Source organism: Ambystoma mexicanum, chromosome 2p (genome assembly GCF_040938575.1).
Source record: "Ambystoma mexicanum isolate Mex_15411 chromosome 2p, UKY_AmexF1_1, whole genome shotgun sequence".
Classification (NCBI taxonomy): domain Eukaryota; kingdom Metazoa; phylum Chordata; class Amphibia; order Caudata; family Ambystomatidae; genus Ambystoma; species Ambystoma mexicanum.
Window position 1 is genome coordinate 199,634,436 of NC_090923.1, and position 576,716 is coordinate 200,211,151.

General features: G+C 44.5%; 1 protein-coding gene across 1 annotated transcript; it reads right to left on the reverse strand.

Moving 5' to 3' along the window:
- Positions 1 to 36,948: 36,948 nt before the first annotated feature.
- LMCD1 (LIM and cysteine rich domains 1) lies at positions 36,949 to 416,494 on the reverse strand. The gene is made up of 6 exons (XM_069643488.1): positions 416,322 to 416,494; positions 274,048 to 274,136; positions 226,302 to 226,557; positions 91,364 to 91,696; positions 62,645 to 62,860; positions 36,949 to 37,299 (listed from the first exon to the last, which is right to left on the reverse strand). The coding sequence occupies exons 1-6, from the start codon at positions 416,346 to 416,348 to the stop codon at positions 37,141 to 37,143; spliced, it is 1,080 nt and encodes a 359-aa protein (XP_069499589.1). The 5' UTR covers positions 416,349 to 416,494; the 3' UTR covers positions 36,949 to 37,140.
- Between the last annotated feature and the right edge of the window lie 160,222 nt (positions 416,495 to 576,716).

A 576,716-nucleotide genomic window follows, 5' to 3' on the forward strand; every position in this document is an offset into this window, starting at 1 on the left:
AGACAAGCTGGACCCCTGAAGGTTTACCCTTACATCTGGGATCTCCTTTCACGTGGTCAGTCGAGGCACAAACAAAGCATTTACCGAATGCTTTCTGGAATGGTGGCTTGTTCTGACCTCCTTCCGGTTTGGCACCAGAAGACACACTATTCTGCTGTGGTTTTCCCAGTGGCTTACCCTTCTGGTTTTGTTTGGGGCCCTCTTTGGAATTTGAGTTATTAGAATTCTCTTTTGAGTCTTTTTTAGGCTGTTTTCCCTCATCCTTTTTCTGAGTTGCCCCAGAATCCTTATGAGTAGCCCGGTTGGCAACCCATAAGTCAGCAGCCTTAGCTAGCTTCCGGGAATCCAATTCCTACGAATCAGCCAAGTGCTGTCTGAGCTCAGGAGAACAGGCATCATAAATAGACTCCAACATAAAAAGATTCCTCATACCCTCATAAGTGTTCACTTTGTAACCCTTAATCCATCCCTCTAAGTTTTTCAACCCTTCACTCAGCCATGGTAGCCCAAGGGGTACCATCATGCTTTTTGAGGGTTCTAAACCTCTTAAGATACTGGGAAGGGGTCTTCCCGAATCTAGCTATCAAAGCTAGTTTCACAGTTTCGTAATCCGTATATCCGCCTCCCCCAACTCCATTACCACATCCGTCGCAACAGGAGGGAGCCTAGAGAACAACCAGTGAAGTAAATCATTCCCGGTGATGGCCTGGAGCCCATGATTGTACTCAAACAGTTTTAACCAATCCAACACATCCAATCTCGGTTCATACATACCCACTAATTCCTTCCGCATCCGGGGTCTTTTGGGACTGGAGCTCCTAGAGGAACCAGAGGAGAGAGAAGCATTTTCGATAGACAACTTTTTCATCTCTAACTCGTCATTAAGTTCTATTTCCCTGAGTCTTAACTCAGCTTGCGTCTGCTCAGCCTGGGCATTCATCCGTCTAAACTCGAGCTCTTGGTTTCGTTCAGATTGAGCCAAGAACCGTTTGTATTCTAATTCGAGCTTCATTTTTTCAAGTTCAAAATAAGCAGGGTTACTTGTGGGACCTGGTATGGGCCCCGTAGGTACAGCTGGTAAGGCAGGTAGAGGAGCAGGGGAGACAGTTTCGTTAGCCTCTCCTTCCTCTTCAGCCTCTTCATCACTATCATCAGAATTATGATTTAGATCAACACCAATACTGTTATCTACTGTTGCTGGAGAACTTGGTTCCTCTGAACCAGTACCCAGACTTTGGTTCATCAGCAATCTCTCTATTAGTTCTAACTTCTTGCCTCTTACAGGAAGATTCTCTTGCCTACAGAGAGCTCGCAAACTCTCAGTATTTTCACCTGACAAGGATTCTTGACTGTAAGTTTCCATCGTAGACATGTTTTTGAAAGTTGCTTTTTAGTGCTAAGTTTTGTGGTTAGTTATCCTAAAGTGTCGAAAAGCACTATAAACTGTATACTCGATACAAATCCCACCGCTGTACACCAGTGTTAGGCGGAAACGTGTGCAGTTCCCTCTGGGACCACTGCAAAAGATTTAGGACCACAGGTGTTTGGCAGTAAACCCACTTGGTAGCAGTCTGTACCACACATATTCACTGTTGGTATCTGTGGCTGAGCAGTCAGACTTCTCTCAAGAAGAGTTAAGCAGTATGTGGAGTATACAAGATAGGGCAATTCTTCACAGTAAGACAAGCAAACACGCAACGAGGCTCAGTGTAAAGATATTAAGGTATTTATTTATAACGAAACATCTATCAAAAACACTATGGCTCTATCACGGCAAACAAATCAAATACAATTACTCTATGAAGAAGAAACGATCAATCCCCCTAGCAATATTTCGACAAGTCTAGGTTCTACCGGCACCACTTATTTAAACACAGAGGTGTATGCCTCAACCTAGATGGCACTCTAATATTAGTTAGGACGGGGGAGAAAAATAAGCAGGTTATGAATGCACACAGTTCAATACTTCACGGGAAAAATGCAAGGCAAGAAGGCAAGGACCACAACAGATCATAAAGTTCAGAGGCCAGGCCCACTCGGAGAGAGGCAAGGCGATTTGTCCCAAAAAGTCTCTAGTGGAGATGCGTTCGAGTCTTTGTAGCAAATTGTTATCGGCAGATTGAACCAGTTCAGAACAATACGTGAGAAAGCTTGGAGGCGACCCAACGGAAAGGAGAGGATTAAGACACCTCACTCAAACAGATCGAAAGGGAAGCCAGGCGGACACGGTACCTTGTTTGTGGAGAGGCAGCTCCGGCGGGGGCAGTTGTTCCTGATGGTGGATGCACGTCGGGTCTTTGCCAAGAGTAGAGATGATCTCGTCGTCGAAGAAAAGTGAAGTCCGGTGCACCACCAGGGAAGAGACCAGCCGCGGAGTGCTCCGTCACAAGGCACCACCTTTTGGTCGCGGTACAGGGGTAGTGGCTATCCGGTTGCCGAGGTGCTCTGCATGGGCAATTCGACCACTGCATCCTGAGGCGAATAAAAAGCAAAGGGGACTGCTTGTTCCCACCAGTCAGGGGAAGAGACTCTCTGGCAGGGAGATCTCCTCTGTCGTCGGGAAGTGGTGAGTCGGTTCCGCAGGGCTCCACCGGAGGTGTCGTCGTGCAGGTCGGCTCAGCGTTACCCTCTTCGGATTCTTAGGTCCTGTGGCGACTTCTGAAGATCCAGTGCCAAAAGCCCTGCTTTTATGCAGAAAACCCCCATTGATTCAGCCTAGCTGTCAATCAACACATGTTAAGTGGTGAGCGGGGAGGCTCACCACTTGGGCCAATCACTCCAGAGTGCGACCGGAGTTGGCAAGGCAACTCAGTCCAGGGTGCCTAAACCCCCTCCCACACCCCTGTGGTAACCGAGACAGAATGGCACCACTTTGGAGGGTCTCTGCACAGAGCCCGCCAAAAGTGGAACAAAGGGCTCAACCTTTGGTTTAGGAGTCACAGAGACGAACACAGACGCCATTTTACAAACCGAGTTCTGGCAGAAAATACCATCCGATAAACTTATTTAAGATAAGTAGACCGGTGGTACGTTAGAGATTAACGAGAAAAAGTATCAATCTCCAACAATGGGACGAATCCCATAGGGTTATGTTCGGGGTCGAACATAACAAGTAGTTTCCACTGCCACCAGCCAAAACTCGACGAGTGGGGACGGGACAGTGCCCCCTCGAATAACAGATCCAGGAGTAATCAAATTACCCCTACTACTATGTCCACAATAAGATGGTTTGTACTAGTTCTGTTTGTAATTTTAGGTCTAGTAAAGCCAATGGTAACTTTACATGCCCGGGGAGACAGTAGTCAGTCCCCGGGTATGGAGTCTATGGTGGGGGTCCGCAAGGACGCCCCAGTGCTACGGCACGTAGGGTGCGGTGTAACACACATAGAAAAACATATGAGACCCTATGGAGTAAAAGACCCATAGAACACATTGACATTCAAAGGAATTACACACATACATGTCCAAGAGTGGGAGAAAAAGAGTCTCACTCTTGGCAGGATGGAAAAAAACAAACTCCAGAAATCCAGCAAAGCTGCTGGGGGACTCACTAGGTGAGGAAATTCAGCCTAAACAGAGAATTCTCCCTAACAGTGCGTGCTTCCCGGGGGGAGCACGCATGTCATCACGAAGAGCACCGTGCCAACGTGACCCAGTTGGGAGCGGCCATGGTTGGGGGTTTCATACATGTGTCGGGCACTCTGGCGACCCTCTCCTCCTCTGTGGAGGCTATGCGCCAGTCGTTCTCCATGCCGTCTTCAGGCCCAGATGCCACCAGGGCCCCCTGTGGACCTGCCCCGACCAACGCAGCCAACTCGGTGGGGATCCCATCCCTGCCACAGTCGGGAGTCGGAGGTCCAGCAGGGGTGGGCACACCAGCAACTGGACCCCAGCAGATGGAGGATGTGACGGCATCATCGGGCAGGGCAGGGCACGTGCACAACGGCGTCGGTGGATTCCGTCAGCCTGGATGCCGTTGTGCTGGCTCAGGCAGTTGCGTCGGAGGCAGCGGCAGGCTCGACGTGGGAGGCATCATGGCTCGGGGCCATCAACATCAGGGGTGCAGGCATCGGCCGGAGGGCAGGAGAACCCTGGAATGGGAGTGTCTTCCGTGTGGGAGCGGTTGGGCCAGCAGATAGGTGCGGAGCGGCAGCGGGCATAGGAGGAATGGCTCACAATGGTCAGGGCGGAGAACTTCATGCGGAGGGCGCTGAGGCGGGCTGAGTGCCTCGAGGGTATTCGCAGGGAGTTTGAGCTGGACACTGCATTATCCCTGCGAGACCTAGGGGCCAGGGAAGATGCCCGCCTCCAAGCCATTGAACAGGAGTTCGATGATGCCCTGGCCCATGACAACAACCAGTGAGTCGTCGGACTAGCCCGCTGCCCTTGTAAATAGTTATGTAGTTGCTGTTAGGTTTCCTTTGCTTTTTATTTTTTTTTGGACCTTTTGGACAATGGACCGCATTTTTGTATATAGTTTTTTTATGAGGTAGTATTATTAGGTAGTTTTCATTTCTTCTGTTGGGATCATGGACCCTGGATTGTTTATCTGTATATAGTTGAGTGTGGAATTTTCTTTTTTTATTTGGAATGTACACATGGAGCAATGGTTTTCGGTGTGGATTTTACATTGGATTTACTTTTTTGAACTGTGACTTTGGACACCTTTCATTTTGGATTATGATTTGTGGTTTTAATTTATTTTACAGACATGCTGCTTTTGGTTTTTAATTCCCATTGTCGTTTGTTTATTTTTTATTCCATTTATGTTGCTTTTAATACATTTTCTTCATCAAACTTCAATGTGTAGTATCATCTCATTGGTTTCATGCATATCATGATATGTGTTTTGACAGTCACTGACACCCATTGTGTGTATGTGAGAGACATGTGTTCATTTACATACTTGCCATTGGGGTTGTATCATGTAATTGCCATTTCTAAGTGGGTAGATGCAATACTTGGGTGGGTGTTTGGCATGTGGAGGCAGCCCATAAGGGCCAGGGATCTAGATTGTGATGACGTGTTGGCTGGGGCACATGAGTTGGGCTTGGTGGAGGGTGCCCCTGGATGCTGGGGGTTGGGGGTGCAGGGGGACATGAGTTGGACATGAGTTGGGGCCTGGTGGAGGGTGCCCCTGGATGCTGGGGGGTGGGGTTGCTGGGGGACATGTGTGGGGGCATGCTGGAGGGTGCCCTGCACTGCGGGGGGGTGGGAGACATGAGTGGGGGCCTGGTGGGGGGTGCCCCTGGATGCTGGGGGTGGGGGTGCTGGGAGACATGTGTGGGGGCATGGTGGAGGGTGCCCTGCACTGCTGGGGGGTGGGAGACATGAGTGGGGGCCTGGTGGGGGTGCCCCTGGATGCTGGGGGGTGGGGGTGCAGGGGACATGAGTTGGACATGAGTGGGGTCTGGTGGATGGTGCCCCTGACTGCTGGGGGGTGGGGGTGCAGTGGGACATGAGTTGGACATGAGTGGGGGCCTGCTGGCAGGTGCCCCACAGTGATGGGGGGTGGGGGTGCTGGGAGACATGTGTGGGGGCATGGTGGAGGGTGCCCTGCACTGCTGGGGGGTGGGGGTGCTGGGAGACATGAGTTGGACATGAGTGGGGGCCTGGTAGAGGGTGCCCCTGGATGCTGGGGGGTGGGGGTGCTGGGAGACATGTGTGGAGGCATGGTAGAGGGTGCCCTGCACTGCTGGGGGGTGGGAGACATGAGTGGTGGCCTGGTGGGGGGTGCCCCTGGATGCTGGGGGGTGGGGGTGCTGGTAGACATGTGTGGGGGCATGGTGGAGGATGCCCTGCACTGCTGGGGGGTGGGGGTGCTGGGAGACATGAGTGGGGGCCTGGTGGAGGGTGCCCCTGGATGCTGGGGGGTGGGGGTGCTGGAGACATGAGTGGAGGCCTGGTGGAGGGTGCCCCTGGATGCTGGGAGGTGGGGGTGCAGGGGGACATGAGTTGGACATGAGTGGGGCCTGGTGGATGGTGCCCCAGACTGCTGGGGGGTGGGGGTGCAGGGGGACATGAGTTGGACATTAGTGGGGGCCTGGTGGAGGGTGCCCCTGTATGCTGGGGGGTGGGGGTGCTTGTAGACATGTGTGGGGGCATGGTGGAGGATGCCCTGCACTGCTGGGGGGTGGGGTGCTGGGAGACATGAGTGGGGGCCTGGTGGAGGGTGCCCCTGGATGCTGGGGGGTGGGGGTGCTGGAGACATGAGTGGAGGCCTGGTGGAGGGTGCCCCAGACTGCTGGGGGGTGGGGGTGCAGGGGGACATGAGTTGGACATTAGTGGGGGCCTGCTGGCAGGTGGCCCACAGTACTGGGGGGTGGGGGTGCTGGGAGACATGCGTTGTTGATCAGTAGTGCAAGGTTACATGTGGCTTGGCTCGGGGGCATGCCCATGGTGGATGGGCTGCCTGCGGGACATGAGCAGGGGTGCAGGATAGTCCCCTGTGGTGTGGGCTGTCTGCAGGGGCCATGGAGGGTATAGAGGGAACACCTGGTAGGACCCACACGGCCAAATCACGTATAGTACTCCTCGTGCACCCCTGAAATACACATAGCCTACTGAATTTGCGTGTGAGACTTCCCGCGCACCCCTGGAACACACGTACCCAGGACAATCGCGTGTGGAACTTCCCGCGCACCCCTGAAAGACACGTACCCTGCTGGATTTGCGTGTGAAACTTCCCGTGCACCCTAGTAATACACGTACCCCGCTCGCACAGGGCCAATCGCGTGTAAGACTTCCTGCGCACCCCAGTAATACACGTGCCCCGCTCGCACAGGGACAATCGCGTGTGAAACTTCCCGCGCACCCCAGTAATACACGTACTCTGCTCGCACAAGGGTCAATCGCGTGTGAAACTTCCCGAGCACCCCAGTAATACACATACCCCGCTCGCTCAGGGCCAATCGCGTGTAAAACTTCCCGCGCACCACAGTAATACACGCACCCTGCTGGAATCACGTGTGAAACTTCCCGCGCACCCCAGTAATACACGTACCCTGCTGAAGTCACGTGTGAAACTTCCCGCGCTCCCCAGTTATACACGTACCCCGCTCGCACAGGGCCAATCGCGTGTAAGACTTCCTGCGCACCCCAGTAATACACGTGCCCCGCTCGCACAGGGACAATCGCGTGTGAAACTTCCCGCGCACCCCAGTAATACACGTAACCCGCTCGCACAAGGGCCAAACGCGTGTGAAACTTCCCCCGCACCCCAGTAATACACGTACCCCGCTCACACAGGGCCAATCGCGTGTGAAACTTCCCGCGCACCCCAGTAATACACGTACCCCGCTCGCACAAGGGCCAATCGCGTGTGAAACTTCCCGCGCACCCCAGTAATACACGTACCCCGCTCGCACAGGGCCAATCACGTGTAAAACTTCCCGCGCACCACAGTAATACACGCACCCTGCTGGAATCACGTGTGAAACTTCCCGCGCACCCCAGTAATACACGTACCCTGCTGAAGTCACGTGTGAAACTTCCCGCGCTCCCCAGTTATACACGTACCCCGCTCGCACAGGGCCATTCGCGTGTGAAACTTCCCGCGCAGCATAGTGATACACGGTGTTAGGGAGAATTCTCTGTTTAGGCTGAATTTCCTAACCTAGTGAGTCCCCCAGCAGCTTTGCTGGATTTCTGGAGTTTGTTTTTTCCATCCTGTCAAGAGTGAGACTCTTTTTCTCCCACTCTTGGACATGCATGTGTGTAATTCCTTTGATTGTCAATGTGTTCTATGGGCTATGGGGTCTTTTACTCCCTAGGGTCTCATATGTTTTTCTATGTGTGTTACACCGCACCCTACGTGCCGTAGCACTGGGGCATCCTAGCGGACCCCCACCATAGACTCCATACCCGGCGACTGACTACCGTCTCCCCGGGCATGTAAAGTCACCATTGGCTTTACTAGACCTAAATTTACTAACAGAACTAGTACAAACCATCTTATTGTGGACGTACTAGTAGGGGTAATTCGATTACTCCTGGATCTGTTATTCGAGGGGGCACTGTCCCGTCCCCCCTCGTCGAGTTTTGGCTGGTGGCAGTGGAAACTACTTGTTATGTTCATCCCCGAACATAACCCTATGGGATTCGTCCTATTGTTGGAGATTTATACTTTTTCTCGTTAATCTCTGACGTACCACCGGTCTACTTATCTTAAATAAGTTTTTCGGATGGTATTTTCTGCCGGAACTCGGTTTGTAAAATGGTGTTTGTGTTCGTCTCTGTGACTCCTAAACCAAAGGTTGAGCCTTTTGTTCCACTTTTGGCGGGCCTCTGGACAGAGACCCTCCAAAGTGGTGCCATTCTGTCTGGGTTACCACAGGGGTGTGGGAGGGGGTCGCACTCTGGAGTGATTGGCCCAAGTGGTGAGCCTCCCCGCTCACCACTTAGCATGTGTTGATTGACAGTTAGGCTGAATGAATGGGGGTTTTCTGCATAAAAGCAGGTCTTTTGGGACTGGGTCTTCAGAAGTCGCCACAGGTCCTAAGAATCCGACGAGGGTAACGCTGAGCGGACCTGCACGATGACACCTCCGGTGGAGCCCTGCAGAACCGACTCACCACTTCCCGACGACAGAGGAGATCTCCCTGCCGGAGAGTCTCTTCCCCTGACTGGTGGGAACAACCAGTCCCCTTTGCTTTTTATTCGCCTCAGTACGCAGTGGTCGAATTGCCCGTGCAGAGCACCTCGGCAACCGGATAGCCACTACCCCTGTACCGTGACCAAAAGGTGGTGCCTTGTGACGGAGCACTCCGAGGCTGGTCTCTTCCCTGGTGGTGCACCGGACTTCACTTTTCTTCGACGACGAGATCATCTCTACTCTTGGCAAAGACCCGACGTGCATCCACCACCAGGAACAACTGGCCCCGCCGGAGCTGCCTCTCCACAAACAAGGTACCGTGTCCGCCTGGCTTCCCTTTTGATCGGTTTGAGTGAGGTGTCTTAATCCTCTCCTTTCCGTTGGGTTGCCTCCAAGCTTTCTCACGTATTGTTCTGAACTGGTTCAATCTGCCAATAACAATTTGCTACAAAGACTCAAACGCATCTTCACTAGAGATTTTTTGGGACAAATCGCCTTGCCTCTCTCCGAGTGGGCCTGGCCTCTGAACTTTATGATCTGTTGTGGTCCTTGCCTTCTTGCCTTGCATTTTTCCTGTGAAGTATTGAACTGTGTTGAATTCATAACCTGCTTATTTTTCTCTCCCGTCCTAACTAATATTAGAGTGCCATCTAGGTTGAGGCATACACCTCTGTGTTTAAATAAGTGGTGCCGGTAGAACCTAGACTTGTCGAAATATTGCTAGGGGGATTGATCGTTTCTTCTTCATAGAGTAATTGTATTTGATTTGTTTGCCATGATAGTGCCATAGTGTTTTTGATAGGTGTTTCGTTATAAATAAATACCTTAATATCTTTACACTGAGCCTTGTTGCGTGTTTGCTTGACTTACTGTGAAGAATTGCCCTATCTTGTATACTCCACATACTGCTTAAATCTTCTTGAGGGAAGTCTGACTGCTCAGCCACAGCTACCAAGTGAATCTGTGTGGTACAGACTGCTACCAAGTGGGTTTACTGCCAAACACCTGTAGTCCTAAATCTTTTGCAGTGGTCCCAGAGGGAACTTCACAGGTTTCCGCCTAACATCTAGCACATAAGAAAATACAACATTGCACCTATCTCATACTCCCCCACCCTCCCCAAACACTCTTACACACCAACACACTCCACTAAATACAATTTTTAAATCAAGTTTCACCTCGCTGTCCGCGGTCGTCCGCGAATGCAAGATGTCGGGCGCCACCAAAAATCTGACGCGCTCCACGCCCCACGCCATCCAATCAGCGAACACGTTGGATATCCGCGGACATCGCGCAAGCTGCTCGGCCAATCAGGGCACTGTCCGCCGAGCGAACCGGGAAGTCCGTCCGCGAAGCGAACAGAGATATAACTAATTTTTTTGCCGTACATTTTGGTTATTTTAAAAAAAACTACTCGATGGATTTACACCAAATTTGCAAAAGCATGCTTTCGGGACCAAGCCCCCGCTCCTGCCCCAAATTTGGTGTAAATCCGTCCAGCGGTTTGGGCTGTATCGCGTGCAAAGTTTTTTCCCATTATGTCTATGGGAAAAAACAAAAGTTTTGGGACCCCCCCTATAACTTTGCCCCCCCTGGACCAAACCTCTCCAAACTTTGCAAAAGAATTCAGAGTGGGCCATATACTTTTTTTGCAAAGTTTGGTGAGGATTCGTCCAGAGGGAGCGAAGATATAAGCCACCCAAAAAATGCTCTTCCTATGGAAACACCAACTTAACCATAACTCCATGGACGCTACCGCTTCCATGTAATTCAACATACCACAACACAATCCCTCCCCCTTTATTTTTTAAGATATTCAATGACTCACATCCGCTATTGAGATTGAGTCCCTCGGCATCTACTCTTCCACAACCTCGCAGCTAGATTAGCAACTGGCTCTCCCTATGGTGCCCACATTCGCCAGTGCTTTGCCAACTTCACTGGCTTCCGGTGGCTCAGCGAATTCACTTTAAGTCATTGTGTATCGTCCATCGGGCAATCCATGGCCAAGGAGCTGAATTTTTACAGTCTAAGTTTTCCCAATACACGCCGGTTCGGGATCTCCGATCTGCCACCACCAATCTACTCATCGTTCCAAGATTCAACCGGGAAAGGGTTGGTGGCAGAGCCTTCTCCATTGCTACGGCCCAACTTTGGAATAATCGCCCTCTACCACTTAAAGCCACTTCTAACCATTTGAGCTTTAGAAGAGCTTTGAAAACTAATCTATTCTAGTCCCTGGTTCCTTCACTAGCTTCTCCTCTACCTAGCAGTCTTCCTCTCCAGCGCCATGATGCCTTTGGGCGACTGTGCGCTTTATAAGTTGAAATAACATAACATAACACAATCGAACAGTTCATCTTCAGTCCACAGGGTGCCTGCGGTTACTGCACAGGAATGTCATCAAAGGGGAATCTGCAAAACCGGATCTTGATCACGTGATTGTTTATGATCCGTTCTATGCAGGAAACTCTGTGATCGTCTAGCTAATGGTAGGAGCCGACGATTGTCTTGGGTCTGAATCTGGGCCTAGATCTAGGTCGTTAGACCCGAACCATCCGCACCACTACCAAATGTGCTCTAGCACCTTGAAGCCTCTACATTGTGTCAGATGGAATTACCAGTAATTAACACAGACCAAATAATCAGACAGACCAAAGGAAAGTGGTAAAATACTGCTTTAATGTCAATGAATAAAATCATGGTGATTTGACATGTATGAAAGTGCATGGCAGGCCTTTGAATTGGTGGCAATCCTATCCGACATTGGACTTCTGGCTTTTTTTAGCAGCACGTGGACAGAAAGAAACTTAGGTGTTCAAGCTTCGTCAACTTATTCTCTGTTTTCCCAATGAGTCCATCATATGTCATCGACCTGATCCTTAACCAAAGTCTATCATTTGTAGTTGACTTTGTAGTCTGCTCACTCGTCTGGAACATTGAAAGGAGTGTGAGTATACCCGTATCTTACTTGATGATCTAATGAATAGACTTTGTTTTCAACTTTTGAGTCACAAGTTAGGCCACGATTTTGTCCATTTCAACCTCTGCTATTTGATTTTATTAAACAGAGTTCCATTGCTCTCTCTGGCCTTTAGAGACTTACTCACTCTGCCTCACATAGGCTTTTGCCTTTGCAGTTGTTCAATACTTCATCAGCAAATACAGTACAATACATCAGCAAATGTCCTTGTCCTCCTAATCGTAACAGAAATATGGCTTATGTACATGGTCTGTTCATTCAACTCCCTGTGTGCCTTGTATCCAACTCTTAAAATAGCTTCTTTGACTTCAGGCCAAAATACTACCTTTGTCTGCACATGAAATCAGCTTCTTCATTAATTCTTCAATTTGCAATCCTAGGTTCGTATTCTGAGGCACCTAGGATGATTCTTTAACATGGGCTATCGTCAATTTTCTTCCAGTTGTTTTCCTAAATGTTATACATATACCTCTTTTTAGCAAGCTTATATATGCTGTTTCTACCGTGTGTTACAGCGTATTTACAGTTATTGGTCAGCATGTTACGTCATCTACTGATTTGCAGAGTTATTTCATTTTTAGGTACATTTCTCTTCATGCTTCAGTTACATTATCAATCTTAAGTATATTCATAGTTTTTCAACATAGGTTTATATGTCTTCTTCATGACATCATTCTGTTGTTGTCAGACTTTTACTCAGCGTTTGTCCATGATTCCCATAACGGCATGCTGGCATTTGGCAATGGACATCCTTCTTAGTAACTCCCTTCCATTGCCTCAACGTGAAAGTGTCTTCTGAATGGGTGTCTGAGTGCATATTGTCTTTCATACAATCTACACGGTATGGACATGTCGCATAAACTCATACATACATTCCCAACTGTAGCTCTTCGTCTGCTACTCCAATATGATGGTTGTGAGTTGGTGGGGACTAGAGAATAGGCATCCACCTGCTCCTATTCAAAGAGGTAAATATTCAAAAGGTAAAAGACTACCACTGAACACTTTCTCGTGGTAGGCTGGGAAGATGATACTTTGCAGTCAAGACCCAAGGAGTATGTAGTATATCGCTCTCAGCTGCAGATATGCCATATGCAGAACTCCTTCAGTTCTGTGTTCTTAGAAGTCATGCTATCTTTCAATATAATCAGTTTGTTGCTCAATAAAATAAATGGCAGTATGTTCTCTCGGCTCCCTATCTCACTAAATCTAACCAGCTAATCGCTTCATTCTACAGTTCCATTTTCTTAGTCCAGTAAATGGGATGATGTCACTCAAGGCATCCCAGATGGCTTGTAAATGAGTCACTGAGTAGAGTCAAAACCTAGCGTGCTCTGATCATATGAGTTGTTTGTCTGAGAATGTTGTCACAAGTTTTAGTTTGTCCTGTAGGTGTCTGGTTGATTAGACATTTTCAGCAATCAAAGACACTTTGATAACAGAGCAATGAGGATTTCTCTCTTCCGAAAGATTTGCATCTCGATTCTGTTAAAAACAACTAACTCTCAGCCTCTTAAAACAAATGACACCCACACAATTCCAGACAAACATCACATAAATCAAACATTTACTATACACCCCCACGTCTACCGATTGTCCTTGCCAAATTACGAAACCCGAGACTAAACTGCACACAGGCAATATGCTTCAGCTTGCTGAATACCAACATCCAGCAAAGACCTAACTCATACTGCACACAAAACACGCATACATACACACACACACACACACACACACAAACACACAACACACATACACCACATATATACCAGGATAGATGATTTAATAAACAATTCTGTCCTGCTCCATCTGTTCTCATTAGATCATCAACACATCCAAATCACAACCGTTTTGCTTGCACGATCTGAAGTTCCAAGAAGCCATGGAAGTGGCAAAAGCTGCCCTAATGCAAGGCCCAGTAACACAGCATAAGTAAAGCCATCATCTTTTTCACATTTGTTTTCAGTGGTAGGTTGGCCAGTGCCCACTTAAATACTCATATAGTCATCAGCAGTACAGACATATGCCTAACTGCTGAACACCTGAACACCTTTCGTTATCCAAGTTACCATTTATCCCTAGAAGCCCTCCTGACAAGTCTGTGGAACGAGGTGGTGGTTATCAGCCCAGATTCCTCTGACTTGCTATGCTCATGATTGGTTCCCTGGGCACCATCGTGTTTGAAAGGTCGGCAGAAGAGATGATTTTTGAGGAGCACAGGAGATTACGTCATCTCAGGTAGTGCTTCTGGGGGGCATTTGTGCGACATTGTGGTGTCGCATGGAACGAATGATTTATGACAGTCAGGTTATCCAGGTCCAATGTTGTCAGGCAAACCTCTATTTGAGGCAGCATTTTACCTCCATGTTCTTGTCACGGGAGTCAAGGACAATGCTGCGAAGCATGAACTCCATTGTTATGATTTCCACATGTGCAGCTGCTACTGCTTTTAACCAGTCTTCTATCACTGGACGCATATTAAAAGCAAGGCACATCCTCTGGACATGTGGAGAGCATGAACTCATAATTACTTGCACCCCAGTGCTTTTAAATGGGCACGATAATGATGTGTTATTTATATAGCGCCTTTATCCAAAGCGCTTTACAGAGCACATATTTGCATACAATATCACCCAACCGAAATTGGTACTCATTTATCAACCTCGGAAGGATGAAAGTCTGAGTTGGCCTTACCAGGATTCGAACCTGCGACCTGCAGATCACTCTCAGATCGCAGCAGTGAGCGCTCAACTCACTGAACTATCTTACCATCTTGTTTACCAAATGTGCATTCAGCTTCTTGGAATGTGCTTGCCAGAAAATGTGGGAAAGCATAAACTCCCATTTGCTTACCTCCAGTGAGCAAAATGCAGTACTTACAATTGCAATCTTATTAAGGTCAGTCCATGGACACCGGGGTCTTGGTGAGCATTTGCCAGACTGTGGCAAAGCATGATCGCATATTTGTTTAACCATAGATGGGTCATTTTAGAATGGACTGTAATGCAAAATGAAAGCTGAAAAGCAAGGCATAGTCGTTCATGGCTTCATTTTAAGGTCGAGTCCATTTGCATGTTGATAGCAAAGTTAACTTGACCATACTTTACAACTCTGCCTTGTGTCAGTGCTTAATTTGACGAATTCATGAGATTTTCATGCAGGTGTAAAACATATGGAATCTGCATTGCATTAACACCTGCTAATGTGCAGACAAATGCCACCTGCAAAACATGTTTTGTAGGCAGTGTTTACTTTTTTGCAAAGTGGAGAGTAAAATGAAAGTGTAATGTTACTTTTTATGTTTGTACTGCATTGTGTGCTTTGATATTTTATTTGTAGGGACGTTGTATTCATAAGAAAAAGATGCAGAGAAAGGCATCATTTTACAAACAATGCATAATCTATAGCCTGTGCAGAGCAGTTGGAAAACACACAACAATAAAACTGTAAGTGGCATGAGATGAACTTTTTAAGTACCGAAAACAACCTGCAACTTTTGTTCAAATGTGGGCACTGTTTTAACTGAGGAAAATTAGAACACCAGTTTCAAGAAAGAAAAATTAATTAGCATTTTTTTCTGCTGTATTTTTGGGCAAAATGTCAAATCAAGGGGAACAGGAACATGTACATTTTAAAAGCTGAAAGTGTGAATGGGACAAAATTAAAGGAAGCAAGAACTAAACTCTGACACCTGTGTTCTGTCCATGCCACCTCCACCAAATGAGATGTGAAAACAGATACCATGCTTTCTCACAGAGATGAACTGGTGGAGGATTGGGGCATAAAGATAGCAACTCTACCTGAATGTAAATCCGAAGCCGGCATTTATTGGTTGCATCTGTTTACAGTGAGCTTCATATAAGGGACAATTAATGGGGGCTCAGCACATCTGTGGTGCCTAATCTGATCTTCCAATTCCCAGGATCTCATGAAGGCAGAAAATAAATACCTGGAAAAACAAAAGTTAACCTGACAATCTACAGACCCAGAACTGTCAAGGGGGGCAGCGGCAATAGTTATAAAGCACTGAAGAGCCAAACGTCAAAGGTCTTATCACCGCTACGCTTTCGGGTCATAAAGATTGGCCCTGAACGAACAGCAAAAGAACTGAAGACTCCAAATGCTCTATTGGTGACAGACCCAACTCCATATGCTATTTAATATTTTGTATTGGGAAAATTCATTTTTTTACAGTAGGATTCACCATTTCGACCATAACTTGAACAGAAACTCATAGAAAGTTTTTTTTGTTTGGCAATGTTGAGAAGGATATGCTCCATTAGGTGGTAGCAATAAAAAACGTGTCTGAAGTCATTTCCAGTATGCACATTAGGTAAATTTGAAAAAATAGTGCATTGTTTGCTTTATTTAGCACTTTGAGTGTGTTGTGCTCTCTTCCCTCACCCCTTGCAGCCACTTCCTCGCTCCCACTCCCTCCCACCATCCAGCCCAATCACCCACCCCCCTTGATTGGTGGAAGAGCCTAGTCCTCCAGAACTATCGGCCTGCTGCACTCCCCGCTTGCTTCTTGTTGGCGAAGCGGATGAGAGAGCAGCTTTGTCCTCGGGGCCTCCAATATTTTTGAATCCTTACAGGTGACAGCAGCCTGCTTTTCGGGGCCTCCAAATTGTACTTGTTTGCTTTATTTATCGCTGTGAGTGCGCTGTGCTCCTTCCCCACCACCTCCTGCAGCCACTTCCTCATTCCCACTTCCTCCCGCATCCCAGCCTGCCCACACCCCCTTGATTGGGCATCTGCCTGGTCATAGTGGACTATCCCAGGGCAGCCCTCTGCCCGGCAGCCCCTGTGGCTAAGGTCTCCAAGGCAAAGGGCGACTCCTTCAGAGGCGGCTCCAGCTTGTGTCTACAGATGTCAGCAGGGGAAGCCAGATGCAAGCCATCAACCAGCAGCGACTTGGTAAGTTAGGAGTGGTCCGGGTTAGGCATAGAGTGGGTCCATAAACCCTGCCACATTGCTGCTTCACAGACCTAGGTGTGTTCTTCTTAATATTCTCTGGTATTTAAAAGCCCTTTCCCACACTTTCAGGACTCTCAAACTTATGCGTGGTGTCTCCTGTTTTTAAAATTGCATTGTGAAAGTATTTAAAATTGCATTGTGAAAGTATTTAAAATTGCATTGTGAAACCTAGGCCTTTTCCCCCACTTTTGGGACTCTCAAAGCTAGGTGTGTTTTCTCCTATTTTAAAAATTGCATTGTAAAAGTATTTAAAATTGCATTGTGATACCTCTGCCCTTTCCCCCCACTTTCAGGACTCTCCAACGTAGGAGTATTTTCTCCTGTTCTTAAAATTGCATTGCAAAAGTAGTGCCGTTCTGTGGCTTATCCACTAGCTAAGCACTCATCTAGTGAACCTTTCTACCACTATCTAAGCGCCTGTTGTCTTGTCCAGTCTTGTCCAGTTGTCAACTTGTCTCATCTCTCTCTGCCTCACATGCTTGCTCCCTGCCCTGTTTCCTTCCCTAGTGTTCTCCCCACCCTCTTCCTCTTCTCTCCCTACCTACTCTATGGTGCTCTCTGTCTCCCCTATCTTTTCTAAATGCTTCTCTATTGACTATCCTGCTCTCCTCTGCAACCCAGGCCTCCCTATCGCTGACACCTATACCAGAGCCTCCTCTAGAAAAGCTTTCACCGACATACGCTTTGTCGTTCCCTCGCCAGACATATGGACTATACATATGGTCTCTGTGCTCTCTCCCTTCTCTTCCTCTCCCATTAATGGTGGCACCCGCTGGGAGGCCCGCTTGGCCTCCTTCCACTCCTATAAGGTCATCATTAATGTTTACTTGAATGGTACCGTCTTGGTCCAAGGCCCTCAAGCCAACCTTCTCCTCTTTGATAGACGCTTCTCGCGCCTCATCAATTTCCTCTCCTGCTGTGCTCTCTCTTCCCTCCATGGCTTCCTCACCTACCTCCTTGGCTACCTTGCACTCTTCTGCCCCCCTCAGGCTGCTTCTACACCTCTGCAGGGCATACATCTGATTAGCACCCCTCCCCAGAAGTCTTTCAAGGACGGCACCCTTCTCCATATTGCCACTCTAAACTCTTGCTCAGCTGTCAAACACTCCTCTGACATCTGCCGCCTCCTGGAGGAACGTGACCTCGATGTCCTCGGTCTCACGAGACATGGTTCACGGCCAGCTCTGTCACAAGCTTTGACACTCTCCTCCGTGATGGCTACACGATCCTCTCTGTGCCCAGATCCAACCGGTCCAGAGGGGGTATAGCCCTGATCTTCCCAGGGTGTATTCCTGCCTCTGTCATTGCTATGCAGGCCTACTCCTTTTTCAAATGCCTCATTTGCAGGCTCTCTCTCTATCCTGGCCATTCCCTTACTGTGGCTACTATCTATCGGCGTCCTTGTCAGATCCCCTCCTTCCTCTCTGAGTGGGCGGACCTCTTCTTTTCCCTCCTGGTCTCAATCACTCAACTCCTCCTTCTTGGAGACTTCAATATCCACCTGGATGCTTCCTTTCCTTCCACTGGACTCTTTCTTGACCTCTGCGACTCTCTCTCACTCTCTGTTCTCCGCTATGGCCTGACTCACTCTGCAGGGTGCACTCTGGATGTTCTGATCTCTTCAGACCTTCCCCTTTCGATCTCTCTCACCACTCCTCGCTAATGGAGTGCTCACACTCTCCTTTCCTCCCATCTCACCCTCTCTACCCCCTCAGGCGAAGCCAACTCCAGCACTGGCACCTACCTTCTCTGTTATCCGACCCATGAAGCGTGTGTCAGTTGAGGAATTTTCTCACCGCACATCCCCCCTTGGCTGACTCACACCATGGCACAGCCCTTTCCATGCTTCACTCTGCTATATACGATACTCTCAATGTTCATGTTCCTGTCATGAGGATCCGCTTGAAGCCCAAAGCCAAGTGCATCTCTTGGTATGGCTCATTCCTCATCACCATTAAACGCAAGTGCAGGGTGACTGAAAGGGAAATGGTGTGCTTCCGGTACATCCTCTGACAAACAGTCCTGCCACCTGCTCCAAAGGCAATACCGGCTCTCGGTCCACACCAACAAGAGAGCACACATCCAAGCCCACATGTCCGCATCATCTAACAACTCAGCTGAACACTTTAAAATCTCAAGGAGCTGGCCAACCTTGCTGCAGTCTCTACCTCTCCTGTCCCCTCCCAGGCCCTCTTCATGACCCTGACTTCTCACTTCATCTCTAAAACTCAGGACATCCTGTCCTCTCTCTCTTCTTCTCCCCCTTCTCCCTCAGCTCCCTGCTCTTCCTTTGGCCCTTCTGCAGCCACCTCTCCTCCCTCCTTCTTTGCCTGTCACCTAGTCTCCTCAGACAAGGCTTTGAGACAATTCCAATCTATGAAAGTCTCATCAAAACAGGGTCATCCCTGTTCCTCCAAAACCATCAAGGACCACATTGACACGCTGGTTCCTGCTCTGGCTGATTTCTGCAACCACTCCTTCGCCAATGGAGTCTTCCCCTTCCCCCTGAAGCATTCCCTTGTGCACCCTCTTCTTAAGAAACCCTCTGCCGACCCTTCCTGCCTGGCTAACTATCTTCTAATCTCCATCAGCCTTTCTTAGGAAAACTCCTGGAAAAGCTGGGCATCTCCCAGCTTAAACTTCTCTCTGAATCTGTTGGTTGTCTCCATGACCATCAGTCTTGCTTCAGAGCTGCCAGAAGCACGGAAACTGCTCTCCTGAACATCAGTGAACACCTGCTCTCCAGCCTTGAATCCAAAACCCCCTGTGTCCTCATCTTACTCGATCTCTCTTCTGCCTTTGACACAGTCAACCATGCCATCCTGCTCAACCGTCTCCGTGATAACCTGGGTCTCAACAATCAGGCACTGGCTCCGCTGACCTCCTTCCTCTCCGATCAACCCTCCCAGGTCCAACTTGGGTCCTTCCTCTCCTCTATCTCTATCTCTATGTGTGGTGTTCCCAGGGGTCTTACCTCTCTCCCTTGCTGTTCAACAATACCTGAAACTTCTTGCAAACCACATTGAGCCTGTCTGCCCCAACTTTCAGTGCTATGCGGATGATACTCAACTCATTTTCAGGCTCCCTTCTGCCACCTCTTCTCCATCTCTCATCTCTGACTGTCTGTCCGCCATCCAGGAGTGGTGTGCCGCCAATGATCTCCAGCCTCAATACTTTCAACTGTCTTCTCCTAAATATCTTCCTTGTCAAGCTCTTTGCTCATCCTCCTCCAACTCCCTGAGGGTTAGTCGCTTATCCAAGCAATGAGTTGTTGGTAGATCTCTTTCTACTGCTGTAACCTCCCTCTGGATCTTGAAGAGAACCATCTCTGGTTCCGGAAGCACCTCAAGACCTTCCTCTGTGCTTCTGCTTTCTCTCCTCCTCTCCCCTGCTGGTCTCCTGGCTGAATTTGAAACTGCACTGGATATCTGGCTACCCTCTGTTCTCGGGCCTAGGTCCCCTCCCCACCAGTTGCACACCTGTACTGCTCCCCTGGCAACGCTTGCACTCGGGGGCTGTTTCTGTATCCCTACAGCCCCTACTAGCACTTGACACCAGACGACTGCATTTACCCTTGCACTTGCCACCAGCTGGCCGCACTTTTATATATTATTTATTGCCTTTATTTATTTTACAGTTATCCTGTGTACTGAATTGCCTCCCCCATCTCCCTCACACTTTTCCCCTTCCCCCTCCCCTGCACTTGCATGATCTCAATGTCACCTGGCATAGTAGGATCGCTGTCTCTGTCTTCCCTCTGTTTCCCCTCCCTTTCCTCATCGTGCCTTGAAACACTTGTGTATAGGCACGTTATAAAAGCCATATCTTATCATATCATGCTAGTTTATCAGATGTCATAGCATCAGCAGAGATGAGCCTGTCACTTTCAGATAGAAAAATAAGTTTTATAGAAAAGTATCAATGCATTATAAGCCACAATCTGTAAGTAATTAATCATTGACCATATCATGATGAACATTGTATCAATTGATTTATTGATTTGTGCCAGACGGAGGAATCTGGTGAGAAAGTTAGTAAAGTCGTCATATGTGTTGAAATTGCAAATTTAGGATGTGGCAATATTTAATGCAAGAAATCCCAGAGATGACTTCCCATTGAATGGGAGGTAAACTGGGTGTATAATTACTGTCATCAGAATGCCTCCTTCATTAATATGCCTGATGACTGTCAAAGGGTATGTCGAATGTGATGTCACTTATGGGACATTGTTCAATTACCTACATTGACCAATTGTATGGGGGAAAGTATACATACCTCAAACAGGTGGGGTTACTGTTCTATATAGGATTTAACACACACCTTAGGACAGACACTAGCAGGCTCACTCACTCACTCACTCACTGACTAATGGAGAGAAAGAAGAATTGATAACAACAGGAAGGAGAAGAAATGTATCTCTCTTATTTTGGACCCCTTTTGGATTATTACCAGCACCTTCAAAGTGAGTCCTGGCAGGAGTTAAAGCTCCAGGCCTTTTTCAAAGGAAGAAATAAGAGAGGCTGTGGAGGAAGGCTGGCCCCATCTCGCTGACCGATGCCCACCTGTTAGTAGAGGGGAAAACTTGAAGCAATAATTAAGAGGGTGCTCACATGTCTGTGATCCAACCGAAAAGAAAATCATATGTGTGATCTAAAGGGGAAACCATTCAGAGGGGAGCGATACTATAAAGGGAATTAGTACCCGGCGAGAGTCAAGCAGAATGCAACACGCATTCTGATTGGCTCTCGCCGGGTACTTACACGGCCGAGAATCCTTCGATTCTCGGCCGGGATTCCAGCCGCCTTGTCCTCGGCGGGGGGCGTGGCAACCCCTCGGCCAATGAGGAGGCTCGAAGCAGGGCCATCCCCGCTCTGAGCCTCCCCGCGGCTGAGAGGCTGCCTTCGCCCCCCGCCGGGGACTCGGGTAAGGCTTTTTTTTTTAAAAACTCCCTTTCCTCCCTCCTCCCCCCTACTCCCACTTACCTGCCTGTTCCTGCTCCCCTGGCGAGGGACTAGGGGAGACTCCAGCGGTGTGGAGACTCGGAGCGGGCCGTTTTTTTTTTCCTTCCGTCCCAACCCCACTTACCTTCCGCTTCTTTTTTTTCTTTCGGGAGCGGACGCGCTGGGAACACTTGTTCCCAGCGCGTCCGCTCACGATGGCCGCCATGGAAAGGGAAGACGGACTCCGTTTTCCCTTTCCATGGCAGCCATTTTCTTGGTCGTTTCTTTTTTTTTTTTTTTTTTTGTCCCGAAACGCTGGAGCGTTTCGGGACAGAAAAAAAAAGTTTTTAGTGCCCCGGTCACGCACATAATGCAGGCCGGGGTACTAATAGCAATATAACCCTCGTTGCGGGGGCATTACCGACTCGCTCGGGCCTATAACTATGGGCCCCGGGGCATTACCTGAGTCGGTAATGCCCCCGCTGCTTGTGTTATATTACTTAATTAGATTAAATCCTGGACCTTTTATTTGTAAGTACTGAGGGGTGGGGTTATAGAAACTGATTGTACTCCTGAGAAATAATATTTCATGGTGTATGTGCTTCTAAAATTATAGATCAATTAAATAGTACCTATGGTCTGTATATAGTGAGATCCCCAGACTTTTTCTCTGTGCATTGAACAAGCTCAAAACAGCAAAGGACATCTCATGGTGTGCATACCTAGAAAAATAAAATTGAAGTCACCTCCTGCATACACCATCGAGTAGAATACTGTTGTTAAAACTAAGTTTTCCAGACAAAGGAAGGGGTGATTATTTGATACCCATTCTCGCGTTGTTTAAAGTTTCCAATTGAAAGTGAGAAAGGTATGCTTTTACCCAGTATTTAAATAGAAACAGCACAAAGGGGACTTAGCCTCCATACATGGTGAACATACATTATTTGAACTTGCCATTTACATATCTGAAGGTTCAGTAGTTTGTTGCTATTGAGTTAAAATTCTGTTGAAATCTTGAGCTGTCTATTGAGTTACGTGGGTGGTATCTATTTTGAATAAAGGGGAAGAAGCGAGAATTTGATAGGCAGGGGTATTTTGAGCCAATGAGCTTTTTAACAAATGAAAGATTTATCTTGAACTCTTGTGCATTCTTGCCATGGTGACTGCATGCGCAGGGTGAATGAAATGCATAGATACCAATGGCGAAGTATGTGTTACTAAAGTCTCTATTTCTATAACTGTATCACCAGCAGCAAATTTACATTAGGACGTTGATGTACATTCTCTGGGCAGTTTGAAAAAGCATAAACCTATAGGTGTGCAGCTACCAGTACTTTGTACTGGTTTCCAAACACAGATAGCACTTTGTTCACTCTGTCTAGGAGGACTTTCATAGAAAAAGGTGAGCTGGCAAAAACTCTGAATTATGAATTATTGACATGAAGGGGTGCAGCTTCTGGTGCTCTCAACCATGCTCTTATCAGTACATTGATAACAGAAACGTGGGGAACCTTCAATAAACAGTGTGGGGAAACATGAACTCATGATATGTTTTTTCGGCATCCACATTGAAAAGGAAGCATTTTCAAAATTGCTCCTATTCTAGAGCACAGAATATTCACATGAATCATTGTGTAGATTTCTAGGACAGTGAGGAGAAGTAGGAACACTCCATGGGCTCTGCATTGAGGGCATGCAACCAGACTCCTATCTCAGACAACAAGCTGGCACATGTTGTTGTAAAGCGACTGAGAAGTATGACGAAAGCATTAGCTCATGAGAAATATGGTCAAAATACCGCCTGGGTCTCGTTTGCCGTGCTCAGAACCTGACTACTACCACAGCCATCATGTTGACACATGTCTTCATGTAGGTTCACTGGCCACTGTGAGGAAAGCATTAGCTCATGATGAAATTCATTCTGGGACCTGCTGCAAGTGCTCACAGTCTTACTCTTACCACATGCAACCGTGTGTGAAGCTGGTCAGATAGTACAGTGAGTATAACGTTCCCTGTACAGAGCCTGCCAGCAGAGGTTCGAATCTCAGCAGGGCCAAACTCAGCCATTCATCCTTCTGGGGTTGGAAAATGAATAATAAGCAGTGCTCAGATGCCTGAGGGTTTGTACCTCTATATTGTTGGGTTCCTTTCAGGGTGTGAAAATATGAGATTCTGTTGGGTAACCTTTTAAAGGGCTAGGAATCACCTTCAGTGTGTGGAAGTGCAAGATCCTGATGGGGTCATTTTAGTGTGTGGAAGTAGGAGAACCTAATAGGTTACCTCAGTAGTGCCACTTGCAATGATTTCATTCTTGCTTCTAGCATAGGCTTGGCATTGACACAATGGTATTGGTAACATTTAAAAGACACTATTGACTCTAGATGCATTATATCAGTGGGATTCCATTTGCATCCAATAGCCTCTCTGATGCAATGCCTTCATACACAATATTATACATATCGGTAGAAATCAGTAGAATTCATTTTAAAAGGGCTACAATCAGAGTTATTTTACACTGGAAATCTATTTCAGCTTATCCATTTGTCCCCGATAGTCACATCCCAGAATTCTTGTCTTCATCCGTATTACCTCCCTCATCATTGCATAATATATATTCACCAACACGCCTTGGGATTATTTCTTAGAATACTCTTTAACCAACTCCCCAATCCTTATGTTAGTCCATGCAACCGTAGCCATACACCACTTATCAGCCCCAACCCTTGGTCCCGTCCACACCAACCCACCTCGATTTCAACAGGAATTGTCACTTATAACACACCACTACTCTCCCCTATTCCTCCTCACCACCCTTCAACGGACCTGGACAGTTGTTTCCTCCATAGGGCCATCCTTAGTTCCCAGTCCAATTTCTCTTCCTCTCCCTTAAAATCCTCCCTGGGGAGAGTCATTGCCCCCCCCTCAGGAGTAACCTCCAAAGCAGTAGGTATCCTGACATATGTAATTCACCCCCTGTTTCAAAAGCCTCACTCTTCCACACATGAATACAATTACATCACTGTCCTACGCTCAGTACTTTAATCTTACTTATTCTTCCCTTCAACTACTTGCAGTCAAAAAGAAGTTCTCTTTACCTCTCCCCCTCTCAACAACCTGGCCTTGTGCCCTTTTCCCTTCTCCATCTCTCTGAAAAGAAAAAAAAACATTCTCCTTCTGCTCAGGAGGCTGGACCCTTGATTTACACTCCATTACTGATAAGGACATTCCTTTCCCTCATTATCGTTCTTTACCTAAAAATGTAGGTTCCCAAACCACAACATTTCCCCAAAGAGTTTACCTGAACTGCAACCACAGTACACCCACACACAACCCTCCATCTCACTCCTCTTCATCCACTCCACATCAATACCCTAACCACCAACAAACCCATTGGCTTCCTTAGACACATCATGAAACACATGGTTTAACTTTCTCCAACAGAAGCACTTGTACTGGAATGTCTTGTATAAGCATTTTTCACTCAGCCACATATTCTCACACTTTGGGTGGTCTCCAAGCAGATTTAATCATGGGCCTGAACAAACAAACCACATGCTGGTCAATCCACAAGATTTATATATCTCTGCGGAGTTGGCTGCTGAGTTGCAGTCTGTGGCAGTCTACTCTACAGTTTGCAGTCTTTCTACAGTTTTTTTTGCTCTGCTTGAGGGTTGGACTTAAAAACCCCACCAAACCGCGGAGTTGGCTGCTGAGTTGCAGTCTGTGGCAGTCCGTGTGCAGGAGGTGGCAGGAGCCCCTCAACCCAACATGGAAGTAAGGCGAACGGAAAATCAAATTTTGCCATCATCATCAGGAGGAGACGACGAGGAGGCGCGGTGGATGAGAAGTTCAAGCCAGAGCATAAGTCAGAGCTCAAGGCTAGCTCCTCTTCGCTTGGATCCTCGATGTCCATCGGTGGGGCGCCCCCCATCAAGAACAAAGAACCCACAAAAACCGAGACTTCTAAGTGACATTTCCTCAAAACCTCTAGATCTTGCCGCTCCTCCAAAACGCGCAAACTCTGCGTTGGGCAAGGAGGACCCACACAGTGCATCTATATCTCTTGCTTCAACCCAGGGTCAAAGACCAAATGCCTTGCCCCAAGACGATGCCTGCGGTAAAGAAGCAAGCCAGTTTGAAGCTGTGACAGCAAAAACAACAAAAACAGGCACATTAATAACGGAGGAGGGGAAACCGCACGTGTTTACGTTCCCAGTACTGCTGACCGAAAGGTGGGCAGCGAGGGAACTTCCTGCGGCCCCCCTCTCCAACTGCCGAATACAGCCCAGGAGGGCTTACTCCAAATCGCCCCATACACAGGCCCCGAACTTGCCTCGAGGTCGAGCTCTCTGGTGGCTGGGCAGGCGCCGGGAGGTGCGCCACGCACCGTTGAAAGCTTCTCCGGCAGCAGTCCGGACGCGCCGCAGATGCCAGGGAAGGCTTCGCGTGTCCCGTGAACGAGGGAGTACGAGGCGTCATCCGAACAGACAGAGGCTCCCACGGAGATAGCCCTGGACGAGAATGAGGCTCCACTTCCTCAAGGGGGAGGAGCCAACGACAAATCACAAGCAACGGAGGAAAATAACAGTGAACCAAACAGCGATCTATGGAATCCACACCCACAAGACTCTATTCAAATCTCGCCCGCAGATCAGCGGTTATTATTCAATTTTCCCCAAAAAAACAGTAAAAAATACTTATTCTGCAAAGCAAAAGCAAAAAAATCAGAATAAAAAGAAAAAACCATCTGGCAATATTCCGCAGCAAAAAAATAAAACTAATAAAAAAAAATCATCAGAAAAGATGCTGACCAACGCTGCAATATGCAATTCGCTAAAAGCGTATTTTGCCAGCCAAGCCAAACGAAAATACAATGTTCTGCTCGAACTGACAGATGCAGAAATGTTGGATGCAACACTAGACGTGACTGGAGGACCAAAAGCATCCAAGTTTCCCTACACACCAAAAGAGAGCACAACAGATTTGGATGACAAAGAATGTAACCAGAGGGATTTTCCGTTGACTGGAAGAGAAGGAGGAGCCCAAACTGGATCATCGGAAAGCTGCTGACCTATATCAGCTAACCGGTCTCCAGCGAACCTGTCTTCCCCTCTTCCAGAGAACCTAGGGACACGTAGCGCAAAGGAGTCCCAGTGCCTTCTATCCATTCTCCAAACCAAAGAAATACAGCCATTGGGAGAGGCTACAAAAGAGGTTGGGAAGAGGTCACTCACTGAGAACCAACCATCACTTTATTCTCCGTCACCGGTTAAAACAAATTGCCAGCAGCCTCTTCCAACTGTTTCATTGGAACCAAAGTCCCCGGAACCCTCATCTCAAACATCACCCTCTGTTCAACATGGTCGTGCTCATACTCCATCCCGAAGGAAGAGCACAGGGCCTGGTTTAACAGAGGAAGGGCCAAAGGAGACTTCACCAAGAAAGCGAGACTTGACAACATTGATGTCAGCATTGACTATCGCGCTCGCCCCATTTGGAAAGTTATACGAAGCAATAAATGACACATTAAAAGATCAGACTACATTGATTGCCATGACTCACACTAAAATGACCTTTCTCGAAGGCTATATCACTGCAAAAGAAAAAGCCAACAGCGTAATACACGACAAAATCATAAATTGCCTCAAGCGTCCCAATTCAATAATCTCAACTTCCCCATCACTGCCTATTGTCATAAAAGACTGTAGAGACAGTGAATCGCAAACTGACCAAAGTGCTAAAAAAGTAAAAGAAGCGTGCACGCAGACTCAGTTAACCGACAAACAACTTGTAAACAAAATCAGTTTCAATTTTGGGAAAAAGTCTCTGAGCAACCAAAAACCAAAAGAAAAAACGGAACCATCGAGACTTTTCCTATTTGAAGGCGTGACAAAGAAAACGGCTAAACCTTGTCTGAGAGAAACGGCCTTGAAGCCACCACAATTGTCATCCCAAAATTGTTCATCAAAATCGTCGATAAAAGCCACATCCTCTGACTCTGTCAACTTAAAGAAAATAAGCAAAACATCTAACATTGAACCTACGACAGCAGGTCCCACATCCCGACCTTCAGTTGTTCCGTCACGTAGACTTAACCACTTATCTCAAGAGGGATGCAGAGAGTTGGCGCCAAAGTCAAGTACAGCTACAAGCTCCTCAAAATCCCCAATCCAGATTTGCCATTTTGTCAGGAGCCCACCAGAACCCTCACAGACCCATTCTCCTGTTACAGTCGTCGACTTCTTAAGAGACGAAACGATGATGAACATTTCCACTTATTCGTCTCCTGTAAGTGAAATTTCATTTTATACTGAAAAGCAAGCAGGAACAAGCTCTCCTATAAACCACAAGTATGCAACCTCTCCAACGTCCAAAAAACGAAGGACGTTCAGTGATCAAACAAAGGAGGAGCTTAGTCTAAATCAAAGATATCCTAGAGGACCGGACTACATACGAAAAAAATCGGTGGCAATTAAAAGAAACTATGCAGATCTAAACTTACCAAAAGAAAATGATAATAATCGAAAGGAATGTCTCATCCAGCTAAATAAATCAAGTTCACCCACCGAGTTGAAAGGAGACCACCAGCCAAAACCCAGCAATCGAAACCAAAAAACGGTAAAACAACAAAGACTGACTCTTGCGACCGTTCTCAAATTTGAACAGATTCCGGCAAACTTCGAAAAGATTACCCTAAATAGGGGTACAGTTTTGAAAATTTTGAAACATTTCAAAAATTTCGAAAACCTTAAGTCAAACGATTTGCGACTGGTAGAATCCTACCACAAAGACAAAAAAGCAAAGACATTTCTACACGTAAGTGCAGAAGCAAAAGGCAGACTATCTAAAGAAGGCAAGGAAGATCTCCAGAGAAAGGGGTACTTGATTTCAGAGATAAAAAGAGGGCAATCCGGCATGAATGCAGAGGCTAACAATCCCTTGCAACAACATGAAAACAATCATTAAAGGTCTAAAAATGAGCTTAATGACCGAAATTGGCTACCAACCCAAAGAAAAATCTCTCCTCATCGATTGGTCAACAGAGAAAGGACAAAAAATCGACCCTCAACTACTAGGAAATCCGTAGAAAGAGCCTCATACAGAACCAGAGATAGAGAAGAAGACAGAGTGTACACAAAGAATAGAACTTTGTCGACCTCGGAAAAAATATCGGAACAAAAATTGTCTGACAGAAGTCAGAAACTCTCAGGAGTGACGAAACCATCAGCACCTAAAACCAATCTATCAACTTTTGCACCGATCAAACACCTACTGGCATGGCTACCGAAAACGTCCTCTAGCCAAATAAAGAAATAGCAACAAACTCCGTCTAGCATCAAGGCGGACTTCAACAACGTAGATGCGAAAGAACAAAGACCGTCACATGACAGCCAGCCACGAACACTCAAAATGATGTCCTGGAATACAAGGGGTTTCAACCATCTGACTAAACCTGGAGCAACAAACCTCAGAGATTTTGACATTATCACCCTTCAAGAGACATGGCTTGTGACCCCCCCGACCATAGATGGCTTCACAGTCGTCATCTCCCTGGCCAAGAAAGGTCGTTTGGCCCGTCCGTCTTCTGGGCTTGTCGTGGCAGTCAGATCTGGCTCAGGCCTCTCAATTCAAAAGAAGTTGGCGGCAACCCAATCCTATTTAGTAGTCTCAATAAAATGGGATCAACTAGACAGGAAGAGTTAAACCTCAACCTCCTTGGTAATAACTGTTATTACAGTCTACTGGAACCCGCAAACCATCTCAGACAGGCTCTTCATTGAATCAATTGAAAGTGAGATAGACAACATAATAACAACCCAAAATAGCCCACTAATAATCCTAAGTGGAGACTTAAATGCAAAATGCCCGATTGACCACTCAAGAGGCACTTCATTGCGCCCGTTAAGCCAGGTGGAATCTCGTGTACAGAAATGGGAATCACTTATGGCTTCAAGAAATCTTCGCAACATTGATCATTCACTCCCGCAGAAGGTCTATGTCCCAACGTGGGAAAGGGGAGCCCAGGAAGGGACGATAGACTATATATACATCTCAGAGGCGATGCTCCGTCAAATCACATCCTTTGAGGTCCTAAGGGCGGAGGAGAGTGATCATAAAATTCTGCAAATTGCATGGCCAACGGAAGGCGAGGACAAAATGACAATGTCAGAAAAAACGGAACCAAATAACAAAGGAAATCGCCTAAGGCTTACTGCCGACCGAATAAAGGAATTGTCCAGAAACTATAAAAGCCACTGCAAACCGGGCAACAATGAGTCATTAAAATCTACTGACTATCAGCCCCTACTGATCCCCTTCATGATCCCCAGGAGGCTAACCCAAAAGTCTACTCAACAACCGCTTCATACCTATGACGAGGATTTGGTAGCAAAAGTTCCACCCTGAGGAAGCTAAAGAAACTGGCTACCTCAGAAGAACCCAGAAACCTCTATCTGAAGGATCAAAAAAAGTATAAATCTTGGCTATGCTTCCGCAGAATTTTTCTTTACCAACAAGATTCTGAAGACATGCTCAGAAAATTGGCCAATAAAAATTCAGGAGCCTTCTGGCAAGTAATAAGAAGCCTCGAAGAAGGAGCAATCGCAAAAGGTCTAAACAATGTCCCAGAAAAAGAATGGAAAACACATTTCGCCAAAACCTTTCAAATTCCGAGCCAAACGAGAGAAGAACCAAAGACGGAGGCTAGACAAACTGCCTGGGAAGACTTTTCGGATGTAGACAACATCATATTGGCCATTAAGCGTCTGAAATCGTCCAGAGCTCCAGGGCCAGACGGAATAACCAATATCGATCTGAAAAACTATCCAGAGGAGTGGGCAAACTTCATAGGGCAGGTATTTAAAAACTGCAGCACCACAAGATCGATTCCTAACTCCTGGCACACCGCAGTGATTGCCCCAATTTATAAAAAAGGAGACAGAACTGACCCGAGAAATTATCGTCCAATAGCACTCCTGGACACAATCGGGAAACTTTACGGATCATTTATTTTAAAGAGCTTCGAAACATGGACAAAAACAGCCCCATGCAGAGACCCATTTCAAACAGGGTTTATGAAAAACTCGGGGACCACAGCGAACATCATGGCGTTGAGCACAATAAAAGCTAGACTCATGCAAAAACCGGGAAAGGTATACGTGGCCTTTATAGATCTAAGCCAAGCCTTTGATCAAATAGATAGAAATCTACTCTGGTCAAACTTAGAAAAATGGAAGTGTCCATCCAACATTCTTGACCCAATAAAGGCGTTCCACGACAAGACAGCGATTAGGGTCAAGCTGGACCAAGCAGGAAAGCTTTCCGAAGAAATTCCGACCCTTAGAGGGGTGAAACAGGGCTGTCCATTGGCCCCGGCCTTATTCATTTCCTTTTTGGGCGACCTTAAAGAAAATTCGGAAGAGATAAGATCCTTCCCTCCGAAAATTGGAATCACACCTGTGACGCGGCTATTATACGCCGACGACATCATCCTCTTGGATCAAACTGAAATTGGTCTCCAAAGGCAACTTGACAACCTGGTTAACTACATATCGAACAACAACTTAGAAATTAACAAAGAGAAAACAAAAATCTTAATACTGGGCCAGCCATCTAAGTCGAATTTAAAATCTTTCAAACTCAAGAAAGCAAGAAACCCAACTTGCTTTTGTTTTACTGTGCAAATTTTGATTGCTTTATTTTGTAATCAATGATGTTCAGCACTACACCTAAACCACAAAGAAAGTAAATGCTAAAAAACGATAAAAATAAGTTTTTTTGAAATTTAGGTTTGGCATTTGCATTCCTGTGTGCATTTTAAATGAACAGTAAGGGATCATGTTTTCCACTTTGACCTATTCACTTGTATCTAATAATTGTTGATCCCTCCTGGGCAGAATGGGGTTGATCCTCCAGAAGCACCTTTTTCAGATCACACCGTATGAAAGACACAGCATAACTAGGGGTGTACCGAACTTCAGCTTCGAGTAAGTATACGGCTGAATTCTGGCTGAAAAAAAGCTATTCGGGTTCGGCCGAATAGTTTCTTGCTATTTGGCTGTTGCAGAATACTTTGTCATTCTCACTTGAATACAAGGCAACAAGAACTCAGAAGGGCAAATACAGACTTCAGTATGCCAAACTGAATACAATTATGCCAGACACTTGGCCACAAGACAAGGCTCATTGCTATCACACAGCTGTAAAATATCTTGATTGTAATCTGCTCTTTAGGGCATGTTTTCTTACAGATTCTTAGACATTAAAGGTGCTCACCTTTTATACTTAGCCAGCAACAATACAGAACAATCTTTTCTTTTGGCGAAGGTTTATATGCAATGTGCACTTTCTTGAGTTGGAGAAGACAATGCGCATATTTCACTTTAGGATACATTCATTCCTGTCATGTCACTTCCCATTGCCCGCGTCATAGTCCCCCCTTTTCTTTTTTTAAGGACTTGAGTCCAGAGTTTAACATTATCTGATATTTTATCAGGAATGATAAGGTGCATATGTTTGTGTATTGGCAAGAAGGCGTGGCGAGGATAAGTGAAATGTGAGCAGCATTTATTCCTATGGGCCATGCCCATGTAGAAACATTAAGAATTCACAATAGGTAGTGGAGACTAGCAAGGCTTGGTTATGTCAGGCAGAGTAATATGTCCCCACCTAACATGCCACTCAGAGGAATTTATGTTGGGTAATCAAAGTGGGCCAGTGTGTGACAGCGGGTTGGAAATACCCCACTTTTTAAGGTGACAATCTTTCTCCCAATTCAATAGGAGCAGGCACCACGCTACCAATCGAGGGATGTGCCGACAGTGCAGTAGCAGCACCTGCAGCATGCCAAAAACGAGTCCACTGCCTCACATACATACATACATTTTTAGCTCTGACAGAAAACAGCGCGTTTTTATTTTACTCTCCTGATCACTATTTGTTTTATGGAGTCAGACCGCCTATAAACCTTATCAGAATACCCGTGTCATTATGCATACATCAAGAAAGGCCGCAGCATAGTCAAAGCAAGGATTACCAATTCCAAGCAACTGAAAAACATTCTGTCCAGATTGCTATCAAGACAGTCTTGCTGAATAGCTGATCTACCTTAAAACATTGTTTTGAGATCCAAGAAATGATTGTCACCACACCCTACATGATATTTCGTTTATAACACAATCCTGGTCAAACGATCTCACTACCATATTTTAACATGCAACAGAGTGGTCAACCAAGGAGCTGTTCTGGCACTCGTTATCAAAAGTCCTATACAAACTTCTCCTATTACTTTCCCAGCTATGCTCCTCCATGAACTGAAGCTGATACAATGCATGATCGAGCTGTGCAACACATTGTATTGTGTAATTATATGTTACCCCCGTGGATTGTCCACAACATTTGTAGATTCCCTTACTGACATGCCTGCAGACCTCTTGACATGTTACCTTAACCAATTTGTCCTCCGATGTTTTAATATCTAGGCTGAAGATTTTGGTACTGCCAGGACGAACAGCCTGATGAGTAACTTGACTCACTACATTTGAGACAACGGGCCAAAGGACCCAAGACCCCAAGACCCTACATTACTCCCCTCCTCAACTACTGCTATCCCAACGAAACCACCTAGGCCGGTGCTCTCTTCTGAACATGATGGCATGTCTTTTCACTAGTGTTTATTTGCTACATTCAGGAAATGCCAAACAATTGCCCAGGCAAACAGTAGAATCGAAATCTGCACTCACCTGATAGCAAGACTCTTGCTTACATGACTCATCTTTGGTAAGCATAAAGTAGTGTAATACCACTAGTCCATGCAAAGAAATGCTGGACCTATGAGTCAGATCTCTAAATGGAGACCTTGATGTTTCTCATCCCATTATAGAAGAAATAATTATTAACCTTGCAAATCGTCTGGTTCACAACAACACTAGCACATGCTAAGGCAGGGAAAAAAAAAAACTTTGCATCAGAAATGGCAAACACATTATCCGGTTGGCCATAAAGTGGCTATTGGAAAAGATATTACTCTATTGCTCTGTATCTCAACATCATACTTATGGAAAAACAGCTTTCTGCTCCGCTATAATGGATCAAACAGAGTATATTGTTTTACTCTGTTTCTGTTCGTAAGGAACCTGCACATGTTATGTTGTATCCTGTCACTGCTTGCAATGATTGGTACCACATGCACCTGCTATGTCGACTCTCCCCCTCCCCTTGCATCCTTACTTTGAGTCTATGGGGTCGAGGTGGTGCTGTTGGTTTTAAAGCTGGGGATTCAAGGCGCTCCGGACAGATGATCCTGCAAAACACCTAACAAATCCTTTAACCACTATCAGTTCTCAGTGATTGTCATTACTAGAGATTAGAGATAAGCAAACACTCTCTTTAAATTGATTCTCGATTTCAAAAACACAGCAAAAAGGACAAAGGGACAGCAAATTGATCCAGCACAGCACTGTCAACCGAATAGGCTTCCTTTTTCTACAATAAACAAGGAGGTACACAGGGGATAGGTTCAAAAGATGAATCAATTTCGCAACTCTCATTTCTCAATAGTCCCCACGAAATGGGAGATGTTAATTAATTATTTATTCTAAGTTAACATATGTCTGTAAGGTAGCCTTGAGGAACAGTTAATGTCTGTATATTTCTTATATTCGGAAACACTGGATTAATCCAATTGGATGAAAGAGATTGATTGGAGTGTCTTAAAACGTTCATCATCCACAAGTAGATGTGGAGACTTTCCCAGTTTTCCCTCTATCTGTATATTCTCCCGAGTTTGTAGGGTCCAGCTACAATAGGTCCTCCTGCCCACAGAGTTATTATGGACATGCAGACAGGCCACAGAGGTAACCACAGGCCACAGATACCATGTGATTCTGCTGTCAGCCAAATCACCTGCTACCCACAGTATGGCTGAGCCTTCTCTGTGAAACTAGTTTCTTGGTGTGAGGAATTTGACCATCCGCACGACGGGTGTGCACTCATCGGGGCTGTGGAACTCTTTACAGCTGCAGCTTAGGACCATGAGTTCTCTCCTGCAATTTCGTCCAGCACTTTCTCTTCAGGTAGATGGCCCCCTTTTTTTGGGGACTATTTATATTTAGCTACATCATCTACCTTTGCTGATACCATCTGCGCCAATATACAATTTAGTTCATTATGTGCGCTCTATAAATGCAAAAAAATCAAAAATCAAAAAAATCAAATCCAAAAGGCAATACAATAAAAAGTGAATGCAGAAGCCCCTGTTTACTCAATTTTTCCAGGTTAAGTACCCATATATTATTTTACATCTAGTTCCACTCTAATTGTTAAATACACTACCTTTCAATTGCTCCCCTGTGTTCCCACCATTTCCCTCCGTAGCCTTTGAAAATGGCCAATTGTTTAGAAGTGGTCTTTGACATGTTGTAATAGTAATGGCTCTTTGTTGCATTAGGCTCTGCCTGTATCTCCAACAATGTTTGTGGTTGGTTTCCCATTTTAGTTACTTATGTCCATGAACACATTCCAAAACCTGCCACGTTGTTGCATCCAGCAAACCCCATCTCTTTTAAGCAAGTTCATCATTTCTGTGTACTGCAATTGATATGCAATGAAATACTGGCTGCCTACCTTATTCTTAATACCTTTGATGGGCAGGCATAACAAAGAAACACTTACCAGCTCAAACGTAAACTTTATTAAAACGTTATTAACAATTACAGGAAATCATATCATTAGCCATCACTTCAAGGTCCATCATTATTTACATTGATTTTCATATTGAGTGGGCATGTGTTGTCTAACCCCATGCATATCCGTCCTATGTCATGCCCGCTAATGTACTCCGCCCTCTATTAAAGGACGTGTGTTGAATGTATTGTTGTCACACTGTTACTGTCCTGATTCCATGATCTCATGCCTTAGCATCCCTTTCTTAAAAGCTGCTTGGCCGATCGAAATAACAGGCCAACCTCTCCGAGGATGGCACAACAGTGCTACAGAGTGAATAGGGTCATCAATGAATATATTTGTGTCCTACCAAGTAGCCACATATTGCCACTTTGATGGGCAGAAGCACCGGTTTGCGGTTCTGCTTGGTTTAGACAAGTATTTTTGTTTTTACAATTATCTTTACGACAGTAAATGGCCATACTAAAGCGTAACTGCTCAAGTATGGGTATTCGATTCCCATATTAATTATCTTACGCCGTTTTACAGCCAGTTGGAATGCTCTCTGTGGAGGAGTTCCTGCTATAGACACCTGCATTTCACAGGTTTGAAGGTCGGGATGGCAGACCACACCTTTCATCCTTTGAATAGTGATAAAATAAGTACCGATAACAGGGTTATCATTTTTTATTCATTGTAGGCCTTTTGCGCTGTGTTCTATATCAGAGGTCAATATTTACAATTATTATGATTGCTATTAATATTTACATTGGATGCTGTAAAGCTGTTCCTCCTGACATGCGTCTGTTTTCCAGTTCAACATGATAAATGCATATACAGGCTATTCCTGGCCAGACTGACATAGAAAGATCACAGATGATACTGCAAAGATGTTGTTACTTAGGAGTCCTGACCGGGACAACCTAATGTTTTCATAAACTTATGCACAGGAAATGTACGGAAGTGACGGCATAGCAGCAAATGCCATACGTCCTGGTATGAGGTTATTGTATTTCATGTGTTGTCTTTGCAGTTAATTTAAGGAATTAATGGATGTGGTTGAGTTAAGGGTAATGGACAAAAGTAGAACGCCACACAATACCAATGTCCTCTTCTGTCGTCTCCCTGAAATTCTCCAGGTCGTTTGAGGTCAGCCACTCTCTCACTGGGGCTAGAGGTGGTTCTTATCATAATGAACAGTGCATCGGGAATGTGGGAAAATTCATCTGTGCCTGAACTGATCAGCAGCCCTGCATTTCCAGGAAGACACCCCAAAATATTATTCAAAAGAGTCAGCCCCGCCCATTTCAAGTCTGCACCGTCCATTCAACTTCTTTGAAGACATCACACATTAAAAAAAATAACAAAGTGACCTTTAATGTTGGTCAAACGTTTCACTAGCAGGAGCAATTCAGTAAGACACTTGCAATTTGAAACATATTTAAAGATCAGTTATTAGGTAACTCAAAACAGTAGGTCCTTGTGGGTGACAGCATTAGGCAACTATTTTTAATTAATTGACAGCTTAGTTATCAGAGCTAAAGAGACGACGAAACAAGGGATATCACATGTCATTTGGGCTCTAAATCGGACACCCATTACTATGAATAGTTGACAACATCGGAAATGAATAATCCTTATTTGAAAAGGTAGCATGAGAGATTTACTTGTTGATATGCTTACTAAATGTATTCCATCCAGCGCATGCAGACGTCTGACGCCTTGCCTAGGCGCTGAGCTGAAAGTAATAGGTTCTTTGGGTTGAGACTAGCTATTACAATGAGACACTAGGAAATCCCAAATGTGCCTTTTTTATTTTCAATGATTCGGTTTGAAGAACTGTGTTAGATTTGAGCACAGAACTAGCCACTGCTAGTACACCATCGAGTAAACAACATTTCAAAGAATTCTCAATTTCTGAAACATATGAAAAAGTGGGAGAGATGCACTGAGATGTGTGCCAATTCTCCAATATGTTTCACCATCTAAGACTGTCTTTCTTGACTGCAGGCTCCACACCGCAGGATAGTCTTGTCCAGAACATAGGGTCGGCCGATCAGCAGCTCCTCACAGTCCAGGCAGGAAAAGTGTTTCTTGTGCCAGGACAGCCCTTCTGCCTGCTCATAATCTTCAGAGAAAATGATCTGTGGAACAGAGAATTGACAGATTAGATACATAGTGATCCTTCACTGGCAAAGAAGAAGGCACTGTGGCTTGTGAGAGGCTCCCCTGGTCCTATGACTATACATTGCATCGCTCACGGAAGACCTTACCCCTCAACTGCTTTGCATCGAGTCACCCCGGAAACTGTGATTGCTGCATGTGTGCTAACCTTCATATATAGGTTCCAATTTGAAGTCTAATTTCTTTTGGACTCATTCTGATTCTCAGAGAATAATACATTGCAGAAGCTGTATCCCTAAATATAATCTACAGGGTCACCCTGTTGTATATATATATATATATATATTAATGTAGTGCCTGTAATCCCTCACTCTATTATGCAATAGTTTCAATGCTAGTTTCCGTATTTTATTCGTTGTTTGAGAAATACATGGAGAAGCCAAAAGCAAAACATTCAGTTAATACATTCCTCTATTCATTCACTAGGTCTATACTTCGCTTGCAGAGAGGTAGCCACTAATTTCCTAAAATGGCTCAACCACCGCCTAGAGTACACACCTCTCATGTTAACCCCTGAGAGCAGATGATTTGTCCAATTTGGGCAATCTGGATCTACCACCCCCCTTCCCACCCTGCCTACGCCTTGGTTCCCAAATGATTCCCTCAATTCCTCAATATGGGCTTATACTGAAGAAATAGACAGAGTTATACTGTTTGATAGGCTGGGTTCCTGTGGCATATTTGGAGTTCCTTGATCTGACCTATCATGTATTAGATATTTGGGGCTTAATTCATGGAACGTTTAGCACAGTGCAAATTGACTTTGCTCTGCCAACAAGAACGTTGAACCTATCCTAATTCACAGAGCGGTGCAAGGTGTATTCTTGCAGAGAAAAGTCACTCTGCACTGCTAAAGTACTCTTTGCACTTTTCTAAATGGGCCTACATATAAAAAAGCAATGTGAATTCGGCCTATGTAGCACAGTGCAAAGAGTACTTTTGTAGTGCAAAGTGACTTTGCTCAGCAAAAAGACACTTTGCCCTGTTCAACGTGTTCGAAAGTCATAGGATTCTAGTTGGATTGTAGTGTTTGGATTGTAGGGAAAGTTACTCAAGTCTCTTTTTCCAGAAACCTTTATGGGTTGTATATAGCGTTGCAAAATAGATTAGTTTCTCAATAGGTAAGAATTTAAAGGATTTTATATGTGGTGAGATATGGTCGAGTCTGTTGAGGATGTACATCTGTGAGATGTATTGACCCACTCCGCTATGCTATGCGGCATTACTCTGATAGTATGGTGCAAGGAACTGCAACAACGGTGGCAAAACTCTTGTGCGTGCCTAAAACCTACAAAAACCTACACAAAATGCATTCTCAAACACACAAAAAGATGGATGCATAACCGGACACCCATGGTGCATGGGTGGTGGAATAAAGCACACACTGAAGAGAATGTGCCAGTGGGCTCCATGAACAGCAAACAGAGTGCAAAAAGAGAAGCAGCGCTTTGAAAATGAAATTCCAAAATGTGCCTATAAATGACATTTGCTTTGTTGCTAAAAACTCTAAAATGCCTATAACACAACACTTTTCAACATTCAAAATCTTGCTTGGCGCTAAAATGCATGTAATCTAAGGGAGCCCTGCGAACATACAAAGTCCTAATGTGAAGAGCTAATCATTCATTAGACAAACTGGATTGTCTGCAAACTGACTGCCCCTGTCAGAATCTGGGTGCAGGACCCTGGGCTACCTGAATGACAGCTGTCCGATGAGTTACTGAGGAAATGTTAAAGTGATCTAAACTAAAAAGTCTGCTGGATCAGCAAACATAAAAAGGATTGTGGCTAAAAAGAATACAGATCTCAGTTGCTTTTTATCCCACAGAGTTAAAGCTAAGAAAAAATGTATTTATGTTTGATGCAACAAGTTTGGTTTTTCCTGGATTTTAATTAAGAATACATTAGCTTTGCTGAGTTGCAACCCTTTGGAAGTGGACAAACAGGTTTCTCCCAGGGTGAGGGATTTCCTCTTAGCAGAAACTCACTGGGAGTTTCTAATTGCAGGTTAGCCCAGACTCTTGTCTACAGAAAGATAATGAACAATAGCAGGCCCTTCAGCCTAGGAAACAGAGGTGTGAGAGGGTTGTAAATGGCTCCTGGAAGGGGGATGCTCCTGGACTCCAGGGAGAGAAAAAGAGGCGTACCATTTGCTGTTAAGCATGAACAAAGAACAATTTTTAAAGACTCATAACTTGTGATTCAAAATGGTGAAAAATATACCAAGGACATATCTGTTAGTCTAATTTTTGGCTGCATGTTTTAAGAGGCGGCAGAACCATGTAACATGTCCTGGACAGGAATGGCAATATATGTGGTTTTATGTGAAATGTATTAATCCTAGAATTGTGAAAATTTACACACACATTCATATGTTAAACATACACATTTGGGGACATTTGCATAAAGTTTGGAAATTGGGTTCATAGCAAAAAGGACAAAATTCTGTAGAAAGTTGAAACAAGACCCCATAGCCGCGAGGTTTTGATGAACAGATGCTGCATAAAATATGGCATCTTTGTGTGTGATTTGTGTAAAAGTAATGTAGAAATGTGTATTTAGTATAAAATCTGATTTTGAGACCACTAGCTAAAGGGAGGTCTCTGAGGATTATAAAGCAAACCATAAAATGTGACATCACCCAGCCTTGATCGATTCACTCAAATGCAAGGTGGAGATGACGTTTTGACCCAATCCCAGCTCACAGGAGCAAGCTTAGTTAAGCCGGCCCATACACCCATTTTGTGATATCATTTGAAAGGATAAATAGGGTCAGCTGACAACACATAGGGACTCACTGATTCACCCCCTTTTTTTATTCCGGCGAAGCACTCTGATACAGCATTCTACATCCAGCTTTAACATCTTCCCAGATCCAGATGCCAAGACTCTTGCCAGCAGTAGAGAACTATTGACCTTCTGCAAGGCCTAAATCTTCAAACTTATTCTTGCAACCCAGTGAAGTGCTGTGGTGTGAGAAGGCCTTTTGAATTAAGATCCTGAAATTTTCTGGCTTGCTACCACTAGGCTTGCCTTAGGAACCTGCTATCCAGCTGATTGAAATACCCACAGACTAGGAGGGCTGATCCTGTGCAAATCCGGTGACCGGCCTAGATGACCCGATCCCGTGCCTGATGTGCTGTTCTTCCTAGACCAGATCCAATCCATGACCAGAACTGACGGTCCAATTTAATAACTTATCATGTGAGTATTAATAGGAAGAAGTGTGACCCATAGTATATTTGCAGTGTCTTATCCCAAGCTCAAACCCATCCTATCTTTCATTCAGAACCATAGTGTTGCTAGAACTACCTTTGAGCTGACTCTTTTCTCATCTGAAGAAGTAGACTATCCACAACAGGCGGGTTACACTGATCACGTGACTGTAAGATGCATCTGTGGCATTCGCTTTTTCATAGTCATAATCTATTGTAACCAACCCATCTGTCATTTAAAAAGTGCATTTCTGTTTTCCATTCTCGTACCTATTTTACAAAAACAACCTTTACTAAAACGATTATAACTCCCACAGTTTGTATGATAGAAACGAAATTTCAACTCCAACTTGTACCTAACATCCTTAGCTAAAACAGTGCGACTCTCCTGTTACAGTGAATATCGCATAAGGAAAAGTTTGCCGCAATTTTACATTCTGGAACATTTTACATGTGTGAAATTGCTTTAAATTGTTTCCGACTTGGACTTTGAGATTTCCATTGTTTTCCTTTGACTAGACCATTGCTTGTGATTGTGTGCAACTGTTCAAAGCGGCTCCCATAGGAATTTATAACAATTTAAGTATTTTTGACCACATTTGGTGTTTTTGCTCAGTCAATTCCAAAGACAATTTCAAAGCCATTTTGACAGCTGAAAATTCAATTCCGTTTTTCTCTTGTGTTTGCAAGGGGAAGGTGGGACTGATATTCTGTTTGATTTGTGCTATTCCTGAATACCTGCTCTTTCCTCCCATATCTTAACATTGTCTATTGGTGGGCTGAGAGGTATTGCAGGTGGAACTCCTAACCATAGTGCCATCTGTTCTACACCAATTCAAAAGTATTCTTTTCTGTGCTGCATGTGTTTTTGTGCTTATTCCTTGATTCCTAGTGTATTAAAGATACTTCATTTTTTGTCACCCCATTGGTGATTGTTGTTTACCTATCAAAATGCATTGTGATTACATTTTAAATACATAAATAAATATTTAACTTTGCAAGCTAGCCTGATTCCTGGTTAATTGTGACCGGGGAGGAGGTTCCAGGAGAAGGGTGTGATACGAGTGGTATATCGTTCAGAATATTGAACTTATAGATACAAATAAATGAGGGTTTCAATTGCGCACTTCATGCTGGGCTTGAATTGGGTGTGTGCCGGATTGAAATCACTTACACATCAGTCTCACCACTTTATTTTGTACCAACTTAATTTAGTATGGGAAGACGCAGGTAAGGGAAGTTGCAGTAACTCAACTTACCCAAACCAACGCTTCTACTAGTTCAGATTTTTGGATCTTGGCTAGGCTGAATTTAATTGTAGAGCTGATGGTGATTTGTTTTTTGGTGACCAGAGATCTTTCTAGTTAAAGGTGAGGTTCAAGTTGATGATGATTCCCACATGTTTTGCCATACCCGATAGGGTGCTTGTGTTTGCCCATTTAAATGGGTTTGTGTGCGTTCCAATTTCAAAATGACGGGTTTTCTTTCTGCATTGAAGCACATCTTATTGGATACCATCCTACTTTGGAACTACAAGAGAATCAGAGATATTGGGATTTTCGGATGTATTGGGAATGGAATTGAACACCAGTTGGGTGTCGTCTGCATAGAGCTGAAATGAATCAGTGACACTATTGATTATCTCTGGAAACAGGCTAATATAGGCACTGAAAAGAAAGGGGAACAGACAGGAGCCTTAGGGGACTTCACCTTTCAGGAGTATTATGTTACCGGCCAATTGCTAAGGAAGATTATATCAGTTGTATTATGTTGCCTCCAATGCTCTGTTTGGTTCTAATCCTATCAAGACTGAGATGGCGTCCTTTCACTCTTCCCTTTTATGGGATGGTGAAATAGAGAGACATGTGAGAGATAAACAGATACTTGGGAGTGGTAATAAAAGGGCCAACCTTCAGAAAACTACATATGTTTGGGTGACCAGTGTGACACCTAGACAAGGCTTTCGGGGGTTGTAGAGCTCTCTATCCAACATCTGAATGTCGCACCCTGAACAGTTTCCTACTTGATCAATAACTGACGCCAGCCTATTAGCGAACATTCTCAACAATAATGGATATATTCGGACACAATTACTTTCAGTAAAGAGGAGATGCAATACCTAGATGGCTTGGCGCTCAACAGTTCCTTTTTAAGTTTGTCAAGAACAAGATTTGCTTGTTTGTTGTCATCCAATTGAAGATACGTAACGAGAGAGACTCAGGTTTCAGCGGGCTGCTTGATGCTGCTTGACCAGTGCATTCTGCACCTGAAGCTCTGTTACGGAAGTGGCCATTTTGTAAGATCGAGTGGAACTCTTTAAGTTGGAGTATGTGTGTGGGGGATCGTTGGAAGAAGGTTCCATTAGATGGCTTGTTTTTCCTCTTATGGTTTATACAATGATGTGTTTTCCTATTTTGACTTGTATTGTACATGTGTTCCTATTATCACTGTCACTTCCATCAATTTCTGCTCATGTGTTCAAACTAAATAGAAATGAAACTCACAATCCATAATGGATACCATTGGCAGAGCCATTTCTGCAGTTCTTTCTTTGTTTCTATACCGTGAACATGCTGGGAGCCTACTGAGAGCGCCACCGCCCGCCCACCAGAAATGGGGGCCAATGTTTCTGTAGTGCCGGATAAGAGAGCTGTTATGCTGCATCTATAAAGGATGTGCTATGTAGAGATCAAAGATACATTAAATTCAAGGGTTGGCGTGGTTTGAGCCGGGCACGATACTGACAACAATGAAAGGCCCATGATGAAGGCCTGGACTTTCACCAATCAATCTGCAAATGTTGTATTAGTTTGAAATAATTAGGGCAAATTGTGCATTTGAAATTAGATTTTAAAAGGCATTCAAAGACAGCAGTAGAGCGAATGGTTCAGTTTAGTATGCCATGGATATGAGCATATTGACAGTGTCCGTCCAGATCCAGGTCCTTGTAAATGGTAGATCGCAAGCAGCTGTTAGCTTGTCTGACTGCTTCCCACAACTGACATGTCCCAGAGACCAGTCTCTTTGTAATACAGAGAAAATACGTGATCTGACCAATCACAGCATGGCCCTAGTCTATGGAAGACATACCGTAAAATATCATTCATGGTGTGAATATGTTAGGACATCCAATGGAATCATATAGTTGATGATGTTTAAGTAAAAGAACCCAAGTTAGAAGTACTATGGGATGATAACTTTAGTTAAATCATTTTTCGGCGAGGAACCCACTAAATATAAAACATGACGCTTTAAATGTATTGATGAGAAGAGGAATTGTATGTGATGTGAAATTATAGGAATTGAATCCGAAGGTAATATTCAGGGTAATTTGAGGATTTAACTAACAGTAATGTGCAGCTGTGACTAGTTAGCATGTATTGAATGTATATTTATATCTATAAAATATACATAAATAGTGTTGATCAGAACAGTAGTAGTATTAGATAGCCATCATTAAACATTTGAACATGTGACTTATATATAGAAATAGCCACATCATAATATGACCAACTTTGACGATACACCCCGATGGTGCCAGAATTATAATACAATTTAATAGAATTCTTAAGATGCATCCGAGTGTAGACATTTTTAGTTTTGGTTATTAGGTTATTAGGTGGCACTAAAGTACTACAAAAACTATTGCACTAGAGAAGAGCTGGGGAGAAATGGCATATGAGGAGGGTTACACAGTTTGTATGTGTTGTTGGGTTATCTATTCACACCCATGGCCATGCTAATCCATATGGCCATCCCCACCCGCTTCCTGCCCCCCTTCCTAAAACACATCCTCCTGGGATCTCTTTGTGCTAGATATTTCAGGCCTTGCCATCAAACCTTGCGTACAAAGTGCCTGCCAGTGTTTATTCAAGGCAGTGTTCATGACTTAATTGGAACTGTAAATTCATTACTCGCATAATAAAAATGTCTAAGCCATGTCTGTCTTCAGCCAATCGATTCATAAGCACTATGCATGATCTTCACGGAAGTCTTGTTTAAAAGAAGCATTGGCAAAGCAAACAGTTGGTTTGTGTATACGTATTAGACCTTTGGCAGGCACTCTTATTATACGCCCAATTACACTGACCATTTTGCAGCTGCTACCATTGATGGCCATTTAATACGGCTTTGGCAGTGTCTGGCAACTGTCTTTCCCATGCCAACACAAACGCCAAAACTGTTGGCTTTGCCAATGCTTCTTTGCTTTGCCCTTTTACATATTGTATTTGTCTCATGTATTTTCCTCTTGGCTTGAGCAGGTGAGTGTGACGTGCTGCTGTCCCCCCCAGGGCTTTATTTGCGTTTTGTGCGGCCTTCTGGTGCCCCCAGGCACTAGCGTGTCCTCGGTGTCCCCAGTGCTCCTCCCAACTCCTCCTTCCTCCCTCCTCCCGCTTCCCAGCCTGCCCCTGAGCCTGATTGGTCCACCCTTAGACTTCACAGACCCTCCCAGGGCAGCCCTCTGCCCTGCAGCCCCTAGGCAAAGGGCGGCTCCCTCTGAGTCAGCTCCTGATCGTGTTGGCATGTGTCACGCAGGGCAAGCCAGTGGGCAACCAGCAGCTACCAAGAAAGGTAGGAGTGTGAGCCTTCACTCTACCCCTGATACCGTGCCACTTAGCAAACTCTCAAACTTGTGTTTTTTTCCTGTTTTAAAATTGCATTGGTCAATTGCATTATGAAACATTTTTAAAAAAAGCATTCTGACAGTATTTAAAGTTGTCTTTGTTTCAGCGGAGCGGGTGAGAGCAGCCGCCGGTGACTGCAGGCCAGCCAAGCCCTTCCAGGCCCTCCGGGCCCCATGTGAGTGATTGTAGGCATTTTAACAATATCTGTTGACCGCGCTCCGAGCGCGTTGTTGTGCCCGCTCCCCCCTCCCCCTTCAGCCACGTCCTGGTCCTCGTCCCCCTGCCCGCCCACACCCCTCCTCCCCTTCCTCTCCTCCTTCTCCTTCTGCCTTATGACTGTTCCCCCTGGGCAGCACCCCTGCCCGGCAGCCCCCTCGGCTAAGGGCCCCTTAGGCAAAGGGCGGCTCCTATGGGTGCGGCTCCCATTGTGTCTGCAGGTGCCCGCAGGAGACGCCAGGTGCCATTCCGCCGCTCCTTCTTGTGAGCTCCACCTGCTCCCCTGGCCCACCCCACCCGTATCTGTTCACTTCTTCGCCGGGTGTCTACACCTCATTGTGTCAGCTATTCATTGTAAACTAGGGTTTTTTCTCCCCTCGCAGGATTTTAAAACTTAGGTGGCCTCTCCACTGGGTACCTGATACGCATTACTGTGTTCTCTGTGTTCTGAAATTGTGGTAAACTAGGGTTTTTCTCCCCTCGCAGGATTTTCAATCTTAGGTGGCCTCTCCACTGGGTACCTGATACGCATTACTGTGTTCACTGTGTTCTGAAATTGTGGTAAACTAGGGTTTTTCTCCCCTCGCAGGATTTTCAAACTTAGGTGGCCTCTCCACTGGGTACCTGATATGCATTACTGTGTTCACTGTGTTCTGAAATTGTGGTAAACTAGGGTTTTTCTACCCTCGCAGAATTTTCAAACTTAGGTGGCCTCTCCACTGGGTACCTGATACGCATTACTGTGTTCACTGTGTTCTGAAATTGTGGTAAACTAGGTTTTTCTCCCCTCGCAGGATTTTCAAACTTAGGTGGCCTCTCCACTGGGTACCTGATACGCATTACTGTGTTCACTGTGTTCTCAAATTGTGGTAAACTAGGTTTTTTCTCACCTCACAGGATTTTCAAACTTAGGTGGACTCTCCACTGGGTACCTGACATGCATTACTGTGTTCACTGTGTTCTGAAATTGTGGTAAACTAGGGATTTTCTCCCCTCGCAGGATTTTCAAACTTAGGTGGCCTCTCCACTGGGTAACTGATATGCATTACTGTGTTCACTGTTTCTGAATTGTGGTTAACTAGGGCTTGCCGCTCTCTTCCTGTCCGCTTGCGCTCGTCTTGCCCCCACCACTACCTCCTATTCCATGGTGCTCTCTATCTCACCTATCTTTTCTAACTGCTTCTCCATTGACTATCCTGCTCTTCTCACTAAAACTGGTTGGAAAAAGTTTAAAAAGGACAACCTGATCTCCAACCCAGGCTTCCCTATCGCTGACACCTACACTAGTGCCTTCTCCAAGGAAACTCTCACTGATATCCTCTTGTTCGTGCCTTCACCTGACCTAAGGACCCTTCATATGGTCTCTGTGGTCTCTCCTTTCCCCTCTTCTCCCATTAATGGTGGCACCCTTTGGGATGTCCTCTTGGCCTCCTTCCACACCTCTCAGGCCATCATTAATGTCTACACTAATGGGACCATCTTGGTCCAAGGCCCTCAGGCCAACCTTCACCTCATCAACTTCCTTTCCTCTCCTGCTGTCCCCCCTCCTCTGTCCTCGGCTACCTTGCCTCCACCCTCCCCCCCTGCCCCCTCTCGCTCTCCTTCTTCACCTCCGCAGGGCGTACCTCTGATCTGTACCCCTCCCCGGGAGTCCGTCAAAGATGGCAACCTTCTCCACATTGGAAATGGCGTGCTTCATGTTCATCCTCTGACAAACTGGCCTGTCGTTCCAAAGGCAATACCGGCTCTCCGTTCTCACCAATAAGAGAGCCCTCATCCAAGCCCACATCTCTGCGGCATCTAACAATTCGGCCAAACTCTTTAAAATCTGCAAGGAGCTGGCCAACCCTGCTGCAATCTCTACCTCTCCTGTCCCCTCCCAGGCCCTCTGCACAGCACTGGCCTCTCACTTTATTTCAAAAACTCAGGACATCCTGTCCTCACTCGCCTCCAATCACCTCCCCCCTCTATTCCCTGCTCTTCCTCTGGCCCTTCTGCAGCCACCCCTCCTCTCCCCTTCTCTGCCTTTCCCCTTTTTTCTGCTGGCGAGGTTTCGGGACAAGTCCGATCTATGAAAGTCTCATCAAAACAGGTCCACCCCTGTTTCCCTAAAACTATCAAGGACCACATCGACTCCTTAGCTCCTGCCCTTGCTGACTTCTGCAATCACTCCTTCGCCTCTGGAGTCTTCCCATCCCCTCTCAAGCACTCCCTTGTGCACCCCCTTCTTAAGAAACCCTCTTCCGACCACTCCTGCCCAGCTAACTATTCCTGGGCAAGCTTCTGGAGAAACTGGCCATCTCCAAGCTTCATCTCCATGCTGAAGTTGTTGGTAGTCTTCATGACCATCAGTCTGGCTTCAGAGCTGCCAGAAGCACGGAAACTGCTATCCTGAACATCCGTGAGGACCTGCTCTCGAACCTTGACTCTAACATTCCATGTGTTCTCAGTTTGCTTGATCTCTTTTCTGCCTTTGACACTGTCAACCATAACATCCTGCTCAACCGTCTCCATGATAACCTGGGTATCACTGGTCAGGCTCTGACGTGGCTGACCTCTTTCCCCTCCAACTGACCGACCCAGGTCCAACTGGGATCTTTCCTCTCTGACATCTTTTTCTCTACCTGTGGTGTCCCCCAGGGATATAACCTCTCTCCCTGGCTTTTCAACCAGTATCTGGCACTTCTCGCCCACTGCATCGCCACTCTCTGCTCCAACTTTCAGTGCTATGCAGACGATACCCTGCTCATTTTCAGGCTACCCTCGGCCTCCTCGTCTCCTTCCCTCATCTCTGACTGTCTTTCTGCTATCCAGGAATGGTGTGCCACCAACGACCTCTGCCTTAATGCCAGTAAGACTGAGATCCTGCTCATTGCCACACCCACTCCCTCCTTCCCTGCAGCTCTCTGGCTGGCCTCTCTTGTCCCTCTTCCTGCGCCTACCTGCAAGGCAAAAAACCTCGGGGTCATCTTCGACTCCACACTCTCCTTCTCTCCTCACATATCCGACGTCTCTAAGAAGTCACACTACCAGCTACACATCCTCAGAGGTATCCTTCCTTTCCTCTCCTTCCCCCAGAAGCTCACTGTCTCTAGAGCCCTGGTTTTATCGAAGCTCGACTACTGTAACAGCCTCTATCTAAATCTGCCTGCCTCTACTCTCTGTCCTTTGCAACTCATCCAGAACAGGACTGCGAGACTTGTCCTTGGCCTCAAGCACAGGGACAGTATCTCTCCAGAACTGAAATCACTACACTGGCTCCCAGTGACTGCGAGGATCAAGTTCAAAACCCTCTGCAATGTCCACAAGGCCTTCTGGGGCCTTGGGCCAAAATACCTTCAACTCTCTCTTCCTAAATATCTTCCTTCTCGAGCTCTTCACTCATCCGCTGCCAACTCCCTCAGGGTTAGTTGCTTCTCCAAGCAGCGAGTTTGTGGTAGATCTCGCTCATCTGCTGGTGCCTCCCTCTGGAACAGCCTCCCTGCCTCTCTGAAACTTGAGAAGAACCATCTTCGATCCGGATGCACCTTGAGACCTTCCTCTTTGCTTCTGCTTTCTCTCCTCCTCTCCCTTGCTGATCTCCTGGCTGAATCTATAACTGTACTGGTTACCTGGTTACCCTCTGATCTCGGGCCCAGGTCCCCCCCCAGCCAGTCAAACACCTGCACTGCCCCCCCAGCAACCGTTGCATTTTGGAGCTGTTTCTGTATCTCTACAGCCCCCACTAGCACTTGACACTTGATGTCTGCACTTACCACCAGCTGGCTGCACTCTTATTTATTCTCCTTTTTTATTCAACTGTTATCCTATGTACTGCACTGCACCCTCCCCTTTCCCCCTTGCACTTTTCCCCTCCAAACCCTCCCCTGCACTTGCAAGATCTCAATGTAACCTGGCCTAGTAGGATCGTTTCTCTGTCTTCCCTCTGTTTCCCCTCCCTTTGCTTATTCGTGCATTGAAACACTTGTGTATGGGTACGTTATAAATGCCATATCATATCATGAGGTGAAATGGTGTTCAGCTCAATTATTTGACTGTCACTCTCATTTTTTAATCTGAAACGTGATAGAGAAACGGTTTAATGCTTCATGCTCATAATCTTTGGATACTGCTTTCAGCTGCCACGTGGTGGATACAGTAAGAGTCATGCGAGACATGTGGGCACTGTACGTGGTTCTATAAGAATGCAGACACTTTGGGCCCGATTCATGACATTTTTTGCACGGTTCAAAGTGACTTTGCACTGCTGAAAAGTGATTTTGCACTGCCGACACAAACCCTGATTCATGGAACTGTGCAAAGTGTATTTCTGCAGTGCAAAGTCAGTTCAAAGTGATTTTTGCATCACAAAATTAACTTTGCACTGACTTTGCTTTGCAAAAATACACTTTGCACCGTTCCATGAATCCGGGTTTGTGCCGGCAGTGCAAATTCACTTTTCAGCTGTGCAAAGTCCCTTTGAACCATGCAAAAAATGCCATGAACCATGCATTGTGTAAAGGACAGCCGACGTACTACGATATGAGGGAATTGATGTAACTGGTAAGATAATAGAAGATGGATATCAGCATGAGTATTGATACAGTGTGAGGTCATAGCAAAAGGTTGGTTTTTGATATGTCTCTGTAATGGCATTTGCATAATATCCAGACAATCAGTATCAGAGGAGTGGAGCAGAAGGGTGAATTAAAGACAGCATCAAGTCTGGGTGCATGTCTGCGGGTGAGTATGTATGCACATCTATAAACTTGTGAGCAACCCCATGTGACATCCATGTGACATTCTTTATCATAGGTTTGATCTCCAGGTGGATCTCCGTGATTTTGTTTCATACCGTAATGATTTTCTATGTAATTCATTCCAAGTCTCAAATGTAGTTGCAGGCCAGGTTCCTAGGAGGACAGGGTCTTGGTGCTAACAAGGCCTGTTTGGTTTTGCTACAGTATTTTAATTCTATAATGGCAGAATAGTCCATTCTGTCCTTTTGCCAAACAGAAAACTTCCCCTGGCTTCTTGCCATTCAACCAACACTAAAGGAAGCTAAAGGTGCAAGGAGTAACTTATTTAAATAGTCTATGCTGCAGAACACAAAGGTCATGATATGGTATTGTTCTCAATGCTTGTTACAATAATGATTCTTAACTTGATTAAAAACAAAATATCTTCATTTATAACAGCATTTTGTCACTTGAGTTGCCAAAAGTTGGTTTTACGAGTGATAAAACGTTATCTTTTCTTCATCTACCAACATTAGCATAGTAATGCAAGAACATAACTGTTGCTCAATGATGAATGATATTGGGAGGCTGCAGCTGCCTTCCTGAGAGAAAGTTGTAAATGCAATTCAACTCTGCTGCGGAAAGTGGTGTGGATTCTGGTCAGGTGTGCATAGACTGCCACAGGAGCCTGGGGGGCCTGTTCTTCGAATGTCTTTCTGAGGACAGGTAACACCCTCCGCCAGAGACAGCCACACAACAGGCAGCAGTCCTGGGCCCCAGCATCCAAGAAGCACACCATTCAGAAGGAGGAGCCTCGCACCAGGGTTCTGAATCTCAAAGGGCCATTGTTCTTAGTGAGAAGGGAAGGGGAGAGAGTAGAATAGGCATGAGTGCTCTGGCAGTGAAAGGAGACTTCCACCATTTTGTTTCTCTCTCCCTCTTTCCTGTCCCTCCAACTTCCACTGCAGCAAAGCACTTTGGGTGTAACATCAGATGGGCAAAGATCACTCTTTTCAAGAGCAGGGGTTGGACCACTAAGGCAGGCTAGCTTTAGACCAATCACCTGGGGATGTTTGCCTTTAAAAGAAGGGGTCTCTTAACCCTTCTTCAGATCTTCATAAAACACAAAGTTGCGCTCACTCTGGAACACCTGAGGAGGACACACTGGACTTCCTTTGGGTAAGTTGCACTTTGCAAAGCCCTAAGACTGAGATGAGGAAGGAGATGTCAAATGCAGAAGAGAGCTCTGCCCCCTGCCCACTCCCATGGCACATTGGGCGTGACATGTTGCTGTAGGTCATGACCTACCATGCTGCACTAGAATCTCCTAAAGCTGGGAGAGTAGACCCTGAACAGAACCATCCTGTCCTCGTGTCCCTCTGAGTTGGCCTCCCAGAATCCAGAAGACCAGCCCAGCTGAAGCTCCGCATTCTACTGCACCAATCTGGTTGTAACAGGGTGATAACACCTTGAACGAGAGGGAAGACACTGGCACTGGCTTTTGCCTCCTCCACCAAACTGAACTATTGCTTGCACTTTGAACCAACTTGATGCTGCATCATGCCCTAGCTGAGCCCCTCAGATACTAGGCCGAATCCACTTCTCGGTCCCGGGACCCGATCCTAACCGCTGGAGAGTCACATTCTGACTCTGGCCATGGGTTACCACCATGGCCTTATCCGGCTAGCCTTCGACATGGACGTCCACAAAATAACCATTTTGAGGACTGTCAGTCATCGACTCGAACAGCTGGAGCCTCATGCACCAACCCCTACTAGTGGCTAAAGCACAAATTGGCCTGTTCCAACTGCGAAGAGATCCTTGGACCACCTCGACTAGCATCACTGAGTGCCCCCCTTCCACTGCACAGTGCAACAGCATTTGCGCCTGCACGATGCCCGCTTGCTGCATGAGCCCACACAATTACATGTGCCCTACCTGAATTTGATCCACTTGCATCAATGGTCGATATTGGGGTTGACACATACAACCCACCAAACAACTGGAACAAGGTACTGTTGACCACTAACTGCCACCTTGGTCCACTTGGAACCTTGAGACTGGTTAAGTCACTACTGCACCTTCTTTTTTCCAAAGACATTAACTTGTTTTTGGTTGGTAATTTGCCTATCAACCAGGGTGGGCTTTGTACAGTGTTTACTATTTAGTTATCTTGCAGATTATGTGTTTTTATTAAAGTATATCTATTTGAATAGGACCACATTCCCTTTATTTTGGAGTGTTATGCGACATTCACGCATAGTCTTCCCTCGGCCCATGTTATCAAAGAAGGCAAACGTGCTATATCTCTCAACTCTGCCTGTTTTACCTTTATGATTACATTGGCTCTTGGTTTGTAGAAGTGTGAGGGCTGAGTGGGCATTTTTACCCCTGCTCATCTTTGTACTGCTGCAGAGCAGAATCCAATTAGTTACAGGGAGAGCCTACCCTTCCCATTAGTTGTACATCAGGGGCCAGATTATAGAAACTTTGCACGGGTACAAGTGCAAGTTTACCTAGTGTTAGCAATACTGATGGGACATAATATAAAACCTTTGCACCATGGCAAGTGCAGTTGGGCATTTTATAAGCACCAGGGCAATTATTGCCTTTGCACAAAAAACTAACATTTTCAATGCATTTTTACTCCAGGGCAAACTTTGCCCTAGTGCTAATACTAATCCGTATTAGCACTCTGGCAAACTTTGCCCTGGTGCAAAAAGGTGTTCAAACTGTAACTTTTTCGTACAAGGGCCATTGTTGTCCTGGTGCTTATAACATGCCAAACTGCACTTATCACTTTGAAAAGGTTATCTAATGTATTGCAGTGTTTTAAAAATACGGCAAACTTTCCCCTTGTCATACAGTGCAAATGTGCACTTGCACTGGTGCAGAATTTGGGTAATCTGGCCCCAGATTGGACACATCTCTCCTGCCATTCAGTAACTGCACACTTACACTTCAGAGAATACCTTAACTGTGTTGACCTCTGATAGCACATTCCCATCTTCTTCTATCCTACGTCAGCTCTCCCTGCCCTTCTCTGTTTATTTTCAACATTTTCTCTACAATGCTCCATTGCTCTCTAGCTAGAAAAGCAGCATAAAAATCCCACACATACATGCAGCCATTACTGCCTTCATTCCCCCAAGCAAGAAGCTTTGAATGCATTTATGGATGAAAAGAACACAAATATAAATGAGTGGCACCCAGAAAAGACAGCTTCTACCTGTGCTTGATGGTACATACTGTATTGTGTCAGTGTGCAAACAAAAACAAACATGTCCATGCACAAAACACACCCTAACATTGCTTTTTGAACAAGCATTTCGCTCTCGCCGGCATGTTACGGAAAAAACATGAAGGCAGCCAACATTAATATTTCTAGAAGCTCGGATTGAATTCACTGCAGACTTTGTTTACAGGCTCTAAAATAGGGCCCTGCTTGTAAAGTTTCCGCATGTCTGAGTGCTCAACCGCGAGCAATAATGAAGATACACAGATGGAAAGTAATTCGAAGCGCGTGGAACTGCAACAACAAGCCCGCCAATTCAGTCCAATCATTTTTATTTCTGTTCTTATTTTATTTCATGACAGCATTAATAATACAGCATATGCCGCAAGGCACGCATCACAGCATGACGCGTAAGACACACAGCACATCTGCTGCAATGAACACATATTCGAAGAGTGGTGTGGTGTGGATCACTGCCAGGTCAATCTTCATGTCCAGTGCTATTATAGAGGGGGCACAGAAACTCCTTATATGGACATTTGTGGTGATTCCATGTGGTGGCAATTATTGAAGCAATAAGCCCCGAGCTGGGGGCATTACCGCTTTATACCCTATAGTTACATGCCTTATTGAAGCAAGGCCTTTAACACCCTAGGGCATTATCTGAAGCAGTAATGCCCCCCCAACCCCCTCAGCGAGGGGCTTATTGCTATTAGTACCCTGGCCCAACAAGAGTTTTTTAAAAAAGTTTCACAACTTTAAAAAAATAAAAAGATGGCTACCATGGATTGGGTGAGAAGGGACTAAGTAGTCTCTTCTCACTTTCCATGGTGGCGAATTGTGCAGTGGGGCGCGCCGGACCCAGTAGTGTTCCAGACCCAGGAGAAGGAAAAAGAAGGTAAGTGGGATGGGGTGGAAAGGTGTTCATTCTGTGAAAAAGAGGGGGGGCATCAGCGAAGGGAAGCACTAACCTTGTAAGAAGATGGCAGCCTCAGGGAAGATGGCAGCCTCCCACACTGAGGAGGCTCAGAGTGGAATGATTACTGTATGGTTATGCGCCCGCTCTAAGCCTCCTCATTGGCTAGGAGGCCCAACCCACACCCTGCGTGGTTACTAATGAGATTTATGTCTTGGATGGTTGTACTCAAACCTAGGTAGGACTTGGACTTTCCAGAAGGTTTACAATACGTTGCCACCACCATTTAGACTAAACGTGTTAAACATGAGGCAGACTTGTATTCTGTGGACAAACTGTGGCAAATTGGATTCTGCTCTGAAGGAGTACAAGGATGAGTAGGGATGAAAATGCCCACTCAGCCCTCATACTTCTACATACCAAGAGCCAACTTAATATCAAGGTAAAACAGACACAGTTAAGAGACATGGCTCCTTTGTATTTTTTGGTAACGTGGGCCGAGGGAAGGCTATGCTTTTAAGAAGAGTGTGAATGTGATCCAGTAGTGACCCAAACAACACAGTAATACAGTCCCACATAAAGGGAATTTCCAATCAAGGTTCTCCCCAGACAATGTTTCTAGACAAGTCCGATCTATGAAAGTCTCGTCAAAACAGGTTCTCGCCTGTTCCTCCAAAACCATCAAGGATCACATTGGCACCCTGCCTCCTGCTCTGGCAGACTTCTGCAACCAATCCTTCGCCACTGGAGTCTTCACTCCACCCTGAAGCACTCCCTTGTGCACCCTCTTCCTAAGAAGCCCTCTGCCGACCTGTCCTGAACGGCTATCACCCAATCTGCATCACTCCTTTTCTGGGCAAACTCCTGGAAAAGCTAGCCATCTCCCAGCTCAATCTTCACACTGAATCTGTTGGTATTTTCCATGACCATCACTCTGGCTTCGGAGCCGCCGGAAGCACGGAAACTGCTCTCCTGAACATCTCTGAAGACCTGCTCTCTAACCTTGATTCCAACACCCCCTGTGTCCTCATCTTACTTGATTTCTCTTCTGCCTTTGACACGGTCAACCATGCTATCCTGCTCAACTATCTCTGTGATAACCTGGGTATCAGCGATCAGGCCCAGGCTTGGCTGACTTCTTTCCTCTCCGATAGACCCTCCCAGGTACAACTTGGTTCCTTCCTTTCCCCTATCTCTATCCATACCTGTGGTGTTCTCCAGGGGTCTAACCTCTCTCCCTGGCTGTTCAACCAATACCTGGCACTTCTTGCCCACCGCATTGCCACTCTCTGCCCCAACTTTCAGTGCTATGCGGATGACACTCAGCTCATTTTCAGGCTACCTTCAGCCACTTCTTCTCCTTATCTAATTTCTGTCTGTCTGCTATCCAGGTGTGGTGTGCCGCCAACGAACTCTGCCTTAATGCCAGTAAGACTGAAATTCTCCTCATCAGCATACCCGCTCCCTCCTTTCCTGTCGCTCTCTGGCCAGCATCTCTTGGCTCTCTTCATGCTCTCACCTGTGAGGCAAAGAACCTAGGTGTCATCTTTGAATCCACCCTCTCCTTCTCTCCTCACATCTCTGACATCTCCAAGAAGTCACACTATCAATTGCACCTCCTCAGAGGTACTCTTCCTTTTCTCACTTTCCCCTAGAAGCTCACTGTCTCCAGGGCTCTGGTTCTCTCTAGGCTGGACTACTGCAACGGACTCCTTCTAAATCTCCCTTGCCCTACTCTTTACCCTCTTCAACTAATCGAGAACAAGATTGCAAGACTTGTCCTCGGCCTCAAGCCCAGGGATCGTATCTCTCCAGCCTTGAAATCTCTCCACTGGCTCCCTGTGGCTGCAAGGAAAAAGTTCAAGACCCTCTGCATCGTCCACAAGGCTTTCTGGAGCCCGGGACAACACTACATTCAACTCTCTCTTCCTAAGCATCTTCCTTCTCGAGCTCTCTGCTCATCCACCTCCAACTCTCTGAGGGTCAAACGCTTCTCCAGGCAGAGAATGTGGGGTAGATATTGGGCCTCGGCTGGGGTCTCCCTCTGGAACTTGAGCAGGACCACCTAAGGTTCCCGGAAGAAACTCAAGACCTTCCTTTTCACTTATGCTTTCTCTCTCTCTCACCCTTGCAAATGCTCCACTCTGCTGCATTAACTTGTTACCTGGTAACCCACTGAACCTACAGGACGAGGCCCTGGCATGACCAGCCTCCCCTTACATTGCCTCTGGGCTTCCCAACCACATAGGAACTATATCTGCAATTCTACAGTCCCCTGACTACCTGCACTTATTGAACCACCTAACTGGCAGCACTTATTGTGTTACCACCGCACTACCCACTCCATCCCCTGGCCCTTCTCCTCCTCCCTCCCTCTAACACTTGTGCAATCTGTATGACACAGGGCCTAGTAAGATCGTTTCTGTTGTCCTTCTTCTGTCTTCCCTTCCTTATCTTGTCGTGCCTTGAAACATGTGTGTACAGGTGCATTATAAATTGAATCATATCATATCTATTGCAACTACAACTTTGATCAGGCAGTCCATATGATTGGTTTAATTTTCAATACCTCAACCACAAAGCTCCTCTTTGTTCGGTTCTTTGTTTGTTTTGTTTGTTTAAGTTGGTGTGTCATAAGCAGTATGTGTCAGCTGCAAACATTATCCATGCCTTATGCATGAGTAAATGTACTGAGCTGTAATATTCATGTTTGATATAATTCTTTAAATGAATGTGTGATAAAAATGAACATTACATATTCAGATGTGTAAGAATATTCTGAATTCAATGCTATAACATGCTTTACTGTCACTCTGTCCATAATGGTAGCAACAATACATATACAATATTCGCAAAGTATGTATTTAATATATAGCTTTGTATATATGTAATGCGCCTGATGATGCTGAATTCATATCTGTATATGGCCTTTCAGTAGGACAAATGGTAGACATGTACTTTGGTACAGACCAGAAATCTACTTCCAATGATCAGACGTTCTGTGTATATTTTAAATAAGCGTATGCTGTACATGTGTTCTTATTAAATCTAGATCACTAAGTTTCAGGTAGGGTGGGGTTTGCACAGTGTGTGGACCTAGGGATTAGGGAGGTGCCATTCCTTAATGAATAAGTACTTGAGCTGTTTCCTGAACTTTAAAAGCAATGGGTTAAGTGTTATTTTGATGGGGGTGAGATTCCAGAGTCTTGGAGCATAGACAGAGAAGGCTGGTCTTCTGGATCTTTACTTCCTGTACCACCAGAGTTCAAGTCCACACATTTCCTTACTTCCGGTGGAACACATACCTCTGGAGATGCTGAGTTTCCCAGTAAAGTAGCTTTGGGACTTCAGGATGACAGCCTTGTAGATGATGCAACAGAATTTGATTTGAAGAAGATGATACTGGGTTGCAGAGGAAGCCAGGGCAGTCTGTGATGAGCATCAGACTGATTTTGTTGAATTTACGGAATGAGTCTTGCTGCAGCATACAGGGCACATCTCAGGGCAGCCATGGTAGTTGCTGGAAGGCTTTCCAAAAGGGCATTGCCACCATTCAAGTGGGAGAGGACCACGGCTTGGACCACAGATCTTGTTGTTTTCTGGGATGAAAGGCTTGATTTTCCGTAGGAGAGAAAGTTGGTACCAAGGCATTTGTATCTTCCTTGCTATGTGCTGTTTGAACGTGAGGTGTCTCTCAATGTTGGATCCAAAGGACTTGCCATAGTTGGCCAGCTGGGCTGTGAAGGCCTTGAGGTTCATAGAAGAGAGCCATGACTGGATGTCAGGGTGTTCAGTGCTGTTGGTCAGCAGTTGGAGTTCAGTCTTGGAGGGGTTGAGCTTCTGAGAAGCACTGGACATCTAGGACTAGATCAATGTGAGGCAGGCCTTCAGCCTGTGGATGTTTACAATGGAGGATATCTTGAGGTAGATCTTTGTGTTATCTAGATGTGGATATTGTGTGGTGCGAAGAGCATTCTGAGTGGTTCCATGTAAAGATCGAAGCTCGCAGGGAACTGTATGGATCCTTGTGAGTCTCCAAAGGTGATGGGCAGAGTTGATGATCTGAAAGAATCCATTTGTATGAAGTGTTGGCAATTAGCAAGGCAGGATTGAACCAGCTGGGGCCAATCTCACTGATCCACATGCAGCAATGCAGAATGTTAGTGAGTGTCTGGTGGTCTACTGTGTCAAAGGCTGCTGAGAGGTCAAGGAAAACTAGGAGGCAAGAATTGCCATCATCAAGGATTTTAAGGGCATCATTGATCTCCTTTATGGCAGCTGTTGCTGTGTTGCAACTGGGTCTGAAGCCATATTGGTAGGACTGAAGCAGGTTGTTGGCTTTGATGTGTTGGAGGAGTTGCATGATTACTTTATTCTCAATGATCTTACCTAAGAAGGGCGAAGGGCAGATGGGTGATTGGGCAGGAGTTGCTGAGATCATCAGGGTCCAGTGTTAGTTTCTTAGTAGGAGGCAGGATGTGTCCTGTCTTGAGTGTCAAGGGGAAGGTGCCTTGTGTTAGGGAGCTGATGATGATTGCCAGGTAAGGAAGGAGTGTCTCAGTCGGAAGGCTCTTCGGTAAGGAAGCAGAAGAATGTTGTCCACATATATGGTGCCCCTGAGGAATGCTAAAGTGGCAGTGAGGTCTTCCATCATTAGTCTCTTCAAAGTTGTCCAGGTAGTTGTGGTATTGCAAGATTGGATGTGTAGTGTGCTGTTAGTAGTGGCATTGGTGTCTATGTAATGGCAGATTATGCTGATCTTGTTCACGATGAAAGAGGTGATGGCAGTTGATTTCTTGATGGGGTGCTGTGGGTGGGTCAGGCAGTGCTGACTTTGAAGATGTCTCGGATTTCCTTGTTGGCCTTGGATATGATATCTTGGTAGTAGCTGGCCTTGGCTGTGTTGATAACGCTTCTGCATACAGCACAGAATTCCTTGAGCAGGGTTCTTGCCAATTGCGTTCTTGTTTTCTGATTGTTAGCTTGTTAAGGTGGAGTTCTTCAGTGTTCCAGGGTGTGGCGGGTTGCACCATTTCACTAGGGCATGGTGGCTGATGTTGTTTGTAAGGGTGGTGTTGAGTTCTTGGAGAAGCAAGTTGCAGCCCTGGTTCATCAGATGTAGATCAGCACATGTGAGGTGGAGTTTGGGGAGTTTTTCTGTGAGAAGCTCCAATGGGAAGTTCTTGAAGCATCTTGTTTACTTGGTTTCCAATGGGTTTGAGGTTAATCTCACAAAGGGGATTGACAGATGCCCCCCCCCATCCTATTATCACTGGCAAATACAAACCAAAGGAGCATGTTACTAAAAGGGAGTAATCTACTGTCTTCATACTTAACGATAAAGAAAGATATTTACTACCTCCATAACTTATTAATTCTCTAATATATATATATCTGCTTGTATTAGTCAAATTCCTAATAATGATCCAAAGCCATGAAACATAACGTTTGTTTCTCTCATATTTGATGAGTTCCTCTATATCTGTCTAGGAATTGCAACACTCCTAAAAGACTGTCAAAATTCCAACACGCTGCAACCTCTTCTTTTGTTTTTGAGCCCCATTCGACTTAATGACCAGGCCACTCGGGGCCATAGGCCTGGGCAGTTTTACTGGGATTGCCATTCCAGATCTGACTAACATTTGTAATGGCCATAGCTCTACCAGTCTTGCAAGGTTCTTTCATCAATTTGTGAGCCAATTACACACCCAGACAGTGCAGATCCAGAAATAATCTCTCGAAACTGTTTAACACAAATAAAATAGTTTCAAATGAAACCTACATGTATACACTATCTCGTCTTCATGCTTAACATATGTTCTTCCCATATGATCCACTTACCGCCATTCAAATGCAATGTCACTCTTCTCCTCACTGCATCCCCTCCTCAATCCTTCTTCACTTACTTTACTATCCTCTTATCTATCTCAGGCACCCGCTGTAGACTACGTTCTGCGTTCCCCGGGTGAGGTCATGTACATCGCTTTCTTCTGGATAAGCCAGGCACACTCAAGACTGCTACGGTAGTGATTTTGTACAGTATGAAAGCTCATTAAGATGCATGGGTGCTTTCATTGAATGCAAGTACAGCCTCAAATTTCCCATCATTGTCATCAAATACCAGTAAGTAATTCGCATCACAAATATCCTCTCCATATGCAAGGTACATACTTTGTTGTAAAGATGCTGCAGCCACACGCCACACACAGTAACATGCTTAAGAAATTAAATCATATGTGATTTAATGTTTGGTAAAGTCATCCTATGAAAGGCAGAGCGTCCCATGTTAAGTCTTTCCGTTCATATGCCAAGTGCATACTCAATAGCCAAACTAATGCCATTCAATGCCTTATAATACTATTTTGATGTTATGTTCTCCCTGCTACTAAGCACTGTGATAATATATGTTATTATTAGTCAGTACTGAATCTATCAATTTCAGAAGGGGGACCCCGAAGTTGGCCCAGCTGAGTTTTGAACTTGAAAGTACAAGCCAGACACATGTCAGAGGCTTGTCCTTACCTCGTTGAGCTCTCCAACTTGACAATACACATTGCGCAGTCAATGGAAGTAAGGTGCAGCCTCGCATATCCAGTTTCTACCATCATACTCCAAGGCCGCCTCACGTGCCCTGCACTAATATTGCAGATCATGATTACATCCAGTGTATTACTCGGCACATAAATGAATACGGGATGGAAAGCTGAGGGAAACTGCTGGGCCGTGCACCTGTCACCATGACATCAACGCAGACAGCGAACGCAGACAGCGGTAGTGGATACATCAGTCCACTGAGCCACACACCCAGCTTAGTTTGCCAGACAATACATAATCCAGTTTACAGTTCATCCCATGCATAATGTTGCATGCAGACTATTGTGAAATGTTAACATTACAAGAACATATTCTCTGCCACAATGATAAGAAAAAACACGACTTCTAAACGTTCCTCATATGTATAAAAGCAGCAGCAGTGAGACAAAAATGGGTTAGCAAGAACCTCGGTCAGATGTGATAGCGAGGAAGTCTGGCCAACAAGAAGAGAACATCTGGTGGAGGAAACCAGCATAAAGTGTCTGATACATTACTTTAGCAATATTAACTGGATCCCCAGGCTGCCAGGCTGTACCAGTAGGTGACTGCCTGGGGCTTGGGTTAGTAGGCACAGCTGTGGCAAGGGTCTTTGACAAGTTTCCCTAGGACCTTACCATCTGGCACTGCACAGGGTGTCAGATAGCAGTGCAAAAATAAATGTATTTGTTTCAAGCAACTAGAGCACACAACTGTTGTTTGAGACAGATACTCAACCAACATGGCTGCCATTAAATGAAAGTGGACCCACTCTTCTATTTCCATGGCAGCCTGGAGTTGTGATAGAAGTGGTGGGTGGCACCACAAGGCTTAGAGGTACGTGGGAAGGTGGGTGTGGGTGGGCAGAAGGAGTAGAAATGCCGGGGAAAGGGTATGCTAGAGAGAGGGAGATAATGCAGTGATAAAATGGCGGGTGGGCATGAGCCTTCCGTGCACTGCCTGGGCGCTAACTACACTTCATAAATATGCATTCCCTACAGTGGTGTTTTTCCTCTCTTTACACAGTCTCTTGTTTCTCCAGCAATTCACGCAATACCTGAGATTCTCACCTGCGTCCTGTGCCTTGTATACTCAGGGGCCATAAGAGCAATGCTAATGGCACCATAATGAGAAGGCAGGGGTAGCAGTTGTCACCTCTGGCTTCCACTAAATTACATCCCTGCTCCATGTCCCCAACGCAGAAAATGCTTAGTTATGGGCTCCCACATTAGCGCTGCCAAGGCCAATCTCACCGCCATTTTGTTTTCTGAAAGTAGTGGTGCCAACCTTGTCACAAATCAGCTGCTCGCGTCTTCTCTTGCCACACTCCATTCTTCCCACTAACCATGATAGTAAAGTTAAATACAAACTGAAAAATACACATAAAACAACAATTACAAAAACTAAGGGAGAAAAAAAAAGGGTAAAGGAAAACCTAAGGGTAAGGAACAGATACCAATAAAAACATCCCTACAAAAGAAACACGTTTTATAAAGAAATAAATGAATACAGGGTAACACAGTGTCCTTATCCTTGCACCCTGACTCTCTCCCTGTGTTTCCTCTGGATTAATCTTGAACCTCTCTTCAGCAGCGTTCCACGTCTTCTTTTGGTGACAGTGTCATATGTATGCATTTTTTAATAGAGCCTTGTAGGACTTTCGTGATAGCATTAGGGTTAAGGAGTTAAGATTTCTTACAATATATAAAGGTTTGTGAAGCACCTGGCTTCTTGGAGTGCTGTCCTATCTGCATGACCTCCCATTTTTGCTTAACCTACTTCATGAGTGGGTCCATTCCAAGTGTCTTACCTCATCACAGGCAGCACAGCGAGGCCTCAAACTCTCTAAATAATGCCGCCCACACCAGACAGTGCTGTTTTTCCAGAAGTAGATGAGGTCCACCAGAGGCTCACTGCACTTGCAGCATGTGAAGCAGGCAGGATGCCACTGGCGATCATAACTTGCTCGGTGAGCATAAACTGCCAGGCCATCAATAGGCACGGCCAGCTTGCAGATCTCGCAGGACTGCAACAATAAGGAACATTGGAGTTAGAAGGGACAACAAGTAGACACAAACAACAATACATGCGTGTACTCATAAAGGCTCAGCTACCAATCAGCATAACATGTTCAGTGTGTCCAATATCAAAACACGGGCTTCATGTGATTGTCAAAGTCTAAAACCCATCAAAAAGTGTCTTAAATCACATATATGAAGCCTTTCTGGATGAGACTGCGTTTTCAACGTTCAGATCAAAGGGGACCCAGTACTCAGAACCTAACTCTCCTGCCAATCCCAACAAAGATGAGTAGAACGGCAATGTGTGCTGTTAGCACCCTAGAAATGTGGCAGAGCCAATCAGGTGACTTGAGATGCAGATGTTATCTGCTGGGGAAGTGTTGCTTGTTCTCTAACCTGTGTTACACCTCGTTCACCTCGTTCATAATTGACTTCCATGTTAGCCTGCCTGCTAGCTTTGTTCTCCTAGTCCTTTCCTGCAGTCCTTTGGCCTAACCTTAGTGCCCTTCCGGACGGCCATCCATTTAGTTGGGCAAAGTAAACAGGCAGAGTTGGTTCCCACACTCCTTTCCCACTAGCTCAACTCTGCGTTCACTTCCCTTGATTGTACACATCCAAGCTATCATACCCCCTATAAAGAACTATCTCTACTTTTCTTGCCAACAATCACAGTTTTTTTACCTGCATTGTGTACTAATGAAAATAATGTCCACCTCCTGCCGTTACCTCAGGCAACATGTTATTACCACTGCCACTCTGTCCTTCAAATGTTGTTCAATGTTCCTGTGTATTGGTGCTGGCCTAGTTTCATCGATTGTAGTTTTTTTATTCTCCCTCGTGTTGGTATGTATTTCTTATTCCTTCCCCCACAGTGCCCCCACTCTGCCCTTCATTAACTCCCATGCTGCCACATCTTCTTCCCTGTGCTGTCATTCCTCATTTCTTCCCTCCATGCTAAATGTAAAATGTAATGAATAACTACAAATGACAAAACTATTGGCATGGCCAATGCTTGTTCTCCTGGCTACTGTTTCCCTCCCTGATGCATTTTGTGGCCACCTGCAGTGTAACTTCTGTTATAACAAGTGAGGCTATTGGTCAGGCAAACAATGAGTTCACAAATGTCAGTGCTCCATCACCGTGTTCTTTAAGCATTGCATGACTATTAATATTTGATTATCCCCATTGCAAGAGCATCACACCCAGAAATAAATGCATGTCAGCTTTGGGTTCTTTAAAATATGCAGGGCGGTGTAGACCATGTTTAATTTTTATTGCATCAAATGCCTGAAAATATGATGATTCCCAATGGTGAGAATCATGGGAGTGGCATGGGGAGGTTATTTTGGCAAGAGTTTTTCTTTTTTCAACGTATTTTGATTTGCGAAACATGGATTGATTTATTTTGCCACACACTCATTCAATTCTCAGAAATGTCTTCATCAATGATATTTTGACACATTGTGGGGGTTTGAGGTATTAGACAAAAGTGAAATCTAACAATATAATAAAAGACCAGATGTATGTTTGTCCCTGTATGTTTGTCCGATGCAGTTGGTTCGCCTGTTGTCACCACTAGAGGGAGCTGTTGCATTAGGATACATAGAGACTATGCTAATTTGCATAGCTTCACCTGCTACAGTGGTCCAATTCGCATTACTTTGCCTGCTGTTGCCATTAGAGGGGGCTGTATGCTTAGGATTGGCAGTGGCCCTATTGTGTCAATGAAAACCTGCACTTTTACACTGGCCTGTACACTAGTTTGTCCATAATTCGCTTGCAATGAATCTGGGTGGGGAAAATTACAATACACCCAGCCAAATAGGTAGGATGTAAACATCACTGTGTGTGAGGGTTAAACAAGTTGAACTGCCTTTAGTGGAATACGGCAAGCCCAAGCCAAGTACTCATTCTTACACCTATACTTGTGCTTGAGTAGCTGACTCAGGTCACCAGGACAGAGCTAAATTTGCCTCAGCATAGCTCCTGGTTGCAATTTACAGAATGCTCATGTCCATCAGACACATTCTGACCACCCCTCCCATTTTCTTGACAAGATTCGTGCTGCACCAGACAACTCCGGAAAAGCTACGCCAGTCATGTGACCAAGCACCTAAAACAGGACAACCCCAGGGCAGACTATCTCGACTGTGGCTGAAGTAAAAAAGATGTTGTTCCCTGTTGCCTGGTGAAGATATAGAGCTAAGACATACATGGGCATACATTTAGGGGGAGGCAAGGGTGTTTGTCCCCCACAACCTTTGTGGCACACCATTTTGTCCCAGTCACTTGGCAGGGGCCCCTTTCATTTAGATGTCATATCCCCTCCTACATTTTCAGCAAAGTTACTGCACGGAACACATAGCAAGCACATTGTGACTTATGTTGCAGTGGAGGTGAGAGTTGCAAATAACTCATTTTCTTATGCCACTCAATTACAATATTGTAAATATTTGTATTGCATCAAAGCCCGCAAGCATCCAGGTGCAGACCATACGCACAAAGGACAACTTGAACCTGATCTCTATCTTAGTCTTCCCCTTCCCTCTTACCCTCCCAGCCTGCCCATACATGACCACAACTGTTTATGTATGACTTTACTTGACTGTACTTATGCTTGCCTCGTAAAATATCTCCTAAGAATTTGCCTGTATGATCTATACTAAGTGACTTCGGTAATCTTAACTGATTGTCACATACATGTGTGACCTATGTACCTATCAAAGTTCTGTAACCTGTAACCAATTCTCTCTCATTTACTAGCGCCCAGATACCCACCGGACAGGCCCGCTGTATAAATAAATTAAACAAGCAAACAACACATAAAGTACAGGACAACCAGAAGAAAAAGCAGTGGGGCCCATGCCAGGAGAAAGCAGGATGTATTCAAATAGCCAAGTTTTCCATTGTTTCTTGAGCACTGAAAGCCGTGACGCAAACGATGATTCAGGGGAAGTGCATTCCATGCTAGGGTGGTCCGTGCATTCCATGCTAGGGTGGTCCGTGCATTCCATGCTAGGGTGGTCCATGCATTCCATGCTAGGGAGGTCTGGACCGCAAAAGAGCGACCAAGTCCTTTAGACTTCTTTGTTCTTGGAACAGTCATCTGTCCTTGAGTGCTGGTGCATACATGTCTAGATGGAATGCAGGGAATTCGGCATTTCTTAAGGTAGATAGGGGCATTCTCGAAAATACATCTATGAGCTATAAGGAGGGCCTTGAATCTTAATCTGGCAGATACATGCAGCCAAAGAAGCCTGTCATGTATGATCTCTTTTCAGAATGTCATGAATAATTCAAAGCGCCTCATTTTGAAGAATCTGGAGTCTAGTTATGCATCGATTGTTAGCTCCTAAAAGAAGAGTGTTACAATAGTCCAGCCGAGGTGCAATTATGGCGAAGAACGATGGTCTGGAGGGTTGCCCCGAGCAATGCCAGTGCTTAAGATTCAGTCTAAACCTTCCAGCCATCATCTCTTTGTTTTTGCTTTGTCACCCCGAGTGGGACGGGTATGCCCAGTGTGGGTCCCATGCCTGCTGGGCCTAGAGACCCAAGCTACTCCTCACTGATGAGCCCCAACAAGGGCAAAACATGTTTGGGGATGCTTGTGGTCTCGTGCAGAAGGGATGTGACCTAGCAGTTCGGCCTGGACTGCCCCTTTTGGGGTGGGGCCAAGCCTGATTTGCATATGGCCTTTCCCCTTCTGTAATGGCTTGGCAGGCGAAGAACGATGGTCTGGGGGGTTGCCCCGAGCAATGCCAGCGGTTATGATTCAGTCTAAACCTTCCAGCCATCATCTCTTTGTTTTTGCAATTATGGCGTGGACCAGAGTTATCCACACATAGTACAATAGGCATTACTATATGTAGAAATACCTCATTTCTCAACCACTGTAATGCACATTCGTTCAAGACAATCAGCATAACATGTAAGCATACCGACCAATCGGGGGCAACAGCAAAGCCTCTATAGTTTATAGGGCTAATGTACGGAACGCGGGTGCGCAGTGCTTGACCCAGGACAACACTCTCTCTACTTGGCTTGTGTTTGAGGGTGACAGACCAGTCCCGCCACGCTCCCACCTTTTTCCCAGCCCTTTCTGCCCTCAAATGTCCTGCAACCCTACCATCGCATCTCATCCTTTGCCTGCCCTTAAATTTATGATGCCAAATGGAAGCCAAGAAAGAAAAGGAAACGATATGTCATGCTTTGCAAATGTGTTTATTTCCTCGGCTCTGCAGGACTTCTTAAAACAGATTTATGCTCTCCGAAATGCCAATGCTATGAAACATTGGCAAACACTCTGACGTATCTGCTGTTTACCCAACAGAAGCTCTGCCGTTCCTTTCTTCAGCAGCACAACACTCGGTCATCCTCTACCCTATGATCTCGGGAAAGAGGGCGGGTGGGTTAATGTATACTATCACCTGGTCCAATAGACATGCTTTAACCTACGGCCTCACAGACACTATTTAGTCAGTTTTTCTGTTGAGCTTCATTAGTATGCAGTATTCGAAAGAGAGACACTTCAGCTATTTCCTATCCCAAAATCCTTCTCCATGCTTAAGCATTCAGTCATCCAGACCTTCCAGAATTGCAGAATCCAGAATGCAGCCACGCTCCGCCATACATGTCAGATAATTATAAGAAGGATGACAACCATGAGGACACAATAACTTGCTTTAACGCTACTAAAAATAAACGTGTGCCAAATTGCAGGTAGGTATCGTGCTGACCCCATAGCAGAACTCTTCTTCCAGGTGATATGGCCTCCCTGCCCCGCTAAGACATGAGCCGGACCACCTGATGTTCTGGAAACAGCACAAGACCCTCCTCTTCTCCCCTGCCTTCTCTCTCACTCCCTTGCTACCTTACCATCTGCTGCAGTGACTGTGGGCTTGGTTCCCTCAGAGTCTCACTGGGTACCAGGCTCCTCCACGACCAGTCTACCAGCCTACCGCACACTAGGGTCTGTAACTGTAACTCCTGCAGCCCCCATGCCTGCGGCACCTGCCTAGAGCCGGGCTGCCCTGACTGCACTTACTCAGAGCCATGCTGCCCTGACCACAATCCCCCGTTTCCTCTCCCTTGTATTTCCCCCTCTCCTTCCCCTTGCACTTCTATTGTCACACTTGCATGTTTCGAATGACACATGGCCTTGTAGGATCGTTTGTCTTGTCCTCCCTATGTCTTCCCTCCCTTGCCTTGTTGCGCCTAGAAACACTTGTGTACAGGTAAGTTATAAATGCCACATCACATCCTATCATATCATATCATCATATGTGTCTACTTTGTGAACTTTCACCTGGGAAAATAACAGAACCTACCACACACCTGTCACAAAGAGGCCTGAGTCTTATTGGCGCCTGTGGGTCTCTGCCATTCACACAGTAAAAAACAAGATGAGTGCCTTCCCCATATTTATAGTCCGTTGTTAATACTGCCAAACCCGGATTAATGGGTATTGCTAATGCGGGCACTGCTATTAACACAAAATATGTCGATGGCTAGCACCATGGGGAAATCTGCCAAATAATGAGTGGTGGTTAATGCTCATGCTGAAGTCCTGTAGGTCTGCATTGTGAATTGGTGGGTGTATTGCTTGTGATAATTCCACCAGTGATAATTCTCCTATGGGTGGGAATAATTCCAATCCCCCTATTGTGTTCCAAATTCGTAATTGGTGGTAACATTGTGTAACATTGTGAACAGATGATGGCACAGGGGCAACGCGCTGGTTTTGAAAGCAAGACCATGCAGAGCAACACAGGTTTAAATCCTGTATCCGCGCTTGGAAACAGAACTCAGGTATGGTATTAGGTGCGTTATAAAAAAACAACTAAATAAAATAACGAAATTGTCACTTTCTTTTTTTTTCACTTAGCGCCAAACTCTGAATGAGGGACATGTTTCACTGCATTTGTGCCCCATGGCAACGTTTACTCTAGTGCTCATATGGAATGGTATTACCACTAGGGAAAACTTTGGCCTGGTGCAAAACTGCTTCAGAAATGTATCTTTTTTGCACTAGGGCAATTGTTGCCCTGGTGCTTAGAGCCATGGCAAACTGCACTTGTCATGGGTCAATGGTTTTCTAATATGTCCCAGTGATTATGGAAATAGGGCAGACCTTTCCCTAGTGCTATTACCATGCAACGTTGCACTTGCACTGGTGCAATATTTCTGTTATCTGGATCCAGATATAATTTTCACCATTGGGGCATTGAACTTGACATAAATAGACTGAGCTGCAAAGATTTGCACAGGAGCAAATGAGGAGATGGCGGGCAGCTTCTCAGATCTGCATCTAGTATCTATTACCTAATTTATATAACTGGAGCAAATATTGAGATGCTTGGAGCTGAAATGCTGACATGCAAATGTGATTGACAAAGATAGGCTCCAATGCTCAAGAGTTCTCCACATTATTGTTCATCTTTTTTGCTTTGGGAATCAAGTATTGCTTAGCACGTGCAAATCGGAGATTCCCACTTCCATTTCAAGATTAGCTCCAATGAATACGTTTGTGAATTGGCCGTTAAATGTCTTCTTCTTGAATTTACAGTTTATTAATAATGTTTTTGTACATAGCCCTCAGATATTTTTGTAGATGTTGTTGACACATTCCTATTCTGGCCAGCAGAAGTACAAGGGGAAAATGGCTTTTAGGTGCAATACCCAAACTTTTACCGTGACTTCACTCGTGGGTGATTAAGTCGCATTGGTTGAACAGACCAACGTAGAGGGAGTACGTCTTCCGCTTAGGTTTGACAATGGAGGCCGTGGGAAAGCTTTGCTCTGCAGAGAAGTGTAACCGCAGTGGAAACATCCATAAAATCCAGCACGCTAACTAACACAATGAAAGCAATGTCTGAGCAAGATTCTATGAACAATACAGTCTTTTGTAAAGACACATCGATCAAAAACATTAAAACCCCACCCCTGCAAGAGAAAACAGACATGAAATACAGCTGGTTCAATATATACGGATATGAAGGTCAATAGTTTTGTAGGAATGTTGCTGTACGAATGGAAACATAGAGAGAATAATTCAAAATAGGAACAAATGAAAATACATCTGAAATGAACCAAAAGTAAGACCAACAGGTCAGAATGCTAGGGGCGGATAGGAATGACTCAATGACTCTATCTAAGTTCTTTCATGAAGGCCTGAAACCATCTAGCATGACTTTTAGGGCTTCCTGTGGGTTCTGGCTGCAGTTCAAAGGTCCCGGCCTTTGAAATGCATCTAGCAGGATGGTTGGCTAAGGATGTTGTGAAATTAGTCAAGTGGATTGAACAATCCTGATTAAAGCATGACCACCTTGCACGAAGGTAATCAGATTGGCTTTTTCAGGGCATCCCGACAGACATAGAAGTGGCATGATGCTCAGAAGGCAGTCACATGCATGAAGAAATCTTGCAGCTCAATCACAATTTGATGTGACTCGATGGCTTGAAGCAAGCTCAAAGTACATTTCTTGGCTTGCTGGGATACAGCAAGTGTCAGGGGAAATGCCATTAGACTTTTGGGTTTTTGGGTTCTCACCCAGAGACAAGCACAGAACTGGATCTCTCTTCTGCAACTTTGCCCTCAGGCTTAAGTGAACCTCTGCACCTCCAGGCATATTATCTCACTATGGTCCAGTAATCTCAACAAACTTGAGCAGCCATGTTACAGGCTTATTCGCTTTGGAGGCTCTAGTTTTGACTTTGTTGCTCCACGCCTCTGGTACTCTCTCCCACTCTCTCTTTACCTTTGCTCAGAGTTTCTTCCTTTTAAGAAATCTCTCAAAACATTTCCTTTGAACTATGATGATTAAACCTTCTTAGTAATTCTGGCGTCCTCTCCTGGCTTCTATGTGGCTCCTCTTCCCTTTTCTTTCTTCTTACTTGCTGTAGACTGAGGCCTTTGGGTGAGTTATGTTTATAAGAGTTGTTTAACATTAACATTAACATGGCTACATAAGTGTCCTGGTGTCAGGATGTCTTATAAGCTATAGGACCATTTATAGGAGGGTCTCACTCGCTCCCCTTATCAAGCGTTCTTCACAGCTATGGAAGTAGACTTTGAGCTGTCACCATCACTAAGAAATAAATAATAGATTGGGTTGCACCAAATCAATTTATTGCTGTATCTTGTGGGGCAGATTAGTTTCCAAGCCTCTGCTTATATCCAATGGGTTCCTTTTTCTAGAGGCATTTCTGCACCATTTTTGCAGGGATTGAGAATACATCTTGAGTGTTCAAAACTGCTCGCAGTATAGCCATTGCCGGTGAAAGGCTAGGCATGTCGGGAGAATCCTAAATGGTGGGAAGGAGTTTTCCTGTGCCAGAGCTTCCATGCTATCTGACCTCTACCCATGTCCTGCTTTCCTGAAACTCCCTGCGCAATAGACTTGCATAGTTTCCTGTGCGTTGCAACCAATAGTTCAAAGCCTTACCCCTCACACGTCAGTGAGGTGTGCCACTGTCACTTGTGGATCACAAATAACGTCATGTGATGGGCTGTGGCCATCTGCTATCCGCTCGGAAGATGGAGTACGTTTGAGGCAAGATCAGTAACTGTATTTCTGTGAAAAGGTTTGTGCTGTAACGTTTTCCTATATAATAACGTAACATTCTCTTTGGCTGACTATTGCCTCATATTTAGTTGTACCTAGCTTCATATTTGTAGAGTGGTGGGACACTGCCTCCAAGTATGACTTGATACTGTAAAGATTCATACATTTTAACCTCAGGCCTTATGAACTAAAAGAAAGACACATGCCTGCAGGATGGTTTTGGATCCCAGCAGCCTTTCCTGTTTAAATGAAATGTTCCCTGGATCCAGACATGATAGTTTCAATGATGTTAAAAGGCTGTATGCTATTAGTGAATCTTCCTACTGCCAAACGGTCTGTTGAAGGGAAAAAGGCATACAAAAAGGCTACACATTTGATTATGTGGCCATTTGAAGGGGCAGGTACTTGAAGTTGTTGGAGTGGCTTTGGACTATGTGTACCAGATGTAGACATGCATTGAATTACGTGTGTTGTGTTATTCTCATAGCCAACGATCAGCACATGTACCACCAGTGAATTCACTTTTTCACCACGTAGCAAATGTATTCATATTCCTGTTAAGCAGAGCACACTGTCTTGCAAAGGGCAACTTTCACTTCGTGGTACAAAAGCAATCACGAGAGTGCACATTTGAAGATACCATCTATCATAACTCCAAATTGTATATATTTGGATAAAAGGGCTGGCTGAGTTCATTAGGTCACACCCATTTTCAAGGCTCATTTGCTGTTCTTCAATGAGATCCAGAACATAATGAGTTGAGCACTACTCTTCAATGTGGAACTCTGTGGGTGAAATGTCACTCTTTCTTATTACACTCTTCCTTTGAGCTAAATCAAAGCTCATGGCATGGAGGATCCACAGTATTAAGCAAGAGGTCGCTAAAGAGCTGTGACCTTGCAGATTGATACTTAATTCCACATGAGCAGTTTTTCTCGCCAATCATCCCACAAGGGGTGGTGGGGCAAGTGTGGTTTCTGAACACTCGAGAGTGTCAGTATGGCATACCGCAGGTGCCAGGCCTTAGCACAGTCTCTAAGTGGCCCAGTTAATGTTCTAACTGTTACTGAGATAACGGCTGGAAAGCTCCTGCTTGAGGAGAGAAGACTAGTGCTAGAGGAACAGAAACAGCGGGATAAGGTCACCATAGAGCAGGACATGACCACTATAGAGCTGCACAAGCTGGCACTTGTGAAGAGGAAGGAGGCCAACAGATACGCCACTAACGAAAGCAGAAGTAGTTGCCAAAACAGAGTGCCTGGGATAAGCCCCTATGGCACATCCCAAAGACTTAGTGCAGGCATATGAAATGAGGAAGGATATTTTTGACTGGTTTGAAGCACTTGAGTTGGCTTTACAGCTTCAGGAGGTGGATGAGGTACTGTGGGGTGCAGCCCCGATGAGACGCATACGACACTAGGGACTGATGTAATTTTTCAGTTAACTCCTGAAGAAAGATCCCTTTATGAGCGCATGAAGGCAGCCCTCCTCAGGAAGTTCTGTAAAACCACAGAACAGTGTCTCAAGAGCTTTGAGAGCTCAGAAAGAAAAGACATTTGAAGCGTTCACACAATTGTCTTTGAAATATCTGAGCCGGTGAGTGGCTGGTAACAAAGTTGACACATTTAAAGGGATTTAAATATTGATTGCGTGTGAGCATTTATTGAAAAATTATGAGGTTGACCTACACCAGAATCTTGTGGCCAAGACTATCCCAGACCCTAGGGAGCTTGCAAAGGCTGCCAAACAGGTTTGAGAGTACTTGAGTCCACTCAACCCACAAGAGAAATTGGTGGACAAAAAAGTAAACAAGGATGGGAAGGACAAAGGTCCAACCCAATCCTATTCCAAGTCATGTCCCTAAAAGAACAAAAGCAAATCCCAAAACTCTTGTTCAGCCGTTCACACCGAAAAGAAGAGAGCAGGCACCCCTAACACTGGGAAACATGTGTTCTCACCACCCAAAGATTGTTTTGTGTGTAAGGAGCTGGGCCATAGTAAAGGTGATCATGCTTGCTAGCGCTTACCCAATAACCCATAGTGAATGTTGGACTCATGGAAGAGGCCATCATTAGTGTGGGCCTCTTAGAGGAAGACTGCCCACTAGGCCAGGGAGTGGCCGAATGTGGATTGGTTACATAGAGTGGGAACAGTACCGGGTCTCCTAAAGAGAACCCAGTTCCCAATAATACTCAACTCAAACATGTGTATATCAATTGACACAAAACTCCTGCAGTCCGAGACACAGCGGCTAGGGTCACTCCTGTTGGCCCGCAGTGGGTACAACCAGGCTAGTATATTGATGGGCCTGATTGTAGCATAAGTGGGTTTGATGGAAAGAGTAAGTGTCCCTTGGCGATAGTAGAGTTCCGCTGGTGAGGTGAAATGACCCAGTGCTGTGTAGCAGTGAAAGACTACTTCCATGTGCCATGTTTATTGGGTAAAGATCTTCCTTATCTGGAAAAAGTCACAGCGGCTACCCAATCGAGGGCCAAAGAGATCACCAGATTGAACACTCTCAGAGCCTTAGGGCCTGGAGTGCTTCCAGAGGGCTTTTTGGAAGGACCGGCATGGCCGGTAGCCACTAGTCCAGTTCCACAGACTACTGAGTCGCCTACTCCTGTGGTACACGGGCAAGTAGCCACTGAGGACCCTACTTTAGTAGCAGGGGACTAAGTGAGTTCAGAGTTGCCTGGCGCAGTGCAGGAACCTGAGGTGGAGGACCGGGTGGGCGCAATTCTGAAGGGTATGCCTAATCTGGATGAATTTGCATCAGCTGGGGGCCCAGGTCAGACTGACTCCTTCACAGCCCAGAATGAGTGTTCCGCTCAGGCTAAGGGTGAGGCCCCGGACTGTTCAAAGTGTACTGGGAGGATGGACTCCTGTTCAGTGAGCCAGAAGACTCTGCACATCGGCCACCACGGAAGCACAGGTCTACACACAGAGACCAGGATTAAGGTAATCAGGCATCACTAGCCCGATACTCCAAATTCACTACCCTTATCTAAACTAGGTTTCTGATAAGAGTTGACCCCCTTCTCCTTTCTCTACTTTTTGTCCCCTTCTTTCACATCGTATCTCCAGAGGTACTGAGGACTATACCAAAAAGCTCTATACAGTCTGCACCAGCAGTCGTCTGCCACGGGTCCTTTGCAAGTGCCCCACCCTCCCCGGATTTCCCAGGAGATTTGCGATCTTGATACCGACGACACCACAAGCACAGCCGGTACCTAGAGCTTTTAAATCACTAAATACAAGCTGCACTATCAGCTCTATAAACCTGAGGTAATCCCACACTTTTCTCCCCCCCCCTTTGTTTTTCTGATCTTGACACAGGGTCTACCAATTGGACGCCCTGAAGAAGGTGCCCTGTACTTTGCAAGTACTTTAAAGCACCGAAACGTGCACACACTAATCAGCGCATAGATGAAGACTATGGACAGAATATTTACCTTTTCTTCACCCATTAGTGTGTTAAACACATGTTTTTTGAACACGTTGGCTAAATCTAGAGATAGCCCTAAAGTCCAAATACCTAGACTTTAAAACGTCAACCTTGAGCACTGTACTTGAGAGAACTGTTAATAATACTCTGCTCAAATAACCAACCCTCGAGGAAACCGCGCCTCAGAACTCATGTGACACTCCATACATGTTCTTCAATTATTCTGTTTGATTGCATGTCACGAAAAATATGTTGTAGGAAATATTTAGGCTGAATTTATGCTTATTCCTTCTTTGCACATTGATTGTTTGGCACTAAGAATTTAAAGTACAACACGGTTATATTTTGTTTTGTTTTGGTGACACACTGTATATATGTGTCACTGTAAATTGGTCGCTACACACTTGTACCATATAAATTGTTCTTTTACTATATAAATTGTTTTCTCAATACACTTGGTTGCATACGGTCATTCTCCTTTAGTTTGGCAGCCACAGGGCCCGAATTAATAGAGGCATTTGTACAAACTACAGAAACAGACATAGACCGCGACCAATGCAGAGAAATGTGAAGAGCTCCTCAGTAGTCCCCTTGTCTAACATTCAGTGACGATTCAGACAAAGACAAGGCAGGAACAAGTCTATGTCCCCATCAATCTAAGGAGGGCCACATGGAATTTGTAAAATGGGAAAGGAGACAACTTTTCCTTGTTGGCAGACTCTGAGGGTGAGGGCATCAGGAGCTTGGTGATTCCCCAATACCACAGAAAGTTCATTTTGGATTTGGCTCACCAAATTCCTTTAGCAGGTCACTTAGGAGTGACTAAGACATCCAACTGGTTGTCTGCACAGTTTTATTTGGCGCAGTACAGCATAATAGTTAAGGAATTTTTCTGTTCCTGCCCGACTTGTCAAGCTTCTGGAAAGTTAGGTGGTGCCACAAAGGCCCCCTAAATTCCACTACCAAGCCTTTTGACAGAATAGACACAGATATTGTGGGTCCTTTGAATCCTCAAACCAGCTCAAGCAACAGATAAATCTTGGTGGTGGTAGACCACGCCACAAGATACCCTAGGGCTGTCCCTCTGAGGAGAATCAAAGTCCCTGTGTTTGCAAAGCCTCTGATTGGGATATTCTCCCGTGTTGGATTCCCCAAGGAAGTCATTTCCGACAGGGGATCAAACTTCATATCTGTGTGTATGAAGGCTATGTGGGAAGAGTGTGGAGTCACCTGCCGGTTCTCTACATCCTTCCATTCACAAACCAATGGGCTTGTTGAGCGGCTGAACAAGACAATGAAAGGCATGATAGGTGGCTAGGAAAAGCACCTGAGGAGAAACCATGCCCTCGGTTCACCAGCGAGGTGCCACAGAATGGAGTAGGGTTTAGCTCCTTTGAGCTTCTGATTGGACACCCTGTATGAGGTCCCCTCAGTCTAGTGAAAGAGGGATGGGAAAGCAAAACCTCATCCCCTATACAAGATATAGTGGACTATGTGCTCGGCCTTCGGTCTAGAATGGAAAAGTACATGGAATAGTCAACAAATAACTTAAAGGCCAGTCAGGAGCTGATGAAGCACTGCCACGACCAAAAGGCCACAGTGCCAGTCTATTCTCCAGGCAGATGGTTGTGGATTATGGAGCCTGTCAAACCCAGTGCCCATCAGGACATGTGGACTGGGCCTTATTGTGTGCTGGAAAAGGTCACTGAGGTGAATTGTCTCATTGACTTGGAAGGACCTAAACAGATGTGCAGGGTCTTTCATGTCAACCGGCTAAAACCCCATTAAAGCCGGGATGACTTGCGCATGGCAATAGTGACAGACGGAGAGTCTGAGGAGGAGACCAATCCACTCCCAGACCTCTTGCACACTGAACCCAAAGATGGATAATTTCAAGGTGTCAACCTTGCAACAGACCTGACAGAACAGCAACTAACAGACTCTCGCTGTTCATTGGGACCGTTTGATGGTCTTTTTTCCATGACTACAGGTCGGTCAGACTGGTGCACCAATGATGTGGGCACTGGAGACAGTAAGTCGGTGAAGAGTATGATTCTCTGGATGCCCGATAAAGTCAGGACCACCATCAAGGAGGACATTTCCAAGATGCTGTCCCTTGGAGGTATAGAGCCATCCCACAGCCCCTGGGCTAGCCCAGTTGTACTGGTCCCTAAAAAGACCAGTGGTGGGAAGACTGAAGTTCACTTTTGTGTGGTCTATAGAGTTACAGAGTGCTCAATTATGTCACGAAGACAGATGCACACCCCATTCCTTGGGCAGATGAGCTCATTCACAAGCTTGGCTCTGCCAAGTGGATGAGTACCTTTAACCTCATGGTAGGTTATTGGCATGTCGGCTTGACAGATGGAGCATGAGAGAGGTCAGGATTCTCAACCCTGGAAGGACATTATCAGTTCACTGTGATGCCCTTCGGATTGAAGAATGCCCCTTCCACTTTTCAGCAAATGGTTAACCAGGCTTTGTATGGTCTGGAAAACGTCAGTGTCACCTATTTAGCCAACATCGCTGTCTTCAGCCACACCTGGGAGGATCACTTATCCCACCTGACACAAGTGTTTCAGGTGCAGCAGAATTCAGGTTTGACTATCAAAGCCACAAAGTGCCAGATGGTGCAGAGTACTGTCACTTGCCTAGGCCACCTGGTTGGTAGAGGTAAGAAACAACCTCTCAAAGTGAAGGTACAGGCTGTGAAGGATTGGGATATCCCCACCACAGAGACGCAAGTGAGAGCCTTCCTAGGTCTCACTGGGTACTACTGTTCATTCATCACAGGGTATGGGACCATTGCCATGCCCCTGAATGATGTAACTTCCAACAAGATGCGGAAGAAGGTAACTTGGACCCTTGCCTGTCAAACCTCCTTTCATGATTTAAAGGATGGATTGTGCAAGTCCCCAGTTCTGAAAGTGCCAGACTATGGTCATGAATACATTATCCAGACAGACGCCTGTGATTTTGGGATTGGAGCACTGTTGGCTCAGCTGAACTTTGAAGGGTAGAGCAACCTGTTTCCTACATTAGCAGGTGGTTGTCAAAAAGGGAAAGGAACTGAGCTGTCATAGAAAAAGAGGCATATGCGGTCATGTGGGCCGTAAAGAAGCTGAAACCCTACATCTTTCGGTCTCACTTTATGATTCAATTGGACCACAGGCTTCTGCGATGGCTAATGGCCATGCCAGGGGAGAACCCTGTGCTTTTGTGTTGGGCCATATCCCTACAGGGATTAGATATGGACATCCAGCACAAGCCAGGCTCCCAGCATGGAAATGCAGATGGCCTCAGCCAGTATGTTCACCTTGAAGATGAACCAGACCCTCAGCAGGGTGGTGGTTCACATGTTGAGGCTGGGAGGCGTGCGAGGAAGTCAACCATTCGCACGGGGAGTATGCACTTGCCAGGGCTTTATGATTTAAAAATAAAATGAAAATGACTGATGGGAGATCAAGATCTGAAAATGTATGAGGCGATTCTGCACACCTTTTTCCTGCTTAGCACATGAAACACATAGTGATGTGTACTCCGGGAGGGCACAGGCCTACTGGCGCCGTCCTCCCCTGTCAAGTTCAGCTGGAATGTGACAGCCATACGTACATCAAAGCACCTCAAGAAGGGGGAAGGCCACCCCTTCCTCCATCCAAGAACAGCCTAATTAAAATACCAAAGGCTCCATGGATCTGCCCTACTGCTATCTCAACTGCTAGTTGCAGCGCATACTGACGAGAGTTAATTGAGGCAAGCCTGAAAAGGTGCTTGGTCGCAGGACAGTCAACAGGAAGGTAGGTCTAACACCTCTTTGATATGCAGTGTGTCAATTTGAAGCTAGTTCCCACTTCTCTGTATGAAGGACAGTGAATGGCATGTGTGGGTCCACTAGTACCGTAGACAACCCCTGCAGAGCGGACCCCTTTCAGAGGTAGAAGTATGTGATTTAAGGGAGACAGGAAGTCTGCTCTCATCACAAACCTCAAGAGAGACCTGAGATTTGATCAAGAACATTGGAGCGCTCAGTTAACCAGAGAGACACTTTCATCTGCTACAGACAGGAAGATAAGTGGGACTTCAGAGTACATAGTGTCACCACCTACCTTTCATGTTGCAAAGCACTCTGGTCCTGACCTCACACATAACAGAAGATTGTTGGTGGGGGCCATGGATTGGTTCCTTAAGGTAGGCTTAGCTTGAACCAATCACTGGGGCCCATTTGGCTTTAAAAGAGGCCTGAGCCCCTCATTTACCAGATGATCTGACGACTTTGAAAGGTGTAAGAAGAACGACTCATGTGGACCTCGGCAGATAATCCAGTCCGCTTTACATCTTCCGCCACTGAAGGAAGGCCAGGATTTCCCAAAAGGAAGCAAGATCCCTCCCCTAAACATCTCCCAGGGAACAGAGGGGGATACTGGACTTAGAAGACCCATCCAGCAGCTCCAGAACTGGTACCCAGCCAGCACACAGTGTGCCCTGCTATGTTCTGCCAAAAAAACATCTTAGGTGGGAAGTGCCAGTGAGTCTCTGAACAAAGGACATGGCCTTTACATGTAAGCACTCTCTTCAGCTTTGGGCTGTCCACCATGAAAGGATGCCACAAGCCCTGCTAGGAAGCTAGGAGGAGTGCCACACAGCCATCAACCAGTGTGCATCTTTTAAGGACATTTTCGGGGCAGTTGAGCCCTCAAACCGCAACTGGCTGCACCACTGACTGTTGTCACCTTGCAGTCACTAAAGCTGTCTGAGATGCCTCAATCAGCATTCCAGATCTGCCAACCAGCAAAGAGACAGCGATTCTTGAGCCTGAGCCGCCGTGTAAGCCAGTCTGTAGCCATCTATCCAGCCTTGCTTGCCAAACTGCCTGCTGCCTGATACCCGCAGCTGTTTCCCATCTTGAACTCTGTCGCAGGAGCTGCAAAGCACCCTGGTACCGACTCGACATTGTTGAGCATCAAGAACATCTCAAGCACCAGATACATTGTGGTTCTGTTGCCCTGGTCCTTCTCCGAAGGTCCCCCGTTCTCCCTTGGTACTGTAACCAAATAACCTTGATCAGTTAAGACTGATTGCTTTACTGACTACCTTCCTGTCAGTATCCACAGTGCATCCCTTTCCTTTGTGAACTGTTTGTTTTCTGTGTTCCTTAACAGGGTGGGTTGCATTTTGTTGTTTGCTAGAGCTGTCTGTTGTAATAATAATAAAGTAGATATGTTTTACAACCTTGACTGGACAGTCCCTTTTATTATTGGGTAATAATTGGATTTTTGCTGTGTTGCAACTAACCCACGATACACGACCTAGCTGAGATAAGACTGCCATTCCGTCACCAAAATTGGACAAGGAGGTTTATAATTTTCTTGTGTTCCAATCTGTTCTGATCCCTTCTGGTGTACTAGAAGTGTGGGGCTGATTTATGGTTTAGAAACGGATATTAATCCCTGGACCACTGGTGTCCCAGAAGTTGAGTCATCACAATGTGATCTTCAACAGCATCACCAGATACTTAGCGGTTAACAGGCTCCTGGAGATCCTTCAGTTTGCAATCCCTATCCATCACTCCATTGAAACAGCATTGAACTAATGGTACAAATGCTCACTACTAACCACCACTAAATGCTCTTACTCCTCCATGTCCTTCTTGACATTTCTGCTGTTTTTAATACTGTCAACCTCGCCTAGGTACTTTATACCCACTCCAAAATTGAATCTATGCAACTACAATTACACTTACAGTACGCTTACCTAGATGTCCTAGATGTCTTCCTACTTCTCTGATCTATCATTCTATCATTTTGCCTGCCTTGGAACTTGGATACATCAACTTCCAACCTCTCACCATACAAGTACCCAAATCTGTGTCCTTTTCCACCTACTCTTTACCATCCGCACCTCATCTCTTGGCATGCTGATCTTTTCCAGATTTTTGTACTCAATTTCCAGAAGACACACAGATTTTCATCTCTTTTCCCTCCTTCACGACAGATCTTTTTCAAAGTTCTCCATCTGTGTATCAATTTGTTGTCACTGGGCGGCACTCATTCTTAACTCTCTGAAGACAGAAGTGTTTTACTGCCATGCCTGGATTAACCGTTCCCTTTTCTTTCAACTATATCTCCTTCACCCACTCCCAAATCTGAACACTGGGTGGTCCAATTTGACATTTACTTTCAACTGTATCAGTTTCTGTTGCTACTTCCTCCAGGCTCACTTGTCACCTGTCACGCCACAAAACATTTTCGGAACCAACCATTCTCTTGTTTCCTGTGTTCTTAAATGCTGCATTTTGATGCTGTGTGGTACGTTACTCTTTTCCTATATTCTGGGTATTCAAAGAAGCAGCAGCAACACCCTAGTTCTTGATAAAGGTTTGAGGTTACCCCTCACTCCCCCACCCTGACTGTGGCCTGTTTGGTTTAGGGTTGCCCTCACACCCCCAACTGACGGCAAGCCATTTGCCCCATGGGTTAAGCAAGCTGGGGATTTTCTGCTCCAGGAAAAGAAGGGGCAGAGATGCCCTTCCAACACACCGCTGGTGCTATGATTTATGGGGTAGGAAATGTGACACACTTAGATGGAATTGTCGGGTAAGGAATGTCTTGCACTTTGATGGATTTAATGGTAGGAAATGTGTTGTAGACTGTTAATTGCACAAATACGATGTATTAGGATTGCCCCTTCTATGCTTAAACAGCTTGCCACTGTTCCGAGGCCTTGGTACTGAACCTGACAGTTTCTTAGCTTGCTTATATGTTTACAATACTTGTAATGACAGCCATGGGTTTGAGCCTAGATATTCAGGTTTCTTGGCATTGCAACTAGAAGAAAGCACATGCAGGTTAACACATCTGTTACACTTAGAGCATTTACACCTTATAATGGTTAGCCTGCCCATGATGCTCAAATATATCGGTTGGTAACCCTCCACTGCACTTATAACCTCTTAGGTTAGCCATTGTAACACACAGTGGTTATATGCAGGTATCCTTGATGTTGTACTTAGTAGACTCCTTTGGTTAGCATTTGTATAACTTGGAAGACATGCAGTAAGACTATCAAAGTAACCTGTCTATTGTGCTTTATCGAATCCCATTATCCTAGTTTCTATGGTAGCCAGTCTGTCCCACTTAGAAAATGTTCTAGGACAGCCAGTGCAGACCTAGCTTCGAGAAGCAATGAAGTGCTTTACAGAAGTATACAACAACAGCTCCATAACTTAGTGCTTTACAGAGGTATACAACAGAACAGATATACAGTGGGGGTGGGATACAGAGCGGCACAGAGGAGGGGTACAGCTGTACCGGGTGGCAGGGATGAGATGGACGGGTGGCAGAGAGGAGAGGGAAATGTGGCGTCTACCAAGTCAGGTGGCACGAGGGGTGATGTGATGGGATAGGTGTTAAGGTGGAGAGATTCCTTAAAGAGGTGGGTCTTGAGTTGTTTTCTGAATTGTTGAAGGGTGGGGCTAAGTCTGATGCTGATGCGGAAGAGGTTCCATAGTCTTGGGGCGTAGGCAGAGAAGGCTTGTTTTCTGGTTCTTTCATTTTTGCAGTGGTGCATTTCAAGTCTGCACGTGTCCTGGCTTTTGGTGGTGCACAGTCTGACGGAGATGCTGAGTTTCTCTGCAAGGTCACTAGGTGACCTGAGGGTGACTGCCCTATAGGTGATGCAGCAAGACTTGACAGTGATTTGTGCATGCAGTGGGAGCCAGTGAAGGTCAATGAGGACTGGGGTGATGTACTCCTATCTGCGAAGACTCTTAATGAGGCATGCAGCCGTGTTTAGGACACTTCTCAGGGGTACAAGGGAGGACGAAGGGAGGCCTTCGAGGAGTGCATTGCTCCCACCAGGACCAGTGCTTCAACAGTGGATCTATTGCTGTCTGAGTGAGACAGGGCTTGACCTTCCACAGGAGGGAGAGCTGATACCAAGCTGTCTCAGTTTTCATAGCTAGATATGTTTTCAAGGTGAGGTGTTTGTTGATGTGGAACCCAAGGGACCTGGTGCAGGAGGTGAGCTCAGGTGTGAAGCCCTCAGAGTTCATGGTTGATAGCTAGGTCTGTATGTCTGGGTGTTTGGTTTTGTTAGTGAGGAGTAGGAATTCAGTCTTGGAGGGTTTGAGATTAAAGTATTCACTGGACATTGAAGACTGGATCAGCGAGAGGCAAGTTTTGAGCCTATGGATGTCCTTGATGGAGTCGATCTTGAGGTGTAGCTGTGTTATATTGGTGTTTTGGTGGATGTTGTGCGTGGCTAGGAGGGCTCACAATGGCTCCATGTATAGATTGAAGATCACCAGGGAGAGGATGGAACCCTGCAGGACTCCACCAGTGACAGATAGCATTGGTGATCTAGAGGAGTCCATCGGAACAAACTGCTGACAGTCAGCGAGGCGGGACTTGAACCAACCTTTGACAAGGTTTCTGATCCCCAGACGCCAATTTAGGGTATCTGTAAGTGCCTGGTGGTCTACTGTGTCAAAAGTGGCTGAGAGGTTGAGTAGAACCAGGAGGCAGAAGTGGCCATCATCAAGGATGTTGAGGGTGTCATCAACCACCTGTATGGTTGCTCTCTCTGTGCTGCATCTGGGTTTGAACCCGTATTGGTAGGTTTGGAGGAGATTCTTGGTGTCAATGTGTTGCTGCAGTTGTGCAGCTATTGCTTCCTCATTGATCTTACCAAGGAAGGGAAATTGGGTGATGGGGTGATAGTTACCTAGATTGTCAGGATCCAGAGTTGGTTTCTTTAGCAGAAGGAGGATTTGTCCTGTTTTCCGGGTTGATGGGAAGTTGCCTTGCGTCTGGAATCTGCTGATGATCTCCATGTAGGATAGGAGAACTTCTGTGGGGGTGTCTTGAGGATGGATGCTGGGAGGATGTTGTCTGTATATGATGTGGCTTTGAGGGCGCCAAGGTTTCTACCAGGTACTCTGTCAAGAGTGTCTTGAATGTTGTCCAGGGTGTAGAGATATCACGAAGAGGAACATGAGGTGGGTCTGTGGATGCAGAGCTGGTGTCTATGTGCTGGTGTATCTTGCTGATTTTGCTGATGAAGAAGATGTTGTTAGCAATGAAATTCTTGATGGAGTATGGTATGACATGGGCAGGAAGCAGGTTGACGCAGTGCTTGACTGCTTTGAAGAGGGCTCTGCTTTTGTTGCCAGCTTCTACTATGGTGTTCTGATTGTAGAAGGCCTTGGCTGTGTTGATGAGTTGATGACAGGTTGCTCAGAGTACCTTGAGCAGCGCCAGGTCAGATGCGGTCCTGCAGCAGCGGCAGGTTTTCTCTTGTTTCCTGATTACTCTTTTGCTCAGGTTGACTTCTTGTGTGTACCAGGGTGCTGATGATTTCAGTTTTTAGGAAAATTGTTTCAGAGTTGTGTGTCATTTGATGGAGGCTGAAAAGGCGGTATTGAGTGCTTCCATTAGATAGTCGCAGTTCGGTTGGGGTGTTTTGTCCATTTAAGGCAGAGGTTGGCAAGATCATCTGTGAGGGCTTCCACTGGGAAGTTCCTGAAGGACCTGGAGGTTTGTTTGATGGGTTTCTGGTGGGAGTGCTTCACTGGTGTGGTGTGCAGGATGTTAAAAGGCACGGCTCTGTGATCAGACCAGTCAAGCTGGACAAGAGAGCTGTAGTGGAGGGAAGATGCGTTGATGATTAGGTCGTGAATGTTACCTTTCTCGTGTGTTGGGTCTTTCTTGTGCTGTGTGCGGCTGAAGATGTCATGTAGACTGAGGCGATCTTCTTTCATCAGTTTGGTAGCCTTGTTGCCTGGATGTTAAAGTCACCTAGGAAGATGTTGTTGGCGTGCGTGCAGGACATACTGGTGACCAGGCCGGTGAAGTCTCTGATCAAGGCAGTGTTGGGTTTTGGTGGTCAGTAAATGAAATGGAAGGTGACTGTGTCTATCGGGCAGAGCAGGAAGTGGCAGGAGACAACTTCTAAGGAGCCATTGTTGTCAGCGTCAAGTTTGGTGCAGGGCTACTAGGTCTTGTGGAAGGCCTGCAAGGCATCCAAACTGCCTTGACGGACGGTCTCTGTGTTCGATGCTGTAGCCGATGGGGACAAGGACGTCAAGGATGTTGGCGGAGGTGGGTGTCAGCCAGGACAGAGTAATGAAGATGGCGTCAAGGTCATGTGTGGTGATGTGGTTGGTGATATCTGTCTGTTACATGGGTGATAGCTGAGTTGACGTTGGCGAGGATCAATTTCTGTGTTGTGTATGGTGAGGGGGTGATGATGGTCTTGGAGCTGATGTGGGTGAGTTTGATGCATTGTGGAGTCAATGCCTTGTAGGAGGGGTGATGTTGTTGACATTGCTTGATGATGGTGGGGATAGCTTGTGGGGACAGAGGGAGAAAACACATGCTGCGTGTGCTTATTTGTTGTCTGTGCATGGGTTCAGTCCCTGGGTCCTCACCTTCTGAACAGGTCCAAACTGGAATTGCCCATTTCTTTGTCTGCCCTTCTCTTCAGACACCCTTGATCTAAGAGTTGAGAGCAGAAAGGAATAGGCAGGACTAATAAGGTGGTGGGTATTTTGCCAGGTGACCTATATCCACTTGCATCTGCTTACCAACTGCAAGGAAAAGAGGCTGAAGCACTGCTAAAGTAGGGAAAAAGACTGGCAACCTTGAAGGCCATACTGCCTAGAATAGTCTCAGAAAGTAGCTGACTTTTCTACCCCACAAAAGATCGGATAAGAGAGTGAAATCAAAGATAAGCTCCACCTGAGCTTATGTTGTGCATAAATGCACCACTTTCATGGACATCTGCTACAGGCATGGCTATCCATCCATGCACTTTATAATGCAGCTACGACTGAAATTCTTTCTAGCTGGTCACATAACCACTTGGCACTGAAACTTCAGGCTTCAACACCTCTGTCAATCAGAATATGGTGGCAACCTATGACAAGTTTTGGTATAGCTAGGTACATATCATGTGTCCTGCATTAGCCCTCTGTTGTGCTCTGCCTCAATTCCCGTCCACATGCCTGACCTCTTGGGTTGCTTACTGGAGTCTAGCCAGCCATCCCAAGTCCTGATCTAGGCCAAATGCACACACACACATTTAATGCATCCTCCTAAAATGTTCCCATACCTGGACATCGGTCCCCGAGGGAGTTCCTACCACAACGCACTTTGAGGCCATATAAATGGGAAAATGTACTACATAAATGACTACTACAACACAATACAATACAATAAATGCAAAAATAAATAAATACATACCTGGGAACATTCACAGCATCCACCAATGAAGATCATTTATGTATAACCCACTTACATATGTGAGGAATTACCATCTGGAAAATGTACAAATTCCTAACCTTTTTTCATTTTTATTGAATAATAAAATGATGCGGCTAGTTTCATCTCAGATAGGGTAATCTGCTCTTCAGAGTCCCCTTTCCCCACCTCCACGATAATAGTATGTATCTGTGGCTTGCTGCATCAGTATCCTGAGTCGCAGTACTGTATCCAAATGACGATCATCTGTAGCCCATAATGTTGGCAGGATGATCTCTAAAATAAAGCTATGCCTGAGTTTCAGCAAGCACGGTGCATGGTACTAATTATGATCACGGCCGCCACATCCAACTGATATCACACATGTGTCAGCTCCTGTGAGTCAGAGCTGCTGTGCAAGGTGATGTGAATTCTGGTCAGCAGCGTGTAGCCGGCCAAAATGGTAGGACAGGGACCTGGAGGGCCTGACCTTCTCTTTGATCTCTTTGTGAGGGGAGATAACACCCTCTGTCTAAGACAGCCACACAACAGGCAGCTTGCCTGGGCTGGGGTATCAAAGGATAACACCCATTCAAAAGGAGTAGCCTCACACCAGGGTGCTGCATATCTAAAGGCCTTTGTTCTCAGTGGGAATGGAAGGGGTTGAAATTAGGATAGGCAATAGGGCTCTCTCTTTCCTGTCCCCTCCACTTCATCTGGAGCAAAGCACTTTGGGGGTGACATCAGACGGGCAAAATCCACACCTTTCAACAGCATGGATTGGACCACTAAAAGAGATTAACTGTTCGCCAATCACCTGGGGACTTTTGCTTTAAAAGAAGGGATACCCCATCCCTTATGCAGATTTGCTCAGTTCCCTCAGATCTTTTAAGGCCACAGATGTGTGTTCAAGATCTCACTGGACTTCCTTTGGGAAAGTTGAACTTTTCAAAGCTCTCAGCTTAAGGTGAAGAAGGAATCATCCAAGAAAGGAGGAAGATATGTTCCCTTCCCACTGCTGTGGATCAAGACCTACCACTCTGCACTGGAATCTTCTGAGCTGTGACAGCATACCCTGAACGGAACCATCCTATCCTCGAGTCCCCCTGAGTGGGGTTAGATGCTGCCAATTCATGAGCACCTTTGACCTCATGGCAGGGTACTGGCAGGCTGGTCTGACTGATCACGCACAAGAGAAGTCCCCATTCACCACCCCAGGTCAGCATTATCAGTTTACAGTTATGCCCTTCAGATTAAAGAAGGCCTGTGCCCCCTTCCAGAGGATGATAAACCAGGTCCTAAGGGAGCTGGACGACTTTAGCATCACCTAATTAGAAGATGTGGCGGCATTCAGAAACACCTGGGAAGACCGTCTATCCTATCTGGTAAAGTTGCTTCAAGCCATGCGAAGGTTGGCTTGACTATCAAGGCATCCAATGCCAGATAGAGCAGGTTACTGTGATTCACTTAGGTCACCAAGTAGGTGGCGGTAAGAAGCAGCCTCTCCAAGCCAAAGTCCTCCCGGTGAAGAATTGGAATGTCCCCACCACCCAGACACAAATGAGGGCCATCCTACGCCTCACAGGTTATTACCAACCTTTTATTACAGGTGTTGTGACCCTTGCAAGTCCCTTAAACAATGTCATGTCAAAGATACTGCCAAAGAAGGTTACTTGGACCCCTGCGTGTCAGTCATCATTCCATAAGTTGAAGGATGGCCTGTGCCAGGCCCCCATTCTGAATATCCTGGAGTTTGGCAAAGTTTATCATCCAAACAGACGCTTGTGAATTTGGCAACAGTGCGGTATTAGCACAACTGACTGAGGCAGTAGAACAACCTTGTGCGTACCTGAGTAGGCGCTTGACCAAGCGAGTGCGCAACTGGCCACCATCGAGAAGGAGGCATTTGTGGTAGTTTGAGTGGTACACAGCTGAAACCCTTCATTCTTGGGTCTCACTTCACTGTCAAAACAGACCACATATCTCTAAGGTGGCTTATGGCCATGTAGAGATAACCCCAAGTTACTGCATTGGGCTACATGCCTATAGGCACAGACACAAAGTAGGGGTGCAGCACTCAAAGACAGATGGCCTCAGTCTGTACTTTCACCCGGATGATGTACCAGACCCTTAGAAAGGTGAGTCTCAAGCTTTTTTGCATGGGAGGCATGTGAGTAACACCATATGGCAAGGGTGCTAAGCCCTGGCTTTTTTGATTGTTATTAAATAATAATATGATGCTGGTAGTTCCATCTCAGAAAGGGTAATCTACAGATCAGATTGCCCTTTTAACAGCTCCATGTCAATAGCATAGTATGTATCAGTGGCCTGCTGCATCATTATCTTGTGTTGCAGCACCTACTCTACCCATTGCATCAAGTAGGTCCAGATGTTCCAGATGCCCATGTAACAATGAACTTGACAGAAAAGTCTCTGCCGCACAGGGACGGAATATAAAATATTCACCCCTGTACCACAATGACGTTGATCATACACAGTCCATGATGGTGCTGGATAATCTCTTAAATAAAGCTATGCTTGATAATACTTATGATAACGGCTGCTGCATTCCATTGGATATTGTGCATGTGTCAGCCCCTGCGAGTCAGCGTCACTGTGGAAGGTTATGTGTATTCTGGTCAGCAGGGTGTAGCCTACCAAATGGCAGAACAGGATGTCTTTGTGAGGGCAGGTAATGCCCTTGGCCTGATAAAGCCAGAGGAGGCATATCACACCCATTTAAAAGGAGTAGTCTAACACCAGGATGCTGCATCTCTAAGGGCCTTCATTCTCAGTGAGAAGGGAGAGATAGTGATAGGAAGGAGGGCTCTTGTCAATGGATGTAGACTTCCACCATCTTGCTTCCCACTATCCCACTCTCTGTTTCCTGTGCCCTCCACTTCCTCTTCGGTGTGACATTGGAAGGGTAAAGTCCACGCCTTTCAAGAGCAGGGATTTGACCACTAAAGCAGGCTAGCTTTAGGCCAATCACTTGAGGACTTTCACATTTAAAAGAGGGGGTCTCCCAACCCGAATGCAGATTTGCTCAGTTTGTGTCAGATCCTTTATGGCCGCAGATACGTTCTGAATATCTCACTGGACCTTTTGAAAGTCCTCAGCCTGAGGTGAAGAAGGAATCATCCAAGACAGAAGAAAGATCTGTTCCCTACCTACTCCCGGGGCATATCGGAAGTGGCCTCTGCTGTGGACCAGGACCTACCACTCTGCACCTTAATCTCCTGAGCTGGGAGAGCAGACCCTGAACAGAATCATTCCTCAAGTCCTCTTGTGTGGGCCTCACAGCAACTGCAGGGCCAGACCAGCCGAAACGCCCTGTTCTGCTGCATCATTGATCGCACATCGATGCACCGAAGATCACCACTTCCATGACCATTGCCTACCGACTTGAACCGCTGGAGCAAACCTGTTAAGGTATGAAAAATATAATGTGCAATTATGTCTAATGAATAGAGAAGGTACTGTGACATTGTAGGGTGCTGATATTTCCTACCCAAGCCTTGTAACCACTTCATTGGACATTATCAGGTAGCATTTTCAATGCATCATCATACTGAGAAATATATTTGTACTTTGATTGGCAGGAATTAACCAATATTGTTGAATTTATTGGAGGATCTCCACAACTGTAGTAATCTAGAACGTGTCAACACAAATCTTTATTTTAGTGTTTCATTGTTTCTGATGTCACACACTTACTAGCCATGTTTCATTTGTGTTGTACAAAATATAATTATCCATCCTAAATAGAGGGGAACATCTACTTTTTATTTTATGAACTGCTGTTGTATAATGGCCTACATATAGCTGTTTGAATGCAATGTGCACCACTGTTTACACAGGTAAAAACAAATATTACAAATAACTTGCCATCTGGATTTCTGCACTTTTACCCACAGAAGGATTGAGCCCCAACAAAATGGAGAGTCTTCTTGTGTCACAAAACCTCTAAATTGCCAAATCTATTCTCATGAAGTGATTGGATAATCTGACAGGTTTGCATACCTATAACCTTGCAGACCGTCAGTTATGTTTAAATGTAGTGTTGGCACTGGTTAAGAGAGTTGAGACATTCACTTTCTTCAGGGTTTAGTGACATTGGTGATTTTGATGGTGAAAACGAGTAAAATGTGTTGTATGCTTCTCGGGGAGACAACGGGTCCTGTGGTGTGGCACATGGGGCATCAGGTGTTGCCAAATATTACAAATGTCAATGACAAGCAATGTAATGAAACATATAATTAGATTAAAGGGAGGTACTTCAGGGGTGCACGTTAAATTAATCCTTCTTTAATATGAATGCACAAACCAACAATTCCGAATGTGCACACCAAGTGTAAGACATATCAGATATCCAGTTTTACAGAACACCAAAAAGTCATTATGGATGTAGGGAGGTTAGCAGAGCCCAAGGTCATGGCACTAAACTGAGGTTTTGGTCCTTTCAAAGACAGGCCCTTCATAAGGATCAGGGAACTAACTTGAAGACGGTTGTCAATATTTTATGACCACAAGGGTATACCATGCCTTCGCCCTTCTCCTACTATGAGGAACTACTTGAGGTTCATCATGGTGCAGAACAAGTATTAGCCTATGCATTATTCTCTTGCTTGACTTGCTTCATCGAGGTACGGCCATGAATGTCTTTGTCCACTCGCCAGAGCTTTGGGAACAGCTTGTGTCATTGGTGCTCCGCTAAACTGATGACGCATCTGCAGTGAGCATAGCAGGTGGCTGTCCGGCTCCTAATGAACATCCAAAACCTTGAGAACACCTAGCCTGGGCTGGCCTTGTTGCACCAGCTTCTGATTAAAAATAGAGTGATGTTCAAATCTATGTGCTTGTTTTGCAAACTATTGTTGGCTCAAGTCCAACTCTTCTAACCCTCAGGTTTCATAATGACCCACCAGGCCATCGTCAGCTTCAACCAGACACACTCTGATTGATGTTGGCTTCCAGAAAATTAAACAAGGGAGGGAAATGATGTTCTTCTGTGGCCTCAATGAACTATTTGTTCAATTACAAAATGAGAGCAGTCACGTGTTCAACAGGAGGCAGATTGAGCTCTTGCTCCTTAGGACAACGAGACTCACCTGTGTTCAAATCAGCCGCACATTATACTTAACTCCACCAGCACCAAGCTGCCCCATGGCATACATTTGAGGTTTATTACCCCTCCATTCACCCCACCAGAATACCATTATAGATACGACCACCAGACAGTAATCCCTGTTTAATGCTTACATAATCAGTCTTCTGCTGTGCGTCAGTGCCATTGGTGGAGGCTGTTGTTTTTTCGCTGGTGGTGGGGTCGTTCACCTGCTCCTGTCCTTCTTCCTTGGGTTCACTGGCCTGACCAGGAAGGGCGACTTCTCCGACCCCCAGGGCATCACTTTTATATGCTTTGACAAACTCTTCCATGCACTTGACTTCACTCTCTGACAGACTGTGGCAGTAGGCCGGGTCCTGATCATAAATGGGGAGCTGTCTTGCAAGTTGCCTGCGGCGGTAGTAGGCCCCTTTTGTGCCAGCAACTGGCTGCATGTCTTGGGGTAAAAGTTCCATGTAACGGGTTGCCTGAAAGTAGGGGTAAAAAGACACAGAGATCAATGTATTTGCCATATGAGACAGTAACTGTTTGTCCCTGTTCATGTGCTTCCTCAGGGATTGTGTATATTAACACTCGCATTATCTTTTAACATTACAGTAATTCTTTTTAATCTCCAAAACATTGGCATCCTACAATTCAATCAGATTCCCACATATGATACAGCACTGGCTCAACACAATGGAGAGTTCTCCATAATTTGTTCTTAATCCTCATATCACATTACGCTGTATTTTAACAAATTCCCACAAAGAAGACATCATATGCTTAATGTTGTGTGATTTATTAAAGTACAATTCCAAAACAAGAAGCTCCACATGGATTTTAACAGTGCTGTTGGTAATGCTTGCATATTTTGTTGTTCAGGTTAATGACGTAGTGTGATTTTATATTTTATATTTGCAAGTATTCAGTTGTCCCACAACCTCAGGTAACCCTCATTCAAACAATCCCCCTTTAACTGGAGGTACTTCTTCCATTTCCTTCTTAGAGGCCCACCAGAAACATGAGATCAGCCACAGCTCTCCTCCTTGTCATCCCAATCTCTAAATCGACCACAATAAGGGTATCTTCTTTCTCCATCCAAGCTCCCACCATCTAGAACTTGATTCCATTTAGCATCTGATTCATAGATGACCACCTAGCTTTCCAGAAGGCACACAAGACGTGGCTCTTCCCTTCTGCAGCTTAACTAACCTAGTCCATCTCCTGGGTGAAATATCACCCCCTGATAGATAGGTGGGGGGCACCGATGAGTCTCTTGAGGAGACAAGACAGCACCTAGTGCGCACAGAAAGGATCACAGTAAATCCGTATGATATGATCGGCATACCCTCATCAGAACTAGATATCAGCCTTGACTCTCTGGTACGTATAGCACTCCATTGCAAAGAAACATAACCGTATCCCCCCAGGGTGTGGCCACCCACCCGCATACATTTGCAACAATTCACTACTCAATCTCATAACACACATCCCCTCTGCCATTAGAATGCAGCTGAGTCCCACAAAACATGTTTTGTCCAGTTGGGAAATGAATCAGTCTCTTTGAGTCACTGTGTCTCCTAACAGCCTATCACAGCACCCATCCACTAGCCAGATCTCCATGGGTCACTAGCAGGGATTTGGCACCCCCTACCTACCTTCGTGCAAGGCTAAAATCCACATACACACATTCGAAAATCCGCCTTTCATTTCTCATACCTTGGACTTCGGTCCTCCAAGGGTGGTCACCCACAGCACTTTGAGGCCATATCAATGGCATTAGATGCTATACATATTCCATATAATATAACATAACATATACTTTTTATCCTTTACCTTTCATTTAGTTTGATCAATTATGATGCAAGGTTTTATTGCACTTTCTAGTGTTAGTTATGGTGTGTCGGTGCTGGATAAATTTGCCAAACACTCTTGTTGCTAATTTTAGCCTTTTCTACTGGGGCCATACGCTTAATCCCAGCAGGTGGAGGGGTCTGACTGATGTTCAGAGTGACTACAATCTCTGTTATCCTAATGAGTCTGCATATGAAGACAAATAATAACATGAATTATGATTTATATTCAACCCCCCCGGGGCCGGTGCAAGGAATTTTGCCACCCTAGGCAAACTGTCAGATTGCCGCCCCCACTCCAGATTCTAACCGTTCTCAATCAACCGTCCTCCCACCAACCCCCACCCCCCCCACAGCCTTGTGTTCACGAGATGTGTATTGCCCTGCAGGAGGGGGTGACTTCTAGGCCAGCATGCATAAAAAGAAATCAACAAACGAATGTGGGGCAGCTCAAAACAGCAGCTCCAGGTGCCCTACAGATTTGGCACCAGACCACGAAAACAAAAGAAACAAGCATTGGCAATGCCAATTGTTTGGGCCTTTTTGTAGACATGGGAAAGGCATTTGCCAGGCACTGCTGTAGTGGTATAAACTGCCCATTGATGGTAGCAGGTGCAAATGGTGCGGCTACCTGGGCATATAACTGCAGTGCCTAGCAAATGCCTAGTACCTATATACAAGTCAAAACTGTTGGCTTTGCCAAGGCTTGTTTTAACAGGACTTCAGTGAAGGACACCATAGTGCTTATAAATTGAGTGGCTGTGGGCAGGCCAGGTAAGACATTCTTATTATATTAGTAGCACGTACAGCTCAAATTAAGTGAATAACTCTCAGAAGACTGCTTTGAAAAAACATTTGCAGCCACTACAAGTACAAAGTTGTATGGTAAGGCTTGACTAAAGCACGCTCAAAGTCATGGTATGGTATGGAAATGTTTATTTATAAAGCGCCTATACACAAGGCAAGTGCTTCAAAGCGCTCAAGGAGGGTGGGGACATGGGGACAAAGCAACAGTCGTGCAGAGCCCTTGAAATTCTGAGACGATAATAGTCTTCCCAGACAGAGTAAGTGCAAATAACACAATTAACAGTTGAGACACAGCAAATAGGCCTGCCGACGATTCTGCAGTTTTACCAAGTGTAATTAAGGGGGGTAGACAGGGGAGAACAGACAGACAATCTTCAAACACGGTGCATTTGGATCGTGAAAGTGCACAGACAGTTCCAGAGGGTCGGGTGCCAGGGACCTGTGAGACTTTAAGGTACACCAGGCGGCCAGTCAGTAAGCTGTAGAGAAAAGGAGGGAGAGAGGGAGAGAGAAGGAAGAGGAGAAAAGGAAGGTCTTAAGGAGTTTCCGGAACTTAAGGAGATCAGGCTCAAGACGGAGGGTGGCAGGGGGGTTATTCCAGAGGGAGGCCCCTGCTGAGGATAAATATCTCCATCCAAATCTCTGCTTGGAGAACCGGCTCATTCGCAGAAGGTTGGAGGTAGATGAGTGGAGGACTCGGGAGGGACAGTATTTAGGTAGGCAACGTTGCAGATAGGTAGGTTCAAGGCTCCAAAAAGCCTTGTGGACAATGCAGAGGGTCTTCAACTTGATCCTTGCAGCCACAGGGAGCCAGTGAAGGGATTTCAGTGCCAGAGAGATGCAGTTGCTGGCGGCGGCGCTGCTCGTCACCGACACACTGCCATCTTCAGCAACCACACCCCAGTCCCCCACACCCAATCTTGCTGAGATATCTCGCAGGCACTGACTCTGGCTTTGTTGATTTGAATGGTCTGCTTGGGGCTTGATGCGGAACCCATTCTTGAGCCGCCACATATCCCTTCAATGCAGTGTGTTCTGCAAGTAAGTAAGCACGTTTAACGTGGGTTTGCGCACTGGTACATCTACTTACTTGGTTGGCAGTGTAGTCGGCACAGCACCTCGGTCCAGGGGTCCTCCTCACCTGCTCGTCATACAGCACTGCAGCATTCATACCATTGAGTTGACGATCGGATCAGTCAAGGGGGCACTTGTGGTGCTTGGTGGCATGCTAATGCACATTGCACAGGTGCCAGCGCTGCCACCACGCCCATTCACCCATCGTGACCCTGACCTGGCCCCAGGTCCCAACCTTCACTGCGCCACCTTGTCTGCTGCTGCAGCCAGCCTTACTGCCAGGGGTGTTGCTAGGTCTGGAAAAGACCCGGGGCTACGATCATGTCGGAACTGTCAGGACTGGGGGCTAGCTAGCCTTTTGGTTGTAGCTCCTGAGATTCTATCAGGGACTACAACCAAAAGACCAGGGGCTATAGCCCCCTTAGCCACCCCTTAGCAACCCCTCTGCTTACTGCAGACAGTGGGCCTCATTACACGGATGGCGGTAAGGATTTACCGGTACCGGTAAAATACTGGTACCGGTAAATCCTTACCGCCTTACTACGAGGTCCCTTTGTGGGTTGGGGGATTTAACGCCTGCTTTTTGCAGGCATTAAAAACCAACCCGCAAAGGGACCCAGGGAGCTAATTACGGTACCGCAATTTGCGGTACCGTAATTAGCGCCTTCCCCATTCCCATTATGCCCTATGGGGCAAAAATGGGAATGGGGAAGGGCAATGGTGGAAGGGGGAATTACCGCCCCGCCAACCTTGGAATGGGGCGGTAATTCCCCTTTCCTCCAAGGCGGTGCTGGTATTTTACCGGCATGAACCATGGCGCTAATAGCGCCATGGTTCTCCGCAATCCGTGTAATGAGGCCCAGTAACTAAAAACAGGACCGGTGCTATCACCAGGCAAGGCAGTAGTGTGGGGGTGTTAAAAAAGCATTTTGCAGCTCTAACATTTCCAACATATAGGCAAGCGCCCAACCTTGCCTAGTGATAGCACCGGCACTGAACCCCCCCCACTGCAAATATCTTGCATACATGTATAACAATTAAGGATAAAGCCATCGAACAGAGGACTTCCGGAAGATTTCTGGGGGGTTTTCTTGTTATACATGTCAATAAAAACAAGAGATCAGTAATTATGACATTTTATTACAAGCCATTGAGAGATTTCCCAAACTAAAATAAATTATTGGGGCTCATGTGTCTTTCATACTGAGGTCTATAAAAAAGGACACCCAGTATCATTAACAAAGGACCTCATCTAGAGGGTGGTAGAATTAAAATCTACTGTGTTTCCACTGACCATATATGAAGTTTGGTACATCTTGCTTTCCACCGGGTACGCATTGTCAGATTATTTTATTTATTTGTAGTTTTTATAAAGCACTACTCGCCCATAAGACTCAAAGCGCACAAAAGACAAAACATAACATGCATAACAGACTGCAGTGATAAGGAAGCAGGGGAAACTGGCCTGATCTGATCAGACCTTTGAAGAGTTAGCTGAATGACCGCTTGGGGACCTTTCACCAATAGCCAAATCACTTGGACAATTGTCCACCTGTGAATCGCCCACCACTGAACTTCTTGCCAACCGCCATGAATTTCCAGTGGAAAGCCAGAAATCCCAAACGTTCATTCAAACAGTGGAAGCTTGGCTGATTTTAATTCCCAAGCACTCTAAATAAGGAACTTTTGGTTTGCCATCTAGCGCTCAATGGAGAGTAGTGCAATGATCTTTTCATCCAGTTAGATGCATGCAAGATGTAGCCGATGTTGTATATGGGCTGAAGTCCTTACTTAACAAGGTAAATAGTTCAAGCGCAACATCCCCTCATCGAAATTGAGACAATGTCATGTGCCATCATGGATATATAGGTCCTGTCTGTTTACATATTACATATTGCATATAAGCATTAAAGCTGAGTGAACTCCTCAAAAGTAAAGAGTGAATAAGCTTTCATCCAGTGAGATCCAAGCAAGTTACAGCTAATGGCAGCACTGGGCAGAGGTTCTTTCTTAGCCCGGAATATAGCTCAACCATACTACTCTGATATTGGAAATAAGACAATTGGCCTCATTACGACTTTGGCTGTAAAACCGCATGGCTACTGCCAGAGATTTTTTTTTTACTGGGAATGTGCAATTACCGGGTCATTACGGCCCTGTCAGACACTGTAATTTCCCATTCCCGGGTGCCGGCAAATAAAGGCTCCCCATTCCCCAATTAGAATGGTGCCGGTGCATCGGGCATGGTCTGCTCGCGGGTTCCTTTCCGCCCGCCAGGTTTGACCGGGTGGGCGAAAAGGCACCCGCGAGGAGACCTCGTAGTTTGCCGGTACGGTAACAACAGTACCGGCAATCTTACAGTACCATTGTTATTGTATCGGAAAACTTGTAATGAGGGCCAATGGCCTACACCATGGTGCGTAGGTCAGAGCTATCCTACTACCTGAGACATATGAGCATTAAGCCCGAGTTGACTCCATAAGGGTGATCAGTGAATATTCACAGGTTCATGGGTCTCATCTGAGGGTACCCCACGCCACTCCAGAATCGCACAAGCGGTTTAGATGTGTTTCTTATTCGTAGCTGGAAATAGGTACATGTTAGCATGCTACAGAGCTCTCAGGGGACCTGCCCATCACAGCATAGGTGGCAACGTTGAAAAGCTCTCCCAGACAAATAGAAGGAGCATGAAAAGGTGGGCAGAATTGGTCACTGTCAAGGCCCATCCCCCCTCCATGTTTAATACTCGCCATCATTAGGAAGCGGAGCATAACATGCTTGTAATTCTGGGCCTGCCAGCGATTAGATGGGTCCGGATTTGTGCTGCCAACAGTGGCTGCCAACCACTTCCTTTTTATAATATCCATGACATTGCTTATCAAAATCCTGACTTGGATCCAGGAAATTGCTGAACAGCTGGGAAATGTCCGTCTATGCAGACACAATTACAACCAGAAAAAAGCTTCTCTTAATAAAAGTGTGCCGTGTGAGTGGTGTGCTATTTGAGGCGGCATTATCTTAGAAGTCATGTTGACCCTGCAGGCAATGGCGGTGCTGTTACTGCCCACGTCAACCACCTTCTAGTTTATTATTTCTATTAGGACTCGTAGTTGAAATGCAGGGGAGCTGTTTACAGAACATGGGAGCTAATTAATTTTTCTTAAAAATATTTTCTTTGAGGCGATGCTGTGCACAGTGTATGACTACGCAACAGAGAAAATCTTTTCCCGCACAAACATGGCCACCAAGTGTCATGTGAAAGGGAGCTCTAGACCCTTTTCACTGTGCATTGCAGCAGAGACCACGAGAGCAGATGACAGACAACAGGCAGTGGAAATGAGGGCTAAGTAACAGCGTTCTGTTCAGGCTGGTGTGTGGAAACAGGGTGTGAACCTGAGAATCTGACCGTGTCATGCTAAACTCTGTGCAAGAAAGCACAGGTTTATAATTGAAAATTGGTTATTTATACCGAACCTTATACCCAGAGGGTTCTTAGTGCTGACCAGGCAGAGGTTTTATAAGCACAGACCCTGGGATCGAACCTGTGTTATTCTGCATTGTATTGCTTCCAAGGAGAACGCGTTGCCCTTGAGCTAGCCTCCCAAGACAAACGTTTACCACTGAGCACATGTCCTCACACATTTGATAGGTTGGCACTCCATTCAGGTTGCTTATCATGCATTTCTTGTATTTAATAATCAAGCGATGCATTACCGACCAAAGTAATGTGAGGGCACTTAAATCGGGTGCTATCACAATTAGCTCTTTCCTTTGCTTTGGACGGGTGCTAATAGGGCCTTTTCAAAATATTGAGCCTTATTCTGATATTGGTGGTAGTCATGGCGCTATTGGTCAATGGGGACTTACCGGTCCATTCCGACCTTGGAGGGACCGGTAAGTCCCCATTGACCAAATCATTCCCCATAGGGCTCAATGGGAATGGGGAGGGCGCAAATAACAGGCTTGTGAATGGCAAGCCCGTTATTTGCGCCCTGGTCCCCTGATGGGACCCGTAAGGTACGTTTGGTCCGACCAAACGTACCTTACGGATCCCGTTAGGGGACTTCGGAATCTGGCGGAAGGGGAATACTTTCCCCGCACAAACATACCGGTGCCCGGTATCCCCTACCGCCCGACTCGGAATGAGGCCCATTGTCTTTAATGAGCAACTACATGGTCAATGGCCTTGCATCATACAAAATCATTCACTGGGAACATGACCACTGAGGTGAATGTGAAAGAGGCCTCTGTACGAAACCCCTTGTCACTTTCCATGGTGACGAAGGACTTGGGGGCAGAATAGGGGCCAGTGATGGTGGATCTGTTTGGGCTGCCGGGCGGAAGCGGGCAAGGGAATGAGGTCTTATTTATACCAGTGAATACAACACATGTTCATCCACACCTGAATGGCTGAGGACTCCATTTTGGGTGCTAAATATGGAACATTTGCATTTATTAATCAGGCAGTGCATACATTCCATGATGAAATTAATCTGCAGGCAGGGACCCTACATGTCGGGATACTGAATCCAAACGACAATTAAGGCATAATTGATCATTGATAAACCTCATTCTCATTTGTCCTTCCCATTGACTCAAGCGTAATGAATAGAAGAGCAGAGTTATGCATTTATTTGCCCGAACACTAACTTAAGAATTTGTGGGAAATGGAAGATGCCACAGCTGTTGTGGAGCAAATGGTTGTAGAGCCTCCTTGCTTCCTACCTGCTTCAGGAAATATTATTGATACCAGCTCAAGAGTGACAGAGGACTTGCCCATGACTTATTTTATTTTATTTTGCCCTTGGGTTATACCCCACTAGGACAATGGAAGGAGTTTCTGAGGATTGTGGTGCTTCCCACTGTATAGGCAGGCAGTGCACAGGTAAGACATGTCTTTTGGCTTGCCTGAGTTAAGCCACAGAAGGCAGCATACGTACCCTAAGCATTAAGGCTGCTGGTCTGAACCTGTGAAGTGGTGCTGCAAATAGTGAACAAACAGCACACGCTGGAACGTGCTACAGGGCACAGTGCGCCATACAATTGAGCAGAACTACAACTTCACCCCTGGCCTCCACTCCCCACTGCCATTAATCATTTTGCAAAGATGTCCTGCCTGGGACCCGGTGGAAGGGGTATTCTGATATTTCTGTGAAACAGCCATAATGGATAAGGGTAGTTGCATTTTAATTGCGGAAAGTAAGAAGGTAGGTAGCGAGAGTTACATATATTTATTTTTATTGTATTATTGGTCAACATGATTTCAAACAACTTACAAAAACAAGAACACATTTATAACAGATCCTAAAGTAGTGTAGTGTCATTAGTTGATGTCATTATTCTACTATCAACTGATAATCAGCGTGTTCAACACGATCTACTGACGCTGCCTATGTGTATCCAGTCATTGCATCGAATACAAAGCATTTAATGCCAAAAGCATGAAAAATGCATCGAAATAAAAGCATCGAATGCATTTTTTTCAAAGGTAACGTTTTTTTTTTAGGTATAATGTGTTTTAAGGGGTAAAAAAACAGGGGTTTGGGGGACCCCCCATTTTTTCTTTTTTTAAATGCTTTTGACCTTTTTTTGTTGCTCTTTTTTAGATGCTAAGGCATTCAATGCTTTGGCATTCAATGCAATCACTAGACACCGCTGCTATGTTTTAAGAATGTATTCACCCAAGTAACATTTCCTCTCAGCTTCGGATGACTTGCAATATAGCAGGTTGTGTGGCTCAGTGGACTAATGCACCACCAGCACGGGCCTGTGTTTGACCACAAGATCACAGGTTTTTAATTCTGACAGAACCACTCATCCCTTCATCCTAGAAAGGTCGATAAAATGAGTACCATTAAGTTGACTCAAAATAAACATCGCTTATCTGCCAAGAGGTGCTCCTGGGGTTCAACGAGTGATTTACAAATACCCTGTTATGGTTGGCTGCCCCCGGTCCTCTAAAAATACATTAATTTATGTTTTAAGGGCATTTGCACACAGCCAGCAAGTACACTCTCAGGGATAGTGCTATTCATGCACCACCTTTTTTCCATGGTCGGTAGTAAGTACAAATTCATTAGTTAATAGGATTTTCTACTGGATTTGATTTAATTTGTGTTGATTTATTTGTAAGCGCGCACCTGACAGAATTAATCGTGTCTGAGTGCAGATGTATCACATGGTGATAATCAACCGTATTTGAAAATGCTATTAATTCAAAAATTTCGCAGGCAAGTGACTAAATATCAGTGCTATCATTTCAAAATAAGATAAGTCTTCAGAGCCTTTAAGGAAAGTAATGAGAGTTTTGTGTTCTCTAATGACTCTCAGGAGGCTGTTCCAAAGTTTTGGACCATAAACTCCAAACCTTCGATCCCCTTTATTCAGATATATTGACCGTGGCACTTGCAACATCTTGTTGCAAAAGGGTAGTTGACAGCCTGGTATATATGTCTTGGTTTTATCCAACAGATAGCTTGGTGCTAACTGATTCACGCATTTAAAGATAACGCAAAGAATTTTAACCAATGTAATGACCGCCTTAGATTAGAGATAGTGGATGATTTTGCCACCCTGAACACCAATCTAACTGCTGCATTTTGGCCTACTTGTAGTCTCTGTAGTTGGGTTGTCAGGATTACAGTCAGCAGAACGTTACCATAATCCAGTCGTGAGTTGATGAGAGTTCCCGCGACTGTCGCTCGATCCATGTCTGCAATAAACGGTAGGATCTGTCTTAACATCCGTAGGGTGTAGAACGCAGATTGTACTTTCACACTAACCTGTGCCCCACTCCCCATGTTGTCTTCCCAGATACAGCCCAGATTTTTTATTTTGGGAGATAATTCATTTGTGTATTTTGGTAGCTCAGTTGCGGTGCGCATATACTTTCAATACCAGTGCGCATAATTTATTGTGCACATATCAACCCAATTTCGTTCTTGATTGATTGCTGTTAGCTAGGAAGTGGCGGTTGTATCACATTCTTGACATTGTAGACAGCATGCTGTCACGAATTCACAAATACCTATGTCTTGTTTCAATTCAATTTAAGCCAATTTCTGGTCATTCAACAACCCTTCCCTCTTGCACTTTTCCCCTTCCCCCCCCTCCCCTGCACGTGCGCAATCTCATTGTCACCTGGCCTAGTAAGATCGTTGTCTCTGTCTTCCCTCGGTGCCCCTTCCTTGCCTCATCGCCCATTGAAACACTGTGGATAGGCGCGTTAGAAATGCCATATCATATCATATCATATCTGTGCGGCTTCGGTCTGCATTAAAAATAGCACGACTAAATGATCAGACCAAGAAATTTGAAAAAGCTGGAGAAACAGAAATAAGTGAATCTACAGAGAAAATAAGATCCAAGATATTGCTAAGACGATGAGTGGGCTCCACAACATGTTGTTAGAGACCAAGATCAACCATAGCATCAAATAAAGTAGTAGTAGCAGAAGAAATAGGCACATAAATCTTAAAATTAAAATCTCTCACAATTAGCAGGTCTGAAAATGTAATTGACAAGAGTCCCTGCATGCTCTAAAAAATCCCACAGAAGCGAGAGTCCAAGCCAGAGGGTGATAAACAATTAATATGTAAATAGAAAAAGACACTGACATAGATAAAAAGAACCAACAGAGTCTCCATTTTAATTTCATGAGGTAATGGTATCAACAACACTGATAAATGTGGTTTGTATATTACCGTGAACCCACCAGGATGGGTTGAAATATGATCCAAATGAATAATGTTGTACTTATCCCGAAGGCCCTACACCCTCACCGGACCAGAAGAGTCCCTAAACCAAGTTTCAGTCACACAAACAACATCATGATTATGCTAAAAAAAATAAGTCATGGCAAAATGCTGAATGCGTGAACCGGACTGTGCATTTACCAGAAGGCATTCGTAGAACCCATCAACATTTGAATCTACAATAGCCCCTCCCAAGGGGCGATGTATAAAAGCAGCGGGCAGCACTGTGCCTGATGGCGCCAGGCTCACGGGAATGTAACAGGCTAGTTTGAAAACACTAGAATAGGTTAGGGGAGGACTGTGTGGCCACGTCCATGACCCGTTCTATGCACGGACAATCACAGATGGGCTTAACTTTGGTGCAACTTCAGTGTGAATAAAAATGAAATCGGAAAAAAGAGCAGATTAAAAAAACTGAAATGTGTCTGCAATTAACAGGCTTCGGGTCACCCACCTGACTTAAGGACCCAGTCTTAAAGGAAATAGGTAATATATAATGAGGAATTAAACAAATAATCAGCTTAAATAAAGCCAAATTAACAAACTGGTCAGCCAGAGCAGCTGGACCTCAGTGCATCAAGGGAAAGGCAGCTCTGTCTCCTAAGAGTGCCTTACCCCTCCCACTGCCAAGAGAACAGAGAAGAAAGACTGCACAGGGTGTTTGAGTGTAGAAAGAAAGAAACATTTGCTCATCACCTGACAGGAAACCCTGGGACAGGAAAACAGGGACTTTCCGGCCAAGCCACTCGGCTTGGAAGGAACTCAAATAAATAAAAATGAATTTGAAAAGAAGAGAACATTAAATTAACTGAAATGCGTAGGCAAATAAACACAGAACAGATGTCCAGTCACCCGCCTGACTCGAGGAGCAAGTCAAAAGGAAATTAGTCAAATATAACGAGGCAATGAAAGAAATAACTAACTTAGACAATGCCAAATTAACAAACCCGGCAGCCTGAGCAGGCTCAGCAGGTCAGGTGTCATAAAGGTTCTTACACATGTGTATCTGCTGCTACTTACTATTCTTTGTTGGGTGTCATGGCTTGATTTTAGGAATTAAAAGATACAATTATGGCATATATATGAAGTACTGATTACCATTGTAAAAAGTTAATAGCCACTGAAGACATTTTTTTTTGTGTCGCAGGATGAAGGGACATTCTGCTCCCCAGGGCTAATTTACTTCATGACTGTACAACTATGAAGTTAAGTTTATGAGAGAGCAGGCATTCATATATTAACCACTGACATCTCATCGTGTGTGAACTTCAAAGAGGGAAGCTGTAAATTCGTGTTATTGACTAGAGAATAAAAATATACATGGCCCGATTTGTGGAAAGTGAGCCAAGATCCTGCAACGTTCACAAGGTGATATAGACTTTGCGAGTCTCTGCGCGCAGAGGTTTTTGAGCCCACTCTGCGTATTCATGGAATGTTTCCCACAAAGTTACCCCATGCACAAGTCGCATCTGGTACGCCACTATCACGCCCCTGAGCAAAGCTGAAATAGCCACTAATAGCTACCTGTGCACGCTCCTCGGCCCGAAACTCATGCACTCGGTACTCCAGCATGGGGTCCCCTGAAACCATGCCAGCACCCCAGTGACATTGCGTGGGGTCCCGTGTAACTGTAAACAGCACCCTGACAATATGTGTACCATTTCCCATAACTGAAGTAATGACCTGGTCAATCTGTGTGCAAACCCCTGTAAACTGCGTCTGCACCCTGCTACTTTGCATACACGCACCCCTTCCTGTGATCAGCCCCCCAACTGCGTGTATGCACCCCTAGACCTTAGCTTTGCGTGGAGATTCCTATGCGATTTGGGCCTTACGCCTGCTTTCACAAGGCAGTGTGATCCAGGGCATTGCATGCTAATACCGGCAACATAATGTTGCGTGGTCTGTTTCAGGAATACACTTGGTTGAGCGCAGTTGGGGCAAGCAATCTCCTTGCACGGGTCATCCCTCGATACGCCCACATTTTCCTTTATTCTTCCTCATTCTGCATGTTCAGCACCCTATTTTGGTCTCTGTGCCGGCCCAACCCACATTCTGCGAGGGGTCTCGCGCAAGCTGCTCGACCACTCGCATAGACATGCAGGGCCTGTGTGAAGTCCACGCAGAGACCGGAAAAGTCACGCAAAGTTGATTCTATGAATCGACAAAGGGAGTTTTGCACGCAGAATGTCCCAATTTTCCCTGCAAATAGTTCCACGAATCGAGCCCATAATATCCACAAGAGGAGGTGCTGCTGATGCCACAGTGGTTTGCCACTAATACTCAAGGAAATGTTTTCTTGCAGGTCTAAAAATGTACGTTTAGGTGCTAGGTATAATCATTGGTTTCCTTGATGGACCATGGCACACAACTGGCGACCGGGCCACAAGATGATGTATTCATTTTCACTATATGGCAGTAAAACATTTAATGAACCTGAATTGATTGTATATTTTTATTTCTGAGTTCACATTTTTATGGATGTTTTCTTCATCTAAAATATACTGAATTGATGATGATGATGAAGTGGAACAGCCCAAATAAATGGTCAAACTTGCCTAATTTAGAGCATTCAAAAGACAGAGAGGGCATGCAGGCGATCACAGAGACATCTGCCTTAAGCATTTGCACAGTAAAGGATCTGAATATTAATAATATTAACCTGAAAATATTAAATTACAAATGACTGAAAGTTGTGAATCAACAAGTACACCTTATCAGAGGGATGTGTGGGTTGAAGGTTGAGACCAAAGTGGAAAGCACCAATCTTAACGTCAAAGATCAAAGATCTAAGCATACCAGACAGAACATTCTAGTATTTCTAGTATTCTTATCGTAGGGGACTATAGAAATATGAAGTTTAGGGGATGTTAGGATTTACTTGAGGGAGCTAGATGTAAGGTGGGAGGAAAATGTCAGAGAGGGTTTTCACATTGAGTGGTTGTGTGTATACGTGAAACAATGACACAATTTGAAATTGATAACTTTATGGTTTTAACTGGTTGGCCTGCATTTGAGAATTAAAATAAGAGAAAAACCGAAAAAGCCACTCAACAGCCCACCCAACAATTACTTTACAATGAACAATTAGGAGGGGTGGACTAAGATTAACTTTAACATGGGTCTACCAGGTGAAATGTGAGCTGATACCATGATACACAAAAGGTCTGGGAGCCACTCTACTCAGAACACACATGGCCAAATAATGTATTCTATGGGTAGGTGCCCATTCAGGAGGCTCTACAACTACCATTCAGCTCACTGTACTTTTCTCAGAAGAGAAATATTCATTTGCTTATCAGTCTGGTCCCGCCCACTTGTACAGTCTAGCACCAACATTTAAGGCAATTCTCCTTCTGAACAAGAGCACCAACAGCAAACCCAGACATGTGTTTCGGCCTAGTCGGGTCTCTTCATTGAGGTGAAGTTGTGCCTCTCTAAGGCTCAGTGAGCAAGGGGTCAACATCTGGATTACCCATGGTAATTTATGGTGAAATGCTAAGTTCCTAAAAATACACAAACGGTCTGAGAGCCCAGGGTAATCCAGACGTGGACTATTTGCTCACTGAACCTTAGAGAGGCATGGCTTCACCTCTTGCGGAGCCTCAAGAAGGCTGAAACTCATGTCTGGGGTTGCTGATTGTACACATGTTCAGAGAAGAATTGCTGAACATGTTGGTGCTGGAGTACCTTTGTGGGTGGGACCAGATTGATATGCAATTCATTATTTTTCCTCTGAGAAGGGTGCAATGAGCTAAAACTGGTTCTAGACCCTCCTGAGTGGAAGAAATGCCATGTTCGTTTTCAGTACAGGGGGTCCCACACTCTTGTCTAATCTGATATCATAATAGGCTGACATATAACAGGTCCTCATTCGTTTTTGATCCTTGAGGTGATATAGGAGTTTGGTGGTCTCCTAATGTAGGATTTTCTCAACATAATCAACGCGGCTGAGATAGACAAATGAAGGAATCTGAATTGAAACACCCCTTCAGATAGTGGTGGCAAAACACGGTTTTACAGCTTAAATCTGTGATTAACTAAAGGTAATTGATTTCAGATGAAGTCTTGAAAGGTAACTCATGACATAGTACAATCCCTATTGCCTAACTCATAACGAAAGACAGCTATTCTGCTGGGATGAAAATTGGTCTGGAGTTTACACCAATGTCTCTTGCGTAGTACTGAATGCACTGGCTATCCCAGTGGGATCAAAGCGTTGTATTTCACTAGATGTTTCAAGCAGATGTTCAGTCTATTGAGCTAGTGTGGATGAATACACTTTTCAGAATATGCCAGGCTTGCAACAGCCTTATGTTTTCATGGTAGAGGTAAACATGCCTCAGTGGCATGAATAAAGGTTGTGTGCGGAGTGGAGGAGGGGTCGAGGCAAGACACATCTGATCAGCAGGATCCCGAATCCTTCAATTAGTCACTATTTTTTTTTTATTATCACTTGTTTTAATTGTAATACCATTTTTACAAGAATACACTTTCAATGGATTTATCCATGTCCTTTGCCAAGTTAATATACACAAAATGAAAGAGTAAAGCTCCATCAACGAGCAAGCCACAAAAACTAAGATGAAGAAGCCATGGTACCCATTGAGGTGGACTGGACGGATGAAAAGCTTGTGTGGCTTCGCAAATGCCCCGTATCTGTAGGAGGGTCCGCTGTTTCCCCTACATTCTCAGAAAGCTGATTGAGACTAATGTTATGAAAAAAAACATGATACAGCGATCCCCCAAGAAGTCTTGTCACCACTCATTAAGCAGGCCCACCAATCCTCCTCTTCATAAGTATGTGAATCGGCAAAAATATGACCAAGGTGGGTGGCTCATTTGTCTTGCGTCCCTTGACACGATAAAAGCAGGTTTCTCGTTGTTTCAACTTGGTCAGACTGTTTAAAAAAACCGACATTTATTGGAGTTTGATTTGCCTTTTATTGCAAGAATTTCATTTGTTTTTAACAGGTTTAAGCATTTTCGCAAGAAGCCATGTCGAACCCCTTTGTCGGGAAATGTTTCCAAGCAGGTCATTAATTGATTTACTTTCTTGTTTTTGGTCGACAGGCATCTGGTTAACTTGTTTTTTGATGCTATTTCCAATGTTTTTATCCAGTGAAATTCTAGCAGTCTCTTTTTGATTTTGGTAGGATTGTTAATCAGTTCATCTTCTGAACTTCCTACCTGGTCCAAAAGAAGATTTTTCTCTGCAGACCAGTTTGTAAGCATTTTGATTTTTTCTCCGTCTATTTCTCTTCTGGTGATTTCAAAGATCATTGGGCGTGAGGAGAGGATAACTTTCCTATATAGCATTAAGGCATTGCGTGCAACCATCGCACTTAGTGACATTAAGCTCAGGAACCGGCGAATTGATGCACAGGCGTCGACTGTGGTAAGACCAAGACCTTAAGCCAAAAGAGGCCCTTCGATTTTTGCCAAATTTTCGCTGGAATAGAGGGCATAGCTTCCACTACATAAATTAGCCTTGGAACAGCTTTGGCCTTATAAAAGTCCAGGACTGGAATGAGTTCGAAGCGGCCATATTGCCTGTCCACAGCTTTGGTCTGGGATATCAGTGATTTGATCTTTTTGTACAGTTATCTGCATTGGGATTTCAAGGAACTATTGTTCAACGTTATTCCCACATATTTAAAGATCTTGACCTTTTCCAGATGGACTCCATCTATGTACCATTTCAGTTATTCCATCTTCTTTGAAATCACTATACATTTCTTTTTTCCACAATGATCCTAGGACTCGTTATCAGACAGCAGTCACGGTCGGACAGGGGCGTAACATTTTCTTGGGCACCAATGAAAAAGTTGCCCACTATTGCAAAAGGCAATTCATTACTTTTGTAACAGTCTATTTGAACAATACCAAGAGGGGTGTTTTGATCAAATGTAATGCAAATTGTGCAATTTAAAGAATATTTATTAAACAATAATGGTCAAAACTACGAGCCGCATCGTGATGTAAATCATCAAACTGGCCCATATTGGCCAAAAATATGGCCCACTTTTACCAAAAAAACTGGCCCTCACTAGCATTTTGCATTTTTGGTTTGGCATTGCTCTATTGCCATGAAGGTCAGTCGGAGCCTGACGGCATGACACTCATCTTGCAAAACTATAGAGGGAGAAATTACACTTCCTGTGTCAGCACCATTGACAGGTAGGAGGGCCAATCTAAGGGCGAGTGTGCTTTCTTGGAAGGTGGTAAAGAACAGCGGTTTGTTGGTAACACCCACTCAGACCCACCTGTGTTAGAAGACAGGGCAGGGTGGCTAAAAGGTAATGGAAGCAGAATTCCGACTGGCTTAATGACCCTGGCATAAAGGAGGGGCAACGTTGCTTTGCGCTGATGAACCACACAGATTGAAGGTATTCTAGTAGGATTAGAACCTAATGCCTGCAGCAAACACAGATTCAGCCTTTTGAGATTCTTAGGATAATGCTTTGGACAGCAATTGACATGAATGATTAGACAGAGTGACAGCAGCCGCCAAACTTCAACGTCAATTCAACGCTTGTGTCAAAGCTCTAGATTCAGTTTTCCAGTCAATCAACTCTTATGCTGTAGAAAAAAGAAGGAAAAAAAACATAGAGAGAGTAACACATTGCGAGTCATTCACAGGACATGTTTCAATAACCAGATGCTGCTGCCAGCATTCCATTCTACGGCAGTATGGTCCCACTCGCTCCTCGTTCCCTCTGATGGTGGAAGTTTAGTGCCTGCCAGCCGCCTTCTATGTGCTAATTGCTTCTAAATTCCTTCTCGTTAACCAGCTTCTCACTGGCAACAGACATTCTCGCTGGCTGCATGCCTGGTACAAGAGGGAACTGCGCGAAATTGCCTATTCAAACAACAAACATGTTGTGCGCCACCGCCGAGTAGATTTGCATAACAGTTTGCATAAGACATTGTACAGAATTCAGTGGGTTAGTTATTTTTGTCTTTTGTTAACAACTTTATCAGGAATGTATTATCTAGCTGAAAACACTACTACTGATTTTCTGCAAAAAAGGTCGTTTTTAGATCAGGTAACCATTTCTTGTTATTTGAAATAGTCATCAAAGGAGAATAACTTTGGAGTCTTTACCACTCTTAATGACCCCTTGGCCAGCTGCAGATGACGTGCCTTTTGTATTAAAAAATTAAAGGCCATGATTCTGATTTTCATGAAAAATAAAAAATAAAGTGTCATTTCGAGATCGAAAACCACTTTTCTTATTTGCTCATTATACAGTATAACACACTAGCAGAGTGATGTCAGGTTTAAAAAGGCTTGAAACAAAAAAATTCACCTGTAAGAAAATTACAATTTCCTGGAGCAAAAGGCGCAAGCATTTGCATTTGGGCACATTTGCATACCCACAATTATTTGCTGATGTGGCTCTAAACTGGAGGTGAACTTCCAAGTATGTATGGCTACTAGGAGGTGTTGTGACTTGTGTGGCTTGGCTCAAATGGATGATTCTAATATACAGCAACTTAACCATAGGAAGAACACTTTTTGGGCGGCTTATAACTTCGCTCCCCCTGGATGAATCCTCACCAAACTTTGCAAAAAAAGTATATGTCCCACTCTGAATTTTGCAAAGTTTGGTGAGGTTTGGTCCAGGGGGGGGCAAAGTTATAGGGGGGGGCCCAAAACTTATTTTTTTCCCATAGACATAATCGGAAAAAAACTTTGCTCACGCCTACAGCCCAAACCGCTGGATGGATTTACACCAAATTTGTGGCGGGAGTGGCAGCTTGGTCCCGAAAGCGTGCTTTTTTTTATTTGGTATAAATCCGTCCAGTAGTTTATTAAAAAATTTCAAAAATGTAAGTGCAAAAAATTAGTGATATCTGTGTCTGCTTCGCGGACACACTTCCCTGTTCGTTACGTGGACAACACGGGGATTGGGCAAGCACTTGAGTGATGTCCACGGACATCTGACGTGCGCTCTGATTGGCTGCCGTGAAGCATGCAGTGCGTCTATTGTGAGAGACACCCGCCATCTTTGTTCATCGGTTCATGGAGCGTTTCACAGTAAGCTCTGTGTGTTCCTCCCGTTCCCCCCACCCCCGCTCATGGCCGTGTCTCTCTCCCGTTTCCCCCACTCCCACTCATGCCTCGTGTCTCCCTATCGTTCCCTCCCACCCCCGCTCATGCCCCGTGTCTTCCCTGTTCCCCACCCCCTGCTCATGCCCTGTGTCTCCCCTGTTCCCCCCACCCCCGCTCATGCCTTGTGTCTCTCTCCCATTCCCCCCACCCCCCGTTCATGGCCCGTGTCTCTCTCCCATTCCCCCCCACCTGCCGCGCATGCCTTGTGTCTCCCCTGTTCCCCCCACCCCCCGCTCATGCCTCGTGTCTCCCTCCCGTTACCCCACTCCCCCGCTCATGCCTCGTGTCTCCCCTGTTCCCCCCACCCCCCGCTCATGCCCCGTGTCTCCCGCGTGTTTCCCCCCACCCCCCCGCTCATGCCCCGTGTCTCCCCTGTTCCTCCCCACTCCCCGCTCATGCCCCGTGTCTCCCTCCCATTCCCCCCTCATGCCCCCCACCCCACACTCATGCCCCCCAACCCCCACTCATGCCCTGTGTTTTCTCTGTGTCCACCCACCCCCCGCTCATGCCTTGTGTCTCTCTCCCGTTCCCCCACCCCCCGCTCATGGCCCGTGTCTCTCTCCCGTTCCCCCCACCCCCCGCTCATGGCCCGTGTCTCTCTCCCATTCCCCCCCACCCGCCGCGCATGCCCCGTGGCTCCCCTGTTCCCCCCCACCCCCCGCTCATGCCCCGTGTCTCCCCTGTTCCTCCCCACTCCCCCCTCATGCCCCCCACCCCCCACTCATGCCCTGTGTTTCCTCTGTGTCCCCCTACCCCCACTCATGCTCCGTGTCTCCCTCGTGTTTCCCCTCACCCCCGGTCATGCCCTGTGTTTCCCTTGTGTTACCCCCACCACCCGCTCATGTCCCGTGTCTCCCTCCTGTTCCCCCCACCCCCCGCTCATGCCCCGTGTCTCTTTCTTGTTCCCCCCACCCCCCGCTCATGCCCCGTGTCTCCCTCCTGTACCCCCCACCCCCGCCCATGCCCCGTATCTCCCTCCTGTACCCCCCACTCCCCGCTCATGCCCAGTATCTGCCCTGTTCCTCCCACCCCCCGCTCATGCCCCGTGTGTCTCCTGTTGCCCCCCACCCCCCGCTCATGCCCCGTGTTTCCCTTGTGTTACCCCCCACCCCCCGCTCATGCCCCGTGTCTCCCTCCTGTACCCCAGCCCCCGCTCATGTCCAGTATCTGCCCTGTTACCCCCACCCCCGCTCATGCCCCCTATCTCCCTTGTGTTTCCCCCACCCCCGCTCATGCCCCGTGTCTCCCTCGTGTTACCCCCCACCCCCCACTCATGCCCCGTGTCTCCCTCGTGTTCCCCCACCCCCTGCTCATGCCCCGTGTCTCCCTCGTGTTCCCCCCACCCCCCTCTCATGCCCCGTGTCTCCCTCCTGTACCCCCCCACCCACGCTCATGCCCCGTGTCTCCCCTGTTCCACCCCACCCCCCGCTCATCCCCCGTGTTTCCCTCGTGTTACCCCCCCACACCACGCTCATGCTCCGTGTCTCCCTTGTGTTACCCCCGAGCCCCCGCTCATGCCCCGTGTCTCCCTCGTGTTCCTCACACCCCCTGCTCATGCCCCGTGTCTCCCTCGTGTTGCCTCCACCCCCAGCTCATGCCCCGTGTCTCCCTCCTGTACCCCCCACCCCCCGCACATGCCCTGTGTCTCCCTCCTGTACCCCCACCCCCCGCTCATGTCCTGTGTCTCCCTCGTGTTCCCCCCACCCCCGCTCATGCCCCGTGTCTCCTTCGTGTTACCCCCCACCCCCGCTCATGCCCCATGTGTCTCCTGTTGCCCCCACCCCCCGCTCATGCCCCGTGTGTCCCTCGTGTTCCCCCAACCCCCGCTCATGCCCCGTGTTTCCCTCGTGTTACCTCCCACCCCCTGCTCATGCCCCGTGTTTACCTTGTGTTACCCCCCACCCCCCCGCTCATGCCCCGTGTGTCTCCTGTTGCCCCCCGCTCATACCTGTGTTTCCCTCGTGTTACCCCCACCCTCCTGCTCATGCCCCGTGTCGCCCTCGTGTTCCCCCCACCCCCCCCGCTCATGCCCCATGTCTTCCTTGTGTACCCCCCACCCCCCGCTCATGCCCCGTCTGTCTCCTGTTGCCCCCACCCCCCACTCATGCCCCATGTGTCTCCTGTTTCCCCCATCCCCCGCTCATGCCCCGTGTCTTCCTCGTGTACCCCCCACCCCCGCTCATGCCCCGTGTGTGCTCTGTTCCTCCCACCCCCCGCTCATGCCCCGTGTCTCCCTCCTGTACCCCCCACCCCCCGCTCATGCCCTGTGTCTCCCTCCTGTACCCCACAACCCCGCTCATGCCCAGTATCTGCCCTGTCCCCCTCACCCCCTGCTCTGCCCCGTGTCTCCTGTTGCCCCCCACCCCCAGCTCATGCCCTGTGTCTCCCTCGTGTTTCCCCCACGCCCGCGTTTACCTCGTGTTACCCCCCACCCCCCGCTCATGCCTCGTGTCTCCCTCCTGTTCCCCCCACCCCCAGCTCATGCCCCTTGTCTCCCTCCTGTACCTCCCACCCCTCGCTCATGCCCCGTGTCTCCCTCCTGTACCCCCAACCCCCGGCTCATGCCCAGTATCTGCCCTGTTCCCCCCACCCCCGGCTCATGCCCCATGTCTGCCTTGTGTTCCTCCCATCCCCCGCTCATGCCCTGTGTCTCCCCTTTCCCCCCTACCCCCGCTCATGCCCATGTGTTCCCCCCACCCTCCGCTCATGCCCACATGTCTCCCCTGTTGCCCCCCACCCCCGCTCATGCCCCGTGTCTCTCTTGTTCCTCCCACCCCCTGCTCATAACCCTTGTCTCCCCTGTTCCCACCCACCCCCGCTCATGCCCTGTGTCTCCCTACTGTTCCCCCCACCCCCCGCTCATGCCCCGTGTCTCCATCCTTTTCCCCCCCGCCCCACGCTGATCCCTGTTGTGTTCTCTTTATACACCCCACCATCTCTTTCCATGGTGGCCATCTTGGTAAAAGATTTTCCTTCCTACACCGGGACGAAAAATATTTTTTTACCACCCGGAGTTCCCACTTTGAGGACCTAAGGTGCTAGTGGTCTTCATCTATTGAAAAGGATGTTATGGTGACGTTGCACTAATAAAAATCTATAAAATTCAGTAAAAGAAATGTGTTACAGGGACGTTATGGTTAAGTTGCACTAATAAAAACCTATGAAATTCAGTGAAAAAACTTTGTTAAAGGGACGTTATGGTTCCAAGTAAAACCGAAAAACCCTTGAAATTTGCCAGTTATAGTAAGCGAAGCAACCATAACTCGCGCCACCACCGTGCACTGCTAAGACTAACACCCACGACATCAAAGATGACATCACAAATGTCATTGATGATGTCACTGATGACATCACATGTCTGGCTCACTCTTTCTTCTTTTGCTGACATATCTAGGCCACATGGTTTTCTTCAGTAACAGTCAGAAATTAAACATTTAATTTTATTTGTAGACGTATCCTTCAAGTAGGTTCTTACAATAATTCCCTTAGAGTCCAGTCACATCATATGAAACATATAGATAGGGGAAGACACAAGCTTGAAAGACAGCAATCCTTTTTGTGCATAAAGATAATCAATAGACTTATCAGCACTTTCTGATAGTTCTGTTGTTTTTTTTATGGCTGTACTTTCCCTGTATATGGTCATATTTGTATACATTGTACTCACACTACTTTCCTTAGGGTCCAATAACATCAAGTGATACAGATACATAGGGTAAATAGCAGCTTTGAAACAGATCCATCATTTATTTGCATAAAAATAATCAGTTAGGTTATGAATTGTTTCTGCTACTACTTGTGCTTTTTTGCTAACTTCACTTTCCCTGTGTATACCCATATTGGTATGTGCTCTTGTCTCTTTGTGTTTTGTCTATAGTAATGCAATTATGTAATACATGGGTTTTATTAGCTACTTATTACATATTTCGCTATTTCGCAGTACACACAAATCTATTAAGAAAACAATTATCATTTCATTATTCAACATATTAACATTACGAATATTATACCTTCATCTTGTACGCTGCACACAATGCTATGTTTCTGCATGAGTAGCTTAGTATACTAGAAAGAACCCCATAACAGAATGCTATTTATATCAATGCATCGTTCAATGCACTAATTAGGGTATGATATTTATTGCAATGACCCTTGACACTTTTTTCGCAAAATTATAATAAGAATCACTTGTACACATATTTCATGAAAAGTAAATACACATGTGATGTCATCAGTGATGTCATCAATGACATTTGTGATGTCATCTTTGATGTCGTGGGTGTTAGTCTTAGTAGTGCACGGTGGTGGCGCAAGTTATGGTTCCTTCGATTACCATAACTGGCGAATTTCAAGGGTTTTTCGGTTTTACTTGGAACCATAACGTCCCTTTAATAAAGATTTTTCACTGAATATATATATATATTGGCCATGTAGTTATGGTTAAGTTGGTGTTTCCATAGGAAGAGCACTTTTTGGGCGGCTTATAACTTCGCTCTCCCTGGATGGATCCTCACCAAACTTTGCAAAAAAAGTATTTGGGTCACTCTGATTTTTTTTGCAGTTTGGTGAAGATTCGTCCAGGGGGGACAAAGTTATAGGGGGGGTCCCAAAACTTTTTTTTTCCCATAGACTGAATGGGAAACAAAATGTTGCTCGCATCTACAGCCCAAACCGCTGGACGGATTTTCACCAAATTTGGACCAGGAGCAGCGGCTTGGTCCTGAAAGCGTGCTTTTGCAAATTTGGTGAAAATCCGTCCAGTTGTTTTTTTTTTTTAAATGACCAAAAAGTAGGTAAAAAAAAATTAGTGATATCTGTGTACGGTCCGCGGACGGACTTCCCTGTTCGCTCCGCGGACAGTGTCCTGATTGGCCAATAGGCTTGCGTGATGTTCGCAGACATGCAACGTGTTCGCTGATTGGATGGCGTGGAGCGTGAAGCGTGTCAGATTTTCGGTAGCGCCTGCCATCTTGGATTCGCGGTCGTCCGCGGACAGCGCGGTGAAACTTTGTTCAAAATTTGTATTTAGTAGAGTGTGTTGGTGTGTAGGAGTGTTTGGGGAGGGTGGGAGTGTATGAGATAGGATGAAAGTTGTGTTTTTTATGTGTTAGACGTTCTTTTTGTGTTCGATTTGTCTGCGGACATCACGGGTGTTCTGAAATGTTCTAAATAAGCTGAATGGGGGGGTGTTCTGAGGACTCAATATGTGTCCGTTTTGTTAGCAAGCAAACTGAAACTGTTCTAAGAACACTCTCAGTGTCCTGAAATGTTCGCAAATAAACAAAATGGGGGTGTCCTGAGGACGCTGTCCGTATTGTCGATTGTCAAGTTGAATATGTTCTAAGAACACTCGCGGTGTCCTGAATTGTTCGCAAATACACAAAATGGGGGTGTTCTGAAGACGTTGTCGAACACTCGCTGTGTCCTGAAATGTTCGCAAATATGAATGGGGTTGTGGCTGACAAGTTGAATGTGTTCTAAGAACACTCGCGGTGTCCTGAAATGTTCGCAAATAAACAAAACGGGGGTGTCCTGAGGACGCTGTCCGTATTGTTCTCTGTCAAGTTGAATGTGTTCTAAGAACACTCGCGGTGTCCTGAAATGTTCGCAAATAAACAAAACGGGGTGTCCTGAGGACACTGTCCGTATTGTTCTCTGTCAAGTTGAATGTGTTCTTAGAACACTCATGGTGTCCTGAAATGTTCGCAAATAAACGAAATGGGGGTGTTCTGAGGACACTGTCCGTATTGTTCGTTGTCAAGTTGAATGTGTTTTAAGAACACTCGCGGTGTCCTGAAATGTTTGCAAATAAATAAGATGGTGGTGTTCTGAAGACGCTTCTAAGAACAGTCGCGGTGTCCGGGGAATGTTCGTAGGGGGTGTCCTGAGGACGCTGTCCGTATTGTTCTCTGTCAAGTTGAATGTGTTCTAAGAACACTCGCGGTGTCCTGAAATGTTCGCAAATAAACAAAATGGAGGTGTTCTGAAGACATTTCTAAGAACACTCCCGGTGTCCTGGAATGTTCGTAGGGGGTGTCCTGAAGGCAAAGTCTGTATTCTTCGCTGGCAAGGTGAATGTGTTCTAAGAACACTCGCAGGGTCCTGAAATGTTCGCAAATAAACAAAATGGGGGTGTCCTGAGGAAGCTGTCCATATTGTTCTCTGTCAAGACGAATGTGTTCTTAGAACACTCATGGTGTCCTGAAATGTTCGCAAATAAACGAAATGGGGGTGTTCTGAGAACACTGTCCGTATTGTTCGTTGTCAAGTTGAATGTGTTCTAAGAACACTCGCGGTGTCCTGAAATGTTTGCAAATAAACAAAATGGGGGTGTTCTGAAGACGTTTCTAAGAACACTCGCGTAGTCCGTATTTTTCTCTGGCAAGTTGAATGTGTTCTAAGAACACTCGCAGTGTCCTGAAATGTTCGCAAATAAACAAAATGGGGGTGTCCTGAGGACACTGTCCGTATTGTTCGTTGTCAAGTTGAAAGTTTTCTAAGAACTATCGCATTGTTCTGAAATGTTCGTAGGGGGTGTCCTGAAAACGCTGTCCGTATTGTTCGCTGGCAAGTTGAAAGTGTTCTAAGAATACTCATAATGTCCGCGGACATTAAAAGTTTCCATAGACCATAGTTGAAATGTTTGACTCTATGGATGTGATATGCTGCGATGGTTGTTGCCAGGGCATAGAGTCTTGAGTGCATGGCCATTTGGCCATGCACCCAAGACTGTATGCCCTGGCAACAACCACTGCAGCATATCACATTCATATTTGCTTATAACTTTGGGTGAAACACATATTTAGTAGATTACAAATCAGAGTACTGTGCAATTTGCTCAGTTTCTGTATTTGTTGCTAAAATCATTGGGTCTGTGGGAGAAAAGAAAATCCATGTTGGATTAAAAAAAACCCTTTTTCTGTTATGCTACAGTTTATTTGTTTGTTTGTTTTCAGTGTTCACTTGTTGTTTCTGGCTAATGCTTAATACTTTGGCTTGTTGTATTTTTTTGGAGCAGTAACATATTATTTATTTGTTTTGATATTACAAAATTTTGGAGCAGTTAGATACCAATTGGCGTATTATAACTGTCTATTTTTTTATATATTTTAGTGGTATTGATTTATCTATTTGGATATTGTTAAATTTTGGGACAGTTAGATACCAATTGGCGTATTCTAACTGTATATTTTTTGGTCTAATTTAGTGGTATTCATTTATTTGATTAGTTGTTGTAGAATCTTTGAGCAGTTAGATAGCTTTTGGAGTGTTCTAACAGTTTATATTTGTTTAACACAAGTTTACTTCGGGTTTAAATACAGTTTAGGTATCAAATTTTGGTTTTAAGAACATCAAATAAGCGTTTGTAAGATTTCCTGGTAATCTCTGCTTTAGAGTATGGTACTATCATAACATTCAAACCATCCCCATTTTTTTTTATATATGCAGTGTAGTGCCCTGAATTGGTTGTGGCTCCTGCGTGGTAGATTATACCTATTGTTGTGAAGGTTTTCCTACCAAGTGATATTTAACCATGTGTGAATCCAGTCAGCTTGCAGTTGTTTTTGGTACCATCTGCATTGTAATGTAGAAGCATTAGTATTACGTATTTACTATGTGTTTGTATTACTAACGTGGAGCGATTATCTGAATTGCAGGTAGAACATAATCTACCATGGTTTGCATTTTGTACAAGTTGCTGAAATGGAATGGTTTCACAATTAGGTATTGATATATATACGAAGCGTTCATTGGGGATTTGTTCTTGTGTCACATTGTTGCAGAGAGTGCATGTATGTTTCCACATGTATGAAATCTGGAAGATTTCATTTATAGGTATGTTTTTGTTTTCCAGTACTTGTAGTAAGTACATTAGAAATTCTTGTGGATCTTCCTGTGAATTTATAGTGAATTTCACCATTCCAGCACAGTAGTCCAATTGTTGTCTTATTCCTAAAACACTATACGTGTTGTCAGGATTGTTTGATGCATTTCTGTGAAGTACTAACATTTGCAAACACAATGGGTCTGTACTGTGTAAGTAAATGTTGTCAACAATTGGTGGTAATTGAAATAGAATATTCATTGCTACATTTGCGTAGCAACTTACATCAACTATATTTGAGAATTTAAATGGTCCAGGTAGTTCTGTATCTAACTGCTTTTTTTGGAGTTTGTCTTCCTTCTTTAAAGAAGTACTTGGTTTACTTTCCCTAATTGATTCTTTTTTGCTTGTGGTACTTGATGAAGTATTATTTTCTTTTACTCTCTTTGGAGGATTTGCAGTGACATCCTGTTGCATTTCTGTTTGATTTATTTTTCTTTTATAATTATAACGTTTTACTTTTTGTGGAACAGAATATGTGTTTAGGTGGGGGGTGTATAGTGAGCGAAGTCTAGTGTATTCTAAAATGCAAGGAATATCAGCGTTTATTTTACTTGCATCAAAGTTGATTAGAAATAGACCGTCAAGTGTACGTAAGCGTGGTAGTGCTACATAGCTCATGCCTTCTTTAAAGACTGTGTTACCAACATCTATCATTGCTTTGTCTAGGGTAAGACCTTGTGATTTATGAATCGTGACTGTGTATGCAAGAGTTAGAGAAAATGGTTCTCTGCGTACATACATATCTTTGAAGAGAAGGAATCTAGCTGTTGAGCGTCCTATCCTTTTCACTTCTGAAAGTTTGTCAAAGAGTATATTGACAAACTGAATTTTGTTGTTGCATGGGTATGTTTGAAAGCCAACAACTGTACCCTGTGCTCCATTAACTAGTCCTTGGTCCACGTCAATGTTACGTTTAAGCATTACTCTGCAATTTATGGATAATTTTAATATCTTTTCTAAGCCTGCTGTGTTTGAGATTGATTTTTCTAAACTATTTAGTCTTGTTGTGGCTTGGTCACACATGGGTAGTGTCATACCATGTACATCTATTTTGTCTGTGGCGCTAATTTCCATGATTGGTTGCATTTCTTTACTTAGCATGATTTCATTGAATTTGAAACAGCTTGCAAGAGTTGGCATTAAGGCCATACAATTGACATTTTTGTGGGCTAATTGTTCCATAACATCTGTAGCACATGCATTATCACCATAAAGTGCATTAATGTGCCGGGTTTTCAATATTCCTTCTGCTTCTTTAGAAAGTATACCAACTCTGATACTTTTTAAAATGTTGGCATAAGTGAGATCTGCAGATTGCTGCATGTTTTCTGTTAATTCTCTGTATTGGAAATGTTGCCAAAGGTTGATATTTCCAATGCTGCCAACAGTTTTACGGCAGAGTTTGTGTCCTAATGTTTTAAAAATAGGCTCACCTTTTACTGGTGTTAATTGAAGCAGATCTCCAAAAACAATAATGTGTTTTCCTGCAAAGAGCTCTTCATAGTCTGTTTTGAGTACTTCTTGTAATCTGAGGTAAATCAAAGCTAACATCAGGTTGGAGACCATGCTCACTTCATCTATTAGTAGCATTTTCATTTGTTTCAATACTCTACGTAATTCCATTGCAGCTTCTGCAGAAAGTTTGTAATAATCTAATTTGTTCTGGTGGTCTACTGTTAATAGTAGTAATCCGTGCAATGTAACACCACCTATGTTGTAGGCAGCTAAACCTGTGGGGGCAGTGACAACAGCTGACAGTTTGTTGTTTGTCAATTGTTGAAGGAACTTACTAATGATTTTGATTAGGAATGTTTTGCCAGAACCAGCTTCTCCACTGACGTACAGTAGTATAGGTTTATAATTATGGCAGGAGCATTCTTTATTTTCATGTTTTACACCATGTGCAATTTGTTTTGTTACTTCTTGAAAAATGCTACTTTGCTCATTGTTTAGTTTTGATTGTAGTATAGTTAAGTCTTCCTTATCTTCATACTGACACATGGTGTTTTCTACTTCTATCATAGCTAATTCTGCCTCATTTATTATTAGTGGTTCTCCCAGTGGTTCTTGGCTTCCTATTACAGAAGTTTGACTACTGTCAGGAGTGTCCTTATCTAGTTGGGCTTGGAGTTCTTCTTCGTGTTGCTGTTCATTGTGCAACATTGTTTTGTACTGTGTAAAGTTTACATCAGTTATAGTGCTTTCATTTGCTTTGAAAGCATCCTCATATGAGTCATAGTTATCTAGTTATTGTTCCTCTTTACTCCATGGTGTGAAGAGTTGTAGCAGGGACATGTAATATACTTCTTTATGTTGAGGAGCCTTTAATGACAATTTGATATGATTAATTAAATGTGGTTTAGTGAGTTTAACTAAGCTGCCTTCACAGTTTGTTACTCTATAATTACCTTTTTTTTCATCAGGTTTCATATTAATTGTGTATGTGTAGTTTTGGGCTATGTGGTATAGACACATGTTTTCCTAAGTATTACTTCTGTTTGGGTAGTATGTGTCCAATAAATTGTTTTTTAAAATGTCTTGGCTGTTGGGATAATGTTTGGCTATTGTTTCTATATCTTCATATGATTTTAGAACTCTTTTTCTAGATTTAGCTGGACCAAGACTTAGCCATACAATATTTTCAGATTTACCATACAATGCAGTACCAGCTGCTTCATATGATCCACATTCTCTATGGGTGAGCATTTTAATGCCCAAGCTGTATAATTTCTGAGATACTGTTTTATCTGATGACAGGTCATTCCAGAGGTCTTGGAGCTCTGTCTTTTCTGCTTTAGTTAAGTATGCTGTGACATATCGTGCAACTGCAGTAGAATTGTCTGCAATGTACTGCACATCTATGTTTGCATTCTATAAGTGGGCAATGATTGCATTATAATCATTGATATATCTTTCTTCTTCTTTTCTTTTTATGTAATATATATTTTTAGGTGACTTACCTTTAACACTATGTCTAACTGAAGACATGAGGTTGTTCACTTGACCTGCATTTGTAACTGGTCTAGGGAAACCAAATCGGCATTTGGTGTAGTATTTCCCTTTGTTTTTGTATTTGCGACGACAATATTTTCCACATTTGTGTCTTTGAAATTGTAAAATTTGTGGATGAAGATCACTATTTGTGGCTTCTGATGGAATTTCACAAGTGACATATTTTTCAATACTCTGTAAAACAGTGGCATCACTGTCTTGACCAAATTTAGGAGCATCTTTAATCCATAAAAGCATGTGGATATATGGTGCTCCTCTGGCTTGGTATTCTTTTCTCCAGAAGAAGTGTTGCACTTCTCCAAGGGGAGGAACAGTTTTATTACAAATAAAATGTAGCATAGCAATGAAGCGATGGTGAAAATATCTTGAAACATTAACAGGATCCAAAGAATAAAGTTCTCCAGGTGTTAGTATATCTATGTTTGTTTTGTTTTTATTTGATATGCGTAGGAAATCATGCAAATCTTCCCATGCATATTCTGCACAACTTAATGTAACAAACCAAGTGGGTGGGCCAAGGTTTCTGATCATACAACGTACATCTCCATGACGTCGAAACCAGTACTCTTTAGTACCACGCATATTTGCTAATAGATTTATAATATTTGATTGTAAAACCTCATCCTTTTGTTGCACTTTTTCTAACAATTGTGTAGCTGTCATATTTTGAAAGTGTGATCCTGATTTTAATATGTGTGCAACTCCGTAACATAAAGTTGCTAGTTCACTTTCAAAGAGTAGGTGGAATATGTATTCCACATTTTGTCTAAATCTGGGATCTTCAAAATACATCCGTAATGAGAGATATTCTGAATCTGATATTTGAATAGGTCTATCATCATACCTTCCTCCTTTGCCAGTAGGAAAGAGTAGAGGAAAAGCACGTGCTTCTATACTTTTTTCCCATATGCTGATTGGCGATCCTTTTGTTTGACGCATTTGGTAAGTTTCCCGTGCATCTTCTACGGTGTCATTACAGTGCAAAGGATGAATTGTATAATGGTCTAAAGTATTTGATATTGTAACAGGATCTAGTAGCTCAAATTGACCAGCTTCTTGTGTTTCTTGAATTATTTCAGTTGTATCTTTCAAGTTTTCTTCAATATTAATTTCTTTGTAATATGCATTATTCTCTTTAAGATATTGGAAGGCTTGTCTAACTTTATATAACTCTACCAGCTGTTGCCATATTTTTTTGTCTTTTGTAGGTACTCCATTTACTAAGATAATTAAAGATTGCTGCATTGGATGTTGCACTGCTAGAGTATGCACATTTTCTTTTAGATCAATGGTAAATAAACTACTTTTCCACAAATGCCTTTTACCAATTCAGAAGGAGGTAATTTTGCTGTTTTTGGTTATAGGCGTATTATTGCTTGAAATGGGTGTACTGTTTGAATTATGATGCTCTCATATAAATTAAGTTGTTGTAGGGGTTTTGGTACTGGGTATAATTCCAAATTATTTGTGATAGCACGTGAAGGAGTTTGGTTGTTGTCACGTTTTGTAGTGCAGTAACTGCAAAGAATTAAGGGCTCAGTTATTTCGTATTTGTTTTCTGCTACAAGGTAGAGAGCTAATTCAAACCATTTAGAATCTTCATTGTCTTCTATTTTGTATGATAGGTCTACAGTTTTTGTGTTACTTTTATAAAAAGTTCTACGGCAACATACACATACATGGTTTGGTACTTCAGCTGATGTACTTTTAAATGTTAGTATTTCTTTTTTGTATGTGTTTAGCAAAAAGTTGCCATGTGTAGAATTGTTGCTTAATTGGTTTAAAGCTATTTCTTTCTGTAAATGGCTTTCACTTCCAAAATATTTTTTCTGGATATAGTGAATTTCTTCAAGTAGGTCTTTTGCTGTACCATGTAGAAGGATGTTATTTAACTTTGCTAGTGCTAAAGCAGGACTTTTGGCATAGTACAGTTTATAGACTAGATTTCCTATAGTTGAATGATGTGTTGATATCCTTTTGATATCATGGAACGTGGTTTTACAAGTAGGTCCTGTAATGCAGGCCAATGAATGTCCTTGCAGTCCTGTGTACTTGCGCACTGGACAGGTATCCAAATTTTGCAGTAATTTAATGTTGATTTTGTCTTTGCTTTTTACATATTTATTGAGGAATTGGCGTAAAGATTTGAAACATTGTTTGGGAATGTTACACATTGACGTGCATGGCCATTTGTACACTAGACGTTCTGATTCAGTTGAATGGAGGGGTAACTAAGTTTTCAGGGCATATTTTTGTAAGGAGTACTTCTTGTTCCATTATGGTATTATTCACTTTTTCATAACCTCGACCACTGCTATATATGGCAATTGTATTTGTTTGCTTTTGTTTGTACGCTTCTTCATTAAAATATGGTTCTGTGCTCGTAGTGTGATTCTATTCACCTCTGCAGATACTTAAGAAGTTCTTTCTGTTGACATTTTGCTTATTGAGAAGTCTTTTTTGTAATTTAGTTATTAGTTTTGTTAGTGGTTTCATTTTGTTTAACAGTAAAATAAATAACTTTCTTTTCAGAAGAATTGCACTGTCCATCAATGCTTCTAAGATTAATATCCTTTGATAGGTTTTAAGCATTGAACCTGATTTCTCTCCTGTTTTTATAAGATTTTGAAGGACTTCGTGACGGTACATTTTGGCTAAAATACTTTTCTTGGTATGCTTACTTTGCACTATATTAAAATTTGAAGAAGTAGTTTTATCTGTAGTGATAGCTGATTTTCTGTTAATTGTTTTTTGGTTTGTTTTACATTTTGATAGAGGAGGCAACGTTTTTGTACTTGAAACTTCTTGTGTTTCACTAAATGACTGTATTAGCTGTTTTGTTTCAACTTTTTTTACAAATTCTGCTAGAGATGGATGCTTATGTTGGACACTTTTATTTTCATTTGCTCTACTTTTGCGTTGCTTTCTACGGACTTGACTTTTGGTAGGCATTCTTTAGGGTCTGTTGAAAAAAATAAAGAAGATATGGGGTGGGGTGTTCTGGAATGTATGTGTGCTGTGTACATGAGTGTTTGAGTAAAATGATAAAGATGTATGTAATGGTGTGTGATTGTGCATTGGGAACTACAACTAGTAGGGATAGGTATTCTTGAATTTATGTGTTACTAAAATGGTTCGGGTTCAGATGACAAAAAGAAAGTAAGCTAGTGGTGTGGAAAAGTCATCTTTGATGTCCTGGGTGTTAGTCTTAGCAGTGCACGGTGGTGGCGTGAGTTATGGTTGCTTAGCTTACCACAACTGGCGAATTTCAAGAGTTTTTCGGTTTTACTTGGAACCATAACGTCCCTTTGACAAAGTTTTTTCACTGAATTTCATAGATTTTTAGTAGCGCAACTTAACCATAACGTCCCTTTAACAAAGTTTTTTCACTGAATATATATATATATATATATATATATATATATATATATATATATATATATATATATATATATATATATATATGTACAATGAATATGGATTAAATTATAAAAGTGTCAATTCATCAATGAATGACACTTGCCTTATTTTACATGGAGCTCAGTAACAGGCCCTTAGTCACAAATCCACTTGTTGCTGATTTCCTCAATTGTATTGTTGAACTTGGCACCCAGGGCATAGAACACCCTACACCCTCACATACGCTCTCCACCCTCCATCACACAGAGGCTCAAACACACCTGTTTCCCCACACATAACCCTACCCTCCTCCATTGCTATCACATGTATATCCGAATCTTCCTGTCCTTTTCTGAAAACATTTTGTAACTTCCTTTTTCAACTCCCTCCATTTCAAACTTTGAACCATGTAAGGCACTTCCAGATCCTCTGGGTAGGGTCAGCGCTAAACACAAACTCAAATAAAATAAAATAAAATAATGTTTGTACCTTTACATCATCACCTCAATGAAGAAGTCTTGAGAAGAAATCCCTTCCTAAAGGAGACATGATCCTATCCTGCTATGATAATTTGGGACACACCGGAAGAGGGATTAAGAAGAGCATTGGGTAACACATAGGGCCACACTAACAAATCCTTCCCTCATGCAGGGATTGCATTTAACCCAGACACAATTTATTTCCCGCATTAGATTTGGATACATTTCAGAATGGAACTCTTCTATACTTAGAACGTGTGAACAACACAAGAGAGATAGATGTTTTTGTACATGGAACCATAAATAGGTCAATTCTACTCATGGGATCTGGGAGACCAGAGAGTGCTTCAAGTCGTATTCAACCAGCATATCAAATCCACTCTATCAGTAAACAATGGTTGGGCTACAAAGGAGGTCCCTTGCTAAAGTGAAAAACTAAATAGATCTTGCTCACCAGTCAAATTTGTTAAAACCAAGAATAAGACATAAAACAGATTTCTTCTTTAAACAGAGATCAACTATAAATGATATCCATTCTTCACCAAGATGATTGGATGGATTGCAAATAAGGCCAGAAGTGACTCTGTAGTTGAATATTATGTATAATGCACACCACAATTGCATCCCAAATGTTAAAGTGGAGTAGATATTTTTGTCATACAGTGTGAAGGGGAATATTTTTTAACAAATTCTTTCAAAATGTTCTTCGTGATTTAAAAGGTATCCGTTCCTGCAATGAGGATTGGAAGGGACCCCTTCTTTCTATTGAGCGGAGCACAGAATAAATCCTTCTCACACTTTGATGGGGTGGGCACAAAAGTTTCTGGTGCAATACAGAAGAAAGACCATTATGATAGGGGGATGGGTGGTGGGCGTAATTTCTTGTCAGAGACTGGATGTAGCACAGAAGAGATCTTTATGCCATGCAGGGATTCATTGGAACAGAGAAAAAATCATCCTATCTTCACAGTGAGGGATTGAGGAATACATGATAGTCCCTTCCTAATCATGGCTTGTGTTTATTGAAGATAATCATTTTTGTACAGTGCCGGTAATATCCCTGCTTCATGCGGACATAGAAGAGAGCACAGTAACAATCCCTTCTTTTGAGTAGGATGGGATGGAAACAGAATACATCTATCACTGTGGGATGTGTTAGAAAAGAGAAGAAATGTCTTCTTCACCCCCTGATTGGGTGAAAAATCCTCTTTGTGCACAGAATTGGTAGAGATCTGAAAAGTTTCATTCTTCACAGAGTGACTGGTTATAACAAAAAGTTATACAGCTATTAAATGAACACATAAGATATTTATTATGCAGAGCAGAGTCTATTTGGAACGAAATACTGTGATTGGATGGATCTCATCATGCACAAACTGTCCCCCATTAGTGTCACACTGAGACATTACAGCTCCCATGTTTACGTAATTAACGTGATATACATATATCCTTTGCACAAACCTAATGCTTCATGACACATTATTTTAGGAGGCTTGGCAATGGCCTACAGAAGTAACTGTTTGAGTACTAATGCCTCCTTCAAATTAACCTGTGAAAAAGGATTCACGTTCATAATATTTCTATCCATCTTTCCCTGAATCTCCTTCTTAGGATTCCAAATAGGTACCTGCACTCGTCTGTGTGAGTTTATTTCTGATAACATGCATGCTAGCATTGTGGCGTGGCCATAGTCAGTCAATGGATAAATTATTCATACAGTCAGCAGCACACACCATCTGCACCCTCTGTGTTTGAGGTTCAAGACTATAAAATCTCTCAACATAACACACAAAAACATTTCAGTAAAGGGTACCATCGTGGAAATACTAACATGATATCAAACAACAATAAATAGGGTGTGGAAACTGCACGTGGTGTGTAATGGGGCAGATGAATATGCAGGTATCACCCACTACTCCTACTCAGACAAATATGCAGGCATCAACTCCTACCCGACCCTTCACCAGTACCGTACAGTTGAACAATGATACCAGCTGATGCAGTCTTACTGCCCTATGAATCTAGGGGTGTGAGAGGAGACAAACTAAGTCACGCCTTAAGAACCACTACTTTAAATAGCCAATTTAAATGCCTCTGCCATTGACAATTGGTTAGGCTGTGCAACACTATAAGGGATTACAGCTAAAAAGTAGAAATCACAAGTAACACGCTCTATTTACCATGAAAGGGGGGAGGATTCCAGGATACCAAGAAAGGGACTGTTTACACTGATAGGACAGATGGAATCATAGGCAGATTAGATTCAGAATACACAGGCAGGGAAACCAATGATTGGCAGATGCACAGAGTGAATGTACCATGAGTAAACATGAACATAGGTCACCAAATGGAAGTGAAAAGCAGCGAAGTACAGCCATTTTCCTAGCAGTCATAAAAGTTAGTAAGGCGTCAGACAAGATGCCAAATTCATTTAAAAAAACACATTTATTTTAGAAGCTTTGAAACTGCCCAGAAAGTTGTTCGTATCAAGCGCCAAAGTCAGATGTCCAAGAGGGAATAATGGAGATGCAGAACGCAGAGACAAGATAACCATTCCCATGACGAGAAGCAGTATGGTTAATTAAATTATGAAAAGAGCACAAGCATCCATTTATGTCCAGGTGCATGAGATCAGTATGCCAAAGGATTTTGTTGAAGTTAGATGAAGCATGTCGCCGGTGGCCGCTACAAGTACAACATGTATGTTAGCATTAGCTTAAATCTCAGTAAATAGGACACAATTAATTTTGCAACACAGGCCCCTAAAACCTGATCAAGGCATAAAGAACACTAGCTATTCTTTAAAAGCCAAGTACAGGTAAGACACCTGCTGAAATTCCTAGCATGCACACAGACATGAGATGATACACAAAGCCAACTACAAAGAAATAGATAGGCTGCATGTCTTGGGAATGAGGAGTACTTTTAATTGGAAATAGTGCAGACCATGGACTTCTGTCTATGTGCCTCTCAAATCTTGACATCCCGTCAAAGTGTCCAAGTTTGGTAAGTAACATGACAACCAATGGGAATCCTTCTCACCACACCATCTATGATGAATCACGGCAACCAACTAGTGCCCACTATAGAGATGTAGAGAAACTGTTTTTGATGTTGGGAAGGGCCCAGGAGGAGCCATCAGCTAGTCATTGGCCAATGAAGAAATGAAAATGTATGTAATCTATATGTATTTAAAGATGTTAACCAATCCTGACCCCTCATACGTTTTGTAGCTGATAATGTATTGTAATGTCACTGCTGACGTATTTTGAGGACACAACACATTCACACGCTTTATAATTTAGAGAGCTGTTTGAATGCTTTCTGGCCGTTATTCTGTGTTTTTAATAAAGCTGGGTTTTGCTGTCCACTGTGAGTACTCCATTATCGAGTATTGCTTTTTTATGCTAGTGTGGCAATGTGGGACAATCTCTACGGGTGCAAGTTGCTGTGCAGTATGCAGTGTGTGACTAAGCAAGATATTCCATGGCAGGGAATCAGGAAACCACATATTTGGTCTCATTGAGTGGGGAGAAGTTTTGAAATGACACCAGTTCTACAAGTTTACATAGTTAGAGAGAAGACAAAACTAAGTACAGCCTATTGTGTTACAACAGGCAAGTAAAGGAAGAGTTTAGATGGACATGGCCCATGCTTGCCATCAATATCTACTGAGCAAAAACAAGGTGTTACCATTTATCATTTCAATGGCACTTCTTTGTTGACTTTGGATGGATACGAGGCTCACTTGACTCATTAGGATTTCATACCACCCAGTTACACACAGATCTCTGCAGTGAATGCTCGAATCTACTGAGTTCTCTTACTAGCATATGATATGTCATGTTTTTGGAAATGTCTGGTATGCATTAAGCAGTGAATAAAGAATCCACTGAAGACTTCTTAGCATGTATGGTGTAACCTCAGTTGTGCACATAGGAAGATGAGATGGGTCAGTGCATTTATTCTTCATATATAATATATGTAGTTACAGCTAGTTATGAATACATCATAATATGTAAGTTAAAACAGAGCCACAGGGTAAATAGAGAGGCTGGTGCAGACATTCAGTGAGTCCTTTCAGGATGTTGTAATGTTCAGAAGGTGAAAAACTTCTTTTAACTGCGGCTTCCAGTTCTGGAACCAAACGCATGATTGTTTCTCCAAGAGATCCCCTCTTACCTCACTGTGACCATTTGGGATTTTTACTTTTCGCATTATTACTTTGTCTCTGTTTTGTTCTTGAAAATTATTAGGAAGAATTCCACTTGTCTTTTTAGTTTAGGCAATTAGGTGTCAGTTGTGAGACCTATAAAGTCCAAACTATTGCATTTGAGTACTGATTCAAGTACAGATAGGGAGGAATGGCATAGGACGAGGAATGACATTTGAGGTGGGACAAACACTGTATAGGAATTGTTTGGATATGAGCCGACCCATTGTCTGCCCATAGCCATGCTAATCTCTATGGCCATTGCCTCCCATTCCAACCTCTCTCTTCCCAAACTCCTTCTCAAGGGAAATCTTTGAGCTTGCAAGCTCACTTTAATGAAGGCTTTCAGGTTGGGATGTTTTTTTTTTGTTCGCGTTTGGGGGAGGAAGGAGGCGCGTCGTGGGTTGAAGGAGTCAGGCCTTATGGAAGAGTGCAGCTGCAGCGTTAGGTTGCTTGATCAGCTCGAGTTAAACTTTCTGAGATATTCAGAGTGTTTCTGTTTTATTTTTTTCATGATTAGCATAAAATATTACACGTGGGGAAGCGGCCTTGCAAGGCAAGAGAAGTTGGGCTGTAAAATGAATCATCTTTTGAAGATGCCGCCTCCGATGAGGATGAGTTCTTCAATTTGTTCCAGTACTGGAATCTTAATGTAATAAATTGGCACAGGATCCTCGTGTCTTATCCGTTGACACACTGATAATTGTTTTTTCATTCTTCTTCGATTTATAAGCACTCTGTGTGTCCTTCACTGAAGTCCTGTTGAAAACAAGCATTGGCAAAGCCAAGAGTTTTGGCTTGTGGACACGTATTAGGAATTTGCCAGGGACTGCTATGAGATGCCCAGGTATTCACAGCATCTTGCGCCTGCTACCATCAATTGGCAGTTAATAATGCACCGGCTCTACCTGACAAGTGTCTTTGCCATCCCCACACAAACTCCCAAACTGTTGACATTGCCAAAGCTTGCTTTTGTAGTGATTGGGCCTCATTACGCGGTAGGTGGTAAGGGATTGCCGGTAATCCCTTACCACCCTATTCCGAGGTCCCTTAACGGGTCCTTCCTTAACGCCTGGTTTTACCAGGTGTTAAGGACGGGAGCCGTTAAGGGACTTCACAGCTAATAACGGTACCGCAAATTGCAGTACCGTTATTAGCTCCATCCCCATTCCCTTTGAGCCCTATGGGGGCTCGAATGGGAATGGGGAATGGTTCCTGGAATGGGGACTTACCGGGACCTCCAAGGTTGGAATGACCCAGTAAGTCCCTATTTCGGGAACCCGGACCCGGCATGCGGTAAGGGGGTAGCCATGGTGCTAGTAGCACCATGGCTACCTCCTACCGTGTAATGAGGCCCATTGTCTTCAGTTTATTTCCATGGAAGCTTTTACACTCTACACTTTAACCATGGAACTATTTTGCCTTCCAGAAACATAGAATCACTGGATGTTGGTGAAATAGATAAGGAATTATACAGATTGTAAGCATAGCTATTAGGTTAATTAGAATTATTAAATTAGGGTTTGTGGATATAATGTCAAGCAAAGTGGCCACAAGCTGATGAGCCTGACGACAACTGTGAACATTTTTATTTTGTTTCGCAACCCTAACAGGCGTAGGTTTGCTCTTCTTTGTACCTAGACATGTATTAGGCAAATCATGTTCGGGGTGCTGAAGAGTGACATATATGGAGAAGCCACTAGTTTGTCACCAATCATGGAATACTGCCATTTTATGACTGGGTTACATACAAGCAGAGGAAGCAAGATAATAAGACTGCGTGGATACTTGTAGTACATTCCCCTTCCGGAAAGCTTGATGACCATTTCCTTTTCTGTCATACATGTATTGAATCACACAGCCTATAAGAGCTAAGCATGCAAGTACAGGGGTGGCCTTTGTCAGGGCCAGGTGCAGGTCAGATGTTCAAATGTGGTACTCATGTCTCTGGTGAGATAGCCAGGGTTCGCATGGCAGATTATCACAAGAGTCCCAGTGCAAACGAGTGGAGTGCGGACATAGAGTGCCTGGGTCAGCAGCTGGCTGCTTCCTTCTTAGGTCAAGCATGGTGACATAGAAAAACAACACATTGAAGGACATTGCAATCTCAATGAACACCACACTGAAGAGCCAAGAGTGATTTCCAAACTCCCAAAAAAGAACATAATGGAGAACATTTTGAAGGTGGTCAAAGAACCAAAAACCCTTCATGGGTGCAACCTAGAACAATCTGCATCAAGTGGATGATGTGTGTGTCTGTGTGTGTGTGTGGGGGTGGGGGCGATTTGACTCTGCCCATGCTCTAAATCTTTAGTAAACCTGCATCCTTGCAGTGACACTGTCCCAGCTATACCCACTCTGCGGAAGTAAGGGGAATTTGCAGTGTGGACCATGCTTCATCTGTTCTCTGCATTTGAAGAGCATTTGCAATGCAGCTGCCTCTTCTTCCTCTTGTGTTCCTGCACTGCAACTCTACATTTGTGTGCTACACCATGGCATTGCTTAATTTAGAATAGTAAATGCTGCCTCTTTGCAAAGAATCTAAAACACTACTCTATACAAACGGGTCTCTTTGGAAGACATTCCAGAAAGTTTCAAAGAACATAATGTGACACATTTTGTATTACTATACACACTTTATTCATGTCTACGTAAAGTAGGCAATGCAAAACCTGCATGAAATGTAGCCGTACGTTTTCTATGATTTGTGATTGATTTTAGTGTGTTTGACTTTCTATGGTTTCTTTTGTAATGTTACACTCCCTGGACATTCATCTCTGTGGCTTGGCACATATTGTAAGCCATATTTCTTTTCACTTCATTATCAAATCCAGACACAATATATCAACAGTCCTTCTTTTGTCGTAGGTATTAGATGCAATCTCTTTGTGCTCATTAATTTGCAATGGATCTAGTAATTTTACACACTGGGTAGGTTAGAGTTCACTGAGGGTTGCTGCAACGGTTGTGGATATTTAAATGCTGGTAGCAATCATTTGTACTGGCATGGCAGTGGTGTTTTAAAAGTTTTGAGCAATTGTGGTTTCTGGAATGGTGATGATTCTTCTGGGCGATCTTGTTTTATGGATTGCCTTTACTGATTTACAGGCTAGGATCAATTGCGGAATTTTAGTTTCTAGAATGGCTATAATGCTCTACATACTTGGAGGTAATAGTGAATGACGGGAGGACTAATGTGATGCTTTACATTCTGGGAGAAACAGTGGTTATTGAGAAGGGTGTGGTGTTTTATACTCTTGGGTGGTTACTGAGACGTGTGTGGTGTTTTATACTCTTGGGTGGTTACTGAGCAGGGTGTGGTGTTTTATACTCTTGGGTGGTTACTGAGAAGGGTGTGGTGTTTTATACTCTTGGGTGGTTACTGAGAAGGGTGTGGTGTTTTATACTCTTGGAGCAATTGCCAATGATGAATGGATCAAGAATGATTGTGAATAAGGGGCTATAGAGGGTGGCAGCTTGTGGTAACTAGGATGCATATGGTTTGTTTGTTTGTTTGCTTATTCATTTGTATTGTGCGCCAGACCTGAGGGTATTAGGGCGCAGGAGAATCAAGGTTATTCTCGGCTTGGTTACAGTGCTGTACAGTAGTTTACAGGTATATAAATTGGTCAGTACAGGTACAGATACAGGCATAGTCATTCAACAATAATTTAAAAAATGTACATAGGAGGGCTAGCATGGTGAGGTTATCTGTCGTTTTCCTTTATCCATTGGATGTAGTTGCGTCTAAAGAGGGGGTATGTTTGTGGTGTCCTTAAGGTAGGTGGAAGGGAGCATATCGTGCTTTACAAATTGGGAGGGAATATGGTTAATCGACTGTATATAATGCTTCTCATGGGTATGACACTTGTACTCATATTTAGAACCAAATGTTTCATGGGAAGATGCTGACAACGGTATGTCCGAAACTATGAAACACTATCCTATAAAAAATAGACCTTAGGTAGACCGCCTTGTTTTCTCTCAAGGTAAAATACCTTGCACGTGGCATTTCCAACCCAAAACATTTGAAATAAGAGACTGATCATGAATCCTCACTTACGTTGACTCAAATAGTCTGTAATGTGATTTCATGCTTAACTGTGAATGTTAGTTTCTCTTGCCCTCCCCGCCCCCATTTACTCCACCATGTTAAGCTCAATGATATATGTAACAACATTTTACTTGATTAAAAACTTGCAAAACCCCACTAAATAAATCAAAGCTTTGGGAAGCTGGGGATGGTCAGATGATTATGGTATTTTGCATGCTGGAACCAGCAGTAGTTTGTGTGTCTGTAGCTGTATATGTAGGGAGAAATCTTGGTTGATGCAATGGCTATGGTGTTTTACATGCTCAGAAGCAATCTGGTCCTTGGCATCATGGCAGTGTTATGATAAACGTAGCATGACTCTACCGTCTAAATCATGAGCCAGTAAATTTAGTTTCCTGATCATAATAAGCAGCCTCAAGCTGGCCTGCCACCGCGAGTAGCCTCAGCCCACACAAAGCAGCACTCACCATCTTTGAGCATTAGTGATAACTTTTGACAGGCTGTCATATTGAGCTCAACCCGTTCGCACTGGAGAAGCTCAACTGTCTGGTCAGCAGGTTTTTCATGATAGTAATAGTAGTTGTCTGGATTTTCAAGCAGCATTTAGGCTTTTTATAACCTTAATTTGGATGCTATTTATTTTTTTGTGTAGAATCTTAACTGACACGCGGTCAGAATGTACATGTCCTGTCACAACGTGATTAGTATTATTTCTTTTGAAATCCTGTAAGACATTCAATGGACTTTGTTTCCATTGGGGCACACACTATGAAATAGGCACACGTGCTGTCCCCAGAACAACCAGTATACTGTATTGGGGACATCATTTTCTTATGGCTTAACATTTGCTGCAACACAAATATCGGGTTGTTACATTTGTGGGATATATTTACCCACTCAGCAGTACTTCCCCACATCACCAAGCTGCACTTCACCAGAACCAGCGAAAGGGCTGAGCTGGCTCCTGTGAGCACCATTGCGTAACACCAAAACTGCATTTTGCAGTGACAAAAGGAGGGCTGCACTGTTTTGCCAAGCGACATTGGGCGAAGATGGAACAGGAAGCACCCTGACAAAGGCTACTAGGGTGTGTTCTTGTTTGTCCTAAAGAATATTAATAAAGAAAGAACACTTTTCAAAATGGCCACAGCAGAGATCAACATAGCTAGGGAGCACCTTCTGAACAAACTATTTGTCAGGGGGAATGACCAGAACAAGATGAAAAAGTCTGGCTAGAAGAAATAATGAAACAGGTCACCACCATAGACATAGATACATGGCAGGATGGTGGCCTATTACACCAAGCTTTGAGCGAGTTATACATGTCTCTGAAAATTAAAGAGGGGCAGATTAAAATTGTTAGGATTGCAGCCTATATGTATCTGCATATGGGAGTAATGCGGGAAAAGCATGAGGAAAATACAATTCTGGCACAAAATCAATCCCAGCTTTTAGCTCAAATACAGACTGAACTGAAATTAGTGGAACAAAAATTGCACAAGAGACAAGATTCTGAGGCAGAATCTGGAGATTATATTAAAAAATTAAAAGAGGACTTGGTTGTCCAACAGCAAAATAATGTAGACCCAGAGGTCTAATGAAATGCCTTAAGAATGGAGTGTCAAGAAAAGGTTGACTCTTTGGAAGAGAGTCAACAGAAATTAAATCAACAACTAAAATATAATAAAATTTGCTCAGAACAAATAACCGTGTTACAAAAGCAGATTGAGTAAGTAGAAGAGGAAAATAATTAATTAATTATGAGAGACCTCCACTCTCAATCAGCATTTGATGAAGAGCGCCAAAAACTAAATGCCATCAAACAACAAAGAGATGACCTCGCTGAACAAAGGGGCGCCCTGTATCAGAAGGAAGAGGTCCTATGCCAGGAAATGTGCAGTTTAATAATCAATCTGGAGAGAAGGGAATCATACCTTCAAGGACTGACTGTTATGAAAGAAGAATGTGATAAAATAATGGGACATAGGAGAGAAATGGAACTCGAGGTAGAGCAAGCCTTAGAGGCTCTAAAGGTGCAGAAAAAGGAGGTTCACCTCCTACAACAGAAATTGTCTCATTGTTCCCAAACCATATAGGAAGCGCAGAGAGACAATGAGGTCCTCTGTGAGGAGAATGATGGACTCCACAAACAAGTGGCAGCTCAAGAGCAGGTCATAGAGGCCAGTAAAACCCAAATAGCCGAGCAAAAGGCTCAGAACTTTGCCTAATATCAAGAGAAAGGGGCGGAGAAGGAAAAAATAGACAGGTTGGAGAAAGAGTGTTCTAGACCTAATATCAACTGGAGGGACCCCGAACAGGTACAGGTAGAGAGGGACAGAGCAACCCCTGATCATAGTATGATGACCTCTGTACTAAGGGACTCAAACCCATTTAGCAATTTGTGCACTGCTGACTTCATTGCTACCGATTTACATGAGCCGGAAAACATGAGGCAATCAGAATTAAATAGGCTTAGCATGATGGAGCTGACAGGTCAGTGTCCCCCAGAAATTGATAGAAGGGTGGGTGTCCCTGTACAGGTTCAAAAATATAAAGGCTGATGCCTCTGATAGGAAACCTCCTGTGAGCAGAAGGTCAGGGAATCAGATCTGAAGAATCACTCCAAAGGGACCAGTTGGTTCAATTTGCACAGGAACAACAGGTAAAGTGGCCTCAAAAGAGCATCCTGAAGACCACCAACCAATTAGGGAAGTGGAGGGATCCTCCGCCAACCCTAGAAGCAGGGAGGAGTCAGAAGACTACGCAGAGTGGAAACTAGGCCCCACCATTCTGCTAACCTCTCCCAAGCTCAAAGAATCCGTGAGTGCCTAGATGATCATGAGTGGACTTCAAATAGCAGCGCCTATGAATCTGAGGGCAAATGGACTTGCATGACAAAGCCAAAGAAGGCAAATAAATTAAAGTGGGTTATGGCAAAAGACACCATTAGGCAGAATAAGGCCATTAGGCGTTTCATAACCCTATACCACAAAAACACAAAATATTCGCTCTGGGAACATTTAGAACTCTATGAGCAGATGATGGACACTTTCCACCTTAAAGACAACCAGAACTGCATAGAGTATGCTAAGTGGACGTTCTCTCTAGAGTACTCTAGCTTCTTTGCTGGACTGGAGGACCAAAAATTATTCAAGATGGTCCACCTACAGGGCAGCCATCTTGAAACACTTTTCTGCCCACAGAAACCCCAAAGAGGCTTGCAAAGCAGCCTATAATTTGCAGTGGGGGTAAGATCAGGCCCCACGAGAATTTGTGCAGGAGCTAAAACTAGGAGGGTGCGCACGGATAGCAGGGAGTTCATAACTACCTTCTTTCATGCGCTCCCAAAGTATATTATGACCTAGCTGGTGATGGATTTCCACAATAAAAGATCTCTGGACTGGGTCATAGAGCAGGCGACACGCATTAATGAAGTCCAATAACCTGCAGAAAACAAAAATCAGACCAAAAACTACAAGCCATCCAACATCCCTGCTGCTGCTAAGGTAGCGGAGGTGAAGGTTGCCCCCATTTTAGACCTAGAGATGGGGGAACCTAAAAATATACCTACAAAAAATCAGCAAAATCGGAGATCTAGAAGGCCTCCAGGCCAATCACAAACAGGTGGCAGTCTGGTAAGCAATCCCACCAATGGAACCCCTAACTCCCCTGATTATATAAATCCCAGATACAAGGGAAACCAACCAATCTTGGGTTATGTATAGACTCCCCCAGCCCAAGGGGGGGATCCAATCAGGTGAGTACTGCCCTGGGAAACTTCCCTCCTAACCTCCCACAGGAGGGCAGTAATCCCCCAAATGCTGGGTTAAGTTTCTTTCCCCAGTACCCACAAATCCCCAACCTGCAGGACAACCCTCCTTTCATTCCCCACTTTCAATAAACTAGACAACTCATTCCAGGAAAGGGGAGGCCAAGGGTGGAGGGTTACCAAAATTCACAATATCCACAGTACTACGGGAGAAGGGATAGTTACCCTTCCCGTGATCCACCTAGATTTGAACAGAGACCCCTGTGCCATCCGGAACGGGTGTCCCAACTGGAGCGCCAGGTCCAGAACTTTACCCAGGAACTGGGTCGCATGTTGAGGGCTCAACAGAACCCTCAGATGAACATGGTGGCTCAGAACCCCACAAACCAAGGGTCTGGCACCCCAGAACAATGATGGGTCGAGAACCCTGACAAATGAATGGTTCCAGAGGAGGAGGCACAGGGGAAGGGGGGTGTAAAACCCTGGTGGAAGCTTCCTTCCTCCTTTGTGAAAAGCCCCTGGACACCCAGGAACCGGAACAAAAATCTCCTGCCCCTGAAAATCTACAACCTAGAGAACAGAGGGTGTGTAGGAGAAATAAAGACAGCAAAAAGGCCTATTTTGTGGAGGAAGTTAGTGTCCTCAAGTTTGAAGGGGAAGAATCCTCAGAGGATTCTGGGAAAAACATCTTCTCCTTCAGGTACAGGGAACTCCTCCCAAAGAAAAATGGGTCCCAAGTGATCTTAATTAAGACTGAGTGGATGTGGGGACTGATTCAGATCGCCCGTCCTTGAACCCCAGAATGAGCATGCAGGGAATAAGGTATTAAAAGAGGATTCCCAAACTTCCCAAATCAATTCTGGTGACTGTCTCAAAAAAGGGGGGGGGGGGCAGAATCAGAAAAGAAGGAGCCCGAAACTCCCTAAATAGCAGAATGTCAAATTTTGCTTTCAGATTCCCAAACTCCAACACAGAATTATTGCCAAACTACCCCTGTGTTTGAGTCCAAAATAAAGAAATTGATCACCCAGCTTGCCCAAAATGCACATTACTTTTGCCCACTTGAGGAGAAGGAGGGTAGATGTTATGCCCCGGTCCAAGTGCAAGGGCAATATACATTTTCGGTGCTGGTGGACACTGGATCCCAAGCCACTCTTCTGTCAAAAAGGGCCTTTAAGCAGCTGAATTCAGGAAGGGGCGAGAGATACCAGATCCCTCTACCCCTCTTCCTGGACAACTCCAGAACTTCAAAGGGAATGAAATTCATGTCGAGGGTAGAGCGTATTTGGAAATAAAGATTGCGCGACACAAAGTGAAACACCCGGTCATAGTCGTGACTCCAGAGGGCACACCCTGTCTACTAGGGAATGACATACTGCGCAGGTTGTCCCCCATAGACTGTGTGAACAAGGTCCTCTGGACCCAGACACATAATTGAACAAAAACCTGATCATATTGAGTTTCATTTCCAGAACAATCAAATACCTGACGTGAAAGTAATTGCTGAAGGACAACAAACTGGTGAAGGTAACTCCTCTCCATTCCTGAAAATCAACCTTCCTTCCAGTTTTAAGTGGCATTCCATACTGGAAGGAAATACTCTGAAATTGTATACTGATTCACAATCTGAAAACCCCAATCCTATACTCCAAAGTGATGAGAAACCAGCTCAAAGTTTAGATGATATTCAGAAAATTAGAGAACAGTTGTTCATCCCTATTCAGTTAAATGAGGGGAAGGAGTCTGTTCTCGTCCAAGTGTGCGTGAACAACGGTAAGAGCTTCAGCCACGTTCAGGCAGCTCCCAAAAGATCCATCCATTAACACATTTAAATTGATCGGTAAGTGGGAAATGGGCTTGGAAACTCCCAATTCCAACCATCTCCTGCCTAGCAGGTGTATGCTAAAAATGTCTATAGGTAACAAAAGCATAGAACATAATTGTTGAGTTTTGCGAGATGTCCCTGCTGCATTCTATTTAGGCAGTGACATTCTCAATCCGTTTGCCATTAATTTGGACCTGATCAATTATAAAGCCTATTCCCGACTAGAGGGAAATACCATGGACTTTGATGATTCAGAAAAAGCATTTCGGTCAGCCCAATTGCTGTTGTATGCAGTTGAAGTTCAAATTGGAGAGGAGATCACCATCCCATGATGGACACCACTATTCACACTTGAATAAAAAATTCAAAGAGGACAGAAACTGCAAAATTCTGACGCATATGTACACCTCAATGCCCATCTCCAATAGCAGGGGTTGGGGTTAAACCCAACAACATCAGTCAATACAGAACATAACACCATTCCAATATTGGTGTATAACAGGGACCTCAGGAGTATCACTCTGGATGCAGGCACCATTATTGTAATGGCGGTTGATGACCAACATTTTTCCATGGATCTAGGAAATTAACTGGTTGGACCAATCCCTAATGACTGTTTTGAAAATGACAGTGACAATGCCTTACCACCAGACAGGATCTTCATCCGGCAAGGGGGGAATTTCCTGGTGTACTCTTCCTGCCCTTACGGTGAGGAAGAGGTGACCTGTGACATCAGGCAGGATGAGCTTATATTCCAGGTCCACAATGCCTGCCTCTCCTACATGAAACCCGCTGTCCAGGTCAATTCTCTAATCAGAGACCTCTCCAACCCGCTGGAGGAGGCCGCTGAGATAGCAAAACCGGAAGTCTTTCCAGGCTTCAGGCAAATGGTTGGAGAGCGAGTCAATCGAGCTGATGCCTGTGAGACTCCGGAGCAAAAGCAAAAGTTGAAACAGGTGTTCTTAGATTTTCAGGATCTCTTTGCGGTGGACTCATATGACTGTGGTCGCACCGAAATCTACACTACAACAATTCCCACGGACCCTGGAATGACTCCAGTGTTTGTGAAGCAATATCGCTTGACTCTCATTTCCATGAAGTCCCCGACGGAAATGATCAAAAACCTTGATTCCCATGGGATTATTCGTCCAGTCCACAGCACCTTTAACAATTTGTTGTTGGGGATTTTATAGCCAAACGGCCAGTGGAGATTCTGTGCTGGCTTTAGGGTGCTAAATAAATGGGTCCACATGTCCTGATGGCCTCTCCCATACATTGACCAAGGACTGGCACAGATACAGAGGTCAAAGCTATACACTGCCATTACCCTGACCAATGGGTACTGGACCGGTCCTGTCAGTAGGGAGGACCAAAACAAGCTGTTCTTTACCTTTGGGGGCAGAAGTACACGTGGACTCAGACTCCCTCCGGATACATCAACTCTGGCAACAAAGTCAACATCTTTCTACATAAGGCCATTCCCGACTTGGGTGAAAGGGGTAACCTGGCCTATGTGGATGATGTCCTGATAAAAAGCTCAACTGTGGAGGAACATATAGCAGAGATCTGTTATGTTCTCACCCAGTGGAGGGTTGCTGGAGAAAAACTGTCATTTCAAAAGGCGCAGCAGTGCAGAACCTGTGTCAACTTCTTAGGGCATGAAATAACGCCTGAGTGTCTCTGTCCCCAGGAGAAGAAAGTGTAAGCACTCCTAAAACTAAAAGACCCCACAACTCTGCGTGAGCTAAGATGCCTCCTTAGACTGACTAATTACAGTAAGAAGTTCACTGAGGATTGTGCAAAGATCACAAGACCTGTGATCCATCTGTTGAACGGGGGGGTCAATCGGGAGTGGGGTCCAGAACAAGCCGAGGCAGTAAAGCAACTCAAAAAAGAAGCCTCTCCCAAGTGCCTTGTCTAGCTTACCCTGTCAAAAACAAGGAGTTCTTCTTGGAGACAGGGTTAAAAAATACATGCTTGACTGCAGTATTATATCAAAAGTATGACAAGGTCAATAAAGTAATCTCCTACGCAAGCAAGACTTTATCCTCTATGGAGGAGAAATTCAACGATTGTGAGAAGGCACTAGTGGCAACAGTGTGGGCATTGAAAAATTACCACCCGTTCATCCAGGGGGAACACATCATAGTGGAGACTCCACATAAGCCTTTGCAATACATCCAAAATGAAAGAATTTGGGCCGGAAATGTGAGCAATTCCAGAATTACTTCCTGGATTCTGTCAATGCAAGGTTTTCCTGTGGAGGTCAGGTATGGCCAAAACAATAAGAGTCCCCTCGCACAAGGTCTGGCTGACTTGCATGATTGTGCCAGAGAAAACTGTCTCGAGGTCGAAAGTCTTAAAATCCAGGACAACATTGAGGCGTACCTGAATTCCCCACACAAAGTCCATGAAGAAGACAAGTGCGAGGGAATGCCCACAGTTTATGTGGATGGGTGCTTCTACCATGTTGACAACAACGGGGAAAAGGAACTGGTGGCCGGCGTTCGGAATGCTTGGGTGAATGATGCTCGCAACCCTCCGCTGGGCGCAAAATCAGTCCCCGCAGTAGTCAGGTGGCAGAGTTGATGGCAGTTCATCAGGCCATCCTCACTGCCACCAAACACCAACTCCCCAAACTGGTCATAATCACTGACTCAGATTATCTCCCGAACGGGTTCGTGGAGCACCTGGTTAATTGGAAAACAAGAGGCATGCTATGCGCTAATAATAAACCGCTGAAACATGGCAATCTAATCCAAAATATTGATGACCTGGTCACCTCTACTCGGGTGACCATCTATTGGAAGAAGATTAAGGGCCATTCAAGAAGAGAGGGGCCAGACAAAACTGGACATGACCTAGCTGATCAGCTGGCCAAAACCGGAGCCATCCAGGGGGATCTCCTTGAGATCGAGTCCCTGTTGGGTGAAATCCAGGTCACTGCTATCACTAGGTCCCAGACAAATGCTCACAAAGACCTCTCAACTGCCCAGTGGAGTAAGGAGACCCCAGATGATGATTTAATCACAGCACAAAAAGGGGATCTGATTATTGGTAAATTTTATCAACACATTGAGGACCCTGATAACTTTCCCCTGAAGGATACTGATTACATTGGGAAAGAGGACCTCAGAGTGTTGATGAAGTGTCAAAGAATGTTCCGAATCCAAGACGGTTTGTTGGTAAGGAGATCCATATCTGGCTGTGATCAGTGGGTGGTCCCTACCTCATTCCGAAGCCTGATGCTAAGTCATGGCCATGATGTGACCACAGCCGGACATCATGGGTTTCACCCGACTTTAGAAATCTTGCTGGAGGTTGCATACTGGCCACACATGGGGCAGGACCTCAACCAATATTTGAAGGGGTGTCTTGTGTGTGCACAATTTCAGCCAACTTCATTCACCCAACGAGCTCCCCTCCAGAAGAGGGGAATGACATGGCCTTGGTCAAATTAACAAGTAGATTTCATCGGGCCCGTGATTCGCTCATCTAGAGGAAACAAATACATGTTAACAGTAACATGCTTGGTTACTAACTAGGTGGAATGTCTCCTGACCCCAAATTACAAGGCAGAAACAGCAGCTGCCCAGGTGATCAACCACATCATCTCGCGTTTTGGCCTACCCCAATGGATTAAGTCAGACCGAGGTAGTCACTACACCAGTAAAGTGATGACAAAGATGTGGGAGATACTTGGGGTAAAAAGGAAACTTCACATTGCATACCACAGTCCTCTTTTGGGTGAGTTGAGAGGTACAATAAAACCATTGTGAGCATTCTAAAAAAGTTTGTGGCAGATTCTGGGCCGATTTGGGACATCCTATTACCGCTTGTCCTGATGGCCATCAATTTACACCTTCTTCTGTGACCAAGATGTCTCCATTTGAGCTGATGACTGGAATGGTGCTACCTCAACATCTGCTCTATAGAATACATGAGCAGACACTGATAAATGCCTCCACAACTCATGAGTATGTTGATAATCTAAGAAAACACCTTCAACATGCTTTTGTGTATGCTCAGCGGAATATGGAAAAACCTGCAGAGGGTAGGAAGACTCACTATGATTTAAAAACAACCAAACCGGAATACCAAGTAGGAGACAGGGTCTACTTGTACAATTTCCAAAGAAACCAGACCAAAGAGTGTACATATTTACCAAGCTGGTGGGGTCCTTTTGAAATTGTAGATAACATTTAACCTGTCACCTACAGAATCCGCGTCCCCAAAGGAGAACTGACTGAAGCGAAATGGGTCCATATTAATCAGTTAAAAAGTTGTCAACCCAGGTACACTTTGCAACTTATTGAGGAGCCAAGAGAAAATCAAATAGAGGAGACATCTAACAAATAAGAATAAGAAAAAGAAGAACCAGAAGGGGTCAGATAGGTTTATAAGAATCATTATTTAACAGGGATTACTGTTCATCACTTGTCTTTATTGTATAAAATACTGTCATTATTGAATGCATGTGTGTCCCACTGCTGTCAACCTCCGTGGAGGGCAGTTAGTGGGAAAATGTAGTAACCGGTTTGTGTTTATTTCATAGACTCGTACTGGTTCTGCCCATTCATCAACAAGGAGGACCGGGAAAGGAACCCCACTTTGCCCCATTGATGAATCCCACTTTCCCCTACTCTCCCTCGACAAGGAATCTCAGAAGAGTCGAGGGAGGGGGATTTGTGGGATATATTTACTCACTCAGCAGTATATCCCCACATCACCAAGCTGCACTTCAGCAGAACCAGCAAAATGGCTGCACTGGCTCCTGAGAGCACCATTGCCTCACACCCAAACTGCATTTTGCAGCGACAAAAGGAGGTCTGCACTGTTTTGCCAAGTATCATTGAGCAAGATAGAACAGGAAGCACCCATAGAAACGCTACTAGGGTGTGTTCTTGTTTGTCCTAGAGAAATGGTGTGAAAAAGCAGCGCTGCTTTGCTGCAAGCCCGTAGTTCCTATTGAAAAAGGGAATATTTCACCTTTAAAATGATGCCGCTCTGATGCTATTTTCCTCTGTTCTTCATCACACTACCTTTATCAAAAAGACCCTGTCATGCCCAGCCATATTCACATTGTGCTCCATCAGAAAAGAGCCTTGTTCCTGAATGGCAGGCTGTGCCAGCCAAATCTGAGAAAATCAACAAAATCTGCACTTCAGCTGCATGGAATAACGCTTAAACATTTGCTGCAAAATGTCAAAAATCACTGCTTGAAAAGGAATTCTAGCTTTCTGCGCACATGTCAATTTCAGGAGACCTTTGCCTTGTACAGACTGTTGTGTAAAAAAGCTGGCTACAGCTACAGAATAATATTGGGTAGTATATGGAAGAGAAATCCCTGCAACATTTACCATGGGTCAAAGGGGCTTGTGCAAACCAGAAAAAAAATGCATGTGTTGAAACGTACCATGTTGAACAAAAACTAGCAATGTAAAGGTATTTGTTGCTGTGGAATATATAGGGGATGTTTAATCAAACAGGTTTGTTCTGATCCAGGACAAAAGAAAAGAAAAATAAAACTGTTAAACTGCATGGGCTGGATTTTGCAAGCTCTCAAAACAGGTTCTTCCTGTTGGCAGAGCTAAGGCTTCCCCCAAAAGGGAACCACCATAAACCTCCAGGACAAGAAAGTGATAATTGCTAGGTTGGAAAACTTTGACTGACCAAGACAAAGAAACTTCATATACTAATCAGACTTGGGTCTGGGCTGAGCCATTTTATGATGGAACTTCCAGAACATGGATGTGCGAAGTGAAAAATTACACCTACTTGTGACTTCTACAGGAAGCTTCAAAGGAAATCGCTGTGACAACCCTGGATTGAGGGGGTAACTTGGAAGCTATACGCATATATGCGAAACAATACTGAACATTTGTTTTCAAAGACTATTTTATAAGTAAAACTTCTAAGACTTTTGTCTTTGCAACAGGACTTTGAAAAAATGTGAAAAGTTGACAGTTTAAATGTGATTTTATAGGCTTTCATTTAAGACGTCAGACTTCACTGACACATGGGGAATAGATATGGCAGAGAATTGGGTATTATAAGGAAAGTATCCATGATGCCATTGCGAATTTTAATACTTACATGCCTAATGATAATCCACACTCATGTATAAAGTTATAGAATTTTAAGTAATATAATTCTCACTGAAAAGTGTGAAAAACTGGTAGAAGGGTGAAACAAGGTCCCACAACCGTGAGGATTGGTTAAAGTGCCACAAATGTATAAATGTGTAAATTAGGTTATGACTGATTTTTGTCAAAAAAGGACTGTGGGATGGCTTTTTACCTCATTAAATGCAACCTCATAAAGTGGGACTCCTCCTCGAGGAGGTAACCAACATTGATTGTCCTATCTGCTTCTTGGAGGTAGGCTTAGCTCAGTTCTGCCCACCAATAATACTGTGATGTCACCATGCTCTATAGATAAGAGTGGTTGACAGAAGCTCCACACAGACACTCTCCTGAAGATCAGCGCCTGCGTTCCTGATCTTCCACATTCATCCTGCCATACTCCAGATTCCACTACAAGGCCCAAGCACAGCTGACTAGATTTCACTGCCAGACCAAAGCATAGCTGACTGTACTGCAGCAAAGGCCTAAATTAGGAAAATCCCACTAAATCCCATTAAAAAGGGTAAAGGCTGTGGTACCTCAGCATCCTGAGACCAGACCGGCTTGTCAACTACCTGTGCCATCCAGTGACCCGAAATGCCCAGCTGCACTTGCCATCCAGTGGCCAGACTTTTGCCCAGCTGTCTTTTGCCAGGAGAGTCCGCTACCTGGTGATCCGAGCAGTGCAGTGACCAGAAACCCATTGACTGTTCCAAATTCTCAAACCCAAGAGTGGACTGTGAGTATCCCACATCCCATAACACATAGTCGACCCCATCTTGACCCTTTGTCTTTGTTTCACTCTTTAAGCAACCCTATCCATATCCTGATAACTTGTCCAACTATCAGAATTCTCTGTGCCTCTTCCCCTTGATCTCCAAGCATTAGCGTCACTTTTCTCTTCATTTTTGTCTTGCATAGATCATAAGTCATTAGTGATATTTTGTTTAAATTAATTAATTTTCCCTAAACAAAAGGGGTACACTGAGGGAAGGGTTACAATGGCAGCGTAACTTTGATATTCACGGGTGGCGTTCCTCTTTTATTAGCCATTAAATTTAGTTTAAGTAAAATTTGTCTTTCACTTTAAAACCGATTTTCTCTTTTTCACTGCTATAGTTTCCTAAAAACGATCCTTACTCTACCTTCCGAATCTCTCTCAATTCACCAGCTAGAGGACTATTTTCACCTCTATATTGTCTCTGTGATATGTATCTATCCCCCAGCCCATAAACCGCATTGAGAATTCAAGTATTCCACCTTTTTTTCCTCAAATTTGTTTGTGTCATTTTAAACAGGAATTGAGAAAATTACAACTTTCCAACCTGTCATTCGGCTGCAGCTGGTTCTAATTTTCCACTTGTTTTTTAATTGGATGCTTCTTGTTGATCCCTTGCCTTGTGATTGCTGGGGTTTATGCATTACTGTTGTCATGAGAAGTCATATTTGTCTCCAAGATTTAACCGCACATTCATTATGTATTTGTCAGTTTCCAAGTGTCATTTCATGCTATTACAATGGGCCTCATTACGACCCTGGCGGAAATCGAAAAACGATGGCGGAAATGCAATACCGCCATCGAATAGCGCTCGGTGCGATCATGACCCGTCACCGCAAAGTACGATGCCATTAGCGACACCGTAGTGAACGCCAACGCTAACTGCACCAAGTACGCGCGCGCGCGCCATGCCAAACCGTAATTACCACCATGGCGCAACGGTACGCGAATTCCGACCCTAGCGGACATGCACCTAACGCCATCAAGCACGGCGGAAAGTACCATTCCGCCATGGTGATAAGTACGGCATCGCGAACCAACCGTAAACGGCCCTACTGAGTGCTTGTACACCGCTCCCTGGCCACATTGTACAACCCCCCGTAGGTGCAATGAAGTCACACAATGCAACCAGTGAAATGTACTAGTCATCCATGCCTGCCAACGAACAAATGAATCTCAAGAGGGCCAAATGGGAGCTGCAGGGCACAGATGGCACGAATACAGAAGCTATACAAATGGACATGACCTCAGTCTCCCACCAAGAAACGCACGCAAACACAGGCACCTGTGACCAGCAATATTCCGATAATCACATCATTCCACCAATCCAACTGGCTGACCGGCATCTGTTACACAAAAGCTAATCCCCCGCCCCTGAGCATGACATCATCAAAACAGTCATAATGGCAGCCCTTATCCCTGACCTCACTGGGCTCCGTAGGCAAACGCGCCCAGCACAGTACCACGCAACTATACTCCGAAGCTGGAACCCAATGCAGATCTCCTCACAATACATCGCTCCCCAAATAGGAATATGCCACATCACTCGCAAAGAAGAACGCTACACGGTTCATATCAGAATAGAAATTTAATGCACAACAAATTCACCAAGCCCATACAGCCATTAGGCCATGAACTCCAAAATATATTTCATTATTGTGGGCTGCATCCGCAATAAATGACCAGCTACTTCTTGTGTGACGCCCTGTTCCTTCATGGTACACAGGGGCTACATTCCCGTACGAAAAGGCAACATGGAAGCGCCTAGAACCGCAGGGCCGTCCCAATAGGGAGGCACTAGTCCAGCTGAAAGGCCAAAATGTTGCTCCTAGCCACTAGTACTGCGTAAGGGCATGTGGCCCATTGGCGAGCGTCCCATAAGATCGTAATGCTGCTCCACTGATTAACACGAAGCAGCAGGTGTCGGGAGTAAAATCCATCTGCAGGAGTGGCATACAGATGGCAGTGGCAAAAGGGGAGGAGATACCTGTCAACCAAATGAAATGAAAAAGAATAGTATGGCCATCAGAACTACATTTGAATTACTCACTTCAATGATCACACCAAATCCACAGCCATATGCATGCTAGCCCACTCCAAAGGATCATCACCACCCAAAAACCACTTGCGAATCATAACTATCTATATCGAGGTGAAAACACTATCACAAACGAGTGTACCTGTGCATGCGTCTGTTAAAACAGAATCCATCAGATGGGATTGGTAACGTGCATAGACACAAGTGTCTGAAGGCGCGTCGAGACAGGGAGGGCTCAACAAGGCCAGATAGACGATGGTCCCACTATGGCAGCCCTGCATCACATAGCGCAGGGGAGGCGGATAGATTCCAAGAAGCCCTGTACATGGCAAACTCTGTATCAAATCATCTGTCCATGCATCCATACATCATTCCCTCATCCCGTAATGAAAACGCCTGTTTCCATACTCACATAACATGTGAAATTTCCATTGAGTCTGTGCGTTATGCAGCCTGCAAAATCCACTGTGCCCCAGCCCGTAATTCCAGTGTTGTGAAGTAACATGTATTTGGGAACGTCCGGCCTCATCGCCCACGTCGCTATTGCGCATCCCATACTATTCATATCAATCATTGCATCCTCGCCATGGCCCCTGTCCCAAGGACATTGAACAATAGAACGTTATATTTGCAGTCAGACCTGTGGGCATCTCCTCGCCGCTAGCTGAAAACCGAAAGCGCCGCCCTTCGAATTCCTCATTTGCAACATCACGTCGAAAAGGCATCTGTGGCCGCTTGAAACCACAAATTAATCCATCTAGTGCGGCTGTGTGTGAAAATGGCAACTGCCTTCACTCACAAATGGAACGCCCCGCCCGTCGGTGAAGCTCGGTACAGTGTTGCATGAGGGTCCACCGTTACTCGAGTACTACGTTCCACTGACCCTTCACAAGTCTGTTCGCGACTGCAAAGATTGTATGTGAAACAATGGGACCATAGCCGAATGAACATATCAACCAATGTTACACTGCCATCGGGTACAAATACATGATTGCAATAGCAAGATGCCATTCGTCGAATTGCAGCGTTGTGTGCGGGACGTGCTCGCCCAAAGGGGAGTGCAGCTTGCACAGGTGGAATGAATCACCACAGGTGGAGGCCATACAGCCTGAAAACACATAAATTGCACACCCAATCTCCTCCCACAACCACACCCACTCCGAAATGCTACCGGCAGGACTAGCCATGTTGGCCCTGGGGGACCTGATAGCACTGCAAGTACTCCAACTTCAAGAAGAAGACGAACACCAACTACAACCGGCCGCACGGCGGAGACGCAGGAGGAGGAGGAGGCCAAGGCAGGGCCAGCAAGGGCCGCCAGCACAGCCACTACCACCACGCAGGCAGCCCGCAATCCCACGCCTCCGAGCACATCCGTTCAACCTCACTGATGAGCAGATCCAAACCCTCTACCGTTTGGACCGGGACACCATAACCGCCATTGTGGACATGACACAGGCTGACCTTGTCAGCATGATAGATAGCCCAACCGCCATCCCACCCCTACTGAAGGTGGTGTCTGTACTACACTTCCTGGCCACAGGCACCTACCAGCACACAGTCGGACAGTTGCATGGCATATCACAGCCACTGTTCTCACGGACACTATTGCAAGTGCTCGATGCCCTCCTGAAGCACGCAGACGACTACATCTCTCTACCACGCTCGGAGCAGGAAATTACCAACACAAAAGTGGGATTCCATGCACTTGCCGGCATACCGGGTTGCATTGGTGCCATCGACTGCACCCATGTGGAATTGGTCGTCCCACATGCCATGGAGGCCCAGTACCGCAACCGAAAACAATTTCATTCCCTGAATGTACAAATGGTGTGTGACTCCAACAGGATCATTACACATTGGTGTGCCAGATTCCCTGGATCAACCCATGATTCTATGGTCTTGAGGAACTCTACTATACCACGCTACATGGAGCGACACTCAGGGAACAGATCCTGGCTACTCGGTGAGTCTCATTTCATGCATGATGATGTGGGGTATGTGATGCGGCAATGACCTGGCAGGAAGGAGGGGGGGTGCGTACGTAGCAATGGCATTCCTCAATATTCCTTTCTTGTCCACATACAGGTGATGCCGGGTATCCACTGAAGAGATGGCTCCTCACACCAGTCCGGAACCCACGGGACCAGCATGAGGAGGACTACAACCATGCCCACTCACGTACCCGTGTAGTCATAGAACAGGCATTCGGCCTACTGAAGACTCGTTTCCGCTGCCTCAGCAGGTCTGGCGGGGCACTCCTGTACCGCCATGTGAAGGTTGCAAAGATGGTCATGGCATGTGTCATGCTACACAACATGTGCGTACGTAGAAATGTGCCCATGCCCCCTGACGCAGAACTGCAAGCACCTGATGATGGTCATGATGAGGGTGGGGATGTGGCAGCACCTCAAGGAGTCTGCGAGGCACAGGAGGGCCGTGACATTCGTCAGCATCTCATAGATGCATGCTTCTAGCACTCACGCCTGGTGGCTGATACATGGACACGGGACTCGTGGCACTGTGTGTTTCTGGAACATGCACAATATGGACTGTACGCCTATAATGGCCTCGTACACAAAGATCAATGTCCACACATCTCATTGCATGATCGTGCATTGTTTATGGCATATGTGATATCATGTTAAACACCCTATCGACCCGCCACCCAAGTGAGCCCAACACACCCCCTCCACCCTCCTACCTCCCCCCCGAACACCAGTGTCCAAAGATGCTCATTGTCAGTGGGCTGTCGCTATTGCAAGCCCCCTCTGCGGGTATCAGGGGCACCCCTGCCTGTGGAGCGCAGGTTCCTCCCAGATCTACGTTGGGGGCTGCCCTGGACGGAACTTGCAACGGATGATGTCTCTGCCTGCTCACGTCCATGCATGTCCCTAAGGGTTTGTGAGAGCTCAGTGAGCACACGGCGCACTGCGGCAAGTTCGGCACATACGTCTTTGGATGTCGCATGCAGTTCCCCCCTCAGGCTCTCGGTGCTTCTCTCCATTTGTACTCTCAGGCTCTCGGTGCTACTCTCCATTTGTACTCTCAGGCTCTCGGTGCTACTCTCCATTTGTGCCCTTAGTGTCTCTGTACTTCTCTCCATTTCTGCCCTAAGTGTCTCAGTTGATGTTTCTATGTCTGCCTTAGTGCCCCCACATTCATCGGCATGGTCCTTGAGGAGCGTGGCCAGTTGCTGCTGTTGCACGATTAACTGGTCGAGGGACTGTTGCTTCTGCTGGGCCATGGCCATTTGCGGTGGTGTCACAGAGGGGCTGATCACCTCATGTTGCCTTGCCACAGGGCTTGTGGGGGATGGCCAGTCGTCGTCTTGTGGGTGCCCCTGCGTGGTATCCTCATGGTGTACGGGATGGAACAGACAGGGGGATTGTGACAGGTCATGGATGGATCTAACTTCGACATCCCCGTTTTCTGTGTCGGAGCATGCTGCCATTAATGCAGTATCACCTATGGTGCTGCTGCCACCAGAAGCAGTGCCTACTGTGGCATCCATTGGGGGGACCTGTGGTGGTGGTGTTGTGGGCATGCTGGCTGCTGGGGTGCCTGTTGGAGTTCCCTCCTGTGTGCTGTCACTTGATTTGTGCTGCTGCCGTGTCTTGATGCGTGCAGCTGAGGTGGAGGGTCTTTGGCCGTTGGTCTTGGCCCTCTTTGCAGGTGTGCTGGTAGGGGTGTCCTTGAGCTCGTCGTTTGGATCGGACCCTGTGGTGGAGTAAAGGACGGCGAGCGTTATTAATGGGTCTGTGGGAATTGGAATGGCAATGTATCACATGCATTGGGGTGGTACCTGAGGGTGATTTGGGTCGGGGCCTTGGAGGTGGTTTCATTTGTGTGTGGAGTGAGGGTGCAGTTGTTTGGCAGCCTGCAGTTAGGGTGTGCCTGCTGCACGTGTAGAGGGTGTTTTTAGGATTTTTAATTATTTATGTATTTGATGTGAGTTTTAAAGTGTGCTATCAGGCCTATGTATGTGGACGTTCTCCTGGACATGTGTTCCTGTTGCACTATGTGGGCACGTGGTACTTCACATGATTGGACATTGTGGTTTTGGCATTGTTTTATTTGGGACACCTACCTGATTCTTCGGATGTCTGCACTCCTTTCTCCATCCCTCCGACTCCCTCTATGCTCTCCATTCCAATGGTGGAGGCACAGATTTCTTCCCAGGGGGTCAACTTGATGGGTGATTCCGATCCTCCCCCGGTAGCTGTGGCAATGTTGCGGTTGGCAGAAAGTATGCTACGGACGCGTATCCGCAGGTCGTCCCATCGCTTTCTGCATTGCTGTGGGTTGCGGGGTGCGGTCCCCACCGCACTTACACGCTGTGCCACCAGGGCCCATATGGCCTTCTTGTTCGCAAGTGCCGTCCTGGTCATTTGCGTGGAGAAGACGACGGCAGCATTCTCCTGGAGGGTCTCCGTGAGCACCGTGAGTTCCTCACGGGAGAAGTGGACCTGCCGCTTGCGGTCGCACGCTTTCTTCGCTACTTTTCCCATTTTTCTTGGTTTCACTAGGGTGGATGACGGGTTGGTATGTGTCTCAGAGTAGTATTTTTTATGGTTGTGTGGATTTTGTGGTTTTATAGGTGTACGGCGTGATGTTTCCCGTTCCGGGACCATGCTTTTACTTCCGTTTCCGTATATTTACGGTCACCGTACTTTCCGGTTGGCGCTCACTGCGGTGTCCGCTGAGATGGGTGGCGGTATTGCACCTAGGGCGCTGTACGGCGGCGGTGTGGGCCGTTTTGGGGTCATTTCCGCCATCGCGGACTTTGCACTTCCGCCATGGCGTGGTGCTCGTGCCCGATGGGTCGGAATGAGCCGCACTTTGCTCCATCGTGCAATGGCGGAAACGCTATTTACGCTATGGCGGTCCGGTCGGTTGATTTCCGCAAGGGTCGTAATGAGGGCCAATGGGTTTAAAATCCCTCTTATTTTGTGAGGGAAGGTCAGAATTTGATTCTGTTCACTGCCTCTTATCCATGACTACCTGCTGCTTCTTTCTATCCACTCAGAATTTGATTATTTGTTGGTTGAGGGAACATTGCAGTTGGAAACCTTAACTTGGGTGCTATCTATCCGAATTCAAAAAGTACTCCTATTAAATGGTGCTTTGGGTATGTTTTACTAGAAGGTTAACCAAGTGTATTGCTTCCATTGCCTTTGTAATTATCACCCCAATGGTGATTGCTGCCCAATATTAAAATGTGTGTGATTTTTGTGAATTCTAAGAATAAATAAATATTGTATTTCACCAACCGGCCTGGTTCATGGTCCATTGTGACCCGGGATATTTGTAAAATGGTGTGTGAGACGGGTCAGGTATCGGCTCAATTTTAATTAATTGAAATGAAAGAGAAAACATTCCTATTGAGCACCACATCCCAGGCCAAAACCAAGTGTCCTGGTCCAGTGTGTAACGCCGATTGGCATCCTTAACAAATGCACTGTTTGACCCCATTTTCACAACACATTTCTTGAATGGAGATCCTATCAAACCCACCTGCGGATGAATGGACTCAATATGCACTCTTGCTGATTCGGTGCAATGATGGCTGGGTATAACACTTTTGTCAAGGACTGTTTATGATTCACAGCCCAGCCCTGATTGTTCAGAGGTGATGGATGATGTGAACATATTCCCACAAACTCAGCAGTATGTAGGCACCATAGAGGCAGCCACTGCTTCCAGGAGGAAGTCCTGTGATCTCCTTTCCAAGTTAATCAGTTCAGGATCGGTTTTTACATCTTACGCATTCTGTTTGGGAAAATCAACTCCCTCTTGGTTTGACATCAGGCATCCTTCATGAAAGGTGCATAGTTTGTATAAGGAAGGAGACACCAGCAGGCTGCCATGATTATATGTGTCCTGTGTCTATGAACAAAAAATGTGACGTTTTTGGATATTTTTGAATATTCAGAATGTGGTACCCTCTTGGACAATAGCAGCCACCAAAATTTTTGATCAAATCTTTTCATACACAGATTCGCAGTCTGGGCAGAGCGGACCCACTTAAGCACAAGCACAGGGGGTGAAATGTGAGGTTGGGCGTTGGATGGACCACTCACCAGGAGGGCTGGGTGTGTCTTTGAACTTGCTTTGAACTTGCTCATGCTTCCCTTAGCTACAGCTTCTCTTGACTTTGGATCTCTTCTCTTCTTCAAACATTCTGTAATGACTTTTTAGAAATTGTAAATTGAAGTTTTTCTTCATCCTCTTGTAAAAATCACTTCGGTGATTATATACTCGTGATAAAAAAAATTTAAAAAAAGAATGTGCTATTTCAAAAATGTGACTCCAAGTTTTCCGTTGCTGATTGTGAACATGTTTTCTCTTATGAGAAGCCCTATGAACAACAGATTTTTTTCTGAAATCTATTTTGCTATAGTTGTCAGCAGTGTTTAATTTCGAAGGAAATAAGTGACAGTGCCCAAATACTTTCTAGCACGCTTGTGAAACTGCGGGCGAGCTGTTCCCCGCCATTGCTGCCACCACCCACAGCTGCTCCCCTCAGTGTCGACACATTTCGGTTAAACTACTGCACATACCTGCTCGTTGGGGTTGATCGATGCTCTGGTTATCATTACTTCATAATCAATCTCAGTTTAAGACATTAAGTGCCGGGCTCAGAAATAAGTGCCAGGGCCGAGCCCTGGAAAACACTCCCACAAATTAAGCATTAGTTGCCCTCTGAGACTGGCTTTAAAATTGAACCATTGTGCTCCTATTTTTAAACAAGTCTTTAAAGATTCCTTATAAATGAAGCAAGTACTGTCCACAGAACGCGTTATGGCTAGAAATGATTGGGTCGAGCCACCCAATCATACATCTTTAGCTCTGTCACCTGGCATTCATGGATAGCGAGATCACTGGGGTATCCTCTATATTTTAAGGAGTTATATACTGTTGAAAATCCTTGTTGACAGTGATGGGTAGGGCCTTCCTTGACAAGCTTAAATACCTGCAAAAAAGAGCATTTACGTCTCCAGGTGGGTGCCGCCATCAGCCTGTAGGGGCAATCATCTTCATGAAGAAAGGAAAAGTTCAAGGTCGAGATGGCTAAAATAGCAACTTTTTTCATAACACCCTAGTTTGATGCCAATATGAGTGTTTTGTGATGTCTGATTGTGAAGGGACCTACAACTTGCAAGAAAACTACCACCTGATATGCCCATAAATCCAGACTGTAAAATGAACTCAATTGCTTTAGGTGCTCTGCTGGATGCTTTTGGCTCTGTTCTAGTGGGAGAACAGGTGGTATTTGGCAGGTAAGTGGCATTGAGCATGAAACTGGAGTCTGTTGTCCTGTCAGTGGCAGTTTTCTCATTAAAGAATTCCTCGTTCTTAATGCCAGAAGGTGGGTGGTAGGGTGGAGAAAAGAAGGTTTCTGGAGGAACAGAGAGGAGATCCACAAGAATAATACGAATTTTAGTGATTTTAGAGGAAATGTAATGAGCAAAGTCATTAGCAGATAAGGAGGCAGGAATGGATGTTGGCTTGGGAGATGTGAGCAATGCTTGGAGGGTAGATGAAAGATTGTGGGGACCATTGCAAAGGTAGATTAGGTTTGTGAAGTAGGATGATTTGGCTGGAGACAGGAAGGGCATTTTTGCAAGCTAGGAGTAGGGTAGTGGGCCATGATGTGTGCCAGTGTGATAGGTCACAGTGCTTGTTTGCTTTGAGGGACTGAATCTCATAGGTAATCCAGGACTGAGGATGGGAATAGGAAGGTGGGAATGTATTGGGAATGTGCCAGAAGTATAGTGTTGGTCAAAGGAATCATAGGTGCATAGTAAAAGTTAGACACAAATCATAGTGGATGGAAGAGGCCTGAATAAGGTAGAGAGACAGTGTAGAAGTCTGCACATCATGTAAGGATAAAGAGATCCCTGCCCGGATTTCTACTTAGTCAACAAAGTAGGGACAACCTTTCTGAGTTTTTTTGGTGAGAAGATAGAAAGCGTGGAACCTAGATTTGTAGGGTGGTGTGCCCAGCCAGGTATCTAGGAAAACATCACTGACTCCCCTCTATGAAGTCATGCCATTCCTAATCTAACAATTCCCTTCCAAGGCCACAGATATTGCAAGATATAGCTGACAGTAGTAGCTTCTGGCTAGTTCCCCCCCAGATCTACCTCAAATGATACAATAGATTCTAATGGGGGGGGGTTCAATATCTCAAATAGGCCTTGTATATGGTAAAGCATCAGTTTTAACAGATTGGGATTGCAATGTGTGTTCTGTCACTAAGATCATTGCATTGTTTGACGGATCTGAGAATCACATTTCCAAGGAGTCTGTTGGAGGGAATTGTCATAATTGGATAAGGCATCCTACTGGAGGAAAAGTGTGGACTTCAATAGTAAGCAAACCATCACCAGTGATTCAAGAATAAAAGTGAATTCATTTGTATTGATTGTTGTAAGGGTCAGGATGGTGTATGCCTCCTACTATCTCCAATTGAATTATAGCCACTCTCTTCCTTTGGCATAGGTAGTGTATACATTTGTTTTGAACCGTTAGGTAATTGTGACACTCCTGTCATATAAACAGAGCACTTTGTTAGATGTTTGAGAGATTAAGAGGACTTCAAGGGGGAGAATCAGTTTGTAGATTGCTTTGAAGAGAGTATGGTCACTTGTCTTTATTCAATCTAGAGAGATTGTCTAAAGGTGCATCTTTATGCTGGATGACAGTAATGTTCATGGACCGTTGTACAGGCTGGAGTGGTTTCAAGTGAGCTGATTTATGGCCATCAGTCAGGTGTTTAGGTTCAGCATCCTTTAGCTGTTTTACTAAGGTGGAATGTGTCTCTTTGCTGAAGGGAGGTTTCCTAGGAGCAGTACAGAGTGAATACACAGAGACATTGTGGTTAAGTTGGATCACTGAGAGTCCTTGGCAGTATCACATTTGATGAGTTTCTCAGTGATATTAATGAGCTGGTTCTTTTATAGGTTCACCATGGGCTTTAAGACTGAGCATATACTGTCAACACATACAACATCAGTTTAAAGTGCTTGAGTTGTGGGCTGAAATGATAGATTTCCTGGCTAGCTCATTGGAGCTCATACCTGTGGGAGCCACAGGCGTGACTAAGATGGGGCTTTGGTTAACTCCCTGGTCCTCATCCCTTTTCTCAAGTGTGCGGATGGATCATGGGGATTGAAACTCATGGAGGTCCTATGCAGAGGTCCATTGTTTAAAGTACTTGATTTTCCTGGATCAATCATTAATAGCTTTGGGATGGTTACTTAATTTTTACGACCCTCCTGCTACATGGCCAAGCGCTGCTCCAGCGGCGTTGCAGGTAGATGGTTGTCTGGCCTCCCAAACCCAAAACCCTGTGAGCCCTTGTCAGTGCGTGTTTCACTGGCATTTAGTTCCCAAGGAGGCCTGGCTGAGTGTTGATCCAGCAACGTTACTGGTAGATGGCTGGAGGGTCTCCCATTAACCAAACCTCTGTGCTCCGTTGTCAGTGAGAGCTTCTCTAATATCAATGGGTGTGTTATTTATCTTCCACTGCCCCAGGCATTTTCGTGAATTGTCATCCCTGCTCTTGTGGTTATAGATTAGGGATTTAATCATTCATGGAAAGGTGTGATTAGATGGTGAGTTCATTGTGATAGATCGCAATATTAAGACCTGCCAATAGCCGGGTTCTTATGGTTGCATGATGCTTATTCAGCAAGAAATAGATTTGACCAAGAGGTCCACGCTCTGCCTACTTTCCATGTATCCACTTCTGGCTAATGAATTGGTTAATTAAATGATCGATGAGTAAGATTGATGAGTGATCTATAGGTATGACCGTTCATTAAAACAACATTTATAACATTGTATGATGAATGTATGTCATTTCGCTTCCAATGTTATGAACTACGTTTCTCCTATCGAAGTATTATTGAAAGGTAAACTCTTGTAAAATGTTAAGACACTTTTGTAACTGATATAAGGATGTGGAATGGCAAGGGCACTTTCAACAGTTCCCTCCACTGCTCTGATTGAGGGAAGGACAGGAGAAAGAGACCCTAGGGAAGCCGGAGGAGGGGAAAGTGTGTACGACCATTTTCTTTGGAGAGTCAACTGTTATAACCACCAGTACTAAATAAGTCAAAGTAATGAATAGCCATATGGCTTTGCATCACGGTTTGTGAGTGAATTCTGCTAAATGTATGCCTTAGATTATATGTTGAAAATTAAATATTCAATGGGGGACCATGACGACCCAGGCGTTAACCACGGCGCTATTATCGCTGCATTGTTTGAAGCCGGAATCCGCCATAGTGAATGGCGGAATTACCGCCCCCATTCCAAGGTTGGCGGGGCGGTAATTCCCCATTCACCATTGGCCCTTCCCCATTCCCACTTTTGCCCCATAGGGCTCAATGGGAATGGGGAAAGCGGTAATTACGGTACCGCAAATTGTGGCACCGTAATTACCTCCAAGGTCCCTTTGCGGGTCTGGTAGGGACACGCAAAGGGACCTCATAATTTGGCGGTAAGGGATTACTGGTACCGGTACCCTTACCGGTGCCAGTAATCCCTTACCGCCTGGGTCGTAATGACCCCCAATATCTTTAAACGAAAAAACATTCATTTTACTACGGTCTTACAAAAAATCAAAAGTTGAGTTGAGAAATCATGAATCTAGTAACTTAGTAGGTTCTATGTGAAAATGTCCCCAGGGAAATGCAGTCATGTGATCATGTAGCTAGCAAAAAGTGCTTTTAAGAAATGTAGTCATTCAATACAATTAATGCAAAGTGTGAAAATATTTCCAGTAAAACTTCACCAAAATAGTAATTATTAAATACATAAAAGTACAAGGCTAAGGACTCTATCAACGACCCAAATTTTTAAACAAACCTTCACACTCATCCTAACTCAGTTCTTAAACCTTCTGCTGGTTCTAATTACAATAACCCTTCAGCGCAGTTTAGCATTTTATTTGCATTTTATGTGCATGTTATTCAGTACAAAATCAATGGAAAATGAACTTTGAACCTAACCCCATCACCAGTTTGTCACAAAAGGCATAACCCTTGCCCTAACGCAAACCCTTGCTGTAATCCTAACCTTAGCCTTACCCTAACTGCAAATCTACCACTTACACTAATGCATACTTTGCTCTAACCACTACATTTCTCCTAACCTCTATCCTATGCCAACATCACCAGCCCTTCCCAACTTCCTATCCCTTTCTTTAAAACTCGCGCACACCATTACGCTATCATCCCAAGCCTTGGCATAACCCTAACACTTACCCTGTCACTTAATATAGGTAAGGGTAGTGGGTAAAGGGGTTAAAATGGGTTGGGATGGGGTTGGGGTGGCGTTATAAGTGTAAAAAAGGGGGTTGGGGGCATTTTGTCCGCAATTAAATTTACCACTCTGTAATTGTGGTCAGTAAAATCACTTAAAATCCTTAATATACTTTAACGACTGACCAAACCCCAACATCACCTGCCCTGGTGCATCTACCCTGTCCCTAACTCTTACCCTAATTCCAACCAAAATATTTACTCTAACCCTAACCCCTAACCCACCCCTAAACCATGCAATCACAAGCTCACAAAACCCTCCTAAACCATAACAATTACTCTAGCGGCACAGCATTTTTGATTACTTTCAGCTGCACTTCTTGACTACTTTTTGCTTGGCTACTTTTTCACTGCATAGGTATTTTCAACATGACTTTTTGACTGACTAGATTTTTGCTAGCAATTTTTTCACTGGATACCCTTTTGTAACTCACATCGCCTATGGGTCTAGTGACCGATCATTATGTCCTGAATATGTTTATTTGTTTCCCTTCCCAAAGACATAATTTGTGAGTTTATTTTTTTTTTATTGAAGCTCCTGGGCTGTGGCCAGTGCCATGTGGATTTTTGTTTCTGCAGTGGTGGGATTTCTCGTTCAGTCATCTTAAAAAACAGGGGGTTCCAAAAGTGTACAACTTTGAGCTGTTTCCCTAATTAAGAAGGAATCGGAATAACACATAATTTATCTTTCGGAATTCTATACAATAATTTGTAGACTCATTAAAGGTTTATTTCAGAATTAGCATACATTTTAAGAGTTTGGAGATAGCCAAAGTGCTATTAGCTCCATGGCCATGGCTGCCCCCAAACTCAGGTCTAGGTTCCTTGAATAAGGAATTACCGGGTCATTGCAACCTTGGAGGACCCATTAATTCCTCATTCAAAAAACCCATGCCCATAGGGCTCAATGGGAATGGGGAGGGAGCTAATAAGACCGAGACTGAGTCAAAGGTTTTCTGTATATCCAGTGCTGCACCTACTGCTTGGCCCTCTGGATTCATCTGTGCTATCATGTTGAAGAATCAGTGCAGGTTCAGTGAAGTAGATCAGCAGGGGATAAAGCCCGACTGATATGGGTGTACTATGTGAGCCATGTATGGTGACAATAGAGTGGCCAGAATTTTTCCAAATATTTTAACATCTGTATTTATTAATGACAGAGGTCTATAGGAGCCACAATCCTCTGCAGGTTAAATAGGATTCAGCAAAACCAAGATAACTGCTTATCTCATAGTGCCTGAAAGTATCTGTAACTCAAGGGCTTCAGCCACACTGTGTGCAAATAGGGTGTCAGGGATAACTCTTAGTGCTTATATAATTCGTCCATGAGACAATCCGAGCCAGGGGCTTTCCCTGCCGGGAGATCATTAATTGCCCGCAGGGAGAACCCTCCAACAAGCATGTTATCCTAATCAAGGCCAAGTGTATTTTAACCGGCAACAGACCCCCTCCACCCTCGACCTTCATATCCCTCATAACTGTGGAGATGGATCCCTTTAAACACCCTATGCAAAAAACATTGTATTATTGCATGGGGTGGCTGATGCATGGGAGTAGAATTGGGCTGTACAATGGCACGTTGGTGCATGGAAGGTCGAATGTTCACTTAAGTCTTACATCTAGTTAGATCTTCAGGATAATAATGCATATCCGAAGGTGCAATATCTTTGGATTTTTGATTTTAATAGCCAGGCAGCCATCCTAAATGCCTCAGTCATACGTCATCGCTTGCGTACGAGGGCGCCTTGTCTATCTGCCACCGGCAATGAGCCAGCATGTATTTTCGTCAATTAATGTCATTGCTTCTTCTGGGAGTGTGAAAAGTATACATTACCATTATTTTCAATTTGCAGTTTGGCGGGGTATAAGATGGCATACTTTAAACCTTTGTCGCCCAACCTCCTCTTTACTGCCAAGAACGACTTCCCTGCCGTTACAACCACAATAAAGAAATCAGGATAATTGTGCATCTTATTGGATCCCATCATAAGGTCTCCTTTCTCTCGTGCAGCACACAGGTTGGCGTCTCTGTCATGATGGTTAAGTATTTGGTCTTAATTATCGGGTGCGGTGGAACTTCTGGATTGGGTTTGAGCACCAGAGATCTATGAGAACGCTCCACCGCAAATTGTGGAGAGAGTCTAGGATTGCACAATAATGAAAGGAGAGTTCCTTCCATAAATTATTCTAGAGAGTTCTCTCTAGCATTCTCAGACACCCCGATGACTCGAATATTATTATGACGTGATCGAGATTGAAGCTCATAATTTTTCTTGGTGAGCGTCTGTACTTGTTTCGACAGTGATGCGACCTGGTTTTCCAATTGGAGACGTCGTCTTCTGCCGTGCCCACTCTAGTTTCAGCCTCAGTCAGTCTCTGATCAATTTTGTCTTATCGCAACTTGATGGATCCAATAGTTCCTGTGATGTCATCCAGTTCATTATTTATAGCAGAAAAGCACACCTGCATGCAGGCCATCAGCGAGCTCATTCAAGTCTGCATTAATGTCCATGTTTGCAGTGACGCAAGCTATGGTAGGTAGCATTGAGGGGGTCTTAGTGTACATGTTTATGGAGTTCTGCTTCGTCCTATGGTCATTTGTCATGCTGACATTAGATATACAATGGGCCTCATTACAAGCTTGCTGGTCCGGATACAACGGTACCGGTAAACTTACCGGTACCGTTGTATCCGGACTGGCAAACTCTGAGTTGTGCTCGCGGGTGCCTTTCATTCCACCAGGTCTAACCTGCCGCAAATTAAAGGCACCCGCAAGCACAGCTTGCCTGTAGCACAGGCAGTGTTATGAACAGTGCCAGTGCTACAGGCATCCCCATTCCCATTGAGCCCTATGGGGTTCAAATGGGAATGGTGATCACCCGATTCCGGCACCTTCGAAAGGGCAATTACTGGGTTTGGCGGGGCCGGAAATCCCCTGGTAATTGCCCATTCGCGGTTGACAGATTTTCTTGTAAGTTTTGAGGTAGCCTTGCCGGTTTTGCCACCAAGGCAAACCTCCAACCGTGTAATGAGGCCCAATGTCTTTTATTGACAGGTGATCTAGCATATTAACATCCATTTTGTGCCAAGGAGGACCAAATAAAGCAAGCCACTGTGCCTCAGAGGCCTATAAACGCTTTCTGGATGGCAATGGCAAATCCCGTACACTGTGCAGATGAGATATCAACTGTAATGGTCAATTTGCGTGCTTGTGACTGAAATGCATGAAATTCTCTGAGCCAAATCAAAAAGTCACATGTGCCAGGCAGGTGACATTTACGGTGAAGTAGCATCGGCAGTCTGTTTCTCACTATCCCGCCAGAGGGCGTACTGACCGTACGGAATAGGTTCAAGATCTCTGGAAGGATCACTGCGTGGAGGCGCAGAGCCCTCCAGTATCAATTAGCATGTAGAGTCAGGCAAGTTCGACGTGTGCTCCCTCTGCTGAACTGAGAACAATCACTCCAGTTCACACTGGCCTGGAATCACCATTTGCTGCCAGATCACCTCCCTGCAGCCACATAAATGTGCCAGATTATGCAATGCACATCGCCCGCAAACCATTACGATGCAGCCATATAAACCAGCACCCCCCCCAGTGCAGCCCCTCTGCAATCCTCTTCCGGGCGTATTCACCTACAGTGTATCTCAGTCTCATGTGTAATGATACTGGATTCCGTTGCAAGAAAGATGCTGCAGCGATCGCTCCAGCTTAGGACCTATTCATTCTAAGTGGACACCAAACACATTTGAACATAACCTTTCTATTTTCTCTACATCCAAGCCTTGGCAGCATTGGCATCGCTGTGTTTGGCCGCATCATATCGTACCCATGTATTTCCTCCATTCTCTGGCGGGGCCAAACTCAGCCTTTCATCCTTCTGAGGTCGATAAATGAGCACCACACACTGTGGATAATAAGCAGCGCTCAGATACCTCAGGGTTCGTGGCGCTATTTAAATGCAAAAAAATAAAAAAATAAATAAAGTTGCACTTGACAAAGAACAGTTGTACCATCATGGCTTTGCAAATGTGTTTGTGTTATACGTGTTCTGTCATCCTCTTTATCTCATATCTGGCATGTCTTCAGTCTTTCTCCCTCTCGTTCCATAACCCTTTCCCTTTACTCTTTCTGTCCTTGTGTTCTTCCTCACAGTCACTTCTCTCATGCATCTTACCCTTGGTCATGCACGTTTCCCGTCCCGCATTCTTTGTTCTCCCACACTTTGGTATTTCTCAGAAACACTGCTGTGTAGTGATCGTCCATCACGGTGGTAATTGGGCCTTCTGGTGCATGTAAGCTCTAACAGCCAATATATTGTTGAGGTTTGGAGAGCAGCCAGTATTGTTCATTAAATAACTCAGATGTTCTCCATTCTTCCCCACGGCCCTGGGGAGATAGTATTTGCTTAAACGAAACCACCAGCTGTTTTAGCAGAATGAAAATGGCAGTATCCTCTCGCACGAGCAGTGAACGGCTAAAGATATCCAACCATTGTGTAATATGCTGCCCTATAAACGAAATGATAAGTCTGGCAGATAAGGCCAGAAGTACAGTATTATACTTTTCTTTGTTCTAAGGTCAGCGCTATACCCAGTGGTATATCTGCCCCTTGCTCTCTGCTATTGAGAATTTTAACAGCGATACTAGTGGTCATATGGACCATAGAGCACCATTCTCCCATTGCTGAGGGATTATTGTCTAGCGGTCTATGGCTGGAACAGGTGGTATCAGCATATGTACTTGAGCCGAAGTCGAGTGTGCAAAATGTGAGAAATTGGTTGATAAAATCAATTAGCATCCCAAAAGAGGGCGTTGGCCAATCATGATGCCCGGAACGCGGCCTATATTATAAGGTAAAAGCTGGCGTTCCATGCAGCCTGGTTGCTGCTAGCAAGTGCCCCTTTTTCTTACCCTCTTCAACACTGAAAACGGACTTGTGGGAACAACTGAACGGGTGTTTCTTTTTTTAATGTATAAATTAAACCATTAGCACCCTAGCACCCATGTAGAAAACTGCATGGGTGCTAAAGGCAATATGCCCTGAGGCGGCCCCATAGCTTGGGTGGTAGGCCGTTACAACTTCGGGGCATATGTGTTTTAGGAGCCTCGCTCCTTTGGCCCAAATGTGTCAATTTTGTCTTGAATAAAGAGCCCCCCCCAGGCTCTCTAGAATCCCCCTTGCCTTCTTTCCCCAGCCCGCACCCTCTTCCTGCTTTCCCGAACTCTCTCGCCTCACGACCCACCCCCTGCTCTGATTGGAGCAGAGGCCCATGTTGCCTGGGTCTACCAACCCGTGGTAGCGTCCGCTCCCTTCTTTTACAACTTGGGACTTGGGGGAACAACTGAACGGGTGTTTCTTTTTTTAATGTATAAATTAAACCATTAGCACCCCAGGACCCATGTAGAAAACTACATGGGTGCTAAAGGCAATATGCCCTGAGGCGGTCCCTTAGCTTGGGTGGTAGGCCGTTACAACTTCGGGGCATATGTGTTTTAGGAAAAACTGTATGGGTGCTAAAGGCAATATTCCCTGAGGTGGCCCTTTAGCTTGGGTGGTAGGCCGTTACAACTTCGGGGCATATGTGTTTTAGGAGCCTCGTTCCTTTGGCCCAAATATGTCCATTTTGTCTTGAATAACGAGCCCCCCCAGGCTCTCTAGGTTCCCCATTGCCTTCTTTCCCAAGCCCGCCCCCTCTTCCTGCTTTCCCGAACTCTCTCGCCTCACGACCCACACCCTGCTCTGCTTGGAGCAGAGGCCCGTGTTGCCTGGGTCTACTGACCCGTAGTAGCGTCCGCTCCCTTCTTTTACAACTTGGCAGACTTGGGGGAACAACTGAACGGGTATTTCTTTTTTTAATGTATAACTTAAACCATTAGCACCCTAGCACCCATGTAGAAAACTGCATGGGTGCTAAAGGCATCCTCTGCCTGCTTTCCCAAACTCTCTCGCCTCACGACCCACCCCCTGCTCTGATTGGAGCAGAGGCCCGTGTTGCCTGGGTCTACCGACCGTGGTAGGGTCCGCTCCCTTCTTTTACAACAAAGAAGTTAGGGGAGCGTGTTGCAGGATTCTCGCTCCTTTGGCCCAAATTTGTCCTTTTTGTTTTGAAAAAAGAGCCCCCCAAGCCCTCTAGGCTCCCCCTTGCCTTCTTTCCCCAGCCCGCACCCTCTTCCTGCTTTCCCGAACCCTCCCGCCTCTCGACCCACCCCCCTGCTCTAATTGGAGCAGCGGCCTGTGTTGCCCAAGCCATGCCTGTCCTTCCCAGGGCAGCCCTCTGTCCGTGCAGACCCTGCAGCTAAGGGCCCCAGGCAAAGGGCGGCTCCAAACAGATGCAGCTCCATATCGTGTCTGCCGGTGTCCACACAGGAAGCCAGCTGTCGACCGCAGCAACTAGCACGGTAGGTCCAGCCTACAGTGGGAATTGTACATAATTTGCATTGTAGGGTCGCTGTGTTTAGTCCTGTACTCAATTTGCATTGTTAGGTGTAGGTCTCTCTCCCACTATGCAGGACACTCAAATCTAGCAGTGTTTAGTCTTGTACACAAACTGCATTTTTAGGCTGCTTGTTCAGTATTGTACTCAATTTGCATTGTTAGGTGTAGGCCTCTCTCCCACTACACAATACCCTCAAATCTAGCAGTGTTTAGTCTTGTACACAAACTGCATTTTTAGACTGCGTGTTCAGTATTGTACTCAATTTGCATTGTTAGGTGTAGGCATCTCTCCCACTATACAGGACTCTCAAATCTAGCTGTATTTAGCCTTGTACATAAACTGCATTTTAGGTTGGTGTGTTCAGCCTTGTACTCAATTTGCATTGTTAAGTGTAGGCCTCTCTCCCACTACACAGGACCCTCAAATCCAGCGGTAACTAGTCTTGGACACAATCTGCATTTTTAGGCCGCTTGTTCAGTATTGTACTCAATTTGCAATGTTAGGTGTAGGTCTCTCTCCCACTACACAGGACCCTCAAATCTAGCAGTGTTTAGTCTTGTACACAAACTGCATTTTTAGGCTGCTTGTTCAGAATTGTACTCAATTTGCATTGTTAAGTGTAGGCCTCTCTCCCACTACACAGGACCCTCAAATCCAGCAGTGATTAGTCTTGTACACAATCTGCATTTTTAGGCTGCTTGTACAGTATTGTACTCAATTTGCATTGTTAGGTGTAGGTCTCTCTCCCACTATACAGGACCCTCAAATCTAGCTGTGTTTAGTCTTGTACACAAACTGCATTTTTAGGCCGCTTGTTCAGTATTGTAGTCAATTTGCATTGTTAGGTGTAGGCCTCTCTCCCACTATACATGACTCTCAAATCTAGCTGTATTTAGGCTTATACACAAACTGCATTTTAGGATTCTGTGTTTAGCCTTGTACTCAATTTGCATTGTTAAGTGTAGGCCTCTCTCCTACTACACAGGACCCTCAAATATAGCAGTGGTTAGTCTTGTACACAAACTGCATTTTTAGGCCACTTGTTCAGTACTGTACTCAATTTGCCACTCTCCCACTATACAGGACTCTCAAATCTAGCTGTATTTAGGCTTATACACAAACTGCATTTTAAGGTTGCTGTTTCAGCCTTGTACTCAATTTGCATTGTTAGGTGAATATAGGACTCTCAATTCTAGCTGTGTTTAGCCTTGTACACAAAATGCATTTTAGGTTGCTGTGTTCAGCCTTGTACTCAATTTGGATTGTTAGGTGTAGGCCTCTCTCCCACTATACAGGACTCTCTAATCTAGCTGTGTTTAGCCTTGTACACAAACTGCATTTTAGGTTGCTGTGTTTAGTCTTGTAATCAATTTGCATTGTTAGGTGTAGGCCCTCTCTCCCACAAACCTAGTCCTCAATCCGTAATATAGTAATCGAGGCGCCAAGTCACTCACTGGCCACAACCGTGCAGCTCCCCGGAGCACCACTAGCCTCACTGACACCCACCGCAGTCACTCTCTACCCCATCTACCACACAGAACATCCCCCTTCCACAGCACACATCCAACTGCCATCCTTCAGCCCCCCTCTTTCACTCGACCCAACCGTACTCCCCCACCACAAACTGCCACTCTCTCCCCTACCCGTAGATCCCGCTCTGCGCAATTAAGAGCAGCAAGATGGAGAGACTGGTCTGATAGCTCCCACCCAAGGAACACACATCCCCTGACACAGCCCATTTACATTCCCCCTAACTGACTACAGACCACTCCCTTCTCCCACTTCCCCTCACTTAGCGCAGCAAGAGAAGCTCTAGCCAACACTCCACTCACCAGAGAACCACCTACGCTCTCCCACACCCCCATGACTGCACATAATGTAAGGAATGGGTGAGACCACAGTCACCTAATTCCCCTTAGCGTCCTCCGTTCTACACCACACTTCGCAACCACTGCCACCCCAATATAGGAGTGAAAACTCACTGCCCGCACCCAACCCAGTCGTATCTCCCTTCTCCTCCTCACCCACTCCAACCTCTCCCTCATCCCCACACTCCACCTCACCCTCCCCACCCCCCCTCACTGCCTTTCTCCACAGCAGACTCTGCTCTCCCCCTAAGCACCACCCACCATCCACCCACAAAGCTGTCCCATCAAATATCTTGCAGCCTCATCAATGCCAGGTCTGTTTTCAAAAACAAACTCCACATCTACGACCTGATCACAGAAGAAAACCCAGACATCCTCTTCATTACTGAGACCTGGTTCTCAGATGACTACGAACCTCTCGCACCAAACACTTTCCACCTGGTTACACTCTCACCGTCCGTAAAAGATCTCATAGGGAAGGCAGACTTGCAATATTACACAACGACCAATTCAATCTATTAACCAAGGACACCTCCACCTGCATCACCGACTATGAATCCCTCCTGGTAAAACTCCAACTAGATCCATCAACTTCACACAGCTTCCTGCTTGTCTATAGACCCCCTGGCTATAACAAAAACCTTTCAGACACACTTGGTGAAGCTCTGACTGCCTACCTCATCCAACAACCTACTGTGACCATCCTAGGAGATTTCAACACATGGTTTGTGGGATGTTCTGACCCAGTAGTCCTGCAACATCACTGTGCGCTGCTTTCATCAATAACAACAGAATGGCCGCTGGAAAGATAAACATCTGTGAGAAGTGCACAGGAAAACCTGAAAAATAGGCTGCCGATCCATTTTGCCTATGTCAGTGGTAAAACAGGAGACCACACTGCCAAAACCTGGCATGGGGCTGCCCACAGAGTGAAATAGAACTGCTTGAAAAGGCAGTGCTACATCCCAAGTAAAACCCAGAAGTGCCTAAAATCCGTTTTCCTTGGCTGTTAAATGTGCAAAATAATAATTCTCAAACAGCAGAGAAGATCCAACATCCTTGTGGGGTGTTCACCATCACCTTATTTAAGGAACCCCCATAAGCACAATGTCAGGAGAAACACCTTTCATCATAAAAAAATCCACATTCAAAAGGTGCTTGCATGGGAAAAATATGTCAGAAATGGGCGCAGTACCGCTGCTCGCCTTTGTCAGAAACTCCCATTACTTATACTGTCAGTTTAAAACTTGTCTCTTAAATCAAATTGTAGAAAAGAAGAGACCTGCCATCAAAAGCAATATGGGTTGATACAATTCAATTTCTATGTTTTAAAAAGACTGGAATGAAGAGATTTGTGTGGATATTTGTAGAAAATGTAAATTGTATTTTAGAAAAGTCCATTTTTAAACAGTGTTTTAAAGTGAACTAATGGCAGCTGCACTGGACTTCAAAGACATTCCACAGCTTCTCCCCAAACAAAGGAATTTTCCTCCTACTCTCTGTTCAGGAACTGGCATTGAGTTGTTAAGGGGAGTGGGAGGGGATTTTGGTCTGTTGCTCTGAGTAGGGACAGAAGGCTCCCTTGATTGAAAGGAAATGCAAATTCGGGCATCAATAGAAACCAACTGCTAAGGAAGAAAGGCTCAGGTTGCTCTGGCCCAGCCAAACCTTTGAGGCGGAGCTAGACTGACATGTGTATCTGAAACGTCAAGGAAAAATGTTTTTGAAAAAAGACTCATAGAAGACTATGTAAAACTTGGAAAAATCTGTGTTTTATAGGTTGTTAATGTAAAAATGCTGCTCACAATTTGAAACTAATCTGAACCCTGTGCGATATTCAGAGACCGGAATACGAAAATGTTGATATTGTAGCAATTGTGATCATGCTAGGAATATGAAAGTTTACAGGATTATGCCCAGATGTCTTGCTCATGTATGTGGAAAAATGGGTACAGATCTGACACTGGGTAACCAAAAAAAAGCACAAAAAGCTGTCAGTTTTGAACCGAAATTCTCAAGAAGATGGGACTCGGACGGAGACTTGCTTTATTAAATATGTGATTTGGATATGTATTATTAGCAAGTTGGTGATATTGTAAATATACTTTATGTGAAAAATAGGTTTTCTGTGTAGAAACAAAGGGGAGTTGTTTCGCTGGATTGTAAATTGCAGCATCACTATGACACTTGATTTCTTTCTCAAATCTGGAGAGAGGGAATACTTTGACCAATCGGATCCCTAGAGGGTGGGTTTGGTATAATCAGCCTACCCACCCCTTTGGAAAATATATAAATAGGGACTGTTGAGGACCTAGAGACACACACACATTCACCCATCTGATTTACTGGTGAAGCGCCCTGCAGGAGAACCCTGATCCAAGACTCCAGAACCCTGAAAGCAGAAGGCCTAATTCTAAAGCTGAACCTTTCTCAGCTTGGCGTTTAAAATCTTGCAACCTGATTTTAACCCCAGACTTCCAAGGGGCACATCTATCATATCCAGAACTGCAGTGTAGAATCTCTTTTGTCTTTTCTGAATCTTTCCCTTATCCATATAGTACTTTGATAATTGTAGTGATAATATCATCTTTGCGCTAATATATTGCTGAAGAAAAACAAGTGTCTTGGCGGGAAAAAGTCAGAGCGGAGGCGCTGCTGTTCTGGTGGCTGTCCATTGGGTATCTTCCATCTTCATAGTCTCCCTTAGTGTAAAGAAAATTCTTGTTTGTTATTCAAAAGCGCATCTTTCATTTGAAAATCTTGACTCTTTTTGAGAAAAATTAACCCTTTCTAAAACCTCTGTAACTTTTGAACCGTACATGCTAGAAACAGAATTTAAATGTCAGATTGAAGCTAACATCCCCAGCTTTCACGCAGACCACATTCCTACTCCTTATAGTTTTTCTTTAATTGTGTTTCTCACGCGCTGAAAAGTTTGCCACGATTCTGCATTTGGCTCAATTTCATCAAACGTAAAATAGCTATTTCTTGCATTCAACCTCTAAATTCAGTTTCCAACCCGCTAGTCATTCAATCATCATTGCTAGTGTGTACCCGAAGCTACCCAAAGCACCTCCCACTAGTTTAGAATCCAATTTAGAGAATTAAATCCATTTTCAGTGTTTTTCCCATTCATTCCAAACCACATTCAAAAGCATTTGACCTGTTTGAAATCATTCCTGTTTCTGCTTGCTGGGGGAATTGGGATTGAACTTGCATTTGTTGAGTGTGTATATTCCTGAAACCTGTTTTCTCTCCTCCCATCTCTATATTGCATATTAGGGGGGATTGAGTAGTATCAGGGGGAAAGAGTGATTACATTGCATTTGATTGAACAGACAAAAGTATTATTTCTGTGCTGCATTAATTTCCTATCATTGCATTTCATTGAACCCACACAAAGTTATTCTATGCTACATTATTGTTCTCATCCATACTCCTACTAATTAAAGAGATTGTTGATTGTAATATCACCCAACGCTGATCATTGTATAAATATTAATAGCGTGGAATCTAGATATTGTTCAAATTCATAAAAGTGTGATATATATCTTTTTCAAATCCATCAAATACACCTTTTAACTTTGCAAAACAACCTACATCTTAGTTCAGTGAGACCGGGGGGATTCAAAGAGAGGGGCCTGATATAAGGGAGCATCATTCAGAAATAAAAGTACTGTAGACATAAAAATATATAATTAATGGTTCCAGCTGGGCGTCTCACGCTAGGCATTGACTTAGGTGGAGTGCTGGGTTGAAACCAATTACAAGTTCGATTCACCATCAAACCCCATGACCAGGTCACTCACAGGCAGTCTTGTTCCACTCAATCTGAAATTACACACATCCACCCCCACTCACACGAGAGGCCACACCCTTGATGCAATATTCAGCACCACAATCATATCCACCCAACCCATGCGCCCACTGTCATGGTCTGATCACTCAGCACTCAGTTTCACTATGCCACTCAACACTTTGGTCAGTGGCCAACACCCATCACGTCCTTCACAAACCTTCCCCTCCACTATCCCATTATGGAACAAAGTGGTCATCACCCCAGATCTTGAACTCTCACTCCGCAACTCCCTCAACTCACTCTTCCTAGCGGATGGGTCTGGCTAACCAATGCCCTCAAACCCCTGACCCCGTCAAAACATCCTCAAAGAGATGTGAAGCATCGCTGAGGTGGTTCTTCCCCAATCTCAAACTCCTCAAAACTCTCAAGCACTGTCTGGAACTGACCGGGAGAGCCGACCCTTCAGCCCATAACAAAACTGCGCTAGCAAGGACAACCAGAACCTACAGATCGGAAATCAGAAAAAGCAATAAATCATTCTTTGAGAACCGAATCCAAAATGCCTGCAAACCAAGCAAGGAACTATAAAATCATAGCAGAATGTCACGACCCCCATCCAGAAGACCCCCTGGCAAGCCCATGGGCTAGGAAGGGTCTCCACTAAAACCAGGCATCCTTGGCCTAGGCCTTCTTGGGGCCAGTCCTGGCACCTTTGGCGCTAGGCTCATACTTGATAAAGGATTTGTATTGGGAACTATTTTATTTCAGTGTCAATCAACATGGAGGCATCCACACAGCTTGGCTCCTTGGAACCAAGCTATGCGGTATAGTATTTTTGGGTGTGGTACCATAGGAACTATTTTAACTGGACTACTTTCTTGAAGCTATTTAAACCACACCCGACTGGGATAACACGCTTCGTGTTACTTTGCAATTCTGCAACGTGACGCTCACTGTGGTCAGCTGCACCCGCGAACCTCAGAAGAACAGCATCTGTAAAGGAGAAAAAGGACATCGTTAGCAGCAGCAGCTTACCTGTAATTTCATCGTTAGCTGTCCACGGCTCTTGAGATCAGCATCCTGGAACCAGCGCTCCTCCCGAACCGACGGATCTGCAAAAAAGGAAGAAACAAGGCATTAGACATTTTCACAGTTTAATGAACGGTGCCGAAAGCTTACCTCGCAAGTCGCTCCTTGACCAGCATCGCCTCAGGAATTCCATGCACACTGTGATCACCGCGAACTGTGGGAAGACAAGACAACAGGTTAGCATGAGGCAAGGCATCATAGCGCTGCGCCTAGCGCCTACTCACTGCATCAAGGCGCTCTAAAAACGCCATTATTTACCGGCGAGACCCGATTCAGTCTATGCCACATATTGGACTTCCGCACACCTAAGGAAGAGAAAAAGACATTAGTTAAACCGAAAAGGCATGCAAGGACAATAATATAGCACAGCAATAAGACCTACCTGAAAGACTCAAAGCGGGCCGGCATCAGTGAAGTAACTCAATCGCAAACGCCCACCAAGCACAACGCACCCCTGCCAAGAAGGCAGGACGGAGAACACACCTGCACTATAAACAAGGTGAGGAGAGCTCCAGTGGGGCCGTGGGTATACGGGGTGGTGGGGGACTGTTTACCCCAGTTGCCCAGTCTTGAACATTGCCCACCTATATTCCAGGCAGAACCCTCCCACTGGTCACACCTGGGAGCCGCAGAGAAGGATACCTGAGTCCCAACTGCTGGGTGGCGTCCCCGTGGAACCAGTTGAGCGTAACAGGAATTCAAATCACCCTCATTTTCTCGCCTGACCATCCCAAGCTCCCAAGCCCTATGTCACATCCCTTTTGCTCAACTTCTACAACACAGCCAACGAAAGACACAACGCCATCATCGCCAAATTAAAAATCCTACCACCACCACCCATAGCACCCCACACAACCCCCACTCCACCCACAATCTTCCTTTGACTCTTTCTCTCCCGTCACACACCAAAAATTCCTGTCGCTGGTAGCAGTCAGCCACCCTTCAGGCTCTCCGGAAGACCTCTGCCCACCCACATTGCTCAAGAAAAAACGTACTGCCACCTGTGCAGGTAACGTCGCTCCCACAATCCTTAACCCCTCACTCACCTCAGGATCTTTCCATAAAGCCCTAAAAACATCCAACACCAACCCCATTCTCCAAAAAATGATGCTTCCCCAAAACTACAGTCCTATCTCCAATACGCGCTTCATTGCCAAACTGATCGACCGCGTGGCTGACAAACAGCTTGGCCAATTTGCTGAATCCAATAACCTCCTAGACCCAGCACAATCAGGTTTCAGACCACTAAGGGGAAAAGAAGCTTCCCTAGTATCCATCTGGGATGACCTAAAAAGAACAGCCGACGCAGACTGCGCGGTTCTCATCCTTCTAGACCTTTCCGCAGCTTTCAATACCATCGAAGACATGATTTTATTAGACAGACTACAAACATTAGGAATCAAAAGCACAGCCCTCTCTTGGATCTCTTCCTTCATCTCCAACTTCCTTTGTCTCGGGAGGATAGCTCTGCGGCAACGTGCGCGCCTTGGAAGAAAGACGACACGGAGCAACACAGGTTTGATCCCCGGGTCCACACTTAGAAACCTCTGGCTATTAAGCACATTATAAATAACCTATCAATCAATCAATCAATCAATCAATCAACCGATCACAAAACATGCACCTCGACCAATTCACATCCATATCACGTCCAGTTTGCAAAGGTGTTCCCCAAGGAGCATCCAAGTCACTGCTAATCTTCAACTTCTACATACTACCCATTCCTACAATCATCAGTTCATAAAACCTTACCTGCTACAACTACGCAGACGATACGCAGATTATCCTCAAAATCCCAAATTCCAAAGGATCCGGCAGCCAGGACCTGTTTTTATGCCTCTCTGATATTGATCACTGGATGACGACCAACCACTTCATCCTTGACCCTGGGAAAACCGAAATCCTACTCTGCGGGAAAACATCTCTCATCCCCCCAACCAATCCCTTGGCCCGAATCACTAGGACAATCACCGGCTCCTTCAAACGTGGTTAAAAACCTTGGATGCAAATTCGACTCAGATCTATCCCTCTCCCTACACACCACCAGCATATCCAAAACCTGTTTCTTTCAGTTAGACATCCTCAGCGGATCTTCCCCTACATCACCTTCTCCCACCATTTCTCAGCTAGCAAGTCCATCATCCGCTCCCGCAGTGTCGACGCAAACAGCCTCTATCTAGTAGCACCTGCATCCCAACTACGGAAACTCCAAAGAATCCAAAACACGGCAGCTCGCCTGCTCATTAACCATCCTGCCAGAGAACACATCAGCCCTACCCTGAGAGTCCTCCACTGGCTCCCCATTGCTCGACGCACCACCTTCAAAGCCATGTGCATCACCACTGCACCCCGTGAATAAACCACTAACAAACTCCACCGCTTTTGTTCACAACTCAAGGGCCGGCAGCTCTCGCAGCGGTTTCACCTGACACCACCACATATCGCATAACAACACTTCCCGCCGACTAGATCTCCAGGTAAGCCAGCAGCTTTCGTTGTGGCATTCCTGATCCACCAACAACCCACCCACAACAACATTCCAACCCAACAAGCACCTGAGGTAAGTCAGCAGCATTCGCTGTGGCTATACTCACACCACACTCACCACGACCCTGCCCACCAGACCACATGAGAGACATCTAACAATGAGATAAGTGGCCCTGGTTAGCACACGCAGGTCATTAACTATTGACTGCCACGGTTAATCGGCCTCGCCCATGTGCCTCTACCCTATACATAATCCTCAATTGTAGGTGTAGCCTCGATCTAGGCTTGCCACATGCTTAAACCTTTGGCACTGTGGAAATAGGCCTTTCTCTCACTGTACAGGATCCCCTCATCTTGGCTCCGACGCTGTCTCTGCTTATAATGCGCTGATACCAGCTACAGTAGCAAGCCTAGGACCATTGCGACAGGACTCTCTATTCTAGACCCAGATAAATAAGCAATATCGCAGCCTATGGTACGTATTGCTCACACCACTAGTGCGGACACAGACCGCAGGCACGGCCAAACATTCATGCACGATAGAACACAACTACGGCTAAGCACATCCGGCCTAGTTTCACACATAGCCGTTCCGACTGAAACACCTGACGCACCACAACACCTCTGCCACTAGCATACAGTGACCACCACCCCGAAAGAACCCGGTATAGCTTGCCTTACATAGACTCTCTCAAGATCAGCAATCTATCTCTAACCTCAAGAGCACCCACCCATGTGTCTGATCTCTACTGGGCTGCTTAGTCGAGCCTTGCCAGCCACCCAAGTCTTCGAATGGCAAACATGCACAGACGCACCTAAGGTAATCCCCTAGAATAACTAACCACTTCGACTACGGTCACCAAGGACGTTCAACCAAGGAAAAAGCGCAATGAGGCCAAACAAGTGGGGAAAGAGCGCTATATAAATAACAAAATACAATACAATATAGCCTTATTATAGCCCTCCCCTCGCCAATTAATGTCCTAATATGGCAAACTCCCCAAAACAGAAAAAAAGAAAGAAAACTGCCGAAGAAGGAGCTTGAACCTTGTATTGAACTTTGCCAAGGTGTAAATACGCATTAATGCTGCATTCTGAGAGCCATTACAGGTATAGAGGAGAGGCAGGGGCAGGAGCTGGGAAGTGGCGCTGGCATCCGAGTGCCAGGTTGAACAGTGCATCCTGGGAAAGACAGCAGCCAGCAGCCTGGAACTCAGACCTAGAAAAACAGGTAACACCCATGTTCATGAGTAGCTAATTGGATGACACACATTCCCTGCAGACCGACCCTGGCAAACTGAGCCTCTGAGCATGTATGTAGAATTTTGGGAAAGAAACAACAGGCCTTGAGTTGCAGTTATGGAAAATACCCCCTGTTAAACTATTCTTCACAAATGTGAATGCTTCTGTGCACTCATGCTTGTATCTGGAACCGATATATTCTGTCTCTGCCAGAGCAATGTAGCTTTCTCATTTAGAGAGTTGAGGAAATGCACTGAACGTTAGTTCTCAGTAACCTCCAGAGATGTATGTGTTGTCAAAATAAGGTACTAAGATGCTCGTATTTAATTTGAAGGCTTAAAACAGTGCTTGGGGCTGGCATGGCTCTAGTGCTCTACTTTCAACAATTACCATTCGCTTGTGTAGTGTGGTGGATTAGTTACCTGGACTGATGCTTCTCAGTGCTAAAACTGTTGCAGATCTTGGAAGTCTAGAAAGGTAATACAATTCCTTGGAAAATTTAGCCATTCCTATACTGTTCCTATGCCAATTGACACACACAATCACAGAATCTCTATCAGTTCAACATAAGTGATATATACTAAGCAGAAGACAAAGTCAAAGCACAGTTCATGTATACAAACCGTAATGGTCAGATAATACCTCTAACAATAAAACTGTAAGTGCACTATTTGGTGACAGACACCATGCAGACATACACAAAGGGGGTTGAAGTAAAAGGGGATTTTAGACAGCAAAATACATTAATGTAAGCATTCTCAGTAGCATACATGAAAGTAACAATTTTCAGAACATCATGTGTCAACACCAAAACACAGTTACAGTTATCCCAAACCTCTAGGACACAGTATTATAAATAATATAAATTTGCACCATACAGTTAATGTAGATCCTAGAGGGGGGAAGACAAGAATACTTGAGAAAACCAAACCAGAGGCAAAGAAACTTCAGAATGCTTTTAGGCTCATAGCACCAAGCCATTACCTTTCTAGGGAAAATAGATACAATAATACTTTGCAATTATATATTGCACAGGTCAGCTAAAATTCCAGTCTTTGGCCTAGAATTTCTGGAACACAAGGTGGAACAAGCAAAAAAAAATCAAGCGCCAGGTCAGTATCTCTACAGTCACTTTGGGAGAGTATCAGGTGAATTCAAAGGTTCCCAAATGATTACATAGGACAAACTCAATCGACACAGAATTGGTTTGTTATGAGGGAAAGAGAAAGTTGTATCAGTTCTACCTCACAGGTGCAACAAAAACAAAAACTCACCCCATGGGACACCAGAGGTGTCCCTCCTGAAGTGTTTCAGTGCCCAGTTCGAGGCGTAGCAGACGCAGAAAGAGGTGCAGTCAAATAGGAGACGGGGTATTAGAAGTCTAGCAGAAAGATGCTGCATGTGACTTGCAAAGACCTTCGACTCTAGAGCATAGAGATCCCAGGAGGTTTTGCAAATATTCTATCATCCCAAGGCCTAGGTGCTCCCAGGACTGGATCCCCAAAAGTCTGTCCTGGAGAGGTGAAAAAAACAAACGGGTGAGTATTTCTCTTATTTTCCAGATGAGGTTTACAGGATCCAGTCACACAGGGCTTTGAACGCCTGAATCAACAATGACACAGAGGGCCAAAAAGAATAATAATCAGACTTCCCAGGAATTTGACTCATAGACGACTAGGAGAAGACAGAGTAACGTGGCCAAGAAAATGGCGACAGTTTGGAAGAGGAAGAAGGGCAGCCAGCTAGCACCACACTGTCCCATGAAAACAATGGTCAGGGTGACCCAGGACAGCCCAAACAAAAAGGACATGTGGGGTATTGGGTCCCATTACCTTTTGGGTGATAGCAGCTTTGTACACTATGGCGACAACCAAGGCAGTAAAACAAGGATAAAGTGACAAATAAAATCCTTAGACAGATTTGCCCAGCGCACGAGGAGAACCAGAGGGAGAAAAAAGCAGCTGAGAAAATTTACATCCAGAAGCCGAAAATCAAAATGGAGCTAAAGTACAGAGAAATACTGGCAGTAGCTTTTCGGTGCACACATATTCCAGCAGGTAAGTTAACCTGCAGCCTTCCAAGGAAAATCCAGCAGAACTGAGGTAAAGACAAGTGTCTCTCCCAGATAAACATACACAATCATGAGCTGGGCTCAACCAGCCCTCCAATCACACATCAGGACACCTGACAAAGATTTTGGCAGATATCCAATCAGGGTGGCTGTAAATAACCACCAAGCTTTCAAGTGCAGCTCCACTGAATGTGTAATTGCTGTTTTGTTTCCTAGGACTAGTGTAAACCAGTCCATACCAAAATTAAGGGTGCAGGACTTGCCTTAGAGTGGCCTACTTTCTGTACAACAGCCATTTTAGGCCTGTCTAATGGTTTCCTAAAACAAAGGAAGTCCCCAAAAACAAAATGGCTGAAGGCAAAAGTTAATACATATATGTGTACTCCAGTGGCTACTAAAACGTTTCATTGGGATATTTATTGGGAGCTTTCTTGTTTTGGTGATACCAGGCTACTCCATACAATAAATGCAAGATGATATAATCACTACCGGGACAACATAGGTGGGAGCTTAAACATCACCCCTGGCCTGGGAGTCAAATGGGCTATCAATGCACAATATACTTAAAAGGGTCACTGAGAGCCACATCAGATAGGACATGAAAGCTCAGAACGTGGCATGTAGGCAAGTCCTGAGCATTTACAGCAAAACTAGAGCAGAACTGTTGTCTAATGGTTACATTGGAGCATACCTTTAGCAGTGAGAGTCAGATGGGAAGGTGAGTGGCAGCAAAAGCCACATGGAACAGGACTGAGGCAATCAGAGTCATTTGTGGCAGAGCTGTGCCAGGGAGACCGAAATGAAGCAGAACTTGGACAACTAGCAGGATGTCAATGTGTTTAGCAATGCCCACATACACTGTTGAGACATGCCTTATGAATATTATTTGGGCACAAGCCGCATGGAATGTGTTTTGCAGTGCCATTGCTTTTATATTTTATGAAGCAGGCCGGATGAAATAGAACGAAATTGTGTTTTACAGTTGCATTGTTGGCATACATTTTTGAGACAGACTCATGATTTCTGTAGGCACAGTAAAAAGGAAAATGTGCTGAGATGTGTTCCTGCATACTGTGGATGACTAGGATTATATTAGATCATTTAATGTGTTCCTTTATTTAATTATTTGTAAATGCTATGTCTGTTTCACTAATTCATCTGAAAATTGTGCTGTGAAATGTACCATTTATACCCATCCTTATAAATATTTAACAACTACATCCGTTGGCTCTGCTACCCTGGCATTTTTGCTAGGGTTGAAACGTGTGGGAATGTGAAGCATGCCAGGTCTTTAAGCACACCTCCTGGTGAAGACACCGTACATCACTCATTTTCCACTTCACATGTGGATTCTTAGGGTCCACCATGCACGTGCCCAACCTGTTCGGTGGGACACACAGATGCATGAATAGATTGCCTGATTGCAAGGGGCCTGGTTTGTTATTGCAAACCTGTGCACAGGCATTCAGATTGCACCATTAGTGATCACCCATGAGTGAGCACTAGCAAAATAACGAGAGGACATTCCATATTATGGAGGGGGACACAGTTCACTCCCTGCACTGCACAATGTACAAGTGCGTGTTTGCGTTTTTGCCTTTTGTCAGTTATGCACCTGGGTAGTTAGAACAACGGGGCCCGATTGATGGGATTTTTTGCACAGTTAAAGTGACTTTGCACTGCCGAAACAAACCCTGATTCATGGAACTGTGCAAACTGTATTTTTGCAGGGCACAGTCAGTGCAAAGTCACTTTGAACCGTACAAAAATTCCATGAATTGGGCCCAGGGCCATCTTAAGCAATGTTGGGGCCCGGGGCATGGACACCCTTGGGGCATGGACACAGTTGGGGCCCCCTCCACCGAACCAAAGGGATTGAGAGATCTGAATATCTGGTTGCACGCCCCTCTTGTTGTGATCACCACCCATATATATGATATGATATGATATGATAGGTTATTTATAACACGCTTAATACCCAAAGGTTTCTAAGCGCGGACCCAGGGATACTAACTGATGTGATCTTAAACGATTGTATCTGGTATTCTCTTTTGTATTTTAAAGCTCTTTAAATATGCCCAAAGCAAAGGCTTGTTACATTGTTATTTATAAACGTGCAGATAAACCTTTGAATTGTGTAAAAAAGCAAACTGTTTTGTGTCAAATGAGCAGACCTTAAAATATGTTTGCCAGGGGGCTGCTATATCTGGTCCACTTCCTTCTGTCTAGAAACCCTTCCAAATAAAAGGTCAATATAAAAAATATATAAAAAGAAAGATCAGGTAATGGGTTGAGCAATGCCGCCAGCATGTGAGAATGTAAACCTTTTTACAGAACACAGAGCAATATGGTCAGTGAAATAATATGATTTGTCAATGGATCACTATAGTCTGCTGGCAAAGCTAGAATACGAGAAGGAACGCTTTGGTTGCACCGTCCAGAATTTGATTAGCTAAACGCATCACCAGACTTACACTTTATGCTCGTCATTAGGGGTGGCTGCCTTGCTTTTACAACCACCCATCTGAATAAACCAATTTCTAGACCTTCACCTTACTGATGCTACGTTTGTTTTCATAGCGGCTGCTATCTGGGTGCAGGTGCATTGCTGATAATAGCACTTGATGTGCTTACAAAGCAAAGTACATATTGATGCAGGTTATCAACCTCAGGGATAGGAATCTCTAAATTTGTCTTGCTGCAACTTGGTTTTGCAATCTTGCATATGAACACAGATCTCTGCAATGAGTGCTTAACACACTGAGCTATAATCTGAACCATCCCAGCAATCGGATGTATCAATGTGCATTTCAACTTTGGCTATTGCACATGATCACTATGATCCTCACAGAAAGGTCAGAATGCTACAGGAGTTGTGCCATAGTGAATGCACAAACTATGTATACCACAGTGAACACAGAAAGCATTCGAGAATAAATTAATCATAGCAGAATGTTACTGTCAACAACAAACAGGCAATAGGTTTGGCCTCAGCAGCATGCCATTAAATATCATGATGTGTGCCATTTATGTTTGGTGAACAATGAAAACTGACGACTTTAGAACAGGCAGCCTTGAGGGCCCCCCCTCCAAGGTGGGGCCCCGGGCAAGCGCCCCTTTTGCCCTCCCATAAAGACGTCACTGATCTGGCCCTGAGCCTTGGACAAAGACTGCAAATACCAACATTGGCTCATAATCAGCCTTCCTATTAACATTACACGCGTAATAAACAGCATTAATGTCGTTCGCTGCAGGCTAGCTGACAGCCTGTGTACACTGTGTGCAGGAGGCTTGATTTAATTCTCGGTAGATGTTTGCGCTCTTTACAGAAAAGGTGACATTGTGCAGAATCAGTTTATCAAAACCAGATGTCAGCATCTGGGCTAGCCAGTCAATCAGGAAGTATCCGTTCTCGGTTGCCGAGTATAGGAACAGTGCCAAATCTCTGTGGAGCACATGGACGCTGCCAAATCAGATTTGATGTATTCAGTGTAACTTATCATTAGCGCACAAGGGGTCTCCAAGGGCCCAGTAAACACGTTTGCCCAAGGAGGAAAGCTACCTCATTCACGCCTAACTGTGGCCTGCGAGCGTCTGATGACAAGTACTGTGCTGCTTCAGCTTCCTAACAACACACTTTGGGGTCCCTGTGGCATTCCTTTCGAAATTCTGCAGCTGTTACTTTTGTTTTATTCACCATCTTTTTCATTTTCTCATCTAGCTACGTTGTCGACTTTGCTATTAGTGTTGCTGTTCCATAATTGCATTACAGATTGAAAGTGCCCCACTCTGAAACACTCTAGATGAAGACAAACCTCCTCAAAATGTGTCCCAGGAATGTTACTTGTCAATGAGCCAAAGGTTTGGTGACTTTTGAATATTCTTGGATCACGTTTAGGGTTGTGACCAGTCCCCTCAACCACATTATCTCCCAAACCATGTCCTCATATGCCCAATGAATTCCATAAGTTCCAGCCACCTCCCAGAAAAGTGTACCGTGTGGTTCTATTTTCAGTATATATGAGGGGAAATAGAAATAAAAAACGTTTTACCATTCTCCATAGCCCAGTCAGGAAGTATGTAATATTATAGGTTCCTTCTGTGCCTCAAACTTTTTCTGAACAAAAATACCCACATAAAAGTGTGAAACGTTTGCAGGTAGTTCAGTTAATCCACAAACTAGTTCTCCCTGCACTTATAATGGGTTATTAGGAGCTGAGCCTCTTTACAAGTTTGGCGTTGTGGGAAAAAGTGGCAGTAATTCCGTTAGCCACACGTTTCCCATACTACCAAACTACAATTTTGCCGCTGTGATTACCTGATTTTCCTCCAGCCAAGAGCTATAGATAACTCTGGCCCTCACTGGCACTGGTATCACCTGTGCCGGTAATACGAGAAATCCCCCTATGGAGTCCTATAAACTCCATGGAATGGGGATTTACCTATCATTGCCATCACATGCCGGTAATTCCAGCATGTCAGGTGCCAATAACGGTAGGTCCGTTTGCCAGTATCCCACCGCAATCGGCGGCAATGCTGTAATGAGGGTTTTGATCAGGCATTCATAAATTTATGTATACATGACTGGCGATCTCTTAGCTCTAGGATAACACTACAAGTACAAAAAAACACCTATAAGAGAAGAAGGACATTTGAAGACGGAAACTTTCAGATATGAAGGCTGTAAGTAAGTCAAATTGGCAAAAGTCAGTGTCAATTTATTCAAAGTTTATAAACAAATGCATAATTGTACACATACAGGTAAAAAGATGAACACAACATAATTGTCTATATAATACATTGGGACTCATTACGAGTTTGGAGGTAGCCATGCCATTTTCTAGCGGTATGGCTACCCCTAAACCTGGGTCGGGGTATCGCAAAATGGGATTTACCAGGCCATTCTGACATTTGTGGGACCCGGTACGTCCCCATTCCAATTTGAGGCCCCATAAGGCTCACTGGGAATGGGGAGGATGCTAACAACGGACCCGTTAATGACGGGTCTGTTGTTAGCATCCTGTTCTGCTAGCGGGTGCTGCTCTGCACGTCTGGTCTAGCCAGGCGTACAGAGCGGGACCTGCTGCAGAACTTGTAATGTGGCGGCCCGGTATGAATGGTGCCGGTCCTTTACTGGCACGTTCATACCATAGCCGCCACAGTTGTAATAAGGCCCATTGACTTTGTAAGTATTTGTAGTCCATTCTACAGATGTACAGACTAAAACCTACAATCTTGTTTTCACCATTAAAATGAGCATAAAAAATGTTTCAGTTTTGAAAAAGCCTTCACTTTGGGTTCTGTCATCAGAGAGAAATTTGAAACTAAGTGAGTTGTATGGTGCTGATGAGAAGCTGGAAAGATTTTGAAGGTGATTGTGTGGCCTCTAGCTGTCATCAATTGGTGACATGGGACTAGTACCAGAGAAGAGCAAACGTGTACCAGTATTGAGTGGGTATACCTTTAGCGTGTAGAGTGGTTTCATCAAAATAAATTACTATGTAGTCATTCACTATGTGCTAGTGTACTTCACTAGAGTAACATTGCTGGATGTAGTGAAAGAGGGAGTAGGAAATGGTGGGAACAGTGGTGGGGCGGACAGGGGCCTTGGAGGGATGGAGGAAAATTAAAAGGAAAAGGACGTAAATCACTGTTATATTTTAAAAGAGTTTCTGACACTGTATATATGTGAATACAGATGTATGTTTATATTGTATGTAATCAGCTTAAGGTCCCCGGTGGATCCAACCTCTCTCCATCCTTTCTCTCATCATACAATTCTGGAATCCTCAGATTCCAGAATCATATTATTTCCTGAGCATTCCACCTAACAATAGAATGTACATATATAACATCTCCCCTCCACAATTTAATAAAGAAAAAAAACTAATGAAAACAACATATGATATAAAGAAAACAAATATGAAGAAACATTTTGCAAAGGATATGTGCAGATGTTGTCCACTTCTTGTAACTCATATAAATCATAGAACTCTGTGTATATTAATAATATACAAACTCTTTTTAAAAGTTTTGTTTAATCCTTCTATTTTCTGACGACATATTGCTCCTCCCATCGTTGTCCTTAAACTCTTCTGTCAAATGCTCTCCTGCTGAAGAAGTGTTCTCTCTTGACGATACTATGTCATCACAGGACCACTTCTTACCATCATCAAGAATGACAGATTTACTCGAACAACTCTCCACTCTTTGTGGAACCCTATATTTCGATTCTCCTTTCAATATTGTCCTTGGTTCCTTTACGCAAACCCAATCTCCTTCTCTAATGATGCTCCCCTTCACATGCTTATTGTCATCGTAATATCTCTTGTACACAGCCTGTCTTTTCTTCACTTTCCTTATTATTTTTTCCATGTTGTTTTCTTTCTTTTTTTTATGCAAGCCAGACAGGTCTAAATCTGTTTGAAGCTGTTCTGCCTCTCATTAGCGTAAACGGCTCTTCTCCTGTTACTGAGTGTGGTGTGACTCTATAGGTATTCAATGCTTCCTTTAAGGTTTCTCTCCAAGACAAACTCTTGGAAACTGCTAATTGGATTATACTATTTATAAAACCATTCATTCTTTCGACTCGCTCATTCGCCATTGGGTGATATAGAGCAGTTGTTTTATGTTCAATGACCCTATCTTTCATGAATTTCTGTACTTCTAAATACATGAATTGGGTTCATTATCCAATATTATTTCTTGAGGATCACCTTCTCTGTTGAGTATTTCTTCTAAGAATTTTACTATGTTAATAGCAGTGACAGTTTCTTCAGCTATACCCCACTCTACCCATTTAGATATATAGTCCATCAAAACTATGATATACACTTTTCGTGGCTCCTATGTCTCAAATGGCCCTGTTATATCAATAGCCAATTTAGTCCATATAGTTTTGGGAACTTCAACAGTTTGCAATGGTGTGAGTTGTGTTTTTTTTCCTTTATCACTGATTGCACATGCTGTGCAATCTTTCACAAGTTGTTCCATTTGATTCCACATATCCGGCCACCAATATACTTCTCTTACTCTCCTCTTTGTAAGACTCCTTCCCACATGTCCTTCATGAGCAATGGCCATTATTTTCTCTCTCATTGAATTCAGCGGAATAATGCGATCACCCCTGTATATGAACGTATTATCACAAGAGATTTCATTCTTTATTTTATCCCACATCTTAATGTTCTGGTCAACATCTTTCCAATTGCTTCTGATTGCTCTTTTCAAATATTCTTGTTCAATGTCTTCATTTGTTGCCTTAGCCCACTCATCTTTTGAAAATCCAGGGTTTATTTGCGCTATCACACAATCTGTGGTTTGTTCCTCCATGGATTCACCATTTTGCGCTTGGTCCCCATCACAATTCCAAGGTAACCTCGATAGACAATCTGCCACAGCATTGTATCCCCCCAGTGTGTACTTTACTGTAACATTATATTGCATAATGTCTAATTAATGCGTGGCAATGTTAATTGTGTGCTCTTAGAATTTAACACATGAATAAGTGGCTTATGATCAGTTCTCAGTTCAATTGGTGAACCCCAGATTAAGCACTTAAAATGTTCCAAAATCCATCTCATTCCCAACGCCTCTCTCTCGATGGTGGAATAATTCTTTTCTGCACTTCTGAGCATTCTGGAAGAAAAAGCGATGGGTACAACATTTCCTCCTTGTATTTGCTCCAGGACACCACCTAACCCTATGCCACTGGCATATACTGAGATAACACTCTTGGCACCTTATACACATTCATGAGAATCCTGAATGCACCTCACTTTCCCACTCTTTGTCTTATCTTGCATTTCCCTCATGCATTTATCACTTATTTCCATTAATCTGGCTATTTCCATAGCTTGTTCCAATGTTGGGTCTTTTGCTTGCCATAGGCGTTGCTGTATTCGGGGATCTGTAACCTGTAATACCAATTAATCTCTAAGATATTCCTGTGCCACTCCTGTAAATCTGCATGTCAATATCAGACCCCTCAATACTGCCATATACGAGCCAACAGATTCTCCTTTGTTCTGTCATCTTGAGAAAAAATTGTATCTCTCCAGTGCTATGTTTGTTTTATTTCCAAAGTGTTTGGTCAATTTTATTACAGTCAATTCATATTTTCTGTTGTTCCCAAAGCCAGAAGCTACATCCTCTGAGCCCTCTTCAGCATTTGCGTGATCCGGTAAAGTTCTGAATATTCTTAGAGCTTCAGAACATATACAATTCAGTAGTGTGGCTTCCTTCAAGTCATCACTGAACTTGGCTCCACCTATGGCTCTCGGGTATACTTGAAAACTGTCTAACCACTGCTCCCACATGGACACTGGATTTCCCGGTTGTGCAAGAAACTGCACTGGCGCAGCAATGTTCTGCATAACTGCTTTGTTTTTTTGTTTTTTTTGTTTGGTTGCTGTCTGCCACTAAAGACACACTCATGTCTCCTTATTTTTAAATATCCTCCTTATGGCTTATTCCATTTAATTTCATATGTAGCTACTTCCCTATACTCCTTATGTGTTCCGTTTGTAGTTTTATCCTTGCATTCATATTATATGTTTCATTAATTAAATTGATTAAGGCATCATGTTTACTTTATAGTGTTACGTCTATATTCTGCCAAGTATCTGAAATCCAAGTGTTGCCGTGGTAACCCTGTGTTTCCAAAATGGCCATGGTACGTTTTTCACGTTATTTAAGGTCCTTTTCTTTAATGCATTTCACATCCACGCTCGCGCACTGCTTAAAAGATGCAGCTCCATGTAATGGCAACTGTGAGTGATTTCCGAATAATATTTCTGCCTCAAGACTCACTGTTTATTCTTTTCTTCGACCACTCTTAACTGTAATGGGTCTGGAATCTATTCAATCACGTGGCATCATTCACCTCTGTCGATCATCGTATTGGAAATGCCCGACTTCACTTTCCTTCCGCTGAGGACCTCCGTTCTGCAGTTCGCATAGCCTCGTCTCCAATTGTTATATTTTAAAAGAGTTTCTGACACTGTATATATGTGAATACATAAGTATGTTTATTTTGTATGTAATCAGCTTAAGTGGATGCGACCTCTCTCCATCCTTTGTCTCATCATAAAATTCTTCAATCCTCAGATTCCAGAATCGTATTATGTCATGAGCATTCCACCTAACAATAGAATGTACATATATAACAATCACTACAAAGCAAATTACCACACAAATATTTATTTTGATAAAACCCTGTGCAACCATCTTTCATAACTAGTGAATGAGGAGGATAAGTGGGGGAAATTAAAGGCTGTTGGAAAATGTAAGCACATTATATATATTTACTGAGTGTCAAGTTGGTGCTGAGGGAGAATATGGCCACAAAAATGGACTCTTGTGACGTCATGATGCGGGAGGCTGCTGCCATTCTGTACCCATTGCCCTTCAGAAATCGAGGGATGGAAAATGCAATTGTAGGCATTGAATATGAAGACCATGGACAGTGAAGCCAGCTGAGCCTTTCTGACCCCCTGAACAGTCTAAAATCTGATTCCTCTATTTTACATTTTTCAAAGATACTGGTGCTTCTTGTGAGTCGTCCTCTCATGGTTCCTATTTCCTGCACCATAGGGTCGTTGATGCCCCAGTTGGGTTGAAGGTTTGAGTGCCTTCTATTTGGAGATGCCAAGTAACTCTAGTGTAAGCTAAATTTGGAACCATAGCTCATCATTCTGCCTGCTTCCTGAACCAAGCGTCCACGTCCAGTGCTGTGAGCACATGCTTCTGCGTCCTGAGGTCCTAATATATATCTTGGATTTTTCATCAGTGGTCCATGGGACCAAAATAGTGGGGTGTGATGGTGCCTGTCACCATTATTTGCTTTTACTGGAGTCAGCTTGAGTTCCATCTGCAACAGATCTTCCTAGCCTGCTGCTCCTCGAACCCTACGCTGGAATTCCTTTTGGGGATCCTCTGATGTCTCTTGTGATGGTTGCCTCTTCTACTAAACCTTTGTTTTCTCCATAACCACACATGTATTTGGATTGGCCCATTGCTCTCTAAGGAAACACTTTTAGAAACTCTGGAAAGACATGTAAAGTGACTCTGACAGGCACTTAGTTGGCAGTAACATTTTTGCTGCCTGTACATTGCATGATGTTTGTAACGCACTCAGGCCGAGCGTGTTGCACTTTATAAAAAATAATGAATAATGAGGAATAAAAAACTATAATAATAATATTAATATTAATAATAATAATTTGGTGCCTTGATAAGTGCTGAGGGACTGACCTGAGAGTCGTGTTAGACACACAACCCTGCACCATGTTTGATTTAGCGAGTTGAGTCGCCATCACATGCTGAACAAGTCTCACCCGCACCTAGAAATTGGCAAAGGGCAATTCCAGTTTCTTTCTGTTCACTTCTAAAAATAACCATACAAAATCCTCCATTGCAATAGGTAGGGTGTAAACAATGTGACAACCCCATGCATTAACACAAGAAAAGAGTTATACCAGAAAGTTTGCTACAGCTTGTTTTTGTTTTTTGTTTTTCTTCAGCCTTTCTTAAAGGGCCACAGACATATGAACTGTGGCAGGTAAAGGTATTTTCGGAGTATCACACTAATTGGCACAGTGGGGACTCTGTGATATGAAAGCAGGACTATAGGTTGCCCAATAGTTCATTCTGTTGGTGATATGTCTGCCTAAAGTCCCCATGGAGTCCTATGAACTCCAAAAATGGGTAATTACCAGCACATGAAATCCTGTGGTAACTGCACAGGACCAAGTGGCTGAAGACCACACTCGAAGCATGCTTTTTGCACTGACTGCTTCCATGGACATTAGGCAAATTGTGCTCTCCCGCACTAGCAACAAAGGCAACACTCTAGACATTGGCTTCACATCATCCTGCTGCATCACCTGTGCAGACCCTATCCACTTGACTGGTCTGACCACACAGCCATCCCATAAACAGTCACCCACTCGACTACGGCTCTCAAAGATCAGAGTGAATGCCCCCTCACTCAACGCTGCTCATTCAAAACCTTCCCAGTCAATGAGCTAGAGGAATGTTTTGCAGACTTTCCCACCACAGGGAATGCCCCGGGCCTCCTGGAATTATTTAGCAACACTGCTATGAAATTGGTGGACGCTCATGCCCCCCTAAAATCCAGCAAGGCTATGACCAAACCATCCGCCCCTTTGGTACACCCGCGAGCTAGCCTACAACAAATGCTCAATCAGAGCCCTAAAAAAACAAATGGCACAAAGACCATAACTTGGGAGACTTCACCATCCTCAAATCTCTGCATGCAGGGATTCTGATTACCAAGGCCAAAGTTGCTTATTACTCCACCACCATTGCAGCAGCCTCTAACAGGAGCAAAGCCCACTTTGAAGTAGTAAAACATTGTACCAAACCTTCAACTGATCCTGAGGTACCACCAACTCAAGAAAAATGCCACAGGCTCAACATTTGGCATTGAATAAACAGACAAAATCTGAGAGACCATCAACTCAACCTCTCACAGCATTAGCATCTGCAGCATCCTGGCATGCATACAGCCCCTCTGGAATGAATTCTCTCCTCTCTTTCCCCTGGATCTCCTAAGAGTGATTACCTCCCTCAAACCTACTTCTTATATATATTTCCGGCCTCCATCATTACACAATTGATGGGCCCAACGCTCAATGCACTCCTCAGTATCATCAATGCCGTCTTTGCAGAAGGATCACTCCCGGACACCCTCAAGACTGGTCTCATATGTCCTCTTTTGAAAAAGAATAACTTAGCTCCAGACGACCTGGCCAACTACTGGCCCAATCCGAACCTCCCGTTTATTGGCAAAATCTTGGAAGAAGTCGTTGCTACACATCTACTCGCCAGAATGGACCAACTCCACCTCCTAAATGAATATCAGTCAGGGTTCCACCCAATGTGTAGCATCAAGACAGCCACAATCCAGGTGGTTGATGCTTTCCAAATCATGGATAAGGTTGACTCATGCCTCCTCGTCCTCCTTGACCTCTCGGCTGCATTCAACATTATCAACCCCCGCATCCTTCTCTATCTCCTTGCTGACAGGATGGGATTCCATTGGCACCGTCCTGAATTGGTTTATCTCCTACCTCTCAGGCAGACACTATGATGTTCAGGTGAACTTATTGTTCTCTAACTGACTCCAGGTCTCCTGCAGAGTCCCCCAAGACTACATCTTCTCATCAATCCCTTTTAACCTTTACATGGAGTCTCTGGGCACTCTCCTCAAAAAGGTCCCAATATAGCCATCTACCAATATACAGACGATACCCAATTGTACATGCAAGTAAATAGTAGGCAGGACATCATTCAGCTCTGTGATTACCTAGCCATGATCCAGTCCTGGATGTCAAATGCCTACCTTAAACTAAACCCATCCGAGACTGAATTCAACCTCATCAGTCCACCCGCTAAAAACTATTTGTCCAACAATGGATCAATGATACGCGCCCAGAAGGATTTGATCCACAACTCTCAGATTCAGCAAAATCCTTAGGCTTCACCATTGACAGCAATCTGTCCTTCCAGAAACAATATGCCTCATTACGAGTTTGGAGGTAGCCATGGTGCTATTAGCGCCATGGCTGCCTCCAAAATCGTGTCCGGGTCCAGGTTCTGTGAAAGCGGAATTACCGGGTCATTCCAACCTTGGAGGTCCCAGTAATTCCTCATTAACAAAACCAATCCCCATTCCCATTTGAGCCCCCATAGGGCTCAATGGGAATGAGGATGGAGTTAATAATGGGCCCGTTAAAAGCGGGCCCGTTATTATCCCTTTGTCCCCTTGCGGGAGCCGCAAAGGACGTCTGATCTGACCAGACGTTCTGTGAGGGTCCCGCAAGGGAACCTCATAATCGGGCAGAATGGGTTTACAGGCACCGGCACCATTACTAGTGCCGGTAAACCCATTCCGCCAACCTCGTAATGATGCCCAATGTCTGGATCAGAACCTCTACCCTACAAAAAGTCAAACCCTTCATACTGCCACAGGACATTCGGACCATAGCGCAGGCCCTTGTGGTCTCGCACATCGATGCAGGGAATGGTCTCTTGACAGAGCTCCAGCCTGCTCACTTGGCTCCTTCAAAAGCATTACACCATGCTGCATCACGTCTTATTACAGGGACATGGAAATTTTATCGTACTACACCCATCCTACGCAAACTACATTGGCTTCCATTCCAAGCCAGGATAATGTTCAAGACTGCATTTATCATCTTCAAAGCAGTCCCGAGTCGCACACCAGCATACCTGGTGGCTAAGCCCCACATCTCTGGTGGCACACGCTCCTCACACAGTAAATTGACCAACCGGCTTGAATCATAACTCGTCCGCAAAGAGAGGACCCACAAACAATCCTTCTCTTGTCATGCACCCACCCTTTGGAAGTCGATCTCGGTGTCGGCTCGGAATGCCCCCACAGTTCTCCAATTTCACAAATCTCTCAAAACATGGCTCAACAACACCTGGACAAGGACTAATTCCAATGGATGCACACACCGATGCACAGACCTCATAGGACTATGACACTGTTGAAAAGATGGATGCCCAAATGCAAGCTACCCACACTCTGTACAGCGCTCAGCTGCTCTCGAGCTAGGTCCGCACTTTAAATAATAAAATACAAATACATACAATTAAAAAATAAGTGTTGGTAAAGGTAATTGATTTTTGTGGCAGATTTACTGCGGAATTACCATCAAATTCATAATGAGGCACAATGTCTTCACCTGCAGAAAGGCTGGGAGTATAATTTACAGTTCACTTCTCCACTTCCCCAAAACTAACAAACTACAACTAATCACTCAATGCATAAAGTTCATTGTTACTATCTACTAGTTCCATGTTCACTAAATTAACACTACAAGTTACTTGTGGGTGCTCATATTCTCCAAACAAAATGTGCATTCCGTATTAATTGCTGAACTCCATGGGCTAATATCCTCATCAACCTTGAGAGTGGTCATGACTGCTTAAGATAACAATCTGTCCTAAATGTATGGCCCTCAGCTTCACGTCAGGCACTAACTTGGGGGCTGGTCATTATCCCACTATAACCATTACCTTGGTGTATTATAGTTAATTATTTTCTCAGATTTTATAGCTTAACTTATATTGGGCCTCATTCCGAGTACAGCGATAACCAATGGCGCTATTAACGCCTTGGTTGACGCCGTACCCGGACCGGCAGCGCCTTAGTGGATGGCGGAATTACCGCCCCATTCCAAGGTTGGCGGGGCGGTAATTCCCCATTCACCAAGGCTCTTCCCCATTCCCAAATGAGCCCCCATAGGGCTCAATGGGAATGGGGAAGATGCAAATAACGGTGACCGTTCATTACGGTCACCGTTATTGGCTTGGAGGCCCCTTTGCGCCCTTGACTTTAACACCTGCTCAAAGCAGGCGTTAAGGGCGAGGGCGCAAAGGGAACTCGGAGTATGGCGGTAAGGGATCACCGCCACCGGTCTCGTTACCGGTGGCCGCTATCCCTTACCGCCATACTCGGAATGAGGCCCATTGTCTTTGTTATCCCTTACTGTTCAATGATCCCACCTATGTTTTCTTATCTATACACTATTTCAGTTAAGTAATTCAATATACACTTTATCTCAGTTAAGTTTTAATTACTCCTCAATAGGCATGATTACTCCATGCTTATAGCTCTTAAATATAATCTGTACGAACACGTTAAAACAAATGTTAATGTAACTTTATCAGTGCCCTGATGATGCATTATTATGTTATAAGTAATGGTGTCTAAAGCTCCACAACAGCATAGCATTATGATATGAATACCAATGTTTGCATGTAAGCGTACTGTGAGATAAACATATAATTACATGTGTGGAGCAAATAATGCCAACATCCACCCACTGCCACCAGATTGCCATTATGCCCCCATCTCAACATTTTGTTTTAGCTAGGTATGTGCATGTTTTATGTTTTGTTATCTATTTGTAAAGTGCCAAAGCCCTCAGGCATCAGGAATCTACATAAACACATAGACGAATCATATCAACGGGACAACACGAAGAGGGATGCATTCTACCTGCTTTATTCAAAGGGGAGAGTTTTTAGCTGTCTCCTGAAAGTCAGATATCTTTCCTCTGAGCGCAGATCTAAAGGAAGGTCATTCCAGGCTTCAGCCATCAGCACCGGAAACGATCTTCCATTCCCTCTCGTTCGTTTAACCCGAGGGATTGTAAGCTGTTGGTCAGTACTGGGTAGCAACGATATTTGTGGTTTATATTTAGAAACCTTTTCTTTAAGATAACTTGGAGCTTCTCCAAAAACACATTTATGAGCCAAGGTAAGGATCTTAAAGCGGTGTAATGTGTAGGCTGGTGATTGCAGTGCCAGGAAAGCTTGTAGCCATCACCCTTTTTGATCGTGAAGTAACAGGTTGGGGAGAAAATATTTAAGCAAAATAGTGTTTTGTATGAATAATATTCTACACCCGTTTTCTGGCCACAATGACTATACGTTAGCAACATTTGATTTTCAGAAAGGGCCATTAGCGGCGGTAAAAAAGGCATAATGTATCACACCACTAATCACATCTGCAAACAGAAAGGTCCAGAAAATCCTGATTGCAGACATTTCATCAATTCACCACTACGTGAAGTTTGCTAAGTTTTGTTGTAAACTTTCTAAGGTTTACCTATCACAACGGGCTAGCTACAGCTCCCTATGGTGACAGTCTTACCTGGAAAGCAGATCTCAAGGGTGATGTTAAGATTGCAGTTGAAAAAGGCTGTCATGTAAATAGCTAAGGTTCAAACAGTGCAAAATCCTAGAAATATAGGTTCCAATTTAACAACATGTCACAAAGCATAGCAGATGCTCATTTTAAGAAATTTCCAGAACATCAGAACCCACATATTGTGACCACTGCTTTCTAGTTCATATGTTACCCTCAGTGATATGTACTGCATTACTTTCCTTCCTAGCTTGGTTCACAATAGTTCAAACCCAAAAACAACTATTCTTAGAAATAAAGATGGAAGGAACATAGGCAAAGTGAATCTCCTGAGATATGAATACAAGTCAGAGTATGTGGCGGCTCAATGGGCAGCTTTGCTTTCTGCAATACAGGCACTGAACAGTAACGATTGTTGCCACCTAGTGAGAAATAGACCAATCTTTGCTGAGAGGCCAAGCTCAGGTGACATTACCCCTGATGCATGGGTCGGTCATTTTAAAAACACAGTCAAGTGGAACCTCTTACTCTTTGCAGATGATGCAGTGCTGTTGTCAAAACGTCAACCTATGCCCTTTGAAACATTATGTGTGGCTAAAAGCCTGACTATAAACACATCTAAAACAAAAGTCATGATGTGTCATACTACAGGCTGCCCTTAGCATGCCCAGCCTACATTTTATTTGAACACTCTCCTGCTGACGTTGTTGGATGACTTTGCACACCTGGAAATAATGTTTGCCAATAACTTGAAATGGGCAGGTTGGAAAGAGACACCTAACAGCCACTAGACAAGGTGGTGCAGTAGTTGGCTTTTCAGCACATTTTGGATGAAGGATATAAGACCCATAGATTATGGTGCAGAATTGTTGCGTCATGTGTCATGGGTTCCTCTTCAGACGACTAAAAACAAATTCTTGAAGAATCTTCTGTGTCTTCCCTGGAGTGCCCCCTCTGCACTAGTAGCCCTGGAACTGGGGAGAATTAAAATTAAATCTGAGGTTAAGATTAAACCCTTGCTATACTGGCTTATGATCTGGACCTGGACCTTGGACGAACTTGCCCCCTGGTCTCGTTGATATCTTATCTCTGGATACTGCAAAATATTTACTGTGGCTGAAAATTTGTCAAGCAATAGCTTATGGCTTGAGTCTTTGTGGTCTGATCCATCTAGTATTAGCTCACAGTCCAAAACAGCTCTTAAGGGGATATTTTATGATTGGGCTTTAGGAGGTAGATAAAACATCTGTTACATGGGTCGACTGTCAGCAAGTTATTTAACGATTAAATCTAACTTGGCTATGGAGCCCTATTTAGACTACCCTGCAGGAATGAAGAAGTAATCTGTTTCCTAAATTCCGACTGGGCATTCTTCCCCTTGCTAAATATACCAAACACTGAGGGACAGGAAAGTTTTGTTTTTTGTCCAGCATGTCTGAAATTAGTGGAAGATGACCTGCATTTTATGTTGTGTGTCCCTTCTTTGAAGTTTTGAGACGCAAGTGGCTTAAACAATTCCTCAGCCTTTATGCAGTTCAAACTAGGAGCGAGGGTCTTATAATAATGACATTATGCTCCTAATCCAGGTTATTTGATGTGGTCTCAGTGTTTTTGTTGACTGCTTTCAGAAAGAATGAACATTTCCTTAAACAGTGCTAGACAACAGATGTCTCATCTGAGAAGGATGTGGCATTCATTGATGCTTGTTTACAGACCCCTCCATTGAATGTACCTATAACTTGGTCAGAATTCCATGCATTGTGATAGGTGTCCAGTCATTTGGTCGACTGAAAACTGGTCGAATGACATTTGGTCGACGCAATTTGGTCGAAAACCAAATGGTCAATTTTTTTTTTTATTTATATATTTATTTTTCGGGTTTTCGTTTTTTAAAAAAAGGGGTTTTTAGAGAAAAAAAGGGGGTTGGGGGGGACCCCCCCAAAAAAATAAAAAAAGGGGTGAAAATAAAAAAAAAAAAAAAATTCTGGTCGACCAATTTTTTTCGACCAAATGTCTGGTAACCATTGTGATATAATGCTGTTGAAACAGAGTAAACTGTTTATGTGATTTTATTGATACTCTTTTGTATTGATGTGTTTTGCTTTTATGGTGTACAGCCGAAATAAAGTTGATCTTGAAATACAAATATAAATATGAGCTCCAAATACAAAACTCAATGTGACCTTTGTATATTTAGTGGACAAATGATCCCCTGGCCGGTCTCCTTAAGAACACTAGTGTTGAGCACAAAAGCAATACTCATGAACCATAATCCTCCCTGCCCATTAGAATTCTGGGAGTGAAGTTTTGTATGATGGCCTGTTAGGCAGAATCATATGCAGTACCCTTTGGGAACACCACACACCATTACGACTACAAGTGTAAATACAATTTCACCTTTGGTACAAGCCTTTACTACACAGTAAAGTGGTAGCTATGGCTGAGCATCCAGACTTATCTCAAGAGTAAAGTGAGCAGTATCAATAGTTACACAAAGGACAGCAATTACTATGGTTCAAACAAACCCTGGCTCAAGGTTTCTGAGTAAAAGAATATTTATGTATTTACACCATCAGTAAAACAGTTCACTAATATAAAGCAGCAGAAAATCACAATCTTAATACACTACAATAACCCCCAATCAATTCTGGACAAGTTAAGCTCAAAATGAAGTGTGTTAAATCCAGAATGGCTAACTTGTAATGAGGTCCACTGTGTAGGTAAACCATGGTGATAAACCAATGTGTAAAGCATTTTAGGTCTTGCTTGGCCACTCCATTATATATTCTTCAATTTGAAGTTAGAGCAGGGGCACAATGGAGAACAAAAAGGGCTCCAACCACAGATATAGTTGATGACACTGCCCTAATGTTGGGGTGTCTGAATGGTTCAGTTCTGATTATTTCAAAATTGTGCTTCAACTAGCAAGCCAAGTATCCTCTAAATACACAATTAGGTCACCAATTGTGGCAAAATAAGGCTCACATTCCTCATTCTTAGTAATTATTTACTTAAATGTATTAATAGTTTGTGTTTTTCTTTTTTGACCAAAAAATCATAAAGCAGTAAATGACTTGTTTTTTTAAAAAAGAAAAAAGGAAAAAAGAAAAAAAGGAAAAAAAGAAGAAAATATGACATAAATCCAGTACGGAAACAGAATTATTTCGCAATGAATACTCTTGTTGTTCAATGTTACAAAATTTGTGAGTTAGTACAATTTTAGTGAGCACGAGATATTTGTGCAAAAAAGTAAGGGAAAGAAACAATAAAAAATATAATTTCATTTATACAAAAAAACTGTTCAACAATTTTACAGTAGAGATAGAAAAAATGTAATGGCCAATGCTTTGGTCCCCAAATTTAAGCAAAGGCTGGTTACTGGCCCTGCTTTACTTTGAATGCTTACGAATTTGAATTCAGCGGGTTGATTTAGTCAGGTAAGACCAAATTGGTTACTCCATGAAAAAAAGAGAGGGGGTGATTGGCATATTGCCAATATATAATCACCAAGGGAAATTAATGATGTGGGAAAACCTGATTTAGCGTAGACCGATGGTTTTGGTCCTCTGTTTGTGAAATTTAATTTACATCTTGGTTTAATCTTCCCGGCCCTTGAAGTACAGCTGGGCGATTGGTACACCTTGCTTTACTTGTGGACCACTAAATCTAGTTTTCATTTTTTTTGTATAAATGAAAATACATTTTTTATTGTTTCTTTCCCTTACTTTTTTGCACAAATATCTCAATTGTACTAACTCACACATTTTGTTACCATTGAACAACAGGAGTATTCATTGTGAAATAATTCTTTTTCCGTACTGGATTTATGTCATACTTTCTTCTTTTTTTCCTTTTTTTCTTTTTTACTTTTTTTTTTTTCAAAAAAACAAGTCATTTACTGTTTTATAATTTTTTGGTCAAAAAAGAAAAACACAAACTATTAATACATTTAAGTAAATAATTACTACGAATGAGGAATTTGAGCCTTATTTTGCCACAATCGGTGACCCAATTGTGTATTTAGAGAATACTTGGCTTACTAGTTGAAAAGCAATTTTGAATAATCAGAACTGAACCATTCAGACACCCCAACATTAGGGCAGTGTCATAAACTATATCTGTGGTTGGAGCCCTTTTTGTTCTCCATTGTAATACAGCCCTTTTTCCTTCCACAGTAGGGGCTATCCCTTTCGTTATAAAAGAGCAATGGCACAAAGCAGCCTTTTAGTTTCCTTCCTGCTTTCCACTTCTGTCTGGAAAAGTGCACTTTCACATTTACATGCTGGTGTAAAACAAATGTTTTGCTTTGGAATCTGCCCTCACATGTCGTTGACTCCCTAGGAAATCATTGCAAATGATGCCTGCTCAATGAAATGTAAATGCGAATAAAAGGGCGATTTCACCTGTTTAGAAGCTTTGCCTCTTCAATTCGCTTTGCTAATGTACAAACGTACCTGCAGGCACACAACAGCATGCACATTTTTACATTGGTGGTTCCTCGGATGCAATAACCACTTTTTGCAAAACGAGGCAGATAGGGTAATCCTGAGTCCATAAAGGCACTCTTGGCTTGAGTTTAAATTGGTGTAGGGTGGGTTAAATCTACTTAGTCTTGTCAATCAACATCCCGTCTGTGATTGGTGGTTTTCAAGACCAGTGATCAATATGAATCTCTCAGACCCGCAAAAACATTTTGACGAACCAAGGAAGCCAGTAAAACATTTTGAAGACATTAGGGAGCCAGGCTCTCCAAAATGAAGTTGTAACAAGGAGTGGTTGTCATGCCCACCAGTTGGTAGAAATTAAATAAAAAACAATTGAGAATCTGCTAGGAAAACGAACGATATTGTGCTGTGTCCTTTGGATGCATTCAAGGCTCCAAACTATTCGGGGGCACATTGAGAGAAATGTGTTCAACTGTGCTGAGCTGTTTGTGGGCATCCTTTTGTTGTGTTAATTTCACCAGTCTTTCCAGTTGCTAAATATTACAGATCTCTCTCATTGGTCCTCTTTATCCTTAGTGGTTTACGGCCGCAAAGGCATATGTGAAGCATAGTTGGAGATATGCCAGGTCTTTGGTCACAAACATCCATTCTGAATCCAGAAGGTCATACTTAAGATTCAGTTTTGGAGGTCCCTTCGCATTGCTAAAAAGTTATATTATTTGTCAATTTCTTGTTGCTCTCATGTGTGTCTATATAGGAGATTTTATCACTGTCATCTTGGCAAGGATAATTCCTTTTTTGGAGCTCTGCAGGATTATTCAAGCATTCTGCTGTCCAAAGCAAATGATGACTGTCCTGATAGCATCCTTCTTGGCAGGGGGGATTGTCATGTTCTTCTGAACGCCCAGGTAGAGCATAAAGGTTGTCACTGAGTAGTTTCACCAGCCATGTTATCTGTTACCACTCATTTCATAATTTGAGATCTTCTCATAAACTTTTGAGTTCCTTGCTTGTCTAAATGTCCTGGTGCTAACGGTTTCTACCACGGAGCAGAGAGCCACTATCTGTGAGTACCATGGGGTGTGGGGAGGTGATGGGTATACATCATCAGCTGCTTTGAGCGGGCAAATAGGTACAGCTCCCAGCAGAGGTAGGATCCCCTTGGAATATGGCCTTCTTTGTGCCCTGGTGAAGAGCAGTTATTATGGTCAAAGATTAGGTCAAGGCACTTTCAGTATGGAATGAGGATCACCAGCACAGTCAGGGAAGAATCTGTTATGGCGCCTAGTTACTGTCTGCAGCCATTGTTTGGTCTTAAATTTAGGAGTGTGTTGATAATGGGACATAGATATTGACATTGTTGAGCCAGAAACTCTAATTGTGATAGGTCTCGTGGGAGACTGAAAACATTGCCCATTGTCTCATGTTTCACAACCATTAAGAAACATATCAATGTTTTAAACTGTTAAACGAAATGAGTTGACAGAAACTGAATGATGGAGTAAGAAGGCCACTAAGCAATACTGAGCAACTCTCTTTCTAAGGCCATCAATCGTCCTTTCTAAGCGCATAGAGTTGTGGGCCACCCGCGGAACTATCACTGCATTCCTGGGCTCGCATCAGGCACCCTTCGCTGCTGGGAGTTTTAGCAGGGGTTGGATTTGCTGGTCCCACTGCTTGGATGCTTCAGAGCAACCAAAAACTGTTCACTGGCACATTTAATACGTGTTTATATTTATACAAAAGAAAATGACATTCAATGTGTAATAAAGGATGATTATCACTGATGGACACTTAAAGATTAAAAGAGGTAAGTTGCTTAGTATGATGTGTTTTCATCATGTGTCACTTCTTGTAAATAGAACTAAATGAAGATTATGCAGATTTTACGTTGATTGTATGAATTATTCACATGTAACATATACTGTGTAGTTTAATAATAATGTTTTTTAATGAAATATTTGAATATTTAAAATTTTGAGTTGAATGAATTAGTTGAAGGGTATCTCACTTTGTCATTTAACAATAATGTCTTTTTATGAAATAGCTTACTATTTTAAACTTTGTTAAAATCATATTGTAAAGTTGATGAAATTCAGCTAAAACATTTTTTTTAAAAGAATGTGAATTTTTATAAATATTAAAAAACACATGTTCATAAGTTTTGAAAACAAAAACTATGAACACCATACTGGACTACTTCTTTATTAATAGAACGGCCAGCCCTACATTTGCCAACCTTGCAAGAACTGAAATCCCTTCATGCAAAGCCAGTTTGTCGCACTTAGTTTTCTATTCTCTGCTGCTCAGTATAAATGCACTATAGGTCGTATGTAATGTGATTATTTAAATGCCCTGTTCACTGTCTGGTTCTTTGTTCCATTCTTCCATTGCTATGCCCCCTGTGTGTTTGAAATATGTGTTGTAATTTGGAACATTATGAAACATCAATTGATGGGGGGTGTTAGGCAAAATTATATGCAGTACCCTTTGGAAACACCACACACAATTAGGACTACAAGTGACAGTACAAATTCACCTTTGGTACAAGCCTGTACCACACAATGAAGTGGTAGCGATGGCTGAGCAGCCAGACCTATCTCAAGAGTAAAGTGAGAAGTATCAATAGTTACACAAAGGACAGCAATTACTATGATTCAAACAAACACTGACTCACGGTTTCTGAGTAAAAGAATATACATGTATTTACACATCAGTTATTAAACATTGCACTATTATCAAGCAGTTGAGAAATCATGTTTCTAATACACTACACCGCCCCAATAGATTCTGGACAAGTTAGGCTCAAAATGAAGTGTGAGCAACATGGCAGCACCAACAAGTAAGTAAGCAGGGCAATCTAGAAAAAGGAACTACAGTGAGGAAAGCAAAAGGGGCCTGGCCCAAAGTCAATGGACCAAAGGCTTTGCAGAGTATCACACAGTTCAGGGTAGTTTGCGGTTAAGTGCAGGTGTGCACAGTACCTTTAGAGCAGAAGAATGCACTATCTGAGGCAGACGTTCCTGGCAGGTCCTGCAGGCTCACGATTCCTGAAGCGACTGTCGTACTGAAAAGAAGGAGGAAGACTAGAGGGTCCTGAACTGCCCAGGGAAGAAACCAGCAGCAGAGCAAAGCGACAAATAAAACAGGGTCTATTCCTCCTGGCTATCCAGTTCACTGTAGCTCTGTACAGCAAATTAGATCAGAGAAGGGAGGCCTGGCGAGCAGTTTGGCGAACTAGTTGTTCCCACCAGCTCAAGGGGAGAAGATTCCTTGCAGATCTTCCCTGTCATCAAAGTTTGAAGATTCGGACCCGCAGCAGGTCTTCACGGGGAGGTTCAGTCATGGTAGAGGTCCTCTTCTGTCAGCTTCTCGTCGGCTCTCTCGATCCAGTGGTGACTCTGCCTTTTCAGCCCCAGAGACCTGCTTTTTATGCAGTTTTCCCCCATTCACACAGCCTGGCTGTAAATCACACAGTAGAGTGGCTGTACCGCTGGGACAGTCACCACAGCCAATCATATCAGAGTGCAACATGGGTCTCTAAGGAGACTCTGTGCAGGGAGTCATAAACCCCTCCTTCACATCCTGTCCCCCTCAGACATACAGGCACCTAAGTAGGGCTTCTGTGCAGAAGCCCACGAAAAGACAGCGAACAAAGGAACCAAAACTGGTTTGGCACGCAGAGGAAAACACGAGAAAGACTTTACAAAAAGAAATGGTGAATAAACCCAGCCGGAACCGTATAAAAATGGATATGGTCCAGCAGGTTTAAGTTCTAGGCTACCAAGGTAGCCTAAAACAATACCAAGGCTATTTAAAATAACCGCGGTAGGAAAAATAGAGTAGTTACCACTGCCACCAGCCAAGTCTTAATGAAAAGGGAATGAACCAATGTTCCAAGAGAAACAGACAAAAAGTATTAACCCTTTCCAGAAGTCTCTGTAAGATAGTTTGTACTGGGTCTGTGAGTTTTTAAAAGAGACTAATAAAGGCAATGGCAACTTTACATGTTCTGGGAGACAGTAGTCAGTCCCAGAAAATTGAGTCTTCATTGGGAAGTCTAAAAGACAACCTTGTGTCACTGCACAGTAAAAAGATGATGCCTATGGAGTAGGTGAGGCTCCACAGATTAAGAACACAAAAAATGTTAAACACACACAGGAAAACACATGTAAGAGTGGGAAAAAAAGGCTCACACTCTTACGAGGCAAAAAATAAATCCTAGAAATCCAGCAACGCTGCTGAGGGACTCAATAGGTAAGGGAAATTAGCCATTCTGGAGACTTCTCGCTAACAGGGGGCAGTGCATGAACCTAGGCCCTGCTTCATCGAATTATTTGCGTGTAAAACAGGAATTTGCATGCCATTTCACCCGCAAATCCTCATTCGTCAACATGGATTTGCGGGCAGAATGGCATGGAAATCCCCATTGTACATGCAAATAATTCCATGAATCAGGACCTTAATAGTGAAAACAAACCCAGACTTGATAGCATGGAGCGGCACAACCTTGAAAATGAGATGCAGCACAACTTTGATATCGGGATAACGCACAAAATGTGGATTTGGGTTTAAAAGGGGGGCTAGTGTCTTCGGCTCTATCACGAGTTGGCCAGTATCCAGGCTCTAATTGCACCTGGGTACCTCCCAATGTTAATAGCATTACCGCAGCTCGGTCCGGTGCTATTAGTGTCGTATCACAAGTTGCAGGGGCGGGGCAGTAAGTCCCAATTCCCATTGGGTCCAGCAGTAACAGCACCGAAAAAGGCTTTCAAGCCAGCTCATTCACCTCAGAGCTGAACAGAATGTCCCGGAACATGGGATTGGGTGGAGCGGTAAATGCGGCAGTAATAGCGTTACCTCTGCATTTTACTGCTCCGTCCAACTTGTGATGACCCGAGGCCTAAAATATAGGCCCTTGAAAAAGGGTGCAGGGGTTAGACATAACAGTCAATCGGGAACCCGGGTCAAGGCCACACCCAAATTGAATGAGGCCACCTGTGACATTATGCAAGCCACCCTCCATTTTGAGTTTGTAAAAAGTTATGTGTATATGATACTTACAGTGCTTAGAAGAGCAATTTTACTTTTTAGGTTTTTACTCAATGATGGGGCCCCCTTCTCTTTAAAAAAAACATGGGGATCTAACACAGTTGTAGGAGGAGCAGAAAACGACAATATTTTATAGTGTAGCCCTTTTGTTTGCATTTGTTGGTATTCAGTTAATTTTATTTGGCTCATATGTCATGTATTCTAAGTCATGTTCTTTACAAACAGATGTAAAGTAGTTGCTTGTTATTGAGGACATCATTTTACATTCACGGCAAATGATTTGATTACACCCAAAAAGATTTCCTGGGTAAATGTATCATTAATCAAAACACTTGGCACCCTTAAACTAGCAACAGGTCCAAACTCTGTATCAATATTCAGGCTTATTTTCTCGGTCCTTAGTGTAATGTCATCCTCATTCTGGTGGGGATTGTAAGAGTTGCATGGTCTGGTCAACCTGATGGCATTCTGCAGATTAATTCTCGAAGGCTGTCTTCCCTGAAGGCAGTGCCGGATTATCCATTAAGTAGGAATTGGCCTATGGCTCCCACTCGTTTTAGGGGCATTGCGACAATCGATCAAAATAAAGCAGTGCAGAAAATTAAAAACATATTCGGAGATAATTTGCGTGCGGGGCCTGACATTTCCACTGCCTAGGGGCCTCCACAGGGTTTAATTGGGCAATGCCTTATGGTATGGCTTACCCTTACACTGCTTGGAGTGGAGCATTACCTCTCCTGAGCTCTGCAGTAGCTTCCTAAAGGTGATCACTAGTGTGGTTGTCAAGCAGCACTGCTTACTACCTTCAAGCATTAGTAATATACCAATGATATGATATGATATGGCATTTATAACACGCCTATGCACAAGTGTTTCAAGGTGCGACGAGGCAAGGGAGGGGAACAAAGGGAGGACAGACAACGATCCTACTAGGACAGGTGTCATTCAGATTGCGCAGTGCGTGGGACAGGGGCAGGGACAGTGCAGTACATGGGAATAGATAATACAAACCCGCTGCTGACGTTGCTTGTGTGTTGCATTCCCGGCCACAGGGTTCTGGAGACTGGGATATAGCTTCTTTGACTGCAGCCGGGAAACCCTGCCACCAAGCCATCATGCCAACCCACAGAAGCAGAAAATATACAGCTGAGGTTTGTCCTCAAACAGGCTATTGTCCACAGGCGCATAGCAGAACACTGTTTGTGCAGCATTAACTAAATGTTAACGTGAGAATGTAACCCCGGCTCAGGGGGTGAGTGTGGGCTCTTCTCTATTCTCTGTTTGCGTCTGTACAGATTTCTGTCTACATATCTGTGGCTTTCTGTAATGGTAGAACAGCTCAGATTACATTGTTCATTCATGAGGCAGGCCATGTGTTTTAAATCAATGTGGTTTACTTACTTTTTCAACAGTGAGTGAATTTGGAGAATTTGACATGTAAGTAAAGGACGATAGGCAACACAAGAGGGTAGTACCTGACTCTAGAACAGTTCATATGTTAGGGAAAAAGGATTTGATCACCGTTATACAGTTATTCACAAGAGCAAAAACCAATCATATCATTTACAATTAAATATGACCATTTTCACCAAACTTTCAAACATTTACCGTCGTGTACTGCCTCCCTTGATCCTAGCTGAACCGGCGAGAGAACTCCGCTACTCACAACCCAATCTTTCAGTCGAGCCAAAATGGCATGACCTAATATTTTAAACAGAGAGTCCAAGATAGATATAGGTCTGTACGAAGCCGGGAAAGCCAGGGAGCCCTTGTATATTTGCTGAATAACCCCCATGAACCATGAGGGATGGCCCCGCCTTCAGATATTGCATTGAACCCTTGTGTTAGTACGGGTGCCCACAGATCCGGAGCCATGACAAATAAATCAGCATGGACATTGTCCGTGCCCAGGGCTCGGTTACAACGGTGTCGGCCAATAGCTTTCTTAATTTCGTACAATGAACAGACAATGCGTGTCTCAGTGCCCATCCCATCAAGACAACCCGGACTGTCTGTAGATGCTAATTCTTCCTCATCACTCATGCTTCCTGCACTGTATAGGATTGAAAAGTGGTCCACCCAGGACCTATATGAAACATTATTAATTGGGGTGTCCATGATGAATTTGTAATATGGGTCCTTCTGGGCAATCTCCCAAAATAATGTGTAATCATTATTCCTTGCAGGTACCACCCAGGCTTCCCATGCATCTTCCTCGATTGCCTGTTTTCTATTTAATAAAAGTTTTCTTATAGTGGAATCTAGCACCTAGAGTGGCAGTTTTGGAAGTTGCAATACTGCACAATGTAAGTACAAGTTTTTTTCTGGCTATCGTTCAATCAGAATTAAACCACCCCCCAGTTTTCTTTCCTCCTCGTTTGGCTGGTTCATGGGAGAACACCTGTGAGAGCAGTCAGCATGCTTCCAAATTCCTCCAGTATATCTACACTCTCCAGGATCCCCGACAGCAGATTCTCAGGTTCATGTGAGCTTGATATTTTGCCTTTCTCAGTAATTCATCCTTCTTGTCCTCCTTCCATTTAAGCCTGCGCCACAAAGTATCTAGAGATACCTCCAGGGAATATGCTTGTCTCAGCCTGTCCACGCGTGGAATTGAATTAATCTCAAGTTTTATGGGGAAGAGTTCATTACAAATATTATCCAACACTCCAAACCCTTTTATAAGACCCCAGTGCTCCACTGGTACATGTTAAGATGGATTTCTGAACTCTGTCCTGGAGGGGCAGAGGTTCAGAAGGCCAGCCTAGTTTCTTATAACAGGGTAACCTCTGGACAAGCCAGACCAATCAGGGTAGCGATGGCAGCGGTCAAGACTAGGTCTCAAGAGGGGTGAGGGTGACTGAAAGCCCGCAATGAGCACACAAAGCAAGGACACTTACAAATTACTCCAAGCAGGTGTTATATTAAAAATATAGATACATTTATTACAAGGCCTTTGTAACATTGACCATAGTAAAGAATCACAGTAAAACTCAAGTAAACCAACACATCACAATCAAATACAATATATATACAATTACCGAAGGGTCTAAAGAGTTCGAAGCACGAAATATGCAGACCACCTAGATGGGGAGGAAAACAGGCAGTGCAAGTAATCGTTTGACCCAGTTCACCTTCAAAGGACACCTAACTAGAAGGAAGTCCGAGCCCTACGAAGAGTGGAGCCTTGTGCTCAAAAGTACCTGCACACGCTGATGCCAACGGGCCAAGGAGTGTCTCTTCGGGGAAATCAGGCAGTTCAGAGACGTGAACAAATGATGGCGAACAGACCTCTGCTACTCAAGCGCAGCCTCCACTTGTGGGCAGAAGCAGGGCACGAGTACAGAGAAAGGGGTGCTGCGTTTCAACCGCGGGGGAAAGCCACAGGCTTCTGCAGGAGGGAGACCGGTTCAGGGTATTGACTACTCACCGGTCCCCGATGCAGGCAGACCCAGGCTTCTCCGAGTTAGTTTCTTCGCTGGCAGGTTCAGATGCGATCAGAGGGTCGTCTCGGCGCTGTGTAGATTCTGCGGCAGCAGAAGCGAGGGTCGAGGGTGTCCCAAACGCAGCGAACACGCACAGATGCTTACCTCAACAGGGCAACTCGGCAGACGCTTGTATTCCAGGCCCAATGTACACTTCTCACTTTAGACCTGGGAACGCCAAGTGTACGAATCGTGTGAGAGTGTCGAGGGCTCGGATTTCAGCAGCAGCCAGACGGCGGTAACAGAGCAAGGTTCCTGGGTAGGCTGGTCAGTCCGCTGGATGGCGCAGGGACGCTTCCGAAGGCTTACGTACAGGAGTTGGTGAAGATGCCGAGAATAGTTGTTCCCACTATTCTAAAGGGTGGAAGCGCCAGTACAGGCCTTCTTGTTCGATCAGAGGCAGAGGGGTCTCACAGGACGACAGCAGTGCAGGGTGCTAAACCTTCAGCGAGTCACCAGCGATTCCTTTACCCAGCTTCTGAGTTGCAGGATACTTGGCTCCTTTATCCTTTGTTTGTGAGAACTCCGGAGATCGACATGGTAGTGGTGTTTCCAGCCTCCTCTTATCCAGAGTTCCCTTCGTGCCAAAATGGAGAGGACCCAATGGGAGATCTGCTCACAAAACACTCACACCATACGTGGACCTATCACGGACCACGGTGGTCCCAGGTATTCAAGACACACTAGATTCTATGGCACCCAGGATGTGTATTGGGACCAGACATCCCAGCCCACATCCTGGAGGCACACACGAGGCATGCAGAAGCCTGCGAAAGCATCTGTGTTTCACAGGAAAGTACATGCCCAAATAAGGATGGCCTCGGGTCGGCTTGACCTGGGGAAGGTGAAGGGGCAAGCCGGTCAACGGACAGGACAAAGAACCTCGTGGCATGGCCATTTTGGAAGCCAGGCCACCCATTTTGGCCAAACGCGAGAAGCGCGGTTAACAGGGCAAAAGGGAGTTCAAAATACAAAGAAACGATCGCTGCCACCAGTCCCGTCCATGACATACTTGCACAGTTCGTTATGAATCCATCAAGAGTTTCTAGGGCCTGTAGAATGACTAGAGACCCAAGAGCGCGGTAATGTAAGTTACCGTGCACTCTTGTGCCATGTTGCGCGAAAGCTGCAACATGAGAAAAGAACTACGGAAAACAACGCTTCCCGGAACTGACTGTCTTAAGGGCATGTCAGTTTCCCCGTAAGAATGGAGCGAAAACCCAGAGGACTGCGGCGGAAGGCTGCGCTTCTCTGGCAAAGTCTAGATCAGGGTGGAAAACAACAGCAAAAAGTTTGGGGGTTGCCACATGAAAGGAAAAATTACCTACAATATGAAATCTTTCCTAACAGTACACAGAAATAATCAATCGTTGAGCTACCCATTGCAGCAGAGAAAGAAATTCTGCTGGGAATGTCCCCACACAGCTGCCCATTTGTTGACCATAGTCCCCAGTCGTGAAGATAGTGCCAGAGGCGCAGCCCTTCCGCACAGAACCTAGTGTCCATCATAACAGGGGGATATCTCTGCCACAGCATCTTCTGTGCCGTCATATAAGTTGTCTTGCGGACCAGTCCGCAATTTCGGAATAAAGTCACCTTCCAATACCAAACACACATTAACCATGTGAAGCCTGGCAGAAAGCTCCCCTAGGGCCCGAGCCACCTCACCCAGACAATTTTTCCCATACTGTTAATGGGGACTATTGTAGAAATGTACTACTAAAAGGTCCGCCTGGCCCCGTCTGATCATTTTGATCATCAATATGTATGGCACCTGAGTTTAGACCAGAATACCTAGCCCAACATAGCTTCTCCCTTGCTTATTTCTTTCTGCCATCCATTGATATGAGACAAAGCCATCAAAATTGATCTCATCCTGGGACCACATTTCTTGAAGCAGTACAACATCTACTTCAATCAATGTGGTCTGTGTCTCTGAGTGGACCAGCCTTGTTCTTATTCGGGCCACATTCCATGACAATAACGAAAGATTATCTTCACCAGCCATAGTCCCCACTTCGGGAGGGCCCATTGCAGCACCCAGTGCTACTTTCTGCTACTGTCCATGGGACACACCAGGTGGTTTGCATAATTCAATATCATCTATGACATAGGCAAGCAAATTGGTTCTGGGCCAGCACCGACAAAGATAAACTGCCATCTAGTGCAGACACCCCCTACTGCTCCTACCATGTGGATGCTGAATCACTTGTTAGAGGGTCCGGCATGGACCCAATGGCATTTTTGGATGAACACGACCCAAGTCCCTAACGGCTGCCCCTCCTTTCACCCAATCCTGGGGGTAGAAAAAATGTAGCAGGACCAACTAGGCATTACGATTATGACTTGGCGTAACCAGGTTAGAATCTACGAAACACTTGGTTATTTGTGTATTTTTGAAAGTTACCACCACACAATCCCCAGCTATCGATTTTACCATGGAGCCTAACCACGGTACTCTACGGGCCATTAGAATCAAACGGTGAGCTATAAGGCTCCACTCAATATGTGAATTGAACCATTGAGCTGATTTGTGAATCAGAGACCCGCAAACCTCAGTGCATCCAGATCCCAGGGTTGGTACATTTAGTATTACACCCACCAGTGGTAGAGCTTCTGAGGGCAACTGAAGGAGGAAATGTCTTAAATCTGCCTTCTCTTATACTGGCAGTTGTTCCACACCCTGGGTACATGTAGGTTTCAAACGGTGGGATAACGGCTGCAGTCGTTCTAACATCAAGAGGAGCATATGCACACTTGGAGTATGGTTGGAGGCAGCATGTATTTCCACAGGGACCAACAGTTCTTGACTCATAACATTCTCCCCACTCAACCCTGAGCCTCTTCCCAGAAATGTGGCCTGCCCTGTGGGAGAATTTAGAGCCCCCTGATTGGACCCCTTCCCTGGAGGGTCACAAGTCAGGCAATGCCTAATCTGGGTGCTTAGTAGCTCGACCTCTTTTGTTAGGGACCTCACCGGGTCATCTAAGATCGACAAGGTGTTCATGATAACTGTTTTGAAACTCGTCAAGAAGTTCATCAGGGATAACATGAATTCCTTGTTTAGTCCCTCAACACACCCTCCTCTTGGCATGCTCTGTGGTTCACTTATCAAGGAGGGAGGAACACTATTGCCCTCGTGGGAAATATTATGCAGATCAGCCTGGTCATGAACACAGGAGATAGGGAGGGGACTGCTGATACAGCATCCAGGCCAGACATCGGGCGGAGGACAGCCACAGCACATAGGCCATCCCTCACCCTCAGTGCTGGTCTGGTTGTCTCTTGGGAGATTGCTCGAACAGTTTGCTGCAGGGTGGCCGGCCTCCCTGTGTAGGTAATCGGCCATTTTGCCACCCTAATCTGCTCATCTTGTCGTATGACATTTTGTAGGTAAGAGTCCAGAGCCCCACCCCTATAGGATCCTGGGACACCCCAGGTTCCCTCTTTGCAAATGCCACCATATATTCCAGCAGAAGTTTTGTTTTCCTTATGCTTTACTTTTCGGACTTTCTTAGGAGCCTGGGTAGTAGGCTTGTGGTCGCTTTACGTTTTAACATTATTAGCACCTCACTGGACCACAATTATTTAATTATAATTATAATTGGTTATTTATAATGTACTTGAAACCCAGAGGTTTCTAAGCGCAGACCCAGGGTTCAAACCTGTGTTGCTCTGCATCATCTTGCTTCCAAGGCGAGCGCATTGCCCCTGAGCTATCCTCCCAAGACACGCAGTGATTCTCCTTTGCTCCTTTATCACTCCTGGGGTGGCCTTAATTTATTTTAAGGTAAGGCGTGAGAATAAAGCTAATGACCAATTCAAATATGATTAGAAAGCCTAATTCATGCACATTAATGTGTTAAAAATGAATTAAAGTAGATGATGATTAAAAAGATTATGTTAGGATAAGATCAATAAAAGAGAGTTAAACAAATTAAAACATTAAAACAAGGGAGCATCATCCAATTAGCTCAGAGAACAATCCTATCCGGTTGCGACCCTGTGTTGACAAAAGCTGGTCAGGCTCTTCATTGTGACAATGTTAAGTTTCTCAATGTAAGTACAGGCATCAGAGCCCCAGGAAGCCCAATCACAGGTCCACAGAGATTTGCCCCAGTCCAGCAGGGCACAATGCCCGTTTAGGCACTATCCCACCACACTGCGGGAGAGCACGCTGACAGCCCTCACAAGCCCCAGTGGGAAAATAATCAAAATGCTAGTTTGACAATTGGGGCAAGCCAACGGGACAGGAGGGGAGAAATACTCCACCTCTTAGCTTCCCTTTCTCTGTTACTTGGCTAAGCTTTAACTCAGGACATGGGACAAATTAAAGAAAGAGTGGCAATACGGGAGGAAGGGAACGCCCAACAGCTTGAGGAGCTGCCATAGTCCGTCTCTACCCCCAGCCCAGAAGTGAGGTAGATAGCTGTTAATCCAGATGTACCATCCTAGGTCAATCCTAGGTCAACAACACATTTCCACAGCTCAGGGGCTCAACAAGTCATAATTCAGAGTTCAAAAGTCAGTAATGGGCAGACCAGAAATCTGTGTCTCTTTCAATGCGACAGCGTTTTGAGAATGCACATGATGTAATGCACTTATGCTTTCAATATCGTTATGGACGTTACACTCACATTTTGGTCCCTTATCTTCGCAGCTACACACCAACAGGTTCAGCACAGACAGCAGAGTCAGTGTCGCCCTCAACACCAGCGGATTTATGCTGCAAGGGTCCACTGGAGGTGGTTTTAACCCCTCCTCTTCCTCACTCGTTGTTTGAGGGCAGGTCCTGCTTCATGGGAACACCAGCAGTGGGGCTAGCAACAGGACGGTACAGCAGAGACATCGTCGCCCTCAACACCGGTAGCCTCACGCAGCAAGGGTCCCCTGGAGGTGGTTTTAACCCCTCCTCTTCCTCACTTGTTGTTTGGGGGCGGGTCCTGGGAACACCGGCAGCGGGGCTAGCAACACGACAGGACAGCAGAGACAGAATCACCGTCAATGCCGGGGTCTCATGCTGCAACCGTCCAATGGAGGTGGTTTTAATCCCTCCTCTTCCTCACTCGTTGTTTGAGGGCAGGTCCTACTTCATGGGAACACTGGCAGTAGGGCTAGCAACAGGACAGTACAGCAGGGACAGCGTCGCACACAACGGCGGTAGCCTCACTCAGCAAGAGTCCACTGGAGGTGGTTTTAAACCTTCCTCTTCCTCACTCATTGTTCATGGGGTAGGTCTTGGATCCTGGGAACACCGGAAGCGGGGCTAGCAACAGGAGAGGACAGCAGAGTCTGCGTTGCCCTCAACGCTAGCAGGCTCACGCAGAAAGGGTGCACTGGAGGTGGTTTTAACCCCTCCTCTTCCTCACTCATTGTTCGGGGGCTTATCCTGGGTCCTGGAAACACGGGCAGTGGGGCTAGCAACAGGACGGGACAGCGTCGCCCACAACGCCGGCTCATCACTGTGGCCATTTCACAGCATTTTTCTGAAATGTGTTATGGAGGAACGCCCACCATACCCACATCCCACGACCCTCTCACTCCTTCCTCACCCTCCGACTACCCTAAAAATCACCAAAATATTCTGCAAAGAACTCTGAGAAGCAGCCGTTCCTCAAATTGGGTATAATAGCTGTGACGAGGTGGCTGGTTTTGAAAAAACTGGGTTCGAGAAAACTGAGATTGCAAAAGTGAATAAAATAAAAAAAGAGGCCACTATGGTATTAACCATTATGAAACCAAATAAAAGATGGAGCTAGACACAATTTCCCCAACTAGCTGAATACACACTAGCTCTATTCATTTAGGAAACCTTAAGACGGTGGCCATGGTTTCTCATCTTGAGACTAGTGCACACTACCCAGAGTCACATAATAATAACTTATTTATATGGCGCTTTAATAAAGAGCGCTTTAAATAGAACATGGATGAAACAATGAGTCGACCTTGCCGGGATTTGAACCTGCAACCAGCGCTCAACTCGCTGAGCTATCTTACCAGTGGATCGGAGTACGATATGTTTAATTTGGCGTTCGATAGCCATGACTTGGTAGTACAAGATTAAGTCACTTAAATTGCCGGCTGCATGTTATCAAACCAGGTTAGTGAGTTAATCCCAAATATACATTTCTAGTTTTTGATTGCAAGAGTAGTTGGAGAGTGAGTCTGTACCTATTGAATCTGACAGATAATATTCTCATAGGATGTCTGTGCATATGGAATGCATCATGTGTACGGCCATCTTTTACCCTTAGCCTCAACCAAAAAGCTACAATTCTGCACAGGAAAGTAAACAATTATCTTCCAATGGCCTTTAGACCTCAATGGTGACTGAAATAGCAAATATGTTACCCTCACATAAAAGGACTGAGGCTGTCCAAACAGGTATGATTTACAAACTCTTTAATGACAGGTTGAGAGTGGTGTCAAATTAAATGAGCATCAAGCAGCCCACAGACATATAAGTACAATATCACGGGCACACCTTCTCGGGAGGATAGCTCAGGGGCAACGTGCTTGCCTCGGAAGCAAGACAACATGGAGCAACACAGGTTCGATCCCCAGGTCCGCACTTAGAAACCTTTGGGTATTAAGCGTGTTATAAATAACCTTTCATATCATATCATATCACATATGTTAAAAATAAAGATCTGTGGCATTCGTACCTTCCCGAAACGCTCTTTAATGTTATGCGAAGCAGTCTGGACCCTTCCCTGGTATTATTTGTGCCTTTCCACATGAAGTGCAAGTATGGCATGATAAAAATAGTATGTGTATTTTTATAGCCAAGGAACAGAGTTGCCTCAGAAATCAAAGAACTTGGTCCCCAGCTAAAAAGCAGAGTCGACGGCAATCTGGAACTGATGTCACTAAACTTGGCCCAAGAACAAGCACGTGGAAATCCACATCAAGGAAGACCTGTTCACCTCAATTTCTGAAATAACTCCCAGAAGACATGGAACTGTCCCTTACTCTGATGTCTTAAGTGCCATCTGTTTTAACAATACAACAGGTTGAAACGACCTCTGGAATCTGCCAAAACCACCAAGAAGCAATGAAGATAAGCAGTGAGTATTCTACAAACAAACAACATAAAAATGGAATTATCTCCCAACTCCGATAACAGCTCGTGGTCCAGGATGGTGCTCCCCCTCCTCCTCGGCAACATATGTGAGGAACCTCCAATGGAATGTGCAAGTGCCGAATGGTATTACCACAATTAATGATTTCAGGCCCACAGACTTAAAGAATATGGCAAAATACTAGACTATTATTGGTTCAATAAAGTTGGGAAACCTGGTGAACAGATTGTAGCTCACACACTCTCAATGACTTTTGGTTACACAAAAGGTGTTTATCACGACAAGCATCAGCTATGACATTTTCCTGCGTGGCTAACAATAAAAACCTACTGGGTGGAGGGATTGTAAAGGGAAACATATACATATGGTTTGAATAAGTGTTAGCATCATCATTGGATGGCTTTTACCTAGTAGGCAGGCCTTGAACCACCTCTAAATACCTAAAATACAGATACAGATAACATAATACCAGCAGCCGATAGGCCTGTGCAACGATGTGTGGTTCACCAATACATAGGCCCTCATGATTGTTTAGCACTCTCTTACCAACCTTTTATATTGAGCTCATTAGCAGCACATAAGCAACGACACCCAGGTGCAAGGGAACAATATCAGACAACACAGCCTTTCCTAGCTAAATAGCCTACCACCTCTCATCAGTTAGGCCCTGAGCCAAGGCTTCTTCTTTGTAGTTGGCCTTGCTGACTGTTCTCCTCCTCAGAAATTTAATGTGAGTGAAGGGACATTGCTATCTTCATCTGGAGTCTAATGAATAGGCCTTCTTTTCTGGTCCTAAATCAGGTGTGCGGAGACCATGATTTTGTCTATTTTGCTCTTCTATTTATTATTATTTGAGTCAATCGTATTGGGTGCTATTACTCTCCTTGTCCTCTGGAGACTTGGTTGCTCCATTCTGCATGTGCTTTCTGCATCTTTAATTGAACAATATTTGGCGCTCGCAATTGTTCACTTTTTTACTTAATCTAAGAGAAATATGTCCTGCGTACATAGCTTATCCGCTTTGACTCCTTTCGAGCCATGTAGATGCTCTCGCTGCGGCATCCTTGACTCTGAGCCAAGCAAATACCCTTTGTTCTTGCACAAATTTGTATTCCAGTGTTTGTCAGACTTACAGCCTTGGTTACCCTTCTCAAGCCTTCTTGCTTACTATTATACGATGCTGACGTCCATTTTCTTAGCATGGCTGCTGCGCTCACGTTCTATTTCCTACTTTAGCAAGCTTCTATGTATCTCCTCTACCTTGCATTTCTGCATATATATGTATTACATCTCTTGTCACCTATCCACTTAGTGTATATGGTTTTTCTTCAAATTCACACTAATGTTTCTTTCATTCTTCATTCTTTAGATATTCATACTTCGAGTTCAGTGCATCAACGTATCTTCTCTCTTTAATTACATCACTTTTCATCTGCCAGACTTCACTTATAATTCTTCTATGTCCAGTGTGGCTGCAGGCTCATGTCTACTGCATCCGTTTGAGTGTACAATCGATACGGTTGTCTGAGCGCATAATGTCACTCATACCTTCGATGTGGTTTTGGGATGATACCACGTGTCAAGCATAGTGCTTTCCTATTGTTCTTGCAGTATGACGGAGGTGAGGGGGTGAGCTCTATAAATGACGTGTGCATCTGCCTCTCTTCAGGTATTCACACTGTGGTGGGTGGAGGGAAGCATGATTGTCCCTCCACTGGTCAAAAAAACCTACAGAGCCATTGGTATGACAGGGGCTGCACTCAGGGAAGCCAGGACAGGGATTCATTGTTAGAAGGAGGATATGTACACCTTGCACTCTGTTGGCGAAGCAGGCTGCTTATTTCGTCCTGTGTTTTTGAATTATATTTAAAAAAGAAAAAATCACTCTATTTTTCTTGCTTATAACCTCTCAGTTACAAGGTAAAAAGTATGTACACAAACTGAAAGACATCAGTTTGTGTCTTTACTTTGTTTGGAAATGGGAATTGTATGGGCATATGCCTCACTGTATCAAAGAAGTAACAACAGACATCAGTTACACAGATTCCTGTTATTCTCAGCCTGTCCTGGCGTTTAGGCTCCCATTACATTGCATTCTTCTATTGCTATGTTTATAGTGCAAATACTGCACAAGAATACGGAAGGATGTGAGATAACAAAGCACGCCGAAATACCACATCTGTTATGCAGGACATCGTCATAGATTTGTTTCTGAATATTTTTGATAATATTTGTTTAAATACGCACATTTTCCATGGTTTAATCGTTAAATTCTATTCCTACAGATTTTTGGAATAGTTGGGAAAAACAGAATGGAGGATCATTTTCTTCTCAAGCCCAAAAAACCCCAAAAAAAGGAATTAATTTGAAATGCAGGCTCCGCTCATGCCTATCCTTCCTATGACGTCTCCCTGTCTCTTTAAAATGTTGTACTTTAGGATTGTTCCCCCTTCACCTAGCGTAGAAAATATAGAACTTGTGCAGGACACTAGTAAAGCTCTTGTCAGACTAATTTACAGACATCATTCTAATGATGCAAAGGTAAAATGTCTATATTCAGACGTCTAAAAAATTGAAAACTCAGGAACAAACAAAAAAACATGGACTCACAGGCAGGTATTCACCGTTGAGCAAATTACCTGATCCTGGGTGTTGAGGGACAGATGAGTATGTCATCCAGAACTATGGCCACTCCCCGGTGTACTGTCAAAAAAGTGAGAAATGTTACTCCTAAAGGCAATCCTACCGCCCCTATCCCAGGCAGGTACAAGAAGGGATGAAGACGATGTAAGGTGAAGATGACGAGAACAACTAACACTGATAATAGAACCATACATGCATCCACTAGGCATGAAGCAGGCATGCACTCAAAAGGATGAGAACACACTAGGTCAAATATGCATTTATACTAGAAGACTCTTAAAATTGCAACCGTAAAGACATTAAGAATATTAACATAAGCGCTATATAAGCTGAATGTAACACGAACAACATGCAAGTATAGCTCACTAACAATAGAAACACAGCAGTAATGGCCAGTCATATTTTCTAAAATGGAAGCAGTATTACGCTTCTAAGTAAATGAAAGGTCTCAAGGTTTTACAAGAAATCTATCAAGATCCTCCAGAGCTCAGAAAGTAGCTTGTAGCTTGAGTTAAGGTTACTAAGAAATTAGGGAGGGGCAAGCACCACAGAGAAGGCATGAGATAAGTATTCCCAGGATGCTAATGGTATACTCCCAAATTAATTAAAGTCTGGAAAATTACAACTGACTATTGTGAGCGAGGGGCAAGATAATTACAAGTCAGAAGATCCAACAAAAAATAAGCTCAAGAGAGATTCCAGAGGTAGAGGAGGCCAGAACATATGTATTAATATCGGCTAAAATACTCATAAATGTTGGGAGAATTATTTTGAAATGCAGTCCTCTTACACCTGAGCCATAATTGAAGAACTCTGTCTATTCATTAACAAAGAACACAGTTAGAACACCTGCCTCACTCGGGATGGTATTTTCTTGAAGTCATGCAGTCTGTGGACCTATTTCCCCCTACTCCCATTTGGCTAATGTAGTGATGCCTGTCAGTTGCCCCAGGTTGGTCAGTAGAATGCCAACCAATGAAAAACCTAATGCTAGGCTGCTCTTTACATAGTGCACCAACCAATAGTCAATTGTATGAGTGATGTAAATGTGTTTTCAAATTACAGGTGGGCTTAGGGGGAGCCATCGGTTAAGCATTACCTAATTAAATGTTTAAACCATATAGAAAATGTATATAGTCAATTCCATTAACCATTCCCCTCATCCCATATGTATAACAAGTAGTGATTTGTATGAGACGACTCAGAGCTGATGCCCTTTTGCTGGTATCCTGTTGCTGCTTTACTTTGCATGTTAATAAATCTGGGTGTTTGCCTTTCACTTTAACTCTTTCTGTTATTGAATCTATGTTTTTTGGCTCCTCATGCTCTGAGTAATATTAAGGTTTCCTATGCCATCTTATCATGGGTAAATCAATTGACCTATTTTGGACTTATTTTCTCAGGCAGGCAAACATGAGATCAGCAATAAGTTATCCACGTAGGACTGCACTGTACAACAAATATCACTCAGACACGATGTAATAGACTACGGTGCTGGCTCTATGTATCGTAATATTACTATTGATCATTTACATAGTAACCACCACAGGCTGTATTTCTCCTTAGCTTGCTCATTGTACATGGCACTGTCATTTCGGAGTCATGGTTCTCCCCTAGTAGGGAAATTAAATAAAGGATGTACTTATGTTGTTATGAAACTGAAAAAGTAGGTTGTTGTGTTTAAGAGTAGGGACAGAGGAGAAATGCAAGGTTGCAATGATGTTGCATCTGTGAGTCCAGGTCAGAAGAACCTGGGTTCTGCATGCATGTTAATTTCTATGTGGTTTGTGACAAAAGCACTCACAGTATTTATACCCACAGAGGAGCCGCCTGTGGCCACACTGCAAGGGTTTGATCATACAAATTGTGCAATACAAGTTGGTGGGAGAAGTTTGTATAGTGTGTTGGGAAGAGTGATTATTGATGCCAGGCCTATTCAATAGGTTTATTAAGAGGTGGAAAGTAGAATTTGAGCATGTGAATGAGGGGAGCAGGCATTTGAGGCACTGATGTGCTTGAAGTATGCTATCTGTGTAGCCATGCACACCTCCTATAAGTGGCAATCATCATAACAAAGACAATGTGAAGAGAGCTATAGAGCTCCCTGCAGTGAGTGTGCAGACCACTGGTAATCAACTGCTGAAGAGCTTCAGGGTCAAGCAACAGTGGTCACTTCAGGAGCAAATGACAGTCGAGCGAAGTAGCACTGGGGTTGTACCTCTTTGAGGGAGCTTTCCTGGGGCAATAGTCTTAACTGTGCAGGTAGTTTGCCACCATGGTTACCACTATGCACCTCTTATATTGCTCCGGTCTGTGTCAGTGGGGTCTCCACCTGCTACGCAGCTTCTGAGCAGTTTGGTGGGGCATGAGGGGCATACTTATCTTGTTTATAGGGGATGCGTAGCACTTGCCACACATGTGTCTTCCCTCCCTTCCACCATCCGGGGCATGTGGGTGCACCCTGTTGCTCCTACCTTTGTCCGCTGCAGACTGAGAAAAGTTCCCCAATGGATATAACCAAGTAGCAGCATTGTGTGCTGCCCCCTGTGAACGTGTATCATTTTAACAGCCTCTGAAGGATGCAATTCTATTCCTGCCCATTCAAGATACAAAATAGTGAATAACAGTGTTCACATGTTAGCCTCAACTAAATAAGAAACCTTACACAATTAAATTTAAAGTATATATTTTGTAGGTTCTCCTACTGGTGTTTAAGTGAACAAATAAGGCTGATGCAGTAAAAATGTAATTCAGGGGAGCAGTGTGGACTAACCTAAAAACTGATGGACGTAAGGTGTTGAATTGATCATTTTCGCCATAGTTGCTGTGGTTAACTCTCATGCAATCATCTTTTAGCACATCTGTGTCATTGCAGAAGGGTGCGGGCCATGGGCAAATGAGTCGTGCTCCTGCCACGACAAGGAGCAGCTTAGTCTAAAATTCTTGACCACCTCCCCTCTGCTCTCGAAGACAAGGCGTTGTGATCTGGTAGTTCAGGTAGGACTACTCAAATTGCTGGCAGGAGCAAGAATAGTGTGCATCCAATGCTATGAAAGGTTGTCCAGAGGTTTCAGCAGTTACGACTGATTCACACCCTCACATCCATCACTTGAGTTTGTTCTTTTGTCTTCCTAAGTGTCAGTTTATATACTCAACTATGGATGTCTACCTTGCTACACCTAGAGAAAAGCGCTCTGCTTGAACGTATGACGGTCGTGAGTAGCGCCCACATTCAGCTCTTCATCTCATGCGCAAGTCTCTGAGAGATTCCATGTGGAAGGTGGAATAGGGTCTCCACCTGCTACCCAACTTCTCAGAAGCATGGTGGGGCATGAGGGTCATATTTGGCTTGGTTAGAGAGGATATGATATTATATGATTTGGCATTTATAACGTGCCTATGCACAAGTGCTTCAAGGTGTGATGAGTCAAGGGAGGGGAACAGAGGGAGGACAGACATTGATCCTACTAGGCCAGGTGACATTCAGATTGTGCACGTGCGTGGGAAGGGACAGTGCAGTACAAGATGATAACAATAATTAAGTAACGGCCAGCATGTGGCAAGTTCAGTACAAGATGATAACAATAATTAAGTAACGGCCAGCATGTGGCAAGTTCAGTACAAGATGATAACAATAATTAAGTAACGGCCAGCATGACCGCTGCAGACTGAGAAAAGTTCCCCAATGGATATAACCAAGTAGCAGCATTGTGTGCTGCCCCCTGTGAACGTGTATCATTTTAACAGCCTCTGAAGGATGCAATTCTATTCCTGCCCATTCAAGATACAAAATAGTGAATAACAGTGTTCACATGTTAGCCTCAACTAAATAAGAAACCTTACACAATTAAATTTAAAGTATATATTTTGTAGGTTCTCCTACTGGTGTTTAAGTGAACAAATAAGGCTGATGCAGTAAAAATGTAATTCAGGGGAGCAGTGTGGACTAACCTAAAAACTGATGGACGTAAGGTGTTGAATTGATCATTTTCGCCATAGTTGCTGTGGTTAACTCTCATGCAATCATCTTTTAGCACATCTGTGTCATTGCAGAAGGGTGCGGGCCATGGGCAAATGAGTCGTGCTCCTGCCACGACAAGGAGCAGCTTAGTCTAAAATTCTTGACCACCTCCCCTCTGCTCTCGAAGACAAGGCGTTGTGATCTGGTAGTTCAGGTAGGACTACTCAAATTGCTGGCAGGAGCAAGAATAGTGTGCATCCAATGCTATGAAAGGTTGTCCAGAGGTTTCAGCAGTTACGACTGATTCACACCCTCACATCCATCACTTGAGTTTGTTCTTTTGTCTTCCTAAGTGTCAGTTTATATACTCAACTATGGATGTCTACCTTGCTACACCTAGAGAAAAGCGCTCTGCTTGAACGTATGACGGTCGTGAGTAGCGCCCACATTCAGCTCTTCATCTCATGCGCAAGTCTCTGAGAGATTCCATGTGGAAGGTGGAATAGGGTCTCCACCTGCTACCCAACTTCTCAGAAGCATGGTGGGGCATGAGGGTCATATTTGGCTTGGTTAGAGAGGATATGATATTATATGATTTGGCATTTATAACGTGCCTATGCACAAGTGCTTCAAGGTGCGATGAGGCAAGGGAGGGGAACAGAGGGAGGACAGACATTGATCCTACTAGGCCAGGTGACATTCAGATTGTGCACGTGCATGGGAAGGGACAGTGCAGTACAAGATGATAACAATAATTAAGTAACGGCCAGTATGTGGCAAGTTCAGTACAAGATGATAACAATAATTAAGTAACGGCCAGCATGTGGCAAGTTCAGTACAAGATGATAACAATAATTAAGTAACGGCCAGCATGTGGTAAGTTCAGTACAAGATGATAAGAATAATTAAGTAACGGCCAGCATGTGGCAAGTTCAGTACAAGATGATAACAATAATTAAGTAACGGCCAGCATGTGGCAAGTTCAGTACAAGATGATAACAATAATTAAGTAACGGCCAGCATGTGGCAAGTTCAGTACAAGATGATAACAATACTTAAGTAACGGCCAGCATGTGGCAAGTTCAGTACAAGATGATAACAATAAGTGAGTAGCAGCAAGCACATGGCAAATGCATGGGTAAGTGCGGACAACAAGTGTCAGGGGCTGGTAGGGGGACTGTAGGGATACAGAAACAGTCCCTGAGTGCAGGGTTTGCCAGGTGGGCAGTGCGGTTGTGAGACAATGACAGGGGAGGGACCTGGGCCCGAGATCAGAGGGTGTCCAGGTAGCCAGTATGGTTCAGGTTTCAGCCAAGAGGTCAGCAGAGGTGAGGAGGAGAGAAAGTGGAAGCATAGAGAAGGGATGCGTACCACTTGCCAAACATTTGTCTCACCTCCCTTTCACCACCCTGGGCATGTGGATGCACCTATGTGATGGATATAAGATGTTGAATTAATCATGTCCACTATCATTGCTGCGGTGTAACTTTCATACCATAATTTTCTAGCACCTCTGTGCCATTACAGAAGGGGGCGAGCCATAGGCAAATGATTCTCAGTAGAATGTGTCTTCTCTGTGTGGGGACCTGTCCTGTGAGTAATTATTATGGGTGGGTCGGCTTCATAAACATATCCTGTTTGTGTGACTGTCAACCGAGTCTGCAAGGAATCCATCCTGTGTGGTGTGAGAGGTTTGGAAGCCTGTGTGATGCAACGCCTGAGGGTTTAGGCGATTCCCTTACCCAATGGGAAACTGCGCCTTCATAATTGCAATCATGGCCGATCCAGATATAACACCCTGGAGGTCTGCCTGTTGCCGTCGAAACAAAGGACACAGTAATCAGGGCAGTTGTTGACTCAAGCCCAGTAAGGTCCTAAACCACCTGCAGCCAGAGGGATAACCATGAGGCGTCAGACAACGGCCACCTGGCGGCAACCACTGCTGTCAGCGTGACTTCTTGAATCATTGACCTGTACAGAACATACACTAGAACCCGTAAAACCAAATTCCAAGACATTCGTTAAAGACTTGAACATGTTCCGCGGGTCACCATGGGAAGAGCCCTGCACCTAAAAGCCCCTTACCACTTACGCAGTTGTTATTCATTGCATGCTCCAGCCCCTTTGGCCTCACGTCAGTTTGGCTACACGTTTCCAGGGAGTCAACACAAATGCAACAGAATACGATCTACTGGGTGGGGGGTACATGGTGGCAGCTTACGTACCCCTACATAGGGGCTCCAATAGTGTCTCTGGAGTCAGGGGTAAGTGTGAATGGGTGCCTCAGCTGCAATTTAGGCAATGATACCTCATTACTGTGCGGGAGTATTTTTTTTTTCTTCTGCTGAACAGATAAACATGAACACCGTCACATGTCTGCACGTGCCCTCCGATTGCCGCTGATATACCCTCTTTATGACAACTACCACTCATGCTAGCTGGCCAATTACAGCACAGACTAGACTGAATAAGCGGCCGACCGGACCTTGTCCCACCTGCTGCAGAACTCTATATTGTGCTCTTATTGGCCGATGGGATGGTTTTCCTGTGTAGTGTGCACCAGAGGATCCTGCCGATTCACCTTTTCATCTGGAGTCTCTGACTTTTCTGTGGCCAAATCAGAAGAAAATATAATATTCAAACTGCATTTGCCACGTTTATAAGTCCAAACATACAGGCATTTTACGCTGTATGCAGAAAAGCCTTTTACTATGTCGAGCATGCAATCTTGTGTGTTTGAAAGGCACAGGGAGGGAGTGATCGCATCATAGGGCGTACCCCTAATTTACTTTTTTTCTGACGCTCTTCTGCCTCTTGTCACAAATCAGGTACAGAAAAAAAAGCTCAGTGCAGTAAGGGTGCTAGTTAAATCCTTGCTTCCATCGCAGTGGTCACAAGGGGAAAATTAATGCATGGGATGAGCGTTTCTATTTATATCCTATGTGCACTTCACCACTGAAATAGGTGAAACAACGTAATCTGCATCACAAAGGGGGTCAGTGGTAATGGTGAGTGGCAAAGTAAACATGATTTCAACAGTTGTGGAGGACACAACATGAAGGTGAACAGAAGGTTTGCCTACCTTTTGACCCTAATGACCAAACTCCTCAGGCTGCCTTCCTCAATCCTTGATCCCTCTCCTTGCCAGTAATGCAGTTCCAGTCACATTATTTTACTCAGAATGCACCTGTGGAGTAGCAATTTTACTCCACGAACCTCAACTCCCATCTTTGAAGTTAGCCTGACTCTTGCTACACATTGTCACACAGTACTGCCTGGACATCCTATTTTGAATTTAGACCAATGACTCTCCAGATGTCATATCAATGGATGGTTTCTGATTCCAGCTGGCCGGTTGTTGTCCTCCTAAAAACGGGGGTGCAGCTTGGATTGGCAAATGCGCCTTATCAACCAAAGCATCCTAGGTGCTTTGTACCCCAACTGCAAAGGTGGATTTTCAGGTTTCACAATGACATGGGTCTATCTGCTTATTTTTGTTCCTGTCTTCTCATGCTATTTTTGAGGAGCTAGATTCTGGATTATAAACGTGGCTAGGAGTTCCTTGATCGAAGAAGGTGGAACAGGAGCACTGACTGGCGGGTGTTTTTATGACAGGCTCTCTCAAGATTCAGGGTACACATTGTACAGCATGTGTTATGTTCGGAAACATAAGGGACCCTTAGTGATGTAATGCAATTTAGAGTTTCGGATTGTCTTTTGAAGGCTAATAAAGTATGTTTAGTTTTGACAATGAGGTGGAACGTTATCATCACATATAAATCAGAACTACTGCATTGGAGCACATCTAGGTTGCGGATGTGATGTGAGGAGGGACACACAGCTTGTGGGTGTTGTTTGGTGTTTTTCTCATCTACGGACCACTCATAGCAATGCTAATCCATGTGGCTATTCCATCCTCTGCCTCCCACTACTTGCCCATTACCACCCAAACACATGCTCCTGGACTGTCTCTGGGCTACTTCCACGTAGTAACATCAAACTGTGCTCTTTGAAGTGCCTGCCAGTGTTATTTCTGCTCAGTCTTCTGGGATACGTGACTTGTCTGTAGCTGTATGTGAGCTCCTGCTGAAATGTGAATGTCTTAACTAAGTGTGCCTTTAGTCTCTTGATTAAAAAGCAATATGTTTTCCCTCGCATGTGTTCCTTGCATTGAAACGCTACTTTAAATAAACATTGGCTAAGCAAACAATGCCAGAATTTGCCATGAACAGCTTTAACAATAATTCAATCATTCATGGAAACAAACAGTGTGGTGTCCAAGATACAATCAGTACAGCACTGCTGTGCAAATATGGTGTGAAATAGGGAAATGGGGATGTACAGGGTGAGATATCATCTGGTAGATCAGGAAACTTAGAGAGGTACACCATGGGACTTTAGCCTCACTCTATTTCAAGACTAGCATAGTTTCTATACCGACCTCTAGGTGGCAGTGTTCTTATGTTTTGGACTGCAGCAGGTGAAATGTCAGTATACTTGCAAGATGGATTCCAAAAAGGATACATTTTCAGAGTGTGAATTATATTGACTAGTGGCCATTTACAATGCATACGTTACTAGCTTGATGCTTTGGTACATTGGATAGGGGCACTGTACTGCTATTACATATGTTGATTTTTTAAAGGGATTGACGTGTATTCCCAACTCGACACATTGGCCCTCATTATAATGTTGGTGGATACGGCATGAACGGGGCCACTAAGGCACCGGCACCATTCATACCGTACCACCGAATTACGAGTTCTGCTTGCGGGTGCCTGACAGCCCGCCGGTGCAACCATGCACCCAACCCCCATTCTGCCATATTAGGCAGAATGGGGATCGGGAGCGCAGCAATACCGGCACCCGCGAATGGCAATTACCAGCCCATTCAACTCGTAATGGGCCGGTTATTGCCCAATTGCGGGTGGTGCCGGTAGCGAGTTTGGTGGTAGCCGTGCCTGTAAAACAGGCACGGCTCCCGCCTAACTCGTAAAGAGGCTCATTCTCTATTAAAGAACCTATGGAGGGGCCTAAAATGTGACACACTTTAATGTATTTTATGCCAATAGCTGACCAATGGAAGGTTGATGCCCCTACAGGGCCACCACCAACATGTCAACCCACCCTTCACCTACTTCTGAAAACACATTGCACTTGTTGGAAAGTGCCCAGAGGCCGCATTTACTCTCTTACCAGCTTCTGGGTCAGTCCCGGTGGAGCCCACTCATAGGTGATGGTATTGAATGTTGGGTCTTTCCTTGAGACGATAGGATTGGTGATGATCATGCGGTTCCTCTTGTAGATGCGCCCCCCATCGCCCCCTTTCAGTCGGGCGGTCAGGTGTGAGTACGCGGAGTCGGACAGCAGGCGTCCAATCTTCCGGTCGTCTTCGGCATCGGAGCTTAGGCCATGTTCCTCCGGGATGCACTTGCACGATCGGCATATTTTCCTGTGGGTGACACAAGTGAGATCATCCCCTTTGATATGCATTCATCCAGAGCCCGGGCATGCAGGCCTGCAAAGCCCCAGTGTTTAACTATAGCCCCTGTAAAGGTCAACTGCAGAACAGGCACCAGCGTCAGACAATAGGACTCTGGGAGGTCAACCATATTTGGGAAAGGACCCTGGAGGGATGTGTGATAAACTGAAATGCAACACTAAGAAATCCTGGCTCTCCTGTTCCCAGTGATGTTATTGGGCTGCTCTGGCCACCTGTTGCAATTCACTGGCAGTCGCTAAGAGACCCCTCTGGTTAATTAACCTTTCCAGGATAGCGAGATTGCAGACGAGGGACAGTGTGTATCGTTAAAGAAATGGAACACCTGCTTAAACAGCTGCACAGTCTGAAGTTACTCACCTCCTGACTCATGTGAATTAAGAGACAATGAACTGAGACACCACTTTAGCAAATCAGGGATAAATACTGCGAGATCAGCCATTCTGATCAGCCATTCTGATCAGAACTTCAATAAAGATAAATAGTAATAAGAGGGAGAAAGGAACCGAGGAGTAAAAGAAAATAGCAGGGAGACAACCAAACGGAAAATAACAATTTATAAACAGCAAGCATACAAAATCCAGTATGGGTGATATTGCAATAATCACCGCTATGTGGGGTAAAAAGGGCTGGTAACTGCCTCTGAGCGTGAACCAGGTAGGCCCAAGTGCAGGAAGGGTGTTCAGAGAGGTTACCAGCCTTGTGTGCCCCCATTAGAGTAGATCATCGTTGTTAGCACTCAGGGCTCCCTCCAGAGTGCTGAACAGTCAAAAGGAACGTTTCAGCCACGACCTTCGCGCATACACATTTTCCCTTAAGAAACAACTGCAAACCGCGGGTGCTGCCACAAGAACATTCAAGGAAGTAAGTCCCTTAACTATTTCCATGGTGGTCATGAAAAAGGAATTCATGCTGGAAACAGAGGAGACACGCACTGGCAAAGCCAATAGTGTGGACTTTTTTGTGTGAATGGAATATATATTTTCTAAGCACTGCCATAATGTTACTTCCCGCCAGAAGGTGGAAACAGCTGGACAATGGCGTGAGTACCTGAACAAATGATGTCAGTGCCCGCCAAATAACTCAGCATACTCACCCCATTTTCCAGATGTCTCCACCTTATGGTGGGAAGTACCATTATGGCAGTGCTTAGAAAATATATATTCAATTTGCATGCAAAAAGATAAGCTGTTGAGAGTGGAAGCCAGGCACTGTGGCTAGGTTTTGGTCAGCAAATTAACATATTCTAAGGCTGGACAACACCTGCTCATGTTGCAACTTTAGATTTTCAGCAACAAAAAATGTTGTACATACTTACTTGCAAAAACATGAGGGGTTCTGGGAGTTTCTCTACTACCAACCTATATCCCGGGTTTGAGTCTCAACCAGAGTCTGTAGCTCACCATCGTTTCTCAGAAGAGAAATTTCCGCTACATATCGTCTTTGCCTTGCCCACGTGCAGCCCAGCATCGAAATTTCAGGCAATTCTCTTCTGAACAAGAGTACCAACAGCAACCCCAGACACGTGTTTCGGCCTGGTTGGGCCTCATCAGTGAGGTGGAGCTGCACCTCTCTAAGAACAGTGAGCAATGGTTCCAAGTCTGGATTTCCCTAGTAACTTAGGGTTGTGGGATGTTTTACCCATGCATCCAAGCCCTCCAATAAAACTGTGCAGTACTGGCATGGAAAAAATCATGATGGCCAGAACTCCCCAGAGAGTGCACAGGGAACACATGAAGAATAGGCTGCCACCCATTTTTTGCCTATGTTGTGAGCACAGGAGGGCACTGCCTAAAACCACCATTGGGCTACACACACAGTAGCCTGAAACCATTGGGAATGGCAATGCTGATTGCCAAAAAGCAACTCAGAACTGTGGAGAATTCATTTTCTTAATCCCAAAAATGTTTGCATTACCAGTACTCACCACTATCAGAACCACCAGACTTTTGTGTAAAACTGAACAAATGAAACAAAACCAGACTAAGGAAAGACTTGCTAAGAGGTGGACACAATGTAAGACTATCTTCTGAAATGACTTGAAGGAAGTAATTATTTAATGTATGGGTAAAAATTGTCAGTTTGATTCGAATGTAGAAAACTGGGAACAAAAAGTGACATTTAGCTGAAACCTGGCTTACTGAAACTGAATTCTGCCTGACAACTATCCCCGACAGGAGAAACCTGTTCAGCCACACTTCCCAGGCCTAGCTGCATCCTGCTGCCCCTTGCCAAAAGGAGTTGTCACCTCTCTGATTAGATTAGGGGTGGAGCACCTGGGAACTGAAAGGAACAGAACAATGCAACTCCCTTGACTCAGGCAAATGTTATATTGGGGGCGTCGTAAAATAGCTTCCTCTTGGGAGAAACTGGGGGGCAGCTGTGCCTCTGTGAACAAGCTGGCTTGGGGGAACTGGATAAACCAGTTATTCCACCATGTGATGTGGGAAGCCACACCCCTTTTTAACCAGAGCATAATTTTAAAAAGATAGATAACTCATAGTGCGGACTTGTCCGAATTATATAAGTAATATCATTATTTTTGTGATTTTTCTGTGAACATTTTGAGAGGCGTTAGGACCCTGTGGTGTATTCTGGGGGGTTGCTAGCGGAAAATAGGGTCTCACTCCAAATGTCTGCATGTTAAAAACCTGACACTTCATCAATTAATGTCCATACTCCTTGCGCACATGTGTGTAATTTTGGGTAAATGTCCGATATTGCAAAACCAGTTAAAAAGCGCAAAATGTTGTCATTTTTTAATGCAAGGCCCCAGGAAGATCAGAGGTGGACAAGCATGGACCATAAGGAATATATAATGTGCACATGTAATTTCAACAAATTGTATATCTGGGAAAGATGTATTTGAATCAAATATAGATTTGTGGGCAAACTGACCAGGGGAGGATCCTCTGACCCATAAACAGACCTCATAATAATGACAATCCATTTCCTTACCCCAATCATGGGAGAGGGGAGAATTGGGTCAATGACAAGTAGAGAGGGGCAGGCTTAGCTAGGCACACACCCATTTTGAAAACACATAAAAAGAGACTGCTGGAAAAGGTAGGGAGATTCAATTCCATTTGCTGCGGAGCATGCTGACCGACGACTTCACATCCAGAGATCCAGACTTCAAATCCATCAATCTCCAGAATCCAGAGAGGCTAGACCAGCAGAGTAGAGCTGACCCAGATCACTGTGAGCAGAACCGGTGCCTGATTGACCCGCCGACCAGACAGAACCGCAGCCGGACATGTTGACCAGATCCGTAACGAGGCCTAGTTCAAATTTATATTGTGAGTACCTAGCAGAACTGTGCAGAACCAATCTCTTAGTTAAAATAATCTAATCCAAACTATTTTAACCTAAGTAGAACTGCCTCCTAGAAATCGTGTCATCTGTCATTTGTAAAGCTGCACAACTGTCACCTGTCAATTCTGAAGCTGCACAACTGTCACCTGTCAATTCTGCAGCTGCAAGCTGTCACCTGTCATTTTGAGTTTACTTTAAATCCGAAAAACTACCTTTATTAAATCGACCATATCTCTCGAACCGTTTGGTCTAGGAACGAAATGTAATCTGAAAGTTTAGAACCAACTTCCTACTCCTTATACTTTTCCCGCAATCACGATTTACTCACTCGCAAAATTTACCGCGATTTGCGATTTTGGCTCAATTTCTCCACTTGTCAAAATAGCAGCTCCATTCTTCCTTTTGTTAAAATCCGTTGCAACTTGGTAATATCTCATAGAGCATTGCTAAAGTGAGCCTGAACTAATACCAACACGCATCTCCCACTCACCCTGAATCTCTAGAGGGAATTAAAATCAGTTGGCACATTTTCCCATCCATTGCCATCACATTTAAAAAGCATTTTTGGCCTGTGTTTCAAACTCCTACCTGTTTCCTCTAAGCTTGCTGGGGGGAACTGAATTTCGTATTGTATTTGATTGCATTCCTGAGAACTGTGTGCTCCTCTTTCCATCTCCTTCCATTTCTTACATTGCATAAGGGAGGGGGGTGAATTGCCAGAGAAAAAGTGATTATCTTATCTTTTGCTAAAATCATATCAAGTATTTCTGTACCGCATTTTATTCCTCATTGCTTTTCCCTTGAAATCATAAAAGTATTTTTGCTACTTTATCCATCCTATACTAACTCCTCATTGATTGTAAAGAAGTGTGCTAGTGCCAGATTACCCATTGTTGATCAACATCATATGTCTAAGTGTACTATCAGATATTAATTTATTATAAAGTGTGATATATATATATATTTTTTAAATTCTCAAATAAACCTTTTAATTTGCAAAACAAACCTACTTCTTGGCTCAGTGGGGTCAGGAGGATTCTAAGAGGGGGTGTTATACAAGGGTGGTCATCCAGAGTACTGAACTAGACATAAAAATACATTAATAAGGGTTTTCTCAGCATCGCAGACTAGGCATTGACTTGGCTGTAGTGTTGATTGAATATTGCTTACAATAGTGAGGGCTCGGAGCCGGGATATTCTGGGTTAGATTTACCACTTGTGCAGATTAATAAGTGTTCCAACTGACCAGATACACATATCCGGTTAGATCACCACGCTGTTTTACACTGTGAAAGCATCCCTCAAAGGAACGCTCTAAGGAAACGGTCTGTTTTGCAAAATGAAATACAAACTTCTGTAAGTCAGGAAGGAACTCAAATTCCAGAATGACGACCTTGGTAGATATGAAAATAGCCAGAGAGCACTTCTTACATAAGCTATTTGTGAGAGGTGAGTGGACTCATCAGGACCAAACCGTCTGGTTGCAGGCAATCGCGTAACAGATCACTGAAACAGGGTCAGATATATGGGGAGATCAGGGTCCCCTACATGTGGCCCAGAGTGAACTATATATGGCCCCTAAAGCCAAAGATGAACATAATAAGATTGCCAGGATAGCGGCATATTTGTATCTATATACGGGAGCCATGCAGGACAAATGTGCTGAAGGCCAAGATCTGGCAAATAGGCAACAGATGGCATTAGAGAAGGCCCAATCTGATCTGGATCTTCTGAGCAGAGGCTGCTCAGGAGCCAGGAGTCAAAAAATGATAGCAGACAGTACATCACTAAAATAAAGGAGGATATGATGTGCTGCAACAGGAAAAGGATGACCAGGATACCAGATTTCTGGCCTTGCAGAAGGAGTACAAAGAAGGTTTGGACTCCCTACTGCAGAGCCAGAAAAAGCTGGAGCAACAATTAGATTTCAATAAGGCATGTGCTGAGCAGGTAGTCACCCTGCAAAGCCACCTAGATAGGGAAACAGAGGAAAGCAATACATTGATTCTGAAGGACCTGGATACCCAGGCAGAGTTTGATCAGGAGCGCCAGAAAGCTGGTGCCTTCCAAAGGCAAAGGGAGGACTTGGCGGCACAGGTGCAGGCTCTTAGTCAGGAAAGGGATACCTTAGGCCAGGAAGTCTGCCACTTAAAAAGGAAAATGGAAGAAAATCACCTGGCCCTCCAGGGACTGGGTGACCTCCAAAAAGAACACCAGAACTTGTTAGAGCACACCAGGAAGGTGGAGGAGGCTCTGGCAAGAAAGGAGCAGGCCAGTAGGGATGGGACTCAGGAGGTAAACCTCCTGCAGCAGAGACTGGCCCAGTACTCCAGGACCAATCAGGAGGCACAGAGAGAAAATGAGGCTCTCTGTCAGCACAATGATAGGCTCCAGTAACAGGTAGCCATGCAGGAGAGACTGATAGAGTCTAGTAAGGCCTTAACTGAGGAACTGAAAGCGCAGGCTCTTGCATTGCAACAGGAAGCAGGGGCAGATAGAGATGAGGTTCACTGGGAAAGAGAAACTCCTGAGCATAACCTCAGGAGCCCTAGTACCAGAGGCCCTCATCTCTCCCAGTCCCTGGACTCTGCCACCCCCATGTCCCATCGCGCACATGAGCCCAGGGCCACGGGGATGGCAGATTACTATCCAGCTAGAAGTATGGGGCTCATAGGCCAGTACCTCCCAGGAATGGATGGGCGGGCATCCAGGTATGGGCACCTAAGCACAGTGCAATTTAGTGGGGAACCCCAGGAGAGTAGGCCCGTTAAGGGCATCCTGAAAACCTCTGCCCAGTTAGGTCAGTGGGGGGGATACCCAGCAAATCCTGGTAGCAAGGAGGGATCTGAAGACTCCTCTGAGCGTCACAGGACACAGGAGACCAGGTCCCCATATTCTGCCAGCCATCCCCAGGCTCGCAGAATCTGGGAAAACCTGGAAGATCAGACGGGCACCTCTGGGAGCAGCGCTTCTGAGTCGGAGGATGAATGGACCAGGGTTACCCGAACCAAAAATGCCAATAAGGCAAACAGGGCCTTGCTTAAGGACCCATTGAAAGAAATAAAGGCAATAAGGAGTGTTATCACGCCTTATCATAAGAACGCCAAGAATTCTGTTTGGGAACACTTGGAGCTCTATGAGCAAATGATGGAGACTTTAAATTTGAAGGACAGCCAAAGCTGTATTCAATATGTAAAGTGGACCTTCTCACCAGTATACTCCAGTTTCTTTGCCGGGCTGGAGGATCAAAACCATTCAAGGTGGTCCACATACAGGGCGGCCATCTTGAAACATTTTTCTGTGCACAGAAATCCTCAAGAGGCTCGCAAGGCAGCCTACAATTTGCAATGTGGGGAGGATCAGGCCCCACAAGAGTTTGTGCAAGAATTAAAGCGTGCTTTTGCGCAGACCACCAGAAGGGTGCGCACGGATAGCAGAGAATTTATCAATACGTTTTTCCATGCCTTACCCAAATACATAATGACCCAGCTCGTGAGAGATTTTCATGAGAAAAGATCTTTAGACTGGGTCATTGAACAGGCTACCCAGATCTATGAGGTGCAGAAGCCTATCGAAAATAAAAATAACGCGCCGAAAAACCCCAAAACCAACAGCACCCCTGCTGCTGCTAAGGTGGCAGAGGTAAAGGTTGCCCCCGTTTTAGATTTGGAGATGGGGGGGCCTAAAAACCTTCCTGCACCAAATAATTCACAGCCCAGAAGGCCCTCGGGCCAGTCACAGACAGGGAGTCGAGGAGGTAGTCCCACAAATGGGGTCCCCCGCTCCCCTGACTATGTAAGTCCCCGCTACAAGGGAAACCGACCAATCCTGGGTTATGTGTGGACTCCTCCAGCCAAAGGGGGGGGATCCAGCCAAGCACCTAACCCAGGGAACTTCCCTCCCAACTTCCCACAGGAGGGCAGAAATTCTCCAAATCCTGGGCAGAACTTTTTCCCCAGGTATCCACCCAATTTCCAGCCCCAAAATCATCCATCCTTCTTTCCCCAATTCCCTGAGCCCAGACAACCTAATCCGGGAGAGGGTAGGCCAAGGGTGGAGGGGTACCAAAATCTTCCCAACCAGGAGTACTACCAGAGAAGGGATAGCTACCCTTCCCGGGATCAGCCCAGGGGAGAAAATAGAACCCCGTATCAGCCTGAGCGGGTTTCACAACTTGAGCGCCAGGTCCAAAATATGGCACGAGATCTGGGTCACATACTGAGGGCTCAACAGAACCCTCAGATGAGCATGCGACCACAGAATGCCCCAAACTCTGGACCTGGTGCTCTAGAACAATGACGGGGGCAGCACCCCGATAACCCACCGGTTCCCAGGGAGGAGGCACAAGGGGAAGGGGTGTGTAAAGCCTTGGAGGAAGCTTCCTTCCCAACTTGTAAACAGCCCCTGGAAAACCAGGAACCGGAAACAAAATCTCCTACCCCTGAAAGTCTGCCACCCAAGGAGCAGAGAGGAGGTAGGATAAACAAAGTACCCAAAAAGGCCCAGTTTGTGGAGGAGGTACAGATCTTCCAATTTGAGGGAGAGGGAGCCTCAGAGGATCCTGGGGAAAGTATCTTCTCCTTTAGAGACGGGGGAACTCCTCCCAAGGAAAAATGGGCCCCAAGGGACGGCAATTCAGACTGGGGAGATGTGGAGACTGAGCTACCGCCGCCCATCATCTCATCCCAGAACCCACAATACCGAAATCCCCTGGTTCAAACCCATCCTGGTGACTGCCTCCAAAAAGGGGGAGTGGCCCAGAACCGGAACCAGGGGAACCCACAATGGCTCTGATCTCCAGTTGCCAACATGTTCTTTCAGATTCCCAAGGCTCTCCACAGAATTCTGCCCAAATCTCTTCGCTAGCAATGTCCAAAACCAGAAAGTTAGCCCACCAGTTGTCAAAAAATGTGCCCCCTTGAGGAGAAGGAGGGAAGATACTATGCCCCGGTACAAGTACAGGGGCAGGGTACAATTTTGGCACTGGTGGACACTGGATCCCAAGCTACCCTTCTGTCCAAAAGGGCCTTTGAGGAACTAAATGCAGGAAGGGGGGAGAATTACCGAATTCCTCTCACTTCTCTTCCTGGACAACTGCAGAACTTTGACGGGAAGGAAATTCCCGCTAAGGGGACTGCAGACTTGTGTGAACAACGGTAAGAGCTTCATCAGCGAAGCCATGTTCCGCCAACTCCCAAAAGATCCAGCCATTCCCACATTCAAACTGATAGACGAATGGGAAATGGACCTGGAAGCACCTAATTCCAAACATCTCCTGCCAAGCAGGTGTATGCTCAAAATCTCCATTGGTCACAAGAGCATAGTCCATAATTGTTGGGCGGTGTGAGACGTCACAGCCGCCTTTTACTTAGGCAGTGACATTCTCAATCGCTTAGCCATTAGTTTGGACCTAATAAACTTCAAAGCCTGGTCCCGATTAGCGGATAATCCCGTGGGCTTTGATGATCCAGAACAAGCATTTAGGTCAGCTCAATTGCTACCTTATGCAGTTGAAATTCAGATCAAAGAGGAAGTCATCATCCCAGAAAGGACCCGACAATTCTCCATGGAAGTGAAAGTTAAAAGAGGACAAAAATTGAAAAACCCTGATGCTTATATCCATCTAAATGCTTCTCTCCAACAGCAAGGGGTAGGGGTAAACCCAACACCATTAGTCAACATAGAACATGACACCATTCCAATAGAGGTGGATAACAGCGACTTAAAGAGTATTACTCTAGCCGCAGGCACCATTATTGGAATGGCGATTGATGACCGACATTTCTCCATTGATTTAGGAAATGAACTGTGAGGACCAATCCCCAAGGACTGTTTTGACAGTGACAGTGAGGACAATACAACACCAGACAGGATTTTCACCCGGCATGGGGGGAATTTCCCGGTGTACACTTCTTGCCCTTATGGTAAGGAAGATGTGACTTGTGACTTCAGGAGGGATGAGGTGATTTTCCAGGTCCATGAGGGCTGCCTTTCCCACCTGAAGCCTCCAGTCCAAATCAACACTCTGACCAGGGACTTCTCCACCCAGCTGGAGGAGGCCGCTGAGATAGCCAAACCAGAAGTCTTTCCAGTCTTCAGGCAGATGGTGGAAGAGAGTCAACCTAGCTGATGCCTGTGTGACTCTGGAACACTAGCAAAAGTTGAAAAAGTTTTCCTGGATTTCCAAGATCTCTTTGCGGTAGACTCATATGACTGTGGTTGCACCGACATCCACACAACAACAATTCCCACGTACCCTGGAATGACTCCAGTGTTTGTGAAGCAATATCGCTTGCCTCTCGCATCCATGGAGTTCCTTACTGAAATAATTAAGAACCTTGAGTCCCGGGGAATAATCTGTCCAGTACACAGCACCTTCAATAATCCGGTGCTGGGAATATTGAAGCCAAACGGCCAGTGGAGACTCTGCGCCGACCTTAGGGAGCTCAACAGACAGGTCCATACTTCCCGATGGCATCTGCCCTACATTGACCAAGGGCTGGCCCAGATTCAAGGGTCACAAGTATTCACTGCAATAGACCTGACCAATGGATACTGGACTGTGCCTGTCAGTAGGGAGGACCAATACAAACTGGCTTTTACCTTTGGGGGCCAGCAATACACATGGACCCGGACTCCCTTTGGATACCTCAACTCCGGCAATGAATTCAACATTTTCCTACATAAGGCCATGCCCGACCTGGGTGTGTGGGGTAACCTGGCTTATGTAGATGATGTCCTCATCAAAAGTTCATCTGTGGAGTAACACATAGCGGAGATCCGTTATGTTCTGACACAGTTGAGGGCCGCCAGAGCAAAACTTTCCTTTCAGAAAGCACAGTAGTGTAGAACCCGGGTTAATTTCTTGGGGCATGAGATTACTCCTCAGGGTCTCTGTCCCCAAGAAAAGAAAGTGGAAGCATTCCAGAAACTGAAAGACCCCACAACTCTGCGGGAACTAAGAAGCCTCCTTGGACTGACTAATTGCAGCAGAAAGTTCATTGAAGGCTACGCAGAGATCACTAGATCCCTGATTCATCTCTTGAAGGGGGGGTCTAGTGGGAATGGGGTCCAGAACAATCCGAGGCAGTAAGACAACTCAAAAGAAGCCTCTCACAAGCGCCGTGCCTAGCTTACCCTGTCAGAAACAAGGAGTTCTTCCTGGAGACGGGGTTCTCTAATACGTGCTTGACGGCAGTATTATACCAAAAGCATGACAAGGTCAATAAAGTAATCTCCTATGCGAGCAAAACTTTATCCTCTGTGGAGGAAAAATTCAACGATTGTGAGAAGGCACTCCTGGCAACGGTGTGGGCATTGAAGAATTACCGCCCGTTTATCCAGGGGGAACACATCATAGTGGAGACTCCACACCAGCCTCTGCAATATCTCCAAAGTGACAGAATCCGGGCCGGAAATGTGAGTAATTCCCGAATTACTTCCTGGATTCTGTCAATGCAAGGCTTTCCTGTGGAGGTCAGATATGGCCAAAACAAGAAGAGTCCCCTCGCGCAAGGTCTGGCTGACTTGCATGATTGTGCCAGAGAAAACTGTCTCGAGGACGAAAGTCTAAAAATCAAGGACAACATGGAGGCATACCTTAATTCCCCACACAAAGGGCCTCATTATGACTCAGGCGGTAAGGGGTTAACGGCAGCGTAAACAGCGCCGACCCTTACCGCCTGAGTACGAGGTCCCTTAGCGCCATGGAGGTTTTAACACCTGCTTTTAGCAGGTGTTAAAATCCATGGCGCTAAGGGACTATGGAGTTAATTACGCCACCATAATTTACGGTGGCATAATTAACGCCTTCCCCACTCCCATTATGCCCTATGGGGCAAAAATGGGAATGGGGAAGGGTAAATGGGGATTGGGAACTTACCGCCCCCGCCAACCTCGGAATGGGGCGGTAAGTCCGCCAACCACCATGGCGTAAACGTAAATGGTGTTAAAGTCATGGCCCAGGCGGTAACTTACCGCCTGGGTCGTAATGAGGCCCAAAGTCTTTGAAGAAGACAAGTGTGAGGGAATGCCCACTGTCTATGTGGTGGATGCTCTTACCATGTTGACAACAACGGGGATAAAGAACTGGTTGCCGGCCTAGGAAATGCATGGGTGAAGGAGTTTCCAGAACCCTCCGCTGGATAAAAAATTGGTCCCCGAAGTAGTCAGGTGGCAGAATTGATGGCTGTGCATCAGGCCATCCTCACAGATTCGGATTATGTACGGAACGGGTTCGTGGAGCATCTGGTCAACTGGAAAACCAGAGGCATGTTATGCGCTAATAACAAACCCCTGAAACATGGGAAGTTAATCCAAGATATTGATGATCTGGTCACATCGAATGGGATGACCATCTACTGGAAAAAGATCAAGGGTCATTCCAAAGTAGAGGGACCAGACAAAACTGGAAATGATTTAGCTGATCAGCTGGCCAAAACCGGGGCCATCCAAGGGGATCTAATCGAAATAGAGTCCCTGTTGGGGGAAATCCAGGTCACTGCTATCACTAGGTCCCAGACAAATGCTCACAATGATCTTTCAACTGCCCAATGGAGTAAGGAGACCCCTGATGCGGATTTAATTACAGCTCAGAAGGGGGATCCAACTATTGGTAAGTTTTACCAACACCTTGAGGACCCTGAGAACTTTCCCCTGACGGATACTGATTACATTGGGAAAGAGGACCTAAGAGTGTTGATGAAATGTCCATAAATGTTCCAAATCCAAGACGGTTTGTTCGTAAGGAAATCCCAAGCTGGCCATGATCAGTGGGTGGTTCCTACCTCATTCCGAAGCCTGATGTTAAGTCACGTCCATGATGCGGCCACCGCCGGTCATAGGGGGTTTCACACAACACTGGAAATCTTAAGAGAGGTTGCATACTGGCCACACATGGGTCAGGACCTCGACCAATACTTGAAGGGGTGTCTTGTGTGTGCATAATTTAAGCCATCATCCCTCACACACCGTGCGCCTCTCCAAAAGAGAGGGATGACACTGCCATGGTCAGATTTGCAAATTGACTTTGTAGGCCCTGTAATCCGCTCCTCTAGAGGAAACAAGTACATGTTGACCGTTACATGCTTGTTTACCAAGTGGGTGGAATGTCTCCCAGCCCCAAACTGCAAGGCAGAAACAGCAGCTGCCCTGATGATTAACCACATCTTTTCCCGTTTTGGTCTACCTCAAAGGATTGAGTCAGACAGAGGTAGCCACTTCACCAGTGAAGTAATGACAAAGATGTGGGAGATACTGGGGCTTAAAAGGAAGCTACACATTGGTTACAGGCCAGCTTCTTCTGGAGCAGTGGAGAGATATAACCAAACCATTGTGAGCATCTTAAAAAAGTTTGTGGCAGATTCTGGGCCAAGTTGGGATATCCGATTACCTCTGGTCCTAATGGCCATCAGATCTACCCCTTCATCTGCAACCAAAATGTCACCATTTGAGTTGATGTCTGGACGCAAGATGGTGCTTCCCCAGCATTTGCTCTACCGAACCCAAGAGCAAACGTTGATAAATGCCTCCACAACTCCTGAGTATGTGGAGAATTTAAGGAAACACCTTCAGCATGCTTTTACCTATGCTCAGCGGAATCTAGAAAGATCAGCCGAGAGCATGAAGACCCACTATGATTTAAAAACTACCCGAAAGGAATATAAGGTGGGTGATCGGGTCTATCTATACAATTTCCAAAGGAACCAGGCAAAACAGCGAAAATTCTTGCCTACATGGAAGGGACCGTTTGAAATTATAGACAAAATCTCCCCTGTTGCCTATAAGATCTGCATCCCCAAAGGCAATCTGGCGGAAGGGGAAGACAAGTGGGTCCATATTAACCAGCTAAAGTGTTGCCATCCCAGGCACACTTTGCAGCAACTGGAGGAGTCCTCTGCAATACCAGAGGGGACCGCTCTAGATTAATTCAGTTCCAACCCTAAAATATCCCACTTATAGTCTCAAAAATATTATACCCTTGTAAGCCACTGTCTTTGATTGATAACTTGTATCTCAAAAGTAAAATGTTAGGTATGTTAAAGTATAAAATGTATATGTCTGCCACACCATTAGTAGTGATGGAAAAATGTCTACAAATAGGTATTGCCGCTTTGCTTTATCATCCTAGGAGAGATGAAACCATGGAGACTGACCAAGGAGGACGACCGGGGACCGGGACCAGAGACCCGAGGTGCCCAGGGTACTGCCCAATCCTCCCATCAGGACCAGCAAGGAGAACTGATTGATCAACTGGAGGGAGGAAAAGATGCTGAACTGTGCCATCCATGGAATTGAAAGAAGAGGAGGCGAACATCCCAGATCTTGCGAGTTCCATCAGCGAAAGGACAGAATGGCCATCGCAAGAGGGGGGCTTGTGGGATGTTTTTACCCATGCATCCAAGCCCTACAATAAAACTGTGCAGTACTGGCATGGAAAACATCATGATGGCCAGAACTCCCCAGAGAGTGCACAGGGAAAACATGAAGAATAGGCTGCCACCCATTGTTTGCCTATGTTGTGAGCACAGGAGGGCACTGCCTAAAACCACCATTGTGCTACACACACAGTAGCCTGAAACCATTCGGAATGGCAATGCTGATTGCCAAAAAGCAACTCAACTCTGTGGGGAATTCATTTTCTTTATCCCAAAAATGGTTGCATTACCAGTACTCACCACTATCAGAAAGCCGGTGTTTTATAACCACCAGACTTTTGTGTAAAACTGAACAAATGAAACAAAACCAGACCAAGGAAAGACTTGCTAAGAGGTGGATACAATGTAAGACTACCTTCTGAAATGACTTGAAGGAAGTAATTATTTAATGTATAGGTAAAAATTGTCAGTTTGATTTGAATGTAGAAAACTTGGAACAAAAAGTGACATTTAGCTGAAACCTGGCTTAATGAAACTGAATTCTGCCTGACAACTATCCCCGACAGGAGAAACCTGTTCAGCCACTCTTCCCAGGCCTAGCTGCATCCTGCTGCCCCTTGCCAAAAGGAGTTGTCACCTCTTTGATTAAATTAGGGGTGGAGCACCTGGGAACTGGAAGGAACAGAACAATGCAACTCCCTTGACTCAGGCAAATGTTATATTCGGGGCGTCGTAAAATAGGTTCCTCTTGGGAGAAACTGGGGGGCAGCTGTGCCTCTGTGAACAAGCTGGCTTGGGGGAAGTGGATAAACCAGTTATTCCACCATGTGATGTGGGAAGCCACACCCCTTTTTGACCAGAGCATAATTTTAAAAAGATAGATAACTCATAGTGCGGACTTGTCAGAATTATATAAGTAATATCATTATTTTTGTGATTTTTCTGTGAATATTTTGAGAGGCGTTAGGACCCTGTGGTGTATTCTGGGGGGTTGCTAGCGGAAAATAGGGTCTCACTACAAATGTCTGCATGTTAAAAATCTGACACTTCATCAATTAATGTCCATACTCCTTGCGCACATGTGTGTAACTTTGGGTAAATGTCCGATATTGCAAAACCAGTTAAAAAGCGCAAAGTGTTCTCATTTTTGAATGCAAGCCCCCAGGAAGATCAGAGGCGGACAAGCATGGACCATAAGGAATATATAATGTGCACATGTAATTTCAACAAATTGTATATCTGGGAAAGATGTATTTGAATCAAATATAGATTTGTGGGCAAACTGACCAGGGGAGGATCCTCTGACCCATAAACAGACCTCATCATGATGACAATCCATTTCCTTCCCCCAATCATGGGAGAGGGGAGAATTGGGCCAATGACAAGTAGAGAGGGGCAGGCTTAGCTAGGCCCAGCCACACACCCATTTTGAAAACACATAAAAAGAGACTGCTGGAACAGGTAGGGAGATTCAATTCCATTTGCTGCGGAGCATGCTGACCGACAACTTCACATCCAGAGATCCAGACTTCAAATCCATCAATCTCCAGAATCCAGAGAGGCTAGACCAGCAAAGCAGAGCTGACCCAGATCGCTGTGAGCAGAACCGGTGCCTGATTGACCCGCCGAGCAGACAGAACCGCAGCCGGACGTGTTGACCAGATCCGTGACGAGGCCTAGTTCAAATTTATATTGTGAGTACCTAGCAGAACTGTGCAGAACCAATCTCTTAGTTAAAATAATCTAATCCAAACTATTTTAACCTAAGTAGAACTGCCTCCTAGAAATCATGTCATCTGTCATTTTTAAAGCTGCACAACTGTCACCAGTCAATTCTGAAGCTGCACAACTGTCACCTGTCAATTCTGCAGCTGCAAGCTGTCACCTGTCATTTTGAGTTTACTTTAAATCCGAAAAACTACCTTTATTAAATCAACCGTATCTCTGGAACCGTTTGGGCTAGGAACGAAATTTCCAACAAGCCTAGAATCGACTTCCTACTCCTTATACCTTTCCCGCAATCACGATTTACGCACTTGCGAAATTTACCGCGATTTGCGATTTTGGCTCTGTTTCTCCACTTGTCAAAATAGCAGCTCCATTCTTCCTTTTGTTAAAATCCGTTGCAACTTGGTAATAACTCATAGAGCATTGCTAAAGTGAGCCTGAACTAATACCAACACGCATCTCCCACTCACCCTGAATCTCTAGAGGGAATTAAAATCAGTTGGCACATTTTCCCATCCATTGCCATCACATTTAAAAAAGCATTTTGGGCCTGTGTTTCAAACTCCTACCTGTTTCCTCTAAGCTTGCTGGGGGGAACTGAATTTCGTATTGTATTTGATTGCATTCCTGAGAACTGTGTGCTCCTCTTTCCATCTCCTTCCATTTCTTACATTGCATAAGGAAGGGGGGTGAATTGCCAGAGAAAAAGTGATTATCTTATCTTTTGCTAAAATCATATCAAGTATTTCTGTACCGCATTTTATTCCTCATTGCTTTTCCCTTGAAACCATAAAAGTATTTTTGCTACTTTAACCATCCGATACTAACTCCTCATTGACTGTAAAGAAGTGTGCTAGTGCCAGATTACCCATTGTTGAAAGTGTGATATATATATATTGTTTAAATTCTCAAATAAACCTTTTAATTTGCAAAACAAACCTACTTCTTGGCTCAGTAGGTTCAGGGGGATTCTAAGAGGGGGTGTTATACAGGGGTGGTCATCCAGAGTACTGAACTAGACACAAAAATACATTAATAAGGGTTTTCGCAGCATCCCAGACTAGGCATTGACTTGGCTGTAGTGTTGATTGAATATTGCTTACAGGGTGAAAACCCAAAGCTACTTAAAATGCAAAAACAAGGGGCGGTTCTGGGAGTTTCTCTACATAATTACTTGGCAGACTTAAAAATTGTAGTTTGGTCAAAGGTGCCAACATCTTGATTTTCTCTATTTGGGAAGACAGGTAAGAGCAGTTTTAAGGTGCAACCGTTGATCGATCCAGAAGAGCATGTAAATCATACATGCCAACGTGTCTCATGTCATTCAGAAGCTACTCATCCTGTTCCAATTTTTATCTTTGCGCTGTGGCCGCATAGTTTTTTCTATTCTTATTATAAAACCAAAATGGCAAGATATATGATGAAAAATAAATAAATACATAAATACATAATTCAGACTGGGTGATCATCTCGCGGATGACACTGGGTATGCCGGCTTGTAGGGCAAAGGAAAGGAGGAGCAGCGCAATACAATGAAAGGTGGGGTGCATTGAGCCTAGGTTTCAAACCTGTTCTTTTTTAACAAACAAAAAAAAACTCTCTAATCTTTCATCCTGTCAGCACAAATGACGCAGTAGTCTACAGAAAGCAGAACTGTCCCACTGAAAGTAATGAAAGTGTTAACACTAATTTTCAAAGATATACAAAAAGAAAGCTTGCATTTTCTCATATGTAAAGTTAAGTGTAGGCATAGTTTTTGAAATCATTCTCTTTCATTGTACACTAGTTGCAATTTCATTTTCCCAGTACAAAAGCGGAACTACAAGCACCAGAATGCAAAGAGATGTGGCCTTGAAAGAATTGCTTTAGATGGGCTGGCTTTAACCGGCCCTCATTATCTGCATTTCTTATTTTTGGTCAGAATGAGGGACTTCTTCTAGCTTAGAGCTAAGAAACAACAATGTTACCGAAAGGTCTGGAAATGCACCATGAAAAATCATCTGTGCAAAAGATCTGAATCACTGGAAGTACTCAGGAAAGTAGTTTAAAAAAATAACGCGACATCATACACCTACACCCGAGGTGGTGGCAAACGCCTCAGTTGTACATCATTTCTAAGAGAGGCATTCAGTATTGTTTCCCTTACGCTATTCTGCAAAACACACCAAAGAAACAACTACCACCCTAGATAAACAGGACAGAGGTGCACATATGTGATTAGTGCAAACAATACTAAGACGTGCTATAAGAAATAAGAAGCGGCGCACAGGGAGGCAGAAGCAAGATCACGTAAGGCTGAAACTGCCAAACTTGGTGACATCAGGCTGGTCAGGGAACAACTAAGCAACAAAACAATACAACTTAAACCCGTTCAAAACCATGTAAGCACCAGTTGATAATAATGGCACACTGACCGAATGCTTCTTACTGACTGACCAGGTCCCATCACACTTCTGTCACAAGCAAATGACCCCCTATATACTACTGGCGCTGTCATTAATTCTACTAAATGGGCTACGTAAACAAATGCTGCTTGCATCAGTAGCCAATGAAACAAGCTAGGGAGTGCCACGTCTACCGTACTGATTCAAGCATTAGAGGAAATGACATATGAATGTCTAAACAATGTGTAGAAATCCCATAGTTAAAATTGAAAGTGCCGCTTCAACACTAACTAACTTGAAGTTGCCGATTTGCAAAGCATGTAGCGCTAAGATAAAAGACACATGGATATTTACTAATCCATAATAGTAATGGTGCATAAGTGGAGTTATGCATAATAACAGGAGGGGACAACACAAGAACATGCAGAAAAGATGCTACACGTAAAGCGGAACACGCTCAAGAGTGTAGCGTTGCCCCGTAAGGGCTGCGCACGCGGCGGCGTGACGTTGCACGTCGCCGCGTGCGGCTTAAATAAACGGGGCATTCCCGGAAGCATTAGAGCGACCGGGGAGCCCGAACCTGACGGACGTGTGCGTGTGAGCTCTGTTGGGTTGGGGGCTCACGGGCACGCCTGGGGGCAAAGGACAGACCCCCAACAGTGGCGACGAGTGATGTCGGATGCCCGGGCCCGGCGGTGAAAGGCGTCCGGAATTTTTTCAAACGAACGGAACGTTCACGGACGTTTCGTTTCATGCCGTGGCTGCGGAACGCACACGCGGCTGTCGGCCATTTTGCATACGAGGCCGCAGAACTTCTCGGAGCTCCGGTTCGGACCGAGAAGGTGATCCGGGTCTAATTTTTGGATTTTGTGGTTGCTGAGTGCATGACCTGCACGCCCATACCCAATTTGTGTGTTTTCATCAGGTTTTGGGACTGTTACGTCGAGTGTAAGCCAGGATAAGGACTAATATGGTAGGGCCTGCTTAGTCCAGTCCATACACGTGGCTCAATTTTTGGGACTTCTATACGGCAGTGCTTTGCTGCAAGGTGGCAACAAGGCACTTCCTCGCCCCCTTCATCATCAGGACACTCTTTTTGATCCTCTTCATCATCACGAGGTGGTGGCCTTTCTGGGAAGTTCTTTGTGTGTCTGCACCAGGCTGTGTGTGGCAGAGGGGTGCATCCTTCCGCATGGTGATGGTGGGAATCTGAGTTGCGGCCCCAGGTCTGGTAGTGGGGTGCCTGTGCGCTCAGTCCCATGTCCGACAGCGACCAGGACGGTGACACCGTGGATCCTGGGGAAGAATCTCAGGACGAAGGTCAGGCGGCCGAGCCTGCAGCTCTGCAACCGCTGCCACCGGGGAATCAGGGGCCTGCACCACAGGCACCACTAGGGGCACAGCCTGTTGCTCCACAGGGGCCCCCCATTATGGCTCAAGCTAGAGCCCAGGCGGCCCTGCAACCGATACCAGAATTCGATCCTACGGGCCCCCCGTCCAGTCTGGGGCCCCGATGGAAGAGGTGGGTGGCCCGCCTGGACATGTACTTCAGGGCTGCTCGAGTGGATGACGATGACAGCATGGTAGCCACCATGCTGTACTCGGCGGGAGCCGCGGTTCAGGAGATCTTCGAGTCGCTGACTCCGGTGGACCAGACCTATGGTGAGGCGAAAGCGGCTCTCCTCGCACACTTCCTTCCACTTGCCAACGTGGACTTTGAGAGATTCGTGATGCTGTCGGCCAAGCAGAAGGATGATGAGACCCTGGACACGTTTTACGGCCGCCTGCGCCGCCTTTCCCAAGGGTGCGCGTGGGGGGACGCGGAGGACATGATACGGACAATGCTGATCCAAGCATGCTCCTCCGGCAAACTGAGGAGACAGGTCCTCAGAGAGCCGGGAATCACTCTGTCCCGTATACTAGAACTGGGTCGATGTCACGAAGTGGCTGAGGCACGGGCAAACAAGATGGAAGCGGGTTCACGCTCGATCAAGGCCGAAGAGGTGTGCGCTGTGTGGCGGGGAGGCAGAGGAACAAGAAGGCCTGGTGGAGCCCCCCGAGACAGGGCAGGAAGATCGGGGGAGTCATGTCAGAAATGTGGCTATGTCCTCCCCCACCCCACAGAGTGCCCAGCCGCAGGAAGAACATGTGGCCGATGTGGGCTGCCGGATCACTTCTCGAGAGTGTGTAAGTCGGCTCTACCTGTCATGGTACCCAGAGGTCCTGCCCGAATCTGGACTCCGCGCCAAACCCGGCCATCCAACGTGGCCCATGTGGATCAAGCGGAAGAGGAGGCTCAGGCAGAGGAGGCTGAAGTAGAGGAAGAGGAAAACATCTTCTTCGTCTCAAGCATGGGGATCCTGAAAAGCAAAAGCAGGAGACAGCCAAGGTGCGTGGTGGAGGTGAACCGCTCGCCTGTTCCCGTGCTGGTGGACACCGGGGCATCGGTCAATGTTAGGGCGAGGGGACATTATGACGCTCTTGACCCATTACCGAACCTGGCTGTGCCAAGAGCTCGCATCTTCGCCTTCGGTGGACTCGAGCCCATACCGCTGGATGGAGCGTTCGTGGCGAAGGTGAGCATGAAGGCTCGAAGATCAGAGCCCGATTCTATGTGACCCCCATAAGCAACAACACCCTGCTGAGCTGTGCGGCTGCGGAAGCACTCGGGATAGTGAGTTTTCCGTACTCAGTATACCTGGAAGATATCAACGATCTGCTGGACAAGTACGCATCCCTGTTCAACGGCATTGGGAGAATGACCAGTGATCCAGTCCGGCTACACATTGACGACTCAGTACAACCAATTGCCCTGAAACACCAGAGAGTTCCTTTTCATCTGAGGGAGCAAGTCGACAAAGAACTGGACAACCTGGTGGCCTTGGACATCATCGAGAAAGTGGAAGGCCCAACACCATGGGTGTCCCCCATTGTCGTGGCCAGGAAACCAAAGCAGCCGGACTCCGTTCGCATCTGTGTGGATATGAGGCTACCCAACAAGGCCATAAAAAGGGAGCGACACCTGACCCCGACCATCGATGACATAATTGCTGAGGTACAGGGGGCCAGATTCTTCTCCAAACTCGACCTCAGAGCAGGGTACCATCAAGTTGTCCTCCATCCGGAGTCCCGGTACATTACTACATTCACCACCCACCGGGGACTCAACAGGTACAAGAGGTTGAGCTTTGGGGTATCGTCGGCTGCTGAAGTGTTTCAGAACATTATCCGGGGTGCACTTGCTGATCTTGAAGGGGTACTCAACATCAGTGATGACATTTTGGTGTTTGCCAACACGGAGGTGATCCACCTGAAGCGCCTGGCCAAGACCTTCGAGAGACTACAGTCATTGGGCCTCACCCTCCATAGGGACAAGTGCGAATTCTTGCGCCCATCAATAGAATTCTTTGGGTTCGTGTTCAAGGAGGGAGGGGTGTCACCCGAGCCGCGGAAGGTTCAGGACATAAAGAGTGCACAGCCCCCGGAATCTGTGTCGGAAGTGAGAAGTTTTCTGGGCATGGTGACCTACTGTGGTCGGTTCATCCAAAACCTGGCCTCGAGGTCTGAGCCGCTCAGAGCTCTTACCAAGAAAGAGACCGCCTGGCACTGGGGTCCACTGGAACAGTCGGCGTTCAAGGACATCAAGAGCGCCCTAACAATGGAAGACACCATGGCGTTTTTCGACCCGGCGCTACCCTCGGAGATTGTGGTCGACGCCAGTCCGTTCGGCCTGGGGGTGGTCCTGACCCAGGTGGACCGGGATGGAAACCTCCGGCCCGTAGCATACTCCAGCAAGGCGCTCTCGGAAACAGAGCAGCGGTACTCCCAGATCGAGAGGGAGGCCTTGGCGGTCTTGTGGGGATGCCGACATTTTCGCCTCTATGTGCTGGGGCGCCCGGTGACTGTGGTGACTGATCATAAACCCCTGCTCCCGATTCTGGCAGGCTCGTCATCTAAGCCCCCGGCCAGAATTGAGAGATGGATGCTCGCATTGCTTGAGTACGGGGTCACGCTGGAATACCGGCCAGGTGCCAACAATGCAGCGGACTTCCTTTCCCGTCATCCCGGAGTGCGTGGAGGAGTGGCGGGAGACACCTGCGCAGAAGAAGCGGACGACCATGTCCGGATGGTGGTGGAGGGAGCAACACCAAATGCACTGCCCCTGTCGGAGCTGGAGGCTGCGGCGGCCGAGGATGGGTGCTTCCAGATACTGAAGCAGTCGATGCAGAGCGGTTCCTGGAAGCGTGTCTTGGAAGCTCTCGCAGGGCGGACCCATGAGGCGAAGACCGCCCTTGAACAACTGTGGAAGGTGAAAGATGAGCTGTCCTTCTCGGAGTCGGGGCTCCTGCTCCGGGGGATCGCATAGTGGTCCCCCACTCCAAAGTGTGTGAGGTGATCGCTTTGGCCCATCACGGACATCAGGGTGCTGCCAAGACGAAGGCAAGGCTGCGGATGAAGGTCTGGTTCCCGGAGCTGGAGAAAAGGGTCGATGACTTTGTGGCAGCCTGTGTATGGTGCCAGGCAGCCTCCCCGGTGCAGAGGGAACCGGCTATCGAAGCAATGCCTCGAGGGACCAGGCCCTGGGAGGTCATGCATGAGGACTTTGGGTCCACGTCCGTGGGCACCCATTTTCTGGCCATAGTCGATGAGTACTCCCGGTACCCCGAAGTGGAGTTTGTGGAATCGGTGGCATTCGAACATGTGGTAGTCGGCGTGGAAAGATCTTTGCAACCCACGGATTTCCCCTGACGCTGTGCTCGGACAATGGGTTGCCATTTCAAAGCGAACGTTTCTCAGTTCCTGGCCAGCTGTGGAGTTCAACATCGAAAGATATCCCCTCTGTGGCCTCGGGCCAACGGCGATGCGGAAAGACTGATGCGAACACTAAACAAGACATTTCGGATTGCGCAAGGACAAGGCCAACCCCTCCAACGGGCATTGTATCAATTCCTGAGAGTGTATCGCACCACCCCACATGCCTCCACTGGTGTCGCCCCGGCAGAAGTGCTGTTCCGGCGATGCCCCCGGGGTCTACTGCCAGAGGTTCAGGAGAGAGAACCCGGGATTATCAACGACCAGCAGGTTGAGGCCGACCGACTGGCCAGGATCAGCCAAGAGAACGTGCGCCGGGGCCTGCGGCCCCAGCGGCTGGAACCCGGGGATGAGGTGCTCATCCGGAACCGCCATCCTCACGGGAAGCTGTCCCTACCTTATGAACCAGCGCCTCTGGATGTGGTCGCCGTGAAGGGGTCAATGGTGATGGCCTCCGATGGGCGAGCGGCTGTCACCCGTAACGTCAGCTTCTTCAAGAAGCTGGGGGACTCGAGAACTGTACCCCCTCTGGATCCTGGTGTCGCCGAGATCCCTGAGGAAGATGGGCCCCCTCTCGGTGTCCCGGCCTCTCCGTGTCGGGAGGCTACTGGTGATGGACTGCCGGTACCGGAGGTGAGCGGGAGGTACCCCCAGAGGACTGGGCGAGGGAAACCCGCTTACCTCAGTGAATATGTGTTGGGACAGTTGGAGAGTCGTCCGGGGTGAGGGTGGCTGACATTAAAGGGGCCTGGGTCCAGTTTGGGCAAGTTGTTTGTTGTGTGATATGTTGTGTTTAACTAATAATGTAACTGTGTGTCCTCCTGAAAAAGGAGGAGTGTGGCGTTGCCCCGTAAAGGCTGCGCACGCGGCGGCGGGCCATTGCACGTCGCCGCGTGCGGCTTAAATAAACGGGGCGTTCCCGGAAGCATTAGAGCGACCGGGGAGCCCGAACCTGACGGACGTGTGCGTGTGAGCTCTGTTGGGTTGGGGGCTCACGGGCACGCCTGGGGGCAAAGGACAGACCCCCAACAAAGAGCATGCATGGAGAAAACACGCACAAAAACACCAGCTGAATAATAATTCGACAAATAATATATATAAAGTTTCTTATATATCTATAAAGTTCAGATACAATTTCTGTGGAGTGAGTAAAGTCGGAGGAAAAAAGAGCGAAAATCAAGAGAAAAAGTGCATAGATGAAGTAGACTTGTGTGGCTAAAGCAGATAACTCATAGAAACAAGATGGCTGCCTCCATGGAAGAGCTCTGAGCTCAAAGAGTTCAGAGATGGGCAGGAATGAGTGGGGTTAGCCTTAGGGATTATCCTGGCTAGGGGCAGGGAATAGGAGGGGATCCATAACCAAACAACACCAAATACACTGTGTATCCCTCCACAAATGTCATCTCCATGTAAACGCATTACAGAGCCCCATGAAGCTGTTATGTTAAAGCTCTTATTTTAATGACACTAGTTTTTGCTTAAAGGTAGCGCTCTCAGTGCCACCTAATAGCACAAACTAAAAATGTAGCTGAGATAGGGGGCTTTAGAGAGGCGGTTTGCAAACTCTAATGGCAGGTTGGGGGAAAGTGTTGCAAAACATAGGTGGTTTTAGGGAACTAGTCAAAGCACAGTACAAATTGCAGAAACATATGGACCTGCACAAGTGCGTTCTCAGACAATTATTGGTCAGACAATCATCCGAGCTGCTAACAAATTATACAATGTCTTCCTTCTTTTTGCCATAGAATGACATAGTGTATAAAGAAATAAGTAATTGCAGATATGACAGTCAACACAATTCCTCTTAATGGTCTCCATCATATCCCTTGCTTGCAAAGTTTGTTTTTCCATGAGTGACAGCCTGGCATATTTCTTATGAACAATTTTCGATTGGCAATATCTACTTTGAAGGCATAACAGGCATTACTTGAAAACTCAATGAAAAAGGATGTCCTGGGTAGTGGGCATATTGGGTTTTGACATTTACTGAATATCTACGGAGAACACCTAACTCTAGTTGCATGTTGGTGTCTCATGAGCCTCTACTGGTTTGAATTTGTGCAATTAATTCACCATATTTGTGGTTTCTGCACTTCACATACATTGTCCCGTTACCCATCAATCATTGTCACATCTATATCTAGTAGAATGCATTGTAACTGGTCAAATTGGTATCCCAAGAACTGTGCTTGCAAAGGAGGCGATTATGATATTTCTTTTTCTTAAATTCTTATTCTGCTTTTACAGTAACACATCTTATCACTCCAATCATGTCAATGCTCAACATCACAACTTTGCAAATAATTTATTTAATTCAAACCTCTGTCCCACACACCCTCCCTTTCCACCCCCTCCGCCCTGCATTCCCATCTGTGGCAACAGGCAGCGAGACATTAACATCCCAAATGTATTATTTCAATGGTGTTCATCAGGGTGATACATCACAGTTCCAGCAATATTCTCTTTTTTTTTTATTTCAGGAGTCATCTCTTCAGTAGGACCTTTACCCTTGATATGTCTCTTAGGACTGTTACAATCAATTACATATTGCTGAGATGGACTACAAGCCATATTTATTTTAGAAAGGACATACAATCCATTTCACTTGATCCTGAAGGCACTCCATTTCATGCATTTCTCTTGCATGTAATGCCCATATTCATTCACTTGGGAAGGTGGGTCACTTCTAGCCTATTACAATATATGCCCTTGTCTCAAGGAGTGATAAATGGATCATATGCGGTAGGCGTTAGGCATTTACATTCGTTCTCCACCACCTCTACCCAAAATAAAAACGCAATGGATCTAGACTCGTTCTATCCCTTCTAAATATTTGATCCAGCCCATTACTTCTTTCCAGAAGCTGTGTACCCCTGGGAATATCCAACACATGTGCCAATAAGTGTCCCTTTCTCTGGATCCATGCCAACAAGAGGACAAACATTTTGTAGAGGTGGACTGGGTCGTACTACCATCTGTATACAAGTTTTAGACCATGAAATTTATATTGGCAAGCTATTGATGTTTTGTGGGCATTTAAGCATGAATTCCTCCACTGGCAATAATCCAATTCCCTTAACAAATCCCCTTTCCACTTCGTATAGGCATCATCTCCACCCCCTTTGCCAACAGCAATGTCTTTCATATACCTGAGATTAGCCCCTTTGTTGTTGTGGCATTACCTGAAATGGTTTTTGTGTCCATCAACTCGCTTTGTAGATACCCCTTCATTTTCTCTGACATCAGAGTTTTCCCAGGTGCATTTGTGGAGTAGCAGATGTATACATCTACAGGAGATCCTGCCCCCCTATCTCCTTTGTATTGGAGACACGAGACTGTACCTTGCCTGACACAAATCGTAACAATACCGCAGCAAGTATTTGGAAGGAGATACCCATTGAGACAAACCTATCGAATGAACCCTTGAAGTGATGACAACCTGCAGGAGGAACTCCCTGAAGTAATATGAAAAAGAGCGGAGAAAATTAACTGATGATGTCTTTAGAAATTGTGCATGACTTCCCAGGATACTGAATGAAGATGATGTATGGATCCGAGAGGAGACATGGCGAAGTAAAGAATTCAGTGGACTATTAAAGTGGAAAAGACGAAGATTACATGTTATCAAAGTATTGCAAAAAACAAAAGTTCAATGAATGTACAGACACTGAAACGCAAGGTAGACCAAGTCATCATATAACCTAGCTATGAGTAGTGAATAGAATGCAGGCAAATTCGCTATTGTATAGAAACTGGACATTGGTATGATGACATAGTAAGCCAAAAACCATGAAATGGGAATGAAAAGCTGTGTCGCAGTGGAGTAACAGGCTGGTGAAGTTGCATGGCGAGGCTGTCTGGCCTGAAGTCAAGATCCTAGAAATCGAGGTCAGCTATCTCCTCTGAAGAGAACAAGTGTGCAGAGGATGAATCCTCTCACGTTAAGGTGCAAGAATGAACACAAAGGATTCCAAGTTTTAATTCATTTAAAGTATTTAAAAGCTGCAGAATGGACCAAATCGTGGTCACTTGTCACGTGAGTCAAGGATGGAAACAGAGTTTGAAATTGGAGGTCCAGACATGATAGCGAGAGCCCTCACTCCTGTGCATTCTCGAGATGAGAATATTCTGCAAGTATAAAGACAATTTCTTGGCAGAAGGCATGGGGGATGAGAGATGTTGGGCTAATTGGGTGGTTAGGTAGCTTGATGTCCTATCTCCCTGCACCTGGGTCTTGGCTTACATGCTGCTAAATGAACTGAATGTTCCAGACATGGCACAAGGGCGCCAACCAATTGTATTAGTCCATATAACGAAGGACCTTATAGTTTAGAAGACCAATAAAACACATTGTAACTAGTGTTTCAGAAATTACATGTTTGAAGAGGTAGGCATAAGTCATCCACCTGATAAAGGACAGCCAATAACAATCCTAGATCCTATATGATCGTTTATCTAGAGTTTTCCCTTAACCAATCCGGACCTTGACAGGTTTTTTCACTATTGCCACGTAATATGACGTCACGCTGACGCATAATGAGTATATAATTATATTTTTGGTGAAAATCACTGAGGGACTGAGCGTACATCCATTGTTGTTCTTTGTAACCTCCCTTTTTTAGATAATTGTTAATGTAACTTAAACTGTGACTTTCCATCTTCTTGAGTTTGTCCGGTTATTTGGACAAGTATTCTAGTGTAATCCCTACCATTACCATATACACATTCCAAGGGCCATAAACTCACAGTACTTCTTCAAGCACCTCTAAAAGGACAAATGTGGTACCCTTCACCACCTGCCCTACCCTCTCCAGCCCCGCTTCAAACCATGACTGGAAGCAAAGGGACTCCCGAATCGCATCCTGTATCATGGGGCCCATATATGACTTCAATGGGATGGCCACTTTGTGACACTCACATCTCACTCTTTTTCCTCAAAAATTTCAAAAGGAGGCCAATTATCTTGTGCTTCTGACCTTCAGGGCCACATCTTTTGACGATGCCCATAATCATTCTCCTACATTGAGAGGGCACAGAAGATGATTTTCCATTGACACCCTTTGCTTATCCATGTCTACTCGGGTGCAGAGCTAATGCCCTATACTGTGTGTCTCTGTAGTAACAGTGACATATGAAATGCATAATTCTGCGCTTTAGCTCATAAAAATATTCCACCGGTATCTCTATGGGAAGAATTTCATACAAATATGAAATCTTTGGATTTAGTGTAATTGTTACTGTGTTCAGCTAACTCAGCGAAGATAGCGTTAACTGGAACCATACTTATATGTCAAAAAATATGTTATTCAACAGGGGAGGTTGTTCAGCCACATAGAGGTCGTGCATGTCTCTCATATCACCACCCTCAGGTACTTCATCGCCTCCCTCTCTATAAGGATCTCAAACCTTTGCAGGTCTTCAACTGACTGCTCACGATCTCGAAAGTAAGGGAATAAGACTGATTTGTTCATGTTCACCTTAAACCTGACATTATTCCATATTCTCTTAACACATGGAGGACACGAGGAAGCAAGATTCTTGGGTTTCCCAGGTGGAGAAGTAGGTCATCCGCATACATCCCGAGTTTATATCCCACCTCACCAATTCTAACTCCCTCCACTTCCTCATCTTGCCTGCTCTTTATCCCCAGTGGCTCAATCGAGAGGGCAAACAGTAGAGGCGAAAGTCGGCAGCCCTGTCTGGTTCCTCTCCCAAGGCGAATGGAACACAATCTCTTCACGTTTGTCAGAACTTGTGTTGCTGGATTTTCACATATGCCCCATATTCCGCTCATAATCTTGTTTCCAAAGCCCAACATCAAGGATGAGCAGCACATGGTCTCCCCCACTTTTGCGAGTGCATTCCATGAGGTATACTGTTTTGCACAGCATATCTGATCCCTGTCTCCTCTGTATAAAACCCACTTGATCGGGGTGCACAAGATGGGGCATCATCCCTTCCAATTGTGAGGCCGGTGTCTTCGCATAAATTTGGTCATCAAGATTCAATTAGGAGATTGGGGAATAAGACTGACCATACTAAGGATCCCTTTCCTCATTTGGTATAATGTAGATCATGACTTTGCTCAACAAAACTGGAACAATCCCTGTTACGAGGATGTTATGAAATATCTTATATCTTAAGAAGAAATGGAAGGAGAACCACTGAAAATGTGTTATAAAATTCAATTGTGTACTTGTCCTCTCCTGGCACCCTCCAATTAGGTAACCTATAAATGGCACACTGAATTTCTTCAGCTGTGATCAGGCTATCCAGAAACACTGATTCATCCCTAGTTAGCTTTTGCATCTTTGTACCCCTCAGGTACGCCTCTAATTTCCCCTCTCTGTTACGGTCCTCGCTCTTGAACAGTCCCTCGTAAAACTGTGCAAAACATTTCTCCACCTCCTTGGATATGGTATCCATCTGGCCTGTTCTGTAATGTACCACTGCTACCGATCCTTTGACTCTTTTGGACTCATCACGAGTTGGGTAATATCCCGTTGGTATTACTGGTGGGATACTGCCCAACATTAATTGCATTATCACCGCCCTGTTCGACGCTATTAACGCCGGATCACGGTTCGGCGTTAACAGTAAATCCAAATTCCCAATTGGGTCCATTGGACCCAATGGGGCTTGGGTGCTATTACCTCTGGCGGTAATAGTGCCAGCAGTAATAATGCCTAAAATGGGGTGCTAAATGGGATATTCACCTCCAGTAAAAAGCTAGAGGTAACATAGCCAATTTAGAGCCCAGCTCATGATCAGGCCAGCCATTAAATGCGGCGGTCCCAGCGTTACCGCTGCATTTAACGGCTACCGCCCAACTCGTGATGAGGCCCAATGTGCCCTAAGTCTCGTGGCCAGCAAGGTGTATACATTGTCTCACCTTTCTTGTAGTATTTCTTCTTGAGAAATCTAAGCTTCCTAGCTGTGTCACACAACCCCAATGTCTCAAATTCCAATCACTTCTGTTGCAAGGTCAGGAGATCACCTTCTCCAAAGCTGCCTACTGCGTGCATCCTTTCTTCTAACTTAAACATGTCTCTAGGGGGAGCTTCCTCTACCAGCCTGTGTTCATGTGCCCTTTCCGGCTTCCCATACCATATCTATGTCATTAAGCTCAAAGTATTGTTGTATCTCCTGTCCTACTTGTGTCGCATACAGCGGATCCCGGTGATATCTGCTACCATGCAGGCCATAACATGGTCTGACCACCCCACCGGGCAGATCTTACGGTGGCATATTTTGCTACTCTGTTCCCTGTTTAATACGAGGTAGTCTACCTTTGTGTATGTCTCCTGGGGTATGGAGTATAATATGTGTCCATTCTGAAACGAGTGCTTAGACCTCCATACATCAAATAAACCTCTTTGGTCTGTTGCACTCTGGTAGCCTCTCCCTTGGTATCTCATCTCTAACAGTTGTATTTCTCTCATTGAAGCTCTGTCTAATTTCACATCCACTCAGGTCTTGATGTCCTCCCCTATAATGACCAGTTCAGTGTGTAGGGCCAGCACCTCATCAAGTGCTTGGGCACTGAATGCAGCTTGACCTTGGTTAGGGGTATACACTGATGCAATCACTATTTAAACCCCTTCAAGTATACCCTGTACCGCTATGAGTCAACCTTCTATCAATTTGAACACTTTTGCAAGCGGAAGCCACAGACATTTGTGGAGAAGTTTACCAACACCCCTCTTCTTAACACCACTGGACACCCAAAACACTTAATTTTTGCCTCCCCTTTCAGGGGGCGTTCGTCTCCTTTTCTTTGCTCGTCTCCTGCACAAAAATTATATCTAGAGCTGTGTTACAAAATTCACGAACAACCATAGATCTTTTCATTGGTGGATTAAGACCTTTAACATTAAGGTATTCCACCACCAGTTGGTGCTCCCCCTGGTGAACCACATTCACATTGCTCATCTTATCAAAGCATGATTCTTCTGTCTCTTCCTTGCCAACTGCCCATGACCTTCCTGCTGAACATTCCTTTCAACAATTCTGACATATGCCCTCTTGCTGCTAGTTGCCCTTATAAAACCCACCATTTTACAAAAACCCACAACATTATGTCAAACAAACCAATTGGGATCAAGTCTCCTGATATGCCCTCTTTCCTTCAGAGGGCCACCAGAGACCTGCTTTGGCTCACAGAATCCCTTCATTATACCACTGTGCCCTTCAGGGCTAACAAGATTGTCAACTTCAGATTATATCATACTTGCTGGCCGGGCCTGCACTAAGGCTGTTTCACTGGGGTGGGTCCACTCAACTTCATGAATTTCCAACCTTTCATTCCTCTCTTTTGCTGAGGAAGATCACTCTGGGTGCGTGCCATCCTGTTGAGTGAGGCCTTGCTCCTTCACTGTCTCAGCCGTTAGATGACACAGGGTCTGTTCCGCCTCCACCACCATGATTTCTCTGAACTCTTCATGCCCAGCTTCAAACACCAGCGCAAATGGATAGGCCCATCTGTACGTTAGCCCCTGTGTGAGCGGATGGAAATCCCACCCCCTTGACAGTGTCAGACCTGACAGATTTTGGAACATATTGACCCTCAAGGTATTGAACTCCATATCCTGCATTTGCCTAGCTTAAGCAAGTACCTCCATCATTTCCCTGTGTCAGTGGTATTTTGCTGAAATGGACCTAGGGCCATCTCAATAAGCTCTGTATCCTTTATGCAGCCTCTCAAATTTAATTTTCTTCACTTCTTCTGTTTAGAACTGGAGTTCAATGATATCTTTCACCTTTGCTCAACCTGGGAGGTTGTCTCTCCATCCTCTTTTTTCAGACCAATAATCCGTATTTTGTTTCCTCATTCTCAATTTTCACTATCATCAATCTTCAGGAGCCTCTTTTCCTCCCTTAGTTCGAGGTCCATCATTTGGGCGCCTAGATGCATCTCAACCATGTACGCATTTAGCTAATTGATATTGAGGCCTTCTATTTTACCTTCCATTATCTCTACCTTACCACCCAAGTCCAATATCGATGACTGCATGTCACTGCAGAGAGATTTGATCTTCAGAAGTATACCCCTATTGTCCTCTTTAGTAGCCACAACCGCCATACTTGTCATGGCTGGTAATGGCACTATCCCTTTCATGATTGCCTCCCTTCTGTATTATTGGAGGGCTGCAATCACCACCTCTTGCACCTGAGATTGCACCTGTGTCGGTGCTTCACATCCCCTTCCTGCACATGTGTGACCCTGTCCGTCATTGATTTGAGCTCCACTCTGCAGTATCTCAGCAAATATGATTTTGATTCAGTCCCTTGTTCTGTCCTCCAACAGGGTGTCTGGCAGTTGAGCATGTTTCTATCACATAACACTGTAGTGTCCCCCTGTTGATTCTTGTCCATAGGCTATTGTCATTGCGACGTTCCTCCCCTGACCTCTTCAATCTATTGCCTTATCTTCAAATAAGAGGTCCAGAGCCTCCACGGGCTCACTGTTTCTACTTCACTCTGGTAATATGTCTCTAAACCCCTGCACCAGGGTCTCTCTATGGCATAGTATCCAAAAATATGTTCTGCAGAGTGCCTCTCCCCTCACATCTCCTGGTGGAAGTCTGCTGATATTACCATCTACACAGGCAGGCCCAGGCTAAGCATGCCCTGAGTATTGCCTGTGAGGAACTGACTGATTCCAGTGTGGAAAGAGGGCTGGGAGTCAAACTCAACTGCCATGTTCCAGTCCCATGCGGTGCACCCTCCCAGGTGTCTGCTCACCTCGGATAAGCTGTGCGTCACTTCGGAGCCCCTTCAGAGATCCGTTACTATCCTTTGGGCTATGGCCTGTGTGCTCCTGGAACCCCAAAACATGCTATTCCATGGGACAGATGGGGCTGCTTTCATGCCTCTGGAGCTTTTTGCCTCTGTTCGCAAGGCTGATTCCTGCTTCTTCTGTTTCACAAGACGCACGGCGTGCGCTGCCGCGTTACCACCGCACACCCTCCTCTGGCTTCCAGCTCATTCCTCGGTTGGCCGCAGTTACTCCAGCTGAAATTTCAGGACCAGGATGTCCTTGCTCACCCTTACCTCTGGGGTTACCTGCCCTCTGTTATTTCCCCCATGAGTGCCGTTCAGGATTACTGTAACCGCAGCATGGTTTTGCATAATAGCCTCTCTTTTTATAGTGGGCTCTGGAGCTAAGATCTAAGCGGCCATTGCTGTCCACACCCCCTGGTGGTTTCCTGGTTATTTCTATCTATATCATTGGGAACACATTGCTTTCTTAGTGTCCCATTTTGGGGTAACAGCCCAGCCACAGAAGAGCACGGAAGAAGTGTATCTGTCAGTCAGGCTGTTTATGCTCCAATTTGATATTTCTCTCCTTTCAGCACTAGTCTGTGTTTAACCACATGGATAGAGGAACTACCAACTCCTTCACAGCATGATGCAATGAATCCGGGCAGACTGGCAATGGTGGTGCCATTGTTGTTAGGGCAATTCCATTACAAAATCCATCTGGCACACAGAACCTCAACCCAATCACTGAAAATGTAAAGAACCCATGGAATAAATACACTGTTGTCTCACTATATATGCCCTACCAAAAGGGTTTGACAGCCATCAATGCTCTGAGGCATAGGAAATGTGATCAGATAAAACCTCCAGGTTCAGACTGAAAGTAGAAATCAAACTGGAAGAGAGGAGGGAGGAAATGCATAAAGGATAGAGAGCAATGCAACCTTATTTCCACACTGGTGCTGTTTGTTGCTTCAAGTCTTGTGTTTTAAGATGCTCTACTTGGATGTTGAGTGATACCGATGGATGTGGACCATGAAATAGTTAGAGAAAAGCTTCACAGGCTTAGGTCGTAAGGCACCCACACCTTTCCTCTTTTAGGGTGTATTCCTGCAGAGACATTGACCTCTAAGGATCCTCACAACAGCCTGTGAAGTGGGAGAATGGGAGAACAAGCTCCCCCCCAATTTCATCACAACCATGGCCTAGAGGATCGCGGCCCAGGCACCCTCCACGGGACGAGTTCATCTATCTACCAGATGACAAAATACCCTGGTTCAGGAAAATAAGGATATGCCCACCAGCCTGCCCGACTCAAGCCGACACCTGCAGCATGGATGAACTCGACTAAGACAACAGCCACAAGCACCCACCTCGTTAGAGATGCCACAACGACCTAGCCAACTGCCAAGAACACACGTGCCACCATGCACACTGGTCACTCACGCACCAGCCTACACGAAGAACATATTCAGTGCTATGACGTAGGTGACGGACACACCCACTGACGTGCATCGTTGTTATTTTTCACATAGGCCCTTTTATAGTAATGCAGAAACGCAAGACGCTTGAAGAACTTGCGTATATGCTTGCTGCTACTTCTTCCACCTCTCACTATGTGATGAGACCATCATGTAGACCTAACATTGCTTATGACGCCATGTCAAACCGCGACCTCCGTACCATGGATTATGCATCATCACCCATGAACTAGGCCCGAGTAGGCCGCAAGCAAGAGCCTCATCATGAAAACTGTATGAGCAAGAATACAAGTGCTGATCACGCAGAACGAGCCCCAGCGAGAACTCATAGCCAAGGGCACAATGTTGCAACTTGTATGCTACCAGCCGGCGCCAAGGTCACACCTGTAAGAAAAGCCAAGCACACAGAAACGAAATACAACTCTAAATGTGCAGAATTCCGCTCCAGCTACGGTCTCTCCACACGTGACCAAGCCGATCTGACAAGGTGCCAGATCCACGAGACAGAAGTCACCTGGGTCCCACATCTGGGACACAGGTTGCAACAGCGAAGTGGCAAGATGGACACCTACGGCGATGGGAATGTCCAGCTCACAAGCCTATGAGCAGACCTGTACATTGTCTGCACAAACACATAGTTACACATTGTTGCTAGTGACAGGTACACTGTGAGCTGGGAACGACGATGGTCCCAGGCTTGGGGGCTCGCGAGAGGACCAATCAGAACACGGGGGGACTCATCACTGATGCCAATAAAATTAGACAATCATCAGGGGTCTTCTTGTAACGATTTTCAAGTATCTAATAGTAGGGACAGCCCAAGTATACCACCTGACTCATCCTTAACCACTAATATTCTTCTCTATATGTATCCTATACTAACCCTACCACTCGGGGAACCAATCCGAAGAGGCAATAGGTTTTTTGCTAACTTTCCCAGGTGACGCAAGTAGCGCGTCATACAGCTGTAAAAAGTGCCTGCGAGCCCCACTAAGTTTGAGAGTCTGGACGGACGCGTACGATCCAAGACCCATCCCTGCCGTTGTTATAATAAACAGCAGAACCACCTTGCTCCTTGTGTGTGTCTCATACTCAATCACAGAAGCACGGGAGGAGTTGGGGCCTCCCAGCCCGGTGGTCCGCGGACGGCTCAGCCGACCCCGGGATAATCACCCCGACAAGTTGGAGGCACTGCTGAGATCTCTTTAAGGTCTACCTTTTCAGTTTTATTTTTCCAAGGCCTCTCGTTGCGAGGAGGCCCGGCGGCGCGGCCCCCTCTGCCGCTGCCCCCTTTTGAGGACTACAGGACCATCGCGGAACTGCGAGAAGACCGGAGAGCACAATCCGGATATTGGCCCTCAGGAGCCGGTTGAGAAGTATCTCACCCGCGGTTGGCAAGTGTCCAGACGTGGTCCACACGAGGGGAGGTGGCGAGCCGCTTGGAGGGGTGCACGCAGTCGAGCAGCCCCGCATCAAGGGAACTTGGTGAGTATGACACACCCAAAAAGCAATGCCAGATTGTGAGGGAGGGGGGAGGAGTTGTAATAAGGGCGGCGGGAGGTGTTATTAAAGTGTGTGGCGAAGATTTGATCAATTAGTGTTGATAGACAAGTGAGTGGTAACGGGACAGGCATGAGGGCCGTCCCCTACCACGTCACGGAAGAAGGGTGGGTGGAGCCAGAAGGCACCACGTGCGGTTGCTTGTAGACACTGATTGGTCTAGATCGTGGCCACCTGTAGAGGGGGTGTGTGTGGCTTTCCTACGAATTGGCGTTTTCGATCAATGAGTAGATGAGGATCCCTATTGATCGAGCAGTGAAACTCGATAGATAGATGACGTTTTCCTGTAGGAGGTAGCTAGATTGTTGCCAAGTACGGAAGATAATTGGCTGGTTAAGCCCTCCCGGCGAGGGGCATGTCACACGCGAGGCGACGCAGCGTGCGCAGTCCGATTATAAGAGTGTATTGTTGGTTACCTTGTACCGGGCGTAACAAGAGGACAGCTGTGGGGTTAACGGGGACAAGCAGTTAAAACTTATTGTGCGCTCTCTTGAAGTGTAAAGATCTTACCGGTAGTAGTTGAAAGATGTTGGTGACGTCACCCGTAGGGCCTTAATAGGACCCCTTGACCACATTGCGTTGTTGAAGGGTGGTGGGGGAGTAAACTGAGGACAAGGGCAGTAAAACGGAGGTGGGGGAAGGGGGTGCGCACAGAGACCGCCGGCCACCCCAAATACGGGTCAGGTGGAGAGGGGGAAGTGACCACGCACAGAGAACGCCGGCCACGCTGAGTGAGGTGGAAGAAGGAGGGGAGGGGAAAAAGTGGGGTGGCTGTACAAGCACGTCACACAGGGCACGCAGCCACAGGGGGCTTTGTGCGCCGTGGCCGAAGGGGGCCGTACCAACGGTATCAAGGAAGAAAAAAAACAGATGAAAAGGACTGTATATTTGTAATTGTTATATTTGGTCGTTTTACTTTTATCGGACGGTCGAAAGTCCCCAATCTACGGGGCCAGATAACAACGGCTGTACTGAGGGGAGCTAAAACACAGTGTAACCATGTCATATGGGTTGGGATCGGCAGGGTGGGGGAACACCCTGACTACCCCCCTCCAGCATATTTGTAAAACACTGTCACCCCATAGGGAGAAACTCATCAAATATAGCATAGAATGGACAAAAGGAACAGACAACAAAATGACAACACCATGGCCGCCTAACGGCAGTTTTGACCCGTACGTCCAACACTCACTACTGACACACATACACAACACGAACAAAGGGAAGAAGTTGGCACATCACGTGGAGGTGTTTAATTTGTGGAGGATGTTCCAGGGATCCCGACCAGGGCCAACCGGAATGTTCACCGTGGAAGGGACGACAGAAGGGAAGTGGAGCGAGGAAACAAAGGAGGGGAAGGAGATTAAGGAGGAAGAAGGAAACGGGGAAAAGGTGACCGGTAGTGCACAGTGCACGGGAAGAGAAAGGAAGGGGGATGAAAGGCCTGGCACTGTACATGAAGTAGAAGTAAAGAAGGAAGGGACAGACGACATGCCCCTAGCGAAGGTAGTGAAGAAGGAGGAAGGTGGGTTATATCCTGTGACGGAGCTACGAGAAGCAGCAAGGCAACAACTGACGGCAGCTGAGGGGTACTCGAACCCCACGTACAGCCCTCCACCATATACAGCTTCAGGTAGCTACCAGAGGGGGGGGGAGGTGACAAGCACAGTAGGTCTGACTTGCACGCAGGTGCGCACAAAGGGAGGGAAGAACAGCGAAGAGCCCATTTCAAACATAGAACAAGACGAGTGGGTAGCAGCGCAGGTGCTCTTAAAGCTGCGGGGGACATTAACAGGAGAAGAAAAAGAGGTGGTGAGGAGAATGAATAAGGACGACGCGGGTAGCACTGGAATAAGAGGCGAGGAGAACAACACGAGAGACGGAGGGCTGTCACAAGAAGAGGAGGAGATGTTGGAGGAACGATTGGCTGAATTAAGCAATGAGCAGAGTGCACTGATTAAGCAGCTCGAGAAACAGGCACGAGGAAGAAGGAGGGAAAGGAAGGAAAGTAGGGATGAATTAGAGAGAATGAAGGAGCGAACTGAAGAAGGGAAGAGGGAAGTGGAGAGGATAAAGGGTATAGCAGAAAGGTTATCCCGAGCAGCACAGCATGACAGGAAAAGAGATGACGAAGAGAAAGAAAAGGAAATGGAGCTATGGAAGAAGAAAATACTCTCTGAGAGCACCAGGAAATACGAAGAAGGTAAAGTAATAGAAAGCATATTAGAAAGGGATAGAGAGAAATGGGAAAGGATGAGAGAGGAAGAAAGGATATTAGAGAAGGAAAATTGAAAAAGAAAAGAAATAGGTGGTGAATTAGTAGAAAAGAAGGAAGAGGAAAGAAGAGAGAGGGTAAGGGGGGTGGGATAAGAACATATTTGCGTCGGGATGCAGAAGTAGCTTCAACATCAGCGCAAAGAGGAGTAACTGGTAAAGGAGAACAGGAAGGAACGGATTTAATAAACTTAAAAACGGTGACAATCAGGGGGAAAAGGACAGATTGGGGGTTGTCGCTCCTGGATGAATTTTGCACCGAAGAAGAAGAAGGAGCGGGGGGGGGGAAGAAGCGGTGGTAGGGAGAGCTTAGACAAATTGTACATCACACGCACAAACAGGGAATCACCATGTGCATGTAAAAAGAAGTGAAGGAAAGTGAGGAGCAGGGAAGAGAAGTGGCAGGAGGACAAACACGTGCAGTTACACCCACATCATAACGCCCAACACGCACACACACACCCGCTCCTGAACACACCCCATACGCCGGCAGGCTCAGAGACCACCCAGGACGCAGGCAGGAAGAACGGACACACACACCTGCAGTAAAGAAAGAGAGCAATAGGAGAAGGGGGAGAAATGAAGAAGAAGATACGACAAGCAGCGGTAATATGGATATGGCAGAAGATTTAGTTGACACAGAGGAAGAGGAGTAGTACACAGATTCCACCCCACAACAACTAGGGGGACAGATGGGGTACAATTTAATGCCACTATTGGAGAGGGGAGGGATTAGACCACAATATGTCCCTTGGAAGCATGCTGATAAGGAGAATATAAAGTGCAGGCTCCCATCACTAAGCAGAGGAGCGGGGAAATGGATATAAGAGATGGAAAAACACACCGCAGGACAGAAACTAGCAGTGGGAGACGTGAAGGGTCTATTAATATCGATATTGGGGGACGCGGCAGACGACATTTGGAAGAGGGCAGGATTCCCCGGAGTTACAATAACAAACACATTACATGACGGGGCGCCATTTGCGAACTGCAGGCATGCATTATGGCAAGCCCTGAGGGTGAAGTATCCAGACACATCAGATATAGGAGTAATTACGTCACGCAAGATGCGTGAGAATGAAGATACTGTTGATTATATCCAGGAGATTCAGGAGAAGTGGTGCATGGAAACTAGAGAGCAATGGGACAAGACACCGGCAATTTTTTACCACATACTAGTACAAGGGAGGCAGTACAAAGACAACTGAAGAAGATAGTGAGAATGGAAGCTAAGGCCTGGCCGGAAATACAACTAACAATAGTACACCATTGTAGGAGGTGGCAGGAAAAGATGAAACAAAAGGAAGAAGATAGGAAAGCAGAGGAGGCAAAATTAGTGCAGAAAAAACTAACTAAGTACACAATGGAAGGAGCACTAATAACTACACCGACAACAATGACACCAAACACCACGCAAGTAGTGGCTGCACAAGATCCCACACAGCTACAAATAGCACCACTACCACAACTACCACAACCACCACAACTTATAACACATCAGATGCCACCACCCCCACCATACACGGCTCCCACAGGAGGAGGGTACATGCTACCGGGAAATGGATATCATAACAACACCAGGGGACGTAGCGGAATGATGAGAGGGAGGGGATATGGCCAACCTACACAAAAGCAAGGGGGAGGATTTCGGAGTTACTACCCCAAGGGGCAACAAGGGTACCAAGACAATGCGGGGAGTTTCCCATGGCAGGCCAGGGAACCACCTGTATGTTGGGTTTGTGGAATGTTAGGACACATGTCACGCACGTGTAGAATGAGACCCACCCTACCAGCCTGGGGGGAACAGGGACCCCACGGGCCTATAAGGGAGCAGCAAGGTTACCAGCAACTACAGGGAACACAAGAGAGCAACATGCAGCAGCAAGTATCACCACAACAACAGTTGCAGACATACGCACCACCGCAGCAGCAGGTGGCAATAACACAACAACACCAAGTACAATCAGTACAACAGCTCACTCAAATACAGGACCATAAATTGACCCCCATCGATACACCGCTGCAACAAACACAGTTAGGGAGGGTGACTATCCTGGGACACAACATTACACAGGAAGCAGTCAGTCACTGTATCCACAATAGGACAGCCCACAGACATCCCTGGTGTGTCCCATCCTGTCGATAACACCTAATAGTGCAGAGGAACCACGCATTGAGGTAGCGATAGGTGACAAAAAATTCTCCTTCCTTGTTGACACTGGGGCAACCAGGTCTTGCATAAGGGAGGGTAGATTTAAAATGTCAGGTGAGGCCATGCACACCCAAGGATTTTCTGGGGCTAGAGGGTTGTTTCCCTTTACTGATAACATCTCCTTATCTATAGGAGATTATGACATGTCTGTCCCACTCCTGTTTTCAAGGGAGTCGCCAGTCAACATACTTGGAAGGGACATCATGAGCAGGTAAATATGACAATCTCCTTCACGGAGAATGGCATAATTTGCTCCACACCAGGAATAAACATGCTTACTGAACGACAAATACTGCAAGCGTACTGTGGCCAGACAGTAGCTCGAGCTGAGCCTGTGGATGGAGAGCTGTTCCAATATGGAACAGACATGGCATTTGCATGAATGCCAGGAATAGAAGGAAAGATTTGGAGAAGGCCAGCAGCATATTTGTTCAGACCTGAGACACCAGCTAGTGAACCAGAGGGGAAGGTGATTTCGGTGAGCATCGAGAGCATATAGCAACTGCAGATTACATCGCAGTACATGCCCAAGATAGTGAAGGGAGAGCATGGAGAGCAGTGATAACCCTGGCTGAGGGATGCAGGCTCACCCAGGTGTCTGATGAAGAGCTCTTTTCAGAAAACAGGGGAGAAGGAGAGATGGTATTTATGATGAGTGTCGATATCTGGTTAATAGTAACATACAAGCAAGTAGCACTGAAAATGGCTATGGCACTCAAAGCACCTGCATCTACCCCAGTACCATTTTACGAGGAAGATTTGGCTAAGGTTCCAGCATCACTGTGGACCACCAGTCCCTATGACGTGGGCTGCATAAAGAGTATTGGAGGAGTAAAAATAAAGCTGAAAAAGGGCACAATACTACCTAGAGTGAAGCAATACCCACTATCAAAAGAGACATATGAGGGCATATATGAAACAATAAAGGCCCTGATAAATAATGGCAAATTGGTACCATCAGAGTCAGCATGTAACACGGCTGTGTACCCAGTGCGCAAGGCTAAAGGAGGGTCTTGGCGTTTTATCCAGGACCTTAGGCCCTTGAATTACATTGTAGAGGCAGAATACCCCATAGCAGCAAACCCAGCCACGATACTATGTGGAATACCAGCAGAAGCATCACGGTTCACTGTGATTGACCTCAAAAATGCCTTTTTCTCAATACCTCTGCCCCCAGATTCACAAGATTTGACAAGCTTCACATACAGGAACACAAAATGGATTCACACAAGGTCACCACAAGGGTATAGCGAGTCACCCTCAATTTTCAACAGAGTAATACAGATGGATTTGTGAAAAATTGAATTGGAAAGTACAGTGCTGCAATATGTGGATGATATAATAACTTGCAGCACAACTGAGAAGAGGTGCAGGGAAGACTCAGTGAAAATGCTGGCAGTGTTGGCTGAAAAGGAGTACAAGGTAGACAGGGAAAAGTTACAGTACTGTCAGGAACAGGTACTATACATTGGTCAACTAATATCCCAGCACGGAAGAAAGATTGCACCACAAAGAACACAAGCCATATCCAACAGGCCACAACCACAAACTGTGAGGGAACTGCAGCAGTTCCTGGGCTTATGCAACTACTGTAGAGCATGGGTTTATGACTATAGCTCATACATAGGACCCCTGCTCGAGGCATTGAGAGAAGCACAAAAAGGGGACAAGACTTTGGGGTGGACAAGATAAATGAAAGAGGCGTTTGATGAGTTGAAACACGCCATATCCACAGCTCCCGTTCTAGCCACCTCAAATTACAAACATCAATTTTTCATCTTTTCCCATTGCGCCTCAGCAGTAATGAAAGCAGTATTGACTCAGAAAACTAGCATGGGACACAAGCCAATAGCATTCTACAGCGGTCACTTGGACCCTGTTATGCTAGGACATTTCCCTTGCGAACAGGGTCTCGCCGCAGCTGCATTTGCGGTGGAGAAATAATCATCGATAACAATGGAGTGCCCCACCACATTATTTGTGGAGCATGCGCTGTTTGAAATTTTGAACAAGCCTAAGTCCACACTGACCACCCAGAGGGCGTCAGGTTATGAGATCATTTTATCTAGACCCAAATTGTCAATTGTCAAATGCAGTACCGTAAACCCAGCCAGATTCATAGCGGAAGTTGTTGAGGAAGGTGATTATGCTCACGATTGCACACAGACTATTGAAATGTACTCCAGCACAAGGAAAGTGGAGGAGGATACACTTAAAGGGGTCGGATTTTGTATATTGATGGTTCGTCAACAAGTGACCAAAGCAATGGGATAAGGAGAACTGGGGCAGCAGTAGTGAAAATGATAGAAGATTTTATGTATGTCCTGGTAAAATGCGTGCATTTACCGCAGCATTATTGGGCTCAGGCAGCGGAATTGATTGCGCTGATTTTGGCACTAAAGGAGAGGGACTAACACACCCACTGACATGCATCGTTGTTATTTTTCACATAGGCCCTTTTATAGTAAAGCAGAAATGCAAGATGCTTGATGAACTCACGTATAAGCTTGCTGACGCTTCTCCCACCTCTCGCCATGAGATGAGACCATCATGTAGACATAACATTGCTTATGACACCATGTCAAACCGCGACCTCCGTACCATGGATTATGCATCACCACCCATGAACTAGGACCGAGTAGGCCGCAAGCAAGAGCATCATCATGAAACTGTATGAGCAAGAATACAAGTGCTGATCACGCAGAACGAGCCCCAGCGAGAACTTATAGCCAAGGGCACGATGTTGCAACTCGTATGCTACCACCCGGCGCCAAGGTCACACCTGTAAGAAAAGCCAAGCACACAAAAACCAAATACAACTCTAAATGTGCAGAATTCCGCTCCAGCTACGGTCTCTCCACACGTGACCAAGCCGATCTGACAAGGTGCCAGACACACGAGACAGAAGACGTCTGGGACACAGGTTGCAACAGCGAAGTGGCAAGATGGACTCCTACGGTGATGGGAATGACCTGTTCACAAGCCTATGAGCAGACCCGTACATTGTCTGCACAAACACATAGTTACACATTGTTGCTAGTGACAGGTACACCGCAAGCTGGGAACGACGATGGTCTCAGGCTTGGGGGCTCGCGAGAGGACCAATCAGAACACGGGGGGACACATCACTGACGCCAATAAAATTAGCCAATCATCAGGGGTCTTCTTGTAACGATTTTCAAGTATCTAATAGTACGGACAGCCCAAGTGTACCACCTGACTCATCCTTAATAGCTAATATTCTTCTCTATATGTATCCTTAGGCCCTTGAATTACATTGTAGAGGCAGAATACCCCATAGCAGCAAACCATACCACTCGGGGAACCAATCCAAAGGGGCAATAGGTTTTTTGCTAACTTTCCCAGGTGACGCAAGTAGCGCGTCATAAAGCTGTAAAAAAGGCCTGCGAACCCCACTAAGTTTGAGAGCCTGGACGGACGCGTACGATCCAAAACCCATCCCTGCCGTTGTTATAATAAACAGCAGAACCACCTTGCTCCTTGTGTGTGTATCATACTCATTCACAGAAGCACGGGAGGAGTTGGGGCCTCCCAGCCCGGTGGTCCGCGGACGGCTCAGCCGACCCCGTGATAAACACCCCGACACCTTCCTGGGAAGGCACTTGTCCTCTTTATGGAGCAGTCAGCTGACTTGAAAAGGGTAAGGACCCCTGCTAGCAATGGAGCTGGAAAGAAGACAATGTGAACCTCTGTGAGCATAATTCTCCTTTTCGTGGATGATTAATTCAGCTGTATGCTATGGATTTGAAACCCAAGTTTTCTGATCAAGGGTTGAAGAAACCCTTGAGAAGGACACACCCATGGTTTATTCTGGAGGGTTTCTGCAGTGCATGGACAATTTCTGTGTTATGTCATGTCTGAAGCCACAAGCTTCATCCACAGTAGATAGCATCATTGGCATATCTCGTTGCACTCATGTCAGATATTGTGTGCTCCATCACACAGCTCATTTGACTACAACGCCTAGATGAGATGTTCAAAATGATTTCCCATAGGTCCATTAGAGTGGAAACGCTCTAAATAATTCGAAAGATGCTTGGAAGATTAAATGCTGGCAACAGCTGGAAGAGGCAGCTAAAAAATCAAATCAAATATATTTTTGGAAAATAGTTTCATCTGGTACTTGTCCTCCCAAAAACAAATCGTGAAGTTCCCTAAACCTTTAGGATGGACCGCCCTCTTCTCAATACTTTTCGGCCACAGGGGAGAAACAACTGTTGCTGAAATAGATAGCTGTCCCCATCCAGTTTATGTTACAATCAATCTTCGTTCGTTCATTCCTTCATTGAGTTCCAGATTGATGAAAAAAAGGCAGCCTTGTTATCTATCCCTCTTGGAAAGGCTCCCTGTCCCGACCAGGTGGTGACAGATACATTCAGGAAGGAACATCAAATATGGGTTGTTGTATTTACTAAAATCTTTAACGCTTTGTCTAGAAGTGTTTTTTCCCAGATAGCTGGAAGGAATCTATAATAATTTGGATTTTTTTAAAACGGAGCTAAAATATATTTAAGCTGTTACGGCCAATATCCCTGATCAATGCCACTGAAAAATGGCTAGGCAGGGCGAGTTACATCTCCATAGGAAACTGTGAAAAAGACAATTGTATACTATCTGAGGAGCAATATGGCTTCAGGGCAGGGATTGGCACTGTGGAGCAAGTCCTGAACTTTAGGTTGATACTAGACAGGTATAGTAAACGTTCTGTCTTTCCAGTTTATCTGGGGTTTATGGACCTTAGTCAAGCATTTGACAAGGTAAATCGTGAAAAGCTGTGGAACCTATTACAATCCATGATCTTGCCAGCACCTATTCTGAAAACATTGATTTCACTACTTAGCTGCCTAAAAGCAGCGGTGAGGTTGGACAATGAAGGGAAATTAACTCCATCATTTGACATTTTATGCAGCATCAGGCAATCGTGCGTCCTGGCCCCTTTATTGTTCAACCGCTGTATGTAATTTGGTCAAAGAACTAAATAAAGATACACAGGATCCACCTAGTGTCAGGGGGAGAAAAATTGCCATTCTGTTTTATGCCCACGATGCAGTTTTGCTGGCATGTGCTTACTAGCACTACAAAAGCTTGTTCATGCCTACTTCAACTGCATGGACAGCAGAGATTTGTCAGTAAATACAAAGAAATCTCAAGTTATGGGCGCCGGCAGGCAAACTAAAAATCAACCCCCTATTTTTGCATTTTGACACAAACTTTGCTGGGTGGAAAAATTTACTTCTCTAAGGGTGATCTTTAATAGTAGGGGAACTTGGACAGACCATATCGTTGAAGCAACGCAAAAATGAAGCCAGGCTTGTTGTGCACTATACGGATTTGGTGTGGAGAGGATAGGGCTAGCCACTAAGCCAACACTTGAAATGTATCGGGCCAAGTCCTTTACGTCATGTATTTACAGCGCTGAAGTAGGGGCCTGTGCTCTATTCAATCGATTCAGGTTAAAGAAAATAGCTTTTTGCAGAGTATTTTTGGGGCTGTAAAGTGCACCTCAATTTATTTGCTCCAGCAAGGATTAAGCTTGGATTACATAGTTGATTTTATACATTTAAAACCCCTGTTGTTCTGGTTGAGAATATGGTCTCAAACTGAGACCCACTTACCACATGAGATGCGACAAGAACTGATATCTTCAGACATCTGTAGGAATATTAATTGTTTAAATTAACTGGGAAAAATATTTGGCGGTCTTGATTTGCTGGGTCTTTCTGCTGCCCCGGCAAGCATCTCTAGAGCCAATACTACACTGATGCAGAAAGAATATATGGAGAACTGAAGGGATCTGCATAGCCGCATTGAGATAGAGAATCGGTCAGTCGCCAGGTGCTATGATTACGGTTGCAGTGGGCTAAATGCTGATTCTATGCATTGGTTCCACCACAAGCGAATAAGGAGGATATTGCCCCACCTGAGGACTCGCGCTTTTCTGTCATTGATTAAGGCTCACGGTAAAACATGTACGAACCTGCTGTCAACTATTTGCTGCCACTGCAATGTGATTTTATCTCATCAGATGGTCAATTTTTTGTTTTTCAGTTCACTTTTTTATTAATCTAGGCTAACATTGATAATACCAAATTGCAGGTCTACTAAAGATGCAATGCGATTTATACTCTCTCTTCCATCTAGTGAAGTAGCAGTGGCCGTGTATATGTTTCTAGAAGCTACAATATACCTGCTGGCGGGCAATTTGTTAAAATGACGGTACGTAATGATGTACATTTTATGTTTTTTTATTGTACTGTGCTTTTTATAATTCAATGCATTTTCAATTGTTATATCTGTATAGTTTTTTGTATGTTGTCTTCCATGGAACTTTCCATTTGGAAATGAAGATGAATTAATTAATTCATTAGAGTGATCTGCAACTAGTCTTGGGTGCCGCACAAAATGACTATCCAAACTGCGGATGGCAGACAATTCCACTAAACGCATCAGAATCGCCAACTTTCTGCAGGCAAGCAATCCGTACATGGCGTGTCATCATGCTCGCGGGATCTATGATGCCATGCCGACTCACTCCAGCCTGGCACGATGCTCTTAGTTTTCATTAGTGATCATAGTAGGCTTTCTCCACGTTGTCCATCAACAAGGTGAACATTGAAGGTGCATCATGATCTTAAATCTTGAAAATATGGACTGGGTTGAACCTGCAGTGATTTCCTTAGGGTGATAGAGGTCCGTAATAGGGTGAGTGTAGAGTTTACAGGGAGTGGGAATTCCTAAACAAATGTAGGACTGTACAAAATGATGGAGTAAACAATACTATTCCCCACTTTGAATTTCCTGGATGGAGGTATTTCTTCTCTAGTACCCTCTGAATTTCACTCTATTACTGCGTAGGGTAGCTGAGAAGTACAGCATGCCAATAGTAACAATAATAATTCCTGAAGGGCAAACGGGTAGCAACAAATGTTTTTTTTTTTTTTTTAACGGATTAATGGAATAAAAACATTTTTAAGTGAGAAGACATTTGGACTGTGACGTTCGTGTCACAACTCTCTACTGTCGGAATTAATGGATTTGAAAAGCTGTGAGTGGGATTTTACAACACCAACATAAGGTCTGGTGATTTAATGAACCCTTCTGTTTACTCCAAAATAATATAGACTATATGCACAGTGCCTGTATGAAATTTAACATCATGCGTTTTAGTTTTCAGACATTAGGTAAATGATAAATTAATATCATCATATTTGTAAATCAATATACAAATCTGTCTTTGGAACACCATTTTTTATAGCAAAATTGCATTGTGCACAATCTGGTAACAAATCCAACTGAAATGGTAATGTTCACTAGGAACTCGTCTATTTCCATAACACACAGAATATAAATAACATGCACCTGACGAAAATATTAAAGGGATTATTAATACAAGAAACATGTGGTAAGACACAAGGTACATACTGATGCATAAAGTCATGAACACAACATCAACCCACTGGTCCGCCTAGCGCTGATCTTGCAAAGGTTGACCTGTTTCAGCAGAGGAAATGGCTTACCGCCAAGGATGTGGCTCATAGCCGGTACAGATCCCCCGGCACCTCAGGCATGGCACTCCTTTTCCTGTAGGGATTGGGCCCAGGGACATCTGCAAGAAGAGAAGAGAAATACTTAGACTAATTCCAAACCCTTGCTCAGAATTTCCCTTTCACAGGAATCTTGGCATCGATTTGTGTGCTTGACACAGCTGTGCCTCGACACCGTCGCCGCACCCTGCGCGGCACAACAGCAGGGAGCGGCCATGGGATGGGCTGATACACATGGGGTCTTGTAAGGGTGTTTCTAAGGGTGTAGTAGTGACAGCACCAGAGATGTTGACACGGAATGGGAGTGACTTCTGGCTAACCCCATACTCTCGTGGACAAAACTTTAGATTCAGAAAACATAATAGCACTATTAATTAAAGATTCTGGGAATTTAACCTATTACAGAGGACAGAAATGTGGCAAAGCAAAATTGTTCACTTTATTATGTATTAGTGTTCTCCATAAACCGCAATATACCTGGGGCCTGATTCACAGAGCGTTTTGCTATGGGATTAGCACCATTATAAAACACTTTGGTGAATCAGGCCCTTAGAGTTCCTTGAAAATGTCATGCTGAGCCCTACAGAAGTAAAAACACATTGTTCTCACAGTTCCTTCCTCCAAAATCAATTGTCTCATTTTCTCAAAATCAACATGTAAACATTGGACATGTTTTCAGCAGGTGTAAGGAGCAAACTCATCGTTCTAGGGGGACTTAGAAGGAAAGATACTGTACACACATATGCATGAAACGGATTCTCATTGTGCTTTTGCTTTATAATGTCTCCTAGGGAAAGCACTGCGCCCCAGCCATGTGCTGCTATCCTCCACGAATGGTTTGATCTAAAATTGATGTTCAGAGTCTTCAGCATTTTCACACACCACTTATGGGAAATGTAACATGTTTTGAAATAAAGTAAAGAAAACAAGCTGAGGCCCTCATTCCGAGATAGGAGGTAAGTACCGGTATTTTCCGGCATGGCGTAAAGTACAACACCGTCCTGGCGTCAGACCGCTAATTGCGGGCCATACCGACCTCGCGGACACGCGCTTTTTGCCATGCCAGAAAAGTACCGAGCGGCATGCCGCTAAATGACCCGCAAACCCCCTACCGGCATGCTGCGACACGTAAATAACAACACCGCCTTGGAAGCAGTAGCGTCTGTACATAACAGTGACCGTAAATTACGGATACCATAAATTACGGTCACCGAAAAAAAAGGAACCGGAAATTACATCATCGCACAGGAACGGGAAGGAGGGCGTCGGCCATCTTTAAAAACACAATCCATTGCCATACTCATCAGCCAGCACCCTTGGGAGCAAACTGAAGTTGGGAAAAGGGCCAGATGACTACGAACATGCCGAAAGCTCCAACGAAGGCTGCGGACCGCCTCCGCAAGAAGAAATTCAGCCCTTAGGAACTCCAGGCCATGGTGGACTACCTGGCTGAGCATGCAGATGTTGTTTTCAGCCCGGACATGCAGAGGGAGTCCATCATCCGCAAAAAGAACATCTGGGCTCACCCCCCGCACCCCCAGGGACTGCCGCAAGCGGTGGGATGACCTGCGGGTGCGGGGCCTCCTCTCCAGCAACCGGAGTCAGGCCATGCAGACGGGAGGTGATCCAAGTACCCCTGTGCAACTAGAGCCGTGGGAGGAGACATGTGCGGCTATGACTGGCACAGAATCGATAGAGGGCGTGTCCGACATGGAGTGCAGGGCAACGTCGCCTGCCGGAGGAGGTGAGTGTCCACAGTGTACACTGCCAATGTCCATTGCATGACTAAAACTGCCCCAAGGGCCTTCTCATGTTGCCCTCCCCCATCCAACTCTTCCCCCATCCAACTAATGCAGAGGCAAGTGCCACGCAATCAAGGGCCAAGTGCGAGTACATAACGCACATCAACCATAGTGCATTAACTTGCACATCCCATCATGCACACTGTGCAGCCGGCTCGGCATTGTGCCAGCCAAACTGCACATAACCAGGCCACGATGAGTCACTCCCAAACATGCGTACATGGCATACTCATGCACATGTACCACTGCCGTTGCTACACCCAAAAGGCCACAAACCACAATTGACTGAAATGTGAATGCAGCCATGTATGCAAATAGGACATCATACAATCAGTCATGTTGTCAATGGCATAATGAACTAAGGGAAATGCGGCAGACACTCACCAACAGCACCAACCGGTTGTGTGAGACTGTCACTGACAGCACAACCCATCTGTGTCACATCCTTGGCCGCATAGCCAATGCCCTTGAGGCAGCCCAATCTAATCCCCAGCCACAGCAGGCGGACACGCCCGCATCCAGTGAGGCCACACCAGCCAGCCCAGCAAGACGCACTCTGCGTTCCATGCGGCGCAGGGACATGCCTCCCCCGGGCCAGGGGAGCAAGAAACAATAGTCATTGCTGCCACATGTGGCCTTTACGTCCTACATGGGACCACTGCTGTGGAGTTGGGGGGAGGGGGTGAGGGTTTGTTGTGGAGTTGGGGGGGAGGGGGCTGATGGTTTGTTGTGGAGTTGGGGGGAAAGGGGATGGCTGCAGATAATGTTCACGCTTATTCCTTTTTCACAATACACTATTGGTGTTGCAAAGTTTAATCGTTGTGGACATTCATCATTGAGCATGTGTATAATGACATCTGACAGTGCATGGTGTACAAGTATACACACATCCAGTGCCCTGTGTGCCCATGTAATGCCACCCTCTGCTGACTTGTGTTCTGGTCATCCTGTCCACTCTTTGTTTGACGCATGACATGTCCCTCAAGTGCATTGCCTCCATGATGCTTTCTTGCCACTTCCTCCTCCACCTTCACCACATCGTCATGTGGTAGTAGCAGTCCCATGTCAGGGGACAGAGACGCAATTCTAGGGATGCACATTTTGTTCAGCTACACATATGACATGGGGATTTTGGACACCAGATAGCAGTAGCTGGGTCCCCCACCAGTCCTGCTTCGCCAACTCATATGTGCCTTACGCAAGCCAGGTGACTGCTTCATCTACACGCATGCACGGGTATGGCCAGTGTTTTAGTGCTCCCTGGGCCTGTTCTGTGGGTTACTGACAGGGGTCATGTACCATGGTGTCAAGGTACAGCCACCAACAGCTGCATGTCTAGCCAAATAAGGTGAGTGTTTGAACTGTCATGGTGGAGAACTGAACTTGGTTGACATGGCAGGGTTTCACTGATGGCCATATACACATGCCCATGGATGCATTTCGCCCATTCATGGCCACAATATGTGTCCAATTCAATGGAATGCTGTGGGGGGTGCGTCTACAAGATGTTCCGTGAACGATGGCATGGACATCTCGTGGTACATGCTTCGTTGATGCATGCAGCTGTCTTGATGTTAGATCCATGTGGTGCTCTGTACTGTGTAGATTCGTATTTGGGTGTGATGGATGTAGTCAGTGGCTCATGGTCATCATCCTGCTCTGATACATACTATGGTGAATTCCAACACTCCTATGGGTGTGCCATGCCGGTGACGTGGTGTGGTATCCCTGCTGCCCTCAGTTCAATCCACTCCCAGGGTTGGGTCACCGATGTGGTGCCATGCTGGGGGCAGCCACATTGTGCATATGCAGTGTGTCTTCCTATATGCGCTTACGGTTGTGGTGGCTGCCAATGAGTGGTGCAAGTGTAGTGGGATTTGCCCTTGTCAGATTGTGGACATGTAGTGTATTGTGAGTGCCTTATTCCATCGATGCGGGAATCTGTTCTCACTTGGCATGCCTCCATATGCAGGGTTTTCCTTGAGTGGCCGGACATGCTGCGTGTGCATGGGGGCTGCTGGGGTGGTGACTAAGGCTGCACTGGTGCTGCATGCAGGGCCTGTCGCCCCCTCCTTCTCCCCCTGTGTCTTCTCAAAGGGGGGGCCTGGTGTTGTTGCTGAAGTTTTTGTGGTCGTGCCCTTGCTGGTTCTATTGGTCTCATCGTGGTGTGGGAGGGGGTGTGGTGTGTGGGTGAGTTCCTTTTCTGCTGTGGCAGACTCCATTGCCTCCACCTGTGCTGATTGTGTGCACCTGTGGCGCTGGGAACCACTGCTCAGGGTTCTTTACTCCTTCTCTGAGATGCCTGTATGTACTCCATGCCGGTAGGGTACTTTACGGGCTTAAGGAGGCCATTATTTACATGTGCTCCTTACTTGTGATCAGCTCCGACTTACGCCATGTCCCTAATTTCGGCATGGTGGGGCGTGCGCAAGACCCAAGACCGATAATTACGGCATTGTAGTTTACGGTGCCGTAATTAGCGGTCTGAGGGGTTGAATAGCATGTAGCGGTAAACGATGCCTGTAAATCATTACCGGCATGGTTTTTACCTTACCTCCAAGCTCGGAATGACCCCCAATGTCCATGGGACCCTGTGGTTGTCCCTAAGTTAGTTGTCTTTGTTCATTCTTACTTTCTCAGCATCAACTCTATACATTTCAAACATTGTGAAGATGTTCGGATGTTCCTTTCTTTAGAATATGCTTTGCCATCTAGACAGGCAGACCACTGTTATTTTCAGGGAGTCATCAGACCCCCCTAGACATCCATACCAACTCAAGGAACTGCAAGGAGGGCCAGTCCCACTCTGAGGACCTCTAATACAGCGTGTCTCAGTGCTGCAAACGGCCAGAGATCTACAGGCACCCTCATACATATATACACATCTCAATGTGATGGGTGGAAGGTGTGACACCATTCATAATCACTGGCTTTGTTCTGGGACCAAGTTCGATTCTCTTATGGTTTTACCTCTTCTGTGATGACATAGCAGGATGGAAATCAATGGTATGGACATTTGCAGAGAGAAGTGCCAGTGAATATGATCTGCCACACTTCATCTTATGAATATTTCATCCTGAAGATGTGGGTCCTGAGCTTGGTGTACATAGAGTCCTAAGCTACACCTCACTGATAACGGCCAATGAGGGTTGTGGTCACATACAGAAGGGATGTAGCTTAGCAATTTAACCTGGTTGAAGCTCTTGGGGTGGGACTAAATCTGTTTTGTGTATGGGACACCAGGTTGAAAAACAATGGTTATGAGGATTGCTCTCTCTGAGCGATATCAGTCACTATGATTCATGTAAACCTTCCATCCTTCAGTTTGCTGTGTTGTCTATGGATAGGTGACGTGGCAGGCAGATGTATATGTATAAATTCTTTGTAGAGTTCAAGTGCTGTTGTGTAGTTGCGTAGTCATAGGCAAAAAGACAGTCTGCAAATCTTTGAAGAAGAGAATTGTACCAATTGAGCTATCCACCACTTTGCTTAATAATGCCATGTTTTATATAGCACGACATGGAAAATGCAACTAGTCCACAAGGTACTGCAATAACTTAGGTTAGTGTGTGCTCTGTAACACATGATCAGGATTTACGTTGCTGAGAGATCAAGACTATTTAATTTGCTATCAATTTTTTACCTATTTCAAACAGTGTAGTACTCGCCCCAAGGAACATCGTGCAGTAATCGTTTACAGGGAACGTGTATTGCCGAAGCAGCATCTTAAACTGTGTAGTTCTTGCAGTCTGAAGAAGTACAGGTTGCAAAAACATTGATGTGTTTAGTACGTGAGCATGCAACTCTCTTGGTCGAGTGTCAAAGAGCTCACACATCCAGGTTTAAGAGGTCAGCAACTCAGCACCCAGGGTATGGACATTCTCTTGTGATGACTTTGAGTCTATAACACATTGTTAAGTCTACAGCTAAGCAGTCCTATATGTAACCCTGGCCAAAACCTTTCAACAATCTGCTTAACTGGAGGTAGATGTTTCCTTTACGTGTGTGTGCTGGTGTATGGAAGGGTATTTACACCTTGGTCTGCTTCTCCCTCCACCGAATAACACGAGTCACAGTTCTCCACCTTATTCTCACTGGAAACCGCTCAGTGTGAAAGCTGTGGCTCCACCTTCAGTGCTCGTGATATTGGACTCAGCTTTGTAGGGCACTTTGAGGAATCTGCACTCCACATTTTAATTTACCTGCTAATCATCTCATTCAAATTACTCTGAAGGTCCTTCTGCAGACCTACAACATTATTCTGAAATCAAAGGGAATCTTCATCCCCTGATGGATGCCTAACCAATGGGAGCTGTACCTGAGCAAGTTAGAGAGTGGTTTCGGTGGTTCTCCTACACATTCTAAGGGTGTTGAAAGGAGTGCCAGGGGTTCTTATATCTTAGGCAGTCGGGTCTCTAAACCAAAGCGTCCTGCTTCCCCGTAACTCTTAGCACTTTGCGTATTGTAGTGTGTGGGGGCTACAGACGACCCCCTCCACTGAACTGCACATTTCCAGATTCTTGTTGCACAAGGTGTACAATGTATTGGTCTGAGAGAAAGGGGGAGAGAAAGAGATCTGAGTGAGACAGAGAGAGAGAGAAAGAGACAGAGAAGAGAGAGGAAGAAAGAGAGAGATTGAAAGAGCGAAATATTCTTATGACTGGTATAGCATTCATAAGTAAGACAAAAACACGGGATTAATATGCGCCTCATAAATGGTGATAATATAACATAGCACCACATAAACAGTGCATAAGTCACTGTAAAATGACATTTTACAGTTTCAAAAAGTAGCCCCTCACTATCATTCAAGTCTACAGTCGGTGAATGACACATTGAAAACGTGATTTAGAGAGTTCGAAATGTGCATTTAAAGCTGCGTTATGTAGCATAAACTAACATACATGACACGTAATCCTCTGGTATGACTCCCTCGTTACACATCATGTCAAGATATGAAAAATAACTAAACGTGTACACAGATAAAACATCTGCTGCAAAGTGATATTAAAACAATGTATGTTTCTATATGTCACTTCAGGACATATTTCCCCCACTTCAAAGTACTGCAATAACAGGTGTTGGTATTACTCAGCGTAATGCTACTCAGTTCTCTTGGTTGCTTGAGGAGCTGGTTGGGACCTTCCATGTGATTTCAATTTAAAATCCACCGCAGGCTGACAGTGAGGGGCACTTAACATGTGAGCAATTCACCAGGATCAGATACATGACATGATGTGTGCCTCATTATTTATTCTCATGTATTCTCATTGTGAAGGACTAATGTTGCATGCAGTATTTGGTTTGTGATCTCCCATGCATTCTAAGAACATAGTTTGATCCCACATCAACTTTATACAGAATGTCACAAGAAAACTGGACCCAAAAGTGAAGAGCTGCCTTGTCTGGTTGTGTGTTAGCTCACCTTGGGGCTGGAGGGTTAAGGCCCTGTTTAGAAGACCTCCTGGACTGCATGCACATGCCCGGGGGCCTGGGTGGTGAAGAGCCGGAAGCCGGTAGAAGTCCTGGTCTGCCTGATCGTGGCAGCCCCGGTGAAAAAAAGCCCAAGGCTGCTGCAGTGAATTACTCCAGTACAAGGGAAGCGGCACACCCCAGGGTCCCTCTGGCACACTGTTGAAGGGGCAGGGCGGCAAAGTCTGTGATAGCGACGGGGGTAAAGTGGTGAACATGGTGGCATCCCCTTGACGGCTCTGGGATTAAAGATGGCACTGTGGGGTGCACCGTGACATAATTTCCCCGTCAGGGAATGGGGCCATTCAGAAGAGGAAGAATTGGGCACGGATTGTGGCTTTGAGTGCGGGTGGCACCACCAGCCTATGGGTGCCACACAGAGGTTATAGAAGGCAGTAGGTTGGGCAGCTACCCAGGCCACAGGGGCTGCTGAGAAGAACCAGTGTGCCACAGGGTCATGGGCCACGCATGGTGACCTTGGGTGGCTCCATGTAGTGGACGAAAACACCCAGAAGAAAGAAGCTGTGGGGGCCAGGCCCAAATTACATCGTGGACAGCCCCTTACCACAGCCTCCAGCATCTCCTCTACATAGACAGACAATGAAAGTTCTATGAACTGGGTGGCAGACTGCAGCTGTCCCCCCTGTGTACAAAGACATGTTTTATATATGTTGTGTGTCATTGTTTGTGTACATTTATGTATGAATATATTTAAGGGTGCAAAATATTGTTAAGTGGGATACATGGTATGCAGGGAGGAGGGGCTTTATGGGAAATGTAAAGTAGGTAAAATGTTAAGTAGAGTACATGTTTAGTAAGGGGAAACGACAGTGCTGAACATTTGTTGTCTGTTATTTTGCTATGTTTGAATTCTGAACCTCCATAGTGCTATCAGACACTGACAGTCAACAAATAAATGTCAATAGTCAGAGCACGGCATTTAGCAACTGTTGCCTAGAGAGGCACGCAATCGATGCTTGGTACAAGACCTTTTATTGGTTTAGGGGCATGGATAATCGCTGTTTCATTGTGACAATATTGATGTTTTGCGTAAGTTCCAATTATTCTATGTGTTCACATCACCCACTGATAACGGATGGAAAAGCAAATGTTCCTGTGCTTGGATAGAGAACTGCCTTGGATTATTAATCATGGAGATGTTGGCAAGATAACAATACAGCATAGACCACAGACATATGTATTATGTTTTCTCTGGTTATTGGACAGGAAATTAACATTTTGCAATTGACTGGACTTTAGAGAGGCAGAGCTACTTTGAGGTCCCAGTTTAGCATCATATTGACTGTTTGGATTGGTTTACTCACATTTAATGCATCCTATTTCTTTATTGTGCTTTAAAGTTTAAATACCAACCATAAATATTACACACACATATATATATATATATATATATATATATATATATATATATATATATATATATATATATATATATATATATATATTACACAGCCACAGTAGTGGCTGTGTAGTTATGGTTAAGTTGCTGTTTCCATAGGAAGAGCACTTTTTGGGCGGCTTATAACTTCGCTCCCCCTGGACGGATCCTCACCAAACTTATAAGTATATGGCCCACTCTGAATTTCTTTGAAAAGTTTGGTGAGGATTCGTCCAGGGGGGGAAAAGTTATAGGGGGGTCCCAAAACTTTTTTTTTCCCATAGACTGAATGGGAAAAAACTGCGCACGGCTACAGCCCGAGCCGCTGGACGGATTTACACCAAGTTTGCGGCAGGAGCGGCGGCCTGGTCCCGAAAGCGCGCTTTTGCAAATTTGGTGTAAATCCGTCCAGTAGTTTTTAAAAAAATGACCAAAGTGTAAGGCAAAAAAATTAGTGATATCTGTGTTCGCTTCGCGGACGGACTTCCCTGTTCGCTCCGCGTACAGCACCCCGATTGGCCCATGGCCTTGCGTCATGTCCGCAGACATGCGACATGTTCGCTGATTGGACAGCGAGGGGTGTGGAGCGCCTCAGATATTCTGTGGCGACCGCCATCTTGTATTCGCCGTCGACCGCGTACAGCGCGGTGAAACGTGAATACAAAATTGTATTTAGTGCCGTGTGTTGGTGTGTAAGAGTGTTTGGGGAGGGTGGGGGAGTATGAGATAGGTTCAATGTTTTGTTTTTTTATGTGCTAGACGTTTTTGTTGCGTTCAATTTGTCCGCAGAGAACACGGCTGTTCTGACATTTTGTAAATAAACTAAATGGTGGGCTGTATAGAGGACGGAGTATGTGTCATTTTTGTTCGCAAGGAAGATAAAAATGAGCTATGAACACTCGCAGTGTACTTAATTGTTCGTAAATACAAAAACTGGGGGTGTCCTCAGGACGCTGTCTGTATTGTAATCTGTGTAGTTGAATGTGTTCTAAGAACACTCGCGGTGTCCCGAAATGGTTGCAATTATACAAAATGGGGGTGTTCTGAGAACGTTGGTTGTATTGTTCGTTGTCAGGGTGAAAGTGTTTTAAGACCACTCTTTTTGTACGCTAATAGTACAATTTCCTATGGGCGTCAACCGACTTTTTGTCCACTAAAGAAACGATAAATCCGGCTGGTGTGCGCCGACATTATGTGATAATCCTATGACTGGTGCTATTGACCTGGCTGACTTGCTTTTGTGACACTAAATCATATCTCCCGCCCCTAAGCCTGATATTATCAAAGGATTCATATTCCCCGCCTCTCTCTGTGCCGTTACAGGGTGCGTCATCAAACGTGCCCAGTTCTCTGCAGTCCTAAGTGACTTTACACAGAACCCGGAAGACAACACATATTATGTCACAACACAGCGCGCCACAATTCGGAAATATGAAACAGTGAATTAAAAGCAAACAGCAAGATTGTAAATTTTGTAAAGTACATTTATTTAACATCAAATGTTTAGAGAATATTCAGCAATTTGCATTTGTCTTTGTTGTCGATCCGCAAAAGTTCATTTTGAGGCACGCGATGTTCCTTTGCGGTACAGAGGGTGTTAGATCAGCTTACAACTCAGTGCGCCACAATTCGGAATATTAAACTGTGGTTTAAAAGTAAACAGCAGGATTGTACATTTGGTAAAGAACATTTATTTCACATGAAATGTTTAGTGAATATTCAGCGATTTGCTATTGTCTCTGCTGTCGATCAGAAAAAGTTTATTTGGAGCCACGCGTTGTTCCTTTGCGGTAGATAGGCTGTTGGTTTATGATAAAAGCAGTAAATGGTCGCTCTGATAATCAGAAGATTGCTCCAACAACGAGCCATTAGACCACCCTATTGGTTGGTATGTTGTTTGTAGCCGCTAGTACTGCGTAAGGGCATATTGGTCCTTGCCGATTGTCCCATAAAATGGTGAGGGTCATGAAGTTACATATTTGGACCTGCACCTGGCAGTTGAAGACCCCATCCGCTGGAGTCTGTAAATCATGACATAGGCAAAATGGGGCCACATACCTGTTTTAAAAAACATAAATTAGTCTCACCAGCCGATCTTCATTAAAAATCATCATTTTATTTATTAGGGCGTGAAACTATTTGGTATCGAAGATAGTGCAACGGAGTATTTTAATAATAAAATAATAATATTTTCCCATTCATATAGCGCTAAGAACCATGAGGTATCTAAGTGGTGCTCATTATTAACCATGGTGTGTGGTGCTCATTTATCGAACAACGGAAGGATGAAAGGCTGAGTTTGGCCTTGCCGGGATTCGAACTTGCATTAGCAAGCTGTGCACGGATGTCAAAGTGAGCGTTGTACTCACTGTGCCACTTGACAGGCTACAGTGAAGTGGCACAGCGAGTAGAGCGCTTGACCGCCTATAGACCGGTTCAATTATTTCTATTAACCCACCCTGTGTCGTCTGCCTTTTTCAGAGCCCTCTAAACGACAGGGGATCAATTCGGCGGTGATAGTGCGCGGTAGAAAACATTATGCCACTTTCAACGAACAAGTTCAACTTGAGCGGTCTTTAATGCCACGCTATTGTAATTATATTTGGTATAAAATAATCTAAAGGGTTACTTACAGTACAATTTCAATTTCCATTGTCTACGAGTGGTGCAGTCCCAAAATACGACTCTGCGTGTGCGAACGATCTTTCACATAGTGATATAATATATAAAAGTGGTTTTGTTTCAGAAATTTCATCTTTATCTTCTCTTACGTTTTAGCAACACTCCTTCAAGAGAAGTATTTCATCACAATCTCTGTCTGTCAAGGTCAAAACACAATACAACCTTATAGTCTGTTTCGTGAGCCTCTCCGGGGCCCGAGAAAAAAATGGAAGCAGCTGACCTTCACTGTGAACGAGCATAAATTCTTACTTTGCAACATTCTGTGTAAAGCCATCTGTGAGAAGTTGGTTTTTGCACGCCATGTTTGTATATTGTTTGCGTGATATTAAAAAAAGTTTGTTTAAGGGACGTTATGGTTCTAAGAACAGCCGAAAGACCCCTGAAAATCGCAAGTTACGGTAAGCTTTGAAAAATAACTCGCGCCACCACCGTACACTGCTAAGACTAACACCCAGGACGTCAAAGATGACATCGCAAATGTCATTGATGAAATCACTGATGACATCACATGTGTATGTACTTTTCATGGAATTTGTGTACTAGGGATTTTTATTATAATGTTGCTAAAAAAGTGTCAAGGATATTGCAATAAATATCATACCGTTATTAGTGCTTTGAACAATGCATTGATATAAATAGCATTGTATTATGGGATTCTATCTAGTATACTGAGCTACTAATGGAGAAACATAGCATTGTGTGCAGAGTACAAGATGAAAGTATAATATTTGTAATGTTAATATGTTAAATAATGAAATGATAATTGTCCTGAAATGTTTAAAAATTCACAAAATGGGGGTGTTCTGAGGACGTTATTCGTATTGTGTGATTGCTTAGCTGTATGCAATGAGGGAATGGCACAGAGAGTAAAGTAGACGCCGTCCACGGACACCGCGGCTGTTCGTGGACAGGCCATGCTACATCCGGGTTTTTCCAGGAAATCCAACATGGAAAGAAGACTGTACGGATCCGCCAATCAGATGTCGAGGTTGTGGATTTGTGTTGAAAGAGACTGTGTGTAGTGAAGATGGCAGAAGTGGAGAAAGTCAGGGTGTTGGTGCTCGGAGATATGTTTTTACATGGTTTACAACAGTACGCTGAATGCAGGCATGTTGCAAAGAACTTTGATGTGAAAAGAGTGGAGGTGGTGTGGAGCACTGTGCCTGATTGCAATGTACAGGGAATTGTACAAGTTTGTGAGGATATGGCCACGATGAACAGTCCGCATGTGGTAGTTTTACACTATGGTGCTTTCCATTTGGGCAACGTCAGTGCCCCTACTTTGTTGGCTGATTTGGAACGCTTAGTTCAAGCCGTAATGAAGATCCTTCCAAATGCGAAAGTCATTTTTTCTGGATTACTACCTAGGGCAATATGCGACAATAGTTCAGTTTTTTGTCCTCAGCAAAACATTGCTAGGTGTGTCATCAACCGAGGCATGTGTGCCTTCATGCTTAGAGCTGGTATGTTCTTCTGTAACAATGAGAATATTGATGCCAGTAATGCTGTTAATTTTAAAGAAGATGGCATTTCTTTATCTTTTACGGGAAATGCCTTTCTATTTTGGAATGTGAGGGTTGCTTTGAAGAAGATTATGTGAAGATTTTAGGAGTAAAGTAAGAAAAACAAACAAGAAAAAAAATACAAAATAACAGGTGTCTGTCAAGCATCTGCAAAAAAAAAAAATGGCTCTTTTCAGAGCCAACTTCAAGGGGGAAATGGGGCACACTTTTTAAATTTACATTCACCACGCTCAGATTTTCGATATGTCCGCAGACCTGGCGGTAGTCCGCGGACATGAAAATCACTACGAGGGGATTAGTATGTTCTATGTTACATGTATATGAAGTCAGGGATATTATGGTTAAGTTGTGCTACTAAAAACCTATGAAATTCAGTGAAAAAACTTTGTTAAAGGGACGTTATGGTTAAGTTGCGCTACTAAAAACCTATTAAATTCAGTAAAAAAACTTTGTTAAAGGGACGTTATGGTTAAGTTGCGCTACTAAAAACCTATGAAATTCAGTGAAAAAACTTTGTTAAAGGGACGTTATGGTTCAAAGTAAAACCGAAAAACCCCTGAAATTCGGCAGTTATGGTAACATAAGCAACCATAACTCGCGCTACTGTGCACTGCTAACACTAACACCCAGGACATCAAAGATGACATCACAAATGTCATTGTAAAACAGGGTCGCATCAGAATCACCATACTCCATTTCGAATCGTGTCCGCTAATCATGTAACTAGGCACATGTGGAACATAATAACACGATTTAGAGACCTCTCAAAACTGCTAGGCCACTATTTGGTATACCTCCTACCTACAATACCACAACATATCTCCCAATCTAAAGTGAATATTTTGGGCGTTGATTTGTTTTAAACATTTGAAAAGTTGAAGGGCTGGGGTCTACTCTTCTGTTGGATTTAATAGAAATGGCCAATTTAAAGTCTTTGGATCTATTTGCGTATATGTCTTGCTTGAACAGTATGAAATGATGTCGAAAAGTGATTAGAATTATGCAAACTAACATTTGGGAACAGCTTTGGAACTTTGACTGACTGTAATTCTTCAATTGAACACAGACTTGTTATGCCTGTATATTGAATACACCTACATGGAATTAACTGCTTAAGAGTCACTCGGATAGATACCCCCTGTTAATCTATAACTTTTTGTTCTCTTGTTCTTTTCCTTTCTCATTGTTACCTACTATCAACTACCAACCATTCAATATAGGCAAATAACAAGGGGGGGGGGGTCCTGGAAGACTCTCTGCCAGACATGAGTCCTGGTTACAAGAGCCTTACCCAGAGTCTTTAGCTCACTATCTTTCACAGAGGAGAAATATCCTAAACATATCAGTCTTTGTCCTGCCATGGGGCAGTCCAGCACCGAAATGCTAGGCAATTCTCCTCTGAACAAGAGTACCAACAGCAAACCCAGGCACATGTTTCGGTCTGGTTGAACCTCATCAGTAGGGTGTAGCTGTGCCTCTCTAAGAATTCAATATAGGCTTCTAATGAAGAGGAACTTTCCTTGAAACGTGTAATGCCACAAAGTATTGAACTTGTGAAATGTGTTTTTGCTCGCTATCACATTTTGCTTTATATGTGATTAAAATACTTGTTGCTTTTACACAATCTGTGTTTCTAGAATATCTTTTTCAATGTATATTCTTGTAATAGTTGTCAGTGAATTCAGATATACATCTTTATGAATCAACATTTATGACTAATTACCACCTGTTAGGTGGATTATAGACAGTGTGCAAGGGACGGGGGTTCCTACTTTGGATCCTCTTCTTCCTTTCATGTGTATAGTAGGACCTTGTGCCAAGGCCCTTTTTTTCCTACCTTGTACCAAATTTGAAGCCAGCCAGCCTGGACTTATTTACTAATTTGAAGATTGTACTACATATATGGTGTGCAAAGACTACCTTATCTTCTTTGTGCATCTTTTAGGGGCCTCCTGGGGTCACAGTTCTCCCTTGCTACCCCTGTGGTCTCCCTTGCTACCCCTAAACAAAGTTTATTTTTAAATAAATATGTCTTTAAAAAAAAAGAAAATTAAATGCAAGCTCCTGGGCTGTGGCCAGCGCCATGTGGCTCTTTGCTTCTGGAGCAGCTGGCTTTCTTGTTCAGGCCTCTTAAAATAAAATAGAAAGGGGTTCCATAAGTCTGTCACTTTCAGCAGTGACCCTAAATAAGAAAGAATAGGAATATCATATAATTTGTCTTTCCGGAATTCTATTCAATATTTGCTAGACTCATTAAAGGTTTATTTCAGGCACACTTCCGGGGGTGAGTGACTGAATTAGTCTGTTCTTAAACACCTCAACTCAGCCTTGCATCCTTCTGAGGTTGATAGCAACACAGGTTGGGTGATAGTGTATTTATATTTGTTCTATATAAAGGGCTTAATCGTAATTGCTATATAATAACACATCATTATCATTTCGCCATGGATGTATGCTTGCATTCACAGTAATTTGGTAAAATGGCCTATACACACTGATCTTAATGATACATATGGCGAACCATTCTTGTATGAAATGCATATCACATTATAGTGAAATCGTAACCATATTTTCCAAAGTGTACTTAGGAACAATGCTATGTGATGCCACTTACTGTTCTGTTAAGGGGTGAAAGGTTGTGTTCCATCGCTTCTCGGGATATCACTTCAGGGTGGGGACAAATGACATCACTTCCGGTGGTGTTATCAGAGGTCAAGGGACGGTGATGTTACTTCCGATACCCATGGCATTTTGGTAAAATGACGTCCCTGCCCCTCACCTCCACAGAGATGGTTTGATAAGTTTGACAAGTGCAATGTTGTGTTTTTTAACATGCTTTTACCGCAATGTAAACATTGCGGGTGTTTCCAAAAACCGAACGCACTTCATGCTTTTTACCATCCAATCAATGGGTGCATCCGATGTCCGCAGACACCACGTCGCCCTTTAGGCCAATTGGATGCCTGTCCGCAGTCCGAACAGGGAAGTGGGTCTGCGGATCAATCCCAAATATTACTATTTCTTTTTTACTTACATTTGGGCCATTTAAAAAAAAAAAAAAACTACTGGACGGATTTACACCAAATTTACAAAAGCACACTTTCGGGACTAAGCCACCATGCCTGCTGTAAATTTGGTAAAAATCCATCCAGCGGTTTGGGCTGTAGCCTTGAGCAATTTATTTTCCATTGCGTCTGTGGAAAAAAAAGGGCCCCTGTGAAATTGTCACTTTTAAATCATGAATGAAACTCAGAGCCACTACGTAGGTTGTTTGGGTTACAACGAGAACCCAATTCTTTTATTAAAGTAATAAATGTTTTCTTTTCTTTTAAATAATGAAAGGATACGGTTTTCCCTTGAGGTCTCCGAACTCCAGGCTGATGGCGTTTGGACAAAGTTCAGGTAAGAGATTACAGGTTTATTTCCAGACTTTCGTCTTTCTTGTTGCTTTTTGATTTTCTCTATAGTCTCTTTTCTCTATTTACTTCTTTCTTCTGACCTTTCCTTTGAAATATTCTTCTCTCTCTTGGTGGTCTTATTGTCCAACTCCCTACCTTAAGTCTCTTATTCTGAATAGATCAGGCTGATAGGAGCTGACGTACTCTTCAGGTTATGCTTTTCTGTAGCTTCTGAAATGCTTAACGGATTCTCTTTTACAGAACAAAAAAAATAATAAATAAAAAAAAAGTAGTGATGCTGATGTTTCTTTCTCTTTATTTTCTCCCCTCAGTTGAGTACGATTTTCCTCTTACTCATTTCACTGGTAATCTCCTCTCTGACACAGTCGGGACTTCTCCCTTTAGCGTTCACACCCCTCAATTTGAATTATTCACCATCACATTGAAGACTGAAGGGTTTGTGGGATTTATGCCACACTCTGACCAGCATAACGTTATTTCAGTACAGTCTCTGTGTAACGGTGGCGCAACGGCGCTTACTCTATAACGTTTAGCAAACAAACTTAACCACTGTCCCTCGTCGAGCTCCCAACAAAAGCGCAACGGCGCTGACTTCGTTAGACTTTACAACTGGGCTCAATACGGTTGAACTTCCTTTCTCTCCCTCTCTCTCTCTCATTTCACTCACCTCCGCCCTTGTAGTTCCTGTCGGGTTTTGGCAAAGTCAATTACAGGTAACGAAGTCAATTACAATCAACCTTGTAGCGATTCGCCGGCAACGAACGCCTCGTCCCTTTCACTCATTCCCTTGTGTTCACGGTGAAGGCAGTCAGGGAACAGCGCGCCTGAGCGGATCATCAACGCTTCATTTTCGGAAGCCTCTCATTCGACTGGGAGTAATATTTCTATAATTTACAGTTAGCGTTTCACTCCGCTGGTTTTTTTTCTCTCTTCTCCCTCAGTAAGCCCAGGACAAACCGTCGATCTCTTTCTCCTCCTCTCGCGGGGCGATCTCTTAGGTAACCAACAAGAACATTACAGGCATTAGAGGAAAGTCCCTACAGTAAAGACTTCCTGGTTCTCCCCGTCTTAAACACGGCCTGGATGGGCTTCTGTGAGAAGCTTCAGAACGTCACAGCCCCCTATAACTTTGAACCCATTGATGAAACCTCACCACACATTCCATAAGAATTGAGACAGGGCCATATACTATTTTTGTGCAAAGTTTGGTAAGGATTCGTCCAGGGGAGGCAAAGTTATAAGCCGCTGTCAGAGTTTCTAAATGGGAATAAAGGCAATCACTCTGTATAAGATGTAGAATTGAACACGTTTTATTCAAACAGAACACAAACTTTTAACTGGAACAAGGGCACTCTGTAATCTTGTAGATGTCTGGCTTCTCTTCTTTGCCAAAATTATATTTCTTTTGTTTCTTTCACAAGCTGGACCAGAGTCAGTCTTTCATCCTGCCACTTTATTCAAGTCTCTTAGGCCACCTCCAGTAATTTCTTATAAGTCATTTCTTTTTCTATTTTCTCCTCTTTCCACTTAAACTCCAGTTCTTGTTTGTAAAGTCTAGTTGAGGCTCTGTATCCACTCACTCAGCTCCCTTCCTACGAATATATATGCCAGTTTCATTTCATCCTTTATTTTCTTCTTTAACAGCGTAATATCAATCTTGGTACCTTCTTTACCAATGGCCGCTGGAGTTCCTCGCGGCTGTTCTGCTGAGCTCTGCTTCACCGCAGAGGTCATCACTTCAATGGACTCTGCTGTCACGGATAAAGACCTGCTGATTCGGGCACAGCTGATACCTCTGCTTGGATCTGCCCCCTGTAGCCTCTCCGCTTTCACCTCGCTCGTATTTCCTGGTTGTCGCGGCAATCAGCTGTTGTCAGACTGCTCTTCTACTGCGGGCCACCAACATAAGCATGTTAATACGTTTAGCAACGTATTAACGCGGAATAGCCTTATGAGTCCCTTTCAGCGCCGCTCACCTTATGCTCAACATTTCTTTCTCTAAACTGCAGCGACATCCATTTTTCAACACGTTTCTTCTTTTAATTAACTTATAACCTTTTCTATTGAACTCGTAGTTTCTTCAAGGACCACCTCTTAATATGCCCACGCATTACTGTTCTGTCCCTCTTCTTCCTCCTTAACCTTGCATCCACAACACAGAAAAAAACAGCTTAGATAAAAGCACCTACAGAGGGAAACTCTTCTCCCAATTGCCAGGTGAAGTGTCCTACATCATGTTTCTGATCCACCCTCATTCTCTCATCCCTTTATATTCTGATAATGCTGTGACACCTGATGTTATCAGATAACGTCCCCTGGCTTTAAAACATGGCATTAACGTTTCATGTGATTAACCCTTTCACAGCCGGCCAAAATGTACTCCTCCTATGAGTTGAGCAACTTAACCATAACTACAGGGCCGCTAAAGCAGGCCCTGTAATGTATATTATATATACCATAGGCCTCAGAGTCAACAATTTACAAACATACGAAAAACATGACAAAGCAAGCAACATAATCAACAAGTACAGTAAGACCTGACAATCATCATAATAAGGATCATTCTAAGCAAAATTGATTAAAAAGGTCTTATTCAACTATAAGATTTAGATTCAAGGTCCCTTTGTGCACGTAATGACAAAAACAAAGGACATATGGCAGATTACTGAACACACATCCTACCACCACACAATCCCTATTAACACCCAAGCGGGGGAAGCCAGCCAATCAAGTGGCTATGATCCGGGCTTGAACCACTAATACAAGCCCATGTTCCAGCCACCCTGATGGCCGGCTCCCCAAATGCTATCTTCGCTGCACCCTTCTCCCTTTTTTCTTAAACCTTTCCCAACTCACACTCACCTTATTTTGGCTGCTGTGGCACTCGCCACCACAGTGGCTCATTCTTCCTGGCACCAGCTGGCCACCATGGAAAGGGAAGAGGGGCTCTGTACGGAGCCCCTCTTCCCTTTTCCATGGCGGCCATCTTTGTAAAGGATTTTCCTTCATTCAACAGGGCGCGCATGGCGTCTCATTGAATGATGGAAAATCATTTTTTTCTTTTTTTGCACCCCTACCGCTTTGGCACCAGGGGTGCTAAAAACATAAAGCCCCCGTACCAAGGACTGGAACTGGGGTTAACGGGCCGGAGCCTTCGTTATCTGCCCTAGCTTCACACAGCCAATTACTTGAGCTGGCGGGCACGTGAACCCCTGTTCCAGTCCTTGGTCCTTGGAACAGGGGATTAAAGCCATGTTCTCTTGGGCACACCAGTCATCAATCTCAAGCCTATGTAAAATCTTCAGATCAGAATGTCTAACCACACATGGCCCTTTCCTTTGGCGCAGTCAAGCTAATACTTTATTTTGTAAAGCCTCTCTCGACTCTTTCCCATTCTTTCTCAATGTTAGTAATAATAAAGTTCCTGCAATCCATGACAAGGTCTCTTATGGACTTCTCCACAAGCGCTGGCATTGATGATTTTCTTATTCGCAGACTTCCGGACATGGTTGGAAGTTTTCGAGCTTTCACAGATTTATGTTGGCCTACGGGGCCAGATTTGGCAATAGTTACGGCAACAGGAGGTAAATCCAGCAATCGCTAGCTTAGTTCTAATGATGGAGGGGGCATAACCCTAGTATGAGAAGAAGCTTCAAGGTTCAGAGCTTTGGACGTTTTCTGTATAGTTCGTAGCAACTGGTCAGATTTTCCAAATTGCCAGTATGTCTGAGAATAGCTATCCGCTTTACGTGTAAAAAATCCCCCAAAGAAGTTGGAGGCTCTGTTTTGCAATATTTCTCCATATTAACCGGACAATGTTTCTCCACATGTTTGTCCAATGAGCCCACCCATAAACAAAAATCAGAAAAGTTGTTTTTTAACTCCTTAGAGATGTTAGCTTTTACTAGTGACCATTGTTCAGGTGAAAAATAAGATTGAAAACGATCATAAAGATTGGGCAAAACCTGTACTGTAACGGGTACTTGTGGCTCAGAATCAGACTTGATCCACACGACCCCAGAAGGGAGAAGTACGGTAGGGGAGAAAGGAATAACATCCTTTTTTATTTAATGCAACATTTTCAGAGTTGGCAACTCTTTGCTCACATTATGTGTGGCTTCAAAAATAGCATTATGTGGGACATCAACGGGAGCGTGCCAAGTTAAGCAGATCATGACTTCCCACATCCCCTGGATTTCAAGATTGTTTTCATTAAATCTATGCAATTTAACTGCATCTTAACTAAGATTTTTTTCAGTTAATTTTTAATGCCAGATTTCCCAGGCTACGAACAACTACACTAATGTGTATTAGTCTTCTTCGTCTTTCTTTTCCTTCTGCTTTTTTAAAAATATGTAAAGGTAATTAAATTATTAAAGGGTTGAGTCAGCCTTGTCATTATTCAAACTTGTGACTGGAGACTGCATACAGATGTCAGAGGTGAGCACTTAACTCACTGGATTATGTTATGTGCTACCTGAAACACAATACACTTATTTCACACATTTCAAAACCTGCATGATTCCCTATCCCTGCCACTCCATTTCCCCTGAAGAAGAAGACATATTTAGTTTTGGCTGTAAGGTAATGCTGTTAGCACTGTTTCTAAGCCAAAGATATTGGCATGGGAAGTGAAGATAGGCAAGGGATGGGATGTAAGGAGGGTACACAACCTTTGGTGCTGTTTCCTATCATTGATTGTCCATGGCCACTAGCTGCCTCTCGCCACCCAAAACACTCAGTGGCATCAAGTTGAGCAATGTCGGTGCTTTAAATGGAATGCCAAATGTTATTTCTTATCAGTCTTCTGAAAGATAATGGCTTAGTTGCAAATGTAACCCACTCCTGTTCTACTAAAACAGATTTAAAACAAGAATGTTTCAGATCTCTTGTTTTATAGCAACATGGGTGTCCTTTTGTCTGTCCTTTGCACTGACTTTCTGTCAAATGCATACATTAGAAAAGCCAACCGTGTCTGCTCCTGTTAAAGAATTAAATAGACGTTATACATACACTACCATAGTATGCCTTTGTACTCACACCATGCCCCAGTTGTAATCTTATGCCCAGGTGGTCCCATTATGGCAGTGCATGGGAAATGGCCATCCCATGAATACAAACATCTCAAAACTTTTGACGTTGCTAATGCTTGTTTATGTTGTTCTGAAAACTCATACAATGAATCAAATGCAATTAGTTGATGAACATGTTGCATGACGTGGAGTGGGAACAAAAAACAATTTAATTCAAGTACTTTACTGTGTTGTCACAATAACACCCGTATTTGCACCATGACTGAAATTTCCATTTTGGACTTATTACACTTCCATGATATGCATAATTGTTTTTAGGTTTTATTAGTGACGGAAACTTAAAATCGTAGTTTTTCGGAAATTCAATAGCTACCATTACCTTTAAGGGAAACAGTTGAAGTCACTGGAAATATGGCCGCCAACCATTTATTTATGAGGATTATAATAAGAAAACACGATGTGAGTAAATTATTGCCTACAGAATGTTGATGATAAATACAATTCATAGTGAAAGTGAATGAAATTGAGAAAGATATGTTGAGCTATTCAGCTCCCAGGCCTGGTGTAGTTTAGAGAAACTCTGTTTATAATTATATGCTTGCAGTCAGACTGGAAAAAGGGAACTTGGCACACTAACGCAGTATTCATCTGCACACTTTTTTTCTTAGCGCGTTTATTCATAGCCCTGCTTATGTGTATTCATATATTGCCAACCGAATCACCTTCAAACACATTATGCTATGAATTTGTGAGTCTTAATTGAATTATGAATACACAACAGTGTTGGTATCTCTTAAAGATGGTAGGAGGGGCCTTGGGAGGCAATGCTTGCTTTTCTCCTCGTAGAAGACCATTATGCTAATAGAAAGGATTAACATCCTCCCTAGTGAAGCCATAGAATCTTCCAGTTGTTGCATTGAATTTGGAAACCTATAAAGGTTGTAGATAAATGGGTGGGATAACTCAGTCTTAGATTACCTGGGGGTGGAGTGTTGTATGTTTCTGTGTTCACTCTACAGTTTCTCTATTAATGGATAACCAAACTAACCTTACCCATGATTCAAGTCCTGCATCTGATATTCACAATATGATGGATACTCTGAAACACAGATCTGGCAGCTAAGAACACTGCTATTGTTCACAGATGTAAACACGTATCCTTATTTACTGGGTAGTGTGTGGTAGGGGGGGATTAGGAAGGGTCACGCTCTGCTGCTTGTTAGTGAAATATTTGTACAAGGACAACGTGTTCACTTTAATTAGAGTGCCTGGTTGATAACTTCCAATTGTACACCTCTGAGCTCGGGCTAACCCACAGGTCCCATGTTTGAATCACAGTGGGACAATCTGTGCCTTTCTTCCTTCGGAGATTTATAAATCAAGTAGCCTTAAATTGGTATTAATAACACCTATTATTTACAGTGCTTAGAAGCGAGAGAAATTATGCATTAAGCACTATATGAAAAAACTGTTTTATCATTAATCCAAAAGGATTGTATGTAATAGTTTCGGGGAGAAATTTTGAAAGTCACTTGAAATATGGTCCTTATTGTTTTCAATGCCTAGCACTAAAGTAAGTAGGTTTAATGGCAGTCTGAAAGTGGTGCACGTTTAAAAATGCTTCCAAAGGTGGCTTTTTACCTCTTTTCAAATGTATACTCTGTTTTGGTTGCACCGAAAAAGCCTCTAAAGGCAGGATTTTGCTGACATCAGGGGGTTTGTCAGTTCAAGCATGTAGAAGCAGTGCAGCATAGCATTTGCTCTGTCTCTGCTCTGTGGGACAAAGCATGTTAGTGTGACCGAAATGCATTTCTTTACTGGGGACTGTCATGTAGCTGCTGACAGAGCTAGGACCACACTCTAGGAGACTATGGACCTCATTACGAGTCCGGCGGTAACTGAGGCGATAAAACTGCCTTGTTACCGCCGGACTCGTATTACCATTCCGCCTCCGTGATTCCTGGAATTACCGGGGCATTACAACCCCGGTGACCCGGGAAATCCGGAGGCAGAATGGTGTAATCCCCATTCCCATTGAGTCCCATAGGACTCAATGGGAATGGGGATCATGGAAACACTGGTACCATCTCGTGATGGTGCCGGTGTTTCCTCGTCCGCCTGCAGGCGGGCGGTGTTAAACCCACCAGGCCAGACCTGGCGGGATTGATGCCTCCGCCTGCAGGAGTCATGATCACCCGGTATGGAAACAACATTGGCGGCGGGTTTACCGCCACCGTTGTTTCCATACCGGGTGAGTTGTAATGAGGCCCTATGTGTGGCAGTAGCAGAGGAACATGTAAATAAACGTACAATGCTACTGCAAAGAACAATGAGATTTGTCCAGGCCATTCGCTTAGTTACAGAGAAAATAAACAGCATTCATGTTTGATTAGTATAAAAGATATGTATGCAACTGCATGGTGCTGACGACCTCCCGGTTGTGACATATATTTCTGGATTTCTTGGTGTTGGGTGTAATGGGCAGAAGGGTACTTTCTTCTGGATTTAACCTACTAAAACACAAGACTTGGTGTAAAGTAGCAGTCCCCTGGTTGCGGGTACAAATAAACCTACTAAGACACCATACCTTGGAAACCCCTGGATACTGGGAGAATCTTTTTACTTGCCCTAAAAGGTGACCATGAAGGCGGGACCAAATTGCCAGTCGGCATTTATGGGGTAAGCACCCGTGAGACATGAAGACACAAATGGGGGTCCCTACTTAGCCTTCTAATAGATTAGGTCCCAGGAACATGCCCTTCATATCATCTCATATTGATATGATATGCTCTGATATAAGTCATTCACAACGCGCCTGCACACAAGAGGGAGGACAAAACAACAATGGTACTAGGCCTTGTGTCATTCAGATTGCACAAGTGTGGGGGTGTGGTAGGGGGAGAAGTGCCAGGGACATGGAGGAGGGGGGAGCGGAGAGTACAATGCAACGCATAAGTGCTGCAAAGTGGCTCATACGTGTAGGGAATTAGGGGACTTTAGGGTTACAGATAGAGTCCCTAAGTGATTGGGAGGCCTGGAGGCAGTGCAAGGACAACTGGTCATGTGGGAACCTGGTCCTGTAAATTCAGTGGGTGGCAAGGTAACCAGTTTGTGCAGCAGACAGGTGCATCAGCAGGGGAGAGGGAGAGAGAAAGCGGAATCGAAAAGGAGGCATCTTGAGTTGCTTCTGGAACCTTAGGTGGTCCTGCTCAAGTTTGAGAGCGGCAGGGAGGCTTTTCCAGAGGGAGAAAAAGATCTACCACCCACTTTCTGCTTGGAGAAATGTCTGACCCTTAGAGAGTAGAAGGTGGATGAGTGGAGGGCTCTAGCAGGAAGATGCTTAGGAAGAGAAAGTTACATGTAGTGTTGTCCCCGGTCTCAGAAAGACTTGTGGACAACGCAGAAGGTCTTGATCTTGAACCTGCACGGAGCCAGTGGAGAGTTTTCAGGGCTTGAGATATATGATCCCTGGGCTTGAGGCCAAGGACAAATCTCACAGTCCTGTTCTGGAATTGTTGTAAAAGACGTAGAGCAGAGGCAGGCAGATTTAGAATAAGACTGTTACAGTAGTCAAGCATAGAGAGAACCAGGGCTCTGGAGACAGTGAGCTTCTGGGGGAAAGTGAGACAATGAAGAATACCTCTGAGGAGGTGCAGCTGATCGCGTGACTTCTTAGAGATGTCAGAGATGTGAGGAGAGAAGGAGAGGGTGGAGTGAAGATGACACCAAGGTTCTTAGCCTCACAGGAAGGTACAGGTAGAGAACCCAGGGTGGGCAGCCAGAGTGAGAGAGGAAAGATGTGAGCAGGTGTTCCAGTGAGGAGGATCTCAGTCTTACTGGCATTAAGACAGAGATTGTTGGAGGCACACCATTCCTGAATTGATATGATATGATATGATATGATATGGCATTTGTAACGCGCCTATACACAAGTGTTTCAAGGCGCGATGAGGCAGGGAGGGGGGAAACAAGGGGAGGACAGACAACGATCCTACTAGGCCAGGTGTCATTCAGATCGTGCAAGTGCAGGGGTAGGGGGAAGGGAGAAGTGCAAGGGGAAGGGGAGGGGGGAAGTGCAGTACAAGAAAAGGGCCAGCTGGTGGCAAGTGCAGGGTAAGTGCAGACAAGTGCTGGGAAGGGGGGGCTGTAGGGATACAGAGACAGTCCCGAAGTGCAGGGGTTGCCAGGGAGGCAGTGCAAGTGGAGAGTGGCTGGGCCCAGGACCGAGGTCGGTGAGAGTGGCCCAGTTGCAGATTCAGTGCAGTTTCAGTGAAGAATTAGCAGGGGAGAGGGAGAGAGAAAGCAGAAGCAAAGAGGAAGGTTTTGAGGTGCTTCCGGAACCGGAGATGGTTCTCCTCAAATTTCAGGGAGGCAGGAAGGCTGTTCCAGAGAGAGGCCCCTGCCGCGGAGAGAGATCTACCACCAGCCCGTTGCTTCGAGAAGCGGCTGACCCTGAGGGAATTGGAGACGGATGAGCGAAGGGCTCGGGAAGAAAGATATTTAGGAAGAGCGAGTTGAAGGTATTTAGGCCCCAGGCCCCAGAAGGCCTTGTGGACAATGCAGAGGGTTTTGAACTTAATCCTCGCAGCCACTGGGAGCCAGTGTAGAGATTTCAGTCCTGGAGAGATACGGTCCCTGGGCTTGAGGCCAAGGACAAGTCTTGCAGTTCTGTTCTGGATGAGTTGCAGAGGGCGGAGAGTGGAGGCAGGCAGATTAAGATAGAGGCTGTTACAGTAGTCCAGCTTTGAAAGAACCAGGGCTCGGGAGACAGTGAGCTTCTGGGGAAGGAGAGGAAGGGAAGAATACCTCTGAGGAGGTGCAGCTGGTAGTGTGACTTCTTAGAGACGTCAGATATATGAGGAGAGAAGGAGAGTGTGGAGTCGAAGAGGCCCCCGAGGATTTTTGCCTTGCAGGTAGGAGCAGGAAGAATGCCAAGAGAGGCCGGCCAGAGAGCTGCAGGGAAGGAGGGAGTGGGTGTGCTGATGAGTAGAATCTCAGTCTTACTGGCATTAAGGCAGAGGTCATTGGCGGCATACCATTCCTGGATAGCAGACAGACAGTCAGAGATGAGGGAAGGAGAGGAGGAGGAGGCCAAGGGTAGCCTGAAAATGAGCTGGGTATCGTCCGCATAGCACTGAAAGTTGGGGCAGAGAGCGGCGATGCGGTGGGCAAGGAGTGCCAGATACTGGTTGAACAGCCTGGGAGAGAGCTTGGATCCCTGGGGGACACCACAGGTGGAGAAAAAGATGTCAGAGAGGAAGGACACCAGTTGGACCTGGGAGGGACGATTGGAGAGGAAAGATGTCAGCCACGCCAGAGCCTGACCAGTGATACCCAGGTTATCACGGAGACGGTTGAGCAGGATGGCATGGTTGACAGTGTCAAAGGCAGAAGAGAGATCGAGCAGAATGAGAACACATGGAGTGTTGGAGTCGAGGTTCAAGAGCAAGTCCTCACGGATGTTTAGGAGATAAGTTTCCGTGCTTCTGGCAGCTCTGAAGCCAGATTGATGGTCATGAAGACTACCAACAGATTCAGCATGGAGATTAAGCTGGGAGATGGCCAGTTTCTCCAGGAGCTTGTCCAGGAAGGGAGTGATGGAGATTGGGCGATAGTTAGCCGGGCAGGAGGGGTCAGAAGAGGGTTTCTTAAGAAGAGGGTGCACAAGGGAGTGCTTAAGGGGGGATGGGAAGACTCCAGAGGCGAAGGAGTGGTTGCAAAAGTCAGCCATGGCAGGAGCCGGGGAGTCGATGTGGTCCTTGATAGTTTTGGAAGAACAGGGGTGAACCTGTTTAGACGAGACTTTCATAGATCGGACTTGTCTGGAAACCTCGTCAGCAGAAAAAAGGGGAAAGGCAGAGAAGGAGGGAGGAGGGGTGGCTGCAGAAGGGCAAGAGGAAGAGCCGGGAAGAGAGGGAGGGAGGTGATAAGAGGAGAGTGAGGACAGGATGTCCTGAGTTTTAGAGATGAAGTGAGAGGCCAGTGCAGTGCAGAGGGCCTGGGAGGGGACAGGAGAGGTAGATTTTAAAGAGTTCAGCCGAGTTGTTAGATGCCGCAGAGATGCGGGCTTGGATAAGGGCTCTCTTCTTGGTGAGAACGGAGAGACGGTATTGCCTTTGGAGCAGGCGGCAGGCCAGTTTGTCAGAGGATGAACATGAAGCACGCCATTTCCTCTCTGCCACCCTGCACTTGCGTTTTAGGGTGACGAGATCCGAGTCATACCAGGAGTTACATTTGGCTTTGGGCTTCAGGCGGATTCTCATGACGGGGGCAAGGATATCAAGAGTATCAGATATAGCAGAGTGGAGCATGGAGAGGGCTGTGTCAGGGTGGGAGTCAGCCGAAGGGGGAGGGAGGGCGAGAAGGTGTCAGTGAAAGCCTCAACTGACACGCGCTTCATGGGTCGGATGACCGAGAAGGTGGGTGGCAGTGATGAGGGTGGCTTTGCCTGTGGGGTAGGGAGGGTGAGGTGGGAGGATAGGAGAAAGTGATCACTCCAGGAGAGAGGAGTGGAGAGAGGGACGGAGAGGGGACGGTCAGAAGAGATCAGAGCATCAAGAGTGTGCCCTGCAGAATGGGTAGGCCCAGACGGGAGAATAGAGAGTGAGAGAGAGTCGCAGAGGTCACGAAAGAGTCCCGTGGGGGGACAGGAGGCATCCAAGTGGATGTTGAAGTCACCAAGAATGAGGAGTTGAGTGGTTGAGGACAGGAGTGAGGAGGAGAGGTCAGCCCACTCAGAGAGGAAGGAGGTGATTTGACCAGGTGGCCGATAGATAGTAGCCATGGTAAGGGAATGGCTAGGAGAGAGAGAGAGTCAGCAGACAAGACACTCAAAAGAGGAGTAGGTCTGCGTAGGAGTGACAGTGGCAGGAATCCACTCAGGGAAGATAAGGGCCACACCCGCCCCTGCACGGTTGGGCCTGGGCACGGAGAGGATCTTGTAACCGTCAGGTAGGAGTGTGTCAGAGCTGGTGACAGAGCTGGCCCTGAACCATGTCTTAGTGAGACTGAGGACGTCAAGGTCCAGTTCCTCAAGAAGGTGACAGATATCAGAGGAATGCTTGATTGCAGAGCGAGAGTTAAGAGTGGCAATGTGGAGAAGGTTGCCATCCTTGAAGGACTTCCGGGGAGGGGTACAGATCAGAGGTACGCCCTGCAGAGGTGTAGAAGCAGGAGGTGAAGAAGGAGCACGAGAGGGGGCAGGGAGGGAGGGTAGAGGCAAGGTAGCCGAGGAAAGAGGAGGAGGGACAGCAGGAGAGGAAAGGAAGTTGATGAGGCATGGGAAGCGTCTATCAAAGAGGTGAAGGTTGGTCTGAGGGCCTTGGACCAAGACGGTCCCATTAGCCTAGACATTAATGATGGCCTTGGAGGAGTGGAAGGAGGCCAAGAGGACATCCCAACGGGTGCCGCCATTAATGGGAGAAGAGGAGAAAGGAGAGAGCACAGAGACCATATGAAGGGTCCATAGGTCAGGCGAAGGCACGAAAAAGAGGATGTCAGTGAGAGTTTCCTTCGAGCAGGCACTAGTGTAGGTGTCAGCGATAGGGAGGCCTGGGTTGGAGACCAGGATGTCCTTTTTAAACTTTTTCCTACCAGATTTAGTGAGGAGAGCAGGATAGTCAATAGAGAAACAGTTAGAGAAGATAGGCGAGATAGAGAGCACCATGGAGTAGGAGGGAGTGGGGGGGTGGGAGACAGACGATACGACAGCACGCAGGCAGGAAGTGAGCGGCAAGCCCAAGTTTACCACATGTCAGAACAGAAAAAAGCATGTTAGGTACAGAGGCCACCTAAGTTTGAGAGTCCTGCGAGGGGAGAAAAACCCTATTTTACCACATTTCAGAACAGTAAAAAGCGTATTATGTACAGAGGCCACCTAAGTTTGAGAATCCTGCGAGGGGAGAAAAACCCTATTTTACCACATTTCAGAACAGTAAAAAGCGTATTAGGTACAGAGGCCACCTAAGTTTGAGAATCCTGCGAGGGGAGAAAAACCCTATTTTACCACAACTGTGGAACACAGTGGGGTGAAGACACCAAGCGAATGAAGTGACCAGGTGTAGGTAGGGTGGGCCGGGAGAGGTGGAGAAGCCAAGTACTGGCGCCTGGCGTCCCCTGCGGACACCTGCAGACACACAGAATTGCAGAGAGACAGTCAAGTATGAGAGAAGGAGCAGAAGAGGCAGAGGGGAAACAGAAGGAGAGCTAAGTGTCATCCTCATAGCACTGAAAGTTAGAAAAGAAGGTACAGATGAGGTGGGTCAGAGGTGCCAGGTAGTGGTTAAAGAGCCAGAAAGAGAGGTTAGAGCATTGGGGTACACCACAAGTAGAGCGAGAGATAAAAAAGAGGAAGGACCTAGGTTGAACCTGGGAGGGTCAATCAGAGAGAAAGGAGCTCAAGCAGGCTAGGGCATGATCAGTAATACACAGGTTGTCACAGAGACGATTGAGCAGGATGGTGTGGTTGACCATTGCTAAGGCAGCGGATAGATCAAGGAGAATGAGGACAGAAGGAAGGTTAGAGTCAAGATTAGAGAGCAAGTCTTCACATGTTTACAGGATTGCCATTTCCATGCTTCTGGCTGCTCCAATGCCAGACTGGTGGTCATGTAGACAACCAACAGATTCAGTATGTAGATTAAGCTGCGAGACAGGCAGGTTTTCCTGGAGTTTTCAAATAAAAAGAGTGTTGGAGATTGGGCAGTAGTTTTCCCAAGAAGAGAGGTCGGCAAAGGGCTTCTTAAGGAGGGGGTGCACAATGGAGTGCTTAAGGGGAAAGGGGAAGGTTCCAGTGGCAAAAGAGCAATTGCAGAAATCAGCCAAGGCTGGAGCAAGGCTGTCGATTTGGTCCTTAATGGTTCTGGAGAAGCAGGGGAGCACCTGCTTTGACAAGACTTTCATAGATCCGACTTGTCTAGAAACATCGTTGGGAGTGTAGGAGGGAGCATGGAGTGGTAGAGGAAGAGGAAGAGGAGGTAGAGGAGAGAGTGTACAGGATGTCCAAAGTTTTAGTGGTGAAATTAGATGTCAGAGCCATCCAAATGGCCTCGGAGGCAACAGGAGATTTGGAGACTGCAGCAGATTTTGAAAAGTTCGGTAAGTTGTTCGAGGCCACAGAGATGCAGGCTTTGATGTCGGTTCTCTTCTTAGCAAGGACAGCAAGTCTGTATTGCCTTTGCAGCAGGCGCGAGGCCAGTTTGTCATAGTATGAGCCCGATGCCCTCCACTTCCTCTCAGCCACCCTACACTTGCGCTTAAGTGAGGCGAGGTCGAACTCATACCAAGAGTTGCACTTGGACGCAGGCTTCAAACAGATCCTCTTGATAGGGGCAAGGACATCCAGAGTATTACAGATTGAGAGATGAAGGTTGGAAAGAGCTGTGTCAGAGTGTGAGTCAGCGCAGGTGTAGGAGGAGGAAAGTAGCGTTGAAAGCCACCATTGTCACATGCTTCATGGGCTGGCTGACCAGAAGGTGGGTGGCAGTGCTGGGGTTGGCTTAACCTGAGGGGCAGAGAGTGACAGGTGAGAGGAGAGAAGAAAGTGGTCAGTCCAAGATAGGGGAGAGGTGAGAGGGATGGAGAGGGGGAAGTCTGGCGAGATCAGAACATCCAGGGAGTGCCCTGCAGAGTGATTCGGGTCAGAGGGAAGAATAGAGAGAGAGAGAGAGAGAGAGAGAGAGAGAGAGAGAGAGAGAGAGAGAGAAAGAGAGAGAGAGAGAGAGACAGAGAGTTGCAGAGTTTGCGAAAGAGCACAGAGGAGGGTCTCAAAGCATCCAAGTGGATGTTGAGGTCTCTGAGGAGGAGTAGTTGAGAGGTAGAGGTAAAGGAGCGAGGGAGGTGGAGAGGTCAGCCCAGTGGGAGAACAAATGGACGACCTGGTGGCCTGTAGATGGTGGCCGCAGTGAGAGATAGGCCAGGATAGATAGAGAGCCTGCAGACTAGGCATTCAAAGGAGGAGTATGTCTGCGTAGGAATGACAGAAGCAGGGATCCACTTCAGGAAGGTCAGGGCCACTCCACCTCCATGACTGTTGTATCAGAGTTCAGAGCGGATCTTGTAGCCATCACAAGATCCTCTCTGATCTTGTAACCATATTCACAAATCTAGCAAACATCGACAGATACTGCTTGTCCTGAAACAGATATATGACACCCAGAACATATTTCGATCACTGCATAGGCGAAAAGTGAAGAGCTGTCCCAGACATTTCATAAAGAGACGATCCTTTAACGTTTGCTTTATCACTGCCTAAAGAGCCAATCTTGTTGAAGTTTCAATTTTGGATTTGCCCTCTTTCTACTTTTTCCTTAGAGACTGTTGAATGTCTGTATATATGCTCGAATTGTAAATGTACTTGTTTGTACGTGATCCAGCAGCAAGGAAGCTGCGAAACATTTTTTTAACTGTTGGCTGATACCTAAATAAACTGGACACTTTAAGGATTCCATGATACATTTGCTTTTGGTATTAATAGTGGAAGAAGTATTTTGCTGGCGTTCTCACTGTTCTTGGAGAGAAGAAATCTTTCCCTTTTTCCAAATATATATATATATATGTATATATATATATATATATGTTTTTTTTTTTTTATTCTTACACCCATAGTTTCATTTTAAATATTAACAACATTGAAACATACTATGTCAACAATCCACAAAGAAGAAACAGGGCTCAACATTTGACACTGTAGCTATGGCAAATTATTCAGATGTAGTGGTGAGTTCAGGCAGAACCCCCTCCTGCGGCCTCCTCTCCCATCATCAATTACCACACTTAGACACTTCGCAAACACCAAACTCTGGACCCTCAATGTCAAGCAATGTTCAGAGAAAGCTGGTAAGCTAATTATAAACAGATTCGGAGCAAAGAGCAATACCAGGTGTATCAAACTAGGATTGAATCCTCTCTCTCTCTCTCTTTTTCGCTCTCTCTCTCTCCCTCTCTTGTACCCTCTCTCTCTTTACCTCTCTGTGCTCTCATTCTCTCTCACTGTCTTTGCTTCTGTCTCTTATTTTCTCTCTCTCTCTCTATCTCTCTCTCTCTCTCTCTCTCTCTCTCTCTCTCTCTCTCTCTCTCTGTTGTCGAAACTCACATCGGCATGTATGGGTTTGATAGAGACGGTATGACGTTCATCCATCCCCTGTTTTTCTGTTTTTTTCGTGGCACTACTTGTTGAAAATGTGTTGCAGAAAAGATATCATGGAAAAAATATGGAGGGGGGCCTATAAGGGGTAGGGTTGGGAGGGGTGTAGGGAAGAAATGGTAGGGGAGGAGGTTTTTGGGGGACCCAACCCAAATAAAAAAATAAACAAAATTACATGAACTCTTTTGGCCACAGATTTGCGGCAAAAAAAGCAGCAAGAAAAATACTGGAGATCAAAAAAATACTGGGGATGAATGAACATAGAACCGCTAGAGACACCCCACCCATTAATGACAGCATCATGACAAGAGCGAAAAACACAGATATTTTATAAGAAGGGGAAGGGAGGTTTGAGTTTTTCACGGTTAAAATTAAAATGAGAGCAGTTGCAACAGTGGCATCCCTCAAGGCAGCGACAGGCCTGATGGGTGGAGACTTGCATTGTCTTCACGTGCATTCTGCAGGAATGTCTAGATCACACCAAGGATCAGGCTGCATTTTCAACAGCTGATTGTTTTTGTTTGTGATTGTTTCTATGTGTTTGTTAATTATTAGTGTTTGTGCAGACTTTAACAAATGCACAGTTTCAGATGTCTGTCAACCAATCATTATTAGTGTCGTGCATACTGTAATAAATGCACAGGTTCTGTCAAACAAACAGTGAATAGAAAGAAAAATTAAACACGTCCCTTGCATTCACAGAAGAAACAGGAACATTATTTAAAGTTCAAGAATTTCCAGACATAATCCTCACGGGTTCTCACCTTCCTGCGGACTACTCTCCTATCTTCAACCACCACCCTTCAAAACTTACCAACCCCCACAATGTGGGCCCTTAATGCCTTCAAAGTTCAGGGAATGCTGGTATACTGAATTTGAACAAATATGGAACTTTACCATGTGTTTCAAGGGTACAAAGTCATTTCATCGGCATGCTATTTCGTGGGTTTTTTTACCGCAGATTTTTTAAGGAAAAAAAAAAACGAATTTTTTCGCGGTTTCGAAACATATATATATATGGGATGTGGGTGCTTGGGAATAGATAAAAATGAAAGGGAATGGGTGGTTTGAGGCTGATCCCCCCAAAAAAATAACAAAAAAAATTTGATGGGTTTTTTCGTTCAAAAATGTGTGGTAAAAAAACAGCGAAAAAACATCCCGCAATGAAATGACATGGAACCGTTTCAAACAGGCATTTAGATCTCGTTCTCTCTCTCTCTCTCTCTCTCTCTCTCTCTCTCTCTCTCTCTCTCTCTCTCTCTCTCTTCTCTCTCTCTCGCTCTCTTTTCCTCTATCTTCCTCAATGTCTCTCCCTCTCTTTTTTGGCAAGATTTGCAATGTCATGTAAGGGTTTGCTAGACCCACCCAGTTCTTGCTGACATCTGTATAACAAGGGGGAAACTGAGTGTTTTTCATGGTTAAAAGTAAAATGAGAGTAGTTGCAACAGGCGGCATCCCCCAAGGTGTGGAACAGAATGGTATATTCAGAGTTACATTGTCTTCATGTGTGTCCTGCAGGAATCACAAGAGAGTTTTGTCCATACAGGGGGAGTTGAGAGTGACATGGAAATGGGAGGTGTTTGTGTTATGACAGACATTTTAAAACAACAGAGGATCAGCCCCAGGGTCTAGATCTGTGTTTGTTATTTTCTATTTGTGTTAATTATTAGTGTTTGTGCATGCTGTCACACATGCATTGGTTCAGCACTGCCATGCATCAGTGGACAGCACGCAAAATGAAACAATGCCTTTGTGCTCACTGAATAAAAAATAATTAACTTTTACCTGAACATACACCTTTGCAGAAATATAATACATGTTTGGAAACAAAGGCCCTCATTAGGAGTTTGCTGTTAACCCTCTGGTGCTACTGGCAGTTGACCGGCAAACTCCTCTTACCGTTACCGGTGCCCAATATCTCAGTGTTACCGGGATGTTACTGGCATCGTCAGCGGCCATAAGTTCCCATTCCATGGAGTTCCATAGGACTCCATGGAATGGGAACCACTGAAGCACCGGCACCATTGTTAACAGTGACCTGTCCTGCCTGTAGGAACCTGAACTTCTGGCAAGTCGGGCCTGCCAGTAGTTCAGTACCCCTACTGGCAGATTTGGAGTAATCCGGTCTGGAAGAAATGCAGGAGCCGGCAGTACCGGCCATTTTACCAGCATTGTTTCTGGACCGGATCACTCATAATGACCCCCAAAATGTTTTGTATTTTCAGCGAAAGAAGATACCTAAAATTATATTATTTAATGTACTAATAGTGTGTATTATCACTTTTAAAATTGTACAAAATTCATTTCTAAAGATAACCTCAGCATCTACTGTAGTAATAATATAAATGCTTCACTTCCCTTACTGAATAAAGCACAATATTAAAGCCTAGAATAAACATTTCAATAAGGATATATGTGACTGCTTTGCCATGTTTACTTTTCAGCTCATGTATATGTAGTGGGAGACCTCCCCTTCATCCATTATATACTATACCCATCCCCCACATATATGTGGGGTGAAAGGTGGGTTGAACTAAAAAAGAATCAACATTTTCGGGGGTCGCAGTGAACGTGGCGCGTTAATTGCATAATCTCTATTAATAACTTAATAATAGAAGGTGATAACTCAAAGATGGGCAATCTGTTATACTCCTTACGTACTCTTTTGAAATACTACTATGAGAAAGGAGTAGGAGGCAGGTAACACCAGTGAGGCTTCCTGGCTGCTTTTGAAGAGAGTTTTTGGAGGTTCTATGTTACAATGTCCTGAGGAAAATGTAGGCATGTGAAAATGTAGTCAGCAAAAAGTTGTTTTAAAAAATGTAGTCATTCAATACAAGCAATGCAAAGTTTGAACAGGCTGCCAGTGATAAAGTTGACAAAACATGATTTTTAAATGCACAAAAGTACAGGGCTTTTGCCCTAAATGTGACACAAGCCTCTTACGAAACCACTACATACCCCCTAACTCCATTCCTAAACCTTCCCCTATAGCTTATTGCAACCCTTATCTACTCTGAACTCTCAACCTTTAGCATGCTAAATCATTTTATTTGCATATTACGGAATGCAAAATGAATAAAAAAGGAAAAGTGAACCTATCTAAAACCCCATCACCAGCTCTCCAAAAATTACAAGCCCATGCCCTGGCTGAAACCCTTGCTCTAGCACTAACCTTACCCTAACTGCATCTGCTTAACCTAATGCTTACTTCATCGTAACTACTTGGTTTATCCTAACCAGTATCCTACACCAACATCACCTGCCCTTGTCAACCTCTGTATCCCTTTCCTTAACACTTATCAAAACCCATATCCTAACACTTACATGAACACTTACTCTACCCTAACTACTAACCAAACCCCAATATATTTACTCTCACCCTAACCCCTATCCTAACCCTAAACCAGGCAATCACAAGCCCAGTACACTCTCATTAACCCTCACAATTACATTAGCAGCACTAAATATCTGGTTACATGTCACCGCCATTGTTGACTACTTTTGCTTGGCAACTATTTTACTGCAGAGGTTTTTGTACCACGACTTGTTCATGGACTACATTTTTGTTGGCTACATTTTTACTGGACACCATTTTGAAAACATAAAATTGACCACAAACATTTACCTTTGACAACTATATCTGTGAAAAAAAGGGTTGTGTGCTTGATCACTAATGTACATTGGGCTTGGGGCCATCTCATTTTTCACAAGACTCAACATTAAAGTGAATGTATTCATGAACGATTTATACGCATGTGAACAGTTTCACAATTAGGCTGTGAGGATAAAATGCCTGAAACATATGGCACTCCTTTGGGGTCTGGCAAGGTCCTCACCAGCCTTTTAGAAGAAGAGGGGTACCTTTGGATGCATGTGTTCTCATGACAATAGAGAAACGCCATGGAAACAGCACAGTTTAAAACAACATGAGAAAAGACTAAACAGTGAATAACACAGACACAGTGGACTAGTGATTGCCTGCTCCTGGGAGCGATAGAGTCGATTGGAACTCACAGCTCCTTGGTTCCTGGGACACTCCCATTGTGTGCCTTCCCAAAGGCCAGGGCGGAGCGCATTCCAGAACCAAGGCTTCCCCGATGCCTGGCATGTGCAGTTGGCAGGCGGTTGAAAGAACTTCTATTTTGCTGGGAGATCAAGAGATGTAAACAGAAGCTTCTGGTTTATTTTAGGAAGGAACACAAGATGGCGAGATTCCCTTGGTGGACGGCTGCGGGAACCACAGAGGCCTGTCTTTCTCTACATGTCTACACATGGCTCAATTCTTAGCGCCCGGTTATTAAAGGGGCATCCTTTGCAAATCTCTGGATCCAGGGATCTACAACTCTGTATCTTGCATCAGTGTCTGCCTGTGCTATTACAATATCAGGCCAGATGCTGATTGGCCGAGCCCCAGCAAGGCCACAGCCCTCGTGTCAGGATGGATGGCTACAATGGCCCCCTTTCATATCTTTGTAGACTGTATCTAGACTGTATACTCTATAGACGCTAGATCTATACCTGTATGGGCTTTTCTGTAGGGACACGTCCCATCTAATACCTAAAAAAAAACGTTGGGTCTGATTCATGGAATTTTTTGCATGGTGTAAAGCAGTGCCGGCCTTAGTGACAGCAGCGCCCTGGGCATAAAAAGAACAATTTGTCGCACCTCCTTCCCACCGTGCCCCTGCGCAATTGCGGGAGGGTCTGGGAGGTGGATGATTTCAAATGTTTCTTTTTTTGGTGGGAGAAGAGTCATTTTAACATTAAATGCGCTGGCGGGAGCCTGCGCATTTAACAACAATAGGGTGCTGCAGCACCCTATTAAGATGATTATCGCCCCACTCACGCACCTGAGCAGGGTGGTCATTGACTCAATAGGGTGCCAGCACCTTATTGTTGTTAAATGCGCCCGCTCCTGCGAGCGCATTTAATTTCAAAATGACACTTCTCCCACCAAAAAAAAGAAACATTTGGAATCCTCCACCCCCCACCTCCCCCAATTGGCCAGGGGCGTGGTGGGAAGGGGGTGCAACAAATTGTTCTTTATATGCCCAGGGCAGTGCTGCCACTAAGGCCGGCACTGCTTTACACCATGCAAAAAATTCCATGAATCAGGCCCAAATTTTGAAAGGCTCCCCTGAGCTGGCGCTCTGGGGCACTACGGCACCCCAGGCGGTCGCCCGGCCCACCTTGCCCTAAGGCCGGCTCTGGTGTAAGTGACTTTTCACTGGTGCAAAGTGTCTTGAATCAGGCCCATTGTCTCTGGCCCCATGTGCAAGCCTCTGATCAGGGGCGATCTACCCAGTTCCAGGTGTTAACGTGAGTGTGGCATTTATGTAGCATGGCCGTAGCTAGAAAGCAACAAAGTGCTGTAAAATGGAGTACAATGTACTGGGAGAGAACTGTACCAAAAAGAGTGTGGAACAGGCAGAGCGGGGTGGGTGAGGGGCGGAAAAAATAGTTTAGTGCTATCCATGCCATGACCCGCTGCCATGGATGGGACGGAGGGCACGGCAACACCCTAAGCACGTCTGCAGCCTGTAAATGCAGGGAACACTCGCACTGTTTCATGCCTGCACTCGGCACCTTGTTTGCCGAGCTAAGAGTGGCTTACAAACGTTGCAAGTCGAGAAAAACATGCGACCCAAACGTCCATGACAGCTTTACAATGTGATTTTCAAACAGAGTTCTCAAGCAACAGGTGTGAGCAGCTCATTGGGTGATGTGTTTCAAGACTTAAGGAGGTGGTGGTAGAGAAACTGAATGGGCAGTGTGGAGGGACTAGGAATGTGGCGTCCATTGGCAGCCAGCCCGCATGCGCCTGTGGGAACACCGTGGCGGTGTTAGAAGAAGCCTGCACTCTTTTTGTGTACTGTACGTGGAATTCGTATTAGAGTGTAAAAGTAACACGTGTTATTTTAAGCAAACGCTTCAGATCTCTCTGAGGGAAGTTCACGACTGAAAGCAATATTCTCCAGACAATGATTATTTATTTTATTTATTAGCATTTTTAAAGCGTGCAGCAGTCCTTAGGCATTGTGGCGCTGTTACAGAAAAGAAACAGCGCCTGCTTAGATTCTCGGAGCAACTTCGAGAGTCACAAAGATTATCAACACAATAACCTTACCAAAAATAAGAGTATTTAGTTAGTATTAATTGTTTTAAAAATGTTGTCTGGGCTCCAATAAAAAACAAGTATTGGCAATGCCAATAGATTTGGCGTTTACTGTGGTCATTTGCATTTGATATGATATGATATGGCATTTATAACGCGCCTATACACAAGTGTTTCAAGGTGCAACGAGGCAAGGGAGGGGAACAAAAGGGAGGACGGACAACAAACCTACTAGGCCAGGTGTCATTGCAATCCCGCAAGTGCATGGGAAGGGGGCAGGGACAGTGCAGTACATGAGAAAATATGATAACAATAATAAGTAACGGCCAACAAGTGGCAAGTGCAATGGTAAGTACATACATCAGGTGTCAAGCGCTGGTAGGGGGACTGTAGGGATACAGAAACAGTGCCCAAGTGCGGGGGTTGGCAGGTGGGCAGTGCAGGTGTGTGACACTGGTGGGGGGAGGAACCTCTGCCAGAGATCAGCGGGTGTCCAGGTAGCCAGTGCAGTTCTGGTAACAGCCAGGAGGTCAGCAGAGCAGAGGAGGAGAAAAGGCAGAAGCGAAGAGAAAGGTTCTGAGGTGCTTCCGGAACCAGAAATGGTTCTCCTCAAGTTTAAGGGAGGCAGGGAGGCTGTTCCAGAGGGAGGCCCCAGCCGAAGAAAGAGATCTACCACCAACTCGTTTCTTGGAGAAGCGATTGACCCTGAGGGAGTTGGAGGTGGATGAGCAAAGAGCCAGAGAAGGAAGATATTTAGGAAGAGAGAGTTGAAGGTAGTGAGGCCCCAGGCCCCAGAAGGCCTTGTGGACGATTTAATTGGATTTATAGGTACCATGGTGCAAGGAGGAGGGTGCCATTTTTTAAAGGAGTATGTGATAAGGGGTGCGGGTATGCAAGAGAATGAGAAGGACGGAGAATATGATCCCAGATAGTTGTCCTTCATTTAATGATAACTTCAAACATGTGCTGTGTCCTCCAATTCTTACTTTTATTCTTGCATTCTGTGACCTGTAGTCCTGTTGTACTGCAACAAGAGACAGCCCACCATGCAGAGAGGACATGGGGTGTTGGTCTCAATCAATTCCAGTGGCCGTTGACAACCCCAAGGCCATGCTCAATTGCCTGACCCCCTTGTATACTCCACAGTCCATGAAGGCACTGGAGGCACCCCTGGCCATCACCGGGTTGGTGTTGAGGTCTGAAAGCGGAGTTCAGGCAGGGACATAAGCAAATAATGAGGGCCTGCAGACAGGCACTGAAGCTCGCAGACACTGATCCACAAGTGCAAGCCGGGCGGGCATCCCACACTGCAAACCTTTACACCTCCAGCACCCAACCTGCCACGCACACGACCCTCACAAAATGTGGAACTCACAAACACAAGCCATCCTGACTGCCACAAACCCACCCAAAGGCACACAATGCCCGCACACCATGGTGATATCCACTGCTGAATCCTACCTAAAGCCTGTTCACCCCCAAACACAAACTCAACACCCCAATATCTGCGTCCGACCTCCACCTCAAAAAAAATCTGACTCAAGCCCCCAACCTCACACAAAACTCTCCACCAGCAGGGGGAGTCAGTCTGCACTTTCTCCCCTGGGAGGATTATGCTGGGACCAAGCGAAGTCGCGAGCTCATACATAGTTTGGTTATAGAGAAATACAACTGTGCATACTTTCAAACTCTTGAAAATCAAGAAAGAACATACACAAATCGCATAACGGCGCTTGTGGCTTCTGATACTTAAATCCCCTGAGGCAAATGGCTGCAACATTGCAGGAATGCAGGTGTTATTTCATTGGGATCTACTACGGCGGGTCCCATGGAAATCCAACACTGGTGAACCGCTCACAGGTCTTTGTGGCATAATAGTGGGTCTGTTACAGTGTTTTGGTCAGAGCGGTTACTTTTGGGGAACACGACTCTGCTAGAATTTGGAAATTATGAAAAACCTACTATCTCAATTATCAATAAATACTGTGCGGGACACTTTGCTCTATGTTACAGATGTAGCGCCTAGGTGCCTCTTAAGAGGCCTACGTGGGCTCTATAAATGGTAACACCCCTAAAGGCTGTGCATCAGGGGTCCAACTGTACTCAGTCCCATTAACATATATGGTGCACTGCACCCCAACCATTACCCCAACATCATTGTATAGTGGGAGTCTTCAATGCCCTGGGGGAAAGGGGTAGAGAGACAGGTGCCTACTATGGTAGGGAGAAGAAGCAGGTGTTTTCTAGCATAAGCAGATGTTAAACAGCCTTACTTCCATTTAAGCACTTAATGCTGCGATCTACGTGTTGGGACATGCATTGCAATCGTCGCAAAGTGTTAATGTTTCATTTGCTTTTGGTACATTTCACAGATCTAGCCTATCAGCGGGAAGCCTCCACAAAAGCACTCAGCAATCATTGAGATAATTTCTCACAACCTCCAGTAATGTCCCTGTCACTCTGAGAAGTATTGGACCAGTTGTGAGTCTGAGGAATTCGGCCATCCACACGGTGGGTGTGCGCTCACCTGGGTTTTGAACATTTTTTAGAATAATGATATGATGGTGTTTGAAACTCTGTAAAATGTGTGGGCTAATCAGCACACATTCTACTACGCTCACTCACATTCTACTATACACACAGAACTGTGTACTCTGGGTGGACAAAGCCTACATGTACTAATCACCCTGTCACATTTAGTTCATATATGACATCCAAGAGTACACCATGTCATCTTAGAAGGGGAAGGGCAAAACCTTCCTCCTGCCATGGTCAGACTAATCAACCATCAAAGGCTTCATGGATCCTCCATGTCCTGTTGTGTAAGCACTGAAGATGGTGGCAGCAAAATAGCATAATAAACATATTAATAGAGTATACTTCAAACAGGCCCACATGATGCCCAGCTGCAAAGGTTAAACAAAGGATACAGGAAACCCCAATATCTCTTTCATATGCACTTTGTCAACTTGAAGCTAAATCCCGCCTTAAAGTATCAATGACAGTGAGTTGTCATGTCTTGGACTATGGGCCTCATTACAACCTTGGTGCTAAGTGCACCAACTTTACCACCATGGTGTAAACTCTGTTTACACCATGGTGGATGGCGGATTTACCGCCCCATTCCAAGGTGAGTGGGGCGGTAAATCCCCATTTCCCATTTTCCCTTCCCCATTCCCATTTTTGCCCCATAGGGCATAATGGGAGTGGGGAAGGCGCTTATTACGCCGCCGTAAATTACGGCGGCGTAATTAGCACCATGGCAGGTTAGCGCCATGGATTTTAACGCCTGCTAAAAGCAGGCGTTAAAATCAGAATCAGGCGTTAAGGGTTAACGGTGGCGTTAACCCTTAACGCCTGAGTAGTAATGAGGCCCTATGTGTTTACAGTAGGCAACCCCCACTGGGGGATATCATTCAGAAGGTACGAGGATGTGGTTTGCAGGAAACAGAAAGTTTGTTCTCAATGCAGCTTCAAGGGAGACCTGCCGCTTTATTCAGGAACCACAGAGAGCTTAATTAACTAGAGAGACCTTTTGATCCACAACAGACAGGAAGATGATGGGACTTTGTATTACATGTTTTCACCCCTTTACCTTTTCTGTTGCTAAGCACTCTAGTTATGACCTCATGCATACAGGAGATTTTTGGTGTGGACCCAGGAGTGGTGCATAAAGGTAGGCTTAGCCTACACCAATCGTTATGGCCAATTCGGCTTTAAAAGAGGGCTGAAGACTTGCAAGGAGTAACAAGAAGAACTAATTTGGACCCTGGCTGATCTGCCTTACAGCATCCGCCAGTGAAGGAAGGCCAGGATTTCCAAAGTGGGAAGCAAGATCCCTCTCCTAAACATCTCCCAGGGAATAGAGGGAGATACTGAATCCAGAGGACCCTTCAGCAGCTCCAGAACCATTACCCAACCAGCACACAGCGTGCTCTGCTAGGCTCTGCAAGCAAGACTCCTAGGTGGGAAGTGCCAGAGAGTCACTGAACATAACCAAGGACAAGACAGTTTCCTGAAACACACTCCTCAGTGTTGTGCCATCTGCTTTAAAGGATGACACGAGCCCAGTGAAGAAGCTAGAAGGAGTGCATCGACAAGCATCAACCTGTGTCTGCCTTAAAGGATATTTTCGAGCCAGTTGAGCCCGCCGAGCAGCAACCAACTGCAACCCTGACTGTTGTCACGTTGCAGTCACTAACGTCGTCTGAGACACCTCAACCAATGCTTCTGACCCACCAATTAGCACTGAGACAACGATTCCAGACCACAAGCCACCGTGTAGGCCAGCCTGCAGCCATCCGTCCAGCCTCGCTCACCGAACTGCCTGCCACTTGATACCCGCAGCTGTCTCCCATATTGAACTCTGTGGTAGGAGTCGCAAAGCGCCCTGAAACTGACTCAACCCTGTCGAGCACCAAGAACTTCTATAAGCACAAGGTACTTTGTGGTTCTGTCCCCCTGGTCCTTTTCTAAAGGCCCCTAGTGACATTTTATGAACCATTGATCCCTTTGTGCTGAAACCAAGCATCATTGAACTATTGCGATTAATTACTTCTCAGACTACCATCCTGTCAGTATCCAAAGTGCATCAATTTTCCTTCTTGAAAGTGTGCTAGAACTGTCTGTTGTGATAATAATTAAGTAGATATGTGTATACAACCTTAACTGGGCGGCCGCTTTTATCATTGGGTAATAATTGTATTTTTACTGTGTTGCAACTAAACAACGATCCACAACCAAAATTTGACAAGGAGGTTTATAATTTGCTTGTGTTTCCAATCTGTTCGGATTCGTTCTGGTGTACTAGAGGTGAGGGGCTGATTGATGGTTTAGAAACCGATATTCATCCCTGGACCACTGGCCCACCAGAAGTTGTTTCAACACAGTGAGCCTTTGCATGCATCCCTTTTGTTCCACAGCCCAAACTAGCACTCTAAAATCGAAGAGTCCCTGGTGATGGTAACCAAGCGTGTGAGGAAGAGGTGTCCTGTGCACAAAACTACTCTTCACGCAGGTGAACCCAATGCAGGTGTATTTGTAAAAGGTGCTTCAGGTGTCACCAGATTGAGAGGCACATGGCACAACTTATGCACCAGGCACTGCACGGCATGCAATCCATGATGAAAGTGCGACCGGATACAGACGGATCAAGTGTTCTCTAGATAAGGGTACTTCGAATGCATTTGCATGATCTGAATGACACAAGGCCTAGTAAGATTGTTGCTTTGTCCTCCTTCTGTTTTCCCCTCCTTGTCTTGATGCACCTAGAAACACTTGTGTACAGGCTTGTTATAAATGACTTATCATATCATATCACTTTCTGCAGCTCTGGATGCCTCAGGAATACAGCGAGCTGCAAGGGCAGAAGCTGCAAGTTGCCCCCTTTGAAGCTGGTGCATTATACACACGGTGCATGCACAATCCTGGATACATTGGAGTGCAGATTGATGCGAGAACTGAGATACTTGTGCATGCATTTTGGGTGCAAAAACCAACAAGTTGATACAAGAACTGGGGGGTGCAGGTTGTGTTGAGTGCTCCAAATATAATATGTGTAATGGGGTGTAAGAACAGTGCTACTGTAAGTGTGCATACGTTACTCACTGTATCAGAGCGTGGTTTGTCCTTCATCACTGTAAGTGCTCTGAGGTGAAGGGTTGCAGGTTGCTGCGCTGTTTGAAGTCCCCTTTACTGTGAGTGCAGCAGGGACATCCCCTGCGATTTTCCTATGCTGATGCATGGGATAGTATGCATCAGCCTACCCAACATGCATATTGAAGCATGCATATACATAAACAGGCAGACACACATTTTTCCTAGCCACCCACGGCTATGGAGACATGCACGAGGACACAGTTCACTTTTAATCCTGAGAATAGCACGTGCCTATCACATTATGAGCCAAATTTTGGGTCCCTTCCACCGGTACCTCATTGCTCCCCAGCCTCCAATCAAACAGCCAGGTGGGTCCATGCGTTATTCTCGCTAACTACATGCACAGTGCCACAAACAGCATTATACAGGACCCCGAGTGGAAGACCCCAGGGAGAAAAGGGTGCTTCACAGTCATTTCAGCAGGCAGGTTTATTGACCATGAGTGCCTAACCCGCCCTTGTCTAATCCCTGCTATCCCACTTGGACAACACAGCTGTGATCCTGGGTATGTTAGATTATCTTCCTTTTGCCTCAATTCCACGACCTCCTAAACTAGAAACAAGATGGTTTACTTGTAGAAGCAAACACAGACTGAAGAACCAATTGCATTAGCCTGACATCACTAACTAGACATCCAATCAGGTCGTGTTTGCATCGCAAGACACTTGAACATCACCCACAAAACAGCACATGGACAATTTGAAAGCCATTTTACAAAACGCATATCTTTAACAGTAACTTCTCTATTTCAAAAACCAAATACATTCAAATATGTAACATACCTTAAAAGCCGCAGTAAATATGTTTAAAAGCATCAATCAAGTCAAATACATTTTTAATAAAATTCACACATGACGGCCCCCATTTTGGAAGTAAAAATGGTTGACAAATTCAGCACATAATACAAATGCAGTTAAAGAGTGCAAAAATGGGCTGCAGTTTGAGGGAAGATGGGTTGAAATTAGAGGAAAATCATATAGATTTGACTTACAGATGGATGTAAAATGGGTGGGACACATTGAAGTGGGAGAATGGAAGACCAGGCTCCCGTCCTTCACCTCTCGCGCTTGGCCTAGAGGGTCACGACCCAGACACCCGCCGCGAGAAGAGTTTGTCCATTTACCAGACGACCAGGTACCCTGGTACAGGAACATACGGATGTGTCCATCTGCCTGCCCAGCAGCCCGCACTGGCCATGCCGACACCTGCGGCACGGATCAGCTAGACTAAAATCTACACATCATTAGAGATGCCATGACGACCTAGACAACGGGAAGCACATCTGTACAAATATACACACTGAACATTCCCACACCAATCTACACGAAGAATATACTCAGTGCTATGACGTAGACGACAGGCATATTCACGGACGTGCATCTTTATTATTTTTACATAGGCTTTCAGAATGCAGAAACGCAAGACGCGTCATGAACTCATCTATAACGCTTGCTCACGCTTCTCTTGAAACCCGTTACCACCATGAGAGGTATAATGGAGACACGATACTGGTCATGGAACTATATGCTACTATAACCTAAAGCACCTATGCACCAAACGGACTACTTATGCACCAGGCCGAGTAGGCCTCAAACAAGAGCTCCCGTGGACATTAACAAAGCAAGAGTCAGGTTGCTGATCCTGCAGAAGGAGCCCGGTGGAGCAACCAGCCAAGGTCGCAATGTTGCAAACCCACATTCCAAGAACAAATCATCAAAGGCACGATGTTGCAACCTCGTACTCCGCGCACCAACGTTAAAGTCACACCGGCAAATTAAACCAGACGCGCAGTGGAAAAACAATATTAATTGTGCAGAATTCTGCCTCTTTCACGGTCCCTCCCCATGTGACCAAGCCGAACCTGACGAGATGCCAAACCCAGGAGAGTAGAGACGTCTGGATCTATCGCTACGGGACACAGGCAGATACACATGAAAGGCTCAATGGACATCTGCGACAGTGGGAGCGGTCAGCCTTCCAGCTATGAATAAGTCCTCACATTGTCTGCACGTACCCATAGTGAAATATTGTTGCAACTTGCAGGTACACCGAGAGCTGGGAACAGCGGTGGTCCCAGGCTGGGAAGCTCACGGGCGCACCAATCAGAACATGGGGCTCCTATCACTGACGTCAGTAATGTTAACCAATCCCCAGGAGTCATCATGTAACAATTCTCATGTATCTAATTGTAGGGACAACCCAGATATACCACCTGACTACCCTTTGTCCACTAACATCGTTCTCTATATGTGTGCTATACTAACCCTACCACTCGAGCAACCAATTAAGAGTGGCGATAGGTTTTTTGTTAACTTTCTGAAGTGACGCAAGTAGCGCGTCATAATACAGTAAAAGGGCCTGCGAGCCCCACGATTGTGTGTGTGTCAGGACGAACGCGTACGCTCCTTCACCCATCCCTGCCGTTTTGTCTAATAAACAGCAGAGTCACCTTGCTCCTTGTGTGTGTCTCATACTCTATCTCATCTGGGATATACGGGAGGAGTTGGGGCTTCCCTGCCCGGAGGTCTGCGGACGGCCCGGCCGACCCCGGCAGAATTTGCCCCCGGAGCCAGTAGATGGCGAGCTATTCCAGTATGGCACAGACATGGCATTTGCATGGATGCCAGGGATAGAAGGGAAAATATGGAGGAGGCCAGCAGCCTATCTGTTCCGACCAGAAACACCAGTTAATGAACCAGAAGGAAAGGTGTTTGTAATGGACATCGAGAGCATTATTGCAACAGCTGATTATGTTGCTGTGCACGCCCAAGATAAAGAAGGGAGAGCATGGAGGGCAGTGATAGCACTAGCAGAAGGATGTAGGCTGACCCAGGTGTCAGATGAAGAGCTGTTCTCAGAAGAAAAGGAGGAAGGTGAAATGGTGTTCATGATGAGTGTAGAAATATGGCTAAGAGTGGCTCACAAACAAGTAGCACAGAAAATTGCAATGGCACTTGAGGCACCCGCAGGCACCCCAGTCCCATTCTTTAAGGAGGATATGTCAAAGGTGCCCAAATCATTATGGACTATTAGCCCTTATGACGTGGGATGCATAAAAAGCATAGGGGGTGTAAGGATAAAATTGAAAAAAGGTGCCATACTACCAAGAGTGAAACAGTACCCATTGTCAAAAGAGGCAGATGAGGGCATATATGAAACCATAACGGCCCTTATAAACAATGGCATATTGGTCCCCTCAGAATCACCATGTAACACAGCTGTGTACCCGGTGCGCAAGGCTAAAGGGGGGTCTTGGCGCTTCATACAGGACCTCAGGCCCTTGAACAACATAGTAGAAGCAGAGTATCCAGTAACAGCAAACCCGGCCACAATATTGTGTGGCATTCCAGCAGAAGCATCACGATTTACAGTGATTGACCTTAAAAATGCTTTTTTCTCAATACCATTACACCCAGACTCACAAGATTTGACAAGCTTCACTTACCGAAATACAAAGTGGAAACATACCAGATTACCACAGGGGTATTGTGAATCACCCTCAATTTTCAATAGAGTAATACAGATGGATTTGGGTAACGTTGAGGTGGAAAGCACAGTGTTACAGTATGTGGATGACATAATAATTTGCAGTACAAACGAAAGTAAATGTAGAGAGGACTCCTTAAAAATGTTGACAATATTGGCTGAAAAGGGGTACAAGGTAGACATGGAAAAGATACAATACTGTCAGGAACAGGTACTTTACATTGGCCAACTGATATCGCAACATGGAAGAAAGATTGCACCACAAAGAGCACAGGCCATTTCAAGTACTCCCGTGCCACAGACTGTGAGAGAACTGCAGCAGTTTCTGGGGCTGTGCAACTACTGTAGAGCATGGGTATTTGATTACAGTTCATACATAGGACCCCTGCTTGAGGGTTTGAGGGATGCCAATAAAGGGGAGAAAAAGTTGGGGTGGACTATGGAAATGAGGGAGGCCTTTGACGAATTGAAAGACGCGATATCAACTGCTCCAGTACTGGCATCCCCAGACTATGAGCGACGCTTTTTTATATTTTCACATTGCGACTCAGCAGTGATGAAAGCAGTATTGGCCCAAAAAACGAGCATGGGCTATAAACCAGTAGCATTTTACAGCGGTCACTTAGACCCTGTGATGTTAGGCCACTTCCCTTGCGAACAAGGTCTCGCTGCAGCTGCTTTTGCAGTGGAAAAAGCATCAGCAATAACCATGGGGTGTCCAACTACACTGTTTGTGGAACATGCACTATTTGCAATATTGAATAAACCCAAGTCCACACTAACGACACAGAGGGCATCAGGTTATGAGATCATTTTGTCTAGAGCTGAACTAGCAATTGTTAGATGTAGCACGGTTAACCCTGCAAGGTTCCTAGCAGAAGTAATTGAGGAGGGATATTACGCCCACGACTGCACCCAAACAACTGAAATGTACTCATGTACTAGAAAAGTTGAAGAAAACGCACTAGAGGGAGGAGAGCTTTTGTTTATTGATGGGTCATCAACTATTGATCAAGGAGATGGGATACGAAGGACTGGGGCAGCAGTAGTAAAAATGATGGAGGCGCCAGTGTGTGTGGCTATGAAGTGTGTACAATTACCACAGCATTACTCTGCTCAAGCCGCGGAACTGGTTGCACTAATATTGGCATTAAAGGAAAGTTTTAACAAACGAGTAACCATATATTCCGACAGTGCATATGTTACATCCACTTTCCACACAGGGTTATCAAAATGGAGAAGAAGAGGGTTTAGGAGAGCTGATGGCACTCCAGTGCAACATGCCCTCTTGTTGGCTGAACTAATTGAAGTAATAAACGACCCCCAAGAACTAGCCCTAGTCAAATGCACCGCACACACCAATGGTGAAGACCACGTCTCAAAAGGGAATGCAGCAGCAGACGCACATGCGAAATATGCTGCATACTTTGGTGAGATATGGAACCCCACAGACTCACAGAGAGGGAGATGGAGGGGAATGGCTAGGGAGATGTTAATAAGAGAAGGGTACACCCATCTCCCAGCCACACAGATTATGGAGCTACAAGCGGCTGCACCAATGGCCGAAAAAGAAATATGGGTAAAAAGAGGATGTACAATGTCACCAACCGACGCACTATGGCGCCAGGGTGGCACTGGGAAAGTTGTAATACCGTTGGCACTCTTAAATACCGCCCTGAGCCAATTACATCACCCAGCCCATACAGGCAAGGAAATAATTGCAGCACGAATTAGAGAAGATTGGTTTTGTCCTGAGTTAAATTCTCATGTGTCAAATTTTATCAGCAATTGTCTCACATGTCAACAGTTTACGGCCGGTCATACTCTAAAAGTGATAAGAGGTACCATACCCCGGCCAGAAGGACCTTTTCGGCACCTTCACATTGACTATGTTGATATGATCAACATATGTCAAGGTAATAGGTATATGATTGTAGTACTATGCCCATTTTCTAGGTGGATTGAAGCAGGGCCCTGTTCACACCCAGATGCATTTAGAGCAGCCAAATTCCTAGTAAGGGAGGTCTTCCCCAGGTGGGGAGTGTGCGAGGTGTTAAGATCAGACAATGGCCTGCATTTCGCAAACGAAATGTTCCAGCATATCACATCCCTGCTGAGCATAAAACACAAATTTGCATGTGCATACCACCCACAGGCTAATGGTGTATGTGAACGCCTGAATGGCTTATTGAAGGAGGCAATTGCAAAAATACAACAAACAACAAAGAAAAGTTGGTTGTATTGCCTTCCGTTAGCCCTATTCGAATTAAGGAATAGGCCAGGGTCCGACCACCACCTCACCCCTCACGAGGTGGTTACTGGACGTCAAATGCGCCTTCCCCTAACCCCAACGTCAAGGGCATTCACTGACCACGAAAGTTCAGCGAGTGTGTTAGGTGATGAAATGTATCAATATGTGTCTTCTTTGATTACTAGTGTCGTGTTTGTGTCTCAACAGCTCGAGCGCACACGGGGCGGGTCTACCAGCAATCAAGAAGAAGGCGCAAGTACAGAATTGGAAAAGGAGAACTTGTGCAAACTTGCCAAAGGTGACCACGTGCTACTTCGCAATTTCAATAGAAAATGGAACGATAAGAGGTTCACCGGCCCCCATCTGGTAGAGGACGTATCAACAAGAGCAGTAAAACTAAAGGACAAGCGTGCCTGGAACCACCTACATGATGTAAAGATCTACAAACTGCAGACCCGCCCCAGCGCCAACGACAGGTCCATTGGAAGAACAGCAACAACATCCCCGACAGCGGAAGGAAGTTCCACCACAGACAACGACCCAATTGTTCCCTTACCGTGCCACTACCCAGCTACCCCGGAGACAATAACTGACGAAGAAAGGGGTGATCCCCATACTGCCCACCCCATGGTCACACGTTCAAAGAGTAAAAATACTTCCGACATCTGAGCCCAAACCCTCCGCCCATTGACTCCCAAGTACAATTTTAACTTAAACTGAAAGACATTGCCTGCACAAATACACGTGAATGTTCTCTTGTTTCTCTCGCACATACAGGAACTGCGTAATATTGTATTGTCAAGAAAAAGCTAACTAACAAGTTCACTGTCCAGGCGTAGATGGTACTCCCAGACGATAACTACCCAGAAGAATTGTCACACCAATTTGTATACGAAATAAAAAGGCCAACATACCTAAAAAGGAGAAGGGTACGTGTCTACTACACAGCCTTCCTCCTGGCCATAGAATATTCCATGCCCCACCTCCGCCCATACTTGCCGGTCCTAAGAGACCGATCACTTAGAGTAGCGTGGGAGCAGCTCTTCGTCTGGGCACTGAATGACTATTTGATAGGGAGAGCTTAAAGGAAACAAAACTAACATTTAATAACGAGCATTTTTGAGAATTTTTAGGCGGGCAACTTTAACGTCGCAAGAATACGCTGCCAGGACTGCAGCAAGGTAAGAGCAAAATGCCGGTGAGATTAGCATATGTAATAAAAATAATAGGGATTTTTATGATCACCGGGTTCTTGGCTGCCTCTGTCTGGCAGTACAGCTATGCTATCAATTTTATTGCTGCACCCAAACCTAATATACCCCCGTTCCCTGCTGCAACAGGTGTTACGTCAGGTGGTAATAGTAACATTGCACCCAAGCAAAATAGAGTTAAACGCAGCACATACTCAGACAATAAAGGTATTGATAATTATATACAAGATTCAGCACACGTCACAAACAACATATGGTACCAACACATGACCCGCATTGGTAAGCAGACAACTGAGGATAGCTGCTACGTTTGCTCATTAATACCATACGCCATGAGCGCTTCACGAACATTTGTTGCCACAGAAATAGATGAAAAGACAGCACAGTGCATAATATACTTGGCACTGTTCCAAACGAAAGGAAGATTTCAAGGAACAGTAGTGCACATGACATGGAAAACACGAGACTCATACCCATATGAAAACAACTTCCTCAAGACCTATTTGAGTTATCACAAGACCAGTTTACATGCTGAAGCATTCAAATACATAACAAGTGGCCCTGCAAAAGGAGAAACAAAGAAAGTAACACTTCAGTATCTACCATGTGATTGGTACGCCACTGAAGTTCCGGGTAAACAAGGATGCTGGGAGAGGCCGCTGGTGACGATAACAGGAAAGGTGTATCTGGACAACAGCTGGGAGATAGGAGTGATTGGCAGCAACATGGTAACAAAAGAAACTATCTCAACCATCGAGACACACAATCACCGATGTTGGACGACGTGGATCAAGTATGTACCAATGCTCACGTGGGTAGAAGAAGATGAAGACCCAATAACAATACTACCATTGACTGCGCCCAAGGTATGCTACCAGCATAAAGGAGAGGTGGACGTAGGATATAACACCAATTGTGCAAGCGTGATGGAGTTACCTGAGGGGGGAGCGGGAACAGCAGTAATAATGGACCATTATTGGGCCTGTGGAGAAAAGGCATACCATACACTGCCTCCCCTGTGTAATGGTGTGTGCACAATGGTACACGTCAATGTACCATCACTAGTGGTACCTAAGAAGCATGTCAATGTGGCGAAATTTCCTAAAATGGATGAAGGGGATAAGAGAAGAAAGAGATCTGCACCACTTCAGGAGGAGCAAGGGAACAGGACCAACAGCAATGATACTGTCCTAAATAGGAGAAAAAGACAAGGAGAGCCACTGACAGGAAATTACCTGTGGGGAAGGTCGGAAACGGCACTAACATCAATACCGCCAGAACACAGACTATTCAGCAGAGCAGCAATGTTCTTCTCCTCAATAATACATCCGGGACTGCAGGCTTACGCAAACGCAAAATGGCTCCAAATAACTAGATGGAAACTAATGATGACCATCAATTCCACAGTAAATGGGTTTAACGCAATTAAAGAGGAGCTGCGAGCTGTAAGGATGGTAGCACTCCAGAACAGATATGTATTGGACCTTCTCACAGCAATGGAAGGAGGAGTTTGTGCAAAGATAGGACAATCTTGCTGCACGTTCATACCTGCCAACGATGCTGACAATGGTACACTGACAGAAGCAGTTTCACAATTGGCCCAGATGCACTCCAAAATGATGGATGAAAGTAACGGTGTAAACAAGGATAAGAGCTGGTTTTCACTATTATGGTCATGGATGCCATCCTGGCTGTCAGATGGACTGAAAATAATAGTGGGTTGTACTATTTTGGCTGGAGCTACTCTGATCATAATTAGATTTTGGAAGGCCCGGAAGGCACGCACGACTGACGAGTTGCTGGAAGTGGTGGGAATGCACCCCTTAATGCCAGCAGATGACGGCCAGCATACAGGTGTGATAATACAGGAGAGGGAGAAGTTGCGCACCCAAATCATCACCAACCATCTAGACCCACCATCAGTGAAGATCGAGAACCCGAGGAACCCCAGGAGCTACATAGGAAGATGGGTATACTGTACTCCTGGAGGAACCTGTGAATATATGTATTGGTCATTTGAAGATCATGTAAACCATTATGGACATCTCGGAGGAATAACTAAGATATGGAGAGTAAGAGGAGATAACGAGAAGGATATGTTTGTGGTCGACAAGTCGACCAGAGGGGGGACTGAAGTGGGAGAATGGAAGACCAGGCTCCCGTCCTTCACCTCTCGCGCTTGGCCTAGAGGGTCACGACCCAGACACCCACCGCGAGAAGAGTTTGTCCATTTACCAGACGACCAGGTACCCTGGTACAGGAACATACGGATGTGTCCATCTGCCTGCCCAGCAGCCCGCACTGGCCATGCCGACACCTGCGGCACGGATCAGCTAGACTAAAATCTACACGTCATTAGAGATGCCATGGCGACCTAGACAACGGGAAGCACATCTGTACAAATATACACACTGAACATTCCCACACCAATCTACACGAAGAATATACTCGGTGCTATGACGTAGACGACAGGCATATTCACGGACGTGCATCTTTATTATTTTTACATAGGCTTTCAGAATGCAGAAACGCAAGACGCGTCATGAACTCATCTATAACGCTTGCTCACGCTTCTCTTGAAACCCGTTACCACCATGAGAGGTATAATGGAGACACGATACTGGTCATGGAATTATATGCTACTATAACCTAAAGCACCTATGCACCAAACGGACTACTTATGCACCAGGCCGAGTAGGCCTCAAACAAGAGCTCCCGTGGACATTAACATAGCAAGAGTCAGGTTGCTGATCCTGCAGAAGGAGCCCGGTGGAGCAACCAGCCAAGGTCGCAATGTTGCAAACCCACATTCCAAGAACAAATCATCAAAGGCACGATGTTGCAACCTCGTACTCCGCGCACCAACGTTAAAGTCACACCGGCAAATTAAACCAGACGCGCAGTGGAAAAACAATATTAATTGTGCAGAATTCTGCCTCTTTCACGGTCCCTCCCCACGTGACCAAGCCGAACCTGACGAGATGCCAAACCCAGGAGAGTAGAGACGTCTGGATCTATCGCTACGGGACACAGGCAGATACACATGAAAGGCTCAATGGACATCTGCGACAGTGGGAGCGGTCAGCCTTCCAGCTATGAATAAGTCCTCACATTGTCTGCACGTACCCATAGTGAAACATTGTTGCAACTTGCAGGTACACCGAGAGCTGGGAACAGCGGTGGTCCCAGGCTGGGAAGCTCACGGGCGCACCAATCAGAACATGGGGCTCCTATCACTGACGTCAGTAATGTTAACCAATCCCCAGGAGTCATCATGTAACAATTCTCATGTATCTAATTGTAGGGACAACCCAGATATACCACCTGACTACCCTTTGTCCACTAACATCGTTCTCTATATGTGTGCTATACTAACCCTACCACTCGAGCAACCAATTAAGAGTGGCGATAGGTTTTTTGTTAACTTTCTGAAGTGACGCAAGTAGCGCGTCATAATACAGTAAAAGGGCCTGCGAGCCCCACGATTGTGTGTGTGTCAGGACGAACGCGTACGCTCCTTGACCCATCCCTGCCGTTTTGTCTAATAAACAGCAGAGTCACCTTGCTCCTTGTGTGTGTCTCATACTCTATCTCATCTGGGATATACGGGAGGAGTTGGGGCCTCCCTGCCCGGAGGTCTGCGGACGGCCCGGCCGACCCCGGCAGAATTTCCCCCCGACAACATATTCAAACAACACAATTCCATCCTTGTATGTCACATGGCATTGAAAAGCATTTGAGACGCTCATTCAAAGCCCCTATTTCAAGCTCCTTTGTTAAAGATCTTATTTTATTGACAATAGTTTGGCTTAAAGGTAGCGCTTTCAGTGCCACCTAATAGCCAAAACTAAAGAGATCCATAATTGAAAATCAGTTTTCATCATTCTTTGTCATAACCTATTGAAGTATTGACTTTACAGGTATTTGCAGTACAATGTATACCGAAAAGTGCTGTTACTGCATACTGTGTCAATAACATTGGTCAATAGTTCAAGCTGCAAAGGGCATTAACTGAATGAATAGCCCCATATTGTCCGAGGAATGTGGCACACATTTACCAGATGAGCCGGCACTTCGGGCAGTTCCCTATAGGTGAAGCAGAGCCTTTTTGGTGTGTTTAATACATGAATTCCTCATTCCGTATTGAATTATCAACAGAATCGACATAGGGGGTCATTACAAGTTAGGAGGTATCCATGCCACTATTACTGGGTACCGGGTCCGGGTTCCTTGAATGAGGAATTACCGGGCCATTCTGACCTTGGAGGGCCCGGTAATTCCTCATTCAAGGAACCCATTCCCATTCTCAATTGATCCTCCATAGAGGTTGTTAGCACCCTGGTGTGCTCGCGGGACCCGCTAAGGATGCCTGGTAAAATCAGTGTTTGTAGCTTGTTCCGGAGACAGTGTGTGAAGCAGTAAAAGGTCTGCTCGACAGTTCTTCCAGCTGGTAGTTGTTTGCTTCCATTCTTGCAATAGCATGACTTTTGCTGGTCTATTGACACCTGGCAATGGTGAGTTTTCTCATCCCCATAGCATGTTGTATAGGCTGTGAGTGCTTACTGGGTGATGCAAGTTATCTTGAACAGGATACATGCTTTCATATGGGGTGTGGCATACTGGAAATTGATCAGACATATGATGTAGTTTTTTGTAGTGTGCAGAATGACTTTGAGAGAGACCAAGATCTCACTTGTGACACCTGCAATTAGAGCATTGCCAACACCCATGCAGAAGATTAATAGGTTTATGCAACAGTTTCGACATTTGGGGTGGCCATGAAAGATTTGACAGATAAGTGTGAGTAGGTATCATACTGTTTGGAACTTCTTGTCAGCCTATATTTTGAGGAGAAGATCAGAGTCAATGCTAAAATCTAGACATTTTGCAATGGGCATGCTGAGGCGTGAATTTGTTGAGCTTCCATTTAGTTATGCATTTCTGGACTTGGACATGATTGGCAGGGTTTTATGCGAGAGTGAATTTGGTTTTTGTCAGGTTGAGCTTCAAGGAGGCACTTGACATCCAGGATTGGAGGGGAGAAAGGCACTGCTTAATTTGATGCATTGCATTGGTGCAATTGAGATTTAGGTTTGCTGCTTTACATTTTCGTATTAGTGTTTCTTGATGTCCATATTAGTGAGGAGATCATGGAGGCATTGCATGTAAATATTGAAGATGACTTGAGAGATGATAATGAAAGATCAAAAGAAAAATGTTGGCTTAATACCACCAAAAATAAAATGCACCAGTCACAAGTTCAAAAGTACATGTACAGTTTATTGGTCAGATAGCTATCTGGATCTCAATGCCTTGCAGTGCGTACCAGCAGACACTGTAAGGGGGGAGAGTGCTGGACATTACAAAGACACAGGTTTATATATATTTTCCACAGTCCCGTTTACATCGTCCAGCCCATCTTCGATTTGCATATTAATTAAGGGTTCGTAGCCAGTTCACATAACTATTGCAGGTTTAAACAACTATACATTGTTCAATGTTTTCCTCAAACACTATTCATGTTTTTCTGCACCTATGATACAATGGCAACATTTGTTTTCAAGCTTAAATTTAATCCAGTTTCAAGGAACGTACAAACAGATTTCTGCAAAGGCACACGGTTTCAGCAATTCAACATTCTGTTCCAGTGTTGCACGGGGATGATGCTATTGATACAGACAATATCAAAATTACTGTTCAGTTCAACTCTAGTTTAGCTCCAAGGTTTCTTAGTGAAGGACAAACAATGCACTTTCAGCAGCCACAACATGTTTATGTATGTTGACACAGTATAAAGTTATTTTTTTTCTGCTAGAGCCAAAAAGACAAAGTTTAACATGAGGCAGAAACAGGAGTTAATCAAAATGGAGGATGATTTTAAAATGGCGGCGTAGTCAGCCTTATTCAGGTTAATTCAAATGTGATTTTCAGTGCGATGCGAATGCGCTTTGGCCAATGTTCGTTATTAGGCGGTATTATGTGAAATATACTTTAGCAATAAAGCTTTGTGTACCTTCAGATGTCACTGGGTCACAATGGGGTCTGTTAGGGCCCATCTGGATCAGTGTGTTATTGGTGGGGTGGTAGGGGGAGAAACACTGCAGCATTGTTCCATTGAAACCCATACAGATGCCACGGATATTGAGGGAGAGCTTCATAATCAACAGTATTAAAGTAGCAGATAACTGAAGGTGATCGAGTACACAGAGTCCCCTTTTGTCCAGGATGGTGGAGGGGGGGGTGCTGTCATCAATAACATGGATTCTGGCATTCACTGGCATTCACTGTGATGAACGCTGCTCTGCACACTGGTTTTCGTTCCTGTAGAAGAATGAGGAGCATGATCAGTGTGTGGAACTGGGTGAAGACTTTCTTCTCTATCACCTTGCCAAGGAAGGCAGGAGCCTGATGGGTCATAGTTGGCCAGTTATTTCTGAGTCAAGTGCTGGTTTCTTCAGTCGGGGCAGTCTGTCCTGTTTTCAGTGCAACTGGTGAGAGGCTTGATCGAGGGGTACTTAAACGTATTTCAGGTGTGTTCTGAATTTTTTTTTTAGACATTCCCAGAGCCCCAACAAGGTCAGAATAGTGTAAACTGGCAGAACCAATTGAGCTGCAAGTAAAACTAAATGAGGATCAAAATAAGGGAAGCCTGTACTGAAGAAGAACTGAAGAATAATCTGACCAGGATAAAAACAGAACTGGAATTTTGGGACTGGATTACTATTATTGAAAAAAGAAACATCTAACAAACTATTACTCCACCTTCCTACGAACATTAACAAGCTGAAAGAACCAATGGTATACTGTAAAAGATACCCCAGTAAATCACTGATGTGAACTTTTTTGAAAGCCCGTCTAAACGTCCTACTGCCGCAAGAAGTTTTTGCGATCAGAGCCGGTTCAAAGGAAAAAACTTGCAGACTCTGTCAGAATCCGGAAGAGATTGAATCTGTAAAACACCTGCTGATGCACTGCCCTGCTCTGCATCAAGCCAGGACTGCCTATTTCAGTTCTCTGACGGTTACCTTATTCGCTGGCAATGAAGCTATCTGGTGGAATCGCCTTATTACAGGCTAAAAGACTCGATGGCACACAGCAGCTGCAAAACGTCTGAACCTGGCAATGGAAAAGACAAAATCGAGCACGGACGTCGGGTTCTCGCCTACTTAACACCTAAGACTGTGGGCCATACTACAAACTACAAACTGTCGTCCCCTTTGTGATGTCATCGCAAATAGTTCTGAGTGGAAATCGCTCTTGTAAAAATCTGTTTTTGATTATATACAAGTAAATCAAAAAATAAAAAATAAAATAAGGGAAGCTTGAATTAAGAGTGAGTGACATCAGCCTTTTTACACTACTCTTAAAGTTAATTTTGTTGAGGCATGGAGTGATTGCTTTCCTCACAGTTCTCTAGCTCTATTTGCATCATCGACACTAAGGGATTCCAACAAATTGCTGTTTGATTGTCAGCCAGGAGAATTCTGGTTGGGGCCCTGAATCAGATCTCGGATTAAACAGATATCTAGCGTAATCAGTGATGCAATCACAGATAGATGCATTGTGCAAGTTAAAGATATTCGATTGTCTCCCAAACACCCAAATACAAATACAGGTGGCCTTGGCGCAAACTTCCATCAGGGCCGATCATCAATTCCCCCCGTTTTTTGGAATTATTGTAGACATAAAAGATACTACATCTAACACAATTGTAGCCCGCAGCGCATCTCCTCACAGTAAATGCAGTATTTTATCATATAATGCTGTACTGGGATGGAGAAGAGGCAGAGCACACCTGACAACAAGCTGTGCACAAAGAATAGCAAGAGAAATACAGGGCGAAGAGGGGAATGGAAAGGAGGAGGTGAAAAGGAGGAGAGACAGAGATGGCATGGGGAAGAACAGGGTGGGAGTGGCAGCATTTAGTGCAGGGCACATAAAGGAGACTGAGGAGCAATGGGAGAAACCATGAATGGTGCAAGGAATAAGGCAGTTGGAAGGAAAGGAGGGGAGGATGGCAGCACACAGCACAGGGCATGGAGAGGAGTAGGAGACACGCAGGGCACGGAGTGAATGTTGAGAGAAGTAGGAAACCAAGAATGGGGACTTGAGAAAGCCAGGTGGAACGGTGAGGCGAAGGATGTCACCCCTGCACATACCTGCCACAGCACGTCTGCTGGAATCCACTCCCTACCAAGCACCCACTGTGCATAGCACCATCTGCACACCCCCAGCAGGGCAGTAGCCAAATTGGAAGACTTAACCCAGCCAGGCCTCGTCCTGCTAAATTGGTATATTTGATACCACTGATAGCTAGTACATTTCATACTGGCATTATATACTTTGCTATTTTCGCCATAGCTTATAAAGCATTATGGCAGGTGCAGCAAGGTTACTCGGAATATTAAGTGGTTGCCTCAGAAATGTGTGTGTGGCCTGCAGCTGCAGGAATGAATGGCAGCGGGCATACCTAACCCTGCATTCTTCCAAGTTTCCTATATGTGGTACCAGTACATTTGGTAATAATTACACTTATAATCACATGACATGGAAACAATAGCAATGCAGCACTACATAAAAACATTGGGATGGTCTGTTATTTTATGTAATAGGCATAGTCAACACCGTGCTAAACACTGTGCTAAACCTCAGTTTAAAGATGGTATTCATCGTAAAGTGCTTAGATTAAATGCTAACAACGCATGTCCTCCCAGAAATATGGGAACCAAATAATTGACAGAATTACTAACGGGATGGATGAAATTCTGTCAATTTACTGTGCATCTTTCTTGTTGGAAGATACGCGAAGCTTTATCCTGCTACTCTAATGATAACAACACATCTTTGAAATTGCAACATGATTGGGGAGGCAGCTCGCAATGCCATTCGGGAGAGCAGAGCCCTGCTCTCGCCTCTAGCTCCAAAAGACATTTCCCAACATGTACGCCAGTCACATGATGCAAGGACTAATGCTTCTTTCCTTTTCTTAAATTAAGTTTAATTACTGGAAAGGACCTTTATGACGCCCACGGCAGGTGTGTGCACGCGGCGCAGAGCAGAGCAACGTGCTTCATTTGGTTTCGATGGGGAGCAGCCAAGTTAATCCACATTTCTGTTGCATTGTACAGCATTGCTGCTCTCCTCTCTGGCATTGTGAGGGGGATTAATCCTTGATCACGTGCCGTTACTTAGGCCCCTTCACTAATTCATTTTAATTCGAGGGAAGGCTCCAGGTGACCAGCCGATGGCTTGAGTGTGGTGATGGGGAAAAGCATTCATCTACCAAGGATTCCTTTCATTCTGCACTCCAAAGCTTACATTTCTCTCACAGAATGTGGGACTAAAGTACCACCTAACAGCTCAAATTAAGACTGAAACATGGCCAACGCATAAACAAAAAGATAAATAAGTTAATGTACTGAATTGCCAAATTGTTGAATTTGCATTAATGGGAAAGGATATGTTACAGGGAATGTAACTGCACCCTTAAGAGGCAGCCTGTTAGAGGAAGAAGAGGAGGAGCCTCAGGGTGGAAGAGGCAGTTCGAAATAAAGTAGAAATTTAAGCTATATAGGGCCTCATTACACGGTAGGCGGTAGGGGTTTACTGGTACCGGTAATGGTACCCTGGTTTTACCAGCTGTTAAGTAGAGTGCCGCAAAGGGACCTCGGAGCTAGCACCTTCCCCATTCCCATTATGCCCTATGGGGCAAAAATGGGAATGGGGAAGAGCCTTGGTGAATGGGGAATTACCGCCCCCGCTCACCTTGGAGTAGGGCGGTAATTCCGCCATCCACCAAGGCGGACACGGTAAAATACCGGCGGCAAGAAGCGCTAATAGCGCCATGGTTACCGCCTACCGTGTAATGAGGCCCATAGTCTCGTGTGTCCGCCTTACAGTATGTGCGTGTAATAGGAGTCAACAGGACATCATTAATTTTACGATGAAAAAACATTGATACATTTTATGATGCAAATCAATACAATTACACATAGGGGACGTTTTCATATTTTTTTTGTAACACTGATGTATTCATGAGGTTTTGTTTAGTAACTTTTATTTGCATCCGGGGAAAGGTGCTCAGCCAATCAGGTGGCTGGAAACAAGGGGGAGAACACACAGTATACTACACACATTTTCCCAGCCACCCGAGGCCCATCTACAGGTGTCGCTACTCCCTGGGGGCCCACATCCACTGCTGATACCCTCCATTCTCCCAGGACACCCCACATTCTCAGCATGTCATCCCCCATTTGCCCCCTCCCAAAGTACCTGCTGGGGCTCCCAGCTCCAGATCTTCCTTCGCAATTTGTGGTTACCATGGAAACAGGACAGAGACTTGATCCCGTTTCTATTTTCTATGGTGGTGGCCATCTTGTTATTTGTTTTAATTTTTACGGCAGAGTGGCTACACACAATACGCACAGAGCCCATTTAACATTAAAAATGTATATATTTGCCCCCTGGACAAAGCCCTGAAGTGTGAATAGCAGCCAGCCCCTTGTCCTTGTCATATAAGGCCGGTAACGTCCCTGAGCCATCGCCATGGCCCTGGCACCATTGCTGGCCTGGTATGCCGGTGATGCAGGGGTGATAATCATAGATTTATAGCAAACATCTTTAAAAATGCAGACTAAAATACATGTTCACGAGGTGAGGCATACACAAATGTAAAAACACTGGATCGTGACACACATTAAACTAAAAAGAAAAAACAAACTGTTAAGCGTGTATACTTCTTACTAACGTGATTCTCTTTTTGCAAAAAAGGCATGGGTTCTGGATAATCTATCATGAGAGGAAACAGTGTGCAGAAATGAAGATTGCATTTCAGCCTGGAAATATCACAGCCTTTTCAAAGAATCCACAGCTTGAGTAGAGCAGGGATCAGCGGCACCTGCTGTGGTTGCTGATATTGCATTCCAGCCTGTCAGTGCCCACTACGTGTTGGGAGATAGAGAATGGAGAGATTTCAGGAGAAGTCGCAGGCTCCGGATGCTTCCTCGCATGTCAAACGAGGACCAGGGCAGGGGACAGCCTGCATGACAGCATGCTTGGCACGAGGTAAAAATAGACGTGTTTCTAGCTCCAAGCTGCCATTGCCAAAGTGAAGTAGGACAACTCAATACAATTCTTTTTTATCCCCACTTCAATGAAATTTCCTAAGGGCACACAGCTATTGTGGTCGGTGAATGTGAATTAGTACACCTCGGCAAATGGAACTTTTTAGTGTAAGACATGTTTCCCAAGCAGCCGAGATATTGACTGATTTACTCATGGAGAACCTCTCTCTTCCCCAGGGTGTGGAAACATCTTTGTTAGGGAGAATTCTCTTATAAGGCTAATTTCCCAAACCTAGTGAGTCCCCCAGCAGCTTTGCTGGATTTTGGGGTTTGTTTTTTTTTCTCCTGCTAAGAGTGAGACTCTTTTCCTCCCACTCCTAGGCATGATTTAAAGTATTTCTTTGACTTTTTGTGTGCTTATGGGCTATAGGGTCTTTTACTCCATAGGATATGATCTGTTTTTGTGTATGTGTTACACAGCACCCTCAGTGCAGTAACACAGAGGTGTATAGTGACTCCCAAACATAGACTCCATACCCTGGGACTGACTACTGTCTCCCAGGGCATGTAAAGTCTCCATTGTCTTTACTAGTCCAAAATTGTGAACAGAACCAGTACAAACCATCATATTGTGGAAGTACTGGAAGGGGTTAATTCGATTGCCCCCGGGTCTGTTTTCAAGGGGGCACTGTCCAGTCCCCCCTTGTTGAGTTTCTGGCTGGTCGCAGTGGTTACCACGCAAAATATTCCAACAGAATATTTCCTATGGGATTTTCCCATTGATTTTAAACGCACCACTTTTTGGTGCAATGTTAAAGATACCACTGGTTCATTTATTTAATATTAATTCAACGGTTGGGTCTTTTTGCCAGAACTCTTTTCTAAAATGGCGTTCATGTCCGTCTCTGTAACTCCAACCAAGGTCGGGCCCTTTGTTCCACTTTATGGCGGGCTTCTCTACAGAAGCCCTCCAACTGGTGCCACTCTGTCTTGGTTCCACAGGATGTGTGGGTGGGGGAATTGGCATCCTGGACTGCGTTGCCTTAGCAACTCAAGTCACACTCTGTTCTAATTGGGCCAGTGGTGAGCCGCCCGGCTCACCACTTAGCATGTTTGAGTGACAGCTAGGCTGTTGAATGGGGTTTTTTCTACATAAAAGAAGGGCTTTTGGGACTGGAAGTTTGGGATTCAGAAGTCGCCACAGGACCTAAGAAATCCAAAGAGGGAAGAAGCTGAGCCATCTTCAACGACGACACCACCGGTGGAGCCCTGCTGCAACGACCTCACCACTTTCCCGACGACAAGAGGAGATCTTCTGCTGGACGAGTCTTCTCCCTCTGAGCTGATGGGATCAACCAGTTCGCCATTTCACCTTCCAGGACGTCTCTTGGTCGAATCGCCCGTGCCAAGCACCCCGGCGTCCTGATAGCCAAGCTGCATCACTGTGACCGCGAATACTAGGAACACACCTTTTCACCGATGAACTCCGTGGCTGGTTTCTTCCCTGGGCAGTGCATCGACTCCAAATTTCCTCCTCAACGAGATCCTCTCTTCCCCGGGTCGACACCATGAATTGCACCTTCTGCTAGGAACAACTGCCACTGCTGGAGCCTCCTCACTCTTTAAGATACTGTGTTCTACCTGGCCTCCGTTTCTTCGGTTTGCCCAAGGTGACGCTTAAATCCTTGGCTTTCCAACTGGGTTGGCCCCCAGACCTTTTAACTTTGTCTTTTGAACCACCCCAACCTCTTTTGAACATTTCTACAAAGACTTGAATGCATTGCTAAACCGTGTGATCTTGGGCACATTTTGCCTTGCTCCATTCAAAGTGGGCCTGGCCTATGAACTTTGGCTCTACAGTATACCCTGCCTTCAGTAACTTGATTTTGTCTCTTAAAAGTGTTGGGATCTGCTTTATTTTTTATGACCTGCCTTTTTCTCTCCCTTTAACCTAATTATTGGAGTGCCATCTAAGTTACGCGCTCACCTCTGTTTTGACAAAAAGTAGTGTCTTAACTTAGACTTGTCTAGTAATTGCTAAGGGAGGTGTAAATACTTTTCTGATTGTGTTGGAACTTGCTTTTGATTAATAGTGCTAGTGTATTTTCTAAAGTGTGTTAAATAAATAATTATATAATTTTGATACAAAGCTCTTGTCAGCGTTTGTGGGTGCTACTGTGTTTTTGGCCCTATTGTGTATCCTCTGTATACTGCCTAACTCTTCTTGAGAGAAGTCTGACTGCTCAGCCACAGCTACCAGGTAAATCTGGGTGGTACGGACTGCTACCAATTGGGTTTACTGCTTACTCCTGTAGTCTTAATCTTCTTGCAGTGGACCCCAAGGGAACTGCACAGGATTCTGCCTAACAATCTTACCATCTAAAATGTTCCCAAGCCTCTCCTGTGAAACAGAAACCAGTACACTGAACACTTTAAGACAAAAAAAACAAAAAACTCTACAGGTGATGTTGCTTTTGGAAATGGGATAGGGGTATAGTACTGGCCATACTGCCCAAACATTTACAGGAAACCCATCGAGTGTTGTGCTGTGATTATCAAACACATTTCAATTGCGTGGATAATTACACTAGAAGCTGTGATAGTCACATCTGAAGTCAGCGGGGAAGCCTCACAATTCTAATTGTGTGGCAGACCTTTCTGTGATCCTCTTTTTTCAACTGTTTGATGTTATGAAACAACATGTGTTCCTCCAATGAAAGTGAAATATTGTAATTAATACATTGCATGTTTGATTTTAAAATGAGAAGTTTTGTTTTCATGTGGCATCTGCAAGAGAAGAATGCCAAACACATTACTATTTATCATTTATTTATTGTGTTATGGTTTCGAAATTAAAACCTTTCACAAAGAAGAAAAAACAATGGTCCTCAATCTAAGTCTGTTGGGACCCTGGCGGATCCGGCTGACTGATTTACTGTTACAGCCACTTGGTCCTGCAGAATACGGGCGGATCTGCCACTATTACCGTCCGTGCAGATTTACCTCCAGGTTTTAGCTTGAGGTAAATCTTTAACCCCTACTGGCAAAGTTGTCTCTGCCCAGTCTGGTAGAAGTGCCGGTAAACTTTATTACCAGCACTTTTACTGAGTACCGACCAACCTCTAATGAGGCCCAATATTCAGACAACTCAAATACAGAAGCATGCAATAAACTACAATAAAATACAAACTTTAAAATTACAGTAGCAGCATAATCGGTTAAGCACGGTATGATACTATACATTGATCTGTGCATGATGGAGCTCATTAGTACAGGACCTTTGACAGATCTCTGGGCAGGGTGTTATCCGCATCCAGGTTCTAGGAATTCAATAACCTTGTTGTACAACTGTTTCCTTTATTGCTACGACGTTGTCCTGTTCTTCCACCTCCTGTGCAAAGCAAACCATTCCTTCTCCGCTTCTCTAGCCTATGCTTTTCTCCCGTCATTGCCCCCACTTCTGCTTCTCTGCCAGCCTGGTCTCTTGCCCTTTGTCCTATCTCTGCTACTGCTTCTGATTACGGTCCAGTCTCCATCCTGTTCTGCGACCTCCTTCCAGGTGGGGCCTTTCTGTGTCCTACGCTTCTCCATGCACATTGAGAGGGCTGTTTCTACCCCTAGGGAATCTATGGAGGCTTTGTGGGACTGTGGAGGTTCGTCATAACTACCCCTAGAAGAGCCGCCTGCTGTCCTTGCACATTCCTCTCTGCACCAGAGCAGGAGTGACCAGGTGAACTCAGATTCAGACCTGGCTCCTGGATTCCAACAATCAGTACCACAAAAAAGCATCCTTTACTGCTGGTAAGACAGCTTAGTGGGTTGGGCACTTGTTGCTAAATCTTAGGTCGCAAGTTCGAATCCTAGAAAGGCCAACACAGCCTTCCATCCTTTTGAGGTTGATAAATGAGTACCAACTTCGGTTTTATAATAACTGTATGTGCACATGTTTTATGTCCAGGTCTTTGCTGAAAGAGCTGTACAAATAAACACTTATCATAAAGGGAAAACCTCAATAAGTGGTAGATAATAATTTCACAGATATTTCCCAATAAAAGAATTTGCAACTAGACTCCTCAGGAGTAGAACTCTTTTCCCTGTCCAGCTGAAACGATAACCAATCGCATGAGCTGTCATGGGAAATTGAGATTTTGCATATGTATACAGGTGTGAGAGATGCTACTTGTTCTACTTTGATTAGCTGCTGTAGATAATGGGAGGTTTTGACGTGCTGGGTCTAACTACACTACATTTGGTCCACCGGCCCTATCCAAAATCAACTTCCCTTTACTACAAAGAAGCCTGTGGACCTCCTGTACATTCCATGCACCATAGCCTCTCCAACATGCTGGCATTGGTCTAGTGCTAGTCTGCATAACATATGATCTTAACTCGTTATCAATTCTGTTCAGAAGTATGGGAGTTTATAAAACAATTGGGCCCATCACAGATAATATTTCCTTGCAAATGATGATTTTCAAATCCTGCATTAGTGGAACAGAGGCAGCCGAAAATAGGAGCATTTCTCCATCTTCTTTTGTCTGCAGGCCCAACGTCCATAACAACCGTTTGGAAATCAGCCAACCTTCGTTCTAGCCCACATGGCTTGGGTTTCCCTGGATATAGTTCACCAGAAGGGACTTGCCTTATGCATTGGCAGCAATGAAACAATGCCAACAGAATGACTTATAATGGTATCTATTAGATTCTTACTATGTCCAATATAAATATCTGAACTGTCCTTTCTATGCTCTGCATATTCACTCTACTGTATAGCTCGCCACCCACCAGGTCAATAATATGCCTATTCTTGCTTCCTCGATCTGTCTGAAACCAGACACTAACTTCTACACTCCAATGCAATATTGTTATTCTCTTATCTTGTTTTTGTTCATGATCACCTTTTTTGTCATGTGTACCCATGTATGTTGACAAGTTTCCATGCAACTTGAATGCAATGTTTTACTATTAGCATGCACCAATGCAACAATAACATTGATCTTGTTCTACCATAACAAGTCGCAGTTGAGAATGTATTAATTACTCCATGCTGTTCGTGTTCCCTTCTTTTTTCAGTGTGCAGGTGATATTGTGTTATCTGTTTTATGTTAAGCTCAGTGTGCTCCTTCATGGTCTCTTGCAATATATACAATGTCCCCATAGCCACCTCTCTTTCTGCCATTCTGTGTAGCTTCCCATGACGGTTTCTGTATTCATATCATTCTTAATTTAAAAAAATTAAAAAAATCTTTAGCTCAACAATAGACACTATGAGCCCGATTCATGGAATGTTTTGTGACTTTGCACTGCCGACACAAACCCTGATTTATGGAACTATGCAAAGTTTATTTTTGCAGCGCAAAGTTCGTGCAAAGTCATTTTGTTCTGCAAAAATGTTTCACTGCAAAAATACACTTTGGGAAAACAACATAGTCTCGAGGTACTCATGCAGCACCTTTTGATTATTATTTTGTGCCAGGGGGCGTAACCGAATGGTTCAACAACCTGGAAATTCCCTGCACCCAGAAAGCGACAGTCACCTGTTGCTTCTGATCCTAGGGGGATGGAACATCTCAGGCCCACATTTAATGACAGATGCACTGAATGTGAATCAGAGCAGGACCCGTCTCAGAATAAAGTCAAGGGATATTAAAAAAATTAATAGCTAAATATCAAAAGAGCCTGGGGGAAATTGATGGGGGGAGAAGATTACTCTGGATTGTTAATGCATTTCAGGGTTAAACCCCAGATTGGAGCAACACCTGAGTTCAAGAGACTGCACTATCCGAGACAAGAAGAAAATGTTGAGAGCGGACCTATAGGCCAATATCCCTGCTTGAAACTCTGGGAAAGATTTTGTCTCCTTACTTCTAAAACATCTGAATAAATGGGTACGAGACTCAGGACACCTTGATGCCAGGCAAGCAGGTTTTGTCTCTTGGGTGGGGACAAGCCTGAATCTATTCTTATTAAACATACTAAGATGAGAGAAATTGAGACCAAGCAGAAGGTGTATTTGGCGTTCATTGATCTGGAGTAGGTCTTCAATAGTTCTAGTATAACTAAACGCTGGCAGAAATTGTCGGATTGGGCTTGTCCTGCGGATATGTTGGAGACAATAAGGGCACTCTACTCTAGCACCTCAATACAAATAAAAATGTCAATCAGGGGTTTGCTAACTAGTCCAATCCTCACCCACAGAGGATTGAAACAAGGATTCCCGTTAGCACCAGCAATTTTCAATCTATAGTTATCAGACATGGCGCTTTGCCAAGAAGGGATAAGAGCTTTTCCACCGAAGTATTATGATCATCCAATCCCATGGATGATGTACACAGATGAGTTGGTGGTCATCGACCTCACCACCATCGACTTGCAAAGGAGATTGACCCAGCTTCAAGGCTATTTCCAGTCCAACAAACTTAGAATTAATGTAAAGAAAACAAACATTCTGGTTCTCTCCAATGCCTGTGGGAAGAGAAACCCCACATTTAACTGGGTAATTGGTGCTGATAAGATAGATATTGTAGACTCAATAACATACTTTGAGTCTCAATACATTGCAATATGAAGGAGAAGTTGTGGATGAATAGGCTGAGATTAAAGTGCGGAAGACTTGTGGCGCAGACCATGCTTCTACAGAGTAAATTTGGTACATTTACGTTGGTCCCAATAATTACACTTTATAAACTAATGGTCACCCTAATTCTGTTATATGGTGCGGGAATGGCCATGACAAGGCAGCTGGAATTTGGGAATTACTGGAGGGCCTTTTCTGGAGGTGGTCTTTGGGCCTTCCAAGATCACTTCCGATTGCACTGCTCAGGTATGAACAGGGCTTGCAGTCCTTAGGATCAATGGTAAAATGGAAATCCCTAAGTTTATGTAGGAAATGTATTGAGGATCGTAATCCTCTTCCATTTGATATACTTAAAAGAAAGAATAGAAGCAATGACGTGCAAGGTGATGGCATGGTGGATGCATGGAAATTGAGATGCAGTGAATGGTTGGCTTCAACTGATTTAACGAAGGAAGTGTTTCTAACCAACACGGGTAAGGTTAAAATCCAGATCCGGCATATGGATTGGATTAATACCATTAAAAAAATAAGTACTTATAAACTCAGGCTTGCCCTACGCCTTGAGCAAAGGTCGATAAATCAGGTCCCTAGATATCTAGTGAAATCCTCCAGCTACAAATATAGGACTATTTTCATGAGAATGCGTCTAAATATACCACCAACTAAGAGAGATCCAAGCTGCGAGGAAACAAATTGAGGATGCTAATCCGACCTGTAGATTCTGTGAAAGAGGTGATAGGGTGGAGTCAACGAAGCATCTTCTAACAAAATGTGAGGAATTGATGGGCATAGGAACACAATATTTTAGGGAGGCAATTTCAAGATACAAGACGCTAACTACTGATGAGTGGTGGGAAATGTTCACAATTGGTGAAAACAATGCAATGATTTTAGCAGCAATGACATTTTTGGAGGAGATATTAGATCTATAATGTAAAAGATGATATTATTTCGAATTAGATTTTAAGGGAATTGGGGAGAGAATCATGAGATGATTTGAGAATTAGTATGCGGTTTGTGGAGGATTAGATTTTATGAAATGTGATTGAGAAAGGTTTGTAATAAAATAAACATTAAATAATTCCATATATCCGGCCCACAGTGTCATGCTGGCATGCTAATGTCTTTTATAGGGAAAAACTGCCATTGCTTTCTCATCATCATGTCCTTTGTGAAAATGGATTTTACTGTGGCAACAGCGGCACACATGAGGTTAATGAAACTGGCATGACATTGATCGTTTATGAATAACTGAGAAGTCTGAACTGAATTGATGCTTGGAAATGTCATGGCCATGATCAAACTGACAAGACTGCTACATTTAGCTGAACCTTGTCATATCTGTAAACTAGCAAGTGGTGGCAGTCATTAATCTCACCAATACAATGATATCAAATATAATCTTACCCGTAATTTCAGACAATTTTCCATCCTCCAGTATGCTGGACTAGATGGTAGCTGCCTTGTCCTGAGGTTTGCCCAGTTCCTGTGGTAAAAGGGTTCACTCTCCCTAACAGAGATAGTGTTGCATGGCTACAGGCATTGATCGTTGAGTCGTGATGCTTAGGCTCCTGCAAATATATTTTGTATGAATTACGACAATCCTCAATGCCACCTAGGTGGAAAGAAAGCATGGTTGCCAAAAGCATGAAAAGTGGTCCACAGTTCGCCATGTGCAGCTAAGGAGATAGGATAGGATAGCAGGTGCCATTGCAGCTTACTCGAGAACAGTAATCCTTTCCATCAGGTAGGGGAGGATACGATCTGAGCAGCAAGCTTGCCTGCAAATTACGTATGCACAACAATGTCTATCCGAAAAACATCACTACTCTCTATAGCGCTGTGTCTGAGTATACTTCTCCAGGTTGCTCATTCCCCAAAAGGTTCAATATAGCCCTAAATAGAACAACTTCTTTAGCCCACTCTATGAGTGAGGTGGTAACAGTAGAAACAGGCAGTATTTTATATACCATCTCTTTTAACGGCCCAACTCATTATGGATGGTGTGGCTGTGGTTACATGAAAAAGGAGTAGTAGTGACTGAAGTGCCTACTCAACCCCACATTACTACTACTAAACCAACAGTGATCCCAAGCATAAAGGGTAAATAAAGCAACAACATTAATAGAATACCTCTTTTGCCTCATAGGGTAGCACCGGCCGAGGGTAGGCGATGTGGGGAAACACAGAAGCATCTAAAACAGCCATAGTACTTTAGTACCAAAATAAAGGAAATGTTCAATGAAGGACCAATAAAAATACAAAATTGATTGAAAATTAAACTAACAATGCACACAGGCTTCTTGGTCAGTTCTCTCTTTGTGTTGCAAACAAGCTCAGTTGAGGCCATCTAATCTCTAATTCTGCACTTAAAACCCACTCAACTCAAGCTAGATGACCGGGCACACTTGTAGCGGCCAATTTTGAACCTCAGTTGGCTTCAATGGTTAACCATTTTGGGAGGGGCACTGCCTCTGTGAGCCAGCCGAGCTTGGAGGCGGGGACAGACAGAAAGTCCCCCATGTGCTTTGGAACCTAAACCACACCTCTCTGGGCCAAAGCATAATTTTAGAAAGATGGATAATTCATAGTACATAATTGTCAAAATGATATCAATAATATCATGATTCCTGTGATTTTTTTTGTGAACATTTTAAGAGGTGTTAGGACTCTGTGGTATGTTCTGGGGGGTAGTAGCAGAAAATAGGGTATTACTCCAAATGTATGTATGTTAAAAATCTGACACTTCATCATCTGATGCCCATATTCCTTGCGCACATTTGTGTAAATTCTGGAAAAGTGTAGAGGTTGTGTTCTGGATGAAAAGGGCAGAATTCTGTCAGAAGTGAACATCTTATAAAGACAGGGATGGTTTGCACTACAGAAAATATGTGAACTGGACATATAATATTAGAAAATTTGTACATAGATAAATATGCATTGGAATCAAAAATAGATTTGTGTGCAAAGTGACAAGGGGAGTGTTCTTTCTGTATGCCATAAAAAGGATGCCGGATGACTCACAATTCAGTTCCCCAGTCAGGCGACAGAGAATCCTATAGCCTATCAGGATCCTCAGAGGGTTGGGCATAGAAGGTCAGCCTTCCCACCCACTTTCAAAAGACATAAAAAGACCCACTGAAACCCAGGTAGGGACTGCTCTTTCCACTCTCTTGTGAAGCACTTTGCCAGACGACTTCAAATCCAGACAATATTCAGAGACCAGAACTTAGAAAACCAGACTCCAGATTCCAGAACTTTGTAGCAGAGAGGCCTAGTCCACAAGCTGAATCCTTCAGAGGTCTCAGAATCCAGCAACCTAACCAAACTATTCAACAGCTGGGGCGAGCTGTGTGATTCTGGCTAGAACCCTGTGCCAAGAACTTTTGCCAAAACCAGAGACCAGACCAGACCGCTGTGCAGTGCCAGAACGTTTGCCAAAACCAGAGACCAGACCAGACTGCTGTGCAGTGCCAAGAACTTTTGCCAAAACCAGAGACCAGACCAGACCGCTGTGCAGTGCCAGAACTTTTGCCAGAACCAGAGATCCAGACCAGCAGAGCAGAGAGAACCGCAGCTAAACCTGACCATATCTGTGATGAGGCCCATTCCTTCCAAAATTAGGAGTGAATATCCAGCCAGAGCTGTGAAAACCAATCTCTTAGTTTAAAATAATCTAATTCAAACCATTTCAACCTATTTAGAACTGCATAGAACACGTGTGTCCATTCTGTGATTTCGAACCTGTGAAAGTGTCATTTGTCATTTGAATCTTACTTTATTTCTGAGAATCTACCTACACAAAGTCGTCCGTATCTTTTGAACCGCGTGTGCTAGGAACAAGATTTAACTTTCATTTTAAAGCTAAGATCCTCAGCTTATAGTTTTTCCGTAATCGCGCTTTACGCACTCGGAAAAAGTGCAGCGAATTGCAATTTGAATCAAATTTCTCCACCTGTCAAAATCGCTGTCTTTTGCTGGCAACTGCTGAAATCCGTTTTCAACCTGATAATCCCTCATGAATCACTGATAGTGTTGACCTGAACCAATTTCAAGTAGCTATCACCTACCCTGAATCTCCTACAGGGAATTAAATTCATTTTTAGCATATTTTCACTTCTTTGCAAATCACATTTAAAGTATTTTGCCTGTGTTTTAAAATCATCCCTGTTGCTCTAAGCTTGCTAGGGGGGAACTGAATTGGTATTGCATTTGATTGTATTCCTGAAAATTGTGCGCTCACCTTCCATCTCCTTATATTGCATAGGGGGGGAGTGAATTGTCAAAAGAAAAAGTGATCATATTATCTCTTGTGGAAACCATCTCAGTTATTTCTGTGCTGCATTCTTTTCCATCATTGCATTTCCTTGAACCCATAAACGCATTCTCAGCTACCTTATCCTCTCTATACCAACTCCTAAGTAATTAAATAAGTGTGCTAGTGTGATATTTTCCATTGTTGATCAACATTATCTTCATCAGTGTGCTATCAAATATTAATTTATTTATAAAAGTGTGATATATATCTTGTTTAATTTTTCAATAAATCTTTTAATTTGCAAAACAAACCTACTTCTTGGCTCAGTGAGGTGAGGGGGATTCAAAGAGAGGGGCGTTATACAAGGGTTTATCATCCAGATCTATGAACTTGTCATAAAAATATATAATTAAGGGCTTCCCTTGGGCATCCCAGACTCGGCACTGACTTAGTTGGAGTACTGAATTGAAGTCACTTTACATACCCTATAGGCCAGTCCAAGTCTGTTTGCATGCTGATGTCATACCAAGAGTGCATTGTCTACCGGAAGTGGGGAGAGGGATAGGAAGTGTGTGAGCCCAGGCAAAATGCAAGATGTACTGAAGCTTACAGTTTTAATTTTATACATGTCCCCCATTCTTCTGTCTTCTTGCATCAAATGGACTCCAGCAATCAAAAAACTGGTGTTATTTGAGCAATAACCCCCAATGGGCAAAGGCTTTACTGAGCCATGTAATGCCAAGGCCAGTTAACATTAGACTGGGCATTACCTGACCCATTAAAGCCCCGACCCGGAGGGGTTTATTGCTATTAACGCCTGGCATGTTATACCGGATTGCTAATCTGTTTTTTTTTCAAGTTCAGAAGCAGTGTGTTTGTCTCTTCGCAACTTGAGAAAAAAATACAAACCAAAATGGCAGCCATGGATTAGGGGGGAGGGAACTACACATATTCCCTTCTCCCTTCCAGGGCAGGTATTGCTGCGACTGTGTGTTTCTGGTGCTGGTGAGGGGCAAAGGAGCGCAATGTAAGTGTGGTGGGGGTGGTTAGGAAATGTTGAAATTGGGGTTGAGTGGTGTGGGGAAAGAGTGAAAAGGGATCATGGATGCACTCTCACCTGATTCCCCATGGGAAAGATGGTGGTCTCCTGCTTCAGAGGATTCTCGTGTCATGCTTACCTCATGCGGTAAAGATCCAGTTCCTACCCACCTGATTGGCTGGGAGGCCACCCCATCCCCTTGGTTGCTACTTATACAGTGCTGTGTTTAAAGCTCCAGCTCCCAGCTAACCCCCAAGCGAGACTTCTTAGGTACATCAACATGCTTGCTGTGATTGGAACGGAACCCAGGCAAACTGAATCTACACAGATCCTGACAAGAATAACGTCACTCTAAACCAGTTGGGCAAAACGTTACATCCATATCTTGTGGTTTTATAACTGCATAATACCAGCAGTCACCATGTCAATCCCTTAAAATGAGAGATATTTGTATTATAAACCACTACCAATTGGCTGTGTTAATGCTATTATGTACGGTATGAAAACTCAAAGCCTGGTTCTTCACCTCCAATGTGTAGCATGTGTGCCTCAATGCTTACAGTGTCTTCCTTATACAATACGCCTCTGCGAATACATCTGCTCTACGTCATTTGTAAATAACCTATGTGAATGTGAGGTTGCACATGTAAATACTACTGATTATGTAGTAATGGGATTACTTTATATGTAAATATCTTATGTCTGCAAATATTCTTATTATGATTTATGCCAAACCACTGTTGTCTATTGTTGCCTGTGGTAACCCTGTAATGGTTATTACCTGCTCTACAGCACCCAGATACCTACGGGTTTGGCGAGCACTACAAATGCTAAATAAATAAATACAAAAATAAAATAAACTGCTTCTTCACTTTCAAAGGTATTCCTATGTTTTTATTGCAAACAAAGCCAATTCCACATTATAATAATATGAGTTCTGTACATGCCAGCTAGAAATACTTTTGAGGGCATCTTCCTGGGCTACTTATGAATGAACCCTCCAAAACAGACTTCTAACACTTTTTTGGCTGCCATGAAAAGTATTCATACTCAGCAGGAGGTTTATAGGGAGTGTTCAAATGGGGATGTAGGTACATTCAATAATACACTCAATAGCCAGCAGGGCCACTTGTGTACAAACTCAACAGCACCAGTCTGTAAACAAGGACGTTTTAGGGAGACTGTTTAGCACACCTGACTTTCGTGGCATAATCTATTACTAGAGCTCTTGAAATGTGGAAACATCTTTCAGATTCTCCCTAACAGATAGACATCTGTCACAGCAGCATTTACCACATAATGGGTACTCTGAGAGTACCACATGTGGCACATACCACCTGAAAATGATTTCAAATAATTAATGTATTTCACTCACATTTTCACCTCCACCCTAGAAGTATATTCCGCTAGTGTACATAATCCATTTATTATCCTGAGAATGAGGACACAAATCCATTTCAACAAATGTTAACAGCAGCTCAGTAAGACTTTTTCGAAATACTGCCTACAGAGTTGTGGAAGTGAGCATCTTAAATGGCAGGAAGGCTGTGATGATGTGGAAGTGTTTGGGTCTCTGCATCTGGGTTGTATGCATTGGGTAATTTCATGACAATCCAATTGGGACCCTTAATGGACACCTTCTTGGTCATGCTGTCCATACAGCCACATCACACTCTACCCCTTGGGTAAAAGGGATTATGGTAAATGTGAGGCAGAATGGCCATCCTTTAACAGACGCCCTCGAAGTCTTGGAGGACCCTTTCCAGAGAGGTGGCATTCCTCAAATGAGGCAATGTTCAAACTCCTGCAGCGCCAAGCAACACAAAGCCAAACTGAGCACACAAGTATATTCTCAGTCACTGTCAAGATCCCGGGCCAAGATCCAAGACAGACATGTAATGATTAACGTCCTACGAAAGATGAGATCACTAATGAGAATTCCATGTCCATCGGGATGAAATGTCCTGTCCATATCCCCAAAGCTGTTATCCCAGACGTGTAAAAGAAAATAAAAAAAAAATACACAAAACAACAGAACAGGCTTTTATTTGCACAAACAAATCTAGTCTCCCCTTGTCTTCCTCGATGGCTTTTCCCTGTCATGTTAAATCTCATGGTATCAAAACAAAAGTAGATAAACATGTTTATGAATGTGTACAATGAAAACATGCACCATTTCACACGCTACGTGTGAACATGTAAAAATCCATACATATCATTCATTAAAGATCGTTTTCGTTGGCATGCTGCTTTGGGCTTAGAATCATTTGTCATTTATTTCTTATTTTGAGTCATCACATGGGCCAAAATACACACTTTTAATGTGACCGTTTACCCTTGTTATTGTGGCTTGTAATGCGGGCCAGTGGAGCCTAATGTTGAACCAACAGTAGAGCATAAACCTTTCACCGTTTCCCCCCGCTTCTTTATTGTTGTTTTCTATTCCTGCCCTGTACTGAATATTTTTCCTACTTTTTCGAAAGAAAGAGTTCATACTTTTAATGTTAATATATTTGATATGACCTCCAGACTTTCATGGTGTCCACACGATGGACCTTAGTTGTCAAAGTTGGGTATAAGGTAAGACATGCCCACAAATACTGAGAATATCAGTGCCGAAGGGAATGACAAAAACAATCAAGCTGTCTGCTCTGTTTTTCACCTGCACTGGATCACTGTGTCCTCAGGAATGACAAAAACAATCAAGCTGCTTGCTCTCTTTTCACCTGTACTGAATCATGGTGTACTCAGGAATGACAAAACAATCAAGCTGCTTGCTCTCTTTTCACCTGTACTGAATCATGGTGTACTCAGGAATGACAAAACAATCAAGCTGTCTGTTCTCTTTTCACCTGCACTGAATCGCTGTGTCTTCATGTTCTGGCTCGTGGAGGGTGGCTCCAGTAAAGGAGCACATCTGATATCTTGAATTCTTTTTTCTGGTGCTGTATTAGTAAATCATAAAACATGTAGAAAAAATAAACATGTCATTCTAAAATGCAAAGATCATGGGGTTACTTCCAAAATTGTGCCTATAATGTGAATAATCTTCAAAGAACATCTATATAATCTGCAGCACCTCCCTGACTGCGAGTGGTTCCCTCCTTTCTCTTTCCCTTACTCTATGTCCTTTTATTATAATACCCGTATTAGTCTGGTGTACCATTTCTTCACAATTAGGTGTGCAGAGTATAAAACTAAACACATTCCCGAGGCCATTATTTGTGAGATGGCATTAGAATAGCATCTCTTAAAATATGAATGCCACTTTACATTGATATCACACATATGTCAGCCCTGTGAGCTCAGCTCAGCTGTGGCAGGGGTATGGGTATTCTGTGCACACAGCATGGACCTGACCCTGCATGACAAGTGTATGGATGGCTTTTCATCTCCTTTGATCTCAAGCACAAGCATTAGACCCGTGATTGCTTTATTCCAATCACCTGTGGACTTGTACCTTTCAAAGAGGGGCTCACAAACTCCTTCTTGGATTCACTTTGGAACACACAACTGAGAAAGGATGTTTTGAAAATCTGCTGGGATCGGTGACTTATCAAACTCCTCCACCCTTAAATTGAATACTGGATGTCCAAGGCACAGATGAGCTCTGTTCCCTCCCAATCACCCTGGCACATTGGGGTTACCAGCTGCTGGAAGAAGACCTGCATCTCTGTCAGTCCTACTGCTGCCCAGGAACTCATTGTTGGTGAAGAACTCCTCAAAATGTGTACTTTGCTCTGTCAAATTGGGAGCCCGAGAACACATACGACAGATGAACCTGAAGACCAAGAGAGGTACTCACAGCACCTCAGAGCCAAGACAGCCAGGAATTCTGTGTTTTCACAGGTGAACCTCTGAAAGGCCAGCTTGAGTCTGTTCTACCCCATTGAAATGACCAGCACCCTCCAGAGCTGCCTTTGGTACTCGACCGATCTTCGAGATGCTATCTCATGCACTCAACCCAGTTCTCGTCCACTGCATCTGTACCCTCTTTGCAACCATCAGCATCTTCTCCATGGAACTTCATCACCAGTAGTACCAACCCTGGTGGCTTTACTGAACAGGACAATTGAACACTGCATCAAACTGCCTCTCTTGAACTGTACTTTCAGTCACCACTATTTTCACCATGGAACTGACAATTAAACCAACCCTGGTGGGCCTGATGATGTGCACTTCCTTGAGCGCCTCATCAAACTGGCTGAAAAGAACAGTGTATCCACTCACCAGCATCTTTCCCATCAAACTGATCATGAAACTTACCCCGATGGCCCTCATGATCTGCCCTTCTTTAAGCGCTGCTTCGAATTGCAACAAAAGCCTTGTCAACACTTGCTCGACATTTTTCCCAGATTGTAGCAATGCGACCACCGCATTCAAGCTGCTTCGAACCCACACGAGCTGCATCTAGAAGCCTGGTTCACCATTATCAAACCACCAAGACCAGCAAAAGGTACTATTGACTGGTAACAGCACCTATTTTCCATCTTTGGGCACTAGATACTGGCTAGGCCATAATGCATCCCTTTAAGCAGCAGAACATACGCTTTTTTAAATCCTTGTGGTTAAATATTGCCTTTTTCCCCACTGCAACATTACCCAAAGTGCAGCATCTTTCTGGCTTTCATATTCTCTTTTCTTTCCATGGGGGTACGTTTTGATAAGTGTTTTTCTATTTAGTTATTATTGCAGATGATTTATTTAATCAACATGTTTATATTGGTATAAGATCTTGACTGGACACTCCCTTTATTTTGGAATGTGCTGTTTGAGTCGCTACTGGATCATATTCTCACCCCTCTTGAGAGTATAGCCATCCCTCAGCCCACACAACCACAAAAGGCAAACGTGAAATATCTCTTAATAGTGTCTGTTTTACCCTTATGATTGGGTTCAATCTTGTTTTGTATGAGTGTGAGGGCTGAGTAGGCGGTTTACTCTCAACTCCTCATTGAACTCCTGCTGGGCAGTAGTCAATTTGTCACAACCTTGAAGACAAAAACATCACCATTATTGATCAGGTCCTACATGTGTCCTCGCTGGAGAATATACCTAGGAAACAAGGCACACACATAGAAATAACACCCATTTCCTGAATAATTCATATGTCTGCATGATAGAAATCTCCTTATGTTCAAAAGATGGCAAAGTTTATGGTATAGGAAACAAGCTGGTATACCCAATTGATTACTGTGACCCAGGCTCGAAGCTTGTGAAATGTCTAACCATGTACTAAACTACACTAAAGCGTTTAAAATCATAACCAATAGAGTACCATTCTAATTAAACATGCTAAAAAGTAGCCCCAATTCTCATTGGAGATTAGGAGATTTTTGCCAATATTATATTTGGGAAAACAAAGCAATGTATGAACACTGAATCAAATGGCTGCATAAATGCATATGAAACTATTGCACGTGTCTGTGGTTGAAGAAATGTAATGATAGCACGTAAAACATGACATGTCTCCCAGTAAAGTACAGAGTTAACATCCATTTCTTGTGCGGCATACAGAAATTCAGGGAAAAAGCCCCAGCTATCTAGAGAACAGGAATCCGATTAAATCCTAAAGAGAAAACACAGAGCCACACATTCTGCTTCCATTGCCTGGTCCCATTCGAATGGCATAAACACGCTAAGTAGAATTCAAGCATCTTCTTTCTGGAATGTACCTATGCCATTTTTGTGGTCATAAGTGAACATAAAAACTTCAGGCATGCCTAAAGTGGAAATTGTTCTGGCTGGCCATAATATGTTAGTCAAAAAGAGCAACACTGCTAACCTCAACCTTTGAATGGGCCTCAGAATCCAAAGGGCACCCCAGGCATTATGAAATGTGTGCATGATGTGTAAGGGGCATTATATCTTAAAGGGCATTATATCCTTGCTCACCGCTCAGTGCATGATGTGTAAAGGGCAGTATATCCTTGCTCTCCCCTCAGTGCATGATGTGTAAAGGGCAGTATATCCTTGCTCACCCCGCAGTGAATGATGTGTTAAGGGCATTATATCCTTGTTCACCCCACAGTGCATAATGTGTAAAGGGCATTATATCCTTGCTCACCCCTCAGTGCATGTTGCAGTGCCTTCTCACTTTGAACTGCATGACAGTATAATGATAACATAATCATGTCTTGATATAGTACTTCAGGGCAGATACCTACAAAGCGCTGTGATAATATGAGTTATAAATAACACATTATAATGGCCTTCCCTTTATGAATGTTTAATGTTTAGTCTTGCTGGCCTTTACACCTGTATCCTGCAGGCTGAGCGTTGATGTCTGCAGCAAGTGTTTAACTTCCAGATCTTACTAGCTGGTTACATAGCCCCATATGAAATAATCATGCATCTGATCGAAAAGAAAGGCCAATGGACTGTAGGGTGTCTTGACCCACGTTTAAGCTACCCTGCTACGACATTTGGTGCTGTGGGCTTAGGAAATTCAAGATGGCGGAAAACCCACATGTGCGCCGAAATCCAGGAAAGCTGCGCAGTTGTGCGCACACCAAAATGGTTACCTAACTTGCCACCCACCAGGGTAAAGAAAGGTCTTTGTTAACAAAATCCACTTTTACTGATGTCAAAAAGTTGCTGAAATCGTGACTCATTGGACCACTTTAAAGATTCAACCCTTTTTGTGGGGTTCCACATAACCATCTTACTGTAAGGAGCCCCATCAAAACAATGTTAAGCAAGGATTTACTACCATGTAAGAACCATTCCTGTTTAGAATGCATTAATCCAAGAAAATCCCAAAAATGGGTGCAGTACCAGTACTCACCACTATCCAAAAGCCGGCGTTTTAAAACCCACTGTGTGTTTTTCTGAAGGCAAGCAAAATGCCTATTTCAAACCTTGCAACATGTGCAAAATATTCACTGAACACCAGCAGACATTTGGCAGAATGGAGTTTTGTGTGCCTACAAAATCTGGGAAATGAAGAGCCCAAAAACAATGCTTATAACAAAAATGCTATGGAGTCAGCAGCTTAAGCCTAACTGCAACTGGATTTAAAACCACCAAAATCGAAAATGTTAAATTAAATGAGTGACCTATGTTTGGTCTCACATGCCTTTGTAACTGTTGAAATGTCATAGTTCTGCACTTAGAATCAGCATTCTAGCTGCCTGTGTAAAATTACAAGTTATTTTAAAAGCAACAAAAAGTTAGCTGAAGGTCTGGTTTAAGGAACTTGATTTTGCCTAGCAACGGATCCCATCAGGAGTGAAACTTGAGTCACAACTATGTTCCCAGGCCAATGTTCCTTTTGCTGCCCACACTAAGGATATGCCATCTATCTGATAATTGAATTTCCTGTGCTCTGCCAGAGAGTGAACAAAGCCCTCTCCACTCAGGCAAAGGTTTTTATTACAGACGTCGTAAAAAGTGGCTTCCTCCTGGAGAAGCTGGGAGGGGCACTGCCTGTGAGAAGCAAGCTGGCTTGGCAGAAACTGGAAAGACTGGCTTCTGTACCATGTGACCTGAAAAGACACACCCATGCAGCAAGGATATGGTTTTATAAAAAGGGGGATAATTCATAGTGCGGACATGTGAAAATTTTATAAATGATACCATAATTCTTGTGATTTTTCTGCCCACAGTTTAAGACGTGGTAGGAACCGGTGGTATGTTCAGGGGGGTTTTAGCGGAAAAGTGGATATTACTCTAAATGTGTGCATGTTAAAAATCTGAAACTTCATCAGTTAATGTCCCTACCCCCTGCACACATGTATGTAAAGTTGGGTCCATGTCGGAAATTGAAAAAGCAGTTAAAAAGTCAATTATGTACACTCTTTGAATGCAAGCTCCGAGAATGAGCAGATTTGGACATAGACATGGCTAAATTCAGCCACACCATGTATATGTAATTTCAAACAACTGTGTAACTCTGAAGTATGGATTTTGATCATATATATATTTGGGTGCACAGATGATAAGGGAGGTTGTTTCAAAAGATCATAAAATGACATCAATCTGACTCACAGTTCAGTTTGCCAATCAAGCGGAGGAATGGAAGCCTGACCAATGACGAATGAGAGGGGCAAGTCTAGTGATGCAACACACACACCCATTCTCAAGAAACAGATAAAAGCAGAGAGTCAGGACACATAGGGACATTCAATTTCATCTGCCGCTGGAAGCCCTGCCGGAAAAATCCATACTTACCTCCATCAAACTCCAGAAAGCCAAACTAGAGACTTCAATCTATCCAGAGCAGAGACCAGACCAGAGAGAAAGCAGTGCTGTGCCGAGCAGAGACCAGACCAGAGAGAAAGCAGTGCTGTGCCTAGCAGAGACCAGACCAGAGAGAAAGCAGTGCTGTGCCTAGCCGAGACCAGACCAGGCGCTGTGAGCAGAATCCAGAAAGACCTGACCAGACTGAAGATCGTGACCAAGTCGCTTTCCTGTTCAAAATCTCTTGTGAGTACTTAGCAAAACTCAGAACACATCTCTTAGTTTAAATTCATCTAATTCAATCTATTTAACCTAAGTAGAACTGCCTCCTATCTGTCACCTGTCATTTCTAGTAAAATTTGTCATTTTGAAAAAGTGTGCGTTTAAAATTTACAAAACCAAAAACGACCTTTACTAAATTACTCATATCTCCGCAACTGTTGGGGCTAGAGACTTGCAATAACTTTCATTTGGAAGCTGAGATCCCAGGCTTTCCTAGGACCCCGAAACGGTAGAGATAGTCCTTGCGGTTCCTTTGTAATAGCGCTCGGCGCATCCGCGAATTTTGCCGCGATTTGCAATTTCTTCACATGTAAAAAAACTGCTGCTGCCTGATTTCATTTGCCAGAAATTCGTTTAACCTGCTAACTATCCCTGCATCATTGCTAGTGTGAGCCTGGACTAATATTAACTAGATACCACTCATCCTGAACCTCTAAAAGGGAATTAAGAGCGTTTCCAGCATATTTCTCATTCATTGCTAGCACCTATCAAAGCATTTGCCTGTGTTTTCAAACTTCTGTTTAAGCTTGCGGGATTGAACTGAATTACAGTTGATTGCATTTCTGAGAACTGTGTGTTTTCCTTCCATTTCCTTGCCTTGCATCAAGGGGGGGAGGGGAGTAGCCAGAGAAAAGTGATTACATTGTTTGGTTGAAATCATATTGCGTATTTTCTGTACTGCATTCATTGAATATTGCATCCACCTGAGCCTACATAAAGCATCCTCTACCACATTATACTTTTGTTCCTATTTACCAGTGTGCTACCTTATCCATTTCATGTCAACTCATTAGTGATTAAAGAAGTGTGCTAGTGCCAGATTCTCCGTTGTTAATATTTACCATATCAGATTAAGTGTGATATTCAATTATTAATTTATTAAAAAGTGTGATATATATTTTAATTTATCAAATAAACCTTTTAAACTTGCAAAACAGAATTACTTCTTGGCTCAGTGGGGTCAGGGGGATTCCAAGAGAGGGGTGTTATACAAGGGTAGTCATCCAGAACGCATGAACTGGACCTAAAGATATATCAATAAGGGTTTTCATTCAGTATTCTAGACTAGGCGTTAACTTGGCTGTAGTGCTGAATTGAATCCTCTTACAGGACTTGAGGCAAACAGCTCAGGGGGTTTTAGCACGCTGCAGGTGCTGCGAGGAGACGCTCTAGCACCCAATAGTCAAACATATATGTCACAAATGAATGAAGCCTCCTTGCTGGAAGAAGCAGTGGCCACAGAGGCTAGAGATCTGCAGCCCCTGCTGCCAGCCGCCATCATGTAACATTGTGGGAGACCTCTGGTTATCCCTACAATGCAGGTCCGAGTAATACCCCTTTTGCTGTATAGTCAGATCACTGCACTAAGTAGAAGTGCATCGGGGAACTTGGGAGATGTAATTTAATGCTCCTCCGCTGCCTCCCCCACGTCCTCCTCTGAACAGTAGAAGAATTAAAGTGTGTCAGAGAAACACACAATGTGTAATCTGGTCTGCGTGGATCAACAGGCTCTATGCCAGCCAGCATGGCATCAGGGAATTCGGATGACAATATGGAAAGGGCATCCGGCAGTATTCTGGGGAAATGCCTGAATATAGTTTGGTAGTCATTTGACGTGCAATAGCGGAATCATTACTTATACAGTTGCATCCATTTTTGTTGAACAGCTAGAACGAGAACAATGCTGTGCTCAATATCCCCTGGCATATTATTTAAAGGCATATGTAATACCCATATCTTCCCTGCCATATTTAAACCTGGCTTAAAATGGTGGTGCATATGATTAGTGAATAGCCTGTTCCCACTGTTACGGTGATATGACACCAATGTCTGCCTACTTCCTATCCATTATTTCTATCAGCTTCTGCATCACTTTTTGAGGGTAACCGTCATGATCTACTCTAGAGAAAGGTGTTCTGCTGTGGCAGACCTGGTATCAGAAGAATTGGGATACCTCATGTATTCTTCAAAACACACTCTGAAGTAGGGCTGAGGATCGAATTTATTATGAAAATTTCACTACAAGTTATAATTTTTGTAAGCTTTTCTTTCCTCCAAAAATGATCTTCTCTCCGTATTTATCAATCTCAGCTGGTGCGTCCATCAACCAAATTGCTCCAAACCCAGCTGAATCTCACAGATCAAGACCGGGCTTGGCGCAACTCGCGCATCGCAATGTTACCTCCCATCACCTTCCCCTTCACACATGCAACCGGCACGCACTTTACCACACCCCTCCTCACCAGCCAGACTGGAAATGGAAGAGGGGCTCTGCATGGAACCACACCCCAATTCGATGTCAGTCATGTTAGGTGAGACTAGATTTCTCAGAAACAATGGGTCAAGCGCTCATTGCAACACTTTGTTCCTGACAAATGTTTTGCCAGAAGCACCTTGCGTGTGGGGCTGTCACTGGATGCTAATGTCACTTGGGCCCAGATCATCAGTCTGGTCTATAACTTGGGCCCTGGGCTGTTACTACATGACGGATCCCCTAAAACAGGCGCTTATTGCTTAATTGCTATCCAATTCTGTGCAACTCTATCAATCTCGCAAAACAGTATTCATTGTCGTGCAAGCATGCCAAACTTTCTTTTAAAAAAACACACCACTGCAGTCCTTTTAATGGTAATAATAAATGGTTGGACCATCATTTCAATATCTAAGTGTCTTAATAACAACTTTGAAAGGCTGAGAGTTATGCAAAAGTAATTTGCGTGAATGCAATTAACGTACATTCTACTTTTGGGATCGATTCCTCATCACAATTTTATAGCATGTAGAACAGGAAAGCTCCCAGCTTATCCACACAGGATGTGACATGAGGAACAACGCCTCTGAAAATACGTAGATTAAAAAGAAGCGTGTCTAACACCTTTATACCATTGTAGTTATAGTTGGCAACATTGCATGTGCTGCGTGAACCATACTGCTGTAGCTGAATCTTGGATGGCTGAATCTTCTATGATAAGCAAGGGGGAGGTGTTGTAGCTGAATAGAATGTAGAATGTTTGGTGGGTAGAACTTGGGAAGGAATGGAATGGAAAGGAGTCAGTTATGATATGGGAATAAAGGAGGTCAGACATGCAGGCTGACTCCTATCATTATTTGATGAAGATACAATAATTAAAGTGGTGTCCATGAAGCACACAACACATACATTAAGAAAATCGTGGAAACATGAACTAAAGAAGTTATTATGCGTATCCAAACACAGATAAGCATTTTCAGATACCGGCTTTGACTGATCATTCGCACAAAATAGCATTTGGGTCAAAGAGTAGTTGTTGACTAAACGGGACTTAACTAATAAACTATACCTGTATTCCATATAGTGGTGTCTTTCTACAGTATCAGTCCTCTATAAGCAGTGGTCACACAAGAATTATTGGATTGTTGAATATTTTAATTCAGGCTAAAGATCAACTTCTTCTTTCTCAAATACTTTCCCTTTGCCAAACTGTGTTGCTCCCAAATTTGCAGGTAAGGTTGTAAGTGCCTAATACCAAACAGTTAATCGACAAATTATTACATAATTTCATCAGAACATCAATGGTGTAGAGTTTTATCTTGAGAGAGAACATTTAGAATCCCATATTGACATGTAAGAGCATTGTCAGAGAAAACAGTTTATTCAAATTAAGTGACCCAAGACTACAGGCCCCATAATGCATTTGGAAGAGAAATAAAAGCCCAGGCTGCTTTAGTACTTAAGAATCACTCAAAGGCAATAGTTCAAATACAGTCAATAGGATTACCTCTAACAGTTTACGGTTAGAGGTACACACCATCCCATCACCTGACATCGACTACCACTGTTGGGAAGTCATCCCTCTCTAAGTGGCATCGTTAACTGGCTGCAAAAAACATCTATCAAATAAGTAAATAAAAGAAGAACACCAGTTATGGAGTTTGAACTAAGTACTCGTTGATACTTGCTGTACCGTGCAAGTGTTCAAACTTATGATTCAGCAAGTCCTTGGCTACAATGAGCATAGTTTGTGTTGGTGGCAATATGAATGGTGTATCCAATGATCAGTGGGTTAACTACATTGAATGCACTATTGGTGTTGGTCATGGCAAACTTATGGTGTGGCATGAGCTCATGAGTGGGGGATGTTTGGCTCTTGTGCCTGAACTAATTAAGTTGATTAAGACTTTAACAGGTGCAAGAGCAGCTGGCTCGGATAGGTCTTGCAATGCTTTGATTAAAAAGAATCCTGAATTGTGGCAGTGGCTTTGCATGGACTATTTAGCTGCATTGGTAGAATGGGATGTATTCCAGACTTCTGGAGGGAGAGTGTAATCATCCCAATACATAAGAAGCGCAGCTGGCGAGAGCCTGGAAACTCTTGGTTAATGCAATGCATTTACACACATACAACACTCTGGTAACCTCCATGATGTGTTAGCATTGGTTTCTTTAGTAGAACATTCATGGAAGGTTCGTCAATGTCCAGTTTATGCCACGCCTGGTTATTTTGGCGCACCGTTTGACACCATAAACAGAGAGCTATTAAGAAGGAAAATGGTTTCTACTGGGCTATCATCCATGATTCTACTACTTTATAATAATACGAGTGTGAACATTCGAATGAAAAGAATGGGTCAAGTAACACATTGGGTCAACATGGGGCTAGGAGCTAGGAAGGGATGTATTTTATTCCTGGCTTAATTCAGCCTCTATTTGGCTGATTTGGATGATGTATTGAAGGAATGAGAGTGTTCCCAATCAAATTCGGACTGAAAAAATAGTATGGCTGGGATATGCTGATGATTTGCTTCTAATGGACCATGCCCCTATGTGCCTGCAGGTCCAACTGGATTCACTAGGGGTATATGCATTGAATAATGGATTAGGAATTCATCTGAACAAAAAGACAATTCAGAGGTTGTGATTGACAATAAATAAAATTGGAAATGACATCAGGCATAGACTCAAAATACGTTCTCGCAGCCTCTGGGAGCTATTGATACACTTGTGAGTATGCAGGGTAGCTTTTTGCCTGAGAATATGGATTCTATATATATATATATATATATATATATATATATATATATATATATATATATATATATATATATATATATACATTACTTTCCTTGGTATTGCTATATAAATCAAAATTATTTCACCTATTATTGCATGGTGCTGTGATATGGGTGCTCAATTATTGCAGGGATGTGGAGCACTAGGAGGGGACAGCAAAGAAATCATTGTTTAGAATTTCACTATCAAGTGTGGTTGCCTATATATACCTGGAATTTTTACTACAGTCCATTGCAACCATAGTGTTATATAAGTGGATGATGGTGTACCCGTTGATGGTTGGATCCAACACAAGCATGTTATTAAACAGACTAATGTAAGCTCATGTCAAAATGAGTGACATCTCTGGGGTTGATTATTTTGGGAGAATGAAATCCATGTTGAAATCTTGGTTTGCTGATGTGGACTCTATTTTATCTCAACTATCTTCCTTAGCTTTCAAAGTCATGGTTAACACTAGATTGTGGCACTATAATAAGGAGAATGTGACAATAGGGTTGGCTTCCAATGTACATAGTGGCAATTGTATCCATTACATTTTGAATAGAAAGGGATTGCCTGCTTATAACAAGGCATGTCCAGTTCATAGTAAAATTAGAGTATATGTAATGATTAAATTCAATCTCGCAAGCTCTGTTGAAGTTGTCAGAAAAGGCACACCTCAGAGTGTTAGACTATGTAGGATATGTTGGATTGATTGTGGTGAAACAACCAAAACATCTCTTGACAGAATGTGAATCTGTGTTGGAAAGACGTAACTCTTATGGCAGATCTTATCGAAATGGAAATGTTTTTAAGAATCAAAATTATTTGTGGAATGTTTTTATGGAAGGGAATGATGGTAATTTTATATTTTTATGTGGTGATGTTTTGGAATCATATCCTGTCGATTTTGCAAGATTTAACTTTTTAAATGTTGGGAATGTTTGTGGACTTAATGTGTACAAGATCTTTCTGACTGTAGTCTAGGTAAATAAATACATAAATAAGATACACCCAAGTGCCATGTGCCTAAAAACAGTGCCCCTGTGTGCAGTGGCGACTGGGCACTCATATGCCAGCACTTCAACAAATGTTGAGCGACAGAAAGACACAGAGTAACAAACTGATAGACATCAGCTTGAGCAGCGATATCAGTTCCATCTAGGAGCTATCCTGGAGCCAAAATAGAAGCAACATGGATCAAACGAAAGGTCTATTTTTCCACAGAAGATAGAGCAATATGTCCAAACGCTGCTCTCATGTACACTGGGTGGCTGCTTATTAGTACCCGGTGAGGGACAATCAGATTGGGTCCGGCTAATGCCCCGGGTACCTATGGCTTCACTCAGACGTGTAACTATTACCACAGGTGCATTACCAGAACGGTAATGCCCCCCTCCTCGGTTTCTATTGCTTTAGCAGTACCTCTGCAAAAGTGGCCTGTTTATTTTTATTGTTCTTGATGTAGACATCTAGCATGCACTTGAAGGTCACAAGTACAAAAAAGTGAAGACACAACCATGCCTTTGATTTTCCTGATGTGGGAGAATGATGCAATCCTAGCTTTGGCAACAATAACACCTTGCATGGTATGGTGGCCAGAGAATGAAGTGGTTAATGCTGAGATCTGGGACAAATCCTTAGGCCACAGGTTCAAATTGTAGAACAGTAATTCAGATTTAAATCTGTCTGTGGTGTATTGGGTTCCATTGAATTGAGTACAAATGCCTTTTGTTACTTACAGCACTACAAAATGGAAACAAGGTGGGTGTCAAGTTCTACATAACAAACGCGCTGTTATTGACCATTAATATTCTGATGCTTTCTACAAAAACTGTCACTATAATTCATTCGCCTTTTCCTTCAGTTACTGTCTTCTACCTGCCATGCTGACTTTAGTTAGTAAGATAGCTCAGTGCGTTAATTAACCTTTTGCAGAGAGCAGTGTCTGTAGCCTGAACATGCAAGGTTTGAAACACATAGGTTTTGACTAAACTTGTATTCTTCTGAAGTCAACTAAATGATTACCAACGGGTTGTGAATAATTTCACCTATTATTAAGAGGGGCGCTAGAGAATCCATTTGGCAGAGTTTGCTGTGGCTTACATGCACGAAATTTCACACGCATTTTTCAAACTGAACTTCTGACAACATGTGAATCTCCACAGACCACAGTGCGCTGAAATAAGTAGCAAAGGAATACAAGAAGAATGTGAGTAGGAGGATTGGACACTTTTCATCTAGCTAAAAATACACTGAGGCATTTGTATTCCTCCTTTTCAAAATGAAAATCGGAATCACAAAATGCAGTCACTAGACTCTGGCAGGCCACTCATGTTCCCCACTGTCTGGATGTCACTGCCTGCTCTCCTGTGCCCACACCTTGAGATCTGAGGAGACAGCAGCTGATCAGCAGTGTCAGACGCCATTACAGAGGGATCCCAGTCCAGACCAGGAGAATCAAATATGAGCCCTTTCTGAGGTTCTAAATAAACTCACCCTATTCCACCTACGATATGTTCAGTTATAATTTGCTTCGAAAGTCAGCATGTTCTAATGTGGGCTGTGATTTTTTTGTTTTTGTAAGTTGTTATCCTTTTTAATGCTTCCTCCTCGATGTCTTACCTTTACGACCACTTTCAAACCTTGCCCTACACACCTCTCTTCTTCCTACACGCCTCATTCCCTGCAAATCTCTCTTCTTCCTACCCGCCTCATTCCCTGCACATCTCTCGTCTTCCTACCCGCCTCATTCCCTGCACATCTCTCTTCTTCCTACCCACCTCATTCCCTGCACATTTCTCTTCTTCCTACCCACCTCATTCCATGCACACCTCTCTTCTTCCTACCAGCCTCATTCCCTGCACATCTCTCTTTTTCCTACCCGCCTCATTCCCCGCACACCTCTCTTCTTCCCACCCGCCTCATTCCCTGCACATCTCTCTTCTTCCTACCCGCCTCATTCCCCGCACATCTCTCTTCTTCCTACCCGCCTCATTCCCTGCACATCTCTCTTTTTCCTACCCGCCTCATTCCCTGCACACCTCTCTTCTTCCTACCCGCCTCATTCCCTGCACATCTCTCTTCTTCCTCCATGCCTCATTTCCCATCATTTTAACCATAAATGCAGTGATATAAGTGTACCAAATAAAGTAGTCGGACAATGCCCCGACACGGGACAGAGTAGGCAGGAAGGGAGCAATGCACAAAACATTATCCAAGGATTGTAGTCATGCTGGTTGACAGCCAGTTAAGTTGAAACAGATGTCAGTTTAGCTGTAACTGCTATCTGATGGTAAAGTAAAGAAGTGTGCTTCAACTTCACAAAGAGCCCTTCCGGAATGGTGAAAATGGCCGCAAAAAGTAGTGAAACTGTTAACAGTAAACAATAAAAGTAGCAGAACTCCACTCCCGACCGTTTCCGCTCACTTCGACTGATGCATAAATGTGATCTTCAAGCAACGCTTGACCTGAACAGTTAACACTAACCCTACCCTAATCCTAACCGTGTTAGTCGACCTGACATTTACTGCTGGTTAATTGAGTGTGCTATGACTTTGAGGTAGTCAGCCTATACAGCCTCACTTTTAAGACTATTTTTGAATGTAATACTATTGATGGACCTGCGAAAACAGATAATCAATCCTGGCGGATTCCTAACATTCTCCCCATTCGCTTAAGGGAATTAAAGTTTGTGGATGTGATAGCCGAAATGGGAATGTGTGAAGCTATTGAACAGGTCCCTTGTTGAGGCAGGCGAATATAAACGTAATACATAATTCCACAAGAAAGGGAGCAGGCCATTCTTGAGGACACGGCAAGCCGTGAACTGGAAAAGCAAACACATGCGTATTGTGACTCTGATTAAGCAATGCATAGTTATGTTGCTCTTTAAATAAAGTGGGGTGCGGCGATATGGGCAAAAGGCAGCCTTGCAAACAAACCCCCAGGACTGGTTAAGTAATGAACTGCTGTGGTTCAATGATATGGACAAGTAAATGATAAACATTTAAAGGTGTGAATATTGGACTCATGTTAATGAGATCACAGACACCTGTCATGGAGGTCTAAAGTTATAAAGGTAAAGGAATCCACGCATTGAGTGCCTTAGGTAAATCTGTGCAAAACTGATCAGAATGTAGATGAGTTATGTACTCCAGGCAGGGGGCCCTTACTTCTTAGGAGTCTGTGCAGGATGGTGCCCTCTCGGGACAGGTAATTTCAGCCTTTCCTGATTGCTAACTCTGGGAATGGAAGCACACTCAGGAAAAGCTCATATTTAAAAACTGTCTTGAATCATTGCAGAAAACTGATGCCGACTCACAATGAAAGGAACATTACTTAGTTAATTAATTATTTATTGAGCGGGGCCCTAGCTTCAGGAAGCAATGGGGCATTGCACATCATCAGGGGTTAGTGGCACACATGTGATGATTGCTGGTCTTAATGGTATGCTGCATAGTTAACATCTACAGGTTGTGTGGAACATGTGACAGTGCTTAGTGAGGGTGCAGGAGTGGAATTTGGGACTTTCTACTAAGGCCAGTGTTGATAAGCGCAGCTTTCTTCACGGTTCATAAGGGGACACCAGGTTTCTGATATACCAGATACTGAGCCGTGTAGTGCTTTATGAATCAATGTTGCTGCCTCAAACTGTAGGCGGGCTGTGAATGGGAGCCAGTGAAGATCCTGACGACATTGGGTAATGTGTTCTCTTCTTGACTTTTTTTGATGATGTGCACAGCATCATTTTGTGGGCCCTGTTGATCGTGTACAATAGGGCATTGCCATAAATCAATCTGGCCAGAATAACAGCCTCTGCCACTGAGCCACAATTGGATTCTGAGGGAAAAGGTTGAAGGTTTCTTAGAAGTTTCAGGTATTATGGGCAATTGTGCATGGTTTTACTAATGTGAGCCTCTAACCTCACCAAAGAGTCTAAGTGGAAGCCTAGGGTTTGGTCTTACTTGAGATTTGGAGCTGCATTCATGGATATTAAAAGCATGGTATCTGTGGTCGAGTTTGGATCTAGAGTTTTCTGAACCAAATATCAGTAGCTTGGTCTTTTTCCGTTAGAGCTCATCCAGGATTCTATAAGACTGTCGCAAAATAGCAAGTTCTTTGAGTCGAGACCGTAGTTGGCTCTGAGCTCAAGAACCAGCTGGGTGTCATCAGCATAGTTGGTAAAGAACACCTTCAGCTCATCGAGATGGTCATACAGGGGTCTGATATAGAGATTGAATAGCAGTGGTGACATACAGGCCCCATGTGGAACGCCGCAACTAATCAGGGCAAGGGGTGAGGAGGAGTCACTCCAACATATTCTGGAGCTCCCATGGGATAGAAATGGTTGCACACAGTTGACAGAGTCTGGACTGCAAAGTCCAGTATCTCTTAGGGTAGAGAGAAGCCGATCATGATCCAGAAGATCAACTGCTGCTGATAGATCTATTAGGATAAGTATTCCAGTTTTTCCCCTATCAATGATGTTCAAAATATGGGTTTGGAAATCTAGAAGGGTGGTCGTGGTACTGTGATGGGGACAAAAGCCTGATTCTCTTGAGTGTAGGATCCCAGAAGTTTCCACAAACAACTGGAATTGAGCGGTGGCACTATTGTCCAAGATTTTCAACAGACAATTACAGTTTGTTATGGGCCTGAGATTGTTTGGGTCTGTAGGGTCAAGGCCAGGTGTGATGGTAAACTTTTTATGACATCAGGAACCTTATTGGAGTGAAAGGGAGAGTTAACAAATCTAACAAGAAATGGAGCAAAAGTCTCCTTTTGCTCGAGGATAAGGTTTGGGGAATTAAGTTTTCTATACACAGAGATGGGCGTAGTGTAGACAGGGTGTTCATCATGTCAGAGATAGTAATGGGGGAGAAAGAGATTTGTTTTTTTTACTGTGTCAGTGCATGGTTATTGACCACGGGTGTGTAAGACAGGTTTTTGTTTAGTTCATGTCTGATCTTTGAGCGAGCATTGTCTACCTTAGCTTCAAAAGCTTGTTGAGTTTTAAGACAGTCCTGAGCGGATGGACAGAAAGGTGTACCCGAGGTACTTGATTTTGCTAGGTTTTTAATGATTTCAAAAAGCTTCTGTGGGTGGTTATTGGCATCCTCTATCTCTTTGTTGAAAAAATTGCTTTTTGCATTGTGTCTTGCAGTTTTGTAGATTTTATCTAAATCTTTCCAATTTGACTTGTCAATATTGGAGGGGTTTTTGAGCCATTTCCTTTCTGCGCTTCTTTTTTTTTTATCTTCATTAATGTGAGTTGCTGTGTACACGATATTTGATGGATGGTGTTGTCCCTTACTATTTTGATTTTCATAGGAACCACTCTGTCCAACATGCCGCCTATGGTGTGATTGTAATCTTCTCCCAGGACTTTGGGATGGTCTCATTCTATGGTAGCTTAGGCATTCCATCAGGTCTGCAGCCGAGATTTATTTTAAATTGCGATTTGTTATTGGTTTAGCTGTGCCATTTTTTTACACGAGGATTTTGTAGGAAGAGTTGAAAAACCTATGGAGTGGTGGTTTGACCAGATACAGGGAGTGGCGCTATCAAGCTGTACGGTCAGGTTCCTCGGCCACTTTAGTCCAAGCCTAGGTTAATAGTACATACCATTAGTAATATAACTTAGTTTCCAATCACAAGAAATATTCTGGTTCATCTTCAATGCAAATTGATGGCGAAGAACTTTAGTCATAACTCTGCAAAATGTTTGTACAAGGACATGCATAACAGATTTGCCTGACTTTTAATTTTTAATTCAAATTTTATTGATTCATTATCAAAGTATGGCCAGTGCATCGCTTTAAACTCACAATCAACGTGCAATTTGACTGTCCCCCATATCCAAACAATGTGGCAGGTTTTAGGTTATAAGGCTACAATTGCTGTCCCTGGGGCCCCATTACTTATTGTGCCCAATTTCACTACTTGGTGCCCCATTACTGGCTGCGCCCTAGCCATCTTCCTGCATTTGCATAATAGTAGCAGCTGCCATGTGTCATAGGACTGTGCCCGGTGGAGAGATAGGTAAAGTGGCATAGGTAGCTGGTGTATTATTGTAGCAGCTGCCACCTGCCATAGGGACGTGACTGGTGGAGAGCTAGGTAAAGTGGCTTAGGTATTTGGTGGATTATTGTAGCCGCTGCCATGTGTTATAGGATCATGCATGGTGGATAGATAGATGGTGTATTATTGTTGCAGGTGCCATGTGTCATAAGAGCATGCCTAGTGGAGAGATTGGGAAAGTGGCTTAGATAGCTGGTGTATTATTGTACCGGCTGACATGTGTCATAGGATCATGCCCAGTGGAGAGACAGATAAAATGTCTTAGGTAGCTGGTGTATTATTGGAGTGGCTGTCATGTGTCATAGGATCATGCCTGATGTAGAGATAGAAGAAATGGATTAGGTAGCTGGTGTATTATTGTAGTGGCTGCCACGTTTCGTAGGTTTATGCCTGGTGGAGAGATAGATAACGTGGCATAGGTAGCTGGTGTATTATAGTAGCAGCTGCCATGTTTCATAGAATCATGCCTGGTGGAGAGATAGGTACAGAGGCTAGCCGGTGTATTGTTGTAGCGGCTTCTCTGTGTGATAGGATGATGCCTGTTGGAGGGATAGGTAATGTGGCTTAGGTCGCTGGTGTATCATTGTAGCAGTTGCCATGCGTCATAAGATCATGCCTGATTGAGAGATAGGTAAAGTTGCTTAGGTAGCTGGTGTATTATTGTAGCAGCTGCAATGAGTTATAGGATCATGCCTGGTGAAGGGATAGGTACAGTGGCTTAGGTAGCTGGTGTATTATAGTAGCAGCTGCCATGTTTCATAGAATCATGCCTGGTGGAGAGATAGGTACAGAGGCTAGCCGGTGTATTGTTGTAGCGGCTTCCCTGTGTGATAGGATGATGCCTGTTGGAGGGATAGGTAATGTGGCTTAGGTCGCTGGTGTATCATTGTAGCAGTTGCCATGCGTCATAAGATCATGCCTGATTGAGAGATAGGTAAAGTTGCTTAGGTAGCTGCTGTATTATTGTAGCAGCTGCCATGAGTTATAGGATCATGCCTGGTGAAGGGATAGGTACAGTGGCTTAGGTAGCTGGTGTATTATTATAGCAGCTCCCAAGTGTCATAGGATCATACCTGGTGGAGAGATAGGTATAGTGGCTTAGGTTGCAGGTGTACCACTTTGCAACTGACATAGGGATGGGAACAGACACCATGCAAAGTGTTTTCAACTGAAAACATACAGTCTAATTCACAAAAGGAAAACAACACTTTTCTTACCTAGATGCATAATTTACTAAATTCAGAAAAAGAAAACAAATTGAATTTTTGTTCAAACATTCCTAAATCTGCACAATGTGGCCCAGTGGTCAGATTCACAAAAGTTGCTCTTCTACAACCTTTTGTAAATCTGTTGCTGTTTGCACATCTACTTTGGCCGCAAGTACTGTTTTCATTCTCTGAATCCTTACGCAGATTCCGTGGTGGCCAGTGCAGCTTTCCTTTTCTAAATCACCTCTCCCGCTTTCAACAAGCCGTGCTTCATTTGGGTGTTAATGTTAATCAACTCTTATAAGCCGCAACTCGCCCAAAGGCCTCAGTGCGCAGAAAGTAAGAAGAAAGAAAAGGGAAGAAGACCACGGAAAAGACAAGAGAGGATGGCAGAATCACTAAAAAAGTTTAATCATCAGAGTGATGTTGGCTTATTGAAGCAATTGCCAACTCTCAACCAGATCTTCAACACAAGATATTCTTCACAGCAAGTTATGTGCACTTGGTTCCGAAAACGTTGTCAATGTGTCTCAGGTAGGTACCGCACTATGGGTGCTGGATTGCATGTAGGTGCCCAACACCCCCAACCACAGCAGCTTGCTAATATGACGGATGTGTTCTCTATCACAGGCACAGCAGGCTTGAAGGAAGGGCTCCGTGGCCCTTGCATCCTATTCTTCACATTCTGTGTGTCCCAGAGGGCCCATCTCCCCTCCATGTATTGTTGACATTGATGGCAATGATGGCAATGAGCAAAGTCTACCTGATCCTTTGTCGCCACAGGGGCTCTGCAATGTTTGTGCCGGCCGATGTTCTGACCTCCATTGCTCATCAGCCATATCCAGCATGGTCAATATTGAGGTTTCATGGGAGTCATAGCCAAAAACACCTAGCAAACCACAGGCCCTTGGCCTAAACATTTGATAGTGATGCAAAAGACACCCGGGTCCTTGCAACAGGGTCAGCAAACGCTTCTATAGTCTGTCTCTGTGTGAGTATCGGTCAAGTATTACCATAACATGACATTGGCCATTACACCTCACCCCACAGCTATCGGTGAACCCAGACTTTCTAGTCTAAGTCGTTGGTTATCTGGTTCTAGCCTGCCCCCTGCATAACAAACCTCCATTCCTATATACACCCAAAGTGTACGTTCAAAATGCCCTCGATATTGGGCTATGCCATTGTACTCTATGGACCTGCCCATTCTTCAGTATACCCTGAGGGGTCTGTAGTGCACTCGGTGTGCAGCAGTCACTATTTGACATTGTTTCATGCAGAAACTGCACATGTCCATGTCATTGGAGATATTGCGTTGTTTGCCAGTTGCCAATACAGTTCAATGCAACGCTCTCTGCCTCCTCCCTTACGAGTACATTTGAAGAAGTGATGCTGGTGCAGTCAGTGCCCGCCTACTTGTTTCTCCTGGTCATAAGTAACTAGGAGGAACAGGGCTGGAGTAGCCAGCAGTGCCTTCTGGGTACCTTAGTCTGGCCTTGTGCCGCCTCATTCTGTCTGTTATTGTGCTATCTCTGGTCATAACTATTTCGGGAAAGGATTAAAGAGGGGACACATCATACCATTTGCAGAAGGGTCTGCTTGGCCCTTGGAGCTGACACTGCTAACCCGACTACAGGCAGCCACCTTCACAATGAGTCTCGGGGTACATTCTGGATAAAACACTCTTCGAAACGGTTTGCATGTGCTTTGCTCTGCCTCTGGTGCTATACCCGATCTCTTTAAGTATGTGGCTGTGATAATGGTGGTGATAGGAAGCTCAGAGCATCTGCTATGTGGTTGAGGTGCTGATACGTCTAATTGACATTGCTAGTAGAGAGATCATCTGTGGCAGAATGGTCAACTCTTCCCCCTCTTAACGACTACTTATGTGCAATGGTCGAAAGTTTCTCTAGCATTTTTCAGGGCAGGGCAAATTGTAATATATAGTGCATAGCAAATGTTTACATACAATGGGCCTCATTACGACCAAGGCGGTAAGGGGTTAACGGTGCCGTAAAAGGTGGCGGCGCCGTTAAACCCTTAATGCCTGATAAAGAGGTCCCTTTGCGGGACCCGACCTTAACGGCTGGTAAAGACCAGCTGTTAAAGTAGGGGCCTGAAAAGGGACTCTCGAGGTAAGTACGGTACCGCAATTTGCGGTACCGTACTTACCGCCTTACCCATTCCCATTATGCCCTATGGGGCAAAAATGGGAATGGGGAAGGGCCATGGTGGCATGAGGAATTAATGCCCCGCCAACCTTGGAATGGGGTGGTAATTCTCCCATTCCGCCATGGCGGACGCCGGCATCAACCATGGTGCTAATAGCACCATGGTTTTCCGCCGGAGTCCTTATGAGGGCCAATATCACCCAACCGAAGTTGTACTCATTTATGAACCATGGAAGGATGAAATGCTGAGTGTGTCCTTGCCTGAATTGGAACCTGCAAGCTGCAGATCACAGCAACATGTGTCCAACTAGCTGAGCTATTTTATCAGCTATATAAAGCATTCAAGTGATGGCCAATTTTTCACCAGTGGAGGAAAGTGTTGCACTATTGTTAGGCAATTCTTCACAGATGTTTGCACCAACTGAAAATTGCCAAAGCAACATTTGCAACAAACCTCAAAATTGATATTTTGCACCCGTCCTTTATTCCACATGTCGGTGCAGATTGTTCCGGCATCCGGGCAATGCTTGCAGGCCTACAGCTATATGCACAGTTCAGCTCTAGGTTAAGAATAAATGCGTGAGCTGCTGATGCGCTTGTTGCGTTCTGGCAATGCACCAATTCGTGGTTCTCAAGAGGAGTTGGAAGCGAATAAATGGCCTCTTGTTCATTGGCCGTAAGTCTCATCAGCCAGAGCTGCTGACACCTAATTCCTGATCTGAAGGAACAGTGCAAACAAGAGGCATAAAGAGAGGGAACTTTGTCTTCCTGAATAGGCCCCTATTGCCAGATTGTGGGATGCACCTGGCACTGCTCTGCCAATGTCGCCCCATTTGTCACGCAGACAAACCGCAGCCCTTTGTGCGCTGGCATTATGGTGGCGCACAAAAGCAGAGACTGGGCGAGCCAAGTGCAGGAGGTCAGCCTAGTCCAAGTGACAACAGGCATAATGGAAAGCGGAACCTCAGCGCATTCCTTGGCTCCCTTCCTTCCTCGCACAATGTGTGAAACGGCGATAAGGAGAGGCCACTGCTCGCTTTTGGAACGGGGCAGTGTCCCTGGAGCACGGAAGACTAAAAAACAATCAAACTATCCCTGAGGCATATTTGTAATGTGAATACTAATGTCTACATTAACATATTTGCTTTAGGCAACACATTAGAATGTGGGTAATGGCAGAGCTCTCAAGTTCCCATGAGCGCGAAGGCCATCCAGGCTTATGTTCCCTTCGAATTCTGGGCATTGTAGTTTTCCTAAATGTTAAATGGTAAACAAAAACTACAAGTCCCAGAATTCAAAGGTTTTCACATATGGCAAACGTGTTTCCGGTGCTGCAGGTTGGTAGTAGTAAACATAGTTGCAATTATACAGTTGTGTCCCCAGGCCTGGTTTCCATTTAACAAATGAATGCATTCAGGGGATTGTAGTCATGATTCACCTCCTTTGCACCAATTGGTGTCAAATTGCAAGCGTTTGGGAACGGGACAGGGATATAACATCCTTTAACCATGGGCAATAAAGTCACTCTACACCAAAGAAGCATCAATAATGCCGACATGCCCCATTCCATATGGGATATAATAGCCCAGTCCCGTATTACCTGCATTTCGGGAGTTGTAATCCTGGATTTATAACAGGGTAATCCAGGTCTTCAAGTGACAGAATGCAAAGAAAACAAATAGGTATGGCTACCCTCCCTCCTCTCCTGGATCTAATGGGGCATTGTGTGCCCAATGTTTCTTGCAAAGATCTGCTCTAGCAAGATTCTAGAGCCCAAAAACTAGCACATTTGAGTTTTTTTTGTTTATAGAATTCTGTGATTTTATGGCTACCTTCTACCCATAACACATTTTAAAACCTTAGAATTCAGGTTCTTGCGTAGCTCGTAGCTGCCCGGTTGCCCCGTGTCATCTGTGACACATCGGGCCAGGCAATGGGGAAAAAGCAGGACTAGCCCAATGTGAAACAAATGCTGTGGCAGAGCCGACCACTGGCTTGGGAGGGCTTGACTTCTCCCACATTGATGAAGTAAACGGCAGAAATCACCACTGAGTCACTGAGCAGAAAGGGGGTCTACGGAAACAGCGGGTCCAATCTTTCACCCGTGGAAGTAGGCTGTAGATGTTTAAACATCAGTAACAGTCAACAGAATCCTCCACTGGCCATATCAATATCAATCAAATCATTTGGGTTGAGAGGGTAGCTGAGGGGCAACACGTTTCTTTCGGAAGCAAGAAGAACCCTCATACTTAATCTTTAGAAAAAAGCCTAAAAACCTGGTTCCATAAATATGACTGGAGTGACTATAGGTGACTAGGGTAGACCCCTCTGATCTCTCCTCTCCTAGGTTATAATAACTGGTGAATTTCTGTTTTTTTTTTTTATTTTACTTGTAACCATAATATCCTTTTAGCACACTTTTTCCACTGGTTTTGATACGTTTTTATTAGTGCAAAGTAACCACAACGTCCCTTTAACAACATTCTTCCACTGAATTTGATAGGTTTTTATTATTGCAACTGAACCATAACGTCCCTTTAACAAAGTTACTTCACTGAAATTTCACAGGTTTTTACCAGGATACCCTTAGTTTGTGTATATGTACCATACAACATACTGACCCCCCTGTGTGACTGTCTGCGGACGTTGGGCAAGATCCACACTTCCCAAAAGGTCAGGGGTTGTTTTATATTGTTGTAGCATGCAGCAAACAAACAGAATATGTTTAAAGAGCAACACATATGTGTACTACAAGGAAAAAATAAGTAGGTCTACAAACTCTGTACTTATAAAAGCAAAGGTGCAATTTCATAGGTTGTGCAACATAATTGAATGCACCAAGCAGAAACATTACCTGTGCATCCAACAATATTACCTCAGTGCTGCTTTGCATACACAAGGAAGTGCAACGTACTAAGAGGAGACCAATACAAAAAAGTGCTAAGTAGACCATATTTATTCCTGTAATTGTGGAGTTTGTTCTGTGTACATGACTAGTAAAAAGCATCTTTTTTTACACAGTAACGGCAAGCACCCTGGAGTGGCTTGAGGAAAATTTCCCTCATGATGAAATGAGTGATGATAGTGTGGGGTGCATTTAAGGCCCTAAGCAGAAAGCCCTTTCAATCAAAACCCGCATTAAACAGTGCCACAAAAATGGTTGTGCTTTTGTGTTCCTGGCACATGTGTGGCAAACATTGAACACTGCCACCTAAAGAATGGCTCTGCATTTGCTTTCCTTTCATTTGCATCAGAAGAATATGACCTGCATTCAGAACAGCTCTACATTTGCTGTTATGTCATCTGAATACTAAAGCTGCGCACGGAATTCAAGATGGCCCTGCATTTGTTCTTTCTGTCATCTGAAATAACGCAAAGTTATGCGCTGCATTGAAAAACAGACCTGCGTGCTTCATTCCATCGGAATGCCAAAGAGTTAAGCAATGCATCCCAAAAACAGCATTGTTTTACTGATAAATCACATGAGTAGAAAAGATGTCTACATTTCAAACCGGCACAGCTTTTGTTTCACTTTGATGTGAACCACCATGCTCAAAACATTGTTAATGAAAGAAACAGCATGGTTTTGCCTGTGTATTAAGTGTCCAATCAAAGAATCCTGTGCAGGACCCCTTTGTGTCCATGAACAAATAGTACATGCAAACTCACTCAAAACGACAGAACCGCATTTGAAACTTTAAATTAAATATTGCCTGCACACGTGTAGAAGGAAATCAAGAAAAATGACATTTGAAAGCCAACATGAAATTACAATTCTGCTTCCACAGAAATGTCAGTGAATATGTGTGTGGGAGGTTTGGCTACACATGCACATTATATTCTTCCCCACTGGACTTCAGCTACCTTGAGAACCAGTATAACCAGGTGGCTCAGGAAGAAAAAAACTCAATTGGAAGTCCTGCATCCCCAGGAAGTCACGCTTATAAGTAAACTATTTAGCAATGGCATATGAGGTGACCAAGAGTGTGAGGATTCTTTGCACTGCCAGACTAACAGGCAGTACTGGAAGAGGGAACAAAGAATGCCAGTGTGGCTAGTGCGTGACCAAGAAATGTGATTTCCTCCAACATCCACTCTGAAGGATGAACTGTCAAACTTCAAAGAGCATCATAAAAGTCCTTTGTTGCAAGCTGAGCCAGGAGGAAACAGTTTGCTGTGGGGGGTTGCAGCAACGCCCCCACTTGTGACTAATATTCCACATTGACATTAAAGGACTTCTTCATTTTAGGACATTTTTCCCTGCACCCTGAATAAGTAATAATTTTGTATTATGCTAGTGATTTTTCTTCAGATGTACAGACACCAAGTGCATGTTTCTAGCACTTTGGGAACTGAAATGGCCAGGAAAGATGCATTGCTGGCTGATTTATGAGTGAGAAAAACATGAAACTAGGTGGAGAGATGGAAAGTGATGTTATGAACATGTCTAATCATTGGCAGAATTTGAGCTATTGTGCATTTTCAAGAAAAGGGCAAAAATGTGCCAAAAGGCCATGCTACCTCACATGGAGTTGGCGGTCGGCTTGTCTAATTCTCTGTGACACACTGAAACTTCATATTCACTTCTTATGGCAGTGGCTATTATAAGTTTGGAGATATGACCCATGACTAATTTTTTCTGCGAAGTGGACATCAGAAACAAAGAAGTGTCATAAATGCAAATAGACAAATGATGCTCTCTCCCCTGAACCAATAGGCCCAGGGGCGGCAGAGAGAGGAATGACAGACTGTCCTATCTCAGGATAGGAGTAATTCCAGAGTATTTCCCCCCAGATTGTAAAATGATTATGGTCATTTGGGCTATATAAGGGGGACACAGAGAGACACAAATGATCCATCCATCCCCAGCAGGATACACAGATTCCAGATACAGACACACAAATGAATCCGGGGAGTCAGGAGAGGAGGCAGCTGATCCCATCCAAGAGAGTGCAGTGACCAGATCCTTGTCTAGCTGTCACCATCCAGGAGAGCGCAGTGACCAGACCCTGGCCTAGCTTTGCAGAATCCCATCCAGGAGGGCACAGAGACCAGACCTTGGGCTAGCTGTCCACTAGCCCATCCAGAAAGTGCAGTGCCCAGATCCATTGCCCAAGCTGTCCAGAGTGACCAAAGACCTCCCTTGCTTCCCAGAATCCCAAACACAAGCTTACATTGTAAGTAGAAAATAACTGCAGTCCCAAACTGCATATCCCTCTCTTTTGAATCTTGTATCCCATTGAGAATCCCAAAAGCAAATTTGCCTGTATATTGTGTGCCTTCCTAAGAATTTCGATTTGCATCTGTATCTATTGAAAAACCCAAACCATCGTCCCATTGAGTGCCACCCTTCATGTTAGAATACTATCTGTATGTGCCTTGAGATTCACACTGTGAGTTGGTTGCAGTTCAAAATTAACCACCTTGCATATATAGCCATTAAAGTATAGCCTCAACATAATTAGTCTTGGTTTAACAAAAACCGAATTTGCCTGTGTATTGTGTGCCTTCCTATGAATTTCGATTTGCATCTGTATCTATTGAAAAACCCAAACCGTAGTACCACCCTTCATGTTAGAATCCTATCTGTTATGTGCCTCTGTTCCTTGTCCTTAAAATCGATTTACAATGTTGACAGCTAAGCCCTTTCTGTGGCTGCCTGTCATCACAAGTCATGTGTAAAAACGAATTTCCATTCTGCCGCGTGTGTTTTTCTTTTGCATTTGTTTTCTGTCCCAAAATCGATTTCCTACCTTCTGTTCACGCTGTCTTGGAATGCTGAGCTTTAGTCTTTAGGCTTCCTTATCTTCTAAAGTGTAGCAACCCAAATTTACTTCCTAGCTGTCCCACCGCAGTTGTGAGCTGCTGTGCGAGTAATAAGGACATCCGATTCTGCCGTTTTGCTTAAACATCAGGTTTTCATTTTCTTTTCTGACTTTCCATCTTGGGGTGGTGGGCTGTATTCAAAATTTGATTTTTCTCTCTTTATCGTTACTCCTTGCCACTGCCTTCCATCCAAAGGGAATTAAGTTAGTTGATGTGTGGGGGTGAGTGTTGCAGGGGGAGCGCTTAACTTTAATGCTATCAATTGCCTCAAAATTACTTTTCCTGTTTGCCATTAAAGATTCATGAGAATTGTGGGGTCTTTCAAACTAACTGTGTTGTGGGAATCTTTGCATTTGTATTGCCACAACATGGGTGGCTGCGCTCCAATTGTTTGATTTTGCTTTTATGTTCATTAAACCATAACATTAATAAATATCTTATTGATACACATCGGCCTGGTTCCTTGTGAAGGTGGATGCAAGACGGGTTGGGGGCCTACTCAAAATGAATCTGTGGTTTATTAAAAATAAAAAGCACTTTTATTTTGCGCCACATTTATTGTCCGGGGAAGGAGTCCCTTGCTGGAGTGTGGCGTGTTACAAAACAGTTTCAATAGCAACTCTAATGGTACAGAGTGCAATTTCTGAAGTAGGAACATTAATGCACATTACTTCACATGTAACTGAAACATGCTTCTTTTTTTAACAGTACATACTACTGCAAATGAAGGTAATGACTGGAAGCCCCAGCTAATTTACAAGAGGATGGGCACAGACCGACCCACAGTGCAAATGTCGGAAATGAACTGATGAGCCTGTGTGCAAAAATGGACTAGCTGAACAACAATTTTGCAGACTTCAAAGTATGTGTAGAAAGTCATGTAATGGGTATTATTAAGTACCACTGTCCCACTTGTACCTGTACCTCTTCCCCCTGTCCCAGCCAACCATCCCCACAAATACCCTGTAGTCAAAGACGCTATGATGAGACCTCAATCCCTTCCTCCCCTGATGACCAGCCTGTGCAAAACCCCAATTGCCATGTATATATTTCTTATTCCTCTACCCCTTCCGTTTCCTAATAGAATGTTTTTCGTCTGTGTTAATACATTTTTACGTATTTACTACTGCTGTGTGGGTGTGATTTTTTTTCTAAAAAAAGCCCTGTTTGGAGTCCACGGACAGCGTGACTGTCTGGCATGTCTGCAATAAAAATGGAGGTTTACTCCAGACACCGCGCCTGTTTGCGCTCTCCGTAATCAAAATTGATGTGTCCTATGGACAGTGTGCCTGTCGGGACTTGTCCGCAAAATTTTGATGCACCTTTATATGATTCGGGGACCCACACCCTGTCCTAGGAACACCTGGGAGCATGCACATCGGATCCCCTGTGCCCACCGAACACTGCGCCTGTCTGCAAAGTCCATAAAGTTGTGTCGCACTTTTTATTAGTTTGGGGGTCCCGCCCCTGTCCTACGGACCCCTGCTGTGCATCGGTGCATATCCGCTGACATTTTCTCAGCCCCCCGGATACCTAAAAAGTGCTTTTCTGACCACTTCAAGGTGTTTTAAAGTGTAACTTCACCCTTGCAGAGGATCTAGACCATGCCATTGGAGATCTAGAGACGTTTTGCAACTTTTTGAGACCATCTAGGGGTTCAAATTGTCCACAGAGTGTGTGACTGTCCGTGGAGCGCTCCCCTGGAATCCTATAAAAGCCACACACCACTGCTGCTCCTCATTCTGTTTCTGGCTGACCAGGACTACTGAGCACTGCTACAGGTTGCTGTTTGGCTGTTTTGCAGATTGCTGTGTTCCTGGTTCCTGATTGCCTTTACTTGGATAATGGCATCCATTTCTGCTTCTGCTGCTGCCTCTGCCTCAGCACCACCCCCACCATCCCCACCACCATCACCATCTTCTGGAGGGCCTGGGGAGGGGAACAAGTGTGGTGATGTAGAGGGGGTCAAGCAGAGGAAGATAAGGTAGTGGAAGTCCACACGACCAGCTACCAACATGATTCCTGGGTATGGAGGCTCTTCACCACCTTTGGGGCGGTACCGAAGGTGCATGCAGGCAAGGTTCATTGCTCTGAGGGCAGTCGCAGCAAGCCTGGGCTGTACAGCTACGGGACCACCTCCATGCGGCGACAACTGAGGTCGAACCACAAGACAGCAGTTCGGAGGGTTGTCCCCTTCTAACATGGTAGCAGGTTGAATTCTTCCATTGCATCCCCCGCGTCTGCTCCTTTTACCACAAGAGACACTCCTGTGGGGCAGCGGATCCCTGACCAGGCCTCACAGACCATACACAATGCAATGGACCCTTACATTTTGAGGTTCAGTGGACTTTGTATGTATTGCGACCTGGTATTCTGCCGGGCGAACCAATTCTAAAGTGCTTTAAAAGCTTTAGTTAAGGAGCACGAGGAACAGTGCCCACTACCTAAGTGAGGCCCATCCAACATCTTCCTCTATCCACCTGCCTCTTCGTCCCTGTGCTTGGTGCCCCTTTCCTACCCTCCCTTCCCTTCCCTTCCCTTCCTTGTTTGCCATGTACAAAAAACACCAAAACAATTATAAAACAAATACCAAAAAAAACTGCTCTTTTCAGAGCATCTTTCACAGTTTAAAAATAGAAGTGCCAATGAAATGGTGCAGGCCCCTGTACAGCTTGCGAAGTCTGCAGACAGTACGTGCCTACTTAATATTCCAGAAACCTAAATTTACTCACTGACCTGCAAAAGTAGCATAACCTACTGCCCGATAGACACCAACAAGTATGTAAGTGCAAACGAAAAATACTCTTGTGCCCTGTAAAACTGTAAGAACTTAACATACACCAACTGGTCCGTGAGTACATCAGATGCGCTGCTATACAGTTTTTTCTCAATGACCCAACGATTACAGACACAGAAACAACAAGTGTGGAAAACATGCACTAATATTGTTTCACCCATAACTTAAAAAGTACTGAGTATGAGAGTCTACAAACTGTCCTCACTAACCTGTCTAACTGTGCCTATACCACTGCAATGAATATGGCAAGTTGTATCTAACTGCACCCATAATACTGCAATGTCACTTGCCAATAGTGATAAACTTACATCCACCAACAGGAATGAAAATACTTCAAAACATACCCTGTGAAACTGTGAAACTGTGAACAGTTAGAAGATGCCAACTGGTATCAAACTGGACCCATGATACTGCAATATTACTTTCCATTACTACAAAAGTTAAAATCCACCAGCAAAAATTAAAGTTCGTCTGAAGATGCTCCTCAAGACACATAAAGTATCACCAGTCAGAATATGCCACAGGCATATCAGTACATCCACAGTACAAACATGTTACTTCCAGTGGTCAACCTGCTAAAATCCACCTCAAGAATGAAACTGCTTCAAACCATACCCTCGAGAACTGTGAAACTAACAACAGTTAGAGTATGCTAATAGGTATTTAACTGCCCCAAAAATAATGCAATATTAGTTTTCAATAGTACAGTACTTACAATACACCAACAGGATTCAAACTGCATGAACGGATAGTGTAAAAAGTGAAAAAGGATAAACAGTTAGAACACACCAACTGGTATCTAACTGCAACCATATCACTTCCGAAAAGCAAAACACATACACCATTTCAATTCCTCCTACTGCAACAGTGCTTGTAACAGCAAAACCACGTAGTTGTGCACCTTAAACATTCCTGTAAGTACTGCACACCTCAATGAAACATAGTGTGACACGTAACGTCAAATACATTTACTAGGCTTTTTTTTTTGGTTCTGCATGGATTTATTTTTCAAAAAGACCCAATGATTATGCAACCGGACACAGGAACTGATCACATTACACAGTAAACTTGTTTGAAGCATAGGATTTGCAATGTACTAATTATGAGGGTCTACAAAGTACATTGATATGTGAAATTGTGTAGAATACGACATTATGAATTGACCTTGCCTAACATTTTACAGACAAAGAAACACAGATTTATCCTGCATTTCCACATGTAAGAAACAGAATGTGTGCCAGCAATGGCACAATATTCTAAAGTTATAGTTCCACTTCAATGGTATTCCGTCACTGTGTTTCAAAAAGTATGCAGTGCCCGGACAGTATGTATAAAGATTATATGCATATTAGTGTCATGCTTCTATCTATTGGGAAAATTGCATTTCTATACACATATTTGTGCAATGCTAATGCCAGTGGGCACATTGTTTTGTGCATGGCCGTATTATGCTGTGGTGGTTGTGGCCAGCCCCTATACCCTTGGGTGCATGGCCTACAGCCTCTGGCACACATCACTTAACCCTTACCTTCTGAATTTGAACACCATCTGCACATATTGAAGCAGCCCACCAACCCTATTTTTCCCCAATGCCAATATCACCATAGCATCTAGACTCCACTCCCCTACTGTAAGAATCCCTCATGCAGTCACCAAATAAGCCGAAACATGTTTCTGTAACTGCCCACCGAACACCAGCTACTGCAATTGTTGTTGGGAAAGTCCTGGTTGCATGGCCGTATGATAGTGCACTAATTCTGCCAGTCCCTAGATTCTTTCAAGTATGGCACATTTCTACCTATCCAAACAATCTCCTATCCTCTACATATTATTGAAATGGTTTTTCCAAATAGCCAAATTCCACTTCTGTACACATACTATTACAGTACTTGCAGCCAGTGGCCAGACTCTTAGGTGCATGGCCTCTCTGGCCATGCACCCAATAGTCTAGGGGCTGGCGACAACCACCACAGCATAACACAGCCATGCACCCAATAATCTGGTCAGTGGCCGCAATCCACACACATAAGCCAGCTGCCCGAGACCCTGTCCACTTTCTGGACACATACTAACAGTACTTGCGGTCAGTGGCCAGACTCTTGGGTGCACAATCTCCAGCCATGCTCTCAAGAGTCTAGGGGCTGGCCACAACCACCACAGCATAATGCAGCCATGCACCCAAGAATATGGCCAGTGGCCACATCCTTCACACATATGTGGGCCGCCCGAGGCCCTTACCACTTCTGGGCACATACTATTACAATACTTGCAGCCAGTGGGCAGACTCTTGGGTGCATGGCCTACGGCCACAACCCACACACATAAGACAAATGCAAGAAACAGAATGTGTGCACGCAATGGCACAATATTCAGACGTGTTATTTCCACTTCAATGGTATTCTGTCGCTGTGTTCCAAAAAGTATGCAGTGTCTGGACAGTATGTATAATGAGTATACGCATATTAGTGGCATGCTTCTTTCTAATGGTCAAATTGCATTTCTATACACATATTGATGCAGTTTGTATGCCAGTAGGAACATTCTTGGGTGCATGGCTGTATTATGCTGTGGTGGTTGTGGCCAGCCCCTAGACTCTTGGGTGCATAGCAAGCTGGCAACAACAACCACAGCATAATACGGCCATGCACCCAATAATCTAGCCAGTGGCCACAACCCACACACAACAATTAACCCTCACCTTCCCAATTTGAACACCATCTGCACATATTGAAGAAGCCCGCCAACCCTATTTTTCCCCAATTCCAATATCACCAGACTCCATTCCCATACTGTATGAATCCCTTATGCGGTCACCAAATAAGCCAAAACATGTTTCTGCAAATGCCCACCAAACACTAGCTACTGCAATAGTTGTCGGTAAAGTCTAAACGGCCTATTTTTAACATATGCAAACATCCTCCTATTATGTACATTCCACTCCCCTAACCTAATAAAGCCTGTCTGCAGTCATCACATAAGCAGTCTAAAGGCCTGGTCTATGCACTACTGTACACATATTATTGTAATGTTTTTTTTTCCAAAAGCCAAATTCCACTTCTGTACACATACTATCACAGTACTTGCAGCCAGTGGCCAGCCTCTGGCCATGCACCCAAGAATCTAGGGGCTGGCACAACCACCACAGCATAATGCAGCCAAGAATATGGCCAATGGCCATGACCTACACACATAAGACAGCCGCCGAGGCCCTGTCCGCAGACTACCGCTCTCTGCACGGTTTTATTCCACCTAAACAAATACATCCTATTAACCATCTATCACTCCCCCACCCTTCCCAGCCCCTCTTCCCAATACCAAATGCCCCAAAACATGTTTCCCAGCCCTATTCCCAACTGCGCTATATGCGGATATCCGCGAATACAACATGGCGGGCGTTTCGGAAAAATATGACGCACATCACACTTTCCAACAGCCAATCAGTGGGCGTTTTGAGTGTCCGCGGAAATCACATTGCCCCCGGAACAATCGGAGTCCTGTCCACGGACGCAGAGCGGACCGAGATATGACACATTTTTTGGGACCTCATTTTGCCTGTATTAAAGAAATCTACTGGATGAATTTACACCAAATTTACAAAAGCAGGCTTTCGGGACCAAACCGACACTCCTGCCGCAAATTTGTTGAAAATCTGTCCAGCGGTTTCGGCTGTAGGCGTGAAAAAAAAAAATTCCATTGCGTCTATGGAAAAAAGAAATGTTGCGACCCCCCCCCTACAACTTTGCCCCCCCTTGACGAAACATCACTAAACTGCACCAATAAATTCAGAGTGGCTCATATACTTTTTCTTGCAAAGTTTAGTAAGGATTCGGCCAGGGGGAGTGAAGTTATAAGCCATCCAAAAAGTGCTCTTCCTATGAGTTGAGCAACTTAACCATAATTATACAGCCTCTGCCACAGGCCGTGTAATGTGTTCTCTACTTTGTATGTTTTCCCTTGATTAAGTTGTACCAGCGCTGAGATATTTACGGGTCGGGTGTTGTCAATCTATGCAATAAATAAATAAATAAACAACAAAGGTTCAAATCCCAGTCCCACAATTAGGGACTGGTCTCCACTTTTTGGCATGTTATAAATGATTAATTCATGAATTAGATGAATCCAGGACCAAGTGGACAAGAAAAGGCATAATTGATAGTGTGCATGTTGGGCATGTGATCAGGTGGTTTGATTATAACTCCTGGCCCCACTCATGAACTGCTTTTTAAAACTGTCCTGCAGCCCCCTCAAAATGTTGAGGCGTGGTCCATTCCAGCACGCATGACACAGGGTAGTGGCAGCCATGCGCTTAAGCCCTATTTCCTCATTGTGATGTACCCTTGGTGACAACTACCTAGAATGCTTCCATGTGATACATTAATTTATTGATTGGTTATTTATATAGTGCCTTTACACTTAAACAAGCATTTCAAAGTGCTCCAACGCAGGGAGGGTGAAAGACTAAACAGAGAATAACATTTTTAAAAGACATTCATAAATTCAGAATGGGCAAGTGCATTGCGTTTTAGTGGTACAACATAGGACATGAGGAATCTAAACTGCTACAATACATGATATGATATGATATGATATGACATTTATAACCTGCCTGTTCACAAAATATTGCACGTGCCTGACGGTCCTTACAAAATGCAAGAATGAAGGAGAGAGGAGAGGTGGGCTGTAGGGTAGGACGAACAAGCAAAGAATAAGTGCAAGAGACAAATGGGAGGAACGGGATAGAGGGGCCGGGGGAATTGCATTATGTACATCCCACGGGAGTGGATGCAGATGAAAAACGTGTACATTAAATGTCAAGCAAGGCACACTGAACACATGAAATCAAGTACTCACAATGTAAAGTCACTGGAGAACAAAACGTCATTGAGCTGCCTACTCATGACAAAGCCTGCAGGACTGGCTATGGATCCAGTGTGCAAGGCGCGAGCAATACAGTCAGTCTCTTAAGTCCCGGTGAAATCATATAGATGTGTTGCGGTGCTGGAGGGAGGAGGGACCCATCAGGACAGGTCAGACAGGGGCCTTTGGTGAGGGCCTTAGGTCGATGGGCCGGCTGACCCGCCTACCAGCTGCTGATTGGCTAGATGCTGTTGAAGTGGGCCAATCAGCACTGCCACAAGGCAAACAAAGGCACTCCAGTGCTTGGAGAACAAAGGTGCTGGCGGCCATGATGGAGTGGGGAATGCCAACTGCCATGAACCCATCAGGGTCACGAGGCAGCACCTCTGCAAGTGCTGCATGATGTATGTTTGTAGCCACACGCATGCACATCTTCAGGAAGGAGCCAGGAATACAGTACCCCATTCAAATGAAAAAAACATTTTGGCATCAAAGGTGCACAGCAAATCACAGCGGAGCCCCACTGGGTTTACCTTGATGTTGGTGGGAAGTCTGCCTGGTCAGATCATCTCATGGGAGGGAGGCGGGGAGAGTGCCAGAAAGTTGTCCCAAGTGAGAAGGGGAGAGGAAGTGAGGTCCAGGGATGAAAGACTGGTGTCTCAGTGCAATAGATGTATGGGGCACTTCAAATCATCCTGCCACCCCCATTCTAGGAGAAAACAGTTCAAGCTGTTGATTAGCAGCATTTGTCTGAAGTTAAACACGAGACTATTTTGAGACCATCAACCTTATTTCCCTACCCACAAGCTTTCGAGATTAGTAGTCTTAAGTGGCCAGTGTGAAAGGAATCAGGAATTCAAAGCAATTGTCAGGCCTTTCTCTTGGCGATGTGAGCAGTTAAGAGTGATAGCCCATTAATTAAATAAAGAAACCTGTGTTTCCAGGCGTATCATCTGTAAATAAAGTTCTCTCTCTTTCTCACTCTATGCGCTTTTTTCTTTCTCTGTCTGCTGCTATTTCTCTATCTCTAGGTCAGACTTGCGTGGTCAGATGATGACTGCAAGCCTCACCCTAGGGGTATCAGAGAGCAGCAACAACAACTATGTCTTTCCTTGGTGCAAAGTGCTTAATTATGGTTAATAATTGAATGAGATCAACGAGACATAATATAGACAACCACAGAGGTGGAGAGCATCCTATTATTCATAGACATTAATTCTCATTGCGCAAGACCTGCAGAAATGTTGTCATCCCACAGTTGACTCAAAGTCCATACTGGGGGTCCCTATGGGGTGTTCGGATATGCTGATGTGCTAGTTTTCTGAAAAAGTATATGAGACCAGAGTCCCACACTACAGGTTCTACAACTGCATTTGTTATATTCTATTTTTGGTTATTTAAAAGTATTTTTACGTACTGTAAGAATATCCTGGTGCTTACTGAAGAAACATACCATTTGATCAAATCGGAGCATGACCCTTTCCAAGAAGAAATTACATTTTGCGAGAAAAAATATTGTGTAATCGTAACAAAAGACACTGTTTAAAAAAACATGTTTAATTACAGTAACATAGCAAACTGTCTTCCATTTAACATTTTTACAATAATCATTTCTAATGATCACTTCCAATATATATTCTAACCACAATAAGAACAGTAGGTTTGTCTTACAGAGCAAAGTTTATCATCCAGAGCTAGTATAACCATATACAAATGTTTCTTAAAGAATCGTATGTCTGCAAGACGGACAATCTGGTACACTCCCATTGTCCTTTTTCGAAATACTCGTATAAGAATGGGGGATGGTACAAATAACACCAATAAGGGTTCTTGGTTGATTTGAATAACATTAAAGAGCTTTTGGGGAACGGAAGAAGTACTAAAGATCTTTATGTTTTCAAACATGTCAGTAAAATATTGTAAGATTCAGTTGAAAAACCCTTTTATCATCACCAAAAATACCATATGTTCAATAATACAAATGTCTTTCTTTTAAACAATAGCCCAAGGCACATGGTTAAATCAATATCCATAATAGTTCTCAGAAGTCTCAAAGACAAACAGTCAAATATGAGCAATATATTTTCTCCAATCAGAAACCTATACCACAGCCTGTCAACATTCAAAGCACTGGATTCATGTATGTATATATTCGGATGCTTCTTCCAAGCTTGACCAATGGCCTCACATTCTAAAAGCACCTGCTGTAGAATTGCAACTTCACCTATTGTTTTACAGATTTGGCAGACACGTTGTTCTCTTTTTATTTTCATTAATGCACCTGTAATCACAAAGGCCAGCATTGCATTAATAGTCATCCATAAGAATTCTAACAATTTCCTAATACAGAGGAAACTATTTATGAATTTCGCTGTGGTCCCGAATTGTGCATATACATATACATGCATTCCTGGCATTTACATTTGTTTTTAAATGCTCCAAAGTTTTGTAAATAGTCTTGTTCTCTTAAAATTGTATTTCAGCTGCCCAAACTGATCTACCCATGTGCATTCATTTAACGTCACCCACAGAAGGCCTAGCATCTCTCTATACCCGAGGTTTTCCACTTTTTGCACTAAGAATTTGTTAAAGATCCAGGGTTCTTCTAGATTCATAGGTATGTATAATCTGCAAACAGCAACTACTGTATATAAATGGTGCCTTATGCAAACAAATTGAGTGCTTGAATCGCTAAGTACATAATTCACACTGGGCTTGGTACTGCATTTTCACATTCACCTTATCATTAAAATGCTTGAAACTATGAACCATATATACTTATTCAACATCATAAGGCTGTGTATGTGTGAATAAATTGACTGCACAATCTAGCACTCACTTGAGTTCTGAAGGCCTTCCTTTTGCTCAGCTCCTGAGTATTTGTAGGCTCACAGAATTTCAATCAGACGGGGCTGGGGCTGAGGTTAAACATTGCTGAGGGCAGGCCAAGTGCCATTGCACAGACATACAGACATCATTAGAATAATATATATATATATATATATATATATATATATATTCTGTAAAAAACTTTGTTAAAGGGACGTTATGGTTCAAAGTAAAACCGAAAAACCCCTGAAATTCGGCAGTTATGGTCAGATAAGCAACCATAACTCGCGCCACCGTGCACTGCTAACACTAACACCCAGGACATCAAAGATGACATCACAAATGTCATTGATGACATCACATGTGCATTTACTTTTCATGAAAACTCTGTAGGAGGGATTCTTATAATGTTGACCAAAAAGTGTCAAGGATCATTTGAATAAATATCATGAGCTAATTAGTGCTTAAGCAATGCCTTGATATAAATAGCATTCTATTATGAAGTTCTATCCAGTATACTAAGCTACTCATGCAGAAACATAGGCAGTGTGTGCAGCATACATGATGAAGGTGCCATATTCATAATCGTGCCATGTAGAATAATGAAATGATAACTGCTTTCTTATTAAAGTTTTGCGTACTGTGAAACATGTAATAAGTAGCTAATAAAACCCACTTAATACATAATTACAATACTACAGACAAAACACAAAGAGACAACAACACATACAAATATGAGTATATACAGGGACAGAGAAGTAAGCAAAAAAGCAGAAGTAGTAGCAGAAAGAGTTCATAACCTAACTGATTATCTTTATGCAGAGAAATGATTGCTCTGTTTCAAAGCTGCTACTTACTGTATGTGTAACGCTCATCTGACTCCCACGGAGGCGCTGGCCTGGTTCGCGCTGCTGTGACCTCTTCTAAGGTGATGCGCAGGGTTCGGAAGACGGACTGGACCGGGCCCCCAAATCTGGCTTGTCTGGCTCGCAGAAGTATCCCTCTGTAGCCCAAAATAGGGGATTAACTGTCTTAGTGTCTGGAAGGACGAGCTCTCCACCCTGCTTCTTATGCAGGGGCGCGTTGGTATCCAGTTACTTTACTGGTTTTTCGGATTGGTGAGAACCAAACTTGCTTGGCTTCCAGGTAAGTTTTTTGATAAGAGGTTCCCCTTGTGTCCATGCATTAATGTACTAATGCTAGTGTCTTTTTCCCCATAGGGGCCAGGGTACGGAATGCCGGGGAACAGGCACCGACCCGAGATGAGAGGTGAAATCCTTGTAGAAATCAGGTAAGTCTTTAATGAGCGTTTTTTGGTAATGTCTTTTCATTCGCTCATTAACGCTGATGTCTCTTTTTCCCCTTAGGGGCCGGGGTCTGGAAATGCCAGAATGCGGCGGGACCCGAAATGAAGAGGGAATGAATCAACAGGTAAGTCTTAACATGGAGATTTAGCTTTCCTTATTCCCTTCTCTCTCTCACCTTTTGTTCTGGTCTTTTTCTCCCTAGGCGCTGGGGCGTGACTGCGAATCCGGATGATCGCTGCTGAACATGGAGGCGCTCTGTAAAGGTGAGTGGAATGCGGCGCTGCAGCGATCGACGCGATGAGCTTTTAAATAAAAGTCTTCCTTTTCAGGATTGTCGGCGAGATGTCTCCGGGATGCAGATTTAGCAGGTAAGGACTTTCCTTCTTCTGTTCTCTTCTTCTCTTCCTTTGCAGGTGATCCAGGATGCTGGCAGGCATGGCAGAAGTCAGAATGCAGTAGCAGACACGGTGAGCGCCCAGCTGCTAGATGCAGAACAACGCGAAGCACGTGTGGCTGTTCGGGTGGGGTTTAAATAGCCTTGGAAGAAGTTCCAGGTATGTATCCTTCCTCCAATCAGGTATGTATCCTTCCCTGACCACGCCCGGATGGTAAATTAGTCCCACAGGTAAAGTAGTTCCTTTCAGGCCTCAAGGAGACCGGGATCCTACAGCATGGTCTGCATCAGGTAAGTGCACCCAAGCACTTCCATAATGAGCCTGGCGCCTGTGGCGCCAGGACTGATGTCTTTTATGAGCCTGGCGCCATAGGCGCCAGGACACTGTCCAAAGGGCCCCTATTTGGGGTTGCTGGGTCCTTCCTTGGGGACTGGATGTCCGCTTTCGGGGACGCAGGGCTTGAACCGGCTCCCCGGGAGCGGGCATCATGACAGTATGTATGTGTATCAAATGATGTCAGTGAACCCTAAGGAAAGGAGTGTGAGTACAATGTATACACATATGAGCATATACAGGGAAGGTATAGTAATAAAAATAAAACTAGGAGAAAGTGCTGATAACTCTAATGATTATCTTCATGGAAAGAAAGGATTGCTCTCGTTCAAGCCTGCGTCTTCCGCTATATATATGTTTCATATGATATGACTTGACCCTAAATCTACAAATATAGTACCTTTTCAATTTTTACTTCCTGACTGTTACTGAAGAAAACTATGTGGCTTAGATATGTCAGTAAAGGAAAAAAAGGGAGAGCCAGCCATGTGATGTCATCAGTGATGTCATCAATGACATTTGTGATGTCATCTTTGATGTCCTGGGTGTTAGTGTTAACAGTGCACGGTGGCGCGAGTTATGGTTGCTTATCTTACCATAACTGCCGAATTTCAGGGGTTTTTCAGTTTTACTTTGAACCATAACATCCCTTTAACAAAGTTTTTTTACTAAATTTCATAGGTTTTTATTAGTGCAACTTAACCATAACGTCCCTTTAGCAAAGTTTTTTTACTGAATTTCATAGGGATTTATTAGCGCAACTTAACCATAGGTTTTTATTAGTGCAACTTAACCATAACGTCCCTTTAGCAAAGTTTTTTTACTGAATTTCATAGGTATTTATTAGCGCAACTTAACCATAACGTCCCTTTAGCAAAGTTGTTTTACTGAATTTCATAGGTTTTTAGCAGCGCAAGTTAACCATAAACTCCCTTTAACAAACTTTTTTCATTAGCACGCAGACAATATACAAAGATGGAGTGTAAAAAGCAATTTCTCAGGGATGGCTTTACACAGAATGTTGCAAAGTAAGAATTTATGCTCGTTCACAGTGAAGGTCAGCTGCTTCCATTTTTTGCTCGCGGGCCGGAGTGGCCCACGACTCGCACTATGAGGTTCTATTTTCTTTTTACCTTGACAGACAGGGATCGTGCCAAAAGACTTCTTTTGAAGGAGGGGTGCAAAAACGTAAGAGACGATAAGGATGACATTTCTGAAACAAAACCGCTTTTATATATTATATCGCTATGAGAAAGATCATTGGCACAGACGGAGTCGTATTTAGGGACTGCATTACACGTATACAATGGAAAATGCCAATATAATGTAAGTAACCCTTTAAATTATTTTATACCGAAATATAATAACAATAGCGTGGCGTTAAAGCCCGGTTAAGTTGTACTTGTTCGTTCAATGTGGCATATTGTTTTGTACTGCGCACTATCACCGCCGAAGTGGTCCGCTGGTGCTCAGACGGCTCTGAAAAAGGCAGAGGAGAGAGGGTGGGTTAGTGGGAATAAGTAAACATACTCCGTTGCGCTATCCTCGCTAGCAAATAGTTTCAAACCCTAATAAATAAAATGAATGTTTTTAATGAAGATCGGCTCGTGAGACTAATTTATGTTTTTAAGACAGGTACATCCTTCCCTACTGTCAATGCCACGATTTTCAGACCCCGGCCGACGCATTTTTTAACTGCCAGGTGCAGCTCCGAGTAAACAACTTCATGACCCTCACCATTTTATGGGACAATCGCCAAGGACCAATATGCCCTTATGCGGTACTAGCGGCTAGAAGCAACATACCAACCGTTATGGTGGTCTAATGCCTCGTTGTTGGAACAGCCTTCCAATTATCAGTGCGACCACAGTCCTTCTTTTATCATAAACCAACACCCTGTGTAACGCAAAGGAACAGCGCGTGACTCAAGATGAACTTTTGCAGATCGACAGCAAAGACAAATGCAAATCGCGGAATATTCTTTAAACATTTGATGTCAAATAAATGTACTTTACGAAATGTACAATCTTGATGTTTGCTTTTAAATCGCAGTTTCATATTCCGAATTGTGGCGCGCTGTGTTGTGAGATGATGTGTGTTGTTTTCCGGGTTCTGTGTAAAGTCGCGTAGGACTGGAGACGACTGGGTGCATTTGGTTATGCACCCTGTAACGTCACAGAGAGAGACGGGGAATATGAATGCTTTTGATAATGTCAGGCTTAGGGGTGGGAGATAGGATTTAGTGTCGCAAAAACAGGTCAGCCAGGTCGATGGGGCAAGTGATAGGATTATCACATAATGTCGGTGCACAGCAGCCTGATTTATCGTTTGTTTAGTGGACAAAAAGTCGGGTAAGGCCCTTAGGAAACTCTAATGTCAGCGGACATAAGGAGGGTTCTTAGAACACTTTCAACCTGACAACGAACAATACGAACAGCATTCTCAGAACACCCCCATTTTGTTTAATTGCAACCATTTCAGCACCGCGAGTGTTCTTAACTCAATTTTAGCTTGCTTACGAACAAAACGGACACATACTCCGTCCTCGGAACACCCCATCATTTAGTTTATATAGAAAATTTCAGAACAGCCGTGTTGTCCGCAGACAAATCGAACACAACAAAAGCGTCTAGCACATAAAAAAAACAGAACATTGAACCTATCTCATACTCCCCCACCCTCCCCAAACACTCTTAAAAACCAACACACTCCACTAAATACAATTTTTAAACCAAGTACCACCGCACTGTCCACGGTCGTCGGCGAATGGAAGATGGCGGGCATCACAAAAAATCTGACGCGCTTCACACACCACGCCGTCCAATGAGCGAACACGTCGCATGTCCGCGGACATCACGCAAGCCGCTTGGCCAATCGGGGTGCTGTCCGCGGAGCGAACAGGGAAGTCCGTCCGTGGAGCGAACAGAGATATCACTCATTTTTTTGCCTTACATTTTGGTCATTTAAAAAACAAATACTGGACGGATTTACACCAAATTTGCAAAAGCACGCTTTCGGGACTAAGCCCCCGCTCCTGCCACAAATTTGGTGTAAATCCGTCCAGGGCTCTAGGCGTGCGCAAAGTTTTTTCACATTATGTCTGTGGGAAAAAACAAAAGTTTTGGGACCGCCCCTATAACTTTGCCCCCCTCGACCAAACCTCTCCAAACTTTGCAAAGTGGGCCATATACTTTTTTTGCAAAGTTTCGTGAGGATTCGTCCAGAGGGAGCAAAGTTATAAGCCACCCATAAAATGCTCTTCCTATGGAAACACCAACTTAACCATAATATTCGGTAGCGGCCCTGTAGTTAAGGTTGATTTGCTCAACTGATAGGAAGGGCCCTTTTTTGGCGGCTTATAACTTTGCTCCCCTTGGACGAATCCCTACCAAACTTTGCAAAAAAGGTATACTGTCCAGTTGAAAATCGTCTGGCAAGTTTGGTGAGGTTTCATTAAGGAGGGTCAAAGTTGTAGGGGGGGTCCAAAATGTCTGTTTTTTCCATAGACCCAATGGAATAACATGTTTGCTTACGTCTACAGGCCAAACCGCTGGATGAATTCTCAGCAGCTTTGCGGCAGGAGTGGTGGCTTGGTCCCAAAATCATGCTTTTGTAAATTTGGTGTCAATCTGTCCAGTAGTTATTTTTAAAATGGCCCAAAAGTAGATAGAAAATAATTTGTGACCTCTGGGTTAGGTTTGCAGACTCACTTCCCTGTTCGGTCCACAGGCAGGCCTCTGATGGGTTCAGAAGGCGATGTGAGGTCTGTGGACAGAAGGCGCTCCCACTGATTAGATGGTAAAAAGCATAAAATACGTCAGATTTTTCGAAACGCCCGCCATGTTGGATTCACGGACATTCGCTGGTGTCCACTAACATCACAGTGAAAACCTATTAAAAAACATAAAATGTCATTTGTCAAACTCATCAACCAATCTCTCGAAGGTGTGGGGTGATGTGGATGGGATGAGATATGGCCGTAAGAAGCCAAAAAAGTAGTTCTTTTTCAGCATATCAGCCAGCAGCCGCAAGCAGATTTTTTTTCCCATTTAAACCTACATCTTTGGCCATTCTGCATGCCCCAATAAGTAAAACAGAATAGGCATTTGTCCTTGCCGAGAGCCAGGCCCATTGCCCATGTACCAAACTTATATCACTATTTTTGTGCCACAGCCCATGGCATAAATGTTTTTTCACTATTGTTGTACTTACATTTCAACACTTTCAAAAAAATTAGAACACAAGACATATTTGCAAAAGCATCCTTTCAGGTACTTGCTTACGCTCCTCACCCAGGTTTGCTGTAATCCCGTCCAGCACTCCAGGCTCCAGCTACAAGAAGAATTTGTTTGCCATTGAAACCTAAAGCTTTGTCCATGCCGCATGCCACAATAAGTAAATCAGAGTGGACATTCATCCTTGCCCAGGTCTAGGCCTATTGTCCATGCACCAAACTTATATAACTATTTTTTGTGTTTACATTTGGACACTTTGGAAAAATAAAACACAGATTTCCAAAAGCATGCTTTCAGGTCCTTACTGATGCTGCTCGCACATGTTTGTTGTAATTTAATACAGCACTTCAGGCTGTAGCCACAAGCACACTTTGGGCCTCATTACACGGAAGGCGGTGAGCCATGGCGCTATTAGCGCCATGGCTCATGCCGCTAAAATACCGGCACCGCCTTGGCGGAAAGGGGATTTACCGCCCCATTCCAAGGTTGGAGGGGCGGTAAATCCCCCTTCCGCCATTGCCCTTCCCCACTCCCATTTCTGCCCCATAGGGCTCTATGGGAATGGGGAAGGCGCAAAAAGCAGGCGTTAAAGCACCAACCCGCTAAGGGACCTCGTAGTAAGGCGGTAATGGTTAACGGTCACCGTTACCATTAACGGTGGCCGTTAACCATTACCGCCTTCCGTGTAATGAGGCCCTATGTGTTCCCTTTCAAACCTAGGGCTTCGGCTATGCTACATGCCCCAATGATCAAATCAGAGTACACGATTACCAAGAAATTGCAGGGCAGTAGAATGGGTTGATCACTATGCTTCATCTAGTAATTTAAACGGATTACCCTGCTGCTACTGATGGGGTTCTTTTGTGAAGCTACCCTTTCTTCTTCAAGTGATAGGTTTCAAATAGGAGAGTGAGCCCTGTTCACCTTAGCGCTGGGTTATTCAATAAGTAACTAATGTCGTAATAAAGCAGTCTTGAAAACCATTGTCACTGCTTTATTCATTGTTAGAAGTCAGCCGACACATGCTTCGACTCTCTAGGGACTTTCTCAATACATGTGGATTGTGGGCCAATCATTGCTGTGAGGTTGTTGAAATGAGTCCGGCATGCAATCCCAATATTGTGCCCCGGTAAAAAATAATTCCCATTAAAACCTATCCCAATTTTAAAAAAAAACGTTATCACTTAGTCATTCCCTGGTGGCCCACTTTAACCCCATTGCCAATCCCTCGTGGTCATAGCCAGTAGCCAAATTGTCGGAGTCATGGCCTATGGTCTTGACTAAGACAATCTGGCAACTGCCCATGGCCATAGTCCGTGACTCGTACAATCTGGTTCACTGCTCATGACCACAGGCTATACCTCAGTCACCAAAAGTATATCACCATTTTTTGTACCTACATTATGACACTTGCTGCAAATCCGACCATTTCTTTTGTATTTTTTGAAAAGTGTCAAAATGAACATACATAAAACAGTCATAACTTAGCTCACACTTGACAAACTCCCTTCAGAATTTGCAAAAACATTCAAGGGTGAGTCAATAATCTTTCTAAAATCGTTTGTACACATTTGTCAAACTGCAACACAGTTTTAAGCCATCTAAAAATGTTCAAACAGCCCCTCTAATTTTGCCCCTCGTGACTAAATCCTACCAAACTTTGGAAAAACATTCAAATCTGTGTCTTAAATCTTTTGGCAAACATTTGTGAAGATTCGTGAAACGGCACTTATCTTATAAGCCCTTCAAATATTGTGGCACGCCCTCTAATTTTGTTCCCTCTCGGCAAAACAGCACTAGACTTTGTAAAAGAATTCAAAGTCAGATTTAAAATGATATCACAAAATGTCATGCAGTTTCATTCAGTGGTGCAAAGTTATAAGCCATTCAAAAACTGCTATCCACCCACTCTGTAATGCAAAAATATGTATGGATGCCCCCGATTACCTGAAAAGTTTGCAAACATTACAGGGCTACCCGAACTGTTCGGGAACTTGAAAGGTGGAAAACCAAGTGTTGTTTACCTTTTTATTGCCGTATCACATCCTCATCACCCCTGACCTCCGCAGAGATTGTTTAATTAGTTTGACAAGTGCAATGTTGTGTTTTTTATATATTTTTGCCACAATGTACTGGCTGGATATAGACCAAATGTACAAAAGCACACTTTTGGGTACAAGCCAACGCTCCTGCAGAAAATTTGGTGAAAATCCGTCCAGCAATTTGGGCTCTAGGCATGGGCAAACTTTTTTTTCCATTGCATCTATGAGGAAAACAACACATTTTGAGGCCCCCCTTATGACTTTGCCCCTCCTATACAAAACCTCATCAAACTTTGCAAAGTCAATGCCAGGAGGCCATATACTTTTTTGCAAAGTTTGGTGATGATTCGTCCAGGGGACGGGGAGCAAAGTTAAAAGTCTGTCAAAAAAGTGCTCTTCCTATGGGTTGAGCAACTGAACCATAACTACACGCGGACTACCACAGGCCGTACAATATATAAAAAAGTTGAGTCTTGTATTTCACTTCACCAATCATAGTCTAACCACGAAAACATTCAAACACAAAACCATGGGAAGGTAAAAATGCATCTCAAACACAGGACTGGGCTAGGCCTCTGGGGTCCTCTCCGCTCGAGGGTGATTTGCAGTGCCAGAAACCAGCCACACAAAACCTCACTGTGCTTCAAGCTTCCTGACACTGCTTTGTGAAAGAAAAAAAAAAGGCCCAGCGCACTGAACCCACTGTGCAACGTGGCTGTAAATATTTACTCTTGCCGGGCTCTCTGCCAGCTCTTCAAGGGTGTAATTGCAAGGGCTGAAGAGGGCCGGGTGGCAGCTACCTTGATTTAGAGCAGACGAGCCAAGATTTAGTAGCCACCACCAGGACAGGCGGGGAAGCTAGCTGTGCCTTCAGCGGGAAGATGAATGTAGAATGGGTGACACATTATACCATATTATCAATGGTCAAGTAGGGTTGCTACAGGCTAAAACACAGGCCGGCCCCTCCAGAGGGTTGACAGATCTCCAAGGGAATGAGCACCAGGGGACATATGTGGAAAGTGGAACCTCATTGGATAATGGATGGGTTGCAGTGTCGCTAAAGTTGCAGGTTAAATTTAGTTCCCACGGCAACAACGCATCGTCTTCACCAATGATGGCCAATTAGCTGTTTTAAAAAAGTTTGAGCATATAACATAGAGTTTTGCTTAAATGATCGTTGTCCTGCATTTTACAGTACACAATCGGCGACGTTGACAGCAGATATTTTTTTGTTGGAGTTCCCAAAGCACTAACACATTTTCGGATGCGTATAACTGGTTCTGTTGGGCGACACTGTACTAAGTATTCCAGAATAATATAAACTCAATTATGAATATGTATTTGGAAAGTTTTGTGAAGTTTAGTCCATTGGGTGAAAAGGTATGGGGGTGTTTCAAAAGTTGAATTTTCATGCAAGCTACTGCAGGACATGTGTGTTCTCAGCTACAGTAAAAACCAGTGGGTGGATTTGTACCAAATCAGTACAAGAAGCTGGCATGTGGTGCCGCTCACTATCATCACTTGTGAAAATCCATTCAGCGCTTTTCATAAAATAACAAAAAAAGTGTCACCAATTGACAAAATCGAGTTACATATATTTGAGGTTGCTTACCTATTATTTGACGGGCCATTCCAACATTATGGTGATCTAGATTGGCCCATTTGGGCCCCACAGATTTTTCCAGGTCCAAGCAACTGAGGACAAGTCAATTTGAAAGGCTATGCAATAGAAATCCATTCTGATTTTCTAGAGGCAGAGAAGACATTTCTTTTGTACCAGCCATCTTGGTCCAGGGACTGGAACATGCCCTTTGGGCACATTGGGTCTCTTGGATGTTCTCAGGGCATGGCTGATGGATATTTAATTGTTATTTTATTTAATTAAATGTTTTATTGTTTAATTGTGGACTTAAGTCGAGAGCAGCACAGCACTGTGCTGGGTGTGGGCAGCCAGTGTATGGGTCGGCATCTTGTAACAGCAGTGTTTTACTATGATTTATGGTCTGTGCATCTAATGGGATTAGGCCTTGGTCAGGTGTTGTTGAAAAAGCCAGCTTTTGGTAAATATGCAAAATTGGAGCATTGTGTGGGCATTTTAAGCCAATACCGGGATCGAGTTTCAAATGGGTGTGTGACAGGAGAAGTATTGTTTGCAGGTCTTCTCATTGTGGTAAAGTTGTGATTCGAGCCGGGATGTATTTGCGGCGCAAGAGCATGTGCCGAAATATCTGCAGCTTAGCCGCTAGGTAATCTGGTGTGCTATCCGTGACTTCTTTGTTGATAATGCATGCAGTCTTGAGCAATAATGTAGCCTTCAGAGGACGCCAATGTAGTTTGCATAGGATGGCAGTGTTTCGATCAAACTTCCATGCACCCATAATAAAGCATGCTTGATTGTGGGAGCCAAGTGAGTGGCTGGGAGCCCCTTCAGAAGGGCATCCATGACTGCATGACGGTTAGTATATTTTAGAGGCGACTGATGTCCTGTGGGCTTTTTACTTTCCTGATTATCGTCCGCATGTTGAGACATGTCTATATTGGGATCTTTGAGGAGTGTGCCCAGAGGCTCTGTGCCGCAAGTACTATGTCACTGTCAATTGTGCATGGACACTCTTGGTATGTTAGTGTATATGATCAAAAAAAGAATTAAAATACTTGTAATTAGTACAGTTATGATTAGCCTTCTGAAATGAATACCCCAGGAGCTCATAGATAAAGGTTAGATAAAGAGATGATATGGTTTCAGCCAGTGATGGCTTGTGAAAAGTAGTGGCTGCTCTCCGCACCCAGATCTACCCGGCCCGGAGGAGGTGTAGCCCTGATCTTTCCCGAGTGGATTAATGCCACTATCTTTTCCACTCAATTTACGCCTCTATTGAATGCCTTGTCTGCAGGCTCTCAATCTCTCCTAGCCACTCTCTTACTGTTGCTACTCTCTACCGGCCCCCTGGGCAAATCTCCTCTTTTCTTTCTGAGTGGGCGGATGTCTCCTCCTTCGTCCTGACCTCTACCACTCAACTCCTCCTTCTTGGTGACCTCAACATCCACCTCGATTCCACATGTTCCTCATCTCTGCTCTTTCGCGACCTTTGTGTTTCTCTCTCCCTGTCTATCCTCCCCTCTGGCCCGATGCACTCAGCAGGACACACACTCGATGTCCTGATCTCCTCTGGCCTCCCCCTCTCTATCCCTCTGACCACTCCTCTCTCCTGGAGTGACCACTGCCTTCTTTCCTCTCATCTCTCACTCTCTTCCCCCAAGCCAAGTGCACCCCAACACTGCCACCTACCTTCTTGGACATCCGATCAATGAAGCATGTGTCAGTGAGGCTTTCCCTGCTACCTTCTCTCTCCCCTCTCCTCCTCTTGCTGACTCACACCCGGACACAACCCTGTCCCTTCTCTACTCTTCCATTTCTGATACTCTTGGTGCTCTTGCCCCTGTCATGAGGATACGCTTGAAGTCCAAAGCCAAGTGTAATTATTGGTATGACCCCGACCTAGCTACACTTAAACGTAAGTGTAGGGCAGCTGAGAGGAAATGGAGGGCTTCTTGTTCATCCTCTGACAAACTGGCCTGTCGTCTACTCCAAAGGCAATGCCGACTCTCTGTCCACACCAAGAAGAGAGACCACATTCAAGCCTGTGTTTCTGCGTCATCTAACAACTCAGCTGAACTCTTCAAATTCTGCAAGGAGCTTGCCAACCCTGCTGCAGTCTCTACCCCTCCTCTTACATCCCAAGCACTCTGCAATGACCTTGCCTCTCACTTTATCTCAAAAACCCAGGACATCTTGTCCCCCTCCTATTCCCCCTCAGTCTGCACTTGCTAACCCCCTTTTAGCCCCCTCTTCTCTTCCTTTCGTCTCTTCTCCCCTGATGAGGTCACTAGACAAGTCCGATCTATGAAAGCCTCATCAATACAGGTTCATCCCTGTTCCTCTAAAACCATCAAGGATGACATTGACACCCTCGCTCCAGCCCTTACCGATTTTTGCAACCATTCCTTTGCTTCAGGATCCTTCACCTCCCCTCTGAAACACTCCCTTGTGCATTCTCTTCTCAAGAAACCCAGAGCTGATCCTTCCTGTCTGGCTAATTATTGCCCAATCTCCATTACTCCCTTTCCGGGCAAACCCCTGGAAAGCCTGGCCATCCTTCAGCTTAACCTTCATTCTGATTCTGTTGGCTGTCTCCTTGACCACCAATCTGGAGTCAGAGCAGCCAGAAGCATGGAAACTGCTCTCCTGAACATCCGTGAAGATCTGCTCTCCAACCTTGACTCTAACATTCCCTCTGTCCTCATCCTACTCGATCTCTCTTCTGCCTCGGACACAGTCAACCATACCATCCTGCTGAACCATCTCTATGAGAACCTGAGTATCACTGATCAGGCTTTGGCCTGGCTGACCTCTTTCCTCTCTGATTGACCCTCCCAGGTCCAACTGGGGTCCTTCGTATCCTCTATCTTCCTCTCTTCCTTTGGTGTTCCCCAGGGGGTCTAACCTCTCGCCCTGGCTTTTCAACCAATACCTGGCAACTCTGGCCCACTGCATTGCCACTCTATGCTCACATTTCTAGTGCTACACTGACAACACTCAACTCATTTTCAGGCTGCCCTCGGCCACCTCCTCTCCCTCCCTCATCGCTGATTGCCTAACTGCAATTCAAGATTGGTGTGCCGCCAATGATCTTTGTCTGAATGCCAGCAAGACAGAGATCCTCCTCATCAGCAACCCGTCTCCACCCTTTCCCCTCTCTCTCTGGCCGGCCTCGCTTGGCCCTCCTCCTATCGCCACCTGTCAGGCTAAGACCCTCGGGGTCATCTCTGACTCCACACTTTCCTTCTCCGCCCACATCTCTGAGGTCTTTAAAAAGTCAAACTTCCAATTGCACCATATCAGAGGCACTCTTCCTTTCCTCTCTTCCCCCAGAAGCTCACTGTCTCCCAAGCTCTGGTTCTCCCTAGGTTGGACTATTGTAACAGCCTCTTTCTAAATCTACCTGCCTCTACACTTTGTCCTCTGCAACTAATCCAGAAGAGGACTGAAAGACGTGTCTTTGGCCTCAAGCCCTGGGATTGTATCTCTCCAGCTCTGAAATTTCTCCATGGGCTCGCAGTGGATGCAATGATTACATTTAAAACCCTCTGCATTGTCCACAAGGCTTTCTGGGGATTGGGTCCAAAATACCTTCAGCTATCCTTCCGCAAATACCTCCCCTCTCAAGCTCTTCGCTCCTCTACCTCCCTCAGGGTCAATTGTTTCTCAAAGAAACTAGCCAGGGGTAGATATCTGTCTTCGGCCGGGGCCTCCCTCTGGAACAGCCTCCCTGCCACTCTAAAACTTGAGGAGAACCATCTCCAGTTCCGGAAGCACTTCAAGACCTTCTTCTTTGCAAATGCCTTTGCTTTCCCTCTCCCTTGCTGATCTGCTCTATCTTGGCACTGTGCATCTGGCCACCCCCCGTCCCCTTGGCCCAGTTACCTGCTCACCCTGCCACCCTTCTGCACTGCGTCCCGGCCACCCCCTGCACTGGGGACTGTATCTGTACTCATACAGTCCCCCATTCCCCCATTTTCTTCTTTTTATGCACTTATCAGACTTACCCAGTTCTGCTGCCATAAACACAGCACTTGCCACTTGCTGGCTGCACCATCCCTGTTTATTGCTCCATTATATATTTTATTTGTATTTATTATTATTTATCTGTTTATCCTCTGCTCTGAACTTTCCACGCTCCCCCTTCCATGCACTTTACCCATTTCCCTTTCCCATGCACTTGCACGTTCTCAATGTCACTGGGCCTAGTAAGATTGTTGCTCTGTTCTCCCCTGTCCCCCTCCCTTGCCTTGTCGCGCTCTGAAACACTTGTGTACGAGCGTGATACAAATAAAATATCATATCATACATATGCCGCTCATTAAGGTTGGATCTCGCTGATTTGCCATCCGAGAATAAAATAAAATATATAGATTGAAATGATGTGTTGGTAAAATAAATCATTGCTATTCACAGATATTGGCCATGCACTATTTTTGGAGGTGCTGTTTATCATTTCACCACTAGGGACCACATACCAAGCAAGGAAGACCCGCACATTCACTCATCCGGCCCGGGCCACATGCACTCTGCAAGTGAGACTGGATTGTGATGCATTCAGTCGCCCATCAAGCTCTGTAGCAGCACTGGCTCTGATGGTCAAAGCCTTCCTGCTGTACACATGAATGTCTGGTGATTAGGCTTCAAATCTGGTGTGAGCAACATCAACTGTGGGAATGCTTCATCGGTTGAGTGATTCCTAATCAGCATGGTCCAAGGATTCAATCTGCCCAACTGCTCTTACTTTTAATGTATTCATGAATGGGTACAATTTACACCTGTGGCATTTGATTGATTTTCATGTTTTCTTTACCCCTTTCATTTATCCATGCGTTTTTAGATCTTCTAATGTTTGCAGTGCAGAATATAGGCACCAGAAAAAGCACCTGAGAATGTGCGCAGTGTTGATTGCATTTGAAGCACATATTAAATGGATGCCTCCATGTAATACAGACAACACAACCAGAAACAATACGCTATACAGCACGATTCTCGATAATCCCACATGTCACTAACGTTCTCAAAAGTGTAGTTCAGCTCAATAAGCCTTCCGCTTGCTTAACTCCCCTCACTAAAACCTTGACACCTTGCAGCAACAGTACCTCATGTGACAAGGAGTCAAGCACTCTGCAAGAGATCAACATCTCCAGATGACTGCTGATTCCCTCATCCTCACCACAAAGCCACCGAAAACGCCCAGCTATTGTATGGCACTGTATGGCACTGTAAACCCAAAATGAAAAGCCACTGTAAGAAATGTGTGCAATGAAGAGATAACAGTCTAATCAGTATTATTTTACCCCCCCCCCCAAAAAAAAAAATAACATTGGCTGTCAAGACGTTGCATCCCTCTGCTATATGGCACCTGGAGGGATTATTATAAACCATCCCTGGGTGTCTTAAAACATAGAGAGATTATTGCATACAACAAATCCGCCAATGGAGCATAACAACTGGATGCACCTCCAAATGTGCATAGGCCCACATATAGCACTGTAAAGTGTAGCTATTAAAACAAAAAAAAATGTTTTAACAAAACTCAATAGCAAAAGCCATTGATAGAGGTGGGATTTGACCCCTGGCTCCTTGGGACCAGGGATGAAAGCTCGTCCCACTCAAAACCAATGCTGTGAAGAAGAAGATGAAGCTAGGAGGAATGTAAAAGAGCATCACCCCATTACCATACATCACAATGCATTCGGCGACAAAATGACAAACATATTTCACAGAACTACAGCAGACAAGGGGCATTGCCTCTCCGAGCGTATCTGTTCTCATTCATACTGTTGCAAAACAAACAAACAAACAAACAAACAAACAAACTAACTAACAAAAAAAATATTGATATTGCTAGTTTTGTTTTTAGTATAGGCATGTTCCAGACATTTACCACACACCCGTTATTCCCCTCTTTTTTCGCTATTAATCACATGATATGAATGAGATTATCACACATACCAACCAATGCAATAGAAAACAGGTATTTACACCATTACCAGGTTTTAACACCACATATCTAGGTGCCACTGCCCTCACATGTGCAGGCACTGTCGTAATGGAATATAACAACTGTCTCTATTCTCACACTCTGAGACCACAAACCAGAGCCCAATCAACGTTTGTGTGCAGTATTACTTTTAGAATGGCTGAGAAGGAGGTACTTACTCTTTGCTTTTAGTTACTACTGTCATCCCTCCACAATACCACGCCACTGCCACCCATGCACCCAACACGTACATGCTCGATTGGCTCTGTCTATGGCAGCTCTTATAGCAAAGTGAAGCATACACAGCTGACCTATTTTAACCACCCATTTCTGTAATGTAAAGTCACTGCCTTTGGAAATGGCTACCAGTGGACATTTGGCAGAGGTTCTCAGTAGTTAGATACACAAGCATCTATGGTGACAGATGGAGCATGGTTAGTGTTAAAGTTGGGGTTAATGGTGGCCTGATTTACAACTATTAAAGGTTGATAATTTACATACTACAATATGCTATATTTCTGAGCTCTTTATTTTCACACATGTTCATTACAATACTCAGGGCCTACATGTTGACAACCACAAGAGGAGATTAACAGTTATTCTGATTGGGAAATGTATTGCTACTGCATGCTGTGTTATGCCAATGCTTAGTGTTATTAAAAAAGGAACATTCAATGATAGTACAGGTACACCACTGAGGGTATTTTCAAATGGGACAAAATGGTCACCTCATTGCAGACACTTTTCAATGAACAGCAAATCCTACTTTGTTGTGACATTCTTTTAGATATCATCTTTTAAATAAATAAATAGTTTAACTGTGTGTCCCTTTTAAAAGTGATCTAACATACTATGTATATTATTATACTCCAATGTCTGCATCCTTGAGTCTCCAGACTTTTGGAGTACAACTTTGATTAGCCCCAGCCAGCGCTGTCAATTACAAGAGATCATGTGAGTTGTAATATGAACATCAGTAGGATCATGGGTTTTTATTTTGCTGATTTTGTAATTATTTAAATAGAAAATGATAAGTTCATAGTGGCAAAGAGCATTGAATGCTGGGGTATAGTGCCATGTGGTTGTCCCTTTGTTGTACAGTGCATTGCAATACAGGGGTCAAATTGGAATTCATGGAGCAAGACCTTACCTCCTGGGTGTCCAGATTTTCATCTGGCGAGGACTTTCTCATCGTGACATGGGAGCTAGTAAACCCCTCCTCATGAACAGAAAACCTGAACGATGGCAGAACTTGTTTTTTTTGCTAAAGTGTGGCAATCACCTAAAAACGCACATTCCTTTAACTGCTCTTAATATTGGTGTGTTGCTATATATTGTACTCTTTTGATGGCTGGCGAATGCTCCGTTTCTTGCCATGTTGCTTATCATGTCATCACTTTTTACGATCTCTTTAATTTATTTTTTCTTGTGTTTATTTTCTGTTGATTGTGCCTTATTGCTGCTGCTTCTCTATACTTTACCTATGTGTGTTTCTACTTCATAACTCGACCACTACATCTGTTACTGTATTCTTATGCTCCTGCCACATCGTTTTTCTCTTCTGCCACATCGTTTTCTGTAATGCGAACATGTACACTCTCATTTTCTCTGCGACTTCTGCAGAATGAGGTGCTAATACATAGTACAAAACAAATCTAACTTCAAAAAGACATACAACTATAACTTTGTGTCCATAACATATGACCATCCATGCTTTAATGTTGCACCTTTTACGCAAATTCCTAGACACATAGTTAATGCCAGATAAGTATATCTAATTGGCATCTATTGGCTTCGGGGGCCAAAAGTAGCTTGTGGTAGATGTTGCTGTCAGGCTAACCAGGCTCGTTTCGGCCCTATCCAGAAGCAAAATAGCTCCCTGTGCCCAGCAAATTTGAACCCTGTAATATATTTGGATGGGTTGATGCTCTCCTATGCCTCTTCTGGATTCATCTTCATGATGTTGGTAGTTAAATTGTTGGCATCTTTGCCTCGGGTGGCAGACGGCCACTTGATCAGTATTTGACTCTCACCCCTGTGCAATGCCTTTTTGCACTATCTTTTGTTTTTAAATATATTCTGGTTCTTTTCTTTTGTTGTATTCAAGGAATTACATGTCATGGAGAAAAACAATTGGATAGTAGTTTCAAGCTACGCTGCTGTGTTCATGCTTACATGTACTTGGAGCATTAGATATGGTTTCTGCGTGTTTGCCCTGGGGATTTTGTGCATTTACTTGATAACTGAAGATAATCTTTCCATGTTTAGAAATAACCAAGGGCCGTTTAAAATAATCCCTCAAGCAAAGGCTCTGAACCTCTTGACAGCCAAAGTCCTTTTAGCTTTAGGTAAAATAATAATAATTGCAATGGTGTCTTTGTATCATGACATCTTTATAGAAATGTGTGCTATAGGTTGGCCTGCACAACAAACTTAGAGAGACCAGAGGTAATATTTTTAAGGACCACTTGTAAACAGCCCTCTAACAAAACCTTTGTTTAACAATACACTATGTTTACAGGGTCACTTACTTCCCCCAAAACCTTTTGTGATTATTCCTTTTTATATATCATTAATACTCATTAAATTCTCATATACTAAAACACTTTGTATCAAAAAAAGTTATTTATTTTTTTATATAGCATATTATCAATAAAAAAAAATCTTTTCACATCTACAATTATAGAAATGTATCAAACAATTTATGAACAACAAACATTATCTCAATAATTTTCAATTTAGCTGTGCACTTTCAATAACATGTAGTACTCCATTATTTAACAATTTTTAAGAATAAAGATGTCATAGGGATCTGTTATTTGCTCTCCTCTCTCATAGAGAAGTACATCCCAGTCCATACAACATTTCACTATGTGTTCATATCACCCATGCTTACTTTCATACTGCATTCATACCATACCCAAGGTTGGGCTGCATTCATCATTTTCTAGGTTTCTTGAAGTACCTTTAACTTTGGGTTAGGTACCTGTTTCAGTAGAGAGGTTAATCTCCTGCCGAGTGATTATTACCGCCCCTGTTCATATATTGCAGCTTTTCAAGCTGTCAGGTATAAATTTCTGTGAGAATGGGAGGTGATCAACGAGAGGGCAGCTTGAGCACTCAAAAACACTTTTAAAAGTCCCGCCTAACCACTGTGCAGCCCACAACATATCTGTTCCTGTTTCCACAGATTACAAAATTAAGTTTGACTTTATAAAAGCAAATACAATTTAAAAAGTTAAATACAATTTGTGTTGGATGGCAAGAGGTTGCAAAATGTGACAATTATCACTGAGCAGGAATTCTTACTCCTTTATCAACCTTTCTCCTTCACCATCCACGCAACAAGATTACTTTGCTACGAATCACACCATTCTGCTTAGTTTAATTCTGTAGTTCTGTAATTAGTTAAAAAGATGACAATGCGACTAATTCGAAAAGGCAATGGCAGGGGTGGTATTTGAACCAAGCCCTCGTCACTACTCCCTATTTTAAGGACCACATCAAATCTGCTTGCCTATCCAGAAGATATCCCCATATGTCACCAAGCACTGATTTCAGACAAAAATGTTCACAGGTAATGAGAAAACCATGTAGAGAGGTGCAGTTACTTTGTCTTTAGACATATCAATGACTGTAAAAGAAAAACAATCAAGCAGAGGACAATAGACAACCAATGAGTTTTGATTTGGCCAAAAGCGCAATGTGTGTTGGCCGATGTTAGAACTATTGAGGACAGGTACTGTATGCCAGTTCGGCCTGTGTGTTATGTTTGGAGTTTTTTTTTTATTCTGCGGAAGTTCTCTATCATCACTGAGACGTGTCTTGAGAATGGAATATTATTAACCCCACAAGGTCATAATCCTACCCTGATCCATGAGAAAATAAAAACAGTCAGCAGAGGAGGTACCTGCCAGTATGCACACTATCTGCACACTATCTGTGATTTGGTAAACTCAGAATGCTGTTTTCTATTTTGCTGGAATGGAAATAGACAATAATGGAAGATTTCGACTGCAAGGATCAAGCACTCTCCTCAATGGATCCTGCTGCCTGCTCATTGTTTGGGTGGTCTTGAACTGTGGTGAGGTGTATTTGACTACTGATGGCAGTATGGTGCCCCATGTGACACTATGTCCTGATTATGGTGTGACCGAGGCTACAATCCGCCAGTTTTCTACAAGTGGAAACAATTCTCTTTTAAGGTTGCACTAAATCAGCTTTGCAGTGGACATCTGCCTGCAGAAAGCTGGAAGAAAATTAGCCAGTCTCCATGCATGTCAATGGGGTCCTAATAGATGTTCCGACAGATTTCTGCCAGTGGATTCACAGTGTAAAGCTAGTGTAAGGCTTACTTGAAATAAGGTACAATTGGTGCAAACGGGCAGGTGGTGTGGACTGGGGGACGCTAGAAGACTCAGTGGATCTCAGATGCAGAGTCAGCAGAGCTTGAGGATTGGCTTCGATCAGAACTAGAGATGGGGAAGTGGGCGAATGTTGTGGTCCCTCTGGTGGTTCCCTTGCAGTAGCTAGGATGGCACTGTAGGTGCCTACACTGGTGGTGATGTGGTTCAGAAATGCAGGGAAAACCAGGGGGTTGCTTTCTTGGTTCTGTTATTATGTTGTGGCCTAGTTCCGGGTGTCAAGGGCACAGTGACACCCTGGACTAGGCATGTAGAGAGCACGAACAGGGTTCTGCCAACTCCACTTTCAGGATACTGGGTACCATGTTCTCATTTGCAGTAGGGCTTGTCTAGCAGTTTTACAACCCAATTGGGACCTCAGTTAGGTAGGAAGAAGAGATGTCCTCTTCCTTAGAGCTCCTGTCTTCAAATCTCTGGCAGAGTGCTTTTGAATTTACTGTATTCCCAATCAAGCGCCAGGGTCCAGAGATGAATCAGTAATGGGGAGGGTCATCCCATTTTATTGGCAAAATGCAAATGTGTATTGGTCCCCAGCAAGCCTATAGCTATGGGTCTAATGCTGACTGCTTTAAAAGTGTAATTTGCCTGCTGATGTCATACTCAGAGTGTCTTGTCTGCAAGAAGTAGGGAAGGGGACAGAAATCTGGGAGCCCCAGCAACATCCAAGATGTGGAGACCCTTCAGTAGACTGATGCTCTCCCCTGGCTATACTAACTTCACCCCCTTCCTCTGTGTGCTTACACTGAAAAGTCTACAGTAATCTGCACCCTCGTTTGAGGTGGCAATAGCAATGACAGGGTTGTCTTTGAAGCACTGGTTCCCAGGTGCCTTCCCAGGGAGTGTTCCTGTTACCTGGAGAATGTTAAAATCCCTTATCAGTGGGCAAAAAAGAGAGGGAATCCTGGGCTGGACCAAACATGGCTTTTGTGGGTGCACTCAGCCCAGACGGCATAATGCACATCAGGCCCTGTTATAAATGAGTCACTGTCCACCAATGTGACAATAGTGTGATATCAAATAGATCATAGTTGTGCAATTTAAGTAGCCACTATGCCAAAACCAGACATACCTTGTATTTAGATATGAATCTGCCACTATGCTGATGAAGAATTTGATATTTATATTTTGTACCAGAGCAGCATACAGTTAAGCCACCTTCTCTCAGCTGGAACTTTCTGTTCTGTCAGCTGTGTTTAGGAATGCACATTTGACCTTTGAACGTGCCACGCCCAAACTGGAGGACCCTGATTGAGAGATGGTCACAGCAAAGTACATGTGTGCATTATACCTTTAAGCTTGGCGCTGCATGAAATTGGAATACGATTAGCAGATCTCACTTTCAGAAACCTAATTACCTGCATCATTTTATTATTAAACATCAAACATCCTCAGGTGATACTGCCATCCCCAGATAGCATTCTGTCGTGGGAGGTGGTATGTGGAGTCAGTGTAGAAGGATCAACACATAGGGCCTCATTACACGGTAGGCGCTAAGGGATTACCGGCACCGGTAAGGTCAGCGGTGCCGGTAATCCCTCAGCGCCCTACTACGAGGTCCCTCAGCGGGTCCCGTCCTTAACACCTGGTCTGAACAGGCGTTAAGGACGGGACCCGCTGAGGGACTTCAGAGCTAATAATGGTACCGCAAATTGCAGTACCGTTATTAGCTCCTTCCCCACTGCCATTGAGCCCTATGGGGCTCAAATGGGAATGGGGAATGGGATTTGAAATGGGGACTTACCGGGTCCTCCAGGGTCGGAATGACCCGGTAATTCCCCATACCGCCTACCTGGACCCGGTATGCTGTAAGGGAGTAGCCATGCCGCTAATAGCGGCATGGTTACCTCCTACCGTGTAATGAGGCCCATAGTGCTGGTCAGAAAAGGGCAAATGTGTAATGGTCCTATAAATTACCATCTATGCATGTGGGTAGTCTCTAGTACTATACTAGCACAATGTTATGCTGGCTGTGCCAAACAAATACCAGTATGGCCACTGTTAAACATGCTTAATAATGCTGGCTGTTCCCAATGAAAGGTACCATTGACTCCGAATGTCCATCCTGCCTCTGCCCAATAAATATGGCGTTGCCCTTTAAAATATATATACACACACACGAAACACAAGTGCTCGCATCCATGGACACATGCCTCCACACATACACCAGTGTAACTCATGTGGGGTCGCCAGGGGTCGCAACTGCGACCCCTGTGGTCTTCCTTGCTACACCTAAAAAAATATATATATATATTTTTTTTAATGTTTACATTGAAGCTCCTGGGTTGTGACCAGTGCCATGTGGCTCTTTGTTTGAGGAGAGGCTGGAATGTATGTCGAGGCCTCTCAGAAAAACAGGGGGTTCCACAAGTGTAACACTTTAAGCAGTAACCCTGAATAAGAAAGAATAGGAATAACAAATAATTTGTCTTTCTGGAATTCTATACAATAATTGCTAGACTCATTAAAGAGGTGAAAGGTCATGTTCTATCGCTTCCCATGATGTGACTTTTGGGTGGGGTCAAATGACATCACTTCCTGTCATGTTGTCAGAGGTCAAGGGTCATGTGATGTGACTTCCACTACCCCTGGCATTTTGGTGAAATTACGTCCATGACATGCACACTTTTTTTTTACTTATTCGGTCTGCTAGCATTCCACAACACCAGGTTGCCACCAGCTCTCCTAATGGACTCATCAGGACTGCCGGCAATAAGCAGGAACATGTGAGAATTGTCAACAAACCCTCCCTTTGAGTCAAGCTACCTGTGCATGCACAGGGCCCATGAATCTGTCATCACATGAACCCTTTGACAGCGAGAATGTACACGAGCATGCTAACAAGGAAAAGTTGCATGCAGTACCCAGTTAGCATGCTATGTGGGCCATGCAAAGCTCGAGAAGCAAAATGTTCATGGCCTTGAATGATTGGGGCAGGCTGGGGCACTGCACGCAAAGCGAGTAACAGATATCCAGGAACATCAGCTGGCACAAGCGCTTTCAGCTCAGCTGCTTGTTGAATCTAAAGGCAGACTTAGGTGTTTAGGGAATTCCTCCTGCCTGCCCCATATTTAGTGGAAGTGCACCACTGTCGCCCATTATGTATCTGCCTCCACTGCTTGCAGCGCAAGCAAACCACAGAAATGCACAAGCTTTGGTTCATAAAGCACTGATAACTCAACTCAAGTCACTTCACACGTGACATCACAGATGACATATGTATACAAGTCCAGCAGGCCATGGGGAAATAAAACAGCCAAGGAATCCCGTGTTCACATATACTGCTCCTGTGAACATGTACTTTTGACTCCAGAAACAAGTAGTAACATAGAGCACATGGACAGTGACGCGTATTTTCATGAGTCTACTGTGCGTGTCATTTGGGTGATCACGTGGTGAGTGGTGCATAACAGTGTTCATGTTGTGGTTGCCTAAAGGACCCTACTGATGAATGCTGTGGTTTTGATGTTTTCAGTGTCAACTATAATAACCCTTGAACTAGTGCCCTATTCAGTGAATTTCTAAAGGTATCAAGACAAAAAGATTGACATAAGAGAACCTATGTCTTTTTTTGTCTAATTTATATAAATCAAAAATTATCAGGGCAAGCCCGGATATTCACAAAACCCACTGTTGTATTACACATTGGGCCTCATTACAATCCTGGCGGAACGGGTTAAGGGGTGCCGCAAAAGGATGCAGAACCGTTAAACCCCTTCCGCCACATTACGAGGTCCTCTTGCGGGACAGGGTAAGCACGCCTGGTAAAACCAGGCATGCTTACCGGGTCCCGCGAGGGGAAGAGAGAGCAAACAACGGGCCACTCGTAATTGGCCCGTTGTTTGCTCCCTCTCCCATTCCCATTCAGCCTTATGGGGGCTGAAATGGGAATGGGGAAGGTCCGGGTTCGAGTCCTTGGAGGGAGGAATTACCGGGCCCTCCGAACTCGGAATGGCCCGGTAATTCCTCATTCTGGAAAATGAACCCAGACGCGATTTCGGCGGCAGCCATGCCACCAATAGTGGCATGGCTACCGCTGAGGTCGTAATGAGGCCCATTGAATACATACAAGTGACAATTGGCACAGGTTAATCAACAACATACATTCCATACATATAAAGGACAACCAACAACACAAAAAAAGACTAATATACTAATACAAGCCTAGATCCTAGCTAGACAGCCCCTTGACATTATCTGGAGCATTATCTGGAGCACGGTATTACTGCATAGATGCCTCCGGGTTGGGTGCACTATATAAATTGCAAAATAAATAGATAAATGTGCCAAAGTAATCGGCTTGATCAAGTGTTGAGTATTTAGCACTGTGTGGAAATGGAACTCTTCCTTTGTTTTGTCCAATACATATTTAGGGCCTGATAGAAAGATATGTTAGCTTAAGTAACTGGCCTCATTACGAGGTGGGAGGAATGGGTTTAACGGCACCGGTAATGGTGCCGGTGCCGGTAAACCCATTCCACCCTATTACGAGGTTCCCTTGCGGGACCCGCTCAGAACATCTGGTCAGACCAGACGTCCTTTGCGGGCCCCGGTAGCGGACCAGGGAGCTAATAACTGGCCTGTTAATAGCTCCATCCCCATTCCCATTGATCCCTATGGGGGCTCGAATAGGAATGGGGAATGGTTTTGTGAATGGGGAATTACCGGGTCTTCCAAGGTTGGAATGACCTGGTAATTGCTCATTCAAGGAACCCAGACCGGGACACGATTTTGGAGGCAGCCATGGCGCTAAGAGCATCATGGCTACCTCCAAACTCGTAATGAGGCCCGATGTATTATTTATTTGCTTTGACTTACACCTCGCTTATAAGTCAGGAGTATGTTTTAGTAATTTCTTTCTGAATCAGCCACTTAGGCGTGTTTATTTTTCTGAAAGTCCCGGGGGATACAGAGGCTGGCAGTTGGTAGCCCTTTTCCACACTTTTGATGTAGATTTCTGCAACTAATTGGGAGCAAACAGCCACCGTGTATAGGAAGGCACATCAATAGTGGCAGTGTTGGTGGAAGAAAGTCCTCTTTTGAGAAGGCCTAGTTACATGCCTTTCAGAAGGGAGGGGTGCTATGCAGGGCGATCGCTAAGTACACAAACAAGCCATACCATTCTGCAAACTCCAAAACACTTCCTTCTTTGTTTTCGCTAGAAGTGCAGTGTGACGCGGCAACGTTAAGAGCACCTATACACGTTGATGTTGCCCTCTGCCACTGTATATTTGCAGCTGGTGCCACCTTCATGATTGTTTAATCGTAAATCCTCTGCTCTCCCAGGTGAGGCGCGTGGCAGGCTCTTGCGGCAGCGGCGCTTTCCGATGGTGCCCCTGTCTGGGAGCCACAGCGGAGCGATCCCGCCCGCCTGCAACCTCCTGAATGCGGAACGGTTTGGGCCACCCCAGGCCTGGGACTGTAGCCGCCCCTGAGCGAGTCCCTCCAGCTGGAAGGCTCTGGATAGACACTAGAGGCAGGCTGCAGGGAATCATTGGAGACAAGCGTGCCAGTTATCACACTGCACCACCCTAATCCACTCCTCCCTCTTAAACAAAACGAAACCCACAAAAATCAATACGATGACATCCACTCTAAAACAAAAAACGATGAAGGCCTTGGTTAACAAGTCGTAATTTCAAACTAAAAACCCTGCAGCAAAGGACGCATCTCTTGTCGGAGACTGAATAATCGTCCTACTCATTATTCGGTTACACACTTCCCTCCTGCATCTCTGAAATGGACGGAATGATTTTTCTGTCTGTGAGCACTGCTTACCAATGCATACAAGCAAAGCATACATAGAACTAACACTGCTTCGGGATTTGCCGGGAGAATTTCGGAAAGCGTTGACACCGCCCCTCCCCATCCTCATAGGCTCACACACACCACCGTCCCCAAGAGCGCTGTCGCCGAGTCTCTGTACTGTGTGGCCGTGGTTCAGCGCCCCACCCCCATGTGCCCAAGAGCATGTTTCATTTACTACAGCATCCATACAAAGCTCTCACTCCCGGGTCCCCTGTACGCGAACCAGGGCATGGTCAGAGTTCTGCAATCGGCAGTACTGGTGCTTAGAGAGGTGAATAGACATATGATAACATGGTATCTAGGTGCGCTGTGGCCCCGTACAAACACTCCAGGGCACAGGGTCGAATACTGGCAGGCTGACTCAGCCTTTCATCCTTCTGATGATGATCTTTATTTAGCCCGTTCTCGCTGGATTACCCTCACTTGTAAGTGATTTGGTAATGTGCTATCATTGCTCACTTGAATGCGTATCATTGCTGTGGTTTATAATCGCGAGAGGGGTAGATGGGGAGAACAAGAGAGCAGGGAGGCAGAGAGAGAGGAAGAGAGCATACAGGCAGAGAGAGGGAGAGAGAGGGAGAGATGGGAAGCTGGGGAGAGCAAAAGAGAGGCAGAGAGGGAGAGATGGGAAGCTGGGGAGAGCAAGAGAGGCAGAGAGAGAGCGAGAAAGAGATGGGAAGACGGGGAGACCAAGAGAGGCAGAGCATAGAGAGAGAGCGAGAGAGATGGGAAGCTGGGGAGAGCAAGAGAGGCAGAGAAAGAGAGAGAAAGAGAGAGAGAGAGAGATGGGAAGACGGGGAGAGCAAGAGAGGCAGAGCAGTGAGAGAGAGGGAGGAAGAGAGCATAGAGGCAGAGAGATAGAGAGAGAGAGAATGACTGATTGAAACCACGAGGATGCCATTGGGAGAGTGGCTAGCCAATGTCTCCAGAACCCGACTATGACATTATGAGAACATAATGCACGTTACAGCAGCAGCTACGTGTGTTGTATATTGTGCGTACATATTGTTTGCATACCATTTCGATTCGTTTCTAGTTTATGGGAATACCATTATACGCATACAATACAGCATTTTAAAGGCACATTGAATATTAAAAAAATGTAATTATTTTCATTGATTACTCTATAGTGCTTCCTTCTGGATTTCAGCACTGTTATAACCGAGGCTATTATTAACGAGTTGAATGATACTTAAACCATCATCCTTGGAAGGATTATAGTAGTTGTTCTTTTAAAGCGTGCTCAATAGCAGAAATTGGTTTCCAAGCGCAGGATCAGGATTTGAATCTGTGTTGTGCTTTACTGTCTTGCTCTCACGATAAACGCGTTGCCCCTGAGCTATCCCCCATCAAGGACGAAAGGCTGAGTCCGCTCCTCCACAGGAATTGAACGTCAAAGTGCACTCTGCCCCATGTCTAATCACGCGCTTTACGTACTTTACGGATTTGCGTAAGACAAAAAGGTGCAATCATTGAAATACATCCGGGTTGGAAAACATGAATGTTAGATATTGAAAGGCGTGACCATCTAAGCAGACACGGCTCTGATAGTTTCCTATGCAAGTCATGTTGTTGCTAATGTCAGAACACGGGTTCCTGCTGTGTGTGTTGTAGTGGAGGAGAGGTTCTGCAGCTGTGTTTCAAACCCCAATGCAGTGGATCAGTGTAACTCGATTCAAAGTTGCAGCTCCGAGGACTGTGCAGGAGAAGAGGGACTTACCTTCAGCACTCCCGCACTCACGTCCATCCTGGCGTATGCTGTCCGCGAAGCCCACGAACCCTTGTTTTATACGGACTCTTTTGCCGGATTAGGGAAGTAGATACCACGGATCCCTGAGAGGGTGAAGAGGGGACGTTGCTGCTTGCAGGCTCGGGGTGCACACGCAAAACAGGGCTGGGGGTTGCGGAGCAGGACTGATTCATGCAGCTTTAACGGAGGGCACGGAACTCCCTCCACACAGCTGCCAGCCAATCCCGGGCTGCTGGCACGCACATGTGCAGCTTATCATGGCGGGAGGTGTGTTGGGGCTTGGTTTTTTCCGGGAGAGAACAGTCATCCAGTGAGCTCACCGCAGGCAAGGCAGAGAATCCGCAAGTGTTATACGTATTCAGGGGCGCTGAGAGGCGTGCGGGTACGATGGCCCAGGGGACTGCCCGCATCCTTCCTTCACTTTATAGACTACCCACCAGTCCCGTGAGAAGCGAAACCTAGCAGTCAGCCGAACGCTAATATTCTCTCTGTCCCATTTTACCTGCGTTATGACTCTGTTTTGACTCATTCCTTCTTTCATGTTTTTAAATTTCTTTCTTTCTTTCTTTCTTTCTTTCTTTCTTTCTTTCTTTCTTTCTTTCTTTCTTTCTTTCTTTCTTTCTTTCTTTCTTTCTTTCTTTCTTTCTTTCTTTCTTTCTTCTTTCCTAGGGTCGATCCTTCCTTCCTTCCTTGCTTGCTTCCTTCCTTCCTTCCTTCCTTCCGCCCATTGAGTTCTATGATTGAAGTGATGTGAAGAAGTGCACATTTTTAATTTGTAAAGCACCTGTGCCCAGAGGCATGAAGGCGTTGCTTCAAACAGTTACACAAGAAAAGCATATTACGTACATTTTAGGGTGTCATAGAAGACATTATGGTCCATTTGGGCATGTACAGCCAGGTCCAAATGATAGGTGAAAAGCAAGGTTTTGAGGGCTTTGCGGAAGGCCCAATAAGATTCCTCAGTGTGTAGGTTTGGGGGGAGGGAAACCCAGTAATTGGCTGCTAAGGTGAGAAAGCTTGAGCTACCTCCTTTGATCCAGTTAAATTTAGGTATCAAAAGTCGATTTGCATGCATTGACTTCTCTGGTTTGAAAGTTTTGTCTCTCACAATGTTTTGTGACAGTTAGGCTGCAACTGTGTCAGAAAGGCATTTGTGAGTGATGGCGAGCGCTTTGAAGATGATCCTCTCTCGATGTGGTGAGCCAGTGAGCTTGCCTTCTGGCTAAGGATATGTGATCTCTTTTGGCGATGTTTAGTGCAAAGCGTAGGGCATTGTTTTGAGCTAGAGGGTGTAAGGACATTTCTGGCAACATTTAGCAGTTTTGGTGTGTTGGCGGATGATGATGTGATAGCATTTACTTCTGAGTGAGTGAGAGGGAGGTGTCTAAATAGACCCCACGTGTTTTTACAGAGGGTGAGACTGGGATCCGAATTCCATCAATGGTGAAGGATGTAAATATTGGGGTGAGCTTACTGAGCATTGCAGGGGTTCCTACCAGTAATATCTCAGTCTTGTCATCGTTGAAGCATATGTAGTTAGTTGCCATCCATACCTGGATTGTCGAGTATATCTAGTTGATGGTCACAGAGTCATTTTCATAGTTGCCGGTCAGGGGGAGGGCGATCTGAATATCATCAGCATAATTCGTGTTTGAGATGCCAATGGAGCCCAGGAGGTCGAAGATGGGTTGGTGAACATTTTGTAGAGGATGGGTGAGATGCAGAAACCTTGGGGGAACGCACAGGGGATGGGGAGCGGTGGCACGCAATCTGTTTTTGAGAAGACTCTCATTGATGTGCTATTAGCACCATGGTTGCCGCCGGTACCATACCGGTACCACCATGGAGAAAAGGGGAATTACCACCCCATTCCAAGGTTGGTGGGGTGGTAATTCCCCCTTTCTCCATGGCCCTTCCCCATTCCCATTTTTGCCCCATAGGGCATAATGGGAATGGGGAAGGAGCTAATTACGGTACCGCAAATTGCTGTACCGTAATTAGCACCAAGATTCCTTTGCGGGACCCAACTTTAACGGCTGGTCTACACCAGGCGTTAAGGTCGGGTCCTGCAAAGGGACCTCGTAGTAAGGCGGTAAGGGTTACCGGTCACTGGTACCCTTACCGGTGACAGTTAACCCTTACCACCTTCTGTGTAATGAGGCCCCCTATATGTTAGGACGTGTTTAGTGTTGCTTTGCTCAGAATTTCTATCAATTTGAGCATTTTGCACCCTTTTGCATTATTTTACAAAGCAATTTTCACCTGTCAGTTTAAAAGTGTCATTTTTCAAAAACGGCTTTCTCACTTGTTTGGGGAGGGAAAATTGCATTTAAACTCTGGACATTGGGCCTTATTCCGAATAGGGTGGTAAGGGATACCGGGCACCGGTAAGGAGATTGGTGATGGTAATCCCTTACCGCCCTACTACGAGGTCCCTTAGCGGGTCCCTTCCTTAATGCCTGGTCTGACCAGGTTTTAAGCATGGGACCCGTTAAGGGACCTGGGTGCAAATAACGGGCTTGGCATACGCCGGCCCGTTATTTGCGCCCTCCCCATTCTCATTGAGCCCTACGGGCGATCAAATGGGAATGGGGAATGGTTTGGTGAATAGGGACTTACCGGTCCCGCCAAGGTCTGACTAGACCGGTAAGTCCCCATTGCACCAAACCGGACACAGTACCATTACCACCAACCTCGGAATGAGGTGCAGTGTCTTTTATGTTATTTTTATTTTCAAACGAAAAAAATCCCCTGGAACAGGGCAAATCCGGCGGGTTGCACTCCCGAGAGCAGCTGGGAAATGGACATTCAGTCTCAGCAAGGAAAAGGCATGACAGCAGGTCCAGGCAGCACAAAAATATCTTTATTGTAAAGGTGCAACAGAAGGGAAAACCTGGATGGCAGAGGACGCGTTTTGCGGTATTCTGACCGCTTGTTCACGTAGGTAGGATGTATATATATATATATACACAGCCACGGTAATATATATTAAACTTATGTGTGATTTTAATATGAAATAAATAAAATCAATATTTACCTTTACAAACTAGCCTGACTTCTGGTTCAGTGTGACCTGGGGGTATTTGAAACGGTTATGATATGAGTGGTATATCATTCAGAATATTTAACTTATGGACACAAATAAAATAAGGGTTTCATTGTGCCCTACGTGCTAGGCGAGACCTGGGTGTGTGCCAGATTGAAATCCTTAACAGCTAGGGGGCTTGTGCCGTGATTCTGAATTAATAACACCACCCGTGACAGTCTAACACAGCATACTAGCCTGCAGGGTACACACACCTTCCTGGCTTGGGGTACTGTGCTACACTGTACAAGCACCTCTCAAAATAAATGCTCCAAAATTCAGGCCTGTTTGCAAAAGTAAATTAACCCTGAAATAAGTCAAAGGAAATTGATATTTCTGAAATGGCGATCCCAGATTAATACTGCTAGGGAACACTCCCTGCACAACCTGTTTGTCAGGGGTGAATGGTCCAAACAGAATGAACAGGTATGGCTACAGGAAATAAAATAACAGGTCACTGCCATAGACCTAGATACATGGCAGGATAAGGGTCCATTACATTAAGCGCTTAGCGAACTGTACATGGCCCAAAAATAAAAGAGGAGCAGTGTACAATTGCCAAAATAGTGGCCTACCTGTACCTCCACATACGAATAATACAGGAAAAGCATGCAGACAACATAGATCTGGCAAAGAAGCAATGGGAAACACTGCTGAAAATCCAAATAATCTGGACTCTGCAGAGCAAAGTCTCCAGAAGAGCCAAGAATCAGAAACAGAGGCTAGGCAGTATATCACCAAATTTAAGGAAGATCTGGCTTTCTTACACCAAAAGAATGCACAACAAGATACCAAATTACAGACACTGCAAGATGATTATCAGGAAAAAGCTGACTCTTTACAACAGAGTAAACAGAAACTGGAGCATCAATTAAATTATAATAGAGTCTGCGCAGAACAGATAGTCACATTACAGAACCACATAGAATCCTTGAAAGAGGAAGATAATAAATTAATTATTAAAGACATCAACTCTCAAGAGGAATTTGATGAGGAGCGCCAGAAATCTAGTGCATTTAAAACACAGAGGGGTGACCTGGCTGAACAGAGGGGCACTCTAAATTAGGAGAGAGACGCCTTATGCCAGGAAGTCAGCTTATTAAAAAAAAAGTTATAGGAAAGAAAGCTGGCCCTTCAGGAGTTTAGTGAAGTTAAAACCGAATATGAGAAGCTACTAGAGCACACCAGGCGGGTGGAGGATGCTCTGGAAAAGAACACTCAGACCAATAATGACAAAACTCAGGAGGTGAGTCTCCTGCAGCAACAACTGGCCCCGTATTTCCAAACCAGGCAGGAAGCACAGAGAGACAATGAGGCTCTCTGTGAAAAGAATGATAGGCTCCACAAACAGATAGCCATGCAAGAGCAAATCATTGAGACCAGTAAGGCCTTAATAGAGTAGTGAAAAAGTCAGGGAGATTTTGGCATGTCACCAGGGAATAGGGGCTGAAAGAGATGAGGTAGGAATGGACAGAGTAACCCCTGAGCATAACATCAGGACCCCTATCATCAGGGACTTTAAGTACCATGATGACATAACATCAGGACCCCTTCAGTACCATGGACTCTGCCGCCCTCATGTCCCCTGGCTCATATGAACCAAGGGCCATGGGGATGGTAGACTTCAGCAGAATGGAAACATGGCACTGACAGATTAGCACCTCCCAGAAATGGACGGGCAGGCATCTCTGTACAGATTCCCAAATGTTAGGGCTAGCCTCTCTGATCAGGAAGTCTCCAGTGAGGGGAGAATCAGGGAACAGGATCCTCAAAAATACCACCTACCAAAGGATCAGTCTGTAACATTTTGTGGGGAACTCCATGAAACTAGGCCCCCAAAGAGTATCTTAAAGACCTCTTCCCAGCTAGGGCAGTGGTGGGAGGGGGTACTCAGCCAATCCTGGGAACAAGGGAGAGTCATAAGACTCTTCTGAGCACCACAGGTCTCAAGAAACGAGGCCCCCACATTCTGCGAGCCATTCCCAAGCTCGCAAAATCAGGGAGAGCCTAGAGGATCAGATAGCCACCTCCTGTAGCAGTGCCTCTGAGACAGAAGATGAGTGGACATGGGTGACTAAGACTAAAAAGGCCCACAAAATGAAGAGGGCCCTACTGAAAGATCCCCTGAAACAGATCAAGGCCATTAGGAGCGTCATAACTCCCTATCATAAAAATGCTAAGTATTCAGTTTGGGAGCACCTCGAGTTATACAAGAAAATGATGGATACTTTCCATTTGAAAGACACAGATAGCCAGAGTTGCATTCAATATGTCAAATGGACATATTCCTCAGAATACTCCAGCTTCTTTGCGCGGCTGGAGGATCAGCACCACTCAAGGTGGTCCACCTATAGGGTGGCCATCTTAAAACATTTTTCTATATATAGCAACCCCCAAGAGGCCCGCAAGGTGGCCTACAATCTGCAATGTGGGGAAGACAAGGTTGCACAAGAATGTGTGCAAGAATTAAAATGTGCCTTTACGCAGACCACCAGGAGGGTGAGCACAAACAGTAGGGAGTTCATTAATACCTTCTTTCATGCACTCCCTAAATACATCATGACCCAGCTGGTGAGGGACTTTCACAAGAAGAGATCACTAGACAGGGTCATTGGACAGGCGACTCGTATTTATGAAGTGCAGAAACTGGTAGAGAATAAAAATACAAATAAAAACCCCAAACCAGCCAACACCCCTGCTGCTGCTAAGGTGGGGCTGGTAAAGGTTGTCCCCATTTTAGATCTGGAGATGGGGGTGTTTAAAAATATTCCTGTGCACAATCCTTTTAACCAAAGACCCAGAAGGCCCTCGGGCCAATCCAAAACAGGTATCCAGGGAGGTAATCCCACAAAAGGGAACCCTAACTCCCCTGATTATACAAGCCCCCGTTACAAGAGCAACAGACCCATCCTCGGGTATGTGTGGACTTCCCCAGCCCACCGAGGTGGGGGGGAATCCAACCAGGTAGCTGCCAAACCAGGAAACTTCCATCCTAACTTTCCCCAGGAGGGCAGTAATCCCCCAAATGCCAGGTTGAGCTTCTTCCCCGGTACCTGCCAAACAACCCCCAAAACAACCCTTCTTTCTTTACCCACTTTCCTGAGCCCAGACAGCCCAATCCGGGAGAGGGGAGGCCAAGGGTGGAGGGTTACCAGAACTATCCCAACCAAGGGTATTATGGGAGAAGAAACAGTTACCTTTTTTTTGTTTTACTCCTTTTTTTTATTTTGATTGGCTGAATGATCAACCTTTCAACATTACAACATATTATTTATACAAATGCCAATAAAACAAATAAAGAATTAATAAAAGATTTCATCAATACATAAAACAATCATATACAGTCTTGAACATTGTTACTGAATTCTGAGAGCATAGGCTTCAAATTAGAAGACACACAGAATGAAAAAGGGGAAAAGGAGTACAATAAACTACAAACATAAAACCTTCATGAGTCCATAAAGGCATGATTACCTCTCTCTTCCACCATACTCAAAATCCCATTCAGTGTCAGCTCTCAAAGCCTCTGCAATAAGTATTACATTAATTAATCTGGAATTACCACATTAACAAATTGGACCAGTGCTATCTGTATCGAGTTTTTGGAACTAGACAAAAGATGAGCCCAAATTTCCTCCCTAGTCCGAGGTAAAAGGGAGTGGCAGCATTTATCAAACAATTTATGCCGAAGCATACTCAAGACAGGACAATCAATTATCAAGTGAGACAGTGATTCGCTTTGGGCAGGATCCTTACAATATCGACAATATGTCTCTTCCTTAGAGATAAGACGTCTCCTTCCTAGAATCTGCCTAGTGGCGCATAAGTTTAATCGAATGCGCAGCATTTGAGATCTCACGTTACCAGAGGGAGATTTCACTAAGTAAGGTTCCATACAACGCATTGTTTTATGCCTTAGCAGTGTGATACCACCGTCCACATAGGCCATACATTGGTTACGAGTATGAATCCAATCTACACAAAACAATTTAAATTTTGCTTTAGTTGGATTCAAGATTAATAGTTCAAGTGAGATGTCCGCCTCACTTAGCGCCTCCAGCACGTACTCAGTCCATTTTTTGGAGAAAGCAAGAGATGGTGAAAGCAGATGATTTGCGAGAATGCCCAATGTGTTCAAAGAAGAGGCACCCAATATACATTTTCTATATAGAGAACAAAATTTCCATACTACTTGAATGTACAAAGAAATGCTGCCCAGTTCGTGCCGAAGTAATGGTAAAGGTGTAGATTGGGGGAGCCTTAGTACATTTTTCCAAAAGGATGCTTCATAGTGGTCCCAATACGATCTTAACTTTGGGAGTTCTGTTTCCGCTCCATAGGAAATAATAGGCACCACTTTTTGTTGATAAAAACTCATTATATGAGTAACCGTGAATTTTCCATATCTGGCCAGCAAAATTCTAGCTTGAGAAGATAAGGAACACATTTTTGCGTCCAAAGTTGCTGTATATATAAGGTTGTTTTGCAGTTCCGAGAAGGGCAGCCCCAAGGCAAACAGTTACCCTTCCTGTGATCCACCTAGGATGGACCAGAGACCCCCCTACCAGCCAGAGCGGGTGTCCCAACTAGAGCACCAGGTCCAGAACTTGTCACAGGAACTGGGTCACATGTTGAGGGCTCAGCAGAACCCTCAGATGAACATGGCAGCCCAGAACCCTTCAAATCAAGGGTCTGGTACTCCAGAGCAATGACAGGGAGAGAACCCTGACAACCCACAGGTTCCAAGGAGGCATAGTGGGAAGGGGGGTGTAAAGCCTTAGAGGAAGCTTCCTTCCCCACTTGTGAAAAGTCCCTGTAAACCCAGGAACTGGAACCAGAATCTCATGTCCCCGAAAGTCTGCAACCTAAGGAACAGAGGGCAGGTAGGAGAAATAAAGGGCCTAAAAAGACCCATTCTGTGGAGGAGGTTAGAGTCTTCCAATTTGAAGGCAAGGGGTCCTTAGAGGACTCTGGCAAAAGGATCTTCTCCTTCAGGAATGGGGGAACTCCTCCCAAAGAAAAAATGGGTCCCAATAGATCCTAATCCATTGATCCCCAAAATGAAAAGCCAGAAAATCAACTTGCCCAAACAAATGTTGGTGACTGCCTCCAAAAAGGGGGGGCTAGCCCAGAATTAGAACCAGGGGAGCCCACAACTTCCCCAATATCCAACTGTCACCTTTTTCTTACAGATTCCCAAGATCCCAAACAGAATCCTGCCCAAACGACCCCTCTGTCAGAATCAAGAGTAAAGAAATTAGCCCACCAATTGGCCCAAAATGCACATTATATTTGCCCCATTGAGGAGAAGGAGGGAAAATGTTATGCCCCGGTCCAAATACAGGGGCAATGTACATTTTTGGCACTGGTGGACACTGGATCCCAAGCCACCCTTCTGTCAAAAAGGGCCTTTGATCAGTTGAATTCAGGAAGGGGGGAGAGATACCAGATCCCTCTCACCCCCCCTTCCTAGACAACTTCAGAACTTGGATGGGAATGAAATTCCTGTCGAGGGGACTGCTGATTTGGAAATTAAAATTGGGTGACACAAGGTGAAACACCCGGTCATAGTTGTGACTCCAAAGGGCACACCATGTTTACTGGGGAATGACATCCTGCGTAGATTGTCTCCCCTGATAGATTGTGTAAACAAGGTTCTCTGGACCCAGACTAACCGACCAATAAAATTAAATATAGCGTCAACCATGTTAGTCTAAGTGGCACATTCCACATGGTGGAACAAAAACCTGACCAAATTGAATTCCACTTTCAAAACAACAAAAACCCTGACGTGACAGTAATTGCAATAGGACAACAAACTGGTAATGGGGAGTCCTCTCTATTTCTAAAAATCACCCTTCTTTCCACTCTAAAGTGGCATTCCACACTGGAAGCAAATACGCTGAAATTCTATACCAATTCACAATCAGAAAATCACACTTCTATAGTCCAAAATGATGAGAAACCAGCTCAAAGCTTGGCTGACATTCAGAAAATTGGAGAACAGTTGTTCATCCCTATTCAGTTAAATGGGGGGAAGGACTCTGTTCTCGCCCGAGTGTGCGTGAACAACAGTAAGAGCTTCATCAGCGAAGCCATGTTCCGAAAACTCCCAAAAGATCCACCCATTGCCACCTTTAAATTAATAGACACATGGGAAAGGGAACTGGAAACACCCAATTGCAAACATCTCCTGCCTAGCAGGTGCATGCTCAAAATTTGTATAGGCAACAAGTGCATTGGCCATAATTGTTGGGTCGTGCGAGATGTCCCTGCTGCATTTTATTTAGGCAGTGACATTCTCAATCGCTTTGCCATTAGTTTGGACCTAATAAACATCAAAGCCTGGTCCCGATTAGCGGGTAATCCCATGGACTTTGATGATCCAGAGAAAGCATTTTGGTCAGCTCAATTGCTGCCATATGCAGTTGAAGTTCAGATTGGAGAGGAAGTCACCATCCCAGAACGGACCCGACAATTCCCACTTGAAGTCAAAATTAAAAGAGGACAGAAACTGAAAAATCCTGACGCATATGTTCACCTCAATGCCCATTTCCAACAGCAAGGGTTGGAGTTAAACCCAACACCACTAGTCAATACAGAACACAACACCATTCCAATAGTGGTGGATAACAGTGACCTTAGGAGTATCACTCTGGCCGCAGGCACCATTATTGGAATGGCAGTTGGTGACCAACATTTTTCCATAGATTTAGGTAATGAACTGATAGGACCAATCCCCAATGACTGTCTTGACCGTGATAGCGACAATGACACAACACCAGACAGGATCTTCACCCGGCATTCGGGGAATGTCCTGGTGTACTCTTCCTGCCCTTATGGTAAGGAAAAGGTGACCTGTGACTTCAGGAGGGATGAGGTGATCTTTCAAGTCCACCAGGACTGCCTTCCCCACCTGAAGCCATCAGGTCCAAGTCAGTACTTTAACTAGGGATTTCTCCACCCAGCTCGAGGAGGCCGCTGAGATGGCGAAAACAGAAGTCTTTCCGGGTTTCAGGCAAATGGTTGAAGAGAGAGTCAACCTAGCTGATCCCTGTGAGACGTGGAGCAAAAGCAAAAACTGAAACAAGTTTTCTTACATTTCCAAAATCTCTTTGCAGTGGACTCATATGACTGTGGTCGCACCGACATCCACACCACAACAATTCCCACGGACCCTGGCATGACTCCAGTGTTTGTGAAGCAATATCGCTTGCCCTTCGCAACTATGGAGTCCCTCACAGAAATGATTAAAAACCTTGAGCCCTGGGGGATAATTCATCCAGTCCACAGCACCTTCAATAATCCGGTGCTGGGGATTTTGAAACCAAACGGCCAGTGGAGACTCTGTGCTGACCTGAGGGAGCTAAACAAACGGGTCCACACTTCCCGATGGCCTCTTCCCTACATTGACCAAGGGCTTGCCCAGATCCAGGGGTCAAAGGTATACACTGTCATTGACCTGACCAATGGGAACTGGACTGTACCTGTCAGTAGGGAGGACCAATACAAGCTGGCCTTTACCTTCGGGGGGCAGCAGTACACAGGGACCCGAACTCCCTTCGGATACATCAGCTCCGGCAATTAATTTAATATCTTCTTGCATAAGGCCATGCCTAACTTGGGTGAAAGGGGTAACCTGGCCTATGTAGATGATGCTCTAATCAAAAGCTCAACTGTGGAGGAACACATATCGGAGATCCGTTATGTTCTGACACAGTTGAGGGCTGCCAGAGCAAAATTATCTTTCCAAAAGGCACAGTGGAGCAGGACCCGTGTCAACTTCTTGGGTCATGAGACAACTCCTGAGGGTCTCTGTCCCCAGGAAAAGAAAGTAGAAGCACTCCATAAACTAAAAGACCCCACAACTCTGTGTGAGCTAAGGAGCCTCCTCGGACTGGCTGTCATGATTCCTGCCCTTCATGTCCCCAGCCCTCCAAGATGTCAGGATGGAGCCAGGCCACAATCACCTACATGGCCATCAAGGGCCTCTCCATCCCTCCAAAGACCCACTTGGAGTGAGACTTGGCGCTCATAGGATAACATTGGGATTGGACTTGTAGTGCATTGATGCGGACAAGATGGGTGCCCCCACATATTTCGGTTCCCAGAACTGCATGTGCGGTCTTGTCTTTTGGGTGTGGTTCAGCCCAGAGACACCTGGGATACCCAGAGACTATTTAAGCCACACCAGGGCTGAGAAACATGCTTTGCATTTTCTGCACCTGCAGCGTGACACTCACCGTGTTCGGATCGGTCTCCAGTAGGCCTGCATCTTTCTTCTGCGCTCAGCTCCTGCAAGAACAAGAACACTGTTAATAACAGCCTAACCTTGCGGCTCTTCTGCCCATCATTTATCGCTCCTTCTGTTCTGCGGGCATATTCGGCAGTGTCATTCCCATCCCGGCACACCGCTTCCTAAGGAAATGGGAAAAGAACAGAAAAAAGGCATTAGTACGCATTCTGCAAATCTTCGCTTATTTTTAAATACTGTACGAGCTTCAAACGCTTACCTGAATCCCAGCCGCTCTGGGGGAAATCTGTCTCCGGAACTTCTCATCCATCTGCAAGAGGGAAAAGACAATCCAGGTTAGCATGGAAACACCGCATTTGTTCTTCATAACCGGCATCCACACTGAAAACGTCAGACACAGAAAAATAACTCAGTTCAATGCAAATATGAAAGGGGTGCATCGCGCTCTCACTCACCTTCAGCGCTACTCATCTCAGCAGCACGCCGCCATCCCCGGACGCCGGCCATCATCTAAGGAAGGAAAGGAACGAAGTTAGAGAACTGTTAAAAAGACTCATTAGACTTACCTGTCAGACTCTTGCCAGTGAGTAACTAGGCAGCAATGAGCACGCATCAATCAATGCGCCCCTGTGCTGAAAGCAGGATGGAGAGCACACTATCCAAGAAAACAAGGTGAGCCGTGGATCAAAGGGAAGGGTTGGACCCCGGGGAAGAAGGGGTTCAAGCACACAGAGACAATAGGGAGTTAAACTCTGCCAATCCTGTGTTTGAGGCCCAGTCTCCAGTCGAATTGGCTCCAGGGAAGGGTTCAAGGTCGTAAGAGGTCGGAACAGGCTGAGTGACGTCCCCGTGGATACCAGGTGAGCATTACACTGACTAATTACAACAGAAAGTTGATTGAGGATTACGCAGAGATCACAAGACCCCTGATCCATCTGTTGAAGGGGGGAGTCAAGTGGGAGTGGGGCCCAGAACAAGTAGAGACAATAAGACAACTCAAAAGAAGCCTCTTACAAGCACCTTGCCTAGCTTACCCTGTCAAAAACAAGGAGTTCTTCTTGAAGACAGGGTTCTCAAATACATGCTTGACTGCAGTATTATACCAAAAGCATGACAAGGTCAATAAAGTAATCTCCTATACGAGCAAAACTTTATCCTCTGTGGAGGAAAAATTCAACGATTGTGAGAAGGCACTCCTGGGCAACGGGGTGGGCATTGTAGAATTACCACCCGTTCAGCCAGGGGGAACACATCATAGTGGAGACTCCACACCAGCCTCTGTAATATCTTCAAAGTGACAGAATCCAGAACGGAAATGTGAGTAATTCCTGAATTACTTCCTGGATTCTGTCAATTCAAGGCTTTCATGTGGAGGAAAGATATGGCCAAAACAAGAAGATTCCCCTAGCGCAAGGTCTGGCTGATTTGCATGATTGATGCCCCAGAACCTTCCGCTGGGTACAAAATCGGTCCCCGTAGTAGTCATGTGGCAGAGCTGATGGCTGTGCATCAAGCCCTCCTCACTGCTGTCCAACACCAACTCCACAAACTGGTCATCATCACTGATTCAGATTATGTCAGGAATGAACGGGTTTGTGGAGCACCTGGTTAATTGGAAAACCAGAGACATGCTATGTGCTAACAATAAACTACTAAAACATGCAAAACTAATACATAATATTGATGATCTGGTCACCTCTAGTGGGATGACCATCTACTGGAAAAAGATCAAGGGTCATTCTAAAGTAGAGGGACCAGACAAAACTGGAAATTACTTAGCTGATCAGCTGGCCAAAACCGGAGCCATCCAAGGGGATCTACTTGCGATCAAGTCCCTGTTCAGGATAATCCAGGTCACTGCTATTACTAGGTCCCAGACAAATGCTCACAAGGAACTCTCAACTGCCAGTAGAGTAAGGAGACCCCAGATACTGATTTGATTACGGCTCAAAAATGGGATCCAATAGTTGGTAAGTTTTATCAACACATTGAGGACCCTGAGAACTTTTCCCTGATGGATTCTGATTGCATTGCGAAAGAGGACGTCAGAGTGTTGATGAAATGTCCAAAAATGTTCTGAATCCAAGATGGTTTGTTGTTGAGGAGATCCATATCTGGCTGTGACCAGTGGGTGGTCCCTACCTCATTCCAAAGCCTGATGATAAGTCACGCCCATGATGCTGCCACAGCCGGTCATGGGGGATTTCATGCGACATTAGAAATCTTGCGAGAGGTTGCATACTGGCCACACATGGGGCAGGATCTTTACCAATACTTGAAGGTGTCATGACCCACAGAACACGCCGCTTTTGGACCTCATGGTCCTTGTCACAACGGGGCTTGTACTCCTTGATACTCCCAACATGGCCGTCAAACGTGCAACATCTTCCTTGTCCTTATGTCAGACGCAGCGTGTTTACAAATAGGCCGCGACCTGCGGGCCCGCGCGTCTCAATGCTACTGCAAGCAGCGACTAGATGTGTGCTCCGTAGTTCGCTACTCTGTTGTCCTTGTTCCTGGACCTCCTAATTCCATTCCCATTACCCTCTTCCTTCCTCCTTGTTTCCTGGACTCATTTGCTGTGTGCTTACCTTCTTCGCTCCCGGATCCTGGAGTGTCTGAATCCTGGAGCTTTGAACGCACGCTGGAGCCAGAAGAGGCTTGCACGGGCTTATACAAGACCAGGTCCGTGCATAAGAAGACACCGCCCAAGAAATCCTGCAAGGATCGCTCCCAGGTGAGAAAGGGGGAATTCAGTTAGTTCTATCCCTTGATTCTGCCACAAACGAAAGCGTATTGCTGAGCGGCATTGTTGACAAATACGATGGGTCGGCAAAAACCCTTCGTGGATTCCTTGATTCTTGTTTGGTCCACTTTACTTTTAAGCCCTACTACTTTTCAACCCCTAGGGCTAAGGTTGGCTTCATAATTTCACACCTTTCCGGAAATGCTCTAACCTGGGCTACACCCTTAGTCAATTCTGGTGATGCCCTCCTGGATGACTATGATGGTTTCATACAAGCCCTTAAAAACATGTTTGACTGCCCTGAGCAGGTCTATAGTGCCCAGGAGCGCATGCTAGACTTTCAACAAGGATCCCAGGATATGCTTACGTATGTAACCCGATTCAAGCAATTGGCCATGGAAGCTGACTGGTCTCCTGAAGCAAGTTTTACACTTTTCAGAAGGGGACTGAATGAGGAGATCAAAGATGAGTTGGCCAGAGTGGCTCGCCCAAGCCCGTTCCAGGCTCTTTTGCACCTTGCCATGCAAATAGATTTTCGGATCCAGGAAAGAAAGGCAGAAAAAAGGAAACCAAAGTAACCCCCCCGAAGGCATCCTTCGAGACCACCTCCAAGACTGACACAAATCCAGGGTCACCTGCTGAACCAGAGCCTATGCAGATAGGAGCCTTCCGTGGACCCATATCCCCGCAAGAAAGGATGAGAAGGATTCATACGGGATTATGCATGTACTGTGCCTCGGATAAACACCTGGTTAGAGAATGCCCTCTAGCCCCTCCTCGGCGTTCGGGAAACACCAGCTCCCAATCCTAGATGGAGCAAGGCTTCGGGAGAGAGATGTTTGATCCACGTCTATTCCATCCTTGAATTCTCCTGGACAAAACAGCCTAATGATTGTACAGGCCCTTCTATCCCCATCCAAGAATAAGACCTACTCCATTTTGGACTTGGTTGACTGCGGAGCTATGGGAGTATTCATTGATCAAGATTGGGTTACGGCTCACCACATTCCATACGAGACACAAAGTACCATGCAACCGGTGGAAGCGATCGATGGAAGACCCCTCTCTTCATGGCCTATAAGCCTGCAGACTAAAGAGATCCATCTTTCAATAAACCATCACCAAGAGCTGATCAGACTTGACATCATTAAGTCTGCTTATTATCCCATAGTCCTGGGTATGCCCTGGTTACAGAAGCATAATCCTTATATCATCTGGGCAGCAGGATCCTTATTTCTTGGATCTGAGTTTTGTATGCCTCACTGTCTATTCCTGGAATCATCTGTGACACCTTCCAAAGAACCATCAATAGATCAGCAAGTTCCACTCATGGTTTCCAATATCGTATAAGTTCCAAAGGCCTATCATAGTTATGCTGATGTGTTCTCAACTGCCATAGTCCAGGCTCTACCCCCTCACAGACCTGAAGACTGCACCATAGACACAGAACCCTCAGCAGTGATTCCCTTTGGGATGATGTTCATCCTATCCGAACCTGAAAAGAGAGCCGTACGAGAATACTTGGATATCAGCCTTGAAAATGGCACCATAAAACCATTGAAATCCCCAGCTGGAGCCTCACTGTTTTTTGTTCCCAAGAAGGACACCAAGGAACTTAGACCTTGCCTCGATTATCGTGGATTAAATCAATGCACCCTCAAGGACCGCTACTCTTTACCCTTGATCTCGAATATCCTGGAAGCGGTGAGAGGAGCTGTAATCTTCACGAAACTGGATCTCAGGGGTGCCTATCATCTGATCCGTATCATGGAAGGAGACGAATGGAAAACAGCCTTTCAAACACCCTTTGGACACTTCGAATATCTGGTAATGCCCATTGGACTTGCTAATGCCCCTGCCGTCTTTCAACGTTTCATGGATTGGGTGTTCTCCGATATGCTGTTCATCTTCGTCATCGTCTACCTGGATGATATCCTGATCTATTCCAAGGACCTTCTAAGGCATGAAGAACATGTTAAGGCTGTTTTACAACGACTACGTGAACATAGACTCTTAGCCAAACCCGAGAAATGCCTGTTTAATGTGAACTCAGTTCATTACCTAGGATTTGTCCTTAGTCCAGAAGGAATTGGCATGGATCAGTCAAAGGTAAAAGCCATATTATCCTGGCCGGCTCCCACTTCTGTGAAACAAGTTCAATCCTTCCTGTGCTAGTCAATTTCTACCGGAAGTTCATACCCACCTTTTCTGAGATTGTTCAGCCGATCATTGCACTCTTGAAGAAAGATACTCCCTTTCTCTGGTCTACACCTCAAGACAAGCCATTCCAATGTTTAAAGAAAGAGTTTACTCAAGCCCCCATCCTAGCCCAACCCAACATAAATCGACCATTCATAGTGGAGACGGATGCCTCTAAATACGCCATAGGAGCAGTGCTGAAGCAAGAGTTCGAGGACAAGATGGAACACCCCATTGCTTATCGTTCAGGAACTCTGACTCCGAGTGAGACACATTACTCTGTCCTGGAAAAGAAACTGTTAGCCATCCGTCAAGCCTTCACCTAATGATGACACCTACGCCTGGGAGCGAGACATCCAGTCCAGGTCCGCACGGACCATCGGAATCTTCAAGTTCTACAATCCTTGGAGTATAGGAACAATCGTCAGGCCCGTTGGGCCTTCTTCTTTGCCCAGTACCAGTTCCACATCCATCATGTCCGCGGATCACAGAACATAATTGCTGATGCCTTATCCCGACGTCCTGACTATGAAACAATTGAAGTCCGGACCTATCCCAAGATGTTTTCCCACACGATTTTCGTAGCTCAAGCAGTCAGTCTCCTCGAAGAAATTTGGATACAAACCCAATGCTCTGAGCTTTGTAAGGATGTTTCAAGGAAGAATCAATGGAATCTAAGAATCAAGGATGTATACCTGTTCAAGGATAATGCTCTAGTCATCCCCACACAGAAATTACAACAAAGGATAATCAACCTCTGCCACGATACCCTTCATCGTGGCGTCACCAACACCTTCCGTCTTATACAAAGACAATTTTGGTGGCCTAGAATGAAGACAGACGTACAACTGTACATCCAAGCCTGTTCTATTTGTAGTCAGAACAAACACGATAACAAAAGACCAGCAGGTCTGCTACTACAACCTACTTGTTGTATATAGGTTGTGCATTTGGATGTCCTTCTATGCATGCTTGTTAATACCTTTTATGTCAGTGACACTATGGCTTGTGACAGGGCTGTACCATTCCATTGTTAGAACTTCATTATGTCATCAGCTATGGAGTGCTAGTGCATTAGAATGTTGTTCTTTGACTGCGAGCAGTTGGACCCTGGACACAGCCTGTGCTGGGGGTCTCTCTCTCTACGCTGCATAAAATAAAGACAATAAAGCTGACCTGATATAATGATGGTGTTACCTGCCTTCAGCTTTACAATGGCGACAAGGATGGGATGAATAGAACATTCCTTTTTGAAGGCGAGCTGAAGCAGAGACCCCCGACACGTAGCGCGGAGTGGCGGTGCTACGTTTGGCTGCAGAATCGGAGGAGCCAAGGGAAGGAGGAACGATGTTCAGGTGGCTGTCTGATTTTGGCTTTGATGTGCCCCACTGTGAAAGCCGCTGTCTTCCGTTTCTGAAAAACTGAAACGCATCCACTCACAGGCGCAGGCGGGCGCCGACAGCATTCGTTCCGAGTGGCTTAAGCTGCCCAGAAATCAGACCGCAGTGCAGAAGGCGGTTCTGAAGGCTGTGGGGAATATTCCTATACTACGCGGACTGAACCGCGACACAGAAGACCCTCCGGAACCCCATTTCGCGAAGGTACGTGCAGGGCAGAACCAGCGCGGCGGCTGCAGAGGCGAGCTTTCGGCTGCTCCCGAGCGCGCTGTGAGAGGGGCTCGCTCCTCCCATCACACGGAAGCGGCGTGACCTAACGTGGAAACAGGCTCCCCAGAACGAAGGCTGCTAATAGGGCCAGGCAGGGGATTCACCACGCCCCCACCATCACGTGGTCGCAACGTGGATCTAAGTAAAGAATAACAAGGAAGTGCGATCTCTTAACGTGGCTGTGGCGCTGCCCTTTCTTTATGTTTGACGTGATTATGACTGTTTATGAAAAGCGGAGTTTCTGAAATTTGCCCAGGGCCCTTGTGGGAAGGCAAATTAGGTTTGGATCATCATAAGGTACCACAGGGGAGGAACGGCACATTACCTGTGTGTCAACTGGCCATATGAATATTGAATTACAGAGTGCCTTATTATTTGCAAGGACCTGGATAATAATAATAATCCTGTTACTGTAAGCCTGCACAGAATTGTCTCTTAGCATCTTGGGAGTGACTTACCTGGTGGTGTACTTACCATTGTGAAAAGAGGATACTGTAGTGAGTTTTATCTGGAACAGAAAATATGGCACTATCTGGAGTTCCGGGTCCACAAGTGTTTATGCCCTCACCAGGTCCCCCAAGAATTAAATGGGCGCCCTGGAAAAGGGGTTTTCTTCACTACGTTAAAGCTACGTGCGGAAATGGCATGTCTGTTGAGCGGAAAGTAGCAAAGTTAATGCATTTTCTGGGTTATGAAGGGCAGAGCATATATAACACTTTACCTGATGTTTCGGAATTAGATATAGAAGAAGGCGCAAATGACTTTGATCTTGCTCTGATCAAACTTGATAAGCATTTTGAGGCTAAGACCAGTACGGTGTTGGAAAGATACCATTTTGGCATGAGATGCCAACATGAAGGAGAATCTGTTGAGGACTATATAACTGCCTTGAGACATTTATCTTTACATTGTAAATTTGGGAGTGGTTTGGAGGAACACATAAGGGATCAGTTTATGATACATTGTGCAAATGATAAGATACGTGAAGAGATCTGGTTAAAAGATGATCCTAATTTAGATGAAGTTATTAACATTGCAAAGAGAATTGAACACACACTACAATGTGTGGCAAAGTTGTCTGTAAAAGAAAATAAGTCGGCAGTAGGAACTGAAGTGTTAAGGGTGAGCGATAAAAAGGGACCTTACCCAAAAGAAAAGAAGAAACAGAAAACCAGACCCAATAGGCGTTATGATAATACCCAAATGAAGGGTGGGGGGGCTGAACAGGCAAATAAACGTGCCCAGAAGGATCATTTCCAGTTCAATGCAAAGAGGGAAGATAGATTATGTTTCTGTTGTGGGAGTGCACGCCACCTATCAACACACCTCTACCAACAAGACCATGGGAATTCATCGCTACAGACTTCATTGTGGAATTGCCACCTTCCAGGGGATACACAACTATCATGGTTACCAGTGACTTGTTCACTCACATGGCTCACTTTACACCCCTGCATAAACTATCATCCTCATCAGAGCTAGCTGGAATCTTCCTGGAACACATTTTCCACCTGCATGGACTTCCTTCCAAGATCATATCAGACCGAGGACCTCAATACGTCTCACAATTCTGGAAACATTTCTGTCGCATTCTGGGAATCCAATGCGCTCTCTCATCAGGTTATTATCCACAAACCAATGGAGCTACGGAACGTGTAAACCAGACCCTGGAACAATAACTTCGCTGTTTCGCCACTAAGGTTCAGGACGACTGGTCGCTCCTAATACCCGTGGCTGAGTTCGCGTACAACAATTCCGATCATTTGGCAATCAACACCAGCCCCTTTTATTGCAGTCAAGAATTCCATCCTTCAGTGTTACCCTCTGTTCTTCCACATCCCACACCTCTTCCTACCATTGACTCCTGGATGGAAACACTCATCAATGTACACAAGGAAGCCAAGGAACACTTAGAGAAGGCCAGAATACGAACTAAACAAAATGCTGATTCTAAAAGAAGACAAGGGACTTCATATGCAGTTGGTGATCAAGTCTGGTTGTCCTCGAAGCTACTACCCCGACACTTACGGCCAAACAAACTGGCCCCCCGGTTCTATGGTCCATTTCCCGTCAAGGAAATCACAAATCCTGTCTCATACCGACTCAAGCTACCCGACTCCTGGAAGAAGATTCACCCAGTTTTTCATACTTCTTTATTAAAACCCTACATTCGATCTTCCCGGAAATCTTGCAGACTCCCTCCGGTGGTGGTGGACGACCAAGGTGAATATGAACTGTCCCGAATATGCGATTCCAGGTATATACGGGGTCAGCTTCAATACCTGGTTGAATGGAAAGGATATCCTCCAAGTGAAAGAACCTGGGAACCAGCTTCTAACCTGAATACCACTCGATTGCTCAGAAGATATCATCTCATACACCCGGGCAAACCCGGTGGAACAAGTCTTCGGAGGGGGCATGCTGTCATGACCCACAGAACACGCCCCTTTTGGACCTCATGGTCCTTGTCACAATGGGGCTTGTACTCCTTGATACTCCCAACATGGCCGTCAAAAGTGCAACATCTTCCTTGTCCTTACGTCAGATGCAGTGTGTTTACAAATAGGCTGCGCCCCGCGGGCCTGTGCGTCAAAATGCTACTGCAAGCAGCGACTAGACGTGTGCTTCGTAGTTCGCTACTCTGTTGTCCTTGTTCCTGGACCTCCTAATTCCATTCCCATTACCCTCTTCCTTCCTCCTTGTTTCCCAGACTCGTTTGCTGTGTGCTTACCTTCTTCGCTCCTGGATCCTGGAATGTCTGAATCCTGGAGCTTTGAATGCACGCTGGAGCCAGAAGAGGCTTGCGCGGCCTTATACAAGACCAGGTCTGTGCATAAGACGACACCGCCCAAGAAATCCTGCAAGGATCGCTCCCAGGTGAGAAAGGGGGAATTCTGTGACAGAAGGGGTGTCTTGTGTGTGCAAAATTTCAGCCAACATCACTCACACACCGTGCACCCCTCCAAAAGAGGGGATGTCACTGCCATGGTCAGATTTTCAAGTCGATTTCATCGGGCCCGTGATTTTCTCCTCTAGGGGGAACAAGTACATGTTGAACGTTACATGCTTGTTTACTAAGTGGGTGGAATGTCTCCCAACCCCAAATTACAAGGCAGAAACAGCAGTTGCCCTGATGATCAATCACATCTTCTCGCATTTTGGACTGCCCCAAAGGATTGAGTCAGACCGAGGTAGTCACTTCACCAGAGAAGTGATGACAAAGATGTGGGAGATACTTGGGGTAAAAAGGAAATTACACATTGCATACCTGTTGTCGTCTAGTGGTGGAGTTGAGAGGTACAATAAAACAATTGTGAGCATATAAAAAAAATTGTGGCAGATTCTGGGCCAACTTGGGATATTCAATTACCCCCTGTCCTGATGGCCATAAGATCTACCCCTTCTTCTGCAACAAAAATGTCTCCATTTGAGTTGATGACTGGATGAAGGATGGTGGTACCCCAGCATCTGCTCTATCAAACCCAAGAGCAGACCTTGATAAATGCCTCCTCAACTCATGAGTATGTTGAGAATCTGAGAAAACACCTTCTACATGCTTTTGCTTATGCTCAGCGGAAACTAGAAAGATCTGTAGACAGTATGAAGACCCACTATGAACTTAAGACAACTTAAAAGGAATATCAATAAGGAGACAGGGTCTACTTGTACAATTTCCAGAGGAATAGAAGCCAAAGAGCGCAAATTTCTCCCAAGTTGGCAGGTTCCTTTTGAAATTGTGGACAGAATCTCACCAGTCGCCTACAGAATCCACATACCCAAGGTAAATTTGACAGAAGGGGAAGACAAGTGGGTCCACATAAACGAGCTAAAGAATTGCCATCCCAGGCATACTTCGCGGCAAATAGAAGAGCCTACCGTAAACCCAGAGGGGGAAAATCCGGAGATCTAAAAATAATTATTAAAGGTTCATTGAGTATGTGCAAGGAGAGTGTTAAGACCCTTATGGAATATAGACGGGGAAAATTGTCAATTGTTATTAAATGCATGCATCCACCCCTCTACACCCCTCAGGGAACAGTAGTGGGGACATTTCCATAACGGTGCTATGTTCTGTTTTCTAGTACTGGAACTAAAACCACCTAATCACCAAAGAGGACTCCTTGAGGACCGGAAAAATAAAAGCAAGAGCCCGGAGTGGCGCTCCACTCTTCCAACCAGAACCAGCAAGCAGAGCGTGTTGCATCCATCGCTGATGGTAGAAGCAACCGTATTTCTTCACATGGACTGAAGGAAAAATAATCCCACATGCCCGACTCCCCCATGACTGGACGTCACGCTGGAGTCAGGGGGGGATGTGTGGAATAATTGTATCCATGCCAATGCACCCTACTACACCCCTTTGCCAATGGGGAGTTAAAAGTGCCAAACACTGAGGCGATAACCCCTATGCGCGCCAAATCTACAAAACTGCACATGGTTCATAAACCACAAAAGAGCTGCACACCCTGACACACACAGGCAAAGTTGGTGTAGAAACAGGAATCACCGCTGTCACCTGTCATCTGAAGCAAGGCCACAGAAGGGCTAAAATCCGAAAATGCCCTTAAAAATTCAGTCATTTTCCCAGTGTATTATTGAAAGGAAAAGTGAGCTGAAATCAGAGATTTTCCAGGCTGTCAGAGGAATCCAGGCCTCCCTGCAAGACAGCTGCTTAAGGAAATTAGCTGTCAAACCCAGTTTAAAGATGTTCTTTTTCTGGAAGAAATTGCAAAATGAGCCTATTTAGAGCATGAAAGAATTCTTAATTCTTTTAAATGTTCAAATACCTTATATATTATTTGTATATGTGTTGGTGAAAAAATACTTTATTGTGAATGTTACCGTAACCCAGTGGAAGTAACTGCTTAATTTTGATTGGGCTGTGCCTGACCTGGGAAAGTTGACATCTCAGCTTGACACTCCCTTGAAAACAGGAAGCCTAATGGTTCCCCCATAATGACAACAAGGAGTACAATGAGGCCGCATTAGACATTTGTCTCTGGCTGAGCCAAGAACAAAGGACAGGATGAGCATTGACCTCTGCTGGGAGGGGCAGGAGTTTCCCTCTCCAGGAAGCGGACACACCTCCCTGGTCAAAGGACTGGACTGGACAGCTGCTGCCTGGGAAGGGGAGGTTACAAAGGAGAACTTTGATGTTAAATCCTTTTTTGTGATTAAAGCTGTGCAACTGAAAGAAGGATACATCTGAAAATTGGTAGACAGTAACCTAATTTCAGGCTTTTAATTTGAAGACATTGATGAAACCTGTACCCTTTAAGGAACTAAAGAAAACATTCTCATTGTAGCAGACCCATTAATGTTGCAAATCTAAGATTGTATGTACATGATTCACTGATAAGCGCCCAGAGATGTACCGAATTAGAAATCATTAATCCAAACTGTTACGGTAAAATGCTGTCGAATAAGAAAGACAGCTCACACAAAGATGGGGATTGAATGCAAATATAGACAATCAAATATGAAATGTATGTGTCCAATTTTATTAGGGTACATAATTGTAGAAATGTACATGTGTGCAAAAGTTATGTTTTGGTAAAAATCAATATGGGAGTTCCTAAGTCCCATCGTAAAGATGACAGCTCTGTTCTGACTGCCAACTGAAACAAAGCACATACTTGCAGCCACTCACAGCCATGGGGGTGTGTTTTGAAATTCTGCCCACACCATAAAACGTGTTGATGACATTTGATAGTATATATATAGGAACTTTACTCCACAAAGATACTGCTTCCAGAACCCCTCTAGATTTCTGCGCAGCACCTTGTTCCAGAACTCTTCATCTTGTAGCTGACTCCAGACTTCTCTGAAGATCCAGATTTCTTTGCAGACTCCAGCCTTTAGCATTGCTGAACTCTTGCTAGCTAGACCCAATTTCAAACATCCAGAACTTAAAAGAATAATTCTGATTCAGCTTGGCTTGCTAGCATTAAAGCTTTCCCGCTGAAACTTGATTTCTGTAATCCACTGTGTCCAGTGACCAGAAGGGCCATCCAAATCCAGTCTGAGGTGCAGTCCAAAATTGACCAGAACTGCGCTGCTGATCCAATCCCTCCAGAAGTGCCCTGCTGCCGGTAGACCTGACCCAATCCAATGACCAGAACCGTGATGGTCCAATTTAATTACAAAGGACCGTAAGTATTAATAGGAAGAACAGTGACCCATAGTATCTCTGCATTGTATCATCCCAATCTCAACCCATCCCATCTTTACATTCAGAACCCTAGTATTTTTAGAATCCTTCTTGCGCTGATTTTTCTCATCTGTGTTACAAAACCATAACTCCTTAGTGATTTTGAGTAACTAAAGTAAATCCCAGAAAGAAATTGAGTATCCACCATGTGCATGGTTGCGCTGGCCACATAACTGTGAAGATTCATGTGTGGCACCTCTTTTTCATAGTCATTTATATAGTATAATAAAACCTATCTGTCATTTTTAAAACCAAAAAAACACCTCTCACTAAAACCTCTATAACTTCTTCAATTTTAAAGATAGAAACAAAATTTCAACTCTCACTGATACCTAAGACCCTTGGCTACATCCACAACTAAACACTGCATCGTACTGTGTACTTGACCCATTTTATTCTTAAATATCGCAGAGTAAAAGTTTCCACGAATTTGCAGTTTTCAAATGTTTTGCGCGTGTCTTTTCCCATCCTAAGATTTCTTACATCCCATCCTGATCTAAAGTGTGTCCTGTTGTTTATATTATAGATCATGTGTGTTAGGATCTGTTTAGCGTTGCTTTCCTCAGAATTTCTATCCATTTAAGCATTGTTGCATTCTTTTGCATTATTTTACAACGCAATTTTCACCTGTAAGTTTAAAAGTGTCATTTTTCAAAAATGGTTTTCTCTCTTGTTTGGGGAGGGAAGATTGCTTTTAAACTCTAGACATTGTCTTTCATTCCTGAATACTTGCTGATTACTTACATCTGTGTAGGATTGCTCATTTGTATCTAAAAACTTTGCAGGGGGAATATTAAAATAAACGCTATCTGTTCACAAACCAAAACTGTTCTTTTTTTCTGTTTTCTATTCTGCATCATTATAAGCAAAAATCAATTGCTCTGCTTATTTTCTGAATGGTGTTGTCACTGCTTGGTGATTGCTGTCTAAATATATATATTTGTGGCTGTGTAGTTATGGTTAAGTTCCTGTTTCCATAGGAAGAGCACTTTTTGGGCGGCTTATAACTTCGCTCCTCCTGAACAAATCCACACCAAAGTTTGCAAAAAAAGTATATGATCCACTCCGAATTCTTATGCAAAGTTTGGTGAGGATTCATCCAGGGGGGGGCAAAGTTATAGGGGGGGTCCCAAAACTTTTTTTTCCCCCATAGACTGAATGGGGAGAATACTTTGCTCACGCCTACAGCCCAAACCGCTGGACGGATTTTCACCAAATTTGGACCAGGAGTAGCTGCCTGGTCCCGAAAGCGTGCTTTTGGAGATTTGGTGAAAATCCAACCGGTATTTGTTTTTTAAAATGACCAAAAAGTAGGTCATAAAAAATTAGTTATATCTGTGTTCGGTCCACGGACACACTTCCCTGTTCGCTCCGCGGACAGTGTCCTGATTGGCCAATCGGCTTGCGTGATGTCCGCGGACATGCAATGTGTTTGCTGATTGGATGGCGTGGAACATGAAGCACGTCTGATTTTCGGTAGCGCCCACCATCTTGGATTCGCGGACGTCCGCAGATAGCGTGGTGAAACTTGGTTTAAAATTTTTATTTAGTAGAGTGTGTTGGTGTGTAAGAGTGTTTGGGGAGGGTGGGAGAGTATGAGATAGGTTAAATGTTGTGTTTTTTAATGTGGTAGATGCTCTTGATGTGTTCGATTTGTCTGCGGACAACACGCCTGTTCTGAAATGTTCTAAATAAACTAAATGGGGAGGGGTGTTCTGAGGACGCAATATGTGTCCGTTTTGTTCGCAAGCAAGCTGAAACTGTTCTAAGAACACTTGCGGTGTCCTAAAATGTTTGTAAATAAACAAAATGGGGGTGTTCTGAGGACGCTGTCCGTATTGTTCGTTGTCAAGTTTAAAGTGTTCTAAGAACACTTGCGGTGTCCTGAAATATTCATAGGGGGTGTCCAGAGGACGCTGTCCATATTGTTCGATGGGAAGTTGAATGTATTTTAAGAACACTCGTGGTGTCCTGGAATGTTCGTAAATAAACAAAATGGGGGTGTCCTAAGGACGCTGTCCGTATTGTTCGTTGGGAAGTTGAATGTGTTCTAAGAACACTCGTGGTATCCTGAAATGTTCGTAAGTAAACAAAATGGGGGTGTCCCGAGGACGCTGTCCGTATTGTTTGATGGGAAGTTGAATGTGTTCTAAGAACACTAGCGGTGTTCTAAAATGTTCGTAAATAAACAAAATGGGGGTGTCCTGAGGACACTGTCCGTATTGTTCCCTGGCAAGTTGAATGTGTTCTAAGAACACTCGTGGTGTCCTGAAATGTTCATAAAAAAACAAAAGGGGGGTGTTCTGAGGACACTGTCCGTATTGTTCGATGGCAAGTTGAATGTGTTCTAAGAACACTTGCGGTGTCCTGAAATGTTCGTAAATAAGCAAAATGGGGGTGTCCTGAGGACGCTGTCCGTATTATTCTCTGGCAAGTTAAATGTGCTCTAAGAACACTCGTGGTGTCCTAAAATGTTCGCAAATAAACAAAATGGGGGTGTCCTGAGGACGCTGTTTGTATTGTTCGATGGGAAGTTGAATGTGTTCTAAGAACACTCGCGGTGTTCTGAAATGTTCGTAAATAAACAAAATGGGGGAGTCCTGAGGACGCTGTCCGTATTGTTCGTTGTCAAGTTGAAAGTGTTCTAAGAACACTCGCAGTGTCCTGAAATGTTCGTAGGGGGTATCCTGAAGACGCTGTCCGTATGGTTCGCTGGCAAGTTGAATGTGTTCTAAGAACACTCGCAGTGTCCTGAAATGTTCGCAAATAAAAAAATGGGGGTGTTCTGAGGACGCTGTCCGTATTGTTCTCTTGCAAGTTGAATGTGTTCTAAGAACACTTGTGGTGTCCTGAAATGTTCGTAAATAAACAAAATGGGGGTGTTCTGAGGACGTTGTCCGTTTTGTTCGTTGTCAAGTTTAAAGTGTTCTAAGAACACTCAATGTGTCCTGAAATGTTCGTAGGGGGTGTCCTGAGGACGCTGTCCATATTGTTCGATGGGAAGTTGAATGTGTTTTAAGAACACTCGTGGTGTCCTGAAATGTTCGTAAATAAACAAAATGGGGGTGTCCTAAGGACGCTGTCCGTATTGTTCGTTGGGAAGTTGAAGGCGTTCTAAGAACACTAGCGGTGTTCTGAAATGTTCGTAAATAAACAAAATGGGGGTGTTCTGAGGACGCTGTCCGTATTGTTCTCTGGCAAGTTGAATGTGTTCTAAGAACACTTGTGGTGTCCTGAAATGTTCGCAAATAAAAAAATGGGGGTGTTCTGAGGACGCTGTCCGTATTGTTCTCTTGCAAGTTGAATGTGTTCTAAGAACACTTGTGGTGTCCTGAAATGTTCGTAAATAAACAAAATGGGGGTGTCCTAAGGACGCTGTCCGTATTGTTCGTTGGGAAGTTGAATGCGTTCTAAGAACACTAGCGGTGTTCTGAAATGTTCGTAAATAAACAAAATGGGGGTGTTCTGAGGACGCTGTCCGTATTGTTCTCTGGCAAGTTGAATGTGTTCTAAGAACACTCGTGGTGTCCTGAAATGTTCGTAAATAAACAAAATGGGGTTGTCCTGAGGACACTGTCCGTATTGTTTGATGGCAAGTTGAATGTGTTCTAAGAACACTCGCGGTGTCATGAAATGTTCGCAAATAAACAAAATGGGGGTGTCCTGAGGACGCTGTTCGTATTGTTCGATGGGAAGTAGAATGTGTTCTAAGAACACTCGCGGTGTTCTGAAATGTTCGTAAATAAACAAAATGGGGGTGTTCTGAGGACGCTGTCCATATTGTTCTCTGGCAAGTCGAATGTGTTCTAAGAACACTTGCGGTGTCCTGAAATGTTCGCAAATAAAAAAATGGGTGTGTTCAGAGGACGCTGTCCGTATTGTTCTCTTGCAAGTTGAATGTGTTCTAAGAACACTCGCGGTGTCCTGAAATGTTTGCAAATAAACAAAATGGGGGTGTTCTGAGGACGCTGTCCGTATTGTTCTCTTGCAAGTTGAATGTGTTCTAAGAACACTTGTGGTGTCCTGAAATGTTCGTAAATAAACAAAATGGGGGTGTCCTAAGGACGCTGTCCGTATTGTTCGTTGGGAAGTTGAATGCGTTCTAAGAACACTAGCGGTGTTCTGAAATGTTCGTAAATAAACAAAATGGGGGTGTTCTGAGGACGCTGTCCGTATTGTTCTCTGGCAAGTTGAATGTGTTCTAAGAACACTCGTGGTGTCCTGAAATGTTCGTAAATAAACAAAATGGGGTTGTCCTGAGGACACTGTCCGTATTGTTTGATGGCAAGTTGAATGTGTTCTAAGAACACTCGCGGTGTCATGAAATGTTCGCAAATAAACAAAATGGGGGTGTCCTGAGGACGCTGTTCGTATTGTTCGATGGGAAGTAGAATGTGTTCTAAGAACACTCGCGGTGTTCTGAAATGTTCGTAAATAAACAAAATGGGGGTGTTCTGAGGACGCTGTCCATATTGTTCTCTGGCAAGTTGAATGTGTTCTAAGAACACTTGCGGTGTCCTGAAATGTTCGCAAATAAAAAAATGGGTGTGTTCAGAGGACGCTGTCCGTATTGTTCTCTTGCAAGTTGAATGTGTTCTAAGAACACTCGCGGTGTCCTGAAATGTTTGCAAATAAACAAAATGGGGGTGTTCTGAGGACGCTGTCCGTATTGTTCGTTGTCAAGTTGAAATTGTTCTAAGAACTGTCACGGTGCCCTGAAATGTTCGTACGGTGTGTCCTGAAGACGCTGTCCGTATTGTTCGCTGGCAAGTTGAATGTGTTCTATGAACACTTGCGGTGTCCTGAAATGTTCGCAAATAAAAAAATGGGAGTGTTCTGAGGACGCTGTCCGTATTGTTCGCTGGCAAGTTGAAAGTGTTCTAAGAACACTCATAATGTCCGCGGACATTAAAAGTTTCCATAGGCAATAGTTGAAATGTTTGACTCTATGGGTGTGATATGCTGCAGTGGTTGTGGCCAAGGCATAGAGTGTTGAGTGCATGTCCATTTGGCCATGCACCCAAGACTCTATGCCCTGGCTACAACCACCACAGCATATCACACTCATAGTTGCTTATAACTTTGAGTCAAAAACAAATTTATAAGGAACAAAGTTGTAAGCCACTATGGGTGTGATATGCTGCGATGGTTGTACTTATTATAATATACCTACTGTTTGGTTTAGTAACTGGAGTACATGTATTTCTTGATAAAAGAAAATAGCATGTTAGTATTAGTATTTTGTAATGACTTATTACATTGTATAATTAACATTCTTTTTGGACCCTCATATTTAGTAGATTACAAACCAGAGTACTGTGCAATTTGTTCAGTTTCTGTGTTTGTTGCTAAAATCATTGTGTCTGTGGGAGAAAAAAAAATCCATGTTGGATTAAAAAAAAACCTTTTTCTGTTATGCTACAGTTTATTTATTTGTTTTTTTCAGTGTTCACTTGTTGTTTCTGGCTAATGCTTTATACATTGGCTTGTTGCAGTTTTTTGGAGCAGTAACATATTATTTATTTGTTTAGATATTGTAAAATTTTGGAGCAGTTAGATACCAGTAGGCGTATTCTAACTGTCTATTTTTTGATATATTTGAGTGGTATTGATTTATCTGTTTGGATATTGTTAAATTTTGGAGCAGTTAGATACCAGTAGGCGTATTCTAACTGTCTATTTTTTTGATATATTTTAGTGGTATTGATTTATCTGTTTGGATATTGTTAAATTTTGGGACAGTTAGATACCAATTGGCGTATTCTAACTTTCTATTTTCTGCTCTAATTTAGTGGTATTCATTTATCTGATTAGTTGTTGTAGAATCTTTGGGCAGTTAGATAGCTTTTGGGATATTCTAACAGTTTATATTTTTTTATTATAAGTTTACTTAAGGTTTAAGTACAGTTTAGTTATCAAATTTTGGTTTTAAGAACATTAAATAAGCGTTTGTAAGATTTGCTGGTAATCTCTGCTTTAGAGTAATGGTACTATAATTACATTCAAACCATCCACATTTCTTTTTTATATATGCAGTGTAGTGCCCTGAATTGGTTGTCGCTCCTGCATGGTAGATTATGCCTATTGTTGTGAAGGTTTTCTTACCAAGTGATATTTGACCATGTGTGAATCCATTCAGCTTGTTTTTTTTTTGGTACCATCTGCATTGTAACGTAGAAGCATTAGTATTACGTATTTACTATGTGTTTGTATTACTAACGTGGAGCGATTATCCGAAATGCAGGTAGTACATAATCTACCATGGTTTGCATTTTGTACAAGTTGCTGAAATGGAATGGATTCACAATTAGGTATTGATATATATATGAAGCGTTCACTGGGGATTTCTTCTTGTGTCACATTGTTGCAGAGAGTGCATGTATGTTTCCACATGTATGAAATCTGGAAGATTTCATTTATAGGTATGTTTTTATTTTCCAGTACTTGTAGTAAGTACATTAGAAATTCTTGTGGATCTTCCTGTGAGTTTATAGTGAATTTCACCATTCCAGCACAGTAGTCAAATTGTTGTCTTATTCCATAAACACTATACGTGTTATCATTTCTGTGAAGTACTAACATTTTCAAACACAATTGGTCTGTACTGTCTAAGAAAATGTTGTCAACAATTGGTGGCAATTGAAATAGAATATTTATTGCTACATTTGTGTAGCAACTTACTCCAACTATATTTGAGAGTTTAAATGGACCAGGTAGTTCTGTATCTGATTTATTTGTTTTTAGTTTGTCTTCCTTCTTTGATGAAGTACCTGGTTTACTTTCCCTAATGGGTTCTTTTATGTTTGTGGTACTTGATGAAGTTTTAGTTTCTTTTACTCTCTTTGGAGGATTTGCAGTGACATCCGGTTGCATTTCTGTTTGATTTAGTTTTCTTTTACAACGTTTTACTTTTTGTGGTACAGAATATGTGTTTAGATGGGAGTGTATAGTGAGCGAAGTCTATTGTATTCTAAAATGCATGGAATATCAGCGTTTACTTTACTTGCATCAAAGTTGATTAGAAATAGACCGTCAAGTATACATAAGCGTGATAGTGCTACGTAGCTCATGCCTTCTTTAAAGACTGTGTTACCAATGTCTATCATTGCTTTGTCTAGGGTAAGACCTTGTGATTTATGAATGGTGACTGCGTATGCAAGAGTTAGAGAAAATTGTTCTCTGCGTACATACATGTCTTTGAAGAGAAGGATTCAAGCTGTTGAACATCCTATCCTTTTTACTTCTGAAAGTTTGTCAAAGAGAATATTGATAAACTGAATTGTGTTGTCACGTGGGTATGTTTGAAAGCCAACAACTGTACCCAGTGCTCCATTAACTAGTCCTTGGTCCACGTCAAGGTTACGTTTAAGCATTACTCTGCAATTTAAGGATCATTTTAATATCTTTTCCAAGCCTGCTCTGTTTGAGATTGATTTTTCTAAACTATTTAGTCTTGTTGTGGCTTGGTCACACAGGGGTAGTGTCATACCATGTACATCTATTTTGTCTGTGGCGGTAATTTCCATTATTGGTTGCATTTCTTTACTTAACATTATTTCATTGAATTTGAAACAGCTTGCAAGAGTTGGCATTAAGGCCATTCAATTGACATTTTTGTGGGCTAATTGTTCCATAACAACTGTAGCACATGCATTATCACCATAAAGCGCATGAATGTGCCGGGTTTTCAATATTGCTTCTGCTTCTTTAGAACGTATACCAACTCTGATACTTTTTAAGATGTTGGCATAAGTGAGATCTGCAGATTACCGCATATTTTCGGTTAATTTTCTGTATTGGAAATGTTGCCAAAGGTTGACATTTCCAATGCTGCCAACAGTTTTACGGCAGAGTTTGTGTCCTAATGTGTTAAAAATAGGCACACCTTTTACTGGTGTCAGTTGAAGAAAATCTCCGAAAACAATAATGTGTTTTCCTGCAAAGAGCTCTTCATAGTTTGTTTTGAGTACTTCTTGTAATCTGAGGTGAATCAAAGCCAACATTAGGTTGGACACCATGCTCACTTCATCTATTAGAAGCATTTTCATGTGTTTCAATACTCTGCGTATTTCCATTGCAGCTTCTGTAGAAAGTTTGTAATAGTGTAATTTGTTTCGGTGTTCTACTGGCAGGAGTACTAATCGGTGTAAAGTGACACCACCTATGTTGTAGGCAGCTAAACCTTTGGGGGCAGTGACAACTGCTGACAGTTTGTTGTTTGTCAATTGTTGAAGAAACTTACTGATGATTTTGATTAGGAATGTTTTGCCAGAACCAGCTTCACCACTGACGTACAATAGTATAGGTTTGTAATTTTGGAAAGTGCATTCTTTGTTTTCATGTTGTACACCATGTGCAATTTCTTTTGTTACTTCTTGAAAAATGCTACGTTGCTCATTGTTTATTTTTGATTGTAGTATAGTTAAATCTTCTTTATCTTCATACTGACACATGGTGTTTTCTACTTCTATCATAGCTAATTCTGCCTCATTTGTTATTAGTGGCTCTCCCAGTGGTTCTTGGCTTCCTGTTATAGAAGGTTGACTACTGTCAGGAGTGTCCTTATCTAGTTGGGCCTGCTGTTCATTGTGCAACATTGTTTTGTACTGTGTAAAGTTTACATCAGTTATGGTGCTTTCATTTGCTTTGAAAGCGTCTTCATATGGTTCATAGTTATCTAGTATTTCTTCTTTTCTCCATGGTTTAAAGAGTTGTAGCAGGGACATGTAATATACTTCTTTATGTTGAGGAGTCTTTAATGACAATTTGATATGATTAATTAAATTTGGTTTGGTGAGTTTTACTAAGCTGCCTTCACAGTTTGTCACTCTGTATTTACAATTCTTTTAATCAGGTTTTATATTATTTTTGTATGTGTAGTTTTGGGCTATGTGGTATAGAAACATGGTTTCCAAAGTGGCACACCTGTTTGGGTAGTATGTGTCCAATAAATTGTTTTTTAAAATGTCTTGGCTGTTGGGATCATGTTTGGCTATTGTTTCTATATCTTCGTATTATTTTAGAACTCTTTTTCTAGATTTAGCTGGACCAAGACTTAGCCATACTATATTTTCAGATTTACCATACAGTGCAGTACCAGTTAAACGATCAGCTGCTTCACAGGATCCACATTCTCTATGGGACAGCATTTTTATGCCCAAGCTGTATAATTTTTGAGACACTGTTTTATCTGATGACAGGTCATTCCAGAGGTCTTGCAGCTCTGTCTTTTCTGCTTTGGTTAAGTATGCTGTGACATATCGTGCAATTGCAGTGGAATTGTCTGCAATGTACTGCACATCTATGTTTGCATTCCATAAGTGAGCAATGATTGCATTGTAATCATTGATATATTTTTCTTCTTCTTTTCTTTTTATGTAATATGTATTTTTAGGTGACTTACCTTTAACACTATGTCTAACTGAAGACATGAGGTTGTTCACTTGACCTGTATTTGAAACTGGTCTAGGGAAACCAAATCGGCATTTGGTGTAGTATTTCCCTTTGTTTTTGTATTTGCGACCACACTATTTGCCACATTTGTGTCTTTGAAATTGTAAAATTTGTGCATGCAGATCACTATTTTTGGATTCCTATGAAATTTTACAAGTGACATATTTTTCAATAAACTGTAAAACAGTGGCATCACTGTCTTGACCAAATTTAGGAGCATCTTTAATCCATAAAAGCATTTGGATATGTGGTGCTCCTCCGGCTTGGTATTCTTTTCTCCAAAAGAAGTGTTGCACTTCTCCAAGGGGAGGAACAGTTTTATTACAAATAGAATGTAGCATAGCAATGAAGCGGTGGTGAAAATATCTTGAAACATTAACAGGATCCAGAGAACAAAGTTCTCCAGGTGTTAGTATATCTATTTTTGTTTTGTTTTTGTTTGATATGCGTAGGAAATCATGTAAATCATCCCATGCATATTCTGCACAACTTAATGTAACAAACCAAGTGGGTGGGTCAAGGTTTCTGATCATACAACGTACATCTCTGTGACGTCGAAAGCAGTACTCTTTAGTACCACACATATTTGCTAATAGATTTGTAATATTTGATTGTAAAACCTCATCTTTTTGTTGCACTTTTTGTAATAATTGTGTAGCTATCATATTTTGAAAGTGTGATCCTGATTTTAATATGTGTGCAACTCTGTAACATAAAGTTGCTAGTTCACTTTCAAAGAGTAGGTGGAATATGTATTCCACATTTTGTCTAAATCTTGGATCTTCAGAATACATCCGTAATGAGCGGTATTCTGATGCTGATATTTGAATAGGTCTATCATCGTACCTTCCTCCTTTGCCAGTGGGAAAGATTAGAGGAAAAGCATGTGCATCTATGCTTTTTTCCCATATGCTGATTGGTGATCCTTTTGTTTGACGCATTTGGTACGTTTCCAGTGCATCTTCTATGGTGTCATTAGAATGCAATGGATGAATTGTATAATGGTCTAAAGTGTTTGATATTGTAGCAGGATCTAGGAGCTCAAATTGACCAGCTTCTTGTGTCTCTTGAATTATTTCAGTTGTATCCTTCAAGTTTTTTTCAATATTCATTTCTTTGTAATATTCATTATTCTCTTTAAGATATTGCAAGGATTCTCTAACTTTATGTAAATCTTCGAGCTGTTGCCAAATTTGTTTGTCTTTTGTAGGTACTCCATTTACCAAGATAATTAAAGATTGTTGCATTGGACGTTGCACTCCTACAGTGTGCACACTTTCTTTTAGATCTAATGGTAAATACACTACTTTTTCACGAATACCTTTCACTAATTCAGAGGGAGGTAATTTTGCAGTTTTTGGTTGAAGGAGTATTATTGCTTGAAATGGATGCACTGTTTGAATTATGATGCTCTCATATAAATTAAGTTGTTGAAGGGGTTTTGGTAGTCGATATAATTCGAAATTATTTGTGATAGCATGTGAAGGAGTTTGGTTGTTGTCAAGTTTTATAGTGCAGTAACTACAAAGTATTACGGGGTCCGTTATTTTATATTTGTTTTCTGCTATAAGGTAGGGAGCTAATTCAAACCATTTAGAATCTTCATTGTCTTCTATTTTGGATGATAGGTCTACAGTTTTTGTGTTACTTTTATAAAAAGTTCTGCGGCAACATACACACACTTGGTTTGGTACTTCAGCTGATGTACTTTTAAATTTTAGTATTTCTTTTTTGTATGTGTGTAGTAAAAGGTTGTCATGTGTAGAATTGTTACTAATTTGGTTTACTGCTATTTCATTCTGTAAGTGGGTTTCACTTCCAAAATATTTATTCTGGATATAGTCGATTTCTTCTAGTAGGTCTTTTGCTGTACCATGTAGAAGAATGTTATTTAAATTGGCTAGTGCTAAAGCAGGGCTTTTAGCATAGTACAGTTTATAAACTAGATTTCTTATAGTTGAATAATGTGTTGATATCCTTTTGATATCATGGAAGGTGGTTTTGCAAGTAGGTCCTGTAATGCAGGCCAATGAATGTCCTTGTAGTCCTGTGTACTTGCGTACTGGACAGGTATCCATATTTTGCAGTAGTTTAATTATGATTTTGTCTTTGCTTTTCACATATTGATTGAGGAATTGGCGTAAAGACTTGAAAAATTGTTTGGGAATGTTACACATTGACATGCATGGCCATTTGTACACTAGACGTTCTGATTCAGTTGAATGGAGGGGTAATTCTAAGTTTTCAGGACATATTTTTGTGAGGAGTACGTCTTGTTCCATTATGGTATTATTAACTTTTTCATAACCTCAACCACTGCTATGTATGGCAATTGTATTTGTTTGCTTTTGTTTGTACGCTTCTTCATTAAAGTATGGTTCTGTGCTCGTAGTGTGACTCCATTCACCTCCGCAGATACTTAATAAGTTCTTTCTGTTGACATTTTGTTTATTAAGAAGTCTTTTTTGTAATTTAGTTATTAGTTTTGTTAGTGGTTTCATTTTGTTTAACACTAAACTAAATAACTTTCTTTTGAGAAGAATTGCACTGTCTATCAACGCTTCTAAGATTAATTTCCTACGATAGGTTTTAAGCGTTGAACCTGGTTTCTCTCCTGTTTTTATAAGATTTTGAAGGACTTTGTGATGGAACATTTTGGCTAAAATGCTTTTCTTGGTATGCTTACTTTGAACTATATCAAGATTTAAAGAAGCAGTTTTACCTGTAGTGATAGCTGATTTTCTGCTAATTGTTTTTTGGTGTGGTTTACATTTTGATAGAGGAGGCAACATTTTTGTACATGAAACTTCTTTTGTTTCACTAAATGGCTGTATTAGCTGTTTTGTTTCAACTTGTTTTACAAATTGTGCTAGAGATGGACTCTTATGTTGGACACTTTTATTTTCATTTGCTCTACTTTTGCTGAGAGAATACAAGATAACTATGGCTGTCTGTTTCAGAAAACAGATTGTTTGGATTTTGGGAGGCTCGTGGATACATTGGTTGAAGGTGCATGCAGAAAACTGTGGAGTAGCTGTAGATCTTGGATTCCCACATGTGGAAGTACACTGGCATGGAGTACGTGGAATTAAGTGGTTGGACTTGTTACCTCTCTGTGCTACTTTGGAGACAGAGCAACATAAAGATATAAATATAATTCATTGTGGAGGGAGCAGTTTAGGACATGTGTCTGGAATTTCTTTGCAATTTGCAATGAAAGAAGGACTTGGGAAGGTCATGGACATGTTTCCAAATTCTCAAGTAATTTTTTCACGGATTGCGCAGAGACAAATGTGGCTTCGTTTTTCTTCATTTGGTCCACAAATGGAGAAAGCAAGGCACAATGTCAATAAGGCTGTTTGTGCCTTTCTAAGAGATTTTGGCATGTCCTCTTTTCACAATGAAAATATTTTGTTTTGTAGTACATACATTTTTCGCAGAGATGGAGTACATCTAACTTATGCTGGCAATCAGATTTTTCTAAGAAACATACAAAATGCATTGCAACCTTTTTTTAGAATTACAGCATCCATTCTGAAGTAGGATTTGAGTATTTATAATTTTTGAAACACAAACACCTCCCAAAGGCTCTTTTCAGAGCCACCACTTCCTCCCAGAGAAAATTGCAATGGTTATGATAGGGTAGCACCCCAAAATTCTAGATGTCCTGGGACTGTCCACGGAGTTCTAAAAAATACAAAGGGCCCTGCTTCATTTATTTTCACTTCTATTTTTTAACTGTGAAAGGCGGCTCTGAAAAGAGCCTTATTTATTTTTGATTTTTGTTATTTTATATTTTTTTGGTTTTATATACATGACACACTAGGAGAGGAGGGGAAAGGAGGGGAAAGAGGGACACCAACCACAGGGATAAGAAAGGGTAAGCTGAGAGAGGAAGATGTAGAGTGGGTTTTATTTGGGTAGTGAGCAGGTCTTCTCGTGCTCTGAGACGATAGTCGCTCCCCCGTGCAGAGTACTGTGGTGCAGTACATACACACAACTTGGACTGGCTTGCAGACACCACCTGCAACCTCTCACTGACCGACATCACTCTTTGTGCTTGGACTGACCACCACCTTATTACCTTCTCTCTACCCAGATCTATACCATCTACCACATTACCCACTAGGTTACCTCAAATAATCTCCAGAAATAACCGCAACATCACTACAGAGAACCTTAGACCTCTTCTCGTGCCTATCTGTAAAACTAATCTACCTAAATGACAACCCATCAGCCATTGTAGACCTATACAACAATACCCTATAACTAGCTCTCAACCAGATAGCTTCTCTTAAACAACGAAAAGCCAAACCCATTGCCCACTCCAACAAATGGTTCTCAGCAGAATTAAAGGCTCTCCGTAATATCAAAAGAACTGCAGAAAAGCCCCTCCTCTTCCCACTAAAGATAGGTTTGCCTCAGCAGCCTCCACCTACAAATCCGCCATCTTAAATGCTAAAAAAGAGATCTATAACAGGACTGCATTAAAGACAAGGCCTGCTGCAATAATATCCAGCTGGCCCTCGCTAATAAAATTGCCCTCCTACAAACTAAGATAGAAGCAAAAAAAGCCAACCTTGCCTCCAAACAGAATCCCATCAGCATAATAAACCACACCACCCCCAATTGCCCTTCCTTCCACTTCTCACCAGTCACAGAAGAGGAAGTAATCAAGATAATCGCCAGTCTCAAACCATCCAACTGCAAAGGTGACATTTGTCCCGCCTCCATCATCAAAGACGGGGCTAATGAGTTAGGCCCTCTCATCACCTCCATGATCAACGCTTCTTTCAAATACTCATTGGTCCCCAATAAGTATTTGAGAAGCGTGGGTCCTACCCCTGCTCAAAAAACCCAACCTAGACCCCAACGTCCCCACAAATTACAGGCCCATCACCACAGTCCGATTTCTCCTCAAAATCTTAGACAGGGTAGCCTACCTCCAAATACAACAACATTTGGAAGACAACAACCTCCTAGGCCTGCGACAATCTGGATTTAGACCAAGGCACGGGACTGAAACTGCCCTCTTGGATCTAAAAAACAAATGGATGATGCCAAAGATAAGGGCAAACTGGCCATTTTGCTCTTGTTGGATCTGCTGCCTTCGATCTCGTTGACCACCAGATCCTCACTCAACACCTCTCCTCGGCTGCTGCATTCTCTCAGAATGCCACTAAGTGGATCCAGTCATTTTTGTCTGACAGGTCGACTAGGGTCTTCGCCCCCACCGCGGCTGCGGACCCTATCCCAATCACATATGGAGTGCCCCAAGGCTCCTGCATTTCCCCCACACTTTACAATATCTTCACGAAGCTCCTCTTTGGCCGTTTTGACGATCTGGGTGTCAGCTACACTAATTATGCAGGCGACACCCAGGTCCTCATCATTCTCACTGGCAGCTATGAAGAGGATGCTGCAAAGCTTAATGAAATCTACTTAGAAATCCAAACCTGGATGGCCACACACAGTCTTTGTCTCAGCGACGATAAGACAGAACTGCTTATCACAGGCTCCCAGGCTCGCCTCAACAAACTAGGCCAAAGGTATCAATCCTTTACCATTGACGGCAACATCATAAAAGTCTCCAAAGAGGTCAACACACTTGGTGTGTACCTTGACTCCACCTTGTCACTAAAAAAACAAATAAACTCCACCATCTCAGCCACCACCTACACCAATAAATTGATCAATGCCTGTAGGCCTTTTCTCTCCACCTCTAGTTGCCTTACCTTATCTATAGCGTTGATATTGTCTTAATTAGACTATTGCAACACACTCTACCTAGGCACTACCACAAAAAACTTGAACAGGCTCCAGATCCTGCAAAATAATGCACTAAGATGTGCCCTTAACCTCCCGCGCAAGGCTCACATATCCACGGCCAGCAAAGAAGTCCACTGGCTCCCGATCCGCGACAGAATCAAGCTAAGAACCCTGGTCATCACCCATAAGTGCCTGTCATGCACTGCCCCTTGCTACCTCTCAGACAAATTCGCTAGACATTGCTCCACTAGACCCACCAGAACCCCTTACCTGCACCAACTAAAGATCCCCAACTATAACCTAAAAACAGCAGGAGGTTCAAGCTTACCAGTGCTCGCAGCACAATGCTGGAATACCCTCCCTCTTGCAATTAGATCGGAAGCCATATTCTGGCCATTCAGAGCCATGGTGAAATCATGGTTACTAGCCTAAACATCCAATCTCTCGATGACACGTTCGGCCAGCCACCGTTCGCCACCATCTAGTAATGTTCACCCTGGCTTTATCCGATTCAGGACCACCCTGTAACCCGGTCCTCACTCTCCACTGTAACTATCTTGTACACTGTTCTCTGTATACTTTATTCTTGTATGTAACTACTCAGAGCCTGGACTAATGTATGCTCTGACTGGTGTATTAAGGTGTTTGTGTAACGATATGTAACTCTGCTGTGCACATGATTATGCGCCCAGCTACCTGAGGGTTCGGACGCGCTTTATAAATAAACAAACTAAACTAAACTAAACTAAACTGTGACCCTCGAAAGGTAAGGGTCATCAGCATTATGTATGGCCTGTGAGGCAGCTTGAGGAAGACGTTGTCCCACGGAGGTGTTCCTTGTGGTGACATGATCAGAAACGGAGGATGAATTAGAGGAAATCAACCTACTACGCTACTCGCAAGGTACAACCTTGTGAATGGCCCCAGAGTGACTTGACCATAGGTGTCGCTTCATGGTAGTGGTCCCAAAGCTGTACGAACTATGCCTCCTTCCACTGAGTACAATTTTACACTCATTGCAGGTGACTCGGTTCGCACGAGCCTTAGGACCATCCCCATGAATGGTAAATAACCGCCACACCCAAGATTCACGCCGAGTGCGGGTAGTAGGGATTTCCACTACCTCATTCTCATCATCCTCTTCTTCCTCCTCTGCATCCTCACTCCTGTTCCCCTCTTCAGGCCCTTGGGGAGGTGGTGGTGGTGGAGGGGGTGGGGGTGGCGCTGAAGCAGGTGCAGCACCAGGTGGCAGTAGTGCAGCCATGGATGCCATCTTGATGAATCTGTAAGTTGCAGGAAAAATAGCTGTGCTCTGAAGAATAGCCAGAAACACAATGAGAATAAGCTCTAGGGCGTGGTCTTTTATAGGGGTGCTTGTACGTGGTTTGCGGACATGCGCGCTGTCCGTGGACAGATCGAACACAAAAAAAGGTTAAAAAACTTTCAAAAAATATGTAGAAACTCAGGATTAGTATGTGGGACTTGTGCTATGGTGAGTTTTTATTGAGAAATATTGTGGATTACTTGAAAATGAACTTTTAAATTGTTTGGGGACACGAACACAGTGTCCGCATTCAGAACACGCGATCAGCATGGGCGCGGTCACATGTTCGCGAATGAAGCGGCTGTCCGCAGGACAGCAAATGCACGGACATTGGTTTGCGCATGCGCGTTGATGTTCTACGGACACTGTTCAGGTCCTGAAGTAATTAAAAGTGCGTCACACGTCAAACGAACAGTTAAGGACAACCGTTTGTTCTTAGAACAGTTTATCTTCCTTGCGAACAATACGGAGAGACATAGCGTCCTCAGGACACCTCCATTTTCGTTTATTTACAAACATTTCAGAACATCGTGTGTGTTCTTAGAACAGTTTCAACTTGCTAGCGAACAGTACGGACAGGTATACTGTTCTTCAGGACACCTCCATTTTCATTTATTTACGAACATTTCAGGACACCGCTTGTGTTCTTAGAATAGTTTCAACTTGGTAGCGAACAATATGGACAGGTATAGTGTTCTTCAGGACACCTCCATTTTTGTTTATTTACGAACATTTCAGGACACCACTTGTGTTCTTAGAACAGTTTCAACTTGCTAGCGAACAATACGGACAGGTATAGTGTTCTTCAGGACACCTTAATTTTCATTTATTTATGAACATTTCAGGACACCGCTTGTGTTCTTAGAACAGTTTCAACTTGGTAGAAAACATTATGGACAGGTATAGTGTTCTTCAGGACACCTCAATTTTCGTTTATTTGCGAACATTTCAGGACACCACTTGTGTTCTTAGAACAGTTTCACTTGCTAGCGAACAATACAGACAGGTATAGTGTTCTTCAGGACACCCCCATTTTGTTTATTTACGAACATTTCAGGACATTGCGTGTGTTCTAGAACAGTTTCAACTTGCTAGCGAACAGTACAGACAGGTATAGTGTTCTTCAGGACACTTCCATTTTCGTTTCTTTATGAACATTTCAGGACACCGCGTGTGTTCTAGAACAGTTTCAACATGCTAGCAAACAGTACGGACAGGTATAGTGTTCTTCAGGACACCTCTATTTTCGTTTATTTACAAACATTTCAGGACACCACTTGTGTTCTTAGAACAGTTTCAACTTGCTAGAGAACACTACGGACAGGTATAGTGTTCTTCAGGACACCTCCATTTTTGTTTATTTACGAACATTTCAGGACACCGCGTGTGTTGTAGAACAGTTTCAACTTGCTAGCGAACAGTACGGACAGGTACAGTGTTCTTCAGGACACCTCCATTTTCATTTATTTCCGAACATTTCAGAACAACCGCGCTGACCGCGGACACCTAAATTGTTTTGTTAAAAAAAAAACTGAAACTAATTACAACACAATATAAAAATTTAACTTTATTTAACAAATATTAAGAATTTATGACAGAGAAGGTGAGGCAGAAACGGAAACAAAAACAGGAGAATTAGGGGTGTCAACGTGATTGGTATCAGGTGAAGAAGGGATGGAAGTCTCATCAAAACGTTTTGGGTTATGGAGAGGGTTTGGGGATAATTGACTGGGATATGGTGAGGGGGGACAAGTTCATGTGGGACAATGGTATGAGGTCAACAATATATCCATTTTTTCTTTTATGCTGTCAAGTATTATCCGTAACAGTTTCTTCAGAGGTATTTTCTATTTTGGTATGCTCTGTACAAATATATATATATATGTTAAATGTATATAAAATAAAAATAATTAAATGGTTTATATTGTAAAGTGTGTACCATTAGTTTCACTATCTTCTGACATTTCCTCATGTGGGAAATGCTCCTCTAGCCATTCCAGAGTACTAGACATTTCTGTGAGAAAAAAAAAGATAATGTATTTGTTTTAATCTAATACAGAAAGTTTATAAATATATGAGTAAAATGAAGTACACTTACTATTTCAGGTAATATATGTTCTGAGTACTCTGTAGGTCTGGTCTTGCTCTTAGTTGTGGATTGTCTGTGAGGTCATTTTGTTGGAAGCCAATTTATCTTCTTTTGGTATATTCCATTATAGAACATATTGTATTTAAATGAATGGGTAGTGTGTTACATATATGGGTTACATTTCTTATGTATTACTACATATAATATGTATGTGTGCTGCTTTGTGAATTTTTCAAATGTTACTATGTTATGATATAACAATTAAACATACCCCCCAGAGTTTTTAGGTAGTGGTACTGTTGTCCGAACATGTCCACGGACATCAAAAAAGTTTGTGGACATCAAATTCAGTAGAAGGGGTTCAGTATGTTCCATATCACATGTACATAAAGTCAAAGTTATTATTGTTAAGTTGTGCTACTAAAAACCTATTAAATTCAGTGAAAACACTTTGTTAAAGGGATGTTATGGTTAAGTTGCGCTACTAAAAACTTATGAAATTCAGTGAAAAAACGTTGTTAAAGGGACGTTATGGTTCCAAGTAAACCCGAAAAACCCCTGAAATTCGCCAGTTATGGTAAGCTAAGCAACCATAACTCGCGCCACCACCGTGCACTGCTAAGACTAACATCCACGACATCAAAGATGACATCACAAATGTCATTGATGACATCACTGATGACATCACATGTCTGGCTCACTCTTTTTTCTTTTGCTGACATATCTAGGCCACATGGCTTTCTTCAGTAACAGTCAGAAACTAAAAATGTTATTTTATTTGTAGACATATCCTTCAAGTAGGTCCTTACAGTAATTCCCTTAGAGTCCAGTCAGATCATATGAAACATATACATATGGGAAGACACAAGCTTGAAAGACAGCAATCCATTTTGTGCATAAAGATAATCAATAGAGTTATCAGCACTTTCTGATTGTTCTGTTGTTTTTTATGGCTGTACTTTCCCTGTATATGGTCATATTGGTATACATTGTACTCACACTACTTTCCTTAGGGTCCAATCACATCAAGTGATACATATACATAGGGTAAATGGTAGCTTTGAAACAGAGCAATCTTTTATTTGCATGAAAATAATCAGTTAGGTTATGAATTGTTTCTGCTACAACTTAAGCTTTTTTTGCTAACTTCACTTTCCCTGTATATACCCATATTGGTATGTGTTCTTGTCTCTTTGTGTTTTGTCTATAGTAATGCAATTATGTAATACATGGGTTTTATTAGCTACTTATTACATATTTCACAGGACACAAAAATCTATTAAGAAAACAATTATCATTTCATTATTCAACATATTAACATTACGAATATTATACCTTCATCTTGTACGCTGCACACAATGCCATGTTTCTGCATGAGTAAATTAGTATACTAGATAGAACCCCATAATAGAATGCTATTTATATCAATGCATCGTTCAATGCACTAATTAGGGTGTGATATTTATTGCAATGATCCTTGACACTTTTTACGCAACATTATAATAAGAATCCCTTGTACACATATTTAATGAAAAGTACATACACATGTGAAGTCATCAGTGATGTCATCAATGACATTTGTGATGTCATCTTTGATGTCGTGGGTGTTAGTCTTAGCAGTGCACGGTGGTGGCGCGAGTTATGGTTGCTTTGCTTACCATAACTGGAGAATTATATATATATATATATTACACGGCCATGGTAATATATATTAAACTTATGTGCGATTTGAATATGAAATAAATAGAATCAATATTTACCTTTACAAACTAGCCTGACTCCAGGTTCAGTGTGACCTGGGGGGTATTTTGAGACAGGTGTGATATGAGTGGTATATCATTCAGAATCATTGCACACTACATGCTAGGCGAGACCTGGGTGTGTGCCTGATTGAAATCCTTAACACCCCCTCTCCTGGTCGCTTGTGGGCAGAATGCTCCACTCTCCCCCTCCCCTGGTCACTTGTGTGCTGACTGCTCCACTCTCCACTGGTCGCCTGTGTGCTGAATACTCCCCCTTTCACTCTCCGCTGGTCACCTGTGTGCTGAATACTCCCCTCTCCCCCTCCCTTGGTCACTTCTGTGCTGACTGCTATCCTCTCCACTGGTCGCCTGTGTGCTATATGCTACCCTCTCAAGAAAGTATTGGCCGTCATGTTTATGCCACCTACTTGAATTTATGCATTGCCTGATGTTGCCGCCCTTCAAGATGGGGTTGGCCCTCATGTTTATGCCACCTACTCTGACTTCTTGCATTGCCTGATTTTGACGCCCTTCAAGATGGGGTTGGCCCTCATGTTTATGCCACCTACTCTGACTGTATGCATTGCCTGATGTTGCCGCCGTTCAAGATGGGGTTGGCTGCCATGTTTATGTCACCTATATTGACTTTAAGCACTAATGTAACTAAGTTAAGCCTTCTTTATAGCGCTGCAATGCCTGAGAGCAGTTGTGTGCTTTACAAATGCAAATAAATACATACAAATAATTAAGCCTACGAGAAGTCAAGGAGGAGAAGAAGGTCCGGCTTTCCCTGGTCTCTGAGATTGCCATGTTGGCTTTTCACGTCAAGTACTGCTTTTCCAGTGCCATGACCAAGCTTAAACCTGATTTTCGTGAGCCTAGGACATGATGAGTTTCCAAGAAGTGTTGTATTTGGATATTGGCTTCCCTGTCTAGTATCATAAGGAGTACAGGGAAAGTGGTGATGGAGTTATGGGGGTAGTTGTATGGAACTGCTGGGTCGAGGGTTGTTTTTTTGAGAAGGGGTGGACCCAAGATTCTTTTAGGTTGGCAGTTACCAGGCTTGAGGTGAAGGAGGTGTTAATGAATTTGGTGATGACAGGAGTTAGGGTTTTGGAACCGTCGTTGATTATTGTGGCTGGAAAGATGTCTCCCTTGCATCTTGATAGTTTAAGGCTTTTGATAATGAGGGATTTTTCTGTTTCCTTGATTTTTCTGAATTGAAGGGGGGAGCGTGGAGGTCAAGGGGAGGCGGCACAGAGTGGGAAGGCTGTTGTTGGCTTTAATGTTAGCTCGTTTAATAGCAAATTTGGTCTGTAGGGAGGATATTTTCTATCTCATGGCCTCCTGTATGTTGGCACACCACCGACCATCTTTAAAAATATTGGTAGGGGGAGCTGAGGGTTAATCCAGTTCCCTGATAATTTTGAAGATTCCTTGGGGGTTAAACTGAGGCTGTACTGGACATGGCAAACATTAGCAATTTACCAATAAATGCCACAATACATAGATATTTATGTTCCCTTAATCATGACAGATCTGTGGAACTTACTTTCGTTTCGGCAGGGTATTGCACATGCAGGCCATGTTATTGTTTGCCCTTTATGCAAAACTGAACATAGTTGGGAATGTGACATGTTCTACCCATATATTTCATTTATTAGGTCACCAGCTCTCCAACTTTAAGATTCAGGACATTTTTGAGGAAGCTAGTGTGATGCTGGAAATGCACTGGTGGGACAGGGCTTCCATGTCCTTGTCCTGCACTCCCTTATCATATGTGTTCTGTGTTAGTTTCTGTACAGGGGTCCAGTTGGATTCCCTGGAAGTGCAGCTCTTCCTCATTTTGGTTGTGGTGAAAAGACATCCTTGGGACAGCCTTGGCAACCATAGGTGGGGGTACAACCCTGTGCCCTAGTATGTTTTTGGGCACTTGCGTGTTGCCCAAAGAGCAGGGTATGGGCTGGTGGCAGCTTCATGCTGATATGACAGGAGCGCTGAATAACCTCCATTTCGGGATACCCAGGCCCAGCCGTAGGAATCTGCCGATTACTGATAGAAGTCAAGATGGCCCCTGGGGGCCTCTTGGTTTCCATTTTCTGTTACCCTTTTTCCCAAAAGTCCTGGGAAGCCCTGAATAAGTCCCTTACCATGCCTGGCTGTTGGGTGGAAGAACCATATTTGGTATTTTGGGGAAGTCCAGGCCAGACTGGCTGCAGACTTCCAGTGACTGTATTTTGTGGGTACACCCTTGGGGTGGGACCTGGGTGAATAGAGTGTGTGACCAATATGCATTCTATGTTATGGGTAACTGGTTTCTGTGTGTGTGAGACACAATGAATGATACAGCCATGCCTGATACTGACATGAATGCAGAGTGGTGTGCTGAAAGGCTGGGTGCTTGCCCCAATCCACATTCCTTGTTATGGATGTCTGGGGGGAAGTGAATGGCCTGAATGCCTGTGAGACTGATTGGCTTGCCGCCTGCATGTATGCCCTTCTGTGTGATTGGCTGACTGATCCTTGAAGCCCAGCTGGTGAAAGAAGATTGCTGCTGCATTTCCTTTGATGTAATCCAAGAACTGTCAAGGACTGATCCAAGAAAGGACTGGGCTAGCAGACTTCTCAAGGAGCTACGAGAGACCATTATGTAAAAAACTGCTATTCTTCATCAAGGCACCTTGGAAACCAGTACTGTGAGTCTGAAGCCTGGAGAAGGGGTCTGCCGAGAATCCTGAAGAGAATCACTTGAAAATTGAGGCCATCAAAGTCCATTAACGTTGACCAGGGTTCCGAAGATTTCCATGACAGTTGGAAGCCAGTTTGTATAGGGTTGCTCAGAAGCACGGTAAACTTGATGCCATGCTGTTTGATGCCCAGAGCCGAAATGCTCTGCATTGCCTAAGAACATTTGACAGAGAGCTCCATTGCCATCTTCGCCGACCACTTTTTCCTGCCAGAGAAAGTCGAGGTCGCTGGCTGCTGAGGAAAGTCCACCAGTGTGTTTTCCGCCAGGAGAAGCCAACAAAGATGTCCCGAGGACACTGACGGAGTGAAGATCTGAGGTCCAGCCCATGGTCAAGTCCTGATAGTCAGAGCTATCCCGAGGTAGATGCTGCAGCTGCAACACCAACAGGCCAGAAGACTGCCAAACACAACTCCTGACACCTGATGCCCGCTGCCAGGCCTGCATCCATCACCGCCAAAGAGTTTTCAAGTCCACAGAGTCATACTTGCAGCACTGAAAACTAAACTTTGCATCAAGGTCTACCACACACCTCACCTTCCCAGGTCTACCACTATTGATGAAATGATCATCAAAGAGCCCCACAAAGGTCAAAGCTGCTGTATCGGCATTACATTTCTGCAAGGTTTTTCAACGCCCCGTGGCTCCTGCTTTAAAGGGAGTGCATCCTCGAAGGATGCCATCGATGAACCGTCTAAGAAACTCTTCCACTTCAGATACATTGGGGTGGTTGAGCATTTTAACCAAGAAATAAGGCTTATTAAGCAGTTATGGACTGGGCTAGTTAATTATTTTATTACAGGTTGCCCAGGTGGGCGGATCCTCATTCAAAATTGTGCATCTATATCCAAAGAAAGCATTCTTCCATTGCTTAACCTTAACCTTAACCTGCCTTCCTTCCTTATTATGTATGTTGATACACGTTTATGAATGATTTGTATGCTCTATTATTACTGCCAGCAGTTGATACATTTTAAAGGAATCTAAAGTCTAAGTGTGGTACCACATAGACTTGTATAGAATTGTATATATTTACCATTTTAGCATTCCCAGAGTACAAAGTGTGTTTTTGAATTGTGTACATATCTCTGAACCTTACTTTTATATAAAGAACTCTGTTAGCATTCCTTTGTGGGGGTTTGGGGACTCACTGTACTTAATAACCAGCCTGCATCACTTCATGAGAGCTTAAGCCTTGGTTGCTCATCCATATCTACCACATAGAGAACCTTAGCTGGGGTGCTCTGTGTTTCTACCCTACCATATAGAGGGCATAAGTACAGATACCCTGCCTCCAGTCTTTACATCTAGAAGCATATTTTCAATTCTAACTTGACTTTGAAACAGCACATGAAGATACAACTGACATCTGCATGACAGGCTCGGGACAAGCTTTAAATTATATGTGTCCCCCTTTTGTGAGTATCTTGGTTCATACGTTACTAGGAAAAATGACATTTCGAACGTAAGCCTATGGAGGCATAATTAACATAGATAATTGCCAGTCTCATTTCTTCAATTAAAATTGAACAGAGGCCACGGCATCTGTTACAGTCTCTGGGCCTAATGTTGACTTAAGGATGGGGTTAATTCATTAGCTTTTGCTTCTCTGAGAGCTAATGGGGACTGAAGAGATTTTCATCCTTCAGCATATGGCTCGCCTCTGCCCTCTGAACATGAGGCTGTGCTGTCATTTGTCGTGTGTACTTAAAATCTTGACTCCACCATGTTTCAGATCTATAGTTTGAATTTCTTTTAAGAGCTGCAACGATTCAGGGCTGGCCCTGTTGTTGATTTGGCGGCCATACATTCCTGTTATACAGTAGCCAAGTACCTCTGCTTGAGTCTCAAAGAGGCCTGATTTCCAGATAAAGATCCAAGGAGATCTGCAGTGGGGGGTCACATTTTGAGAATTCTGCTAGCAACTTACAGTCATGTCTTTCTTGTGCCCATCCGGCCTCTGTATGCTGCATTTGCAAGAAAATACCCTTTTAAATTGTTGCATTAATTTTCCATGTGCAGCCTTTATTCCTTTTAATAGCTTTGTTCTTGCTATCTTTATTCAATTCTCTTTCTAGTAATATGTTCATTTTAGCAAGGAATAATTTCTTTCTCGATGTCTCTATTTAGCAATGCAAAATGCGCACACTTCTGGACATTGTAGTTTCAGTATTTGAAAACACTGCTTTTAATTTAGAATTGTACTTTTTCCCCTTGGCCTTATCAACTACATGCAAGGCCCTTCTGCATCAGTGCCTTTCACTTGCTTTGCACTTCTATTTTTTTTAATGTGGCAGCAGAAACCGACTGGCTGCCCCTTCCTTTGTCATTTACAATGTGCATTTTCCATTTTACAGTGTTCCTTGTATCACTTTCAGCAAGACACACACTATGCATTCACTAGGCACCTTTAGGTTTTGGGTCTGGCATGTTATTTTTCCAATGTGTCCTTTTCATCAGACCAATCTATTTCACATTAGATGCCTAACATGGCAATTATTTTATTTTATTGTTATGGATAAATGATCAACTTTTTAATATGAAAAAATACAAGTATCCAGCAGTTAACATAAGCATCATTATAAATCCTTACACATAACATTTCTCTACAATAAGAATATATGAAATAAAAATGCTAATTCAAACCTTACATTAACTGTCACGCAATAGTTCACAATCATTGGTGCCTTCTAGGTGGTACCTTATGTACTTACAATGTTCATTAAAACTCAATTCCTTCTAAAAATCAAGTGCTTGCTAAAACCAATGGGACATATTCCCCACAAAAATCATTGCCCAGGCTTTATCTTCTAATAATTCTTTACAATTTTCAAAATACCTTCTCATGAGTAATTGCTTTGGTGCATTCAATTTTGGACACATTGCAATCAAGTGTCTTAATGTTTCCTTCTCGTTTCCACAAAAACAACAACTTTTTGATGCCATCACTCCTTTTTCTCTAGTGTCACTTATCTCCCTTGTTAACCACACATTTAACTGAAGTTTTAAGAAACCGCTACAATTTTTATCACATAGGAAGTGACTTAAATACTCTAAATTTGTAAGCATAATTCTTAGAAATCTTAGATTTCTGACACTCCTCTATAATAATGCACCTCTATAATAATGCACTAATCGAATCTCCACAACTGCTCTGCTTACTTTATGCTTAGTTCAAAATAACGCAGGCACAATGCATTCTGGGAGCGCTCGCAGCTATGTTGGATATTTACTTCACTCCGCAGTGAAAGGCTGCACACATTTTGCTGAAGTGTTAGATTCCCAGTGCGCAAACAAACAAGCTTTCAAACTTCGTATGCAGTCAAGGCCATTTCTGCTGGGAAAAGCTAACGTTGTTATGACTTGCGACTGTTCTCCGTGGAGCATGTTTTTAGAGCAGGGAGGCCCTGCATTCCTTGGGGGTGAGCTCTCGATTGACCCAGCTGGCAACCGACGGCTGTCCCTCAACTGTGCAGGTGCAATTCCAGAAGGTTCGAGAATTAACTCCTTTTTTTGGAGTTCCTATATAGGTGGAAACCTGGAGGGGTCAGGTGAGACTTCAGCCAGAGAAGGACGCTCTGTCTGGCCTTCCTGTGAGCTGTAGCACTCTCTTCCTGGCTGTCCCCCCGGAGTCTTCCAGCCTCTTCTGGACGAGATGAGGACAAAACTTACGCTCACAGTGATGTATTTCTTTTGATTTATTTACTTATGTCTATGTTAGTTTTATGAGTTATTTCTATGTACTTGTAATCTTTGAATAAATAAGCCGTAAAGAGCTGATTATCTTCTAGAGGGTGCGTGGCTGTGAGTTATTGTGTGTGTCTGTTTTTTGGGTTGAGGTATTTGCTCTATAATTGCATTGGTGATTTATGGTAGTTCCGTGCACGTTTCAGAGGAGAGCAATACAACAACTTAAGCTTTCCACTCTCAGGTCTCTCGATTAGGGTTTCAAGTGATATACCTGCTGCATTTAACCAGTTAAGGCATTCTGCCTTTCATTCTGACATGAGCCGTATTTGATAGTCCTTTATTAGGTATCTTATCAGCGGAAGAATAGAATCTAGTTCCCCCATCACGATTTTTCTAAATAAAGTAAAAAACTTCCATTTTACAATCACTAACACAGAGTAGGCACATCTCATAACCAATCATCTGAATCGGGACCCCCTTTGGCAATCTTAAAACCTTCTTCAAGAATTGGCCCTCAAGGTTATTCCAATCCAGGTTTCCCAAAAATGATTTTCCTTCCCCTCCATATGTTATGGTTGGGACCACTTTCTGTTTATAAAACAGCAGTAATGGTTCTTAAGAAAACCATCCAAATTGTTTATGTAAAATTAACCACTGGGTAGCAGCTATGGTTATCTTCAATCTTAGCTCGTTTCCATATGGGGTTGACACCCATTTATCATTTGGGGGGATCCCTAGGTAACTATACTAAGGCACCCTCAATAGAGGAGATTGGTTAACTCTCATGGTTAAGGTTTTTATAATCTTCAAAGATTTTGGCTTAAAACTCATCGGGCCTCATTATGAACCTGCCGGTTCGGAAAGAACGGTGGTGGTAAATCCTCCACTACCGTTCTTTCTGGACCGGCTGATTAAGAGTCTTGCAGGCAGAAGGTTTAACACCACCCGCCTGCAGGTGGACATGGAAACACCGGCACCATTACAGCATGGTGCCGGTGTTTCCACTTCCCCATTCCATGGAGTCTTATGGGACTCCATGGGAATGGGGATTAACAGAATTCCGCCTCCGGAATTATCGGGTCACCGGGGTTGTAATGCCCCGGTGATTACGGCAATCACGGAGGTGGAATGGTAATAGGAGTCCGGCGGTAACTTGCCGGAATTTCCGGCACAGTTACCGCCGGACTCATAATTAGGCCCATCATGTGTGATTTATTCGTTTTGACTGTAAACCCGTTTTTAGGCTAAATAACTCTAGCATTGTTAGCTGCCTTTTTCCAGGCCCACAGAGGTTTGGTCTATAAGGACAGGTCATCCACACACAAGAGCCATGAGACTAGATACACCGCCAATTTAGCTGGAAAAACTTTTGCCTTCCTCTGATAAATACCAAAGTCAACAACATCAAAATTTAATTAAGCAGGTTCTTGAATGCAACCCTGCTTTAATCCTATGGATGTTAGGATCGATTTTAATAATTGTCATTAGCGGTTTAATCTTACCTGCATTGATGTTTCTGAGTATAAATCTTTTATGATCGCAAACAAATGGATAGGGCAGCACCATTATTCAAGTTTAATCCATAATTTAGAAATATTGACTGAATCAATTGCTATTTTAAAATGGATACATTCCAATAAAACGGGTTGGCCTGTGCAGTATACTTTTTCCTTAATTAAGGCCAAAACAGCCAACTTTACTGAGGTTCCCAGTCCCAAGACAAATCCTGACTGGAAAATTTTGGATATTTCTGCTTCTTTAACCCAGTCCAAGCGTTTAAAACCAGCCTGGCAAGCATCTTGTCCCATACATTGGGCAGGGCGATTGGCCGATTATTTGAAAGCTGGCTCCGGTCCTCCTTCTTAAAAATTGGGATTACCACTGTCTTTCTCCAGAAGTTGGGGACCCTTCGGTCCTCCAAAATAGTCTTAAACATTATTGTTAATATTTTTGCCCATTTCTCAGGTTGGGTTTTTAATTGGTGAGCTGCTTAACTTTACTGTGATCATCTTATTATCCTCCTGATTATAAGGGAGTTCCCAATAAGTTCTATACCATTTGTCTTTTACCGTTTTCCCTCCATTAGGGGCAAAGGAAAGTGCCTCAAAATGAGCAACCCATACTTCCTCTGATATAACGTTTAATTGAAGCATCTACTGGTTAGAATTGTTATTGGAATTGAACAGAGCCCATGTTGATGCACTATTTTCTCCGGTCAGATAGCACAGTGAGTAGAGCACTCGCTTTGACATCCATGCAGAGCCTGCCGACGCAGGTTCGAATCCTGGCAGGGCCAAACTCAGCCTTTCATCGATAAATGAGCACCACAGACTGTGGGTAATAATAACCAACACTCAGATGCCTGAGGGTTTGTAGTGCCATTGATATTAGTATTATTATTATTTTTAGAAGCTAGAGCGCTCAGCATTCTTTATGCCTCTCTTTGCATCATTAAGACTTTATGACCTCTAAGGCAGTTATTATTACTTTTTTTTTTTAAGGGACTTGATTTTATTTAGTCCTCACTCCCTGTAGTGTAATCTCACCCATCTAATTTCCCTTCTAGTTTCTTTCTTTTTTAATTGACCGTCTTGATCAGAAAATGTTTATGTGATGATACCAGTCAATTTGAGCAGGATCTTTTAATTATGAACTGGATAAAGAGACTTGGGTTAATAGTCCTGTATCTGATTGGCTTTTGCCTACAGCTGGTTGCTAAAGACCTGAGTAGATTTGTTGGACTACATAAAGCGATTGTTGCCTATTCCCACCAGCAACATTTTTCTATATTTATCACTTACATGCAGAGAGATCAGAAAGGACCAAGTCGTGGTGGCTAGGTCCTGATCACGTTTTCATGTGAAATCACCGCTAGGTCCTCTATCTGCCCATATAAATTCCTGGAAATTAAAAAGTAATCAAGTGTTGAAGAGTGCTGGCCTCTGCAACATGTGGCACACAGGGGAATGTCACCTTTCAGAGTACCTTTTACTATAAGAAACCCTCTAATTTGTATTAAATCCATCCAGGCTTTTATTCTTTTTTGTCTAGCACCAGTTGAATTGGACAGACAGGAAATTTTCAGTTCCCCCACTATAACCACCCCTTGTAACTAGGGGTTCAAAACACACACATCCAATAGGAGCACCAGTCTCACCATAAAAGCATCCATGGTTATCCCTAAAGGTCTCCAGTATAAATTAATCAGGCCCAATGAGCCGCCAGCCTTTCCTTTCCCAGTCATCCAACAGAGTCTTGATTACTGGGAAAACCCATTTGGGGACAACCATGTATGCAGCCCTAATCCCAGACCATTTCTACAAGCCATCAGCAGGCTTGATGTAGGTCAGCTGAGTAAGCCTTTACTGGCACTTATGAGGGAGCGTGAGTATTTATCCAGGACTATATCATCCTTAACCATGTCACTTGTTAACAAAATATATCTAGGAGACTCAGGGGGTTAACCTCTTTCAGTAAAAGATGTGTATATCCTCTGGTGTTCGTTCTCCCCATCTGTATATGTAAAACATTTGTCCTCCTTTGTGGATCATTAGTACCACTGGGAACGAGGACCACTCATTGTCCCCCTGTGTCTCCTCATTATTATGGACATATTCAATGTGTCATACCCTGTGTTGTTTCCTTGTACACATGTAACCCTCAGTGGCAGAAATTGTGACAGTGGGCTGACTTTGATTGAGGTGGGGAATGGGTGAGACCACAATTGTTGCTTTTCCCATGCAATCACTTTAAAAAGGACATAGCAAAGAGGATGGAAATATGAACCAACCTTCATAATTATGTCCCTTATCACACTAGATGGAATGTGTATAAATACTCTTTATAGATCTTTATCATTAACAAACTCCACCTGGCCTATGTCCCTTGATTGAACAGATAAGAGTTGTGGGATCATTTCAAGTAATCCAAAAACATTTGATCTATTCTGTGGGGTGAAACATAGCCCCTGGGTGCCAGAAATAAAGATGCCGAATCACTTGTGCATGCCCAATGAAACATAAGTCCGGCACAGAAATCATGCCAGACCTGCGGACTAGGGAACCAAATACAGGCCAAAAATCTAAAGAAAGAAAGTGGGCCTGACTCTAAAAAGTGCAAAGGTGTGTGCAATGCCTTTCGGGAAGGAAAAGAAAGACATGTGCAATGAGTTTTTTTTTTATTTTTTATTAATAGTTGATTTGGTCGCGACCAAAATCGAGACCTTTCAACTTTAAGAACAAATGATAAATCACATATACACAAATTTACAACAATTTACATGAATAAAATATATACAAAAAAACAAGAACTTTGTACAGTATGCTATACATCGCAAACAACTTTTGACTCTGCATACATTGGTATTTTGAGCTGATGCAATGATGTTTTTATTCAATCCATGGAGAGCTTCACTTACACATCAAGAAACGGCAGTGCACAGTATCTTCAATGGGATACCAGAATGTTGCTCCCTGCTGCTAAAGTGAAACGGAGCATTTTATGTGTAACAAATAAAATAATGTCATTTTCATTTTTCCCTTCAAAGTGACAGTATGCTGAGCAAAATGCCCACAAGACTTTCAAGCTTGGGTATGGTGTTCTCAATAAAAATGGACAACCCAGAAGTAATCTGCATGTCTTTTGAAACTGTGTGCCTTATAAGATGTCATTTAAAATTGAAATTGTGTGCGAGTTTTAAAGGCAATTTGCAGATGGGTGCCTGAAAGGCCATTTCTTCAAAAAGGAAACTTAAACTCCAGGACCTCCCTCTGCTTCCCTGAAGGGATGCCTGGGTGTCATCATCAATCAGAGCCCTTCCTTAAAAATACAAGAAAGAACATACTTCTTAGATTAGAAATGCGGTGGAGACCAGATAAGGTCAGGAGTGTTCTGCAACAAGAGTGATCGCCAGGTCACAAGCCTCATAAAAAGTAACAGAACTAGAGTAGATAAGACTAGAGACCCAAGCTAATACAATTAGAATATATGCCAAATTAAAGGCGTATGTACAATTCTGGACAAATCGCAGCAGGTGAATGTGTTTGTGGGTATACTGCTCAAAACACCACAGTCTAGTACATATACAAGCGCGGATACATTCACAGATGTCATAGATTATTTTGTAATGCTGGGTCGCAAATATATTTATTGCATTCAGAGTCAGCCTGACACGTGTTTCAAGTGTATGCTCTTCCTCTGAGGCTGAGTTAATACATCAGCAGAACCATACATAGATATTCATAAACACACCAGCATCACAAACCCATGACAACAGGGTTGTATACCAACAAGTTGGCACAATTCAAAAAGAATTTATTTAATCACATTATTTGGTACCATCCATTAAAGGATGTCAGAGGTCAATACAAAATGTTGCCCAGTTCAAGGCCCCTCCTGTAAGTAGAACCACCCCAAAGTCACAGATTATGTAGGTCCTATATTTCTCCAGCAATGTTTTAGTTATTTCCCCTTTGAAAAATCTCCTGTTTGTCTGTGTGGATCCTTAGCATATGTAATCAAAATCCATTAATTCCCCTATAGAAATCACTGGGGGTGTTTGTTGGCATTCAAAACTAACAAACTCTTCTCAGTGTGTTGTGAGCTGGTATAGTCATAAATATTTGCCAGAAGAATTAACCCCAAAGCCCTGTTCTTCGTGTGTGTGCAGAGTGTAAAAACGAAAATTCCCTATAGATCGTCTTCATTCTAAATCAGAAGTGGGAAGCCTAGTAGTGCCTGTGCAAGCACAGGGTGCAAAACAAAATTGCCCCTTTGTTCCCATTGTGCTCTGAAAAATGTATTTCACCTTGTTTTTCTTTCTCACATTTCATCAGTGATTCCAATTCCAAAAACAATTTTCTACTGTGTTCTGACGAAAAACCCCAAAGCCCTACCTGTTCTTTTTGTATGTAGCAGAACAAATTTCCCCTTGTTTTTCTTTCTCATATTGCACCTGTGATCCCAATCCCACAACCGATGTTCCCACTGTGTTCTCACCAAAACCCCAAAGCCCTACCTGTTCTTTTATGTTTGGCAAAATGAATTTCCCCATTTGCCTTTCTTTCTCACATTGCATCTGTGCTAAACATTCTAAAAACCAATTTTCCCCTCAAGCCCTACCTGTTCTTTTTAGGTGTGGCAAAACACATGTTTCCCTTGCTTTTCTCTCTCCCATATTGTTTCTATGATTAGAAATCCCCAAATCCCATTTTCTCATTGTGTTCCCACTCCCTGTGTGTGCCTTCCATTCAAAGGAGTCTTGCCTAATTTATGTTTGGAGGGTGAGGGTTGCTGGGAGCAAAGGTATCATAACATTGTGTTTTAAATCAGAAATCAGTGTGTGTCTTGACTTGTTTTGTTTCTGTCTTGGTGGGTGATTTAAAAGGAAACAAGTGTAGCTGCATATGTTAGTGTCATCTCTGTGTTGGTACGTTACGGAAGTTATTTTGTTCTTGTGTTGCCACAGCCTTGGGGGTTGATGATGATCTGTTGTCAAATTTGATTAAAATAAATGAATTAATAAATATATTCTTAATACACACCGGCCTGGTTCCTAGTCCACTTTGGAACTGGATATTTGTTGTGGCTGTGTGCGAGACAGTTTGAAGGCCTTAACAAAAATAACCTGAAACAAATCATAGTGATTTGTTCTGCACCACATCCATTGGGTGAAAGTCACTCCCTGCGTTGAGTGTGACCGCATAAAAAACTGTGACAATTAGACACAATGGGGACATTACATTCTGCCAGGCATTCTAGAAAAGGCAGAAACACTAATTTGCATCGTACCCTCCAGATGGTTGTTCCACAAATGGGCCCTCCCTTCATTTTGAGCATTCCTGAAGAGCATACTAACTTACTTTCTGACATTTTGATGGTGTTCTTAGAATCAAATGTAGATTGTTCGTCTGTAATTTGTTTTGGTCTTTGTTTTTGCTCACTTTCCAGGCTAATCACATTACTTGGAATGGGGGTAGTCATGGCTTTGGAATTAGTTCATCTTAGTCATCTCTGTTCTAGAGTCAAGAAGGCTGTGGGTTAAACTCCTCTTATCAGGTTTGTAAGTTCAGGTAATGATGACATCCCCACCTGACCACAGCCTAAGATAATGTGCTGGTTTGTAGCGGTTACACGTGTGTGAATGGCTGGGTGAGGCACAATAATGGCCGTCAATCTATCTGACTCTTCCTCTGCTGGGTGAGTAGTTAAGTCTAACATGTCTCTGGTCAGAAGGATGTTTGAGGTTTCTACTTCTTGAATTGTATCCTCTTCCCTAGGATGGGCATATTCCATACTGGTGATCATCATCTGTTTGCAGCAGTTTTCTTTTTCTACCTCTCAATTTCTTCCTTCATAAAGGAGTCTTCATCTGGCCTCTCATTAGGACTGATGGGGCTCTTAAGAACTAGCTAGAACCCACTGCTTGGACTCTGCCCAGAGGCTTTTAATTATTAGGTTTTTTGCTCTCTGTTTTTTGACTTACAAGCCACCTTCTTATTACCAAATATTTCAAAGACGGGTTGGGGAGGGCTCTGATCTTTTACTTTCCATCCAAATTCAGGATGATGGGTTCTCTCTCCTCCTGGTCCTCTTCACTGATTAAGCTTTTTCCATTATTCAGGCATACTCTGGCAAGCACTGGCTCCTCCTCATCATTTATCTGAATGGGGAAAAACAACTGTTCATCCTTTTTCCGGATGTCAGTCATACTTTGTGCTGTTTCATCATCATCTTTTTTCATGGGACTCAATAATTCTTCTGACTTTGGACAAGTGTAAAACTCAGTGTGTTATTTTCAAGTGTGGAATGCCCCTCGAAACTGGGAGGAAGGTAGATTTTCAAGAATGGAGGAGGGTTCCCATCACCAGATTGTTCTTCTACTGAGATTACAGTGATGTCTAGGATCTGATTATTCTTGAAATGAAACTACACTTTCTCTGAGCGTTAGCCTACACAATTGGTACTATTTTCAATTTTATCAACCAGTTGGTCTGGGTCCAGAGGATCTTATTTACACAGTCGATCAGAGGTGATAGCCTCTACAGGAGATGGTTCCCCAGTAAACATGATGTGCCCTCTGGAGTCACAAATACCACTGCATGATGTAATCAATGTCACCCAATTTTTATTTCCAAATCCGCAGTCCCTTCAACAGAAATGTCATTGCCATCAGAATTTTGGAGTTGTCCGGGAAAAGGAATGAGAGGAATTTGTTGACCCTCCCTCCTTCCTGAGTTGAGCTGACAATACACACTGACCCTGCACTTTGACCAGGGCATATTATCTGCCTTCTTTTTTCTCAAGGGTATAAAGAAAGTGTGAGTTATTTGCTATCTATGTAGGCATTTTCTTGAGATTGCTCTCTGACATTGTGCATCTTGGGTTATTTTCCATGTCGGAGATCGGGAATCTGTAAGGAAAATTGTAGAATAAACAATGGGCGGATTTGGGGGATCCTCTTTTGCCCCAGATTATTTGCTGTCCCCCTTTACCTGGAGCCAGAACCTGTTTGGGGGAGGATACCTCTTCATCTTCAGTATTATCTAGCTCATACAGTCAGGGTTTAAGAATTTCTTGATCTGGGTCACTCTCCAATCTTACCCCGTCCAACTCAGTGTCTTTTGGGACCTATTTTTCTTTGTGAGGGATCCCACCAGTCCTGAACGAGAAGGTTTGCTTACCTGAACCCTCCAGGGACACTTGTCTTTCAAAGGGGATTATCTTGAATTCCTCCACAAAGCAGGCTCTTCTTTCTCTACCCTTTGGTCTTCGGTTCTAATTTCTCGGGGATGGAATTTTCAGGCTGAGATGTATCCAGGTATTCTGTTCTGGTGAGAAAGGAAGCTTCCTGTAGGGTTTTGCATCTCCCCTCCACCCAGTCCCCCTCCTCAGGAACCTGTTGCTTATCAGATGTTTCCTCCTGTCATTTCCCCCTGGGGCATCGGACCCGAGTGTTGGGGAATTCTGGGAAGCAGTGTTAGGCTGAGGGTTTGACTGTGCCCTCAACATACGCCCAAGGTTGTTGGTCTGTTGCTGGACCTGTTGTTGCATCTGTGAGACTTTTCTGGACTGTAGTGAGGTCTTGATTCATACCTCTGCTGCTCCTGAAAAAAGGAAAACTGTCCCTTCTCCCGGAGTAGCTTAGGTACCGGAAATGCCCCCAATAATTTTCCATACTGATTCCCCCTTTTCCCTGGTTCAGGAGGTTATTGTTCTGGAGCCGGGGAGAAAGAGGAGGATTATTCTGGAATTTATGATCCAGAGGGTATCTATGAAAGAAGTTCAGGTTGGAAGGTGGAGTGATAATTCTCTCCTGAGGGAAGTTTGAAGGGACGTTTCACGGGGTAGTACTTACTTGGGCCTCCCCTCCCCCGCCTTGTGCCAGAGGAGTGTACACCCATCCCAGGATTCGTTTTTTTGTATACTTATACATAGAGCTTACGTAGGTGGCAGGGTAGGAGACATCATTGTTCTGGACTCCTGCCTGACTATCATTCTGCCTGTTGGTATGAGGAGTGTTTTTAGGCCCCCCTGTCTCCAGGTCCAGAGGAGGGTTAGTTCTCACCTCTGGCACCTTTGCAGTAGCAGGTGGGGTGGATGTTTTTGGGGTTGTTTTGATTTTTTGTGGGATACTGAACCTCATAGATCCTAGTGGCTTGCTCAATTAACCAATCCAAGGTCCTGCACTCATAAAAATTACGCACCGATTGAGTAATGATGTATTTGGGGAGAGCATGGAAATAGGTGGTCACAAACTCCCTACAATTTGGGTTCCCCCACATGGATGTCTGCTCAAATGCACATTTTAACTCCTATGCGAACTCCCTAGGTGCCAGAACCTCCCCATATTGCACATCATACGCAGCCTTATGGGTCTCTTGTGGGTTCCAATGTGTGGTGAAATGTTTCAAAAGGCATGCCTTATAGGCAGACCACTTTTAATGATCCTGGTCCTCCAGTCCTGCAAAAAAACAAGAGTACTCAGGGGAGAATGTCCATTTAGCAAATGCTATACCAATTTACATAATTTATGATCTCAAATTATGGCATCATTTGCTCATAAAGGTTCAAGTGCACCCACACAGAGTACTTGGCATACTAATGGTATGGGGTCAGTAAGCTCTTCATGGCCTTAATTTGACTTTTTGGATCTTTAACAAAACCCTTTCTCTGTTTCACTGCCTTTCTTTTTCTCGACACCTGAGTCCATTCACTTTCTCACTCAGAGTTGTTATTTGGACTGCATTCCCTGTCCTCTAGGCACTCCCTATCTCCATAAGATTGAGAATACCTCCCAGACTCATAGGATCTGGACTCCATTCCCATGGGCCACAGTGAACCATCCAGGTCACTTTCCCTGTTGTTACTTTTAGGCCCAGGACACAGTCTCTTCCGCCCTCCGTCCAGGTAGTCTGGGAAAGCCCCCGCCCATTTCCCTGAATACATGGAGGTTTTTAGTATGCTCTTCATAGGCTGAAGTTCTGACTTTTCTACTCCAGCAAAGCAGGCTAGATGGTCTCTTTGTAATCTCATCTTCAGCCAATCTGACTCCCTGATTTTCTCATCATAGGATTGTTCAGGGTCTGAGGTACTCACAAGATACTTTTTAGTCTCCCAGGGCACACTGGTCCAGCCCCCTTCCCTTCTGTGAGGCAGAGATGAATATTCAACAGTGTCAGAAAAGGACTAGCATTCTGGATTTGTTTGGCTAGGCCTGGGTAAGTCCAACTGCCTCATGTATCCCTATTCTCAATAGGTGGTATACATGAGGTCAGTTCTTATTAGTACATGGGAAATAGTGGATACCTGGCCTGAGGTCCCTGATTGGAGGGGCCTCTCTTCTTGATCAGAGGGCCCTATCTCATACCCTGATTGGTCAGGGTGCTTCAAGGCCTGTTTATAATTCTCACTTTCCTTTGTGAAACACTCACACCTGCTGCTCTCTGTCCTTCTTTCCTGGTGGTATTCAGAGAACTGACATTTTAACTCTGACACCAAAGCCTAACTGGTCTCGAGCACCCTGCTCTAACCACTAATCAACCCTTCATTTCCTGTACTTCATCCTGAAATGTTTCATTTTCCCTCTGGGAGTACTGAATTATGCACGCATATTTCAGGTGTTTTTCTTTAAAGAGACTAATCTCTTTCTGCTGCATGTACCTGCAATGCACTGCCTGTGATAGGCCTGCTTTCTTCACATGCTCCACTAGCTCTATATTCTCTTCCCTAATTCTGGTCAGTTCCTAAGAACCTGACTGAACCTTTTCTGCATCCATTTTTAACTTTAGTGCATCTTGGTCTTTAATCAGCTGTCATTTCTGTTGCTTCAGATTATTTGCATCCTGATGCATTTTATCAAACTCCTGTTTGAGTCCATCTCTTTGATAATGAACTGGCAGTTTCCCCTTTCACAGTTGTTTATTTTTTGTTTGAGGGACATAATGTCATCTAACAGCCCTCCATTGTGACCAGTCTGGCCATTCAATTGGTATTGGTGGTGGCTCACAGTTTCTGCACTTTCTTGGCATGTGTCTGGCCTGTAGGTGGGGTTTTACCTCATCTTGAAGTTACTTAATGAGGCATTGTTGCTTTAATTTAAAAATGTGGCTCTTTTGTGCTTTATCTTCTAACTTTGCAATTGCTTTCTGGCACTTTTTCAGGACCGCAGACTAATTCAGCACACAGACCTCACTATTTTGCAATCGCTCTTCCACTAACTATAATTGGAAAAATAAATAAGTTGTTAGCTGAACCATTTGATTCAGCTCTTCATGAGTAGTTTGGGTGAAGTAAAATGCATCTGAAGCTTTGTGTGAGATCCCTCCTTCAGGCTAAATGGCAGTGCTTACTGAGGTAACCTCCTGCACCATTCTAGATTGCCAGCTCCCAGCTTCGCCCTGAAGCCATTCTCCTCGAATTAACAACTTATCTATTCCTGCTTGATTTCCATGCTCAATGCCAAATCAAAAATCAATGCAAATCAATTTACTTTTCCATTGCTACTCTGTACACCCTTATTTTCCAATACACCTCCATGAAACTTAGGGGTCAGGCCACAGTTCTACTTTAAAAAGGCATACACAAACTTCTATCCACCTAAATGCGGTTACACTAGAGAGAATAATCTCGAACAATGCACTTGTCATGTGCCAAAGACAGTAAGCTAAATCTAGGACACGTCCCCACTTTGGAAAAATATATTGGAAGGCCATGCTTAACATAGGGAATCCCTCCCACTCAATTAAGATGGTCCCAATAAATCATTTATTTTGGTACATCTAGCCCTATCTATGACTCATATCGAACCCTGTAGATCCCTCTCCCTGTGCCCACAATGAAATAAGAACGAGTCCCGGGCATAGAGAGAATATATATTTATTTAAAATAAAGGTTCAATCGCTCTTGCACTAAATGGTTGCACAGGCCACCTTCTCTGTGGCACAAAACAACATTTCAATGCAAAACACACGTTTTCCTTTTGTTTCAGATGCAGGCAACATACATAAATAAACTGGTCAAAACCCTTGCCCCCCAAACTCCTTTTGATGTCAAATTAAATGGTATCTGGGCACATTACTATAGCACACATATTGTTAAATAAAGGTTGAATTTAAAACAAATGCACACTTTTGCTTTTCAAACTATATCACATGCAGTTCATGATATGTTTAATTTCCCTGCACACTTGAAAATGCTAGCAGCTTTGGAATCTCACAGACTATTAAGAATAATTTTGATTCATAGAACCCTTGTTGTTCCTTCTTCAACCCAAAGCAATACAACATCTTCCTTATATCAGGGTCACATTTTCACTCTCAGGAAAGAGTGTATATTTGTCAATGGAGAATTAAACATGGTCTCACTTTGCAGAGCACTTCTCTCCCCAGACCCAAAACCCAGGCATCAGTTATTTGCTGCACCCCTATATTTAATGGACAGGTCTAGGGAGTAGGGACAGTTTAGGAATTTCATTTTGGTCCAAGGGAACCCCTTGGTGTAAAGACAGGGTCTGGGAGTAAGGACAGTTAGGATTTTGGTTTTGGGACAAAACCACCCCTTGGATTAAAGGCAAGGTCTGGGGAGTGGGGACAGTTGGAAATTTTGTTTTGGGGCAAAAGCATCCCTTTATTTAAAGGCAAGGTCCAAGGAGTGGGGACAGTTGGGAATTTCATTTAAGGACAACAACATGTTCTTTAGAAAAGTCTGTGGTTGACAGGAAAATTAAATGCACCCCAATTACTTTAGGTGACTATATACTTTACTTCCAGCTAATAAAGAGTGTGGAGGTTTCAAATTCCTCTGAGCTTTACCCTGCATCAATCTATTTGGGAATTAATCAAATTAATATTCAGTCAAATACACAATTTCCCTCACCCACTATTAAGGGAAGAAATGAAGACAGACAGATTCCCCCACATCATTGGATTTCTATGTTTTAGGTACTCAGGAAAGTCAGCAAGGCTCCTCTTTTGGGCAGCACAGGGCTTTGGTCAAACACTTTAATCAAAGATATTCACCAGCATCCATCCCTCCTTTGCTCTCCTTAATAATAGGGCCCAGTCAGCTTTTGTCTTTCCCAGCTTCTATCCCCCATGCAAAGTTAAGTCTCCATCAATTTGAGGCCTTTTCACCCAGGTAATATCAGCCAGCTGTGTCAGGATTCACTCAGATGGATTATTGCAAGTCTCCTTCAAGATGTGTTGATAGCTCTCCCTTAGATGGTTTTTTTTCAAGTTTCTCCCATTCCCATACAGTAAGGACATTTTATCGCATAAGCCACACCTCTAAATGTTAGAATTAGGAGGTGCAAGTTTATTGGTTCTGATTTTTCATTGGAGGATTATCCTCTCCTCCTGCTCACAAGGTTCAGCCACTCTCAGCTGATAGGCCCTTTGTGTTCTATGATTGAAGTGATGTGAAGAAGTACACACCTTTTGTCATTTACATTTATTTTACATGTCAGCTTTTGCACTCAAAAAGTCCCTAAATTAGCGACTTACCAATACAAGCCATAATACATAGCTATTATATGATATGATATGCCATTTATAATTTTCCTATACACAAGTGTTTCAAGGCGCGACGAGACAAGGGAGGGGAAACAGAGGGGATACAGAGGGGAGACAGAGACAACAATCCTACTAGGCCAGGTGAAATTAAGATCACGCAAGTGCAGGGGATGGGGAGGGGAAAAGTGCAGGGGGAAAGGGGAGGGGGTAGTGCAGTACATAGGATAACAGTGAAATATATAAAGACAATAAATAAATAATCACAATAACTAAAGACAATAAATGAAAGTGCAGCCAGCCAGTGGCAATGCAAGGGTAAGTGCAGACATCCGGAGTCAGGTTCTGGTAGGGGATGTAGGGATACATAAACTAATGGTATTAATGATATGAATGTTCCCCTAATGTCTGATATGTGGAACCTACTTTGGTTTTGGCAAGGTATTGCACATGCTAGCTATGGCTTTTTGCCCTTTACACTAAAATTAACATAGTTGGAAATGTGACATTTTCTAACAAGATATCTAATTTAACAAGTTACCATCACCCTAACGTGCAGATTCAGGGCCTTTTTGGGGAAGCTAGAAATATATTTTGATTCAAACTTGAGTCTGAAACATCACATATTGATACAACTGACATCACCATGACACTCTCTGGACAATTTTTAAATTACATGTGTCCCCTTTTTTTGAGTATCTTGGTTCAAATGTTACTGGGTAAAATGGCATTTCTAATTCACGTCTATGGCCCATACTTAACATAGATAATTTTCTGTTTCATTTCTTCAATTTAAGTTGCAGGAGACCACAGCATCTGGTACAGTCTGTGGGCCAAATGTTGGCTTAAGGCTGGGGTTACTGAATTATTTGCAGTTGGTTCTTTGAAAGCTAGTGGGGGATGAAGAGATTCTTCTTCTTCAGCATATGGCTAACCTCTGCCCTCTGAATATCATGAGGCCATGCTATCATTTGTCATGTGTCCTTGCAATCTTGAGTCCACCACGTTTCAGATCAATCGTTTGTCTTTCTTTTAAGAGCTGTGTCTATATTTGGGCCTGTTGTTTATCTGGCAGCCATACATTCCTGTTATGCAAAAGCCAAGTATTTCGGCTCAAGCCTCAAAGCGGTCTGACTGCCAGATAAAGAGCCAAGCAGATCAGCAATGGGGGAAAACACTTGAAAAATCTGCCCAGAAACCTACAGTCATGCCTTTCTTGGGCCTAACCAGCCCATGTATGCTGCATTTTCAAGACAATAATATTTTCAATTGTTACATTGTTTTTCCATCTGCAGCCTTTATTCATTTTCATAACTTGCATCTTGCTATCACTATTCAATGCACTTCTTACTTATATGTCCATTTTAACATGTATCTCAAAGTCTCTGTTTACTGCTCCGAGATGAACACACTTCTGGACATTGTAGTTTCAGTATTTGAAAGACCTGCTTTTCATGTAGAAGTGTGCCCTTATTTTCCATTAGCCTTATCAACTATGTGCAAGGCCCTTCTGCATCAATGCATTTCCCTTGCTTCGCACCTCGAGTATTTTTAATGTGGCAGTGGAAAACGACAGGCTGTCCTTTCCCTTTGCCATTCACAATATGCATTTTCCATTGTACAATTTTTATTTTATTTTATTTATAAAGCGCAAAAAACCAGGCCCAGGGGCAACCAGGCGCATACTCTTAAACATGTTACAAAAAGCAGTAGCTAGAGTAAGTTACAAAAATATACATCTACATACTCTTAAACATGTTATAAAAAGCAGTAGTTACAGCGAGTTACAAAAATATACAGCATATATACATGTACCGAAGGGTACCATTAACAGCGTATAATACAGGGACAGAGCAGAGAGAAAATGTATATACAGTCCTGTACCCCACATGGAGTCTGGACTGTGTCAGGGTCTCATGAGTCTTGGGAGAGCAGCCATGTTTTAGCATTGTTCTTGAAGGAGTGGAATGATGGTTCAATTCTGATAGGTGTGGGCAAAGTGTTCCAGAGTTTGGAGGCCAAGACGGGGAAGCTCACCCCACCAGCTTTTTGGAGTTTGCATCTAGGCACGATGAGGCTGTGAGTTTGGGCTGCTGTGGTAGGTCGAATGGAGGTGTGGCGTGAGAAGCGAGCGGACAATGTTCCTTGTTTCAATTTCAGCAAGACACACACTCTACATGCATTATGCCCCTTTGCTGTGTTACGGATTTGGGTCTGGTATATCATTGTTCCAGTGTGCCCTTTTCCATCAGACCAATGTATTTCACATTAGAGGTCTAACATGGGCTTTTAGTTTATGTCATTCTGGTGCTGTCATTAAACCCCACAGTAGCAAAGTAAAACAACATCCGTAACCCATTCACAGTCAGTACTATGGGTAGATTATCTAACGTTCCCACCTGTCCTAACAACTGTGTAAATGCACTGTTCAAAGAAGTTTTGCTTCAATCCACAGAAAGTTACAGGCTTGTCTACTGTTTTTGCACTGTATTAAAAAGCAAGCAGTCTAAATGTAAAACTGTGTTAGCTGAGTGACAAAAACACTTAATATTTTTTTTCATCTTGGAAAAGTGGAGTAACTTCTTGCTTTGCAGAAAACAGAAAAAACGAAAACATAATTTTCTGTGTTTATTGTTCCTGCATGGTTTCAAAATGTTGTCTAATATGATTTTAGTTAATCAAGGATTAAGTGGTATTGGCTCCATCCCCTATCAAGCTTGTAGAAAAAAATAGCCAAAACCCTTTAACTCCATTGCACAAATCTGTATGTAATATTGAAATTACGCAAAACTGGTGTGAAGTACATTTGCTCTAATTACAGTGTAGTTGCACATGTTAGATAATATGTCTTACTTTTTTAATACTGTTTCATCCCAGGCACTTCACTGTTCTAAATGCTGTATGTTTAACAAATTGAATGGTACTATGTTTACTGTCCACAGAAATATGAAGGGCTGATTTGAATATGCTGGGATTCAAACTTATGACTGTAGTTAACATACTCACTAAACTCTGTCCAGCTAAATAATGATATTGACATACCATGAACACTGTCAAATTCACAACCCATGACACCTATATAATCCTCAACTTGAAAGAGGGATGGCATACAAAAGAAAGGGTAATTAATTCAACAATACAGAAATTGCCAATCCACACCACTCATCTCTCTCCTTGTCTGGTGATGTGCCATTGTTTGCCCGTTGTTGATGTTATGTTGCAGTTCAAAACTAATGAGGTTACCTTGCATGCACCAAGGAATAGCCAGACAAGATAAGGAGGTTGTTGATAACGTGTGGAATTCATTGAACTAATTGTCCTCCATTTCACCTGGCTCATGCCTCATTGTATTGACCATCATGTATGAATTGCATTATTAATAACAATACGTTTATTAAAAAAACAGAAATACAATAAACGTCTGTAAACATATCTTCTATGATCAAAGAATTGTATGTGCAAAGTGGACATTTTTCATTATCACCTTAACTCATCAACGGATCATCAGAATTTTATTTTCTGACATTTTTAAGCTTTATTGACCTAGCCCGATGGCCATATCGGGAGCAATGGTTCACAAAGACAGAGTTAAAGGCCTGAGTATAGCAGGGTCATTTAACAACGTTTAGGGGTCCATAACTCCAGGTATGGCCGGAGGGCCAGGTCTATAAGGCTAAGCCTTATAAGAGGTCCCCACCCCACATTTGTGCGGCTCATAATTGCTTAGTGGGGGTAATAAAAGAGGCATTCTGCCTGGAGTAATTGCTGCGAACTGGCTAGTTCCCAGAAACCATGTAAACGAGTGATGTGGAGGGGGGAGCGGGCTTAGTAAACATCTGTGCCACATCTGCCAGTATTCTAGGCAGGCTGGGTACGTTTGAGGGAGAAGTCGGGCTGCAGTTGCCGGGTTCAACCCAGTGAACACTGAGGTGGTAGGGGACTGAGCCATCTGCCCCATCCACATCAAGTTAAAAGTCAACACATTTCTTGTGCCTGGGCCATGTCTGTCAAATGCTACCTAAGTCTGGTTGATCTGCTCCCCACAACTTCACCCCATGCTGTCAATTGCTCACCGTCCTCTGTTAGCTCCCTGTGCCTTTTTTCTCTGCTTTCCCCTCTGCTTTATTCCCCCTCTGATTGTAAGGCACTCTGTTGCTTCCTTCAATAAATACCCTAATAATAATAATAATAATAATAATAATAATAATAATAATAATAATAATAATAATAATAATAATAATAATAATAATAATAATAATGTCTGTCAGTGTCAGGCTTCCATGATCAGTGAGTGGGGGAGTCAAATGGCTTTCCCTCTCATTGGCCAATTACCTGGCCTTTTATTGGATTTTCTTGCCCTACCAGTTCGAATGGCCCAGATATTGGCCAATGGGGCAGAGCCACATTGATTCTCTAATTCAACATACAACAATTACATGTGCATTGATGGTGCAATGTTATGTTATAGGTGTCTGGTTAGTACCACACTTGGCATGTTGACCCCTATATAGAGTCTCTTACCTACATCAGCTGAATAAGCATCCAAAAATCATCAATGTTTTTTCCTGTGTTGCTCTTGTTTCATGAATGATACATGTTCTCCTGTTCCTGAAATTTGGGAGCAAGGGGTTATGACCGGTGTTGACAGAGAGGAGGTTCTAGAGTCTTGGTACTTAGACAGAGAAGACCTGTCTTCTGGTTATTTCCTTTCTGCACTGGCACAGCTTATGTCTGCAGATGATTTGGCTTTTGGTGGATTGTATTCCTTAAGAGATGCTAATCTCCTCAGCAAGGTAGATTTGGGAACAGAGGGCAACAGCCTTGTAAATAATGCACAAGGATTTGAAGGTGATATGTGCATACAGCACAGTTTGTTGAGGATCGGGTTGATGTGCTATATTTTGATGAGTCATGTTGCAGCATACAGGACACAACTCAAGGTTGTTAGGGTGGACATCAGATGACCCTTTACGAGAGAATTGCCACCATCCATGTGGGGGTGGATCAAGGCTTGACAGCAGATTGGAAGTTGTTTTCTGACACTAATGGCTGAATTTTCCATAGGAGGGACAGTTGGTACCAACCAGTTTGTGTCTTACTAGCTATGTGCTCATTGAAGGAAAGGTGTCTTTCACTATAAAATCCAAGGCACTTTGTATAGTTGGTTAGCTGGGGTGTGACGCCTCAAAGTTCATAGCGGAAAGCCGTGTCTGAATGTCAGCATATTCTGTGCAATTCATCAGCAGTAGGAATTCGATCTTGGAGGAGGTGAGCTTCAGGTCTGCACTGGACATCAAGACTATTTCAATGTGAGGCAGGCCTTTAGCCAGTAGATGCCGTCATAAAATGAAGTCTTGAGGCAGAGTTTCATATGATCTGAGTATTGATGGATGAGGGTGTTGTGCTGAGCCAGGAGGTTTCTTAGCAGTTTCCTTGCAGTTTTATGAAAGGTTGAGGTTCAGGGGGAGAGGATGGATCCTCTAAGGACTCAACACGTGATGAGTAGACTTGCTGATCTGGAGTAATGTAATTGAATCATTTGCTGGTGATTATTGAGGTGGGATTTGAGTCAGGTGAGGGTAGAATCCCTGATCCCCATGCTGCGAGTTAAAATGTTAATGAGTGCCTGGTGGTCTACTCTGTCAAATGAGGCTGTACGGTTAAGGAAAACTAGGAGAGGAGGATGGGCATCACAGAGAATGATGGTAGCCATATCCATCCTGCATCTGAATATGAGTTAGATTGATATTACTGAAGGAGTTTTGTTAAGCCTGTGTGTTGGCAGAGGTGTATAGGTACTACTTCCTCATGGCCTTTACCTAGGAGTGGAAGAAAGGTGATGGGACTGTAGTTTCTGAGGTTGCCGTGGACCAGTTTTGCTTTCTTAAAAATGGGAGTATTTGTCTGCTCTAGAGGTATGAGAGTAAGGGGCATTGACCAAGAGATCTGTTGATGATTCCCAGGTAAAAGAAGAGTGCAACAGTCTGAAGATTCTAGAGTATGGAGGCAGGGGGGATTCTTTCTGCATGTGATATGGCTTTTTGAATGATGCTATCATGACAATCAAGTCTTCCATGTTTTTCCTAAAAGTTGTCCATGTAGTGGTGGTTTTGTGAGATGGGATATGCGATGCGCTTTCAGATTTAGTGTTTGTATCTATGGGTTGGTGTACCATACTGATTTGGTTGATGAAGAAAAAGTTGATGGAACTGGATTATTTCAATGGAGTGTAATACGCATGGGTCGGGGAAAGGATTGATGCAGTGCTTGATGGCTTTGAAGAGGACTCTGCTTTCGTGGTTGGCATTGGCTGTACTTTTGGTTGTAGTTAGTCTTGCCAGTGGTAATTAGTCTTCTGCATGTAGCTCAGTGTTATTTGAGCAAAGTAAGATTGGTTGCTTTTTCACGGGGTCTGGTTTTCTTCCAGTTTTCTGTGCAAGAGATAGGGTGTTCTTGGTATCATAATGCCATTTGTGGTCATTCAGGACCTAAGGTGCAAGTTGAGTGGCCTTTCTCTTGCCACTTCCATTATGCATGAGTTCGACATGCACAGACTGAAAATGATATTTTGTGGAAGACTTAAGGTGTGAACACACAAGATCAAAAGACATCCTCACATATTTCAATTATTTCCTCAATAAGGGTGTCAGGTTGCAACTGCACTGCATACCAAACAGTCACCTAAAACACAGCATGCAAAGTGAGTTCAGTGTATATTATCTCACTATAGAAGGCTGTGTATTAATGCATGACATGAACACTTAATAATAACTTTCTGGATATCAAGGTGCCAGGCTTTTCAATTTCGCATTAATATTTTGGCCACTCTCCTTGCTTTCTGCAAATAGCATCATTTACCTTTATGCACAATCTATCCTTGGCATTGCCACTCTCTGCTAAGGATTGGCAGCACAGAGTGAACATTCTGGTGCTAGACCTGTCGTGCAAAGTATGCCCACAAGTCTTGAATGATTTCCTGAGCATAGACTCAAGTCCCTCATTCATCAAATATTTCATTTAGCTCTAAATTAGAACTCTACAATGCTGTATTTGGTACTGTGAGGCACCAGGAATGAGATGTGGTCTCAGAAGACATGGTTTGGCTATAATCCTGTATTGGAAAATAAATGTGGTTGGAAAAATACCTCACTTTCCCTAATCGAGGAGGGGTGCCCTATCTCAACAGAAACTCTTTGTCAAGATGTTCACAAGTAAGTATATGTCCTGTGTCTGTAATCCTATTCTGGCCCACACACTCTAAAACTGATTCTAAGGTGCAAAGGATAATGTCTCTGGAAACTTGCACAAAAGTTCCAACCCAACACAAATGTATAACTCCAAACAAAATGTTCCAAGCAGACAATGTTCACAGTTAAAGGGAATGATTCCCTTCCCAGATTCTTTTTCTCAAAATGAAAATGTTCAAAACAAGAATGATCAAGTTCCTTATAACCCAAGAGGGGAACTCTATCCTTTTGGTAAATCTACAGTTCCGGGGAATGCCTTCCTTCCCCAGTTGTCTCTCTATATTTAGGATACTCCAAAGAAAACATTCCCAGGTATATGTGCACCCTTTTGGTTTCTCCTTTTTATTTTATTCAGATTTTGACTTGCAAGTTCCAGGCTCAAATGTTACTGGGTAAACTCCCCTGACAGGTTCCTTTCTTTGTTGACAATAATTTATATTTTCAAAGGTATGATTCTTCCTTGAGATTCTTTGTACACTCTTCACAGTGTTTCACACACTTGACTTTTCCTGGTATACTCTCCTGCCAAGTCGATTGCACACCTTTAACACCCTCATAGGTTTGGGCTTCCTTGAAATACTCCTCTATACTTGTAACACACTTTACCTGGTGTATTCCCCTGCTGAAGCTTTTGCACAGCTTTAACACTCTTAAAGGTATGGGGCTACCTTGAGATACTCCTCCTTACTTGCAACACACTTTGCTTGTTTTAGTCCTCTGCCAGGACATTTGCACATTTGTAACACTCTCAGGAGTATGGGACTTCCTTGGGAAACCCCTGTTTACTTGCAACACACTTTGTTCTCCACTACCAGGACTTTTATCTCTTCACTTTTTTGTTTATCCAAGAAATAATGGCCTTATGTGATTGACTTAATAAACCTTGTTTTACAACATTTGAGTCAGTATTTCTTGGGTCTTTTATGTACTGGGTTCCACCCCCTCTCAAGAACCTCTTGGTTTAATGTACTTACACTTCAGTGGTATAGGTTCAATGACACGTTCAGAAAATGGGTTCTAATTCATTCACCCTCTCCATAGGATTCATTCAGTGTTTCATCTTTCACTGTCTCAAAGTGTCACACTCTGTTCAGAAACCCGGTACCCCATTTGGCTTCCCCAGGTTTATTGGTTGCTTGGAGTGTTTCCTCATAGGAGCTTCTCCCTTATAGGGATCGTCTCAGCAAGTGTCCGGCGAACTGTTGTTTCTCCATCGTACTCCTGGCTGACCGACATCTGCCTTGACCGCAGCACACTCCAGCCTCCAGCCTCTGCAGCTCTGCTTATTCCTTCTCTTGATGTTCTGTCTCCAGGAGTTTCTCCTCCCTGTGTCTGTCAGTTGCACAGTATTGAATCTTCCTGGACTGAGCGAGCAATCCCTAGAGACTATACTGTAGCGGAATTTACTACATGGCACACTCCAGACCAGAACTCTTTCCACTGGCAAGGGATGTGGTGCACAATAAAAACACTTTTAATTTTACTGATTTTGGATTCTACTTTGAGAAAGCACCCAACCCATCTCACCCCCCCCCCCACCCTTGACAAACACCCTATGCCGCAATGGACGATAAACCAGGCTGGTGTGTAATAATGAAATATCAAATGCAAAACCAAACAAATCAAATTTAGGGCAGCAATCACCAATGGTGATAATATACAGCAACATGTTACAATACAATTAATTTAACTTTCTGGCATCAGATATACAAGTTATAATTGGAGATGGAAGCAAGATCACTTTTTGTCATACGTATAGATGGCACAACTGTTAACCACTCCCCCCTGGAACACACCCCCAAACACCTGCTGGCTACGTTTTGTGTCAGTGGAAAAGAGTAGCAAGGGGTCAGAAATAAGAGGGAAACATTAGATTGTAAATTCGACCTACCACCCCAGAATGGAAGGCCAAAACTAAATTAAAACCTTGAAAAGGGAGGAAAATGGCACTCAGAGTTCACTGGGTAATTAGGGGGGTAATTAGAGTTCACTGGGGAGGTCAGTTTACATGTGCGATATAATGGATAGGACAGGAATTCGTGTGACTATACTAAAGAGGCAAGAAATCTTACAAGCTACAGAGCAAGGTACTAAAGCAACATGAGTACAGATGAGAAACTCTACTTTGGGAAGGAAAGCAATGCAGCACAAATCACACGTGGCAAAGTTGCAAATTCTTATTTTTCACGGATTTTAAACAGGCAAACATTTTGATTTGATTTTGATTTTGAATAACTTATTACGCGCACCAGACGGAATCAACCATATTCGGGCGCAGATGGTAACTATAAAACTCGAGGGTTTCATAAGAGAAGAAAAATGAGTATCCAAAGGTCTGTCTTGGTTTAACTGTTTACATTTGTCTAAATACAAACATCTCAGAAAATTAATTTAGCAATCCAAATCCGAAATTGTTTTTTCTGATGGAGTACAAAGGCACATAACAGATTGGATACTGAAGTGAAGGGAGGACTCTTATGGGGTTACAGTATGGGTTTCTTTATAGGAAATGAAAATCGGATTTTATAATGAATGCAATCACATGGGTAAAAATCGGTTTTGTTAACAAAATTATTTGTTCTACTGAGACTGTATTTTAGTGGCTAGATTATTAAAGAAAGACACTGCACACAAGGAGGCTAATTTGTCATTTTAATCAATTAGCGCTATGTTCCTCCCTATAGGGGAATTAATTAATTTATTTCAAAAATGGGACTAAGGGTTTACACAGAGGACTGAAGTGATTTGAAAAGAATTACGCTAACACATAGAGGCTAACACAGATTCTTCTAATGACCTGATAAACAGAGGTTGCTGACAATTTGGGACATTATTAGGATTCTTATGGGGTTTTTATAGGGTTTGGACAGTGTCGTGACGTGCCGCGTAGTGAAGAATAAAAGGGGCCTCTGTCCACAAATCACCCACAGGAAGAGAGTAAAGGAACTACCTGTGCGAGCTTTGAGGCCACAGGTGGTTTGATGATTCACTGGATCTGATGATGCCGAGGATCCCAGAGGCTGTTAAAAGGAAGTTAGGGTTAGCACAGGCAAACACAGTACTTTGATATGAAAGAGTGTGCAAAAACTTTCTTACCTAAATCTAGCGGGATGGAGCTAGGGTGCCCAGGGTCAGATGCGAGGGAGCGTCAAAGATCCGGACAGCCGTGTCCTAGATGGTAGGTACCGGCTGGTGCCTGTAGCCCTTCCGTAGCCGAAGGGAACTTGAAACTGATCACGTAGTCTATGGTCGGAAGATCAAAAGCCAGAAAGGGAAAATCCAAAATCAATCCGTTGAGCGTAGCAAAAGAGTACCAAAAATCTGTACAAGGTTCCGAGTGACAGTATCCGTGGAGCAAGAAAGCAAATCCGTGGTTCGTAAGCCAGAGTCCAAAATCCGATGAAGCAAACAACGTAAATCCTGAGAGCGCCAAACAGAGTTGTGAAACAGCTGTGAAGCGGTGAGCAACTCGAACTTCCCGGCTTTTACGTGCGTCGGCTCCCAGTCACGTGAGCGGAAACTTGACCACGTGATCGGGAAACCGTCGCGAAACCAGGAAGTAGCCGTGATCGGGTGCTCAAGCCCGAACGCAGCCTCCACGGGAGTTGTCAATGAAAACGAGGCAACAAACTGGGCCGGTCTCTGCGCACAGCCCGAAACCGCCGGTGATGACGACTCCCTCGCACCATAGGTGAAGTGATGACTTGGGAGGCGGACTGTGACCCGGGGAGTCTAGCAGTGTGTGTCGGGGTGTCAAGCAATATGGTGCGTGGTTGTGTAACTGATTTGTTGTGCATGACAGACAGAATGCAAGGTAACAGAGTGGTGTATGCAACCTTTTGGTACTGGGGAGGGTGATACTACAAAAAGCACTTGAATTGGGTAGTTTGGACAGCTAACTGGGTCAAGGATATGGTCACTTGGGCAGCGGCTGGGCTCTCCCTTCTGGGGACAGCTGGGCCATAGAGGTCTGGTCATTGTGAACAGCAGCATGCATCAGCTGGGCAAAGGGGTCTAGTTGATGGATTCTCCCCAAGCGATCAGCAGCCTCTCCGCCTTTCTCCCTGAATTATCGGGATGAATCAGGTTCTGGATAGGTGGTTCTGGATAGGTGGTTCTGGATATGTGGTTCTGGATAGGTGTCTTGCAGGGTGAACTTTGACTGTTCAATCTCATCATGCCTCCCTGCCTAACTCTTATATAGGCAGAATGACATCAGAGAATGTACAATGTTGACGGAAATAATCTGGTCATACCTCTTGCCATAGGATAGGTCAGGCTATTCCTGTCGCCACCTCCCTCTGAGCTGATTGGACTGAAGGAATTGATCTACCCGTAGGTGCATGCATTTTATGACTCCTTTGTCCCACAAGCGTCATTTTTCACAAAAAGGAGTTATGGACTACAACTTTATATTTACAATCATCACCATTATACAAATCAGTTATGCAGATCCCATATTTCACAAGGAATATGATGGTTCAAACGCCAATTCTGTGCGATGCTGTTTCGCCCTTTGGGCACCATTTCGCAGTTTTCAGGAGAAACATTTTATCTAAAATTCTTCAAATGGCTACACATAAGTATAATAGTGTCTGGCATATTTTCTCCAAATGTGATATCTGTGCCATTTATGCTTTCCCCAGAAATGCCTTTTTACTGCCATTCACGTCCACCACATGCCAGGAAGACACACATTGGGCCTCATTATGAGTCAGGCGAAATACGGTTCACAGGGTTCCGCTAATGGATACAAACCCGTTATTCCCATTCCGCCTGATTACGAGGTCCCCTCGTACAACCAGGCGTCATTACCGGGTCCCACGAGGGGACCATGGAGCTAACAACGGGCCATTCGTAATCGGACTGTTGTTAGCTCCCTGCACCCATTCCCATTGAGCCCTATGAGGGCTCGAATGGGAATTTGGAAGGTCCGGGCCTGGGTTCCCTGAGATAGGAATTACCGGGCCCTCCTTACGTGGAATGGCCCGGTAATTCCCCATTCAGGGAACCCGGACCTGTTTTTTTTTGAGGCAGCCATGCAGCCAATAGCGGCATGGCTACCGCCAAAGCCGTAATGAGGCCCATAGTCGTATTTTGCTTGTCTAAAATGTACATTAAATTTATCATAATCTCACATTAATGCTCATACAGATTATTGAAATAAATGTCTTAATGTGAACAGTTCTTTAAAGTCCATGGATGGCATTTGTCACTGTACGGGCGGTCCTTTAAATCTCCACAACCAGCCTGCCCCCTCTGTGTAAGTCTGATCAACAGGGTTACCATAGCACCCATTGATCCTAGGCAGTTGAAGTTGAGGAGGGGTGTCAAAGCAGTTCAAACTTCTTTGTGACAGTGCTGGTCCCCCTTGGTCTTTTGTCCCTTACTGTAGAAATGTTGGCCAGTCTGATGAGGTCACGAATTTCCACACCTTGGCCCTTTCATATTTGTAAAGGGGCCTCCTTTCCCATGGGGGCTGGTATCTTTGAAGTGCCTGCCTTGCCAAACTGGTTCTGCTGTTTTCAAACAATTGTCTTTTTTTTTCTTTGTCTCTCTTTCTTCCCCAGAACCCAAGTTTTTTTTTTTTTAAATAAATAAAATATACATTTAAACCAGCCCAGGCAAATGCAGCCATTCTTGGGGTGGCTATGTTCAATCTCGCCCCATATGTGCTTAGCAGACAAAAGCACAGCCATTATTTTTGTAACTGCTAAAATGCAGTTTTGTGATGCAGGGGATTTCTGTTGGGGCTGGTAAATATACCCCACATAATACCCCCCTGCTTTCCCGGAACTTCTTGTTGAGGGAGAGTAGGGCAAAGTGGGGTTCATCTAGTGGAGTTCTTTTTCATCAGGAAGCGGCACACCAGAATTTCCTTCCGGTTTTCGGTTGGAGAGTATGGAGCGGCACCCACTTTCCTTCCTTCCCTTTCCTGGTCCACCTGGTTTCTTGGGAGGTCCTCACCGGTCTAGGAGGTAATGAAGTTAATGATCTAATAGGAGATAGATAAAAACAGTTATTTGGAATATTTTACTGAAAGTCTTCCCGGTGGAATTAAAATAGCAGAACAATGCATACAGTTACAATTTCCAGTGGTAATTGAACAATATAATTAAATAAATTACTTAACAAGGCAAAGACATGATTGGACTTTTACACCATGGTTTCATTATACAATTTTACTTTTTTGCAACAACAATAAAGAAAAGTACTCCCTGTTACATATATATATACCTATGGGCCTACATATTTCCTTCTGCTTTTTCTTTTTTTCTTTCTTCTCATTCTCCAGATGTCTCCTCTGTTTGATTTTCCTTTGGCTCATCAATCAGCTGCAAAGTGTGTCTGGGGTGATAACTTTTTAACTGATTGATGGGGGCCCGCTTCTTTTTTGACAGCTCTCCTTTGGGGATGCGGATCCTGTAGGACCAGGCCTGGGATGGTGACCTCCTCTCCACCTTTGAACTTCAACTGCCTACGGTAGCAATGGGGCTGACCAGAAGATTTTCTTTGGGATTGCCAGGGCACTGGGGTTTACCCTCCAGTTGGAACCGGGCTTGGCACTTACTGGAATCCAAATTAATTTTGAGTCGGTTGAGAATGTTACTGCCTAAGTAAAAGGCGGAGGGAATACCTTGCACAGCCCAACAATTACGCTCTATGCTTTTACCGGGGTTAAACATTTTTAGCACACAACTGGTAAGCAGAAGATGTTTGGAAGGGGAATTTCCAGGCCCCATACACACTGATAAACTGACTCAACACCGGGAAGGGTCAGGTCTTTTGGGAGTTTCCTGAATAACGCTTCGCTGATGAAGCTTTCTTCACTATTCAGGCCAACTCTGGCTAGAACAGACTCCCTCCCCTCATTTAACTGAATGGGGAGGAACAGCTGTTCGACCTTCTTCTGAATCTCAGCCAGGTTTTGAGCTGGTTTTTCATCACTTTTCCTTACAGGATTTGGATTTTCAGAATCGGGATTGGTATAAAATGTCAAGGTATTTGCTTACAGTTTGCAATGCCACTTGAAACTGGAAGGAAGGTTATTTTCAGGAATGTAGAGGAGTTCCCATCTCCAGTTTGTTGTCCTACAGCAATTACTGCAATGTCAGGTATTTGATTATTTTGGAAATGAAACTCAATTTGATCAGATTTTTGTTCAACCATGTGGTATGTGCCATTTAAACTGACATAATTGATGCTTTGTTTTAATTTTATGTGACCTTGTTCACATAGTCTATTAGAGTGAAGGAGGTCATTTCCTAATAGACATGGCGTTCCCTCTGGAGTCATGACCATGACCGTGTGTTTCATCTTATGTCTCTCAATTTGAATTTCCAGATCTGCAGTCCCCTTGAAGGATCTGGTGTCTCTCGCCCCTTCCTGAATTTAGCTGCTCAAAGGCCCTTTTGGACAGAAGAGTGGCTTGGGATCCAGTGTCCACCAGTGCCAAAAATGCTCATTGCCCTTGCACCCGGATGGGGGCATAGAACCTACCTTCTTTCTCCTCCAATGGGCAAAGGTAATGGGTATTTTGGGCAAGCTGGGCAATAATTTTCTTTATTTTGGACAGTATTCTGTGTCAGTATTTGGGAATCTGAAAACGAAATCTGGCATTCTGGTTTTGGGGAGTTTCAGGCTCCCCTTTGCCTCCTGATTCTATGCTGTTCTCCCCTTCTTAGAGACAATCAGCAGAATTGATTTGGTGAATTTGAGAATCCCCTTTTTTCTCTGGTTCTGTGCTGTCCCTCCCTTCTTCACCAGAACCAGTTTGTGGGGAGGATCCGTCTTTCATCATTACACTCTCTGGGTAAGAATTCTGGGGTTCAGGGATGGGTGTTTCGGAATCAGTCCCCACATCTACCCAGTCTGAGTTCTGGTCTCTGGGGACCCATTTTTCTTTAGGAGGAATTCCCCCGTCCTTGAAGGAGAAGACTTTCTTCCCAGAATCCTCCAAGGATTGTTCCCCTTCAAACTGGATGACACTGACTTCCTCCACAAAATGGGCCTTTTTGGTTTCTTTGTTTCTCCTTCCCACCCTCTGTTCCCTGGGTTGCAGATGTTCAGGGGCAAGAGATTTTAGTTCCGGTTCTGGGGTGTCTACTGGATTCCTCTAGGGCTTTGCACCCCCTTTCCTCCCGTGCCTCCTCCTCTGGAACCAGTGGGTTGTCAGGGTTCTTTCCACGTCATTGTTCCGGCGTGCCAGACCCTTGTTTTGAGGGGTTCTGAGACGTCATGTTCATCTGAGGGTTCTGCTAAGTCCTCAACATGTAACTCAGATCGTGAGTGAAGTTCTGGACCTGGCGCTCCAGTTTTGACATTGCTCCGGCTGCTACGGTGTTCTTGGATCAAATCTAGGTTGTTCTCAGAAAGGGAAACTGTACCTTCTCCTGAAGTACCTGGGGTACTAGGGATTCCCTTGGTAATCCTCAACCCTTGGCCTCCTCTTTCCCGGATTGTGTGGTCTGGATTCCCGAAAGTGGGGAGAGAAAGGAGGGTTTTCCTGCATGTTGGGGTTTAGAAGGTAGCGGGGAAGAACTTAACTCAGGATTTGGAATATTACTGCCTGCTGAGGAAAGTTAGGAAGGGAAGTTTCCTGGGGCAGTACTCACCTGATTGGAACCCCTCCTTGGGCCGGGGGAATCCACATGTACCCCAAGATAGGTCTATTGCCCTTATACCTGAGACTGATGTAATTAGCCGAGATAGAGGTCACATTGGTGGTGTTTCCTACCTAATTACCACCTGCTGCTGACTGACCAGAAGGTCTTCTTTGTCTCTGATTTGTCTGGTTTTGGGAAGGTGTGTTTTTAGGCCCCCCCCATTTCTAGTCCAAAATGGGGGCAACCTTCACCTCTGCCATCTTTGCACCAGCAGGGGTGTTGGTTGGTTTGGGGTTTTTGGTTTGGATTTTGTTTTCTACCGGTTTTTGGACATCTCAGATCCAGATAGCCTGCTCTATTACCCAGTCCATGGTCCTGTTATTATGAATATCTCTTAACAGCTGTGCCATAATATATTTTGGGAGTGCATGAAAATAGGTGTTTATAAATTTGTGCGCACCCTCCTAGTAGTTTGCGCAAATGCCCGTTTTAGCTCCTGCACGAATTCTCTTGGGGCCTGATCTTCTCCACACTGCAGATTGTAGGCTGCCTTGCCAGCCTCCTGAGGGTTTCTGTGGGTGGAGAATTGCTTCAAGATGGCCGCCTTTTAGGTGGACGACCTTGAGTGGTTCTGGTCTCCCAGCCCGGCAAATAAGCTGGAGTACTCTGGAGAGAACATCCATTTGGCAAATTCTATGCAATTTGGCTATTTTTAATTTCAAAATATGTCATCATCTGTTCATATAGCTCCAGATGCTCCCAGAGAGAATATTTGGCATTTTTGTGATATAAGGTCAGGAAATTTCTGATGGCTTTAATCTGTTTAATGGGGTCTTTCACCAGAGCTCTCTTTTGTTTATTAGCCTTCTTTTGCCACTTCACCTGAGTCCAATCGCCCTCAGACTCAGAGTTCCTGCAAGTTGAGGTCCCCTTTTTAGCCTCTAGGCGCTCCCTGATTCTTTGAGCCGGTGAGTTTCTCTCAGAATAGTGGGGCCTAGTTTCTTCTCCACCTGTTGCAACCTGGGCTCTCTGGGTCACTCCACCTGGACTCCCTCTTTCACACAGGAGAGTAGTCTTCTGACTCCTTCCTGCTCCCAGGGTTGGTGGAGAATCCCCCCTGCCCTGATTGGGTGGAGGCTTTCAGAATACTCTTTTGGGGCCTCAATCCACGCCCTTTTTTTCTGCAAAGCAAATCAAATGGTCCCTTTGTAGGTGATGTTTCTGCAGGTCTAGCTCCTTGATTTTCTTCTCATAGGAGATTTCCTGGTCAGATCCCTCTGCAATGACATTTTTTAACCTGAACAGGGATGCCCGTCCATCAGTCTCTGATGGGCACTGTCCTGTCAGCTCAATTATGCTAGGCCTATTGAACTCTGGCCGCCTCATGGTTTCTGGCTCATGTGAACCTGTAGACATGAAGTGAGCAGTGTCTTGGGTATACGAGGGGTAAAGGGGTTTGAGGCCCTTGGTACAGAGGGTATCACACTGTGATCAGTGGTGGCCCTGTCCCTCTCTACTTGTTCAGGGTCCCTCAAGTTTTGATCCATCCTAGCATATTCTTTTTCTAACAGCTCAAGTTTCTTCCTCTCAGCCACTATTTCCTGATGGTAGGCTAATGCCTGTGCTTTTTGCTCTGCTATCAGGGCTTGACTTACCTCTATTACCTTCTCTTGAGCTGTCACCTGGCCCTGGCGTCCTCTCTTCTCATCAAAAGGGGCCTCATTGCCTTTTTGTACTGCCTGTATTGCCTGGGAACACTGAGACCATTTTTGTTGCAGGACATACATCTTCCGATTTTGCACATTTTTAGCTTGGGTGTTCTCTTCTAGATCACCTTCTACTTGTCTTACATGCCCAATTAAGTTTTCATATTCAGTTTTTAGGTCAGCCAGCTCCAGAAGGTATGACTCTCTTTTCTGTAGGTCTGTTTTTAATTTGCACACTTAAGTTATAGGGCATATTTTCCCTGATACAGGGTGCCCACCTGTTCAAGCAGGTCATCCCTTTGTTGCTTGATAGCACATAATTGCTGGCGTTCTTGGTCAAATTCTGTTTGAGAGTGGAGTTCTTTAATAATTAATGTATTACTTTCCTCTTCCAATTTCTCAATCTGTTTTTGTAAAATGGTTATCTGCTCTGAGCAGACTCCATTATATTTTAGCTGTTGATTCAATTTCCGTTGACTCTCTTCTAGAAAGTCAACTTTTAAGGTAATTCTGGCCCGGCAGAGCCATGCCAAGGGTCTGCAGACTCCCAGCTCACGTAGGGCCCTAACTCCCTTGCTGGTCCCAAGAAGTCGAGGTCCACACAAGGAGCAAAGGTTTACTGTGGTTTATTAGACAAACGCACAGGGGTCATATGCAGAACAAAATCCAGGCACATCTCGCCACAGTCTGACTCACAGGCAAGTTTTGTATTCTCATGACGTAACAACCTTCGTCACTTGGCAAGCTCCCTCCTAAACCTATCCCTAGGCCTGGGATTATAAGTGAACAGTTCTGTGTCTGGTGGTATACTTGGATCATACCCAAAAGTTGTTAATCTGAAAGGGTTACAGTGAGGAAGCCTGGTAATTGGTTGGCAACCCTCGCCATCTGCCCCTGAAATGCAGGTTCCTGATTGGTCAGGCTGTGGGTCCCCAAGTCTGGGACAAAGCCCATGAGACACCTGTTCACAGTGCGTGTCTACTATGTCTCAGCCATTGCAACTATGTGTCTGCGTATTACCATAGTGTGAAGACGACTAATGCCATGAGAGCTCTCCATTCCCATTGTAGATGGTGTCTGGGAGGTACCAATTATGTTGGGAGTCGCTGTCCAGCCATGGGCCCGCTGCTTGTTCTCAGCCTCTGAGTCTTGGCTTGTCCACAACTTGGCCGGGTCACGTGGCCAGAGACCACTCTTGCAGGCTCGATTGCCCCAAATTAGTGTGTATTTTACAGGGAATACTTGCTGCTGCCGCTGATGTCCCCTTGGCTCAGAATATGGAATGTCACTTTGCAAAATGATGTCCTTGGCAGTCTGCAGCTTGCGCCGAAGGCTATTCTGCAGGCGCAGCACCTTACAGTTTGGGATTACTCTGCGATCACTGCAGCCTACTGTTTCCTCCTGAGGCCTGCTCTGGCTTCCAGAATGGAGTAGTCATAATGTCCATATGTTAGTGAGAGCTTTACAGTTGGTCAGGTCCCTTGGGTTTCTCCTGTCCTTCCATAGGGTTAGCTGCATAGAAGCATCAGCAAGCGTATACAAGCTCTTCTTGCTTCTTGCATTTCTGCAGTGCTATAGAAAGCCTAATTGCAAAATAATAAATGTGCTGATAGTGTAGGTCTCACAGCCCTCTATCTGATGAACTGTACATGTTCTTCTTGTATATTGGTGTGTGTGGGTGTGTCTGAATTGCGTGGATTGTGTGTGTGCTTTGTGACTAACTGAGCTATATCGTCGGGATGTCTCTAATGACCTACATCATGCCGACTTTAGTACAGTGCTTTTAGTCAAGTCGGTTCATGTGGTTCTCCTTAACTCTGTCTTGTGTCTCTTCTTCCATTATTGGCAGAGTTCATAATACGATAGGAACGTATGGCCGGCTGGTAGGATACCGCTCACAGTAGTTTTCCTTGGTTGGAGCAGTGGGAATTGGCATAAGTTTGTAGGATCTCAGGCAATGTTGTTGCTGGTACTTCTTCCGGTTAGGGGGTTGTCCAGGACTGAGAGTCTGCTTGGCTTTTTCCTCTTCAGTCCCCCCTCTGGTCGACTTGTCGACCACAATATCATGGTACCTTCTGTCGTCCATAAACACTATACTTTTGTTATTCCACCCAAGTGTCCATAGTGGTTGACGTGATCTTGAAATGACCAGTACATGTAGACACAGCCCCCTGCAGGCTTGCAATAGACCCATTTCCCTACATACAATCTGTGGTTGCACAGATTTTCTAATTTCATTGCAGGAGGGTGCACGCCTGCCTCTATTATCTGTTCTCTCAGCCATTGTCGTTACTTCATTACTTCATCCATGTGTTGGTCATTATCCATGGCCATCAGTAGTTTCATTCCCACTGCCTCCTTTGCTTCCGTTTTACACCTTGCCATACAAAACCTGATGCCAAATAAGGATGCCACTCACATTACTAATTCTCCTGCTAGTACCTTTAGGCCATCAGATAACCAGGAAGGCATCTAGGACTAGATGTATGAAAACCATCTTGCATGTCTCTTCGTTCCCTTTGGTTCTTCCTCCATCTTGGCATGCATACGTGCCAGCTTTTCTACGGCTTCAGATAGAGTTCTGTTGTCTTCATCATTTTCTGGTGTGAACATGCAGCAGGAACTTCCTATTTTGTCAAAAACCCCTCCTTCTATAGCTGTAAGGAGGTCCAGGACGTATCTGTTTTATAGTGCCACCAACCGTATTGCGTTGAAACCGTTCACAGTTAAGTTTATCGTCATCAAGAGTTCCCAACGCCTTATTTGGAGCCATTTTCCATTGGCATACATCAAATCCTGGATGTATCAGTGCTGAGAAGCTCATTGAGGTTTTGCTAAATAGTCTTTGTGCTGGCGGTATCTCATCGAGTACCACCTCAGACCGTCCTCAGAAATAGTTCCCTCTCTTTACTCTCCTCAGTTGTTCCTTTTTGTTTGTTTCCCCGTCCTTACCGTATGGTGCGGATGGCAGTGACCTCTTCTTCCTACTGTTGCCTTCGTCCATTTTGGGGAACCTGCTTAGGTTAGCATGCATTTTGGGTACTTCTAGTGAGGGGATGTTGACATGTTCCAAGGAACATATTCCTCCCCAGTCCAGTGGGAGTTTCTCGTATGCTTTAGAACCACAGGCCCAATAGGGGTTCCATCAGCACCGCCATTCCTGTTCCCATTTGTGGTACCTTCTCTATTCTTCTGCAGCCCTCGTTCTGTCCGACTTCATCGGTGCCATAGTGCTGATATCATAAGGCAGGTGTGGTCAGCGGGATTATTGTGAGCTCCCCATCTTCCTTGTCCACCCAGGTCAGCAAGCTTGCACTCTTGGCCAATTCCTTGAGGCATTTGTCATTTTCTTCTTGGACCTTCGTCACAGTGGCTCTGCCTTGCTCCCTACTACTCCATCCTCCCATCCGTCCTTCATGTATACCTTGCCATACACGAGCACTTGCGGTCGTTCCCAGCAACTGGGTTCTCTGCCAAGCTCTTTTGCTTTCCATTTGCATGGTAGGCACTGCAGTGACACTTTTTTGTATCATCTTTATCAGATCTGTGAGTGATATGACATAGGGCATCTAACTGCTGCCAATGAGTGTCCATCATCGGTAGGGTCCTGATGAAGTTATCCTCATAGGGAATTGTTTTCTTTGATCTCCATCGTAATGTTGCTGTCTTGCAAGCTCCTCCACGTCTGGAACATGGTGAGGTACAGGAGACATTGCGCTGTTGCCGCTGGCACTTATGTTGCTACATAAGTCCTGGAGGCACCCATGGCCTATGGGATCAAGGAGCAGACATAGCAGCTCTCCCTTGTTGTTTCCTTACCAATTTTAGATAGATATGTGTTTATACCACATGTTGTTAGCTACGTGTGCGGTGTCAGTGAGATATGTGTCAACCCCACTTACATCTGTTCCCATGCTACACTTACCTCATCTTACCTTATGGGCTGCTTCACTGGTACCACCTGACACAGTTATCTTTGCCACTTGGGTTGGGGAAATGTCAGTATTTTATGTAGCAGAGACCTGCAAAGCCATGCACGTATTCCAAAGCACTGCAGCAAGAATGCTCACAGGCAACAACAACCACACAGCTTTTAAAATGATTTTTATTAACGTAACCATTTTACCAGTCCCTTTGTTTGTCTTGTGGCTGATGAAATGTTACAGTTTCCCACCTGAAAATCTTGATAAAAAGGCATTACACTAGGTAGTCATTTAATGCCCATCCAAACAGTTTTTCCCATATTTCCTTACTGATCGTTTTTCTAAGATTTGGTATAATATGGTGAAGTTTTGGGTAGATTTGTGCGAGGTACTCAATGAATGCATAATGATATACTCAGGCGGTCATGGTCTATAGAGGCCAGCTCTCCATGTAGCATGAATGTATCGATGAGACAATGCTTCAGGGTGGTCAATAGGAGGCAGCATCTAATATCCTGTAACCTTATCCTAGACTACTTATACATCAACAATCACAGTCGCAACAACCTGCATGTGCAGAAGAAGAGAGAGAGAGAGAGAGAGAGAGAGAGAGAGAAAGCACAACAAACAAGCTGTTAACACAGTTTATTCCTAATGAGATTGTGTGTGCTGTATGGTCATTTCTACTAAAATAGCTTTCATTGAACGTTCTCAACACAAATAGAAGGATATTGTACAGTTCTTGATTCGTAAAGTCTTGGTACTGGGGACAATGCTCGTGTATTCCTCTATATGGACTAAAACGACATTGGGGATATCAGGGACTTGTGAGCGTCTGATCATCGGATGGCCGGTGCGGTCTGGGTTATCTGTGACCAGGGAGTCACCAGCGTCTACAGGGCTCAAGGTTGGAGAATCACATCTATCTATGCCGTTGTCTGTTTCCATGGCATTGGCACTATTAGTTTCTCTGGAAGCGGTTTGGGTCAGAATTTGTGCCATGTAGGATTTTATATCGTGCAAGTGGTGCCAAAATGACCAGCCTTCGAGCTTAATCGCTCTCTCTGCTACTGCTTCTATAGTGTAAGGCCCCATGAAGCGAGGCACATTCCAGCGCCTGACAAAGTTCCTAAAGAGGACGCAGTCCCCCACCTGGTGGCTCTTTTGTTGAATCTTGAGTTCTGTCGTCTTCGTTTTGACTGTCTTCCACTCTCCCTTGGCTCTGTTGAATCTGTCAAGAGATAAAAGAGGCGCTAGAAACTAGTGAATTCACATAATGAATCATCTCCTTACCAAAAACATCTGCCGTTCCCTCACAGTCCTTTACTGCACTCATGGGTGGGGCCAATGGGAGGCGTATGCGGCATCCCGTCACCACCTCGTGGGGTGTGAGGTGGTGATCAGAGCCGGGCTTGTTCCTCTATTCAAATAGGGCCAGAGGTTATTAGTGCAGACTTGGTGCTCTGCTGGATTTTAGCTATGCTTCCCTTCAATAATCCATTGAGGCGTTCACACATGCCATTGGCTTGAGGATGGTATGCACACGCAAGCTTATGTTTGATTCCTAAAAGGGCGGTTATATGCTTGCATAGTTTGTTGGCAAAGTGGGGGCCATTATCAGACCGTAGGACCTCACAAACCCCCATCTAGGGAACACTTCTCGGACCAGAAATTTAGCCACTCTGAAAGCATCGGCATGGGAGCATGGGCCTGCCTCGATCCATCTTGAGAATGGGCTGACCACCACTATCATGTATAGATAACCTTCACATACATTGATCATATCCACATAATCAATGTGGAGGTGCAAAAAGTGGCCCTCAGGATGGGGAATTACTCCTGTTATTACCCTTAAGGAATGTCCAGCAGTGAGCTGTTGGCATGTCAAACAATTGCTGATAAAATTGGAAACATGCACGTTTAAATCTGGGCAGAACCATGATTCCCCAATATGTGCTGCAATGACCTCTTTCCCTGTGTGCACGGGATGGTGCATTTGTGTGAGAGCTATTTCCAGTAGCGCATGTGGCATTACTACTTTTCCAGTTTTATTTTGGCAACATAGGGCATCAGTTGGGGACATTGAACACCCTCTTTTTACCCAGAGATCCTTTTCATCCATTGGTGCTGCTGCATCTAGTTCCATAATTTAACTTTCAGGTAAATGGTTGTACCCTTCCTTCATTAACATTTGTCTCATCGCTGCCCTCTCTTTTTGTTTTTCTGGCATGTTCCACATCTCTCCAAAATATGATGCATGCTTTGCGTGATCATCTGCTGCCTCATTTCCCTTTGATATTGGGTCCTCTCCGTTAGTGTGAGCCTGACACTCTACCAATGGCAATTCCACCGGGTATATGACAGCCTCTATCAATTCTTCCAAGAGAAGCGCATGTTGCACGGGTGTCCCGTCCGCCCTCCTAATCCCCCGTCTGAACCATCTTGCCAGCCAAGAGTGTACCGTCAATGTGACGCAAGTACTATCTGAATATATGGTGACCCTTTTCACGTTGCATTCCCTGAGTGCCAGTATGAGAGCCACTAATTCTGCTGCCTGCACTGAGTAATGCAAGGGGAGCCGAACGCTTTTCACCACCTCGCTTGTTCAGTCTTCCCTCAACCTTACCACCGCTGCACCTGTCCTTCGTATGCCATCACCTTGGTCAATCGTTGATGATCCATCAATGTACAGTACCTCTCCCCCCAAAGTGCGTCTTCCTCTACTCTTCAGGTTTCTGTGTATGTCTCAACAGCCTGTGTGCAATTATGGCCCTGTTCCCATCCTTCGTACTCTTCTGCCATAAACTGCGCTGGGTTTTCATTCTTGCATCATACTATTTTTAATTCGGGCTGTGGAAATATGATCTGATACCCCGTTGCTCTCTGTGTTGTTAGTGTGTTTTTTGGCTTATGCAGTATTGCGAATAGGGAGTGCTCCACATAAAGGGTTGTGGAGTACCCCATAGTTATTGGTGATGACTTTTCTACTGTGAACACTGCAGCAGCCAAATGTTGTTTGCACAGGAAATGCCCTAGCATCACTGCATCTAATTGTCCACTGTAGTATGTTATTGGTTTGTGACCCAGGCTTGTTTTTTGTGTCAGTACTGCTTTCATGATCCGACCATCTGAGTGTGAGAATAGGAAGAACTCCTTTTTATAATTTGGTGTCCCTAAAACGGGCGCTGTGGAAATTGCTTCTTTGAGCTCACTGAATGCCTCTGTCAATCCCTGTGTCAAACACAACTGCTTGTAGCTCCTCTGCACCTCCTTTAGTGCTGCGAGGAAGGGACAGATGTATGTACTGCAATCGAAGACCCATGCCCTGCAATAGTTGCATAATCCCAGGAATCGTTGCAGTTCCCTTACTGTCTTCGGCAAGGGTGTGGCAAGTATTGTTTGTATCCTGCTAGGCGTTATGTGTTTACCATTTTGTGAAATCACCTGGCCGAGGTACAGCACCTCCCTCTGGCAGTATTGTAGTTTGGCCTTGTCCACCTTGTATCCCTTTTCCACCAATATAGTGAGCATGTGTATTGAGTTCTCCCTACACTCTTCCTCAGTGACACTGCAGATGAGGATGTCATCCACATACTGCAGTACTGTGCCCTTCGTTTGGACGTTGGCCAATTCCATCTGTATTTATGCCCTCGATGCCTTCCATTCGTCATCCAGTGCGTGTACAGTGACCCCATCGTCTCGTGCAACAATCCCTTCTATATCAATTGATACAAACACCCCTTCCTCTTCATCAGCTGGTGTTTCTGGCCTGAAGAAGTACTCACTGGGCCTCCTCCATACCCTCCCTGCAATTCCGGGCAGCCACACAAGGGCCATATATGTGCAGTACTGGAAGACCTCTGGGTCAACAAGCTCCCCCCTCTGTACCCATTGCCCAAAGTATGCCTTTAGCATTTGCCTGGCTCTGAGCATGTGAATGCCTGGTGTGGAGCAAATTATGCCCTGTCTGTGAAGGAAATTGTCATGTTCAGTCTGCTCATTATGTTGCGTCACAGTATGTTTACAGGTGCTTGCTTGGAGTAAAGTAGGGGTAGTGATAAATCATGATCTCCTGTTGATAAGGAGATGCTATCATTTAAAGGAACCACCTCTCGAGCCCCAGAGAATCCTTGAGTACTCATGGTGTTTCCTGACAATTTATACTTCCCCTCCCGTATGCATGACGTAGTCGCCCCAGTGTTAACAAGTAAGGAAAAGATTTTGTCACCTATAGCCACCCGTATGCGAGGTTACTCCACAGGATTAGGTTTGACTAATAGGATGGGACACAGCAAGTTTGTCTGTGGGCTGTCCTATTGTGGGTATAGTGACTTTCCATTCCCTGTGTACGGGTTATGCCTCACCAGCGTCACCCCACCCATCCTTGTCATGGGTACAATTGCTGTTGTGTCAATGGGTTGTGTAGAATTGTCCTTTATTTGTGTCAGCTGCTGTACTGGTTGCGTGCTTTGGGGCTGTGGTGTTGCCATGTTTTGTTGTTGCAGCTGCTGTGTTTGCTTTATGCATGCATGTGGGTTTACTGGCATTGCCTGTTGTTGCACCTGGGGTGTTCAGTTGTGTTGTGGTATGTTTTGTAGCTGCCCTGTCTGTCAGGCGTCTGTCAAATAATACCCATTTTGCCCATTCTGATAGTTCTGCTGCCCTGGCTCACCCCATCCTGGCTGCATCTCCCTGCTACAGCATGTGCGAGAGATGTGCCCTAATTGCCCACAGGTCCAGCATTGCAGAGGTTCTCATACTTGCCATGGGAAACCCGCTCCTCCTTCTCCCTGTCACTGTGGGTAACCCCTGAACCCACCACCTGGCCACCTCCTCTGGAATCCTCCCCGTCCCCCATAGTTACCTTTGTGACCGCCCATTCCCCTGTACCCTCCTCCCATTTGTGGCATGAATTGCTGCACTGCATTATGAGAAACCCTCATCATCTCTTCCCTCATTTAATAATCTCCACCACTGAGTTCAGGGATTCATCTGTGAAAGACAGGAAATGAAAGAGGGAAGACTTTGAGGATAAACAGCAGAAAGATGGAGAGGGGTAGCTTCGCTCTGTCAGGTTATATTATTCAATAGCACTGGCGTGAGCATATTTACACGGCTCAGAGAAGTATTTAAGATCTGGTTGAAAGTTTGATGGGACCTGGATGAAATAGTCTTGAATGAAAGGAGAATTACTCACAAGGAAAGTGTCAATAAAACGTACCTTAGCACTATAGGTAAGATGTTTGTTAAATGGAATTTGAACGACCTGCAGTAGGAGATATTTGCTTTGCCTTTTTTGGAAACGTCATTCTTACCTGGGTGCCGGTATCTGTGGATGTGACCTGAAGGAGGAGAGAAAGGCATTGGGAGCTATATATTCTCAGGCCTAAGGTAACCCTGTCCAAAGTCCCCATCCATATTCCACCTCTCCCTCTGGTTTCCCTGGACGGTTTTGGTGGTATTCTCATTTGTGTTTTGGGGATTTGATCCCAGAAACAAGTTCCTAAATGTGGTTTTAAATACCATATCAAACCCATTAGAGGGTATCACAACCTGGATCTATGATATTTAAAATCAAAGATTTGTTTGACTTCAAGCGCCTGATGTGTGTATATCTAGGAAGCAATGCAGGGTTAAAAAAAATGTGAATAGCAAGAATGTCTGCATTTGTGGAGCTAAAGTAAGTTGTGCTGCTACACAGTTTATCAATGTGTTAACACGATAAAGTCCAAAGCAGTAGTGTCTACATTTTGGGGTGACCTTAGGGATGTTTAATGTTCTTTATGGACAGCCATACTTTATCCTCATTCTGATATTATGACTTTACAATGTGTTTTTCTTAGCTTCTTACTGTTTCATGATGTGTTTGTTGTAGCATAGACATTGCATTATTGTGTGTTATTCTTCATAAATGGCTTGGATCTGTTTATCAGAAGTTGGGATGTTTCTGCCTGTGGAGAGAAATGGGGTAGCACACGTGGATGATGATCATAAGAGACACACAATGGTGTCTGTCTGGAGGCTGACAAAACTGTGTTATTGTTTTTTGAATTCTGCTTAACTAAGGTGTCCGGTCCAGTCTTTTCTTATCTAGTGTACTAACAAATGAGATCATTTTTGAAGGTTTGTTTGGTGGTTTCCAACTGGTGTTCACTTTATGTTGGTCTTCTTAAGCAAGAAAGACAACTTCTTGGAATATCCTTTATACTGTACTTGAAATATCAGTAACAAATTGGGGTTTATTATCTGATTTGATATACTTGGTACCCTCAGAGGGCGAAATAGTGTTGTCATGAGTTCTGTGGGTGATTCAATAGCTCTAGGGAACTTTACAGAGACATGTAAATATGCAATCTTGATCAATGTTCGATGATATTGATGGCAAAATGATCTGTAATCATGCCTGATTATGGTAACATGTCAGTGATGAAGTTCATTGACCCATTATCTTATGATCTTGGTGAATTCAGAAGTAAGTGTAATAACCCACCGGGTGCTTGACAAAGCCATTTGGAGTGCATGCAGACTGCCCAATCTCGTATATGATCAACAATGACTTGTGTCAGGCTGCTCCAGCATCCATACATGTTTACAAGGACTTGTCCATAGTGATATGATATGATTGGTTATTTATAACGTGCTTAATACCCAGAGGTTTCTACGTGTCGTCTTGCTTCTAAGGCGAGCACGTTGCCCCTGAGCTATGCTCCCGAGTGTCCATATAGTGTCCATCCATAGGGCTATCCAGACATTTGTGAACAGAATCCTGTATGAGAGTGGTTCTACTATCCTAAGTACGTTTATTTATGTTATGCAAAGTGAAGAGGATTTCTGTGCAGAAAGGTGTGTTGTGCTGTACAGATAGACTGTTTCAATATGCTGGATAGCTAAGAAGTGGTGACACTGTTTATACTTGTGCTGACTCCAGGCTCGGTGAGGATGAACGTGTACTCTGTTCAGAAGGGACCACATGAACTGAAGAGTGAATCGTCCCCATTTGAGATACAAAAGTTACATGTTGCTTCAAATGAGCTCATGCAAAATGTGCGTGGCAGTGTCTTATGTTATCCCTCGTTAAGTGCCCATTTCGCACTACCAGGTGAATGGAATTGCTCCCTTGTGATCTTTGGAACACCATCTAGCCAGAGCTCTACAATTGCAGTCATAGGGCATAATGCAACCAGCATATCAGTAAGTACTGGGGTTGGAGAGATTAATTACAGTTCAGCCTTGTGATCTGGTGCCCTTTAGCACGCCTAGAGCTAGTGTGTAGCAAAACAATGGGGCAAATGAAGCAATCAGCACTTGCATTGTTATTTCAGAGTTGACTTATGATGTTGGGAAAATAGTGTACGCTTAAAACATTCACACTATTGTGAAACATGACACACAATAACACACGTTAGCTTTTCTCCTCCATTGGGCTTCCTCTGCGAACTAACCCTTCATCGCAGAAACGCACACTACCAGCAATTAACCTGCCTCTGCTCTCGCCTCTATCTCTGTCATAAAAAGGCTCACAGTCCCGCCTAGCAAACCTGCAAACTTTCTGAAAACCGACAAAAGCATATTTTAAAAATTACAGTTATATACTGGTAAACTCTAGGCTTGGGAATCAAGGCGAGAGGGTATATTTCTGTTAAAGGATAGTTCCGGGACTTTTTTTTTATTGTCCCTACGGGTCGGCCATGTGTTTGTAAGCATAAATCGGTAGATCGTAGGAAACTTTCCTATGGACCTTACCCGACTTTTCGCCCATTATCGCACTCGAAATCAGCCTCCATTTTGTGATAATCCTATCATTCCGCCGCATCGACCTGGCTCACCTGCCTTTGCGGCACTAAATCAAATCCCCCGCCCCTGAAACAGACTTTATCAAAACATTCATATTCCCCGCCTCTATCCGTGACGTGACTGAGCTGCGTAGGCAAACGCGCCCAGGCGTCTTCTACGCGACTCCACACAGACCCCGGAAATCAACACAGATCAGCTCACAATACAGCGCACCACAATTCGGAATATGAAACTGTACTTTGAAATCAAACCGCAAGATTGTAAATGTGGTAAAGTACATTTATTTGACATCAAATGTTTAGAGAATATTCAGCGATTTGCATTTTTATTTGCTCATGTTCCAAAAAGTTCGTATTGAGGAACGCGATGGTCCTTTGCTGTACACAGGGTCTTAGAGCATCTCACAATACAGCACCACAATTCGGAATGTGAAACCGTGGTTTAAAAGCAAACGGCAAGATTGTACATTTGGCAAAGTACGTTTATTGGACATCAAATGTTTAGAGAATATTCAGCGATTTGCATTTTTCTTTGCTCTCGATCCAAATTAGTTCGTCTTGAGGGAAGCGATGTTCGTGTGCAGTACACAGGGTGTTGGTTTACGATAAAAATAAGCTCTTCTGTCGCACTGATAATCGCATGGCTGTTCCAACAACGAGGCACTAGGCCACCACAACGGTAGGTATGTTGCATCTAACCGTTAGTACCGCGTAAGGGCATACTTGTACTTGGCGATCGTCCCATAAAATGGTCAGGGTGGTAACGTTGTTCACGCGGAGAAGCAACTGGCGGCTGTAGAAGCCGTCCGCCGGTGTCTGGTACTCGTGACACAGACAGTAGTGAATGATGTACCTAAAAACATAAAAAATGAAATTAGTCTCACCATCAGATCCTTATTAAAATTATTCATTTCATAGCGAGGACAGCGCTACTGGGTGTACACAAGTGTTTAAAGGCGTGGCGAGGCATGGAGGGGGGGGGGAGTGGAGTACAAGGTAAGTAGCATAAAATAATAAATAAATAGGGCCAGCTGGTGGCAAGTGCAAGGTAAGTGCAGAACAAGTGCTGGGAAGGGGGGGCTGTAGGATACTGAGACAGTCCCCCAGTGCAGGGGTTGACAGGGAGGCAGTGCAGGTGGAGAGTGGAAGGGCCCAGGACCGAGGTCGCAGACAGTGGACCAGTTGTAGCAGGGGAGAGGGAGAGAGAAAGCAGAAGCAAAGAGGAAGGTTTTGAGGTGCTTCAGTAAAAGCAGATGTTTCTCCTCCAGATAGTGCGCGGTAGAAAACACTATGCCACATAGAACGAACAAGTACAACTGAACCCGTCTTTAAAGCCACTGTATAGTAATGAAATTGCGGTATAAACTCATCAAAAGTTACTTACATTATATTTGCATTTTCCATTGTGTCTCTGTGTAGGGCAGACCCGAAACACCACTCCTTCTTTGCCGACGTTACTTCTTCTAATGAACGTGGCTCATCGTTTCGTTTCTGAAATTTTATTCATTATCTTTTCTTAGTCTTTCAGGATGGTCCCGGCCTGTCAAGGTCAAATCACAATAGAACCTTATATTGGGTCGTGGGCCGTTCCGCCACCCGAGCAAAACATCAAAGCAGCTGACCTTCACTTTGAGCGAGCACACATTTCTAGTTAGCTGCAGTTAGTTTTAGGGACATCTTGTCTGCGTGCCTTTTTTTTTATTGTCCCTATGGGTCGGCCATGTGTTTGTAATACGGAAACATTCTATAATTTTTGTAAAAATGATTTATATTACTGTTTGGTTTAATTGCAATGGGCCTGCAACATGAGGAGACTCGAGAGAACAGACAATCGAATTACAATCATTTAAACCGTGATGTGTATTTCTCAATGAGCTCTGCTTTAGGTGGACATGGAACAGAGGCAATGTTGGGTGGCAATGCAGTTGTCCCCTGCATAGGTTCGTTCACCACTCACTCCAACGACCCTTCACATGTTTTTGAGCTCCACCAAAGATGGTTGCTGATTGACTTGGACCACTGTGAAATACCTTGCATATCTTTTTTTTTTCCTGCAGCCGACAATTTTTTATTGATTGATTTTGCAAGATGCCAAACGTCAAATTGGTGATTTATATTTTTGTACTGTTCTCTCATTGTCTTGGCAATTGAAACGTGTCTGTCCGTGGCTATCAGGTCGATCACCATTCCCCGCGATTGTAGTTCTTGCAATGATGCTACAAAGCCAACTTTCTCCATGGCCACTGAGGATGTACTTTGTGACACCTGCACGACCACCGAACTCACAACTTTCTTACTTTCCATGTCCTGAAAGTGGTAGGTGCAGTACTTGGCTGAAAATCCTGGACTGTCGCATTGTCCATCACCGGCTAGCCTGAAGCGTTTGCCCGCGAATGTACTTTCCATTGACATTTTTTCCATTCTCCAAGCTTCGCTGATGGCTGGAAATAGATAATCGGTTTGGTATTTGTAGAACTGACTTTTCGCAATGAAATGGATTCCCACAAACTGAAAGAAATACTGTAACTTTTTAAAACTTGAACCACTAAAAAGTGCGGCCGCTGCACAAAGTAGATTGCCTGCTGGCAGTTGCCCCAGCATGGGTTGTGCAGACCATGCGAACGGATGATATTGTGTACAGGTGGCATGTATTTTAAGGTTAGTGCCTCGAATTGCACGAGTCACATTAATCAATGGCTCCCCACATACTTCCCCACCAACCCAATGCCCACATTTCATCATCATAATAATATCCATCAAACAGCTATCGAATACAATGAATTTGGCCTCTTTCCTTATACTGTCACTCTGCATCCCAGCTGGTTCGGCCTGTAACGTTGAGGACATGTCACTCGCATGAAAGGTACAATCTCTGATATCGTCTTCCGCTATGCTGAGTGATATTGATGGTGTTTCATTGTCGTCCACTTCATTCTCTTCCATTGCAACATCTGTTCCTTGTCCGGAGATGGGAGAAAAAAACAATGTCTTCAACTTTCGCGTGCTCTTATTTTTTGCGGGTGTGGATTCTGTGAATTGATCTACGACTGCATCCAAACTACCAGGAGGACATTCACTATCAATGGCTGGTGGTGGTATAGCTCCGTTGTCAATCACTTCATATTCTTCCCATTGGCACGATGCATCTCCAGTCTCAAGTCTCTGCCAAAAGGTTTGACAAGCAACATCTCTCGTTCGCTTCACTGTCTGTGTAGATCTAGTTCTTACACCCACTCGCAACTAGAGGACAGATTAGAAAAGGGATGTTCAGTTTAAACACAACTTACAGTATTGAACTATTGACAGTGAAAGACAACATAATATAGTGAACAGGACACTAACCTTCTTTTGCTTTCTTTTCTTTGAAACTTTCTTTCCTCGAACTTCAACATCTGGACGCTGTTGCTCCGACTCGTGTGTGCATGTCTCCACTTCCTCTCGCGCTGCAACGACTATACTTTCATGATAAGCACATCCATCACTCACTGAGGCTCCATCGACTCGCTGAAACATAGAACTTTCATTAGTATGTATAATAATATTGAAAACACAAAATGTACTTGGGGACCAATACCCATACGTACATCTCAATAGCAAAACACGAATGAACGCATTGTGTAGAACATTCAAACGACAATAGTTCACGCATTGTTGATCTAGTTAGATTGAACTGTCAAGATCCATACCTCGGGCTCCGCATAGACTTCCATTGATGATATTATTGAAGATGAGGCTTCAGCAACTCCCTGAAACACAGTAATTGCATTAGTATGGTTTTGTATTTTGTTTAAAAGAACATAAACTTTCTGCAGGCGTCAACGGCTCATCTAAATAGACCTGCACAAATGATCAGTTGTCTAAAATAAATAATGGATATCTAAATATGATTCGATTTGCTCCATCGTTGGAAGTGTCACCACCCAGAGATCTGCATCAACTACTAGGGGTGATGTTCTTGTTGAAGAAGCTCCGTCATCTCCCTGAAACATAGTACTTGCGTTAATAAAGAAGGAAGTATAGCGGATGTAATCACGTCATTTGATCTCGCATGATTGATCTGTCAGTATCCATACCTCGAAATGCATAAGAACATCAAGGGACGCTGTAACTGCGGTGCACACTTCTGCAAGCTGTTGCGCCGACCCGTAACTGCATGCTCCCCCTTCCTCTTGGACTAATGCTCCATCGACTCCCTGAAACATAGGACTTTCATTAGTAATGAACACAATATTGAAAAAAGAAGACACATAGGAGGGCGACGACAGAAGGACATACCAATGGCTAAAAACGAAAGAAACATTGTGTGTAACAATCACGCTACAAGAATGCAAGATCTGATGATCTCCATCGATGGAACTGTCCGGAAACGTACCTCGAGCATCTGAGTGACATCTACGGTTGTCGTCAATGCGTTGGACTCCTCAGCATCTCCCTGAAAGACAGTACTTGCATTATTTTGGATAACAATAATTATAACTGAAAACAAAGACTAGAGGACGAGTACTGTGGTGTACCATTAGGTAAAATAATTACACGATCAATTAAAACTATTGATTTACATGCCTAAAACAAGTCAGTGTCAGAATAGCTAAGTAAGATTACCCGATAGGCGCTTGAAGTGGCTGATGACTGCAATAACGACACGGATGGAGAATCTTCAGCCTTCATATTGAGTGGATACATAAATGGGGAAATTATTGTTAGCTAATGCTACACACTACCGCAATGCCGAGAGATAAATACGTAAACTTGACTCACCAGTGGAGGGATGTGGACGAATAGAGTGGGAATAGCGGTTGAGAGCAATTTTCGCCTCGCTCGCGGTGTTTTCGTCCTTATTAGCAATGATGTGGAGTACATGTCTGGGCTAAAGTGCCTGCTGCAGATGCGGTATCGATCACCCCTCTTGTCCGCAAAGACTTCTAGGACTCTACTTTCTATCTCAGAGGCTGGATATCCGCAATATCGGACCCATTCTCTTATCTGATCTATTGTCTTAGGGAAAACATGCATTATAGTACCTTCAGATTTGTTATGGGTCTTCGAAGGGCAACCGCCAATGGAACAGGCAGGCATTATGGAAAGTTCTGAAAAGTAAAGATCAACAATTCTCTATGAATACCAATGTGTTAAAACATTAAATGACACATAAAAGGTTCAATGCAAGGTCCGTTTTGGTTCTTGGAACTATACACGTTATTCACATGCGGATAAGTATTTCAATAACTTTCAAAAAATAGAAAAAGTAATTTGACTAAACTCAGAACATGTGACTAGTTCCTTGCATGTACTGTCGTGAACGAAAAGAAAACATGGATGCAATTTGATGACTACTAGCAAATAGATATAAATTAAAAAATTGGACGCAAAATGATTATGGTACATGGACTTACCTTGACGAACAAATGGTTAGATGCAGGGATCAGAGTAGTTTCTTGTCGTAGAACAGGGAGCAGTTCACAGGTTGCAAACTGACGAGTTTGCTCAAAGTGGTCACGGAAGTTCACAGAGACGAAGAGCAGATAACCAGCACCTTCACGGGTTGACTAGCAAAGCGCAAAGAAGTTCTCATTAGAAATATGAAGTGGGTTATAAAGAATTCGAAACAGGGGTGTGTTTGTGAATGAATGACGTGTATATGTCGTGGCATTATGCGGTCTGCAGGGGGCCGTCCAGCGTGAGGGGGGATGCTTGGCAGGAGACACGGGGTCTGTAGGTAGACATGGGAACAACAACCCATGCTCTATAGACCACTTTGAAGTGTACATGGTCTTTGGCACCTCTTGGCCTTTATCGCTCCCTGACAGCTCCACTTGCCAGCACAAGTACCCCGGTGCGAACTGCCTTTGATAGGGCGGGGGGTGGATCGGGGCGGTGGTCGTGCAGACAAGACACAGGAAGACTCGTGAATGGAGACACACTTATGTGGATTGCAGGGGGCCGTCCAGCGTGAGGGGGGATGCTTGGCAGGAGACACGGGGTCTGTAGGTAGACATGGGAACAACAACCCATGCTCTATAGACCACTTTGAAGTGTACATGGTCTTTGGCACCTCTTGGCCTTTATCGCTCCCTGACAGCTCCACTTGCCAGCACAAGTACCCCGGTGCGAACTGCCTTTGATAGGGCGGGGGGTGGATCGGGGCGGTGGTCGTGCAGACAAGACACAGGAAGACTCGTGAATGGAGACACACTTATGTGGATTGCAGGGGGCCGTCCAGCGTGAGGGGGGATGCTTGGCAGGAGACACGGGGTCTGTAGGTAGACATGGGAACAACAACCCATGCTCTATAGACCACTTTGAAGTGTACATGGTCTTTGGCACCTCTTGGCCTTTATCGCTCCCTGACAGCTCCACTTGCCAGCACAAGTACCCCGGTGCGAACTGCCTTTGATAGGGCGGGGGGTGGATCGGGGCGGTGGTCGTGCAGACAAGACCAGTTTGCCGCAGGGCCTCACCAAGGAGAGGCCATCTAACTGAATGTAAGAGGATGGCTGCAGGATCTACTACATGGAATGCAGGGGGGTGAGTTTATAAATACCTCACCCTCCCAGGAGAATATACACTAGATTCATTTAAAAAATCAAAACAACCATTGTTAAAATATATGTTGGGCTTTATTTTAGATTTTAATTAAACATAAATAATAAACATTACACATTGTAAAGTTGAGGTTGCAGCACATCGAGGGAAAATCCGCGGTATTGTCCACTGTCACTGGGGAAATGTTGTCTAATGGCAAGTACCGCACAGGCAGGTATTACTCTCCGAACGCGGTGTCCGAGCCTCCTGTGAAGCCACCAAGTGAAGCAACGATAGGCCACCAGCCTGTACCACCTGTGAAAAAAAAAGATGCAAACTGTATTAAACTGACCAAACTTTCTTATCAATGTCGATTCAGGTAACACATGTCATTTTTCTTAGAAAAAAATGATATCTAGAAAATGCACTATATGGAACAAATTTACATGCGTTCGAATGATATGTAAATGTAATTTTATATGTGGGAGACGACCATGAAATAGTGGTGGCATCACTGACATCACAAACAGAGTATACTTACTCGTTACTCGGATTACGCGGACGAACAGTGCCGCGAAGTTCGTGCATAAGCACCATCATCATCCTCAACACGGTCCGTGAGAGGCAGGCTTCCCTGAACTCTGGCAGCTCGGTGATGCATTGCGGACTTTGCTCGCCTTCCTGCAGACTTTGCTCGCTTTCCGAAATGTAGGCCAAGCACCCGGAATTTTCACGGCAGCAGCAGTTCTCCTCCTCAGTTGGCATTAGCTCGCACCGATTGCACGTGCACCAGGTGGAGACGCCGTCCATGCGACATGGTCCAGGCTCTTCATCCGTTGACTGGTCCTCCCAACTGCCGTCCGAATCCCCATCGTTTTCGCGTGCTTGACTTTCCAGTAGTTCTTCCTCGGTGTACTCGGGCTCGTACATATACGGCATTATTGTGGCCATTGTGCGGTAAAGATAGTAAAATAATTTACAGAGATGGTACAGGTGTTCACACGGGCTACAAGCGGCGAAGGTAGCTGACCAGAGCACTGAAACGAGTCACAGAATACTCAAAGTAACACAGAGAGAGGAATGGAATCGAAAATCTGCTGCTGTGTGTTGTGAAACGGTCTGTTTATACTTATTGGGGAAAGAGGCGTCCTGCCATTTCCATGGCAACACGTCAATAGCTGAGGCGCAGCGATTGTTGACACGAGACGTGCTTGAAATGGGCAGTACGCGTCTGCTGATGTCAGGCTCAGGGGCGGGGGATTTGATTTAGTGCCGCAAAGGCAGGTGAGCCAGGTCGATGCGGCGGAATGATAGGATTATCACAAAATGGAGGCTGATTTCGAGTGCGATAATGGGCGAAAAGTCGGGTAAGGTCCATAGGAAAGTTTCCTACGATCTACCGATTTATGCTTACAAACACATGGCCGACCCGTAGGGACAATAAAAAAAAAGTCCCGGAACTATCCTTTAACCAGAGGTCTCAGGTACACTTTTATAATTTAAGAAACATTGTACATTTACCCAATAAAGTGTTATTTATTAGTGTGTGTGCCTTTTGCAGGGTCAACGCATCACTATTGTTACAGCAAAGAGAGAGCGAGAGAAGGGGTGTTGCAAAGCAGAATATCTGGTTGGCAGGGCAAATGCATGTGCTTGTGGCATGCAATTAGAAACGTGCAATGTGTTATTTTTGTGGATTTCCTCCAGTGCACCCCTCTTCATCCTTCCTTTGCATGCAGTTCAATGCAGCACTCTGCTTCCTTTCTAGACACTGCCCCTGCTTTCTACATCCTGTTTCATAGTTGACCTTCACTAAACTGACATGGCTTGACAAATAATGACAGTATTCATGTCACCTGTGAAAATGAAACATGGAGAGTGTTACCGTTGCATGTGCAATACGTAGACGTGGTGTGGGTTGTCATCTACCACACCACCATTTAAAGATGACCAGAATGCTTTGTCATGGAGAAGCGTGGATCAGAAATAGAGATAAATATGCATGTGTCCTTGCACGCAAGCAATGGGTTTTGTTTGTCTGTGAGTACATTCATGCAAACGTGTATGCATGTGAATGTGTGTGCATGTGAATGTGTGCATTTTGCAAATATATGCATGTGTGCTTTATATATATATTATAGGGTGGTGGTCGCTGCCCTATGGTTAAGGTGATTCGAGTTCTGATAGGAACCTTTAAAAAATGTGTTGCTAATGTCTTTTGACTCGTGATGGATTTGCCTGAAATATTGAAGTCAGTTAGGGGCGCACCCTCCACACCCTGCCCCACAATGCAAGATTTTTAAAAAAATCTAAGTTAAAAAAAAACAACAAAGTTGTGGCCTACTTCCAATTAATTTTCCCATGGACAATATAGGCCAATTTCTGCGGGACCGCACAGCCCAAACTGCTGGACGGATTTGGACCAGGTCAAAAACAACTTGGGCAGGAAGCATTTACTCGAGGCCTTTTTGTTGTTTGGGGTTATTCTGTGCAGTAGTTTTCTAAATATTTGATGGAGGAGTGGAAGCCCCATTCTACAGAATTGTCAGCTATATCTCAGGTAATTTGCCAAAACTGGGTGTTTTTAGAAATTAAACAGCTGCCATCTATTTTGTTTTCTCAATGCGAGAGATGGCCGTGGCTATAGCCGAGGGGATCTGAAAATGAAACACTGGCAAAAAGCTATTTGCATGTTAAAAATATGCAAATGTTATTAGTCTAGAGGTGGGAGGGGGGCTAGAGGGAGGCAAGTGACATTTTGGATTTAGATGGGGTCCAGGGACTGACTTTGCAACACAAACCTTTCTGTAGCCTTGGCTATAGCCGCAAATGGCTGACATTAAATCAGAAACTGCGTCAAGGAAACAGCATGCATTTCGGGGGAAATGGGAGAGGGCAGGGGAGGTGTGGAGGCCATCATGGATACGTGTGGAGCAGGCCCAGAGTAGGGGGAAATTGGTGAGGACCTGGAGGGGTAGGGAGGCATTTTTTTCTATGTTTGTTTTTTCCAATATCCACAGTTACAGAAGGACTATTGATAGCTGAGGGTATCTGTAATTCATACCCGTGTTATATATATTTTTTCAAAGATATTTTCACAGCTATAGTGACGTCATATCACTGCCCATGGTTAAAGGCTGTCGAGGTGATTCCCAGGGTCGGCAGAGCCGTCTGCAGACCTCTGGGCTGGGAGGCCCCAACTCCTCCCGTGTTTCCCAAAAGGAGTATGAGACACACACACAAGGAGCAAGGTGGTTCTGCTGTTTATTATAACAACGGCAGGGATGGGTCTCGGATCGTACGCGTCCGTCCAGACTCTCACCCTTAGTGGGGCTAACAGGCCCTTTTACAGCAGTATGACGCGCTATCTGCGTCACCTGGGAAAGTTAGCAAAAAACCTATTGCCACTCCGGATTGGTTCCCCGGGTGGTAGGGTTAGTATAGGGTACATATGGAGAAGGACATTAGTGGTTAAGGATGAGTCAGGTGGTATACTTGGGCTGTCCCTACTATTAGATACTTGAAAATTGCTACAAGGGGACCCCTGATGATTGGCTAATACTACTGGCGTCGGTGATGAGCCCCCCTGTGTTCTGATTGGTTCTCCTGTGAGCCCCCAAGCCTAGGACCTTCATCGTTGCCAGCTTGCGGTGTACCTATCATTAGCAACAATGTGCAACTATGTGTTTGTGCAGGCAATGTACAGGTCTGCTCATGGGCTTGTGAGCAGGTCGTTCCCATCGCCGTAGGTGTCCATCTTGCCGCTTTGATGTTGCAACCTGTGTCCCAGACGTGGGACCCAGGTGACTTTCTGTCTCGTGGGTCTGGCACCTTGTCAGATCGACTTGGTCACGTGTGCAGAGACCGTAGCTGGAGCAGAATCCTGCACATTAGATTTGTATTTCGTTTCTGTGGGCTTGGCTTTTTTACAGGTGTAACCTTGGCGCCGGGCTGGTAGCATGCGAGTTGCAACATCGTGGCCTTGGCTATGAGCCCTCGCTGGGGCTCGTTCTGCATGAACAGTACTTATACTCTTGCGCTGAGAGGATTTTCCTGGTGAGGCTCTTGCTTGCGGCCTACTCGGGCCTAGTTCATGGGTGGCGATACATAATCCATTGTATGGAGATCGCGGGTCGACATGGCGTCACAAGCAGTGTTAGGTATACATGATGGTGTTGTCACAGGGCGAGTGGTGGGAGAAGCATCAGCAAGCGTATACATGAGCTCTTCAGGCGTCTTGCGTTTCTGCATTACTATATAAAAACCTATGTGAAAAATAACAACGATGCACGTCAGTGGGTGTGTCCGTCACCTACGTCATAGCACTGAATATGTTCTTCGTGTAGGTTGGTGTGTGAGTGACCAGTGTGCATGGTGGCACGTGTGTTCTTGGCAGTTGGCTAGGTCGTTATGGCATCTCTAACGATGTGGATACTTGTGGCTGTTGTCTTAGTCGAGTTCATCCATGCCGCAGGTGTCGGCTTGAGTCGGACAGACTGGTGGGCATACCCTTATGTTCCTGAACCAGGGTATTTTGTCATCTAGTAGATAGATGAACTCGTCCCGTGGGGAGTGTCTAGGCCGTGATCCTCTTGGCCATGGTCTTGATGAGATTGGGGGGAGCTTGTTTTCCCATTTTCCCACTTCAAGGCCATGGCCAGTGATATGGCAGGCATTTGGGACTCTTATACATGCAGTAACCGGGACTAACCCTGCCTAGTTGTGAGGAAGCTAAGCTGACGACTCCCTCAGGGTATGTTGTCTAGTAAATGAGAACACGTTATATGACCACTATAGCAATGCTTTTTAGTTTTTTGTATTTTACTAAAGTGTAGTATGGTATTTGTTGTGGACTAAAATGGACACTGGCCCCTTTAAGAGAAGGGACACAAGGGAACAGAGGGCATGTAGGAGCAGGGAGGAAGTAGAAGGCCTGAGGCAAGGGAATTTCAATTAGTACATGTAAGAGAATACAGAGAGTTGAACTTGTCTGAGAGCTTGGTGTGAATCATTGAAACCCACAAGGCAAAGCCCCAACAACTGGTGATGAGGCAGCCTCCAGCAGTCAAAACGGCTTACTCTGGCACCCGACAGGCAGGAACTGTGTGAAGCATCTGTGAGGAGGTTTGGAAGCCATCAGCGCAAAGGCTGGATGCCGCGCAGCTTACCCTGAATCATTGGCGACCCAGAAGCGCTACGGTGGCATGCGAAGAAGAAGAGCCTTGCTGTGGCCAGCATTGGAGTGCATGGTCTGCTGGTGGACCGCAGTGCGGGAGAGAGATGTGAGAGGGTGCTGCAATGTCCCACATCACTGAATGTCTTTGCGAGTCTCTGATGCCAGTAAGGAGAGTGCCGGCGGGTGCCAAGGAAGAGCCGCAGAGGGGCACACAGTGCAGTAATACATCCCATGGTTATGGAAGGTGAGGAGCGCAAAGCTGTCCTCAAGGGATACGGACAGCGCATTACGCAACTGCCTAAGAGGGGCACGCAGCGGCACAGAGGAGAACGGGCAAAGAAAATAAGGGACAATTGCTTTCAAAACATCAAGGAAACAAAATAAACTGTATGTGTTGCACATACAGTGAAGAGCATATGCACGCAATTGGTGTAAAGAAAACAAAAATGGATATTTGGTTTAAAAAAATCAAGCGAACAGATTAAAGTACACAAATTGCACATTCAGTGAAGAGCATAGGCTTGCACTGCCTGACCAAGCCTCTGAATGCAGGCCTTAAACCAAAGAACATCACAGTGAACAGCTCCAAGAAGGAGCAGAGAAAGTCGCATACACGCAACGTTTCTGGAGCTGTTTGACGGCGTGGACATACTCAAGGATTCAGTTATAACTTTCCAGGTAGAAATGACAGTGACTGGGTACCCCAACATCCACGTAGAGTTAGATTCCATCTACAAGCGCAAGTATCCATAGAGCTCCAACTACTTCTGGACAACGATATCATTGACATATCATTGAGAAGGTAGTCCCTTCTGCATTTGAATGTTCTGAAAACTCACAAGGCATAGTAGGTTTGTCTCCCCTCTGCCTCCCACTCTTTTAATATTTTTATTTATTTCAATCATTGTTACACCCTCTTGTCTCCTCCCTGTTGACCAGTGGGCACATTGAAACAGTATTTACTTCCTCTATATATGCCTGAGAAGCAAACAATAAATACAATAAATAAGAGTGAGTGGCTCAACACCATGGGTGTCACAGTTGGTGGTGGTGACAAAGAGAATGGATGACTGCGACTCTGCGTGGACATGTGTATTCCAAACACAGCAATCCAGAGGGAAAGGCATCCCGATCCCAGAATAGAGGACATGATCATTAGACTGAACCAGGCTGTGAGTTTCTCGACGCTTGACCTCAACCAGAGTTATCACCAGCTGGTTATCCACCCTGACTCCAGGCAATCATGATCGTCGTGGCACACAAGGGGGTCTTCCGCTGCAAGCGATTACATTTTGGGATATCATCTGTGGCAGAAATATTCCAAGAAAAAATTTGCAGACTGATCTCACCAGTAGTGGCTGCCTTCAAATACAGCGATGATATCTTGGTGTTCAGCACATTCAGGACCAACATGACACAGCGCTGCTGCAGGTCTGTGAGATCCTACAATCGGCGGGCCTCACCCTGAATATTGCCAAGTGCGACTTCAACAAGCCCAGCCTGAAATTCTTCATGCACATCTTCTCAAATAAGAGGATGATTTTTTATTTTTTATAATTGGTTATTTATAACATACTTAATACCCAGAGGTTTCTAAGCATGGGCCCCAGGATCAAACCTGTGTTGCTCCTCGTCGTCTTGATTCCAAAGCAAGCATGTTGGCCATGAGCTATCCTCCCGAGACTGCATCTCAGGATGACAGCCGACCCATACAAGATAAGCTCAACAGTACATTTAGCCCCCTGCCGGACATCTCCAAACTTAGGTTGTTCATTGGCATGTTGGGGTACTGTGCCTGATACCTCCTCAAATACGCCACATTCAGAGATCCCCTTTCAAACCTGCTCAAGAAAGACATGCCATTTGAGTGGAGTGCTGAGTTGAAAGATGCATTCCAGACCATAAAGACTGAACAGGTTAGCAGCTGCAGAATAGCCTACTATGAACCCATGTGGGAGACAGAGATTACAGTGGATGCCAACTCAGTGGTTCTGGGAACAATCTTTATCCTGAGAAAATCTGTGCAGTGGCCCGGACAATGCATTGTTTCCTACACCAGCAGAGCCCTGGCAGCCACTGAGAGGGCATACGCTCAAGCTGAAAGCAAAAGCATAGCAGCAGCATGGGCCTGTGCAAAGTTTCATCATTTTGTCATCGGCTGCTAATTCACCCTTGTCACTGACCATCAAGCACTCATATCCCTATTTGGGAATGCGAAGACAAGGATGCCCCCACGGATAGACAGATGGAACATCAGGCTACAGGAGCATGATTTCCAGATTGTTCACAAACCGGCGGGGAGGCAAACCCAACAAACTATTTATCCAGACACCCTGAAGACCAAGCGAAAGACACCCTGGAAAGAGAGGCCGAACACTACAATCAATATCTGTCCGAGAATGTGCTGCCCCTGACGCTCACCCTGACAACATTCACAGACAAGAGCAGACTGGACCCCACCATTTAGGCCGCAGTTCAGCTCACCAAAACAAACAAGTGGAAAAACCACAGACAAGAGCTGCAACGGGGTGAAGAGGTTTAAAGAAAAGAGATTGAGAGGATGGCCAAGATACAGGGTGAGCTGGCCACAACCACTGAGAGGGTAGTACCCAAAGCCCTATGGAAGACTGTGGCCAACTTGGCCCATGAGGGAAAAAGGGGACTGGCAAACACAAAAAAGATACTGTGAAGTGAAGTGTGGTTCCCCTACATGGTTGCTGTGGTGGATGACATACTAACACACTGCCAGGCATGTCAGAGGGCAGCAGCAAACACAGGTCCATGCCCCCTTAGGATGGTCCCACTTCCAAAAGGCACATGGCAACAAGTAGCAATAGACTTCTATGGACCTCTAGAAGAAGGGGGGCACATACTGGTGGCAATGGATGAATATTCCCGCTTCCCGTTTATGAAGTTGGTCCAGTCTATAGCATTCCGCAACATGGCGGGAGTCCTAGATGAATTATTTGGTGAGTGGGGCATACCGAACATCGTGAAAATAGACAATGGGACCCATTCCAAGGTTAAGATTTCAGGAAGTTTGCAGGGCACTTAGGATTCCAGCACAAGAGAATTACACTGCACTGGCCACAACCAAACGGAAGTGTGGAGTGATTCATGTCTACCATCAAGAAGATCTGCCAGAAAGCACTAGTCAATTAAGTGCCACTCCCACATGCCAAATGCTAAGCAGCTATCAGAGCACAACCGATGAGGCAACAGGTAAGACCCTGACAGAGATATTGATCAGAGACAAGCCCAGAACTTGACGTCTGCAGTCTGAAGACTACACAGAGGAACAGGACTCAGAAATCCGGGATTAAGATGAAGAGATGAAGAGGAAAGTGAAGAGATGGGCCGACCAATGAAGAGGAGTGAGAGAGCCACCACTATCCGTGGTAGAGCAAGTTCTGGTACCTCAGAGACAGCACAGAAAAACAGGGTGACCCTGAACCCTTTCAAGTATCTGAAGTCAAAGGGTCTATGGTCACCTCAACAAGGGAAGGACTGAACATTACCCAAAATGCCTCCTTGTTCCACAGACTGCATATATCAGGCGCCAACACCTAGAAACCACCAAGAGGAAGTGAAGAGTAGACAAAGATAATGGAGGAACACCAAAAGAGAGAGTGGCAGAACCACGAGCGTAAAATCTGGCAGAGACAGATGAAGAGGGATCAGGAGAGACTCTTGAATGCCTTGGGTGGCCACATCGATTGATTCAGAAATCCTTATGGCTCATTCAACAAATGTAAACTAGAGAGGCATCATGATAAGCCGGGGGTTGATGTTGTGGACAAAAACGGCCACTGGCCCCTTTAAGAGAGGGCTACAATGGTAGGGAGGGCACATGGGAGTGGGGAGAAAGGGGAGGGCCTGAGGCAAGGGAAGTTCAGTTAAAACATGTAAGAGAATAAACAGAGTTGAGCTTGTCCAATGGATCTGTGTGAATCATTGAAACCTACCTGGCAAAGCCCCAACAGTATTTGTAGTCTCCTAGTGAAGATGGGGGGAATTATGCTACAATGGTACACCTTTTTGCCTTACATAGTTTATAAGGATTTATATATTTGAGTGACAGAATGGTATGTGTACTTTTCAAGTTATTTTTTATAGTATTGTTGAAAGCCTAACATGGGGGCAAGGAGGGGAAATGATGAGAGGGCAAGTAAGACATGAGTATTTGCCCAGGGTGTGGCAAGAGAGTTTAAAATCCTGAACACTGGTGTAGTTATTTTCCACTGATTGTGGCTGATTCTTTGGTGCATAATTAAGGGACATGTGCGGGTGGAAAGCGTAACTTTTTTCAGAGGTTGGCAAGCTTGTTCACATTTTTGGATACAAGTATTTTACTCAGGTTGTCATGTTCACCTGTTTGGCACAAACTCCCAATTACGTTTGAGGGCTACTAGGAGTTTGCGGATTCACGCAAGGCACAACACCATCCCCCAAAAAGGAACATACACCCAGCAGGACAGCAAGTTCAAACTGCGGTTTATTACAGCCAAAATCTTAGTACAAGGATCAAAAATCCCAAGACATCAGAACCATTCCTGGCACGCAGTCCAGTTTTTGCGTCACAATGATGTCACAACCTGGGCTCCTCTCCCGAAAACCTATCACCATCTAGGATTGGGTGTTGAGTGATAGTGCCCCTATAGCAGTCCCTATACATGTTAGTCTACTGTCTCTCGTATGTCAGGTGGTTGGCCCTGTCCTTCCCCAAATTACTACTTCTAAAAATGTTGCAGTGTTAGGGTCTTACCATTGGTTATTGCCCATTGCTACCCACCCCTAGGATACTGAACTGTGGTTGGCTAGAGCTGACGTCCCCAGGCTTAGGAGCGGAAATGATTCCCAGCTCTCGGTGTACCTTCTCAAGGTAATAAGAACGACTATGTGTCTGCATTTTAACTTGAATGTACCACCATAGTCAATGAGAGTGCCTGTTCACATCGCGCAACACTTGTCTCACGTTGTAACATCTTTGTTGCAACCCTCTTTCTTGTGGCATGTGACCGACTGTTTCCTAGCTTCCCGTTTCTAGTCATCACCTGAGTCGGCCATCTCACGTGTTCAGAGGCCATGATTTGGAGCTTCTGCGGCTCTGAATTACTCTGAATTATGAGGAATTATTCACATTTACTGCAGCTGGTGTTACTGTAGTTCAAGGAATGGAATGCCACTTGTATCTGGTAGCCTTGGCAGCTGGCCCTGTCTCACACGTTTGCTCTCCTGTTAAGTCTGAATTCAGCTTAGCTTAGCTCTTACTGAGAGACTGTGATTTTCCTAACCCATAGCACGGCTTCTACATATTTGTGTTATTCTATAGTTTCCATAAGTTAGTTATACATGGTTCTGTCAGGTCCCATAGGTGCTCCTGCAGCTCTATACGGTTATGTGCATATAAACATGTGCAAGCTTTGATCGGGATCTCTTTGCTTCTTGAGGTTTCTGTGTTGCTGTGGTTACCACCTATAGCCTAGGGAATGTTCTTTGGAATCATACTCATTGTTTTATCATTGGGCGCATTATAACAAACCTTAAATAAATACAATAAACATGTTAGAGGTTTGCTTTCACTACTATAGCAAGTCTGAGTCCATTTTGAGCAGTTGATTTTTGTAAAGGGCAATGCAATAACATGTTTGTCATTTGCTTTGATGCTTTCTATTTCTATCATGTTCCCAATAATGCCTTACAGACTAATGTAGTGGTCATTATTGTGGGATAATGAACCGCCATCAAGTTGTGGCCCAAAGCCAAGCCAAAGGCCATGAATTGGGGAAGGGTCATGATCTAAAGTGATAATGACCCTTCCCGAGGTCTATAAGGCAATTAGCACATTGTGTTAGTAGCAGTACATGTTCTGGAGTTTTCATGCTGAAGTAGAACATGGTGCTATAAGAGTGACTAAAGTAAATAGACAAACTGAGTTAGTAAATTAAATGTGGATTTATTTTGTATTATTTAGATAACATGGGTGTCTTCAGGTTAAGCATTTTCATTGCGACTTGGCGGAACTGTAACAGGTTTAACATGAGCATGTAAATGTTGTCATGTAAAAGTGTAGGGTTCTTATATAAGAAAGTGAAAAACTGTTCCAATGTTTTCATCTTTCTATTTCGTTTGTCGATTAGCAAGTTGCAGGAAAAAAAGGTCCTCCCAGAGAGGAAGTGTATTGCTGAAACAAAATCTTTCCCGGAAATTGCATTGTTGAGTTTCTGTCTGCTTCTAAAAATAGAATGTTCAGAATTTCTGTCACTACCAGTAGTCATTGAGACTGCACTCTAAACAGTTTGATTGGCTGAGATCAATAACAGTTTCCATTTGCTAATACTCAGCAGTCAATCATCAAATGATTTTCCGACTTTCAAACACTTGAATTCCATGGACCCTTACGTGAGTTAATCCCCTACAGAAGTGTTAAGATTATTATCAACCATACACGGTTGACCCTGGGTAGGTCTCTGTCTGGTCTTTATGCCTAATTTACTTAGTCCTAAAAGAGGTGCATGCATCAAGCAATTGCCATAGTTCCCAAAGTTGAGCTCAATTGTTTTTCTTTTTTTTATTGCATTTGTAATTGTGTCAGTACTCACTACTGCCCACTTCTGCCAGCTCACAATGCATTAGTAAATAATTGTAATCAGGATAAAGTTTGCCAGAGGTTATTGGTCAAATGGGTACTCTAAAATATCCTGATTACTTAGCAGTTACTTTCATCACTCCTAGCACTTCTCCTCGTCCAAGTACTTATATTAATCTCAGAAAGTGCCCCACCTTCCTCACAAGAAACAGCCCAAGTTAGATATAGGACCCATCTACCCCTTGCTCCCCCTTCCCCTTAAAGGTAGATTACACAGAGTAACTGACGTACTGGGATGAGGAAGAGGGACATGGAGGTTATGCTAAGCAGCACAGCTATGCTAAGGAAGATGTCATTGCAATCTTCTTGAGATCCCTTTAGCATGTTGTTAGGTTGCATCCCATTCTGTGTGTTTGAAGTATCACCATGCTGTATGAACATTATGTCTCACAGTGCCTTCAATGTGCTGCACTCTATCACAGCTAACTGAAGCTCTGCCCACCTCCTCTACATCCTCTCTCACTACATCAACGGATGATAAGACTTTGTTACCTGTCATGACCCAACGCTGTCAGTACGTATTGCTGTTCTGCAATTTGCAATGTGTTTTGCCCACAGTGCCAGGTGTACAGTGTTAGGTAAGATGTTCAGGTTAGTGCTAAATCTCCCTCACTTGTGAGACCACCAGAATCTTTTTCTGGACTGGTAAATTATTTGTTCTTATACCTCAGTGAGGAAGATCTTTTTTCCACACTCACATATCCTTTTACTCTTTTTATGGGTTTCATTTTTCAGACTCTCCATAGTGTCTTATTGATGTTAGCCACTTTGACAACTTTTTGGCATTCATAGCCTATTGTTGCTGGGTTGCCCTATGGCTAAACTTGTGAGAACTACAGTTCCCAAGTAGTAAAGAGGGATTTTCACCCCCCCCCTTTACATTTTATATAGTGAGCAAGCACACCCCACCTTATGTGGAGTGCTGGTGGATACAATGTATCCCCTTTCTAATTTACCTGTAACAGTATAGTTACAATTGCAAGTTTGCTTGAATGGCTGTTGGCAGTGGTTCTACCTTTATGGTGTTTAGTTATTTTTACTTGCAGGCTGTTAATTGAGCCTCAGTCATGCACAGAAGGGCCATCATGTTTCTAAAATAGTGGGCTCCTTCTGTGTTCATTAGTTCTTACTTCCTTCTAATTTCTGAGGTATTCCCCTGCCATTCAATGCAGGAACAACCTCAGCAGGAATTTTGTCTTGGGGGGATCCTTTGTATTCGCTGCCAAGACCCTTGAGAGTGTGAGAAAGCAAGAAGCAAGGGAGGCATCCAGAATTATGCACCCATTTGTCTTTCAGCTTGCCTAAAATGAACCCAGTCTCAATGGGGGGCTGGCTGTCCTGGTAGGACAGCGAGACTGCTCCTTTATGTAAAATACTGGGGGAAATTGCAGAGGTTGTGCTGTAGATCCTGTTAAATACCCTGAAACTGGAAGATGCTGACAAGTCGACCACTGGACCTGAATCCAAAGAGGAAGAGGAAGAACCTGCTGCTGAGATGATTTCCAGTGACCAGAGAGCCTGCTATGTAACCAGAGCCTGCTGTTAATCTTCCTTCCAAGCCTCCTGGGGACTCTGAAAACAATGACCCTGACGCAGAGCCAAGTGAGATCCACTAGACTCAAAAAGAGCTGTATTTTGAGCCATCCCACAACATGCTACTGCCTTTTTGGGTTGAAATACACCAATACCCTGGGAACTCGAGCCATTGTGTGGTGCATGGTCTTCTAAGTTCAAATTGAGCTGAAATTTTGGTGGCATCCTACTGGACCACCAGAATCGTGAAGCCAGTCCTTGAGGTTCCCTCACCAGAGTCTGGACCAGATTAATGACGAGAATCCAATCAGCGATATTCAATCGTCTGCTGGCTCCTGAAAAGGGCACCAAAACCGCAGAGCTGCATCCAGCTGTTAGGCAGAAACCTGTGCAGTTCCCTGTGGGACCACTGCAAAAAGTTTAAGACTACAGGAGTTAGCAGTAAACCCAATTGGTAGCAGTCTGCACCACCCAGATTTACCTGGTAGCTGTGGCTGAGCAGTCAGACTTCTCTCAAGACGAGTTAGGCAGTATATAGAGTATACAAGGTAGGGCAATTTACACAGTCGAACAAGCAGACACTGATCAGAGTTTGGGTGTAAAGATATATAATTATTTATTTAAAAACACATCTATGAAAAACACACTGGCACTAATATGGCAAACAACTTCAATCACAGTTACTATAAGTATATATGAATCCCATAACAATATTTCGACAAGTCTAGGATCAAAGACACCACTTATTTGCAGACAGAGGTGAGTGCTTAACCTAGATGGCACTCTAGTATTCGGTAGGAAGGGAGAGAAAAAGGCAGGGTATGAAACCAACTCAGTACCAACTCTTTTACGAAGCAAATGCAAGGCAAGCAAGGCAGGGTTTACTGTAGATTACAAAGTTCAGAGGCCAGGCCCATTAGGAGAGAGGCAAGGCGGTATGTCCCAAAAATACCACAGTGGAAATGCACTTCAAGTCTTTGTAGCAAAATGTCACAGAAAGGTTGGACCAGTTTTAGAACAAAAGTTAAGAAGGTCTGGAGGCGACCCAGTGGAAAGGTAAGGATTTAAGACACCTCACGCTAACCGTGACAAGGGAAGCCAGGCGGACACAGTACCTTGAAAGTGGAGAGACATCTCCGGCGGGGGCAGTTGTTCCTGGTGGTGGATGCAAGTCGGGGCTTTGCCAGGAGAAGAGATTATCTCGTCGTAGAGGAAAGTTGAAGATCGTTGCACCACCAGGGAAGAGACCAGCCGCAGAGTGCTCAGTCACAAGGCACCACCTTTTGGTCGCAATACAGTGGTTAGTGGCTATCTGGTTGCCGGGTTGCTCCGCACGGGCAATTCGACCACTAGACGTCCTGGAAGCGAAGAAAAAGCAAGGGACTGGTTGTTACCACCAGTCAAAGGGAAGAAGACTCTCCAGCAGGGAGATCTCCTCTGTCGTTGGGAAGTGGTGAGTCGTTTCAGCAGGGCTCCACCGGTGGTGTCGTCATTGCAGGTCGGCTCAGCTTCTCCCTCGACGGATTCTTAGGTCCTGTGGCGACTTCTGAAGTCCCAGTCCCCAGTTCTCTATAAGCAAAGAGAAGGCATGGCAGTAGAAGATCCCACTTTCGTTTAAGGGGGTCCTCTAAAGCACCTATCGTGCTCTTCATGGTTCGGTTGAACCTTTCAACCAATCCATTGGTTTGTGGGTGGTAAGCTGTTGAGAACTTATAAGTAACTCCACAGGTTTTCCACATGGCTTTCATGTAGTGGGACATAAAGTTTGACCCCCTGTCAGAGATTACTGCCTTAGGAAACCCAACCCTGGTAAAAATACCAAGGAGGGCCTTAGCCACAGCCGGAGCTGTAACAGTCCTCATAGGAATGGCCTCAGGATACCTAGTAGCATGGTCTACTACAACAAGTATAAACCTGTTGCCTGAGGAGGTTGGAGGATCAAGGGGACCAACAATGTCAATCCCTACTCTCTGAAATGGGACTCCCACAACTGGGAGAGGCACTAAAGGTGCCACATTCTTGGAGCCAACCTTACCAGAGATCTGGCAGGTGTGACAGCTCCTGCAGTGTTTTTCTACTTTGGCCCCCATATTTGGCCAATAAAAGCAGAGAGAGGGCCTTTCCTTAGTCTTCTTGAAACTCAAGTGACCAGCCAAAGGAATCTCGTGGGCTAACTGCAAGAACTGTTGTCTGTTCTCTTGGGGTACTACACGTTGTTTGTAGTCTCCAGGTTCAGACTCTGTCGGTTCACTGTAGAAGAGGCCATCTTCCCAGTGCAACCTGTATTTCCCAGGCTCTTGCCCTTCAGCCTGAGCCTCTGCCTGGTGGCGAAGACCTTCCAGAGTTGGACATTCTCTCTGTCACTTACTGAAGTCTGCCCTGTTGGGTCCACCTTCTGCCAGTAAAGACTGCAGCTCAGGATGGTCAACAGGATCCAGATCTCCAATGAGTTCCTGGCCTTCCATTAGCTCTTCCTCAGAGTCTAATTCTACCACACAGGGTTGTATCACCCTCTCAGCCTCAGCTGGAGGGGGAGTTACTGGTGTAACTTTGTACAACCGAGGGGAAGTCCTTGTTGGCTGCACTGAAGTGCTGGCTGCTGGTTTCTGTTTAGAAGTTTTAGGTTTCCCTTTTGCTTCTGATTTCCTTGAGACAGCAGCTGACAAATCCAGTGGAGCAGGAGTGATATCCTTCTTCATCATCTCCTTGGGAGTACCTCTCATGGTTCTCTCCCTTGCAGGTCTGGTTAGCTCCTGTAACCGTTTACTAGGAGGTCTGGGGGTATGAGACACAACTCCAAGAGTTTTTAAATCGTTACCCAACAGAACTTTTCCTGGTACCTCACTTTGTATGCTGACAGGTATCTTCACAGTCATGTCATTACACTGGATGAGAACTGGTAATTGGGGAAGCATCTGCACAGGCCCTCCAGCTAACTTGGTGAGGCATTTGGGTGCCTTAGCAACAACCTCAGCCTGAAAAAAAGATTTATCCACCACAGTTATGCTGGCCCCAGTGTCCCTAATGGCAGAAGTCTCCTGACCATTCACCTGGACACTGTCCTTATAATACTCTTTAGTATTATCTGGGATATAATTATAGACATCTAAACTCTGTTGTTCCCACAAACCCAGAGACACTAAAGAAACACTGGCTGATACTCCAATGGGTTCATCAGCCAGCAGTAGAAAGTTTCCACTTGCCATTTGTACTTCCTCCTCTGGAGCGAAGGCTAAGGAGACAAGCTGGACCCCTGAAGGTTTACCCTTGCATCTGGGATCTCCTTTCACATGGTCAGTAGAGCCACAAACAAAGCATTTACCAAATGCTTTCTGTAATGGTGGCTTGTTCTGGCCTCCCTCTGGTTTGGCACCAGAAGGTACACTATTCTGCTGTGGTTTTCCTTGTGGCTTACCCTTATGGTTTTGTTTGGGGCCCTCTTTGGAATTAGAGTTATTAGAATTCTCTTTTGAGTCTTTTTTAGGCTGTTTTCCCTCATCGTTTTTCTGAGTTGCCCCAGAATACTTATGAGTAGCCCTGTTGGCAACCCACAAGTCAGCAGCCTTAGCTAGCTTCCTGGAATCAAATTCCTTTGAATCAGCCAAGTGCTGTCTGAGCTCAGGAGAACATGCATCACAAATTGACTCCAACATAAAAAGATTCTTCATACCCTCATAAGTGTTCACCTTGTAACCCTTAATCCATCCCTCTAAGTTTTTCAACCCTTCACTCACCCAGGTAGCCCAAGGGGTACCATCATGCTTTTTGAGGGATCTAAACCTCTTAAGATACTGGGAAGGGGTCTTCCCAAATCTAGCTATCAGAGCTAGTTTCACACTTTCATACTCTTTCCTATCCTCCTCTCCCAACTCCATTACCGCATCAGTTGCAACAGGGGGGAGCCTAGAGAACAACCAGGTAAGTAACTCATTACCTGTGATGTTCTGGAGCCCATGATTATACTCAAACAAACTCAGGCAATCCAACACATCCAACTTTGGTTCATACATACCAATTAATTCCTTAGGCATCCGGGGTCTTTTGGGACTGGAACTTCTAGAGGAGCCAGAGACAGAAGCAGTTTCAACAGACAACTTTTTCATTTCTAACTCATGCTTGAGCTCCATTTCTCTGAGCCTAAGAATTTGTTGCATTTCTTGGTGTTTCTGTTCAGTTTGAGCAGTAATCCTTCTGAATTCCAAGTCTATTTTCATTTTTTCTAGTTCAAGGACTTGAGGACTCAGTGTGGGACCTGCTAAAGGCCCAGTAGGTACAGCTGGTAAGGCAGACAGAGGGGTAGGGAAGACAGTTTCATTAGCCTCTCCTTCCTCTTCAGCCTCTTCATCACTATCATCAGAACTTTGATTTAGATCAACACCATTACTGTCATCTACATTTGCTGGAGAAGTTGGTTCCTCTGAACCAGTACCCAGACTTTGGTTTTCCAGCCATCTTGCTATCAGTTCTATTTTCTTGCCTTTCACAGAAATATTCTCTTGTCTACAGAGAGCTCTCAAACTCTCAGTATTTTCACCTGACAAGGACTCTTGACTGTAAACTTCCATAGTAGACATGTTTTTAGAAAGTTGCTTTTTAGTGCTAAGCTTTGTGGTTAGTTATCCTAAAGTGTTGAAAAGCACTCTAAACTGTATACTCGATACAAATCCCACCGCTGTACACCAGTGTTAGGCAGAAACCTGTGCAGTTCCCTCTGGGACCACTCCAAAAAGTTTAAGACTACAGGAGTTAGCAGTAAACCCAATTGGTAGCAGTCTGCACCACCCAGATTTACCTGGTAGACTTCTCTCAAGACGAGTTAGGCAGTATATAGAGTATACAAGATAGGGCAATTTACACAGTAGAACAAGCAGACACTGATTAGAGTTTGAGTGTAAAGATATATAATTATTTATTTAAAAACACATCTATGAAAAACACACTGGCACTAATATGGCAAACAACTTCAATCACAGTTACTATAAGTATATATGAATCCCATAACAATATTTCGACAAGTCTAGGATCAAAGACACCACTTATTTGCAGACAGAGGTGAGTGCTTAACCACTCGGAGAGAGGCAAGGCGCTAGGTCCCAAAAATACCACAGTGAAAATGCACTTCAAGTTTTTGTAGCAAAATGTCACAGAAAGGTTGGACCAGTTTTAGAACAAAAGTTAAGAAGGTCTGGAGGCGACCCAGTGGAAAGGTAAGGATTTGAGACACCTCACGCTAACCGTGACAAGGGAAGCCAGGCGGACACAGTACCTTGAAAGTGGAGAGACATCTTCGGCGGGGGCAGTTGTTCCTGGTGGTGGTGGTTGTTCCCACCAGTCAAAGGGAAGAAGACTCTCCAGCAGCGAGATCTCCTCTGTCGTTGGGAAGTGGTGAGTCGGTTCAGCAGGGCTCCACCGGTGGTGTCGTCGTTGCAGGTCGGCTCAGCTTCTCCCTCGTCGGATTCTTAGGTCCTGTGGCGACTTCTGAAGTTCCAGTCCCCAAAGCCCTGCTTTTATGCAGAAAACCCCCATTCATTCAGCCTAGCTGTCATCAAACATGCTAAGTGGTGAGCGGGGCGGCTCACCACTTGGGCCAATCACACCAGAGTGCGACTTGAGTTGGCAAGGCAATTCAGTCCAGGGTGCCTAAACCCCCTCCCACACCCTCTGTGGTACCCAGACAGAATGGCACCACTCTGGAGGGCTTCTGTGCAGAAGCCCGCCAAAAGTGGAACAAAGGGCTCAACCTTTGGTTTGGAGTTACAGAGGCGAACACATACGCCATTTACAAACCGAGTTCTGGCAGAAAATACCAACCGGTGAATTTATTTTAATTTAATAAACCGGCGGTATGACCGAGGCTATATGGAAAAAGTATTAGCCTCGAACAATGGGAAAATCCCATAGGAATATATTCGCGGTCGAATATAAAAAGTAGTATCCACTGCCACCAGCCAAAACTCGACGAGGGGGGACTGGACAGTGCCCCCTCGAACAACAGACCCAGAATTACAACAGAATTACCCCTACCAGAACGTCCACAATAGGATGGTTTGTACTGGTTCTGTTAGTAAATTTAGGTCTAGTAAAGCCAATGGTGACTTTACATGCCCTGGGAGACAGTAGTCAGTCCCAGGGTATGGAGTCTATGGTGGAGGTCACCTAGGACACCCCAGTGTTACGGCACAGAGGGTGCTGTGTAACATACATAGCAAAACACATGAGACCCTATGGAGTAAAAGACCCCATAGCCCATAGAACACATTAACATTCAAAGAAATACCACAAATCATGTCCAAGAGTGGGAGAAAAAGAGTCTCACTCTTGGCAGGATGAAAACAACAAACTCCAGAAATCCAGCAAAGCTGCTGGGGGACTCACTAGGTTAGGAAATTCAGCCTAAACAGAGAATTCTCCCTAACACCAGCCATGAAGAAACTCTTGCCTACAGCCTTCTCTGGTGATCTCTGCTGCATAATCCCCTCCAGTGTCCTGTCTTCCGTCTTCATGACAAGGAATTCATCATTGACCAGGATTTTGGTTGCAGATCCTGAAGCCTTCATGCTGCAAACTCCTCTACTGTGCTGAGGTTCTGTGTTGGCTGGAGTTTTTACTTCCTTTACGCATGTGTGATTTCTGTATAGCTTTTGGGGTGTTTTCTGTGATTGTGATGTTCTCATCCAGTTCACCCAGGCCCACTGCTTGAATCCTCCTAGGGTGTCTTCTCAGAAGTCCCTGGACCCTAACTAACTCTAAAGTGAAAAACATACTTGTTTGAAGAGACTTCCATGGGAACTCTGACTTTTGCTAACTCTGTGTCTACCTTGACCTGTCTTTTGGACACTAGAGCAGTAGTGACCGCCTTCTGCCACTGAGAACACTCATGTTCCAAGGAAAGTGAAAGACTTCTGAGGTTTGGGCCTTTTGCCTAGAAACAATAACAAGTGTTTAAAAGTGTACTTACTTGTGAAAGAGTTTGTTTTTAACTGTCACTCTGAGAGTGAACAGTTACAAAGGTTCTTACCTTGAATGTGTTTTGCCATTCTGAAACATATATAGCTGGTCCGATATCACAGTGAGTAGAGCGCTTGCTTTGGCATCTGTGCAGAGCCTGATGATGCAGGTTCGAATCCTGGCAGGGCCAAACTCAGACTTTCATCCTTCCAAGGTCGATAAATGAGCAGCGCTCACTGTGGGTAATAATAAGCAGCACTCAGATGCCTGAGAGTTTGTAGCGCTATATAAATGCTAAATTATTATTATTATTATATGTGGGGTTATTTTACTCACCTGTCAATTGGCTGTGCCTCTTCCAAAAGGTATTGCTGTTGGCTTTACTTTACTATTTCTATTAGTTTAGAAATGTAAACGTATACCAACTGGGTCTTGCTTCCCATACCTGCTGTTTAGCCTGTCTAAAATAAATCTGCCTTAGGTTTTACCTGCCTTGAATAGCTTCAGTTCATTATTAACAAGTGTAAAGAGTTATAGCTTACTTTAGTCTGTATTCCCTGGACCTGAAAAGCAACTGTAATAGCATATTACATCCTTAGGTTTTACCTGCCTGGAATAGCTTCATGCCATTCCGATAAAGTGTCTTGTAGGTGTATCTGACCTTGGTCTGCCTGTTGCAATCCAAAATTAGTGTAGAAATGTATTGCTTACCTTAGTCTGTGTTCAACGTACCTAAAAAGCAACTCTAATCATATATTAGACCACAATGTCTTACTCAGCTGCTATAACTGTGTCTATTGTGTATGTAGTTATAGGTTTACACTGTTCCATACATTTGTGTTCTACTATTAAGAAAAGTATCCTGGTAACAGTGTTGGTTTACTAAGTGATTCTTTAACTGGGTCTCACTGCATGACTGACAGCGTCTACTGCCCTTGACTTACTGTAAAATAATCTAAAGGTAACTGATGTGAATTGGTGTGTCCTACACTAAATGTGTTTGAGAAGGTGTGACTTCCCTAGAAATACAGTTTGTTTTCTGAACAAGGGCTATGCTTTGGTCTGTGTACTTTAAACCATTGTGCTGTGTTTTTATAATGGGTTTATGACTCTCTGACAAAGTACTTAGCCCCAATACTTAACTTGGCCTAATTGTATTCATAATAAACCTTTATCTTTCATAATACTTCTGGTGTTTTAAGTGTTTCTTTTGAACCCATGGCATACTACAAGTTCTTTCATCCTTCCTAGTGCCCTCTCTCCCTCCTAGGACAAGTCTGGCTGCTCTTTCTACGCTAACAAATACTCAGGTGGTACAAGTGTAGTTTTGTACTGTCTCAGTTGTATGGTTTCACTAAGCCCTTAGTTGGACTTCAGAAAAACTGCCCTAACATACATGTCTTATGCTGTGCAAACAGGTGATATGCCATGGCAGGGCGTGGGAGGAATGAGACAAAAAGAGTGAGCCACACGTAGAAAGTCAAAAGGAGAACTTCACCAATAGAGAGGCACAAAGAGAGTGTTATTAATAGAAATGGGTTGGGGAGGCCTGTCATGGCCCGAGCATGAGAACACGTTTTGGATGATGCCTGAGCTGCCCCATACCCACTTAAATCAAGCTGGTGAGTACCTGCACTTCTTTTTTTCAAATGTAATGCTGTGCTGCAAATGACGCTTTGCAAATGGCATTTTATGATGGATTCCAATGGGATCCGTCTGCTATTTACCAGGTGTCAATGCGAAGTGTATTCTATTGGAATACATTGGTTCTGAAAAGCTCACGTAGGCATACAATCGTATGCTCTTCTCAGATAGAGGAGGAAAGCAAAGTGGAGAAGCAAACTCTTCTTTGCTGCTCTACAACACATTGGAACAGCAAGAACAGGGGGCAGGTCATTAAAAGGAGATGTAAAAGCAATACACTGTGGGATGTTTTTACCCAGGCATCCGAGCCCTACCTCAAAAACTGTGCAGTACTGACATGGAAAACATCATGATGGCCAGAGCTTCCCAGAAAATGCACAGGGAAATGCATGAAGAATAGGCTGCCACTCATTTTGCCGATGTTATGGGCACAGAAGGGCACTGCCTAAAACCACCATTGGACTACCCACACAGTAGCCTGAAACCATTGGGAATGGCAATGCTGATTGCCAAAAGCAACCTAGAATTGTGGGGAACTCATTTTCTTAAATCCCAAAAATGGGTGTAGTACCAGTACTCACCACTATCAGAAAGCCGGCGTTTTAAAATAACACCAGATTTTTTTATATGTGTAAAACTGAATAGATGAACCCAAAGCATGCCAAAGAAAGACTTACTGAGAGGTGGATACAATGTAAAGTTATATTCTGAAGTGACTTGAATGTTCATAACAAGACTGGCTGAGCTCTGCAGGTCTGCAGCAGCCTAACTGAAACTGGATTTAAAACTACCAAAAATCGAAAATGTTTAAATTAACTGAGTGACCTACTTTTGAGTGGCACATAGTTGTCACTGTTGAAATGCCATAGTTTTGGACTTAGAATCAGCATTCTAGCTGCATATGTAAACATTGTCTTGACTTAAACTGGGTAACAAAAAGTGACATTTTAGCTGGGGCCTGGCTTAAGGAACTGAATTCTGCCCACCAGCTACCCCCGACAGGAGTTGAGACTTGCACAACTGCTGTGTTCCCATGCCTACCTGCCTTTTGCTGCTCCCACCAAAAGGGATATGACACTTCTCTGATTGGATTACCAAGGGACTGCTAGAGGCTAAACATAGGACCCAGGCAGAGGGTTTATGGAAGTGGCCATAAATGGCTTCCTCTTGAACAATGGGCCTTCCAGGGCCCAGGCAGATGGTTTATTGCAGGGGTAATAAAAATGGCTTCCTCTTGGCAGAATCTGGGAGGGGGAGAAACTGGAGACAGAGGCTGAGCTTGAAGAAAGTGGAAAGACTAGTTTCTGTACCATGTGACCTGAAAAGACACACCCCTGTAGCCAGAATATGGTTTTAGAAAAAGATGAATAACTCATAGTACGGACTTGTCATAATTATTTAAATGATACCATAATTCTTGTGATTTTTCTGCTCACATTTTAAGAGGTTTTTAGAACCGGTGGGATGATCTGGGGGCAGGCTAGCAGTTAAGAGGGTATTGCTTAAAATGTATGCATGTTAAAAGTCTGATACTTCATCAATTAATGCCTGCATGCCTTGCGCACATGTGTATAAATTTGGGGTAATGTCTAATATTGGTAACCTGATTAAAAAGTGCAAATGTTGCCATTTCTGAATGCAAGCTCCCAGGAAGAGCAGATTTGGACAGGGTATACCTCCTGTGATATGTGATGGGTGCATGGAATTTTAAACAAATGTGTACCTGTGCAAATATGTCTTTTGGGTCAAAATATAGATTGTGTGTAATTTGACAGGGGTGGGTTCTCTGTATCATAAACAGACCTCATCATGATGACACTTCATTTCATTCCCCCAATCAAGGGGAAGAGGAGGAAGTGGCCAATGACAAGTGGAGAGGGGTAGAGCCTAGTGATGCTGCACACACACCCATTTTCAAAACACATAAAAGCAGACAGTCAGGACAGATAGGGACATTCAATTCCATTTGCTGCAACGCGCTCTGCCGGACCATACCACATCCAGAGATCCAGACTTCAAATCCATCAATCTCCAGGGAAAGCTGTGCAGAAAGATCCAGAGAGAGCAGAGCTGACCCAGACCACTGTTAGCAGAACCAGAGAGCTGACCCAGATCACTGTGAAGTGCCGAGACCAGACCAGAGTCCAGTCTAAAACCTGACCAGATCCGTGGCGAGGCCCATTCTTATTCAAGAATATAGTGTGAGTACCTAGCAAGACTGTGCAGAACCAATCTCTTAGTTAAAATAATATAATTCAATCTATTTTAATCTAAGTAGAACTGCCTCCTAACTGTCACCTGTCATTTGTAAAGCTGTCACCTGTCATTTTCTAGTTGCAAGCTGCATTTGTCACTTTGAATTTTAACATTCCAAATCCGAAAAACTACCTTTATTTAATCGCTCATATCTCCGTGACCGTTTGTCCTAGAGACTTGCAGTAACTTTCCTCTGAAAGCTTAAAATCCTGGCTTTTCAACGAACCTAGAACCGCATTCCTATTCCATACACGCACTCGCGAATTTACCGCGATTTGCAAATTTCTCTACGGGTGAAAACAGCAGTTTCCTTGCTAAAAATTTGTTTGCCTCTTAAGAACCATCCCTGAATCATTGCTAGAGTGAGCCTGGACTAATATTAACTTGATACCACTCACCCTGAACCTCAAGAGGGAATTAAAAGCATTTTAGCATATTTTTCACTTCATTGCCAGCACATATAAAAGCATTTTGGGCCTGTGTTTCCAACTTCTGTGTAAGCTTGCTGGGGTGAACTGAATTACAGTTGATTGCATTTCTGAGAACTGTGTGCTTCCCTTCCATTTCCTTGCATTGCATAAAGGGGGGAGGGGATTGCCAGAGAAAAGTGATTACATTGTTTTGTTGAAATCATATTGAGTATTTTCTGTATTGCATTTTCATTCAACATTACATCCATCTGAACTTATATAAAGCATTCTCTACCACCTTATTCTTCTGTTCCTATTCACAAGTGTGCTAGTGCCAGACTATCCATTATTGATTACTGCTCAGATTAAGTGTGATATTCCATTATTAATTATTATAAAGTGTGATATATATATCTATTGTTTAAATTATCAAATAAACCTTTTTAACTTGCAAAACAGTACTTCTTGGCTCAGTGGGGTCAGGGGGATTCCAAGAGAGGGGTGTTATATAGAGGTAGTCATCCAGAACGCATGAACTGGACATTAAGATATATTAATAAGGGTTTCCATTCAGTATCCCAGACTAGGCATTGACTTAGCTGTAGTGTTGAATTGAATCCTCTTACAAATTGGGGGCTCGAGCAGGACGTTTGGGTTAGATCTACCATTTGTGCAGATTAATACAGCGTGCCAGCTGACCAGATACACATATCCGGTCGGATCACCACGCTGTGTTACGCTGTAAAGCACTCCTCAAAGGAACGCTCTAAGGAAAAGGTCTGTTTTGCAAAAAAAAATACAAACTTCTGTAAGTCAGGACAGAGACCAATCTCTAGAATGACGACCTTAGTAGACATGAAAATAGCCAGAGAGCACTTCTTACATAAGTTATTTGTGAGAGGTGAGTGGACTCACCAGGACCGCATGGTCTGGTTGCAGGCCATCACACAACAGGTCACTGAAACAGGGTCAGATATATGGGGAGATCAGGGTCCCCTACATGTGGCCCTGAGTGAACTATACATGGCTCCTAAAGCTAAGGATGAACAACACAAGATGGTTAGGATAGCGGCATACCTGTACCTATATATGGGAGACATGCAGGATAAATGTACGGAAAGCCAAGATCTGGCGAACAAGCGAAAGATGGCGTTAGAGAAGGTCCAATCTGACCTGGTCTCTTCTGAGCAGAGGCTGCAGGGGAGCCAGGAGTCAGAAAATGATAGTAGGCAGTATATCATTAAAATAAAAGAGGACATGGATATGCTGCAACAGGAAAAGACAGACCAGGATACCAGAATTCTGGCTTTGCAGAAGGAACGCCAAGACAGTTTGGACTCCCTACTGCAGAGCCAGAAAAAGCTGGAGCAACAGATCAATTTCAACAGGGCATGCACAGAACAGGTAGCCACCCTGCAAATCCAACTAGACAGAGAGAAAGAGGAGAGCAATAAACTGATCCTGAAAGACCTGGATACCCAGGCAGAGTTTGATCAGGAGCGCCAGAAAGCGGGTGCCTTCCAAAGGCAAAGGGACGACCTGGCGGCACAGATGCAGGCTCTTAGTCAGGAAAGGGATACCTTAGGCCAGGAAGTCTGCCACTTAAAAAGGAAAATGGAAGAAAATCACCTGGCCCTCCAGGGACTGGGTGACCTCCAAAAAGAACACCAGAACTTGTTAGAGCACACCAGGAAGGTGGAGGATGCTCTGGCAAGAAAGGAGCAGGCCAATAGGGACACAGCTCAGGAGGTAACCCTCCTGCAGCAAAGACTGGCCCAGGGCTCCAGGACCAATCAGGAAACGCAGAGAGAGAATGAGGCTCTCTGCCAGCACAATGATAGGCTCCAACAACAGGTAGCGATGCAGGAGAGACTGATATAGTCTAGTAAGGCCTTAACTGAGGAACTGAAGGCGCAGGCTCTTGCATTGCAACAGGGAGCAGGGGCGGATAGAGATGAGGTTCGATGGGAAAGAGAAACTCCTGAGCATAACCCCAGGAGCCCTAGTACCAGAGGCCTTTATCTCTCGCAGTCCCTGGACTCTGCCACCCCCATGTCCCCTGGCGCACATGAGCACAGGGCCACAGGGATGGCAGATTACTATCCAGCCAGAAGCATGGGGCTCATAGGCCAGTACCACCCAGGAATGGAGGGGCGGGCATCCGGGTATGGGCACCCAAGCACAGTGCAATTTGATAGGGAACCCCAGGAGAGTAGGCCCATTAAGGGCATCCTGAAAACCTCTGCCCAGTTAGGTCAGTGGGGGGGGTACCCATCAAATCCTGGCAGCAAGGAGGATCTGAAGACTCCTCTGAGTGGTACAGGACACAGGAGACCAGGTCCCCACATTCTGCCAGCCATTCCCAGGCTCGCAGAACCCAGGAAAACCTGGAAGAACAGACGGGAACCTCTGGGAGCAGTGCCTCTGAGTCAGAAGATGAATGGACCAGGGTTACCCGAACCAAAAAGGCCAATAAGGCAAAAAGGGCCTTGCTTAAGGACCCATTGAAACATATTAAGGCAATCAGGAGTGTCATCACGCCTTATCATAGGAACGCCAAGTACTCTGTTTGGGAATAATTGGAGCTCTATGAGCAAATGATGGAGACTTTCCATTTGAAGGACAGCCAAAGCTGTATTCAATATGTAAAGTGGACCTTCTCCCCGGAATACTCCAGTTTTTTTGCGGGGCTGGAGGACCAAAATCATTTAAGGTGGTCCACCTATAGGGCGGCCATATTAAAACATTTTTCTGTTCACAGAAATCCCCAAGAGGCTCGCAAGGCAGCCTACAATTTACAATGTGGGGAGGATCAGGCCCCACAAGAGTTTGTGCAAGAGTTAAAGCGTGCTTTTGCACAGACCACAAGAAGGGTGCGCACGGATAGCAGAGAATTTATTAATACGTTTTTCCATGCCTTGCCCAAATACATAATGACCCAGCTCGTGAGGGATTTTCACGAGAAAAGATCTTTAGACTGGGTCATTGAACAGGCGACCCGGATCTATGAGGTGCAGAAGCCAATAGAAAATAAAAATAATGCGCCCACAAACCCCAAAGCCAACAACACCCCTGCTGCTGCCAAGGTGGCAGAGGTAAAGGTCACCCCCGTTTTAGAGTTGGAGATGGGGGGGCCTAAAAACCTACCTGCACCTAATAATGCTTTGCCCAGAAGGTCCTCGGGCCAGTCACAGATAGGGAGCCAGGGAGGCAGCCCCACAAATGGGGTCCCTCGCTCTCCTGATTATGTAAGTCCCCGTTACAAGGGAAATCGACCCATCCTGGGTTATGTGTGGACTCCTCCAGCCCAATGGGGGTATCCAGCCAAGCACCTAACCCAGGGAACTTCCCTCCCAACTTCCCACAGGAGGGCAGACATTCTCCAAATCCTGGGCAGAACTTTTTCCCCAGGTATCCACCCAATTTCCAACCCCAAAATCATCCATCCTTCTTTCCCCAATTCCCTGAGCCCAGACAACCTAATCCGGGAGAGGGGAGGCCAAGGGTGGAGGGGTATCCAAATCTTCCCAACCAGGGGTACTACCAAAGAAGGGATAGCTACCCTTCCCGGGATCAGCCCAGGGGAGAAAACAGGGCCCCGTATCAGCCTGAGCGGGTTTCCCAGTTAGAGCGCCAGGTTCAAAACATGGCGCGGGATCTGGGTCACATACTGAGGGCTCAGCAGAACCCTCAGATCGGCATGCCGGCGCAGAACGCACCCAACTCTGGACCTGGTGCCCCAGAACAATGACGGGGGCAGCACCCCGATAACTCACCGGTTCCCAGGGAGGAGGCACAAAGGGAAGGGGGGTGTAAAGCCTTGGAGGAAGCTTCCTTCCTCACTTGTAAACAGCCCCTGGAAACCCAGGAACCGGAAACAAAATCTCTTGCCCCTGAAAGTCTTCCTCCTAAGGAGCAGAGGGGGGGTAGGAGAAACAAAAGACCCAAACAGACTCAGTTTGAGGAGGAGGTACAGATCTTCCAATTTGAGGGAGAGGGATCCTCAGAAGATCCTGGGAAAAGGATCTTCTCCTTCAGAGATGGGGGAACTCCTCCCAAAGAAAAATGGGTCCCAAGGGATGCAAATCCAGACTGGGGAGATGTGGAGACTGAGCTACCGCCGCCCACCATCTCATCCCAGAACCAACAGCAAGAAAATCCCCTGGTCCAAACCCATCCTGGTGACTGCCTCCAAAAAGGGGGGGGCGGCCCAGAACCGGAGCCAGGGGAACCCACAAAGGCTCTGATTTCCAGTTGCCAATTTTTTCTTTCAGATTCCCAAGGCTCTCCACAGAATTCTGCCCAAATCTCTTCGCTAGCGATGTCCAAAACCAGAAAGTTAGCCCACCAGTTGTCCAGAAATGCACATTATCTGTGCCCCCTTGAGGAGAAGGAGGGAAGATATTATGCCCCGGTACAAGTACAGGGGCAGGGTACAATTTTGGCACTGGTGGACACTGGATCTCAAGCTACCCTTCTGTCCAGAAGGGCCTTTGATGAACTGAATGCAGGAAGGGGAGGGAATTACCAAATTCCTCTCACCTCACTTCCTGGACAACTCCAGAACTTTGACGGGAAGGAAATTCCCGTCGAGGGGACGGCAGATTTGGACATTAAAATTGGGCGACACAAGTTGAAACACCCGGTCATAGTTGTGACTCCAGAGGGCACCCCTTGTTTACTGGGGAATGACCTCCTGAGGAGGTTGTCACCCTTAATAGATTGCGTAAACAAGGTCCTCTGGACCCAGACTAGCCGACCAATAAAATTAAAACAGAGTGTCAACCATGTTAGTTTAAACGGCACCTGCCACATGGTTGAACAAAAATCTGACCAAGTAGAATTTCACTTCCAGAATAGCCAAATTCCAGACGTGACAGTAATAGCAGTAGGACAACAGACTGGTGATGGAGGGTCCTCTCTATTTCTGAAAATCAACCTTCCTTCCAGTCTAAAGTGGTATTCCACGCTGGAAGGAAACACTCTGAAATTCTATACTAATCCACAATCAGAAACTCCCACTCCTATAGTCCAGAAAGATGTGAAATCAGCTCAGAGCCTGGCTGATATTCAGCAAATTGGAGAGCAGTTGTTCATCCCTGTCCAATTAAATGATGGGAAGGACTCTGTTCTCGCTCGAGTGTGTGTGAACAACGGTAAGAGCTTCATCAGCGAAGCCATGTTCCGCCAACTCCCAAAAGATCCAGCCATTCCCACATTCAAACTGATAGACAAATGGGAAATGGACCTGGAAGCACCTAATTCCAAACATCTCCTGCCAAGCAGGTGTATGCTCAAAATCTCCATTGGCAACAAGAGCATAGTCCATAATTGTTGGGTCGTGCGAGACGTCACTGCCGCCTTTTACTTAGGCAGTGACATTCTCAATCGCTTTGCCATTAGTTTGGACCTAATAAACTTCAAAGCTTGGTCCCGATTAGCGGATAATCCCATGGGCTTTGATGATCCAGAAAAAAGCATTTAGGTCAGCTCAATTGCTACCTTATGCAGTTGAAATTCAGATTAAAGAGGAAGTCACCATCCCAGAAAGGACCCGACAATTCTCCCTGGAAGTGAAAGTTAAAAGAGGACAATATTTGCAAAACCCTGATGCTTACATACATCTAAACGCTTCTCTCCAACAGCAAGGGTTGGGGGTAAACCCAACTCCATTAGTCAACATAGAACATGACACCATTCTAATAGAGGTGGATAACAGCGACTTAAAGAGTATTACTCTAGCCGCAGGCACCATTATTGGAATGGCGGTTGATGACTGACATTTTTCCATCGATTTAGGTAATGAACTGTTAGGACCAATCCCCAAGGACTGTTTTGACAGTGACAGTGATGACAATACAACACCAGACAGGATTTTTACCCGGCATGGGGGGAACTTCCTGGTGTACACTTCTTGCCCTTATGGTAAGGAAGATGTGACTTGTGACTTCAGAAGGGATGAGGTGATTTTCCAGGTCCATGAGGGCTGCCTTTCCCACCTGAAGCCTCCAGTCCAAATCAGCACTCTGACCAGGGACTTCTCCACCCAGCTGGAAGAGGCTGCTGAGATAGCCAAACCAGAAGTCTTTCCAGGCTTCAGGCAGATGGTGGAAGAGAGAGTCAACCTAGCTGATGCCTGTGTGACTCTGGAACAAAAGCAAAAGTTGAAACAAGTTTTCTTGGATTTCCAAGATCTCTTTGCGGTAGACTCATATGACTGTGGTCGCACCGACATCCACACAACAACAATCCCCACGGACCCGGGCATGACTCCAGTGTTTGTGAAGCAATATCGTTTGCCTCTCGCATCCATGGAGTCCCTTACTGAAATAATTAAGAACCTTGAGTCCCGGGGAATAATCCGTCCCATCCACAGCATCTTCAATAATCCGGTGCTGGGAATATTGAAGCCAAACGGCCAGTGGAGACTCTGCGCCGACCTCAGGGAGCTCAACAAACGGGTCCATACTTCCCGATGGCCTCCGCCCTACATTGACCAAGGGCTGGCCCAGATCCAGGGGTCACAGGTATTCACTGCAATAGACCTGACCAATGGATACTGGACTGTGCCTGTCAGCAGGGAGGACCAATACAAACTGGCTTTTACCTTTGGGAGCCAGCAATACACATGGACCCGGACTCCCTTCGGATACCTTAACTCCGGTAATGAGTTCAATATTTTCCTACATAAGGCCATGCCCGACCTGGGTGCGAGGGGTAACCTGGCTTATGTAGACAATGTCCTCATCAAAAGCTCAACTGTTGAGGAACACATAGCGGAGATCCGTTATGTTCTGACGCAGTTGAGGGCCGCCGGAGCAAAACTTTCCTTTCAGAAAGCACAGTGGTGTAGAACCCGTGTTAATTTCTTGGGGCATGAGATTACTCCTCAGGGTCTCTGTCCCCAGGAAAAGAAAGTGGAAGCACTTCAGAAACTGAAAGACCCCACAACTCTGCGGGAACTAAGGAGCCTCCTTGGACTGACTAATTACAGCAGAAAGTTCATTGAGGGCTACGCAGAGATCACCAGACCCCTGATTCATCTCCTGAAGGGGGGGGTCAAGTGGGAATGGGGTCCAGAACAAGCCGAGGCAGTAAAACAACTGAAAAGAAGCCTCTCAAAAGCGCCCTGCCTAGCTTACCCTGTCAGAAACAAGGAGTTCTTCCTGGAGACGGGGTTCTCTAATACGTGCTTGACGGCAGTATTATACCAAAAGCATGACAAGGTCAATAAAGTTATCTCCTATGCGAGCAAAACTTTATCCTCTGTGGAGGAAAAATTCAACGATTGTGAGAAGGCACTCCTGGCAACGGTGTGGGCATTGAAGAATTACCGCCCATTTATCCATTGGGAACACATCATAGTGGAGACTCCATACCAGACTCTGCAATATCTCCAAAGTGATAGAATCCGGGCCGGAAATGTGAGTAGTTCCCGAATTACTTCCTGGTTTCTGTCAATGCAAGGCTTTCCTGTGGAGGTAAGATATGGCCAAAACAAGAAGAGTCCCCTCGCGCAAGGTCTGGCTGACTTGCATGATTGTGCCAGAGAAAACTGTCTCGAGGACGAAAGTCTAAAAATAAAGGACAACATGGAGGCATACCTTAATTCCCCCCACAAAGTCTTTGAAAAGGACAAGTGTGAGGGAATGCCCACTGTGTATGTGGATGGATGCTCTTACCATGTTGACAACAACGGGGAGAAAGAACTGGTGGCCGGCGTAGGGAATGCATGGGTGAATGAGTCCCCAGAACCCTCCACTGGATACAAAATTGGTCCCCGAAGTAGTCAGGTGGCAGAATTGATGGCTGTGCATCAGGCCATCCTCACTGCTGTCCAGCATCAACTCCACGAACTAGTCATAATCACAGATTCGGATTATGTACGGAACGGGTTCGTGGAGCACCTGGTTAATTGGAAAACCAGAGGCATGTTATGTGCTAACAACAAACCCTTGAAACATGGGAAGTTGATCCAAAACATGGATGATCTGGTCACCTCGAATGAGATGACCATCTATTGGAAAAAGATCAAGGGTCATTCCAAAGTAGAGGGACCAGACAAAACTGGAAATGACTTGGCTGATCAGCTGGCCAAAACCGGGGCCATCCAAGGGGATCTAATTGAGATTGAGTCCCTGTTGGGGGAAATCCAGGTCACTGCTATCACTAGGTCCCAGACAAATGCTCACAACGACCTTTCAATTGCACAATGGAGCAAGGAGACCCCTGATGCTGATTTGATTACAGCTCAGAAGGGGGATCCAATGATTGGTAAATTTTACCAGCACCTTGAGGACCCTGAGAACTTTCCCCTGACGGATACCGATTACACTGGGAAAGAGGACCTAAGAGTGTTGATGAAATGTCCAAAAATGTTCCGAATCCAAGACGGTTTGCTGGTAAGGAAATCCAAAGCTGGCCACGATCAGTGGGTGGTTCCTACCTCATTCCGAAGCCTGATGTTAAGTCACGCCCATGATGCGGCCACCGCCGGTCATATGGGGTTTCACACAACACTGGAAATCTTAAGAGAGGTTGCATACTGGCCACACATGGGGCAGGACCTTGACCAATACTTGAAGGGGTGTCTTGTGTGTGCACAATTTCAGCCATCATCCCTCACGCACCGTGCACCCCTCCAAAAGAGGGGGATGACACTGCCATGGTCAGATTTACAAATCGACTTTGTAGGCCCCGTGATTCGCTCTGCTAGGGGGAATAAGTACATGTTGACTGTGACATGCTTGTTTACCAAGTGGGTGGAATGTCTCCCAGCCCCAAATTGCAAGGCAGAAACTGCAGCTGCCCTGATGATTAACCACATCTTTTCCCGTTTTGGTCTACCTCAAAGGATTGAGTCAGACAGGGGTAGCCACTTCACCAGTGAAGTGATGACAAAGATGTGGGAGATACTGGGGGTAAAAAGGAAGGTACACATTGCTTACAGGCCAGCTTCTTCTGGGGCAGTATAGAGATATAATCGAACCATTGTGAGCATATTAAAGAAGTTTGTGGCAGATTCTGGGCCAAGTTGGGATATCCGATTACCTCTGGTCCTAATGGCCATCAGATCTACCCCTTCATCTGCAACCAAAATGTCACCATTTGAGTTGATGACTGGGCGCAAGATGGTGCTTCCTCAGCATTTGCTCTACAGGACCCAAGAGCAGACACTGATAAATGCCTCCACAACTCATGAGTATGTGGAGAATTTAAGGAAACACCTTCAACATGCTTTTGCTTATGCTCAGCGGAATCTAGAAAGATCAGCTGATAGCATGAAGACCCACTATGACCTGAAAACTTCCAGGAAGGAATATCAGGTGGGGGACCGGGTCTATCTATACAATTTCCAAAGGAACCAGGCCAAACAGCGAAAATTTTTGCCTACATGGAAGGGACCCTTTGAGATTATAGACAAAATCTCCCCTGTGGCCTACAAGATCCGCATCCCCAAAGGCGGTTTGGCAGAGGGGGAAGACAAGTGAGTCCACATTAACCAGTTGAAGTGTTGCCATCCCAGGCACACTCTGCAACAACTGGAGGAATCCTCTGGAATCCTAGAGGGTACTGTCTCAGATTAATTCAGTTCTAACTTAAAATATCCTACATATCGCCTATCAAATTCTCAATGTGGGTGTTTTCGTTGTTGAATGCAAAAAGAAATGTGCATGTTCATATGTTTTGACTATACATTTATATGCCACCCCACTATATCAATGGGGGGGGGGAATGTCCCTGAATAGGTATTGCCGCTCTTCCTTTGTCGTCCTAGGAGAAAGAAAACCTGGAGACGGGCCAAGGAGGATGATCCGGAGACCGGGAGCAGAGACGCAAGGGGCCCGGGGTACCGCCCAATATTCCCTTCAGGACCGGCGAGGAGAACCGATCGATCAGTAGCGGATGGAGGAAAAGATGCTGAACTGTGCCATCTATTGGAAGAAGATGAGGAAACATCCCAGGTCTTGCGAGTCCCATCAGTGAAACAGAATGGCCATCGCAAGAGGGGGGCTTGTGGGATGTTTTTACCCATGCATCCGAGCCCTACCTCAAAAACTGTGCAGTACTAACATGGAAAACATCATGATGGCTAGAGCTTCCCAGAAAATGCACAGGGAAATGCATGAAGAATAGGCTGCCACTCATTTTGCCGATGTTAAGGGCACTGCCTAAAACCACCATTGGACTACCCACACGGTAGCCTGAAACCATTGGGAATGGCAATGCTGATTGCCAAAAGCAACCTAGAATTGTGGGGAACTCATTTTCTTAAATCCCAAAAATGGGTGCAGTACCAGTAGTCACCACTATCAGAAAGCCGGCGTTTTAAAACAACACCAGATTTTTTTATATGTGTAAAACTGAATAGATGAACCCAAAGCATGCCAAAGAAAGACTTACTGAGAGGTGGATACAATGTAAAGTTATATTCTGAAGTGACTTGAATGTTCATAACAAGACTGGCTGAGCTCTGCAGGTCTGCAGCAGCCTAACTGAAACTGGATTTAAAACTACCAAAAATCGAAAATGTTTAAATTAACGGAGTGACCTACTTTTGAGTGGCACATAGTTGTCACTGCTGAAATGCCATAGTTTTGGACTTAGAATCAGCATTCTAGCTGCATATGTAAACATTGTCTTGACTTAAACTGGGTAACAAAAAGTGACATTTTAGCTGGGGCCTGGCTTAAGGAACTGAATTCTGCCCACCAGCTACCCCCGACAGGAGTTGAGACTTGCACAACTGCTGTGTTCCCATGCCTACCTGCCTTTTGCTGCTCCCACCAAAAGGGATATGACACTTCTCTGATTGGATTACCAAGGGACTGCTAGAGGCTAAACATAGGACCCAGGCAGAGGGTTTATGGAAGTGGCCATAAATGGCTTCCTCTTGAACAATGGGCCTTCCAGGGCCCAGGCAGATGGTTTATTGCAGGGGTAATAAAAATGGCTTCCTCTTGGCAGAAACTGGGAGGGGGAGAAACTGGAGACAGAGGCTGAGCTTGAAGAAAGTGGAAAGACTGGTTTCTTTACCATGTGACCTGAAAAGACACACCCCTGTAGAATATGGGATATGAATATGGTTCATATGGTTTTAGAAAAAGATGAATAACTCATAGTACGGACTTGTCATAATTATTTAAATGATACCATAATTCTTGTGATTTTTCTGCCCACATTTTAAGAGGTTTTTTAGAACCGGTGGCATGATCTGGGGGCAAGCTAGCAGTTAAGAGGGTATTACTTAAAATGTATGCATGTTAAAAGTCTGATACTTCATCAATTAATGCCTGCATGCCTTGCGCACATGTGTATAAATTTGGGGTAATGTCTGATATTGGTAACCTGATTAAAAAGTGCAAATGTTGCCATTTCTGAATGCAAGCTCCCAGGAAGAGCAGATTTGGACAGGGTATACCTCCTGTGATATGTGATGGGTGCATGTAATTTTAAACAAATATGTACCTGTGCAAATATGTCTTTTGGGTCAAAATATAGATTGTGTGTAATTTGACAGGGGTGGGTTCTCTGTATCATAAACAGACCTCATCATGATGACACTTCATTTCATTCCCCCAATCAAGGGGAAGAGGAGGAAGTGGCCAATGACAAGCGGAGAGGGGTAGAGCCTAGTGATGCTGCACACACACCCATTTTCAAAACACATAAAAGCAGACAGTCAGGACAGATAGGGACATTCAATTCCATTTGCTGCAACGCCCTCTGCCGGACCATACCACATCCAGAGATCCAGACTTCAAATCCATCAATCTCCAGGGAAAGCTGTGCAGAAAGATCCAGAGAGAGCAGAGCTGACCCAGACCACTGTTAGCAGAACCAGAGAGCTGACCCAGATCACTGTGAAGTGCCGAGACCAGACCAGAGTCCAGTCTAAAACCTGACCAGATCCGTGGCGAGGCCCATTCTAATTCAAGAATATAGTGTGAGTACCTAGCAAGACTGTGCAGAACCAATCTCTTAGTTAAAATAATATAATTCAATCTATTTTAATCTAAGTAGAACTGCCTCCTAACTGTCACCTGTCATTTGTAAAGCTGTCACCTGTCATTTTCTAGTTGCAAGCTGCATTTGGCACTTTGAATTTTAACATTCCAAATCCGAAAAACTACCTTTATTTAATCGCTCATATCTCCGTGACCGTTTGTCCTAGAGACTTGCCTCTGAAAGCTTAAAATCTTGGCTTTTCAACGAACCTAGAACCGCATTCCTATTCCATACACTTTTGCCGCAATCGCGAAAAACGCACTCGCGAATTTACCGCGATTTGCAAATTTCTCTACGGGTGAAAACAGCAGTTTCCTTGCTAAAAATTCGTTTGCCTCTTAAGAACCATCCCTGAATCATTGCTAGAGTGAGCCTGGACTAATATTAACTTGATACCACTCACCCTGAACCTCAAGAGGGAATTAAAAGCATTTTAGCATATTTTTCACTTCATTGCCAGCACATATAAAAGCATTTTGGGCCTGTGTTTCCAACTTCTGTAGTGTAAGCTTGCTGGGGTGAACTGAATTACAGTTGATTGCATTTCTGAGAACTGTGTGCTTCCCTTCCATTTCCTTGCATTGCATAAAGGGGGGAGGGGATTGCCAGAGAAAAGTGATTACATTGTTTTGTGGAAATCATATTGAGTATTTTCTGTATTGCATTTTCATTCAACATTACATCCATCTGAACTTATATAAAGCATTCTCTACCACCTTATTCTTCTGTTCCTATTCACAAGTGTGCTAGTGCCAGACTATCCATTATTGATTACTGCTCAGATTAAGTGTGATATTCCATTATTAATTATTATAAAGTGTGATATATATATCTATTGTTTAAATTATCAAATAAACCTTTTTAACTTGCAAAACAGAACTACTTCTTGGCTCAATGGGGTCAGGGGGATTCCAAGAGAGGGGTGTTATATAGGGGTAGTCATCCAGAACGCATGAACTGGACATTAAGATATATTAATAAGGGTTTCCATTCAGTATCCCAGACTAGGCATTGACTTAGCTGTAGTGTTGAATTGAATCCTCTTACAACACCTCGCTTTTACACCTCTATTTTAGGATGAAAATGTCCCATATGTGTCAGTCCTTCAGATGGCAGCACCTTCCAGAGTGTTGCATTTGGCGCAGCATATCACATAGAGCCCCATTACAAGTTTGGCAGTATTCAGATGGTAAATCTATAAAAATACCACCAAACTCAATTACTGTTACCATTACTTGGTCCCGTGGAGTTATCACAGGATTACAAGTGGTGGTTATTCCCCACATAGGACTCCATGATGATTTTTGGTGGATTTACAACTGGCAAAAATACAGTGCAGAAAATATACTGATTTTTGGAGATGAAGTGGGTGATTTACCTCCAGCAATAAACTGGATGTAAATCCTCCACTTTTCCTTAGAATATCCATGGATGTACCAGGCAGTAACAATGCCGGTGGTAAATACACCAAAATGTGTAATTTGGCAGTGGGGACGCCGGTGTAATGGAATTAGCGCCACTTTTTGTATGCATTGACATCCTTGTAATATGGCCCATGGACTTTGAAACTGGGTTGTAGTATCATAATTCAGGGGCTGCTTGTAGCATCTCAGCTTGTCCCGACTGCAGAAGTTCACTAAAAAATGACTACAAATGGCCGAATTTGGCCGTAAATTTGTGGTAAATTTGACGATTTTCCACCAAACCAATTTACAGTTACTGCCACTCAGTCCTATGGCCTTACACACAGGATTTTGAGTGGTGTTATGTTGTTGTAAATCCCCATTTTTGGAGTCCATAGGACTCCACTAGGATTTTTCCCACATTTACCTCAAGCAGTAATTCCAAGTACAATGAAGGATTTTTGCTGGAGGTGAATTCTCCACTTTACCTCCAAACACAGAATTCTGTGGTGCGCCAAATATCATAGTATTTCCATTACTGCAAAAAATATGGCAGTAACAGAATTACTCAAAGGAAAAGCAATTACCCAGTCTCTTGACTTCGTAATTTTAAGGTAGTTGTAACTCCACAGATCAATGTCATAACATTCAGGAAAGGGTTCAGCAGTACCCTGTACTTAGAGGGAAATCTTCCTCAAGCCCTCAACAAAACAACAAATGTTGAATGAAACACACTCAGCTAACAATTATCACAAATACAATACAAATTCATGTTTTTATTCAAGGTTTTAATAAACCACATAGTTTAATTAAAAAACTCTAAAATCAATATGGCACAATTATTTCAAAGAGATGAGTTAGAGTTGCTAACCTCAATATACCACATTGGGCCTCATTACGACCCTGGCGCTAAGGGCCTCATTAAACGGGAGGCGGTGAGCCATGGCGCTGCTAGCTCCATGGCTCATGCCGGTAAAATACTGACACTGCCTTGGCGGAAAGGGGATTTACCGCCCCATTCCAAGGTTGGAGGGGCGGTAAATCCCCCTTCCGCCACTGCCCTTCCCCATTCCCATTTCTGCCCCATAGGGCTCTATGGGAATGGGGAAGGCGCTAATTACGGCACCGCAATTTTGCGGTCCTGTAATTAGCTCCGAGGTCCCTTAGCGGGTTGGATTTTAACGCCTGCAAAAAGCAGGCGTTAAATCCCCCAACCCGCAAAGGGACCTCGTAGTAAGGCGGTAGGGATTTACTGGTACCGGTATTTTACCGGTACCGGTGAATCCCTACCGCCATCCGTGTAATGAGGCCCTAAGTATTTTACGGCGCCGTAAAAGGCTGCGGTGCCGTTAAACACTTAGCGCCTTTCTACGAGGTCCCTTTGCAGTACCCGACCTTAACGGCTGGTCTACATCAGCCGTTAAAGTAGGGACCCGCAAAGGGACCTTGGTGCTAAGTACGGTACCGTACTTAGCGCCTTCCCCATTCCCATAGAGCCCTATGGGGCGAAAATGGGAATGGGGAAGGGCCATGGTTCAATGGGGAATTACTGCCCCGCCAACCTTGGAATGGGGTGGTAATTCCCCATTGAACCATGGCGGACCCGTTACAACACCGGCACCAACCATGGTGGTAATAGCGCCATGGGTTACCGCCAGTGTTGTAATGAGGGCCTATGGCGGTAACACTGGCGGTAACCCATGGCGCTATTAGCACCATGGTTGCTACCGGTGTTTTAACGAGTCCGCCAAAGTTCAATGGGGAATTACCACCCCATTCCAAGGTTGGTGGGGCGATAATTCCCCATTGAACATTGGCCCTTCCCCATTCCCATTTTTGCCCCATAGGGCTCAATGGGACTGGGGAAGGTGGTAATTACAGTACCGCAAATTGCAATACCGTAATTACCTCGAAGGTCCCTTTGTGGGTCCCAACTTTAACGGCTGGTCCAGACCAGCCGTTCAGGTCCCGCAAAGGGACCTCGTAATTAGGCGCTAAGGGGTTAACGGCGCCGCAGCCTTTTACGGCGCCGTTAACCCCTTAGCGCCAGGTTCGTAATGACACCCACAGACTTGTATTGGACACCAACCTCAATAATTGTGAAAAGACGATTCAGAGAAAATGGAAGAGCGTTAGAAATAGATTGCCCTTCGTAGTGCAACTACTTCGAGTAACAGAATTACTGCCAGTTGGCGGTAACGGAATTGCTTCCACTTTCTTTCCACACCGGCAAACTAGTAATGGGGCCCAAAATCTGGTCAGATTGATTCAAGCGCTAACTGCTGAGATGTGTGTCCACCCTGCAGGTCACAGGTTAAAATCCTGCCGCAGCAGTATGTTCGGTTGTGGATACACAATACATTGAAAGCCAAACACTATGAAATGAAAAGGACTGCACTACATACAGGACACACTGTGAGCTATCTTTATTACAGTATTGCATAGAACTTCATGCAGTGCCTTGCACACTCTGGGCCACTGCGGCTTGAGAAGAGCTTCTTGGCATAGGTGCACTGCTGATAAGTGCGACTGGACGCCGGGTGTCTCGTGCCTCTGCCAGAGGGAAGCAATTCCTGGTTCATAATTTAGGATTCGCTTCGTTGGATGCATCGGGCGATGCCACGGCTGAGCCCCGTTGCTCATGGCACATCCCGCACTGATAAAGTCATCGGCTAGCCGAGGATTTACAGGGTAGGCAACTGGTCGCCGCTAGGAGGCTTGAGGTAACCTGCAGAGCCGGCCGGGTTAACGCGGGGGAACATTAGCCCTTTGTCCCTGGCTGTCAAAGGCCTTGGCAGCTGTTACACATTCCGCCCCTCTCCCCCCTCCTCAGCTCGTGTTACAGCTCAGCACTGGCAGCCAGAGATAATACCGCTGGCTAAATATCGACAGTCCAGGGAAAACATTCAAAGGGCAGGCCGCCTGCTCGTTACATTCCGGAATCCAAATAGTCTGCAAGGAAAAATGATACTTTTGTAACCAAAAGAACACCTTCTCTGTTCACTTGCTTAAACCACACTCGTGGGGGCGATCCGATTTAGGGATGCTTAACTTAGATTTCAACTTTTTTCTTTTTCTTTTTTATGAGCATTTTTTTTCAACACACTGGTCGAAATACCTCTTTTTCTCCAAAAATAATACAATGGTCGGTTATTGCTGGAGAAATACGGGTGCAAAACAAATGAGTTATTCTGATGATCCACAGTTGCTTTGTGGGATTTAGCAATGAAATTAAGGGAGCTTGCACCATCGCGGCACACGAAATTTACGCTCTCTCCTTGGTTGAAGGAAGCTTGCACTATCACTGCACACGTAATTCACGCTCCCGACTTGGTTGAAGGAAGCTTGAGCTATCGCTGCACACGCATGGCACGCTACCTACTTGGCTGAAGGAAGCTTGCACTATCGCTGCACACGTAATGCACGCTCCCTACGTGGCTGAAGGAAGTTTGCACTACCGCTGCACACGTAATTCACGCTCCCGACTTGGCTGAAGGAAGCTTGCGCTATCGCTGCACACGCATGGCACGCTCCCTACTTGGCTGAAGGAAGCTTGCACTATCGCTGCACACGTAATGCACGCTCCCTACTTGGCTGAAGGAAGTTTGCACTACCGCTGCAAACTTAATACAGCTTCTTAACTGGCTGAAGGAAGCGTGCACTATTGCTGCACACCTAATGCATGCTCCCTACTTGGCTGAAGGAAGCTTGCCCTATCACTGCACATAATACAGCTTCATACGTGGCCGAAGGAAGCTTGCACTGTTGCTGCACACGTAATGCATGCTCCCTACTTGGCTTAAGGAAGCTTGCACTATATCTGCACTATATCTGCACACGTAATCCACGCTCCCAACTTGGCTGAAGGAAGCTTGCGCTATCGCTGCACACGTAATGCACTCTCCTTATAAGGCTGAAGGAAGCTTGCACTGTCACTGCACACGGAATGCATGCCCCCTACTTGGCTGAAGGAGGTTTGCTCATGTTCTTTGCACACAGCTCACAGTATGCATATGAGAGAGCATACTATGTGTCGAGACTAAAATTCCCACTCAGCTCTCACACCTCTACAAACTAAGAGCCAACACAATCATAAGGGTAAAACAGGCCGATTTAAGAGATATGCCTTCTTCCCCTTTTGTGTTAAAGTGTACCCAGGGATGGCTATGCTCTTAAATGGGATGTGGATGTGGTTCAGTAGCAACCCAAACAGCAAAGAATAATAATCCAAAAATGAATTATAATCCAAAAATGAATGACCAACCAAGGTCCTATAAAATATACATACTTTAATCAGACACACCATGTTCAATACAAACTAACGAGAACACTGTAAAATCCCACCCACATAGAAGAAACAGGTTAGGCACACATAGAATAGATGCAGCACTCTGGGTGATGAGACAAGGGGAGAAAGGCAATCCAAAGGCCATAATGTTGAAAAGGATATTTCTTTGAGTTGCAAAATTACCTATCCAGAATTTAGGGCCCAAAGATGGAGTAGGGAGGCAGATATCGGTCAAGAGTACCTTTGCAAATATCTTTGTGGTTTAACAGTGTCGAACCAGGATTCTTGTAAACTTTAAATATTACCTATACCTCAGGGTATGGTGGCTAGCATCCCTCAAACCTATTACAGCCACATCAATTTGATATCATGTGTGTGTCAGCACTGTGAGCCCAGCCCAGCTGTGGAAGGGTTATGTGTATTCTGATCAGACAGCCTGAGCCTGCCAAGTGGCAAGGCAGGAGACTCAATTTCTATACCTCTTCTTTTGATCCTTTGTGAGGTCAGGTTACAACTTGTTAGAGACGGACTCCCAGGTATGCCAGAGTGATGCTGGGGGTCAGCTGACTCGGAGGGCCTAAATCCCTTCCCAGAATAAACGGAGGACCCAGACATACAGCAAGTACACACTGTGGTTTAATACAGCCAAAACCAACAGGGATCGATACAAGAACTCAGAAAGATTCCAGCATGTCACACAGTAAATTGTGCGCAGGCCAGTTTTGTCTTGAAAACACATCACTACTACGTCACTACTAGGGCCGCTCTCCAAAAACCTATTGCTATGTGGGGTTGGCCGTCAGGAGCATAATAACCTATATTGGCACATATACATGTTATTCTACTGGCTCTTACATGTCAGGTGGCTGGCCTGTCTCTTCCCAAAAATCGAACTTACTACATTGTTGCAGAGTAGTGGACTTACAATTGGTTCTTGCCCGTTGATACCCACTCCTAGAGTGCTAAACTCTGATTGGCTAGAACTGACGTCCCCAGGCCTGGGACCCGAAATGGTTCTCAGCTCACTGTGCATCATTTCAAGGTAATCTGAACGATTATCTGTCTGTATTATAGCCTGTGTACACCACCTTTGCCTATGAGACCATGTCCCACTCGCACATTTTGTTGCACTGTTGTTGCAGTCTGAGTCTAGCTGCCTGGGATCGGCTCCTCTTTCTCACCGATGATCACTGTCCATTGTCTGCTCCAGCTGCATCATGTTACAAGAGACCACAAAAATGACCTCTGAATTATGAGGATATATTCCTTTTTTCTGCAGCTTGTCCCTTTGTCGTTTGGGGATTGGTATGGCTTCATATCTCTTATCCTTGGCTGTGGGCCTCGTCTCACGCGTCTTGCTCCCTGTGCAGCCAGAAAACATCTCTGCTCGTCTCCTGTTTAGTGGTTCGAGGCCTACTGTAATTTTCCTACAAAGGTATAATGTGGTTTCTACATTGTCCATGTTATACTACATTCTCTGCGGGTTAGCTATATGTGGTTTGATCAGGTTCCATATATACTCCTGTATGTCCATGGGACTAGTGGCTTTAAGCATCAGCAAGTTCACTCAGGATCTCTTGTTTCTTGCGGTTTCTGCGTCACTGCATTTGGCTAATGACAAAAATAATACAAGCAATGACAGTATGTATATGTACCTGTCTTCTAACAATAGAACTGTCCGCTTGTGTTCTTCATGTGTTTGAGTATGTGTTTGTGCCAAGTAGTGTCATTTGCACATGTGCTTCATGTCTAACGATGCTATGTCGTGGTGTCTCTAATGACGTCAGCAGCATGGCTACTTGGTGTTTAGTCCAGACTGTCCATATAGGTGTCTCTGATCATAGTCTTTGGCTCTTCATCCATGCATAGATAGATTTGTACTGCACCTGGTCTGTATGGCTAACTGAGGGGGTACATCTCAGTGCATTTATCAATCATTAGAGCACTTGGGATTTGTCCGAAATAGAATGAATGGTTGCAGTATTTTCTGGCCTTTTGTCTTGTCATGAACTTGGTGGGTAGGGGGGTGGTGGCAAGATACCAACTCCCTCTTCAAACTCTTTTCAGTGAGCCAGCCTCACAATAGGAACTGGGTTGGGAAACATGAATCAAAGGGTACAACCATCCCAAAAAGATAGACTCATACTAGGGTGGTGCATACCAAAAGGGCCTTTGACGCTATTGACAAGGAAAGAGGGTGGAGTTAGTGTTGAGACCAGTTGAATGAAGATGTCACCATATTGTTTTCTCTATATATCCCTCTTTGTTCCTGTCCCCTCCACTACATTAAACACAAAGTACTTTGGGTGTGATGTCCGAAGGCAAAGTCCACTTGTTTCAAGGGTAGCAATTAGATCACGAAAGCAGGCTTGGTTTAATCCAACCACCTGCAGACTTGTGCCTTCTTCTATTCACTTCGGAACAAACACCTTCGGAAGAATTTTTAGGACCTCTATCGATAGAGTTGACTTTCAAAATCCATCCACCAGTGAGGCGGAGACTGTATGTTCAAGGAAGAGGCAATCTCTGTCACCTACCCATCACCAGAGCACATTGAGGGTGAACTGCTAGTGGGACAAGCTCTGCATCTCTGCCAGTGACACCACTGACCAGGACCTCATTGTGGTGATAGACCTTTGAAAATGTGCACATGCCTCCCTTTCGTTGGGAGCCTGAGAACAAGGACTACACTTGGCCCTGAGAGGGACATATAGAACTTGAGATACAAGACAGCCAGGGTTCCTGTGTTTTCCATATTTAACCCTCTGCAAGCTGTGATTTTAGCCCCCTTGTCTGCATTGAGCCAGCTGGAACCTTCAGAGTTGTGCCATAGACTTGGCTCATGCTCAATGCTCCATGCTGCATCTGCTGCCTTCAAACCACCATTCGACCCATCAGCATCTTCGCTGCCAATCTGCTTCACCAGTCGTACCGACGTTGGGGTCCCAATTTGAACCATGGCCATTGACCAACACATAAAAACGCCAGTCACCAGCATATTCATCATCAAACCGATCATCAAACTGACTCTGGTGGCCCTCATTATCCACACGTACCTGAGTATATAACTGAATCAAACTCATAGAACCACGCATTCAGTCACCAGCATATTTGCCATTGAACTGGCCTCGGTGGCCCTTCTTCATTCATCACTTCAAATTGCAGCAATATATATTTTGACCACTGCTTGACACTACTCTATTTTTTTATTATTTATTAATAGAAACTTGAATGGCCATTCCATTTATTTTGGAGTATTATACTTTGCAGTTTGGGTAGCTACCGAATCACATTGACACCCCTCTTGAGTGTTAAGCCTTGCCATGGCCCATGTTACCACAAATGGTGAAGAAGGTTTGACACTTAACTATATCTGTTTTACCTTTATGATTGTGATCACTCTTCTTGTGTAGAAGTGAGTTGGCTGAGCAGATGGTGCAGTCACTACTCATACTTATACTTATAGAGGGCAGGAGTCTTTCTGTCACAACTGTTCACCGGAGGTGACAGAACCCTCAAGTGCTCTCTAAGACCTTCTTGGCTGTGCAATACAAAAGAAAATACTTACCTTGGCCGTGAAGAGCCCAGACAGGGTCCCCCAGCAACCAAAGAACAAAGGAAGTGACATCTGGTTCTCCTTGCATCTCTGAGCCTATTATTTGCCATTTTGGGCACCTTAGACGCTGTCCAATTATTTTTAATGTGCAGTTAGTCATACAAATACTTTTTACACAGAACTCTCAGATTTACAAAACAACAATAGAATACATGTTCATCTAAAACATTGCTATTCCATCAATCTTAAAATGATATAGAAAGTTTTTGTATCTACATGTATATGTCCATTATAGTGGAATTTTTATAAAATTCAATCAATTTAATAATTTTGAAAGCTCAATAGATAAGAGGATTTCCTTCCCAGCCGGCAGCCTGTGCCAACATTCTTGAGTACTGAACCACTCAGTATGATGAACAAATCTAGCAAGTATTTTTCTCGTAATGTTTATGTACAGGAAATTAGAAGATGTCTTGTATCTTGAGGATACCATTCACCACACAGATCACACTCTCCTTCCTTGTGATCTAGGTTTTGCCAAATACTTGATGTTTCATTGTTTTTTTACCAGATTAAGGCAGAAACGCAAGTGTTCCGCACACCAAGTAGGGTTCGGAAATCTTCTTAGGTAGGGAAACGCATATTTGCTAGATTTCTCACAGTCCCTGACATTTCCTGTGCTTTTCTTGTCACAAAATGAGGCTCTGGTTGTAATTCAGTCAGTTCTCATCATGGCACGTTTTGCTTTCTTCGGATTTGCAACCAGGGTATCACTTGTTACCTCACAATTTTGAAGAATTTGTTAAGCGTCTTTTTGCAAATTGAACAAGAATGAACTCTTTTGTGACTTTGTGACTTTGTGTGATCCCTTATATTCTCATACCAAACATTCTTACATGGATCTGAAATAGATCTATATAGAAGAAGTAATTTCCAATTGAAACACAATTGGAGGGATTGTAATCCTAGTTTGTACCTCAATCGGGCTATGGTTAGAGACATAGGTAGGGATAACATTTTCTTTTCCATATTCGACCATCTAGATGAGCCCTATTGAATTTGCTGGCACTAGGGTTATCTTCCATCCCATACAGGACTGCCGGAATCACTTTCCCTTTTTAAAATTGTAGCAATGGTAGGAGTGAAAATCTACAGAATGTCTTCGATAGTTTTTTCAGTTGACTTATATACTGAACTGTTTTACTCTCTAATTCTTCAGTCAAGTCCTTTAACGACTGAGTTTTACTTAGGCGGAAGCCTAGACATTTTTTTATTCTTTATGACCGGCAGCAGTTGTTTATTCATGTTCCATTTATGTAATTGTTTTCTATTGGGAGTACGGCCGAATATCATTATATTGGATTTAAAGGGGTTGATTGCTAGATAATGTTCACATGTATACATTTCCATTGCCTTTATTAGATGTTGTAATCCAATTGGAGTATAGTCGATTAGGGCTCTGTCATTGGCATAGGCAAGAAAATGAACTGGACCGTTGCCTATTGTTAGGCAGACAAGCATATGCGCATGTAAATAATCAGCACGGGCTGCCAGATATAGATTGAAAAGAAAGGCAGCGAGAATACAGCCTTGTCTGACCCCATCTTCAATGGGTATCTCTGGGGAGAGATTGTCTTTAGAATTCAATCTAACTTGAATGGTAGTATGTTGATTCAGTGCTATAATGATTGCTAGCAAGCCCTCAGGAATGTCCCATTTCTTAAATTTTGACCATAATTTGGCCCTATTGACTAAATTGAAAGCTTTTGTTATGTCAATAAGGGCGATGTAAGTTGGGTTGATCTTTTACACATACTTTGGTCTTATATAGTGTGTATAATTAATCCATTAAGTATGGTTGATAACTCCTTTCAGAAACTGGTCTGTTGTTTGGATAGGATTGTTCTACTCTTGGCCCATTTCTCTAGTTATTTTAACACTAGGCCTGAGAAAATCATGCTATCACAATCTAAAAGGGCAATAGGACGGTAGTTGATAGGTTCCGTTCTATCCCCCTTTTTATACATTTTATGATTATGTTTCCAGGACTCAGAAAGTCATTGAGTGTGTATACTATTTTCAAAGAGACCACAAAAAATCTTGGACCAGGTTTCTGTGTCAGATTTAAAGATCACATTTGTTAATCCATTGGGTCCAGCAGCCCTGTATCTGTATGATTTGATGATGAGTCTCTCTTTGTCTTCTTTAGCTATGTGAAGCTCCCATTTTACTTTGCTCTTTACAACAACTCAGTTCGAGGATAGCATCTTTGCGGTCTCATTGAAATATTCTACCCAGGCAACAGTCAATATTGTGGATGATTGCTGCATTTCTTGGGACAATATTTTACCGTTGATTATCAGCCAAATGTTTTTTGCCTGTGTCAATAGTAACGCTTGGAACGTGATTTTGCCATCATGGATGTTACACATTGATCTACGACTTTGCGGCCAGTGTCCATATCAATTACAAAGTTCTTTTTTTCGCTGGATAGATTTCAGAGACATTGGGCTGATTCATGGAATTTGTGCGCCGAAAAACGGGGTTTTGTGTGCCATTCTGCCCGCGATTCCCTGTTTAACAAATCAGGATTTGCTGGCAGAATGGCGCACAAATCTACATTTTTTTTCGAGGCACAAATTCCATGAATCAGTCCCATTATTTGACCTGAAAGCTTAAGTGCCTCATGGATCTCAGAGTTTAACTTGATGCTGAAGCCGAGACTCCACTGTCTTCACATACATCCAAGACCCACTGGGTCTTCTAGTTTGATGAATTGTCATCTAGTAAGGGTGTAAAAGTCATGGCTTTTTTGATTTGTATTAAATAATACAATATGTTGCTAATTCCATTTCAGGAAGGGTAACCTGCCAATCGGATCTGCCTTTTAGAAAACACCATACCAAAAACATAGTATACCTGAGCACTGCTGCCTCAATAAACCTGATGGCAGCATCTGCCCTACAATGGCACAGAGCAGTTTCAGGCCTCCTAAGAGATGCCGTGACAGACAAATCTCTGCTGCATAGGGGATAGATTTATGATATGCAACCCTCTTCCAAAAACTACACAGGTCTGAGGATTCTGTACTGGTGGCACGTTAAACTGTAATTAGAAGCCATACCCCATTTAGGGTATGATGTACAGCATCTCCCATAGTTATCCAAGCCACATTAAATTAATATCAAAAATGTGTCAGCCCCGGTGATCCAGTTCAACTTTATAAGGGTTATGTGTTCTCGTTCTAGGCTAGAGTCCCCCAGACCACTGACAGGACAATGGCTTTGGGGGATGACCTCTATTTCTTTTTTGTAAGGGTAGGCAACACCCTTTCCCCAGGCACAGCCATCCACAGGAAGCTGGCCTGGGATCATGAATTAAAGGGCTGACCCATTCATAAAGGGTTAAGCATCACACTAGGATGATGCATTTCTAAAGGATATTGATTCTATTGAGAAGGGAAGGGGGCATGGTTAGTGATGCCAGGGAAACATCTGTACAGATGGCGGAAGACCCTGCCATCTTGTTTCTCATTCCTCTCTCTCTCTCGCTCTCTCTCCATCTGTCTCTCTTCCCTGTCCCCTCAACTTCCTGTATCACAAAGCAATTTGAGTGTCATGTCAGAAGAGCAAAGATCACTTATTCCAAGAACTGGGACTGGACCTCTGTAACAGGCTAGCTTAAGTCCAATCATCTGTGGATGTTTACTTTTTAAAAGAAAAGGTATCACACCACATCTTTGAATAATCTTTGAAAACCAACTTGGAAAGACTATTTTGCTGGACCCTGCTGAGAGAGCAGTCCTTTCTAAAGATGTCCAGTTGTGAGGTGAAGGCAGGAATGAGGTGAAGTCAGGTATTCCAAGGCAGAGGTGACATCTGCACCCTTGCCATCCTGATGGATTACTGGGGTTGAACTCTGCTTGCATCTGTAACAGCCACACTGTTGCCTAGGACCTTACTGTTCTGCAGGATGCCTGAAGGTGTGTGCCAGCCTCCCCTGTGGTTGGGAACCCATGAAAAGGACTAAACTTGAAATTTGAGAATGTGGAGTGGGACTTACAGCTCCTGAAAGCCCAAACAGCCAATATCCATCTGGTTTTGATACCCACATGCTGCGAACCATGATTCGAAAGCGTTTGATGCTGAGCAAACCTCCAGGACCTTCAATGCTGCCTTTGGCATTCATCTTTCTATGTGATGCCATTTACTGTTTAACTCCTTTCTCAACCACACTGTGCCAGCTTTAATGCATTGTTGCTTCCACTGTTTGAAGCACCAGCTTCTAGATCACCCCTCCGGAATGTGGATTGACCCAAGCTAGGAGTCTCCTGAACAGTGATCTATGAGCCACTGCATCAAATTGACTTGACTGCTCATCCTGGTACCCGTCTACCGCCAACCGAACCTGTTGACGGTCTGATTCAAACAGCTCAAGCAGATGCTTCAAGACCGCATCTACCGTTCATTTCATCCGAAGTTGATGTCAGCTTGAGGTTGGATCATTGCAGCTGCCACATCCTCATACCAAATAGAAACCACGAACGAAGCCGAGAAGCCTGGTTCAACGCTGCTGAGTCACCAAGACATATGTAAAGGTATTATTGTCAAGTATCTGTGCCCTTGGGTCATCTCTGGGTGCTAGAGACTGTATAGGGTATTTCAATACTTTTTGGAATATCAACAAATGTCCATTTTGAAGCATGGTACCGCAGCCTCATTACCCAGAGTGCTGCACCTTTTCTATGTTTGCATGTTCTGTGTTTTTTCTTCAGGGGTGGGTTTTTTGTTTTCTAGTTCGTTATTATTGTTCATGTTTTCTCTGATTAAAGCATATATTTCTATAGAACCTTGATTGGACATTCCTTTGTTTTGATACTTCGCTGTTTGGGTTGCTACTGAACCACATTAACCCCCCACCCCGCACTCTTAGGAGGATATCATTCCTTGAGCCCACCTTCCAACAAATGACGATCGAGATAAGTCTCTTAACTGTGCCTGTTTTACCTTTATTATTGTGTTGGATCTTGGTCCGTAGAAGTATGAGGACTGAGTGGGCGTTTTAGCAACTACTCGTCCTTGTACTCGTGCTGGGCAGAATCCATTTTGTCACATCTCGTAACCCCAACTCAGCACAGCCTGCCTGGTTACTAGTTTCTTAGGGCCCAGAGCCTTTACTGCTACAGTACAACAATACCACTTGACCATGCTCAATGCCAAATGCAAATCTTTGCTTCTCCACATCTGAGGCTGCCACGTCTTTCAGCACCTCAAACCAGACCGCATGCTGGAACAGCAGGTTGTAATTGGATCCCACCAATAGTGCTCCATGACTTGACCATGGCTCAGTGCCATAAACACCCAGATTCCCAGTTCGAAGACAGAAAGTCTGCATAGCAAGAATAAAGGTGCTGATAGTTGTTCAGTCTCCCTGGAACTAGTAACATTTAAGAACCCATTTCTTAATTTTTAATGCAATATCTTGAACTGAAGTACATATCTGCTGCTATCCTCAAGCTCAGAGTACTCTTTTATTTCAAAGTCTGCATTCTCTGTGCTTTTCCATAAATGAGTGGGTCATTAGAGTTCTTATCAGTTGCATGCATTTTATTTAATTAAACATCCTATTTTTTATAAAACTGTTGCGGAGGACCCCCCCGGTATGCAAGAGGGACACTGGAAGTCTGCGTACTAGGAGGGACCGAATTCCTCCCACAGGATACATAGAGGACTCAGTCACCGGCAAGTTGAAACTGTGGTTTATTACAAGCAAAACCAACAGGGAACAGCACAGGAGCAGAAAATATACATGCACATCAGCCGCATGTCATCAGCATGATGTCACAACGTGGGCCCGTCTCCAGAAAACCTATCGGGCAAATGATTGGGTATTGAGTATTCTACCACCTATAGTGGACATTATAGATGTTATTCTATTTGGCCCTTGCATGTCAGGTGGCTGACCTGTTTCATCCCCAAGTCACTAACTATAACATTGTTGCAGTGTGGTGGATTTACCATTGGTTCTTGCCTGTTGCAACCCACCCCAAAGGAACAAACTGTGATTGGCTAGAGCTGATGTCTTACGTCCTGGGATCTGCAAAGATTCTCAGCTCACTGTGTACCTCTTCAAGGTAATAGGAATGACTACATGTCTGCATTGTAACTTGTGTGTATCACCTTACCTCATGAGACTGCACTCCTGATCGGCGCAAGTGTTTCATAGTGTTAGGGAAAATTCTCATTTCTGTGCTAATTCCCTTCAACCTTACAGAACCCCACCTCTTTTGCTGGAATTTGGGGTGAGTGAGACCTTTTTCTTACTCTCTCATGTGTTTTTTACCTGATTTGAATTAAGTGTTTCCTCTCTTTTTGGAGTCTGACTGCCTCGACATGCATCTACTTTTGTATGGTCTATTAGTTCTCTTATAAGGTTTAAATACCTTTTCTTGTGTGAACTACCATTCCGAAGAATAGTATACTGAAATTGACTTTACTGACCTTTTCTCTTTGTAGGTCCAGCACACCCCATCTTATGTGGCAGTGGTTTAATTTTCCTACTATTGTGCTTTTTTACTGCAGGCTGAATCATCAGCTGCAGTACAGCACCCATGGGTGACCATTTTGTAAAAATGGCCCTGCTCTTCTTTTTTTTGCCATTTTCTGTTTGTGATTTCTTTCTTGGGTATTACTCTGTGCTGTGAGCCTGATTTGAGCCCTTTGTTCATTTTGCCAGTGGCGGGCTTCAGCCCTGAAGCCCGCAACTGGCTCCAGTGTGTCTGGAAAGGCAGGATGTGAGGGAGGTTCCCAAAACTCCCCTGTCCTTTGTCTCTAAGTGTGCCTGAGTGCAACCAATCCTGATTGGCTGGCAGCCTAGGCTTTGCATGAATGGTAGAAATCTGCTTAAAAGGTGAGAGCTTTGGGACTAGAGGCAGAGTCGACCACTGGGAGAAATACCCAACAAAGAAACCATGAACAAAGCCTGCTGACCCTCCTGAACCTTTGAATTGCCCGGTGAAGCCCTGCTGCTTTGCTGAAATTCCTTTTTCAATTCAACAGAGAAGCTCCAGAAGGGACAACTTCTCCCTTTGTGTTAGTGGGAGTTGAGTGCAACGTCTGAAATCCGGCCACGAGCCCCAGGAGTCTCCTGAGGTCCCTCCAGAAGCCAGACGACCAGAGCTTGAGTCTCCTCATCAGAGTGCAGGACGCGAGGAGTGAAGGAAGCCCAACCGGTATCCAAGATCCCCAACAGTGCTGTTTACTAAGCGCTGAAACCACAAAGTGGTGCTGAACCAAAAAGAGCCCGTAGCTGCCGACGACCTCTAAACTACCACCTCAGGAGCCCTTCAGACATCGTCCCTATTGTTCCCATGACTGAGGCTCAGGAACACGGGGTCTGCACCACTGTAACAGGACAGCATCTAGCTGGACCACTCTTCTTCAAACCAGAGGTACTGTTTAGACTTGGGATACTTACCTCATTGTCTTTTAGCTGCGCTTTTCTCAGTTAGAATTGCATTGGCTTACCTTTAGAGTTGATTCCAAGGCTTAACAGCTTGTAACGCTACATGTGATTTTTACAAACTCTCTAACATTGTGCAAGACTTTTATCTAAGAAGTGCCTCAGCTCCATAGACTGTTGCAAATTGACGTTGGCTGTTCTGGCTCCCTGCAGACTCTTCTAGCCCATTGACTTTGATATTGCTGTCCCTCATAGGTGGTAACTTGTTTTAGCCTGTTATTGCTGGGAAAGACTTGTCTAGATTTCATTGGAAGTTTTAAGTGTCCTCACATATACTGAGAACCTGTTTAATCTATTTCCTTCCTTACACCTTTCCTTTATGCAACCTCAGAATCTGCAAAGTATAACTAGTTTGATATGTAAATGCCATTACTGTCCTTGTGATTGAAGTCACCTCAGGGTGTTGGAATTGTGCAAGAAGCATATGCAAAGATGATCCACTAACTTGTGCTGATACTGAACAGTTTTTTAAAGTATATTTACAGTGTTACATGAATTGCCTTTTTAAAGAATACTTACTTAAAAATTGATGTTAAAATAAATAACTATTATAACAGAAACCTTGAGTGTAAGTGTTACTTGGTTACTTTTATGTCAGAATTTCATTGCTACAGCTCTACAGCTCACAATTACCCCTGTTGAGATAGGCCTGGCTGCTCAGACACACTGGCAACGTGTGTAGTACAGACCTATACCAAAAGGTGGGTTACCTAATACCAAGTAGATAAGTGTTGTGTAGTCTCACACAGTGTTACCGCATCAATTATTACCTAACACATATTGTTGCATACTTGTCGCTGTCTGTGTCTGGTGGCCTGGGACCGGCTCACCTTTCCTCGGATCGCTGTCCATTGTCTGCTTCAGCCGTGTCACGTGTTCAGAGACCTCGAATTTGAGCTGTGCAGCTCTGAATTATGAGGATTTATTAGTATTTTCTGCAGTTGGTCCCTTTGTCTTCTGGGGATAGGAATGTCATCCGTATCTCTTGGTCTTGGCTGCGGGTTCTGTCTCAAACGTCTTGCTCTCTGTGCAGACTGAATCAGCTCAGCCTGTCACTTGAGCTGAGGCCTGGGGCCTGCTGTATTTTTCCTAAACCTTATAATGGAGTTCCTAAAGTGTCCATACTGTGCTACATTTCCATAGGTTAGTCACACTTGGTTCTGTTGGGTCCCCTAGGTGCTCCTGCAGTTCAGTTCCATAGGGCTATTCGCATGTAAGCATCTGCAAGCTTTGCTCAGGATCTCTTGTCTGTTGCGGTTTCTGCCTTGCTTCGTTTGGCTAATGGCAAAGTAATAAAAGCAATGACAGTATGTATATGTTTCTGTCCTCTCTCTATAGAACTGTACGTTTGTGTTCTTCATGTATTCGAGTGCTTGTTTGTGTCCCGAAGTGCGGATGGCACGTGTCCTTCATGTGTAACGCTGCTATGTTGTGGTGTTTCTAACGACGTCAGTAACATGGCTTCATGGTGTTTAGTCCAAACTGTCCATACAAGTGTCCTTAATTATAGCCTGTGTCTCTTCATCCACACATGGATAGATTTGTATGTACATCGATCGGTATGGCTGGCTGAGGGGATACATCTCGACATACTTGTCAATCATGGGTCCATTGGGAATCCGTCCAAAATAGAGTGGATGATTGCGGTTTTTCCTGGCCTTCTTCCTTGTCATGAATTTAGTAGAGGGTGGTAGACTTCCCCATCCCTCTTCAAAACCATGGTTGGACATTCTTTTATTTTGCGACCACCATCCTACTGTTGTTTCATCATCAACTGTGCTAGCTCAAATCGCTATTAAAGCGGATAGCCTGCCCTCAGCATGTACTACCCCAAAAAACAAAGGAGGTATACCCAGGAATTCCTTTGTGGGGGTGGTTTCCAGTACTCAGCTCCATCATTTATTTCTGAGACTCAGCCCTTATTGTCTGAGATGCAGTTTGAATTTGTTGTGGTTTTTCTGTAACTTAAATTATCTGTCAATCAATTGTAGACACACAACAAGAAACAGTGAGCCCTTGTCTGGGTTTCAGCGTCATGTGCGGGCTCATTATGAACTTTATGGACCAGGGGATCAGGGCAGTGCTAGTAAAGAATAAAAATGCTTTGAAAGGTGGCCATTCCTAAACACAGCTACAGTCAGTCGGCAGGAAATTGGTGCAGCTTACCTACTATAAAAACCAGCAACACTGCCACAGCTGTGGCTTGATAACATGAGAGTAGCCAGCCAGTAGCACCAACAGTGGGGTAATGCCAGGGACAATCTAAAGGCCACTGCCGAAAAGGATTGTTCTTGTGCAAACCTAAGGAGATCTTGTCTGACAGGCAAGTTAATCAATTTACAAATGACTCCTGCATTTGTCAATCAGTTTACCATAGAAGAAAGCAACGTTGCTCATATCTCTGTGGCTAGATTGCCAACATGTTCCACTTGCCACCTAGAGAATGAGCGCAACATGTTATGGATGATGATGTTTTTAGAGAAGCATCTATACATTTCTTATTTTTAGAAACACGACTAGTATGTTATGTTAAATTATATTGATTGGTATTGTCGGGGTAATTTCCCGGGGCTCAGCAGGGCCGTCCACGGACCTCCGGGGTTGGTGAGGCGCCAACTCCACCCGCGTCCCAAAAGAGTATGAGGCACACACAAGAGCAAAAGAGTTACTGCAGTTTATTGCATAAAACAGACAGGGACAGGTTCTCGGATCACAGGTACCCAGGAAACATCTCATTCGTGGTGAGATCGCAGGCCCTTTTTCTAGCCGGATGACACGACTACGTGCGTCACCTGGGAAAACTAGCCCCTAAACCTAATGCTATCTCAGGTTGGCTCCCCAAGTGGTACGGTCAGTATGGACCCGTATAGAGGAAAAGGTTATTGGTAGAGAAGGGGTCAGTTGGTACGCTTGTGTCGTCCCTAATAGTTGCTACGTGAGAATTGTTACCAGGGGGATATTAGTGATTGGCTAAACTATAGTAGCATCAGTGGTTAGCCCCTCGTATTCTGATTGGTTCACCCGTGAGCCCCCAGGCCTGGGACCATCGCTGTTCCCAGCTCGCAGTGTACCTGGTGCTGGCAACAATGTGTGACTATGTGTCAGTGGCGGACAATGGACAGGTCTGACTATTGGCTCTTGAGTATCCTGTTCCCATCGCTGTCGGTGTCCAACTTGTCGCTTCGTTGTTGCAGTCTGTGTCCCAGACTGGAGACCCCAGAGATTCTGTGGTCCTTGGGGCTTGGCATCGTATTAGGTCGGCCTGGTCACGTGTTGGGAGACCGTGGCTGGAGCAGATTACAGTTATTTGAATTGTATTTCAGCTCTGAGGAGTGTTTGGCAGTAGCAGTTGTAACCTTGGCGTGGGAAGCGCGGCGTGTAAATTGCAACTTAGTGGCCTTGGCTGTGGGGCTCTCGTCAGGGTCCGTTCTGCATGATCAGCATCTTGCAGCTTTGTCTGAGCTGCTCCGGCCTGGGGTCTCTGGTTTGTGGCCTACTTTGGCCTAGCTCATGGGTGGCGGTATACAGTCCATAATACGGGGGTTGCGAGGGGTGACATGGGTTCTTATGCATTAGTCCAAATACAGGGCTATATCTTCATGGTTTTAGTAGCAAGAAAGCGTCTGTAAGCATATAAATGAGCTCTTCTGGCGTCTTGCGTTTCTGCGGTGCTGTAGTTGGCCTATGTGAAAAATAACAACGATGCGTATGTGAGTGTGAGCGGTCCTCTACGTCATAGCACTGAGTATGTTCTTCGTGTGGATTGGTCTGTGTCTGATCCATGTGCTTGGTGGCACGTGTGGTCTTGTTCGCTGGCTATGTCGTCCTGGCATCTCTAACGATGGCGATATTTGTGGGTGATGTCTAAGATAGTTGGTCCATATGGTCTGTGTCAGCTCCACCCGAGGTCCCAGCCCGAGGTTGGGATGACGTGCAGCTTGCCTGGGTGTGCGGGGCGTGGCCACAGTGGATCTTGACGTCCGGGGCGGCAGTGAGCTGGTCGAAATATTCCCGCGGTGGGTGCTTAGGGTGTGACGTCATAGGCCATGGTCTGGAAGAGAATCGGGGGAAGGGATCGTCCCATTTTCCCTCTTCAGTATCTGTCAATTGCACATCAGCAATGAGTAGTGCATCCATCAGCCTCAAAGAGCTGGTGAGAGTTATAGCTTTCACCCAATATATGCTGACGCTCTGACAGGTGTGGGTGGTGGCAACAGAGGGTGCAGAGTTGCCGGCCACAATGTGTCAGAGGTGTCCTAGAACATATTTGGATCCTGACACTTTTCTATTTCATATTAGGCACTGGCTATACCATGCAGGCTGCATATTTTATGGTTGGGATCACTGGTGATGCATTAGTTGTGTGGGGGTGAGTAGTGGCTCCAGTCACTCTTTGCCCCTCTACTTTTGCAGAAAGTAGCCATGTTTTCCCTTGCTTATCACTTCCTATAATTAATGTGCTTGCTTTATTTACCCGTTTTCACTGTACACTGTGCCATTGTAATACATCAGGGAAGTAGTCGAAACGGGTGTTGCTGGTTAATCCAAGTTAAACACGTACACAATATTGAACAGTACTTTGCATGCAAAATAACTGCTAAGTGGGAACATTCTAAAGCTAGTAATGCAGGCAAACCATTGCCCACTTTTCTAACTCAACTACATTTGTAAAAATATGCTGAAAGAGAGCTCTTAAATCCTGTCATGTAAGTGTACGAGTGGCAGCACATGTCATCTTGGATTTCTTTAAAGAATATGGACAGAGGCCTACCAGTGCCATATAAGGCAGGTCTACAAGCCAAGACTCACCAAACATTTCACATTTGGAATGGGAGATCTTGAGATCTGACCAAGGGATGTCCTACTTAAGAGTGCGTTTGGTTAACTCACATGGCATTCAACATGCTGATTTTTATAACATGTATAACATTTGCAGTTGCACATTTTTGCCATTTGGTGTCCATTACAACAAAAACGTATGCACCCTCATCAGGAAGCAATCTGAAAACAGCTGAATATTGAATGTCAACTTGGGCCCGAATGGAATGAGGCTATGCTGCTTCTTGTCCACATCACTGTGTAGATAACATGATCAGTATGTGAAGGAAGGTTGCACTACTGTTGCACATGTAGTGAGTATGCTGTGTAGGTTTGGCATGTGTGAATGGAGATTCAACTTCTTCTGCACATTCAGTATTTGTGGTGATTCTGTAAGTGCACATGAATCCTGAGCTGATCCTGCACATGCAGTGCAGTTTCTGTATGTTTCATTGAAGTTTGTACCATTGTTGTGCATGTCAATTTTGTATTGTTTGCGTGCATGACATTAATACTGCCTCTGTACATACTGCATATGTTCAGGTGTAGAGGAAGCTTCCACTACTTCTGTGCATGCAGTGCATGCCTCCTACATATGTGAACGAAGTTGTAACTGTAGCACATGTTCTTGTATGAAGGAAGCGTTCACTACTGTTAGCCATATATAGATCCACCTTAAATTAGCAAAAACAATCTTGCACTGTTGCTGTGCATGTTGAATGTGTTCTTTTTGTCAATGAAGCCTGCACTTATTCGGCAAATTATGAACATTTTCTATGAATATTAAGGAATTTCATCACGTCTGTACATGGTACTCATGTTATCTATGTTTGAACTGAGCTTGCCCCACCGCAGCACAACCAGTTCTTAGAGCTGGTGGATTGACCAATTGCAAGACAGCTCAGATGCTAGGAGGGCACTATATCTCAGTATGAACGTATACGGCACTCTCTGATCCCAGACCTCTCTCTCCAATGGCTGTAATCAGTGTGAAGGGATCTGATATCTCTGAACAGTTACAAAAAAATGGTAATATCTGTTGCTTTGCAGCACTAAAACTTCACAACCCAACACTGAGCTCCATTTCTTTTTGACAATTGAGGGAATCCAATGGGGAAATAGCCTAAATGACACCAAAATAGCCATCAATCAGTACACTGCTGACACTCGGCTGTAGTTTAAGGTCTGTGATCCCCACACATCACTTTCATCTGCGACAGCCTGACTACCATCCAAACATGGATGTCAAACCTAACTCAAACTAAAACCCACCAACACTGTATTCACCCTCATTACGTCCCCCATCAAACAACTGTGTGTCCAACACTGGCTGAGTGATGTGTGTTGGGAAGGATTCACACCTAAGCTGTCAAACA

What these genes read in the sequence shown, in the direction of transcription:
- LMCD1 (XM_069643488.1), bottom strand. Translation starts at nt 416,348, where the DNA reads ATGGACGTGAGTGCGGGAGTGCTGAAG. An exon ending in TGAGTGCGGGAGTGCTGAAG is followed by an intron (nt 274,137 to 416,321) that starts GTAAGTCCCTCT and finishes CTCTTCTTGCAG; the next exon opens with ATGTCCCTGGGCCCAATCCC. An exon ending in GCTGTGCTGCCTGTGATGAG is followed by an intron (nt 37,300 to 62,644) that starts GTAAGACACTTG and finishes TCTGTTCCACAG; the next exon opens with ATCATTTTCTCTGAAGATTA.